This window comes from Lutra lutra, chromosome 4 (genome assembly GCF_902655055.1).
Source record: "Lutra lutra chromosome 4, mLutLut1.2, whole genome shotgun sequence".
NCBI lineage: Eukaryota > Metazoa > Chordata > Mammalia > Carnivora > Mustelidae > Lutra > Lutra lutra.
Genome location: NC_062281.1, coordinates 65,776,920 through 66,353,635, shown reverse-complemented (window position 1 = coordinate 66,353,635; position 576,716 = coordinate 65,776,920). Strand labels below are relative to the sequence as shown.

The 576,716-nt window shown below is 39.6% G+C and overlaps 1 protein-coding gene, 1 long non-coding RNA gene and 3 pseudogenes across 4 annotated transcripts; 2 read left to right on the top strand and 3 right to left on the bottom strand.

The window, feature by feature from the left end:
- Window positions 1–8,113: 8,113 nt before the first annotated feature.
- Window positions 8,114–9,714, bottom strand: LOC125097757 (tubulin alpha-1A chain-like; annotated as a pseudogene).
- Window positions 9,715–261,036: 251,322 nt separating this feature from the next.
- On the top strand, window positions 261,037–302,084 carry LOC125097755 (uncharacterized). 3 transcript variants are annotated; one of them, XM_047725755.1, is made up of 6 exons: window positions 268,742–268,880; window positions 276,412–276,561; window positions 278,868–279,012; window positions 283,546–283,646; window positions 294,141–295,716; window positions 301,452–302,084. In XM_047725755.1, the coding sequence occupies exons 5-6, from the start codon at window positions 294,391–294,393 to the stop codon at window positions 301,593–301,595; spliced, it is 1,470 nt and encodes a 489-aa protein (XP_047581711.1). In that variant the 5' UTR covers window positions 268,742–268,880; window positions 276,412–276,561; window positions 278,868–279,012; window positions 283,546–283,646; window positions 294,141–294,390; the 3' UTR covers window positions 301,596–302,084. The 3 variants fall into 3 exon arrangements, with proteins under 3 accessions (XP_047581712.1, XP_047581711.1, XP_047581713.1); XM_047725757.1 differs by lacking the exon at window positions 301,452–302,084 and having other exon boundaries at window positions 294,141–296,260; XM_047725756.1 differs by lacking the exons at window positions 268,742–268,880; window positions 276,412–276,561; window positions 278,868–279,012; window positions 283,546–283,646 and adding an exon at window positions 261,037–261,160.
- LOC125097760 (uncharacterized) lies at window positions 297,211–305,157 on the bottom strand. Its single transcript, XR_007126602.1, has 4 exons — window positions 304,926–305,157; window positions 303,202–303,340; window positions 299,164–299,369; window positions 297,211–297,581 (listed from the first exon to the last, which is right to left on the bottom strand). It is a non-coding gene; the product is annotated as an uncharacterized LOC125097760 (long non-coding RNA).
- Window positions 305,158–305,365: 208 nt separating this feature from the next.
- LOC125097273 (uncharacterized) lies at window positions 305,366–307,099 on the top strand (annotated as a pseudogene).
- Window positions 307,100–307,199: 100 nt separating this feature from the next.
- LOC125097272 (carboxypeptidase A6-like) lies at window positions 307,200–575,920 on the bottom strand (annotated as a pseudogene).
- Between the last annotated feature and the right edge of the window lie 796 nt (window positions 575,921–576,716).

Genomic DNA, 576,716 nt, shown 5'->3' with positions numbered 1-576,716 from the left:
GTTACACATTCAGATTAAATGCACATTTCATCCTTTAAGTCAAAAATTCCTAATTTTTTAAAGGTCAAAAGTAAGATTTCTAAACATTGAGTAAATAAGGTAGATTCCTCTTTATTTTGTTATCTATCAAAAAACAAGTCATTTAAAGTAGTGCAATGTTGGCCAAGGTCTATTTTCTTCAAGGTGGTTAGGTATAGCTGGCACAAATTCCCTTGAATTTATGCAAATACCCAAGTGGTCACTTTCTTGTAGTGCTGTCTACAGCCTGGACACCAACATGCTTGAGCTGTGTCTGCTGTCCCTCTTTGACTCCAATATGAGCATAACAGGGCAGGAAGACCCAAAGGACTCCATACACCAAAGCATGCAGAAGCAACCTAGACACACCACAGCTTTCCTAGGGGAGTCATAAATGGAGTCAATAGGCACCCCAGATCTCACTGCTCTTCAAACATTGGTTGGTCATCCACTACGGTGGAGTTTTATCCTCCCTTCCGCTCATCCTAGACTTTGTCTTAACACCTCCACGCCCTTACTCTTATTCTTCCTGTGTCTTTATCCTTTCCAAGAGCAACACAGAAGAATTCCTGCCCAGTCTCAGAAGAGCTACATCCACTCTTCTGTGAACTATTGTTCCTGACATTACTGGGAAATCCTCTGTCCCCTGCATTTACCAAGACCTCCAACAAAAACAATTGTTTCTTTTGAAGAATCCTCCTCTTCCCATCACCTTCTAAAAAGAGGGAGTGGCTAACAAGGGCTACATTCTAGAGGAAGCCCCAAATAACTAGAGAAGTGAACAGAACAACTACCTCTACAAGTCTTTCAACCAGAAGGCATGTCCTACTAAGATATTTCCCCATCTTTGAAATAGTTATGGAAATTGTTCAGAGAGAGAGGAAAGTCAGGTCGAAAATTTCTAAAACAAAACAAAACAAAAAACAAACTTATAATTTTTAGTTTTTTAAAAATCATACTAAAAACTATTTCATTTCTTCATATATCCTAGAAATTAGGAAGCTACACCTACATTGCTATTTAAGATAAAATACATGTGGTGTAGTAGAAATGATGTAGGTACAGCCAAACCTATGTTGGGCCTTGGTTTTGCCATTTAACAGTGATTCTGAGCCCATACTTTTTACTCTCTCCCTTTAAAAAATTATTCTGAGCCTCGGTATCTTTATCTCTTGAATGGATATAATAAATCTTGCTTCAAATGGGTTTTTTTTTCCTAGTGTTTTTTAAAATACTTTTTTCTAGTATTATTTTAGTTGGAGAATGTTAATTCTCTTCTTTGTCTTTCTTCTTAAGTTGTGCATTGTGTTTTCCTCTATGCACTGCATATAATATCATTGGGAATTTCTGTCTCTAAGGCCTAAAATGAAGCAATTACTATTTTCTGTTTTTAAAAAAAGTAACAAAATCAGTATAAGTGAAAGATGACGGGTTTAGAATCTCAATAGACATGAGATCCAAAAGTAACCCCCCGAAGTTAGTCTTTCCATCAGTTAGCTCCTCTGCACATGGGGGGGATAACACCCATCTGACAAGGCTGTTGTAAGGAAGAGAGAGGCTGGTGCAGAGTCGGTCATATAGGTAATGTACACTGAGTGAGAGCTCAGCATGGGGTGTACTGGTCTCAAACTCATATCCTAACACCTCACATGGGATGCCATCCCACTCAACCCTGTTCTCCACACAGGGACAGTCACGTGGAAGTTGGTGGAGAGCTCATACCCTTTCGAGGGACATTCTGGCTTTGCCTGGTAGAGCACCACTGTAATGGCCTCAGAGGGTGGTCTCAGAAATAGCTGGCCCTGCAGTACCCACTTCCCTAAGACTTCCATCCCCGCGAAAACAAGTTCCTGTCTGCAGCCCTAAACATATGTCCTATGAAGTAGGGTAATGGTTTTTAAAGAACCTCTACAGATGCGAAGCATTGACCCAGTTTGTATGACATCAGAACATAGTGTCACCCATTCTGGATGCAAGAACCCAGAGCTTCAACAAGACCTGAGAGTATGGTGTGATGACTGAGCTCTTTCACTTTGAATTTAGTCACCAGACACCAAAGATGGGGTTAACACAGACACTTAGTAAATTTGTTGGTGATAAATTCATGGCACAAATGCCACATACATTCCTGGGCCCAGGAATGCCAAGATGTTCAGGCAGTGAAGCAATGATGCAGTCAGTAATTAGAATACCAAACAATGTTAACATCGTACTTAATCAAATCCAGAAGTTCTACCTTATTTAGTTCTATTATAGCAATCAACTATTTGATTATTTCTATCTCGGGCTTAAACTGCCAGGCAAGTTATCCAGCTTACTACTGCCTAGACTTAAGATTCAAATGAATATAGTATTGGCAGTCACTTTTAGGGTTAGTAAGGTTTCTTCACTTCTGATACTTCAGATTAAAGATATTAAATTACCGATTTCCTGGTTGTGACCAGGTCCTATAGTACATACCCTGTAATTATAGATACAGGTCAAAGATAGCCAAGTGAGAGCTAGCAGCAGCATATCGACTTTTACTTAATAATTTTAATGTCATGCACCAAACTCTGAATAAAATAAAATGCCAAAATGGTATTTGTTACACTAAAGTTTAACACATCAATGACAGCCAGAATTTCTCAGATTGTCTGTCCCCAAATTCTCTAATATAATTTTATTTCCTGATACTAAAGCATGCACTTTGTTCACTGGAAAGGCATGAGTGTGTTATTTTTGTCACTAGAGGGCAGGAAATTAAAGTACACTATTTCCAAAACCCTTTAAAGATACATGTCTTATGTAGGGAATCTTAGTGTTTTTCTGAAAGGAGAAAATAATCTGCTAAATACATATTTTCCTAGCAAATAATTCATAAACACTAATAAATATAACAAATAATAAGCTCGATTATTTTTGTTTTAATCATTTTTATAGGAAAGAAATAAATATTTCTATTGGATAATAATCTCAAGAATGAACATTTCCCCTAACATGTCTTCTGTTTAATAGTTTTCATTTGATGATAAAAAAAAAAGTCCTTCCTTTCTGCTGTGACTATTCATATACTCAATGTGTTTCTTTTCTCAGAAGTTGATTTAATCTTGATAAATGTTCACGGTTTGTCTCCCCCTCGGATTTCCCCCAACTCACGTCTGAGAGACTGTAGACTCTGAGAAACAAACTGAGGGTTTTGGAGGGGAGGGGAGTGGGGGGTTGGGTGAGCCTGGTGGTGGGTATTATGGAGGGCACGTATTGCATGAAGCACTGGGTGGGGTGCATAAACAATGAATTTTGGAACACACACACACACACACACACACAAAATTTAATTTAATTTTAAAAAAGAATATATACACATAGATGTAGCATCAGCTAATTCAGATTCTTTTGAAAATTTGGCCTGAAGACAATAAAAGTTTAATTCATATGAAAGAACAGGCCCATTAAGAATATTTATGTTATAATCAAACATAATTGTAAACAAATGTTTAACCTAATTAAAATAAAACTCAATTGTTTTGGCTTAATAATTTTAGTTGCAACTAGAATGTTAATAATGAAAAAAATTATTTTTCATAATGGCCCTTTCCATGAAGTTACTTGATTGTTTATTACTTTAAATGACTGGGGGTTTTTTTGTAATGGATAATGCTACATTTATTTTATAATAATTTAAAATTTTAATTTCCACCTAGTTCAATTTAATAAAATAGAGAAAATTTGGGGAAAAAAGTTGTTAAATGTTCAGTTTATGACTTAAATTTCAAATGATGGAACTCTGTTCATTGATTTCCAGTCATCTTCTGAACAGCCTTCTGGGTGCTCTTCCATTACTAGCACACCTGTCAATGCCTTTTTGCATGAGACCTCTACCTAAGTGCCCGGAGAGATGTTTGTACACCTAACATATCTGGAAGTACCCACTAAATGAGCCAGACAGACTCGGTCCCTTCCTATATCCCTTGGATTCAAAACACAAAGCTAAAGTTAGAAATTCAAATAGCAAAACAAAACAAAGGAAAATGATCAAATCATGAGTCCTGTGGACAGAGAACTCAAATCAGGTGATCTTTCACTGATCATTTGTCTCAAACCTAGTGTGGTAGGTCGAAAAATTGTCTCTCAGAACCTCTGAGTATATTACCTTCCATTGTAAAGAGACTAGCAGAGATTGTAAAGATTAAAAATCTTAAAATGGAGAGCTGTTTTGGATTATCTAGGTGGATCAGTCTAGTCCCAAGAACTCAAATTCAGAAGAGGGAGGCAGAGGGAGTGGGCCCCAAAACATGAGATGGAAGGCAGAGGGGAGATAAGAAGTGTGAGAGGGGACTGACCATTGCTGGCTTTGTAGAAGAGACAGGACCACAGGCCCGCAGAACCTCAGTGCTCCCCAATTGAGAGCTATAAGAAAATAAAAACCATGGAACAGAATTCTGCCAACCACCTGAAATGAACAAGGAAATAGATTCTTCCTTAGAGCCTCCAGAAAGGAACACAGCCTTAAGAAACCTTTCGTTTAGCTCTGTGAAACCTGTTTTGGGCTTCTGATCTACAGAACTGTAAGGTATTTATTTGTGTCATTTAGCTGCTACATTTGTGGGAATTTGTTAGGACAGCCCTAGGATGCATCAGGCCACGGCTGATGGGATGGGAGAGTTGTCTCTTCCAGGTCCCATTCAATGCCTTCCTTAGTTTTGCATGGTGCTCTCAGATTCTAGAACATACCCCAAGTTTTTCAGCTCACCCACAACTCGGCTAAGTCTTTCTGCAGGAGATGGCGCCTGAGTCTTGTAGGAAAAGTTAGCCAAAAGAAAAGGGAGTTGATCCAGGTGGGAGCCATTCATAAACTGTTAGGTAGAGTTCTAGACAAAGTTTAAGTTTGTGCTTCACTGGGGACTATTCTTATAGCTATTAGGGAAAAAAGATGCATGGGAAATGAAATATTAGAATATTCATACAGAAGCCCAGGTAAGAAATGATCATGACATAAGACATTGGTAGGAAGGATGGCTATTTGAAAATGAAGCCAACAGGTACTTAGCTCATGCAATCAGCAAAACTTAGTGACTGATTAGATATGGGCTTTGAGAGAGAGGTAGGGCCATGCCTAACTCCCAGAGTCTGAGTAAATGGTAGTGTCTCCAACAGAGATGAAAATATACAAAAGGAGGGGGTGTTTAGTGGAAAAGAAGGTAATGTGCTATTTTTGGCAAATGTTATGGAATTGGAGATGTCTTTGGTATATCAAGGATAAGCTATCTAGCACTCAGCTGGACTTTTGAGTCTGAAATTTAAGGGGGAGGTCTATTTTAAAAGTATGAATATGGAACTTATCAATATATGGCAGCTAGGGAATTGTAAAAATCATGAGTGGCAATGATTCCCAGAAAGATTATGTAGAATAAAAAGAAATAAGAATCTCGGGTTAAACCTTTGAGCACACAGTATTAGAGCCATGGAGAGAAAAAAGAACCCACAAAGAGACCAGAAAAGGAAGTCAGGGGTAGAGTGTGGAGTAACCAAAGCAGAGAGAGAAGAGAGATTCCAGAAAAAGGAAATGGCTAGCAGTAAGTTGAGACCTACAACATGTCCTCAAATCCAGCATTTAGGAAGCCATTGGTGATGGTACTCCTGGTAGCACAGGTGAAGTCGAAGCAATTTACAGAGAAATGAGGATTATATAGCACATGATGAAACAAAGAGAGTGATATTTCTTCCTTCATAGGAAGATAACATTTTCATGTCTCACCAGGAAATGGTGTCTTGCCTGTTTCATTAAAACTAAAGTTTACTGAGCACCTGCTTAATGCAATACTGTGGTAAAGGGAACCATGGAGAAGACAAAGATACATGACGATGTAGGGTTTCTCTTAAAGAACTTATAATTAAAATACAAAATAATGCATAGTAAAAACAATAATTGGTCTTTATTGAACATTTTCAATGTGCTAGGCATTAATTTCATAAACTCTTTTAATCTTTATAACCATTAATGGGTCATGATTATGACCCTTGGTCTTTCTTTTGTTTTGTTTTGTTTCTCAGGTGAAGAAACTGAAGCACAGAAAAATTATGTAACTTGCCCAAGGTCACTCACTTAGTGAATATTCACATAAGAATTCAACTCTGGGAGATATGGCTTCAGAATGTGTGTACTTAACTATTATGGACAGCAACTATGAGGAAATGTCGAACAAAATAAGAGTCAGGAAGAGAGGAAGCAGGAAGCACTTCAGGGGTTCTGAAGAGAGTAACTTCTGCTTGGAACCAGGAAGGAGTCCATGAGGATATGGGCATTTGGGTAAGCCTTAATGGACACATGAGGCATGGTGTGATGACAACGAGGGCAACTAAGCTAAAGAAGGTAGGTGATCAAAGGTCCGGAGGTGGAGATGGGTCGCATGTGGGATGCACAGTACAGAGGTGTGCCTGGTTTGGTGTAAAAAGACAAAAAGGAACAGTACGGCTAAAAAGGAAGTGTGGCCAGAATGTAGAGGAAGCTAATTAGGCTTTTTAAAAATCATCCCTCCACCAAAAATCATCATCATCATCATCATCATCATCATCATCATCATCTACAGATGATTTTGAAAAAGGTTAGGAATATGATTGGTATTATATTTTTAGAGGGATTAATTCAGTAGCAGTGCTTAGGGAGAGCTAAAATATCCTCTCTTTTTAATCCCATGAACCTCCCCGAATTGTCTTAGAAGCTATTCAAGAATTTGTATTATTCTTCTATGGCTGTGATAACAAAGTATGAAACTTGGTTTAAACAACATACATCTATTCTTTTATAGTTCTGGAGGCCATAAATCCAAAATGGGTTCCACTGGCCTGAAAGCATTAACAAGGCCATGCTCCCTCTAGAAACCCTAGGGGAGAATATGTTTCCTTGCTTTTTCCAGTTTCTAGTGCTGCATTTCTCACATTCTTTGACTTGTGGCCGCCACCATCTTCAAAGCCAATAGTGTAGCATCTTGCTTCAGTGGTCACATTGCCCTCCTCCTCGGTGTTAAGTCTCCCTATGATGTTATGCCTCCTCCTTGTAAGAATACTTGTGATTGCATTTAGGGCCACCTGGATAATCCAGGATCATCTTCTCCCAGAACACTTAGTTTTTTTTTTGTTTTTGTTTTTTTTTTAAGATTTTATTTATTTATTTGACAGAGAGAAATCACAAGTAGGCAGAGAGGCAGGCAGAGAGAGAGGAGGAAGCAGGCTCCCTGCTGAGCAGAAAGCCCAATGTGGGCCTTGAACCCAGGACCTGGGATCATGACCTGAGCCGAAGGCAGCGGCTTAATCCACTGAGCCACCCGGCGCCCCCAGAACACTTGGTTTAATCACATCTGTGATCTTCTTTTTTGCCTTAAGAGGTAACACTCACAGGTTCTAGAGATTAAGACTTGGATATCTTTGGAGGCCATTATCCAGCCTAGAACAACATGGTTTAGAAAAACAATTCCAAATCCTTTGGCCTCTTTTTCATTCTTGTCCTCAAGTGATTGAATGTTGACAAAAACATAATCATTCAATTGGAAGATTGGTCTGGAATTGGCAGTGGGATATGGAGAATATGCCAATCCCTCTATCCACCCCTGTGGTGTTGAAGGAAGGAAGGAAGGAGAGAGATACTAAAACACCATTTGACCAAGAGATTAGTGAGATGCCCACTACAGTTCATGTGGGCAAAGTGTGTGATGTACTTACAAAAGATGTATTCTTTTCATGGAATGGTGGATGAGACCAGCATACAGGTATACTGGAGTAGACACTGCATCACTTAGGATCAACCTGGCTGAAGACATGGGGTATGAGAGGAAAAATCAGTGAGGAAGAGCTAATACTAGGGCATGAGTCAGTTATAAGGACCAAGTGCAGAGCCCCTAGTTGCAGCTGAGGTACATGGAAAGGAGAGGAGCCCTAAGCTGAAGGAAGTCCTGAAAACTTGGATGCAATGAAGGATGGATTTAAAGGAGAGGTTGGTTCAGCCTGTCATAATGATCAGAAATTCTGAATGTAAAATAACTAGTTCCTGAAATTTTACATCATTGGCTCATCTTTTGCTCTATTACAGTTTTCTGCAAAATTTGGATTTTTTTTTCCATTAAGACAGGGAATACTTTATTCAAACCCATCAGAGAAATGGACAGCTTGGGTCTGTAACAAAGCGTTGTGTTTTAAAGCATAGGTCAGTAATTGTATATGAGAGTATACACTGCTACATACAAATTAACTGATCAGAGCACAACTTATCAATATTCAAAACAGAATAAGCTTCCCTGTAAAAGCAGCACCTTTGTGACATTTTTCACTTTAGTATTCCTCTCCTTCTTCTTCACCCTCTCCTTCAACAGAATCCACACCAACCTCCTCATAATCCTTCTCAAGGGCAGCCATGTCCTCACGAGCCTCAGAAAACTCTCCTTCCTCCATGCCCTCCCCCACATACCAGTGAACAAAGGCACGCTTGGCATACATCAGGTCAAACTTGTGGTCCAGGCGAGCCCAGTCCTCAGCGATGGCTGTGGTGTTGCTCAGCATGCACACAGCTTGCTAGACTTTGGCCAGGTCTCCACCGGGCACCACAGTGGGAGGCTGGTAATTAATGCCCACTTTGAAGCCAGTGGGGCACCAGTCCACAAACTGGATGGTACGCTTGGTCTTGATGGTGGCAATGGCAGCATTGACATCTTTGGGAACCACATCGCCATGGTACAACAGGCAGCAAGCCATGTATTTACCATGGCGAGGGTCACATTTCGCCATCTGGTTGGCTGGCTCAAAGCACACATTGGTGATCTCTGCTACAGAAAGCTGTTCATGGTAGGCTTTCTCAGCAGAGATGAAAAAGGGGCATAGGTGGCCAGAGGGAAGTGGATACAGGGATAGGGCACCAGGTTGGTCTGGAATTCTGTCAGATCAACGTTCAGGGCTCCATCAAATCTGAGAGAAGCGGTGATGGAGGACACAATCTGGCCTATCAACCTATTTAGATTAGTGTAGTTTGGGCGTTCAATATCGAGGTTTCTACAACAGATATCATAGATGGCCTCGTTGTCTACCATGAAGGCACAATCAGAGTGCTTCAGGGTGGTGTGGGTAGTGAGGATGGAGTTGTAGGGCTCAACTACAGCTGTGGAAACCTGAGGGGCTGGGTAAATGGAGAACTCCAGCTTGGACTTCTTGCCATAATCGACAGAGAGACGTTCCATCAGCAGGGAGGTGAACCCGGAACCAGTTCCCCCTCCAAAGCTGTGGAAAACCAAGAAGCCCTGTAGACCTGTGCACTGGTCAGCCAGCTTCCGAATTCGGTCCAAGACAAGGTCAATGATCTCCTTGCTAATGGTGTAGTGCCCTCAGGTGTAGTTGTTGGCAGCATCTTCCTTGCCTGTGATGGGCAGCTCAGGATAGAAGAGCTGGCGGTAGGTGCCAGTGTGAACTTCATCAATGACTGTGGGTTCCAGGTCTACAAACACGGCCCGGGGCACATGCTTGCCAGCGCCGGTCTCACTGAAGAAGGTGTTGAAGGAGTCGTCTCCTCCCCCGATGGTCTTGTCACTTGGCATTTGGCCATCGGGCTGAATGCCGTGCTCCAGGCAATAGAGCTCCCAGCAGGCATTGCCAATCTGGACACCAGCCTGGCCGACATGGATGGAGATACACTCACGCATGGTTGCTGCTTTGCATCTGCCGAGAGAGGAAGAGGAGAGGTTGTTGCTTCTTACAGCGTGACTCTTAGGCAGTCGACGTAAGAGAACCTCCAAAATTTGGATTTTTATCTCCTTTTTATATTGTTCTATGCAACATAAGTACACAATGTGTAATAATCAAATAGGCAATTAATTTGTATTAAGGAATGTTTATTAGTGAAAAAGTATTACTAAAGGAGACCAAAACTTTGGGGATTGAATTACAATGATCTTCCGTAAGGCATTCATTTCCTCTGGGCCAGAATAAAAACTGGAAATAAAATAGTGGCTTTTTATAAATACACGATTAAAAATCTAAAGAAATTATTTTAAGCTGACAAGCATAAGATGTTACCATATTGATAAATCTCCAGAATGGAAATGGGAGTTATCTACTTTGGAAACCCATGGTAAGATATTACTATGAAGATGTTTGCATACTATATGTTTCCATCAAGGTCCTGGAATTGGACAGACAACACCATCAGTTGGTATGTTTGTGGAAGCCTTTTTGGTGAGGAATTGTTTGCAGTGGTGTAGACAGGGTTAAGGAAACCAACAGGAGGTGTTGAAGCATGCTTGAGGACTAGCAGCAGCTGAAAACCATTACCACCCACAGGCCTGAAGGGAAGAAGAGGAAGGCTTTCCTAGAACCAGACCTGGTTAAGGCCTTGGGAGACAAAGAATAATCATCACACCAGACAATAGCATATACTTTGGTAAGACTGGGAAACTTCAAGAACTAAAGTGTAAGCAACTCTACCCCTTTTCCCACCAGTCACAGCATGTAAGATCTTGCCTTGAGGTGTAAGAGTTGGCCACAATCCAGAATAAAGATAATCTTTTTTGGAGATCGCTTTTGAAAGATTGAGTGTATCCTCAATTTCAGGCGAACACAGGAACTAAGGTGCCTCTTAGCAGCCTTCCGTTTCTCAGAGCTCTGATTGGTTTGACACAGACTGGAGAAGATTAGAATAGCCTGAAGCATGGACTGTTCCATCTTGCCATCAACGCTGTACGATATTCAGAGCCTTACTCAGGCCCGAAGCCACAGTTTTAACTTCACCTAAGAGAGGAAGAGAATGGACCTTATTTCTCATTTGCATAGCCCCGTGTAGGGGAATCTCAATACTGAGCATGGCTTAAAGTTAGCCTTGAATACAGAAGCTGGGAGGAGCATGCTCTTCCCTCAGGGCAGGCAACGATTCCTGTAGGACTTGATCCCCAAAGAGATATCCCTAGAAGGTGATATAAAAGCTTTGAACAGGAAAGACTCTTGCTAAAGGATTCCATACTTTCTAAATGAGAAATGTCAAGACTGGAATATTATTTTGAGTGTCATTATTATCATTTTTGCTGGAACAAACAAATCATCGCATATGGACTTTACAGCTGAACAGTATTTTCCAGCTTTTTAGTTCCTCTGTCAGTCCCAAAATAGGTGATTACAGAAGCAAATGAAACCCTTCATACAATCCAAAGGTTTGGAGGGAGCCATCACCACCTACGCACTGGGCAGCAGGTCCTATGGGAAACATTCATTGTGAGCCACATGTGAATCAAAGTGGAAACCGACAGCTTTAGTTCTGGCTTTGGAACATATGGTGCGGTAAATTATCAGCAGGCAGTCTATAATTAAGGACACAGTTTCTCAATAATAACTCCTAAATGTGCATGTACTCAGCTGCACATTACCTTCTGGAATGGAGTCAGATATGGTCAAGCTTTGGTCTAAGGAAACAGTGAGGCTTTGGGGAGTGTAATGAACAGTCCCTGAATTATAAATGCCTTCCTCACCAACCCTCCCACCCCCAGCTTCCAAGCAGCCAGCAGAACTTTCTCACCCACATATTTCATATCTTGTATTGTGTGACCCATCATCTTGGCCACAAGCAAATGGGATCAGGACCTGGGGTCTGAGCCAACACCCGTGATCAGCAGCCAATGGTCCATTTAGCCTGAGAACCCCACAGAGGCATGCTGCACTCAAGAGTGTCAATGCAGTCCAATAACATATTCTCTCTAGAAGTCTCAATGGAAGCAGAAGCCAGGCAGCAGAAGCTACAGGAGCACACACAAACTGTGCTATAGAATGCAAGAGAACAGTGAAGAAGGCAGTAGGAGGTGACAGAGAAGCTGTAGCTTGGCATAAAGCGCAGCAATAGAAACTGAGGGTCCAGAATAGCGGCGTAATTAAAATAGAGAGTGGGGCGGGGAGGGAGATGGAGGCCTGGTATTGGTACAGCTCCTGCAGTGGCCCGAACAGCCGAGAGTGACACTTCACTTCCTTAGGTGCCTGGCTGTGAAATTGCAGGTGTCATTTCCCTATGTATCCCTACAAAAATTCCTATCCCTGATGTTGTTTTTGTGAGATCACTGAGCAGGTGCTATCTCTGAGTGTGTCTCTGTGCCTTGCAACTTGAAAACAAAACAAAACAAGATAAAACAAAACACAGGTTCTGTGTTGAAACCGCATTGGTACAAAGGAAGGTCATCCCCATTAGGGACGTTCTTTTTGCACATATAGGATAATGACAGAGGGATATAGGGCCTGGAGAAAATTCAAACACCAAAGCAGCATTCCATTTCAGCTCTGCCAAACCAACTGAATACGGACCATGTATCAGAATTGTGCTAAGACAAAATTGGTCACAATTTGGGAAAATCATTGCAAGTAACTTTTAAGAAACAGGAATGCTTATAGATTTTAATTCCTGCTGAGCATAGTACTACAATATTTGCATCAACACAACCTTGAGCACCAGAAATGCATTAGTGATCTTTGTACTTATATAGGGCCTTATAGGCTTATTGGACTCTGTGACACTGATCACCACTTCTTAAGTCTAGGTTGTCAAGGTGCCTGGTCCGGCCTTTATGTAGATGCACACGTGGAACTGCATTGTCTTAGATTTATGGTTTTGTGTGATTTCCCCACCTGTAAATCAGTGAACTAACCAAAAGTAATCTCTTCTGACTATAATTGTTAACAAATACCTCATTATGAAGAACAAGCAAAAGATAACTCTACCAAATCCTAGGTAAAAACTCCCTGTAGTTTGCAATGGAAGCACTTCTCACTTCCCAGGAGAAGGCCAGCTAGTTGACCAGTCACTCACAAAATGGCAGTGAGTGGTGAATTCCCCAACAGGGCCAGGCTGGGCCTCAGATTTGCAGACTCACATAGATGAACATCTGGACTAGAATGCTGGCTTCTAATAATTTACATTAACAATGTCACCACCAGGTGGCAGGCAATTCACATCTGCTTGAGTGAGGTCTCCCAAGAGGCAGGGTGCATGAAAGGCCATATTCCAAGGGGTTCTTCATTTGAACAGATCAAAGGAAAAGGGGTAAAGTGTCCATTTTTAAATTCGTGGCATCAGGCTGTGTTACCTCACGACATCCATCTCTAGCATGGGCAGGTTTCTGCCTGGATATGCTCCCTTCCACTGGCCTGACAGGACACACTCTCTTCTCAACAGGGTTAGGATGAGCACCGTCACCTAGTTCTGGCCTTCCACGTCCCTTTTTTATGTTACTGGTCTGAAATTATTAACTTTGTTGGCCACCAACTCCTTTCGCCGTCCGACAAAGCCCATGAATCCCTTCTTAGAATAGTAATTTTAAATGCCTACAACAACACATAGGATTATAAATGAAACCATTATAATGAAACATAGTTCACTCAGGTTAAGATCCCCTGCACCTGACCAATTCATATAGTCTGTCTCCAAATCTGGTATAATAAATTTGACTAGATTTCCCCTTGGCCTCTTTTTTTTCTGCCTAGCCTCTTAATTATTGCTTCGATTGCCTTAGTTAGAGTTTGGTAAATTTCCAACTCTTTTGTTCTCGTGCTGCACAATCACACACCATTTCCTGGTCGTGTCAGCACATGGCTCAACACATGGCTGACAAAATCCACCATTTCTTCCATTTCCAAGTCCTTGAGATTTAGAGTGGTAATGAGGAAGCCTTAGTACCCTCCTGAGTAATAATACAAAGGTGAGAACTAGTAAGAAGCAATGCAGTATAGTGAGACAGCCTAGAGATGGAATCCCCTCATTGTAGCTTGCTTTATATATACCAAGCACTTACTATGTTTCAAATTCTACACAAAGACCCACTCCCTGCTCTACTGTAAGTCTGGAGTCAGAAAACTTGTTTTGCAATTCAGTTTCATCTCCCAAGCAACTCTGGGCAAATCACCTAACCCTCTGGGGTTCAATTTCCTCATGTGTAAAATATGTAAATAACAGCGATTTTTTTAACAGGTTTCTGGGTGCGTTTTTTATATTTTGTTTTGTTTTTTACAGATTTCTGTTTTGGTTTTACAGATTTCCTTATCAGAACTTCTGGACAATCTATCTGCACTTGCTCTACAGGGCTGGTGTTAGGGTTTTCCTTCCTAGTCATCCTTTCAAATTGCCTCCCTACTTCATCTCCAGGTCATGGATGGGTTACAAGCTACACTCACATGTAAAAGGAAAGGCACAATGACCCAGGACTTCTTCTTCCTCTAAACCTGCCAAACACATACCAACTATGTAGAACTTTGTCACTGAAGTCTAAACCCTGCTAATATTAGAAAGGACCTCCAGCTCTTTTTCCTGTGCTCACCATATCGAAATTCTTTTGAGGAATGAAGAGGGAGCACAAGAAAAAATTTTTTTCTTTTTCTTTCTCTCTCTGAAATACAAGAGAAGCCCTGTTATTAGCTCTCATAGACATATGACAACCTTTCTACAGTCGTCACCACTGTCTTATTGAGAGTGAGGAAAATTCTCTCCTATTTGACATCAGTTCACAGGAAATAAATTCTGCTAGCTACGTCCGACTCCCAGAAACTACACATTTACTAGAAATGTTGTTTAAAGTCAGAAAATGTTCTTGTCTCAAAACTTGGAATACACCAGAGCAACTTTTATGTCATGGAGCAGAAACACCTGTTCCCACACCAGCATTTCCACCATAGTTTATCATTGGACTCCTATCCCCCAGTGTCACAGCATTTACCTCTGCAGCAGGTGTGTTTGAAGTTAGAGCAGGCCATACAAGGATGAGTGAGACAAAGTCCTTGCCCTCTAAGGATTTACTATCTTGGTACGGGTTTTAGTACTGGCATCATCACACATCAGTTATAAAGTAATTTCTTACCATCCATGGTAGCATTACTGACCTACTAAAGAGAGTGGATAATTTCCTTTCTTCTTTATAAATTAGATCACATTTAAAGTCATCCCTATAGTTGTGTGTGGATTATTCCGATTTGCTTTCTTGAGTGAGATAGAAATGGGTAGAGTTACAGTGACACTCAGATTTTACACAAGGGATATGCAAACATCACATTTCACAGAGAGAAAGAGGGCCCTGAGAACAGCTGCCCTGGTACATGCAATGATGTGTTGACTTTGATAATTACAAGAAAGTTAAGACATGGCTCCTGGCCTTAAGGAGCTTATAATTAGCAGTATCTATCAATTATATCAAGATATAATTAAGAGCTAAATTATGGAGTTTAGACAATGGACCTGGGGGAGAGCAGGACCCAGGGAGGAATGACTTCATATCAGTCTTGGAACATTTTATAGAAGTGGGGCAGTTCAGTACTGAGGAGGTTTTGACAGGTGAAATTCATAGAGACAAGCATATCAGAGAGAGGAGGCTTCTCCAAAGTGAGACTGACTGATTGCTGCTCCTCGTATCTTCAAGAGTCTTCCTACATCCCTGTGAATGTACTCAGAGCTATAGCTCTCATCAGGAGGAATTTCAAATCCACCCACTTCTCTGCATCCCTACCCACCTCCACCTTAACTCAGAACCTCATCAGGGCTCACCCCTATTTCTGCTACAGCCAGCAAATCGCTCTCCCAGCCTCCACTATTGCGTTTCTTGAATCCATCCTCCACAGAATGACCCTCTCCATATTAAATTGACCAGATACTAACTCCTCTGCTTAAAATCATTGAGTGACTCACCTGCTACCTACTCACCTGTAACCATGGGATACAAGACCTTTTATAGTATAGTTGTCACTTAGTCTTCAGCCTTATCTCTTGCCTTTTCCCCACTTCCATCCTTCTCCCCAGCTATTAAATTACTTGTATCAGTTGAGTCAGGTTGCCACAACAAAATACCATAGGCTCGGTGGCTGAAACAATAGAAATACACTTCTAGGGACTGGAAATCTGAGATCAAGGTGCTAACAGGATCAGTGTCTGGTGAGAGCTCTCCTTGGGTTGTAGATGGTGGACTTCTTACTATGACTTCACATGGCCTTTCCTTGGCACACATGCATAGAGAGTGAGAAAGAGATGAGTAAGCTTTCTTATGTCTCTTCTTGTAAGGACAGTAATCCTATTGCATCTGGGCTCTACCCTTATGACTTAATCTATCCTTAATTATCTCCCAAAGGCCCTATCTCCAGATACTCCAATACTGGAGTGACTCCAATACTGGAGTATCTGGAGATAGGGCCTTATTCAATATGTGAATAAGGGAAGGAACACAACTTTGAATCCATACGGTTGCTATTCCCAGAGCACACCATATTTTCCCACATAACCCAATGCCTTTGGACCCAAAGCTGTTCCCTCTACCTGGTATGCCCTTCTCTGAGCCACTCCCTAACACCCTCATCTTCCACCCCCTCTACGTCTTATCTTTATTTTGATAATTGCTTTTTCCCCTTGAGGCTCAGTTCAGGCTGGGCCATGTTTTCTAGGGTAGGCTCCAATGGGGGTCTCTGTGCCTCCACTGGAAATGAAATATAGTTAACTAATACAGGACTGTGAATTCCTTCAGGGAGAAACTATGTCTTATCGTGTGGGAAAAAGTGTGGATTTGCCTGTGGTTTTCTCTTCCAGAGAGTTAATGAGCATGGAGATCGACTTGGTGGAAGATGATGTATACTGGTATACCCTATCTGTACATGATGATGTCTGTGATCTGTTCTTTCTCAGGAGTTAAAGAGCCAACATGCAATTTTTATAATATTTAGATGAAAAATGTTAAATAGTGCTCATTTGAAAAATAAGGTATGGTATATGTCTTCTAGTGACAGTGTTCAGGTGTAATACGTGTCCTATTTGTTTTATACATCTCACATTATTAGGATATTTTAGACATATTTTCTCTTTCTCTTTTTTTGCCACGGGTCAGTAATCAGGGTTATCTTTTATTCTGCTATCAACTGTGAGAGTTGTCTTTTATTCTTGCCCTAAATCATGACTTTTGACAGTTTCAATTATGTAAAGCACTGATCAGAAATAGAGAACAGTTGAGGGTTACTGGGGGGAAGATGGGCAGGGGGATGGGTTAAATGGGTGATGGGTTAAGGAGGGCCCTTGCAGTGATGAGCACTAGGTATCGTATGTAAGTGATCAATCACTAAATTCTGTATCTAAAACTGATATCATACTGTATGTTAGTTAACTAGAATTTAAATAAAAACTTAGAAATAATGAAAAAAAAAGGTCTTATCCTTATCCATCATCGTATCCCTAATGTTTAGCATAGTGGCTGGCACATGTTTGTTGCACGCAGGCATGTGTGAATAAATGAATTAATGAATGAATGATGAATGCTAAGTAAGGCAAGGCCATGTTATGCAAAAAAATGAGGCAAAAATTTAGGCTAGATTAAATAAGTAGTGTGAAGGCCTTATATGCCTTTCATCATAAAAATATGATTCAAGTGGTTTTAGAAAGATGATTAGGAAGGTTTATTCAAGAAGGCTAGAGGATGCATAAGGAAACCGCCTAGGAGAGTATCATAATAATCCTATAGTAATGTAATGGTACTAGAAATAGTAATGGTAACAATTATATCTAACATTTATTCAATCCTATATGCCAGGCCATGGCTTTTTTGTTTTGTTTTGTTTTCAGTTTTTTGGTTTTTTTAATTGAAGGATAGTTGACACACAATGTTACCTTAAGCTTAAAGTGTACAACATAGTGATTCCACAAGTTTATATATTATGCTATGCTCACCACAAGTATAGCTACCATCTGTCACTTTACACCACTTTGACTATATTCCCTATGCTGTAACTTTTATCTCCATGACTTTTTCATTCCATAACCAAAAGTACCAGGCACTGTTTTAAGTGTTTCAAATATATTAACTTATTCTCACAAGAACCCCAGACTAAGGGATTAAAAAGGATATATGTAAAACACACATTATTTTTATCCTATTTCACACATAAGGAAGCTGAAATAGAGAGAGATTAGGTAACTTATCCAAGGTCATAAAGCTAGGAAGTGACAGAGATTAAAGGAAAACTATGAGATATTTCAAAGGGAAAAAGAAACACAGCTTGATAAAAGTCAAGATATAATGGGATGGGAGAGGCAAAGGCCTTTAGGTTTCTCACCCAGGAAAAGAGAAAACTGAAGAAGTCAGGGTAAGAAGTCAGTTTGTTAAGAGATGTTATGGTTGTTGGGGACAAATAAGCCTTGATGTCGTGACTGGACATCTCCATAAATATTCATAGCAATCCTGCATAGACCTACTGGAAGTCTACTATAACCGACTTGTCTAGGTCTAAGGAGTTGCAAACATGGATTTTATAGGACATTTTTAAAGGTATTGGCTTTATATTCTGTTGGCAAAGGGGAGTCAGTGAAGCATCGTAAACAGCAGGTAAATATGGTTTTAGTTCATTAGAGCAACCAACTGAAAGCTGGAATTGAGAAGGACTTATGAAGTCAGGGACACAGGTTAAGAGTTAAAGGGTTTCTACATTTAAAAATGATTGAAGTGGGGCACCTGGGTAGCTCAGTGGGTTAAAGCCTCTGCCTTCGGCTCAGGTCATGATCCCAGGGTTGTTGGATCGAACCCCGAGTCAGGCTCTCTGCTGAGTGGGGAGCCTGCTTCTTCCTCTCTCTCTCTCTCTCTCTGCCTGCCTCTCTGCCTACTTGTGATCTTTCAAATAAATAAATAAAAAATCTTTAAAAAAAAAGATTGAAGTGGTAAATTTAATATTACATATATTTTTCCACAATAAAAAAGTTAAGAAGCTGTTTTAGGAGTCCAGATAAGAGATGATAAAGGCATGATCTGGGGAAGGGTCAGGGGAAATGTAATAAGGAAGAGTTACTGAGTCATCCATCCCCCCAGTTATTCTAGCTAGACTCATAGGAGTTATTTATTATTTAACATTTATTGACCTGGTACTAAATGCCAGGCACTGTGCTGGGGCACAAAGATGAATAACAATCGCTATCTTCAACTGCATAATGCACTCAATTGTCTAGTGAGATAAACAGATACATATGCAGTATTCATAATACAACATATCAGGGCAGCATTGGAGACAAGTCAAGGCATTATGGAAGCACAGAGGAGGGCAACCTATTGGTTGTGGCAAACAGGGAGGAGTTCTGAGACATGGTGGCTCCTGAGTTGGGTCTTAAGACAATAAAGAAGATTTTGCCAGGTGAAGGAAAATTGGAGGGAGGAAGGGCATTCTGAGTAGAAAAGAACACATGAGGTATTGTTGAAATATTTGCTGTGATGCATAGAGGCACAAAGGAAGGGACTGAGAGGCCCTGGCACACAAGGGACCCATGTTACTCCAGCACACCCACTCCTCCCTTGACAGGACCCATTCCCTTTGCCCATAAATGGTGGTGGAGCCCAGAATCCCAACCATCCCAGGTGGGAAGAGCAGCTCTATCAGGCAAGGCAGACAGCTTAATGCCTTTGGAGGCAGTGGGAAACAGCTCCTATGAAGTTCCTGGGTCCCACACCAGAAGGCAAAGCAATGGAGAGGGTCTTTCAGAAGATTTGGAGGACAGCGTAAACCTCAGGAATGGTGTAGTTATCACCAAGAGAAGATTATGAGTGGGGAAATGGAAGATTCCTTGGGTTAACTTTAGAATTTTATTAATGAGTGATCATGGGACACAGCTTAGAGATTCCCAGAATAATTATAGTAGTCACCTGAGGGGAAATGAACTCCCAGGGGTGCCTCTAACAGTGGCTAAAGGCAGAAAAATGCATTGTGTACTGGATAAAAGCAGCCCTCTAAGCAAGCATACTTGCTTAAAATTTGCTCTACCAGCTAATAACTATCTGAACTTTTGTTAAGCTTTCTGAGCCTCTACTACTTTTTCTATAAAATGAAGATTATAATAATATCTGCTACATAATGCTTCCATGACAACTAATAATAAGAACACCCCTGTTCTTTGCATAGTCCCTAATACACGGTAAATAAGGTTAGTCACTACAACCGTTAGTACAGTCAGAAGAACGAGACATACAGAAATGGGGAGATCAGTGGTAACATTTTCATATTTATAAGGTAAATCAGTTATCTTTTTAAAAGAGTTAGTTTTCAGGGAGGAGTCAAGATGGCAGAGAAGTAGCAGGCTGAGACTACTTCAGGTAGCGGGAGATCAGCTAGATAGCTTATCTAAAGATTACAAACACCTACAAATCCAATGGGAGATCGAAGAGAAGAAGAACAGCAGCTCTAGAAACAGAAAATCAACCACTTTCTGAAAGGTAGGACTGGCGGATTAAGTGAATCCAAAGCGACGGGAAGATAGACTGCGGGGGGAGGGGCCGGCTCCCGGCGAGCGGCAGAGCAACGGAGCACAAAATCAGGACTTTTAAAAGTCTGTTCCGCTGAGGGACATCGCTCCAGAGGCTTAACCGGGGTGAAGCCCACGCGGGGTCAGCGTGGCCTCAGGTCCCGCAGGGTCACAGAAGGATCGGGGGTGGCTGAGTGTCGCAGAGCTCACAGGTATTAGAACGGGGAAGCCGGATACAGAGACAGAGCCAAGGAGTGACTCTCAGCTCGGGGTTACCTTGAACCGGTCGCAGGCTCAATCAGCTCGGAGCGCGGCTGGAGGCCAGGGTGGCGGGAGTCATTGGGCGCTGTTCTCTGGGGGCGCACTGAGGAGTGGGGCCCCGGGCTCTCGGCTCCTCCGGGCTGGAGACCAGGAGGCTGCCATCTTCATTCCCGCCCTCCGGAACTCTACGGAAAGCTCTCAGGGAACAAAAGCTCCCAAAAGCAAACCCGAGCGGATTACTCAGCCCGGCCCCGGGTAAGGGCGATGCAACTCCGCCTGGGGCAAAGACGCTTGAGAATCACTACAACAGGCCCCTCCCCCAGAAGATCAGCAAGAAACCCAGCCAGGACCAAGTTCACCTACCAAGGAGTGTAGTTTCAATACAAAGGAGAGCGGCGGAATTCCAGAGGAGGAGAAAGCAAAGCACGAAACTCATGGCTTTCTCCCCATGATTCTTTAGCCTTGCAGTTAAATTAAATTTTTTTCTTTTCTTTTTCAATTTTTTTTTCTTCTTCTGCTAAATTTTTTTAACTTTTACCCTTTTCTTTTTTAACATTTTTATGAGGCCAGCATCACCTTGATCCCCAAACCAGACAAGGATCCCATCAAAAAAGAGAACTACAGACCAATATCCTTGATGAACACAGATGCAAAAATTCTCGCGAAAATACTAGCCAATAGGATTCAACAGTACATTAAAAGGATTATTCACCACGACCAAGAGAGATTTATTCCAGGGCTGCAAGGCTGGTTCAAAATCCGCAAATCAATCAATGTGATACAACACATTAATAAAAGAAAGAACAAGAACTATATGATATTCTCCATAGATGCTGAAAAAGCATTTGACAAAGTACAGCATCCCTTCCTGTCTTCAAAGTGTAGGGATAGAGGGCACATACCTCAATATTATCAAAGCCATCTATGAAAAACCCACCGCAAATATCATTCTCAATGGAGAAAAACTGAAAGCTTTTCTGCTAAGGTCAGGAACAAGGCAGGGATGTCCATTATCACCACTGCTATTCAACATGGTACTAGAAGTCCTAGCCTCAGCAATCAGACAACAAAAGGAAATTAAAGGCATCCAAATCAGCAAAGAAGAAGTCAAACTCTCACTCTTCGCAGATGATATGATACTATATGTGGAAAACCCAAAAGACTCCACTCCAAAACTGCTAGAACTTGTACAGGAATTCAGTAAAGTGTCAGGATATAAAATCAATGCACAGAAATCAGTTGCATTTCTCTACACCAACAACAAGACAGAAGAAAGAGAAATTAAGGAGTCCATCCCATTTACAATTGCACCCAAAACTATAAGATACCTAGGAATAAACCTAACCAAAGAGACTAAGAATCTATACACAGAAAACTATAAAGTACTCAGGAAAGAAATTGAGGAAGACACAAAGAAATGGAAAAATGTTCCATGCTCCTGGATTGGAAGAATAAATATTGTGAAAATGTCTATGCTACCTAAAGCAATCTACACATTTAATGCAATTCCTATCAATGTACCATCCATTTTTTTCAAAGAAATGGAACAAGTAATCCTAAAATTTATATGGAACCAGAAAAGACCTCGAATAGCCAAAGGAATATTGAAAAAGAAAGCCAAAGTTGGTGGCATCACAATTCCAGACTTTAAGCACTATTACAAAGCTGTCATCATCAAGACAGCATGGTACTGGCACAAAAACAGACACATAGATCAATGGAACAGAATAGAGAGCCCAGAAATTGACCCTCAACTCTATGGTCAACTAATCTTGAACAAAGCAGGAAAGAATGTCCAATGGAAAAAAGACAGCCTCTTCAATAAATGGTGTTGGGAAAATTGGACGGCCACATGCAGAAAAATGAAATTGGACCATTTCCTTACACCACACACGAAAATAGACTCAAAACGGATGAAGGATCTCAATGTGAGAAAGGAATCCATCAAAATCCTTGAGGAGAACACAGGCAGCAACCTCTTCGACCTCAGCCGCAGCAACATCTTCCTAGGAACATCGCCAAAAGCAAGGGAAGCAAGGGCAAAAATGAACTATTGGGATTTTATTAAGATCAAAAGCTTTTGCACAGCAAAGAAAACAATTAACAAAACCAAAAGACAACTGACAGAATGGGAGAAGATATTTGCAAACGACATATCAGATAAAGGGCTAGTGTCCAAAATCTATAAAGAACTTAGCAAACTCAACACCCAAAGAACAAATAATCCAATCAAGAAATGGGGAGAAGACATGAACAGACATTTCTGCAAAGAAGACATCCAGATGGCCAACAGACACATGAAAAAGTGCTCCACATCACTCGGCATCAGGGAAATACAAATCAAAACCACCATGAGATATCACCTCACACCAGTCAGAATGGCTAAAATTAACAAGTCAGGAAATGACAGATGCTGGTGAGGATGCGGAGAAAGGGAAACCCTCCTACACTGTTGGTGGGAATGCAAGCTGGTGCAACCACTCTGGAAAACAGCATGGAGGTTCCTCAAAATGTTGAAAATAGAACTACCCTATGACCCAGCAATTGCACTGCTGGGTATTTACCCTAAAGATACAAACGTAGTGATCCGAAGGGGCACGTGCACCCGAATGTTTATAGCAGGCATGTCTACAATAGCCAAACTATGGAAAGAACCTAGATGTCCATCAACAGACGAATGGATAAAGAAGATGTGGTATATATACACAATGGAATCCTATGTAGCCATCAAAAGAAATGAAATCTTGCCATTTGCGACGACATGGATGGATCTAGAGGGTATCATGCTTAGCGAAATAAGTCAATCGGAGAAAGACAACTATCATATGATCTCCCTGATATGAGGGAGAGGAGATGCAACATGGGGGGTTAAGGGGGTAGGAGAAGAGTAAATGAAACAAGATGGAATTGGGAGGGAGACAAACCATAAGTGACTCTTAATCTCACAAAACAAACTGAGGGTTGATGGGGGGGAGGGTGTTTGGGAGGGGGGTGGGATTATGGACACTGGGGAGGGTATGTGCTATGGTGAGTGCTGTGAAGTGTGTAAACCTGGTGATTCACAGACCTGTACCCCTGGGGATAAAAATATATGTTTATAAAAAATAAAATTAATTAAGAAAGAAAAAAAGAAAAAAAAAGAGTTAGTTTTCTAGATGTTTCCCCCCCACGGAGTGAAGGATACCTATGTAATTAGTCTTTTTAATGACTAAATATCTATTTATGAAGCAAAAAATTGGGGAAGCTATAGGTTATTGAGAAATTGCTTTCAGTTTACTGGAAATACAAAATAAAATATGCCAACTATGTCTCAACATTAAATTTGGAGTGAACTAATTGACAATAATTTTCTATTTCTGTTCTTATTTTCATAGTTTCCTCATTTAGTAAAACCAAGTGGTCCAGTTAATGAAGTTAGTTCCATTAATGAAGTGACGTCCTCAGAGATTCTTACAGGGGAAGGGCTGATGTTTCAGAAACAGGGTAAAGGAGCACACAGCAGCTATTTCTGGAGCTGAAAAAAGGAACATCAACACATTTCAGTTTTTCCCCTTGGGAAATTGTGCCAGGTACACATTTTACATTTTCACATATTAGGAAGCTAAATATCTTAAAATATAGGTACTAATTCAGTTCCAGTGCTATATATTAACAATCCTAAATCACTCTAATCCTGTAAACCCAAAAGTTAAGTGAAATGAAGCTTTCTATTTCTTTTTTATAAAAAGAAAAATAAAGCCAAGGAGGGAAATGATGCCTGCCTTCTTCAGAAGTAGCATTCTAAAGAATAAAAATATAATTTATAGGGAAACACATAAAATTCATCTATGTGAAACTCAATCTTGTATTCATTTTGGAAAACAATACTCCCAGTACTGTAATGAAACTGATGCCTTAAAAAAAATGGAGAGTACATGGGGTGGCTCAGTTGGTTGATCGTCCAACTCTTAATCTCAGCTCAGGTCTTGATCTCAGGGTTGTGACTTCAAGCTCTACATTGGGCTCCATTCCCAGCCTGGAACCTACTTGAAAATTAAATACATACATACATACATACATACACACTGGGGGCACAAAATTATCTGACGATGTTAACAATTTCTATCTTGCCCATTGAGACAAAAGATCTTCAAAGCATGCAAACAAGTCAAATATAGTTAAGAGGGAACGGAATTCCAAGATATGGAGAAGAGTGAAAGACCACTGTTTATCGGTCACAGTAAATATTACCATACTTTCAGACCAAGATATATCACAGGATACAAAAAGAATGTGCAGGTACAGTCAAGGACCCAGATAGATTATTAGTGAGAAATCATAGAGAAATAAAGAATCTTAAGACTTGAGAAAAAAGACACCTCTCTCTTCCAAAAAGGTTAGCCCAAGAAACTACCAACAAATAAACTTTGTATCTATACCTAACAAAATCCTAAAATTATCAATGACTTGCCAATACTTCGGACACAAAAAAGTGGTCACAATGACTGACAGAGACCAGACGGGTTCACTAAAGGAAAGAATTGCTCAACTAAGCAGCAGTTAAGGAATTTCACAGATACCAAATACCGGGATTTTAGCAATGCAATTTAAAAGCGTCTCAAAAACCCTCATGAACCAAGGACATATTCACATGCTTAATGTAGGTGAATTCACAGGTGGTTGAATAATATTAAAGATGAATGAGAATCTACTTAGAGGCTTAAGGAGTTTTGATCTGGTCTAGTTCTTTTCTGTAATGATGGTGAAAGGACACCAAGAAGGCACATAAATCTCAATTGCATGATTATTTCATTGAATTAGAGAATAAAAAGACTTTTTTAAATTATAAAATAAATACTTCTATAGAGGCAAATAGATCTTCACCTTTTTTCCAAGACTGGTGAAAAATTGGGTCCAAAATAAGTAAGGTGAAATTTATGAAATATAAATAGAGAATTTTACCTACCAATTCAGAAGGCAAATATGTAAAGCGTTTCTAACTTTATCTTTAGAATAACCCTGTGAGGTAGGTATTATATTGGTCGTGTTGTAGATGATAAAACCAAGGTTTGCTGAATTAGTAATTTTCCCAAGTCATATTACAATTTCTTCCATTGTCACATCTCCCTTTATTCAGTCTGACTTCCTCTTACCAGGAATCTTGTGATTACATTGGACCTACCCAGGTAATCCAGGATGATCTCCTCATCTCAAAATCTCTAATTTAATCCTATCTGCAGAGTCTCTTTACATATGTATAAAGGAACATTCACAGCTTCCAGAGATCCAGACATGGACACATTGGAGGACTATTGTTCAACAGAACCAAACTGTGCATAGTGAGCAAGGCGAGGAGTGGTTGAAGGTGACTAAGAACTAAATTACATGGGCCTTGAAAGCCGTTATAAGAATCTTGGGTTTTACCATATATTAAATGGAGAGCTATGCAGAGCAGTGACACAGCTGAACTTGTGTCTTTAGAGGATCACGGCAGTGGCTGTTTTGAGAAGAGCTACAGGGACACATGATGCAAGAACAGTGAGAAGGTGCTTGCGGTGGTCTAGGAGACAGAGGTGGCAGCTCATACCAGGCTGGTAACACTGAAAGTGGTCAGAAGTGGTTGGATTCTGGAGATAACTTTGAAGAATAGATCCAACATGACAGATTCAATGTGCTCAGAGAAAGAGTCGTCCAAGGATTATTTCATTTCAGTCTGAGCAACTTGACTTGCCATCAACTCAAATGGAAACTTCTGTAAAAGGACTAGTTTTGGAGGGGTGGTTAGAATAGAACCACACATTCTGCTTTTTAGTCAGTATTATTATGACTATTAGACATTCTAAGTCGAGATATTGAATGGAGAATTGTATTTAGGAATCTGGAAGTTAGAAGAAAATTCAGAGTTACAAATATCAATATGGGCATATAGGAATTGTCAGCTCATAGGTAATGTTTTCAGCCATAAGACTAGATGAGAACATCAAGGGGTTAAGTGTAAGATAAATAAGAAATGATCAAGGATAAATTCTGGAGCACATCTTCATAAGGAGGATGAGAAGAAGGGAAGCCATAAACAGGGGCTAAGAGAAAATGACAGTGAAAATGCAGTTTCCTGGAAGACAAGTAAAAGAATATGTATTTTAAGGATGATGAATTATTAAATGTGACCTGTAAGATGAACAGTGAGTACTGGATTGACCAACCCACGTGATCTGGGATAATCTGATAACTCAGAGTGGTAATGGCCAAGACTCTGAACAGATATATAGATAAATCACTTAGAACAATCGCTTCCAAACTTTGCTGCATTTTTGGAATTAATCACCTGAGAATCTATTTAAAATAGTGATACCTAGGCACCCCCAAAAAAAAAAAAAACCCCACACCACTCTGATTAGCATTTTGTAAGCTCTCCAGCTGAATCTAATGGACAGCAAAATTGAATACACACTAGTTTAGAACAATGCCAGCATCTAGAAAACTTTTTTGGTATGACTAAGTTGAGGAAGCTTGGTGGGAAGGGACAGGGTTTGTGGGGGAAAGAGAGTGGAAATTATTGTGCAATTGATAAATTGTAAATTTATTGCTCATTATCCAAGGGTTACCTTGGCAAGTATAATTACATCATATCTTCCTCGTTCAGCTCACCAAAACTTTTGGTTCTTATACCAAAATTAAGTAGATACTTAGCTCTGCTCAGCAAACGTTGGACAAAGGCAAAGAAAACGTATCTAAGAGTGAGACAATACCTCCAAATAGTGGGCAAAGCCAGAATGCAAAGACTAAATAAGAGCCAATGAAGAGTTACCTTCAGCCCCAGTGACAATTTGTAGTGACACTTTCTAAGCAGCTCTGAAAACAGTTTATACCACCACTTCAGACTGCCTGAAGAATTAAAATCACAGATAGGTTTTATTTCTTCTGTAGCTGATGTAACCCTACCCAAACTATTTTTTCTCCCTCCTAGAAATCTTGCAGCTGTGAATTTTATGCCAAGTCGCATGTTTCAAATAAAGTTCAATAAAGAAGGCCTAATTCAGATAACAAGAGACTCTGAGATTCTTTATACACCAGCTGTTAACTTTTGTGTTGAAATGCTGGTTGGATATTTGATGCTTTCTTTTAATTCAGAAAAGCACTTAAAGCACTTAGGGAAGCACTGGATTGATTTTCAATTTGGGAATCCCATGTCTGCAGCGCAACTCAGAAATAGCTCAATAAAATTTTGTGAGTAAGTTTTCTGCTCTAGCAAGCAGGTAAAATGGATTTCAAATGCATTCTGGAAAGACAAAAGTTTGCTTATGATGCAGTAAGAAGTTCACACAGAAAGAAACATGCATGCAATCAGGAGAGAAATCGATGCAAGCCCCCTAGAAGGAGGATTCCAAGGTTACTCGAGGGAGCCAAAGATTAAAAGTTGGGTGACAATTTAAAAGAAAAAGGAAAAAGGAATGAGAGAGATCCCTGATCAGACAGAACGGGTAGATAGAAGAATAAAGAACTAATGATTAGGAATAGGAGAGACAAGAAATGAAAGACAGGCAAAAAAGAGAGTCCCCAAACAAGAGAGAAGAGGCATAAGAAGGTCAATTAACATGGCAAACTTTGGGGCAGGGAAAGGAAAAGGGAGTGTGCCTGGAACTAAAAGGGACAGTGGTTATGCCAGCAGCTGGGAGAAAGCCACTCATATCCTGTTTTGAAGGAGGAAAGAAGGTCAAACTCCCTGTTTTCTGTCATTGCTGATGACTTTTCAAACTGTTATCCCTACAGCAAAAAAGCATCAGAATAAAACAAAACTATCTGCAGATGACAGAAATTAAAACAGTTGTGGCTGACTTATTGCTGATCATTTTCAAATGTGAAATGTCTGGTGAAAGTTCCTAACAAGAGTGGTGTAAATGACAAGCAAATTTGACTTATATGTGGCATGAAAAACAAGATAATAACGTCCTTTCAAGATGCTTCAGTAAATGTCTATAAGGACCACGCATAAGCCTATTTGCAAAGAAGTCGGTGGATGTTGTATCTGATTTGTAAAATTAAATGAAGATACGGAAGAAATACTTTTGAGATAGAATAATCCTGAGACATAACACACATACCAACAGTATGCAAATAGCATGTTAAGAATATCCTAAGACTATCAAATAAAGAGATCTAGTAAGTCTGGAGTACATCATAAAACTTAAAGCATGAATCTGATGTACATTCTCAACTGAGAGTCACTGGCCTAGTAGATATTAGATCCAAATGAAGCATGCTTATAGCCAATAAGAATTTTAAATGATAACTGAAATCTATGAGTAATAACACTTTAGCATTTAGTTTCATGTCTAATATCATCAGACAAAATAACACCAAGCAGAAACATGTCATGGATAGCAAGAGCATTGACAAATCCCTAGGAACTTCATATACAGGATGCAGTTTCTGAATTATTTATATTAACAATATTTGATTTATAAAATTTTTACCTCGGGGAGAATAAACATCTCTTTTGATTCAACAACTCCTCTCATGTAACACATTGATAGGAATACAGATTTCTTTCTAAACCTAATCATTTCTAGTATTTTTTACAAGGTGAATGAACAAGTCTTTGTGATTCTGCAGGGACCCCCTGGGAAATCACAAATAAAGTTTTAGGTGCAAAAGATATCCGGTAAGTTTTACTCTTTTTTTTTTCTGATACTGAGAGCTTGGTTTGGGCAAGACAAAAATAAGTATTATTGGAGGAGATTTGGACTTGATTAAGATAAGATCATAGGTGCCTGTGAATAATACTAGCTACGTATTTAACTGAAGTGACAAAAGAATTTTGAAATACACATAGAATGTAACATAATTGTAAAAATATGAACTCTTTCAAAAGTGAAGTTTCTTTGTTCTTCTCTTTTTTTTATTGTTTTTAAAAATAATACCGGATGTAATAAAGTCAACATAAAGCACAGAAAGTTACTCTGACAAGACAATCTTTGTTATGTAAGCAAATAACACAGAAAGATTAACCCTTCATAATGAAAGCCATCATAATGAAAGCAATAAACAGTAAACCAAGGAATCAATCCCATCAACACTGAGCAAACTTTGCCAAGCTATTAAGGCATTCCATAGCTTTTCAGACTCAGTTATTATAAACCAAGGCAAATAAAATTTACATTCCAAGCTTTGCCTTTCATTGTGCTTTTTAGTATTCTACAACATACTGGGACTTTAGGACAAATCTTGCAAGACCATGAGAACTAATTTTATAAGAAACAGAATACAAGGCTTTCACCATTACTACCTTCGAATGAACCAATAAATAAGCATTTTTTTAAAGTTCTCCATTTTAATTGCCAATACAGTTAAAAATCAGTAGACATAACCCACATGAACAAACTCTTTGGTGTCCTTGATAAATCTTCAGGGTGTAAATGGGTCTGAAGAACCAAAAAAAAAAAGCAAAAACAAAAACAAAAAAGAGGAAAAGGAACAAAGAAGTACTGTGTTAGGGAAAAATTTATTATTTCCCTTGAAAATAGAAGTACATATATTGTTATATTTTCTGTTACTATTGCTCCTAGTAGTCTCAATCAACAATACTGATGATAATTTTTTTCAGTGTTACAAGATTCATTGTTTATGCACCACACCCAGTCTTCCATGCAATATGTGCCCTCCTTAATACCCACCACCAGGCTCACCTGTCCCCCCATCCCTCTCTCCTCCAAAACCCTGTTTATTTCTCAGAGTCCACAGTCTCTCATCATTTGTCTCCCCCTCTGATTTCCCCCAGCTCACTTCTCTCCATCTCCCAATGTCCTCCGTGTTATTCCTTATGCTCCACAAGTAAGTGAAACCATATGATAATTGACTCTCTCTCTCTGCTTGACTTATTTCACTCAGCATAATATCTTCCAGTCCCATCCATGTTGATACAAAACTTGGGTATTCAACCTTTCTGATGGCTGCATAATATTCCATGTATATATGCACCATATCTTCTTTATCCATTTGTCTGTTGAAGGGCATCTTTGGAGAAAGGGGAACCATCTTACACTGTTGGTGGGAATGCAAGTGGGTGCAGCCACTTTGGAAAACAGTGTGGAGAGTCCTCAAAAAATTAAAAATAGAGCTATCCTATGACCCTGCAATTACACTATTGGGTATTTACCCCAAAGATATAGATGTAGTGAGAAGAAGGGCCATATGTACCCCAATATTCATAGCAGCAATGGCCACAATTGCCAAACTGTGGAAAGAACTCGTGATATTTTTTTAAAAGAAGCCTTTAACTTAATTTTTTTCAGTGTTCAAAAATTCATTGTTTATGCACCACACCCAGTGCTCTATGCAATACATGTCCTCCATAATACCCACCACCAGGCTCACCCAACCTCCCACACCCTCCCCTCCAAAACCCTCAGCTTTTTTCCTCAGAGTCCACAGTCTCTTATGGTTTGTCTCCCCCTCCAATTTCCCCCAGCTCACCTCTCCTCTCCATGTCCCAACGTCCTTTGTGTTATTCCTTATGCTCCACAAGTAAGTGAAACCATATGGTACTTGACTCTCTCTGCTTGACTTATTTCACTCAGCATAATCTCTTCCAGTCCCGTCCATGTTGATAAAAAAGTTGGGTATTCATCCTTTCTGATGGAAGCATAATATCCCATTGTATATATGGACCATAACTTCTTTATCCACTCGTCCGTTGAAGGGCATCTTGGTTCTTTCCAGTTTGGCAACTGTGGCCATTGCTGCTTCGAACATTGGGATACAGATGGCCCTTCTTTTCACCACATCAGTATCTTTGGGATAAATACCCAGTAGTGCAATTGCAGGGTCATAGGGAAGCTCTATGTTTAATTTCTTAAGGAATCTCCACACTGTTTTTCAAAGGGGCTGCACGCAGTTGCATTCCCACCAATAGTGTAAGAGGGTTCCCCTTTCTCCACATCCTCTCCAACACTTGTTGTTTACTGTCTTGTTGATTTTGGCCATTCTAACTGGTGTAAGGTGGTGTATCTCAATGTGGTTTTGATTTGAATCTCCCTGATAGCCAATGATATTGAACATTTTTTCATGTGTCTGTTCGTCATTTGTATGTCTTCTTTGGAGAATTGTCTGTTCATGTCTTCTGCCCGTTTTTTGACGTGATTATCTGTTTTGTGTGTGTTGAGTTTGAGGAGTTCTTTACAGATCTTGGATCTCAGACCTTTGTCTGTAGTGTCATTTGCGGTTCTCTTCTCGCATTCCATGGGTTGCCTCTTTGTTTTGTTGACTGTTTCCTTTGCTGCGCAGAAGCTTTTGATTTTGATGAAGTCCCAAAGTTCACTTCTGCTTCTGTTTCGTTTGCCTTTGGGGACATGTCTTGAAAGAAGTTGCTGTGGCCGATAATGATAACTTTTAACCTAAGTAACTGACTTCTATTTCACAGAGAAAATTTGGTCGTGGATAATGGAGAACAGTCTGCCACAAATCAGCATTTTAGCCACAAGCAGAACTCATAAGTATACATAACACAACTTTCTATAGACACATGCTTGCTACAGCCTAATACACATTCTAAAAGTGGCAGAACTTAACCAAAGATAAAGCCTATCTGTAGCATATTAAAAGCAAAAGCATATAAACATAAAAGTGAGCTCAGTCATCAGTGTTTCTGTGTTCTTACTTAGAAATGATTTAGGTATCCAGGTTTATTCACTGATTAGCTCATTTTAATTAATCTAAGGTTTCAAGTTCCCAAGATCTTTTTTTTTAATAATTGAGATATAATTTATATACCATAGAATTCCCCATTTAAAATGTACAATTCAGTCGGTTTTGGTATATTTGCAAGATTGTACAACCATCACCATTAACCAATTCCAGAATATTTTCATCACTCCCAAAGAAAACCCCATCCCCTTTCCCCACTCTCAGCGATTGCTAATATATTTATTGTATGTCTATATGTTTTACCTATCCTGTACATTTCATATAAATGGAATCCTACAACACATGACCTTTTGTTTCTGGCTCCTTTCAGTCAGCATGATGTTTTCAAGGTTCATCCATGGTGCCATATATATCAGTATTTCCTTCCTTTACATGGCCAAATAATATTCCATTGTATGAATATACCACATTATGTATACCTCCATCAGTTGATGGATATATGGGTTTTTTTCCTACTTTGGGCTATTAATAACACTGCTATGAATGTATGTATACAAGTCTTGATATGAACATATGATTGGATTTTCTGGAATGGAACGTAGGAGTTGGAGTTTCTAGATCATATGGTAACGCTACATTTAATTGTTGAAGAAAAACAAAATTATTGTCCACATGCAAAAAATTATTTTGCATTCGTATTAGCAATGTCTAAGGGTTCCTATTTTTCTACTTTCTCACAAATACTCATTATTATCTGCCTTTGATTATAGCCACCTCAAGTTTGTGAAGTGGTATTTCATTGTGGTTTTTAATTGCAACCCCCTAGTGACTAATGATGTTAGGCAATTTTTTCATGTACTTACTGGTCATTTGTATATATTTATTAAATGTCTATTCACATCCTTTGCCCATTTTTTGGATTCATTGTCTTTTTATTGTTAAGTTCCCTAAAGATCTTAGAAATTCAAGCTGGCATACTAGAAAACACAATTCCTATGGAAATAAGGTGTTTTCTAGTATGCCAGGTGTTTCAGGATAGTGTGATGAATGTTAATGAATTTTAAATACACACAATTACATTTTTATAACCAATCTGTATAAGTTTACAGAAAGCATACCCAAATAGAATTTAAAAAGCACTTTTATATTATATTTAACATTGGTAAATTAAAGTAAATATCGCTGTTGTTTACCATACCAAAATTACTCAACTAGTCATATTTACCAAAATTTTACCTTAATTATATGAACTTGGATTCTTAAAATGTTTCTTAGTGCTGTCTGAGCATCTTAAAAAATTATAGCACATTGGAAGTATTATTCAAATTCTGCATATTCTTGGAATTTGGGGGATATCCAAAGTATACATTTCTCTCTATAAGTTCATTGGAATAGAGCTCCTTTATTTTTCTTTTTTTTTAATTTTTTTTAAAGATTTTATTTATTTATCTGACAGAGAGAGATCACAAGCAGGCAGAGAGGCAGACAGAGAGAGAGGAGGAAGCAGGCTCCCTGCTGAAGCAGAGAGCCCAATGCGGGGCTCGATCCCAGAATCCTGAGATCATGACCTGAGCCGAAGGCAGCGGCTTAACCCACTGAGCCACCCAGGCGCCCCTCCTTTATTTTTCTATTTACTCTTTCTGTCTTTTAGCATCAGGAGCACATTCTCCTCCCTCTGCCTTTATGAGTAGTCTGACCATGAAACATTGCTGCCTGCCTGACTTCCCTCATTCCTCACAGATTTTCTTTCTTAGGACAGGTTCCATTCCCTAGTTTCCTGATCTTTATTGTATCAGAAACTCCTCCTCTACCTAGTCTTTTTTGTTTTTTAAGTGTTGTTTATATCTGAGCCTTTTCTGTCATTACTTTGTTTCCATGTTTACTTGTTTTTGTCTTTTTTCACCTCCCACTGCCATAGGCAAATGGATGGAAGGGTAGTTCCTCAATCATTTGCTTAAATATTGCTTTAGACTTTATTCTAATCAAACTTTCTTAATCTCACTTTCATGCTCCATCAGTCTCCAATTTCTCTTAATTTTCATTAAAACACTTAATGTTACAAATGGTATAACACAAATATCCATTCTCTGTCATTTGAAATAATATTTAAAGGATTTTTTATTTACTATTTTTCCTACCTTTTTTCTTCATGAGAGCCTTGGAGACTGGTATCAGGAAGGAAGGGGAGCCAGGAGGGAGAAGAGAAGGGAAGGAGGGAGACAAAAGAACAAAAAGACAAAGAGAAGGAAAAAGAAGGGACGTTTCTTTCTGCTGTTTGGAATCAGCAGACCAAACTTCTTGTTCCCACCTTCCTGCATTAAAATACTTTGGCTTTGCTCCATAAATTTTGTAAAACATCTTTGTGACATAATTACAAGTGTTTAAAAATGTAATAATAGGTTTGTCCATCAATAAAGCTTGTTCCTCAAATTGTTCTTTCATCTGAGCAAGCAAGATTCTCTTTGTGAGAGACCTAGCCAAGGACAAGGGGAAGTCTGGAGTTCTAGAAAAGGTCTCCCCTGATAGCTGAAAGGTCCCATGAGTACTGGGCTGAAAGGCAAGCCAATAGCTTTGTTGTTAATGGATGTTAATTGTGGACCCAACAGAACTCTAGGCACTATGGACACAATAGAGTGCCTGCCCTTGAGCAGTTTATAGTAAATTGTGCTACTGAATTTAGTGTCAATACACACTAGAACATAAGGGTATATAAGAATGTATCTATCAGTGCCGGGAAGGTGAGGACTGTGGACAGAAGTGGGATTGGAACAGTTTCATAAATGAGACTGACTTGAACTGTGTCTGGAAGGGATGGAAGGATTGGCTGGTTTGAGGACATGAAGGCTGGAGAGAGGTGGTCATTATTATCAAAGAAATATAAACCAACCCAGAGGAAGGAAAGATAATACAGAGTATTAAGGAAATATTGAAGAAGATAAAAGTGGAAACGTTCTCATGGGCCTTGAATGCCAGACTGAGGACGCTGAATGTCCCTCTCTTTATCCTGTCTCGACATAAAGAAGGACAGTAATTTCTGAACAGGACTTCTTTGTCTAAGCTACAGACTGAGCTGCAATGGTCTTGTTCCTACCCATACTCCCACCACCACCCTTTTCTTGCTACAGCTGTTTCCTTCTCATATTTGCTTTAAATGTCCACTTCCTCATAACACCCTGTACATGTAATCTACTCGCCTTTAATGTTCCATCATAGCATCTCTGACTTGTTTGCATATAATCAATTCAACCACCAAGTGCAACTCTATGTTTTTTTTTATCTGCCCAGCCCCTCTGGCAGTAGTACCAAGTGTCACAAACTCAAGGTCCACATCCTCTGTATTTGCTTACAATGTTTTCTTGATAATAATGGTCACCTTTCCCCACCCCTTCTTATCTCAGTCCAGCCAAATCTTTCCTTCCCTTCCAGACCCCGCTCAAGCCAGTCTCATCCACAAAATTGTTCCAGCCCATTTCTGTCCACAGTACATCAGGAAGAGGAGAAGGCACTGCCTTGAAGCATGCCATGAAACATGAACTTTGTAAGCAGTCAAAAAATAGCAAGTAACCCTAGGAAAGAAAGGAATAGGAGAAACAATGTCCCCAGTCACAGAAAGAAGAGTTTCAAACAGGGGGTGGTAAATAGCCTTAGAAAACATACATATACAGAGTGACAACAAAGGGTTTCTCACTTGGAAATAACCATGGATCTTTAAGAGACAGTTTCATTGGGGTGGTAGGGATGGAAAACATATTGTCAGGGTTAAGAGTGTGCTTTTGAGAAGCCTGAAAAAAGAAAGGGGTCAACTTGCATTTAAGGAAGGGAGAAATATGGAGAGTTAACAAGAGAAAGATTAAAAACATAAGGTCAAGAAGAGAAGGCTGATGGTGCTGAAAAAGACTGTTGCGAGGGAATCATTAGCAAAGCACTGTTAAAGGAAGCTTCAGAACATTCCTCACAGAATTGCCAAGACTGCATAAGGCAGACACCTAACATCACATATGCTAATTCCTCACATGTTGGAACAATAGCAAAAGGCCATAAAAGAGACCTGACAAGCAATAGGTCTATGTTAATAAGACATTGAAGAATGAGCATGAAACTGCAATGGGAGGGTTTTCTGTATCACAAAGCCCAGCCGTACCCATTTATCTTCTCCTCCAGATATCTTTACAAAAATAAATCTACATGGCTTTCATTCACATACATAAGAAAAGGTTTTGCACAATCTTTCCCTACAACATCATATAATTTCAGATATGGAAGGTACATTGAAAATATCTAATCTACAATTCAATAAGAAAAACCCCAAAGAATCCAATTTAAAAATGGGCAGAAGACCTGAATAGACATTTCTTCAAAGAAGAGATATAGATGACCAACAGACACATGAAAAGATGCTCACCATCATTAACCACGAGGAAAATATACATCCAAACCACAATGAGATGTCACCTTACACCAGTCAGAATGGCTATTATCAAAAACACAAGAAATAACAATTGTTGGCAAGCATGTGGCAAGAAGGAAACGCTCATAGTGTTGATGGGAATGTAAATTGATACAGCCACTGTGGAAAAGAGTATGGAGGTTCTTCAAAAAATTAAAAATAGAACTACTCTATGACCCAGTAATTGCACTGCTAGGTATATACCCCCCAAATACAAAAACACAAATTCGGAGGGATACATGCACCACTATGTTTATTGCAGCATTATTTACAACAGCCAAACCATGGAAGCTGTCCAAGGGCCCATCAATAGATGAGTGGATAAAGAAGATGTGAGCCATAAAAGGAATGAAATCTTGCCATTTGCAACAACATGGATGGAGCTAGAGAGCATTATGCTAAGTGAAATAAGTCAGTCAGAGAAAGACGTATACCGTATGATCTCATTCTTATGTGGAATCTAAGAAGCAAGACAAATAAGCAAAGGAAAAAGAGAGACAGACCAAGAAACAGAGGGGAGATGGACTGGGGGACAAGGGAAGTAGGGGATGGGGATTAAAGTGTGTACTTTGATGAGCACTGAATAATTTGTATAGAATTACTGAATCACTATATTGTACACCTGAAACTAACATAACACTGTATGTTAGCTATACTGGAATTAAAATAAAAAACATAAGAAAAGAAAATGAAAACACTAAGTCAAAAAGGTATGTATACCCCTATGTTCATTGTAGCATTATTTACAATAGCCATGATATGGAAGCAACCAAGGTGTCCATTGATAGATGAATGAATAAAGAATATCTGGATATATATCCAACAGTAATAACTTGAGCATAAAAAATAATGAAATCTGGGCACCTGGGTGGCTCAGTTGGTTAAACAACTGCCTTCGGCTCAGGTCATGATCCCGGAATCCCAGGATCCAGTCCCACATCGGGCTCCCAGCTCCCTGGGGAGTCTGCTTCTCCCTCTGACCTTCTCCCCTCTCATGCTTTCTCTCTCACTCTCTCTCTCAAATGGATAAATACAATCTTTTTAAAAGATGAAATCTTACCATTTGTGACATTAATGAACCTAGAGGGTATTATGCTCAGTGAAATAAGTCAGACAGAGAAAGACAAATGCTGTATGACTTCACTTATATGTTGATTCTAAAAAACAAAACAAAACAAACAAAACCAGACTCAGATAAACAGAACATACTGATGGTTTCCAGAGGAGAGATTTGGTGGTGGAGGGAGGGGGAGTGAAATAGGTGAAGGGGATCAAGAGGTACAATCTTGTAGTTATAATATAAATAAGCCATGGGGATATAAGGTACAACAGAAGGAATATAGTCAATAATACCTTATTAGCTTTGTATGGTGACAGATGGTAACTAGACTAATTGTGGTAATCATTTCATAACATATATGAATGTTGAATCACTATATTATACATAGGAAACTAATATAATATTGTATGTCAACTATACTTTAGTAAAAATTTATCTATTCCTGGACAATGGACCCAAATCAAGATGACATTTTCCTTCCCCAATTGTAGTTTCCTTTTGTTTCTCTGCAGGGTAATAATAATTTCTTTTTTAAAACTTCACTCTTCATCTAAAATATGACAAAGGCATAGTCGATAAATAGAAATTCTCATCTTTCCATCTCTAAATCTTCCACTGGTTTAATAATTCACTCCTTCTCAGTGCCTTAAAAATGGGACTTTTATCTTCGAATCCATCTGTAAAGCCATTCTCTTCTCCTCCCACTTACTAAATGGACTCCATTTATGACTCATTTTATGGGAGCTTATCTACTCCAGGAGAAGTTTCATCAGATAACCTCGTCCTTAGAAAACCAGAGGAAGATGGTTAGGAATGACTTCTATTGTTTGAGAACTTCTCTTTGATCTGAAATATTGAGGGAGGCTATAGGATGTCCCCTGGGTCTCTTGTGTTTTTGATAGTCCAGGAAATGATTACCCTGGTCTCAGAGTCTGGAGAGCCTTTGCTGAACATGCTCACTGGATCCCATTCTTCAGAATGATTTGAGGATGAGCTTAATCCCCAGCCAGAGACTGAACATTCCTAGTTTAATGTTGTGATAGAATATGACAGATTTATACATTATTTTGACATAATAAAATGCAAAGAAATGAACTGTTTTATTTACACAGTAACCTCTTATTTCAACCGTTCAGTCATGGTTACATAGATTCTCTTGGCCTTGTCAGAAATGGCCTCAGGATGCATGGCCATGACTTGCAGAGCAGCCTCACCCCTTCAAAGAGAGGAGATCCAGGCCATAAAGTCATAAAGGGAAAAAAAGACAACATAAACAAACAAGAAACAAAACCAGGAGACCTGGGACCATCCACTGCTCTAGGGCCTCCATCTTCCTCTGTTTGGATACAGAAGTCACAGAATAAATGTTGAATGAACCCCTTTTCAGGTTCGGCATTCACTCAACAAACATGGCTGATCATTGCTTCAGCAAACATTGTGCTCCCTCTAGGAGATATAAGGAAGTGATGTAAAGGTGAAAGGGGGTGCTGTTCTGCACTCAAGGAGAAGGCAGCCTTGGGAGGGAACAACACAAATACTTAAATTCGATGTGCTATGCCCTTCAGTAGACAACACACTGGTTATTAGAGAGGGGGACACAGAGAAGAGGTTAAACTAATCCTGGGATAGTCAAGAAAGCTTTAGAGAATCATTCTAACAGAAAATCATTACCGCTCTCTTACACCAAACTTATGACTTCAGGAGAGAAGATAAGGGAAGATATGGTACTTTCTCTCCTAACCAGTGTTAGGACGTAATATTGGAGGGCACAGAATCCTTGGCTATGAATCTTTGGGAAATTTGAAAAGTGTGTGAGCATATAGGGAGATGCTGGCTCCCACACTCTTCCAGAATAGGACCAGGCCTTGGCATGGGGCGAAATGGGAGTCACCCTAGATAACACCATTCTTATTTATTAGAGCAAAGTATATCCTTCCAGATGGATTTTCTGGTATATCTGGATAGGAGCACGTAGATGAAAAAAACACCTTCTTCATCACCAACATGGAGAAAATGAGGAGATGGTTTGCTCCAAGGATTTTTACCCACACCCCCTCCAGTTTTGAGAGGAAGGAGAAAAAGCAGACCTCATTCTAAAGTAAGGCCTCGCTCCTCAAACTGTGATTGATGCACCAGCAGCATGAGTGTCACCTGGAAGCTTGTTAGAAATGCAGAATCTTGGGACATCTGGGTGGCTCAGTTGTTAAACGTCTGCCTTCATCTCAGGTCATGATCCCAGGGTCCTGGGATCCAGCACCACATCGGGCTCCCTGCTAGACAGCAAGCCTGCTTCTTCCCTCTGCCCCTGCTTGTGTTCCCTCTCTCGCTGTGTCTCTCTCGGTCAAATAAATAAAATCTTTAAAAAAGAAAGAAAGGAAGGAAGGAAGGAAGGAAGGAAGGAAGGAAGGAAGGAAGGAAGGAAGGAAAAGAAGAGAAAGAAAAAGAAATGCAGAATCTTGGGCCCCAGCCCCAAATGACTTCATCCAAAGGGGGAGCTTAACAGGATGCACAGGTGATTAGATTTGTACCATGCTAAAGTTTGAGATGCCCCACTTCAGACCAGCAAGGTGGCTGAACATTGGAATCACCTGAATATCCTTTTAAAGCACTGATCCCACCCCCAGGAATTCTGATTTAAATGGTCTGGCTTCCTAAGTGATTCCAAATGTGAGTGAAGGTAGTAAAGCACACGGGAGCCTCTTGCTCCCTATAAGAACTTCTGAAATCGCAGCGGGTCTGGGTGTTGCGGATATGGAATGGATACGGAGAGCTCCCAAAAATCGGCAAACCCGCTGCCCCTTCTCCATACAGGTAGGAGCTGGGACCAACCCTGGCGCTTCAGATTCAGGGGCCTGACCTTATCTTTGCGCCTATACTCATGAAGGCCACTCACCATGCATCTCAGTATGTGGAATCCATGTAGAAATTCGTTATGGTAGCTCAGAACCTTAAGCCCAGAATGTTCTATGTATGCCTAAGTGTTTTGCTCATCCTCAAGCAAATCATTTGTGTTCAGGATAGGATCCTGTGCTGTAGAACGTAATAAAAGGAGAAAGGTTGTCCAAGAAAGGAGCCTAAAGTCATAAAGCAAGAAACAAACAAAAAAAACGAGAAGAAGTTATCCAAAGGAAGCATCACCCAGTGAACCCCAGCCATGAGTCAGCACAGGGGAGGCCCAGCCCCTTCTAGGGGATCCTGATTAAGGATCAGACTCAGCTGCCGGGCTGGGCTGTGTGTGCTGCTGCTTCTCGTCCCAAGACCAAGTTTTAATAGCAACTTCCCTTCTTCAGCTGCTTAAACTTTTTTTCCCCCTGTGGCTGGAAAGAAGTGTCACATTTTACTGGCTTCCCCAGCCTTTGTCCCCACCCCCTCCCAGAGAAGGTTTGCGCATGTGGAGGGGGCTCTGTGAGCCACCTCCAGCCTCGGGTGACTGCTGTAAGGGAACTTTCAGCTCCTCTCCTTGCAACACTATGAAGTGCCTCGGGAAGCCCAGGACTCAGACAGCTGCTTTTCTGCCTCTTTGCCTGCTTTTTTTGAAGATTCTGCAAGCAGGGCATGGCCACCTTTATAACAACAGCTATGCTGGGTGAGTAGAGCGACTTTTGTTTCCTGTGTGACTTTTAGTTGGATAAAGGGGGCTGGTTTGCTCCTGAGTCTGCCTTGGATTTTTTTTTTTTCTCCTCTGTGATTTTTGTGTGAATCTGTACACTTCACCCTCACCTAAAGTAAAGCGTGTGTGCGGTTCCCAGCTCTTGGGTCGAGCTCACTGAGAGAACACAGCGGTCGCAAGTCTAGCTTTTCACACTTTTTATAGTGTGCCATCCTCCACTGTGGGCCAGTGTTGAATGTGATTCTGTCCTTGGCGTGGCCAGTATTTACTGTATCCGAGTAAGAAGGATGCTGTTGGAGCATGTGAATTATGACCTGAAAACTAGAGCTTCTCCTTCAGGATTATAGGCAGAAAGGATTGAAATTCACCAGTGATTAAGACCAGAGTGGTGTGTGTGTGTGTGTGCGCTTGTTAGCCTGCATAGTGGTTATTAGAAAGATTTTTAAATCTGAGCCATGCAAATGAGCTAGTTTAAAATAAGCCGAATAAAAGTAGCCAACAGTAAAATTGGGTGTTTTTTTTCAGAAGGGAAGAATGTAGAAGGGGAAAAAACAATTAGTTCCCCCTCGTCCCGTGTCTGTAGCATAGGGTACCTTGTGTTTGCCTTTCTTAAGGAGGCACAGGACTGCGTACGAAGTCGTGGGCGACTCTGCACCTCTTCTCCCAAAGGCTTGCTGTGGACTCTACAGCATTTGTTTTACTCAGATTTGCAGGGGGTCATTCTTTGAATCTGGAAATTTTGGCATTACTGCATTTTAAATCAGGAAGAACCTTAAATAGCTCATCTAATTCAATTGCTTTTCATAGAGGAGGAAAACCAGGGTCTTAAATCTTTATCTTTCTGTAACTATCAATTGAGGAAAACTTTCTCCTAGGTGTGTCCAGTGTGTTAAGGCACAGTTGCTCTTACTAGCAATCATGTAAAGAAGAACTTATAAGTATGACCCTGGAAAGAGAAATACTTCCCTTTTGTCTCCGAAAGAATCTAGTGCTAGGGCGCCTGGGTGGCTCAGAGGGTTGGGCCTCTGCCTTCGGCTCAGGTCATGATCTCAGGGTCATGCTTCCCCCATCCCCTTTCCCTGCCTCTCTGCCTACTTGTGATCTCTCTCTGTCCAATAAATAAAATTTTAAAAAATAATAAAGAATCTAGGCCCTGCCTTTACTGTTTCTCCTGAATATGGTGCTTACAGAGAAAACTTAAAACAATGCAAAAAACCTGTCCTCAGTTTTGGGGACAATAAGATGGGGGAGGAGGCATTGGGGGAGATAAGGGCTATAGATGGTAATACAATCCTGATTTTTCCACCCCTGTGTTCCAGGGAGAAAGAGAAAGGGGCAGACATCAGAAGGGTTGCTTTCCAGTCTCCTAAACACACAGGGTTCAGGCTTCACATCCTGTCGTTCGTCATGCTTTTGGAGATCTGGACAAGGGAGCCATGTTTCATGACTGGTATTGGCCTCACTGTGGAATTTACGGACTCTCCTGTCTGGTGTCAGGTCATGTGATAATCACAGATCACAGGTTTAGACACACCCATGTGACCTAGGACCACACTGCTCCACTCAGCTGGGGCCCCGTTCTTAATTATTTCAGTGTGTGGTGCTTGATGATGACCAAGTTAGCAGACCTGCTTCAGCGGAGCAGGTGCAGGCACTTAGCTAAGCACCATGTAGAGGAAACGCAGCCAATGGCAGTAAATTTTTCCTTCTAGAATTTGCTGCAACTGGAACTTTTCTGGAGGAAGCTGCACTATTTTTCTGTTCTGCAATGAAAGCAGTAATTGCTGTTTTCCCTTTGGCTGCGATATAATAAGTCAGTCCCAAATGTATAAATTACCGGATGTCTGAAAGTTGGAGAAAAAAGCTGAAACGTTTGAGAAACTGAAGATCACCTTACCTGTCCATCACTGTAGAACCCTAGAGCTTCTCTAAAACCGGAAGTGGCTGAGCACATTCCCACCAGAAATGGGGCTTTTTAACTTCATCTTACTAAATAGGCCATTCTCTCATCACGAAAGACAGAAATGCTGCTTATGTTTGGGATTCCTTTGCTTGCTTCCCTCAGGAACTACTTTCTGCTAGTCTCGTTTTTGAGTGAATGAGAACCTGATGGCATGACATGGTGGCATAGTTACTTCGTGTGATCTTTGTTGCCAATTCAAGGTTAAAATTCTAAACCACCTCACTTTTTCTCCTTTAATAGGTTTAGGCTTTGTTAATTATGGAGCAGCCCCATTTTTTGCATTTTGGTAAAAACAATTTTGTAGGTCTTTATCAACAATTTAATGCAGTTTTGGGTATCCCCATTTTACAGATAAGCTAAATGAAGTACAACTGGGTAATCCAACCCCAGAGCTAACTAACCCAAGGTCCTTGTAAGGGCACAGTTGGGATTCTAACCTGGCTCTGCTTGACTGGACAAACTACTTCCTATTCTGTCACTCGTTTAAGATACAGAAGATAATTGGTCTTAAGGAAAACTAAAGGTTTAATCTTGTTTGGGGAGCTGACAGTTTCAGGGTAACAAAGAAGTGGATTATGTAGCTAAAACTGGAAGTCTAATTGTGGTTCCCTTCTCTAGGTGATGAGTCACTGATGGTGAATCCTCATTAGAAAAGCAGGCAGACAACACAAGGGATGGAAAGTGGAAGATGAGTAAAAATAAAGTAGCACAGAAATTGGCCATGGGTGTGTGCCTTCATTCATTCAATAAGTAGTAATACTCTGTGCCAAGAACATTAACCAACAGAGTCCATGCCCTCTGACAGCTTGTTTTAGTAAATAACCCCACACATAACATTAGTAGACAATGTATAAATGTTGGGTGGAATGAAGAGACCAAGAAGGGAGGAATGGAAATCTATTCTAGGCCTCACCTGTTCTGATCACTCAGCCCTGCTATAGCTCAGCTGGGGCGGAGCATGAACATGCTTCCTGACACTAGGGTTCCTTGTTGGACTTGAGCCCAGTGGTATTGGATGTGCCTGCTGAGGACTGGAACACTCCTTCTTCACTCAGCCCTGCACATGCTGAAGCCTCCTTTCCTGTCACTGTGTGGTCATTTCTCCTTTCAGGGGAGCAACTCTAAGGACTGCCTTTGTCCTATGACCATAGGTATGTATGTGCAAGGCTGGTTATGGCCCACTAGACAGCTGGTGCATGCTGAATAGTCAGTGTCCATGCAGTATCCACAGCCCCATCCTTAACCCTGTTGCCCCCGACACCCCATACCCCCAACTTGGTTTACTAGTCCTTCATGGAAAAGGGATATGGAGAATTAGGAATGGAAAGAAACAGGGTTTGTTTTTTAAGAAGGCAGTTTAGTCCTTGAAACCTTTAAGCAAAGAGACCCCAAATCAGGATGTGACCTATTGAAAAGCAGACAACTATGAGAAATACAGTGACTCAGAACAGCTTGAACTTCAGGGACATCATATTTGTTTTCTAACTTACCACTCTGGCTCTTCCTCTGTCTCTCAACAGCAGCTTTTTATTTTCATCCTCCAATGGTGGCTTCGTTTTAATGTCTAACTTTTAGAAACCCAGAGCTAGAGTTTAAGAGCACAGGGTGGTCATTGGAATCTGAGTTTTCTTCTATGGTGGTAGTTAAAACTCCCTACAGGTAAGATGGCTCGAAATCCATTTGCCTGAGACTGGCCCTGTTCTCACCTGCTCTTCTGGCCTAGTAATTGGCAATACCTCATTTCAGTCTGAGCAGAGGCCTGATTTAGATGGTAAATCATGGATTCAGCCTTATTCACTGTGTTTGCTTCTTTAATAAGCATTGTTTCAAGTTTTCAGCTACCTTCTTATTTCAAGACTGCAAATTTAGTTCCTTACTATCTTCCTATAGAAAGTCTCCTCCTTGTCCTCTCTCTCTTCTTCCTTGCCATAGCCACCAGTCATATTCAGTATTTCCTTATTGTAGCCCAAATTAAGGTGGCTTTCTCCTAACTGCTCTACCTCTCTACTCCATTCTCATTCTAATGATCTTACTAAAATAAGGCTTTGCATGTGTTACTCCCTTGCTCAAAAATCTACTTTGGCTTCTTATTGCTAACTACATCAAATCCAGAATCCTTTGCCTGGCTTTTAAGTCCTCTATAATCCAATTCTCTGGTTCTCCTGTCTCTATTTCACTCTTCTTCAGCCTTGAGACTCCTCTGTAGTCCAGAGAAATGGAGCGCTTCAGCCTTAATCCATCTTTAACAGAAGAAGGCTGGCCCCATTCATCATGAGGGCCTAAAGCAAGAATGAGCCATCTCGGATCATGAATGATAGATTGGAGTGTGTGAGCTCTAGGGGTATTAGGGAATTATGAAAGATGTATAGTAGGTTTTAAGTTTGGTTTTTGAACCTATTCTTCACAAGTCAGTGTAGTTTATCTAATAGTTCTTCAGTGTTCTCTGGAAAGTTCCTTTGAGCTCTTGGCCCTTATTAATGGGAGAATAACTTAAGTTTTCCTTAACACTAGCTCAAAGAGCAACTCCTAATTGCCGATTATCAGGTGTTAATTCCAAAAGCTTTATTCCCCACAGTCTGTTCTGTGTGTTGAGGCTTCCTGCTTTGCTTGGTAAAAGCATACAATGCTGTAGGACTCTATTTCCTCTGACCTGAACTCCCAGGCAGGCATAGGGATCAGCATTCTCTCTGCCACTGAGCTAGTAGAAAGAGGAGTGTTTTATGTGCTTCTGGGCCACTTCTTGGAGACCAATCTGATAATGAAGACTTTATTTTATGGCACCAGGATACATTCTGGGTAAGACCGTTAAGCATGATCACTTCCACTTCCTGAAAAGTAGTGAAGGATGTTGGTATTCCATAATTTTATATTGTGAAAGCTACAAAAGCATAAGTCTTTTAGTCTGTGTAAATAGAACTGCTGATCAGAAAATGAAGTTGTCTTATGAGCTGTTCTAGTCTTCACTATGATCCCTCAGTAGATAAACTGGTTCATAGGATTAGGATTTGCTTTGCCAAACAAATACTTTTTCCAGTCTGCCTCTGGGTGTTAGTTTCTTCATAATAAAGTGGAATGTAGAATATGAAGTTTTCAATTAGCTTGTTCTGGGTAGTACATTTCATAAATTATTAAAGGTTCAAGCAAACTTTAGAATGGCTTCAATAAAATTACCATCTTCCCAGTGTACTTTGAAAATAATAAAATATTAGTATTTTTTACTAAGCATACTGTTGGGTTGTGGGTTTGTTGGTGTGTTTTTGTTTGTTCTTTTTCTGTAACAACCCCAAATCTCAATGGTTTGAACAAGAAATTTTTTTCTCATGTAGAAATACAAGCAGGTGTAGTTGGTAGTGCCAGAGAAATGGACTCTGTCCTGTGTTTCTGCCCTGCTCAACACTCACCCCCAAATGTGGTTCAGTGAGTCTAGCTCTTGAGGTCCAGCTGGCAGGACCATGGAAAGTGTTGGTCACTCTCATTTAAGAGAACAATCCTTCACCATCACTCCCTACTGGCCAGAGTTAGTTAGATAGATTTAGCTGCATGGGAGGCTATGAAATAATGGCTGGAAATGGAGAGTACGGCTTGGGGGAAACATACTAGGAAATACCTAGCAGCTTCTCTCAGTGGTCACTCTGATATTTAATGATTACCAATCTACTTTCCCTTCTATTTCATTCTCCTATAGAAGCAATACATCCAAATGGGCTTTTAGAATTGTGTACTTCACACAGACTCAAAATGTGCATTTTTATTCTGTAAATGGTATTTAAGTCATAGAATCAGAAAAGAAAGACAACAAAATTAGAGCTCAGTCCCTTTCTTTAATACACGAGGAAGCAGAACTCCACCACCCCCCCCACAAAAAAAGATTTGCAGAGCTGGTGGAGTGGGACTAAAACCCAGGTCAGCTGAGTTTGAAGTAGTCCTTATAGTTAACAACACTGTTTGGTGAATCCGGAAATCTTACTCTTTATTATTCCCTAGGGTTCTTGGGGATGAAGTAAAATGACTTCTCAGCCTTGGCAAGGCAGAGAAGCGTTTAATGACGGAGGATTTAATTTCATTTCTATAAATATTTGTAGCATATCTGGCCTTCTACTAGTCTGGGGCTACAGAAAAAAGTAGTCCATGTGCATAGTGTAATGAATAACTTGGGTAAGTAAACAATTTCAATTCTGGGATCACTGTGCCCACAGACAAAACTCTTGGTGCCGAGTGAGTGCAAGAGAATGGATCACTTAAACTAGACTTCTGAAAGGTCAAAAAAGGCTTTTTCATTGTGAGAAGAGTCTTTAAAAGACAGAAATCTGAGTGAATTATTAAATATGCAAAGTATTTTACATTTTTCTTCTGAATGTTTGGGACTCCAAGAACATGGTCCTCATCTCAGGCATAAAGAACAAATAGAAATTAAGTGAAGGCTTTCCAGACACAGGGAATATATTGCCTGTGCAAAGAACTACAGGTGAGAACTTGGTCAAATCTAGAAAATGAGAGCAATTAAGTATGAACAAAATAAAGGGTGTTTCTCTTGGTAGGAAAGGTGAGGTAAGCCTTCAAGGTCATGAACTACTTTTTCCCATAACATGAAGTTATGGTTTCTCCCAAGGGTGATTAGATGCTAGTCAAGAATTTTACAAAAAAAAAAAAAAAATCTAGATTACTTTCTTTCCCTGTCCCCCAAGGAAAATGCCCTTTCCCATCATTGAGAAGGGAAGACTTGAAGGCTAATAATTGGGGACAAAAGACTGGGATATTCTAGTGATCATGGTAATAACCTGGTAGAGCAGTAACAATCAAACGGAAAGGATGGAACCAATTAAAGAAATACTTAACAGGTAGAATTTTCACAATTGGGTAACTGAAGAGGAGACGAAGGAGGAAATAATGTAAAATGATTCTTAGGATTAATAGAACTGAGCTCTTTACAGAGGGGTAAGTACTACTTCAACTCTGTGTAGTTTGAGGGATTTATAAAGTACCCAACTGGATAGATGGCTCTGAAGCTCAAGATATCTAGACTGTGGAATAGATTCCAGGAACTGATATACGCCTTCTTGAAACCATCGAGTGTAGGATGGGACATCTAGGAAGCACTCATTACATTAAAAATAAAGAACTCAAACCAAGATAGAACAATGGGGGGAAGGGAGAGCCAGAGAAACTAGTAGAAAGTACTAGGAAGAAACCCAGCAGAGTAAGATCCAAGAAAGGTGAGGCCAGTCACATTAAATATGACAAAGTGATATCCATTGGCTTGGCCATTCAAGATCTCCGTTGTATTGTCATCAGAGGTGCTTTTAGTGAAATGGTGAGGGAAATCCAGAGCATGGTCGGTTGAAGAACAAATGGGATGTGAGGACATTAGCAGTGAGCGCAGACCATATTTTAAAGAAGCTTATCCATGAAGTCGGATGGAGAGTTGATAAATAGTTGAAAGGGTTTTGTTCTTACTACTTAACATAGGGGAGTATGACCATGTTTTATGCCAGGTTGTAGGAATAAGAGTAAGACTATAGGTAAGAAATGGAGTTAGGTGTCTGAAGAGATAGGAAGCTAGCTGGCCTCTTTCCTAAAAAAACCAACAACAAAAAAACCCTACCCCTATGAAGATGTAGTAGATTGAGGACCTCATAAATGATGTTTCTCGGTTTTCTTTTTTTTTTTTTTAAGATTTTATTTATTTGACAGAGATCACAAGTAGGCAGAGAGGCAGGCAGAGAGAGAGGAAGAGAAGCAGGCTCCCCGCTGAGCAGAGAGCCCTATGCAGGGCTCCATCCCTGGACCCTGGGATCATGACCTGAGCAGAAGGTAGAGGCTTTAACCCACTGAGCCACCCAGGCGCCCCTCAGTTTTGTTTTCTTAAACTTAAATTTTAGATTTACTGTACAGAGGACTCCTATACCTTGCTTCCTCTAATGTTAACAAATTTCCTACAAAATTTATAAATTGGTATATAATATAGGTGTTAAGTATATTATTATGTCTAGTATTAGTTGGGAAGTCTCTCATGTAGATAACCTATTACAAAACTGATTACCTTTCATCTTCCTGGGAAATTAAAAGTTCTGTTAAAATGTCTTCATGTTGTCTTAGCCAAGTGAATGGGCTTCCCTTTTCCCTCCTCCTGTCAATTCCCTCAGGACTGGAGGTACACCATCCTCTCCATCTTTCCAGTCCTGTCTTCCCTCATTGTACCACACTTAACCAAGTACCAGCAGTAACAATGTATGCCTTACCACCAATCCTATGTTCCAGTGGGGTTAGGAATCTCCAAAGCAGAGAGCAGAAGACTCTCTGCCTCTTGAGGGCTTAATTTTTTTTTAATCTTTAAAATTCAATTTAGTTAACATACTATATTAGTTTCAGGAATAGAATCTTATGATTCATCAATTGCATTTAACACCCAGTGGTCTTTACGTCAAGGGCTCTGTATAATACCCATCATCTAATTATCCTTTCCATCCAGCAACCTTGAGGGCTTTGATCTTAATCCAGTGATCTAAACTGGGGTAGGGGAGAAGGGGGGAGAATGAAAATGCAATTACATTAGATCAACAACCCTCTTCCTACTCTTTTAACACAGTGTGTATTTGTATAGCATTTCAGTCTTAGATTGAGCATTGCTAAGTGTTACAACTAGGGTATCACATTTTATCACCAGATGAGCTTATTTTTGCACTTAAAGAATCTGTGACCAGCTATACAGGTGACCTCATTTGCCATATTTTCACGTCCCTCCTCTATCTTTTAGATTTCCCTCTTAATGGGACTAATTTATGAATCCTCTAAATGTCTAAGTTCCTATTTGTGATTTTTGTAAATATAATGAAGACACAAGGTTTATATTAAGAGACTCTAATAGGACTGACCATATCAATCATGCTTCCATGGAAGGTATATCGTGTGTATGATGTAGTAGCAATACATTTGGCATCAAAATTGCTAAACATATGGAAGGTTAGAGAGATTTGGGACAACCCTGTATAGCAGGCTGTTTGGAGTAAAAAGCTACTGGAAACTGTATTCTATGCCCTTGACTTACAGGGCAGAAAAGGAGGACACAGGAAGAACTGGGCTCCCCCATAGGAGTTTTCAGGCCTCTGTGTTTCAGGAAAAGAGAATGACTGCAAGTGACAAGTAGGAAATCCTCTTAATATAATACCAGATAGAAAGACTACTTCTGCATTTCAGAGAGAATTATAGTCTGACTGGTTTTTCCTCTGCCCTAAATGAAGGTGTTTATTCCCTTAGAATATAGCTGGTCTTCACAGCAGCTGTTCTGAAACTCTGCAGTTACTTAAAGCTCTTACTGTACCTCACTCTCCCTCCCTACTACCCCTGACCCCAAACTTTTTACTAATAAAACCAAAGATGTGTGTCTTTAAGATGGAGTCAATATGGTGTATGGCCTAAGTTATCTTGTCTTCCATCCTCTCTGACTCAATCTGTACGAGTCCCAAGCTCACCTCTCCTTCCAAGATGGTATCTCCTTTATCAAGTCAACACTAATTTTTTACCCAAAGTATAGTCGATGGTTACATTAGTTTCAGGTGTGCAACATAGAGATTTGACAAGTTTATACCTTATGCTAAGTTCATCACAAATGTAGCTGCCATCTGTCATCATAGAATCTATTACAATATCATTGACTATTACCCTATGCTGTTCCTGTCATCCCCGTGACTTACTCATTCCATAACTGGAAGTCCATATCTCCCACTCCCTTTCACTCCTGACGCCCCTTCCCCTACCCGTCTCTGCTCTGGCAACCATCGGTGTGTTGTCTGTACTTGAGTCTGTTTCTGTTGGTTTTATTTTTTAGGTTCCATATATAAATGAAATAATATGGTCTTTCTCTAACTTAATTCACGTAGCATAATAACCTTTAGGTCTATCCAAGTTGTTGTAAATGGCAGGATCTCCTCCCTTTTTTTCAGTTGAATAATATCCGTGTGTGTGTGTGTGTGTGTGTGTGTGTACAACATCTTTATTCATCTATTGGTAAACACTTGTTTCTATATTTTGCCTATTGTAAATACTGCTGTAGTAACATAGGGATGCCTATATATTTTCAAATTAGTGTGGTTTTTTTTCTTTGAGTAGATCTCTAGTAGAATTACTGGATCTTACGGTTAATTAAGTTAATTAACTTAATTTATTTTTTATTAACTTTTTGAGAAACCTCAATTGCGGCTGCATCAGTCTACATTCCCAGCAACAGTGCAAGAGGGTTCCCTTTTCTGCACATTCTCACCAACACTTGTTTTACCTTTTTGATTTTAGACAATGTGAAACATATTAGGGGGTATCTCATTGTGGTTTTGATTTGCATTTCCCTGATTAGTGATGTTGAACATCTTTACATGTGTCTATTGGCCACCTGCTGTCATCTTTGGAAAATGTATATTTGGGTTCTCTGCCTATTTCTAATCAGCTTATTAGATTTTGGGGGGTTTTTTTGTTTGCTTGTTTTGATAAGTTGTATTCTTAGTGGGTTACTATTTATGAGACTGACGCGCTACCTAGTGCGCTAACGAGGCACCTGGGGTTACTATTTAAACTATGTAATCGGAGTAATCCTGTATAAGATTCTCCTCCCATTCAGTAGGTTGCCTTTTCATTTTGTGTTTCCTTTGCTGTGCTAAGCTCTTTATTTTGGTGTAGTCCTGATAGTTTATTTTGCTTTTGTTTCCCTTGCCTTAGGAGACCTATCTAGAAAAATATTGCTAAGGCTGATATCAAAGAAATTACTGCCTATATTTTCACCTAGGATTTTTATGGCTGCAGGTCTCACATTTAGGTCTTCAATCCATTTAAGTTTATTTCTGTGCATAAGAAGGTGGCCCATTTCATCCTTTCACACACAGAGGACCAGTTTTTCCAGTGCTGTTTGAAGACATTGTCTTTTCCCCATTGCATATGCTTTTCTCCTTTGTCCTAGATTAATTGACCATGTAAGTGTGGGTTTATTTCTGTGTTCTGTTTTGTTCCATTGATCTTATGTCTGTTTTTATGCCACTGCCATACTGTTTTGATCACTATAGTTCTGTATCATATCTTGAAAACTGAGATTGTAGCATCTCTAGTTTTGTTCAAGATTGCATTGGCTTTTGGGGGTCTTTTGTGGTTCTACAAACTTTAGTATGCAAGATCTGTTGGCATGTTGACAGGGATTGCACTGAATCTGCAGATTGCTTTGGGTAATATAGACACTTTAACAGTATTTTTCCAGTTCATGAGCATGGAGTATCTTTCCATTTGTTCATGTTGTCTTTGGTTTCTTCAGTGTCTTACAGTTTTCAGAGTATAGGTCTTTCACCTCAATTAAACTTATTTCTAGGCATTTTATTCTTTGGTACAAGTCAACACTATTTGAGTGCCTACCATGTGCCCAATGATATTTTAAAGTCTAGAAACGCAGAAATTTAGGTGCTAGGAATTACAGCACCGCTTTAGGCAACAAAACTGTCTCTCATGGGATTTATATATTAATGGGTGATTAAAAAAATTACCATAGTGTTAAGATATGATAGGGGTTATGAAGGTACAGCATATACCATGAATAAAGAGTGTCAGGAGAAAAAATGAGAAGAATAAACTGAGGCCAGGAGCCATGTGGCTATCTGGGGGTAGAAATTTCCAGGCAGAAGAAATAGCAAGTGGGATGGGAGCTTGTTGGCCATATCTCTGGACAGGGGTACTCAGACCAGAAGCACAAGCATCACCTGGGAACATCACAGAAATGCAGACTCTCAGGCTACACATGTTCCTCCCCACAACCCCCTCCACATAAGGAAATCCTTTATTTCCTTTTTTTTCTTTACAGTGCAAAACATCCCCTAAATCCCCTTTACCTCCTCCTCTGGGCCTTTGTCTCTGGGGAATGCATTTCTGGGGAATCCCTCCTTCTCCCTCTCTGGAGCCTGCTGGCCTTTCATGAGCTAGTTCAAACATTATTCCGCAGGCAGGAGTTCCTTGATCCCACCAACAGCTGTGATTGCTCCCCACTCTGTGATCTCATAGTACTCTATCTGTCCTTTTTTACAATCACCACCAACTGCTGGGTACTAATAGCTTTTTGTGGCTGTCCTATCTTTGCTTTTCCAGGAAGAAAGTTGTTTTACAAGCAAGTTGAGAGTAAGGTGCTAGAACTTACTCTTCTTTTATATCCTCCCAGTGCCCAGATAGTATTTGGGAGATTTGGTAAAAGTTTAGAAGGATGTGAGGGAAGGGCAGGGAAGGCAGGCAAGGGAGGAAACTAATACATTAAGAATCAAACTTCTGACATTTGCAGGCAGTTTTGCCAGACTAGATTTCATAAAAATAAAGATGGTAATGAGAACTAGAAGCCATTTGCCCCTCAGGCCTGCAGGGAGGATGTGGGGAATATTGATAGCTACCACCTGCATGTACCTATGTGCGATCTATCCCACCCTCTTGTCACTTTCTCCCTGCTCAATGCATTTCATGTATCACTCCAATGATTATCCAGTTTTGGTCTCAGATACTTTCCTTCTCAGGCCCTTAGGACTGCTTTGAACAGTATTGTACCTCATTATGGGCCCAACAACTGGTAGGTCAGTTCTTTCTTTAAAAAAAAAAAAAAAAGGAAGCTTATAAGAAAAACATGGATGGTAAAGTGGAATTATTACCAATCCAACCATCTCCCCCCAAATTAAGTATTTCTAAACCAACTACTGTAAAGATGTAAAATCTGTATAGCAATCTCATTTCTAGAACAGCAAGATACCTAAAAGGACTTGAGAATGGAAAATATTTAACCAAGATTTTATATTTACACATCCTGCTTGCTTATAGGTTATTCAAAGCTTCCGGTTTTAAAAAAAGTGCATCTTTAAATATTACTCCTAAGATTGTTCTCTTCATTCATACTGTAATGGAAGCCAGTTCTTCACTTCACCCAACCTGAAACTGTTAACGTCAAAAAAAGAGAAACGGCCAAAGTGGGACCCATGAAAATAGTACACCCTAAATGGTGAGACCTGTAAACTCTCATTATCTACTATGACCATTAAAGGACAACATAGTCCTTAGTTTTCTTAATTCAAGTGGCAAGTCATAGCTCCCAAACTTTGTGGAGCACCTTATATACTTACCCCAATTGGTTTAAATCCGATTCTGCGAAGCTTCTGAGGATGCCCATATAATACTTTGACTAAGGCTTGTATGCCTGCCTTTTTTGCCACTGACAGAAGCAAATGATTTTCCATGTTTATTTTCCAGAACATCACTTACCTTCTTCCAAAGCTCTCAGAATGTTCTCCTGTAGCACTTACCACTTTGCAATGTAATTGTTTAATTGTGTTTTCTTCCTGACTAACATGTATATTCACTGGGGATAAGGAACCTCTTCTACTTCAAGTCCAATCTCTACTCAAACTAATACCTGTTTTATTATTGTTATCCTTCCACCTACAGAAGTTGAGCCACACTAAGTTGCCAATATTAAACGTTTTCTATAAAATAACAGCAGTTTCATATGCTTCAACCTCATAAAAGCTTTAACTAACTGAAAAATGACTTTTTTCATGCTGTGGAAATACTGTTTACATGCAGATTTTCCACTGAAATACCAAGATCTATCAAGTTTACAGTGTATTGTCAGAGCTTCTTGAGCTTTAATGTGCAAAGGAATCACCAGGGGATCTTGTTAACATGCTGATTCTGCTTCAGGAGGGTTGGGGTAGGACCTGACATTCTGCATTTCTAACAAGCTCAGGTGGGCTGATGCTGTGGTTCATGGGTCACCCTTGGAATAACAAGTGTTTGGACTGCAGGATGAGGAGTCAAGATGTAAAACCTAGATCTGCTACCAGCGATTTGACTTTGTCCCTTAATCTTTCTAGGCCTTACTTTCTGTAGCGTCCAGGGGTTCAAGTAGGTGGTCTATTACTTCCAAGTCTAATGTGGATGACCTGCAAAGGTCATGTTTACCTACGTGATTAGAGAGTCCATACAGCACAAGAGTCAGGAGCACCAGTTCCAGCCTCAGATCGCCTGGGGTAGCCTCCCAGCTTTTCCACTTACCCTATGACCTTAGAGAGTTAATCTCTCTGTGCTTCAGTTTCCCCCCTCTGTAAAATTGAACGAATACTGAATGCATATACATAAAGTGCTGAGGACAGACCCGAACACACAAAAACTCCAACCTAAGCTATTTTCAACAATAATATTCTCGGCAGTTTAATTTCTAAGAAGCGTCCCTAAGGGAATTATCTGAAGTGTGGGCAAAGACTTAAAGTAGATGGAAAGATGTTTATCACCAATTTTATAAAACTGTGGAACACTATATCTATGTTCAACAAGAAGGGTTACTTATATATTATGAAATCTGTGCCCATTATAAATGCCTAATATATTAGTGCTCAAGATACAATATGAAATGTTAAGAAAACCAGACACAGGGCACCTGGGTGGCTCAGTGGGTTAAAGCCTCTGCCTTTGGCTCAGGTCATGATCTCAGGGTCCTGGGATTGAGGCCCGCATAGGGCTCTCTGCTCGGCGGGGAGCCTGCTTCCCCCTCTCTATCAGCCTCTCTGCCTACTTGTGATTTCTTTCTATCAAAGAAATAAATAAATCTTTTTAAAAAATAAAAAAAAAGAACCAGACACAAAACTGTATTAACAGCTTATGTTCATGATTCCTTACAAATGATATGGTTAGCTATCTGGTGGGGGGATATGCTCTAAAATATTAAGTGATTATTATGACCAAGAGACAGCATTAGGGGGTCCTGTTTTCTTCCTACATTATTTACTAATTCTACATGAGGGATAAACAACTTTTGTATTCAGAAAAATTTTTAACCTGTGTAAACCTCATGGTATCCCCCGCCCCCTCCAAAAGTCAACACTATCACAAGGATTTCAGCTTGTTACGCCAAAAGTATTCCAGAAGCATTGCTGATACGAATCAGAAGCCAGGAAATTTAATGATATAGCACTCAATACCAAACTAATGACTGAAAAGAAAAACAAACGTGCTCATTTTTTTAGATCTGAGCAAAATTTGAGATTGAGTATTCTAACGAAGCATTAAATGGCCAAAGCTGCTGCCTTGCTGTGTGTCCCATAGATACCAAGGAAACTAGAAAACACAGGAGCAGGGTTTATGACTTTGCAGGTTGGAAAACCACCAGGCACAACCAGCATCATGCTGTTGTGTTGTTTGAGTTGATTTTCAAATAGAAATTCTGTGGTTGCCATACCACACTACAAATAAATTTGTATTTCGACTTTTTTCATTCGAAAGTTAATACAATGAGTCAGGACATGCATTTGAAATGACTAGAGGGAGACTCCATTATGCTTTTAGTCTGTTCCCCTATTACATATATTTTTCCGAGACTGAGCTAACCCATCATGCCTTGAAGAAATTCCAGAAAAATATTTGCTAGCAGTTTCCTACACCATCAATTTCTTTTTAAAGCTGCCATAATAGTGATAATCAGAACCTAGTCCAGGCTGAACATTATGGGTTATTTCATCTTGTCTCTGTGGGGCATGGGTTGAAAGGAAAGTTTATCTGCATAAATTTTCTGCTGCTACTCCACTGTCTGATAAAATTCCACATCCCTAATTTTTATTTGATTTCTCAGTACTTTGAACTTCTCACCTTTTGAGTAGACCTCACCTCTGATCTATGAATGCTTGATTATCTCCCTCACCAGTAACTTCAACCTGGAAACTAGAAAAAGAACATCTGAATAAGACCACTTTTCAATCACCTGCAAATCATTTTTCTTTGCCCCTCTCTCATACATTCTAGAACCTTGACTAAAGAGACCTCTGCCTTTAAACACAGGCTTTTGCTTAAAGAGTATTGCAAAAGATTAGCTTTGCAGCTAACTTTGTGGCTGATTGTCCTATAACTCTGGATAACGCTGTCATCCAGAACAAAAAAAAATGGTGTAACAGATCTCATTTTCTCATCCTTTAATTTTTGTGTATGTTTTGTAATATAGTGATATTAAATAGCACTGTAGATAACTCAAATGCTGGAGTCCACCTTACCTGTTAGGATTTGTTCCAAGGCCCCCAGTGGAGGCCTGAAACTACAGATAGCACTGAACCCATTATATATATGCATACTGTGATAAATTTGGATATGTTAGGCACAATAAGAGGTGAACAATAACAAAGAACAATTATAGTATATTATGACAAGTTAGGTGAGTGTGGTCTCTCAAAATGTTGTGTACTGTACTCCCTCTTCTTGTGATGTGAGATGACATCCCTACATGATACCTTGAAGTGGGGTCAATGACCTAGGTATTGTGAAGGCAGCATTAGAATACTACTGACTTACCTGATGATTTGGTGGGAGGATTATCTGCTTCAAGAGCAGTTGACTGCAGGTAACTGGAATCATGGGGAAGGGTCGGGCCAGGGCAGAGGGGTGGGGGAGGGCTACTGCATGTAGAAACTAGGAGTATTCACAGCACGCAATCATGGAGCCTTGAAAATGGAAGGTGGTGATCTCAAAGTTCCATTAAGTCAGCCAACAACAGTCTACACAGAGACCAATATTCATTTATCAAATTCTCATTGAGCACCTAGATGTTCCAAGTTCCAGATGTTAAGAATATAAAGGACTAGAAATAAGGAAGGCAAAGCTCCTATTCTTGTGAAGCCCATATTTTCATAAGGGAGATAGATAATGTATAAGTGAACAAACAGTAACAATTAGATTCTTACAGTGGGTATGATATAAAATGCTGTGACTTTCATTTCGAATGTTTGTCTATGCACCTAGCATAGTGCTAAGTATTCCACAAGAAATGTGGTTCGTGCTTTCACTGAGTTTGTGCTGAAGTCCAGGTGGCAGACATTAATTAGAACTGTAATTGTTATAAAGGAGAAGTAGCACAGAGTGCTACCTACTCAGGAAAAAACTATTAAGGCAGAGAGGTCTTTCTGAGGATGTTGTTCAAGGCAGGGCTTTGAATGATGCTGATTTCCTAGAAGCAGCTATTCTAGCAAATGGCAGCTGGTGAGAAACATGCTGTCTCCAAGTAGGGGATAAGGAGCAAGGGGTATGTGATGCTCCTGCTGATCAGATTATTTTTAACCACAGTTTTAAAGGAAAGTCTAGCCCTATAGGTTACTATCGAGTACCTGAGACTTTACAAAGTACTGTCTCATGAACTCTCTCAGGTGTTCCTCACCTACAGTAACTTACAAGGAAGTGCTTTAAATTCTGCTGTAAATAAAGCAAGACATGTGCCTTTCCTAAACTCGGTTTCTAAACTATAAAACTGGATGGGATTCTCCCATTATAGGGTACACCTGAGATCGTGAATGGTACTCAGTAGAGCTCTTTGCCTGGTACACAGAATTTTGGGAATATTAGCTATTGACTTTAAAAGGCAGTTGAACTGCTGTGAGTTTGCTACAGCGCTGCAGAGGGAAGGGTGGAAGGAAGACAAAAGGAAACAAGATGTGATCAGCATGTGAGGCTTGCCAAAGGCAACACTCCCACCTGAGGAAATCAGACCCAAATGCCAAGAGACTCTATAGGCAGAGAACAGATGGCTATGGGAGAACCTTGTATAGGAGGAAATACACCTTCTATTCAATAATCTGAAGCAAACATGTACTTTGTCTATGCTTCAAACACAATCTTCAAAACAGGGTGGAAAAAAAATCAATGCTTTTTTTTCCTTTTGTCTATTTCGTATCCATTTTTTGAGAGAACCATATTCAGGGTTATTAATCCTTTGCTAAAGTCTGTCATGTATATGATATAATTGTGTTTTCATTTTCTGTCAGGCAAAAGACTACTACTAAAGACTACTACTAAAATTTTAATGGCTATAATTTCAATGTTACCTTAATTTTTCCTCCTTTGTTGCACTTTTTTTTTAATTTTATTTTTTATAAACATATATTTTTATCCCCAGGGGTACAGGTCTGTGAATCGCCAGGTTTACACACTTCACAGTACTCACCATAGCACATACCCTCCCCAATGTCCGTAATCCCAACCCCCTCTCCCAACCCCTCTCCCCCCATCAACCCTCAGTTTGTTTTGTGAGATTACGAGTCACTTATGGTTTGTCTCCCTCCCAATTCCATCTTGTTTCATTTACTCTTCTCCTACCCCCTTAAACCCCAATGTTGCATCACCTCTCCCTCATATCAGGGAGATCATATGATATTTGTCTTTCTCCGATTGACTTATTTCGCTAAGCATGATACCCTCTAGATCCATCCACATCGTCGCAAATGGCAAGATTTCCTTTCTTTTGATGGCTGCATAGGATTCCATTGTGTATATATAGCACATCTTCTTTATCCATTCGTCTGTAGATGGACATCTAGGTTCTTTCCATAGTTTGGCTATTGTAGACATTGCTGCTGTAAACATTCGGGTGCACGTGCCCCTTCGGATCACTACGTTTGTATCTTTAGGGTAAATACCCAGCAGTGCAATTGCTGGGTCATAGGGTAGTTCTATTTTCAACATTTTGAGGAACCCCCATGCTGTTTTCCAGAGTGGTTGCACCAGCTTGCATTCCCACCAACAGTGTAGGAGGGTTCCCTTTTCTCTGCATCCTCACCAGCATCTGTCATTTCCTGACTTGTTAATTTTAGCCATTCTGACTGGTGTGAGGTGTTCTCTCATGGTGGTTTTGATTTGTATTTCCCTGATGCCAAGTGATGTGGAGCACTTTTTCATGTGTCTGTTGGCCATCTGGATGTCTTCTTTGCAGAAATGTCTGTTCATGTCCTCTGCCCATTTCTTGATTGAATTATTCTTTGGGTGTTGAATTTGCTAAGTTCTTTATAGATTTTGGACACTAGCCCTTTATCTGATATGTCATTTGCAAATATCTTCTCCCATTCTGTCAGTTGTCTTTTGGTTTTGTTAACTGTTTCCTTTGCTGTGCAAAAGCTTTTGATCTTGATAAAATCCCAATAGTTCATTTTTGCCCTTGCTTCCCTTGCCTTTGGTGATGTTCCTAGGAAGATGTTGCTGCGGCTGAGGTCGAAGAGGTTGCTGTCTGTGTTCTCCTCAAGGATTTTGATGGATTCCTTTCTCACATTGAGATCCTTCATCCATTTTGAGTCTATTTTCGTGTTGGTGTAAGGAAATGATCCAATTTCATTTTACTGCATGTGGCTGTCCAGTTTTCCCAGCACCATTTGTTGAAGAGGCTGTCTTTTTTCCATTGGATATTCTTTCCTGCTTTGTGGAAGATTAGTTGACCATAGAGTTGAGGGTCTATTTCTGGGCTCTCTATTCAGTTCCATTGATCTATGTGTCTGTTTTTGTTTCAGTACATTGTTGTCTTGATGATGACAGCTTTGTAATAGAGCTTGAAGTCTGGAATTGTGAAGCCACCAACTTTGGCTTTCTTTTTCAATATTCCTTTGGCTATTCGAGGTCTTTTTTGGTTCCATATAAATTTTAGGATTATTTGTTCCATTTCTTTGAAAAAAATGGATGGTACTTTGATAGGAATTGCATTAAAAGTGTAGATTGCTTTAGGTAGCATAGACATTTTCACAATATTTATTCTTCCAATCCAGGAGCATGGAACATTTTTCCATTTCTTTGTGTCTTCCTCAATTTCTTTCCTGAGTACTTTATAGTTTTCTGTGTATAGATTCTTAGTCTCTTTCGTTAGGTTTATTCCTAGGCATCTTATGGTTTTGGGTGCAATTGTAAATGGGATTGACTCCTTAATTTCTCTTTCTTCTGTCTTGTCCTTCGTGTAGAGAAATGCAACTGATTTCTGTGCATTGATTTTATATCCTGACACTTTACTGAATTCCTGGACAAGTTCTAGCAGTTTTGGAGTGGAGTCTTTTGGGTTTTCCACATACAGTATCATATCATCTGCAAATAGTGATAGTTTGACTTCTTCTTTGCCGATTCGGATGCCATTAATTTCCTTTTGTTGTCTGATTGCTGAGGCTAGGACTTCTAGTACTATGTTGAATAGCAGTGGTGATAACAGACATCCCTGCCGTGTTCCTGACCTTAGCGGAAAAGCTTTCAGTTTTTCTCCATTGAGAATGATATTTGCGGTGGGTTTTTCATAGATGGCTTTGATAATATTGAGGTATGTGCCCTCTATCCCTACACTTTGAAGAGTTTTGATCAGGAAGGGATGCTGTACTTTGTCAAATGCTTTTTCAGCATCTATGGAGAGTATCATACGGTTCTTGTTCTTTTATTAATGTGTTGTATCATATTGATTGATTTGCAGATGTTGAACCAACCTTGCAGCCCTGGAATAAATCCCACTTGGTCGTGGTGAATAATCCTTTTAATGTACTGTTGAATCCTATTGGCTAGTATTTTGGTGAGAATTTTTGCATCTGTGTTCATCAAGGATATTGGTCTGTAGTTCTCTTTTTGGGTGGGATCTTTGTCTGGTTTTGGGATCAAGGTGATGCTGGCCTCATAAAATGAGTTTGGCAGTTTTCCTTCCACTTCTATTTTTGGGAACAGTTTCAGGAGAATAGGAATTAGTTCTTCTTTAAATGTTTGGTAGAATTCCCCCGGGAAGCCATCTGGCCCTGGGCTTTTGTTTGTTTGGAGATTTTTGATGACTGTTTCAATCTCCTTACTGCTTATGGGTCTGTTCAGGCTTTCTATTTCTTCCCTGGTTCAGTTGTGGTAGTTTATATGTCTCTAGGAATGCATCCATTTCTTCAAGATTGTCAAATTTGTTGGCGTAGAGTTGCTCATAATATGTACTTATAATTGTCTGTATTTCTTTGGTGTTCCTTGTGATCTCTCCTCTTTCATTCATGATTTTATTTATTTGGGTCCTCTCTTTTTTTTTTTTTTTTTTTTTTTTTGATAAGTCTGGCCAAGGGTTTATCAATCTTATTAATTCTTTCAAAGAACCAGCTCCTAGTTTCGTTGATTTGTTCTATTGTTTTTTTGGTTTCTATTTCATTGATTTCTGCTCTGATCTTTATGATTTCTCTTCTCCTGCTGGGTTTAGGGTTTCTTTCTTGTTCTTTCTCCAGCTCCTTTAGGTGTAGGGTTAGGTTGTGTACCTGAGACCTTTCTTGTTTCTTGAGAAAGGCTTGTACCGCTATATATTTTCCTCTCAGGACTGCCTTTGTTGTGTCCCACAGATTCTGAACCGTTGTGTTTTCATTATCATTTGTTTCCATGAATTTTTTAATTCTTCTTTAATTTCCTGGTTGACCCATTCATTCTTTAGAAGGATGCTGTTTAGTCTCCATGTATTTGGGTTCTCTCCAAATTTCCTCTTGTGATTGAGTTCTAGCTTCAGAGCATTGTGGTCTGAAAATATGCAGGGAATGATCCCAATCTTTTGATACTGGTTGAGACCTGATTTAGGACCAAGAATGTGATCTATTCTGGAGAATGTTCCATGTGCACTAGAGAAGAATGTGTATTCTGTTGCTTTGGGATGAAATGTTCTGAATATACTGTGATGTCCATCTGGTCCAGTGTGTCATTTAAGGCCTTTATTTGCTTGTTGATCTTTTGCTTGGGTGATCTGTCCATTTCAGTGAGGGGAGTGTTAAATTCCCCTACTATTATTGTATTATTGTTGATGTGTTTCTTTGATTTTGTTATTAATTGGTTTATATAGTTGGCTGCTCCCACGTTAGGGGAATAGATATTTAAAATTGTTAGATCTTCTTGTTGGACAGACCCTTTGAGTATGATATAGTGTCCTTCCTTATCTCTTATTATAGTCTTTGGCTTAAAATCTAATTGATCTGATATAAGGATTGCCACTCCTGCTTTCTTCTGATGTCCATTAGCATGGTAAATTCTTTTCCACCACCTCACTTTAAACCTGGAGGTGTCTTCGGGTTTTAGATGAGTTTCTTGTAGGCAACATATAGATTGTTTTTTTTATCCATTCTGATACCCTGTGTCTTTTGATTGGGGCATTTAGCCCATTAACATTCAGGGTAACTATTGAGAGATATGAATTTAGTGCTATTGTATTGCCTGTAAGGTGACTGTTATTGTATGTTGTCTCTGTTCCTTTCTGATCTACTACTTTTCGGGTCTCTCTTTGCTTAGAGGACCCCTTTCAATATTTCCTGTAGAGCTGGTTTGGTGTTTGCAAATTCTTTCAGTTTTTGTTTGTCCTGGAAGCTTTTAATCTCTCCTTGTTTTTTCAATGATAGCCTAGCTGGTTATAGTATTCTTGGCTGCATGTTTTTCTCATTTAGTACTCTGCATATATCATGCCAGCTCTTTCTGGCCTGCCAGGTCTCTGTGGATAAGTCTGCTGCCAATCTAATATTTTTACCATTGTATGTTACAGACTTCTTTTCCCGGGCTGCTTTCAGGATCTTCTCTTTGTCACTAAGACTTGTAAATTTGACTATTAGGTGATGGGGTGTGGGCCTATTCTTATTGATTTTGAGGGGGGTTCTCTGAACCTCCTGGATTTTGATGCTTGTTCCCTTTGCCCTATTGGGGAAATTCTCTCCAATAATTCTCTCCAATATACCTTCTGCTCCCCTCTCTGTTTGCTCTTCTTCTGGAATCCCAATTATTCTAATGTTGTTTCATCTTATGGTGTCACTTATCTCTCGAATTCTTCCCTCATGGTCCAGTAGCTGTTGTCCCTCTTTTGCTCAGCTTCTTTATTCTCTGTCATTTGGTCTTCTATATTCTAATTCTTCCTTCTGCCTCATTTATCCTAGCAGTGAGAGCCTCCATTTTTTATTGCACCTCATTAATAGCTTTTTTGATTTCCACTTGGTTAGATTTTAGTTCTTTTATTTCTCCAGAAAGGGCTTGTATATCTCCTGAGAGGGTTTCTCTAATATCTTCCATGCCTTTTTTGAGCCTGGCTAGAATATTGAGAATCGTCATTCTGAACTCTAGATCTGACATATTACCAATGTCTGTATTGATTAGGTCCCTAGCCTTTGGTACTGCCTCTTGTTCTTTTTTTTTTTTTTTTTTTTTTTTTGTGGTGAATTTTTCTGCCTTGTCATTTTGTCCAGATAAGAGTTTATGAAGGAGCAAGTAAAATACTAAAAGGGTGGCAACAGCCCCAGGAAAATATGCTTTAGCCACATCAGAAGAGATCCCAAATTGTGAGGGGGGAGAAAGGGGATAAAAAGAGTTTCAGAAAGAAAAAAAAAAGAAAAGAAACAATTAAACAAAGAAAGCCAATAAAGAAAAAAATATAAGAAGGAAAAAAATATATATTAGGTAAACTAGTTAAAAAACCTTAAGAAAAGGGTTCAAGTTAAAAATATTTAGCAGAACAAGAGAAAAATTGAAAAAGAAAAAAAAATTAAATTAACTGCAAGGCTAAAGAATCATGGGGATAAAGCCATGTGTTCCATGCTTTGCTTCCTCCTCCTCTGGAATTCCACTGCTCTCCTTGGTATTGAAACTGCACTCCTTGGTAGGTGAGCTTGGTCCTGGCTGGGTTTCTTGTTGATCTTCTGGGGGAGGGGCCTGTTGTAGTGATTCTCAAGTGTCTTTGCCCCAGGCGGAGTTGTAGTGCCATTACCCATGGCTGGTCTGAGTAATCCGATCGGGTTTGCTTTCTGGGAGCTTTTGTTCCCTGACCGCTTTCCGTAGTGTTCCGGAGGGTGGGAATGAAGATGGTGGCCTCCCGGTCTCCGCCCCGGAGGAGCCGAGAGCCCGGGGCCCCACTCCTCAGTGTGCCCTCAGAGAACAGTGCCCAATTACTCCCGTCACCCTGGCCTCCGGCCGTGCTCCAAGGTGACCAAGCCTTTGACCGGTTCAAGGTAACCCCTAGCTTAGAGCTTACTCCTCGGCTCTGTCTCTGTAGCCGGCTTTCCCGTTCTAATGCCTGTAAGTTCTGCGACACTCAGACACCCCCGATCCTTCTGTGTCCCTGCGGGACCTGAGGCCACGCTTACCCTGCGTGGGCTTCACCCTGGGTAAGCCTCTGGAGCGATGTCCCTCAGTGGAACAGACTTTTAAAAGTCCTGATTTTGTGCTCCGTTGCTCCGCCGCTTGCAGGGATCCGGCCCCTCCCCCCGCGGTCTATCTTCCCGTCGCTTTGGATTCACTTCTCCACCAGTCCTACCTTTCAGAGAGTGGTTGATTTTCTGTTTCTAGAGTTGTTGTTCTTCTTCTCTTAGATCTCCTGTTGGATTTGTAGGTGTTTGCAATCTTTAGCTAAGCTATCTAGCTGATCTCCCGCTACCTGAAGTTGTCCCTTTGTTGCAGTTTTATATTTATCTTGTTTAAAATGTCAGTTAGACAATGTTTTCCCCTCCCCCCCCACTTCTGGCTTTGCTGTCTTTGGACCTTACATGGAATTTTCTTTGTACATGGTGTGAGGAAGAACATTATTTTATCCTAGAGGGCCATTTACAGAAAAGGGCATACAAAGAGCCAACATACACAAAAAGGTATAGTTCATTCCCAGAGAAATGCAAATTAAAGCAACAAAAAGCCATTTTTCAAATAGAAGATTGAACATTTTTCAATTTTTTGGAGTTTCACTAATGTTGATGAGGCTGTGGGAAAAACCAACTCACAGTGCTGATGGAAATGTGAAATTGCTACTAACTCCTCAGAAAATAATCCAGCAGAATCTAGTAAGAGTTCTGATTCTTGCACCTTTGCACAAATCAATCTTATTCCTAGAAATCATCTGTCCAAAAAGTTAGCGTGTGTAAGGGCCTGGTTAGCCAGAGGGAGCCATTTCATTGTAAGCTTGGATTGACCCTGCCTCTCCGGGAGGAACTTACTTGCAAACACAGGATATAGGGGTGGGCCAGGCAGAATGGAGACATCCAATCAGTGGGGTGCATGTATATTTGCTATGGTGAATTGGAATTCAATTGGCCACCCATATTGCTGACCAATTATGATTGTGCCGGTTTACCTGTGTGTTGCAATCGGGAGGGTTGTTGTCGCCGGGTAGGGTAGTCGCTGGGGAGCAGCGCCGTCGCCAGGGACATTGTTGTCGGTAGGGCGGTCGTCAGGTAGCGGAGTTGGGAGCAGCATTGTTGGGAGAGGCTTCCTCAATGTCCGTGTCCTGGTCGTTGTCGCCTCTTTGTAAGAAACGGCCCCTACTGGTCGGTTTGATTTTTGATGCTTGGGGCAAACTAAAGCTTTGCTTGACTTTCGCTTTGCATCAGTCTTATTCCTTTGATCACGGACCCTAACAGTGTGCATTAGAATATTTATTGCAGCATTGATGTAGGGATTAAAAAAACTGAGAACTGGAAGTCCATCAGTAAATCCATTGGAAAAATCGAGATCTAAATCAAGAGAAGTCTATATTCCCTTCTGAAGGCACACACGGAGTGGCCATCAAAATCAAAGGGGTATTTTAGAGAAAGGTGTTCAGGGAGGAGAGAACATGGATATGTTTTTCCACCTGTGAGGACTGATTTAACAGTGAATTTAGTTATTCCATAGTTTCCTTATCTCATTCCTTAAAAATAACTAAGTAAAATCACCATTAATGTGCAGGGTCCTTTTGTTTACAAGTAGGACAGCTGACTCAAACTGGTCTATACAGTAAAATTTTTATATTACATAACAGGAGGTCCAGAGGTAGGACTAGCTTAATTGCTTGATTCAACAAGACTTCTGAAGACCCAGGTTCTTTCTTTCTCCCCACTCAACAGTCCACAAAATCTGCTTCACTCTACAGCTCATTCCCTTCCTAATTACAGGCTTCCAGTGGCAAACACAGTTATTCATTTCCTTGTATACATTTGACAGGAAAATGACTGCCCGCCCCCACCATGAAGTAATAATCCTTCTCTTAAATTTGATTTGGCTAATTCATAATGCATGTTAATCTCCACACTAACAAAGTTTCCTGGGCACTGATTGTTCTGATTAGGTGATCAAGACCCATTCCTAATGAAGGTATGGAGTGAATATCAGAGCAAACCCCTTCTGCTAGGGCTTAAGAAGGGGAAAATAGATTTGGCTGAGCAGCCAACAGCCTCCACAACAGTCATCTAGTCTTATACCTCTGAAGAAGAGCATCAGATATTCTTTTCTACATCTGGGTAAATTGTGACTTTAAAAGTATCGAAACTGGGTAGCTTGTACCAATAGAGAGAATGTCTATACAGAACTTATTCTGAAAATTTCCATTTTTATTTTATATAAAGTGTCCTATTTGTCAGTAGCTGTTGTAGAAAATACCATCTAATGTGTGTGATAAAGAGATGTCAGCCTGAGAAGGGAGGAAATAGTTCCAAATTAAGAAACTGATCAATGATTAGTTTCAAATACCCATGAAAAGGTCAAGAAACAAATACACCAGGAACAACAACAAAAAAAGGTTAAATAGATCCATAATAAAATAGTGTTTTATTGTTTCTAATGTTCACAGTGGAACATACTTGGAGAAGCCTCTGCTCTCAGCTCTTGAAATTCTACAGGAGAATATACTTTTCCTGTAGACATAATAACAGAAGTTACTATGCATTGAGAGTCTCTAACAAGTTAAGCATTTCCCAGACAATATCTCGTTGGTACCATGAGTGTAAGCCCATCACTGGCAGAAACTGCTATATCCCTAGCACCTACTGCCACACCAGGCATAAATGTAATTTTAACAAATGTGTCCGAATGAAATAAATCTCACAAAAATCTTATGCAACAATATATTGCTGTTTCCTCAATTTAAGGATTAGGAATCATTGGCTCTAAATGTTTAAGCAATTTGGTCAAGTGATAGAGCATGGATTAAAATCCAGCCTTACTCTCTTTTTTCCCCTATCTGAAGAGGAAATAGATGGGAGAAGATAAATCCAGTGACTTGGAGATCAGATATTTTTTGTTGTTGTTTAAATATTCTTAGCACTAGTACCTTTGTTAGGTTTTAAAAAAAAAAGACATGCTCCAGATACATCAGATGATAGCAGTTTATTATAGGAAACACAGGAAGAATGGAGACTATTTCCAAATCTGCCTCTGGAGCCTAAAAGATCATTTGCAAAGGACAGTGTGTCCAGTGCCTATGATCCCTGCTTGAGAACCTTGCCATGGTGGTAATTGAGCTATTACCCATGTCTACTGCCTTTGCTCCTAATACTGAAAAATGATTTTTGTTGTTGTTGTTTTCGAGTGTAAACTCCCCAAGATCTGACTAGATCAGCAGTTAGTCACCGTCAAGTGGAGTGAGCCCAACTGGGCAGGACTCACTTGTCATTCCACCTGATCATCCACTAGCTGCCTTTAAGTTCGATGTCAAACTAAGTGTGGTTACAGGGGAAGGAGTTACAAGATACCAGGCAAATGATACCTCAAAGGAAGACTGTGGACAAGTCAGACATTCTTAAGATATCTAGGATGTCTGCTATAAGTAGTTTCCTCTTAAAAGAATCTTAGGCATTTTATTCAATGTATTAGAGTCTAATAGAACATAGAAGACGGAGTTGTTATAGTCAGGAACCCTAAGGTATAAATATTGGATAAAGTGAAAATACACAAAAAATTCAAAAACTTCATAGGATCAAACATCTATATAGCCTTTAGTCTGTATTAGGTGTTATTCTAAGCACTGAACATGTGTCCTCCTTTAATCCTCACAATAATCCATGAACTAAGTACCAGGAACCCCAGTCTATAGATAGAGGGGCTGAGGCACAGAGAGGTGAAAAGCTAGTGCCAGCAACTTGTCTCCAGAGTACGGGCTTTCACCACTCTGTCATTTGTTTTATTAGGTAATTGAACTTTGTAGGAAAAGAGGGAAATTTCCAGATGCCAAACATTTGGAGGCAAAAAGCATCAGCTAACATGCAAAGAAAAAGCTGATACTCTGTACTTCTGGGGTCAGGACTATGAAAAGGGACTACCAAGTCTGAGGCTGGGATTCCAATGCCTATAACAGGAAGATGTGGAGAGCTAACAAGCAAGTTTATAAAAAGAAAGGGAACTTCAGAGTGTGTTGAAAAACTCCCTATAGCTGGAGAAATGGAGGGAGGTTTTAGTCCACTCGAGATTTGGGTGATGGGAGATCACTGAAAAGTAGACACCCAGGTCTCTACCATGTATGGGTGTGGTCTCCTAATTTACACTCTGCATGATAGATAAATTGCAATTAAGAGCTACCCTATAGCCCAGCAGTTTCACTACTGGGTATTTACCTTAAAGATGCAAATGGGTGCACGTGCACCCAAATGTTTATAGCAGTAATGTCCACTATAGCCAAACTATGGAAAGAACCTAGATATGTCCATCAACAGATGAATTGATTATATATATATATATATATATATATATATATATATATATAATGGAATACTATGCAGCCATCAGAAGAAATGAAATTTTGCCATTTGCAATTACGTGGATCAACTACAGGGTATTACGCTGAGCAAAATAAGTCAATCAGAGGAAGTCAATTATCATATGATCTCCCTGAGGAATTTGAGATGAGGAATTTGAGAGGCAGAGTTGGGGGTTTGGGGGATAGGGAAGGAAAAAAATGAAACAAGATGGGATCGGGAGGGAGACAAACCATAAGAGACTCTTAATCTCACAAAACAAACAGGGTTGCTGGGGGGAGGGGGTATGTGGAGAGGGTGGTTGGGTTATGGACATTGGGGAGGGTATGTGCTATGGTGAGTGCTGTGAAATGTGTAAAAGCCTGATGATTCACAAACCTGTACCCCTGGGGCAAATAATACATTATGTTAATAAAAATAATTAATAAAAAAAGAAAGAAAAAGAAACATAAACGTATCTGTAGACTCCTCAAGACAAGCTAAGCTTCAGATCACTCTATACAGACACTTTCACATGACTCCCACAGAATAAACCAAAATGTATTGAGTTCTTGTTCATACAGAGTTTAGAGCTTACTAAGAAATAAGTCACTAAACAAATTACAGTGAGTGCAATGAGTGTTGTGATAGTGAATGTATGCAGTGATGGGAGAATTTAGAAACAAAGTGACTTAAAGTCATTCAAATATCAAGGAATGACTGAGGACATAGCCATTAAGCTATCATCTTCAGTGTATCTATTAGTTTGCTAGGGCTATGGTAACAAAGTATTGCAGACTGGGTGATTTAAGCCATAGGAACTTATGTTCTCACAGTTCTGGCACTGGAAGTCCGAGAGCATGGTGTCCACACAGTTGATCTCTTCTGAGGCCTTTCTTCTTAGTTTGCAGATGGCCGTCTTCTCCTTGTATCTTCATGGTGTTTTCCCTTTGTGCAGTTTTGTGCCCCAATTCCCTCCTTTTGCAAGGATACAAGTCCAGCAGGATTAGGGGTCAACCCAATGACCTAATTTTATTTTTATTTTTTATTATTTTTTTAAAGATTTTATTTATTTGACAGAGAGAGATCACAAGTAGGCAGAGAGGCAGGCAGAGAGAGAGGAAGGGAAGCAAAGCAGGCTCCCTGCTGAGCAGAGAGCCCGATGTGGGACTCGATCCCAGGACCCCGAGATCATGACCTGAGCCGAAGGCAGCGGCTTAACCCACTGAGCCACCCAGGTGCCCCCAATGACCTCATTTTAACTTAATTACCTCTTTAAAGACCTTATCTCCAAATATATTCACATTCAGAGTTACTGAAGTTTAGGACTTCAACATATGATTTTTTTAATTAATATATAATGTATTATTTCAGGGGTACAGGTCTGTGATTCTTCAGTCTTACATAATTCACAGCACTCACCATAGCACATACAACATATGAATTTGAAGGAACCCAATTCAGATAACCACTTAGATATAATGTACAACAAAAAATCTAGGTGATTTTAAGAACACATGGAGCAAAAAAGAATGTGGGAGGAGGGCTGAAAAAAAATATCTTGTTCAAGGGGGGAAAATACAAAGACTTAATTCTAGACATGAAGTACGTTAAAATAAGTTTGCAAAACTTGTAAGAATTCACTAAAGAGATAGACGTAAGATTCATAGCTTGCACACTACTAAGTAAAAATCGGCAGAGAATTGACTCCAAAAAAGAAGGAAAGGAGCAAAGGCAAGAACCCATAACAAAATATTAAAAACCACACATGTATGCATGTTCTAATGCTAGATAATGTATGTGCCTTACATTTTTATGCATATTAAGTTTACATTATAAAAAAGAGGGACACCTGGGTGACTCATTCGGTTGAGCATCCAACTCTTGATTTTGGCTTGGGTCACGATCTCAGGGTCATGCGACTGAACCCTGAGTGGGGCTCTATGATGATGGTGGAGCCTGCTTGAGATTCTCTGTCTGCCATCCTCTGGGTCCCGCACTTCACCCTGCTTGTGCTAGCTCAAAAAAACCCCACCAAAACAAAAAACCACACATATTAGGTAATATAACTAATGTGAATAAGTAAAATTCTCTAGTTAAAAGTGAGAAAAATCTTATTAAATTTTTAAAAATTTAATCTAGCCTTATGATGTTTCCAAGAAACTCATCTGTTTAAAAAAAAAAAAAAAGAAAAAGAAAAAACAAAGACATAGGCAAAACTGTCCCAGCCAATCATTTGGCAAAAAAGGAATTTAAGCAGAATTAAATGAGCTATAGGAGTATTTTTCTAGAGACATTTTAGGATAAAAGCTTTAGTCCATCTAGAAGATACAGTAGTCATGAACTTATATATATCTACAGATGATCAAAATATGTGAATTAAGAGTTTTTAAATTAAACTGACAAATCCCAAATCACAAAAGGTATATTAAAATTTTATAAAACATTGTCAAATTTGGGTGCCTGGGTGGCTCAGTGGGCCTCTGCCTTCAGCTCAGGTCATGATCTTGGTCCTGGGATCAAGGCCCGCATCGGGCTCTCTGCTCAGCAGGGAGCCTTCTTCCGCTCTCTGTCTCTGTCTGCCTCTCTGCCTACTTGTGACCTCTCTCTCTGTTAAATAAAATCTTTAAAAAATAAAAAATTGTCAAATTTGACAATAAGGATAGAAGATCTAAATAGCATAATTAAACATACTAAAAGGAATATGTAGAATTTAACATTCCTCAAAATAACTCTTCACTATGGAGAAACTAAAAGTGATAATTATCCCATTTGCAATTACATCAAAAATAATAAAATGCCTATAAATCAAGTTAACCAAGGAGGTGAAAGGTATATATAGAAAACTCTAAGACATTAATGAAAGAATTTGAATAAGACACAAATAAGTGGAAAGAGATTCCATGTTGATGGATTGGAAGGTTTAATATTGTCAAAATGTCCATACTTCCCAAAGCCGGCTACAGATTCAGTGCAATCCTTATCAAAATACCAATGGCATATTTCACAGAAATAGAATTAAGAAAATCTAAACACTATATGAACTGAGACCTCAAAGAGCTAAAGTAATTTCAAGAAATAAGAACAAAGCTGGAGGCATCAGACTCCCTGATTTCAAAGTGTACCACAAAGCTGTAGTAATCAAAACAGCATGGTATTGGCATAAAAACAGACACCTACATCAAAGGGACAAAATAGAGCACCCAGAAATAACCTACACCTATATGTCAATCAATAATGAGAAAATAACCAAGAATATACAATGAGGAAAGGACCATCTCTTCCATAAATAGTGTAGGGAAAATTGGACAGCCATATGCAAAAGAATAAAACTGGAGCATTACCTTACACTATACATGAAAATTAACTCAAGTGAATTAAAGATGTAAATGTAGGTCCTGAAATCATAAGACTCCTGAAAGGAAACATAGACTGTAAGACATAGGTCTTGCTGATGATTTTTAAAATCTGATCCCAAAAGCAAAAACAAAGGGGGATTACATCAAATGGAGCTTCTGCACAGTAAAGAATCAACAAAATGAAAAGTCAACTTACCAAGTGGGAGAAATATATTTGCAAACCACCTGTCCCATGAGTAGCTAGTATGCAAACCATAAAAATTCATACATTTCAGTGGCCAGACACTAAAAATGGGCAGAAAATCTAGATACATTTTCCAAAGAAGATATACAGATAGCCAACAAACACATGAAAAGTGCTTAACATCATTAATCATCAGGGTAATGCAAATCAAAACCAAAATGATATTTTACCCCCTTTCTGTTAGAATGACTTTTTATCAAAAAGTGTTGGCAAGGATGTGGAAAAAAGGAAGCCCTCGTGTGCTGTTTGGGGAGTATAAATTGATACAAGCACTATGGGAAATCGTATGGAGGTTCCTCTAAAAAGTATACCTACCATATGATCCAGCAATTCCACTTCTGTTTATCAAGAGAAAAAACACTAACTCAAAAAGATATCTGCATGCCGTGTTTACTGCAGCATTATTTATATGCAATAACCAAGATATTGAAACAACCCAGGGACCATCAATGAATGAATGGATGATCTTGCTATTTGTGATGAGAATGAAGCCTGAGGGCTTCATATTAAGTGAAATAAGTCATAGAAAGACAAACACTTTAATCTTACTCATATATAAAGCCTTAAAAAAAAAAACTTACAGAGAACAGATTGGTGGCTATCAGAGACAAGGGATGGGTGTGGGAGAAATGGGTGACATTTTTTTAAGTAAGTTGAATTACAAAAGCCTGAAATCACCTGATTTCAAATCACTAGATCTGAATATCAATAAAAATATTCCCTATTAAAACATGAGTAACAGGGGCACCTGGGTGGCTCAGTTGTTAAGCATCTGCCTTTGGCTCAGGTCATGATCCCAGGGTCCTGCGATCAAGCCCCACATTGGGCTCCCTGCTCTACAGGAAGCCTGCTTCTCCCTCTCCCACTCCCTCTGCTTGTGCTCTCTCTCTGTCAAACTAATAAATAAAATTGTAAGAAAAAAGTTTAAAAAAAGACATGAGTAACAAAGTAGATCTAAAGAAAGAAGTACATAATTCATAAAGATAGAATTAGAAATTATGATAAACACACACACAAATATAACATCAATAAAAGCAGTGAGGTTTTTAAAATTTTTTATTTCCCTGATGCCGAGTGATGTGGAGCACTTTTTCATGTGTCATCAAAAGAAATGAAATCTTGCCATTTGCAACAACGTGGATGGAACTAGAGGGTATCATGCTTAGCGAAATAAGTCAATTGGAGAAAGACAACTATCATATGATCTCCCTGATATAAGGGAGAGGAGATGCAAAATGGGGGGTTAAGGGGGTAGGAGAAGAGTAAATGAAACAAGATGGAATTGGGAGGGAGACAAACCATAAGTGACTCTTAATCTCACAAAACAAACTGAGGGTTGATGGGGAGAGGGGGCTTGGGAGAGGGCGGTGGGGTTATAGACATTGGGGAGGGTATGTGCTATGGTGAGTACTGTGAAGTGTGTAAACCTGGCGATTCACAGACCTGTACCCCTGGGGATAAAAATATATGTTTATAAAAAATAAAATTTATAAAAAAAATTTTTTTTAATTTCTTTTCAGTGTACCAGTGTACCAGAATTCATTGTTTATGCACCACACCCAGTGCTCCATGCAATACGTGCCCTCCACCATGCAATAATACCCACCACCAGGCTCACCCAACTTCCCCGCCCCCCCCCCCCCCCCCCCCCGGCTTCAAAACCCTCAGATTGTTTTTCAGAGTCCATAGTCTCTCATGGTTCATCTCCCCCTTCCAATTTCCCCCAACTCCCTTCTCTCCATCTCCCCATGTCCTCTGTGTTATTTCTTATGCTCCACAAATAAATGAAACCATATGATAATTGACTCTCTCTGCTTGACTTATTTCACTCAGCCTAATCTCTTCCAGTCCTGTCTATGTTGATACAAAAGTTGGGTATTCATCCTTTCTGATGGAGGCATAATACTCCATAGTGTATATGGACCACATCTTCCTTATCCATTCATCCGTTGAAGGGCATCTTGGTTCTTTCCACAGTTTGGCGACCATGGCCATTGCTAAAAGCAATGAGTTTTAAAAATCAATAAAGTCATTGGAAATTCTGAATAAAGAATTTATATTTAAAATCACAAATAACATTAGGGCATAAAAGGGGGGCAAAGATACAGATAAAGGTAAGATGTTTTAAATTATAAGACATTTCAATTTGTTAAATTTATATAAAAAAATGGATGGTTTTCCAGGAAGTGTAAATTACCAAAATTAACTCCAGAAGCCTGGAAGAAAACTGAATAGACCACAAAGTAATTTAGAAGGTAGATATCTAACCCCCAACTGCAAAAAAAAAAAAAAAAAAAAAAAGTGAAGAGTTCATCCCACCTTGAATAATTTTATGGATGTAGTCTACAAAACAATCAGGGACATAGTTTCTGTGTCATTCAATTTGTCGAGGCATATTAAAAAAGTGGGAAATTTCAAATTCCACGAAGTAGCTTAATGCAGATATCAAAATCAAGCAAGGGTGATTCAAAAAACTTTTTTTGGTTTATAAAAAGTTTATTTTTTAAAATGTCTCTCTTATGAAAATAGGCATAAACTCCAAAATAAGACATTGGCAAATGGAAATCCAGCCATTTATTTTAAAAAGTTTTAAAAGTTAACATGTTAAGTAAAAAACAAAAGCAAATTAGTATTACAAAATGCTGTGAAACCATCGTGTGAGTGTGCACATGTGTAAATGCAAAAGAGTCAGGAATGGGTCACAAAAAATAAACAATGGCCACTAGAGGACAATGGGAGGTTTGGTGTGAAAGAGAACTGGGAGGGGAACTTTATTTTGTATCTGCAGTAATATTTTCATTTTTACAAGCACAGATTTATAAACTGGTTCTGTAATTTACAAAGAAATTTAGAGTTTAATAATGGAATCAAATAGTGAAAGTTCACGCCAAGACCCAGAGGGCAAAATCTGGAGGTTCAGATCTTTGTCTTTCCAAAGAAGTCTGAGGACTCTCCGGTTGTCCGTAAAACACATTCTTCCATAGGTGTTGCAGTCAAGACATAGCAATAAATATGGCAGGTATCAGCTTTCAGCAGCATAGTCTTAGAACTTTAAAACGCGAGTTAGTTTATTGCCCACTCCTTTGATGAGGAAACTGAAGCCCAGACAGATTGTAAAAGGTTAGAGAAGGCGCTCTCTTGCCAAATACTCTTCTCTGGGTGCATATGTTCTCCTTATGCATTTAACAATACTCTTTAAATTGAGTAAACGTCTTTAATAGGGCATTCATGTGGTTGCTACTATGCATTGGGATCAGTAATCAACTTGCAACCTGGTGCTAGCATTATAGCAACATAACCTAAATTGTCCTGTAAGGCAGAGGATAAAATTTAAGTGCATCATGAGTGAATACAGAATTACTGGGTGATTAGTTATCTGGAATGTTCTTCATTTTATATAACATCCTTAAATGGTGATTTAGAAGATCTATGCTCCCTATGAAAATGTCACATAGGTTCCCATAGAAATATCTAATTTACAAAAACATACACATATGAGCAGCTGCTTGCCTTTAGCTCACTAAACTTAACCCCTGTGCAGATCTTTGATTCTCTCAACTTAATCCCAAAGGGTAGCCAAAGGGCCTTAAATTGATGTTGCCACCTAGCGGTTGAAAAAAAACGCATCATTTATTAGGAACGCCTCTCCATTCACCTTTGATGTGCATAGCTAGTTTATCTCCGAGTTCCAGGAGCTGCCATACTTGCTGAAACCTTCCTGTTCATAGTACTGAATTACTGTTCGCCACTTCCAAAAAAAAAAAAAAAAAAAAAAAAAAAAAAAAAAAAAAAGACTAGCTATCAGGTCTAGGGAGAGCAAGCTTTCTGTTTGATAGAACAAATGGGGCATTTGGAGGGTATTTGGTTTTGCATGCTGAATAAGGTACTCTTGTTGATTTTGGTTATTGGTTAGTCTAATAAAATTTATGGATTTGCAAAATATATTACATGGGTTTTCCTAAATAACTTTCCTTATTCTCTGCTCTCTGATAAGGAATCAAACATTAATAAACACATTTCTCAAGTCACACCTGAGAATTTCTACAAGTTGTGATAACGTGAACTTTTTGTGATGAAAGTGATAAACATGGGCTTGAGTAATCACTTTCAGAGGTAAATTATCCTAGGCATGGTAACCTTTTATCGTATACTCACAGAAGAGGAACTAATTGCCAGGTTGAATTATCCATCATTTAAAAAAAAAAAATCTTCCTATGACTGAAAAAGCTACAGATTGCATTCTTTGCACTCTTGAGGAGCTGATAGGGTCCCAGATGGAGGTTTTTTCAGCAAGCTGTCAAGTGATCCATCCCTCAGGAACAACTGTATCACTCAGCAGAGTTGCCTTTCTCTGCCAAGAATTATATTGGGTCAGGTGGGAGAGGCCAGGATATGATGAATCCAGGAAAAACAAAGGATAGAGAACTGTGTACCAGAAATGAGAAAGAAAAAAGTGTAAATCACATTTAGATTCTAAAGGTCATATTTGGAGTTCTTTCACAGTGACTTGATGATTTTGTTCCTTGCCACTACTTTCTTTTATTCTTTCTGGGAAAATAGACTTCATGGCATTGATGCTGAAGGGTGCTTTTGTGTGATTTTGAGGAAACTAAAATGACCTATTAGGATAGTAGTGCCCAAAGCATACTAAATTATCAATAAGCCAAGGGCCTTTAAATGCATAGGTAAAGAAGATAAAACAGGATCATTTGAAATAACAAAGCTAAAGTGATTGGAAATGAATGCACAGCCTTAACCAATAATTTACAACAAATCTGGAAGTCTCCCTTGGGATTCAATGACTTTCATATTAATCTTATCTAGCCTTGGACACTGCTATTCATCTAAGTAGTAAAACCATGGAAAAGTATGCATATTCCATTCTTACTCCAGTATACCTTTGAGGTTGAAGAGATAAGTTATGGGTGAACTGCTAGAGTTTTTGTGGGTGCTCTCTGTGTGTTTGTGTGTAGTATTAATAATCTATTTTATCTTCAGTCATTGTAAAATGCTGTAGAGGGTTATGAAAAATATCCCTGTTCCACTCTATTTAGTGCGGGGAACTCTTATATTTCCTCTAGAAACCAATTATCCTCAGTGATCTCCTTTATACCAATCTATTAATAAATACTTAGTAACTACACTCTATGCAAAACATATTAGGATATTAATCCTATACTCTATGCAAAACACATTGAACCACTTTTGCTTATTATGTACTAGAGCTTGCTTTCCAACCTGTCCTCATCATGACGTAACTACAAATAATAACTGCTTTCTAACACACCTTTGGGGGAAGTCTCCATATAGAGAACTCTCTGGCAGATAGCTCGATTCATCCAGTCTTCTTAAACAATCCAAGATCTTTACTGAAATAAATTTTAGAGTGTTCAGATATAATTTCAGCTGTGGTACAATTTTAAGCAGTAAAAAATTTTAAATTTTTATCACTTAAAAATTTTTATAGCCATTGATATCTTGTGGGACACATGAAACTGTTGGTGGCCCTCCAGTCTGGCCCCATGTGCACTTGGGAAGCTCTGTACCACAGAAATAAGATGGGCCAATAGAGATGAGCTTATCTTTACTGTTCTCAGTGTAGGAAGATTCCGAACCGGCACTTTTCCATAGTATATAGATTTCATATGGTCTCTTATTGAAAGTCACATTCCTTTTCAGCACTATTTTTTTTGTTTTTTTTAAAAGATTTTATTCATTTATTTGAGAGAGAGAGAGAGAGAACATGAGAGGGGAGACAATAAGAGGGAGAAGCAGACTCCCCACGGACCTGGGAGCTCAATGTGGGACTCGATCCCAGGACTCTGGGATCATGACCTGAGCTGGAGGCAGTCGCCCAACCAAATGAGCCACCCAGGTGCCTCTTCATCATTAAGTTCTTAAAAAGAGTGTGTTAACTCCTATCATGAGAAATTTCTTATTTGGTATCTGCTCTCAGCTATTCATAAAAGTCCTTGTCCCTGTTACCATTGTTCCTGTGTTTTTGCCTTTTCTCTGCTTAAGTTTGAATATTTAATCTTTAAAAATTGATGAAAACCAATAATCTTAAGGCAGGGGAAAAAAGACCAAGGGGCTCCTGGGTGTCTCAGTCAGTTAAGCCTCCGACTCTTGATTTCAGCTCAGGTCTTGATCTCGGGATCATGAGATCAGGCTCCATGATCAACAGGAAGTCTGCTTGAGATACTCTCCCTCTCCCTAATTCCTTCCCCCTTTCTCTCTCTCTCTCTCTCTCTCAAATAAATAAATGAATCTTATAAAACAACAACAAAAATGTGAGCTGAGAATAAAAATAACTGGTTAAAATACCTGGTGGTCCAAGTATTGCTGGTATTGGTTCAGTCCATTGTTATGCTATTACTCTTCCTAACTGCAAAGTTAGATTTTTATTTATTTTTTTAAAGATTTTATTTATTTGACAGAGAGAGAGATCACAAGTAGGCAGAGAGAGAGGCAGAGAGAGAGGAAGGGAAGCAGGCTCCCTGCCCAGCAGAGAGCCCGATGTGGGGCTCGATCCCAGGACCCTGGGATCATGACCTGAGCCGAAGGCAGAGGCTTTAACCCACTGAGCCACCCAGGTGCCCCATGCAAAGTTATATTTTTAAAAGGTAAGCATATAAAGCTGACTAAATCCTTCCTTTTGAAAGGTAAATAACACCATTTTTTTTAAGAGGGGGGGAAGCAGGCTCCCTGCTGAGCAGAGAGCCCGATTCGGGACTGGATCCCAGGATCCTAAGATCATGACCTGAGTCAAAGGCAGAGGCTTAACCCACTGAGCCACCCAGGCACCCCAAATAACACCATTTTTTCCCCTATCTTACAGTGATAAGGTGATTAGACTTACTCCCAATACAGAAGAAGCAAATGCACTGAAGAAAATATCCCACCAACTTAAGGTAAGGAGCCTCCACTCACTTTTCCCTTATGCCTATAGTGTGTTTACAGGGCTTTGCTGATGGGAGTTGAATAAGTGGAATTAATTAGCCAAGGGGGAAAAATGCTAAGCAATAACTTGAAAGAGCTTTTAAAAGATAAAGTTACTCAAAAGATGATGTATCTTACGCATTATCTATTTATGACTTCATTTATTTTTCCACCTCCCTTAGTAGCATGTAAGCTTCATGAGAGAGCTTTTCATGCACTTCTCTCATTACTGTGATGGCAGCGTCAGGAATATCCTACAAGTTCAGTAAATGTTTTTTGCTGTTTTTAATGAATGAGTGAATTTCATTTGCAATTTTCCAGAGTTCACTTTTCCTTCTTAAAATTTTCCTGATGATCATCTATACTTCCATTCTAATTAAATTCAAGCAGAAGTGAATTGAGGAAAAGAAAAGAAATTCAAGTTAATTAATTTTCATATGTTTCAGTGGGTCTGATAAGAAAATTCTGTTGGCAGAGGTTTAAGGGCTCTGATTATTCAATCTTGGGTGAATTTTGTGGATGTTAGAGATAGAGAATTTATCTCCCTAATACTGCATATACTTGAGTGTTAGCTTTAGCTGGAAACTTAATGATGAAAGGAGTAGTGATGGGCTCTTTTCTAGGCCTACAAAGAACAGAGGCAGGGCCATAAAATATGGGTGGCTTAGCTTCTTTTTAATGGTTAGCAAAACAGATTACCAAGAAGGCCTCCTTAAACTCCAAAATGGGATAGAAAAACATGTGTCCTAAATGTCTGTAGGACAGTCCTACCTAGAGAAGATGTTAGGAGGAAAAGAGAGGAGGGGTAGTCTCAGTGGCTTCTGGAGATATTTGTAATTATCAGATTTTTGGTCTTTTATTGTTGATTTGATTTTTCTCTTTGACATCTTTCCTTCAAATATTGAATGTACTTCATTTATAAGTATGGAACTTGGAATTTATTCATTTCCTTTCTTTATCCTCATTCATAGCTTTTACACATGCCATACACATTGCCAAATTTAAGCTTGGGTCTCTATACAAGGGCCCAAAGTGAAAATTCAGGAAGACCTCACCCCAAATCATGATTGTATCTGGTACCAGAGAGGCTGCTCACCAGACATTTCCTAAACCTCTTCTTCTCAAAGGAATCTCTGCTTCAGGATACTGACATGAACTTTCCTATGATTGTTAACCTCAGCATAGTCTTTTCAGCAGCAATATCTGAAACTATCTATACAGCCCATCAGGGACTCAACATTTGCAAAGAAACAAAGCAGTTTTCAGGTAGAAGCTCCCATCTCCATTAAAATTGTTTTTTAGATACAGCATTGGAAAAGATAAAATAGCTACTTTATACCATGAAGTCCCGTATCTCAGGAAACAAATATGCTTAACCAAGTATTGGGGAAAAAATATTTGTGAAAGAATGCCCCCCCTAAAACACACACACCATTTGTAAACATATTTACATGGTAGGTCTTACAAAGTCATAAAAATAAAACAGCATAGTTCTCTATGTGATAAGTACTCATCATTAGCAAAAGTAATAAAATTTCCCAGTGAAGACTGGGAGGGTTACTAAAAAACTCTTCTAAATCATAGTAGATGGAACAAAAATGACATTGAGCATAAAAGGACTGTGGACACTGAGGAGAACACATTATATTGTGCCCTTTTCTGTACACACTTCTGTATACACTTAAAAATCCTGCATATTTTCATTTAGTTCTTGAGGCTCTATATGTTCACATGTCCATTAGGCACTTAACAAGTAGATATTGAATGAGTAGATTGTTGTGTATCTGTTTCTCAGAAAGACACATGGAAAAATGGAGCTAGAGATGACCAAACATTGATCTATGAAAACATTTTTATCTCTCAGTGATTGAACAATAAGGAAGAGTGACACTACAATCACAAATGCAGCTTATGATTCTTTATTTGGTAGTTGGATCTTATAAGAGAGCAGGATACACTCCAGAGATAGTCTGTCTCAGTTTGCCATTAAGCACATGCCTATGTAAGATTTTTATATCTTCCTGATGCATCGAACATTTTCTATTATTATTGTGAGATATCTCTCCGTCTCTGGTAATACTGTTTGTCTTAAAGTGTACTGTATCAGATATTAATATAGTCATGTTGAGTTTTTGATGTTTAGTGATTACATCTTTTTTCCATTCTTTCCCTTTCTACTTATCTGTGTCATTATATGTAAAGTACATGTTTTTGGTAAATGACATATAGTTAGATCTTGCTTCATTATCCAGTCAAACAATCGTGTTTTTTTTTCATGGTGTTTAGTCTAATTATATTCAACATAATTAAGGAAGAGTTGGATTTGAATTCATCATCTTGGTATTTGCTTTCAATTGTTCTACATGTTTCTCTCTTTCTCCTAGACTTACTGCTTTGGGGTTAGCCAAATATTTTTTTAGTATTTCATTTTATCTCTTCTATTGGATTTGGGTATACTTTTTTTGTGTTAATTTTTATAACTTGCTATAGAAATTACCTATATACTGTGATTTATCATATTCTACTTTAAAATATTATTACTATATATATATGTATGTGTGTATATATATATATATATATATATATATATATATATATATATATATATATATGAGATGCTACTCTGTGGATAATATAAGAACTTACAGCTGTGTACATTTGACTCCTGAACAACATGGTTTTAAACTGCAGTCATCCACTTATATATAGACTTTTTTTTTTTTTTTTTAAGATTTTATTTATTTGTCAGAGAGAGAGAGGAGAGCGAGCGAGCACAGGCAGACAGAATGGCAGGCAGAGGCAGAGGGAGAAGCAGGCTCCCCGCCAAGCAAGGAGCCCGATGTGGGACTCGATCCCAGGACGCTGGGATCATGACCTGAGCCGAAGGCAGCTGCTTAACCAACTGAGCCACCCAGGCGTCCCTATATAGACTTTTTTTGATAAATACAGTATAATACTATAAATACATTTTCTCCTCCTTGCAATTTTCTCTTTATTTTTTGAAGATTTTATTTGTTTATTTGACAGAGAGAGCAAGCAGGGGGCAAGGAGAGTGACAGGCAGAGAGAGAGAGAGAAGCAGACTACCCATGTGGGGCTCAATCCCAGGACCAAGGGATCACAACCTGAGCCAAAGGCAGCTACTTAACTGATTGAGCCACCCAGGCACCCAAATTTCCCTTGCAATTTTCTAGTAACATTCTTTCCTCTAGCTTACTTTATTGTAAGAATACAGAATATAATACACATAATGTAAAGAATATGTATTAATTGTTTACATTATTGGTAAGGCTTCTGGTCAACAGTAGGCTTTTAGTAAAGTTTTTGAGGACTCAAAAGTTGTATGCAGATTTCCAACAATGTTGGGCATTGTGTCCCTAACCCCTGTGTTTTTCAAGGGTCAGCTGTGATTCTATTCCCTCCTCCCCCCATTATGCTCTGTGTTCTATCATAATATTTTACTTTTACATAAGTTATAGATCCTACAATATGCTATCATTAATTTTTATTTAAGATGTCATTAGTCTTTTAAAAAAATAGATGTGTACCTAATTTTAAATGTTATCTCTTTTTTAGCAGTTCCCTTCAGCCTTCAGTACCCATTTTAGCATTTCTTGTAGTGTGATTTTGCTGGGGGTGGAAAATGTCTCTGCTTATAGTTATCATAAAATGTATATATTTTGCTTTGGTTCTTAAAAAATATTTTTACTGAATGTAGAATTTTAGGTTGACAGTATTTTTTGTCAGTAAGTGTTTAAAGTGTTCCATTGCCTTCTGATCTCCCATGGTTCCCTGTGAGATTTGCTGTTACTCTTATTATTATCTCCCTTGTATGTAATACATTTTATTCTTTCTGTCCCCATCTGCTATTTTTTAAGATTTTCTCTTTATCTGGCTTCCAAGAATTTAGCTAAGATATGACTAGGTATATTTTTCTTTGTATTTATTCTACTCGAGATTCACTGAGCTTTTTGGACCAGTGATTTGCCTTTGGAAAAATCAAACTTGGAAAATGTTTCAGCTAATGATTTTTTTCTATCTCATTCTCTCTCTCATAGAAATTAGAAGTCAACCTTTGTGAGGGCAGGAAGTTTATCTTTCCTGTTTGTCACTATTTCTATAATAGTAATAAGGTCAGCAGACACTTTCTGAGCAATAAATTAATCAGTGACCATGTCTGCCTATTTGGGTTTCCCTCAGAATTATGGTGCTTTGGAAGTTTCTGCAGGTTCTCCTGGTACAAGCTTGATGCTTAATTTGGTGCTAAGTTAAGTCAAAATAATTTTGAAGAACCATGGACTTTTAGATTCTGGAGAGAACAAAATCTGATTTTCTGCTGAAAAGTCCAATGGTACAGCATCTTTTAACACAGCCCTCTCAAATATTCCAGCTTCAATTTTGTATGTTTTCCAAAATCTTACAAAATAAACAAATTTTCTAGGTGAGCTCTCCAAGTTTTTTAGATATAAACAGTCCCTACCTTCATTAGGTACAGCTAGAGCGATCATCTCTTTTCAAAAAATATCACTTGAACATTTTAGATCAATATATTTCCATGATCACGGTTTTAAAATATCGGATATACAAAACAACTTTTGATGGAATATTGTAGTCCCATCCCCTTCTGTCCTCCCCCTCCCCAGCCAAGATTTATTCCTCCAATGCAACAAATTTTTACTTTAAGCTTTTTTATTTCTGGTATATATTTTCATGTGCCAAAATTTCCTGCTTATACTATTTTTTTCTTAGTTTGACATTTTTGAAATAGTTCATTTACATCTTGTTTTGGTATTAAAAATTCAGGGTTTTTTTCCCATTACCATGCTCACTTTTTCTCTCCTATCCCCTCAATAATTTTATTTCCCAATTTTGAGTTCTTTTTTTAAGATTTTATTTATTTATTTGACACAGAGAGAGAGAGAGAGAGAGAGAGATCATAAGCAGGCAGAGAGGCAGGCAGAGAGAAAAGGAAGCAGTCTCCTTGCTGAGCAGAGAGCCCGATGTGGGGTTTGATCCCAGGACCCTGAGATCATGACCTGAGCCGAAGGCAGAGGCTTAACCCACTGAGCCACCCAGGTGTCCCCCAATTTTGAGTTCTATAAGTAGTTTTATATTATTATGATTGTATTGCAACTGTTGCTTATCTTAGAGCCAATTTATGTATCATGGTTATATTTCCTTTCTCATATAAATTTCTGTTTTTCCTACAGTCAACATCCACCTCTTTTTCCCATTTGCTATTATTTCTTTATGTCTCTCTTTTTTTTCCAAATACCTTGACCGATCTCTCAAGTATTACCAATAATTTTTCCAAGTAATTACATACAATTCCAAGCTCCCCTTAAGTTCCTTTGATCTCACTGCTACAAACCTCCATTCTCCTGCTCCAGTATGGACCAATTAATTGCCGTGCATGATGCATGGATGTTGTTCTGAAATTCCCCATTACTGCTCTTCTGTGCTGAATTTTGTGTTTTCTTGATTCTATATAGTCCTATGTTTTTGGTTTACTGTTCTTATTTTGGAGAAGTACATACTCCTGTATCTTTCTAAGACTGTGTATACAGAAGGTCAAATTTCTGAATCATTAGATGTTTGGAAACTTTTTATTCTACCTTTATATTTCATTTATGGTTTGGCTATTTGTAGACTTTGGGTTGAAAAAACATTTTCTCTAAACTGCTTTGCTAAGTAGAACTTTGGGTCCTAGAAGGGTGTGAGAGTAGTAGTCACCTGACTACACAGGGTAAGAAAGGGGCTCTGATTGTCTAACTGTTCTGTATACAGTCTTAGCCAAATTGTTTTTCAGTCTGGAATTTTATCCTGTCTTTCTAGGGACCCAGGGCCTCCAAATCCCAGCCTTTCTAGGACAGTGTGGCGCTAATGGCCTATCTTCACCTTGATACCCCTGCTATGAGCACTCAGTGTTCACTCTCTGTCCTGTTAGGTCATTTCTAATCCATCTCCCCTGAAGTTCATAATATGCCTTGTATCTGCTACTTCCTCCTCTTTTGTTCTTTGTGTATGTGTTTGTTTCTTTTTGTATACTATGGTTGTCATTTTGGGTTCATGTTTGGGAGAGAATGGAGATAAATGTACCCATATTCAGTTCATTAGGTTTACCTGAAATCCTCTACCAGAGTGATTTTCTAAAATGAAGATTTGACCCTCATGTCATTCCCATGCTCCAAATCCTTCAAAGTCTGCTCATAGCTTTCAGCACGAGATGAATATGGTTTAGCTTAGCAGAAAAAAAAAAAAAAAAGAAAAGAAAAACTTCATGATTAGATGCCTGCCTGCCTGCCTGCCTCTCCAGATTTATCACCAATTGCCTGCATAGATGAGGCCAGTGGGATTGTCCGCCTGCCACCCTCTTTTATGGAATTGCTCCTCTGTCAATACTTCCAACAGCCTGGTTGCAGGCAGATCTGTGTTTTTCCTAAAACTGACCTTGTCCCCTGGTCTGACCTTATTCCCCTGGTGATTGGGTCAAGCTGGGTCCGTTAATCCGTTCCCTAGACATTTTGAGAACCTCCAAAACTCAGGGGGCTGTGGTAGCTATGTGGTGTATTTTTTGGATCCGGGAAGCAGAGAAAGCTTGTCTGGAAAGATGAAGGAAAAGACATTCCTAATGGAAATCTTAATTCTCCAAATCTAGTTCATTTGTGAGTCCTATCTCTAGTTTGCTCTTTGTTTCTTGGGTATTTGAGTGTCATTATAATAAATTTCTTGTTTTGAACAGTGTATAGCTCATAGTTGGTACTCAATATGTGTTAGCCACCAGGATTCATGACCATCTCACCAAAGATGGTGATTTCTTCTAGTTTCTGGAAAGCAACATTACATTTCATGACCGTGTATCTTCCTCATGTCTTTCTACCTGAATGTCCTTCTTCCCTTTTTTTCTACTATGTAATTCTTTTTTTTTTTTTTCAATTTGTTTTTTTTTATTGGAGAGAGACAGAGTGCGCACACACAGAGGGAGAATGAGAGGGAGAAGAAGACTTCCTGCTGAGTGGAGAGCCTGATGTGGGGCTGGATCCCATGTACAGGCATCTTTCTACTACATAATTCTTTTGTTTTAAGAGTTTATTTATTTATTTATTTGACACAGAGAGAGAGAGATCACAAGTAGGCAGAGAGTCAGACAGAGAGAGAGAGGGGGAAGCAGTCTTCCCGCTGAGCAGAGAGTCTGATCTGGGGCTTGATCCCAGAACCCTGAGATCATGACCTGAGCCGAAGGAAGAGGCTTTAACCCACTGAGCCACCCAGGTGCCCCTCTACTACATAATTCTTAATGCATTTAGTTCAAGGGCCTGTTTAGGATGTTTTTCTTGAATATTCAATTTGTGTAGGCATCTTTTTCTGAGTATCTCTCTATCCTAGCATTTATTATCAAGATTTATCATTATTATTAATTTGCTCTTCTCTCGTGATCGTGGGCTACTAATAAGAGGAGCTATAGTTACTTTGAACTTATTTCCTCAATATATGCAAACAACAAAAAAGAAAAACTATGTTCTTCAAGAGAATATACACCCTTCTTTCAACTGATGCAGTATAACAATATCTAATACACTTTGAAATAATATCCTTATTCTTATTATCCTTTCCTATATGAGAGTAACTCTAAAAACTGATTTTAGGGGTGCCTAAGTGGCTCAGTTGGTTAGGCATCTGACTCTTGATTTCAGCTCAGGTTGTGATCTCAGGATTGTGGGAGATGGGGCTTCCCACTGGACATGGAGCCTGCTTAAGATTCTCTCTCTCTCCCTCCCTCTTCTTGTGCCCCTCCCCCTCTCTAAAAAATAATTTAAAAACTGATTTTGTTGTAATTTTAACTAATTTTTTCTAGCATTGTAATAGAACTTAAGAATAACAGATTTTAAAAATACCCTCAGAGCTTTATAGAATGAAGTCCTGATACGAACTTACAGAATAAACATCTTAACCCTCCAGGCAAGGAAATTAATTTATTCTCTACCAGTGCAGGAACTGTATCAGAATAGGAACAAATAGATTAGTAGTGACATGTATAGAATAAGAGAAAGAGGGGCGCCTGGGTGGCTCAGTGTGTTAAGCCGCTGCCTTCGGCTCAGGTCATGATCTCGGAGTCCTGGGATCGAGCCCCGCGTCAGGCTCTCTGCTCAGCGGGGAGCCTGCTTCCTCCTCTCTCTCTGCCTGCCTCTCTGCCTGCTTGTGATCTCTCTGTCAAATAAATAAATAAAATCTTTAAAAAAAAAAAAAAGAATAAGAGAAAGAAAATATCCATTGTCTTCACTCATTGAAAGCAGTGTGGGGCTCAGAGTTATGAAGGAATGGGGGAAAAAATGAAAATTAACACTCACTGGGGCTTTACTATGCTCCAGTTGGTGTCCTATTTCCATATATGCTTGCTTTTGAACTCTCAGAAATCATCTTGGGGCTCCCAGGTGGCTCATTTGGTTAAGCATCTGCCTTCAGCTCAGGTCATGATCAGGTCCTAGGATCAAGCACTATATTGGACTCCCTGCTCAGCAGGAAGTCTGCTTCTGCTTCTCACTCTGACCCTCCTACCACTCGTACTCTCTCTCTCAAATAAATACATCTTAAAAAAAAAAAATCTTGACAAGGGGATTAACAGAGGTGTTTCCTGCAAAGAAATCAAGATTCAAAGAGATAAAATAACTTCCTAATGTCACACAGCTATTTAGAAGCAAAGTCAGAATTTAACCGAAAGCCATGTCATGTCTTTAAAAACTGATCTTTCCAACTTTACACCTTAAAAAAAAAAACTCATCTGCAATAAGTAGTTATAACTGGATGACAGGAATATGAATCATTCATAATCTTATATTTTTCTCTATTTTCTCAGTTTTCTACAGCAAGCATATATTACTTTTACCATAAAAAGTTACATTTTTAAGTAAAAAAAAGCCAATTCCGTTGGACCAAAAGAAGTGCTGGGAAATGATACTCCTTTGAACAGCTAAGTGTTCATTATAAGTATCCTTCTCTTTGCTTTAATGTGCAGTAGGAGATAGGACTTGAGCAATTTCCCTAAATCCTTGCTATTAGTTTTAAACAAGCCTCTAGCTAACCTCTTTCTCAGCACAGGTGTCTGTTCTGTCACGCTCCCAATTTCATGCCCTCAAAGCCCTCTGGGCTCTTCACTAGGGAGTAACCAGGGACCTCAGGCCACCCGCCATGTCCAGGAGAGTCTTCCAACCCTCTGAGCTCCAGTTTCCTCATCTGCAAATAGAGGTTAGGGTACTCACCTGTGGGAGGATTTTCAGAGGTGATGATGTGCCCTGGGACATGACAGGGACTCCACGTGGTGACAGCAGAGCTGTCGAGACAGACAGTCTAGTAAGACGCCTTGAAGTGTGTCTGGGGCCCTTTGTCCACATGCTAATCCTGACTCTGTCGCTTGTCATAGGATCTTCAGTAAATGCCGTAATTACCCTGTGTCTCAGTTTCATCTGTAAATGGAGATAAATATTTGTAGGGTTGATGTGAGGAGCAGAGGAGTTAATACAAATAAAGCCCTAAAAAGAGTGCCTGGCCCCGAGTTTGCAACTACTACAAGCCATGACAATGGGAGTGGTTATTTGGGGACTGTTATAACAAAAACTATTCTGAAAACTTCAGAATCATGTTTCTTTATTTGAGCCCTAACTTCAGATGGGCACCTCTCTGCATCCCACAGGGATCGTAGAAAAGCAGAGCTTTCCATGCAGTGTGAGAGAAAGATACCAAAGAGATGAACAGCTAACAAGTAAATGAACCAGACGTGGTAGCAACGCTTGAGACATGGAATGGACTCCCTCCCCAGAGCTGCTTCAGATACTGGAGCTGAAGGTGTATATACACCAATAAGATATGAAAAGCTTTATTACTCATGTAGTAGACTCTCCAGGAAGGCTAGGACAGGCTTCCCAAACTGGTCTGAAATGGCTTGAGAAAGTCAGGAAATGAAACTGGTTTGGAGATTTTCTGGTGGTGAGGGGGTAGGGATGGCATGAGGAATCCCACACATGAGCGGAGGCTTCCATGGTTCAAACTTCTTGCCAACGCTAAGGCTTTCTTCTCAGCTTGCCCAGATGTGCAGCAGAAGAGGGGGAGGTGATCTTGACAAGCTGTCAGTGACCAGACATGAAAAACTGGAACCAGGCTCTCGATTGCACTAGCCAATTTCAGATAGCTGTGAGTCCTGGTTTTGAAATATAGGTTAATGTGGTGAAAGATGTTGGGCGTATGTAGGGGGATACGTGAGATGGTTCTCTTTCAGCTGGGATTGTTAAGATGAGGCATCTCTGAAGAGGGGGCATTTGAGTTGAGATCTGAATGACAAGGTCAAAAGCTAGTTGTTCAGAAGGGACTGGCATGCAAAAGCCAAGGAGGGCAAAGCCAGCTCAGCAGATTCAAGCGGAAGTGATGGCGGGTGAGAGGATGGTAGGAGATAGCTGAGAATCAATGCACGGTAAAGATGACAAGGAAGACTCAGATTGCTGTGTTTAGATGTCTGAAGTGCTGGTTTATAGAAGAGAGCAATCTCCTTCTCTTCGGCCCCAGCAGCAATGAAGTTATAAGGAGTCAAATTTCTCGTGCTCAATAGAAGAAAGGCTCTGTGAGTGCACCTTTATCAGTTAATGAGCTCCCTGTCACTGGTGGTGTGCCAAGAAAAGCTGAATGCCACTAGCAGAGGGGATGTCAGCTGAGGGGCTGGGGGAGCTGGGCCATGTGGCTTTTAAGGATTTGAGGATGCCTTCAGCCCTCAGAGTCTAATCTAATCTCAGGAAAAGAGGCTGTGGAACAGGTGCATGGGGAACTTCATAGAAGAACGTAGAGACGTGTGCCCTTCACAGCAGTGGCTGTCATTGTTTCCTGTGCTGGCTAATGCAAGCTTCCCTCTAAGAATAGCTATTGAGATTTCTGTTTAAACACGGCTGATTGAAGCCTAGCTCTAGTTAGTGGCTTATTTGCATGTCAAATTAGGGTTCAAAGAAATGTAAATATGGAAGCTTATTTGCCCAGATAAATTTGCTTTAGTAACCTGGAGGAAACAGTAGGGCCTAAGACACTCAAACTGAAATTAATGGAAAACTTTGGCCTCAAAGCTCTTCTTTCCTCCACCTTTTGCCTTTTCTTTTCCTTGTTTCAATTCACTTACATTCAGCAAACATTTAGGATATGTCCTGTGTGGAAGGCGCTATGAACAGAAGCACCCAGAAACAGTGGAACCAAGACCTTTGCTCTCTGGTAGAGGAGATGGTATGTAGCAGAACAACAATGGTTTATGAACACAAACCTGTTACGTATGATAATAGAGATACAAATAAACAACAAAATAAGTGAACAAGCAAGTATCTGGCACGTACTGCCCTCCATCCTGCCCCTGCCCCCACCCAGCTGGCACTTGGCAAACAAAGGAGATTTGTTTTGATTACCTGAGAAATCAGAGAACTGGGTCATCAAACTGCTCCCTCCTCCACCTTTAACTGAGGCTGCAAATTCCTCCAAAGAGAAAACATTTCTCATTCATCTTGTTTTTAGCCAGGACTGACACTCAGTGGGCTTCTCAATCCGTAATTCTTGAGCCTATGGATGAATCAATGAGTAACCTTTGAGATGGACTTCGACTGGGGGTAGCATCTCACTACAGGGATAGATGATGAGAAAAGCATTCTGATAAAAACTCCATGAGCAAGGATCCGATGGGCAGAAGTAGAAGTTAGCATTTCCAGCCGCCCCAGACAGTCCAATGTAGTGCTTTATGAGCTAACATGAAAGGAGTAGTGGGGGAGAAAGTGAAGAGAAGGCTGGAGACTTCTTGAGGGACTTGGAGAATTCTAGCAAAGAGTTTGAACTTCATTCTGTAGAAGATTGGCAGCCGTTAGAAGTTTCTGAGCAAGCAGATGATAAGATCAGAGTAATATGGCTTTATTGTTCTCTACTTGTCAATGTATAAGCAGTAGCTGTCATTAGTGATTAAAGAACCAACTAGTGAGAGATCAAGTTTTTTAAGAAAGTTGAAACGGCATTTAGCTTGCTGGGTGTGAATATGCATTTCTACATTTGTGAGTTTGGAGCCTTAAGAAAGTCTCTTGTGTTATGTCTCGTAATATCACCAGCATAATCTTTTTTTTTTCCTCTCCTTTACTGAATACCATGCCATATATGTATTAGCCCTAAGAGTCCAAATTAGCACCCAAATATTTTCGACTCTAAGGTGCTAAAATGTTCATTCTTAATTGTCTTCTGAGGATATCTCACCTCATACCATGGGAGTTTTCCTCATTGACCCCAATATTCTGTCTCCAGTGTTTTCCTGAAGCCTCCCCTTCATTTAAAACCATTGTCTTCTGTGTGTCCCACTCCAAAGCCCCACACCTGTGTAGAGTGTAGCAGCCCTTGAATGCACTTATTAATTTATATGGATTCTTCCCATCTCACATTCCTTTTTTTTAAGATTTTATTTATTTATTTTAGAGAGAGAGGGCAAACAAGGACAGGGAGAAGGGCCGCTACATTGAGTGTAGAGCTCAACATGGGGCTTGATCTCAGGACCCCGAGATCATGACCTGAGCTGAAATCGAGAGTCAGACACTTGACTGCTTAACCAACTGAGCCACCCAGGTGCTCCTTCCCCATCTCACATTCTGGTGGAGCAAGACAGACTCCCTCCCAGTGAAATTACTTGTGTATTCAACTCTCATCCCCAGCACCTGGCATGTCTTGCTCAGCAAATCTTCAGTGGTAGACGACTAGATAAAAGGTAGAGGTGAAAGGGAAGAGTGGAAGAGAATTACATTCCTGGTAGAAAACCAAACACCAAAAAACCCCCATGAAATCCGTTGGAATGTAAGTATATGGGAGGACAGGGACCTTGTCTTCCTCATCTGCTCGGCATCCCCAGACCTCAGCTCGGGGCCTGGCACAACGGAGGAGATCTGTGAATATTTATTGCAGAGCAAAGGAATGAGTGAGAGGTAAAAGGTGACTCTATTCCAGTGTATGCATCAGGCACTGTAGCCCATAAAGCAGCAACTTCCCAGTAGCAATTTCGTTGATTATCTGGTTCTTGCCTTCAAGAGGGTTGGGATTACTGACCTTTAGGACTAGCTGATACCAGGACTTTGCTTCAAATATATGTTGCACTGAGGTTTGAACCCCAACTCTAGCCTTGGTTCTGAGGAAGGGAAGGAGGTAGCCATGATGCGAATAAGCTACTAAGCTCGTCTCCCTCCCTAAATAAGTCAAATTATTCCAGCATCATTGCCCTATAATTTCTTACTTTTAATATCTCAGGGGAAGTCTAAATTGCCTCTTATAATCATGTCTAAATATCTAAATATATTACTACAGGGCTTGATTTTGAACACAGGACAAGTAAGAAAACCAAGTTTTTGCCTTGATTTTTGTTGGGTTTTGCTTTATTTTGTTTTGTGTTTTTCTTTTTCTTAGAATAATCTCAGTGTGGTTGAGTGGGATTCTGGGTACCTGAAGAGAGGTCTACCTTGGTGTACATCCTTTCATGGAAAAATTTTACAGGAGAATGTCTCAAGGGAAGTGATATTTAACTAGATAATGACAATAAAAGCAAATAATTCTTTTTTTTTAATTTTTTTAAGATTTTATTTATTTGACAGAGAGAGATCACAAGTAGACAGAGAGGCAGGCAGAGAGAGAGAGGGAAGCAGGCTTCTTGCTGAGCAGAGAGCCCGATGTGGGACTCGATCCCAGGACCCTGAGATCATGACCTGAGCCGAAGGCAGCGGCTTAACCCACTGAGCCACCCAGGCGCCCCAAAAGCAAATAATTCTATATCACTTATGATGCATCAGGTTTGTTTCAAATGCCTTATACATAATAACTCATTAATCCTTAAAATGGCCCTTTGCAAAAGATACTGTTTTCATACCTGCTTTACAAATGAACAAACCAAAGCACAGGGAGATGTTTCCTCCTTCACGGTGGCAGAACCAGTGGGGACCAAGCTGACATGTGAGCCCAGACAGCCTGGCTCTCCTGTACCCCTTCTCTACACTGCACATTACTACCAGCTTTTTGATTGGACTTTTTGTTGTTGTTGTTCCAATAACTTCCCCTCCCCAGACACATTACCTTCATAGTGAACACACCTGGTTACGTTTAAAGTGTTTGCAGGGAAAAAATTATTCTTTTCTTCATTGCCTCTTTATTTAACACTAGTGATGTGTCAGATACTATTTTCATTCTAGATACACAGCTGAGAACAAAAGATAAATTCACTGATTCTATGGCGTTTACATTCTCGTTTGGGGAAAAAGACAGTAGGCGATAGCAGCTACAACAAAAGCAAATTCAGATCTCTGTTAGGTCAGATGGAATCAGTTGGATGGAGAAAAACCAAGGAAGAAATAAGATAGGGAGTGAAGTGGGGGCTGGGAAGGCCCTCATTGGGAAGGTGACATTTATGCATAAATGGGAAGGTCGCAATGGGCGGGACATGGAGAATCCTAAGGAAGAGCTAGTCAGGAATGAGTAAAAGCAAGTGTGAGTGTTCATGGCAGGAGCTGTGGGACGGCTGTAGAATACAAGGGCCCTCATGCAGCAGGAGAAAAGTGAGAGTTTAATTAGTGTCATGATGGAAAGATGAGCATGGGGTTTATAGTCTGTCTTGCTAGTGTTTATATTTGAGCTCAGCCACTGGTAGGATCCTCTTAACAAATTATATACACCTTTGAGTTTTCATTTCCTCTTCTGCAAAATGGAAATACCAGTTTGCTGTCAGGAGCACATGAGAAAGTACCATGAGCCTGGTATAGAAATGGGAGATGTATCCCCAGTCTGCCCTGTCTTTGCAGGGGTTTCTAGGCAGGCCCCACAGGCAGCCTCCATCCCACCATGCATGGAAATGGGTCATGCCCCAGGAGGCGGGACCCTACAGGGTCTGACTTGGCCCCACACCATAGGCCCCACACATAAACCGGGCATCTCATTCACCTTGTCATTGGCTTACGACAGTCCCCAGCAAGAACTGGGGTCTGGGCCGCACTTCCAGCATGATGGTGCCACTGGCTGCCAAATGAAGGGTGACTTGAGCTATTATAAACAAACAAAGCAAAACATTTTCCAAGATGTAGGCCTTTTGTTTGTGTGAACAGGGACATGAACAAACACCGGCATGTTTCAATTAGAAATATCTTCTGGAGTAATTGCTGGCACTGCATTCTCCAATTACATAATGTCTGTCTTCTTTGGCAGTGACCTTGGTATTGTCTTTGTGAAAAGCACCAAGTCTGGGATGCCACACACTTAGCCTAGGGAGTACCTACTTCTTGGAGCCACCCGACTCTATTTGTTTCTCTTGCTTTTTTTCTTTCTGGCTGTTAGTACTTATTAGTAGGTGAAAAAAAGTGTTCAGATAAACTCGTGAATGACAGATTTGTTTTTTCCACAAATATTTCTTAAGCACCAATTCTGTGCCTAGTGGAGTGCTATGACCTGGGGATATTCAGAGCTATACAAAATTCCGTGCCCTCAGGGAGGTTGGGAGAGACAGGTATATAAAATATTACGGTTCAGTAAGATGCCAGACAGGGCTTAGTCCTGAAGAGCATGACCTTTAGAATTATATAGACTTGGGGTTCAATCTCTGGTCATTTCCTGACAGATGATGGCGAGGCTGCTGTTTATTGAGCATCTACTCTGCCAGGTGTAGGGCCAAGTGTTTTATTTATAATTGCTGCGTATTTACCCTAAAGATACAAACGTAGTGATCCGAAGGGGCACGTGCACCCGAATGTTTATAGTAGCAATGTCTACAATAGCTAAACTATGGAAAGAACCTAGATGTCCATCAACAGACGAATGGATAAAGAAGATGTGGTATATATACACAATGGAATACTATGCAGCCATCAAAAGAAATGAAATCTTGCCATTTGCGACGACGTGGATGGAACTAGAGGGTATCATGCTTAGCGAAATAAGTCAATCGGAGAAAGACAACTATCATATGATCTCCCTGATATGAGGGAGAGAAGATGCAACATGGGGAGTTAAGGGGGTAGAAGAAGAGTAAATGAAACAAGATGGGATTGGGAGGGAGACAAACCATAGTGACTCTTAATCTCACAAAACAAACTGAGGGTTGATGGGGGGAAGGGGTTGGGAGAGGGGGTAGGGTTATGGATATTGGGGAGGGTATGTGCTATGGTGAGTGTTGTGAAGTGTGTAAACCTGGCGATTCGCAGACCTGTACCCCTGGGGATAAAAATATATGTTTATAAAGCTGTAAAAAAAAAAAAAAAAGAAAAAAGAAAGGATGAATACCCAAGTTTTGTAGCAACATGGACGGGACTGGAAGAGATTATGCTGAGTGAAATAAGTCAAGCAGAGAGAGTCAATTATCATATGGTTTCACTTATTTGTGTTGCATAACAAATAGCATGGAGGACAAGGGGAGATGGAGAGGAGAAGGGAGTTGAGGGAAATTGGAAGGGGAGGTGAACCATGAGAGACTATGGACTCTGAAAAACGATCTGAGAATTTTGAAGGGGTGGGGGGTGGGAGGTTGGGGGCACCAGGTGGTGGGTATTGTAGAGGGCACGGATTGCAAGGAGCACTGGGTGTGGTGCAAAAATAATGAATACTGTTATGCTGAAAAAATAAAAAAATTAAAAAAAAGAAACCTCAAAAACATCTCAAATTTGGAACATCCAAAATAGCATTCATGACCTTGCCCTTCTCCAGGGTTCTCCATCTCTTTGTCACTACCTTTCATCCATCTCACAAGTGAAAAAGAAAGTACTGACAGTTTTCCTTGAAACATCCTCTTCCCCAATCCTGATCCCTGGCCAATTCTGTAAAGTCCATTCTAAGGTCTTATTCCATCCATTCTTTCCACTTCCAAAGTCTCTGCCCTGGTATGAGCCACTTCCCCTCTGGGTCTACTGCAGTGGCCTCCTGACCAGTCATTGCAATTCCTCCCTAACCCTCTTCCACTTCATTGTCCAAACCACCACCAAACTGACCATTTAAAAATACAGAAATCAGTGTATCACCTCTGTGATTAAAATCCACCAACAGGGGCACCTGGGTGGCTCAGTGGGTTAAGCCTCTGCCTTCAGCTCAGGTCATGATCTCAGGGTCCTGGGATCGAGCCCCTCATCGGGCTCTCTGCTCAGCAAGGAGCCTGCTTCCCCCCTTCTCTCTCTCTGCCTGCCTCTCTGACTACTTGTGATCTCTATCAAATAAATATATAAAATATATATAAAAAAAATCCACCAACAGCTTTCCCATGGCCCAAAGAATAGAGGCCAAAATCATTAACATGTCCTAGAGTCCCATCCAGGCTGACTTCCACCCATTTCCCTTCCCCATCCCTCTGATACCTGCCTTCCACCATTACCCCTTCTTGCCACAAGAATGTATGCTTATTGTCCTCTATTGGAACACTCATCCTCCACCCTCTTCACTTAATTTAAACCTCCTATCTATCTAATGTGTACACAGAAAATTACCTCCTCTGGGAAATCTTCCCAGAATCTCCAGATTAGTTCACCTCTACAGATTATATGTTCTCACCATAAACTTCTGCAATTACTTATTCAATGTCTGTGTCCATCACTAGACAAAAAACTGTACTTTGGCAGAGAGGATATCTTATTGACTCACAGTTGTCTTCCCAGTGCCTATCTTTAGTGCTTGGAATATAGTAGACATTCAACAGATGTTTTCATTGAGCATATACAATGTGCCAGGCACCATTCCGCTGGCTAAACAATGATGAACACAACCAATACAGTCACTATCCCCAATGAGCCCTGCATCATAGTGGAAGAAACATAATGTTAAATAAGTAAATACATAATACAAGTGTTATGAAGAAATCTAAGTGGTCTAAAGAAAATAAAGTAAGGAAATTGAGAATGTTAGATGGTGGTGAGTTAGGCTCTTTTACGCAGAGTCTAAAAAGGCTAATTTTGATAGAGAAGCCCTCTTTGAGGGGAGCATTTGAGCAGAAGCTTGAATTGGGAAAACAGGAAGGATTCAGGAAAAGAGCTTCCTAGACAGAGGGAAAGCAAGTCCATTACGGAATGAGTGTGTTTGAGGGATGACTAAAAAGGCTCATGTGGAAGGAAAGAGGAGAGTCCTATGATCAGGAAGTGAGGCTGGAGAGGAGGGCGGGGGCAGATCACATGACACCAGAAAGTGCTCCCATTTGAGGATTCCCTCCTCAGAGCTGGACACAATGTTGGGTGAAAAATCCTGAAATGTGTGTGTTTTCAGAGGCCAGATCTCTAGACTCCAACCCTAATTCTGTCACCAGCAGCCAGCAGTGCTGAAAGCAAATCATGTTCTCTCTCTGTTCCTCAGTTTCCTTATGTGACAAATGTGGGCTTGGGACCAGCCTATCTCTAATATTCTCTCCAGATCAAAAATTCATTTCCTTTTTAATGAACATTTGATAAGAAGAAATGTGTTAAAAGTCAAGTCTGCCACTGTGATTTTGTGCAAGCTACCTTTTCTATCCAAGTGTGTTTTGGTGTTTAAAAAATAGGAATAGAAGAGCCTTCTCTCGGGATTGGCATGCCTGTCAAAAGACATGAGGGATGTGAAAGTTCTTTCAAGTTGTCACATGCTATATAAACCTGTAGGGAAAAAATTCTTGAGAATTTACGGTATAGCAGGCACTATTGTAGGTACTGTGTATGTGTTATTTTATCCTCACAGCAATCTCAGGAGGTAGATCTATTTAAGGGCCACCCAAGAGAGAGTAAAAAATCTCAAATACCCCCAGTTAGTGAAATGGTGGAGTTCATTTTATACCCAGATCTACTTGGCGTCAGGGCTTCAGGGAGCCTCATTAGAATACAGGGTGTAATATACATGAGTGCAGGGGTAGGGTGGGGAGAGAAGGGGCTGTTGGAAATCAATCCAGCATTATTAATGTAAAATAAATTTAAATGATGCCATATTTGTATTTTAGTAAATAAGGCTGCTTGAATAACATCTACATTCATAATATTTTCCAAATTCTTTTTTTTTTAAAGATTTCATTTATTTAGTGATTTGACAGAGCGCACAAGCAGGGGGAATGACAGGCAGAGGGAGAGGGAGAAGCAGGCTCTCTGCAGAGTGGGGAGCTCAATGTCAGGCACGATGCTGGGACCCTGGGATCATGACCTGAGCTGAAGGCAGGCGCTTAACCGACTGAGCCACCCAGGTGCCCCCAAATTCTTATTAAACAGACAAAAGCATTATGTGACCCAGAGTCCATCCTGGAATGATAGCCATTCCTTCTTACTTTTTTTTTCACTTGGGTGTAGAGCACCTACTATGTGTCGGTCCCACTGTAGTCGTTACTGGGATAGAAATGAAGAAGGAAGGCTCCCTTGAGTCCAGGACCATACAGTTTCTAATTTGGGGGGCTGGGGAATGCCATTGCCCTGTGACAGTTGGTGTAAGTGGTGCCATAGGTGCTGTTCAATGAGAACTAGGGGACACTGAGCATAGATCAGGAAGCGCCCTGCACAAGAAATGCTGCTGAGAGCTCAGATTCTTACAGAAGATATGAAACTCACCAGCGCTAAGGAGAACAGGATTATCATCTCTCTTGCTTGGGACCCTATCCCATATTGCATAAGCCCTAACATACATATTTATTCCATATTTTAGTATCTGGACAAAGAGACGGCATCCCAGATTACTGCATCTTATAATCACTGCTGGCCAGCAGGCAGCCTTCATTACGTCTGCTCCCGCACTGGGTCAGGGCTCATACCGGTATGGCTTCTGCTGAGTTATGCATATTGCTGTTGCTACGTGTGCTCGCTTGGATTGACAGTTAAAGGATCTTTAAAAAGATTAGAGTATGATTCAGCTTTGAAATGAAAAGTTATTTGTACTCGGGAAAGCAGGGACCCAGAGCAGCACGATAGAGGATACGAGTACATCCAGGAGATTTCTCACTAAGTATAAAATAAAAATTCTAAATGACAGGAAAGTATTGTCATAACTTTTGATTGGCAGCACCTTTTTTCCCTGGTGGCCCATAAAATACTACTGTACCTAATAACTGAGACTTCCTAGGTTAGGTGAGTTGCTGAATTTCAATTAATCCAGGCAAATCTTGTATTTTTAGAAGTCATATTGACTCCCCTCCAGCTTTGGATTCACTTTAGATAATCCAATCTGTTTCATGAACTCCTGCCATCCTATCCCTATGGAATTCATTCTCGGAGCCTACATTCAGGACTCTCTGTTTTTTTCCTAGTGAAGTGGCCCCAGGGTTCCAGGCTGTTGAGAATGATTCCAGTCATGGTTCAGCCATATCATATATTAGCCACAGTTTGTTTCATCATGTTGATGTTCCTGGTCACCCAAGGATGATCTTAGTATCTAAGCATGTTATTTATAAGGAATTTCACAGCTGAAGCAAGGTACAGAATGACCTCCTGGAAAACAAGAGCGATTAACAAGTTTGGAGCAGAGCCAAACTTGAGAACAAGGTTGTTATTGGCATGATTTTAATCATGATAGACAATTAGCCAAGCTTAATTATATTGAGACGGAAAACTAGAATGAGTGGCAGTAATGAATTTCTCTGGGTACTCTCCTGTGTCTCCAACTCAAACTGGCTGATCTATAAAGTGTATAAAATGATAAAAGATGTTTGCCCACATGTACAAGCTGTGTTTACCTTGAGGAGCAGTCTGTGTGGGAAAGGGATCTGAAGGACATTTTTCTATGGGGGACTCGTCATGGGACACACATGGAATTCTTGAGTTCCATTGGCATTTTTTTTTCCATTGGCATTTTTTTGCTTCAGGAAGGAGATGCAGAAGAGAGGAAACATTTTAGCTGAACTTGGGGACATTAAACGTTAATGTGCTTATGTAGCTAGGGATTCTTTAAATGTTGCCCATGGCGGAAGTATTACTGTAGTTGTGTGTTAGCACTTTTTGGTGTTTTAAAGGCTTAATATTTTCACTGTGTCAAGCCTAAATAGAATGCCTGAAAGTTCAATAGAATCAGAAAGTGATTAGAATGTAAAAATTTTAACAATTTGACATTCTTTGCCTCTAGGTTTAGAAATGGAATTTAGAAGGAACTCTCCTTAAGTCTCTAGTCTCTTTTTCCATTATGGGTTTTAATTGACTTATTATAATTAAATTACAGATGAAAGAGAAGTTGTAGGGAAAAACTGAAATCTCCATAGTTCATATAGTTCTTTAGGGTACACAGAGTATCCTGATATTTAGTCCTCACCCCCCCCCACACACACACCTGGGAAGAGTAAACTTGACTTGTTTTAAAGATGAAGTTTTAAAGATAAAGACTCAGTCAAATAGTAGAAATACACACAAAGCTTCTGATTCCAAGAGGACCAGAAGAAGGAAGGAAGGAAAGAAGGAAGGAAGGAAGAAAGAAAGAAAAGAAGGAAAAGAAAAAAAAAGAAAGGAAGGAAGAAAAGAGGGAGGAAAGGAAGAGAGGGAGGGAGGAAGGGGGGAGGAAGGATAGGAAGAAGGAAGGAAGGTAGGAAAGGGAAGAGAAGAAAGAAGGTGGAGGGAAGGTGAGGGAGAAAGGAAGAAGGAAGGAGAAAGAAGGAAAGGAAGGAGGGAAGAAAAGACAGAAGGAAGGAAAGCCTTTAAAGTGAAGTTTGGGGTGGGTTGATCCAGTGTGTTGGACTTCCCTCAGTGGGAAAGCAAAGTCAAATGGTATGTACACTCAAGCTGTGAACAAATCCACCTGCCTTGTTCCTTCCCTCTCTCTTTTCTTTCCTTCATCTGCCCTCTCTCACTTCATTCTACTCTGTGCTTTTACTGGAAGCTCCTGTCTTTCCAAGAACAGTCATTGGTACTGCAACTCCATTTACACCCTGTGATGAATAAAATATCTTTTATCATTTTGCACCCTTTATAGGTCCACCAATTTGAGGTGGAGACACAGAAAAATACAATACAAAATGTGATCTCCTACACCCACACCCATAGCAGACTTATTCACAATAATTATTCCACCAAAAGGTGAAAGTAATCAAGTGTCCATCCGTAGATGAATACATAAACACATGTGGTATATACATGTGATGGAATATTAGTCAGCCTTAAACAGGAAGGAAGTTCTGACATGTGCTCCAACATGGATGAACCTTGAGGATGGTATGCTAGGTGAGGTGGGCCAGTGACAGAAGAACAAATACTTAGCCAAGTCAAATGCCGAGATGGAAAAGAGAATGGTGGGTACCAGGGGCTAGGGGGAGTGGGAAATGGGGAATCATTGTTTAATAAGTACAGAGTGTGAGTTTGGGGAAGGTGAAAATGTTCTACAGATGGATGGCAGTGATGGTTCCCCAACAACGTGAATATCTTGAATACCACTGAACCATATGCTTAAAGATGGTTAAAATAGTAATTTTTATGCTGCTATGCTGTGCATCTTTTACCTTTAAAAAATTCAATCCCAGGGCACCTGAGTGGTTCAGTTGGTTAAGCCTCCAACTCTTGATTTGGGCACAGGTCGTGCTCTCTGGGTGGTGAGATTGAGCCTCCTGTCGGGCTCTGTGCTCAGCAGGGAGTTTGCTTGAGATTCTCACCCTCTGCCCCTCCTCTCGCTCTCTCTTGCAAAAAGAAATAAATCTTAAAAAAAAAAAATCGATCCCTGTTCTGCAGTAAGTGCCCACTCCGCATTAACAGCTTCCTGTAGGGGACAGGCTGCAGTGTGACATGCGCTGTGATGGTGGGAATCACAGCACAGCCTGAGAGCATAGAGAAGAATTCAAGACATGGCCGAAGAATTAACATGGAAACTATGAAGGACTCTGTGAAGGGTGTGTGACAGATGCCTGAATTAAGTCTGAAAGAAATTCTTTCTCCACCAAAGTTGAGGGACAAAGTGGGATGCTCATTCCATGCAGAGAGAGCTGTGAGTGCAGGAACACAGGCTCAAGAAAGCATGGTGTGGTCAAGGATCCATGGAAGTTCTTGGTGGCTAGAGTCTGCAGTTCAAGGACGTTTACCTACTGTGACAATACAGTTCTTCTTCCTTCCAGAGAGTTAAAGTGACTTGTCCATTGGGTCAAAGACATGTTTGGGTCTTTCTATTTGAAAAGTCCATTCTCCTTCCACTACCGTAGACTTTAGAGCTGTGCTGTCAAATATGGCAACTATTTAAATTTAAATCTAACTTATGAAAAGTAATAATTCAACCACATTTCAAGTATGGCTAGTGACATTTCAAGTGTTTTTAGTGACTACTAATATAGATAGCGCAACAGAAGCCATTTCCATCATCACAAAAAGTTCTATGGAACAGCCCTACTGGAAAGTTTACAGAATAATTCCCTACCTACTAATTTATTTGTGTATTTGAACACTACATAAAATTCTGGTATTATTATTCTCATTTTGTAGAAAAGGATACTGCAGCTTAGAGAAGCTAGTGTACATCACCTGTGGTTCCATGGCTATCAGGCAATAATGCTGGACCACAAATCCTAAGCCCCGTGAGCCCACCTTCAGTACGCTCGGCATTAATTCATAGCTCCCACTGCCTTCAACCTCTTCTTTGCTCCTACTCAATCTTGAGATTATTCTTCCTAAAGGACAACTTTCCAGCATGCATGTGTCTTTTATCACTTGGAGAAAACACAGATCCCTTAGTTTGACAAGCAAGTTCTTCCACAAATTGGAATAAATACACTTTGCAGTTTCTCCCTGTTCCCTCTCCTCTTTTCCAGTACTCTTTTTTCAGCTCCAGGTGTAGATCCATGAGTTAATTTCTAGCTTCTGAACTTTTGGTGTCCCTGATACCTTTCTTTCTGCCTGCTGGGATTTCATTTCACCTTCAAGCTCCAGTTCATGATTCACCAATTCTGGAAAATCTTCCTCGACCCATGTCAATCCAGGCTGCAAAGATATCCTGTTTTTCTCTTGCCAGGAAGCATCTCACGTGTTACTTCATGGGACACTATTTCTCTGCTCTTTCTTCTCTTTCTACTGGTGAACAAGTGTGACATTACCCATGAAGGACCTTACAGAGACTACATTTCTCATCTTGGTGAACCATTGGTTCCAGCATGGATCCCCTTTTGTAGCTGTTCTCAGCTCTACGGTTGCTAGTTGTTGAATTCATTTTATCCACGTTTGCTTGACTATGGTTTCACTTGCTATGTGCCAACCATTGTACCACGTGCATTTACATTTGTTTCTGAATAGCTCCTACCTGAATGTTATATTCAACCCACACTAAATAAGAATTGATTACAACCATTTCTCCCAATTCTCCAAGTTCTAATGAGATCAGCTCTCCACCTTGACTATGGCATTCGACTTTAGCTAATATGGGAGGTCAAAGGAGTATACAGTTTAAAGTCCTTGTCTTGGTCTGAAACCCCACACATAACTCATCATTTAGACACCATCCAAATACCAGTAGCTATGGATTTTGACTTTTTGTTAAATGAATTATATTTTCTATTAGAAACCTCATGGGTTCTCTCCAGGCATTGTAAGTGGAGTCTCTAGTTTATAAAATGAGATAAAAACAAATGTTTCTGCTAACTAACATGACTGTTTAGGAGAAAACAATCAGGGAATCTTACAGGATATGATTTTTTTTAGTTTAATTTCATAAAAATCCAAGAGAACTGAAAAGCTCAAGAAGCCCCAACCTTTCTACATATTGCAGATGTTGTCATGGAAGATGGTGGGACTTGGAATTATGGTCCCTCAAGTTATGATTATTGCTACAACATGGCAGATAGAGTGAGCACTAAATCAGGAGCCAGAAAGCCCAAGTCCTGACCTCAGCTCTACCCCTAGTGACTGGGCACTCTTGAAATTGTCACTTACTTGGACCTCAGTTTCCTCTTCTGGAACACGTAACATTGGTTGAGTAAAAGGATAAATTTATAAATGAAGGTTTTGAGAGAGATACTCTCTAAAATTTTTCCCACACTAATGGTTTACGAGTCATAGTTTTAATTTAGTTGCATTTACAAAAAAAAAAAAAAAAAACTAGTCTGATTAAGGAAAGGGGCTCATATCATAAAATACAGTATTTAGTTTAACTGTATAAAGAAAACAATCACATGATTCTGTTCCACTGTTCCACGTGATTCTTGGTTCCACAAGAAACCAAGGTTTCTTGGTCCTCTGCAAGGCAAAAGAAAGGCCCTGGGCCACCACTCTATGTCTATAGCAGTCAGACATAAGGCTGATTGCACGGTTCACAAAAACATGGAATGGGACCACAGACCATACTGTGGAGTCACTGGCGATGGAGACCTCGGGAGCTTGCTGGAGGACTGGGGAAAGACGGAACCCGCCTGGAGGATGGGAAATTACGACCAGCTCTTTTAAAAAGTGCTTTAGAAACCAACCTATTTCCTAACCCAGTTACTCCAGAGATTTTTTTTTTAAGATTTTATTTATTTATTTGACAGAGAAAGAATGATCACAAGTAGGCAGAGAGGCAGAGAGAGAGGAGGAAGCAGGCTTCCTGCTGAGCAGAGAGCCGGATGCGGGGCTCGATCACAGGACCCTGAGATCATGACCTGAGCTGAAGGCAGCGGCTTAATCCACTTAGCCACCCAGGCATCCCTCCAGAGATGGTTTAATGTCCCTCTTTGCAATAAGAGAAGGGTAGCTACCGTGCAACATCTGAGATCTGCTCACACCCGAGATCTGAGAGAGGGATGTGCTTTTTTCAGGAACCACCTATATTCCTTTACCATATAGATATAGATGTGTATAGATATAGATAATATATATACCTCCTACATATTATATATGTATACACACACACACACACATATATATATATGTATACATATATATATGTTTGAATGAGGATAGATGAAGTGGATTGATAGCAGACTGTCACCATTGTTTGCAGGGGATGGGGAGACAATAGCCAAGCCTGAGTGCTTCAGTAGATAATCACGGGTTGAGAACCAGAGACACCAAATATAAAAGTCAAGTGCCAGAACTAGAGCAGATCTTCTTCCCAAGGCAGAGACAAGGTCTGGAATGAGATGGGAGTCTTGCCGAGCCAAAGCAGGACCAGAAGCCATGAGGGGGTCTGGAGCACTTGCCATGGCCCTGAAGATCGAGACTGGTAATGAGGGTTCCCATTGAACCTCTCGGGGTACCCCAAGCTAGGGAGGAATGATGAGGAACAAGCATCTGTGCTCTACCTTGGGTCTTTCCGCCTCTGGTCTGGGTCCTCCTCAGCACCCCTGAAGTGTATGGACTTGAGGCTGTTGGTGTGCTGGGCTGCTGTCCCATTTGTTCCTCTGGGTGCCTCCTGAGGGAATCTGGGTTTGCGTTCTAGAAGGCTTCTGGCTGTTCTGCCCTCTGCACCACTCCTCAGAACCTGTCCCTGGCCTGTATGGAGCCCCAGAGTACAGAGGCCTTCTCCTTTCTCCTTCCTTCTCAGAAGTGCCTGACACTCAACCTAGCCTACATCTTTTCTTCCTCACTGTGACAGGAAAGGGTGCCATCTCTGTCGCCTAAGCGCTTCCTCCCCCAAGCCTCCTGAGCAGTGGGACTTGTTTCCACCGTCCTTCATTGTTATATCTGAAGCGAGCCCACTGGCTCACCATTAACAGTTTTATCATAATTGATCAGGAGAGTAACAAAGAAATAAATTAAGAAAAAAAAATCTGAAACTATTATCTTGGTCTTTAGTTCCCCAATCCCTTGCTTCTGTGAGTAAAATTCCCCTCAGGCCCTCACTTTTGGTCTGCAGTTTATTACCATTCCAGAAAGTTCACACTTTCCATCACAATGAGGCACTTAAGGCAGTTAGAAGAGGTATGAAGGATTTTGCTGGTCAAAAATCAGGATGGTGGTCTACTTGCCCCTGATTGAGGGAATTTCCTCCCTGAACGTAATGGAAATTAAAGGCAGCATCCCTCATTTGGGAACTGAACATTTTATCTTAGAATAGGCAAAGCCAACTCTGAACACTAGCAAAGCGACGTTTAACGTACATGCACTGAATAGCCCAGACCAAATCTGGACCTCAATTTGGGCAACAACAACATTCCAGCCCCCCTAAGTGGTAATCAAATGTTTGTAAATTGCTTGTGGTTCACCTGTGCTTTGGGATTGCATCATTTAAAGCTATCCTGAGGAATCCTCTGGCACTACAAGTAATTAACCCTAATTCATCTGTTTTGTAAATCTGAATTTACTCCTAAAGATTAAGGGTTGGGAGAATTAAAGAGTAGACAAAGTGCATTTAATTAAGGAAGGCTTCCTGGAGGGGGTGATCCAGGGCCAAATCTTAGAGGGCCAATGATCACAGCTCCTGTTAAGGAATGAAAGGAAAAATGCAGCCAGGTTCAGTGAAGGGCAGCCTTACATCCCAGCAGCAACAAACCTTCCCGTGAATAAAAATGGAAACATCTCTTCTGGATGTATACTCCTTTACAGCTTACAAAGGGCTTCCTGTGTAAGGGACATCATGGTGATGATAACAGCAGTGAGGATTTGCTGAGTAGTGCAGACAGAGTACAGCAGTGTGAGTGCTGAAACACACTTTCACAGCTCTCCCACCAATAGCCCAGTGGGTCTGGTGTTACTATCCCCTTTGTACTGAGGAAGAAACAAAGTTTTAGGCTGTCATTGAAAGTCATACATGTTGTGTGGAAGTCAGGTGATAGGCAGAGATGAGAAGGTCTGAATTCAGGTTTACCTGACACTGTGGTTCTCATCATTAGCATCCCCCACGGCTCAGAGCAGGGTGGGGAAAGGGACATTCAGGGTGATTGCGCAACACCAATGGCAAGAAAGTATTCGCTTCTAGCCACAGCAAAGCACTCTGCAGAGCACTTTCTGGAGAGGATCTCCTTCATTCATCCCAGGAACATTCTGACACTGGTGTCCGTTCCCACTTAACCATCAGGAAACTTGAGGATCAGAGAGGGCACCTTCCCTAGGTGTGACTATAAGGAACAAGACTCACTCCTCTGTCCCATATATCTCGCCTTGCCCTCTACATCTGGGCACTAGCATCTAAGAGACCTTGTTCTTGCTTTTGGAGAGCTTGCTACCTTGAAGTTGAGTCAGATCCGGAAGTAGCCTGTTTCAGTGCAGTGCTTCGATGGGTGAGCGGAACACAGGGCTGGGGCATTCTGCTGAGCCCGCAGGTTTGAGGTTGGCTGCTGTTATTACCATTTTCTAGACGGTAAGGGCATGTTACCCGCGGTCTTTGATGTGTCCAATTTGACAGAAGTTGTAAGAGGCTGTGTCAGGACTATAACCAAGTTCAGTGTTTCGGCCTCAGTCATCAATGCCCCCATTCTTACACTCTTCTCATGATTGTCCAGAAGATGTCAGAAAAGTGTTTGAGGCCATTTGTTCCCTGGCATCACACAGACATTTACATAAGGGACACTAACCCCGCGAGCCAATTTTCTCTCTCTCATCCTCAAAGAAAGCTTAGAGTAAACTTCCAGTTTCCTGTGACCTCCTGTGTCATGCCTGTCTGTGTGCTGCTGTCCCCTCTGCTGTCTGCTGGCTCTTCCTTTTCCAGCTCTTTAAATGCTAGGGAAGCTGGGGGCTCAGTTCTGAGCCCCCTTCTCCAGCTGCTCTCTCCTTGGCTACTCTGAGTTGACCACTGGACTTGAAATGCCATGACTATGACCATGACTCCCAAATAGGTGTCTCCCACTTTGACCTCCTGCCTTGGGCTCCAGACTCCCTCCTCCATGTCCCCACAAGGTCGTTTACAGTGTCCTAAATAGAACTCTTCAACATTCTCCCAAGCATCCTCCTTACCCTAGTCTTCCATCCTAGCAAATGGCAGTAGCATTGAATTCAAGCCAAACAAAACAATCTTGACTCAAATTATTTCTCACCGTCTCTAGGCAGACAACACTATGCCAGCCATTGTCTTGTCTTGTTTGGACTGGACAGTTTGGACAATTGCCATCAGCTGCTTCTGGCCTCCTTGATTCCTCTCCTGCTTGCTGTATGCTGTTCCCTCCACAGCAGCCAGAGGGATATTTACAACATGCAAATCAGATCATTCTGATTCCCTGCCCCCTGGACACATATTCAGAAAACTCCAGTGGTTCTCATCACATTTAAATAAAGTCCAGGCCACTGACAGAGCTCCCGCGGCCCAGCAGGATCTGGCCCTGGATTATTGATGTCCCCCCTTGAGCCTTTTCTCCTGCTCTGCTCCATGTCACTGACCTTCAGGCTGTTCTTCCGACACTTGAAACTTGTTTCTACTTCAGGCTTCTATCCCAGCGTTCCCTGCCCAGAAACACTTCTTCCTGAGGTTTTGCAGTAGTGTGCTTCTCCAGGCGTTTTTGGTTTATGCTCAGGTTGGCACCGGCCCCCCAATCCCACCTTGTGCCTTTGTACCATCTTATTCTTAAGTTCACCATAGAACCTATCACCATGTGAAATATTTTTATTTTATTTTATTTATTTGACAGAGAGAGAGATCACATGCAGGCAGAGAGAGAGGTGGAAGCAGGATCCCTGCTGAGCACAGAGCCCGATGCGGGGCTTGATCCCAGGAGCCTGAGATCATGACCTGAGCCGAAGGCAGAAGCTTAACCCACTGAGCCACCCAGGCGCCCCTGAAATATTTTTGATGGATTTTCCCATTTTCCTTCTAGAATATATGCTTCATAAAGGCTGGGATTTCCTCCATCTTCTCTGCAGCCAAAACAGTGTGTCAGGCAATGCCTGGTATATAGCAGACACTCCGTAGAAAGGTTGAGTGAATGATTTGATTATTCTTTCCAGTTCTAAAAGTAATACATGTTTATGACAGAAAATTAGGAAATAAAGATATATATTAAAAAAAAGAAGTAGACATTTTGGTAAATTTTAGTCACACCTTTTCCTATGTGTACTTTTTTTTTTTTGGTGTAGGAATTTTTTTTTTAAATTTTTAAAATTTTTTTTTATTTTTCAGCGTAACAGTATTCATTATTTTTGCACCACACCCACCCTGGGACTCCAGGATCATGACCTGAGCTGAAGGCAGTCGCTGAACCAACTGAGCCACCCAGGTGCCCCCAACCCCACGTGTACTTTTAAGTGGAGATTATTAGGTGCATCCAATTTATATCAACTTTTTATGCAATTCTCCACATTTTGTCCAATATTTTGTATAATGTGTGCTTAACAGACATAATTTTTTTCTTCCTATCTTGATTTCCTTCCTGAAAAACTCTTAGACGAGTACCCATCGTGCACCTTGGTTTGCATTTAACTGAGACAGTGCAGTGTCTTTAAAGACTATGTAAACATGAGCAAGTTGTTAACTTCTTTGGACTTCAGTATCTCTATCTGCAAAATGGGAACAATAAAACCTACCTTGCCTGATTTAAAGCATTGTGCAAGGATCTAACAAGGGAATGGGGCAAACCCCTCCTTAGATACTGGTGTGACTGTCTCTTTTTCAACTAGCACGGTACAAGTGGAATAAAAGAGAAAATATGACACCAAGTAATTTGTAAAGCAATTTTAAATTTGTGCATAAAAAGCTATTGGCAATTGTTCTGTGCTGAGTGAGACATGTCCTAATGTTTGTATTTAATATGCTAAACAGTTGCCTGTGCCTAATTCTATGTCCGTACCCTGCAATAGCTTTTTTTTTAATTTATTTTTATTTATTTATTTATTTATTTTTTTACAACTTTCAGCTGTAAAACTGGGGTCAAGTATTTTTAGCCATTTCTTCATTTAGCCATTTCTTCAGCCTGTCTCATTAGCAAAGTACTTTGAGGTAATGACTTGGGCATATTTGATGATTGTTCATTTTTTTGAAAGATGTCACTTTAAGACTTTTCTGGAAGTTTCAAATCTGCCTGCGGGAGATCTGTTTTATGCCAAAATGTCATTTCAAATTCAAGCCTACATACTGGCTAACACTCGGCCCTTATAAATGTTTCACACCACCTGCTTTTTTATCATAGCTCTTTCATGCAAACTTGGATTTCTTGTGGCTCACCTCCAGTCTCTGAGGGGGAGAAAGTAATATTTTTAAATGGCCTTTTTCCCCCTTTGTCAGAGGAGATAAAATTCCCCAATTATTTTCCCCTTGCGCATAGATATTTACATTAATATTTTAAGGAATGGGTTATTCATGAACCCATGTGTTAAATTTAAAACAAATGTGTCCTAAAAATGAATATTTAATCCGAGTTTAATACTTGAAACCAGATTCATGTTGACTTAATTTCTTTGGTCGTAAAAGAAATCTATGAAAGGATTCAGATTCTTTCATTCATTCAACAAATATTTTAACAAGTGTATTGAGTACCTCCTACATTATCTCTTTTAATCCTTCTGATAACTTGTCAGTATAAGATTACCGTCATTGTCACCTTCAGCAACAGGACCCCTATATTGTGGATGAGAAAACCAAGACTCTGAGCAAATCCTTGGGATAAGCAGTTTGGAAAAGATTTAGAGGTGTCAAGTACAATATCAGGAATGAGAGACAGAGACCAAGAGGCAAGACCTAGTGGAAACCTGAATGGGAGGATTCAATGGGGAAGAATCGTGGTCATAGCTTTGCTTTGCCTTGCTTCACATTGGGATCATTTGGGACTCTAAAAATCACTGCTGCTTGACTTCCACCTCAAGACACTGTGATTTAATTGGTATGGGATCCACCACCTGGTTCCCCCAACCTCCCACCCTCCACCAACCTGATATCAGGATTTTTTTAAAGAAAGCTAATGTACAACAAACTTTGGGAACCACTAGCCTTGGCAGTGGCATGTAATGAAACTAAAGTAACTCCCACTCCCACCTCGTGTGGTCCATCACCAGGTCCAATGGGCTGTATTGGTTTTTAGGTTACAGGATGGACATGAAGAGAAAACATGGGTCCCAGATCCCTGTCAGAAGAAGAAAGGCAGCAAGTTTTAATGGAAAGAGGGCAGGCTTTATTCACTCAGTTTCCCTGACCCTTAGCTTCCAGGTCTCAGAATGGCTATTATGATGCCTATCCAGTAGGCATGTTTTGTAAGAATTACATTAATTACAATGAAATCCTTTTTATGCAATCAGAATCATCAGCCAGTTATTTGAAAAGAAACAGTAGTAAATTAAAGCAGGTTTAAAAGATAGTATTTTCCAAAGATGGCCAAAACATCTCCACCCCATATGATCTGATAGAAACATTGTCTCTTTCCCATCTGAGTCAGGGCCCATGTTCCTTTTTCTTGAATCTGGGTGCACAGTTGTAAATGCCCTGATCAGTAGGTTATAGTGGAAAGGACACTATGTGACTCAGGAGGTTAGATCATAAAAAGCAATACAGCTTTCACCTGGGTCACTCTCTCTTGAAACAAGCATCTTGGGAGCTCAGAACTGATTTGTAAAATGTCTGGCTCCCTTAAAGCCTCCTTGTTGCAGAGACCAGGTAGAACAGCCACACAGAGATAGAAAGAGATGCCCCAAGAGCCTCTGTGTTGCCCGCCTTTGGCGGTCTGAGTCTTCCCAGCATCACTTCCCAGATAGGTGAATTCACTGGCCCTTGATCCAGCCCTTGATCTTTGAGCTGCTCCAGATATCGGGGAGTGCAGCTGCCCCACACAGCTCCGCCCAAAATGCAGATTCCTGAGCAAAATAAATATTACTGCTACTTTAAGCCACTAACTTTTGAGTGTTTTGCTATGCTGCATTAGGTAGCTAGAATAGCAGGGAGTAAAAAAAGCAATCTATACAAATGTTAAACAGTTTATCTCTAATTAAATGTAACAATTCTTTTATTTAGCAACCTTCTGATGTTGAGCCAAGGTTTTTTCTGGGAGAATAAGGCCCACTGGCCAGAACATTGGCATTAAACAAACACATAAAGCTTTTTTTTTTTTTTAAGAGAAAAAAGAAAAGATTTCCAGTGTCAGTTTCTTTAAAGTAAAATGAATGTGTCAAAGCACTTAAAAATTTTTTTTCACCGCTTTCTTCTGTCCTTTATAGTTATCCTATTCTGACTTAATTCAATGTTTTATTAGGCAGCTCATTTATTTTATCAAGTCTTTCCAAAGCATTCAACTTAGATTTCATTAAAAGAAATCTTTCTTTTTTGTGAATACATTGCATCCAAGTGCATGTTACTTAGTAGACTGCAGGATAAAATTAACAAGTACAATTTGAATAAACAAATATATGGTGAGCATGTAGTTCTGCTCATGTGAACAGAAGTATTCAAGTTTTCTAAAGAAAAGTCTACTAGCCACTCATGTTCTTTAAAGTTATAGATATTAATCGAAAGAGTCATCAAAAGAATGAGAACCCCATTAATCTAAGAATCTGTTTAAATGAAGATTGCTTATAAGAGTTTCTACCATAACATGTATAAAAGCACTCACAAACTGTGAGCACTCATTAAATGTTAGTTTCTCTAACCACTTAAATCTTAATTTGCCAAAAACTCTGCTTGCAAATCATCTCTGATATCAAATACTAACAGAAGAATTTTTAAAATGTAATCTGTGATAGCCACCCAAATTTCATACTATTTCAGAAAATGCATTCCATTTGTATTTATGAAAAATCATTTCCCATGTATGAGTTCAGACCGGGTACCTAATATTTTTAAATCACTTGTGGAAAAGAACATGAATCATGACTAACTTCTCTAATAGTGTACCTACTGAATGCACTTAGCCTTGGAAAACAAATCTGCTAAAGCAGCCCTTGGACCCTGCACTTTCTCTAGCCTCAGCCGTATCTTTGTATGATTTTCAACAGGATAGAGAGTCCAATGTCCTGAGGCAGGCATTTAATTTTAGGATGAGGTGTGGAATGTACTCTAAGTGTATCGTCTTAGAATCTACTGGTTACTCAGAGCTCTAATCAAAGCATAACCGAGGGATATCACTCCAGTTCTGCCTCTGCAACCCTGCACACTACTCCCAGAGGGACCACACAGACCCTTCACACCACAGGGCACAATTCCCCAGTGGTTCCTCAGCACCTGCAGATCACATTAGGCCTCTGTAACATGGTTAATGCAGATCTCCAAGTTAAGGACCCTGACTTTCTTTTCAGCCTCCTTTCTAAACACTCTCATTTATATTAAGACCCAGGCACAATGTGTAGCATAATGAGATTTTGTTCCCAGCACTTCTGCTTTGTGAAACTGCAATGCCTGGAGCACCTGGGGGACTCAGATGGCTAAACATCTGCCTTCAGCTCAGGTTGTGAACTCCAGGTCCTGGGATCGAGCCCTGTGTCAGGCTCCCAGCTCAGTGGGGAGTCTGCTTCTCCCTCCCACTCTGTCTCTCCCCCTGCTTGTGCTCTCTCTTTCCATCTCTCCCTCTGTATTTCTCTCAAATGAATAAATAAAATCTTAAAAAAAAAAAAAAACCTGCAATACTTCCCCTAAAGTGTTTTCCAAACTGGGGGTCTTAACCAACTAAGAGCTCACAAAATCAATTTAGTGGACTTCAATCACCATTAAAAAATATTAGAATGGAATGGAATGAATCAAGGTACATTACACATAGTAGATAATGTTTTGGTAAACTTTGGTTTTAGTGGTGTGTGTGTATGTACCGATTTGTAATGTAGTGTACTTTTTTACAGCAGATCGTAAAATCAAAATACAGAAAAGCTCATACCTCTTAACCATATGGCATGCATTTTGTTCTACCTGGAAGGCCTTCTCCATGCAGCACTTCTCTGTCTCTCCAGCAAATTCCAACTTATTGTCCAAGATGCTGCATCTTCTGTGAAGCCTTCGTCAGGTGTTTACAATGTGTTGGGCATATAGCTCAATACTTAAGATGTTATATGCCATTTTCATGCTCACAACAAACTTATGAAGTTAGAACTAATAATATTCCCATTTTATAGACAAGTACATGGGAAGCGACAGATGTAGTAAGTAAGTTGCCCAAGGTCACAGAGGCAATGCATGGTCAAGCTAGGGTTTGAACCCAAGCCTTTGGATCCAGAGGCTTTGCTCTTAGCCAGTACACTGCAGAGCTTTTTCTGAACACCCCTAGCTGAGCCCAGACATTTCCTTCTCTGCCTCCCTGGGACATGGTTAGAGTCTCTAGGGTGGCATTTTCTACACTATGCTGTGTTTACTTGTTTACATGTCTGACCCCCCCCACACACTAAGTGAGAGAATCTATGAAGATATGAACTATGTCCTGTATCTTTCTTTTGCTTTGGGACCGTACATATACATGTGTGTCATATAGAGATGACTTGATAAATATGAAATAATAAGTGGCAATGTAAGAAATTATCAGCATTTCACAGATGAAGAAACTGATATCTAAGAAGAAGCTAAGCCTACTGTTCTTTCTGGCCTCTTCCTATTATAATAAACATTTTAACAAAGTTTAGAAGGAGTGATCACTTTGGATGAAGGCTAGGGAGATCTTCACAGAGCTATGAGAAATGTCATAGATAAAGGCACTACAGGTTATATGACACATAATATAAAATACAGTTGTTTTTCTTTTTCATTTTCCATTCATGACCATGCTGTTCATAGGCATGCCTAAGAATCGGGTTTCTCCTAGGTGCCGTTTTCCTCGGTCCATTCACTCATTCATTCATCCAACACATATTTTTTAGTCAAGCCATGTGGTTTGTCTTGGAATATATGGATAATGACATTCAGTTCTTCCCCAAAAGGTGCTAGCAATCTATAATGGAGCTGAGCAAACAAATAGGGGATTACTCTATGGCATTGGAAAGTATCACCTTGCAGTAAAGGGCCAGGACTTCGGAGCTGGTTGGTCCTAGGCTCAAGGCTGGGCTCCACCATGAAGGACTCCTAACACCTTGAGGGCTTCAAATGGATTCTGGGAGCTTCAGTTTTCTCATCAACTAGGGCTGCTGTCAGGAAATGTGCATAAAGCACAGGGAGTTCTGAGAGAAGTGGAAATTGCAGGCTGATGACTGAAATAATTTTTGTATGTGGGCCCTCTCACAGGCTTGCTTGACATTCCTCTCTGTGTGTTGATTTTTTTATTTAATCCAAAGTATAGGCCCATGATTCTGGGGCACCTGGGTGGCTTAGTCTGTCAGGCATCCGACTTTTGATTTAGGCTCAGATCATGATCTTAGCCTTAGGATCCAGCCCCTTGATGTCTCTGTCCTTGGTAGGGAGTCTGCTTGGGATTCTCCCTCTCGCTCTCTCTCCCCCTGCTGCGCCCCACCCCCCAATCAGCTCACACAAGTGTGTGCTCTCTCCCTAAAATAAGTAAATCTAATATATAGGTTTATGAATCTGTATTCTAATTAGTATTTATTAGGCATCCTCTATGGGAAGAGAAGAAGGAAGGCTCTACCATCTTGTGATGCCGGTTTTCTTCCTGGGTTGGGGCCCCAGGTCAGTGTCTTCCTTACTTCTCTTGCATTTACCTGCTGAGTATAAGCCACAGTCTCTCTTCCCCTAGACCCAATATCTCCCCTCTTAGTATCCCACCACTTCCATATTCCTACTTAGTATTTATTTTTTTCAAAGCATCTAGCCTCATTATGATACATATTTATGGCTATTTCTATGTCATAATACCTCTTAGCTGACATTCCCAAGTATACCTTAGAGCTCCTGTGTTTTTATCTACCTCCAACACTAAAGTTTCTGAAGGAGAACTTTTATAGGATTTTGTAGGAATGTGTCTTTTTTTATGAAGAGTACCCTTCTTTTGCCCAACTGTTGAATTTCTCCATAAAAATGAGCATATATGTCTCTCATAACAGGATATTTCTGGCTAAATACTATAGAACAGTGAAGGAGAACCACTTCTCCCTAATACCCCTGGTCTGAGTTTGTAGTGCTCTCTGGAACAAATAATGGGAAATGCAAGGTTATGTTTCCTAATAGGAGCAAAAAGGAACCCATATGCATCAGATTAGCTCATTGTGTTTTTCTGTTGTGTTGGATTCAGTAAAGTTTTGTGTATTTTGCAGACATAGATGGGAGTAGAATGAGGGGAAATGGACTTTTCATGGCTATGAAAATGGAATCAACCCAGAAGCACCGCTGATTTTCCTAAGAGTAGTATCCCACGAGTCATGACATCTGAATCATCCAATGTCAGGATCTTGTTTAATTTCATTACATATTTGCAATAACCTGTCTGCTTCACTGGGGAATTATAAATTTAAAAATGCACAAGTTCAGCTATTTGAATTCCTCAGATCATATACTCAGTATTACCATTACTCCAGTATTTTCAAGAGGAGAAAAAGCAAGTAGCTACTTAAATATATCAATATCCCATTAATGTGGTTACTTATAAAACTATAAAACCTATAAACAGTTTAATGGTTTTCCCCTAAATACTTCCTGCAATCTAATGATCTGCATTGTTCTTTTATTTTATGTTGATAGTAAATCTAAGAATACGCTTACACTTCTTGAGAACAGAAATGGTGTTTTTCCTCTCCACTATGGGCAGCTCATCTTTAGGAATGCAATAGACATCTTTATGGCTATTCTGCTTAAAGGAAGATATATAGAAATGGGTACAGGTGGGAGTGTTTATGGAGATGGTCGAGAACAGAGCAGTACAGACACTTCCATGGTTATTATATTCAAGATACTCGGATCCGATGCATGGAAGCCAAGACAGGATTTTGTGTAGCCTCACTTTGTGTAACTTACCAAGCACCTCAACATGCCAGGAATTGTGCTGAAGTTTCCAGATATGTGCCTAATAATGTGACAATAGCTACTTTAGGGGAATGCTTCACCCATGCTGGGCAATATGCACCTGATTTATCATATAATCTTCATAATTTTGCCTGAAGTTCCCTAGAATCAGAGTCGTTAAAAAGAGGACTCTTATGCAAGTGATTGATTGGAAAAGGAGAGCAAAGGAGTAGGACAGGGCAAGGGGAAAGAACTAAGCAAGGATATAGACTCTGGAGCTGATATACAGAGTTTGCCTCGTTTTGAGTCAGTGGCTACAGGGGGAAACCTCCAGAGCAGGGGGTTTCCCAGAAGAAGAGGGTGTTTCTCCAGAGAAAGGTCCAGTTGACACTCAGGGCAGCTGGGGGATGGTGCCCAACCCCGGGCACCAACAGCATCTACTACATACTCTTTGGGGTAGCTATTGTCCCCATTTTTAAAATGAGAAAACTAAAGCGCAAGGCATTTAATTTGCCCAGAGTCACTTTTAGGAGATTGGGATTTCAACCCATATCCATCTGACTGTAAGCTCTTGACCCTTCTTTTTCCACTGTAAATGCAGTCAGGGTGATGACTTCTAATCAAAGGTACAGAGTCCAGAGGTAATACGGAGAAGGTGATGAACTTTCCAGAGAGGCAAAGAGTTTGGGGTTGTGTAGAGAAAGAAAGCAAACCCTTCCTGCTCTGTGCCTTATATAGAAAAAACAGAAGTCACAAAGACAAGGAAGAAGGATTCTGGTATATTTTTGGCTGCAGAATCCAATTCCTTTGTGCACCATAAATATAAAGGTATGAGCCTGCTAAGCAAATGGTGGGAGTAGAGTATTGTTTCCAAATAAAAATACACCCTAATTAAATCAAACTGGGAATAGCTTTGCATTTGTTCCCCTGGACTGACCCTCCATGGGTGTTAGAAGTTTAAGTGGCAAATGCCATTGGCCCTGTAGCTGATCTGTCCTAAAACTGCCCAGACCAAGGGCCTGGCTAGGGGGCCAACGAAATATGCAGAAAGGGGGACCAGCCTAGGACTCCCTTCTTACTTGTCATGCTGGCTCTGCTACTTCCTCAGTAGGGGACTTAGACAACATGTATGGCTGGGCTTCGTTGTCTCACTTATACAAAGGAAACAAGAGTTGCCCTATTCTCCTGCTTTCTGTGGTTTCAGCTGCCATCGTTCTTTCTTCCTTTCTGCAATTCCAGATTTTCTCTTTTCTAGGACTCCGTTCCCCCAGCCTACACTCTAGGTCCTTCCCAACCAGTTGTTATGCTTGTTATGTCACTGTTACGCTTCCCACACATCGACCTTGACAAATATCTCCATTTACATTAAACTCATCTGAAATGGCTTTGACCCTGTCCAGAGCTGTGTGTAATATAGGAATGTGACAGTTTGGAGGGCAACCGAACATATACATCACAATTCTACTTCCCAAACATGATCCAACTGTTCTGAAATGCAGCAGACATCTTGATTCCTGCATTATAGAAACTTTGACTTTATCTTTGGTTAGCGCACTTATTTATAAATTACACAGTCATTTCACAGAGTGCCTCCCTTGTCCCTCCTTGTCCCCGTTTTGAAAGGGTGGGTTTATTTTACAAGTAATTCTAGTTATCATGGTCTCAGATCACTTTGATGCTGGGTGATAGATGGTAATACCAAGTGATATTAAGAGTATCTGGGTGATCATTCTTTAGGATCTGATCCCTTACCCTCTCCTCAAATACCTGGAGGCAAAAGCAAAGTGTGAGAAAGTGAGAATCGGATGCCAACTCTCTGCTCCCTTGATTCAACTCCAGGATGGTGATTAAATGAGTGTTTGCCTTGTTGCAGATCAATTATTTTGAGGACTCAGAATTTCTTGCTGTGTCTTGAATTGTGCTAATGGTTTTTAAGTAGGCTATAAAAATTCCTGCGAGTGATTTGTTTAATTATTGTCTTGCTCCTCATTTACATTTTTATCTAAAACTCTGAGAACCGAAATCTGTATTCAATTCCACTTCCTGCGTGCTACAATTTACCTTGTTGGGAGACATATCTGGACTGTGCTTTATGTATGGGATAATACCAATCAGGCAGAATTAAATGTCTGTGATGTGGCTATGGTGTCTATAGACCTAGCTCTTTTTTGCTGATTTCTCTCTGGTTTAGGACACTATTCAATGCTATCTGATAGCCATGACTATTTTTTTTTTTAACCTCACTCAAGGAATCATCACAGTCTAAACCTGTTCAGACTTGACTTTCTGGATTAGACCTTCTGTGAATAGAGGACTCTATACCCACTACATTACAAGACTGGTTTTTACTGACCCTCCCCTCCGTGATGCAGAAATAACCAGATAAAAAGTAACACACATAGCCCATCACAAAACCTTAGATCTGGAGATACCATCACTGTCACTTTACACTGCAGAAGCAAACCATAACGTGGCATCATGGGAAGAACACCGAAGTCCGCAGGACTTTTTTTTTTTTTTTAAAGATTTTATTTATTTATTTGACAGAGAGAGATCACAAGTAGACAGAGAGGCAGGCAGAGAGAGAGAGAGAGAGGGAAGCAGGCTCCCTGCTGAGCAGAGAGCCCGATGCGGGACTCGATCCCAGGACCCTGAGATCATGACCTGAGCCGAAGGCAGCGGCTTAACCCACGGAGCCACCCAGGCGACCCCAGGACTTTGTTTTATAAACATTTCTGTGCAGTTCGACAAAAGTGCTTTTGAAATTCCAGAGTCTCGGCTAAATAAAAACTGTGAAGAAGTAAAATTCTGGGGATGAAAAGCTGCAGTTGCAAAAGAAACAAAGCAAAACATTCCTGAATACTTCTACCCAAACTGCCAAGATTGCTCATGTTGATGAAAATACTATGAGTGTGATGTGAAGTAAGATTTGTAAGAGGGAAAACAGATCATTTCTCCAGCTCCTGTGTGGAGATGGAGTTCCACAGGACTGAGGTGTCTGCCCAAGGTTTCCGGTGAGTTAGTAGCAGATTTAGGATGAGAAGTAGCAAATCTTGATTCCAAGTCCAATGTTCTTTCACCCTCAAACTGCTATAAATGTGACAAATTATCTTATTAGTTTAGCCTAGTTCAGCATTTCCTCAAGTGTGGGATGTTAATAGGTGTTACATGAAATAATAATTTCATGGTCAAATGAGTATAGAAAACGCTGTTAAATAAAATTAAACACATTTCTTCATTTCAGGCTTCTCTGAACCTTTAATATGTTAATATATATTGTGACTCTCAAAGAGGGAAATAAAATATACAGCTTTCCTAAACTTATTTGACCATAGAAATCTCTTTTCCGCAGAATAACTCACGGAAGACACTTTGAAATGTTTTGGCCTCACCAGTAAAATTTAATGTCTTTGTACCAGTGAAGGTATGGATAAGAGTTATAATTCATCCAAGATGGTTCAAAAGGTGAAGCTAACAAAGGGGCTACATTCAGAGATCCAATCTGGGCAGAGTGAAGAAAACCGAAAAAGGATAGTGAAGCCCCCAGGCAGGGGGAAGCATTCCCACTGCACTGAAGAAGCAGGGGCAGGAGACCAGGCAGGGTACACTCTAGAATGGAGCTGCGGCTGGTAGTGGGACCTAGCCTCTCAGAGGGATATGCTTCTCCCTGGGCCAGAGTGATAGAAGAGGAAGAAGATAGGAGGAAATGGGAAGAACTATCCCAACTGCTTTGTCTTTGTCCTCTCTGATCTGTTGCACCTCCTATTGGTCAAATGTAACTGGAAATCAGCCAACAGATGTGGCTACATCTGTTGTTGTTAGTGTCTAGGTTCAGCCTCTCAAACCCAGAGGTGTGCCATGCACTTATAGGCACTTTGCATATATTGATCATTTCCTTAAATTTCATGAGAATCCCAGAATCATGGCCATTTGCAAATGAGGAAACAGATATAAACTCACATAGGTAATAAATAGGATTCAGCCCCAGGTTCATCTGTCTGCCTTCCATTTTACCACATTGCTGAGCCAGAAAATATCAGACTTTCAATGAAAGCTTAAAGAACTTGCAGAAGGAGCTTTTCATCTTCAATTTCAAGCAATTTCATCTTATCACTAACAGGATTAATTCTCCAACAGAGTGAGTACATTTAATTTGTAGGTTTTTTTCCCCCTCTGCAGGGACAGGAGACCTTATTTTATTCATCTGTGCAACCCCAGACCTTAACACAGTGCCCAGCCCTGAGTTTGTATTTGTTGAGTGAATGCAAGTATGAATGCATGAGTGAGTGAAGTGTAAATCAGCATTCCAGGGACGTTTTCTCACAGCTCTGTTGGGACAGAGTTGGCCTATCAATCTATTTTTAAGTGTGCTGGCTTGTTCGAAATGGGAATTTTTCCATGTTGAGCATCTGTTCATGACTTTTTCTTGGATAGCTATGATACTTCTCTCCTTACGACCCCCAAATACACACACTAAACACACATGTATGGGTGCACACACCCCTCTATTGCCTCTCTGCCTCCATATCTGTCATGCTAATCCTTTCTGTTCAGAGCCACCAGATGTGTAAAATTAACGTTTATAACGTACCACAGATAACTGCACCCTATGCCAAACCTCTTCTGTTTCCTTCAAAATCCTATACTAGCTCCATGTTGCCCATTAGGTGAATACATATATGCTAAATTTAACTGAAAAGTCCATTATCCATCCTAAAATTCTGATTTTTCTGTACTCTCACTCCATCAAAACTTAATCCATCAACTTTTCCAGAATGAGCCCTTCCATCAGGCTGGGCTAGAACTTTCTCTCAAAGATGCTATAGTCATTCTTTCCTCTACACCTTTATCCATGCATCCTCTGCATGCAATGCCTTTTCTCTTCCTTCCATTGTCTTTTCATTTATTTACCCATTCACTGAGCTCTTGTTGTATGCCAGAAACTGTTGTACTGAAGTGGATACCAAGAAAGATTTAACTTGGTCTCTGAGAAGTGCAAAATCTTTCATGGGAATCTGACACACTGAGTAAGAATGCATAGCTGTGTGCTGACTGCTGCAATAAAGGCGTGAGGCCAGGGGAGAGAGCCAGGGAATCGCAGTCTCAGGAGTTCAAGAACAGTGTCTATTCCAAGTGCCCGATGCATTGTGGGAGCTCAACAAGTATTTGTTGAATGAATGAATGAATGAGTGAAGTAACATTTGAACTAGGTTTTAAAGACTGCCTATATCTTTCAAGAAAGAGCTCGAGGTCTTCTCCCTGCCTACTCTGAAACAAAATGCTCTTGTAGTTCTCAGAACATTCTATCAACTTGCTGTCTCGAATTGCTCTGTAGTTCATGTGCCCAATAACAATGTAAGCATTAGTAAGTTCAGATTATGACTTATAATTTTTTTCATATACCATCTATCACTGATCTTGATATACAATAAATATGGAAAAATGGTCAAGGATTCAGCTGAATTGATTCTAGCAGAATTGAAACATTTCTATATATATACCCGATTGGAAAGGATAAGTTTAAATAGTATTTTAGGGTTGATGATGTGAGTTTATCCTAAGAGAGCTTCCTAAGGCAGCGTTAAAAATGACCTGGAGCTCTTGATAAAACATGGATTCTTAGCCTATGGGATGGTACCTGAGAGTCTCTATTTCTGAGATGCTCCTAAGAAGTAAAAATACAGCTGTCCCATGGACCACAGTTTGAGTAGCAAGATGTTAGAGGAAAGAGGGACAGAAAATAAAACTATCGAGTTCATGTTATCTCAGGCACTAAGATGCTTTTGGATGTATTAACCCTATGGTTTTCACGTTATATTCATTGACTGGTTACAGGAAGCTTTAAAATATACAAATTCTGAGGAGCCACTTCTAGAGATTCTGACTCAGAGGACCTCTGGTGGAAACAAAGAAATGAGTATTTTTAAAAAGCTTCAAGGTGATTCTGATGCAGTCATGTTCAGAATTCTAAGAATGACTTCCAGTGGCCCTTGTCCTGATGCAATTTCCTCCTGAGTGGAGGTGGAACCCATGAATATGGCGAGCTTGGACTCTCATGGTTATATCACATTATATGGCAAAAGATAGATTATCTAGCGAGTCTAATCTAGCTACAAAGCTCTTTAAAAGCAGGGTTTTCTGTGGCTTGTGGCAAAAGAAGCTGAAGAGATTTCAAATGTGAGAAGTCAAGGCACCATTTTGCTAAGCAGCAGGTGGAGAGGGTCATAGGAGAATGAAAGCAGAGAGCCTTAGGGACTGAGAGCAGTGCCCTGCTGACAGCCAGCAAGGAAACAGGGACCTTGATCCTACAACCACATGGAACTAAACTCTGCCAACGATCTGAATGAGCCTGGAGGCTGATTCTTCCAGAACCTCCAGATAAGAACCCATCTGGTCTTTGACACTCTGACTTTGGCCTTGTGAACCCTTAAGTAGAGGACCCAGCCAAGCCTGCTGACTTCTTACCTGCAGGAATATGAGAGGATAAATGGGTGTTGTTTTAAGCTGGTAAATAGATGGCAATTTGTTATGCAGCAGTGGAAAACTAATGCATAAATATTTAGGTTTGGCAGTAGACTACATTAAGGAATGGGATCCTCCCGTAGGCTCTGAAGCACAAGTTCATTATTTCCACTTTATGGATGACCAGGTGGGGTCAGAGGACTGAGGTTCTTTACCCACAGTCTCATACCTAATGTCAGAACTATAGTTTGGAAAAAAATATATGTACATGAAATATATATATATATATATATATATTTGAAGTTCCCTAATGTTCAAAAACAGAAAGGGAAAAGATCAAATGTATAGGAAATAGGGAGACTGGATGAAGCTGAAGAAGAAAGACTTCAGTAGACATTGAAAAAAAATGAGTCCTATTTCTTTAATGTGCCCACGAAAATTGCAAACTCCAATCTGTTCGCTATATAAGAGAGTTGAATGGTTCAAACACATAAGGGAGGCTTGGGATATTCTTTCAGGCTTAATGTCGTCGCAACTCAAGGATAGGAGACGACTGTAGAGTCAGATCCTCCTGACAGTGGCTCCAAAGGTTGGCAATGTAAACAGTATGTCAGGAGGCCTGGAATAACTGTCCGGGCTTTGTCCTTAACCAAGGGTCTTACATCCCCCTGGCTTACTGGAGATACAGAGAACATTTAGGTAAGTCCCCCACAGTGTTTCATCAACATCCCAGAACATACCTTTGTGCATAGTGATGTCAGCTGGAATATAAAACACGGAAACTCAATGAAGCTCTGTCCTCTGGCTCTTTAAATCCGGAGTATCACTCCTGCCAAAGGTATGAAGTGTGATGTGTGTGCCTACTTCGACCCGGTCTTTCCACTGAGGTTCCTTCTCTGCTGTCTCAGACACTGACTAAGGGAAGCCAAGACAAGGGGAAGAGCCACCCATCCATCCATTCATTCATCCGTCTGCCCACACACATATATTAAGCTCCTGCTGGGGAGCTCAGTGTGATTCCAAAGCAACTGGGCTTCATCAGACCAGTTTTAGTACAAAACAAAAAGCATCTTCTCCGCAGAGAGAGTAAAAATAAAAATCTATCCCTACTTCTGATCCTATCTTTTGAAAGGAGTCTTTAACTATATTAATCTGTTTGCATAGCCAAGTTCCAAAAGTGTGTAATAGAAATTCTACAGAAATCCATCCAAGAATAATTTATGTCACTCTTCCAAATAGGGCTGCCCTGACTTCACTCCCCGAATGTTTTTTCATGTCAGCCATTCATTGGCTCAAGGAATATACACTGGGTGGCTTTTATGTGCTCCCCAGAGAGGCATAGGTACAAAGGTGAATAAAACAAAGGTTTGCTCTCAAAATCTAGCCCAGGCAATCCCGCCAAAAATATTAATAATAACAGCAAGACATTTTGCATTCAAAATACTCTGATGAAGGGAAACCTACGTGCCCAGCCATAAACTCTTGTTCGTACAAGAATAACCTGAAAACCAGAGGACTGTACAAGTAGGTTTTTCTGCCAGGCTGAGGTGTATTTTTTGTTTTTTGGGTTTTTTTTTCCTTATTTAATCTGCTTGTAAAACCCTCACTTTCCATTTCTGCAGCCACTCCATCAGGAATTTTGATGAACTGGAGGACAGAAAGCCTATCTGTATGTAAAAAAGCTGAGGTTGTTGCATAGTGCCTTTTGGATTTTTCCTCTGACAAGTGGTTGGCATCTGCTAACAACACTTCTTTTCTTGAGCTTTGTAACGTTGCCAGCCTGAGAGCTGAGCTTTGAAAAAGGAGATGGGACTGTTAACAAACGCCTTTGTTATCTCCGGAATTGATTATTGTACAGTGGTTCGCAGAAAAAACTTGATGTGTATATTGTCTCAATATTTACCTGCTCCTCCCAGGAAATATTGTGCTAAGAGCAATTCCCTGCCGTACAACAAATGTCAACTTGCCTAAGATAGCTGGTGTGCAGCTCACCAATCGACTGTCCTTTTCCCCATTTGGGGAACAAGTATGATAAGACCACAGAGAGAATTTCTCATTGGAGATCTTGGGTGATGTTTTGGGTGTGATGGCTGCATGGAGTGTCTCATATGTCTCTTTTCTCCCCTTGCTTTCATTTGAGAAATATTTATTGAAACCTTCTACTTGCCAACCCCTTTTCTGGCCTCTTGGAAAATACTAATGAATGAAAACAAACCTGAGGCGAATGGCCTTCCTGGAGATTACGTTGGGCGGAGGAGAGGAGCATTCTTCAGGCAATCCCAGTACATGGTGATAAGGCAAGATTGCACAGTACATGTGCTACAAGAAGTTAATATAGTCGAAGATCAAAGACAGCTATTTTGAGAAAGTGATTTTTTTAAACTGAAACTGGAAGGAGAGGTGGGAGTTAGAAGGAATCCAGGAATTGGGATGGGGGAGAGTGAGTGAGAGATAAGCAGTAAAAAACAGGGAGGTGGCATTTTTTAGACAGGACAACAGTAAAAAGGGGGTTCAAAGGTGAAGGAGGGCATGACAAATGACCCTGGGCAAGCTGCTAAACTTCTCGAGGGCTCAGTTTCCTCATCTCTGAAATGAAGGAATGAAAAATAAATAAAATGGGCAAAATGGTAAAACCCATGTAATAGTGTTGTAAGGATTAACGGGACGGTCCATGGAAATCATTGACATGTATTTCCTGATAAGTCCACATGGACAATAAGCTAGTATTTATTCATTGATTGAGGAACTGAGAAAAATTCGAGATCAGGGTGGCTGGGCTGCCTGTGGTTTTCTCCCAATCTTGTATGCCAGACTTCCTTTACAGCTGGAGTATAGCCTGTGTTGTACATCTGAAGCTCTCCAACGTATGGATGTAGCAAACATTTGTTGTTTATATGTCTGTAACTGACTCAAAATTATCATTCTTTGCAGACAAGTGCTATGTCTTATTTATTTCTGTATCCACACACATAAGGTAGTGCCTGGCACAAAGTAGTTTCTCAATTAATGTTTCATGGATGAATAAATAAATAGAAGAAGATAGAAGTAATAGAGTAGAGTAGAATAGAATCCTATTAGATCTTGGTGCTAAGCTAAATGCTACAGGAAATTCAAAGAGTAGATCTTGAATTTAGTCTCTAAGATACTTTTAAAAAAAAGATTTTATTTATTTATTTGACAGACAGTGAGCACAAGTAGGCAGAGAGGCAGGAGGAGAGAGAGAGGAGGAAGCAGGCTCACTGCTGACCAGAGAGCCTAATGTGGGGCTTGATCCCAGGACCCTGGGATCATGACCTGAGCCAAAGGCAGAGGCTTTAACCCACTGAGCTACCCAGGCGCCCCTAAGATACTTTTTTTCTTTTTTTAAGATTTTTATTTGTTTATTTGACAGATCACAAGTAGGCAGAGAGGCAGGCAGGGAGAGATGAGGAAGCAGGCTCCCCGCCGAGCAGAGAGCCCGATGTGGGGGCTCAATCCCAGGGCACTTGGATCATGACCCGAGCCGAAGGCATAGGCTTTAACCCACTGAGCCCCCCAGGTGCCCCCCTAAGATACTTTTTAAGGGCTGTTAGAACACTGCTGCCCCAGGAAGACATGAATAGACATTTTTCCAAAGGAGACATACAGACAGCCAACGGACACTTGAAAAGATATTCAGCATCACATCATCAGGGAAATGCAAATCAAAACCACAATGAGATATCATTTCATACCAGTCAGAATGGTTAAAATCAACAACACAAGAAACAACACGTATTGGTGAAGATGTGGAGAAAAGGGGGACCTCTTGACTGCTGGTGGGAAAGCAAACTGGTGGTAGCCACTGTGGAAAACAGTATGGAGGTTCCTCAAAAAGTAAAAAATAAAACTACCCTATAATCTAGCAATTGCATGAATGGTTATTTACCCAAAGAATATAAAAATACTAATTCAGACAAGATCGGGCATGTTCAGGATGGTATGGCCATAGACCAAAAATACTAATGCAAAGGGATACGTGCACCCTGATGTTTATAGCAGCATTATTTACAATAACCAAATTATGGAAATAGCCATACACACACACACACACACACACACACACAAATATATATGTATATATTGTATATATTATACATGAATATATTGTGAATATTATATATATTTTATATATAATATACTATACATGAATATATTCACAATATTCACAATATATATTCACAATATATTCATGTATAGTATATTATATATAAAATATATATAATATTACCCAGCCCTAAAAAAGAATGAAATCTCACTATTTGCAACAACACGGGTAGAGCTAGAGAGTATTATGCTAAGTGAAATATGTCGGTCTCACTCACATGTGGAATTTAAGAAACCAAACAAATGAGCATAGGGAGAAAAAGAGAGGCAAACCAAGAAACACACTTTTAACTATAGAGAACAAGCTGATGGTGACCAGAAGGGAGGTGGGTGGGGGGGGGGATAGGTGAAACAGGTGATGGGGATTAAGGAGGGCACTTGTGATGAGCTTGGGGTGATGTTGGAAGTGTTGCATCACTATACGGTACACCTGAAACTACTATTAGATTGTGTGTAAACTACACTGAAATTTAAATTAAAATTAAAAAACAAAACAAAACCCAGCTCTCCTAGGCTACCAGATGTTTGGAACAGCAGAAGAATAAAAAGCTCACTCACCCTAGCAACCTTCCCTCTCACCCCAGAGCACAAATTTTGGGCATTGCATTTCTTCCCCATGCCTCCCTTGAGAGAAAATTGTACAGCTAAACTCTATTGCATGACAGTAAATATCCCAAACCCCTCCCAAATACAAATCCTTATTATTATTTCAAGAATTATATGTACTCATTTTTTATAATATGGATATTTTTTAAGATATTTAAGATATGCCCAAACATAGCTACAACCTTGGCACCTTTGCACATTATTATAAACTATATATTGTCTCACGTACAATCCACTGTCATTAACTCTGTGCTAAAGATGGGAAGACTGAGGCTCATTGCAGCCAGGGGAACTATCCAGTGTAGCACGATCAGTAAATGGTGCAATTGGTACTCAGGCCCGACTATGTCCTGGGTATGCAAGGCCAAGAGGGGATATAGTACCTCTTCATGATAGATTACGAAGCCGACGCTACCTTTGGACTTGGTAGAGATATCCATTTTAATTTTATATTCCCTCTAACCTAGCTTTGATGGTTCTCCCTCACTTTTCCATTTATCTGGACCCCACTCTCATTTGGAGTTAAAGTTATTCATCCTCCAGCAGCCTTCTTGAATCTGTCAAGCCAATTGATTATAGCTCCCCCTGCTCTCTGTTGTTAGGGCCTCTAGCTTTTCATCTCTGGCTTAGGACTTTCAAATACTACATTACATACATAGCTATTTTTTAGGTACATGCTAGGCCATTAGCTTAATAATAAAACCATCAAATATTAGACCCGGGAGTCCCCTTCGTCTGAATTCAGATCTTATCTCCATCACTCCTGGGCTTTGTGTCTATCTGCATGTTCTCTGACTTCTCTGCTTCAGCTCCTCATTTAAAAATGGGAACGAATACTACCCTCTCATAGGGGGGCAATAAGTTAAGACACATAAAGCATCTGGGAGTTTTGAGTCGCTGCTAACTATTTTCTTAGGCCAACATTTAAAGACCTAGAATCCAGTCTTCATATAAAGCTGAATTGAGGAAGGAAGGTACTGACATTTTGTTATGTCCATCTCATTTGTGGGCACACCTCACTCCACCAGAATCCCTGGAGCTCCACAGATCACCCAGCACTTTTTGTGGGCTAAAAAACAAAAGGCCTAGAGAGATGAAGTAACTTCTCTAATCACACATGGCCAGTAGTTGGCAAGGAGGTCTGGCCTTGGGCCCGTGTTCTTCTCACTTGCACTAGACATGACCAAGTCTGACTGCCTGTTATATTTATGTATTCCTTCCTCAGCCCCCCAGCCCAAAGCTTTACATGGCTTTATTCATCCACTGAGGATATAAATAAGTTTAGACCAGTCCCAGCATTTATGGAACTCATACTTTGGCAGGAGGGGAAGGGGAGAGAAACATAATTATAGAAGAGAATTAATTTAATGATAAAGGTATGCAGAGGGAACACAGATGAGGAATAATCCAATGTTGAGCAGAATGTGAGGGATGAGTAAGAGGCAAATCGAGCTGTTGTGGGATTGGGGGCATTCCTGGCAGAGGGCACTGCTGGGACAAACCCACAAGAGCAGGGAAGAGCATGACATCTGTGAAGAACTGCAATTTCCTTTTCCTGCTTGAGTGTGGAACCCAAGACAGGAAGAGGGGGAGAAGCCCAGGAGAGAAAGTCAGGGGTGGCATACTGGGGGAGCGTTGGTGAAAGGAGTCCCGGGCATCATGTTGGAACACCTGGGGATTGATGTTGGTTTCCAGGACTACGTACTTTAAAGTTGAGAGGGTTGTGTTGGCCGAAAAAAAGAAAAAAGACCCGTGGTTTTGAAAAAGTGTTAAAATCAAGCAATACGAAACATATGTTGGTATCTTCTGAGGTGATGGAAAAGGGAAAATTCTCTCCAACATTAAGCCAGCACAGAAGTGCTGAGAGTCAACAAAATAAAGACATTGACCAATTGCTCTGTGTGTTGCTGCAGTACAGATCCTCTTTGATAAATGGAGTTTCAGCCATGAGGAGAGTTACCAAATACTGTTCCAAGCGACCTTAGTTAGCAACGCTTGTGTTCCACTTCTAAGAACAAGTTTTTCAAATCAGATAAGATGAAAATCCTGTAGAGCTTAACAAAAGACAATTAGTGGATGCGCCAGACTCTGACCGGAGATGGTCACTGACAGCTGGAGATACACCCTCCCCGTGGCCTGCAGGACTTTCCCAGTGAAGCAGGGAGCTGGCTAGGCATGGAATGGGGAGAGAGGGAAAGGACCAGCTCGGCTGAGACAAGGAGTCCTGGCAGCTAAAGTCTATTTATTAGTGTCTCTGCTCCTCCCCTGCTGTTATATTAATATAACGAATTGCTCACAGGTGCGTCAAATGAGGTTTAGACGATCACTGGGAGCTTTGTTACCCAAACAGGCCAAATTATGGAGAGCAGATGCATCAGGCAAACTACAGCCCCTTAGCAGAAGTACAAACCTTGAATTAATGAAGGTCGGTGTTCACATTTGGCCTTCATGGCTTTCATGGCAGTGGGATTCAGCCCCCTGTTCAGCTCTTGCTTGCCAAGAAGTACTCTCTATCTTCACTTCTGTGGGGATAGGACAGATGAGGTGAGTGTCCCAAGGAAATTGTCTTCTTCCAAATAATAATGAGAGTAAGAAAAACTGATGGCCACATGTACTGGGCCTTACTGTAAGGGTGTGCAGGTTTAGTCGCTCAACACGAAGGTTCTAGAACAAAGGAGTGAATGTGTGCTGGCATCATGCTATGTAGTGCTCCCCACATCATGTGCCCTGTGTTGGCTACACACCCTGGAGGAAGGAGCACCTTTTTCTAACTGCCCCAAACACATAGTCCACTCAAGGACTGGTGCACTCGAGCCTTTGTGCAGCTTTTCAGAGAGAGTGATTTTTCCCCCTAACCCTCAGCGTGACACATGAGCTAGTGGTAGCCCCCCAAATATTATCTGTAACCCCAACAACCACCCTGTATGGTGCACATAGTCTTAGGATCCCATTTTACAGATTAGAAAACTGAGTGCCAGAAAGATGAAGCAACATGGTGAGAGTTACACGTGGTACAGCAAGGATTTGATCCAAAGCAGTTTCCCATTCCTCTGCTGCCTTAAACTAAAATAAACACATTTTCTGTTTCTTCATCTCTCGCTCCAGAGAGAGGGATGAGAAAGGAGAAGGAATACTTCAGCACAGAGGCATGAGAAGGGCTCTGTAGTCAAGAGAGCTAAGTTTAATGTTCAATATGAAGCTCGCTTTGAGTCCTCTGAATTTCTGTTTCTTTCTATAAAATGAGAATTGCCCTAGATGGCTGATCTCCAAGGTTTCCTCTAGTTTAATGTCCAAGAAATCCAATGGCTTTTTCTTTCGTTCATTTTTTTTTCCTTGTAGGAGAATATTAAGACTACATAAACTCCATGCATCCTGGAGGGTGATCTGAGCATACACACCAAAGCCATGAAAAGAATCATGTGCGTAATTTTGTACAATGATTACAATTCTGGGGAACATCCCAAGGAAATTATAAAAAAGAAGAGCTTTAAGTACAAAGCCTTGGCATTTGCTCATTGTGACAAATAGCCAAGACCTAAATGACCCACAACAAGAGAATGGTTTTATAAATTTTAGGGTGTACATGTGATAGGGTGATTGACCATAATAACATACCAACTGTGATACCTTTCCAAGTAGAAACATGCATATGTCTTTAAGAAATAAAGCTGAGCAAAAAAATAGAGAATTTAAAATTGTACATAAACTATATTACAGGCATGAAAAATGTTTACAGATTGATTGAAAGAGAATACAATGTAAAATCATTTATGTTGGTAATGGGTTTATGAGTACTTTACAAAAATTAATTTTATAATTAAGTCTCATTATCACTTTGGGCAGTTAAAGGTAATTCATCAAAACTTTTTGACTTCTGTATTTCTCTTGGGATTTTAAAATTGATACTCATTGCATAAAATTTGGAAATTCAAAAGAGTAAAAAGAAATGGAAAAACATTCAAACTGCACTGGAGAGGAAACCATTTTTTTTAAGATTTATTTATGCATCTTAGAGAGAAAGAGAGAGAACACAAGCTGGGGAGGAGCAGAGGGAGAGGAAGGGAATCCCAAGGAGATGTCCCGCTGAGTGTGGAGCCTGATGTGGGTCTCGATCTCACGACTCAGAGTTCATGTCCTGACCCAAAACCAAGTCAGACACTTCACCAACTGAGCCACCCAGACATCCCACAGGCAACCTATTATAAGAGTTTGGTCTTTTTCTAGTTTTTTTAAACATTGATTTTGGTTTTCCTTTGCACAGGTAGATCATTCTGTCTCTATAAATCTGAATCATGTTTTGCTTTTAATATTATTTAACTTCATTTTGTATTTTCCCATGTTGCTAAAAAGGTTTATAAACACATAATACATTATTTAGTCCCCTAGTTATTTCTAACTCTTGTTAGATATTTAGATTATTTCCAATATTTTGCTTAATAATCCTGAAATGGTCTTTATAGTTTATAAATCACTGTCCAAATTTTAGATTATTTGCTTATGATAGAATCCCAGAATAGGAAAATAAGGAACTCTTCTTTTATTCTTTTATTTTTTAAAAGATTTTATTTATTTGACAGACAGAGATCACAAGTAGGCAGAGAGGCAGGCAGAGAGAGAGGAGGAAGCAGGCTCCCCATGGAGCAGAGAGCCCAATGAGGGGCTCGATCCCAGGACCCTGGGATCATGACCTGAGCCGAAGGCAGAGGCTTTAACCCACTGAGCCACCGAGGTGCCCTGGAATTCTTCTTTTAAACCAAAACTTCTCATTCCTGGACCTTATATTCCATGTATTTTGAAGTCAATAAGGATTGGTAATTCATCTTCAAGGATTTTTTAAAAAGGTTTTATTTTTTATTTGAGAGAGAGAAAAAGAATGTGAGAGAGAGAGGTCAGCAGGAGAAGCAGACTCCCTGCCGAGCAGGGAGCCCAATGTGGGACTTGATTCTAGGACTCCAGGATCATGACCTGAGCCGAAGGCAGTTGCTTAACCAACTGAGACCCCCAGGCACCCAAGGATTTTTTTTTTTTAATCGAGGTACATAGTGGCATATTATTTGAGCTCTTATACATCTTCCTTTTGCCTATGAATGTGAAGATAGCACAGCATAAAAATCTTGGGTTGCAACTTTTTATTCTGAGAACTCTGGGCTTTCCTTCATTGTCCTCTCACTTGAAGTATTAAAGAGAAGGCTGAGGCTAATATGCAGGTGGTCATCTTGAAGGAAATTGGAGTGTTCTGCTTGGTCAAGGAATGCTTATGAGTTTTAAATTTCCAATTTAAAATTATACTCTGTATCATTTGATCTAGCAATTTAAGTTCGTCAATCTGTCTCATAGGAATAAACAAATGTGGTTGTTTATAGTAAAGTTTCTAATACAGAACCTTTTTTTAATGTTTCTAATACATAATTCTAATAATTATGTCTGTAATCATGAACATTTAAACTGATTTAAGTGACCAACAAGAAAGCATTAGTTAAATAACTCAGGATATGATGGGCTACTCTAAAAATATTTTATAACACTTAAGGGCACTAGGAAATATTTGCGATACATTGTTAATTAAAAAAAGCAAGCTACAAAAATATGTATAGTCTGAATATATATGTGCTACATATAAATGTATGTAAATAGACTTTTCTATGAAATACCTCCGTGGAAGAAGAATGCACACACATACACACACAAACACCAAAATATTTACCACAATTTACTAGTGAAACAGTGCAAACCACCATTCTTTCCAGGTTCTACATAGGTGTGATTCTGTAGTTAACTGATTTTGCCTAAAATACAGCAAGCTTTTCTAATTTATGGGCTCAAATCGGTTGTCCTTTTACTTTTTGTTTTACTCTCAGGAAACTTTTCCTCAGTTATATCTTTGATTATTACTTCTGTTTCAATTGTTCTACTTTGCTCCTCAGACCATCTTGCAATATTGGAATTTTCTTTACTGTCTTCCATCTCTACTCTCTTTTAATTATTTTTATCTGGTTTTGTCCCTTTTCTCCTCTGAGAGTTTTCCAAATCTGTCTTCTTCATCATAAATCCCATTTTCCCTCAATGTCTTTCTATTCTTCACTACTTCTGCAAAAGCTTTAATTTTGTTAACATTTTTAATCTACTCCCATCCTTCTTTCTTGTGGCGTTTGGTTCTGGTTTCCTGGAGATCACACCAACTTGCATGCATTTAGTGATGCCAAATAGATTCCTGAAATTATTTCTTCTGGAGTTCCTGCAGTAGATAATTTTCAGAAGTCTTATGAATACACAATTCCCTTTTCCTTATTCTATAGCATTTTTTTTTTTTACAGTCCTCATGGTGATTTTGTTGTTTGCCATCTACTCACCCTTTAACAGAATAGATCTATTCAGGCCTACTGTTTGCCAACAAATGTGGTGTGTGGATTGCCCTTGACCCCAATTTCTGTCCACCGTCATGCTGGTCAGATTTCTTTAACAGATCTATGGCAGATGGCAGCTTGATTCTTAGTGTTCTTACAATTCTTGTGTCTACCACACATTTGTTTCATGCTGAACTGAAACAGGCTCTTTCCTCTTTGCCCTCCTCTCAAAGATCCCTGATGCTCTGATCAAAGTATACATGACAACCATGTTCAGGATTCTCTGCTACAGGATTCCTTGTGTCCTCTGCTATCTTCTTTAGCAATTCATAGCTTTACTTGTGGAAGTCACGCCTCCTCGGATTCACTGCACTACCATGAACATGATCATCCTGATTTCTTTTTGTTTGTTTGTTTGTTTGCCTTTTAAATTCTGGCAATTCCAGTTTAGAGTGGTTATTTAAAAAAAAAAAAGAATGCTAATATGGAAAGTTAAGAAGAGCACTCTGGGTTCTATTTTTTTCTTTCAAAAGTGGAACCACTTAGGAAAATGATGTCTGCCCTGTTTTCAAGTTGAAACAGATCTTGCTTTTAGAATAGATATAGCTGGGAAGAGCTAAATCACATCCTTTTTAGGATCAGATGATACAATTGGAACATGGATTGCATTTTCCAACCGTTCAATGCTTGTCGTGAATGAGCAATGCTTGATTAACGTGTCACTATCTTGACAGTGGTTATTGATGCACTTTTATGAGTTTTTGGATTTTCTGTCTTATTTGGAAGGTTGAGAGAAGATTTCTCCAACTACTTTTTTAATAGTATTTTTAAACCAGAGGCTTCTGATTTTTAAATTTATATAATAACTTTGTTTTAATATTAAGCATACGTGTAAATGTATTGTGGAATTTTTATTTTAACTTTATGATTTGAATTCTAATCCAGCATCCGTTTCTGGTGGTCAGATATCTCAAAGCCACTAACATCTGTAATCTTTCAAATTATAACTGATTTGATTTCTGTGTCAGTCTTGGACTCTGCTAATAGTGAGAGATGCTGTATTTTTTTTCAGTAATGCTTAGGAATTTATTCATGCAAACTGAGTAGTTATTAGCAGATTTGACTGCCTTATATGAGAAACTGTTGAAGAAACTAAATGTTTATCTTTGGAAAGAAAAAAAACTAAGAAACCCTTGAGAGCTTTCAAATCTTTCAGTATTTGAAATGCTACAGTGCATAAGAGAACAGCTTACTTTTATAATTTTAGGGAACAGAACTAGTTACCGTAGGTGGATATCATAGGGAAACAAGTTTTAATATTAGGTTTTAAGTTCCTCAAGGCCCTGTTTGCTTTTGTTTATTGTATCCACAGCATCAAAAATAATGCCTTGACCACAGTAGGTGCTCAATAAATGTTTACTGAGTAAATGCTGTTAATCATTCTAAAGACATTTTTTGCTAACAACTTCAGGCAAAGAATAGAACATCATTTGACAGTGATGCTTTATAAGGAATTCCTAACTGGAGAGGACAGAGGTACCTAATCAACCTAAGCTTTCTTCCAGCTCTGAGTTCTGTGAGTCTGGGCCCCAGCTGCATGTTAGAATAGAGGGTATTTTCTCTTAATGCCATAGTATACAGGACTGTGAATGGGGTAAGATGGTGGAGCAAAGTCCAAACCCCACTCTTTAATCCTAGCTTAGCTGGCTATGTCACCTTGGGCCAATTACATTTCTGCGCTGGAGAAATCATGTCCCTTGCAGTAGTTTCAGTCTTTGTTATATTGCCTTGATGATGAACACTGGTCTGCTAGGTGGTTTTGCACCTACAGATGCCCTTCTTTAATCCATTCTCCACACTAGGGTTTGAAGAACCTTTGTAAAGCCTACTCTTGCCATACCATTCCTCTCTTTGAAACTCTTCGCCATAGCCTAAAGATAAAGCCCAGACTCTCATGTAATGATGAAGAGACAAGAGTCTAGAATCAGATTTTATACATTTTGTTGCTGTTAATTCCCACATATGTGGCTTTGGATAACCATGTGTGTCTCAGTTTCCTTATCTATAAATTTGGGATTATAAATATTACAACCTCAGGCTCATGGGAATTAAATTGTATATACACACTAGATAAGAAGGTAGGTAGGTAGACAGACAGACAGGCAACCAGACAGACAGAAGCATCTGATATATATACATAGTAGAATTTGGCTACTCCATGAACTCATCCATTTCTTCCTATCCAGTCTTATCACTGGTACCCCCTAAAACTGCTTATAGTTTCTTGCACATACCAAACAATTGTCCTTATCTTGGAACATGCTTTTCCCTTGACCTGAAATCTCCTTGAGTCTTCCTCTGGATTATGATCCCCTTTCATCTTTCAATACCCAGCTCTGCATCTCTCCTTCTTCCCTAATTGTCCTCCCCTCTCCTAGACAATGCTGTCCTCTCTCTCCTTTGTATCAATTAATGTTCTTTTCATATATCTTTATTAAAGCACTTTCTACAGAATATTGACATAATTTGATTGTATTCTGCCTCCTCTAACAAACTGACCTCTTTGAAGAAAGATAATTTTTTATTTACTCATTTTAGAATTCCCAGTGTTCAACTTCGTTCTTAGTGTGTGATAGGCATATAGTAAAGGTTTGTTAAATGAGTAAAAGAATCAACAGATGGATGCCTGGGTTACTCAGTTAAGTGCCTGACTTTTGATCTCAGGATCATGAGTTTAAGCCCCATGTTGGAAAAAAAAATGAAAAGAATTAAAAATTAAAAATTAAGAAAAATGAACAGAATATCATATACTGCAATCTCTAGCTATAGAAGTGAATTTTCCTCCCACCTACATACCTATTTATCATCCTCAGCACATTATCCTATAGGTTCATGAGAGTTATTTCATTCCCCCTTATAATTGTACCTACCAAGACAGTTGGGAATTAGTTCTGTGGCTATAAAACGGGGAAGAACAGGAGCCACATTTACTATCAGTCTAAGGGTCTAGAAAATAACAGTCAAGACTGGGCATGGTGAGCCTGGCCCATGAGCATCTTACAAGAGGCTTCCAATAAGCATTGTAACTGGTTCGTAGGTGTTCTCTCTTGTGGGCTGCAAGAGACTCCTTCTGTGCAAATCTGGGAGGAGCTGCTTTAGCACCAATTCAAGAACTAGTAGAGTTTAAAAAGATGATCTCTTCCAAAAGACACCACTTCCTAAACTAGTCAGTAAGATTTTGTTTTTCTTCTTCTGTGTGTTTGGAGAAATAAGTCATGTCTGCCATAGGCAGCCATAACTGTTTTTTATGAGATAAGCTAAAAATACATACAATAGCACATAATGCACTTACATCTTAGGTTGTAATTAATGCAAATTATACAAGATTCATATACAATGTGATTAGACTTCTCTAGCATATAATTTATGGTTGAATTAACAAAGAAGCTGATTAAATGAGAAAATTGATTTCTGTCACTTGACTTTTTTTTGTTGTTGTTATGTTTTTTTGTAAGAACAGGTCTGAAGACTCGAAGAAATTAGATTATAAAGTTGGAGTTCAAGGTATTCATTCTACTCTGTGACCTTCTTCCAGAGCAGCAAGCCTACCAAGGTCCATGATACTTTCCGATAATATACCGCAGGGCAAGTTTCAGTAAAACAACATGAGGCTTTACCCCAAAGATACAGATGTCGTGAAAAGAAGGGCCATCTGTACCCCACTGTTTATAGCAGCAATGGCCACGGTCGCCAAACTGCAGAAAGAATCAAGATGCCCTTCAATGGACGAATGGATAAGGAAGATGTGGTCCATATACACTATGGAGTATTATGCCTCCATCAGAAAGGATGACTACCCAACTTTTGTAGCAACATGGACAGGACTGGAAGAGATTATGCTGAGTGAAATAAGTCAAGCAGAGAGTGTCAATTATCATATGGTTTCACTTATTTGTGGAGCATAACAAATAGCATGGAGGACAAGGGGAGTTAGGAGAAGGGAGTTGAGGGAAATTGGAAGGGGAGGTGAACCATGAGAGACTATGGACTCTGAAAAACAATCTGAGGGTTTTGAAGGGGTGGGGGGTGGGAGGTTGGGAGAACCAGGTGGTGGGTATTAGGGAGGGCACGGATTGCATGGAGCACTGGGTGTGGTGCAAAAACAATGAATTCTCTTAATGCTGAAAAGAAATAAAAAAACAACAACAGCAACAACAGCAAAAAACCAACATGAGGCTCTTGTAACTCCAAAATACAAACGTGTGGATGATTCACTGACGAAACAGAATAGATTTCTTTTCATGGTTTACTGGCCAGGAGCATTTCCTTGAGTCCTATTCAAAAGTATTGTGGCAAATTTTCTCAGATACAAATACAAAAATTTTGTATACGGTTAAACTTTTTCCTTGCTTCTAATTCCAGTGATGTAACCGAATATGAACTCTGGAATAAGCAATAATTAGAAACCTTTCCCATTTCTTAGAAGAACACCCCCTGTAAACTAATGATCAATATTCATAGACAGAACTTTCATCTCCCAGACAACAAGACTCTTGATGGCCCAGGCCTGTGTCTTCTTAGCTTCTCTCCCTTCTCTCTAACTCCTTCTCAGGCAATGAAGTCCCAAATTCTACCAGTTTACTTTTACTTCTACAATATTTATTTCCTTCCGCTCTTCCTCCATCCCTTCCTTTCTTCCTTGCTTCCTTCCATCCTTCCTTCTATCCTTCTTCCCTCCTGTCCCCCGTTCCATGTTTACTGAATGCCTACTCTGGGCCAGGACTTGAAAACACACTGATGCATGCAACAGACAAGACATTGATGTCTAGAGGTGCCTGGGTGGCTCAGTGGGTTAAAGCCTCTGCCTTCGGCGCAGGTCATGATCCCAGGGTCCTGGGATGGAGCCCCGCATCAGGCTCTCTGCTCAGCAGGGAGTCTGCTTCCTCCTCTCTCTCTGCCTGCCTCTCTGCCTACTTGTGATCACTGTCGATGAAATAAATAAATAAAATCTTTAAAAAAAAAAGATATTGGTGTCTATTTACAAGTACATTTTGTACTTTCTTCAGAAGAGCACTGAAATGGTCACATTGTACCCAATAAAGCCTGGGTCATAGGATATTAAGAGCCGAGAGTAGAAGGAAGACTGGCTAGGTATGGTGGGTACATAGATTTAGCCTTTCTTACCTGTAAGAGTTGTATATGTCTGATGTGCTTATGAGCACGAGCAAGCAAAGTCCAGGGAGGGCATGCCTGCTAGGCTCATGGAGGAAGATGGTATTTATTATTATTCAGTTGGAGCTAAATACCTAGCTCCAACACTTACAAGCTGTGTGACTCAATGCTGGTTGCTCAACTTGTCTTCAGTTTCCTCATCCTTAGAAAATGGCAGTAGTGTCTACCTCGCAGGGCTGTTGAGAAGATTCTGGGAAATTAGGAACGTGCTTGGCCCAGCATAAAGGCCTGAGAAATGTTCAGTCCTGAACCACTTTCTCTCTCTTCTTTCTGCAAGTTGACGGCATCTTTCCAGACCAGAAACACTTTTTCGGATTTCTTCTATTGACAGTAATGCTTGCACTGGTTCCTCAGCTGTCAGCTTGATATTATGGCCAGGAGTAACTAAATTAAGGGCTTCCTGGGAATACCATTTCAGAACCAAACACTCAGAACACTCTTTCTTGAAATATTCCCCACATTCTGTTTGTTAAACATGGATTATTCTAGCACTTGATAGCCTGGTTCAATTACAGATTTAAAGCCTTCACATCTAGGATAGTAATGTCTTTAGGATGCAAGAGTTTGGGGTGAGGGAGGAGAACTGTGACCTCAATGAAATGTCCATGTCCTTGGAGCAATCATGCTACGTTAGAAGGAGTAGAGGTTTTTGAGCCAGATAGACCAGAATTTGAAATCTTATTTCTCCACAAGATCTGTGGCTTTGTGTTGCAAACATTATTTCATTCCCTGAGTTAACTGTAGGAATTGAGGGATGCCTGGGTGGCTCAGCCAGTTAAGTGTCTGCCTTTGGCTTGGATCGTGATCCCAGGGCCTGGGATCGAGTCCCACATTGGGCTCCCTGCTCAGCAGGGAGGCTGCCTCTCCCTCTGACCATCTGCCTGCTGCTCTCCCTCCTTGTGCTCTCTCCGTCTCTCTGATGAATAAATGCATAAAATCTTTTAAAAAAAAAAGAACAATAAGGATTGGACTGATGGATGGGAGAATCCTGGAGAGTAGATAGTAGCTTTTCCTCTTTCTTGTTTGGGATGCTTAAATTTCATGGTTGAGCCTCTTCTCCCTTCCTCTGCAAGGTCCTGGAGACTTCCATCCACAAAACCTTCATATTCTCAGATGTTCCACAACATTGTCAGGTGAGTAATTAAAAAGTGTGACTCTTTGCATTTTTAGAAGCTAGGACAACCTTCTATAAATCAAAGGCTCTAGTGCTAGAATTTTAGCACTGTCAATAGATGGGGAAAGAATGTTGGCTAAGCCAAGATCCTCCTGGTATTCCCTGAAGCCCCCACCAAGGCAGTCTTCTTTCTTCTCATAAGGATATGGTTCAGAGCACAGACTCTGGGTTTTAAATCCTAGGGATGTTACTTACTCACTGCATAGTTTTGAATGAGTTAGTTGATTTCTCTGTGCCATAAATGCATCATTTATGAAATGGAAAGAATGACCAACAGTGAGAAGTGCTTTACAGGGCTGTTGTCATGATTGAATGAGTTAGTATATTTAAAATACTTAGGGGCACCTGGGTGGCTCAGTCAGTTAAGCGTCTGACCCTTGATTTCAGACCAGGTCATGATATCAGGGTCATGAAAGGGAGCCCCACATTGGACTCTGCACGGAGCATGGAGCCTGCTTAAGATTCTCTCTCCCCCTCTCCCTCTGCCCCTCCTCCCAATCTATCTTTCTCTGTCTGAAATAAAACAAAATAAAATAAAATAAAATGTTTAGAACAATGCTTGATGAATAGTATTATTGTTACCCATAAGCATTGTGATATGACAGAAGTAGCACAGGACCTAAACCCAAAGTGTGGATTCAAATCAGAAACCTTTACTTACAAGCTGTCTGACCCTTACTGAAATAATGGAAATTCTCTGAGTCTCTGGTTCCTTATACGAAAAATGTGGATAATAACTGATGCCTCATCAGGGCGCCTGGGTGGCTCAGTTGTTTAAAGAGCTGCCTTCAGGGGCATCGTGTGGCTCAGTGGCTTAAGCCTCTGCCTTCGGCTCAGATCGTGGTCCCAAGGTCCTGGGATCTAGCCCAGCGTCCGGCTCTCTGCTCAGCGGGGAGCCTGCTTCCTCCTCTATCTCTGCCTGCCTCTCTGCCTACTTGTGATCTCTGTCTGTCAAATAAATAAATAAAATCTTAAAAAAAATAAAGAGCTGCCTTCAGCTCAGGTCATGATCCTGGAGTCCCAGTATCAAGTCCTGCATTGGGCTCCTTGCTCAGCAGGGAGCCTGTTTCTCCCTTTGATGCTTCTCCCTCATGTTCTTTTCTCTCTCCCATTCTCTTTCTCTCAAATAAATAAAATCTTTTAAAGAGTAATTTCTGGGGCGCCTGGGTGGCTCAGTGGGTTAAGCCGCTGCCTTCGGCTCAGGTCATGATCTCAGGGTCCTGGGATCGAGTCCCACATCGGGCTCTCTGCTCAGCGGGGAGCCTGCTTCCCTCTCTCTCTCTCTCTCTCTTTGCCTGCCTTTCTGTCTACTTGTGATCTCTCTGTCAAATAAATAAATAAAATCTTAAAAAAAAAAAGTAATTTCTGCCTCAGCTACTGGAAAGAGTTATATCCTGGTATACAGAGGGGCTTGTTGGTGCCACTTTGGCCGACAGACGTTACTGTCTGGGTCCAAGCTATACCAATGCCTATAAGATCAAAGTAGAAATAAACAAAGTTGCTTTAAAACAAAAGAATCACAGGGTGCCTGGATGGCTCAGTCCATTAAGTGTCTGACTCTTCGTTTTGGTGTTGTGGAATGGAGCCCCACTCTTGGGCTTCACACTCAGCAGGAGTCTGCCTGAGATTCTCTCCCTCTGCCCCCCTCCCACTTTCTCTCTCTCTCTTTCTCAAATAAATCTTTAAAGCAAAAGAATCACCCTCCTACACCAGAACAAAGCTGAAATGACACCTTACTAAGCCATGGGTGAGGATCAATCACAGAAAGACATGAAGAGAGACTAGAGGATAAGACCCATGGTGCTCATCGAAGGATTTCCCAGGAAGGCAACAGGGCCTGGCTCAAGGGCCACCAGCCACACTCTTACTCCAGTGCTGCCTCTGTTCCTAGGATGGAGATGGAGGGTTCAAGTTGTTTTCATTGCTTACAACCTGGTTGGCTGGTGGCAAGTTAGTTCATGTCTCTGAGCTTCTGCTTTCTCATCTTGAAAATCAAACAACCTTCTGATAGCGTCACTATCCCAGAACAAAGTGCCCTGCTCATGCCGCTGTAACAGTTATCACCCATGGGTAGTTCTGTTTCCCACTGTAAAATCTTCAGCATGAATTCAGTGTCTTCCTCGGCCTCTTGTGAGGTTTGTTACTGTGAGTCAGTACTCCCAAGCTGACTCACTTCTTGGGTATGACAAATTTATTTTACTACTCAAAGTCTCAGGGTCAAATGTTAGTTTAGGATGTAAAATGTAACCAACATAAATGCTACTTCATGAGGCCTATGGGCAGCCAGCCACTTTCTCTTTGGATGATGACACAGAAGAAGATATTATCTTGTACCTTCTTCTGAGAGTCACATGCAATAATGAATGGGAAAAGGGCTTTGTAAACTATCAAGCACTTCATACATATAAAGTGGGACACAGTTTTGAAAGAAAGGATATTGCTAGGGCTTCCACTTCAGGATGCAAGATAGCCTGAATATTCTATATAAGATAAATGCCAAAGTCAAGGGGCAGTTTAGGAAGAATTCCCATTGACAATTCCATCATTCCCCCCACCCTAAGAATTTGGCCAGAAAGGGGAGGGGGGAATATAGAAAGAGAAAGAGAGAAACCGTCATTTTTTTTTTTTTGAGAGAGAGCGAGCACAGGCAGACAGAGTGGCAGGCAGAGGCAGAGGGAGAAGCAGGCTCCCCACAGAACAAGGAGCCCGATGTGGGACTCAATCCCAGGATGCTGGGATCATGACCTGAGCCGAAGGCAGCTGCTTAACCAACTGAGCCACCCAGGCGTCCCAGAAACCGTCATTTTTAATATCAAATCCTCTCTGCTGATTCTGTGAAGGCCTGAAAACAGCAGGTAACAATGTATAAGTGACTTTGAATTAAGACTGAACTCACTGTGCCCTTCGCTTCTCCCTCAAATGTGGAATGATTTTCTAAGAATTTAAATATCTAAGAAGACAGCATCAAAGCTGTTAGACCCTTGTTAGTGTTAATTCAAACTTAATGTGCATGAGATTTAGAGATCTTGGATACTAGGAAAATGATTTCAATTTAAATAGTTCTCTTTGTCCTACACATCACAAAACATCTTTCTTTTTTTTTTTTTAAGATTTTATTTATTTATTTGACAGAGAGAGATCACAAGTAGATGGAGAGGCAGGCAGAGAGAGAGAGAGAGGGAAGCAGGCACCCTGCCGAGCAGAGAGCCCGATGCGGGACTCGATCCCAGGACCCTGAGATCATGACCCGAGCCGAAGGCAGCGGCTTAATCCACTGAGCCACCCAGGCGCCCCACAAAACATCTTTAAACATAGTTTTTTGTTTGTTTGTTTGTTTGTTTTTGTCTACACAAAGACTTGTATTTGAGTTTCCCAGCAGCTTTACAATAACTCAAAACTGGAAACAAACATCCAGTAAGAAGTGAATGGACAAACAAATGATAATATATCAACAAAATAGAATACTATACAGCAATTTAAAAAGAAAAAAGAACCATACTAATACATGGATGAGTTTCAAAATAAATTATACTAAGTGAAAAAAAAACAGGACAAAAAAGATAGTACATGATTCCATCTATACAAAATCTATATAATTCTATTTATATAAAATTCTATAAAAGTAAGGGCACCCGAGTAGCTCAGTCAGTTAAGAATTTGCCTCCCTCTCTCTCTGCTACTCCTCCTGCTTGCACACACATGCAAATGCTCTCTCACTCTCTCTCTGTGTCAAATAAATAAATAAAATCTTTTAAAAATTCTATGAAAGTAGAAAATAAACTAATCTGTAGTAACACAAAGTGGGTTAGTGACTGCTTAGGAATCAGGATGGAGGGAGGCATAAACTATACAGCTTTTTTGTTTTGCTTTGACTTTAAGTTGAAAAAATGTAACACTAAGAATCAGGAATATGCAATACTTTGGTACTCTGATTTTAATTATAAAAAGGCCAGTTTGAGAGGTTTATTTGAACAATAATTACAAATTCAGCCACCAGACTTCAGGACTTCATTACAAAATTATTTTTGTCCACTCACATGAAGGAAGCATAAAAGGTCTCCTGTTTATAAGTATTCCTGACACGTATTATAAACACGTATTATAAACGTATTATAAACCTAGAGAGTAAAAGTCTTTCTCTTAATATTAATAACTATTTCAAAGTACTTAAAATGGATGTGTTAGCATGGGTGGTCTATTACCTATTTTTCTAGAACTCTAGCTCAAGTTATCTGAACTTATGTGTGCATGCCAAGGTTTCCATGTTTACATGAGATCACAGTTTACCACATGCCCTATCTTGGGGGCAAGGGAGTTTAATTAGATCAGTCCTAGTTACTCATGGCCCCAAAGAGCCAGAGGAAAAAAGAGGGTTGACTTCAGCTCTCTTAAAGGTCTAGATCATTTTATGATGGGGCAAGTATGGGACGAAGGGTTTTGTTTCATTCTGGTCTCCACAGATCAAGACAAGCAGAAAAAATTAATTGAACTTTGTAGGCCTTTATTATTTTTTTAAAGATTTTTATTTATTTATTTGACAGACAGAGACCACAAGTAGGCAGAGAGGCAGGCAGAGAGAGAGGAAGAAGCAGGACTGAATAGAGAGCCTGATGTGGGGCTTGATCCCAGGACCCTGAGATCATGAACTGAGCTGAAGGCAGAGGCTTCAACCCACTGAGCCACCCAGGTGCCCCCTTTGTAGGCCTTTAATTCATTATAATTAAGATAAGTCTAAGTTCCCATTCAAGGGCTGAGAAATTAAATAATGTATCCATGTTAAGTGTATGTTGGAGGGAGGGGGTACTGAGAAAGAGGGGAAGCTTGTTGAAAAACCCTGAAGATATAAACAGAAAATAGATAAAAATCAATTTTTTAAGAGATAATTTAATCATTTTTAAAAAATTTGTGTCCTCCCTAAAACCATCCAGGACTGAAATAAAATGACCTTAGAGTCCACAAATAACCAAGGCATCTGAGGTGTGGCTCGTCAGATATGCCTGGCTAGAACTTTTCCTTCTCCTATGACCTAGATCTATCTTAAGACACTTGCTGCCCAGTTCCATCAGCTCCACTTTCTACCTGCTATAGAAGGCATGTGAAGGTATTCCTCTCCAGGCCCTATGAAAGGCAGGTTTAATGTTCAAAGTAATAGTTTTCAAGGTGCAGTACAGGTACCCCTGGGAATCCCCGATACTCTTTTTGTGGCCCTCAAGGTCAAAAATTATTTTTATACTGAGATGTTATTTACCTTTTTTTTTTTAATTTTATTTTTTAAAAACATATATTTTTATCCCCAGGGGTACAGGTCTGTGAATCGCCAGGTTTACACATTTCACAGCATTCACCATAGCACATACCTTCCCCAATGTCCATAAACCCACCCCCCAACCCCCCTCCCCCCATCAACCCTCAGTTTGTTTTGTGAGATTAAGAGTCACTTATGGTTTGTCTCCTTCCCAATCCCATCTTGTTTCATTTACTCTTCTCCTACCCCCTTAACCCCCCATGTTGCATCTCCTCTCCCTCATATCAGGGAGATTATATGAAAGTGGTCTTTCTCTGATTGACTTATTTCGCTAAGCATGATACCCTCTAGTTCCATCCACGTCATCGCAAATGGCAAGATTTCGTTTCTTTTGACAGCTGCATAGGATTCCATTGTGTATATATACTACATCTTCTTTATCCATTCATCTTTTGATGAACATCTAGGTTCTTTCCATAGTTTGGCTATTGTAGACATTGCTGCTGTAAACATTCGGGTGCACGTGCCCCTTCGGACAACTACGTTTATATCTTTAGGGTAAATACCCAGTAGTGCAATTGCTGGGTGATAGGGTAGTTCTATTTTCAACATTTTGAGGAACCTCCATGCTGTTTTCCAGAGTGGTTGCACCAACTTGCATTCCCACCAACAGTGTAGGAGGGTTCCCCTTTCTCCGCATCCTTGTCAGCATCTGTCATTCCCTGACTTGTTAATTTTAGCCATTCTGACTGGTGTGAGGTGATATCTCATTGTGGTTTTGATTTGTATTTCCCTGATGACGAGTGATATGGAGCACTTTTTCATGTGTCTGTTGGCCATCTGGGTGTCTTCTTTGCAGAAGTGTCTGTTCATGTCCTCTGCCCATTTCTTGATTGGATTATTTGTTCTTTGGGTGTTGAGTTTGCTAAGTTCTTTATAGATTTTGGACACTAGCCCTTTATTTGATATGTCGTTTGCAAATATCTTCTCCCATTCTGTCAGTTGTCTTTTGGTTTTGTTAACTGTTTCCTTTGCTGTGCAAAAGCTTTTGATCTTGATAAAATCCCAATAGTTCATTTTTGCCCTTAATTCCCTTGCCTTTGGCGATGTTCCTAGGAAGATGTTGCTGCGGCTGAGGTCGAAGAGGTTGCTACCTGTGTTCTTCTCAAGGATTTTGATGAATTCCTTTCTCACATTGAGATCCTTCATCCATTTTGAGTCTATTTTCGTGTGTGGTATAAGGAAATGGGCCAATTTCATTTTTCTGCATGTGGCTGTCCAGTTTTCCCAGCACCATTTGTTGAAGAGGCTGTCTTTTTTCCATTGGACATTCTTTCCTGCTTTGTCGAAAATTAGTTGACCATAGAGTTGAAGGTCTATTTCTGGGCTCTCTATTCTGTTCCATTGATCTATGTGTCTGTTTTTGTGCCAGTACCATGCTGTCTTGATGATGACAGCTTTGTAATAGGGCTTGAAGTCCGGAATTGTGATGCCACCAACTTTGGCTTTCTTTTTCAATATTCCTTTGGCTATTTAAGGTCTTTTCTGGTTCCATATAAATTTTAGGATTGTTTGTTCCATTTCTTTGAAAAAAATGGATGGTACTTTGATAGGAATTGCATTAAATGTGTAGATTGCTTTAGGTAGCATAGACATTTTCACAATATTTGTTCTTCCAATCCAGGAGCATGGAACATTTTTCCATTTCTTTGTGTCTTCCTCAATTTCTTTCATGAGTACTTTATAGTTTTCTGAGTATAGATTCTTAACCTCTTTGGATAGGTTTATTCCTAGGTATCTTACAGTTTTGGGTGCAATTGTGAATGGGATTGACTCCTTAATTTCTCTTTCTTCTGTCTTGTTGTTGGTGTAGAGAAATGCAACTGATTTCTGTGCATTGATTTTATATCCTGACACTTTACTGAATTCCTGTACAAGTTCTAGCAGTTTTGGAGTGGAGTCTTTTGGGTTTTGCACATATAGTATCATATCATCTGCGAAGAGTGATAGTTTGACTTCTTCTTTGCCAATTTGGATGTCTTTAATTTCCTTTTGTTGTCTGATTGCTGAGGCTAGGACTTCTAGTACTATGTTGAATAGCAGTGGTGATAACGGACATCCCTGCCGTGTTCCTGACCTTAGCGGAAAAGCTTTCAGTTTTTCTCCATTGAGAATGATATTTGCGGTGGGTTTTTCATAGATGGCTTTGATAATATTGAGGTATGTGCCGTCTATCCCTACACTTTGAAGAGTTTTGATCAGGAAGGGATGCTGTACTTTGTCAAATGCTTTTTCAGCATCTATGGAGAGTATCATATGATTCTTGTTCTTTCTTTTATTAATGTGTTGTATCACATTGATTGATTTGCGGATGTTGAACCAGCCTTGCAGCCCTGGAATAAATCCCACTTGGTCATGGTGAATAATCCTTTTAACGTACTGTTGAATCCTATTGGCTAGTATTTTGGTGAGAATTTTTGCATCTGTGTTCATCAAGGATATTGGTCTGTAGTTCTCTTTTTGATGGGATCCTTGTCTGGTTTTGGGATTAAGGTGATGCTGGCCTCATAAAATGAGTTTGGAAGTTTTCCTTCCATTTCTATGTTTTGGAACAGTTTCAGGAGAATAGGAATTAGTCCTTCTTTAAATGTTTGGTAGAATTCCCCCGGGAAGCCATCTGGCCCTGGGCTTTTGTTTGTTTGGAGATTTTTGATGACTGTTTCAATCTCCTTACTGCTTATGGGTCTGTTGAGGCTTTCTATTTCTTCCTGGTTCAGTTGTGGTAGTTTATATGTCTCTAGGAATGCATCCATTTCTTCCAGATTGTCAAATTTGTTGGCGTAGAGTTGCTCATAGTATGTTCTTATAATTGTCTGTATTTCTTTGGTGTTAGTTGTGATTTCTTTCATTCATGATATTATTTATTTGGGTCCTTTCTCTTTTCTTTTTGATAAGTCTGGCCAGGGGTTTATCAATCTTATTAATTCTTTCAAAGAACAAGCTCCTAGTTTCATTGATTTGTTCTATTATTTTTTTTGTTTCTATTTCATTGATTTCTGCTCTGATCTTTATGATTTCTCTTCTCCTGCTGGGTTTAGGGTTTCTTTCTTGTTCTTTCTCCTGCTCCTTTACGTGTAGGGTTAGCTTGTGTACCTGAGACCTTTCTTGGTCATGAGAAAGGCTTGTACTGCTATATATTTTCCTCTCAGGACTGCCTTTGTTGTGTCCCACAGATTTTTTTTTTTAAGATTTTATTTATTTATTTGACAGACAGAGATCACAAGCAGGCAGAGAGCCAGGTAGAGAGAGAGGAGGAAGCAGGCTCCCTGCTGAGCAGAGAGCCCGATGCGGGGCTCGATCCCAGGACCCTGAGATCATGACCTGAGCCGAAGGCAGCAGCTTAACCCACTGAGCCACCCAGGCGCCCCTGTCCCACAGATTTTGAACTGTTGTGTTTTCATTATCATTTATTTCCATGAATTTTTCAATTCTTCTTTAATTTCCTGGTTGACCCATTCATTCTTTAGAAGGATGCTGTTTAGTCCCCAGGTATTTGGGTTCTTTCCAAATTTCCTCTTGTGATTGAGTTCTAGCTTCAGAGCATTGTGGTCTGAAAATATGCAGGGAATGATCCCAATTTTTTGATACTGGTTGAGACCTGATTTAGGACGGAGGATGCGATCTATTCTGGAGAATATTCCATGTGCACTAGAGAAGAATGTGTATTCTGTTGCTTTGCGATGAAATGTTCTGAATATATCTGTTATGTCCATCTGGTCCAGTGTGTCATAAGGCCTTTATTTCCTTGTTGATCTTTTGCTTAGATGATCTGTCCATTTCAGTGAGGGGAGTGTTAAAGTCCCCTACTATTATTGTATTATTGTCGATGTGTTTCTTTGATTTTGTTATTAATTGGTTTATATAGTTGGCTGCTCCCACGTTAGGGGCATAGATATTTAAAATTGTTAGATCTTCTTGTTGGACAGACCCTTTGACTATGATATAGTGTCCTTCCTCATCTCTTATTATAGTCTTTGGCTTAAAATCTAATTGATCTGATATAAGAATTGCCACCCCTGTTTTCTTCTGATGTCCATTAGCATGGTAAATTGTTTTCCACTCCCTCACTTTAAATCTGGAGGTGTCTTTGGGTTTAAAATGAGTTTCTTGTAGGCAACATATAGATGGGTTTTGGTTTTTTATCCATTCTGATACCCTGTGTCTTTTGATTGGGGCATTTAGCCCATTAACATTCAGGGTAAGTATTGAGAGATATGAATTTAGTGCCATTGTACTGCCTGTAAGGTGCCTGTTATTGTATATTGTCTCTGTTCCTTTCTGATCTACTACTTTTAGGGTCTCTCTTTGCTTAGAGGACCCCTTTCAATCTTTCCTGTAGCGCTGGTTTGGTGTTTGCAAATTCTTTCAGTTTTTGTTTGTCCTGGAAGCTTTTAATCTCTCCTATTTTCAACAATAGCCTAGCTGGATATAGTATTCTTGGCTGCATGTTTTTCTCGTTTAGTGCTCTGAATATATCATGCCAGCTCTTTCTGGCCTGCCAGGTCTCTGTGGATAAGTCTGCTACCAATCTAATATTTTTACCATTGTCCGTTACAGACTTCTTTTCCCGGGCTGCTTTCAGGATTTTCTCTTTGTCACTAAGACTTGTAAATTTGACTATTAGGTGATGGTGTGTGGGCCTATTCTTATTGATTTTGACGGGGGTTCTCTGAACCTCCTGGATTTTGATGCTTGTTCCCTTTGCCCTATTGGGGAAATTCTCTCCAATAATTCTCTCCAATATACCTTCTGCTCCCCTCTCTTTTTCTTCTTCTTCTGGAATCCCAATTATTCTAATGTTGTTTCGTCTTATAGTGTTACTTATCTCTCGAATTCTCCCCTTGTGGTCCAGTAGCTCTTTGTCCCTCTTTTGCTCAGTTTCTTTATTCTCTGTCATTTGTTCTTCTATATCGCTAATTCTTCCTTCTGCCTCATTTATCCTAGCAGTGAGAGCCTCCATTTTTTATTACACCTCATTAATAGCTTTTTTGATTTCAGCTTGGTTAGATTTTAGTTCTTTTATTTCTCCAGAAAGGGCTTTTATATCTCCCGAGAGGGTTTCTCTAATATCTTCCATGCCTTTTTTGAGCCCGGCTAGAACCTTGAGAATCGTCATTCTGAACTGTAGATCTGACATATTACCAATGTCTGTATTGATTAGGTCCCTAGCCTTTGGTACTGCCTCTTGTTCTTTTTTTTTGTGGTGAATTTTTCCGCTTTGTCATTTTGTCCAGATAAGAGTTTATGAAGGAGCAAGTAAAATACTAAATGGGTGGCAATGATCCCTGGAAAATATGCTTTAACCAAATCAGAAGAGATCCCAAATCATGAGGGGGGGAGAAGGGGGATAAAAAGAGGTTCAGAAAGAAGAAAAAAGAAACAATTAAAAGAAGAAAACGAATAAAGAAAAAATATAAAAAGGAAAAAAAAAATATATATATATATATTAGATAAACTAGTTAAAAATGTTAAAAAAGAAAATGGTAAAAGTTAAAAAAATAGCAGAAGAAGAGAAAAAAAAATTGAAAAAGAAAAAAAAATTAAATTAACTGCAAGACTAAAGAATCATGGGGAGAAAACCATGAGTTCTGTGCTTTGCTTTCTCCTCCTCTGGAATTCTGCTTCTCTCCTTGGTATTGAAACTGCACTCCTTGGTAGGTGAACTTGGTCCTGGCTGGATTTCTTATTGATCTTCTGGGGGAGGGGCCTGTTGTAGTGATTCTCAAGTGTCTTTGCCCCAGGCGGAGTTGCACCGCCCTTACCAGGGGCCGGACTGAGTAATCAGCTTGGGTTTGCTTTCGGGATCTTTTGTTCCCTGAGAGCTTTCAATAGAGTTCCAGAGGACGGGAATGAAGATGGCAGCCTACCAGTCTCCGGCCCGGAGGAGCCGAGAGCCCGGGGCCCCACTCCTCAGTGTGCCCTCAGAGAATAACGCCCAATGACTCCCGTCACCCTGGTCTCCGGCCACGCTCCAAGCTGACTGAGCCTGCGACCGGTTCAAGGTAACCCTGAGTTTAGAGCTTACTCCTCGGCTCTGTCTCTGTAGCTGGCTTCCCCGTTCTAATACCTGTAAGCTCTGAGACACTCAGACACCCCCGATCCTTCTGTGACCCTGCGGGACCTGAGGCCACGCTGACCCCGCATGGCTTCACCCCGGTTAAGCCTCTGGAGTGATGTCCCTCAGCGGAACAGACTTTTAAAAGTCCTGATTTTGTGCTCTGTTGCTCTGCCGCTTGTGGGGAGCCAGCCCTTCCTCCCGTGGTCTATCTTCCCGTCGCTTTGGATTAACTTCTCCGCCAGTCATACCTTTCGGAAAGTGGTTGATTTTCTGTTTCTAGAATTGCTATTCTTCTTCTCTTTGATCTCCCGTTGGATTTGTAGGTGTTTGCAATCTTTAGATAAGCTATCTAGCTGATCTCCTGCTACCTGAAGTAGTCTCAACCTGCTACTTCTCCACCATCTTGACTCCTCCCCATTTTTTTTTTTAATAGAATACTATAACCCAGGTCTCTCCCACTAAAAAGAGTCTCACTGTGGAGAAATCAGATGTTCTGCAAATCATCAGGATGCAATAGAAATAATACATATGGGCTTTGGGGCCTTAGAAATGTAAGTTCAAATCTTAGAGTTTCACCTTTTTCCCTGTGTCTGTGGGCAGAAGCTTAACTTCTTTGAACTTCAGTAAATTAACCTCTCAGCAAGGACTGAGAGCAGACAAGAGGGCATGTGGGAGAGCCAGCAAAATGGGGTGAAGGCAGAGGCATGTCTTGAAGCTTGTCCTGGTGGAGTCTGGGGTCTAGAATTATCCGATCCATCCAACGCAAGGAGGGGACTTGTAATGAATGTTGGCCTGAGGACACGATGGGCCCATTGGATTTCATGACCCACAATTAAATCATGGCTAGTAGAAAACAATAAAGCAATACCTCCTTACCAACAAAGCAATACCAAAACATAACTGCTTATAAAGCATTATGGTACTGTAAGTGAAATATAGGTCTCGTATGTTAACTGTGGAACAATTGGGCAATAGAAATCAGCCAATCCTACTGGAATACATTTATTTCAAAAGTGTGAGATAAGCCCTGTGACACAATAAGTCCTTTGAAAGGTGTAAAGGAATCATTAGTTATTATAAACTGAAACTATGGCTTCAGGTAAATTAAAGTTCATTGTTTTGAAGTCTGAGAGTAGAACTTTATTACTGGACCAACAAAGATGTATGTATGTATAATTACTTTTAAATCAGTGTCCCAGATTACACTTGTTTCATTCATCTTTTAGAGGTAATTTGAGGTTTCCAGTGCAGTATAACAATTTTCCTGCCTTATTAACACCTTACATGTGTATAGCCTATGATCAATATTACTTTCCTCCCAAATTTGTGAGGTGTTAGGACAAACTTTGTTATCCCCTTTTAATAAACAATAATTTAAATCTCAGAGAGATTAGGGGCCTTTTTCAGAGCCCAGAGTGAAGTGATTGAGCCCAAAGAAAAATCTGAATGTAGAATTCTTTTCATCAAATATATACTCAAAGGACTCACCATAAGCTAGATTATTTGGTAGGTAATTTCTCCCCCCTCATAACACCATGATTTCCCTAATTCAAAACCTACTGTACCTTTCTCTTTACCTCTTCTCCATCAAGAGCTTTATTCAAGAGCTAATATCCAATGTCAGTCATTTCCACTTCGGAATGAATTCAAGCCAATGTGGCCTCCTCCTTTATTTGTTTGCCTTTCAGTCATTATCTTTCAGCTGAATAATCACAAACATGTTTCTCTTATTTTTTTTAGGATTTTTAAAAATGTATTTATTTGACAGAGAGACAGAACACAAGCAGGGGGAGTGGCAGAGGGAGAAGGAGAAGGAGGCTCCCTGCCAAGCAGGGACCCCAAAGTGGGGCTTGATCCCAGGACCCTGGGGTCATGACCTGAACCGAAGTTAGATGCTTAACGACGGAGCCACCCAGGTGCCTACAAACATGTTTCTTTTACTGAAAGAATTTCAGGAGCATAAGGAGCTTTAACAGTTTCTGTTTAGACACCTCTACTAGAAGCCCCTAGTGAAACACTGCCTGGGATATATCCGTGAACCTGAATTATTAAATGTCTCTCTCCACAGGATGGTAAGCTTCCTAAAGGAAGGGACCACAGCTGTCCAGTTGGCTTTTGTATTCCCAGTGATTGACTACAAAGCCTATCATATATTTAACACTAAATAATTCTAGAATCAATAACATCAACCTAACAGATACAGCAAGTCATGTCAAATATATCACATTTTCATAAGCTGAGTAAAAAAAAAGAGAGAAAGAGACAGAGACACTAAACGACATATTTGAAAAGAATTTCACAGCCAACAGTCAGATTGAAAAAGAATCTCTTAAGGCACCTAAACAATCCACCCTCTGCCTGGGAACTGCTTATGCAATCAGGTCCCAAAGAAACTAAGATGCTAAAGAAGGGCCTGGGACTCCAGCTGACATGGCAGCCATAGGGATCCAGTAGAGTTTGTGCTTACTCATGACTTGAATGTGATACCTGCGTGTTCTTATATTACCACAGAAAAGTAGAATCCTGCCTTTGGATTCATGGTTGGTCATATTTCTTACATGAACACAAATGCAGGGTTATGTTAATGTTAGATGAGGACTGGATATAACCTGGTGGTGGGGAGAGAGTTGCCCCTTCCCTCATGAACCCACCAAAGCCTCCAGACCCCACACCAGAAGGCAAAATGTTTATCCAAGACAAGAGGAGCTGCTGTTGCTCGGGAGGAATCAAACTCCTAGTCAGAGGTTGAGGAAAATAAAAGTTCCTGTGTAAATGAGCCTTAAGGACAGAAGTGGGAAAATTAGGACATAAGCAAAATTTTGGAACACAAAGTACATGAAGCTTACTGATTTAGAACTGGGGACAATAACAGTGTGCAGCTAATTCCTAATCAGTGTTTTCAATATAGTGTGTGTGTGTGTGTGTGTGTGTGTGTGTGTGTGTGTGTGTGTGTGTAGTTGGCTTGATAGCATGAAGGAATAAGACAGATCAACCTGTGTCCTGTATTGGTTTTTACTTTATGCGACTAAGACCTCAGAATAAAAGGAAATACTCTGCTCCTTGAAGGCAAGGATGATATCTAATTTCTTAGACAGTGGTTCGTTTTTGTTGTGTCTAATAGATGCTCAATAAATATCTATTGAATTAATTCATTTATCCAAGGAGAAAAATCCAGTGATTTTTTTTTTAATATAATCGTACAACACTCAAATGTTATTAGCTACAGGTTGGGTTATTTTGAACCTAACTCTTCAAATTGCTGGAGGGTGTTTTTCATATAACTAGTTTATTGCCTCATGGAGAAGAGTATATGTGTCACTTCTTAAACTTGTTTGCGTTTTTCTGTGTTTTGTATTTTATTTTTTCAGAAGAAAAAAATGATAGCAAACCCTGATTTCAAGGCACACTTCTTTTTTTTTAATTTTATTTATTTATTTGACAGACAGAGATCACAAGTAGGCAGAGAGACAGGCAGAGAGAGAAGCAGAGAGAGAGGAAGGGAAGCAGGCTCCTGGCCAAGCAGAGAGCCCGATGTGGGGCTCCATCCCAGGACCCTGGGATCATGACCTGAGCCGAAGGCAGAGGCTTTAACCCACTGAGCCACCCAGGCACCCCAAGGCACACTTCTTAAGTAGGTGCAGACAAGTATGAAATAACTACTTACAGTGATTCACATTTTCACCCAGGTGCACCTGTGCATAATGGCCGCGACACAAAGAAGGCTATGTTTACAAACTATTGGCCAATTTAGCATTTGTCGAGAGAATACATAATGGATTGGCACTGGAGTAACTCAGGAGACTGATAGCAAACCTTCAGATTGACATTTTTACAGAAGTAATAGGAAATACCCTGGAACTGTCTTTGGTGTATTTTTAGTGAAGTACAATATGAATTTTTGTTGTTGTTGTTACTTATTCTCTTTCCCTGTTTTTTGCTTCCTAATTGGTGGTCTCTCTCATTCCAGGAAAGTATTAAAGAAGCACGTTGAGGTATACATGGATTTTGTTGCAATAGTTGCTCCATTCAGGGAATGTAGAATAAACTTCCAAAAATGTAGATTAGCTCTTATCACTTCTCCACTGACCCCTTCAATGACTCCTCTGGCCACAGCCTAAAGGGTTCTGCCCGGTGGCCTCTGTTGCGTGGGGTCCTCTTGATAAGGGATGCCGCAGAGTACACGGGTGCTCACCATGAAGGTCCCGTACGCCAGATTAAAGACCCTGGATTTTCTCCTCCAGGCACTGGAGATGATTTCAAATAAGGTCATGGTATAATCAGACCTGGGCTTCACATTATGGAACCGTCGTACAGTATTTTTCTCTGGGAAGCTGGTTCTTTATTGACCTCTCTGAAAGCCCACAGGCGGGGTAAATCTCCCCCTAAAATCCAGTGAAATATACTGAGGTGGTAATAAACCGAGTGCAAGTGTGAGCACAAATAAAGTTATATCTCATCTGGGCAGTAGCTGCATGGTTGCCCAGAGAGAGAGAAATCTTCACAAGGCTTTCTCTCTTTGGAACTTCTCTGAGAATCTTTAACAGGGTGATCAGTGTCACTGGAAAGGAATTAGTTGGAGAAAACCTCTGAGTAGTGAAGAATCTGGAGGACTGAGTGGCTAAGGGATGAGATGACCTTTGTCATCCATCTAATGGACTCAGAGTCTTTCTTTTGAAGCTGCTGATCACTTCCCCACTCTAAATACCTCTCTCTTGGAGATGGGGAGGCATTTAAAGCACTCAGTCCTTACCTGTATTATAGTACTTAGGGCACTATTTTATTTCATTTATTAATTTTTTAAGTTTATTCAAGTCATTTCTATACCCAACGTAGGGCTTGAACTCATGACGCCAAGGTCAAGATCACATGCTTCACCAACTGAGCCAGGCAGGTGCCCCACTTAGGGCAAGGCTTTTTTTTTTTTTTTTTAAAGATTTGATTTATTTATTTGACAGACAGAGATCACAAGTAGGCAGAGAGGCAGGCAGAGAGAGACGGGGAGGCAGGCTTCCCGCTGAGCAGAGAGCCTGATGCGGGGCTCAATCCCAGGACACTGAGATCATGACCCGAGCCGAAGGCAGAGGTTAGGGCAAGATTTTAAGAAACTATCTGTTTACTTATCTTTCTCTCCCATTGTTCTGTGAGTTACTTGGGAATGGAGCTAGTCTTTCATTTCCTTACCATCAGCGCCTAGCACAGCGCGTCATTCACAGGGAAAAAAATACTTGGGTTTTGTTTTGTTTTTAGACAAATGAACATACGAATGATTAAAAATATGAACTTTATAAATCAAAACAGACATGGTCATTCAGAAAAATAGATTCCAGGGAAGATGTTGCGGGCTCCAGTTCCAAGGATACTTAAAGGTATAATGGTTAAAACTTACATAGGTGTGTGTAATTAAAAATCATCTGCAGCTGGAACTTTGGTAAATAACCTTGGGGAGTCCTCCGACTATGACAGGAGTCTCCAAATTTAGTCACATATAGTAAATCTGAAAGAAAGAACACACCAGGTTCTCACAATCATTGGCAGTTTTCCTGACAGGTGTAGACTGATATTCATGGCATGTCTACAGGGATAGAACAACTGGGGACACAGTGACAAAAAAAGAGCATGTGTTGGGAATTAAATGATGTGGCATTAACAGTAATGGAATTAGAGCCTGAGTAGCTAGATAGCGAATGGGTGAGTGGTACATAAAAAGGTAATGTCAGTGTCCATAATCCCACCCCCCCTCCCAACCCCCCTCCCCCCATCTATGGTGAGTGCTGTGAAGTGTGTAAACCTGGTGATTCACAGACCTGTACCCCTGGGGATAAAAATATATTATATGTTTATAAAAAATAAAATTAATTAAAAAAAGAAAAAAAGAAAAGAAAATATATAGTTAATTATCTTTAATAAAAGATGCTTTACAAATTAATATAAACTCAATAAAAATACTACCATTTTGTCAAATAAAAAAAAAAAAGGTAATGTCAGTTGCCCAAGATCATACAATTAGACCAGTGAAATAAATCCAGCAATGCTGATTTCCAGAGCTCTATTGTGTGTTCCCACATAGAGGAAGAGGAAGGAAAGAAGGAGTGATTCAAGATACTCCTTTTGTATTGACAGAAACATATGTAGTATTTTCTGTCACGCATACATAAAATATGAGAAAGCATTAAAACGTAATCATTAGAGACTCCTTGAGTGGAGTTATCCCTATGCCAGAAATTAAGTGGGAAAAACCTTAGTACTCAAGTGCATTGGTTTACTCTATGCATTTTAATATATTCTGGGGTAAATTCTTAAATGAAGAGATAATGCCTGATAGGCCGCTTAAATATTTGAATGCCAATAATGAAATCATAATTAAATCAGGTAAAATGTAATAGTAAATGTCTATCTAATGTTGATATTCCCTCTTGGATTTCTTGGAATTTGAATGGATAAAAATTTTATCTTACAATTCTTGGGATTTAGTTCAACATTTATTTCATTATCAGTGTAGACCTACACATACTAACTAGTTTAATGACAATGAATGCTGGAGTCTTTGACTAAAGACAGCAGCAACATAACAAATGATTTTAATTAGAATAATGTAATTATACTTAAGAAAGATACTCTAGTAGATGTTGGTATAGGAATTATATAAATAAAGGCAATTTCCTTCAGCCTGAACCTGCTGTGTGACCTCGCGTAAGTCAGATAATCTTTCTCAATTCTATAGTTTTCATTTATAAAAAAGAGAACATTGGGGGGCGCCTGGGTGGCTCAGTGGGTTAAGCCTCTGCCTTCTGATCAGGTCATGATCTCAGGGTGCTGGGATTGAGCCCCACATCAGGCTCCCTGCTCAGCAGGGAGCCTGCTTCCTGAACTTCTCTCTTTCTCTGCCTGCCTCTCTGCCTACTTGTGATCTCTCTGTCAAATAAATAAATAAAATCTTAAAAAAAGATAACATTGCCTAGTTAAATCTTTGTTTCTCTTGCATATTTAAGCTTTAAAAATTTCATATGCCTGTATTTTTATAAAATGAATTCAAATTAAATGAAATTTAATAAATAATTTGAGCACTTAGTGTGCTCTGTTCACTGTGGAAAGATCTGGTATATAATGCTGGACGTGTATAACTTTTGCTCTATGAAAACTCACTTTTTCATTCTGCATGTACTCACCGATCAGCCCTCGGCAATATATCCAATACAGAATTATCTGTGTCCTAGAAATACAGAAATATTAGTGCCATAGAGCTGCTGTAACAAGTTGCCACAAATTTGGTAACTTAGAACAACAGGTGTTTATCCTCTCCTAGTTCTGGAGCCCAAAGTCTAACAGGGAGGTCTCCACACAGCTGGGCTCCCTACGAGGTCTTCAGGGAAGAATCCGTTCCTTGCCTCTTCCAGTTTCTTCTGCCGTCAGCTGTTTCTCAGGTTATTGCCACATCACTCCCGTCTTTGCCCGTCTGGTCACGTTGCCTCCTCTTCTCTATGTCTCCATCATGTGTGTCTTACAAGGATGCTTTAAATTTGATTTAGGACCCACCTGTATAATCCTGGATTATCTTTTTTTTTTTTAAGATTTATTAATTTACATATTAGGGAGAGAGAAAGAATGATCACAAGCAAGGGATGGGGCAGAGAAAAGGGAAGAAGCAGACTTCCCGTGGAGCGCAGAGCCAAATGGGGCTCCATCTCACAACCCCGAGATTACGACCTGAGCTGAAATTAAGAGCCGGACACTTAACTGACTGAGCCATCCAGGCACCCTGTCCTGGATTCTCTTCTCATCTTAACATACTAACTTGAGATCAAAGACAGCAAAGATTTTTTCCAATAAGGTAACACTCATGGATCTGGGGACTGAGTCATGGACATATATCTTGGGGAGCCACCGTCCAACCCACTCCAGTGACCAAACACAAAAACAGCAAACAAAATCATCACTCTACCCTTATGGAGCTTATAGTCTGTGAGGGGAAATAGACATTAAGCCAAAATATTATTATAAAATGTAATTATGCTTTATATATTGTTATACATTAATAGTTTTATATTGTAATTAGGTCTGTGAAGGGAAATTACAGGTGCCTTGAAAGATTTTAACCAAGGAAACTCATTACAGCTGGGAATAAGGTCAGACCATTAAACAAGGGACAGTTAAGCTAGCACTGGTGAATATGTAGGAGCTGGGGCCTGGGCAGAAGCTGTTGGTGACATGGGGAGATACCATTCCAAGCAGACAGAACATTACTTGGCAAGGCCTTTATATGGGGGTTTGTAGAAGTGAATGAAGGCCACTGTTGCTGGAGTATAATGAGCAGGGGCAGAGTGGAGTGAGTTGAGGCTAGGTCAGATCATGGAGGGATTTGAAAGCCTTTATCAAGACTTTTGGAAACTGAAGTACAATGAGGCATCATTGATGTGTTTTAAGTAAGAATATCTGAATTATATTTTTAGAATGTTACTGCAGCTAATATTTGTGTTTCAGGGAAGCAAGAATAAAAACAGGGCAAAGGACAGTTCTAGGCCAGAGATGGATACGGCTGGGTCCAGGGTGATAGCAGGAGATGATGAAAGTGAAGGGATTTGAGTTACATGTTGGATGTACATTGACAAGGTTGGGGAAAGGGCTGGTTATAGTACAATGAGGCACAGGGAAGGTGCAGTGATGGCTTTCAGTCTGTTGGTGGGACAGGAATTAAACAAATGCCCGTAAGAGAGGGATTCTTAATGGGATTCAATAATGGAGATGAGACAAGTGACAGCAGCTGGAACCAGACGGGGATGCATGCCTGCCTGTCTTCCTTCCTTCCTTCCTTCCTTCCTTCCTTCCTTCCTTCCTTCCTTCTTCCCTTCCTTCCTCTGTCATCCACTCTCCTGTCTTTTTTGTAACTTCCAGTTACATCAAAGTCTAAGCATTCCTAATTATAAAGACTTTCCATCTCTTCATAAGGTGCTGTTTATATGCTTTTGATTGATGATTGTTCAATGGTGGAATTACAACCACACCAGCTGAATCACCCTTGAAATTAGTGCAGTGACAGGTGTCACATACATCTCTCTCTCTCTCTGCTGTTTATAAGGAGCTTAGCATCTACTCTAAGAGATTATAGTCCTTACGGGGAATCCCATAACTCATGGTAGGGGTCAGGATTTAAGTAGGCACAATATATAAAGGAAGCAGAAGAGAGAATGTTGGGGGGAGGTTTCGTTTAAACTAGGTCCTACACATTGGGAAGGATTTCAGTCCGTGGGAATGGGGAGGAGTCATCCTGGAGGAAGAAGCAACCTGAGTGAGGGAAGGGAGGCGAGCATGGAGAAGGTGTGGTCAGGAAGAGACCCATCATCTTTGTGGTTTGATCAGGGATATATAGGAGTGCGCTGCTAGAAGAAGATTATAAAATGAATCTAGATGAAACATAGAAAAATGAACTACTTTTATCTTTAACCCCTGAAGGAGATTTCTGATCTATGGGAAATTCCAGAGCCATATTTGTTGAAAGGCGTTCCTCTCCTTCTCCCAATCATCATGTCATTGTTGTCATAATCACCATTGCTAAATTTTATGATTGTGTAGCCTTTGCAATTTCTCATTCATGACCTCATTACATTGATGATGTGGTTTGGGCAGAAGTAACAGAAACTGTAAACAATGTTGGCTTAGATAATCAAAAGGATATAGTGGCTCCTGTTATTGTAAATGCAGTGCTGACTTTAGACCGTGACTCCATGATATGACAGGATGAGTTCTTTTTGGTCTCTCTGCTTTGAGCTCTTTGGATCCAGTTTAATCATAAGACCCATTCCCTTTAGGAGCCTACATTGCTGTGTCTTGGTCTACAGGATGATTTTTGTCTCAGTCACATGCTCTCATCCAGAGCTGAGGCTGAAAACAGCTTCTGAGAAATCACACACTTCTCCAAATTGGGACTGGGTTTTCAGGAAGGGAGAAATGGTCTGGGTATGGGTGGGATGGGAGCCAAAGAAGGAACTAAAGAGTATCCTTTAGAGAAACATAGGTACTTTCATTGCCATTTTATAGCTGAGGAACAGAGGTTCACAGTACTGTTGGTTGCACAAAGATGTACTTGTTCCCTTTCTGTAAGAGGATCATTTATGTTGAGGCAAAACAAAGTTACCTGTATATGGGAATTCGGAGGTGAAAATATATTACTATCCCTTCTGAATAGAAAGGATGGACACGTGTCATGGATTGTATGACTCTGAAAAAGTTATTTAACTTCTCTTTCTTTTACTTGTGTGTGTGTGTGTGTGTGAGAGAGAGAGAGAGAGAGAGATAGGTGTGCGTGTGAATGTGTATATGTGTGAGTGTGTGTGTGTATGTATGCTGAAAAATAGAGATGAGAGGAGCACCTACTTCACATGGTTGCTGGAAGGATTAAATAAGACATTTACAAATACAGGTGACCAAATGACTTTTCCGTTCATTATATGCTTTATCTTAACAATGTCCAAGAAATTAGCTGAGGGCATCCAGTCTAAGAGATGAAATTCCTGAGGCCTGGTATGGTTATTAGCCAAAGGAAATGCCAAACCAAAGTCTCGTGATTCCAAGTTCTATCTACCTCTCTTTCCACTACACTGTGCTGCTGCTTAATGAGATCCCCAGCTCTCTGTCTTTTCGCCTTACAGATAACAGGAACCACACTGAAGGAACTACACATGCAGATTATTATTAGAACGAAAACAGGTAATTATTATTTTTTTACATTTGCCTCATCACAGATGATCTTTGCATTAGACATCCTTTAGCAATGAATGACTGCACCAGAGGGCTTGTGGTTCATTCAGTCATTAATTTTAAATAAGAAATTCATTTACTGTCACTCTATGTTGCTTAAACAATGCAAAGCAAAGAACGACTACAGAGCCATCTTAGATTATAAGGGCTGGGACTGAAGCTGGAAATCACCTAGCCCAGCCTTCTGATTTACATATGAGCAAAATGAGGGTCAGCATGAGGAAGGTGACACAATTAATTAGTGGCAGAGCTGAGACTAAACCCATTTCCTTTATTTCTCTACCCAAGCCTTGCCATTAAAGCATGAATGCTGGTCATCTGACTCGTATTTAGTTAGGAATTCCCTGATTGTTTAAAACATATTGAGGACATAGGATGGAGAGACACTTAACCTTCTAAAGGTTCCAAGGGAAAATATATTAAGAATTTTCATAAATTCCCTTGTGCTATATTAATTTTATCTCGTTTATTTCTACAATGTACTTGTGTGTTGGGGGGGGATGGGTATCTGTACTGAATGGACTCATTTGAGTCCTGCCAGTGTGAAGGTATGAAGGAAAAACATTTTACATTAAAACAGAACAAATTGCTTATGGTAACCATTGCATAATGAAGAAACACAATGAAGAATTACAGTTCAAATTACTTATCAGGTTCTTCCATTTTCTAAGTTTTTTAAAATAGAAAATTGCACAGTATAATTACAGTAAGTTAATTTGCATTCATATTACAATTCAGTGAGCAATTACATTCTTTTTATTTAAAAAAAATTTTATAAAGTGTGATTTCCATCAGTACATTTCCAGGAAAGAGTGGTGACTTTTTCCTTGTGAGGTTTTCATACAAATTCAACCACACAGCATAGACCTTCCAGTAGAGAGTTTTACATAGCCTTTATCGTCTTTCTGGGACAGGAGAGAAGAGAACCATTTGAAGTGTAACTGTGGTTTCTGAGTGTTTTAAGAACTCTTCAAGGACTCATCAACTGTTGTTTCAAAGGACAACTTAAAAGTCTTATTGCTCAAGATTCCATTCCTCCATTCACTTCTACAATCTGAAGCTTAAATGTGTCTATCCCATTTCTGCTAAACCATCATCCAACCTACATTTGCTTAACTCCTGTGCCAGGAAATCCTTTACCTTTTGGTGACACCCACAGCATTGCTGGACAGTACTTTCATTCTGTGTGTGTGTGGGAGGGGTGGGGGTACTCTATTTTGGCCTAACCATTTTTGCATTAATGCACTTTAAAGGATACTTAGATGAAACAAGAGAGGGAGACAAACCATAAGAGACTCTTAATCTCAGGAAACAAACTGAGGGTTCCTGGAGGGGATGGGGGTGGGAGGGATGGGGTGGTTGGTGGATGGACATTGGGGAGGGTAGGTGCTGTGCTGAGTGCTGTGAACTGGGTAAGACTGATGAATCACAGACCTGTACTCCTGAAACAAATAATACATTATATGTCCATTTTAAAAAAGGGATACTTAAAACACATGCACACACACACACACACACACACACACACATACACACACACTCTCATTCATTGCTTTGGTTGTGCCTTACATAACATAGAGCACTCTTTTTGTTGAGGTATAACATTTCATTTAGAACTTGCAACATTATCACAAACATCTGTGTTGGGCCATCATGGAGTGATTCCCGTGAGAACTGTGGGGTCTGATGGGCTGCTCCACTTTCTCTGCACTTGATCTCTTAAAATTTTTAAAAGGATGAAATTAACTTATATTGCAATGCATAGATCTTAAGAGTAATTTGGCCAGTTTTGGCAAATGTATTTGCCTATGTAACCAATGCTACATTAAAGAAAGAGTATATTCCATTATTACAGGAAGTGCCTTGTGCCCCTTTCCAGACAATCCCTCTCCACAGAGGCAGCCAGTGTTCTGATTTTTCTTATCATACATTTAATTTCCCTGTTCTTGATCTTCCTATAGAAGGAACCATAATAATGTTATTGATCTTCTTATAGAAGGAATCATAATAATGCTCTTGATCTTCCTATAGAAGGAATCATAATAATGTCTGGTTTCTTTCATTCAATATTTTTTAAAGATTGGTCCATGTTGCTGTACTCATGAGTAGTCTATTTTGTTTCTTGCATAGTAGTATTCCACTATATGACTTATCCTCCTGTGGAAAGACATTTGTGTGGTTTCCATCCTCCTGTGGAAAGACGTTTGTGTGGTTTCCACTTGGACCTATTATAAGTATATAACTTTCTAGCATATGTGTTTGTTTGTGTGTATGTGTGTGTATTAACGTGTGCGTGTGTGTACTTATTTTATTTCTCAGAGGTAAATACTTAGGAGAGCAACATTTATAAATGCCCAAAGAGTAGATGTATCCTTAACTCGATAAGTTTTCCAACATGGCCACACCATTGTACACTTCCACTGGAAACATATGAGGGTTCTACATCCTAACCAAAATTGAATGTTGTCAGGCTTCCAAAATTTTAGCCATTTTAGTGGGTGTGAAGTGATATCTCATTATGGTTTATTTGCATATTCTTTATGATCAGAGATGACACACACCTTCTCGTGTGCCTATTGGCTATATTCAATATATCTTTCTTTTTTTTTTTTAGCAAAGTGTCTGTTCAACCATTTTGTCCATTTTGATTAGGTTGCTTATCTTTTTATTATTAATTAATAGGATTTGTTTATATTTTCTGGATTTAAGCCCTTTGTCAGATATGTATTTTGAATATTTTCTCTGGGCTTGTAGTTTACCATTAATTTCCTTAATACTGTCTTATGATCATCACATGTCTTAAATTTTTGTAAAGTCTAATTTATTATATTTTCTTTTATGTTCAATGAATTTTTTCCTAAGAAATCTGTGCATACCTAAAACCTGTGAGGATCCTTTTATAGTTCTTTTCTAAAATCTTTACTATTTTAGTGATTGTATATTGTTCTATACATGGTAGAAGGAAGGGACTGAGTTTTTTTCCATATCTTTGTCCATTTGTTACAATATCATACTTTAAAGACTTTTCTTTCCTCGATGCATTGCAATGACACCTTTGTAAAAATATATACACACACACACACACACACACACACACATGTATGTGTGTGTGTGTGTGTGTGTGTGTATGTATATATCAATTGGCCACATATATGTTGGCCTATTTCTGTTTCTCTATTCTGTTCCATTGATCACTTTATCTATCCCTAATGCTAAGACTGTACTGTCTTGATTATTGTAGCTTTGTAGTAATTCTTGAAATAAGGTAGGATAAGTTCTCTAATTTTGCTTTTCTTTCTCAGGATTGTTCTGGCTATTCTAAGTCTCTTTGCATTCTCACAGACATTTTAGAATTATCTTGTCAATTTCTTGAAAAAATGTGATGGGATTTTTTTGGGATTTGTACTAAATGTGTAGTTAAATTTGGGGGAGAATTAACCTCAATGTTGAGTTTTGTAAACCGTGAACATGGTACGGTTCTCCATCTATTTGGGTTTTCTTTAACTGTTTTCATCAAAAATTTCTGTTTTGGGCAGAAATCTTGGATGACTTTTGTTCAATTTACTCCTACTTTGAGACATGCTTTTATAAATAGCATTTAAAATGTTCATTTTCCAATGGTCTAACTATGTAACTTTGGGAATGATTTAACCTGAGTTTATTTTAACCTATAAAATGTAAATTCATGTATTTCTCAGAACAAGGCTAAGTATAAAAATATACAAATAGTTTTTTGGTGTTTTTTAAGTATTAAATTGGATTAACATATAGAAAGTTCCTAATACAATACATGGTATATTAGAATTCTTTTGGTCAAAAGTGGAAAAAAAAAAAAAAAACTAACGCAAACCGACCTAAGTAATAGAGGGGATATTTTGGCTCATATTGAAAAATCTGGGTGGGGGGATGGTAGTCAGCTTTAGGCATGACTAAACCAACATTCTTCGAGTTTCCTCATACATCTCTATTTTATCACATCTTAGTCTGTTTTCTTCTCTGTTAAGGATTTTCTTTTTATTTTACTATTATTTTTTTTTAATTCTTCATTTGAGTTGTAGTTCAGTACTTCATTTAAATAGTTCACATAGATTGCATGACCAGTTCCCTGCTTAGAATTTAGTGATTCTTTAGTTGCATATAACACCCAGGGCTCATTCCATCAAGTGCCCTCCTTAACGCCCATTGCCCAGTTACCACCCCAACCTTCCCTTTAGCAACCCTCAGTTTGTTTCCTAGAGTTCAGAGTCTCTTATGGTTTGCCTTCCTCTCTATTTTCATCTTATTTTTCCTTCCTTTGCCTATGTTATCTGTTTTGCTTCCTCAGTTCCACATATGAGTGACTGACTTATCTCACTTTGCATAATATCCTCTAGCTCTATCCACATTGTTGCAAATGGCAAGTTTTCATTCTTTTCAATGGCTGAGTAATATTCCTTTGTATTTATATCCCACAACTTCTTTATCCCTTCATCCTTTGATGGACATCTGGGCTCTTTGCATATTTTGGCCCTTATGGACATTGCTGCTATAAATATTGGAGTGCATGTGCCCCTTTGAATCACTATGTTTGTATCCTTTGGGTAAATACCTAATAGTGCATTTGCTGGGTCATAGAGTAGCTCTATTTTTAAATTTTTGAGGAACCTCCATACTGTTTTCAAGAGTGGCTGCACCGGTTTACATTCCTACCAACAGTGTAAGAGGGTTCCTCTTTCTCCACATCCTCACCAATACCTGTTTTTTTCCTAACTTGTTCATTTTAGCCATTCTGACTCGTGTAAGGTGGTATCTCATTGTGGTTTTGACCTGTGTTTTCCTGATCTCTGAAGGCTTTTCTTATGGAATGGGTTCTTAGAGCTACAGGCTTACCATCTTTCCAGTTTCTGGAACAGCAATAAGGAGAAAACATTTCCCCTAGTTGTTCTAGTAAAAGTACACAGGTTTATTGGACCATCCCTGAATTGTGACCAATTGATGTGTAACACCTGTTTCTCCCTGGAGTTCAAGGTTGGGTCAGCTCTCCCAAAACTAAATGGAAACCAAATCACTGAGTGGAGGAAGGGGTTCCCCAACGAAATCTGAGTGGTGTTTACCAATGAAGGGGGAATGGCTGCAGAGAGGCCAAAAACCAAGTATCTGTCATAACTTGAGTATTGTAGCCACAAGCTACATGGCATTGTATCCTTTAGCATTCTGATTCTTCCCTGCTCTCATACTCCATAGGCTCCGGGAACTTGGTCTTTCTGATAGCGTCCAGGCTCCTCCTATTTTCAAGCACTAACATCCACTTACACTCCATTTTATGAGTGAAAAAAAAAATTGGGATATGTGTTGGGACTTAAGAGCCTTTCGATAATCGTTTCAGCTCTGCGCTTTGTTTCTACTATGCATTTACCCAAAAAGAGCAGATTGGTGGCATAAATACAATTGTAGTGCCGCTAGTCCCCTCCACAGCCTCCTTGGAGAAATAAAAGGAGGGCTATTTATAGCAACTGTAAACCAGAGTCAAGTTTAGTCATAATACTGCCATACAACCTTTCCCTGGAATCAAGAAAGGCCAGCATCATAAAAGAAAGGAGCTTCTGTTTTGATGAAGACTTACTACAGAAATTTCTTGTCTTTTTTAACCTTCAGAGGAGAGATAGCAATTGGACATCTTGCTTGAGTCCAGGGTGTGTAAGAAACATATCTGAAATGTGGCCAATGTAAGGATTGCAAAATATTTTTTCTTGCTTTTTAAAAATCTGAACCCTTTCACAGTAAATTCCAAAGTCCTTAATATGGCAAACAAGACCCTTTAAAATTTGTTTACATTGCTTCCCTCTATATAGTTAACTATATCCAACCCCCTCCATCCCCATGAGAGAATTTGCCCATTCTCTTTTCTTGGCCTGAAATACCTTTCCCTGCTTCATTTGGTTATTCCTTCATCTTTAAAGATGATATCACTTCCTTCCTGAAGTCTTCCTAACATCCTACTCTGTGTTAAATGCCCCTATCTGATATTCCCCTAGCATGCTGTACTTAATACTACCATAGCATGGATCAGAATGCAGCATAATGATGTATGGCCTTCATGTGCCTCTGAGTTGTTTGAGAACGAGTTTTGTTTGCTTTTCTTTTCTTTTTTTTTGCCAATGCCAAGCATTGTGCCTGGTATGGAGTAAATAATCAGCAAACACTTTTTGAGTAAAGGAATAGAATCTGAGTGTTAACATGAACTTGAATGAAAGGGCCTGTGCAAGGCTCATTTACTTTAGGTATTAACCTTTGAAATTTTGTGCATTCTTTATACTAGTATACTTTGAACACATGATGTCTCTAGTAAGCTGGGTGGAAATGTTCCTACTGAGCAATAGTCAAAATTTTATTGAGAGCTTTATGTATATAGAATATCAGTGTATTCCTGGCGTATGCAAACACTAGAAACTATTTAATAAACAGTGACTATGTAATAATTTGTGTTTGAAACCCCCAGAGCTTATGGCCCGAATTTATTTATTTATTGGAAAAAATTACAGGAATAAACTTAGTTTTAAATAATATATACTACACAAAATGAGCTGCTTTCCATTCCTTTCATAGGAGGAGTAATTTCTGCTAATTGAATTGATGATTTCTGACATTTGGTTTTACTTTTAATCCTGGGTCGGTTTCACAGTAACTCATACAGGCTGCTCCTCTGTGTAGCTCGAGAATCAAGTGCATTGGGATGAATTATGTGAAGTTCAATAAAACTCCTTTGTGCCCATCCACCTGCCCATGCCCTTGCTTTTTTATTCAGTTGACTCACAGCTCCTGAAAGGCAGAGCCCATTTCTGACTTATCGTCATTCCCATTGCATAGCACAGAGCCTGATATATAAAAGGAATGCCATAGATGCTTGTTGATTTAAAATGAACTATTTGGCTTTATTCTAGGAGGACAACCGATGTTTACTAGGTGATTCCTTTGGTACTAGCTATGTCTACTGCATTATCTCTCTTAAGACCTGCTGTGATCTCATGAAGCAGGTGTCCCATGAAGCAGGTAACACCATAGCAGAGTAGGGAATGTTGGAGTGCAGAAAGGTGAGTAGCTTGTCAAAGGTGATTCAGGTCCATCAGATTTCAAAGTGGGCAGTCTATCCAGTACATGTTAAAAGCGATATTTCTCTCACTGGGCTGCCATGAAGATTAAATGAGTTAATGTATGGAAAGCACCCAGCACAGTGCCTGGAACATAATACACAATGCATACATCTTTGCTGTTCTTATTACTTTGTGGTTTCTCAGAGTAGATGGTAAAGAAATCTTTATTGTTTTTTTTTTCTTTATGCCACACTTAGTAGAAAGGACATTGTTATGTGAAGAGAAGAAAAGAAAAACAACACTCTTTTAGGTATGTTCTTTTTTTATATGTTTACTACAATTACTCAAAATACTGCTTTAAGACCTGGTTTGGGGTTTAACCCAGAAGAGTATTAGTGTCTTCACCAAGTCCTTGGTGAGCAGCTTGTGTGCACTTACTGTCTATATGTTACACTTTCTTCTAGCCTGGACTTGGGAATAGCTGTAGCTTCTTGCCCCTGTTGGATATAATGGGAATTTGCCCAGTTTCTGTAGTTGACCTTATTCAACATTGCATATAGAGAGAGTTTTACATGAACCTCTTCCATTTCTATTACTTGGCCAACTCAGCATCCTGTATTCCCTTCAAAGTCTGTAATCCTAACCCTCCTGGAAAATGGAAGGAGGTGGAGCGGGGGAGGCAGTGAATGTTATATGCAGGATCTTAAAATGCAGGTGAGTGGTTTTGATGTCCTGTGACTGAAGTTCCTTGAGGAACTTCAGTGATTTTTGGTAGTCAATGAAAAGTTAGACCTTAGGTTTGACATTTGTCCCAGATACCTATAGTGCCTAACAGTTTTATACACTCGCTCCTCCTATTTCAACAATGTCTTCTCTGGTTTGTCCTGTTTTTTCTCTATGGAGTTCAGACCCTTGGGGTCTGTCTTTATAGATGAGGATACCAAAGTGTTTTTTTTTTTTTTTTTTATTAAATCTTAGTAGAGTTGCCTGGTGAGCCTGAATTTCCTACTAAATGAATCGTAAACATTTGGTGGCAACTCTTCCCACTTTCTACAACTTTAGAGAAGTTGGAGAGACTTGAGCCTTTCCCTGGTCCTCGCCTTTAGATGTGCTGGTCACATCCAGAAGTGACTAGAAACAGTAGTACCAAGGGTGACACCTCCCTCCCACCTTGCTGGGAGTTTCCCCTGATCAGCTGTTCTCCCAAGATTGTATCCTGCCAATGACCTCACCAATTTTTTCGTCTCCATGTAAATTGCTATCTTTTCAGGAGGAGCATGACAGACTCCCTTTGCTCGGGCTTCCATTTGTACAGAAGCTGTTATTACAGAATAAGTTTAATGGGTCGTGAATTTTGTGCAGAAAGGGAGGGTCTCTCGATGACTTTGTATGTACCAACAATGGACGTATTGGCTCCACAAGGAGTGCATTAGGCTAAATATTTTTAGCCCATTGACTCTGGGGGTAATAACCCTAAATGCTTCATTAAATTTTCATGGGTGAGTGACAGAAGCTATGAGGGGAAAAAAAAAAAAAAACCCAAAACCCAAATCCGCCCCATTAGCTTTATTATTACACAGCTGGAGGACAGGAGTGTGGCCCCTCAAAAGAATAAGAAAATCAACTTTTTGAGGAACCATTGCCTGTCTTTTCTTCCCTTTCTTGGCCCTGTTCCCAATGGGCAGCCCTTGATCAGATTTTTTCTCTCTCCCACACCTGGCATTCCGGCGTCTGGAGACAGGTTATACCATACCAGACATTTACTGGAGTTGAACCCAGTCTCAGGGTTCAACAAGACTTTCAGACCAACACAGTCTTTTGTGCAACTTGATAGGTCTTTGTAAACTAGGACCAGAAGGAGGGAGCAACTGTTTACTGGCTGGGGCCTTCTCCCATGCAGGCCGCGTGTTCGAACTGAATCTGCAGATTGTCTCCTCCTGAGCATTCTAAGAACGCGAGTGGGGCGAGCAGACCAGCCCGCATACCTTCAGGGGCTTGAGTCCCTTCCTAGGACTGAGGGCAACGGGAGCGATGCAAGCCTTCTCCCTTCCCTTCGCCCAGGGGAGCCTCAGAGGAGACGCGGGCCTGCCTAACCAGGGTTGGACGCTGGGAGCTAGCGCCCCCTCCCGCGAAGGGGCGAGGGGGCAGCTGGCCCTCGCCGAACCCGCCTCTGGCTTTCACCCGCGGGTACTCTACCCTTGGGAATGTGTGAGAAGTTTGGAGGCTTGGATAAAAGAGTAGACCCTAGGGGAAAATGAGGCAGGTCGGGAGGGCGCTGTGGTCGGTGGGAACGGTGGCGAAAAACTCTGGCTACTTTGTGAAAGCCGAGGCTGGGAGCTTCGACCCTTTCCTTCCCTTCCCGGCTAGGCGCGATGCAGCTGGGGAGGGGACTCCACGCCCTCGGCTCAGCTCGCCTCCGTCCGCACCGGGATGCGGAGTGAGCGCAGGGGCTCCAGAGGCGCGACCGCGAACCGCGGCATCCCCGCTCGCTTGTTCGCTCCCTCTGCCTCCTCCAGCCCTCCGCCACCGCGACTCGGCTAAGCTCTCGGAGCGCGCTCACGCGGCGCGAAAAGCGTCCGGGCGGGAGCGGGGGCGGGTGCTGGAGCCGGAGCCGGAGCCAGAGCCGGAGCGGCGAGGCCCTGGGCGAGGGCGCGTCGCGGGCGGGCAGCCAGGCGGCCAGGAGGCCGGGAGGCACAGAGGGGAGCCGGCAGGTGAGCTACGTCGCCGGGCACCGGGCGAGCGCGGGGACGGCCGGGGCGGAGGCCGCGGGAGGAGGCGGGGCTGCGCGCGCGGCGGTCTCCTCCCCCGGCGCTGACGCGGGCCAGTGGCTCTCGGGGAGAATGGACCCTGCGCGGCGCTCGCCGGGGCTTCCCCGGGCTGGAGAACGAGCCTGAGTGCGGTCGCCCGCGAGGCATGGGGAGCCGCTTCCTGCGCTGCTGAGACAGCAAAGGAGGATGCTGTCGGCTAGCGGAGGTGAGGCGCGGCGGGGGCGAACGCAGCTCCGAATTCCGCGCCAGCAGGTGCCGGGGGCAGGCGCGGCGGGGGGGAGCCGGGAGCCGGACGCCGCCGCTGGGGCCCCGGGCGCGGAGGAGGGCTCCTGGGGGCGCCCGTCATCGGAGTTTGGCTGGGGTGTTGCGGGGATGACGACTGCAGTTTTCCGCCCGCTCCCTCCTCTTGCTGGGGGAAAAGGAGCGACCTCTCCTCCTTCCTCCTGGCTCTCCCTCACCACCCCCAGTCTCCTTACTTACGACCGCGCGCGTCTTCTTTCCAGACGTTCTCACCCCAAACACTCGTCTCTCCCCGAGACCCGCTGCTCCCTCCTCCCTGCTACGAACCCGGTTCTATACACCTCTGAGCCTTCCCTTCCACTCCAAAACCTCCCCATTGCTCCGGAGCCCATCTCCCGGCCTCTCTAGCGGCTTCCCTCCGCCGGATCCTCTTCCCCACTCTTCTGTAGAGCTACGGCTATGCCCGCAACCGTCGAACAAGCGGGTTTCTCCTATTTCGCAGACACCCTTAGAGCTGGACCCCGCGTCTCCCCGGACCCAAGCCGTTCCCGAGTCCTCCGTCGACTCCGTTCTGTGCTGCTCCCCGCTCTGTCCCATTCCCCAGGCTCCCCGCAGCCCCGATGGCTCTCCTCCCTGGCCCGCCCCCTACGTTTCGGCTCCCGACTGGATGCTGTGCCTGGGAACCAGAGCTCAGGGCTTTTGTTTCGTTTTTTTTTTTTTTTTTTTTTTTTTTTTCCTCCTACTGGGGAAACTTTAAAATCCCCGTGGTTCGGCTCCTAAAAGCTCTAACCGGAGGGCTCAACCGCCGAGAGAATCTGGACGCAGAGAGACAGAGATGGGGGAGATCGTGTCGCTCGTCGGAAGGGAGCCATGGGATGAGTGTACAAAGTAAATTTCAAAACGGAGATGATTGCTGCTGCCGGGACTCTCCTTCCCCGGCTGATTCCGTCCGGCAGAGTATTATTGTGACTCCTGGTGGGAGGGCGCGTCTTTTCTCTGCACTTTTTAAGGCGCGGGTCCCCCCGGCCCCCTCCGCCCTTGGTGGTGCTGGTGACGGGACGGGGGTGGGGGAAGAGCGAGTCGGCACAAGGGAAATCTGCTTGGAGAGGCTGATGCCACTTGGTTCCTGCGTTGCTTGCTCCCGGACCCGCCAGATTGTGTATGTTTCACCCTAAACTATCCGCCACCCCCAACTGCATCACACAAGTCCTCATTGTTGGGGGTCTGCCTGGGCACTTCTGCCTGGGTTGGGAGAGTCTGAAGGAATGGGATGGGGGTGGGGAGGCCGGGGGCGCTCGGCGAATGAGCTCCGGCTGAAGCCGGAGGCTTGCCGAGGCGGGCGGAGCGGAGAGCGCTCGGTGCTGGCATCCGTGCGCTCCCGCGAGTGTCGCTGAGCATGGTTGCGTGCCCGCGTGGGTCGGTGCCTGGCGGGTGCGTTTGGAGACCCGGGCACGCCTGGACTTAGATCCTTTAGGAAGAGCCGCGAGTGGAAAGCTTGCAGAAGCGAGTGCGTCTTTTGCTGTCCCGGCGCTGGGCGGTCGGGCGAGCGGGCGAGCGAGTCCTCCGAGGCGGGTGCTACTAAGCCGCTCCAGCGAGTTACCGGGACCGGAGGGAGGATCCGCTGTCGCACCTCCTGCCCTCCTGCTCCCCTCCTGCTGGCGGGTTCCACGCACTTTCACAGTGTTGATGGTTTTTGAATAAAGGCCTTGTGGGGGTTCCGCAGACACTTCATAACACTTAACATGTTTTCAAGTAATCATATAAATTAAAGGTGGCTTACGTTCAGAACCTCCTAATTATCCGGTTCACGTTTGTACATTTATGTGCCAATTAATTATAGGTCTTCAGGAAATCCATAAAATTATAAACCATTCCCACCTCCTGAATTAGCGCGCATTGTTTTTGGATGGAATCCTGAATTGAACAGGCAAGAAGATAGATGTGCAGGAGGGTGGGGGGAGAGGGGGAGGAGAGCTGGGCTGGAGTAGGGACACTTAACAGCAACCCCCTCCCCCATCTCTCTCACTTCCTATCCTGGCAGGGCTCCGTGACAATTCTGGAATCTGAAAGGGATCAAAGATTTTCTTGATTTCCTATGGAGAAGGGCAACCTAATCAGAGCTGTGTAAAAGTCAACTTCTAAGCAATCAGAAATTGTCTGCTGATGTCCTTGATTGAAACCCCAGCATTCAAATGGAGTATTGAAGAACTCTCAGACATAGCTTTTGAAGTGCTGTTGTTCTTTTCCATACACAGAGGTCCTCATAAAGGTTTAGGAAGTTCAAAATGCAGTAATTTGAAAGACTGACATTGTAACTATTTGGCGACGCTGAGGGGATCCGCAGGGATGAGAGCAGAGGCTGAGGTGGGAAGTGCAAACGTGTTGCTACAGTCTTCTTGGGAGCAGTGCCACTATCAAGTGGGAATTCAGTTCTAAGCATTAAGTTGGCAATTAAATCTCTTCCTAAAGCAGATTTAGGGGATGATTTTTAATAGGGTATTTTTTTTTTCTTTTCTTGGTGGTTTGCTTAAGGTCTGAATAGGCATATCTGAAACATTTAATCATGTTCATTGTGTTCAACAATAAAATCTGGATAAAAATTACTTATTGTTGATGAAGCTCATCTCACAAACTGTTTCATAGTATGTTTCATTTGCAAGACACACCATTGTAGGAGGCTGCAGGGAAGAGATGCCATCACTTACTGTTCTTGTTCTCTTCCCCAGGCCAGAGAGGAATCTGGGGTTAGTTATTTCCCTTAAAGGGATGGGGGTTTGGCTTGGTACCTGATAGGACTCTTCCTAAAAATTGCATTTGGTGGATATATGGGTGCCTGGAGCCACCCTCCAGGCAGATGAAGAATCTAATTGAAGCAACATTTCATTTTGATAATTCACTCAAGTCAAACATTTTGTTTTTTGCAGGCATTTAATCCCTCTCTCAAACTACTAAAGCTAACAAAGCAAGAAAATCATAGTTTATATCTTTTAGATGGCACTTTAAAACATTGCCTACATTGAAGGCTGTTTTCAGGAACTCTCAGCGTTCTTTAGGGCTTACTGTGAAGAAGAATGTGCACTGGGTGAGTTAAGTAATTGAGGATAAATCTCTTGACCTCCCAGAACTTCTGTTTTGTTATTTGTAAAACAAGGACGGTATTATCTACTTTGTATGTTCTTCCAGCAATTTGATAGGGAAAACTATCTCACTGGGCCCTTTGACAGATAACAGGACTTCAGGGGAATGGTAACTTTTGGTCATAGGATGGAGTCCTGCTAAAGAGAGAGGATATTGGGCATTGGAAGGCCAGGATGGAATCCTGACTATGTGATGTTTGGTAAATCACCTCTTCTATTTAAAAAAAAAAAAAAAAAGGAGTAGTTTACCTTTTTGGAGCACTTACTAAGAGTCAGGTACCCTTTTAAGCACTTTGCATGCATTAGTTTATTTAATCTTTAAATAACCATGAATAACCTTTGAGTAACCATAGCTTGATAGTTGTATTTTCATTCCCCTTTGATTGATAAAGAAACTGGGGCCCACAGAGATGGTAACTGGTCCAAGGTCACAAAGCCAATAAGGTATAGAACTAGGGTTTATTTATTTATTTATTTATTTATTTATTTAGAGAGAGTGCCCATGAGCAGGGAGAGGCAGAGGGCAAGGGAGGAGGAGACAATCTTAAGCAGGCTCCATTATCAGCATGGAGCCCCATGTGGGCCTTATCTTCACAATCTGGAGATCATGACCTGAGTCAAGAGTTGACAGGTAACCAACTGAGCCACCCAGGTGCCCCTAGAACTGGGATTTAAATCCTCCAAGCTTTCTGGTTCCTGGGCCTGTGTGGCAGCACACTGCTGCCTCTGTGTGGAGGGGTGATCCCAGCTATCTCTCGTGGTGGTTGTAAAACTTAACAGGGAACAATGGAATAGACTTCCAGCAGGAGCAAGTTATAGGTTTTTCCCAAGGTTTAGATGCTAAAACAAAATGAGTATTGTGTTATCAACAGGGCATTGGGCTGATGGTAGACATTTTGAACACTTGGGACTTCATGATAAGTATTGGTCAGTATGTTCACATCTATCTGTGCTGTCAAAGTATTTAAGTAGGTATACAGAAATTGCATTACTGCAGTTGTCTATTACCAACTGTGATAAGCGGAGATTCTTAAAATTGAACGGTGGCATAACAGGTAGTTAGAAGTCTGGACTTGGGTGCTAGAGTGCCTGAGTTCAGACCCTAGTTCCTCCAGCCCTGCCAGCGGTGTGGACTTGACCAACCTCTCTGACTTCTCCATGCTTTAGTGTCCTTGATAATAAAACAACAGTACCCACCACCTATGACTGTGGAGACGATTATAGGAATTAACATCAACTGCTTAGAACAGCAGTGAGTACGTAATGTTACTTAGCTATGTGTTACCCTTCAAATGAAAGCCGATTCTTCCTTTTCATAATACAAAGGTCTCTGTCATTGATATCCCAAGGCCTAAGTATCCTAACAGTATCTGGTTTTGCTTTTATTTTTTTTCCTAAGCAGGAGATAGGGAGAAAGAGATATAGTTCAGGATTTCAGAGAAAGGTTTTGTTGTTGTTGGTTTTTGTTTTTGTTTTTATAGTTTATTGGAAATATTACCTTGAACATTTACCTTCTTTGTGAAGGGAATTGGGAAGTACACATAATGCTAAACTCTCCATAGAATTGCTCTTTTCAGAAACTGTTTTGAGGAAAATAAAATGACTGCTGGATTGATTGGATTCTAGTAGTAGAATAGTCAATTCTCCCCATTTACAGATTGGAAAATAAGTCAGATTGAAGGAAACATATAAACATAATGGCTGAGAGACATCATTGGAACCCAGAATTCTTGGGCTCCTCGTCCACTGCTTTTTCCTCTGGGCCAGATTGCCTCCCATACCAGGATAGAGAAGTAGCCTGAAGTATAAACAAACCTTGAAGCAAGGGGAGTGTTGCCAGACTGGGAGCAGGAGCCAGTCAGATGTTCTGTACTGAAAAATGTGTCCAATAGGAAAAGAAAACCCCTCCTCTTATAAGTACACTTATATCCATGAAAACTGGCACTAAACTCAATCTATGAAATGCATATCAGGATATGAACCCATGTTAAACACACACACACACACACACACACAGAGCAGTTGATGACTTGAACACCTCCCTTAGGTTGGAAGCAAATGAACAAATGATTGGGTTTCTTTTTCTGTGAGATGCTCTTTGTGTTTTTCTTCCACTTAGTTCTCTGATATGGGAAGGTTTTGGTTCAGGAATCATAAAACTCCTTCAGCTTCTATTTCATGAAATATGCAGCATATACTATTGGAAAGAAATTGCCAGCTTGCTTTTATTATTATTATTATTATTATTATTTGAACCCAACATATAACCAATCTACAATGCCAGTGGGGGATTCTCATAAAGAGAAAGGAAAGCAGAAATAAAATTTTTGCTGAATAGAACAACTCACAGCCAAAATGATACAAGTTTTGTGATGGCCAAGATGGGTTGTTTAGTTTAGGGGATAAAAATGAGAGGAGGGCAGTCCCAGACAGTTGAGACCGTTCAAGGTGAACCGCAGTCCCTGTCAACTACCTACAGTGAGCCTTGCAAAATAGAAAACTTGGAATATTGGCTCCAAGATTCAATTTCTGACTCTCGCTGTTGGTCAGTGTCTCTGGCTCTTGACTGGAAAACTGTGATCTGTTGGTCCATCAGTTAGTCTTCCTTTCCCCCTCTTTTCCTCTTCTTGTTTTTGTCTCAGAGTCTGTCTCTCTTTCAGTCTTTGGGTCAGTTTGTATCTCTTCTTGTTAGTGTCACTTTTGCTAGTAAAGACTGAAAAGTTACAAATATGTCTTTGAGACTATCTGGGAAATGGAGGAAACTAACTCAGGGAATGCACATAGACATTACTTCAATGCCCATTTAACACATACTTGCCTGAGCACCTACTTTGTGTCTGGCTCTGGCTTTGTGCCTGGCATTATGAACAGTACCATGAGCAAGGGTGCAGTCTCTGCCATCTAGGCACTCTGCCTCACGCATAAATTACTGCCACAGTGTGAGATACAGTACAGGAAATATCTGCATGGCACTAGAAGCTTCTAGAAGAGTAATTTATTACGTCTAAAGAAAGGAAAAGGAGGGGAAAACTTCAAAGAAGAGATTGCATTTCAGCTGGTAGCTGAAGGTTGACCAAGAATTTCTCAGGTCTTGAAGGCATCCAGACTGGGAGAACTGTGTGGGCAAAGATAGGTGGGCATGAAGGTTCGTCATTGGTTTGGAGACAGGCAAAGTTGGGTATGGTTGTGGTGTACAATATGTGACTGAAATGGATTATTTTGTAGAGCATTTTCCAGATTGTGTTCCAAGGAACACTAGGGTTCCCCAAGATGGTTATGAGTATTTCAAAAGAAAGAACATACAGAAGGAAAAAAGTTCTGTGCCCCCCAAAGTTTGAAAAGCATTGAAATATATAACTCACTCTTGTTAAGACATGGTATTTACTGACATATTAAAACTTGAGTAAGAAGTAAAAACAAGCAAGCAAGGAAGCTCATTGAAATCATTAAGATCTTCTAAACTTACTTGCCAGAGGCTCCCTCATTTCAAGGAACCCTTTTTAAAAAGTGTCTTAAGAGATAGAGTGGGGAATGTATTTGTAGGTAATCACTTAGTATTTTTACAAAAAGGAGTTGATTTTTTAAAAGATTTTATTTATTTATTTGACAGAGATCACAAGTAGGCAGAGAGGTGGGGGGGGGGGGGGTTGGAAGCAGGCTCCCCGCCGAGCAGGAAGCCCTATGTGGGGCTCAATCCCAGGACCCTGTGATCATGACCTGATCTGAAGGCAGAGGCTTTAACCTACTAAGCCACCCAGGTGCCCCAAAAGTAGTTAATCTTATCATAAAAGTAATATGTGTGATTTGAAATGTAGTATAGTATATGTGAGACATGCAAAAAGTATAAAAATAGAGTAAAGGTATGATTAAAGAAAAAAAAAAGCAGCCCAAAAAAGCTGAGAACACTCAGCTTAAGAAATGGAGCCATGTAAACATAGTTGAAGCCTCCTTTCCCTGATCATATCTCCTTCCCTTCTGCCCGAGGTAACCACTGTCCTAAATTTGGTGTTTATGATTCCATATAATTTTTTGAATATTCTTTTTAGAAGACAAAGAATTCCTTTGAATTCTCATTCAGCTTCTAGCTTGTCACTACAGAGATAATAAAGAAATTGTTGTTCTGTCCAGGAATTGTTATTCTGTTGCTGGAATAAAAGACGTTTATAAGGGCGCCTGGGTGGCTCAGTGGGTTAAAGCCTCTGCCTTCGGCTCAGGTCATGATCCCAGGGTCCTGGGATCGAGGCCCGCATCGGGCTCTCTGCTCGGTGGGGAGCCTGCTTCCTCCTCTCTCTCTGACTGCCTCTCTGCCTACTTGTGATCTATCTCTCTGTCAAATAAATAAATAAAATCTTTAAAAAAAAAGACGTTTATAAGCTCTTCAGAAGAAGGAACTATGGCTTCTCCTTTTAACAGTATTCAGAATGTAGTAGATGCTCGATAAATTTCTGCTGAATTGAATTTAAATGTGTGCACTCTCATGGGGTATATAAAGTTCACTTAGTAATGAAGATTGGGGAAAATGTAATTATTTTTCATTAACAGTATTGAAATTCTTTGATCAGAGATCTTAAAAACTTTTTTTGTTTCATTTTTTAAAAATTTTTTAAATTTATTTTCAGCATAACAATATTCATTGTTTTTGCACCACACCCAGTGCTCCATGCAATCCGTGCCCTCTCCAATACCCACCACCTGGTTCCCCCAACCTCCCACCCTCCACCCCTTCAAAACCCTCAGATTGTTTTTCAGAGTCCATAGTCTCTCATGGTTCACCTCCCCTTCCAATTTCCCTCAAATCCCTTCTCCTCTCTAACTCCCCTTGTCCTCCATGCTATTTGTTATGCTCCACAAATAAGTTTTTGTTTTGTTTTGTAATCCTGATCTGGAAGTGAATAGTAACAACTATTGACTATAAGTCCTTTTCATGTTTTCTTGACATCTCTTGAAATCATTAATGATAACTGCTTGCCCAAATCTGCCCTATTAAAATAGGTGATTCAGTAAAACAGCTATCTACTTCCATTACAGGAAAAATAACTCCAAGTGCTTTCAATCAAAAAGGATATTTGTAAATTACAATGTAATTAATTACTCAGTACCCAGACACCAAGTACTTTGAAGGTTTATACTTAGGGCCCCAAGAAATAACTTAACCATCAGTAGCAGGGTGTGACCGTAGCTACAGTCATGCCAACACAAGCATCTCTCTTGATATATGTAAGGGACATCTTGAAAAAGCTCCATCTGAAACTTATGTCCTATTTGGGAGACATTTTCCTTTTATGTTATCCTAGCCTGTATTTCTGAATTACTCCTGTTTACATGTCAGCATGCAGTGAATGTTGGAATATTGCTGAGGGATACATGGTAGAAAGAATGAAAGGATGAATAAAGTGGGAGACCCGTAGTCTCAGTGGGGGGAGACTTTTATTTTGTAGGAAATCGTGGTTGCATGGGAGATGGTAGATTAGCTTTTCCCATGGGGCTGGATGTTGATCATGGCTGACAGTCCACCCCAATGATTTTCTTCCTCTGATTTCACCAGTACTGATTTCTCTGAGTAATTTTGGGAGCAGGAGTAAAATTCCAGGAGATAGAATGAGGATCAGCTTTGGGTTCACATGACCATCAACAATGCAGACAGGGCACGGAGGGTCAGGAAGAAAAGCCGTACACTGCCATGCCCACATGATTGCCTACACATGCCCATGGGCTAGGATGATGGCACATGGCGGTGCTTGTCTTGAATTGGAGGACACATTCTGAGTGGAATTATATGCAAGCTCACAAAAGTTCTAAATATAGAACACAACCATTCAGACATTAAAATTAAACCAGAAGTGCCCATAATCCAATTGGGGATGAAGTCAAAGATGGGCCAACCATATGCTGAATCTGAGCTCTGGTATGTATTGTTAGAACATAGTGAATGCAAAAGGGTTACTGTAATTTATTCCTTTGGGAAACTGAATAGATTTATAGGCTACATAGAAGTTGGAGTCTTGCCAACCTTCTGCTATCTAACTTAGTAATTTTAATGTGGTTGAATTTATCAATCTTTTCTTTGATGGTTAGTACTTTTTATGTCTTGTTTAAGAAAGTCTTTTTTTTTAATCCTAATGTCCTAAAGATATTCTCCTTTATTATCTTCTAAAAGTTTTATTTTTTTGCCTTTCTCATTAAGTTCTGTAATCCACATGGAGAGAGAGAGTGTGTGTATGGTGCGAGGTAGCAATTTATTTTATTCCTAATTTTCCTCCGTATAGAAAAGAGTCACCGAGGCACTTGGGGTCAGTTTCTAGGTGTATGTTTTGTCTACTCTTTGTCCAGACCAAATTTCTTTATTATTATAACTTTATAGTAAGTCTTGGTATTTGGCAGGGCAGATCCCCATAATGTCCTTCTTCAGAAATGTCTTGGTGCTTTTTTTTCTTGGCTTTTTGTCTTCATCTTCATTTTATACTTTCAAAGTTACACAAAAATACTCTTGAGACTTGATTGGAGTTACACTGAATTTATAGTCTAATTCGGGAAGATGATATCATTATGATACTGAGTCCTTCCAGCCATAAACATGCTACCTCTCTCCATTTTTTTGTTCCTAATGTCTTTCAATACAGATTGTAATTTTCTTCATAAAGTTTTGCACTCTTCTAGATTTATTTCTGGGTGCTTTATGTTTCTGTAATTGCTATTATAAATGCTATCTCTAAAAACTTTATTTTCTAATTATGCATTAGTTTTCATCATATCCCACCTGTATTTCTTGCTCTGGATGGTGGGGGATTAGGAAGGGAGGAGGAAAAACGGTGCTCACTGACTGCTTACAAAGTGTTAGGTGCCTGGGGCACCTGCCTAGCTCAGTTGGTTAAGAGTAGGACTCTTGATTTCAGTTCAGGTCATGATCTCAGGGTTGTGAGATCGAGTCCTGCATGGGTTCAGTGCTGGGTATGGAACCCGCTTATGAGTCCCACCCCACAAAAAGAAAATTACTAGGTGCCTTGCATGCTCTCATTTGATGTCCAGAACAGCCTCCACCCTCCTTCACTGATGGACAGAGAAGGGGATGCCCTTTGTCCCAGTGGCCCTGTGGGAATGCAGAAGTGAGGAATAGAGCTCCCAGGACTTAATCAAACCCCGTAACAGTTAGTCACCTTGTTCCAGTGGCAGGGTCTTTGAAAGATGCCTTTAGTTTTGGAGTGTGCGGTGAAGGAAAGAACTTCACTGGTTAGACACTCTGTTTCATCTGAGTAACATGACATGGGGCCAGTCTGGCTCCTGATACACTGGTCTGGCATTTCAGGCCAGCCATAGTCATCTGGCCACCTGAGGGCCAAATTTTGGCCAGTAGCTATGGTGTGGTTTGACTCTCCAGGCACATCTCAGGTCAGTGAATGTTGCTGCTACCTCCAGCAGCCACCAGTCTAGGAAAATGAAAAGCCATTTCGGGTCATCAAGCTGAGTGGGAATAGAGATCCAGGTCTCCTGTACCCAGGTCGGTATTCTTCCCACCTCCCCACCTTGACTTACCATCCTCAAATATATTGTGTTGAACATGTGAAAGACTGAAGCAATTTTTTATTTGAGGAATCACCATTATGCATAGACATTGTAACGTATCTGCAAAAATGGGGACAGCAGGACAGATGTCTACCTGTGGCCCAAGGGATGATGACTATTTGCCGATTGCTATCCTTCTCTCTCTGTTGCTGTCTCTCTGTGTCTTTCTCCGGAATTCTTTTTTTTTTTTTAAAGATTTTATTCATTTATTTGACAGAGAGAGAGATCACAAGTAGGCAGAGAGGCAGGTGTGGAGGGGTGGGGGGCAGAAGCAGGCTTCCCACTGAGTAGAGAGCCCGATGTGGGGTTCGATCCCAGGACCCCGAGACCATGACCTGAGCTGAAGGCAGAGGCTTAACCCACTGAGTCACCCAGGCGCCCCTTCTTTATATTATTAACTCTTTCATAAACCCACTCCCAGTAATATTTTTCCCATTCAAATATTATTTATATTTTAGGAGCTAGAGGAGATACTCATTTCTCTCCAGAAGTTATGCCTAGGATATTGGTGTGGATAAAATTTCAAATTTTTCCTCTCTCCTTGCTTATTGGGGTAATTTTCTCCCCTTTCTCACATTCTGTCATCATGTTTCATTGTATTTTCTGGGGTGAAGATAATACATGTCATACTAATTTAGGTTGATGTAAAAAAGGGTGTCATTTTAAGGCAAAATTACGGGAAGGAGAAGCTGATCACCTGGTTACCCTGATATCACTCCATATTTTCTCTTTGCTCTCCATGGGTGCATAGGAGTGAGGTCAGATATCATTCTGTATACATTTGACTGCTCCAAATGTTTCAGTGGAGAGAGAAGTCTTGATTCCAGTAGCCATAAGTTAATGTGGCTGGGAGGAAGGGGTTTGGGAGAATGGACTGACATTGTCCTTTTTTAAAAACAAAAATACATGAGCCATTCAGCATAGGCTCAGCCAAGTTTGATGCCTCCCTGTGCCTGCCTTTCCCAGGCATGTGTATCGTTCTCAGGCTTCTGGAGCCTCAGACTCTATTAAACACCATACTTTATTATGTCCTATGTTGTTCGGCTCCATGTCTGTTTCTCTCGATTCCTCTAAAGATTGAGAGTTTCTCCAGGACCCTGTCGACTTGTCTTCCATGCCTCAGAGGCTTAGCTTTTCAAGGAAGTTCACCCTGGATTCTTGCTCCTTCTGATTTATAATGCCTACCACAGTTACTTTGCAGTAGAGAGAAGATTGTCCTCCCTTTCGTGAACTATTTTGAACCTTGGAAACAAAATAAGAGCTTTCTCTTGTAATTTTAAATGTTTCCTTTTGGGACCAGTCCTTGGCTCCTTTTGTGCCCAAACTGTGTATTTCCTGCCTTGTCCTCTCTCCTTCCCCCCCCTTTACCTTGCTTCCTTTTTTTGTTTGTTTGGTTTTTTGTTATTAATTTTATTTTTTATAAACATATAATATATTTTTAGCCCCAGGGGTACAGGTCTGCGAATCACCAGTAATACACACTTCACAGCACTCACCATAGCACATACCCTCCCCAGTGTCCATAATCCCACCCCCCTCCCAACCCCCCTCCCCCCATCAACCCTCATTTTGTTTTGTGAGATTAAGAGTCACTTATGGTTTGTCTCCCTCCCAATCCCATCTTGTTTCATTTACTCTTCTCCTATCCCCTTAACCCCCCATGTTGCATCTCCTATCCCTCATATCAGGGAGATCATATGATAGTTGTCTTTCTCCGATTGACTTATTTCGCTAAGCATGATACCCTCTAGTTCCATCCACGTCGTCGCAAATGGCAAGATTTCATTTCTTTTGATGGCTGCATAGTATTCCATTGTGTATATATACCACATCTTCTTTATCCATTCGTCTGTTGATGGACATCTAGGTTCTTTCCATAGTTTGGCTATTGTAGACATTGCTGCTATAAACATTCGAGTGCATGTGCCCCTTCAAATCACTACGTTTGTATCTTTAGGGTAAATACCCAGCAGTGCAATTGCTGGGTCATAGGGTAGTTCTATTTTCAACATTTTGAGGAACCTCCATGCTGTTTTCCAGAGTGGTTGCACCAGCTTGCATTCCCACCAACAGTGGAGGAGGGTTCCCCTTTCTCCGCATCCTCGCCAGCATCTGTCATTTCCTGACTTGTTCATTTTAGCCATTCTGACTGGTGTGAGGTGATATCTCATGGTGGTTTTGATTTGTATTTCCCTGATGCCGAGTGATGTGGAGCACTTTTTCATGTGTCTGTTGGCCATCTGGATGTCTTCTTTGCAGAAATGTCTGTTCATGTCCTCTGCCCATTTCTTGATTGGATTATTTGTTCTTTGGGTGTTGAGTTTGCTAAGTTCTTTATAGATTTTGGACACTAGCCCTTTATCTGATATGTCGTTTGCAAATATCTTCTCCCATTCTGTCAGTTGTCTTTTGGTTTTGTTAACTGTTTCCTTTGCTGTGCAAAAGCTTTTGATCTTGATAAAATCCCAATAGTTCATTTTTGCCCTTGCTTCCCTTGCTTTTGGCGATGTTCCTAGGAAGATGTTGCTGCGGCTGAGGTCGAAGAGGTTGTTGCCTGTGTTCTCCTCAAGGATTTTGATGGATTCCTTTCTCACATTGAGATCCTTCATCCATTTTGAGTCTATTTTCGTGTGTGGTGTAAGGAAATGATCCAATTTCATTTTTCTGCATGTGGCTGTCCAATTTTCCCAACACCATTTATTGAAGAGGCTGTCTTTTTTCCATTGGACATTCTTTCCTGCTTTTCGAAGATTAGTTGACCATAGAGTTGAGGGTCTATTTCTGGGCTCTCTATTCTGTTCCATTGATCTATGTGTCTGTTTTTGTGCCAGTACCATGCTGTCTTGATGATGACAGCTTTGTAATAGAGCTTGAAGTCCGGAATTGTGATGCCACCAACTTTGGCTTTCTTTTTCAATATTGCTTTGGCTATTCGAGGTCTTTTCTGGTTCCATATAAATTTTAGGATTATTTGTTCCATTTCTTTGAAAAAAATGGATGGTACTTTGATAGGGATTGCATTAAATGTGTAGATTGCTTTAGGTAGCATAGACATTTTCACAATATTTATTCTTCCAATCCAGGAGCATGAAACATTTTTCCATTTCTTTGTGTCTTCCTCAAATTCTTTCATGAGTACTTTATAGTTTTCTGTGTACAGATTTTTAGTCTCTTTCGTTAGGTTTATTCCTAGGTATCTTATAGTTTTGGGTGCAATTGTAAATGGGATTGACTCCTTAATTTCTCTTTCTTCTGTCTTGTCGTTGGTGTAGAGAAATGCAACTGATTTCTGTGCATTGATTTTATATCCTGACACTTTACTGAATTCCTGGACAAGTTCTAGCAGTTTTGGAGTGGAATCTTTTGGGTTTTGCACATATAGTATCATATCATCTGTGAAGAGTGATAGTTTGACTTCTTCTTTGCCGATTCGGATGCCTTTAATTTCCTTTTGTTGTCTGATTGCTGAGGCTAGGACTTCTAGTACTATGTTGAATAGCAGTGGTGATAACGGACATCCCTGCCGTGTTCCTGACCTTAGCGGAAAAGCTTTCAGTTTTTCTCCATTGAGAATGATATTTGCGGTGGGTTTTTCATAGATGGCTTTGATAATATTGAGGTATGTGCCGTCTATCCCTACACTTTGAAGAGTTTTGATCAGGAAGGGATGCTGTACTTTGTCAAATGCTTTTTCAGCATCTGTGGAGAGTATCATATGGTTCTTGTTCTTTCTTTTATTAATGTGTTGTATCACATTGATTGATTTGCGGATGTTGAACCAGCCTTGCGGCCCTGGAATAAATCCCACTTGGTCGTGGTGAATAATCCTTTTAATGTACTGTTGAATCCTATTGGCTAGTATTTTGGTGAGAATTTTTGCATCTGTGTTCATCAAGGATATTGGTCTGTAGTTCTCTTTTTTGATGGGATCCTTGTCTGGTTTGGGGATCAAGGTGATGCTGGCCTCATAAAATGAGTTTGGAAGTTTTCCTTCCATTTCTATGTTTTGGAACAGTTTCAGGAGAATGGGAATTAGTTCTTCTTTAAATATTTGGTAGAATTCCCCCGGGAAGCCATCTGGCCCTGGGCTTTTGTTTGTTTGGAGATTTTTGATGACTGTTTCAATCTCCTTACTGCTTATGGGTCTGTTGAGGCTTTCTATTTCTTCCTGGTTCAGTTGTGGTAGTTTATATGTCTCTAGGAATGCATCCATTTCTTCCAGATTGTCAAATTTGTTGGCGTAGAGTTGCTCATAGTATGTTCTTATAATTGTCTGTATTTCTTTGGTGTTCGTTGTGATCTCTCCTCTTTCATTCATGATTTTATTTATTTGGGTCCTCTCTCTCTTTTTTTTTTTTTTTTTTTATAAGTCTGGCCAGGGGTTTATCAATCTTATTAATTCTTTCAAAGAACCAGCTCCTAGTTTCGTTGATTTGTTCTATTGTTTTTTTGGTTTCTATTTCATTGATTTCTGCTCTGATCTTTATGATTTCTCTTCTCCTGCTGGGTTTAGGGTTTCTTTCTTGTTCTTTCTCCAGCTCCTTTAGGTGTAGGGTTAGGTTGTGTACCTGAGACCTTTCTTGTTTCTTGAGAAAGGCTTGTACCGCTATATATTTTCCTCTAAGGACTGCTTTTGTTGTGTCCCACAGATTTTGAACCGTTGTGTTTTCATTATCATTTGTTAATTCTTCTTTAATTTCCTGGTTGACCCATTCATTCTTTAGAAGGATGCTGTTTAGTCTCCATGTATTTGGGTTCTTTCCAAATTTCCTCTTGTGATTGAGTTCTAGCTTCAGATCATTGTGATCTGAAAATAGGCAGGGAATGATTCCAATCTTTTGATAACGGTTGAGACCTGTTTTAGGACCAAGAATGTGATCTATTCTGGAGAATGTTCCATGTGCACTAGAGAAGAATGTGTATTCTGTTGCTTTGGGATGAAAAGTTCTGAATATATCTGTGATGTCCATCTGGTCCAGTGTGTCATTTAAGGCCTTTATTTCCTTGTTGATCTTTTGCTTGGATGATCTGTCCATTTCAGTGAGGGGAGTGTTAAAGTCCCCTACTATTATTGTATTATTGTCCATATGTTTCTTTGATTTTGTTATTAATTGGTTTATATAGTTGGCTGCTCCCACGTTAGGGGCATAGATATTTAAAATTGTTAGATCTTCTTGTTGGATAGTTCCTTTGAGTATGATATAGTGTCCTTCCTCATCTCTTATTGTAGTCTTTGGCTTAAAATCTAATTGATCTGATATAAGGATTGCCACTCCTGCTTTCTTCTGATGTCCATTAGCATGGTAAATTCTTTTGCACCCCCTCACTGTAAATCTGGAGGTGTCTTCAGGTTTAAGATGAGTTTCTTGTAGGCAACATATAGATGGGTTTTGTTTTTTTATCCATTCTGATACCCCGTGTCTTTTGATTGGGGCATTTAGCCCATTAACATTCAGGGTAACTATTGAGAGATATGAATTTAGTGCCATTGTATTGCCTGTAAGGTGACTGTTATTGTATATTGTCTCTGTTTCTTTCTGATCTACTTCTTTTAGGGTCTCTCTTTGCTTAGAGGACCCCTTTCAATATTTCCTGTAGAGCTGGTTTGGTATTTGAAAATTCTTTCAGTTTTTGTTTGTCCTGGAAACTTTTAATCTCTCCTTCTATTTTCAATGATAGCCTAGCTGGATATAGTATTCTTGGCTGCATGTTTTTCTCGTTTAGTACTCTGAATATATCATGCCAGCTCTTTCTGGCCTGCCAGGTCTCTGTGATTAAGTCTGCTGCCAATCTAATATTTTTACCATTGTATGTTACAGTCTTCTTTTCCCTGGCTGCTTTCAGGATCTTCTCTTTGTCACCAAGACTTGTAAATTTTACTATTAGGTGACGGGGTGTGGACCTATTCTTATTGATCTTGAGGGGGGTTCTCTGAACCTCCTGGATTTTGATGCTTGTTCCCTTTGCCCTATTGGGGAAATTCTCTCCAATATAACTTCTGCTCCCCTCTCTGTTTCCTCTTCTTCTGGAATCCCAATTATTCTAATGTTGTTTCGTCTAATGGTGTCACTTATCTCTCGAATTCTCCCCTCGTGATCCAGTAGCTGTTTGTCCCTCTTTTGCTCAGCTTCTTTATTCTCTGTCATTTGGTCTTCTATATCGCTAATTCTTTCTTCTGCCTCATTTATCCTAGCCGTCAGAGCCTCCATTTTTGTTTGCACCTCATTAATAGCTTTTTTGATTTCAACTTTGTTATATTTTAGTTCTTTTATTTCTCCAGAAAGGGCTTTTATATCTCCCGAGAGGGTTTCTCTAATATCTTCCATGCCTTTTTCGAGCCTGGCTAGAACCTTGAGAATTGTCATTCTGAACTCTGGATCTGACATATTACCAATGTCTGTATTGATTAGGTCCCTAGCCTTTGGTACTGCCTCTTGTTATTTTTTTGTGGTGAATTTTTCCGCCTTGTCATTTTGTCCAGATAAGAGTATATGAAGGAGCAAGTAAAATACTAAAAGGGTGGCAACAACCCCAGGAAAATATGCTTTAGCCAAATCAGAAGAGATCCCAAATCATGAGGGGGGTAGAAGGGGGATAAAAAGAGGTTCAGAAAGAAAGAAAAAAGAATTAAAAAAAGAAAACCAATAAAGAAAAAGTATAAAAAGGAAAAAAATATATATATATTAGATAAACTAGTTAAAAAATGTTAAAAAAAAGGGTATAAGTTAAAAAAATTTAGCAGAAGAAGAAAAAAAATTGAAAAAGAAAAGAAAAAAAATTAATTTAACTGCAAGGCTAAAGAATCATGGGGAGAAAACCATGAGTTCCATGCTTTGCTTTCTCCTCCTCTGGAATTCCGCCACTCTCCTTGGTATTGAAACTGCACTCCTTGGGTGGTGAACTTGGTTCTGGCTGGGTTTCTTGCTGATCTTCTGGGGGAGGGGCCTGTTGTAGTCATTCTCAAGTGTCTTTGCCCCAGGCGGAGTTGCACCGCCCTTACCTGGGGCCGGGCTGTGTAATCTGCTCGTGTTTGCTTTCGGGAGCTTTTGTTCCCTGACTGCTTTCCGTAGAGTTCTGGAGGGCGGGAATGAAGATGGCGGCCTCCCGGTCTCCGGCCCGGAGGAGCCGAGAGCCCAGGGCCCCACTCCTCAGTGTGCCCCCAGAGAACAGCGCCCAATGACTCCCGCCACCCTGGCCTCCGGCCACGCTCCGAGCTGACCGAGCCTGTGACCGGTTCAAGGTGACCCCGAGCTGAGAGTCACTCCTCGGCTCTCTGTAGCCAGCTTCCCCGTTTTAATACCTGTGAGCTCTGCGACACTCAGACACCCCCGATCCTTCTGTGACCCTACGGGACCTGAGGCCACGCTGACCCCGTGTGGGCTTCACCCAGGTTAAGCCTCTGGAGCGATGTCCCTCAGCGGAACAGACTTTTAAAAGTCCTGATTTTGTGCTCCGTTGCTCCACCACTCGCCGGGAGCAAGCCCCTCCCCCCACGGTCTATCTTCCCGTCGCTTTAGATTCACTTCTCCGCCAGTCCTACCTTGCAGAAAGTGGTTGATTTTCTGTTTCTAGAGTTGCTGTTCTTCTTCTCTTCGATCTCCTGTTGGATTTGTAGGTGTTTGTAATCTTTAGATAAGCTATCTAGCTGATCTCCCGCTACCTGAAGTTGTCTCAGCCTGCTACTTCTCCGCCATCTTGAGTCCTCCCTCTGTTTGTTTTGTTTTGTTTTGTCCTTCCCCTTTCACCAAATCAAAGAAATTGCATGAAATCAACAACCACAAAAGGGCTCCCAACTTAAAGGTTTGTAGTGTGATTTTGCACAGTTGCTGGAATGTGCTTTATTCCCTCTCTCACATGTTATTTCTGTGGAGGAGGGAGTATTTGGGGGAATAGTCAGGAGGTGGACCTTATCAGTTCCGTGCCCAGTCCCCTGGTAATGTAGGCATTTTAGCTGGGTGATTGTTCCCTTCATGGGTTGTCTGCAGTTGGTTTAAAATTACAACTTAAAGACTTGAAACTCTGCCAACCATTGCGTTTTGAGGGCAGGGGGCGAGTGTCTCTGGGTGCTGTCCCTGAGCACACCTCAAAACCCAGCCACACCACTGGGACATCCAAGCAGAACATAACCATGTTAACAGTAGACACTGTATCAGTGAGCGCTGTGTCAGGAGACACATACTAGGTAGCTTAATAGAAGGAATTTAATATAGGAAACTACAAGGAACATTTTCATAGAATCATGCACGTGTCTGAAGAGCTGAGAGTGGGATGGAACAGCAGTAGGAAGCTCCTTCTGGGGTTACAGGCAGAAAGGGAAGGGGTACTGTTCCCAGAGCCTGGGAATTGGGGCTGCATGGTGGGAGCAGGTCCCACACAGGGCTGGGTGGGATCCATTGAGGAGACTGGGCCACTGCCCAGGATGCCACCTTGAATCAGAAAGAGAGGGAGAGAGGGAGATAGATACCCTAGTTTCTACCCCCACCTCTTTCTTCCTGTCTCCTGCCCAGCATTCCCATTGATTGACCCTAACTGGAAGTCAGTTGGCCAGGGAGCCTGGGAATGGGACTTGGGCTCAGCTTCCTGCCACACCCAGCAGCGCAGGGGAAGGGGCCTGGAGTGGATCAGAGAGAAACAGGCAAAGACTAGTTCTGATGCCAGGAAGACTAGTCTCTTACAAAAGTGTTCACTAATATTGCAGAGCTTGGGAACGTGAAGTAAAGACCTGCTCCTCCTCTAAGCTGCCCTCCCATGCTGTCCCATCCAACCTCCCTTGCCGAACTGTGAGAGGGACCCCTGGCATTGAATCTATCTTGCCAGAGGGAGCTATGTCCATGCCAAGTGCCCTGGTGAGTAGAACAGTGACAGTCCCTTTTCTGCAGTTCCCAAATCTAGAAGACTCTGAAAAGTCCCAGTATTTTTTATAATTCATTGAATGGCAAGACCTGATCTGATCTGAATGGACATGAGACTACTTATAATGTCTGTTGATCCCCCTGAGTGTGAACAGTCATACATATGGCTTGAGAGTTATAGGCAGCTCTAGGCCAGTGCTCCTGGTTAAGCAGTACAGCCGTTCCGGGATCACCGAATGCCAGAGTGGACTTCCTCGGTAGCCTGGCCTAACAGCCCACTCAGTCTATAAATGGGGAGACTTCATTGAGGTTGGAGAGCTGGCCCATGTGTCGTGGGGTCACCAAGGGCTTCTCAATGGAGCTGCTACTACTTGAGTTCCCTTTGCAGTCCATGCTGCTTTGGTCTGAAGCTTGGGTGACTTCCGACGTTTAAGTGTCAGAATGAAGGAAGCCATCTGGTTAGTGAACATACAGGTAAATCTGCCCTCCAGCTGTGGTCATCTTATCCTTTTGTAGCATTTCACATAGACACGCACATTTGCATACCCACACGCACATACTCACACTCATGCAAAAACTGTTCAGCTTCTGATCTTATAAGACAGATAGGATGGGTGTCACCATCCCCATTTTCCAGACCGTCAGACCAAGGTTTGAGTAATAACTAGGTCCATGGCCGTGGGCAAGTCCCTGAATGCTTGGAGCCTCCACTGGAAAATGAATTCTTTTTTTTTTTTTTTAAGATTTTATTTATTTATTTGTCAGAGAGAGAGAGAGCGAGCACAGGCAGACAGAGTGGCAGGCAGAGGCAGAGGGAGAAGCAGGCTCCCTACAGAACAAGGAGCCCGATGTGGGACTCGATCCCAGGATGCTGGGATCATGCCCTGAGCCAAAGGCAGCGGCTTAACCCACTGAGCCACCCAGGCGTCCCTGGAAAATGAATTCTTACTCATGCTTTTGTTCTAATTGTTCAGCCACAATCAGACCCATAGGGAGAGCGGCAACACAATTAGAACTGTACCTGGTGCCCATCAACCATCCTTTCTTCCTCACCCCTCCACCTTCAGACAAGTAAAGTAGATTACATGAAGCCACACAGCTATTCCCTTTGCAAGGGCAGGCTTCAGTATCATGAAGAGAATTTAGTAGTTGACTGATGACAGACCTCTTCTCTCTGCCTCTGCTCGCTTGCTTGCTTGCTTGCTTTCCTGGCTTTAAGAGGAGGGGCTTGAAGAAATGCCACCATGTGCTAATTTTCTCTTTCTCTCCTGGGAAACTGGGTCACAGTTGGCTGTGAACTTTGTGGCCCCTATTGTCTTCACAGACCCTATTGTCTTCACAGATCTGGATATGCACAGGTTGTTATTTTGTTTATTTTGTTTACTCTAAATCTGACTGTAGAGGAAACAACCAGATCACAAATACAATTTGCTGCAGAGAGCAACTTTATGTCTTGTCAGCACACATGGGACTTTGCTTATCATAACTCACGGTACATGGGCTTAATAAAATATTTTCTTTTTCTGAGTATTTTGCAAGATTAGTAAGGCTGCATTCTTAGGGAAAGTTTATTAATCCATAACTTATAGAAAACTCCAGAGGAAGAAGATATGAGATACGTCCTGTAGGTAAAGACGTCAGCATTGAATTATGTGTCCATTATTCAACTAGCTCTCTGCCAGGTGTAGTGCAGGTTGCTGATAGGATAGCAGCTCACCCTTGGATGTGATCTAAACCAGCAGTTGTCTTCATTTTGTTTTCAAATTGGGAGGGTGTGAAAAAGTAGGCAGCAGCCCACTGAGTAATCGTGGTCCTTGGGATGCTGGTCCCTTCCACCCCTTTGGCGGCACCGCAGCGACATTAGACCCTGCATTGGACCCTGGCTGCCTTGCCTCAGGCTGTGTGCCCTGGGTCTCTGCTCTCTTAGCAAATGGAGATGGTGTGCTGGTGGCAAGGGTGATAGCAATGATGAGGGTAATGGTGAGGAGGATAGTTACCTCTGTGTCCATTACAAGGGGTAATGGTTTACGGGGAAGTACTCTGTGCTCTGTGCTGTCACTCAATTACCCAGTGTTCACTGCACCCTTGCAGGGTATTGGCACAATGGTGGGCTCTGTGGAAATGGCCACATAAGATAGGCTTTCTTCTCAAGATCAAGGATTGGTGTGTGAAGCCCAGATACACAGATGACAACCCAGTGGCTAAATACAACAACAAAAAAAGTAGAATTAGCTGAGGGATGAATTTTGCCAGCACCCAGCTACGTAATTTGAAGGTGAACTGGGATTGGCTGATGGATTGTTCTTATTGTAAATATGTTTCAGGGATTGTGCGGGGTGAATGTGACAGCAGCTATTGTCTACCAGGGAAGACACAAATCCACAAATGCATGGAGGAAGCACGTTCTAGGTCAGGGGACCATGGTAAAGGTAGAGATGGGCACCTCCATGTATGGTGAGCCCTGAATGAGCTGGTATGAGCTGGCCAGAGCCGGGGAAGGTGAGGCCGTGAAGGTAGTACCTGGTCGCCATGTTAGCCTTGAGATTGTGGCTGGTGGTGAAACAGACTTTTCTTTGTGTGCCCTTCTGGGCAGGTCTCACCCTTCTCCTCTTCCCCGGGATGAATGGGCAGTCTAAGGAGAAATGGGGTTATATTTATTTAGGTGAAACGAGGATGGGTATGTGGCAGGTATGGTGTGTTTTAATGGTCTCTCAGTGGCCTCCTGTGACCATACCTGCAAGCCCAGGTGCCTACAAAGATGGCGTAGTTGACATTGCTGAATGAAACAATCCAGGGGAGGCGTTGGGGGGCCCTGGGTTAGCTACTATTCAGCTCCAGCCAAAGGTTGCCATATGAGAGTTCTAGACCAAAGTAGCCAAGTCTTCAGCTTTATTGAGAAAGTTAGACATTTTTTAAAAGACTTATTTATTTATTTGCCAGATTGAGAGAAAGCGAGCAAGCACAGGAGCAGGGAGAGTGGCAGGCCGAGGGAGAAGAACTGAGCAGGGAGCCCCGTACAGGACTTGACCCCAGGACCCTGGGGTCATGACTTGAGCCAAAGACAGATACTTAACTGACGGATCCACCCAGGCATCCCAAGAAATCTGTTTTTTAAATGTGAAATCCATCAGTTTAAAAATGTGGCACGAAATTAGTTACACAACAACAACAACAGAAAAATAACATTTGTAGGCTAAAGATAACTGGCCCGTGGGCTGATTTTGACTCATGAACCCCCTCATTGGTGGATTCTGGCCTATTCTTGATAATTATTATGTTATGACTACATAGATCTCTCTCAAATGGAAGTTCGATAAATACACCAAGGGGTAAATTGGGCCATTTTTAGTAAGGAAAAGTTTCTGTAAGACAGTTGGATGGTAGGAATTGGTCCTCGTTTATTTCTGTGTGTTTCCTCAATCACCTCTTCTGTTGTTCTTTATTAAATGCTTCTGATACAGGGTAAACCTTTGGTAAAACCGGTGTCCGTGGCAATCCCAGTGTGTTGCTCACTGTTTGCTGGGCAGCCCTGGGTTTATGTGTGTCTGACTCTACAGCTGCCTTGGTGAAGCCTGTGACGTCCTGCTGCTTCACCAAGTCAGTAAGTCAGATGAGTGGGCAAGTGCCCGTAGTAAGTCAGATGAGTGGGTGTCGTGTCTGTAAATGACAGCGTTCCGTGGCGTTCTCGTTTAGGGTTGAGCCTTGACTCCCAGCCTCTGAAATATGCACATTTCAAACCAGAGTGAGACCACAAGCAACTTAGTTGTTACTGTGGAATTGAGTGAATGTCATAAATATTTATTTATCTTTTTCATAGCTGGCATAAAATTGTTAGGATATAAAAAATTGTTCACTATAAAAACAACAGAAAATTCACTGGCTATCCATCTCCTGAATGCGTGTGTCTATTTGGGTTTTCATTAGTGTCTAGCAATATACTTTGAGAGATTAGATTTGAACAGAAGTTTCAGCAGAATATGAAAGCTCCTGGTGTTCATAATTAACCCGTTTTCAGCACTGATCCATTGCGTACAACAGCCTCCTTTTAACCATGTAGTGGCTGTAAGCAGGTTTAATGTATTTTTCTTCCAGAATTTTTTTTTCTTCAGAAATAATCCCTTGTTTATTGAATTTGGAAAACACACAAGAAATACGAAAGAAAAAAAAAAAGTCACTTATAATATTTCTACCCAGAAGCAGTCTCTGTTAATGTTTTGAATTACAGAGATAAACAGGCTAGAGATTGAGGTCCAATGAGTATGGGTTTCTATCCAGGCTTCTTCTTTTATGTATTCTTGATAAGTCTTATTTTTCTCACCTATGAGATAGAAATATGGATATTATCTCTTTTATCTGATATTTTCTTGATTAAACCAGATAATGTACATGAAGCACGTAGCTCACTGGTTGGTGCACAGAATGCATTAAAAAATGAGCAATATGGGGCGCTTGGGTGGCTCAGTGGGTTAAGCTTCGGCTCAGGTCATGATCCCAGGTCCTGGGTTCAAGCCCCACATCGGGCTTTCTGCTCAGCAGGGAGCCTGCTTCCTCCTCTCTCTCTGCCTGCCTCTCTGCCTACTTGTGATTTCTCTCTGTCAAATAAATAAATAAAATCTTTTAAAAAAATGAGCAATATGCTTATGTCTCCTATTCTTTTGGCTACAAACATTTTGCTTTGTGAAATCCATGTGGTCAATGACCTATTTTCTATTAAAAAAAAAAAAAGGACGACTCCCCTTGTTCCCATATCACTTTAAGAATCACTCTCTAAGTATCTTTTTAACAGATTTCTTTACAGACCTGAATCATCCTTAAACTTTTCCCTTGCATGTTTAAGGTGTTTTTCATCCTTCTTTATTATAAATAATTATTTGATGGATATCTCTGTTCATCAATCTTTGGTGGCAGCTTGATTTTCTGGTTAATATAGTGACTGCATGTCACATGGAAAACGGGCAGGATTCCTGCCAGCATCCTCCATTGGAGCTCTTGCCGATGATGGATGGGAATGTTCTGGACACTGTCCAATATAGTAGTCACTAGCCATGCATGGCTATTGAGCATTTGAAATGCAGCTAGTATGACCTAGAAACTGAGTTTTTTTTTGAAATTTTAACATTATTTAATTTTAGTTTGAATAGCCCTGTGAGCTCATGGCTGCCATATTGTACAGCATGGGCTTATGCTGTTCTGGTTCAAGGAGTAGAGTAGACCTAGGCTGGGGTTTGTTTTTTAGAGAGACCTGTCAGTGAAACATCTAGCTTTATCTTTTGGCCTTTTCCTTTAATTCTCTGGTACAGGTACTTAAGTACTGGATTTTCCCTTTCTTTGTGTACATTCTTTCTTATTTGGCAGAGGGTTGGTAGAGGACACGTCATGTGCCAGCTACCGTCTTAACTTAGAAGCTGAATTTTAAGTTTTGCTGATGTGAGGACAGTTCAGGTTGTCAGTGACAAGAACGTAACTAAGTATGACTTTGGTCTAAAGGGGAATTCCTTGGCCTGCGTTTTCCATGTCGTTGGCTTTGTTAGTAGATTGTCCCAAAACAGTCGCAAAGATGGCCGCCAATAGTCTAGGCTTACATCCTACTAGCCTGGGCCCTAACAGAAGTAGAGAGGACTTTTCCCTCACAGATCCACAGAATAGCCTAGACCTAGATCTTGGTGAACTTGTTTTCATTCCTGAGTCCATCCCTTGGTCACAGTTGGGGAGGTAGGATTCATGTCCTTCAGTCAGCTCTGGGCCCAGGTCTGTATAGAGCTGAGGTGAGTTCCCTGGTAAACTGCATGGTCTGCCACTGGATTGGGAAATGTGTTTGTGAGGCAGACACATGCTGCACAATGGATCATCGCTGTACCATATTTTGAAGCATTCTTGGTTACCCCAGTTCTATTCTTAGGAAAGCCATTTTGTCAGGGGGGAGGGTGGATTTTTTCATCTTGTGAATTGCTATCCATTGGCCTAGCAGGCTTTTATCACTTAATGGGACCATTGCCTTACCCCAAGGAGGGCCAAGTCTTCTGATGATGAAAGCATTGGGGTGTTTGGGCTGTGTCTGCTCTCACTCTGTGTCCTGACAGTATGCTCACAAGCTAACTTCTTCTCCCTGGGAAGTAGGTAACTATACCCCAGAGAGTGAATGAGGTTGAGTAAATCGACGCATCTATTGTGATTATTTTTCATTATGAATAAGGCAAAAGATATATTGCCTAAGCCCCTTCCTACAAGTATCTGAATCAAAGCTGATGGGATTTACATGTCAGACTTCAGATAATCTAGGAATCTGGTGGAGAGTGGGTACTTCAGTCCCCAGCTGGTGTATTGCAGCAATATCTTGGGACTTATAGGTGTAATTAAACCATCCTTATTAGTAATTACAAAAAGGGACTCACTGCCCTTAAACGTGACTGTAACATATCAGATCTTCATAAAAGCATGAAGCTAGTTACTTCATCAGCAAAATCCATGTAGAAAATATTTTATTAATGTTTCAATTTTCTGATTCAGCCCTTTGTGTAATAAAATATGGTGGCTCAAACAGTTTCCTTTTTACTGTTCTTGCTTGGCCTCGTAGGAGAGGCTGAAATTTGGTATGCCAATTTTCCTTTAACCTCTCCAGCATAAAGCATATCAGCAAATTAATATTCCCCGACCATAAAATGAGATTGACCTCCTATGTATAAGTTCATTTCTTGTCCTAACATCTACTGTACCATGAAATTAGGGGTCTTTTCTTTACCTGTCTATATATTTTTACTTCATTTTCACTGTGGCAGGAATGGTGATGGGGAGCTCAATCCAGATACCGAGTCCCCTTAATGTATTATCAACTTTTACCTAGTCAGTCATTGCTATATAATGACGCAGGCAATGTCATGAACACAGCTCACTTTTCAGTGCTATTTTATTCCAGATGGAATGAGAGACAAACTGTCTGTACTTAGAAAGAACCTAAAACATGGAGCACAGGCTTGGTGAAACTCTGTGCCCATCTTGGCTGCGTTGCTTGTGCTGAACTGAGTTACCGGCAGGCAGGTAAAAGAAAGGGAGCTCTGACAAGCTGTGCATCGGGGAGTCTTAACATCCTGTAGGAACATGTGGGATCTCCTATCAGGTTAGTTAGAAGACCTGTGTGTCCTTGAACTACTTACTTGACTTCTCTGAACCTACCTTTTCTTGACTGAGAAAGAAGGGTTTGGATGAATGTTCCCTACAATCCCTGCCTGCAATAACTCTCTGATTTTTATGCAGACGGACACTTTTTATTCATCTATAGTAATACGTAATGACTAGTGTCTAGCACGCAGTTATACACATGCTTCCCTCCGCCCCAAAAGTCTTCCTGGGTTCCCTCATCCTAGACTCTATCCTTCTCTGTTCTTACTGTACTTTTCACCAATGATACTATATATTAGAGTGGATATTTTTTGTGTCTTACTTTCGCCTTCGAGGCTGTGAGCTCCTTGTGAAAAGGCAAGAGCCTTTTCACCCATGTCTTTTCCATGTAAGAAGAGTATTTTGCAATACGACACCTGATCAATATTTGGCAACTCTATGGATAAACTTCGCATTACATTTTAGAGATTATGCAGGGAAACACAGAAACAAACACAGATAAAAATTTAGCTGAAAGGGGACCCTTATATAGCTGTGGTGAAATTGCTTAGGCCCTTAAGCCATCTACAGTAAATTCAGTAGTTTCTCAGGGAGATTTCACTTTAGTGTATATGAAATGCCAAATTTATGCAGTTGAGTGGAGAGGTAAATTATTTGGGGCCGATAATGGAATCCTTTTATACATTTCTGATTATTCAGCGCCTTATGGTAGGGCCATGCTATGTGATTTCCTATCATGTCAGAATGTGGCCTGCGTGGCGGTGAGGTCATTCCAGTGCTTTTAAGAAAGAAGAGAGAGCTTGTACTGTCCTCACTGGTGTTTTAATGTTTTATTGTTGTTTTTGCCTGGGCTCTGGAGGAGCTAGTCTGCAAAGCAAGACAATGTGAATACATCTCCCCAAATCAATGAGAATTGTGCTGTCCTCTAGAAAATTAGGTTTGAGCCATGTCAATGGCAGTGCTGCAGACTGAATAAATCCCATTTCATGATGGCGCCGTGTATGAATTGTGTAATGTGCCTAGATGGGCACGAGCTATGATTGCTTCTCTTTCTTCAGCATTACGGAATGGTAATGCGGTGGATTCATGGGAGGAGAAGTGTCTCAAATAAACAGCCCAGGCTACATGAGATAATTTAGGGCTCGCACTTGGGAAGTCTCCCAAGTGGACCAGTGTAAGATATTACTATTAACTAGAAACAACAGGGAAAACACTCTTGGTGACTTGTTTTGAAAAGAAAAGGAAAGGAAAGGGAAAAGGAAAAGGAAAAAGAAAAAGACAGGTACTAGCGTGAAGTCCCCATATCATCTTGCTTTATGCGGTGTTTTGTGTAAGTTTGTTGGGAAGTGGGAAAAAACCTCTAGTTTGGTACCTCCAGGGGGAGTTCCTGGGCAGGCCAGATGACCTTCCATAACCTTTGTTCCTTTAGCCACTTGAAATAAGTGCCTCCTTTGTGCCCCACCACCACTGTAGGTGTAGGAGAGGAGGTCTGGCAGGGGTGGGTTGCAGTGTCTAGATAGAAGAGCTTCACAGGTCGAAAGCCCACTAGTTTTTCATTCTCTCCACCTCGGGTGTTAAAAATTCACCTGAAAACTAAAGGCTCCTATACCAGTGCACTGTTCATTTCGTGCACAGACCTGCAGACGCTCAGTAACGGTGTTTCAGATCACCAGCAGTTGATCCTGGGAGGTGAGCCCTCATAGGGATGAGCCCTTGGAGCTGTGAAATGCTAGCTCCATCTGAAGTTCGGAAGACATATAATGATCATTCCAAAGGCCCTCTTATCTCCTAATCTACTGGAAACTACTTGTAAGCTGAATTCAGTGAGTGCTGGGGGCGTAGGCAGCCCTATAGTCAGTGAGGACCCGGAGCACTGGGAAAGTAGGACTGGCATTATAAGCTAGCACTGTTGGCCTTAGAGCAGTGATCTCTTTCAGTTCAGCTCCGGCTCCCCGTGTCATAGACCTCGCTGGGTCTTCATTGCAAGACAGAAACCCTAGCGTTCATTGAATCCATTAGGTCTATTCTGGCTCAGGCTGATGCCTCTCAGTTTTCTGCCTTAAATGTGAATGATCAGCTTTCATGAGTAAGCAGCAGTAAATTCAGTCCAACGTACTAGCTGTGTGACCTTGGACAAGTCATGGCCCTTCCCTCAGCCTCACCGTCTGTATCCATAAAATGCGGGCCTGTGAGCTTTGATGCTCTAGGTTATATAGATGGGATTCTGGCACTTAGCACTGTGCTTGAAACATCGGTGAGCTGATGAGAAGCATCTGGGTCCTCTGTACTCCACGAGTTACTGGGATTCTCAGATCTGGCCTGCCTTTTCAAGCATATGCATGGTATTCAAGTAAATATTCCTGTCAGTGCCCTCATTTATTTTAGAAAATGGTAGAAGCCTAGAATCTCAGGTCTGAGTTACTATTAAAATTTTATTTAATTAGAGCAATCTCCCTTTGAGATCAGGAAACTGTGCCATCTGTCCATTCATCCTGTTATTCTCTTAATATTTAATACTTAATATTAATATTAATATCTAATATTAATTAGGCACCTGGTGTATGCTTGGGGCTATGCATGGTGCTGAGGAAACCAAACAGAGTGAGATGCAGTCCTATCCACAACCCTCTCGCCGTTCCCCACAGAGGAAGAGCACCCGTGAACTACAAACCTGTCACTCTTCATTGCACAGCCTTTTGGTTCTGTGTGGCTGGGACAATGGTGCTGGGAGCCGGGGGACCTCCAGTAGAAGAGAAGGTGAGGGGAGAGTTCCTCAGCTCTGGCTCCCACAACCATTCATCATTTCAAGCAGAAACTAGAGACTGAATTCGAGGGCAAAACTGTGACAAGCCTGTTTATCAACAAAAGCGCCTCTGGAAGTCGGAGAGCATTTCTTCTGCTGAAGGACTTCCGTATTGGACAAGCACACACTCAGAACCCAAACCCAGCTTCGCAGTCCATGTTCAGAGGAAATAAAGGGCCACATAGAAAATGAAAGCGGAGTGGGCACCCCGCAAGGAGTGGGACAAAACCCAGAAAGTTCTGAAAGGCCTCTGTGTGGCCGGTCCCCAAGCCCAGGCCTGCACCTCCAGGGATCTGACTATGGCAGATGGGGTAGCAGTTCGCCCCCGACTTGTAAACGGGGCATGGTCTTGCTTTACGTTTTCCCATAGAAAAGAAATACCTTTTATTATAAAGTCCCAGTTGAAAAAACAGCAGTGAAACAAGCCGCTTGCGGTTGAGGAGAGGATTGTGAGAGGACAGATAGGTTATGGACTGTGACTCAGCAGAGTTTCCAGAAGGGAGAAGAATATCCCTAAACAAACAAAAAATAGTTCTGTCACTTGCGTCATTTAAAAACCCATTGCCTGCAGGTTTGTCTTGTCTCCCTGGTCCCCAGCCCTGCCCGCTGAGCTCCTTCTCATTGGTCAAGGCTCCAGTCCGTTGCCCTCCCCTCTCTCAGGCCTCCCTCGATGGTCTCCATCACATGGATGGCTGTCGTCATTGTGCTCCATAGCCTCAGCCCCAGGCCCCACATTTGAGTCTTCGTGTCCATGTTGGTAGCCTGTGGAAGACCCCCCCGACAGGTGTCCCCAAATACATGGACTGTTATTTCTTTCTCTCTGCATTTCCTTCCCCTCCTTGTGGGCCTGGCTCAAACACTCAACAACGTTGACTGAACTTAAATATCTAGTATCTCTGGTGAGCTTGGACGATCACGTGGAGGTCGCTTACCCTGTAAGTAGTGTCCTCTGGGGGCAGGGGGCGTGTGGTGGGAGAAAGTGGATTAGTTATGCCTGCCTGATGGCCAGGTGACACAGCAACCAGAAAGCCAAAATTAAAAACTGATCTTCACACACAAGAAGGGTTGATTGAGTCAAACATGGTAAAATTTAGGACTAAATGCACACTGTTGCCCTTAGACACGAAGCATTAATATCAAAGCAAAATAGCATGTGCTGAGTATCCGCCTGTTCTTGTGAAGGAGATGGGGGAGGGGGGTGATTTAAGTTTATATAGATCTCCAGGAAGCTGCCCAAGATGTCTTTTCTATCCTGGGGTGGATTTACTGAAGAATTTAGTAGCTAAAGAAGAATTTGGTCTTGGATTCTTGTCTCTGCTGTCTGGAGGACCCACCAGAAGTTCAAGTACATGAAGACACACACCTGCCTCTCGTGCCAGGCAGTGACAGCGTGGATGTGGCATCGACTCTATGAATGTCAGTGGCCTGGGGACCGATCAGACTGGAGTGTGTCTGGAGGAAGAATGCTGAGTGGTCAAAAAGGAAAAAAAAGAAAGAAAAAGAAAGAAGGAAAGAAAGGAAGAAAGAAAGAGAAAAAGATTGTCCCTAAAGAATTCAAAAAGTACTAGAAGCAATCTGAGATATTTATACTTCAAGACATGTGTCTGTTGGCAGGGATGGGTGTGTGGGGGAAGTGTGGAGCATAATCACCGTCTTCCAACATTTTAAAAACTGCTCTGTGGAGTGGGAATTAGAATTCTTCTGTTTGTCATCAAATGAGGGGAGGTTAGAAAAAGCAAGTTTTGGCTGAAGAAATGTCTAAGTGTGAAATGGCTTATGTGAGATAAGGCGCTTCCTTTCTCATTTCGTAGGCTCAAAAGGAGTACTACAGAGGATTGCCACATTGGATTGGGGGATTGGGTGAAATGATTTTTAAGGATCCTTCCGATTCTAATGTCTTATTTCTATTGAATATGTAGTTCCTTTTTGACCCCAGAAAAAGATTTAGGGTATGAAAATAAGATGAACAGTTCTCATTTTATTGCAGAAAGCATGTTTATTTACATTATCTCAAGTGAACCCTCTAAGATACACATGTGGAGGAGATATTATTATTGTCAGTCTGTAGATTAAAAAACCTACAGACTTTTTACAGACCAATGACTTTTTCAAGGTCATTGGAGGAGCTGGGTCCTTGACTTCATAACGAGTGTTTACAATCTGGGTCCTTGACTTCATAACGAGTGTTTACAATCTGGTTCTCTGTGTGTAGTTAGACCATCCCTAAGAGGTAGATTCTAATCTTAATTCCATTTCATAGATGAGGAAACCAAGGTATAGAGCACAAGTCAAGGTCACGTATCTGTGAAGTGGCAGAACCAGTGTTTGAACCAGACGGTGTGATTTCATAGCTCATGTTTTTAACCTCTGTGCTAGCATGCATTTTTATAATTAGCATAATATCTCAGCTGATGAAATGTTAAAATTGTGAAGTCAAAGAGCAATCAATAATTTGTTTTGCCATCAACCATTCAAATGATCAGAATACAAAGTTAACAACTCAAAGTGTGTTTTTTCCCCCCCGGGACAAACTACGGTATCCTGGAATCTGTACCGAAGGTTAACATGAAAAGTTGGGGGGAGAAAAAAAGACATACCTTCCCAAAGGACCCCAGAAAATCTGGCCCCTCACTCTCGAAAGTGGTTCATGACGCAGTTAGACATCACTTACCTGGCTTGTCCAGCATGGAGATGCTAGGTTAAATGGATTTTGCTAAAACCTGCATCTAATGTTTTGAGCATCCAAACTTCTGTGTGCTTCAGTGGACAGCAAGTAGAGTAAGGGCAGCCTAACATGGTGGCTGAGAGCCCGTGCATTGTATGTTCTGAATGACCCCAGACTTCTGGCTGTGTCTGTTTTTTGTGCCTTTGCCTACTCACCTGATAGCTTATTAAAATGCTTCAGGTACTTTGGCCCAACAAGAAGTGCCCCCAGCTTGCTGTGTTCCTTTAGCTTGTGCTCTGTTTTTGCACAGTTCTTGCTTTCTCTTCCTATGTCTACTGTCCACTCCCCCACCGCCAGCTTTCCTCTAACCTGCTGGGATCTGTTGGCTCCTTGATTAGTAACAGAAGGTAAAACTGGACATTTTTAGGGAGAGGAGTTTGGTGGTTTCTGTAAAACTGATTCTAATAGCCTTTGTACTTAAGAAAGGAAGGCCAGGGGCACCTGGATGGCTCAGTGGGTTAAAGCCTCTGCCTTTGGCTCAGGTCATTATCCCGGGGTTCTGGGATAGAGCCCCTCATCAGGCTTTCTGCTCGGCAGGGAGCCTGCTTCCTCCTCTCTCTCTGCCTGCCTCTCTTCCTACTTGTGATCTCTGTCAAATAAATAAATAAAATTAAAAAAAAAAAAAAGAAAGGAATGCCATGGATGTGTAGAGAAAAGAGTCTCCAGCATGGTAGCCACGGGAGCCCTGTGGCAATTCACATTTCAGCTAATTAAAAGAAAACATCCGTTTTCTCAGCCCTACTAGCCACATTTCAGGGGCTCAGTCATGTCCTGTCGCTAGTGGGTGGGGTAGGAGAGCTGGATAGCACAGATAGAGATCATTTCCGTCATCACCCAAAGTCCTCTTGGCACTGATTGTTCAAGCACCTGTGGAATTGAGGCTTGAAGATAAATGGAAGCAGACAGACATGGGTTCCCTGCTGGCTATTTTGTAGTTGAGAAAGGTGTTTACTGGCTCCCAATCTCCTCATCTGCAAAATGGAAATAATAAATCATTAAATCACATTACATAAATAAATCATTACATCTCTGAGCAGAGAGCCTGATGTGGGGCTTGATCCCAGGACACTGGGATCATGACCTGAGCCGAAGGCAGAGGCTTTAACCCACTGAACCACCCAGGCACCCCACTCCTCCCTATTCTTATAGAACACTTATTAAATAGTTTTTACAGAAACCATTTTAAAATATATCCTGCTCTAAAGACGTTGTCAACCACTGTTTTCCAGAGGCATCTGTAGGAAGGCTTGAAAAGCATTTCACTCGGCGCTAACCCCTAATTCTAACATAACAAAAGGGATGTGGTGCCCACATCTCCCTCTGTTTCGTAGTTCCTTAAGGAAAGGATAAATCTAAAGCTAGTTCAGGACCTGAAAGTAAGCTACTTTGTCAAGGTTTAAGGTTCAGTAAACAGCAATTGAGATCTCTTGTATTTCTGACAAAACTGCAAAGGCTGGTTTTGTTCTTGGAGATGAGAGACTAATGGAACTGTGCTTCCCTTGGATTGCCAGCAGGTTTCCACGACCTCTGTTCTCAGCAGTCTGTCCTTGCAGTGTCCTGCCCATCGGGTCTGACAGCAGTCTTAGAGAAAAAGGGAGATGTGATTCAACCAGTGTCAGTGAAGGGATTGCTTTGAATAAAGCTGAACCTACATTGGCTCGTAATGTGATAAGATCTAAGAGAATGGTCTCATCATTGTTCTCTCCCTGCACCACGTTGATAAAGCCTGAGAGATAGCCTGCTCATACACGCCGCTCACAAGGTGGTGGGACGCTGGGAACTTTAGTCTAGCAGGGAAGGATAATGAGCACATTCTTGAATCAGGTTTTTGGATTATAGATACCTGTGCCTATCTGTCTGGATGAATGTCCTCTCTCTCGCTCTTTTCAGTCATCTCTCTCAGGGGCCAGCAAAGAAAGGAACCAGCTAAGAAATATCTGTGGCCTGGCAGGCCGTTTGGTCTCTTCTGCAACAACTAAGATCTGGTGTCGTAGCTCAAAAGCAGCCAGAGACAAGACAGAAATGACTGTGTTCCAGTAAAAGTTGCTAAAACAGGCAGTGGGCTGCATGGGGCCCACGGGCCTGAGTCTGCTCACCTCTCATCTATCTCTTTGGTTATCAGTGTAAGCACCAGTTTTGGCTGTTTCTGTAATGCTTGCCTGAATCAGATCGTGTGTGTGTGTGTGTGTGTGTGTGTGTGTGTGTGTATTCATCTACCTTTAAAAATAATTTGAGGGGTGCATGGGTGGCTCAGGGGGTTAAGTCTCTGCCTTTGCTCAGGTCATGATCTCGGGGTCCTGGGATCGAGCCCCACATCAGGCTCTTTGCTTGGCAGGGAGCCTGCTTTTCTCTCTCTCTCTCTGCCTGCCTCTTTGCCTACTTGTGATCTCTCTCTCTCTCTCTGTCAAATAAATAAATAAAATCTTTATACAAAAAATGCTTTGAATGCATGGCTAGATGCAGTCTTCAGACATCTTCTGTGAAGTTATTTCTATCTGCGAGTGTCGAGACTCGGGTGTCACGTACATCTCTCTTTGTTTCCCACAGCATCTCTTTGCACATAGTATATGTTTAGTAAATGTTGGTTGCTAGGTAAACAAATGAACTATGAAACACATAGGACTCGTGCTCTTAGAGATTCAAGTGTAACTGTGTCTACAGAAGCATTCGTTAATTGATATTTTTAGTTTGCCTTCCAGGTGCCAAGCAGGGAGTTGGATCTGGAAGATTCGGCCATTAGCAGCAGGACTTGGTAGCTCTTCTTGGTGCTCTCACACAGGATAGAGTCTGCAATAAACACTTGTGAGTTAGCATGCTCACATACTCGTTAGTGTCCCAGCCTTCCAGAAAACTCTGTCATGAAGATGTAGCAGATGCTTTGGTGACAGCCTCTTCTTTGTCCATACCTCTGAATGTATTCTGTGTCCCTCCTGCCTCTTAGAGTGTCCCCAGGGCCATGCATAGTGCTGGGCTACTAAATCCTTGTGAATGAATGAATATTCCTGGAACCAAAAACATAGAGCTAGTGTGTTATTCTAGAATGAGCTTCAGTTGTGGGCAGGGCAGCTGAGTTCAAACGGCAGCTCTGGGCATGGGCTGGCTATGGTATGAATCAGTTGGGCTCTCCGGGGCAGCAGAAGGAAAGGCGTGGTCGGGGCGCTTGAGTAGCTCAGTCAGTTAAGCGTCTGCCTTTGACTCAGGTCATGATCCCAGGGTCCTGGGATTGAGTCCACAATGGGCTCCCTGCTTAGCAGGGAGTCTGCTTTTCCCTCTCCCAGTACCCTGCTTGTGTTCCCTCTTTAGGAAATGGCAACATAGGGCCAGTAACCATGGTCTCTTGTCCCAGTTTGGCTCATTGCTGTGACTAGACCACACATCTGATGGCTCATCTTTTTATTTTAAACAACTTCCCATGCTACTGATAACTATAATCTTGGAGTTTTTATTTGGGCTAGCTCTTCACCACTCTTCTAGAAACAGACTTGGCATTTAGTGTTGAGATGATTTCTCCCCATCTCCAAAGCTGGGGCAGTGCTGGCTTCTCTGGGGCCCCGTCCCATTAATGCTGGCCCTGGGCACACCCCATGGCTATGGACCTGCTGGGAAGCTTCTCCTTCTTCAGCAGTGGGAACCTCTGAGACGTGTTTCAATCAGGAAAGGAATCAAAATAGACCCAAAATGGCCAGGGGCGGGGGTGGAATTGCTGAGGAAAGATCTGAATCCTTACGAGGCACTTTCTTAGGAAATGTCCTTTTACTATAAATAGGAATGGATATCCAATATTAGGCTCCCCTTAAAAAAAAAAAGCCAACCTCTCAAGGACTGAAATTAGATTTGAGGCTGATGGGATGAATATAGGATGCGGTGATTTTGTGCTGTGCTAACACACGTCTGAAAGTTTAGCGCAGCTGGTGCAATGGAACAGCTGAGCCACAGACAAGTAGCAGCTGATTTTAGCACTTCTTTCTAGATGCCCTGGTTTGTTAACTCTGGCGTTTGGCTCACTTGTAAGCTCTCTACTGGAAGTCCCTCAGCATCTCAGCATCTCCTCCAGCTCTGCCACCGAGGAGATGGGCACCTGTGGGCAGCTTGTTCCTCTTACAGGTCCCAGTGTCCTGCGTCCTAACATGGTGGCAGTAGGTCATGTTTATGAAGAGCTTATACTGGGCCAGGCACTGTGCCATGGTCATGGGTCATCTCATTTCGTTTCTGCAACACCGCCACGAAGGGAGAACTGCTATGACCCCCATTTTGTGCAGAAATTGCACACAAAAAATCGAGGTATGGTTAGCCCACCGATCCCCATGAAATGGGGGATTTGGAATCTTGTTCTGGGAGAGAACTGTCTGGGCCTCCCTTCTTCATCTTTTGATTTGGAAACTGTTGTATGTTACAGGCACCCCCTTTTCTAGACACCCCCTCTACCAGTGACACTGGCCGTCCCATCATCTGTCAGCCTTGGAGCCACAGGGGAGATTGTGGCCGGGATTCCGAATTCTTGATGGGCATTTGTCTGGAGGGAGTGTCCAAGGTTTTGTCGCCTCGAAGGGGGTGTGCCACCTCTGAAAGTTTAAGAACCGCTGACTTTGATCTTAAGGTCTCTACGACGACAAACCAATGCAACCAGCCATTTGAAGACAAGGAAATAGATCCAATCGGCTTATGAATGAATAAGCGTTCAAAGGTTCATATTGATTGGTTTTTAATGATCTGGCCAAATATTTTGAAGTCCTGAAATTGCACTGGAAATTCACTGTGTGGAATTTACTGAAGAAACAAAAAGCAGTAACCCATCTTATGAATTACACAGTATTCAATCCAAATATTTCACCACTGTGTCTTTGCACAGAAAGGTCTCCAAGGAATTGAAAACAGCTTCTCGTATCACTTATTCAGAGATGGTGACAGACACTAGCAGGAAAAGATGAAGGAAAAGGAATTTGGTGTGCTGTAGTTGATGTCATTGAGGAGGTACAGGCATAACCCTCTCTTAGTAAATTGCAACAGGTGTTAGATGTTGAATGTTCACAGGAATAAATGCGTACAGTAGTTTACATTTAGTGAGCACATATGGCATCAGGCTCTCTTTTCGGGACTCCACCTGTTTACCCAGGAGATTATGAGCAAATTTCCTCCAGTGTGAGGTGAATTTCCTGCCTGTCTACAGCCTCGTTTCCCCAAGGTGACTTCTTACACACATCTCCACATTGTGGGTCCCATACACCCAGGCTAAGTCTTTGAGAAGAGCAATATTTCCCAAAGAATTAAAATCTACAAGAATGGCGCCCTGGCTAAAAATAGAAGGAGTTCACATTACCAAGTAAACATACAGGTTTTTAATCTTACACGTCTGCATTTTAATCACTTTACAATTTTCCTTAAGAATCATGGAGTGAATTATTAATATTTGGGTAAATAATCTGTTGTTCATAAAAACACAGGCACAGTCTGAATTCAAGTTTTTCTTTCTTGCTAGATAGAAATCATTTGCAGGCACATTTGAAGTCAGAATTTGCTGTAACTTCTACCATCAACAGAATGTTATGTTCATTTAGTTCATTGGTTGATTTTAGGAACAGAGTTCTAATTAGGACCTCTTGCTACAAATATGAATTTCACCCTTTTCTGTTTCTTTTTAAATCTTAACTGCTAATTTTAGCTTCTTTTTAAAATATTTTATTTATTTATTTGACAGAGAGAGACAGTGAGAGAGAGAACACAAGAGGGGGGGTGGGAGAGGGAGAAACAGGCTTCCTACCAAGCAGGGAGCCGAATGCGGGCCTTGATCCCAGGACCCTGGGATCAGTGTCTGAGCCAAAGGCAGATGCCTAATGACTGAGCCACCCAGGCACCCTATCTTCTTTTTAAATCTTATAAGTTACAGAGCCACATCTGATGGCCCATTTAATGTAAGAAAGGTCTAGACTTCACTATTAAAGGATTTCTTTTTCTTCTTATAGTCACACTTGCCAACTTCAAAACATCTTGAACTTGTCTTTTATTGACACATCTTCTCTATCATTGCCTGCCCTGGATCAATAGTTGGGCTTCCAGAGCTAAACGATGGGAGAAAAAGACATGTAGAGAACGGTGCCTGGATGGGTCAGTTGCCTTAAGTATCCAACTCTTGTTTTTTTTTTTTTTAATATTTTATTTATTTGACCAACAGAGATTGCAAGTAGGCAGAGAGGCAGGCAGAGAGAGAGGAGGAAGCAGGCTCCCCGCCGAGCAGAGAGCCCGATATGGGGCTCGATCCCAGAACCCTGGGATCATGACCTGAGCCGAAGGCAGAGGCTTTAACCCACTGAGCCACCCAGGTGCCCCCCAACTCTTGGTTTTAACTCAGGTCATGATATCAGGGTCCTGGTACTGAGGCCCACATGGGGCTCTGCTCTCAGTGCCATGGAGTCTGCTGAAGATTATCTTCTTCTCCCTCTGCTCCTCCCACTGCTCTTTCTCTCACCCTTTCTCTAAAATAAATGAATAAGATCTTTTAGAAAAAAAGACACGTAGAGAGAGTTACATATGAGATAAACATGGAGGATTTTATGGTTTTTTAATATTCAGCAGCACTTTTAGTTTTTAAAACAGATTTTTAAATAAAAAACATGGAATTTAAAGCACAAAATTAAACATGAGTTGTGTGGCCCAAGATGCAGCTGAGGGATTCCAAAACTACCCCAAAAATGGGATCTGCAATCAGCTATTAGTTCTCCAGCCATTGCTTCAAGTGTTGAGGACAGAGAAATCACCCCTGACCTCACTTACACAGAGCAGAAGTCCTATAGGAAGCAGAGGAGGGCATTTAAATATCTTTTGTGACTTCTGTCATTTCTGTAGGCAGACTACTTTGAACATCTCCATGTGATATGATCAGAGGCAGAAATAGAAAACTCTCAGAGAGGAATAGCTACTCCTCTTTCTGCTCTCATCAATAATAACAGTATTAACAATTATAATCCAGGGGCACCTGGGTGGCTCAGTGGATTAAAGCCTCTGCCTTCGGCTCCGGTCATGATCTCAGGGTCCTGGGATCGAGCCCCACATCAGCCTCTCTACTCGCTGGGGAGTCTGCTTCCTCCCCTTTCTCTCTCTGCCTGCCTCTCTGCCTACTTGTGATCTCTGCCTGTCAAATAAATAAATAAAATCTTTAAAAAAAATTATAATCCAGGGTCCACTCCAAACTTTATGTAATATTTTGATAGTCTCAGTAAGCAGGCTAAATGACCCTTGCATAGTTACTTATCTGTATAATAACATGCTAATTTTGCCCCCAAATTAGAAATGCTTAACTTCCAGCAAATCTAACCAGGTGCGACTTCTGTATGTGGGGAGTCGCCGCCAACATGGTGTGAATTTATGGGTACAAAGAAAATCTTCCCAAATACTTCTGGAACCCCTTTCTCAGGCATTTGGGCTTCAGATCTTTGAGATAAGAGTTTGCTTCATCTGCAAAGTGAGAGTCATAGTCAGTATTCAGCTCTTTTAACAAGATAGTAAAATGAAATACACCTGGCAGGAGTCTAATGGGCTGGGCACTGCCATGGGAGGGAAGAAGGAAACTTAAAAAGGAATGTGGGCAAATGTTGAAGGCAAGCTTGCTCATGACACAATTTTTCCAAGGCCCACTCCATTCCAGTTCCCATGATTGCCCTCTTCTCTTCTCACTTATAAAGTTAGAATTGTGGGATATAAAAGGTCTTCTTGGACAAGTTCCCAGGCCACTCAAACAAACTGACAATGTTCTACTGAGTAGGTCTTTTGCTAACTCCAGGATTTGTTGTTTGAAAGGAATAATTAAAACAATTTTATAGCCACTAGCCGCACTGAGGATTTCGGTATTCTGCAAAAGCAAATATGTCACCTGGAACTGCCATAAAGCTTGAAGTGTGTATAACACCCTAATAAGCTTCCAAAATGTCATTAATTATTATTATTTCTCTGCAAGGGAATATATGAGTGAAAAAATCATTTTATAAGGACAATAACACTTCCTGTTAGCATTTGGTTCAAGATCTATTTCACAAGCTTGATTCAGAAACAAATAGTACTTCCTAAAGTGTTCGGGTAACACAATTCCAAGCTATTACTTTTACAATTGAAATCTGAAATAACATTATCTCTGGGAGATAAAAGACCCTAAGTCAATAAAAAAGAGGATGTTAATATTACTGTGTATTATTACTGCACATGTACCAAGTGCTTAGCCCATGTTATCCCATCTGGGGCAGAGTCTCTAGTCATCCTGTACAGCCACAATAGCTGTCTTACATACTGTTAGTAATAAAGATAAACATTTTTTAAGTTTTTATTTTCATTCCAGTTAACATACAGTCGTATTAATTTCAGGTGTACAATCTAGTGATCCAACACTTCCATACATCATCTAGTGCCCATCATAAGTGCCCTCCTTAGTCCCCATCCCCTAGTTACATTCAAAGTAATGATTGATAGATATATATTCAGTAGTGCCATTTTATTACTTGTTTTGTTGTTGTTTCTGAATAGTTTCTCTGATCCTTCCTTGTCTTTCATGTATTGCTGATTTGGTTTTCTTTAGTGATGTATTTGGCTTTCTTTCTCTTTATTCTTTGCATATTCTTTAGTGGTTTGGGATACATGGTTATCATTAGGTTTGTATATAACCTTTTTGAATATAGCAGTCAATAAAAGTTGATCAGTGAAGTTTGAGCCTAGTTCTTTTCTCCTCCCTGTACTTTATGCCCTCTTTTGGTGAGTTTCTTGACTGATATTTTTAAGAGAAATATTTATTTTTTCTGTGTGTTCTTGAGCTCTATATTGTCACTTTGGGTTTCTCCTTTCCATTCAGCGAGTCCCCTTTAGTATCTCTTGCAGGCCTGGTTTACTGGTCATAAACTCCTTAGTTTTTGTTTGTCTGGGAAGCTCTTTATCTCTCCTTTCTTTGAATGGTAGTCCTTCTGGATAGAGTATTTTCAGCTGTACATTCTTCCCATTCAACATTTTGGATATATCACACCACTCTATTTGGGCTCGTAAGGTTTCTATGAAAAAATCTCCTGCTAACGTTATGGGTTGTCCCTTGTAAGTTACTGACTTCTTTTGTCTTGATGCTTTTAAAATGTTTTCTTTATCACTCTATTTTGCCAACTCAATTATGCTATGTTCTGGTATGGACCTGTTTTTGTTGATTTTGATAGGAGTTCTCTGTACCTCCTGGATCTGGATATCTGTTTCCTTCCCCAGATTGGGGAAGTTTTCAGCTATATTTCCTTCAGATAAATTTCCTACCCATTTTTCTCTCTTCTTCTGGAACTCCTATAATACAAATGCTATTATGTTTGAAGCCACTGAGTTCTCTAAGTCTATTCTCATTTTGTGTAATTCTTCTTTCTCTCTTTTGTTCACTTTGACTACTTTCCATTACCCTGTCATCTAGGCCACTAACTCATTCCTCTTCTTCTTCCAACCTGCTATTCATCCCATCAAGTGTTTCTCATTTTATTGAGAACTTTATCTCTGCTACATCATGCTTCATCTCTGTGTTAAGGGTCTCACTTATGTGTTCTACTCTTTTCTCAAGTCCAGTGAATATCCTCATGATCCTTGCTTTAAATTCTCTATCAGGTATGTACTTATATCTGTTTTTCTTCAATCTCTAGCCATGGCCTTGTCCTGTTCTTTCATTTGGAATAAATTTTCTCTGTCTCCTCATTTTATCTGCCTCTCCGTGTCTGTTTCTATGTGTGAAGAAAGTCAGCTATGGCTTCTGCTCTTACAAGTAGTGACTTTATGAAGACGAGGTCCTGGAGTGCCCTGCAATGCCCTGTTACCCAGAGCCTGGCACTTCAGGAGGGGACCCTGTGTGCAATGCTTATACTCTACTGTTGTGTCTAAGTCAGTTGTCCTTTCAGTGGGTTGTCTTCCCTCTCTGCCTGCTGTGGGCTGTGCTTGTTCTCTGTGGTGTTAGTGGGACATAGACAGGCCAGTTCTGACCCATTGTGCCCTCTGGGGAACTTGGGAGTGGAGCACCTGTCTTATCAAATTTGTGTTGGGCCATTAGTCCTATGCCGGATCCCCCAAAGCCCTTGATGGCTGGGGTTTGCATGCTAGGGCAGTCAGAGGCATGAGGCTGGGGGCAGCAAATGACAGTGGTTGGGGGTACAAGGCTAGGCATGGAGTGTGGCAGCAGCTGCACCCAACAGCCGTGGGAGGCGTGCACACAGCTTTAACAGAGTTTACCCTGAGCTATGAGTGGAGGCTAGGAGGCTTGGAGTATGCAAGGCCTCAGGAAACTTGTGAGTATGGTCCACTGCTTGCATGTTAGGTAGGAAGTGTTTGTGCAGCCTTGCCTCCTGCAGGTAGCTCTGTGTTTATGTTTTGGGATAGGGGAGGAAAATGGCCCCTGCCAGATCCCTCATTTTTAGAGAAGTTCCCAAATGTGCTCTGAAATCAGTATGAACAGATCTATCTCCCATTTGCCCCGGGCGGTGTGTAAACTGCTGTTTTTATTGCCTGTTCATGCAGGCTGTTGTCTCTTTGAGGTTGGTGCCCCAGCTATCCCTTGCCTTCCCAGCTTGTGCTGAGTCAGCTGACTTTTCAAAGCTTCAGGCTCTAAGTCCCACTGATTTTACACACGCATGTAAATCAACCCCTCTGGGTTTTAAAGCCAAATGCTATGGTGATTAGTTTTTCCTGTGTGAGCTCCCTGGTGCCAGGGCTCATTTCTCAGTCCTCTCTGCCTACACAGCTTCTTCGTTCCTGCTGGCAGCCTCCCTCTCCCTTTCTGACCTTCCTAATATTTCAGATCCAGCTTCTTCTCTTTGTTTCATTGTGGAGTTTTTCTGCCAGTCTTTGGATCACGCTCCATTTATTGACTAGGATGCTGATGATACCTAGTTATCAACATGGCACAGGGTGAGCTCAGGGTCCTCCTACTCTGCCGTCTTCCCAAGCTTTAAGTTAAAAATGTTGAGACCATAACTGCCTAACTGATGGCTGCAATTTAAAGATGACACTTGCATCAAAAGTGTGAAAATATGTCTAATTGCCAGACAAGGGGGCAGGCGTGGAATGATGTACACAGCATCCATGTCTTGTCCTCAAAGGAAAGGACACACTGATTATTTCCCTTTTGCCCAGCTCCTACTGCTAGGATGTGGGAATAGGCATCTTAGAGCACTACTGAGTACTAAATATTGATAAATGTTAAGCAACAGGGTAGGAGCCTCGATTCTGAGGATCACACAGCTGCAACCCAAGCCTGAACTGTGTATTGGGACTTTTGCATTACAGAGAAACAAACATCCATCTTGTTTAATCAATTGTTATTTTAGATCTGTCATTAGCACCAAAGCAACTCCCTGATAAATCATTCCATCCTCACAACAATCCTAAAAAGGAAGGGTTATTATCTCCATCTTACAAATGAGGAAATTGTAAAAACAAAACAAAACAAAAACCTACCAAGTTTCCAGATCCAGCAAGTAGCAAACCTAAGTCTAAAACTCAAACCCCGGGAGTGCCTGGGTTGCTCAGGCAGTTAAGCATCCAATTCTTAGTTTTGGCTCAGGTCATGATCTCAGGATCCTTGGATTGAGCCCCACATTTGGCTCTGTGCTCAGCCGGGAGTCGGCTTGAGATTCTCTCCCTCTATTCCTCCCCCTACCTGGGCACTCTCTCTCCACCTCTCTCTCTCTCTCTCAACCTCTCTCAAAATAAATAAATTTTTAAAAATCTTTAAGACCCAAATCCAGCTTTCTACTGTATCACTAAAACTGCAAACACAGTTTTATGCTAGATCTGGCTTTTTATGGCCTTGGAATTGTCCTACTTACCCCATTTCAGCCTCAGTTGAGTTGTTGTGAAGATTAAATTAACATAAAAATATGTAAAATATTTAGACAGTGACTGACACATGGTATTATATAGGTTATCTATTATAACTGTTATCATTATCATTATTAAGCTTCTTCTAATTCCAAAATCCTCCAATATTTATTCCTGGAGAACATAGGTAACCAACTTCAAATTCAAACAAACTGAGCTAAAAGTATAGAATTTTAGAGACATGTGTACCTTCAGTTTAAGAAATTGCAAATACAGTCACCCAGTAACCTCTAATATTAGCTGTGTGAGGAACCTTTGACTGTTGGAGTAGGCAGGTCTCTGATATATCTCTTCTGCTGAGATTTCTAAGATCCTCTTAAATAAAATTCACTGAGATTTCTGGTTGATTTTTTTCTATAATAGTATAGAAGGGGCTGAGGTTTTTTTTTTTTTCCCCTCCAATAAATATTCTCTGTGTCTCTTAGAGATCAATTGTCTGATTCTTTGGCTAGCTGTATGCTGACCAGAAGAAACACAGCATTTCAGCCTCCTTGCAGCTAGGATGAACATGGTCATGAACAGAAATGAAACCTCAATTTACCATTAAACAGAAGGCTGTACCTTCTCCTTCCTCTTCCCCTTTTTTCTGTCTATGGTATGCTTCTTCCCACTAAAACCACCTTACAAAAGTCGACTGTTAAACATTCAAGAATCTAGCAAGCCAGTTATTAAACTGTTGGTAGTTTAATATCAGCCATGAGAGAAGTGTTTACCACATGGAAATCCATAAATCCAATCAGAGCCAATGTCCCCCAGCTGGGGACTTTTTTTTTTTTTTTTAATATATACAGAATAAGTTTACCAGCACCGTTTTCCTTGCTCTCTTAGAATCAGGATACTTGAGTAAGATCGGTGGACCTGTATGATGAGGGCAGGTCCCAGAGATGAGAAAACAAGGAGGAGTCAGAGGTCCTAATGCGAAACAAAGTCATTGTGCCCACTTAGGCTCTCCGGGTGAATCACACATTTATATCCAGCTCAGTGATTCTCAGTAGGGGACAACTTGGCCTCCCTGACCCCCAGAGGATGTTTAGGAGACATTTTTGGTTGTCATTAACTGGGACAGTGTGGTTATTTCTGGCATCAGTGGGTAGAACCCACAGATCATACAATACACAAGAAAGCTCCCATTTCCAACAATTATATAGTCTAAAATGTCAACAGTGCCAAAGTTGAGAAATCCTGATCTAGTGCAAGCCACTATTTTGTTGGATTTCTATTATAGCCAGAAAACCTGTAGCCTAGCTAATAATACAAATATACAACTAAAATCCCCAATATCCTTTTGTATAAATACAAATGCATACATGCACTCATACATAAATATATATGTACATGCCCTTATATAAAAAACACTTTTTAAAATAAAATTTGAAGGAAACCACTTATATAATGGGTTTCTTAGCATTTTTCTACTTTTGAAGCATTCAGTCCTTGAAATCTCTGAGCACTGTTCTGGACAACAGAAGAGGTAATTTACCAAGTGACTGGAGAGGTCTAAAAGAGTTAATCCTTCTTCAGAAAATGAGTAACTCATTCCTACCCAGAATCTTATATGGGGAGCAAGAGGTGAGGGTGTTAATATTTTCCTTCCAAGAAAGTGGTAAACCTGAGGTGCTCCCTGGAATTTCCTCCTGAAATTACACCAAGGATGTTATTGAATTTGACCAATAGAGCTCTTGGGATCACATAGAAGTAAAAATGGATTCTGCAGAAATGTCCACTGGGGAAATAAAAATGTTGACAAAGATAAAGAAATAGAAATTTAAGTTATCCATAGATGTTCTGTTGAAATAAAGCTGAAAATATATATTTTATAGGACCAGAATGAACCTGAGGAAGAAAAAGCAATATGTTCTTTCCAGTCTTTATGTAAGGGGAAAGGGAACAGAGTTCTGATTTTTCCAAAGCAAATAGATCCTTTTTGATTAAGTATTAACAAAAGTTATATCATTTATATCATGTGAATCGTATATCTATAATGTAAATTATATAGGTGTGTATGTATGTTTATATGTGCATGTAAACTAAACTGATGAGTTCTAAACTTTCAAACATAATTATAATAAAAATCAGTTTAACCTGATTTTATCACTCATATTTTACCTCATCAAGGAATCATGCTTCTTCAAATAACAATAACCATTTTTCCTATCATTACAGACCCACCCTCTGATTTCTACTCCTTAACCCCAGCTGACTTTTTTCTTTCTAACTTTCTTTGTCTAAAATTCATCCCAGTCTGTCTTTTCATCTATCCCTCACCTTCTTGAGTAAAATTAACTGGTGCTTGAAGTTGTCATGTATACTGTCTCCCAACAATGTCTAATATTCACCATCATTATCATTTATAATCAAGGCACTTCCTTCCCAGCCCCTCAATTCAAATCTTTTTTTTTAAGATTTTTAAAAAAAAAGAAAGAGGGCGAGAGAGAGATTGTCCTCAGGTTGGGTAGGAGCAGAGGGAAAGAAAGAGGGGAAGCAGACCCCCACAGAGGGTAAGAAAGAGGGAAGCCTGACATAGGGTTCCACCTCCAGACCCTGAGATCATGACCTGAGCCAAAATCAGGAGTCTGATGTTTAACCAACTGAGCCACTCAGGCATCCTAACAAAAATATTCCTAACATTCTTTCACATATCCCTTCAGTGCTCAGATAAAGGAAAAACTTACCTGAATGAAAGGATAAGAATGACCATTCTTATGCTGGGTTTACTTAGGTATGTGGAGAAAAAACAATCCATTTAGGTTAGACAAAATAGCAAATGAACTTTCCTGTTCCATACAGGTGATAGAAATCCCACTGATGTATTTAAAATTTCTAAGAGCTTTCAAGACCTAGGGATCACTTTGCCGTAATTATAGAACAACCATAGGTATTCCTATAATTCACTGCCTTTTCCCTCAACTATTTTGCAACTAAAAGAGGAAAATGGAAGCAAAATATAATTTCCCTACTTTCATGTCAGTCTCTTGGCATTCTTATTGTGGGAGCTGATTTCAAAAGAGGGATACCTAACCCATGGCATGTAGGAGCCCATTACCAAACTTCTTGTGAATGTAAATATCACATTGCCAGAAGACGTTGAAATTTACTGTTTTGAAAAATACATGCTAGACTATTCCTAATATGCCTATAAATGGCTATGAAACAACAGAAATCATTTTTTCATTCATATGCCCAACACACAGGAAAACTGAAATAAACTAATTATGTGTGCATAATTTTAATTATTAACATTATTTATGGTGAAATTTGCTAATTCTTTACATAAAATACATCATTATTATTCCTAAATAATTCCTTAATATAAATGCAATATTTATGATGGATATATATAATAATACATATTATAATTATATAATATATAGGATATATAATGGATCGATATATTATACATATATATATATATATATATATATATATATATATGTAAACATTTGGTGTAGAACCAAGAAAAAAAGAATGAAACAAAACAAAACAGTGCTCCTCAAAAGTAAAATGAATCCCTAAAATGTGAGTAATCCCTAGTCACATTTTAGATTAGAATTTTTATTGAAGGATTTTCATTTTATTTTTATTGTTTTTAAATAAGCTTATTTCTTCCTAAGCAATATATTTGTAAATCTTTCTCAGGAGGACAATCACTCATTTTGACAAAGTGCATTATGCTAACTACAGCATGAAAGGTATGCTCTATGACAAATGCTCTGATTTATTATTGATAAACCAGCTAGGTCAAGCAGCAACAGAGAGACCAGATTCCACAGGCATTTAGGCTCTCTTTTTTAAAGTAAAGAGTTGAGGTGGAGAGGCAGGTGTGCAGAAGATTCTGTAGATATACACAGAGTAGGTGTGACTTTGTGGTAAGATCTTATCCATGAATGTACACCAGTACCAACCAGGGGTGGTTCTATACTGCCTGTTCCTTCTCCAGCAGCCAGAGGAAGACTGAAGACCATGTGGGATGTTGGGACCTCAAAATTGGAAGGGCTTCAGTGCCTGAATCATCACCTGGAAAAAGCTGCTTCCTGACTATGAACACAAACCCTCACTTTTACAGAAGCAAAAACATTCATTTTGCTCAGCCACTAGACTTAGGTTTTGTTGTTGTTGTTTTGATATAGAAAATATAGTTAACTAAACTGTAGACCCCCCCTCCCCTTTTAGACAGCAACTGGTCAACTATAATAGCAATAATGTTCATATTATTGGATTATGTTATAAAGTCATGACTTTCAGTGAGCCTGGGTAGCTCAGTTGGTTGAGCATCTGACTTTTGGTTTCAGCTCAGGTCAAGATCTCATGGGTCGTGAGATCAAGCCCTGTCTCGGGCTTCCTGGTGAATGGCGAGTCTGCTTGAAGTTTCTCTCCCTCTGTACATCCCCACAACTTGCTCTCTCTCAAACAAGTAACTAAATCTTGAAAAATAAATTAATAAACTCATGACTTTCAATGAACATTACTATTATTCATGATATTGGTCAATTACAACAGAAGTTTTTATTAAAATAGAAGTGATTTACCCTTGTGAAAACTCACCATTCTCTAGTTATTTATTATATAATTTAGATATGCACAAATGAATGTTTTAGTATCTCTGATATGAAGGGTTCTGTTTTCTTCCTATGTCTTCTCATTTGAAATATATTGAGCATATAATTCAAAGAATCAAGTTTTTTTAAGATTTTATATCTTAGATTATATATTCATATATATGTAAACTTACATATAAGATTATATATAAATAAAATAAAGATTTTATTTATTGATTTGAGAGAGAGAGAGAGAGCATGAGAGGGGAGAAGGTCAGAGGGAGAAGCAGACTCCTCATGGAGCTGGAAGCCCGATGCGGGACTCGATTCTGGGACTCTGGGATCGTGACCTGACCCGAAGGCAGTGGCTAAACCAAATGAGCCACCCAGGCACCCAAAGAATAAAATGTTTTAAGGAGGTTTTTCACAAGTATGGCTGTGATGGTTAATTTTATATGTCAACCTGACTGGCCATGGGTATCCAGATTAAACATTTCTGGGTCTATCTGTGAGGATGTTTCCAGACAGGATTAGCACAATCTCAGGGAAGCAGATTGCCCTTCCTAAGGTAGGTGTGCATCACCCAACCTATTGGAAACTGAGATAGAACAACAGTCAGAGAAAGGAACAATTCACCCCTTTTTCCTGCCTCACAGCTTGAGCCAAGACATCTCATCTTGTCCTCTCCTGCCCTTGGACTGGGAGTTACATCACTGCCTCTCCAGTCCCTCAGGCCTTTGTGCTTAGGGCTTTGGCTGAGTTATACCAAGCTTTCCTAGTTCTCCAGCCTGCAGATAGCCACCTTGTGGTACTTCTCAGCTTGCAGAGCTGTGTAAACCAGTACGTCATAATCAATAAACAAACAAATAAATGCACACTTCTGATCTGCTTCTCCAAAGAACCCTAACAGAATGATTTTTCTTTCTTACATTCATTCCAGTGAATTGAAAACAAAATATCATCAGATGTTTTAGAAATACATTTCACTAAATAATATATTTTTAAAACTGAATGTAATGTTTAACTAGTTTATTATGTCACGGGGGGAAAAATAATGTCAATAATCATATCAAAGATACCCTTAAAACAGTCATTTTATAAAGTTTTAAGTTACCAAATTATAGAGAATATATTTTTCTCTAAGTACTACATAATTCTTATTTTTTATTCCAACATAATATTCATTTTTTGTAAAAGACTCATAGTTTTACTCAGTAGTTCCATTTTTAAGTTTTCGAACACAGATGAATTAGGAACAAATTTTAACAGATTAAATAAATTACCAAATAAAGACAACATTTAAATTAGTGTTGTCTGAATATTCCTATGTATTAACAAGTGATACTAGTGATCAATGACTTACTAAAAGTTTATCTTTCTCAGTCACTTCTCTAATCCTTGCTATGGATTTAATCGGTCTCCTTGAGTGTCCTGAAAACATTTCTTTGACATTGGTTCCAGAAGTCTCTGAAATGGTTCAAGATATTATTTCAGTGATATTTACTCCAAGGCCACACCAAGTAAAAGCTCATGTTTCCTAAGCCTGGATGTGCATCGGAATCATCTAAAGTATTTATAAATGGTTTTATCCTCATATGTTCTGGCTTAGTAGATTCAGGAAAGTATCCACTATTTTGTTAATCTCAAACAAGTAATGCTGAGACACAAAGAATAGGGTCTAGAATCACAGTTCCCCAATATATACTCAGATGGTACAATGAGAAGAATATCAGTGTGGGGTTCATTATGCCAGTAGGTGGTTCAAGCCACTCACATGCAAATAGTGCACAATGAAGGACTGCCTACCAGTGGGATGAGTCATCTAAATGGTGTATCACTGTACTTGCTGAAGAGGCTTCCTTTTTTACTTCTAGAATCACTCCCATTCTATTTCCCAATTTAAATGAGGAATCATGTCTTCATCCCAAATTAGGCATATCCCCTTACAATGGGCTAAACGTTTGTGTCTTCCCAAAATGCCGTGTTGAAACCTTAACTCCCAACATGATGGCATTTGGAGGTCAGCTTTTGGGGGGTAGTTAGGTTTGGATGAAGTCATGAGGGTGGAGAAGGGATATGGCTTACAAGAAGGGATATGGCTAATTTACTCTTCTCTGCCATGTGAGGATATACAAAGGCAAAGCTGTTTGCAAGTCAGGAAGAGGACTCTCACCAGAACCCAACAACCCTAGCACCCTGATCTGCTCCCGCTAACATTCCAAACTCCATTGTTTTGCTCTATTTTTTTCTGTAACATTCATTGCCCTCTACCATATTTCAGAATTCACTTACTTTTACATGTATTAGTCTCACAAATTTAACTTCATAAAAGCAGAAATATTTGTCTCTTTTTAATTTAAATCCAATTTAATTAAAATGTACTGTAGTATTAGTTTCAGAGGTTGAATTCGGTGATTCATCAGTTGTATATATAACAGCCAGTGCTCATTACTTCAAGTGCCCTTCTTAATGCCCATCACCCAGTTACTGCACCTTCACACCTATCTCCCCTCCAGCAGCTCTCAGTTTGTTCCCTATAGTTAAAAGGCTCTTATGGTTTACTTCCTTCTTTGTTTTCTTCTTATTTTATTTTTCCTTCCATTCCCCTATGTTCATCTGTTTTGTTTCTTAAATTCCACATATGTGTGAGAGCATATGGTATTTGTCTTTCTCTGACTGACTTATTTCACTTAGCATACTCTCTAGTTCTATCCACATCATTGCAAATGGCAAGATTCCATTCTTTTGGATGGCTGAGTAATATTCCAGTGTGTGTGCGCATGTGTGTGCGTGTGCCACAACCTCCTTATCCATCCATCTGTTGATAGACATCTGGTCTCTCTTCTGTATTTTAGCAATTGTGGACATTGCTATCCCCTATAAACATTGGGGGAGCATGTGCCCTTTCAAATCATTATGTTTGTATCCTTTGATTAAATACCTAGTAGTGCAACTGCTTTTGTAGTGTGGATCTATTTTCAACTTTTGAGGAGCCTCCATCCTGTTTTCTGGAGTGCCTGCACTGGCTTGCATTCTCACCAACAGTGTAAGGAGGGTTCCCCTTTCTCCGCATCCTCACCAACATCTGTTGTTTAGTGAGTTGTTAATTTTACCCATTCTGACAATCCGAGACCTCCTCCTCAAAGCCAGAAGACTTTTTGGACTAGAATCTCTATCATTAATTTAACTGTTTGATAGCTGTTTAAAAAGTTATCTCCCTGCCTTACCATATATAACTATCACCAAAATAAAATACTATAATTTTCTCATCGATTAGAGTAAGGTCTCTGAATTGCCTTATAAGCTCAGCTTTTCATGTTTTGAAAATCAGTGATATCAAAATATTCTGGGCCATAGAGACAACTGTTATGGGGTCTTGGATGCCCACCCCACGCCATTCTCAGATGTTTCCCAGCCTTGACTCTCTATAAACTAAAGATAGTAATGCATTGCAAGACTCCTTGGAAATGTCCCAACCTATAATTAGGATATCACCTTGTACTTGGGAAGATTTCTATGACCCTTCCTATCTAAGAGTGACATGTGGGGAATAGGTAGCATAGGAAAGTGGCATCATTCATACCACTGGGACCTGCCTCATCTGAGCAAATCCATCATGACATTCCCAGGTGCCAAATTCACCTAAAGACTACAATGGCTTTAAGGTCCAAAGCCTCAAAGAAAAATAAAATGTTTCCCTATGCATATCCTCTGTCCTAGGACTTTCTCCTGGTCCTGGCCATTAATGTACAGTGTCCTCTCTCCCTTTTGAATCTACTAGCACACTGAATAGCCAGGGGAAATGCAGGGTATTCAGCATATTGGCTATTTCACTCTTCCTGCACACCTGTCTTTACCTTGGAGTTGTGACTAACACTTATTACTGCACAGCTTACAAGAGTTGAATTGAATGAAGGTGAGAATAGGAAATATTAGCTAAAGTGGAATGTGAGATTATCTTTAATTTCCAGTAGTGTGTGCTTTCTCTCTCCTGTTTGCTTTGGTTTTGGTTTTTACTCTGTTTGATTACTACTGGTGCAAAATTGTGTACAACTGGTAAGAAGAGGAAAAAACTTAACCACTAAGATACTCATAAAATTGCTGCCAGAACAACACCAAAACCGTATTTCAGTTTTGAAATAACAAACAGATCTCTTGTCTTCCCTGCTCATGATCTCTCTGCTGTGAATGCCAGTTAGCACACCATCTTGTTCTGGGGTAAAGCTTCAATGATGCTTGTGCTCATCCCCAAGGCCCTTTCACCTCTTGCCCTTATCATGCACTTCACCAGCCCCCAGAAATATGTAACCTAGAAGCCACTGAATTTATATTTTCTAATTTCCCTGCAGTCAAAAATAAGCCAAAGCCATTGCCCGAAGATAACGATCTGAAACTGTGTCCTATGTCCTCTGCTAGGGATAGATCCAGGGCATTCTAAACAATCCAAATGGTTTCATGCAATATCAGTGCATAAAAATTGCATAACCAAAGCTTAAAGAATTATGAGGGGCCTCCTGGTATTCAAAAAAAGAAAACCCCCCAAAACAAAAACCTGTCCCCTGGTATTAAAAACACCAAAGGACTCCCATACAGCTGAGTTTAATAAACCACTTTTCAACGTATGTTTCATAAGAGACGTTTCCAGTGTGTGTCTCACGCTATAATGCTCAACAGCTGCGACTGTAGCCCTCAATGTGTTCCATATGGGGCTGTGGTTATAATCGGCTCTTTCTGTGAAAGGCTCTCTTGGACTTCTTCTGTAATTAGGATTAAAATGTGTTGAGGGCACACAGGAGATGTGAAAGAGGCCTTTTATTTCAGTCATTAGCATTTCTCTCAGGCAAGATCACTTTCAGAAAAAAGCTGTGTAGAGTCTGTCTCTAACCTTCACCAAAAGAGGTCCAGCCTGTTAAAATAAATTCCTTCCTCTTCTTATTCTTCTGTTTTTTGGTTTTTTTTTTTTTTAATCTGAATTTAATCTTTCTCCACCTGATCATGTTCTCATTGTTAGGTACTTTCTATTTCTTCCTTGCTAAGGACTCTGCTTTGTTATCAGCAAGGCAAGGAAAGACAACATGATAGTGGCTCAAATATTAGGTGATTTGAGTTAGCACCTGACATTGCCTCTTACTACCTGTGCATCTGGGGCAGTTGTGCTAGCCAAAGTTAACCAACTTTGGTTTCCTTATCTGGCCACTTGGGAATAATTATCAAATCTATGTGCTCCTAGGATTACATGAGATACCATCCTGATCAGTTAGCACAGAACCTGCCTTAGACTGGACACCTGATGAAGGGTAGTTCTATTTTTTTTTTTTTTTTTTTTTTTTTTTTCCAGCATAACAGAATTCATTGTTTTTGCATCACACCCAGTGCTCCATGCAATACGTGCCCTCCTTAATACCCACCACCTGGCTCCCCCAACCTCCAACCCCCGGCCCCTTCAAAACCCTCAGATTGTTTTACAGAGTCCATAGTCTCTCATGGTTCACCTCCCCTTCCAATTTCCCTCAACTCCCTTCTCCTCTCCATCTCCCTATTTCTGAAGGGTAGTTCTTATATAAAATATGTATAAGTAAATATTATGCATTTTATATGTTGCTGACATTGATGCCTTAAATGTGGCATACTAAAATACCATTGCTAATATAACATTGACATTCTGGTCCAATGCACTGTCTCATTTCTCTAATGAATAGTAATATGGAAAATTGCCCATAACAGTGAAATTTTGAAAAAAAAATATTAAGTTCCTACAAGATAGAATTCATTAAATTATTATATCTATATATGCAATCAACACTATGCACCTATTAAAATTATGTTACAGACAAGTCTTAAATGTATTTAATGGATGTTTCTAGGCACTTGTTTTCTCATTTGTGAAACCAGACAAGTGAGAGATGATTCTTCATCAACTTTGAGCTCTTTTCTTCCATTTTTGCTGTAAATTTTCATTGTCATTAAATGTTTAGTTTGCTACCAGAGTGGATTTGAAGATCTTTTACTCACACTGAAAGACAATAGGTAAGAGTGAATAGGCGAGGTCATAACAATAACTAGATTTTCAGGAAATAGTGCAGAACGTTCCACGTGGAGTACGGCAGCAATGTGGATGACGCCTCGGAGTTGTGCAGTATGGCAGCCCTATGGTGACTCCCCTTGCTTTAGGTAGGAGAGGCTCTTCCACAGTACGTGCACCCAATGCTGGGATGGATGGGTCCAGTCAAAATGGTGTCAACAATCCGCAGCCTGTTCCAGCAACCAGCAGCAGAAACTCTATAGTATTTCCCTATCTAGCAGAAGAGAAAATAATTTGTTTTAGAAATATATATTGAATCTTGCCAGTATCTGGAAAATCATGTAGAAAAAAAAATACAGGAAAAAATCCCCACATGATCGTGTAACAACCACCTCAAAATTCAGAAAATGATACCAAACAAATCAAATAAATACCATATAGTTAACATTGGTTTCCTCTTCAACTGTAGAAAGCGCATCCTGAGTAGGCATCCAGTCCCTTCTCCCTGGATCTCTCTCCCTCTTTTAGCTCTTTTCTTTTATCTGGCCTCTAGGACCCAGAATCATCCTCCCACAGTCCCTGTGGTGAAGGCAGAGGAATGTCCCAGCTCTGGGGAGAGAAAGCAATATCTGCAAAGCCAGGCAGTTCAGAGCAGTCAAACCTTTCTAGAGAAAAGTCTGAATTAAAAATTTAAGATCATAAATTCTGGGGTGGGTCCTGGAATATGTGTTTTCACAAGCCCTCGATGTGATTCTGATGCCATTAAAAGTTGAGACCTACTGATCTATTCCATTCTGTTTCTTTGCTACATCTTTGGCTCAGTCAAAACAAGTACCTTGTTCACAAGGATGTCATCTCAAGAACATCCTTTGAAAGTCTCCCTACTCAAAAGAAAAAAAAAGAAAAAGAAAAGAAAAAAGAAAGTCTCCCTACTCATTTTTCTCTCTTATCTCTGCTTATGAGAGGCTATCCTCACCTGAATAATTTAAGATATTAGACAGTGACATTTCTTCTGCCACTGTTGTGTGTCTGTATGTGCGTTTCTGTTTTACTCAGACAGAGGGAGTGAACTAAAAACCTGAAGATTGATACTTTAAATATGCCTTCTTTTTGAGTGTTTTGAGTGTCTGATTAAGAGAGTACTTACTTGGCGTTAACATGTTCTGTTTCTTTCCTAAAGCTTGTTCCGGCAGTTCACCCCTCATTCCTATGTCATAGTTCCTACAATAATTAATTCAGCATCTATTTCATTATACCTCATTCCAAGAGTACATTAAATGCATTCTCATAATTCAGTGTTGATCTCTCCCTTCTTTACCTGGTTAATGCCAGTGAAACCCAGTGTGATCTACTAACAATGAAGGACCCCAAGGTGTGCTTCATTTTTAAGAACCTAGTAACTAAAAGTCAGAGAGGGAAATAATCCTTGGGTTTTTGACCCACTGTTGTGGCATTTACTAACACGTCCCATTATCACATTTGTGTATGCCATCATCTTAGATGTCCTGGTCACACTTTAAGGTACTTTGTTTGCTCAGGGATAGAAAGAGCAACATTTAATACTTTAGTGATAGCCTTAGTGAGAGTTGGCACATTTACCACAGGAGCTAACATCAGACTGATACAACGGAGTACTGAAGCCTGCTTTTATTAAGTGAATGCCATACAGTGTTTGCAATTAGGTTCACAGAAAAAATTTATCCATAGGGATTTGCTTCCCTTCTGATGGCATTCTGTCTAGAAAGCAATCTCCAGTTAAGTCCCATGGCAGGTTGCAAGGAATGACATAATACACACTCTGCCCTCAATGAAGTACACACTGCTTCTTCACCCTGGGAATCATTTTCCATTTCAATCTAGGAGCAAAACATGGCTCTGCATGCTTTCCTCTCCAGATCACTAAAACCTAGAAGCACAGGGCTGCTTTCTGGCTTTTGCATCAAGAACTAATAGATTGGGGGACGCCTGGGTGGCTCAGTGGGTTAAAGCCTCTGCCTTCGGCTCAGGTCATGATCCTAGGGTCCTGGGATGGAGCCCCGCATTGGGCTCTCTGCTTGGTGAGAAGCCTGCTTCCTCCTCTCTCTCTCTCTCTGCCTGCCTCTTTGCCTACTTGTGATCTCTGTCAAATAAATAAATAAAATCTTTAAAAAAAAAGAACTAATATATTGGGCTTAAACAACTCTACACAGAAATATATGCTTTATAGGTTGCTCATAATTATGATTAGGAGGCTGAATAGCCTGACACAATCTCACAAATGTCTAAGGTGAGGGAGCAGCTTCCAGGCCCACCAACGGAATGGTGGTTCAGCCAATTTCACTGCTACCTGGCATCATTTATTGGTTAAACTAATGTGCCCGGTGGATTAGAATTTAGGGTTTTTGCTCTCTATCTCAGAGTCATCTACTTTCCCTCACCCCAGTTTTCTGCTACCATCTCCCTAAGCCTCATGGTAGAATTTCACAGACCAGAAGATCAATGGAGACGGAGCATAGACACCAGAAGCTTGTTCTCTACCCCGTTTAAGGACAGCTGGCAATTTTCAATGTGCTCTATCATACAGCCTTTCACCCTACCTTTGCCAACCACATAGTCACATAGCAAACACACGGATTTGACCCCAGGACTTCAAATTCACAAAAAGTAGATGGTAAGAATATCCATGCTGGTGTATGACCCAAATTTAGCATTTTCTTATACTTGAAGTAAGTGGACTTCAGAGGTGACAATTTTATGTAGTATCATTTTATCTCTGCTTTCAATGTATATTAAAGTACCCTCCATGACTTTTTTCATACCTTTTTCACACCAGGAGAAATAGGAGGTGGAGGAAGGCAACCCAACCCACCTCCTCAAAGCCATCCAAGGGCCGGCCATCTGTCCTACCATCTTACCTGCCACCTTAGTCACTTTATTTGAGTACATACAAGCATAGACACCAGCTGTCATCATCTTCTATGCCTTTCTGACCAACTATACCCTAAAACAAAACTTGGCAAAAACAAAAGCAAGAGAAGGTAAAACTGTGAAGCTGATAAAGGCTTCTTTGGTTGCCTTTTCCCACTTTGCATTTCAGTGGGAAATTCTGCATTTCCTGCATTGCCTCCTTCCATCCAGGTCACCTACACCCTGCCAACCCACTCTGCCCTCACGTTATTGCCAATAGCTGAATGTGGTCACTGTGGGATCCCATCTGGACTGTCCTTCCTGAAGGACAGGTAATAGGAATAACCTTCTGAGTTATATGGATAAGAAAGGTTATCTCTTTTCACATGTGCAATCAAATAGTATACATCATATTTCATTTGTATCTCTTAGAACCCTGATATCTTCTTGTTTCTCTGACAAAAACAGTCATCCAATTAATTGGACAAATGCATTAATATTACCTTTCTTGGAAAATAGCATCTTTTATTTTTCTCACTTAACTTACACATTAAGTAGTTACTGTGACACAGCTCCATGCTAGAAAAAGGAATAAAATGTGTTTTCTGCATTTAAGAAAGAGTCCATCCCATTTACAATTGCACCCAAAACTATAAGATACCTAGGAATAAACCTAACCAAAGAGACTAAGAATCTATACTCAGAAAACTATAAAGTACTCATGAAAGAAATTGAGGAAGACACAAAGAAATGGAAAAATGTTCCATGCTCCTGGATTGGAAGAATAAATATTGTGAAAATGTCTATGCTACCTAAAGCAATCTACACATTTAATGCAATTCCTATCAAAGTACCATCCATTTTTTTCAAAGAAATGGAACAAATAATCCTAAAATTTATATGGAACCAGAAAAGACCTCGAAGAGCCAAAGGAATATTGAAAAAGAAAGCCAAAGTTGGTGGCATCACAATTCCGGACTTCAAGCTCTATTACAAAGCTGTCATCATCAAGACAGCATGGTACTGGCACAAAAACAGACACATAGATCAATGGAACAGAATAGAGAGCCCAGAAATGGACCCTCAACTCTATGGTCAACTCATCTTCGACAAAGCAGGAAAGAATGTCCAATGGAAAAAAGACAGCCTCTTCAATAAATGGTGTTGGGAAAATTGGACAGCCACATGCAGAAAAATGAAATTGGATCATTTCCTTACACCACACACGAAAATAGACTCAAAATGGATGAAGGATCTCAATGTGAGAAAGGAATCCATCAAAATCCTCGAGGAGAACACAGGCAGCAACCTCTTCGACCTCAGCCGCAGCAACATCTTCCTAGGAACATCACCAAAGGCAAGGGAAGCAAGGGCAAAAATGAACTTTTGGGATTTTATCAAGATCAAAAGCTTTTGCACAGCAAAGGAAACAGTGAACAAAACCAAAAGACAACTAACAGAATGGGAGAAGATATTTGCAAATGACATATCAGATAAAGGGCTAGTGTCCAAAATCTATAAAGAACTTAGCAAACTCAACACCCAAAGAACAAATAATCCAATCAAGAAATGGGCAGAGGACATGAACAGACATTTCTGCAAAGAAGACATCCAGATGGCCAACAGACACATGAAAAAGTGCTCCACATCACTCAGCATCAGGGAAATACAAATCAAAACCACCATGAGATATCACCTCACACCAGTCAGAATGGCTAAAATTAACAAGTCAGGAAATGACAGATGCTGGCGAGGATGCGGAGAAAGGGGAACCCTCCTACACTGTTGGTGGGAATGCAAGCTGGTGCAACCACTCTGGAAAACAGCATGGAGGTTCCTCAAAATGTTGAAAATAGAACTACCCTATGACCCAGCAATTGCACTGCTGGGTATTTACCCTAAAGATACAAACTTAGTGATCCGAAGGGGCACGTGCACCCGAATGTTTATAGCAGCAATGTCTACAATAGCCAAACTATGGAAAGAACCTAGATGTCCATCTACAGACGAATGGATAAAGAAGATGTGGTATATATACACAATGGAATCCTATGCAGCTGTCAAAAGAAATGAAATCTTGCCATTTGCGACGACGTGGATGGAGCTAGAGGGTATCATGCTTAGCGAAATAAGTCAATCAGAGAAAGACAACTATCATATGATCTCCCTGATATGAGGGAGAGGAGATGCAACATGGGGGGTTAGGGGGTAGGAGAAGAGTAAATGAAACAAGATGGGATTGGGAGGGAGACAAACCATAAGTGACTCTTAATCCCACAAAACAAACTGAGGGTTGATGGGGGGAGGGGGTTGGGAGAGGGGGTGGGGTTATGGATATTGGGGAGGGTATGTGCTATGGTGAGTGTTGTGAAGTGTGTAAACCTGGCGATTCGCAGACCTGTACCCCTGGGGATAAAAATATATGTTTATAAAGCTGTAAAAAAAAAAAAAAAAAGAAAAAAGAAAGGATGAATACCCAAGTTTTGTAGCAACATGGACGGGACTGGAAGAGATTATGCTGAGTGAAATAAGTCAAGCAGAGAGAGTCAATTATCATATGGTTTCACTTATTTGTGGAGCATAACAAATAGCATGGAGGACAAGGGGAGATGGAGAGGAGAAGGGAGTTGAGGGAAATTGGAAGGGGAGGTGAACCATGAGAGACTATGGACTCTGAAAAACGATCTGAGAATTTTGAAGGGGTGGGGGGTGGGAGGTTGGGGGCACCAGGTGGTGGGTATTGTAGAGGGCACGGATTGCATGGAGCACTGGGTGTGGTGCAAAAATAATGAATATTGTTATGCTGAAAAAATAAAAAAAAAAAGAAGCTTGAATTCTAGCTAGGAGGGAGGGTACATACCCAAACACTATTTACACACAAAAAAACAAAACACAGTGTCATTAAGTACAATGATAGAAATGTGCAAAAAACTCTTATGACATTGGACAGAAAAAAGAATTGAGCACAAGAATGGACAAGAACATCTGGAAGTGAAGCTAAAAATAATGGCTGAAAGCCAGTGATGAAAAACTCTATGTTGTCCTAATAAGTTAGGGCCTTCTTTCTGACTGTAAGGGAAAATCTGAAAATTACTTTCTGAATATAACCTGACCCAGTGAAGCAACTGTAAATGGAAGGCTTCAGGTGCACCCCCATGGATGATATGCTTTAGGTCCTGTAAGTCTTTCAGAGTTACCACTGCCTAGCATAGCCTTGACCTTCCACTGTCCTGACACTGTATTTGGGAAGTAGTCTTTAGGGTATCATTTTAAAACATCTTCCTGACTATATAACCCTGTCTTCTCAGAAGATTTTGGAAAAATAAAAAAAGACATTTATACTTCCGATAGAATGAAGTACAATGTTATCTAAATGAAAAGGTTTAGGAGAACAATATTCTTACTTGTTTGGAAACAGCAAAATCCATCAAAGATAGCACTAAAAGAAAGCATATGATTTAAATTTAATTGACAACAGATTATCGACAGAAGCCAGATGAAATAGAGTAAAAGTGCATGGAATAAAAAGTATATGATAAAAACTATGGTTTAGAAATCAACAACGAGTCTTTCATTTCTTTAATATAATGCTTGGAAAACCAGCATGTAAATGTGACAAAACATAGCATTTAACATTATCCATCTCCTCGTGAATTTTTAAAACCACAACACATGATTTTGACAACCACAGCTATGTACTATGGGAAAGTCAAAGCCAAAAAATACAGGAATTGGTGCCAGTGAGTGAAAGGAGGGAGCATGAGATTGATGTATGGTAAGCTTACAAAGAAATAAATTCAGGACTTTCCAAAAGCACAGAACTAAAGTCAGTCCCATAGCTACCTAAAGAAACTCTTAAGTAAAATAGACATGCTATTCGGTGCTCTGAAATTATAATTGGCCTTCTAGCATTATTTTGCATGGAATTAGTCTCCTCTATTAATCCCGAAATACCAGCCCCAACCAGTGCATCTCCCCATACCCCTACAATTTGATAAAGATCATTAGTTTCTTTAGTATACATGAATTTCTCATTTCTGCTGAATGATTTGTTAACCTACATCCTAAACAGGATTACAGACATTGGCACAGAGGAATGCTAATGAGGAGCTAAAGGCATTTCCCAATTTAAAACTTGATTGCATTCCAAAAATGTATTGGAAAGTTTGACTAATTGGAACTCAGAATGTATCTTCTTGTGAAAATAAATGGTGGATAATTTCCTGAACTGACCCAAGCCAGGCCATGAGATACCTAAGCCATCATTTCCAACAGCACAACCTAAATTCTGGGTCCAGACAACAGGATCTTTTGGGGAGAGTAGGAGGAAAGGCAATACAGTGAGGTTTGCCCCTCTTTTACTTAGCATTAATAGGTTAAAAGTGTCTTGGCTATTCTCTCTCTTCCCCCTTTAATACCACTTCAATCCTCCTATCCCTGCTAGTGAAATGCTCCAAGCTCCAAAGGTATCTTTCCTACCTCTGCCCCAACCCTACCCCACAGTCTTCATGTCAACAGTTCCACAGAATGGGAGGCAGTGATAGACACATTTGTCACTGTTGAGATCTGCCACTTACGAGCTTCCTCACTGGCCAGAATTACATTGGTAGCAGCAGCTCCTCTAATTGCTTGTTCTGGCTTTTGGGAGCTCAAATTGTCATTAAGAAAAAAAAAAATCCATAACTTTTCCCATGTTCTATTTTGGCAGGAAAAGAGCCTTGGGAAATGTCCATATAGCAGAAGTCCCTGCTGCCATCATTTCTTGCTCCTGTGCCAGTTTTGAGTCGATTTAAGAAAAGCTGTCTATGGCTTATGTCTCTCCTTTTCTCTTTCCTTGAATCTTCTTCAGCACAGTTTCTCTAAACATTCAGTGCTCCCTTCAAGGGAGATCTTTGTCTTTTGGAGCAGGTACATTTTCCACTGCCCGATTCTGGTCATGAATATCCTTACTCAAGACCACGTGTCTTTGCATCCAGTGTGAACTTGGATCATGGGGCAGCAGGTGAGGAAAGGCATGGCAGGGAAGGTTTGGCTCAATGCAAACTCTAATGATCAATGAGGGCTGCCTGGAAAGTGGCGAATGGGGGCTGGAAGAAAGAGAAGGATTCCAGGGAGATCCCAGCTCCAGAGCAAGAGGGTCATAGTTGATTGTTGACTCTGGCAAGAGTACTGGCCAGAGGACAGTGAGGGAACCCACACACTTGCACGCTCAACCCTTGGCAGTATGGAGTCAGGATGATTTGGATTCATATCTGGTTTTTCCATTTGGTAGCTATTTACTTTTAGTTTCTTCTTTTGAAAACTTGAGATAAAAATCTACATCAAAGAATCCTTGTGATAAAGTTAACATTTGTAAAGATACAAAAATTCCAAAATATGAATTCTTATCCCCTTCACTAACACTGTCTGCCATTCTTTTAATCGGCTGAATTAATAAATGTTGGTCTTGGCCCTCTTTAGACATTTTCTCTTAAATTATTGAGGTTTTTTTGTTATTGAAAAAAATTGTTTAAAGTTTTATTTATTTATTTATTTATTTATTTATTTATTTATTTATTTGACAGAGAGAGAGAGAGAGAGATCACTAGTAGGCAGAGAGGCAGGCAGAGAGAGAGGGGGAAGCCAGATCCCTGCTGAGCAGAGAGCCCCGTGTGGGGCTTATCCCAGGACCCTGATCATGACCTGAGCTGTAGACAGAAGCTTAACCCACTGAACCAGGCACCCCTTGTTATTGAAAAAAAAAAAGATTTTTTTTTTATCCACAGTGATTACTTGGAGCAGATCATATGTCTTTCTTTCACATAATCCCTCACTTCTAACATGGCATTAATTGTATGATGTCTTGCATCAGGTTTATAAAATAGCTTTTTGATGGGGTGGGGTGTTACACATTCAGATTAAATGCACATTTCATCTGTTAAGTCAAAAATTCCTAATTTTTTTGAAGGTCAAAAGTAAGATTTCTAAACATTGAGTAAATAAGGTAGATTCCTCTCTATTTTGTTATCTATCAAAAAACAAGTCATTTAAAGTAGTGCAATGTTGGCCAAGGTCTATATTCTTCAAGGTGGTTAGGTATAGCTGGCACAAATTCCCTTGAATTTATGCAAATACCCAAGTGGTCACTTTCTCGTAGTGCTGTCTACAGCCCGGGCACCATCATGCTTGAGCTGTGTCTGCTCTGTCCCTCTTTGACTCCAATGTGAGCATAACAGGGCAGGAAGACCCAAAGGGCTCCATACCCAAAGCATGCAGAAGCACCCTGGACATACCACAGCTTTCCCAGTGGAGTCATAAATGGAGTCAGTAGGCACCCCAGATCTCACTGCTCTTCAAACATTGGTTGGTCATCCACTACGGTGGAATTTTATTGTTCCTTCCACTCATCCTAGACTTTGTCTTAACAGCTGCACATCCTTACTCTTATTCTTCCTGTCTCTTTATCCTTTCCAAAAGCAACACAGAAGAATTCCTGCCAAGTCTCAGAAGAGCTACATCCACTCTTCTGTGAACTATCGTTCCTGCCATTACTGGGAAGTCCTCTGCCCCCTGCATTTACCAAGACCTCCAACAAAAACAATTGTTTCTTATGAAGAATCCTCCTCTTCCCATCACCTTCTAAAAACAGGGACTGGCTAACAAGGGCTACATTCTAGAGGAAGCTCCAAATAACTAGAGAGGTGAACAGAACAACTACTACAAGTAGTAGTAGAGAAAGACTTCTACAAGTCTTTCAACCAGAAGGCATGTCCTACTAAGATATTTCCCCATCTTTGAAATACAGTTATGGAAATTGTTCAGAGAGAGAGGAAAGTCAGGTCGAAAATTTCTAAAACAAAACAAAAAAACAAACTTATAATTTTTAGTTTTTTTTTTTTAAATCATACTAAAAATTATTTCATTTCTTCATATATCCTAGAAATTAGGAAGCTACACCTACATTGCTATTCAAGATAAAATACATGTGGTGTACTAGAAATGCTGTAGATACAGCCAAACCTATGTTGGGCCCTGGTTTTGCCATTTAACAAGTGATTCTGAACCCATACTTTTTACTATCTCCCTTTAAAAAGTTATTCTTTATCTCTTAAATGGATATAATAAATCTTGCTTCAAATGGGTTTTTTTTCTAGTGTTTTTTTAAATACTTTTTTCTAGTATTTTTTAAAAATATTTTATTTACTTATTAGAGAGATAGAGACCACAAGTAGGCAGAGCAGCAGGCAGAGGAAGAGGGAGAAGCAGGCTCTCTGCTGAGCAGGAAGCCTCATGTGGGGCTCGATCCCAGGACTCTGCGATGATGACCTGAGCCGAAGGCAGCCGCTTAACCAACTGAGCCATCCAGGTGCCCCTCTAGTATTTTTTTAGTTGGAGAATGTTAATTATCTTCTTTGTCTTTCTTCTTAAGTTGTGCATTGTGTTTTCCTCTATGCATTGCATATAATACCATTGGCAATTTCTGTCTCTAAGGCCTAAAATGAAGCAATTATTATTTTCTGTTTTTAAAAAAGTAACAAAATCAGTATTAAGTGAAAGATGTCAGGTTTAGAAGCTCAATAGACATGAGATCCAAAAATAACTCCCCAGTTAGTCTTTCCATCAGTTAGCTCCTCTGCACATGGGGGGATAACACCCATCTGACAAGGTTGTTGTAAGGAAGAGAGAGGCTGATGCGGAGTTGGTCGTATAGGTAATGTACAGTGAGTGAGAGCTCGCCTTGGGGTGTACTGGTCCCAAACTCATATCCTAACATCTCACATAGGATGCCATCCCACTCAACACTGTTTTCCACACAGGGACAGTCACATGGAAGTTGGTGGAGAGCTCATACCCTTTTGAGGGACATTCTGGCTTTGCCTGGTAGAGCACCACTGTAATGGCCTCAGAGGGTGGCCTCAGAAATAGCTGGCCCTGCAGTACCCACTTCCACCTAAGGCCTCCATCCCCGTGAAAATGAGTTCCTGTCTGCAGCCCTAAACATATGTCCTATGAAGTAGGGTAATGGGTTTTAAAGAACCTCAACAGATGGGAAGCATTGGCCTAGTTTGTATGACATCAGAACATAGTGTCACCCTTTCTGGATGCAAGAACCCAGAGTTCCAACAAGACCTGAGAGTATGGTGTGATGACCAAGCTCTTTCACTTTGAATTTAGTCACCAGACACCAAAGGTGGGGTTAACACAGACACAGTAAATTTGTTGGTGAAATTCATGGCACAAATGCCACATACATTCCTGGGCCCAGGAATGCCAAAATGTTCAGGCAGTGAAGCAATGATGCAGTCAGTAATTAGAATACCAAACCATGTTAACATCGTACTTAATCAAATCCAGAAGTTCTACCTTATTTAGCCCTATTATAGCAATCAACTCTTTGATTATTTCTATCTCAGGCTTAAACTCCCAGGCAAGTTATCCAGCTTACTACTGCCTAGACTTAAGATTCAAATGAATATCGTATTGGCAGTCACTATTAGGGTTAGTAAGTTTTCTTCACTTCTAATACTTAAGATTAAAGATATTAAATTGTCGATTTCCTGGTTGTTACCAGGTTTTATAGTACATACCCTGTAATTATAGATACAGGTCAAAGATAGCCAAGTGAGAGCTAGCAGCAGCATATCGATTTTTACTTAATAATTTTTTAATGTGGGGCACCTGGGTGGCTCAGTGGGTTAAAGCCTCTGCCTTTGGCTCAGGTCATGATCCCAGGATCCTGGGATCGAGCCCCGAATCGGGCTCTCTGCTCAGCGGGGAGCCTGCTTCCTTCTCTCTCTCTCTCTGCCTGCCTCTCTGCTTACTTGTAATCTCTGTCTGTCAAATAAATAAATAAAATCTTTAAAAAAAATAATAATTTTTTGGGGCGCCTGGGTGGCTCAGTGGGTTAAGCCGCTGCCTTCGGCTCAGGTCATGATCCCAGGTCCTGGGTTCAAGCCCCACATCGGGCTTTCTGCTCAGCAGGGAGCCTGCTTCCTCCTCTCTCTCTGCCTGCCTCTCTGCCTACTTGTGATTTCTCTCTGTCAAATAAATAAATAAAATCTTTAAAAATAATAATAATAATAATAATTTTTTAATGTCGTGCACCAAACTCTGAATAAAATGAAATGCCAAAATGGTATTTGTTACACTAAAGTTTAACACATTAATGACAGCCAGAATTTCTCATATTGTCTGTCCCCAAATTCTCTAATATAATTTTATTTCCTGATACTAAAGCATGCACTTTGTTCAGTGGAAAGGTATGAGTGTGATATTTTTGTCACTAGAGGGCAGGAAATTAAAGTACATTATTTCCAAAACCCTTTATGGGGGGCCTGGGAGGCTCAGTGGGTTAAGCCTCTGCCTTCGGCTCAGGTCATGATCTCAGCGTCCTGGGATCGAGCCCCGAATCAGGCTCTCTGCTCAGTGGGAAGCCTGTTCCCCTCTCTCTCTTCCTGCCTCTCTGACTACTTGTGATCTCTCTGTCAAATAAATAAATAAAATCTTTAAAACAGGAAGTGTCTGAGCACATTCCCACCAGAAATGGGGCTTTTTAACTTCATCTTACTAAATAGGCCATTCTCTCATCACGAAAGACAGAAGTGCTGCTTATGTTTGGGATTCCTTTGCTTGCTTCCCTCAGGAACTACTTTTTGCATGTCTCATTCTTGAGTGAATAAGAACCTGATGGCATGACATGGTGGCATAGTGATTTCGTGTGATCTTTGTTGCCAATTCAAGGTTAAAATTCTAAACCACCTCACTTTTTCTCCTTTAATAGCTTTAGGCTTTGTTAATTGTGGAGCAGCCCCATTTCTTGCATTTTGGTAAAAACAATTTTGTAGGTCTTTATCAACAATATAATGCAGTTTTGGGTATCCCCATTTTACAGTTAAGCTAAATGAAGTACAACTGGGTAATCCAACTTCAGAGCTAACTAACCCAAGGTCATTGTAAGGGCACAGTTGGGATTCTAACCTGGCTCTGCTTGACCGGACAAACTACTTCCTATTCTGTCACTCATTTAAGATACAGAAGATAATTGGTCTTAAGGAAAACTGAAGGTTTAATCTTGTTTGGGGAGCTGACAGTTTCAGGGTAACAAAGAAGTGGATTATGTAGCTAAAACTGGAAGTCTAATTGTGGTTCCCTTCTCTAGGTGATGAGTCACTGATGGTGAATCCTTATTAGAAAAGCAGGCAGACAACACAAGGGATGGAAAGTGGAAGATGAGTAAAAATAAAGTAGCACAGAAACTGGCCATGGGTGTGTGCCTTCATTCATTCAACAAGTAATAATACTCTGTGCCAAGAACATTAACCAACAGAGTCCATGCTCTCTGATAGCTTGGTTTAGTAAATAACCCCACACATAACATTAGTAGACAATGTATAAATGTTGGGTGGAATGAAGAGACCATGAGGATTGATTAGTGAGCTCTGAACCAAGAAGGGAGGAATGGAAATCTATTCCAGGCCTCACCTGCTCTGATCACTCAGCCCTGCCATAGCTCAGCTGGGGAGGAGCATGAACATGCTTCCTGACACTAGGGTTCCTTGTTGGACTTGAGCCCCCTGGTATTGGATGTGCCCACTGAGGACTGGAACACTTCTTCCTCACTCAACCCTGCACATGCTGAAGCCTCCTTTCCTGTCACTGTGTGGTCATTTCTCCTTTCAGGGGAGCAACTCTAAGGACTGCCTTTGTCCCATGACCATAGGTATGTATGTGCAAGGCTGGTTATGGCCCCCTAGACAGCTGGTGCATGCTGAATAGTCAGTGTCCATGCAGTATCCACACCCCCATCCTTAACCCTGTTGCCCCCGACACCCCATACCCCCAACTTGGTTTACTAGTCCTTCATGGAAAAGGGATATGGAGAATTAGGAATGGAAGGAAACAGGGTTTGTTTTTAAGAAGGCAGTTTGGTCCTTGAAAACTTTAATCAAAGAGACCCCAAATCAGGATGTGACCTATTGAAAAGCAGACAACTATGAGAAATACAGTGACTCAGAACAGCTTGAACTTCAGGGACATCATATTTGTTTTCTAACTTACCACTCTGGCTCTTCCTCTGTCTCTCAACAGCAGCTTTTTATTTTCATCCTTCAATGGTGGCTTCCTTTTAATGTCTGACTTTTAGAAACCCAGAGCTAGAATTTAAGAGCACAGGGTGGTCATTGGAATCTGAGTTGTCGTCTATGGTGGTAGTTAAAACTCCTTTCAGGTAAGATGGCTCAAAATCCGTTTGCCTGAGACTGGCCCTGTTCTCACCTGCTCTTCTGGCCTAGTAATTGGCAATATCCCATTTCAGTCTGAGCAGAGTCCTGATTTAGATGGTAAATCATGGATTCAGCCTTATTCACTGTGTTTGCTTCTCTAATAAGCATTGTTTCAAGTTTTCAGCTACCTTCTTATTTCAAGACTGCAAATTTAGTTCCTTACTATCTTCCTATAGAAAGTCTCCTCCTTGTCCTCTCTCTCTTCTGCCTTGCCATAGCCACCAGTCATATTCAGTATTTCCTTATTGTAGCCCAAATTAAGGTGGCTTTCTCCTAACTGCTCTACCTCCTACTCCATTCTCATTCTAATGATCTTACTAAAATAAGCCTTTGCATGTATTACTCCCTTGCTCAAAAATCTACTTTGGCTTCCTATTGCTAACTACATCAAATCCAGAATCCTTTGTCTGGATTTCAAGGCCTCTATAATCAGACTCTCTGGTTCCCCTGTCTCTATTTCACTCTTCTTCGGTCTTGAGACTCCTTGGTAGTCCAGAGAAAGGGAGCACTTCAGCCTTGCTCCATCTTTAACAGAAGAAGGCAGGCCCCATTCATCATAAGGGCCTAAAGCAAGAATGAGCCATCTCAGATCATGAATGATAGATTGGAATGAGTGAGCTCTAGGGGCATTAGGGAATTATGAAAGATGTACAGTAGGTTTTAAGTTTGGGTTTTGAACCTATTCTTCACAAGTCAGTGTGGTTTATAGAAAAGTTCTTCAGTGTTCTCTGGAAAGTTCCTAGAGCTCTTGGCTCTTATTAATGGGAGAATAACTTAAGTTTTCCTTATGCACTAGCTCAAAGGGCAACTCCTAAGTGCTGATTATCAGGTGTTTATTCCAAAAGCTTTATTCCCCACAGTCTGTTCTGTGTGTTGAGGCCTCCTGCTTTGCTTGGTAAAAGCATACAATGCTGTAGGTCTCTATTTCCTCTGACCTGAACTCCCAGGCAGGCATAGGGATCAGGATTCCCTCTGCCACTGAGCTAGTAGAAAGAGGAGTATTTTATGTGCTTCTGGGCCACTTCTTGGAGCCCAGTCTGATAATGAAGACTTTATTTTATGGCACCAGGATACATGCTGGGTAATACCGCTAAGCACGATCACTTCCACTTCCTGAAAAGTAGTGAAGGATGTTACTATTCCATAATTTTATATTGTGAAAGCTACAAAAGCATAAGTCTTTTAGTCTGTGTAAATGGAACTGCTGATCAGAAAATGAAGTTGTCTTGTGAACTGTTCTAATCTTCATTACGATCCCTCAGTAGATAACTGGTTCATAGGATTAGAATTTGCTTTGCCAAAACAAATACCTTTTCCAGTCTGCCTCTGGGCATTAGTTTCTTCATAATAAAGTGGAATGTAGAATATGAAGTTTTCAAATAGCTAGTTCTGGGTAGTATAGTAAATTTCATAAATTATTTTATTAAAGGTTCAAGCAAACTTTAAAATGGCTTCAGCAAAATTACCATCTTCCCATTGTACTTTGAAAATAATAAAATATTAGTATTTTTTTTTACTAAGAATACTGTTGGGTTGTGGGTTTGTTGGTGTGTTTTTGTTTCTTCTTTTTCTGTAACAACCCCAAATCTCAATTGTTTGAAGAAGAAATTTTTTTCTCATTTAGAAACACAAGCAGGTATAGTTGGTAGTGCCAGAGGAATGGACTCTGTCCTCTGTCTCTGCCATGCTCAACACTCAACTCCCAAATGTGGTTCAGTGAGTCTAGCTCTTGAGGTCCAGGCAGCAGGACCATGGAAAATGTTGGTCCCTCTCCTTTAAGAAAACAATCCTTCACCATCACTACCTACTGGACAGAGTTAGTTAGATAGATTTAGCTGCAAGGGAGGCTAAGAAATAATGGCTGGGAATGGTGAGTATGGCTTGGGCTAAACATACTAGGAAATACCTAGCAGCTTCTCTCAGTGGTCACTCTGATATTTAATGATTATCAATCTACTTTCCCTTCTATTTCATTCTCCTATAGAAGCAATACATCCCAATGGGCTTTTAGAATTGTGTACTTCACACAGATTCAAAATGCACATTTTTATTCTGTAAATGGTATTTAAGTCATAGAATCAGAAAAGAAAGATCACAAAATTAGAGCTCAGTCCCTTTCTTTAATACATGAGGAAGCAGAACTAAAAAAAAAAAAAAAAAAAAAAAAGATTTGCAGAGCTGGTGGAGTGGGACTGAAACCCAGGTCAGCTGAGTTTGACTTATTCCTTATAGTTAACAACACTGTTTGGTGAATCCAGAAATCTTACTCTTTCTTATTCCTTAGGGTTATTGGGGATGAAGTAAAATGACTTCTCAGCCTTGCAAGGCTGAGAATTATTTAATGAGGGAGGATTTAATTTTATTTCTATAAATATTTGTAGCATATCTGGCCCTCTGCTAGTTTGGGACTACAGATAAAAGAGCAGTCCATGTGCATAGTGTAATGAGTAACTTGGGTAAGTAAACAATTTCAACTCTGGGATCACTGTGCCCACAGACAAAACTCTTGGTGTGGAGCGAGTTCAAGAGAATGGATCACTTAATCTAGACCTCTGAAAGGTCAAAAAAGTCTTTTTTGTTGTGAGAAGAGTCTTTAAAAGACAGAAATCTGAGTGAATTATTAAATATGCTAAGTATTTTACATTTTTCTTCTGAATGTTTGGGACTCCAAGAACATGGTCCTCATCTCAGGCATAAAGAACAAATAGAAATTAAGTGAAGGCTTTCCAGACACAGGGAATATATTGCCTGTGCAAAGAGCTACAGGTGAGAACTTGGTCAAATCTAGAAAATGAGAGCAATTAAGTATGAACAAAATAAATGGTTTTTCTCTTGGTAGGAGAGGTGAGGTACGCCTTCAACGTCATGAACTACTTTATGTCCCATAACATGAAGTTCTGGTTTCTCCCAAGGGTGATTAGATGCTAGTCAAGAATTTTACAAAAAAAAAAAAAAAATCTAGATTACTTTCTTTCCCTGTCCCCCAAGGAAAATGCCCTTTCCCATCATTGAGAAGGGAAGTCTTGAAAGCTAATAATTGGGGACAAAAGACTGGGATATTCTAGTGATCATGGTAATAACATGGTAGAGCAGTAACAATCAAAGGGAAAGGATGGAACCAATTAAAGAAATACTTAACAGGTAGAATTTTCACAATTGGGTAACTGAAGAGGAGACGAAGGAGGAAATAATGTAAAATGATTCTTAGGATTAATAGAACTGAGCTCTTTACAGAGGGGTAAGTACTACTTCAACTCTGTGTAGTTTGAGGGATTTATAAAGTACCCAACTGGATAGATGGCTCTGAAGCTCAAGATATCTAGACTGTGGAATAGATTCCAGAAACTGATGTACGCCTTCTTGAAACCATCGAGTGTAGGGTGGGGCATCTAGGAAGCACTCATTACATTAAAAATAAAGAACTCAAACCAAGATAGAACAATGAGGGGAATGGAGAGCAAGAGAAACTTTTAGAAAGTACTAGGAAGAAACCCAGGAGAGTAAGATCCAAGAAAGGTGAGGCCAGTCACATTAAATATGACAAAGTGATATCCATTGGCTTGGCCATTCAAGATCTCAGTTGTATTGTCATCAGAGATGCTTTTAGTGAAATGGTGAGGGGAATCCAGAGCATGGCGGTTGAAGAACAAATGGGATGTGAGGACATTAGTGGTGAGTGCAGACCATAATTTAAAGAAGCTTATCCATGAAGTCAGAGTGGAGAGTTGATAAATAGTTGAAAGGGTTTTGTTTTTGTTTTTACTACTTAACATAGGGGAGTATGACCATGTTTTATGCCAGGTTGTAGGAATAAGAGTAAGACTATAGGTGAGAAATGGAGTTAGGTGTCTGAAGAGATAGGAAGCTAGCTGGCCTCTTTCCTAAAAAACAAACAAAACAAAACAAAAACAAAAACAAAAAAACCTAGCCCTATGAAGACATAGTAGATAGAGGACCTGATAAAAGATGATTTTTCAGTTTTCTTTTTTTTTTTAAGATTTTATTTATTTATTTGACAGACAGAGATCACTAGTAGGCAGAGAGGGAGGAAGGGAAGCAGGCTCCCTGCTCAGCAGATAGACTTTCCAACTAATATTAGACATAATAATATAATTAACACCTATATTATATTCCAATTTATAAATTTGTAAGAAATTTGTTAACATTAGAGGAAGCAAGGTGTAGGAATCCTCTGTAGAGTAAATCTAAAATTTAAGTTTAAGAAAACAAAACTGAGGGGCGCCTGGGTGGCTCAGTGGGTTGAATCCTCTGCCTTCTGCTCACGTCATGATCCCGGGTCCTGGGATCGAGCCCTGCACCAGGCTCTCTGCCAGATAGAAATTCTACTTCTGCATTTCAGAAAGAATTATAGTCTGACTGGTTTTTCCTCTGCCCTAAATGAGGGTGTTTATTCCCTTAGAATATAGTTGGCCTTCACAGCAGCTGTTCTGAAACTCTGCAGTTACTTAAAGCTCTTACTCTACCTCACTCTCCCTCCCTACTACCCCTGACCCCAAACTTTTTACTAATAAAACCAAAGATGTGTGTCTTTAAGATGGAGTCAATGTGGTGTATGGCCTGAGTTATCTTGTCTTCCATCCTCTCTGACTCAATCTGTACGAGTCCCAAGCTCACCTCTCCTTCCAAGATGGTATCTCCTTTATCAAGTCAACACTAATTTTTTCCCCAAAGTATAGTTGATGGTTACATTAGTTTTAGGTGTACAACATAGAGATTTGACAAGTTTATACCTTATGTTAAGTTCATCACAAGTGTAGCTGCCATCTGTCATCACAGAATCTATTATAATATCATTGACTATTACCCTATGCTGTTCCTGTCATCCCCGAGACTTACTCATTCCGTCACCGGAAGTCCATATCTCCCACTCCCTTTCACTCCTTATGCCCCTTCCCCTACCCATCTCTGCTCTGGCAACCATCCGTGTGTTGTCTGTATTTGAGTCTGTTTCTGTTAGTTTTATTTTTTAGATTCCATATATAAATGAAATCATATGGTCTTTCTCTAACTTAATTCACTTAGCATAATAACCTTTAGGTCTATCCAAGTTGTTGTAAATGGCAGGATCTCCTCCCTTTTTTACAACGGAATAATATCCGTGTGTGTGTGTGTGTGTGTGTGTGTGTGTGTGTGTGTGTGTACAACATCTTTATTCATCTATGGTAGACACTTGGGTTGTTTCCGTATTTTGCCTATTGTAAATAATGCTGTAATAACATAGGGCTGCCTATATATTTTCAAATTAGTGTGTTTGTTTTCTTTGAGTAGATCTCTAGTAGAATTACTGGATCTTATGGTTAATTAAGTTAATTAACTTAAGTTAATTTTTATTAACTTTTTGAGAAACCTCAATTGTGGCTGTACCAGTCTACATTCCCAACAACAGTGCAAGAGGGTTCCCTTCTCTCCACATTCTCACCCACACTTGTTTTACCTTTTTGATTTTAGACAATGTGGCACATATTAGGGGGTATCTCACTGTGGTTTTGATTTGCTTTTCCTGATTAGTGATGATGAACATCTTTTCATGTGTCTATTGGCCACCTGCTGTAATCTTTGGAAAAAATATATTTGGGTTCTCTGCCTATTTCTAATCAGATCATTGGATTTTTTTGGTTTTTTTGTTTGTTTGTTTTGATAAGTTGTATTCTTAGTGGGTTACTATTTAAACTATGTAATCAGAGTTATCCTGTACAAGTTTCTCCTCCCATTCAGTAGGTTGCCTTTTCATTTTGTGTTTCCTTTGCTGTTCTAAGCTCTTTATTTTGGTGTAGTCCTGATAGTTTATTTTGCTTTTGTTTCCCTTGCCTTAGGAGACCTATCTAGAAAAACATTGCTAAGGCTGATATCAAAGAAATTACTGCCTATATTTTCACCTAGGATTTTTACGGCTGCAGGTCTCACATTTAGGTCTTCAATCCATTTAAGTTTATTTCTGTGTATAAGAAGGTGGCCCATTTCATTCTTTCACACACAGAGGACCAGTTTTTCCAGTGCTGTTTGAAGACATTGTCTTTTTCCCATTGCATATGCTTTTCTCCTTTGTCCTAGACTAATTGACCATGTAAGTGTGGGTTTATTTCTGTGTTCTGTTTTGTTCCATTGATCTTGTGTCTGTTTTTATGCCACTGTCATACTGTTTTGATCACTATAGTTTTGTATCATATCTTAAAATCTGAGATTGTAGTATCTCTAGTTTTGTTCAAGATTGCATTGGCTTTGTGGGGTCTTTTGTGGTTCTACAAACTTTAGTATGCAAGTTCTGTGAAAAATCTTGGCATGTTGACAGGGATTGCACCAAATCTATTGATTCCTTTGGGTAATACAGACACTTTAATAGTATTTTTCCAATTCATGAGTATGGAGTATCTTCCCATTTGTTCATGTTGTCTTTGGTTTCTTCAGTGTCTTACAGTTTTCAGAGTATAGGTCGTTCACCTCAATTAAACTTATTCCTAGGCATTTTATTCTTTGGTGCAAGTCCACACTATTTGAGTGCCTACCATGTGCCCAATGGTATTTTAAAGTCTAAAAACGCAGAAATTTAGGTGCTAGGAATTACAGCACTGCTTTAGGCAACAAAACTGTCCCTCATGGGATTTATATCTTAATGGGGGATAAAAAAAATCACCATAGTGTTAAGATATGATAGGGGTTATGAAGGTACAGCATAGACCATGAATAAAGAGTGTCAGGAGAAAAAATGAGAAGAATAAACTGAGGCCAGGAGCCATGTGACTATCTGGGGGTAGAAATTTCCAGGCAGAAGAAATAGCAAGTGGGATGGGAGCTTGTTGGCCATATCTCTGGACAGGGGTTCTCAGACCAGAAGCACAAGCATCACCTGGGAACGTCACAGAAATGCAGACTCTCAGGCTACACATGCTCCTTCCCACAACCAGATAAGGAACTCCAGGGGTGGACCTAGCAAGAAAGGCTTTAACAAGCCTTTCAGGTAATGTGAGCTTAAAGTTTGAGAACCCTCTGGTTCTCATGACATGGCTGGAGCTGAGCCATGGAAGGGAATAGTTACTCTCTTTTTCTGCTCCTCCCCTGCAATCAATCAATCAATCAATAAATAAATCCTTTATTTCCTTTTTCTTTACAGTGCAAAACATCCCAAAAATCCCCTCCACCTCCTCCTCTGGGCCTTAGTCTCTGTGGCATGCATTTCTGGGGAATCCCTCCTTCTCCCTCTCTGGAGCCTGCCTGCCTTTTATGAGCTAGTTCAAACATTACTCCTCAGGTTGGAGTTCCCTGATCCCACCAACAGCTGTGATTGCTCCCCACTCTGTGATCCCATAGTACCCTATCTGTCCTTTTTTACAATCACCACCGACTACTGGGTATTAATAGCTTTTCGTGGCTGTCCTATCTTTGCTATTCCAGGAAGAAAGTTGTTTTACAAGCAAGTTGAGAGTGAAGTGCTAGATCTTACTCTTCTTTTATATTCTCACAGTGCCCAGATAGTATTTGGGAGATTTGGTAAAAGTTTAGAAGGATGTGAGGGAAGGGTGGGGGAAGGCAGGCAAGGGAGGAAACTAATACATTAGGAATCAAACATGTGACATTTGCAGGCAGTTTTGCCAGACTAGATTTCATAAAAATAAAGATGGTAGTGAGAACTAGAAGTCGTTTGTCCCTCAGGCCTGCACGGAGGATGTGGGGAATATTGAAAGCTACCACCTGTATGTACCTATGTGCGATCTATCCCACCCTCGTGTCACTTTCTCCCTGCTCAGTGCATTTCATGTATCACTCCAATGATTACCCAATATTGGTCTCAGATACTTTCCTTCTCAGGCTCTTAGGACTGTTTTCTTCATTATGGGCCCAACAACTGCTAGGTCAGTTCTTTCTAAAAAAGGGAATCTTGTAAGAAAAACATGGATGGTAAAGTGGAATTATTACCAATTCAACCATCTCCCCCCAAATTAAGTATTTCTAAACCAGCTATTGTAATGATGCAAAATCTATATAGCAATCTCATTTCTAGAACAACAAGATACCTAAAAGGACTTGAGAATGGAAAATATTTAACCAAGGTTTTATATTTACACATCCTGCTTGCATATAGGTTACTCACAGCTTCCGGTAAAAAAAAAAAAAAAAAGTGCATCTTTAAATATTACTCCTAAGATTGTTCTCTTCATTCATACTGTAATGGAAGCCAGTTCTTCACTTCACCCAACCTGAAACTGTTAACTTCAAAAAAAGAGAAACGGCCAAAGTGGGGCCCATGAAAATAGTACACCCTAAATGGTGAGACCTGTAAACTCTCATTATCTACTATGGCCATTAAAGGACAACATAGTCCTTAGTTTTCTCAGTTCTTGTGGCAAGTCATAGCTCCCAAACTTTGTGGAACACCTTATATACTTAATCAATTGGTTTAAATGCGATTCTGCGAAGCTTCTGAGGATATAATATATATATATAATATAATATATATAATACTTTGACTAAGGCTTGTATGCCTGCCTTTTTTGCCACTAACAGAAGCAAATGATTTTCCGTGTTTATTTCCCAGAACATGACTTACCTTCTTCCAAAGCTCTCAGAATGCTCTCCTGAAGCACTTACCACTTTGCAATGTAATTTTTTAATTGTGTTTTCTTCCTGACTAACGTGTATATTCACTGGGAATAAAGAACCTCTTCCACTTCAAGTCCAGTCTCTACTCAAACTAATACCTGTTTTATTATTGTTACCCTTCCACCCACAGATGTTGAGCCACACTAAGTTGCCAATATTAAACGTTTTCTCTAAAATAACAGCAGTTTCATATGCTTCAACCTCATAAAAGCTTTAACTAACTGAAAAATGACTTTTTTTTTCATGCTGTGGAAATACTAGCTGTTTACATGCAGATTTTCCACTGAAGTACCAAGATCTATCAAGTTTACATTGTATTGCCAGAGTTTCTGGAGCTTTAATGTACAAAGGAATCACCAGGGGATCTTGTTAACATGCAGATTCTTCTTCAGGAGGGTTGGGGTAGGACCTGACATTCTGCATTTCTAACAAGCTCCCAGGTGGGGCTGATGCTGTGGTTCATGGGTCACCCTTGGAATAACAAGTGTTTGGACTGCAGGATGAGGAGTCAAGATGTAAAACCTAGATCTGCTACCAGCGATTTGACTTTGTCACTTAATCTTTCTAGGCCTTACTTTCTGTAGCGTCCAGGGGTTCAAGTAGGTGGTCTATTACTTCCAAGTCTAATGTGGATGACCTGCGAAGGTCATGTTTACCTACGTGATTAGAGAGTCCATACAGCACAAGAGTCAGGAGCACCAGCTCCAGCCTCAGATCGCCTGGGGTAGCCTCCCAGCTTTTCCACTTACCCTATGACCTTAGAGAGTTAATCTCTCTGTGCTTCAGTTTCCCCCCTCTGTAAAATTGAACGAATACTGAATGCATATACATAAAGTGCTGAGGACAGACCCGAACACACAAAAACTCCAACCTAAGCTATTTTCAACAATAATATTCTCGGCAGTTTAATTTCTAAGAAGCGTCCCTAAGGGAATTATCTGAGGTGTGGGCAAAGACTTAAAGTAGATGGAAAGATGTTTATCACCAATTTTATAAAACTGGAACACTACATCTATGTTCAACAAGAAGGGTTACTTATATATTATGAAATCTGTGCCCATTATAAATGCCTAATATATTAGTGTTCAAGATACAATATGAAATGTTAAGAGAACCAGACACAAAACTGTATTAATAGCTTATGTTCATGCTTCCTTATAAATGATATGGTTAGCTATATGGTGGGGGGATGTGCTCTAAAATATTAAGTAATTATTATGACGGAGAGACAGCATTAGGCGGTCCTGTTTTCTTCCTACATTATTAACTAATTCTACATGAGGGATGAACAACTTTTGTATTCAGAGAAATTTTTAACCTGTGTAAACCTCATGGTATCCCTCCTCCAAAAGTCAACACTATCGCAAAGATTTCAGCTTCTGTTATGCCAAAAGTGTTCCAGAAGCATTGCAAATACGAATCAGTAAGAATTTAAGCCAGTAAATTTAATGATACAGCACTCAATACCAATCTAATGACTGAAAAGAAAAACAAACGCGCTCATTTTTTTAGTTCTGAGCAAAATTTGAGATTGAGTATTCTAACGAAGCATTAAATGGCCAAAGCGGCTACCTTGCTATGTGTCCCATAGATACCAAGGAAACTAGAAAACACAGGAGAAGGGTTTATGACTTTGCAGGTTGGAAAAATACCAGGCACAACCAGCATCATGCTGTTGTGTTGTTTGAGTCGATTTTCAAATAGAAATTCTGTGGTTGCCATACCACACTACAAATAAATTTGTATTTTGATCTTTTTTCATTCAAAAGTTAATACAATGAGTCAGGACATTCATTTGAAATGACTAGAGGGAGACTCCATTATGATTTTAGTCTGTTCCTCTATTACATATATTTTTCTGAGCCTGAGCTGACCCATCATGCCTTGAAGAAATTCCAAAAAAAAATTGCTAGCAGTTTCCTACACCATCAATTTCTTTTTAAAGCTGCCATAATAGTGATAATCAGAACCTAGTCCAGGCTGAACATTATGGGTTATTTCATCTTGTCTCTGTGGGGCATGGGTTGAAAGGAAAGTTTGTCTGCATAAATTTTCTGCTGCTACTCCACTGCCTGATAAAATTCTACATCCCTAATTTTTATTTGACTTCTCGGTACTTTGAACTTCTCACTTTTTGAGTAGACCTCACCTCTGATCTATGAATGCTTGATTATCTCCCTCACCAGTAACTTCAACCTGGAAACCGGAAAAAGAACATTTGAATAAAACCACTTTTCAATCACCTGCAAATCATTTTTTTTTGCCCCTCTCTCATACGTTCTAGAACCTTGACTAAAGAGACCTCTGCCTTTAAACACAGGCTTTTGCTTAAAGAATATTAGAAAAGATTAGCTTTGCAGCTAAGTTTGTGGCTGATTGTCCTATAACTCTGGATAACTCTGTCAACCAGAAAAAAAAATGATATAACAGATCTCAAATGTTTTCTCATCCTTTAATTTTTGTGTATGTTTTGTAATATAATATAGTGATATTAAATAGAACTGTAGATAACTCAAATGCTGGAGTCCACCTTATCTGTTAGGGATGTTCCAAGGCCCCAGTGGAGGCCTGGAACTACAGATAGCACTGAACCATTATATATATGCATACTGTGATAAATTTGGACATATGTTAGGCACAATAAGAGGTGAATAATAACAAAGAACAGTTATAGTATATTATGACAATTTAGGTGAGTGTGGTCTCTCAAAATGTTGTGTACTGTACTCCCTCTGATGTGATGTGAGATGACATCCCTACATGACACCTTGAAGTGGGGTCAATGACCTAGGCATTGTGAAGGCAGCATTAGAATATTACTGACTTATCTGATGATTTGGTGGGAGGATTATCTGCTTCAACACCAGTTGACTGCAGGTAACTGGAATCATGGAGAAGGGTGGGGGCAGGGTGGAGGGGGTGGAGGAGGGCTACTGTATGTAGAAACCAGGAGTGCTCACAACAGTCAATCATGGAGCTTTGAAAATGGAAGGTGGTGACCTCAAAATTCCATTAACAGCCTATACAGAGACCAATATTCATTTATCAAATTCTCATTAAGCACCTATATGTCCCAAGTTCCAGATGTTAAGAATATAAAGGACTAGAAATAAGGGAGGCAAAGCTCCTATTCTTGTGAAGCCCATATTTTCATAAGGGAGATAGATAATGTATAAGTGAACAAACAGTAACAATTAGATCTTACAGTGGGTATGATATAAAATGCTGTGACTTTCATTTCGAATGTTTGTCTATGCACCTAGCATAGTGCTAAGTATCCCACAAGAAATGTGGTTCGTGCTTTCACTGAGTTTGTGCTGAAGTTCAGGTGGCAGACATTAATTAGAACTGTAATTGTTATAAAGGAGAAGTAGCACAGAGTGCTACCTACTCAGGAAAAACTATTAAGGCAGAGAGGTCTTTCTGAGGATGTTGTTCAAGGCAGGGCTTTGAATGATGCTGATTTCCTAGAAGCAGCTATTCTAGCAAATGGCAGCTGGTGAGAAACGTGTTGTCTCCAAGTAGGGGATACGGAGCAAGGGGTATGTGATGCTCCTGCTGATCACAGATTATTTTTAACCACAGTTTTAAAAGAAAATCTAGCCCTATAGGTTACTATCGAGTACCTGAGACATTACAAAGTACTTTCTCATGAATTCTCTCAGGCGTTCCTCACCTACAGTAACTTACAAGGAAGTGCTTTAAATTCTGCTGTAAATAAAGCAAGACATGTGCCTTTCCTAAACTTGGTTTCTAAACTATAGAACTGGATGTGATTCTCCCATTATAGGGTACACCTGAGATCGTGAATGGTACTCAGTAGAGCTCTTTGCTTGGTACACAGAATTTTCTGAATATTAGCTATTGACTTTAAAAGGCAGTTGAACTGCTGTGAGTTTGCTACAGCGCTGCAGAGGGAAGGCTGGAAGGAAGACAAAAGGAAACAAGATGTGATCAGCATGTGAGGCTTACCAAAGGCAACACTCCCACCTGAGGAAATCAGACCCAAATGCCAAGAGACTCTATAGGCAGAGAAGAGATTGCTGTGGGAGAACTTTGTATAGGAGGAAATACACCTTCTATTCAATAATCTGATGTAAACATGTACTTTGTCTATGCTTCAAACACAAGAATCTTCAAAACGGGGTGGAAAAAATATCACTTCTTTTTTTTTTCCTTTTGTCTATTTTGTATCCATTTTTTGAGAGAACTGACAGTTGTGTTTTCATTTTCATTTGTTTCCATGAAATTTTTTTTAATTCTTTAATTTCCTGGTTGACCCATTCATTCTTTAGCAGTATGCTCTTTAGCCTCTATGTATTTGAGTTTTTTCCAACTTCCCTCTTGTGGTTGAGTTCTAGTTTCAAAGCACTGTGGCCTGAAAATATGTGGGGAATGATCCCAATCTTTTGGTACCAGTTGAGACCTGATTTGTGATCCAGGATGTGATCTATTCTGGAAAATGTTCCATGTGCACTAGAGAAGTATGTGTAATCTGTTATTCTGGGATGGAATGTTGTAAATGTATCTGTGATGTCCATCTGGTCCAATGTGTCATTTAAAGCCTTCATTTCCTTGTTGATCTTTTCCTTAGATGATCTGTCCATTTCAGTGAGGGGGTTGTTAAAGTCCCCTACTATTATTGTATTATTATCGATGTGTTTCTTTGATTTTGTTATTAACTGGTTTATATAATTGGCTGCTCCCATGTTAGGGGCATAGATATTTAAAATTGTTAGATCTTCTTGTTGGACAGACCTTGTAAGTATGATATAGTATCCTTCCTCATCTCTTACTATAGTCTTTGGCTTAAAATCTAATTTATCTGATGTAAGGATTGTACGCCAGCTTTCTTTTGACGTCCATTAGCGTGGTAACTTGTTTTCCACCCCCTGACTTTAACTCTGGAGGTGTCTTTAGGTCTCAAATGAGTTTCTTGCAGACAGCATAATGATGGGTCTTTTCTTTCTTCTTCTTCTTTTTTTTAATCCATTCTGATACCCTGTGTCTTTTGACTGGGGCATTTAGCCTACTTACATTCAGAGTAACTATTGAAAGTATGCATTTAGTGCCCTTCTGTTGCCTGTAAGGTGACGGTTACTGTATATTGTCTTTGTTCCTTTCTGGTCTGTTACTTTTAGGCTCTGTATTTGATTAGAGGATCTCTTTCAATATTTCCTGTAGGGCTGGTTTGGTGTTTGCAAATTCTTTTAGTCTTTGTCCTGGAAGCTTTTTATCTCTCCTTCTATTTTCAATGACAGCCTATCTGGATATAGTATTCTTGGTTGCATATTTTTCTTGTTATAGTGCTCTGATTATATCATGCCAGTCCTTTTGGCCTGCCTGATCTCTGTAGATAGGTCTGCTTCCAATCTAATATTTTTACTGTTGTAGTTTACAGACTTCTTGTCCCGGGCTGCTTTCAGGATTTTCTCTTTGTCACTGGGAATTGTAAGTTTTACTATTAGATGACAGGGTGTGGACTTATTTTTATTGGTTTTTTAATTTTTTTAAATTTATTTTTCTTTTTTTATAAACATATATTTTTATCCCCATGGGTACAGGTCTGTGAATCGCCAGGTTTACACATTTCACAGCACTCACCATAGCACATACCCTCCCCAATGTCCATAACACCACCCCCTCCCCTCCCCCCCACCTTTTTACTGATTTTGAAGGGGGTTCTCTGTGCCTCCTGGATTTTGGTGCTTGTTCCCTTTGCCCAATTAGGCAAATTCTCTGCTGTAATTTGTTCCAAAATACCTTCTGCCTCTCTCTTTCTTTCTTCTTCTGGGATCCCAATTATCCTAATATTATTTTGTCTTATGGTATCATTTATCTCTCAAATTCTGTCCTCATGGTTCAGTAGTTGTTTGTCTTTTTCTCAGCTTCTTTATTCTCCATCATTTGGTCTTCTAAATCACTAATTCTCTCTTCTGCCTCATTTACCTAGAAGTAAGAGCCTCCATTTTTTTATTACACCTCATTAATACCTTTTTTGATTTCAAATTAGTCAGATTTTCATTCTTATATTCTTCCAGCAAGGGATTTTATTTCTCCAGAAAGGGATTTTCTAGGGTCTTCCATGCTTTTTACAAGCCAAGCTAGCACCTTGATAATCATCATTCTGAATTGTAGTTCTGAGATATTACTAATGTTTGTATCGATTAGGTCCCTAGGCACCAGTACTGCCTCTTGTTCTTTTTTTTTTTTTTTTTTTGTGGTGAGTTTTTCCACCTTGTCATTTTATCCAGATAAAAAAGATGAATGAGAGAACAAAATACTACAAGGGTGGCAATGATCCCAGAAAATTATATACTAACCAAGTCAGAAGAGACCCAAAATGGGGAGGAAAACAAAGGAGGAAAAAAGAAAAAAAAATATATATATTAGACTGGCGAATAGAACAGACAAAATAAGGGTAAACATGATGAAGGGATGGAATATGACGGTAAAGCTGAAAATTTTAAAAGATTCTAAAAAAGGAAATGATAAGAAGTTTTTGAAAAAGGAGAAAAAAAAAAAGAGGAAAGAATTTGATCAGGCTGGAGACTAGAACAAAGACATGTGCTAGATTTAGGGTATATTTTGGTCTATTAGAAGAATCTGTGTCCCAAAATTTTAAAGGAAAAAAAACCCTGTATGTATACAAAATATAAAGTTAAATACAATGAAGGGATAGAATATGACTATAAATGAAAATTTATATGAAATTTAAAATGTATATGAAAATTTAAAAAAGATTTTTAAAAAGGTATTGATAAGATAAAATAGTTAAAAAACGCTAAAATAAGATGGAGGAGAAATTTTTACAAATAGAATAAGAAAAAAATCAAAATGTAAAAAATTAACTTTCAAAGACTAAAGAATTATGGGAAAAAAGTAATGAATTCTATGTGTTGTTTTCCCTTAGCTCTGGAGTTCTGCAGTTCTCATCGAATTGTGAACTTGTTCTTGGCTAGATGTTCTTGCTAATCTAATGCGGGAGAGGCCTGTTGCAGTGATTCTCAAATGTCTTTGCCTGAGATGGAACTGCACCACCCTTGCCAGGGGCCAGGCTAAGTCATCTGCTCCTGTTTGCTTTCGGGAGCTTTTGTTCCCTGAACACTTTCTGTATAGCTTTGGAGGACCAGAATGAAGATGGTGGCCTCTCAATCTCTGGCCTGGAGGAACTGAGAGTTTGGGGGCCCTACTTCTCAGTGCACCATCAGAGAAAAGCAGTTAATCCCTCTGTCTCCCTTGTCTCCGGCTACACTCCAAGCTCACCCATCCTGTGACTGAGTTTTTCTATCTCTGGAGAATGGCCCCATTTGGAGTCTCTAAACCCAGCTGATTCCGGCACTGTGCTCCTGTGCAGCTCCTCTTGGAGGAGGAAGGGGTGTTCTCCCCTAATCTGCCCCTTGTGGGGTTCCTGCTGGGATACTAGTGGCCCAACTATGCCTCGGCTCTTGGTTTAAGGTAACCCTGAGCTTAGTTCTCCCTCCTTGGCTCTGTCTCTACAGCTGGCTTCCCTGCTCTGTACCTGGGAGCTTTGCCACAGTCAGACACCCCTGGTCTTTTTTTGACCCCGTGGGTCCTGAGACCATACTATCCCCATGAGTGATCTTCCCACCACCCCCCGCCAGCCTCTACAATGACATCCCTCAGTGGAGTAGACGTCTAAAAGTTCTTTTTTTTTTTTTTTTTTTTTTTTTTTTTTGTGCTCTGCTGCTCCCTCTCTTGCTGGGAGCTGGCCCTTCTCCCCCCAGTCTGTCTTCCCATCTGTCTTCCCGAGGTCTGCCACCTCGGATTCACTTCTCTGCATGTTCTACCTTCTGGAAAGTGGTCTATTTTCTCTTCTTAGAATTACTGGTCTTCTTCTCTTTGATCTCCTGTTGAGTTTGTAGATATTCAGAATGGTTTGATAACTATCTAGCTGAACTCCTGGGACCTGATGATATTTAAGTCTTTTACTCCTCCCCCATCTTGCTTCTCTCTTGCAGCTCCCATTTAATTAGATAACAACTTAGCTTCTTTGCTTTACTTTTTTGGGGTACCATGAGAAATAATCTAAGGTGAAGTATTTTGTACGTTTCATAAAATTGTTATCAATAAAACCACTTTCATAACATTGTATAGGTCCTTGTGCAAGAATTAATGTGATGTTTCCTTATTTCCATTTTTAATAGTATTCTATCATAATTTTTTCTGAGGTAGGGATAGTACTTAAGTAAGAAATCATTGCCACTGAAATTGGGATTTATATTCGAATTTGATGACAGTTTTTACTTAATTATCACATGAGGAAGGATATGAAATTGTATAAATTTTTGATCTCTAGTTATATGTCCACCTTTATGATGAAAGATGAAAAAAAGGGAAATGTCTTAAATCTAAAATATTTTGTAATGGATGGTCACCAGAGGGGAGGTGAATCGGGGGAAGGGTGAAAGAGGTGAGGAGGATTAAGAATACACTTCTCATGATGAGCACTGAATAAGGTATGGACTTGCTGAGTCACTATATTAGACACCTGAAACTAGTATAACACTGTATGTTAACTCTCCTGGAATTAAAATTAAATTTTTTTTAAGTTTAAGTTAAATAAAAAAGCAAAAAATATGTGTGTAGGGATGCCTGGGTGTCTCACTCAGTTAACCACCTGCCTTTGGCTCACGTCATGATCCCGGGGTCCTGGGATCAATCCTGCTTCTCCCTCTGCCTGTTGCTCCCCCTGTTTGTGCTCTCTCTGTCTCTCTCTGACAAATAAATAAATAAAATCTTAAAAAAATAAAGTTAGTAAAAAATAAAAAAATAAATAAAATATGTTTGAATGCAGATACTCAGCACAATCACATTCTCTTAACTTCCCATTTGGGAAATTTCTTACTGACAAGTATGCGTTATCACTGTAATTTAAATTTTTATAATCAGAGAAACTGTATCAACGATTACTGTGGAAATATGAAATTTACAATTTGTGGTCTGATTTTTAAATATCAAAAACAAAAATAAAAGCATTGAGTTGAAAAGGAATCAGAAATTTATCCCTAGATTTAAAGAGACCAGACATATTGAAAACAGAGCATGCTTATCAGCTACCTACTGAAAACTTTTTTTTTGTTTTGTTTTTTGTTTTGTCTAATTCAGTGCATTAGTTGTGATAGTTTAGGTTGTAGAAACAAATACATTGCCACTTTTATAATGGCTCAAAGGAGAGACTTTTGATCAGCTCACACAACAATCCAATGCTTGGGTTCTGCTTCTTTGGGCAGCTTTCCTCTATTCATGATTCAGGTTCTTTCCATCTGTGGCTCCTCTCAGTGGTTAGTTCTTGTGTTAAGACTTAGTTTTGTCAGTAGTCATCTGACCTTAGCATGCACTCAGTGAATGCTTATTTAAGGACCGAATGTGCCTATGCTAACTTTTTAGTTGGGTTAAAGCTCTACGGAAGGTTGCTCTCTTTAAATAGTTTTTTTTTTTCCTTTAATTTCTTCTTTTTTCTTCTCTCCATCCAACGAGTGGATAAATAAGTTGAGAACCGTTAAAATTTTAGAGAATTTAATGTACTTTGTGATATATCCATGGAGCTCCTTTCCCATACCAGGGTAAGAGAGGAGGGGGGGAGGAGTGTTAGAGACATGAATTTTATGCATCAGCTTGAAATCATCTCCTTGTCAAAGAGCATAGGTAACATGTATCATCCATGCTTATATATGCCTACATGTGTAAGAAAGCTAAAAGAAGACCCAGAGTCTTCTAACTACAGTTGCATCTGCTGAGACTGATAAGGAGGAGTCTGGGAGGAAAAGAGACCTCCATCCAGTGTATAAATACTTATGGTGTATCAACTTTTATCCTGTCCATATATTGTGTCTTGAAATAAAAGCAGCCTTTTAATGAGAAAAAGAATTACACACAAAAGTTTCTGTTGAGTAATCAGACATTGCCTCTCTCTCTTTTTCATTTTTTTTAACCTAGGGATCCAATATCACTGACACCTGCACTGAGATGCTAATGTGTGGTGTCTTGCTGAAAATTTCTTCTGGAAATATTCAAGAATGGGTGTTTTTTCTTTTTGATAATCTTCTGGTGTATTGCAAAAGGAAACACAGGTAAGGTGATAAAAAGGTACTACTTCAGAAATAACTTATTAACCTTGGAAAATATTTTTTAAGAAAAAAGAAATTATCAATCTCACAGTTTCAACCTTTTTCTCTGTGCTCCTGGGAACTCAGGATCTCCTCAGTAAAATTCACATACTCTTAGCCTGTTTTCTGATTCTTCTCGTTACCTTCTTGTAAAACCTGACTGAAATGTGACTATCATTCAATAACACTACCTTCCCAGAAAGCTTTTGGAGGAAAAAAATTTTTTCTGTTGCTAAACCACATGCTTTAGGCTCTGTAGGAAAGGTGAACATGTCTTCTGTGTTTCCCAGTGCTGTTTCCCAGTCATTTCCTCCCCTTCCTTGGAAATATTTTCCTTGACTGCCCCATTAGTATAGCCTCCTAGCAATTTCATATCGATATCTAGAAAATTCTTGCTAATATTTTCTTCATTATTTATTTATTTGTTGCCACCTTTGCTGGATTAGACTGTAAAGTCCATGAGAATACTGGTCTTGCTACTTATTCTGTGCTATTTCCCCAGAGACTGGACCTGCCATGTAATAGACACTCAAGAGGTATTTGTTGAATAAGTGAATAAATGAATGAACAAGTGAATGAATGAAACCCAAGCAAGTTCCTGGTATAGCTTAGTTATCATTAGTTTAAGTAATTTAATGTAGCAGTGTTACTGATGTATGTTATTTGTTTTAAAGTAGGGATATATTTTTTTCTTCAGGAGGTACTTAATTTATAGGATGTTTCCTTGAACTCCTGGTGAAATGTTTTGCAGAATGTTTAAGCAAAATAATAAAGCTGAACTTAATTGGGAAATTTCCTGAGCCTTTATATACTTCTTCCTAACCATATCTAGGATACATTATTTTCAGTGAAAAGGTAATAAAAGGCTTCATGAAATTTAAAGGTAAAACAGATGGGTTGGGGATGCAGGGTTTGCATGAGTGTTTATTCTAGGTTCAGAAATGAGGACAATGTAACCAAAGATTTTTGGTAACATGAGAATGAGAAACTCAAAAACTGACTGATTTCTGAGGCAAGATTAAGGGAACATCATTCTTCATCTCTTGAAATGGGATTTCCTAAGTCAATGAACAAGATGTCAAGAGCAAGTTCTCTGAATTGGCAGCTATGTTGATGGCATGGGAGTTCTGCCTCTTGGATTATAGTATCAGAATGCCCTAGCAGGAGACATTAGTGCAAAATTACAGTAATGCTGAGAAACCATAGAACTACCCATGTGTCTTGCGGAAAGGGAACAGGTTAGGGTTAAGTTCAAAAGATAGTTATGGGGTGCCTGGGTGGTGCAGTTGGTTAAGTGTCTAACTCTTGGTTTCAACTCAGGTTATGATCTCAGGTTTGTGAGATTGAGCCCCATATCAGGCTCTGCATCAAATTGGTGTCGGCTTGAGTTTCTCTCTCTCTTTCCTTCTCTCTCACTCTGCTCTTTCCCAATCTCACACATGCTCTCTCTCTTTAAAATAAATTAAAAAATAATAAATCTTTCAAAAAAAGATAGTTGTTGTTAATCCCTGCCTTAATGAACTTTTTTTTAAAAAGATGCTTTTTACCACATATGAAAATTGTCTATTTTTTTTTTTACTATGCTCTTCTAAATTCTTTGTGTTTTGCAGCAAGATTGGGACTCATAGAAATAGGTTTCAGGAAGATGTAGAAAAGGCTGTTAATTTTACTTGCATGTAACTCATTAAAAAATTATAATGTGCTTCAAGTTGTGTAGGCACAATTGTTTTTCTCCAGCTTTATTGAGGACTAGTTGACAAATAACATTGTAATATATTTTAATTGTACAACATAATGATTTGATATCCATCATGAAAGGATTTTGCCCATGAAGTCAATTAACACATCCATCTAGGTGCAGTTATTAAAGGCATCCATTTGAGAATGAGATCTTTTTTTATTTTTTTATTTTTATTTTTTTTAAGATTTTATTTATTTGTCAGAGAGAGGGAGGGAGAGAGAGCGAGCACAGGCAGACAGAATGGCAGGCAGAGGCAGAGGGAGAAGCAGGCTCCCTGCAGAGCAAGGAGCCCGATGCGGGACTCGATCCCAGGACGCTGGGATCATGACCTGAGCTGAAGGCAGCTGCTTAACCAGCTGAGCCACCCAGGCGTCCCGAGATCTTTTTTTAAATTACAAATTGACCTCATACTTACTAATACACATGCCTGCCTTCAAGTGCAAAGCTTTTGCAAGATTAGCCATGTACAATGATGATATCATTTATGGTCTTATGACTTTCCTTGTTAAATTGGTAAACAACAGAAAAGATTTTGTAAAATTAAAATCCTGAAGGTTTTTTTTTTAAGATTTATTTATTTATTTTGAGAGAGAGAGAGTGAGCAGCAGGAAGGGCAAAGGGAGAGGGAGAGAAGCAGACTCTCCCTGTTGAAGTGCAGAGCCTGACATAGGGCTTAGTCCCAGGACCCTGAGATCATGACCTGAGCCAACATCAAGAGTTGGATGCTTAACTGACTGAGCCATCCAGGTGCCCCTAAAATCCTAGTTTTTGAGCAAATATCCTTAATGGGTATATAATGTGGACAAAATGCATAGTGACTAGAAATGGAAATACTGCATAAAAAATGATTGTCTATTCACTTCCCGAATTGAAAGTAGTAAGAATATACCATCAAGTCCCTTCATTTTAGGATACTTCATCCCCTTAACCAAGTACTATTGAAGCTCTAAAGATTGCTTAGTGAGTATGAGTAAACTGAACCTTTTCCAAATTTCCACAGTATTTTAACTGCAAAACCTGGGGACTTGATTAATTGAATTCTAGATTTACATTCACAAAAGACAAGAGTGCTGATTGGGAATCTCAGCTCTGGAATTTACTAATGCTATTAATCTCAGGAGAAACTAGTATTTAAAAAAATAATGTGTTGTGTAATAGCTAATACATAAAGCATGATATGGCTTACTTTGGTTTGTTAATGAGCTCTTTAAGTATTATATTTTGTTTTCTGCAATTTATATTTTACATACAATATAGTTTGTAAATTATTTATCCATATGTATAGGAATAGTTTATTCATTTAACTGTTGCATAATATTTCACTAGTTGAATATTGTCACAATTAAATTGATAACTTAATTATTCACTCTCCTATCAGTGGACTTTAGGTTTTTATTTGTTTTAGTTTTTCTGCCAGTATGAACATTCCTGCAATGTGTATCTGATGACCCCTCAAACTATTAATTAGAAGGGAAATCAGAAAATTGGGATATCAAATATTCTACATTAAAACATAGAGCAAAATTATTTTCAAAGCAGATGCTTTTCAGTTGATAAACTTTAATAGAACCACCTTCTGAAAGGACCAAAGTTCTCTCTTTTTAAGCCAAGTGTTAACAATATTGATCAGACACTTAGTGGAATTTCATACTGAGTGTTATTATCTACAGGTCAAGAGAAATTTAAAAGCCTATACAGAACTCACAAGATCACAAAATTAATGCTTTGGAAAATAGGACCCAGTGATAGATTCCACACCATGATTCTTTGCCTGTGAATAAAACTGTTATCTTTGCCTGTGAATAAAACTTTTAAAAAAATGATTGAAGTATGATGTATCAACTTACAAGCAACTCTGTTTTGCAAGAGACCACAATAATATGTCCTACCTGGGAGAATATGCAGTTACTTTACCTATATACAAAACTTCTTGGCATTCTTCTGTATCCTGGCTTTCTATGATGCCAACTTGCATACTATATGGCCTGAATCCCTAATTGGTAGCATTTATTTAGGGTTATTAGCAAAGGACATTTAGAGGTGACTTTCATAATGAACATAGGAGCGCAAGATGGTGAAGGCCTGGGGCTGACAAACCCTAATCAGGTTAACTAATCTATTTAATTAGTTTCTTTTAGTAGGGATGAAGGACTACTAGTTCTGATGAGGCTTTAGACAGATAAGCTAGGAATATATATTCTCCTTCAAGGAAGGAACTTGGACTGGGACAGCACCTTGTGACCCCTCCCTGCACCTACTCCTCCTGCTTCAGGGCTGGTATCTAACTGCAGGGGTGGGGAGGAGAGGGACACTGAAGTTGGCGAATACTTATGCCTTCACTTTTGCCAGATGTGTCTGTACAACAAATGTAACAAATGAATAATTATTTCAGTATATTAAATTATTAGGCAGACTTTTATCAGTAAGTCAAATGGAATAATTCAAGTTAATTGAAATCTTTTGAGTGACTAGGTATTCTTGAATCCTCCTGAATCATTTCTTAGAATCTTTCCTCTTTAATTAAAAAAAAAACCTGTTTTTAAAATAATCTCTCCTGAATGTTCAGTGATTCAACTACAAACACATTTAGCCACATAATTCATTATTATAAATGTTCATCTATAAACCTGGATATTTTAACTTTGTGTTACAAACATTTTAAGATTAAAGACCAGTATTAGACACACTATACCAAAGTTCTGGAATGTTTTAGACTATTTTAAAAATAAATAAGACTCTTATAAAGCATTATAGATGTATTAAGAGACTTATTCAACAAGTATATATGTCTCACATCATAGAAATAATATAGGAAAATTATTTCCAGCAGTGTAACACTGAACTTAAGAATTTCCAGCACAGTTTCTTCGCAAGGGATCATAAGTACTAACTAAATTTTATCCAAATTTGAAAAAATGGAAGTTACCAGCTAGTTATTGAAAAATGAGAGCTGAAAGTGAAAGAAATAAAAGGAAATTTTAAAATAACCAACTTTTAATGTGTAACAGACTTTGATTTGGTACATTTTATGTTTTAAATTGAGCAAAAGCACCTATTTACCCACCCAACTGTATGTTGTTCTTAGTCTGAAACTTCCATTTGTTTACAAAAGCTAGGACATATGCCTCATTTGGGAGGCCACAAGTAAAAAACACCAAGAACCTCACAGTTGATATCATTGATGGCATTGGTGTCTTTTTCGTTTTTTTTCTATGGCTAGTTTACATCATATTACTTCAACGCTGTTTTTTATTAAGTTTAGGAACAATGTTTTTGTGATTTCATTCCATTGCAAGACGGTTGAAGAATAGCAAGGCATCTACAGACGGACATTGGTACCTTTTTTGTCGCCTGATCAATACAGAGGTGATGGAAGTGGAGAATGTGGATGATGGCACAAGTAGGTAATTTGTTTTTTAGAAGGAAAGTCCAATGGTAAACTCCCTCATAAGACAGACTTTTCACCTGAATAATTCATCTGTGGTGCATTAGAGCTTAGAAGTATTTTGTTGGGTAGAACAGTTGGAGGAGAAAGGCAAAATAAAGGAGAAGAAGACTATTGGCAAAGTAGAAAATTATATTTTGCTGAAACACAGTAGCATTCAACACAGAGATACAAAGAAACAGCTGAGTGGGAGTGATGTACACACTCACAGTAGGAATGATGTACACACTCACAGTTCCTGGTATCACCAGCATGAGTGCAGAAAATAGGGATTCATTTATTTTCTTCAAGTTACACTATGTTTTATATGTATATATGTGATATTTTTTCATATAATATGCTCACTGTAGAATATAGAAAATTCTAAATTTGTTTTAACTATAAAGCCAGTATGCATATAAACATGTCGATTTGCTTGTAGAGGAAGGGTGTTTTGTGTATTTTAAGTGTACATTTTAAGTATTTTATTACTTAAAGATAGTGCATTTTCACACTGCAGATTTGAAGGTACAGACTTTGAAAAATAAACTTACCAAATCATGGTTAGTCACAAACATTAAATAAAATGAGGTTAAATAACTTATTTTCTATTTGCAAAAATAAATGGGTCCTATTGAGTAATATGACAATATACTAGTCTATAATTTGAATGGTTAGTAAATTGGATCACATTTTCTCCCCAATGATTTTAATTAGAATTTCAAAGAAATTCTAGAAGAAAAGACAAGATGAAATAAAATATATTCGTTTTTGCTAAGTGACTTTAATTCCCATATGGAGAAATGCCTTAATAATACCCCATTTAAACATGGGATGAGGCACAGGTCAGCTCCCCGCTACCACTTACCTTTGTTGCCATCTCTAAGTCCCAGAGGGGAGAACAATGTTTACCATCTGTAGGTGCACAAATTTTCAGATGCTCACCTGTGTGCTATTTCTCTATCCCATTGTTAGCACCCTAAAACATGGTCTAGAACATAAATAGTGAAGCATGATTGCTGCAGGTAAGGGGAAAAGAGGTGCAATGAGCAGAACTCAGGTGTACTCTCTTGGGAAGCAAGTCATCTTGTGGTGAGGTTCTTCATGGGCTAATGGAGGGATGAAGGTGTGGAAATGTCTGACCACCTGCACAGCTGAAAATCCCTTTCTGTGCTACAGGCATCAATACTGTTGCAAATATTCACAGGCTAGCATGTGGGACCTAGTAGGCTACCTTTCCATGTCGGGACGCGCATGATATTTTTTTAGAAGGTGACATTTTAATTCATTTTAATGCTCTGAGAGGACACTAGTGACGTTTAGCAATGTAGTCTGTCTACATGTGAACAGCTGTCTTGCTTCAGTAACCTGACTCCTCAAGAGAATATCCAAAAGCCCCTGTTGCTCTTGAGGTGGGGGGAAGTAAGGCAGAGGAAGGCATACTCAGACCTCCACTCTGTTCCTTCTTGGCCCTGTCTTCCCCTGGTGGAACCACCTGTCCCCTGTTGCTTTAGCCTTCTCTTTGTTTTCTCCCCTTTTTATACCTTTCTGTGAGCGCACAGCTCCTGGGTCTTTCTTCCTTCCCTTCCCCCATGTGGTGTGATCATGCCCATTTGTACCATTTGCACTGGTAATCTAAGTGAATTTTGGTAAATTTTGATGAATTTGACAAAGATTCCTATGTTTTGGGAAACAGGGGCACTAAATTAAGAGGCTAGGGCCTTTGGAGGCATTCTCATAGAATACCGTTTTCAGCATATCTGTGTCTGATGTAGGGGAGTGAGAGCCAATGTGGTGTGATGGTAGCTTTAACGCAAATGGACTTTGGATTCAATCCCATGAAAATGTTCTTTTAGTGCTGGTAGGATTGTGTACCTTCACGACTTTGGTTCCTGGGAGATAGGGATGTTAGGGAAAGAAGCCTCCAGACCCTGGTAGATATGAATTAGTGGGAAAGACAGGACATTTCCGAATATTTAGTCATAAATTGTCTGATGACACCTCTTGGCACAAACTTCCAAGGCTCATGTTTCATTGAAATACGATGAAGAATTTAATTACACTTTGTAGTACACAGTTAAGGCCTTAATTTGCCCTTAAACATATATACACAGCATGTTGCAGGCATCTGACTACAAATAGTTGTTACAAGTTAAAGAAATTTTAGGCTGCAGCTGGATACCTCCCTTTTGCTTCCTGCAAAGAAAACTTAGTTTTCTAGTAAGTGTGACTACTAGGTCCTTAGGATAAGTATATATCCTCAGCCAGGACTTGGAATTCAAAATAGAATTTCTGAAGATGAATAGGATCTTGAATATCAACTAATAGACCTTGTTAACATTTCAGATGATGGAAATGAAGCCTCATTGAAGTCACATCCAAGTTTACACAGCTTGTTATTATGAAGCTGGGACTGGAGTGAGGTTTCCTCGGTGACCATAGCCATGCCTTGAGCCATGGAGCAGTGGTTCCATATGGATTTTAAATCTATAGGGACCAACTGGAGAGCAGTGAAGAAGGTAAGGCATCAGTATATAGAGATGAACTTTTGTTGTTTGTTTCTTCTAAGAAATGATCTGTGTGCTATACCAGCTTTTTCCTTTTTTGTTTTCTTGGTCACTTCCATCACAAAATCTCCATTTCTTTTGATGAGCTCAGGTTTTAAGTGTTCTTACTTTAAACTCTATGAGTGGGAGCTCTGATGTTGATAGGTCTCTGCAGAGCTAACCCATGTCCATATGCCAAATCCCTCCCACCCTTGGACCCTGGATAAGTTACATGAGGGATGGCAAACACTGTCAGGCTCATCTGCTCATTGCCAAAACCCAAAACAAACAATGACTATACCATGATGTGCTGTAAATAATACAAATTGATTAATCAAGATATATATATATATATTTTAAAGATTTTATTTATTTGACAGAGAGATCACAAGTAGGTAGAGAGGCAGGCGGCGGTGGGGGGAGCAGTCTCCCTGCCGAGCAGAGAGCCCCATGTGGGGCTCAATCCCAGAACCCTGGGATCACGACCTGAGCCCAGGGCAGAGGCTTAATCCACTGAGCCACCCAGGTACCCCAATCAAGATGTATTTTTAAGCATGCTTAAAACTTTTTTTTTAATTTTCTTAAGATTTTATTTATTTATTTGACAGACAGAGATCACAAGTAGGCAGAGAGGCAGGCAGAGAGAGAGGAGGAAGCAGTCTCCCTGCCAAGCAGAGAGCCCGACTCGGGGCTCGATCCCAGGACCCTGGGATCATGACCTGAGCTGAAGGCAGAGGCTTTAACCCACTGAGCCACCCAGGTGCCCCCATGCTTAAAAGTTCTGATGAAAAGTTTAAATGTTCCCCCGTCTATTTGAATATATTATGAAAATATTAGGTAATTTTGCATACTTTAGCTATAAGTAAAATACTTTTCTAAGTAAAGGACTCCATCAGACACTGATCACATTGATTTAGCTCAAAACTTGCAGAAGAAATAATTGCGTTTGGAATGAGACTAAGCTTTTAGCCAGTGTGTAACTATTTAAATCTTTGGAAAAATAAACTTGATTATACTTTTACTTATAATGTTTTATAAATTGAATTACATCAGTTATATCTTAGAATACAAAAAATTAATGCAATAATGATATGACATGTAGAAATGTGAAAATTTGTTTGTTTTCATATATCCATGTTATCCATTACTGCTTATGTTGAAGGAAGATGGTAGCCATTGAGTTTGTCTCCAAATTTCTATTCCATCATTCTCTAGACCCAACTCTCATTTTGGTTAATTCTAATTTAATTATTCTTTGAAGATTCTTTCTGAGATATTAGTTTGAACATGATGCATAAAAAGTATCCAACTTAAGACCTAAGTAGGAAAGCTCTTGAACTTTCTGCAGTTAACTTCCTTGGTAATTTTCATAGTATATGCTTAGAAATTCATTCAGGAAAGTAACAGCAGGTCCTTTATATTCTCTCTTAAGAACTAGTTTATTTGTGTAGTTGGAGAGAGGGCAAAATGGTGACCTTTAGAAAATGTGATCTGTAGTGCAGTGTTAGGCAAACCACAAATTTCAATACAGTGGTCAAATTTGAATTGAGTAAGATGGAAATTTATTCTTTAAGGTGTTCTTTAGTGTGGATTTATTTTTTTAAGGAACTATTTCAGCTGTCATTTTCAATATAAATATTTTAGACCATTTAAAGATATTAAACACATTGAGTTTTTTAAATTAAATTTTGCTTATTAGGGAAAATTTGGAAATAACAGAGAAATAAATTGAAAATACTACATAATTTCATCACCTAAAAAGAAGTAAATGAGAATTTTAAAATATTTCCATTTTCTTTTTATGCATAGATTTTTAAAATGCTTAAAAACGTGAGCCTCTATAGTTTTGTATCCTCTTTTCGGTTAAGTAGAATCATTTTTTTGAATTGTAGTCATCTTTATCTTCATGTCTTATCATCCACATAACATATATTTATTGTTACTTAATCATCAACAAAATAGACAAACCATAATTACCTTAACAACCATGCTACTGTAGTATAAGCACTATTGAATACTTTCTTAATAAAAAAGTAGCATAACTTTACAATGTTGAAAAGACTACCAAGATATATTAGTTCCTTCTTAATACACTTAAATTTTCAATGTTATTAATTTAAAGGAGTGTTCTTGGGAATTGAAAAAAGGTCAGTGGAGTTACTTCTATTTTTAAAAGGAAAAATCTGTTACAAGCTTTAAAAAAATTTTTTTTTGCCGTAAATAATCTCAAATGATTTTGGATGCCAGAAAATCTTCTTATGTTATTTGATAGAATCAAAGATTTATTCCCAAAAGTAATTTTTTCAGCATTGATTATTCATAATGTGAGTAAATTGTGATTTTTAAAATTTCTCTGAGAAATTTATGCATTCACACCATTGATCATCAGGATAATGTTTAGATATCAGTTTCTTGATGTTTTGAATAGTATTTTTTGGCAGTTTCTTCTGTTTCCTAGCTTGAGTATACAGTACTTGGCTAGCTTCCATCTCATTAAAACTCACACTATTGAAAAGATACCAGTATTTCCACTGAGAGTTTTAGTAGTATTAGTTTTAGAAAAACCTCATCTCATTATGTAAAACTATGCAGAATTAAGAGTGAGGAATTTGCAAACTGTATAGCTTCAAAGTAATTAGTGAGTTGATCAGGGCTGCCCCTTGGATTTTTCTCTTTTTGGAAAAAAACATCAGTGCCTGGAGACTGTTCAGTTTGGATATTCTACACTTAATGAATGACAATTTTATTTATTTATTTATTTATTTTTAAAGATTTTATTTATTTATTTGACAGAGAGATCACAAGCAGGCAGAGAGGCAGGCAGAGAGAGAGGAGGAAGCAGGCTCCCCCCTGAGCAGAGAGCCCCATGCTGGGCTCGATCCCAGGACTCCGAGATTATGACCTGAGCCGAAGGCAGCGGCTTAACCCACTGAGCCACCCAGGCGCCCCAATGAATGACAATTTTAATTCCATTCCTTTTTAACACTTCCTGTAGAATTATATTTTAGATCCATTGAAGTTTGCAAATTCCTGCATATGGCATTAATAAATTATTCTTTCATTAAAAAATATTTTTAAATTTCTACTAAGGAAAAGCACTGTTGGGCTTTTCCATGTTTTGTTTGTTTGTTGTAGGATTTCATTTATTAGAGAAAGAGAGAGGGAGAGAAGAGAGCATGGAGGAGAGGGGCAGAGGGAGACACAGACTCCCTACTGAGCAGGGAGCCTGACGTGGGCTCATGTGGCTGAATCCCAGGACTCGGAACATGACCTGAGCTGAAGGCAGATGCTTAACCAATTGAGCCACCCACACACCCCTTCCATGCTCTGTATGTTACTGTTCTTTTTTTTTTTTTTAATTTAAATTTTATTATTACTTTTTAAACATATATTTTTATCCCCAGGGGTACAGATCTGTGAATCTCCAGGTTTACACATTTCACAGCACTCACCATAGTACATACCCTCCCCAATGTCCATAACCCCACCCCCCTCTCCCAACCCTCCTCCCCCCATCAACCCTCAGTTTGTTTTGTGAGATTAAGAGTCACTTATGGTTTGTCTCCCTCCCAATCCCATCTTGTTTCATTTACTCTTCTCCTACCCCTTAACCCCCCACGTTGCATCTTCTCTCCCTCATATCAGGGAGATCATATGATAGTTGTCTTTCTCCGATTGACTTATTTCGCTAAGCATGATACCCTCTAGTTCCATCCACGTCATTGCAAATGGCAAGGTTTCATTTCATTTGATGGCTGCATAGGATTCCATTGTGTATATATACCACATCTTCTTTATCCATTCATCTGTTGATGGACATCTAGGTTCTTTCCAGAGTTTGGCTATTGTAGACATTGCTGCTACAAACATTCAGGTGCATGTGCCCCTTTGGATCACTACGTTTGTATCTTTAGGATAAATACCCAGCAGTGCAATTGCTGGGTCATAGGGTAGTTCTATTTTCAACATTTTGAGGAACCTCCATGCTGTTTTCCAGAGTGGTTGCACCAACTTGCATTCCCACCAACAGTGTAGGAGGGTTCCCCTTTCTCCGCATCCTCGCCAGCATTGTATGTTACTGTTCTTAATAAATAAATTGAATTCAAATTTATTTTTCAAATGAAGTTATTAAAAAAATGTGCTGTGATTGAAATTATGAAGTCATTTTTATATCACTAATTCTTACTTTGAAATAAGTGGTAATTTGGTAACAGATATCAATTTGATATTTATACATTTTGAGGCCTGTTGTATGTATATATACATTCATGTTTACACATGTTTAAAATTATTTATGATTTTTAAAATTAGTGATAAAAAGTGGCTAGCACATAAACTTTAAAAAGGAACATTATCCTTTCAATTTATTTATTTATTTATAAAGATTTTATTTTTCTTAAAGATTTTATTTATTTATTTGACAGACAGAGATCACAAGTAGGCAGAGAAGCAGGCAGAGAGAGAGGAGGAAGCAGGCTCCCCGCGGAGCAGAGAGCCCGACGTGGGGCTCAATCCCAGGACCCTGGGATCATGACCTGAGCCGAAGGCAGAGGTTTTAACCCACTGAGCCACCCAGGCGCCCGTTATCTATTTATTTGAGAGAGCAAGCAAGAGAGAGAGAGAGGGGGAGGGAGAGAAAATGAGCAGGGTGAGTGGCAGAAGGAGAAGCAGACTCCCTGCTGGGCAGGGAGCCTGACGTGGGTCTGGATCCCAGAACCCCGGGATCATGACCTGAGCCAAAGGCAGACACCTCACCAACTGAGCCCCCTAGGCAACCCCTGTCTTTCCAACTTAAATTATTAGGTGATATAACCTATTCTTTCAAAATATTATATTGGTGCAGCAATTAACCTATTACTTGCCTTGGCAGATTGTTAACAGTCAGTTAGCAGTCTCGCTTTCTGTTCATGAAGCAATGGCCACATGCAATCTCATGCTGACTGGTCTAGTTTTTTTTTTTTTTTTAAGATGTTATTTATTTATTTGACAGAGAGAGATCACAAGTAGGCAGAGAGGCAGGCAAAGAGAGAGAGAAGGAAGCAGGCTCCCTGCAGAGCAGAGAGCCTGATGTGGGGCTCGATCCCAGGACTTGAGATCATGACCTGAACCGAAGGCAGTGGCTAACTCACTGCCACCCAGGCGCCCTGACTTTTCTAGTTCTGAGTTTAATCATTTATTTTCCAAGAGAAGTCTGAATGCATGGGTTGTAATGGTTAGGCAAGGCTTCATGAAGGATCTGGGTACACTGTAAAGGGAAGAAAGAGTTGCTTGAGGCAGAGAGCAGAGCTGGGTAGCTCGATGGGAGCTTCAGCCTGCAGAACAGATAAGTATTCACAGGACAAGGAGGAAAGCCACAAAGGGTGGCAGGGCCACAGAAGAACGCAGTGGAAAATGGCATTGTTCGATAGGGTGGGGTTAGTTTAAGGAGGAGCACAAAAGCAAGCTTCCATGTTTTCACTTGGTTCAGTGGTGAGCTACCAAAGGCTTTTGAAGTAAGGAATGGCCTGATGAAATATTGGAGGAAGAGTCAGCAGGGTGTGGAGAGAGCAAGGACAGGATCAAGTAATCCAGGGAGGAAGGGAAGGAAGGAAGACCCAGATTACAGGGGTGACTGGCCCAGGACATTCGGTATGCAGGGTCAAGAGCATCAGCCTGGCACATGAACTTGTGTTTTTCAGTTATTCTATGGGAGGAATACATTATGTTCATTTTAAAGTAAGCCCAATATTTTACCACTGCAGGTTGTGTGTGGTTCTTGTTATTTTCTTTTCCTGGAGTATGATTAAAAGGGGAATAGCACTAGGGGGACTGTGGAATCTTTTAAGCACCAGTGCTGGCTTCACTCAGCTAATCTCAGTCTGATTGTGGAAGGGGGGATCCCGTGTCTGAAAAACTGATGCTTGTTTGTGATACTGGCCTTGTAAGGTGACACATTTGTGGAGGAGGGTGTGTAGACATCTACAATTTGATCTTTTTTCCCCACCAATTTATCATGATTTCTCACTTAGTGATTTTTTTGTAGGAGGTAACAAGGCATTAAAGCCATTGACACCTATCTGACATGTATTACTAGGTGCTGCTACTTTGTATAGGATACAAATATGAATTAAAAATGTAAGGGTAAGAAGGAAAAGGTAAAAATTCCTTTTAAAAACAGACTGTTATTTCCTGATGGGGGAAATCTTCTGATAGTTTGATTACCTCTTTTATCATAAATTGTTATTATTAATGAGATTATGGCATATGTGAATACGTGTGTGTGTGTGTATTATAGACTAACATCTAATAAAAGTCTATTCTGACTCATAGGTAATTTGTAATTTTTAAAGATCCTGAACTATACAGAATCATTTGAAGATGTGTTTTTGGAATAGTTAATCTGATCAAAGATACTGTATGGTGATTTGGGAGCTAAAAAGATAATGGGGACAAGATTATGGGAGAATGAGTGCCAACCATGCCTGCCTCTGCTTAGAACTCACCAAATAATATAGGCCATTTGAGAAAACCTAAAGAAACAAAAAATAGCACAGTGTGACAAAATCATTTCTCTAAACCACCCTTATTATTTTGTGACTCACCTCCTGTCTACCCACCATTACTGTTTAGTGACTCTCCAGGAGATGAATGAAAATTGTCACATTAAATTGGTGCAGGTGCTGACTCGGGTCTTTGTCATATGTTTTTTTGTTCTGGATCTTTGCTTTGCAGGCTGTCATGCCAGTAAATGCTGGATACAAGTAACATCACTATTCTCTACCTGTTGTTATTAGACAGAAAACTGCCATTGAGGGGTTCCTGTTGACATTTTCAAATCCAGCATGACAGTGTAGCCAAAATTATGGTGAGACCTAGTAAAAGACAATGTGAATTCATACTCAAAATTTTTTTTTTGTTTCTATTCATGCCAGTTATATGGAATGATGTGGTTTTACAGAGTGGGTATTTTTCAGCCATGAGCAATGATAATGGATTGGCATTTGTATCTTTCCATTTATTGAAGATTAGGTAAATGTACTCTTGGTATGTTCCCTTCATTTGTTCTGATTCTTATTGTAAGGTTCATTAAACAGCTGAGAATTGTTCTATGGCAGTATTGTTTGCTTTTGAAACCTAGAATAATATTTCAAAGGAATATTAAAAAGACAAAATGAATGTGACACTTTGGATATTTGATTATTGAGATGAAAATTCTTTTAAAAGTTCTTCTTTTATTACTTTAGGGACTTTAACAACATTTTTGGACATAGAGGAAAGGAATGCTAATTAGTTCAGATGTTTGATTTCATGTGATATAATAATGTTATGAGTTAGAATGTTCCATTCCTGAGTACTGACTGCATTTAACATATAAACACATAATTTTTTGGTTTTTATGTTCTTCATTTACACATATAAAGCAAAGATAATTTTAAGAATTCAGTGATCCTGGAACTGTTATTAATTGAATGGTTATATTGATATAATATTATATTTGTTGTCAAGTTTACCCATTAATTTCCAGCTGATTTCCATAGCAGTGGACACATTGCTGTCAATGGATGGAAGATACATAACACAGCGAAAAATAAATGGTTTGTGTGTATGGCAAAAACACCCAAGGACAAACATGAATGGTTTGAAGCTATTTTGAAAGAAAGAGAACAGCAAAAAGGTGGGTGTATGAATTGGGCACTATTATACTTTATGAAGATACTAACTTAGCAAGAAAGCAGATAATGGGCAGAAGTTACGAGAAAGGAAAAAGGCATATGATGTTCACTTAGATTTCCCATGTGCTGTAAGACTCATGATAAAATACTTTTCTTAAAGATTTTATCTATTTAACACAGCAAAGGAGAGAGAGAGCACAAGCAGAAGGAACAGCAGGCAGAGGGAAGAGGAACGGCAGGCAGAGGGAGAGGGAAAAGCAGGCTTCCCACTGAGCAGGGAGCCCGATGCAGGACTTGATCCCAGGACCCTGGGATCATGACCTGAGCCAAAGTCAGATGCTTAACTGACTGAGCCACCCAAGCACCCCTAAAATACATTTTGAATACTTCTAATATTATTACTAAAAGAAAAGAAAAATGTTGAATAGTTAGTAAAATAATATATTGTGGCCAGCAGTGTCTTTTAAATAGTATCTTAGTCTGTCAAGGCCACTATAACAAAATACCCCAGACTGGGTGGCTAATAAACAACAGAAATTTGTAGCTCACTCTTCTGGAGGCCAGGAGTCCCAGATTCAGTGTCTGGTGACAGCAATTTCCCAGTTCATAGGTGGCCATTTTCTTACTGTGTCCTCATATGGTAGAGGGGCAAGAGATCTCTCTGTGTCTTATTTATAAGGCCATTAATCCCAATCCCATTCATGAGGACTCTAGCCTCATGACCCAATCACCTCCCACAGGCCTTACCTCCTAATACCATCACGTTGAGTGTTAGGTTTCAACATATGAATCTGGGAAGCATGCAAACGTTCAGTCTACATGAATAATTTCATTTGCTTTAAAATTTGCTCAGTTTTCTTTGCACTTTATTCTTGCTATTTTGAAAACATCATTATGGAGTTTTCCTGTAAGAGACAGACTTCAGTAGTACAGTGCAGTGCTGTAGGGCCTTCAACAGTTATATCTTTAACAGTACATTAAACATTTCTAGACCAAATATGTTAGTATCCTAATTATAGAATAAAGCACTCTGGATATACATAAACATTTTAAAATTGTTACAATGCCATTGAATATAATGCAACCCAATAAAGAGTGTGTTCAAATGAGGGGACTGGCTCAAAAATTGCTTCACGTTTTTAGCAAGATTTGCAAAAGGTACTTGATCTGGCAATATTCAGTTATGTGAAGTTTATCTGCAATTAAGCACATTTCTGCAATTCAGCTAGGAAACAGAAATGCTTTTGTTACTACTAATTTCTTTACCAAATAACTGATAAGACAAAAAGCAGTGTTTATTCCTTTTTCCCAGAGATTTAGGAGCAAAATATCTCATTGCTGATGAAATTTCAGGACACAAAGAACCCTTTCTTCCACCTTCAGAAATTTTCCCTTGAAGAACATGCAAAGCTTCTACTTCTATTAAAATATTCATAGTACACATTTGTTTGAGAATTTCCAAAGCATTTCAAATACTTAACTCCTTTGATTGATCTGGGATGGAGGGCCTGTTAGAAAAGTTTAAAACAAAGATTATGAATACATAGCTGATTCTTTAAGTTTTGTTAAATCACGCAATTAATTCAAATAGCATAGCAAATCATTTCAAAGGTAAAATAAACGTTTCATCAAGTTGAACCTTTATTTTTTCAGAATAGCTATGCATATAGATAAATCTGAAGTGAAAAGGGAAGGAGGGAAAGAAGGAAGGGAAAAGGGAAGAAAGCAAAGCAAGCAAACAAGCATGTTCTATTAATTTATTTATGTTAACAGGCTCTATTCTTAATAAAAATTATTCTGTTACTGACAAATGGTAATTCCTCCTCCAATGTAAAAAATAAAAATTCTAGTAAAAAATTTTGTAGTTAGAAGACTTAAAATAAAAATCACAGAAATCTTGTGATTTATGTAGGTCCCATGATAAAGCCACCCATTAACTTCCCTTTGACCCCTTCTCTTTCCTTCCCCTATGCTCCAAATTCAGGTATTTTTTTTAAGGTTTATTTATGTGTGAGAGAGAGAGAGACAGAGAACTAATGCACATGGGGAGGGTCAGAGGGAGAGAGAGAAGCAGATTCCCTGCTAAGCAGGGAGCTCGATTTAGGACTCCATCCCAAGACCCTGATACCATGACCTGAGCCGAAGGCAGGCACTTACCGGACTGAGCTACCCAGGTGCCCTGTGGTAGAGAGCTCTGTATCTGCAACCCCCTGCCCATGCTTGATGTGCAATAAATTTTGGTTTCATGCAGGCAAGAGTGAGTGAGGAGACTTTTTCAGTTACCTGTCCTTGGTTTCCTTTTCGATAGGCTTAAAATTAGGAATGGAGCAAGACACCTGGGTAATGATCTCCGAACAGGGCGAGAAACTCTATAAGATGATGTGCAAACAAGGGAATCTGACCAAAGACAGAAAAAGAAAACTGACCACATTCCCTAAATGCTTCCTTGGAAGGTAAGGTCCATAGTCTGGGTGCATGGATTTCTTTCATATTTTCAGTATGTCATCTATGAACTACCCTTCTTTCAATGATTTGTTTTTCTTAAAAAAAAAAAGTTCATCTGGGCATTTTTGAATATCTTTTTACTGTCAACATTTCCTGGATGATAGTGAGGTGAAGGAATGGACCTAGAGCCCGAAATCATGGAAAATTTTAGACATCTATCCATCCATCCCTAACGTCAACCATTTCAGATGTATGGTGTTCTGAAAGCGAAGCAGACACTGGGGTCAGGCGGGGCTGTCAGGCAGCAGGTTCACTAAAGTGGGGCAAAGTCTAGCAAGGATGTGAGTACAGGGCCTACAAGTCAGAGAACCAAAGAATGTAAGACACAGAGTCTAAACCCAATATTAATCAGCACTTTGACACCTTGGCTCAGGTTGAAGGACCATCTGAAAAAGAGGGTCCTGCAAGGGGCCTGGTGCAGAGCAACAGGCGGAGAGGTTGCCTGGGTTTCGAGCATAGACCCACTGTCAGTCCTCTGGGGTCTGCGGCTAGCTGCACATGGAAGTCCCTGCTGGGTGAAGCGTGCAGGACCAAAGGGAAGGGCGGCTGCCTTAAGCCATGCCCCGTGCTGGCTGTTTCCATATATTTCTAATCCTCAGATGCATACTTTGCATTTATAATCTTTATATTTTTTAAAGATTCAGAAACCAGCAGTCAGGGAGTTTACCATGTCCAACTTCATACAACCAGTGAATGTCAATGTCAACTCTGTAGGAGACTGGAGTGGTAGTTCAAAGCCCACACTTTGCAGTCAGACTGTCTCCATGCAAATCTGGTCCTACCTCTGGCTAGTTGAGCAATGTGGGAAGTTTAAATGTCTTTTTCCTCTCTAAACATGAAGATGATTATAGTGCTTAACTGTAATGCCTACCAGAATGACTTCTCAATAAGTTATGCAGATACCATAAAACCACCATAGGCCACACCGGCTCCCAATCCAGTTAGAAGAGTATAAGCCAGGAAACCCTGGCCTGCAGGGCAGCTGTGGTCCCTCCCTCAGGCGCTGGGGTCCTCACAGCAGAGCACTCGGCTGCCAGCAAGCTGCTGGTCCTGTCCTTGGTAGGCCCCCAGCTGGCGGCTCTTGTGGGAGAGAAAGAGTGGAGGGGAGCCCACCTTGGCTTAGAAACCCCATGTTGCAAAGAAGACCCAATTTCTTAGAACCACCTCTGGGGCATAACTTCCAGGGTTCTCAGAGGGACATGCCTGTTTATAGGAGTCCCTTCAAGCTATAGCTTCTCACCAAGAATGTATTCATATTCCATTTAGCCATCAGGAGTCATTTTGGCCATGAGCGATGCTGCCTGGTAACCCAGCAGATGCCCTGCCTCCATCAGGTTCCAGGGAAACAGAGCTCCAAGGCTGACCCAGGGTCAAGTTTTCCTAATTAAAGGGGCAGGAGTCTTGTTAACTAAAGAGTTAACACGGGGGTGGAGTGTGGAGAGGGTGGCTGGGTGATGGACATTGGGGAGGGCTTGTGCTATGATGAGTGCTGTGAAATGCATAAGCCTGATCATTCACAGACCTGCCCTGTGGCAAATAATACATTATATGTTAATAAAAACAATAAATAAATAAAGGGTTAACACGATCTTACAGGGCCAAAGTGCTAATTAGTTACAATGGTATGTGAGCATTCTCCACAGTGCCTGATACACAGGAGAGATTCGATAAATTTTAGTTGTTTTCATTGTGGCTTTTTCTGTAATAGCACACTAGCTTAGTTACTAGTTACTAATTATAGACCAAGTTTGAGATTGTCTTTGACTGGATCAGGATCCTTTCACAGAGTGTTAATGGGATCTTGTGATTTCTGTAGGTCCCATGATAAAGCCACCCAATAACTTCCTTTCTTACCCCTTCTCTTCCCTTCCCCTGTGCTCCTAATTAATAGCAATACTTACAGTGTGTTCTTTTCCTCATTTTAATTTGGCATATTCAGGAATCTGCTGACATCAGAACAGAGAATGATGCCTTTGCTATATACCAACCAGCTCAATCCATTTGTCAACCACTGACGTTTCATAACTGCTCAAAATGTGCCAGACACTGTGCTGAGCTCCTGACATTCATCAGCTCATTTAATCCTGTGACAGCACTGTGGAGTTGATACACTTTTTTTTTTTCCCCAAGATTTTACTTATTTATTAGAGAGAGAGAGAGAGAGTGGGGAGCAGAGGGAAAGGGACAAGCAGACTCCATGCTGAGTGCAGAGCCTGATTTGGTGCTTGGTCCGGGACCCTGAGATCATGACCTGAGCCAGAGGCAGATGCTTAACCGACTGAGCTACCCAGGCATCCCTGGAGTTGGTATTATTATTTTTGTGCTATTGAAGAAAATACTGAAGTTTTACTTCTTTTTTAATTTTCTTTCTTTTGGATGGCTTTAACAACTTCTTCTGCCTTAAAATGTACTTTATAGACTAGATATCCATTTTTAGAATTCCATGCCCCTCGGTTATTTGACTTTAGCCATAGGTGTTGCTTTTGGTTTTGAAATAAATGGAAAAGTAATTTCCTGACACCTTCTATAGCTTGGCTTCTCTGAGCTCTGTGCAAAGTTGAAATCATTTAAAAATGTATCCATTACTTTACATAAAAGTTCAAATGTTATATTTTTATAACATGAGCACAATAAAATATTTTATTGTAAAATGTTTCTCTATTTAGTGTTCTCTTACTAATACTACATGGACAAAAAAACAGTACCAAGCTGGTGCTCTCCTGTGTTATAAAATATCATCCTACTTATCTGTGATGTGGGGCTCCTCTCCCCACCCCAAAGTGATAAAAGATGTGGTTTGTTCATCCTCCCTGGCCTTTCACAGCACAGCAGAAGGATGTGGTAGACAGTTCTGATGGGTGGTTTTGTGCTGGAATATTCCTTTTGGATGACAGTTTATTCTTTCTTAAGGATTTTATTTACTTATTTGAGAGGGAGGGAGAATCAGAGAGAGAAAGCACAACAGGTGGGAGGGTCAAAGGGAGAAACAGATGTCCCAATGAGCAGGGAACCCAAAGTGGGGCTCAATTCTTAGACTCCAGGAACATGACCTGAGCCAAAGGCAGATGCTTAAGCAACTAAGCCACCCAGGTCCCCCCAACCCCTCTCCCCAGATGACATTTAAATACAAGAATGAATTTATTAAAAACCTTATTTATTTATTTATCTACTTATTTATTTTTAAAGGTTTTATTTATTATCTGAGAGGAGAGAGAGAGAGAGCATAAGCATCGGGAGGGGCAGAGAGAGAGGGAGAAGCAGACTCCCTGCCAAGCAGAGAGCTGGAGGCATGACTGATCCCAGGACCTGAGCCAAAAACAACCAACTGAGCCACCCATGTGCCCCACTAAATAACTTCAAAATTTGAAAACAGTGTAGTAAAACTATTGGTGTGTACTAATTTTATATTGCTGCAGAATAAATAACAACACACCTTGTGCCTTGAAACAACATCTATTCATTAGCTCATCATCCTATACATCAGAAAGAAGTTGAGGTGAGCAATGCTGGGCTGTCTGCTTAGGGTCTCACAAGGTCAAAATCAAGGCCATAATCAAGGGCTGAGCTGTGGCTGGGCCTTAAGGTTCTGAGGAAAAATTCACTTGCAAGCACATTCAGGTTGTTGACAGAATTCAGTCCCCCGTGATTGTAAGAGTAAGTCCTATTTCTGTGCTGGCTGTTGGCCAGGACCACTCTCAGAAGCTGCCTGTGTTCCTTTGTACATGGCCCCTCTGTCTTCAAAGGCAGCAGTGGCTCACTGATCTTTCTTGTGCTTTTAATTTTTCTCTTAGTCTTGTGCCACCAGCCTGAGAAAACTCTCTGCTTCAAAGTGTTCAACTGACTGGGTCAAGCTCACTTGAATAATTTACATATTTTGAGGTCAACTGACTTGGAATTTTAGTTTTGTATACAAAATCCATTCATACCACTACCTAGATAAGGATTTGGTTACAAAGCCAAAGGATGGGATTCTTGATAGTGGGGTAAGAGAACACATTGAGAATTCCATCTACCATGTGAGGTGTGCAGTTTTTTTGGGTTTGCCTTCTTAGAGTTCAAACACACTGGTTTTCTGTGCCTGGAAAGCCATATTCCAGTCTATCTCTTATATTAATTCATTATTATTCTGTTTATTTTGTCTGTTTGCTATCTTTAGGATCTTGTTGTATTCTCTTTACAGGTAAAACTACTCTAAAATTTTCCCTTTGTGTTTATTAGAGGTCTCAGTAAGTTGAATAGGTATTATATATAGGGTTTAGGTAAGCATGAATGAATGGACATGGGTTTTCTAGGTTAGAGTAACACTTAAATAATTTGGGGCTTTGCACATGTGAAAAAATGCAAGCTTAAATGCACTGCAAATATTTCTTTATATCTGAGGCTCCTTCCAAGGCTTCTTGATGGAAGCGTGGTATAAATAGATTCTTGGGAAGGCAGGGGTGGGAAAACCCTTTAATTCTTTCACTGGATTTCTATTGCAGTGAATTTGTGTCATGGCTCTTGGAAATTGGGGAGATTCACAGGCCTGAGGAATGTGTACACTTAGGACAAGCATTATTAGAAAATGGAATCATCCACCATGGTAATTATTTTGTTAATAACTAAGTTATTCTCTTTGGCCACCAGTTGGAAGCATCTTGATTCCGTTAATCAATCTGGCTTAGAGTAAATGTCTAGATTATAGGATGCTTATGTATTTTTAACATTTCAAATACCTAGTATATATAGAACTGCAGTTCCGGGAATTTTGTGGAGTATGGGTTTATGGTGATATATTTGGTAATTTTAATGTGAATGGCTATGAAACAGGCAAAAATTAGAAATACAGGTAAGGGGGAGGAGTCAAGATGGAGAAGTAGCAGGCTGAGACTACTTCAGGTAGCGGGAGATCAGCTAGATAGCTTATCGAAAGATTGCAAACACCTACAAATCCAATGGGAGATCGAAGAGAAGAAGAACAGCAATTCTTGAAACAGGAAATCAACCACTTTCTGAAAGGTAGGACTGGCAGAGAAGTGAATCCAAAGCAACGGGAAGATAGACTGCGGGGGGAGGGGCCGGCTCCTGGCAAGCGGTGGAGCAACGGAGCACAAAATCAGGACTTTTAAAAGTCTCTTGCACTGAGGGACATCGCCCCAGAGGCTTAACCAGGATGAAGCCCACGCGTGGCCTCAGGTCCCGCAGGGTAACAGAAGGATCGGGGGTGTCTGAGTGTCGCAGAGCTTACAGGTATTAGAACGGGGAAGCCGGCTACAGAGACAGAGCCGAGGAGTGAGCTCTAAGCTCGGGGTTACCTTGAACCGGTTGCAGGATCGGTCAGCTCAGAGCGTGGCCGGAGGCCAGGGTGACAGGAGTGATTGGGCGCTGTTCTCTGAGGGCGCACTGAGGAGTGGGGCCCTGGGCTCTCAGCACCTCCGGGCTGGAGACCGGGAGACCACCATCTTCATTCCCGTCCTCTGGAACTCTACAGAAAGTGCTCAGGGAACAAAAGCTCCCGAAAGCAAACCCGAGCGGATTACTCAGCCTGACCCCTGGTAAGGGCGGTGCAACTCCGCCTGGGGCAAAACCACTTGGGAATCACTACAACAGGCCCCTCCCCCAGAAGATCAACAAGAAACCCAGCCAGGACCAAGTTCACCTACCAAGGAGTGCAGTTTCAATACCAAGGAGAGCAGCAGAATTCCAGAGGAGGAGAAAGCAAAGCACAGAACTCATGGCTTTCACCCCATGATTCTTTAGCCTTGTAGTTAATTTTTTTCTTTTTCAATTTTTTTCTCTCTTCTTCTGCTAAATTTTTAAATCTTTTACCCTTTTCTTTTTTAACGTTTTATAACTAGTTTATCTAATATATATATATATACATATATATTTTTTTTCCTTTCTATATTTTTTCTTTATTGGTTTTCTTTTTTTAACTGTTTTTTTCTTTCTTTTTTTTTTTTTCTTTCTGAACCTTTTTATCCCCTTTCTCCACCCTCACGATTTGGGATCTCTTCTGATTTGGCTAAAGCATATTTTCCTGGGGTTGTTGCCACCCTTTTAGTATTTTAATTGCTCCTTCATATACTCTTATCTAGACAAAATGACAAGGCGGAAAAATTCACCACAAAAAAAAGAACAAGAGGCAGTACCAAAGGCTAGGGACCTAATCAATACAGACATTGGTAATATGTCAGATCTACAGTTCAGAATGACGATTCTCAAGGTTCTAGCCGGGCTCAAAAAAGGCATGGAAGATATTAGAGAAACCCTCTCGGGAGATATAAAAGCCCTTTCTGGAGAAATAAAAGAACTAAAATCTAACCAGTTGAAATCAAAAAAGCTATTAATGAGGTGTAATAAAAAATGGAGGCTCTCATTGCTAGTATAAATGAGGCAGAAAAAAGAAATAGCGATATAGAAGATGAAATGACAGAGAATAAAGAAGCTGAGCAAAAGAGGGACAAAGAGCTACTGGACCACAAGGGGAGAATTCGAGAGATAAGTGACACCATAAGATGAAACAACATTAGAATAATTGGCATTCCAGAAGAAGAGGAAACAGAGAGGGGAGCAGAAGGTATATTGGAGAGAATTTCCCCAATATGGCAAAGGGAACAAGCATCAAATCCAGGAGGCACAGAGAACCCCCCTCAAAATCAACAAGAATAGGTCCACACCCCGTCACCTAATAGTAAAATTTACAAGTCTTGGTGACAGAGAAGATCCTGAAAGCAGCCCGGGAAAAGAAGTCTGTAGAATACAATGATAAAAATATTAGATTGGCAGCAGACTTATCCACAGAGACCTGGCAGGCCAGAAAGAGCTGGCATGATATATTTAGAGCAATAAAGGAGAAAAACATGCAGCCAAGAATACTATATCCAGCTAGGTTATCATTGAAAATGGAGAGATTAAAAGCTTCCAGGACAAAAACTGAAAGAATTTGCAAACACCAAACCAGCTCTACAGGAAATATTGAAAGGGGTCCTCTAAGCAAAGAGAGACCCTAAAAGTAGTAGATGAGAAAGGAACAGAGACAATATAAAATAACAGTCACCTTACAGGCAATACAATGGCACTAAATTCATATCTCTCAATAGTTACCCTGAATGTTAATGGGCTAAATGCCCCAATCAAAAGACACAGGGTATCAGAATGGATAAAAAAACAAATCCCATCTATATGTTGCCTACAAGAAACTCATCTTAAACCCAAAGACACCTCCAGGTTTAAAGTGAGGGGGTGGAAAACAATTTACCATGCTAATGGACATCAGAAGAAAGCAGGAGTGGCAATCCTTATATCAGATCAATTAGATTTTAAGCCAAAGACTACAATAAGAGATGAGGAAGGACACTATATCATACTCAAAGGAACTATCCAACAAGAAGATCTAACAATTTTAAATATCTATGCCCATAACGTGGGAGCAGCCAACTATATAAACCAATTAATAACAAAATCAAAGAAACACATTGACAATAATACAATAATAGTAGGGGATTTTAACACTCCCCTTACTGAAATGGACAGATCATCCAAGCAAAAGATCAACAAGGAAATAAAGGCCTTAAATGACACAGTGGACCAGATGGACATCACAGATATATTCAGAACATTTCATCCCAAAGCAACAGAATACACATTCTTCTCTAGTGCACATGGAACATTCTCCAGAATAGATCGCATCCTAGGTCCTAAATCAAGTTTCAACCAGTATCAAAAGATTGGGATCATTCCCTGCATATTTTCAGACCACAATGCTCTGAAGCTAGAACTCAATCACAAGAGGAAATTTGGGAAGAACCCAAATACATGGAGACTAAACAGCATCCTTCTAAAGAATGAATGGGTCAACCAGGAAATTAAAGAAGAATTGAAAAAATTCATGGAAACAAATGATAATGAAAACACAACGGTTCAAAATCTGTGGGATACAACAAAGGCAGTCCTAAGAGGAAAATATATAGTGGTACAAGCCTTTCTCAAGAAACAAGAAAGGCCTGAGGTACACAACCTAACCCTACACCTAAAGGAGCTGGAGAAAGAACAAGAAAGAAACCCTAAACCCAGCAGGAGAAGAGAAATCATAAAGATCAGAGCAGAAATCAATGAAATAGAAACCAAAAAAACAAGAGAACAAATCAATGAAACTGGGATATGGTTCTTTGAAAGAATTAATAAGATTGATAAACCCCTGGCCAGACTTATCAAAAAGAAAAGAGAAAGGACCCAAATCAATAAAATCATGAATGAAGGAGGAGAGATCACAACGAACACCAAAGAAATACAGACAATTATAAGAACATACTATGAGCAACTCTACGCCAACAAATTTGACAATCTGGAAGAAATGGATGCATTCCTAGAGACATATAAACTACCACAACTGAACCAGGAAGAAATAGAAAGCCTGAACAGACCCATAACCAGTAAGGAGATTGAAACAGTCATCAAAAATCTCCAAACAAACAAAAGCCCAGGGCCAGATGGCTTCCCAGGGGAATTCTACCAAACATTTAAAGAAGAACTAATTCCTATTCTCCTGAAACTGTTCCAAAACATAGAAATGGAAGGAAAACTGCCAAACTCATTTTATGAGGCCAGCATCACCTTGATCCCAAAACCAGACAAGGATCCCATCAAAAAGAGAACTACAGACCAATATCCTTGATGAACACAGATGCAAAAATTCTCACCAAAATACTAGTCAATAGGATTCAACAGTACATTAAAAGGATTATTCACCATGACCAAGTGGGATTTATTCCAGGGCTGCATGGTTGGTTCAACATCCGCAAATCAATCCATATGATACAACACATTAATAAAAGAAAGAACAAGAACCATATGATACTCTCCATAGATGCTGAAAAGCATTTGACAAACTACAGCATCCCTTCCTGATCAAAACTCTTCAAAGTGTAGGAATAAATGGCACATACCTCAATATTATCAAAGCCATCTATGAAAAACCCACCGCAAATATCATTCTCAATGGAGAAAAACTGAAAGTTATCACCACTGCTATTCAACATAGTACAAGAATTCCTAGCCTCAGCAATCAGACAACAAAAGGAAATCAAAGGCATCTGTATCGGCAAAGAAGAATCAAACTATCACTCTTTGCAGATGATATGATACTATATGTGGAAAACCCAAAAGACTTCACTCCAAAACTGCTAGAACTTGTCCAGGAATTCAGTAAAGTGTCAGGATATAAAATCAATGCACAGAAATCAGTTGCATTTCTCTACACCAACAACAAGACAGAAGAAAGAGAAATTAAGGAGTCAATCCCATTTACAATTGCACCCAAAACTATAAGATACCTAGGAATAAACCTAACGAAAGAGACTAAGAATCTATACACAGAAAACTATAAAGTACTCAGGAAAGAAATTGAGGAAGACACAAAGAAATGGAAAAATGTTCCATGCTCCTGGATTGGAAGAATAAATATGGTGAAAATGTCTATGCTACCAAAAGCAATCTGCACATTTAACGCAATTCCTATCAAAGTACCATCCATTTTTTTCAAAGAAATGGAACAAATAATCCTAAAATTTATATGGAACCAGAAAAGACCTCGAATAGCCAAAGCATTATTGAAAAAGCCAAAGTTGGTGGCATCACAATTCCAGACTTCAAGCTCTATTACAAAGCTGTCATCATCAAAACAGCATGGTACTGGCACAAAAACAGACACATAGATCAATGGAACAGAATAGAGAGCCCAGAAATAGACCCTCAACTCTATGGTCAACTAATCTTTGACAAAGCAGGAAAGAATGTCCAATGGAAAAAAAGTCAGCCTCTTCAACAAATGGTGTTGGGAAAATTGGACAGCCACATGCAGAAAAATGAAATTGGATCATTTCCTTACACCACACACGAAAATAGACTCAAAATGGATGAAGGACCTCAATGTGAGAAAGGAATCCATCAAAATCCTTGAGGAGAACACAGACAGCAACCTCTTTGACCTCGGCCGCAGCAACGTCTTCCTAGGGACATCGCCAAAGGCAAGGGAAGCAAGGGCAAAAATGAACTGTTGGGATTTTATCAAGATCAAAAGCTTTTGCACAGCAAAGGAAAACAGTTAACAAAACCAAAAGACTACTGACAGAATGGGAGAAGATATTTGCAAATGACATATCAGATAAAGGGCTAGTGTCCAAAATTTATAAAGAACTTACCAAACTCAACACCCAAAGAACAAAGAATCCAATCAAGAAATGGGCAGAAAACATGAACAGACATTTTTTGCAAAGAAGACATCCAGATGGCCAACAGACACGTGAAAATGTGCTCCATATCACTCAGCATCAGGGAAATACAAATCAAAACCACAATGACATATCACCTCACACCAGTCAGAATGGCTCAAATTAACAAGTCAGGAAATGACAGATGCTCTCGAGGATGCGGAGAAAGGGGAACCCTCCTACACTGTTGGTGGGAATGCAAGCTGGTGCAACCACTCTGGAAAACAGCATGGAGGTTCCTCAAAATGTTGAAAATAGAACTACCCTATGACCCAGCAATTGCACTGCTGGGTATTTACCCTAAAGATACAAATTTAGTGATCCGAAGGGGCATGTGCACCCGAATGTTTATAGCAGCAATGTCTACAATAGCCAAACTCTGGAAAGAACCTAGATGTCCATCAACAGACGAATGGATAAAGAAGATGTGGTATATATACACAATGGAATCCTATGCAGCCATCAAATGAAATGAAATCTTGCCATTTGTGAAGACGTGGATGGAACTAGAGGGTATCATGCTTAGTGAAATAAGTCAATCGGAGAAAGACAACTATCATATGATCTTCCTGATATGAGGGAGAGGAGATGCAACGTGGGGGGTTAAGGGGGTAGGAGAAGAGTAAATGAAACAAGATGGGATTGGGAGGGAGACAAACCATAAGTGACTCTTAATCTCACAAAACAAACTGAGGGTTGATGGGCGGAGCGGGGTTGGGAGAAGGAGGGTGGGGTTATGGACTTTGGGGAGGGTATGTGCTATGGTGAGTTCTGTGAAGTGTGTAAACCGGGCGATTCACAGACCTGTACCCCTGGGGATAAAAATATATTATATGTTTATAAAAAATAAAAAAAAAAAGAAATACAGGTAAGTATTTACCTGGGATAGTGGAGGTAGACATGGCAAGTTCTAACTGGAGTATTTGGGGCTGCATTATGAGGGAAAGGGCCTCATGTAAGGCATTGTAGAATGAGTAGAAGAAGTCTGACAGGGCAGAAGGGAAGAAGGACGTCCTTCCCACAGGCATGGGAGTGGGATAGCTCATGGTGGCCTCTTAGGAACTAGCCAAACTCTCACGAGGCAAGAGAGTCTACTTCACAGATGAATATACTGGAGAGGAAGGGTTCGATGGGAGAGGTAGGCACATCTGATCCTACAAGATCTTAACTCTCGGGCTGTAATATGTTGGGTTTATTCTGAAGGAGATGAGGAGATGATGGACAGTTTTAAGCAGAAAATTGGCCAGAACATGGCTTTCAGAGCACTTAGGTGCAGCAATGTGGAATGTGGAGTGGAGATGTTGGAGACACTGTGGGGGAGCCCCATCCATCAGGCAGCCCCCGCCTTTCCCTGTAGTAGGAGGATGATGGCTATGTTCTAGGGCATGATGACCGTGGCCCATCTAGGAGACTGTGGTGAAGCTGAAGCAGCCTGTTTGAAAACTGTTGGCTGTGGGAGATGAGGAGTGAAGAGCAAGATCAGGTTACTGTGAGATTTCTGTCTGGTTGACAGGGTTGACTATTCAGGAGAAGGAGCAGGGTGGGAGAAGATAAAGGGTTTTTGTCAGGTTCATTATAAGACATCCACAGGGGAACACCCAGCAAGAGGTTGAAAATGTATGTGTAAAGCTCAGTGTATACAATCATGGGAATCATTTCAAGAGAGCACCAGTTTCCTGAGGAGATCAGTAACAAAGAAAGAAGAAAGCAGTGATAATGGGACTGAGAAGTAAAGCTTGAAGAATTTCTAATGCAAAATGTGGGAGAGGAGAAAAAGAAGGAATTATGAATAAACTTAGGCATTTGGCTAAGCTACTTCAATTTTTTTTTTTTTTCAATTAGAGTGGGATGAAACTGCACTAGATTCTCCCAGTTTTTCCTCACCATTCTGGGTGCCCTCTGAATTATTCCACCGAAATAGATCTCTGTCTATTCCAAGATCCCCACCTTCTTCCCAGTTACAATTTCTCTCCTTTCTCCTGCTTTTGTCCACCATCCCTATGACACAGCCTCCAGGAAATAGCTGGAGACCTTTTAAAACAAATATAAGATCAAAGCATTCTCCTGCTTATAATCATCTACTGGCATCCCACTACACTCAAAGAAAAGTGTGGAACCTCTTACTTACTATGGTCCAGATCTCTTACCATGGCCCACAAGGCCCCACAAAATAGGGCCCCTGAATTCCTCTGGAGTTGGCAAATAATGTTGTACCCAGCTCATTACACTGTGGCCCCTGTTGTTTTCTGACTCTTCCTTAAACACTCTGGGATGACTCTGCATTTAGGATCTTTGCTCTTGCAATTCTCATTCAACTAATATTTATTAATTCCTAGTATATACCAGGGACCTTTGTAGGTGCTGGAGGCACAGCAGTGAATGAAATGACAAGAGTCGCAGTATTCGTGACTCATGTCTTCAGTGACACTCTTTTAGAATCTCATCCTATTACCATAAACTGTGTTTTTAATTTTTGAAATTTTCCTCATGAACTTAGCACTCTAAAATTATCATGCTATTTTATTTATTTATTATTTCTCTCTTTACTTCCCATATTGATTCTGGCCCCCCATCAAAATAGAAGTACTATAGGAACAGGATACCTGGAGTGCCCATCACATGTAGGTGCTCAATAAATATTTGCTCAGTGAATGAATAAAGGAGTAATTATATTGTTAGTAAATAGATGATAATAGTGATAAATTGTAGCTGATTTTGTTCTTGATTCTTTAGCACTGTGAAAACATACCACATGGCATCTAATGTGCTAAAACACATCATCCAAAAACTTATAAGTAAAAATGAAAAGATGTTGAGTTAGATGACTTTCCTCTTGGATGCATCTCTTTCCTTTCTTCTAACCCCAAGCCCAAATGTATATTTGAGTCAAGAAGGGAATATGCTGTGTTTTGTCCTGTAGTCTACTAAAGCTCAAGTAGGTGGACTATAGAGAGGTTTTACAAACAATCATAGACCTTCAGAAATCAGGTGATTCCTTTCTCATTTACGCTACATACTTCCAGGAACTATGGCTTAACAGTAGAGCAAAGAAGGGAATATTTATGAACTATTTGTTTATTCCTTTCCTTACCGACTCTTTCCTTCATTCTGTGTGTAAGATATTATGCTACCTAGCATAAAATTATCATGTTGTGGCCTTTATTTCTTATGGCCCAATAGTTTAAACCTATCTTTGTACCTTATTCATCAAGCATTTCAGGTGTTGACATATTTCCTTTCAGAAAGGTAGAAATCCATCAGGATGGGATAATTAACTTTTTGCTGAGGACACTGAGAAGGAAAACTATATTGGTTAACAAAAGCTGCTCTAACAAATTTAAACCTCAGTACAGTGGCTTCAATTCTAGAAGCTATTTTATCTCTCAGGTAAAACCAGTCACTAGTGGAGGATGTTGGAGGCACCAGGGTTTTAGTCCTGGGATAGGCTCAACCTCCTTCAGTGCAAGGTACTTAACGGTCATTTTGAGGAGTGTTGGAGTTTTTGGTTTGGTTGATTTAAATGGGCCTGTACACTCCACGTTTTGCCTTACTTTTGTGTGCATGTCTTTAGATGCAACTCAGTTCCATGACCACTCTTATACCAAGAGAAACTTAGAAATGTAGTGTAGGTTCATGCCTAGGGAAAAGAAAAGCTAAACCAATTTGGTAAAAGGCGATTCAATGTCTGCCACTGAGGTATAGCTCTCAGGTCAATATAAAATCTATGGAATTTGGGGCGCCTGGGTGGCTCAGTGGGTTAAAGCCTCTGCCTTTGGCTCAGGTCATGATCCCAGGGTCCTGGGATCGAGCCCAGCATTGGGTTTTCTGCTTGGCAGAGAGCCTGCTTCCTCCTCTCTATCTACCTGTTTCTCTGCCTGCTTCTGATATCTGTGTGTCAAATAAATAAATAAAATCTTTAAAATTTTTAAATAAAATATTTAAAAATAAATAAAATCTTTAAAATCTATGGAATTATATTAAAGCCAAGATAATCATTATATAAACTTGTCAATGTTTTATGGTGATATCAGCATATAATAGTCATAAAAATGACTTCTCACTCCTCCACTGAACTGCTTTTTATATCTGTCAAAATCCCATTGGACAAACTGGTGTAGGTACATTTCTGAGTCCTTAACTCTGTTCCACATATCTATGTTTATTCTGTTCATTTGGTCTACCCCTACAACAACAACACACATTTTTTATTACACTGGCTATATATCTTAAAATTGGGTAGAAGGATTCTTTGGGTTTTATTCCTTAGTTTAATATTCTCTACTTTATCTAGGTTGTTAAGATGAGAGCTTATTGTTTTGAGACTCCATTTGTGTTTTAGAGAGGGAGGGAGGGAGGGAGAAGGAGAGAGGGAGGGAGAAATAGGGAAGGGGTGCAGAGAGAGAGAGAGAGAGAGAGAGAGAGATTATTACGCAGCCTCCATGCCCAGCACCAGCACAGTGCAGGTTCAGTCTCACAACCCCGAGGTTGACCACGACCCGAGTCACAATCAAGAGTTGATTGATCTTGACTGACTGACTGAGCCACCCAGATGCTCCTCCTCCTTTCTAATGTATGCATCGAGTGCTATAAATTTTGCTGTGCGTTGATTTAGCTGTGTCCCACAAATTTTCATATGTTGTATTTTCATTTTCCTTCAGTTCAATGCATTGAGATTTTATGTTTTACCCTCGATAATCTAGAGTGTTCCTTTCTAAGTGTTTGGATATTTGTTATTTTTCTCCTTTTGATATCTAGATTTATTTTTATTTTTGGTTTTTAAAATTTTAATTCCAATACATTGATATACAGGGTTGTATTTGTTTCAGGTATACAATATAGAGATTCACCTCCCCTGCCCCAACGACTGTCAGCTCCTGTTGCCAGGCACTGATTTGCGTTGGAGACTCAGGTGCACCTCCCCCACCCCTACTACCTTCAGCTCCTGTTGCCAGGCACTGGCTTGCATTGGAGACGGAACCCTCGTAGGGGTTCCACGCAGTTTCTAGTAGCCCAGAGGACACTGGTGGTCGGAGACAAAGCCACAAGGCTCTCTGGAGCCAGCTGGTGGCCATTACAATGTCTCCCCACACAGTTCTGGAGCCGCTGTGGGCTGTCCTGGAGCAGCTGTGGGCTGCTGGGTTGGTGATATACGAACGTTCGCCGCATGAGCCACGAGTCTCTGGGTTTGGCTGGGAGATCCTGGTGTGCACTGCAGTGGTGTTGTTCATTACGGTAAAGTGTGGACTCAGCTTAAGAAGAAGGAAGGGGCATTGTGCCCAGAATGAAGTATCTGGAAAAGACATGGAGAAGACCGACCCGGACGCACAAGCCTGTGGAGCCGTCGCATCATCTGAGCAGAAGGCCAGTCCTCTCCCGTTACAGATTCTTGCTCTGGCTGCCCTGAATCAAGATGTCGGGTTCTTTTCAGTGGAAAACGCTACGCAACTTGTGAAGGGACTTCGGGAAAGGCTGTTGAAGAGCCCTCACCAGCTGACTGATGAAAATCCCGTCTCTGGAGCAGCCCAGGACGATGGAGAACCCCCGGCGAGGAAAATGCCAGAAGGCTCCAAGGACAGCCCTGATCTGCAGGGAAGTGCAGACCCGCTGGTTCAGGACATTGGCAGCTGTGGACAGAGAGTGCAGGAAGAGGCAGGGGAGGCAGGCAGGCCAGAGCTTCCTGATGGAGGTGTGCCGTGGCAGGCCCCCAGTGAGGGCCAGAGCCAACACCACACCCTCAGCCAGATCCTACTGAAGGTGATGCATCTGCTAGAGCTGCTTAGAGATCATCTGGAAGGTGGGGGCTCAAGGAGGCAGGTGGAGACTGGCTCCTACTCCACCGATCATGTGCCCTCAGGCGGGAGCCCCCTGAAAAAAGGAAAGCCGTCCAGGGCACTGAAGAAGGCACGTCAGGGGAATGAAGAGCTCCCAAGGAACACAACAATCCACCAAGCTGAGCAAGTATCTTTTCACCTGCGAAACACCCTCCTGGAAAGTGAGATTCAGAAGCTGCGCCTGAAGCTCGAGGCAGAGCCTGAGCTGTGCGAAGAGCACATCAAACACCTGGAGAGGAAGATGACGGAGGAGAAGGCACGCTGCCTGCAAGTGAAGAACGAACTTGCCAAGGTGCGCAGGAAGGTGGCTGCTGCCCACTGGAACTTAGGCCTCTACAAGAAGATGGCTGACGACCTGCACCGAGAATGGCAGAAAATCTCCTCCTTGCATGACCGGGAGCGCCTCCTGGTGGAGAACAGAAGTGAGGAGAGCCAGAAGGCTGTTCTGTGGGCAGAGAGGGCGTTCCAAAGGCTCAAGGAAGAAAACCACTGTCTCAGGCAGAAGCTGGCCAACTCTGGGCCCAAGGTCCAGCCTGTCCCCGGGGGGCCTCCTGCTCCTGCTCCTGCTCTTCCGGGCACAGCCTCCAAATACCCTCAAGGGCCAAAGGCTCCCCTGAAACCCCAGAAGCCCAAGAAGGGAGTAAGGGTGCACTGGCCAGACTGCAAGTTCTCGGGTCCCCTGCAGGTCTGATTCCCTTTCCCAGCAGCCACCAGCGCTCACAACCAGAGCACAAAAGCTCCTGTGCTTACCCCTTAAGCCATACCCATTGCTCCTTTTCCTGGAGATCCACCCCATTATTGAACTGAAGCTACATATTCCCTAGAGCCCTAGGAGTGTGAGAGAATATTTTTCAATGTTAAGCATAAAAAATAAAAATAAATTTAAAAAAATATCAAATTGCTGATACGACTGCTACTGAGAATTGATTTTATTAAGGGATTCTATGCCAAGCAATGAAGGGTTATAAGTGTCTTTTACTGATCACTTAATTGTCCCAAAAACCCAGTGTGTCATATACTACTGAGGTTCAGAGAGGGGAAACAACTTGCCCCAAGATCACACAGCTAGTGAATTTCAGAACTCCCATTCCAAACCAAGGTTGTCTAATTATCAACTGCTGTGCAAATAACTTTTACTACTACTACTACTACTACTACTACTACTACTGCTACTACTACTACTACTACTAGTCCTCCTCCTCCTCCTCCTCCTTCCTCTTCTCCTTCTTCTTCTTCTTCTTTGAGAGAGAGAAAGGGAGAAGGCACACACACACATGCATGCGGGGGAGGGGCAGAGAGAGAGAGATTCCTAGACAGGCTTCCCACTCAAGTGCAGAACCAGACGCTGGGCTGGATTTCACAGATCATGTGATCACGACCTGAACCGAAATCAAGAGTCAGACGTTGAACTGACTAAGCCACACAGGCATCCTTGTGCAAGGAACTTCTAGACAAGCTGCTGTAAGGATCCCAGAAGGGCTTGATAAAATTTTCTCGTAGTTCACGTTCTAGTAAGGATGCAAAGATTATAGTGGTGGCTAGCTGAGGTAAAGTCCCACCAAAGTCGGGAGGGCAGCCTTTAAGGGTCTCCAATGATTCCCATCTTGGGTCCACATCGCTTTGTGTTCCATACTCTACCACTGGATTAGAGTCAGGAACTACTGCCTCACTTCTAAAGGACAGAGTATGGCAAAAGTGATAGGATGTCACTTCTGAGGTTAGTATACAAAGACACTGGTCTCCTCTTGGGCTTGCTCTCTCTCCCTCTCCCTTCCTCCCTCCCTCCCTCCCTCCATCCCGACCTGTTCCGAGGGAAGCCGGCTGCTCCTTGTGGGCTGTATTATGGAGAGGCCCATGTGGCAAGGAATGAATATTTCTTGCTTACAGCAATGGAGGACCTCTGGCTGCTAACAGCCACCCGAGTGAGCTCACAAGCAGATTTTCCCCCAACAAGCCTGGAGATGACTGAAGAACCAGATGACCTCTTGACTGCAGCCTTGTGAGAGATCCTGAGCCACAGGTACCTGGCTAGGTGTGCACCTGGACGGCTGGCCCACAGAAACCATATCAGGTTATCAATGGTGTTGTTGTAAGCCCTTTGGTTTGGGGAAAACATTCAAGAAAGACAGAAGTGTGAAGCCACAGTTTGGGCTTCTGACCCACCCCCCTCTCCTGGGGTTGAAATTCCAGGGAAGGCAAGAGATGGTAGAAACTACTGAGAGATTAGGGTAAACAATGTAAGAAAGAGGACCTCTATTCTGTTCGCCATGTATCTCTCTGAGAGGACATCCCCTCACTTGATCCTCCCGAGCCAATATGTGGCACATGCAGCAGGAGACAACTGGCCGTGTGGTACAAGCCAGCTGAGAGCACTAGAACCAGCGTCGTAGAGCCTCCTAGAAGGCAGAGAAGGAGCCCAGAAGTTCCCTGGTGTCCCTAGAGAAGGCACAGAAATCAGGTGAGTTGAAAGCCTGGGACCTGGTCGTTGGACTTCTGCGCTAGAGGGGAGATGGCCTGTGGAAGGGACACTGCCTGGAACCCCTCTTGGACCGGACGCCTCCTGTCTGCTTTGGGAGACTGAGGATTAATAGGAGAATGAACTAGTGTAGAAGAGATGGTGTTCTAATGCTTGGCAGGCTTAAATTTATTGAAATCGTTGGCATTCCTTTTCTCCTCGTCCCCAGGACCACCATTAATGGGAAGGGGCCTTCAAAGAAGCAAGATGAGAATACCATTTACAGGCCTGTCAAGTGTCACTATCCAACCACTCCAGTCACTTCTAGCCCCTTGGCAGCCCCACTGCTTTCATAACGCCACAGATACATTCACGTACAATGTTTTGAGCAAACCTAAGTTTTGATTTCTCTAAGATAAATGCCATAGAGCCATGACTGGGTCATATGGTGGTAGCAAGTCTAGTTTTCAAAGAATCTGTGTGGAAGGGTTGAGCCACTATATTGGGCATCCGAAATTGATATTACGCTGCGTGTTAACTGGAATTTAAATCAAGGCTTTGAAAAAGAGAAGAAACTGTTAACTGTTTTCAAGAGTTAGCTCTATCATTTTCCATTCCCAACAGCGATGCGGGAGTGATCCAGTCATTCCACATCCTGCCTTGGCATTTGATAGTGGGGTCTCTCTCTCCCTCTCCGGTGCATTTGGTTTTAATCATTGTGATAGGTGTGCAGTGAGAGCTCACTGGAGTTTTCATTTGAATTGCCCCAATGGCAACTTTTTATGGGATTTCCATCTGTATACTCTTTGGTAAAGGGTTTAGGTCTTTTGCCCATTTTTTTTTTTTTTTCTTTTGCTGACTGGATTGCTGGCTTATTTGGGGGGGGTCAAAATTTTGAGTTTCTATGCTTCAGACAGGAGTCCTTTATCAGGTTTGTGGTTTGCACATATTTTCTCCCGGTGTGTAGCTTGTCTTTTGGGTCTTCTTAACAAGGTCTTTCACACAGTACAGATTTACAATTCTGATTGTTGGATAACGTCCAATTAATCAACTTTACCTTTATGGAAAATGGTTTGATGTCCAATTGGAGGATTCTTTACCTAGCTTTCCATTCTGGAAATTTTTTCCCATTTTTTCCCTATAAGATTTATCATTTTCCATGTAAGGCGGTGATTAATTTTGAGTTACTTTAAAATTTTTTTTCTTTTTGGGAGAGTGAGCGTGCGCATGAGCAGGGGGTGGGGTGGAGGGAGAAGGGAAAAGAGCATCCTTAAGCAGACTCGCCAGTGAGCTTGGAGCCTGACTTTGTCCCGGGACCCTGAGAGCATGACAAGAGCCGACATCAAGAGCTGGCTGCCTCACCGGCTGAGTCACCCAGGCGCCCTGAGTTAAGTTTTGTATAGGGTATGAGACTTAGATTGTGGTCCTCGTCCTCCTCGTCCTCCACCTGCTCCTCCTCCTCCCTCTCCCCCTCCCTCTTCTTCTTCTTTGCCTATGCAAGTCCACTTGCTCTAGCACCATTTATTCAAAACGCTGTCACTCCTCCATTGAACTGCTTTTTACCTTTGTCAAGACCCCATTGGACATATTGGTGTAGTTCTCTTTCTGGGTCCTTGTTTCTGTTCCACTTATCTTTATTCTGTTCCATTGGTCTATCCCTTCACCAACACCACACACTTTTGTTTACTGTCGCTGTAGATCTTGAAATTGGGTAGGAGGATTCTTTGGGTTTTATTCTTTAGTTTTATTTTCTCTTCTTTTTCTAGGTTCTAAAGCTGAGAGCTTATTGTTTTGAGACTCCATTTGTGTTTTAGAGAGGGAGGGAGGGAGGGAGAAGGAGAGAGGGAGGGAGAAATAGGGAAGGGGTGCAGAGAGAGAGAGAGAGAGAGAGAGAGATTATTACGCAGCCTCCATGCCCAGCACCAGCACAGTGCAGGTTCAGTCTCACAACCCCGAGGTTGACCACGACCCGAGTCACAATCAAGAGTTGATTGATCTTGACTGACTGACTGAGCCACCCAGATGCTCCTCCTCCTTTCTAATGTATGCATCGAGTGCTATAAATTTTGCTGTGCGTTGATTTAGCTGTGTCCCACAAATTTTCATATGTTGTATTTTCATTTTCCTTCAGTTCAATGCATTGAGATTTTATGTTTTACCCTCGATAATCTAGAGTGTTCCTTTCTAAGTGTTTGGATATTTGTTATTTTTCTCCTTTTGATATCTAGATTTATTTTTATTTTTGGTTTTTAAAATTTTAATTCCAATACATTGATATACAGGGTTGTATTTGTTTCAGGTATACAATATAGAGATTCACCTCCCCTGCCCCAACGACTGTCAGCTCCTGTTGCCAGGCACTGATTTGCGTTGGAGACTCAGGTGCACCTCCCCCACCCCTACTACCTTCAGCTCCTGTTGCCAGGCACTGGCTTGCATTGGAGACGGAACCCTCGTAGGGGTTCCACGCAGTTTCTAGTAGCCCAGAGGACACTGGTGGTCGGAGACAAAGCCACAAGGCTCTCTGGAGCCAGCTGGTGGCCATTACAATGTCTCCCCACACAGTTCTGGAGCCGCTGTGGGCTGTCCTGGAGCAGCTGTGGGCTGCTGGGTTGGTGATATACGAACGTTCGCCGCATGAGCCACGAGTCTCTGGGTTTGGCTGGGAGATCCTGGTGTGCACTGCAGTGGTGTTGTTCATTACGGTAAAGTGTGGACTCAGCTTAAGAAGAAGGAAGGGGCATTGTGCCCAGAATGAAGTATCTGGAAAAGACATGGAGAAGACCGACCCGGACGCACAAGCCTGTGGAGCCGTCGCATCATCTGAGCAGAAGGCCAGTCCTCTCCCGTTACAGATTCTTGCTCTGGCTGCCCTGAATCAAGATGTCGGGTTCTTTTCAGTGGAAAACGCTACGCAACTTGTGAAGGGACTTCGGGAAAGGCTGTTGAAGAGCCCTCACCAGCTGACTGATGAAAATCCCGTCTCTGGAGCAGCCCAGGACGATGGAGAACCCCCGGCGAGGAAAATGCCAGAAGGCTCCAAGGACAGCCCTGATCTGCAGGGAAGTGCAGACCCGCTGGTTCAGGACATTGGCAGCTGTGGACAGAGAGTGCAGGAAGAGGCAGGGGAGGCAGGCAGGCCAGAGCTTCCTGATGGAGGTGTGCCGTGGCAGGCCCCCAGTGAGGGCCAGAGCCAACACCACACCCTCAGCCAGATCCTACTGAAGGTGATGCATCTGCTAGAGCTGCTTAGAGATCATCTGGAAGGTGGGGGCTCAAGGAGGCAGGTGGAGACTGGCTCCTACTCCACCGATCATGTGCCCTCAGGCGGGAGCCCCCTGAAAAAAGGAAAGCCGTCCAGGGCACTGAAGAAGGCACGTCAGGGGAATGAAGAGCTCCCAAGGAACACAACAATCCACCAAGCTGAGCAAGTATCTTTTCACCTGCGAAACACCCTCCTGGAAAGTGAGATTCAGAAGCTGCGCCTGAAGCTCGAGGCAGAGCCTGAGCTGTGCGAAGAGCACATCAAACACCTGGAGAGGAAGATGACGGAGGAGAAGGCACGCTGCCTGCAAGTGAAGAACGAACTTGCCAAGGTGCGCAGGAAGGTGGCTGCTGCCCACTGGAACTTAGGCCTCTACAAGAAGATGGCTGACGACCTGCACCGAGAATGGCAGAAAATCTCCTCCTTGCATGACCGGGAGCGCCTCCTGGTGGAGAACAGAAGTGAGGAGAGCCAGAAGGCTGTTCTGTGGGCAGAGAGGGCGTTCCAAAGGCTCAAGGAAGAAAACCACTGTCTCAGGCAGAAGCTGGCCAACTCTGGGCCCAAGGTCCAGCCTGTCCCCGGGGGGCCTCCTGCTCCTGCTCCTGCTCTTCCGGGCACAGCCTCCAAATACCCTCAAGGGCCAAAGGCTCCCCTGAAACCCCAGAAGCCCAAGAAGGGAGTAAGGGTGCACTGGCCAGACTGCAAGTTCTCGGGTCCCCTGCAGGTCTGATTCCCTTTCCCAGCAGCCACCAGCGCTCACAACCAGAGCACAAAAGCTCCTGTGCTTACCCCTTAAGCCATACCCATTGCTCCTTTTCCTGGAGATCCACCCCATTATTGAACTGAAGCTACATATTCCCTAGAGCCCTAGGAGTGTGAGAGAATATTTTTCAATGTTAAGCATAAAAAATAAAAATAAATTTAAAAAAATATCAAATTGCTGATACGACTGCTACTGAGAATTGATTTTATTAAGGGATTCTATGCCAAGCAATGAAGGGTTATAAGTGTCTTTTACTGATCACTTAATTGTCCCAAAAACCCAGTGTGTCATATACTACTGAGGTTCAGAGAGGGGAAACAACTTGCCCCAAGATCACACAGCTAGTGAATTTCAGAACTCCCATTCCAAACCAAGGTTGTCTAATTATCAACTGCTGTGCAAATAACTTTTACTACTACTACTACTACTACTACTACTACTACTACTACTACTACTACTACTACTAGTCCTCCTCCTCCTCCTCCTCCTTCCTCTTCTCCTTCTTCTTCTTCTTCTTTGAGAGAGAGAAAGGGAGAAGGCACACACACACATGCATGCGGGGGAGGGGCAGAGAGAGAGAGATTCCTAGACAGGCTTCCCACTCAAGTGCAGAACCAGACGCTGGGCTGGATTTCACAGATCATGTGATCACGACCTGAACCGAAATCAAGAGTCAGACGTTGAACTGACTAAGCCACACAGGCATCCTTGTGCAAGGAACTTCTAGACAAGCTGCTGTAAGGATCCCAGAAGGGCTTGATAAAATTTTCTCGTAGTTCACGTTCTAGTAAGGATGCAAAGATTATAGTGGTGGCTAGCTGAGGTAAAGTCCCACCAAAGTCGGGAGGGCAGCCTTTAAGGGTCTCCAATGATTCCCATCTTGGGTCCACATCGCTTTGTGTTCCATACTCTACCACTGGATTAGAGTCAGGAACTACTGCCTCACTTCTAAAGGACAGAGTATGGCAAAAGTGATAGGATGTCACTTCTGAGGTTAGTATACAAAGACACTGGTCTCCTCTTGGGCTTGCTCTCTCTCCCTCTCCCTTCCTCCCTCCCTCCCTCCCTCCATCCCGACCTGTTCCGAGGGAAGCCGGCTGCTCCTTGTGGGCTGTATTATGGAGAGGCCCATGTGGCAAGGAATGAATATTTCTTGCTTACAGCAATGGAGGACCTCTGGCTGCTAACAGCCACCCGAGTGAGCTCACAAGCAGATTTTCCCCCAACAAGCCTGGAGATGACTGAAGAACCAGATGACCTCTTGACTGCAGCCTTGTGAGAGATCCTGAGCCACAGGTACCTGGCTAGGTGTGCACCTGGACGGCTGGCCCACAGAAACCATATCAGGTTATCAATGGTGTTGTTGTAAGCCCTTTGGTTTGGGGAAAACATTCAAGAAAGACAGAAGTGTGAAGCCACAGTTTGGGCTTCTGACCCACCCCCCTCTCCTGGGGTTGAAATTCCAGGGAAGGCAAGAGATGGTAGAAACTACTGAGAGATTAGGGTAAACAATGTAAGAAAGAGGACCTCTATTCTGTTCGCCATGTATCTCTCTGAGAGGACATCCCCTCACTTGATCCTCCCGAGCCAATATGTGGCACATGCAGCAGGAGACAACTGGCCGTGTGGTACAAGCCAGCTGAGAGCACTAGAACCAGCGTCGTAGAGCCTCCTAGAAGGCAGAGAAGGAGCCCAGAAGTTCCCTGGTGTCCCTAGAGAAGGCACAGAAATCAGGTGAGTTGAAAGCCTGGGACCTGGTCGTTGGACTTCTGCGCTAGAGGGGAGATGGCCTGTGGAAGGGACACTGCCTGGAACCCCTCTTGGACCGGACGCCTCCTGTCTGCTTTGGGAGACTGAGGATTAATAGGAGAATGAACTAGTGTAGAAGAGATGGTGTTCTAATGCTTGGCAGGCTTAAATTTATTGAAATCGTTGGCATTCCTTTTCTCCTCGTCCCCAGGACCACCATTAATGGGAAGGGGCCTTCAAAGAAGCAAGATGAGAATACCATTTACAGGCCTGTCAAGTGTCACTATCCAACCACTCCAGTCACTTCTAGCCCCTTGGCAGCCCCACTGCTTTCATAACGCCACAGATACATTCACGTACAATGTTTTGAGCAAACCTAAGTTTTGATTTCTCTAAGATAAATGCCATAGAGCCATGACTGGGTCATATGGTGGTAGCAAGTCTAGTTTTCAAAGAATCTGTGTGGAAGGGTTGAGCCACTATATTGGGCATCCGAAATTGATATTACGCTGCGTGTTAACTGGAATTTAAATCAAGGCTTTGAAAAAGAGAAGAAACTGTTAACTGTTTTCAAGAGTTAGCTCTATCATTTTCCATTCCCAACAGCGATGCGGGAGTGATCCAGTCATTCCACATCCTGCCTTGGCATTTGATAGTGGGGTCTCTCTCTCCCTCTCCGGTGCATTTGGTTTTAATCATTGTGATAGGTGTGCAGTGAGAGCTCACTGGAGTTTTCATTTGAATTGCCCCAATGGCAACTTTTTATGGGATTTCCATCTGTATACTCTTTGGTAAAGGGTTTAGGTCTTTTGCCCATTTTTTTTTTTTTTTCTTTTGCTGACTGGATTGCTGGCTTATTTGGGGGGGGTCAAAATTTTGAGTTTCTATGCTTCAGACAGGAGTCCTTTATCAGGTTTGTGGTTTGCACATATTTTCTCCCGGTGTGTAGCTTGTCTTTTGGGTCTTCTTAACAAGGTCTTTCACACAGTACAGATTTACAATTCTGATTGTTGGATAACGTCCAATTAATCAACTTTACCTTTATGGAAAATGGTTTGATGTCCAATTGGAGGATTCTTTACCTAGCTTTCCATTCTGGAAATTTTTTCCCATTTTTTCCCTATAAGATTTATCATTTTCCATGTAAGGCGGTGATTAATTTTGAGTTACTTTAAAATTTTTTTTTTCTTTTTGGGAGAGTGAGCGTGCGCATGAGCAGGGGGTGGGGTGGAGGGAGAAGGGAAAAGAGCATCCTTAAGCAGACTCGCCAGTGAGCTTGGAGCCTGACTTTGTCCCGGGACCCTGAGAGCATGACAAGAGCCGACATCAAGAGCTGGCTGCCTCACCGGCTGAGTCACCCAGGCGCCCTGAGTTAAGTTTTGTATAGGGTATGAGACTTAGATTGTGGTCCTCGTCCTCCTCGTCCTCCACCTGCTCCTCCTCCTCCCCTCTCCCCCTCCCTCTTCTTCTTCTTTGCCTATGCAAGTCCACTTGCTCTAGCACCATTTATTCAAAACGCTGTCACTCCTCCATTGAACTGCTTTTTACCTTTGTCAAGACCCCATTGGACATATTGGTGTAGTTCTCTTTCTGGGTCCTTGTTTCTGTTCCACTTATCTTTATTCTGTTCCATTGGTCTATCCCTTCACCAACACCACACACTTTTGTTTACTGTCGCTGTAGATCTTGAAATTGGGTAGGAGGATTCTTTGGGTTTTATTCTTTAGTTTTATTTTCTCTTCTTTTTCTAGGTTCTAAAGCTGAGAGCTTATTGTTTTGAGACTCCATTTGTGTTTTAGAGAGGGAGGGAGGGAGGGAGAAGGAGAGAGGGAGGGAGAAATAGGGAAGGGGTGCAGAGAGAGAGAGAGAGAGAGAGAGATTATTACGCAGCCTCCATGCCCAGCACCAGCACAGTGCAGGTTCAGTCTCACAACCCCGAGGTTGACCACGACCCGAGTCACAATCAAGAGTTGATTGATCTTGACTGACTGACTGAGCCACCCAGATGCTCCTCCTCCTTTCTAATGTATGCATCGAGTGCTATAAATTTTGCTGTGCGTTGATTTAGCTGTGTCCCACAAATTTTCATATGTTGTATTTTCATTTTCCTTCAGTTCAATGCATTGAGATTTTATGTTTTACCCTCGATAATCTAGAGTGTTCCTTTCTAAGTGTTTGGATATTTGTTATGTTTCTCCTTTTGATGTCTAGTGTGCTTTTTATTTATTGTTTTTACTTTTCAAAATTTTAATTCCAGTAAATTGTTATCTAGGGTTGTATGTGTTTCGGGTCTAGAATATAGTGATTCACCTCCCCTACCCCAAGTACGGTGGGCTCCTGTTGCCAGGTACTGATTTGCGTTGGAGACTCAGGTGCACCTCCCCCACCCCCACTCCCTTCAGCTCCTGTTGCCAGGCACTGGTTTGCGTTGGAGACGGAACCCTCCTAGGGGTTCCAAGCAGTCCCTAGTGGCCCAGAGGACACTGGTGATCGGAGACAAAGCCACAAGGCTCTTTGGAGCCAGCTGGTGGCCATCCAAATGTCTCCCCACACAGTTCTGGAGCCGCTGCGGGCTGTCGCGGAGCAGCTGTGGGCTGCTGGGTTGGTGATATGGGAACGTTGGCCACATGTGCCACGAGTCTCTGGGTTTCGCTGGGAGATCCTGGCGTGCACTGCAGTGGTGGTGTGCCTAGTAAGGAGTGGACTCAGCTTAAGAAGAAGGAAGGGGCATTGTGCCCAGAATGAAGTATCTGGAAAAGACATGGAGAAGACCGACCCGGACGCACAAGCCTGTGGAGCCGTCGCATCATCTGAGCAGAAGGCCAGTCCTCTCCCGTTACAGATTCTTGCTCTGGCTGCCCTGAATCAAGATGTCGGGTTCTTTTCAGTGGAAAACGCTACGCAACTTGTGAAGGGACTTCGGGAAAGGCTGTTGAAGAGCCCTCACCAGCTGACTGATGAAAATCCCGTCTCTGGAGCAGCCCAGGACGATGGAGAACCCCCGGCGAGGAAAATGCCAGAAGGCTCCAAGGACAGCCCTGATCTGCAGGGAAGTGCAGACCCGCTGGTTCAGGACATTGGCAGCTGTGGACAGAGAGTGCAGGAAGAGGCAGGGGAGGCAGGCAGGCCAGAGCTTCCTGATGGAGGTGTGCCGTGGCAGGCCCCCAGTGAGGGCCAGAGCCAACTACCACACCCTCAGCCAGATCCTACTGAAGGTGATGCATCTGCTAGAGCTGCTTAGAGATCATCTGGAAGGTGGGGGCTCAAGGAGGCAGGTGGAGACTGGCTCCTACTCCACCGATCATGTGCCCTCAGGCGGGAGCCCCCTGAAAAAAGGAAAGCCGTCCAGGGCACTGAAGAAGGCACGTCAGGGGAATGAAGAGCTCCCAAGGAACACAACAATCCACCAAGCTGAGCAAGTATCTTTTCACCTGCGAAACACCCTCCTGGAAAGTGAGATTCAGAAGCTGCGCCTGAAGCTCGAGGCAGAGCCTGAGCTGTGCGAAGAGCACATCAAACACCTGGAGAGGAAGATGACGGAGGAGAAGGCACGCTGCCTGCAAGTGAAGAACGAACTTGCCAAGGTGCGCAGGAAGGTGGCTGCTGCCCACTGGAACTTAGGCCTCTACAAGAAGATGGCTGACGACCTGCACCGAGAATGGCAGAACATCTCCTCCTTGCATGACTGGGAGCACTCTGGAAACTGCTCTGCAGCACCATAAATTAGATGTTTTGCCTTTTTCATAAATCAGCTGCCTTGTTGGTTCCTAATTTGTCCACAAATTTTTAATAGCTCTGAAACTCTCTGTTCCTTTCTTTTAATTAGCGTTGGTAACTCCACCCTCTGAGGGTAGATTTAGGAGTAACTGAGCCAGCGTAATGAGGTATCTTCAGAACCTTGAAAGAAAGTTAACCACCAAAATCAAGGTGTTACCATTCAGTCAGGTATTGCCGGCTTTAAGTTCATAGTTTCCTTCTTGAGCAGAATTAAAACACATGGGAAGCAACAGTTAGTTGAAATGGACATTGTATAAAGGGTTTAACTTACCTCTTCTAGAAAGCACTTGCAAAAAACAGGAGCAATCTATTCTCTTGCATGAATACCACAGTCTATCCAGACAGCTCTTTCATAACTTCCATGATTTCTGACCAACTGAAAACAAGAGCATTCAGAGTAACGAACTCCGGCTTCTATTTTTAAAGTCATTGATCAGCATAATTTAGGAAGATTTCAGTGCATTTCTTTACTATAGGTTGATTTATTAGATAGCCCACAAAAAATATATAGAAATTTCCTATATATTTCTGAAGTCCAAGCCTGTTTATGCAGAAATAAGAATTTATTGCCTTAATTACAAATCTAACAGGAAAATAGACAAATAAGTTTGCTTCTCTTTCTCTTTTTAAAGATTTTATTTATTTATAGCAAGAGCACGTGTGTGAGGAGGTGGAGGGGCTGAGGGAGAGGGAGAGAGAGAGAATCCCAGGCAGATTCCACACTGAGCACAGAGCGCGATTTAGGGCTTGTTCTCATGACCCCAAGACCGTGTCCTAAGCTGAAATCAAGAGCTGGATGCTTAACTGGTTGAGCCACCCAGGTGCCCCAAATTTGCTTCTCCTTCAGTATCATATGTAATTGTTAATGTAGGGGCCTGGTTGGCCAGAGGGAGTCATTTTGTGTTTATGTAGTGAACTCAGATTGACCCTATACAGTAAACTTAGATTGACCCTGCCCCTCCCAGAGGAACTTACTTGCAAAGCCTAGATACAAGGGCGGGTCAGGCCAGGTGAAGACATCCAATCAGTTGGGCACGCATATTTCTACTAGGGTAAATTGAAATTCAATTGGCCACCCATATGTTACCTAGCAGTTTTTTTTTTTTTTTTTTTTTTTCTGTGTGTGGCATACTTAGCAAAGCATGACTGTGCAGTTTTCTCTGTGTATTGCAATCTCATTGGCCACCTGTGTATAGCCCGGCTAAACTACCACCATAAAAGTTAGTCTGTGAGGCTGGGAGGGGTCGCCACTTTGCAAGAGACGGCCCTGACCGGTCAGTTTGATTCTCGATGCTTGGCGCGAAATAAAGGTTTGCTTGACCTTCACTTTGTATCAGTGTCGCTCCTTTGATTACGGACCCTAGCAGTTAAGTAAAAAGCTAAATTCCTCTTCCTCCTAACCCCTTCCTCCAAGAGAGTCAGAATCACAAAGAGTATTTCTTAAAGCAATAATTATGTTTTTAAAAAATTTTTAAAGGATTTTATTTGGGAAAGAGAGAGAGAAAGAAACAGTGCAGGAACGAGGGGGAGGGTTAGAGAGAGAAGCAGACTACCCAATGAGCACACTTAACTGACTGAGCCACCAGGCACCCCAGCAATAATTACGATTTATTGTTGTACAAAGTCAAATTTTATCACAACACAAAATGGGAAAGCAAAGCAAATTGATTTGTAAAATCAAGTGACAGAGTTTTCTTTATAATCTCATTATATCAATATTACTTAAATGTGGTTTTTAACTCAATAAAAAATAGGTAGCTATTAACATTATATTCATAGGGGACCTAGTTTTCATTCATTACTTCACTCAAGTAATACTTCAGGAAATCCTTTTTTGATACTGTGTTTGACACTAGAGATTCAAAGATGAAAAGACAAAAAGTTCATATGCTAATAGGGAGGGCAGATATGGGAACAATCATTGTGATGTGGACATGCATAAGTTGCTTAGGGAGCATGGGGTGTAATGTCTAATTTTTCCAGAGAATAAGGTTTTTCAGGGGAGGAACACTTGAGTAGTTGGGTAAGACTTGAAGCTTGCCCAGCAGATAAGTTGGAAGAAATGATCTCAAGCTTGGAAGAGAATCTGGGCACATCCTTTTTTTTTTTTAAGATTTTATTTATTTATTTATTTGAAAGACAGAGATCACAAGTAGGCAGAGAGACAGGCAGAGAGCGAGGAGGAAGCAGGCTCACCGCTGAGCAGAGAGCCCGATGCGGGGCTTGATCCCAGGACCCTGGGATCATGACCTAAGCCAAAGGCAGAGGCTTAACCCACTGAGCCACCCAGGTGCCCCGAGAATCTGGGCACATCCTTTTTGAAGAACTATTTTGGGGGTATGAAGAAGAAATGGCAGATGAAATGGGACACAGAGGCAGAGAACACGTGAAATCCCTGGATCCTATGTAAAAGAGAAAAGGCTTCTTCGTGTATTTCATGGGAGAGGGGTATGTCTGTGAGATAGAGAGACAAAGGCACGGATGGACACAAGGTCATGCTGACAGTAGTGACGGATTAGAGTATGAGAGGGGCAAGGACAGGAATTTGAAGGGAACTCTGTACCGAATGCTTTATTGTAATAGTCCATGGAGAAGAGATCCAGAGATAAGTTAGGGCAAGAGAAGGGAAGACAAGAGAAGGAACTGGAGCAGATTCAAAAGATATTTAGAACAGAGAATTGTCAGTTCTCAGTGGTAGATTTAAAGGAAGTGGTAAAAGTAAAGAAGATGAATTTAGGATGATGTTCATGCTTCTTGACTGCAGTCACAGAATGGTGCCATTCTGAGTCCGAGGTGCTTTTGTGAAAATTGAGATAAGGTCAAGTAGGTAATTACATATGAATGTAAAGCTCCAGAGAGTGGACCCCAACTAAATAGAAATTTCCAGAATGATTGTTGAAACCATGGAGGTGGATATGTCCATCTAGAGAGGTTGATAGAGGGAGAGTATAGAGTCTGAGCAGAGTGTTCTGGGATGATCAGAACCCATGGGAAGGGCATGGGGAGAGGAGCCAGTGAGTGAGACAGGAGGGTATGGTCAGAGACAAAGGAGGAGAACCAACTAGGAGTCATTGTTGGTCTCAGCAAGAGAAATTTTAGAAGAGCTATGGGGGTGAAGGCCATTGAGTCAAGGTCTGAATGGGAGGTAAGGAAATAGAAACAAGTTATATAAGAAAATCTTTTCAGACATTTGGCTGAGAAGAAAGAGAGTTCTGGGTAAGTAGCTAGGAGAGAATGTAGGGTCAAAGACTGGGAAGGGTATATACTTTCTTATACATATACATTTATGTAGTTTTGCACTGGTTTGCCTTAAGTTGCATCAGCTCAGAATAATTTTGAATACCATTATTTTTAAGTGCATCAACAACTCTGTTAGAAATAGCATTCCCTGGAATACTCAATGACAAAAATTAAATATGGCCCAAAAATCTAAGGGAAATTATCAGATGATATTAAATATGAGATGCTGCAAAAGACCGTTTCATTTTTTCCCACAAGTCAAACTTGAAAAAGATGAATGTTTACTAAATAAACAAATGTTTTTATGCTTACTAAATAAAAAATTATTTTTACCTTTAAAACATATAGAGACCTTCCCTCATATGATTTTCCAATAGAGAACATGTGAATGAGAACTTAATGAGTTTTATTTAGATGATGCATCCAATTTTGAATCTAAAACAAATAAAAGAAAACCATGTCAGACTTTCCCAGTTATGGAGCTTTCACAGAATAAAAGGTAACAAAAGGCAGCAATAAGTCTCAGGCTCAAAGAGCATACATGAGTATAAAAATGAACAAAAATCAGTTTTGTGTTTTTAATTTTCCTCAAGATACTTAAAATTGTATTTTATTTTCTGTCTTTACAAATAGTAGCTTCATGTCTTTATATTGTTCCCTTTTTAATGCATACCTTCTACTATCATTTATCATTAGTATCTTGATGGCAGAGCTTTGTAGAAAATTAATCCATGTGTTTCTGGGTTCTTTTTGAAAACAAACATCATTTCCATTTCCCTTCCAAGTACTTAAGAGGAGAAGAAATCAGGTTCATGAAAACTATGCAAACTATTTGAAAGAGTCTATTAAAGTCCCATATATTGTAATTTGCCACTGAAAAGAAGATGCTAAGAAAAAGGCATTGTCTTCTGCATTTAAAAGTTATTCAAGTCACACATCAGAGGGCATACTCTGAATAATTTCCCAGTAACGGTGATACATTTGCATTGATCCAGTCACACACATTTATCTGTCATCAGAAGAAGGTATATTTGAGATGGATGAATAAGGCACTTAGAAATATGAATGACATTTCTGACTTAAAAGCTTTACAAGAAGTAAGGAAGTCACACAAAAGTGTCCCTTTAATCCATGGTGTGCAAGACAGTCTGTGCTGAAAAATTTAGATTTTGAGAAGTACCCAAGCTTTCTTTTCTTTCTATTCTTATTTAGTCTAATGAGCATACACACATACACACACACACACACACACACATATGTGTGTGTATATGTGTGTATATTATATATATATTATGTGTATATATGTATGTATATGTATGTACATATCTATAGATATATTTAAAATTTTTTTCTAGAGCATTTTATAACACTTCCATGTGCCAAGCTAGCTAAAACCTTCCCATTGCTTCTAATTTCAAGCTTCTAAAACATATGTTGGAATATGAAATATATGAAAATAATTTTGAAAAAAAAAAAGACATTGTCAAGATAACCAAATATTCTCCTTAGAATATGACAGGATCACATTAATTTTTTTTTTTTTTGGATCACATTAATTTTATGCCTGACATTCCTTTGCTCAATTCAGGGGAAGCTGGAAAACCTATGTACTTCTTCATTTACTTACTCTGTCATCTACTACCTACTTGGAGGTTCCTACTTGCTTGCCACCAGGGATATAGTGGTGAATAAGAAAGAAATGGCCTGCCCTCATTGAACTTGAAGCTTATGAGGACAGAAAAGCATTAATAAAGTGGTCCTACAATTACACACATAAAAACTATGACAGATATCATATCCATGTGCTGTGGGTGCATGTAATATGCTGGGGTTGAAGGTGAGGAGTTCTAATTCCATCTTCAAGCGTAGAAACAGCCATCTTTTTGCCTGGGCTGAGATTCAAAGAATATCTAGGTATTGTCTAGGTGACCAGTAAAGGATATAGTGGTAGGAACGAGGTTGTTGTAGAATAAATAATAGGAAGAATAAATAACAACATGTTTAAAGGCCCTGAGATTCTGCAAATAAGGCTTGGCCTTTGGGAGGCCTCAACTTGTGCAGAAGCTATGTGGCAAAAATCAACGTTCACTCCACCCCCATCCAAATCACTGCCCTCAAACTCTGACTGGATCTACCTTCCATGGCTTTTTAGTTAAGGTTTTCACAACTGCAATTATAGTAGCATTACCTCACTTTTCCCTTGCCCTTCCCATGTATTTTGGAGGGGTGGTTTGGGTAAAGCAAATGAAATCCAACTTATTTCACTATTTCTTATAAAGGCTTAATAATGGAAGAGATGATGAACTGAGCTGGCTGGGCCATATAAGAAGTTTATATATTCTTCATATGGCGCCTGCCTCTATCTTTATGCTTTTCTCCCAGCCATCAGACCTAAATGATAAAGATGTATTTATCAAAAAAAATAATAAAAGCTCCTCTGATTACATACTTCCTCTAAGGAGTGATAAACTTCATAATTATATCCAGACAGGTATCTTTGATTTCTCTGGGTTCACAAACTGCTTGCCTTTTCCAGCTTGTTCTGAAGATCTTCTATGAGGACCCTGGATTTAAAATGATACACATGATGCAAACTGAATGGAGATCACATAAAATTTGAAAAGAAAATTATGCATCTATGAAAAAGAGGATAGCAAATATTGACATCTCTGAAAATATCAAATGTTGGGAAAATGTTCTCTTTTGGGAAATAGAAACTATTAAATTGGGTAAAGAACATAAAAGGTAAAATTATAGGTAGATGTTCTCGAATGATAATAATTACTACCACTGATTGAACAGCTACAAGAACTGAATGATGGGTATGAGCATTTACTGAGCATTTATTGAGTACCTATTTAGATACCATGCTATGTACTTCATGTACATGAGCTGAGTTAAACGCCCTATAAGGTAGATATTTTTTGTTACTTCCGTTTTACAGACAGGGAAAAATGAGCCCCCAAAAGGTTAAGAACCTGCCAACATCACTCTGCTAGGGAGTACAGAGCGAGAATTTGAACTCGGAATGTGAGCCTGAATTCTAGTCTTTAGACTCTGAGTCCAGTGTGACATTGTGAACCCCAAAAGAAGACAACACACCCACAAAAAAAGTTTTCAAAAGTTCAAAAAATGTTTGAATGTTTACAAAATTGAGCCATGGTATATTGTCATTGCATTATTTCCAAAGTGGACAGACCTTCTAAATACAAACAAGTGCAAATTGTTCCCACTCAAGGTAAGAGCAATTCCCCACATTTATCACCAGAAAGTTACAAAGCTCTGATGCTGATATATCTGTCTGGCAGCTCCTGATAGAACTACTGTTGTTCCCTTTAGAAAGGCAATATTTTCCCAGGAGTTTCAGTATAAAGTATAAAAAGCTATGCCACTTAATTGATTAGATTCTTTTTCATTTATCATTATCAATTGATAAATGACATGACATATTACCAGTCACATCATGACCTATCCATTCAGAGAATTGTCAAAATAATTCTAATGGAGAATTGCTCCTACAATGGATTTATCTTAATATTTTCTAGTCAAGTTTACTAGTGTTTTCACCAAAGTAGGAAAATTATAAAGTTTTTCAGTTTCAAGTTGTACGGGATCGTTCTAGATGGATATTAACTTCTTTGATGAATAAACCCTTAAGCGTTTCAGTTTTCTTTTAAAGTCTCCAAGTGCCCTAAATAGAACTAGTTTTTGAATTCCTTAGTATTTGCCTATCCATTTAGGCTAGTGATTCTTAAGCTGCATTGCTTTAAAGTTACCTGTGAGCTTTAAAAAAAAATATGCCACACTGGGGATCTCGTAGTTGTGACCTGGGGTACCACATCGGGTGTGGAGATTACTTAAAAAATAATAATAAAAAAAAAACTTAAAAAATATACCACACTGGGCCCTACATAGATAAGAATATTTATGAATAAGTATCAGTCCTTTTTGAAACCTCACCAAAGTGATTTTAATATACTGTGGGGATCAAATTTAGGCTAACAATCTGGAAACCACTAATTCAGGTTCATTAAATCTAGAAAATCACTGGTATCAGTCCTCTCAAGTTCCATATTAAATGCAAACGAAGAGAATAGTAGAATATGGCTGACCCTGGTTTCCTTTTTCCTCTCCTGAGTGTCTGTACTGGACATGGTCAACTGCCTACTCTCCTTATGGACTTCCTGTACCGCAGGGGCTAGAAAGCCGAAACCTACTTTTTCCTGACTCTCTTTCAGCCTTGATTCTGGGTACAGATTTGTAAATGCTGGTAAGATAGGAAATTAAGAATGAGGCAGAGGCCATCTCCTGCTGTTGCTGTGGCCATGTCAAGGCTACAGAGATGTGACTGTTGAGAGGCAGTCGGCATTGCTGGACTCAGTACTCTAGTGTCTAGTCACCAGGTTTATAGCGTGAGAGGCAGTTATGGTAACAGTGGTGGTTGGAGTAGTGCAGTCACAGCTTCTGGACCTTTGGACCATCCCATGAGGGAGAAGTAAATTCTATTTGATTGAAGCTACTATGTTTGGGGATCTATTATGGGTTGAATTGTGTCCCTATCTCCCCCAGTTCATATGTTGAAGTCCTAACCCCCAGCACCTCAGAATGTGACCTTATTTGGGACTAGGATTATTGCAGATGTAATTAAACTTTGGTCACCAGGACGCACTCTCATCCAATATGACTGATGTTTTTATAGAAAGAGGAAATTCAGTTTGGGAAGATGAGAAAGTTCTAGAGATGCATGTGCTGTAGGTTGTGTAATGTGAATGTACTTAATGTCACTGAATTGTATATTTAAAATGGTTAAAATGGTGCATTTTATGTTGCATATATACTGGGAAAATCAGGACACAAAGACACACATAGAGGGAAGATATGAAGGGCAAAGATGGCTGTCTACAAACCATGGAAAGAAGCCTGGGACAGATCCTTCCCTCAAGGCCTTCAGAAGGAACCAATTCTGCCCACACCTTGATCTCAGTGTTCTAGCCTCGAGAATCATGAGACAATAAATTTTTGCATTTAAACCAGCCAGTCTGTGGTATTTGTTATGACAGTCCTAGAAAACTAATACAGTTCTCTGTTCAATAACTGGACAGTATCTTAATACAGGTCCTAAAAGACCAATCTGAAAATTAAAATAATTGTTTTGTGACAGTTCTAGCCCCATTTTTCTTGTTAACTAGTCAACACCACAGACTGATGAGAAGGAGCCCAAAATAGCATTTATAAGTGTTGTATTTTCTAGGTCCTTTATGGCTGATTATTATTCCTACCCTAGTTGCATACACTCCTAGGATAGTGACCAGAGCTATTGAGAACTTTTCAAAGGATGTCAACACTCAGTATAAAACCCCCACCCCAAAGCTTCTAGGGTGGGTCAGGGGGGCTCATAACTTGAAATTTTACTACCAATTTTTACAGGTATTTAATTTATAAAATGATTGAATCTTTTATAACAGAATGAGTCATCTCATCTGTCATGTCACTGAAAGGGACTGATTACCCAGGGGCCAGACTCATGGGGTCACACTATCTCTGCCTTGAAGATGACTACAGCTATATATTATGTGTAGTTGTACAGAGTTAATGATAATCTTTTGAAAATACCCTAGGATACAATGATAAAAGCCAATTAAAAATGATCTCTACCTACTACCCTGTGGAATTAAATCAGCTCTTATGTGTTATTATCTTGAGACCAACAAAATGAATAATTTTAAATGAATGTCCTCCATGAGGAGACAACTGATTTAAAACATTCATTTTTTTTTTTAGATTCCATTCTCTGTGACAAAAATTTGATATTTTATTCTGTATCAGTTCCACATGACCTATATTTAGTGGTAAGAAATAGAGACTTGTTAAAATAACTGGTATATTCCCTTCTACTGAATTATAATTAATGAAGCATGTGAGTGGTTGCTGAGCACCTATAGATATAATTACCAAGCTCCTTCCTTCCAGGCATTCAGAGAATCAAAGCATGCCTTCGAAGTTAGAGTGATGACTAAAATGTGTTCAATACGAACAATAGTTTTATGCACAGCTGTTCTAGAAGTACAATAAAATACCTTTCTGTAAAAAGCATATCAGTACTTTAATAAGGATGTAATTATCTTTCTGGCAGGGAAGTATTTGTGTGGACGAGGTAGGAATGTCACTGCTACTTTGTACCCTGTGGCTCAGCCTTCCAGAGACTAAGGCTTTTACTATTGACTCACAGAGCCATGAGCCCATCCCAGACCTTACCAGACATCATCAGTGATTTTCCTGCCAGTTTTAACAGTACAACAATTTGCTGAAAAGTTGGAGCAATTCAGCTTAGTCACTTAAGAGCATTCCTCTCAGCTCTGAAATCCTAGTTTCCCAAATGAAAGGTATGTCACTCCGTCCCATGTCATTAATTCACTCTACTGCCCTTCTACCCCGTATCCTGCATTGACTCTTCATCACTCCACCACTTCATTTTATGTTGTGCCTGCTGGAAGCCTACTTTCACTGTAAATAGACTTCCAACTTTCTTATCTCTTCAGAGAACTCCTCTCGTATTCTTGCCCTGACAGAAATTGGACTCTCTCAAGGATAGATTCTTTTGTGGCTTTCTCTTCTGCCAATCCACCTATCATGGGACCAGAAGGGAAGGAGGTCAGCATCCTCCCAAATCCGCATTTCTCCTTCCCTATCAATCACACTTCTAGAAAAAGCTCATTTGGCCTTTGGCATTGTGCCATTCCTTGTTTGTTTCCTCTAACTCCTGTGTAATCTCTGAAATTACTGTCCCAGGGGCACATTCTTTCTCTTTATCTCTAATCTTGCCAACACCCAAGGAAATTCAAAATGGCTGTATTGATTCTCTGGTGATTTAGTCCATTCATTCTCAACCGCATCAGTCTTGGTGATTTATACTCCACTTCAGCCAAATTTCCCATGACTATGCCCTGACTTTTGCCACCAGCCATAAATGTTCTGTACCACGACTCCTAATCTCAGCCTACATTTTGTTAAAAATTTCTTCCTTCCATTTCCTTGTTGTCCTCAGTTATGCTATATCTGCATTCCATATAATGATCCTTATACCCTTCTTGATTCTTCCATTTGACTCCATCATTCCTCCTACACTCTTCTCCTTTCCTCTCCAGATTTGACACCATGGATGAATACTTGAGCTAGTATCTCACTAGGAACTCAACTTCCTTGCCATGCTGATCTTTCCATGGTCCTAACCCAACAAAACCTTAACTCTGTATGACCACTACCATCTCCCTTCTTTTCAACAACCAGTTTTTAGTTCTTACCCCAGTTTTTCTCTTGGTAAATTTCTTCAGCCCCCATTTCTTCCCTTTTGGTAGATAATTTTGCTTCCTATTCCATATAGAAAATTTACCTATCAGTTATTATTTCTTTCAAGTTGTTGACTCTCTTTATAATCCTAACTAGACTTACATTTACCTCTTCAGTCTTACTGGATAAGTTATCCTTCCTAGTGCTCAAACCCATTCTTCCATTGGTGCATTCTATCTTGTACTATCAATGTCTCCTTCCCTAACTCTTCCTCCATTCATCCTGCCGACATACAAAAATTGCTCCCTATCCCTTAAAATTCCAAATTTCAAGTGGTCATTGATGCTGCATCTCCTTATAGTCATTCCTTATTCTCTACCTCTCTCCTTATTTTAATTTCTAAGAGCAGTAGTCTGCTCTGATTCTCCATGTTCCCACCTCCTATTCACTTCTGTCTTTCTCTGTCTTCTGCTCCTGACAATTTAATCCCACATTCCACCACGAGAGTTGCCAACACAATTTACATTGCCAAATCCAGAGGAAACTGGTCAGTCCTTTTCTTGCTGGATATTACTGCACACTTGGCACCACTAATGTTTCTCCCTATCGAAAGTCTCTCATTTCTTCTTTGATTCCTGTGACTATCTTCTGTGCTTCATTCTTATTATGTAACTATTCCTTGAAAAAAAAAATGCAAACAACTCAAACCAAATACCTCAAGATAACCTGATCTATTTTAATCTATCTACTCCATTGCCCAAGCTAGAAGATTTGGAGCTGTCCTTGATTTCTTCCTTCCCATATCCAACCAAGTGCAGAGACCAGGTGGTTTTGCCTATTAACTATTTTTTTTTAATACTCTCCTGACCACACTACTCTGGTCCTGACTCAATGCCTCACAACCTCTTGCTTGGACTATTATTGTAGCCCCCTATTGCCCTTCCACCCCACTTATATCTGGCTCCCTTACTTCCATCATCCCAGTGTGCAGCATCACATACATCCTAGCCCTGTACACATCAGACTTCCCACAACCTGGTCTTCCCTTAAGGTCTCCAGCATCTTTTGTTTCTACTCCCGGTTTGTACACTGGTAACACTCAAACACTTCAGTTTCCTAAACAGGTAGCATACTGCTTCTCCCCTTTGCTTGCACTGTCCCCTCTGCCTGCAAGTCCTGAGGCTCATCCTGTGCTTAGGTGTCATTGCTCCTGCAGAAAGCTTTATCTACCCCTGCATTCCTACCCAGTTTCTGGGCATTGTTAGGCTGCTCTCCTTTCCTCACACAGAGAAGATCTCTGTTTACACTGGCCGCCTAGTGTTAAGGGTGAAATGATAGGCCAGTGTGGTTCCTCTCCCCCGCTTCGTTACACTAGTAAGCACATCAAAGGTGCCTATAACTGTGCTACATTTGTGTCTGTTTTTGCAGTGTGAAAAACAGTGCCTGAAACGCTGCTGTAGGCAGTCAGTAAATAACCTGACTACACCTCTCATTCAGTTCAATTTAGTACTCATGAATTAAGCAAGTGAAAAAGAATGCTTGCTTGTACTGGATGTTGGCTTCCTTTAAGAATGCTAACAGGGCTTGGGAACCATTTGGGGGAATATGGACATCAGTAACTGCTCCTTTTGATACCCAGGAGATACTGCTGGGCTGCCACAGGTCCACCAGTAGCACAGGAACCAACCTATAATTCATATTCCGTGCAGGTGGGGAAAGATCTATGTCACAAAGTGAAACATGTCATCTTGTTTACATTCAGAAATACAAACACATTTTGGATTTAAACTCAATGCTTTCATCAACAGGGTAAAACTTTTACTTGATTTTTATTTAGGTCTCCAAATTATATCATATCTGTAATAGAATTTGATCATAATTGACAAGTAACAGTTTAGAGACCAATATACATTAAAGCCACAAGGTAAAAATTAGATAAAGCAGTTTTAAGTATGACTTTGATATGCTTAAAATTATTACACAAATACTTGAATAAGAGAGAGAAAGATAAATTACCTTTTATTTTACTATACAACAAACTGTGGTATATTGGCAACATTTGGTAACGTGAAATGGAACACTCTCCAGGTAACACTCTCCTTCCCAATGCATACCTTTTACCAGTCCCTACTCAAGCTTCACATGGTGATAGAAGCTTGGTCAGTCCTTTTCTTGAGCTAATAATCCTAACTAGACTTACATTTACCTCTTCAGTCTTACTGGATAAGATATCCTTCCTAGTGCTCAAACCCTTTTTCAGGTTGGACTTTATAGTGAGGCTCGTCTCTCTGTCAGAGTTCTTAGAGCAACTCATGCTTCTTTCATTCCCTAGTTTCATCTTAACAGAATGTAAGCTCCATTTGGTCACCACCCCATTCCAAATGCCCAGAAGAGTGCCTTGTGTACATCAGCAACTCACCGTTGCATATGTGGAGACCCCATGTAGTATTTACTCTACATTCACCCCATGTTCAGTGTTTTGTAGGAAAGCAGGAACCAGCAGTGTTTGTCTTACTGCAGTGTTCCCAGTGCCTTGTCTGGTGCTTCACATCCAGTAGCTAGTGCTCTGCATTCTTTGAAGGAATTACTGAACTCAGCTGGGAGGGAAGAGGGCTCTATCCTCCTTTCTGGAGTAGCCTCAGGCTACAATTTTCAATTAGACCCAATTTGCGTTTACAGTCCTGTCTCTGTCTTCTCTGTGTCTGGGACTCTCCTCTTCCTGCATTTCCAGCCTTCCTCTGTCACTGGGCCTTGATCTCTGATCTGATAAGATTTAGTTACTTGATCCTCACTTAGGTGTCAGTGTCTGCATTCTGGTAGGGAACTCTAGAAGACCAAAAATGTTTTGTGGCTCAAGGAATAACACCTCTGGTGGTATAATTTAATCTTAAACAGGGTAGAGAGATATTTGTTTTGGGGACAAAGAGTCTACCTTTTTTTTTTTTTTTAAAGCAGGTGACTCCTCCTCAAAATTGCAAGGGCAAATATGACTCAGCTCTCATACCAGTCCAACAATCATAGAAAAACAGAAGTGTGGGCTGGAAGGGTTGCTGAGAGGTCATTTGATCCATCTGTCAGCCCTTGTCCAAGGATACATGTAGGACTGAACAAACCTGTCTCCAGTAGATGTATCCAGACCACATCTTTTAAGTCTCCAAAAGAGGAGGGTTGAAACATCCTAACATAACTCATAGCCACATTTAAGAAGATTGTAGATCTTTCTCCCCATCCCTCACACTGCAGCACATCTTCATTTTCTCTTGTTCCATTTTTCAATAGGGGATGTCTGGTTTCTTGCCTCCGTTAGATAAAATACATTGATGTCTTTCACTTTTCTCTACACGTTAGGTTTTCTGATCCTTTAATCATCTTTGAGACCTGCCTCTAAACCCATTACAGAGACAGTTTTTTTGATATTAAGTTTTGCTGCCATCCCTTAATGCCAGTGAAGATGAGGAAATAGTGCTGTATTTGGAGAGTAGAGAGCCATAAGAACCTAAAATAATATAAATAGCCACTCTGGCAAATTCCTTTATGTGTCATTTTCTAGGGTGCATGTTAAAATAAGAATCCTCATCCTGCAGAATAAAGTCGCTTCCCTGTAGGGAGTTCCGTAGAAGTGACACGCCTCACAGCCTGACCTGGAGAGGGCTTCCTAGGAAACAGGCTATCAGACTAAGCATTTGGTCTATAGGAAACTAAGAAAAGCAATTCGCAAAATCGGGAATTGTGTTCTGTTGTGATATTAGGAAAGGAAGTTAAAATGGATTATCAGTCTTGCTACTTTTGGCCATTCTAACTGGTGTAATGTGGTTTTAATTTGAATCTCCCTGATGGCTAGTGATGAATATTTTTTCATGTGTCTGATAGCCATTTGTATGTCTTCATTGGATAAGTGTCTGTTCATATCTTCTGCCCATTTTTTGATATGATTGTCTGTTTTGTGTGTGTTGTGTTTGAGAAGTTCTTTATAGATCCTCTATATCAACCTTTTGTCTGTATTGTCATTTGCAAATATCTTCTCCCATTCCATGGGTTACCTCTTTGTTTTGTTGACTGTTTCCTTTGCTATGCAGAAGCTTTTGATCTTGCTGAAGGATTCTGATGGATTCCTGTCTCACGTTGAGATCTTTTATCCATTTTGAGTTTATCTTTGTGTACGGTGTAAGATAATGGTCAAGTTTCATTCTTCTACATTAGCTGTCCAATTTTCCCAGCACTATTTATTGAAGAGACTGTCTTTTTTTCACTGTATATTTTTTCCTGCTTTGTCGAAGATTATTTGACCATAGAGTTTAGAGTCCATATCTGGGCTCTCTACTCTGTTCCACTGGTCTATGTGTCTGTTTTTATGCCAGTACCATGCTGTCTTGGTGATCACAGCTTTGTAGTAAAGCTTGAAATCAGGTAACGTGATGCCCCCAGTTTTTTGTTTTTCAACATTTCCTTAGCAATTCGGGGTCTCTTCTGATTCCATACAAATTTTTGGATTATTTGCTCCAGCTCTTTGAAAAATGCTGGTGGAATTTTGATCGGAATGGCATTAAAAGTCTAGATTGTTCTAGGCAGTATAGACATTTTAACAATGTTTATTCTTCCAATCCAAAAGCATGGAATGGTCCTCCATCTTTCTGTGTCTTCAATTTCTTTCATGAGTGTTCTGTAGTTCCTCGAGTATAGATCCTTTACCTCTTTGGTTAGGTTTATTCCCAGGTATCTTATGGTTCTTGGTGCAATAGTAAATAGAATTGATTCTCTAATTTCCCTTTCTGTATTTTCATTGTTAGTGTAGAAGAAAGCCACTGATTTCTGTACATTGACTTTGTATCCTGCCATGTTACTGAATAGCTGTATGAGTTCTAGTAGTTTGAGATACCACCTTACAGCAGTTAGAATGGCCAAAATTAGCAAGACAGGAAACATGTATTAGAGAGGATGTGGAGAAAGGGGAACCCTCTTACACTGTTGGTGGGAATGCAAGTTGGTGCAGCCACTTTGGAGAACAGTGTAGAGATTCCTCAAGAAATTAAAAATAGAGCTTCCCTATGACCCTGCAATTGCACTACTGGGTATTGACCCCAAAGATACAGATGTAGTGAAAAGAAGGGCCATCTGTACCCCAATGTTTATAGCAGCAATGGCCATGGTTGCCAAACTGTGGAAAGAACCAAGATGCCCTTCAATGGATGAATGGATAAGGAAGATGTGGTCCATATACACTATGGAGTATTATGCCTCCATCAGAAAGGATGAATACCCAACTTTTGTAGCAACATGGACGGGACTGGAAGAGATTGTGCTGAGTGAAAGAAGTCAAGCAGAGAGAGTCAATTATCATATGGTTTCACTGATTTGCGGAGCATAACAAATAACATGAGGATATGGGGAGATGGAGAGGAGAAGGTAGTTGTGGGAAATTGGAAGGGGAGGTGAATCATGAGAGACTATGGACTCTGAAAAACAACCTGAGGGTTTTGAAGGGGCAAGGGTGGGAGGTTGGGGGAGCCAGGTGGTGGGTATTAGAGAGGGCACGGATTGCATGGAGCACTGGGTGTGGTGCAAAAACAATGAATACGGGCGCCTGGGTGGCTCAGTGGGTTAGGCCACTGCCTTCGGCTCAGGTCATGATCTCAGGGTCCTGGGATCGAGTCCTGCATCAGGCTCTCTGCTCAGCAGGAAGCCTGCTTCCCTCTCTCTCTCTCTTTGCCTGCCTCTCCGTCTGCTTGTGATCTCTGTCAAATAAATAAATAAATAAATAAACAAACAAACAATGAATACTGTTACACTGAAAATTTAAAAAAAAAGAATTATCAGCTTTTCTCTAGTAAAATTTTGTGGAAAGGATACTTGGATACATAACATGGGTATTTCAATCTGGGTGGCAGGCACATGCCCATATCAAGATACAGGGGACAGTAACACTCATGTGACATTTGTAAAGTGCCCCTACTTTATAGGTATTTCTGATCTTTTCAATAATGCCTTCGGGTAGGTGTTAATGGTAGAGACATTTAAAGAACGAGGGCGCCTGGGTGGCTCAGTGGGTTAGGCAGCTGCCTTCAGCTCAGGTCATGGTCCCAGAGTGCTAGGATCAAGTCCCACACTGGGCTCCCTGATGGGCAGGGAGCTTGCTTCTCCCTCTCCCACTCCCCCTTCGTGTGATCTCTCTCTCTCTCTCTCTCTCAAGCTCTCTTTACCACAAATAAAATCTTTAAAAAAAAAAAAAAAAGAGAAGACTCAGATTCATAGAAGCAAAGTCAATTTTCCAAGGATGCAAAGCTCCAAAATGGTGATACAGGAAGTACTTAGCTCCAGTGCCAGTATGGTAAGTGTGTTTAGGGTCTTCTGAGGAAATAAGCAACTTCCAAGTTCTTGACTTAGTGTTTGAGGAGGTTTGGTTTGCAGGTCTCCTACTCTAATCTTTCCTGTCAGGGGTTATTGACCCTATAAAGTAATATGCAGGTATTTCAAAGTTGAGATCAGTTTACTCTGGGCAGGTTACCATCATTTCCTTAGGGCCTGATCACATCCAGATGAAGTGATAAACTATCTTTGAATGGCAAAGCTCAGTGAGGGTTTATGATGATGACAATGAAGGATTAGTAGTCTTGTCAGGATGGCCTCAGGTTGTGTGCTAACTACTGCATGTCTTGGCTGTAAAGAGCCATCTGATATTTCAAGGAAAGGAGGCTCCTTTCCAGAAACTTCTTGCCCTGAAACCTGGTGGTTGTTCCCATGTTTTCCTTTCCTCAAAGGATTACTAGTCACATATGGTCAGATCTGTTTAAGAGGTGGAAGCAATTTAGGGGTACCAGGGTGACTCAATAAGTTAACCATCTTGAATCTTGATTCCAGCTCAGGGTTGTGAGTTCAAGCCCATGTTGAGCTCCACATTAGCCGTGGAGCTTACTTAAAAAAAAAAAAAAAAAAGTGGGGGGTGGGGAGAGAGAAAGAGAGAGGTGGAGGCAATTTAGTGTGTGATCAAGAGTATGAGTATGGACTCTGGAATCTGAAGGTCCTGAAATGGAATGTGAGCTTTGGTAGTATTGGCTGTGTGACTTCAGGGGAGCTTTTAACGTTTCTGAGCCTCAAATTCCTCATCTGTACTATGAAGATAATAAAAAAAACCTACCTACAGTCTTTTCTGTAGGAGGAGTTGGAAAAAATAGAAGTAAAACACACAGCAGAGAGTCTGGCATACAGTGAAATCTTAAAAAGTATTAGCTTTTTTTTTTCTTTTGAAAAGTATAGCTTAAAATAGCTAGAAGTAGTAAAGATATAGTTTTACTTCGAGTGTTTCTGAGTAAAATGAAGACTATGTGGAGATGATTCCCTTTTTCAAACATTAAAACCTATAGACAACTTTAAGGAGGAGGGGAAGCAATAAATAAACCATGAATATGAGCAAGGCTGGAATGTTTCCTAACACAAGGGCAAACAGCTGGATTTGAAGCCATGACAACCTACTGGTTAATTCCCTGGACTCTAGAGTCTGACTTCCTACAATTATATTCAAGCTCTCTACAATTAGCATCTGTGTAATGTAGGATGAGTTCCTTCATCTCTTTGGGCCTCACTTTCTTCATCTGTAAAATGAAGATGATAACTGCACTTCTTAGTTGTTACTGTTATGGGATAATAGAGACTACAGTAAATATAATCATTAAGAGCATAAATTTTGAAACTCATGACAGGATGAGTCTGGACCCCAGTTCTGCTGCTGTGTGACTCTGGGGAACTTACTTCAGCTCTCTGTGCTTGTCTCCTCACTTATAAAATGGAGCTATAAATACCATATATTTTATAGATCTGTTAGGCTTAAACTAATCAATACTTATAAAATGCTTTATTTTATTATTTTTTAAGGATTTTATTTATTTAAAAGGGAAGGAGAGCTCACAAGCAGTGGTTGGGGGTGGGGTGGGTAGAGGCAGAAGCAGGCTCCCTCTCATCGGGGGCTATGATGCAGGACTCTCAGGACTGTGGGATTATGATCTGAGCCAAACTGATTGAACCACCCAGGCACCCCCAATAAAATGCTTTAAACAGCACCTGTTTTAGGTAAACAGGGGTCATTTGTTAAATAGTAAATGATTCAAAATTCAAAAAGTTTATTTGCAAAGAAAAACTGTCATATTTTAGTCTGGCACTAATTTCATGGCTCTTCTGGTCCTTATGCTGTGTTTACTTATTGGCTTGCTCCAGGCTTCATGGTCCACCTTTTAGGCCCATGGCTGATTACATACCTGGTACAGGTATTTGTGGAGGTGCAGTCAGTGTCCCCCAACAGTTTCAGAGTGAGTTTTTCATGTGGATATGGGAAGACATCTGGTGTTTCTTCAGCTTGGGAACAGATATCTGGCCTGCCTCCCAGACACTTAAAAGTAATGCACAAGCACAAGAGAGGAGAGTCCTACTCTATATTTACTCTACTTTTTGTTGGTTTGGAAAAGTATTGAGCACTTATGTGCCACATAATAGGTTTCTAAGTATGAAAGCTCCATATCAAGTTTGTAGTCAACCAGGGTTTAATTTACATAATCATATTAATTACATATTAACACCCATAAAATTTTAATGCACAGCAAAGTATCCTCTCTTATTTACCCTTGAGACTGTGTTTTTGGTCTGAATCCATTTAACCTTGTGTCTTCTTTTAGGATTTTTGTCTCTGACCTCTTGAGAAGATTTTCTGACACCCAAGGTCAAGTACTGTTGTTATCTGCTTTCATGGAACTTTTAATTACATCTTATTCTTATAGATATTATATTAGTTTTCTAGGGCTGCTATAATGAATTTCAACATCTGAGATGGGTTAGAACAGCAGAGATATAGTCTCACGCAGTTCTGGAGGCCAGAAGTCCAAGATCTAGGTATTGGCAGGCAATACTCTCTCTGAAGCATCCAGGGGAGGTCCTTCCTTGCATCTTCCAGCTTCTGGTGGTTCCAGGCATTCCTTGGCTTGTGGCCACATCTCCCCAATATCCATTTCCATCTTTACATGGTCTTCTCATCTGTGTCTGTATCTTCTCTTCCATAACTTCTAAGGATACTTGTCTTTGGATTTAAGAGATAGCTGGGTAATTCTGGATGTTCTTATCTGAGATCCTTAAGTGCATTTAAAAATTCTTTTTTCAAATTAGGCCATGTTCACAATTTCTAGGAGTTAGGGAATAGGCATACATTTTGGGTGTCTATGATTCACCCTACTGCAATTGTCATATCAATATCCATTTTCCTATTATCTTCATGAGAACAGAAACTGTAAAATTCTCCCCTTCTGCTCATACCTCTAGTGCTTAAAACCATGCATGCCACAGAAGGCACTAAATATTCTGTAGATGGAATAAATTAAATAACCCATTTTTACCTTTCATTTTTTCAGATATGTGCTCTCTCTAAAACTGCTCCATAGTATTTCTGGATTCTAATTTTAGTTCCTCTTACCAAAAAATTGATAAGGTGGTCCACTTCAATTTTGTCCACTCATCCCACTTCTTGACTCATAAGTGTTTAGGGTTTTTTTTAAAGATTTTATTTACTTATTTGAGAGAGAGAGAGAGATAGATCATGAGGAGCAGAGGGAGAAGCAGATTCCCTGCTAAGCAGGGAGCCCAATGCAGGACTCAATCCCAGGACTCTGAGATTATGACCTGAGGTGAAGGCAGACTTTTAACTGACTGAGCAATCTAGGTACTCCCAACTCACAGGTCTTTAAATTTTAAATTTTCATGAAGTTTAATCTTAGAATATGCTGCTTCTTAGGTCACAGTACTACATACTTTTCTGATGACTGGAGTGGCCATTTTAGCAACACAGTTAAAGAAATGTTTTTATCTTATGGCTATTATTGCCTTTGTTCTACTTCTTATGACTTCTTAACATTTCAGATACCAGGGGAATGCTGGAAAGGAACTTAGCCAGAGAATACGGTCCCTTACAAACCAAAGGCACTTGGTAGGTTGTTAAAATTCTGGGACTCATTTTACCTAGCTTCATCCTCTCTCTCTTACAAAATGCTAAGTTATTACTTCCCTAAAGCACAGACTCAATAAGTAGAACAAAGTCTATTTTTTTTTCAGAAACCTTCCTTCAGCTGTTTTCCTTCCATTCCAACCCAATGATTTATGTACTTTTCTAGTTTACTCAAATTTGTGGATGGCTTCTCCCCTTCCCTATTCTACATTAGTCCTATGTTAGCTTTATTTCCTAGAAATGATGAAATGTACATCAGTCCAATAAAATAAGAAATAAGCATGCTGAAAAAAGATTTAATTTATTTGCTTGTTTCAAGAAGGGGTAATCTCAGAAAAGATGGTATTAGAAAGAACTAATGGGATTTGGGCTTGTGTTAGGTGATTTTGGATAGGGCTAAGGAACTGAGATTTTTCTTTTGTTGAATATTATCAGAATGAGGGGAAATCCATCACTGGATATCCTGATAATTTTATCTAGAAGGTGAAAAAAACAATTAGGGCTATAAGTGATAAAGAAGCAATAGTCATATCAGAAAAAAAAAAGGCAGGAGAGGGAGATTTTGTCATTTTTCTGGTTTGGACTTTTTTTTTTTTTTTTTTTTTGGTCTTTGTTTAGACATGATCAGAGTGGTCTTGTTCTTATCTTATTTCATGAAGAACACAGAATGGTCTTGACTGGTGTTGGTACTCTGTAAAGTGGTCTAACAGGAGAGCATCAAGGTTTCACTGTTACTGCCAGGTTGGCCGTGGCTGTCAGAGCTGCTTTTCCTCATCTCAGGATGACCACTATTTTACTGAGGTCATGTGATAACTAATGGAATCACAAATGAGGGGTGGGCACTCCCTGCAATATCTAGCCAGAATGGCTTGAAGGTAATTTGAGTGATAGGGGTGTTGGGGTTATGGAATGAAGAAAGTAGCCTTGTGATGGTCTATCCAGGAGAAATTAGGAACTCAATGACACTGATCCTGGTACCCTGCATCTTTGTAGTACCACATAGTACCACCTTTCTCATGTAAAAGTGTTGATACTACTTAATCCCTGCCCTCTAAGTGAACATTTGAAAACTTATAACTAAGAAAAGGTTCCTTAGAAGAATGAAACTGGACCATTCTCTTATACCATACACGAAGATAAACTCTAAATGGAGGAAAGACCTCAATATGAGACAGGAATCCATTAAGATCCTAGAGGAGAACATGGGCAGTAACCTCTTCAAAATCGGCCACAGCAATTTCTTTTAAGACACATCTCCAGAGGCAAGGGAAACAAAAGCAAAAATGAACTTTTGGGACTTCATCAAGATAAAAAGATCTACACAGCAAAGGAAACAGTCAACAAAACAAACAGGCAACCCACGGAATGGAAGATGTTTGCAAGTGACACTACAGACAAAGGGCTAACATCCAAGATCTATAAAGAACTTCTCAACTCAACACCCAAATGACAGATAACCAAGTCAAAAAATGGTCAGAAGACATGAACAGACACTTCTCCAAAGACATACAAATGGCTAACAGACACATGAAAAAATATTCATCATCAGTAGGCATCAAGGAGATTCAAATCAAACCACACTGAAATACACAAACTTACACCAGTTGGAATGGCCAAAATCAACAAGACAGTAAACAAAATGTATTAGAGAGGATGTGGAGAAAGGGGAACCCTATTACACTGTTGGTGGGAATGCAAGTTGGTACAGCCACATTGGAAAACAATGGGAGATTCCTTAAGAAATTAAAAATAGAGCTTACCTATGACCCTGCAATTGCACTACTGGGTATTTACCTCAAAGACACCAATGTAGTGAAAAGAAGGGCCATCTCTACCCTAATGTTCATAGCAGGAATGGCCACAGTCACCAAACTGTGGAAAGAACCAAGATGCCCTTCAATGGATGACTAGATAAAGAAGATATGGTCCATATATACAATGGAGTATTATGCCTCCATAGGAAAGGATGAATACCCAACTTCTGTATCAACATGGATGGGACTGGAGGAGATTATGCTGACTGAAATAAGTCAAGCAGAGAGAGTCAGTTATCATATGGTTTCACTTACTTGTGGAGCATAAGGAATAACAGAGAGGACATTGGAAGATGGAGCAGAGAAGTGAATTGGGGGAAACTGGAGGGGGAGGCAAACCATAAGAGTCTATGGACTCTGAGAAACAAACAGGGTTTTAGAGGGGAGGAAAGTTGGGGGTTGGGTGAGCCTGGTGGTGGGTATTATGGAGGGCATGTATTGCATGGAGCTCTGGGTGCATAAACAATGCATGCTGGAACACTGAGAAGAAATAAAATAAAATAAAATGGAACAAACAAGACAAACAAAAAAACACATTGAGATACCACCTGACACCAGTTAGAATGGCAAAAATTGACAAGGCAAGAAACAACAAGTGTTGGAGAAGTTGTGGAGAAATGGGAACCCTCTTACACTGCTGGTGGGAATGCAAATTGGTACAGCCACTTTGGAAAACAGAGTGAAGCTTCCTCAAAAAAATTAAAAATAGAGCTACAATCAATGCACAGAAATCAGTTGCTTTTCTATATACTAACAATGTAGATGTAGAAAGAGAAATTAGAGAATCAATTCCATTTACAATAGCACCAAAAACCATAAGATACCCAAGAATAAAACTACCAAAGAGGTAAAAGATCTATATTCTAGAAACTACAGAATACTTATGAAAGAAATTGAGGAAGAGACAAAAAGATGGAAAAATGTTCCATGCTCCATGGATTGGAAGAATAAACTTTTTTTTTTAGATTTTATTTATTTATTTTTATTTGACAGAGATCACAAGTAGGCAGAGAGGCAGGCAGAGAGAAAGAGAGAGAGAGAGAGAGAGGAGGAAGCAGGCTCCCTGCCTAGCAGAAAGCCCGATTCGGGGCTTGATCCCAGCACCCTGGGATCATGACCTGAGCCGAAGGCAGAAGCTTTAACCCACTGAGCCACCAGGGCGCCCCAAGAATAAACATTGTTAAAATGTCTACACTGCCTAGAGCAATCTACACTTTCATTGTCATCCATATTAAAATACCATTGGCATTTTTCAAAGATCTGGAACAAACAATCCTAAATTTTGTATGGAACCAGAAAAGACTCTGAGTCACCAAGGGAATGCTGAAAAAGAAAAACAAAGCTGGGGGCATCACTTTGCCTGACTTCATGCTGTATTATAAAGCTGTGATCACCAAGACAGCATGGTATTGGCACAAAAACAGACACATATATCAATGGAACAGAACAGCAAACCTAGAAATGGACCCTCAACTATGTGATCAACTTATATTTGACAAATCAGGAAAGACTTAAGTATAGAGAAAAAACTGATGGTTACTGGAGGGGAGGTGGGTAGGGGGATAGGTTAAATAGGGGACGGGTATTAAGAACATTTGTTGTCATGAGCAGTGGGTATTGTATGTGAGTGAAGAATCACTACATTCTATACCTGAAACTAATATTACACTGTATGTTACCTAGAATTTAAATAAAAACTTGAAAAAAAAGAAAAGAAAGTGTGACATTAAAATGTACTATGTTGAGGGGAGAAAATTTAGTTTTTGAATGCTTTCAAATTAACTTGCTATCAACTTAAAATAGAATGTTACATATTAGGCTGTTATGTGTGAGCCTCATGACAACCACAAAACAAAAACCTATAGTAGAAACACAAAAGATAAGAAAGGATTTAAGCATAACATTTAAGAAAGTCATTAAACCACAAAGGAAGAGAGCAAGAGAAAAAGAAACAAAGAGGAACCAAACATCCCAAAAAAACAGTTAACAAAAAAGGCAAGTACACACCTATTAATAAAATTACTTTAAATGTAAATGGACTAAATTCTATAATCAAAAAACCTAGAGTGGCTAAAAGGATAAAACAAGGAGACCCATGTATATTCTGCGTAAAAGAAACCCACTTTAAATGTAATGAAACACAAAGCCTGAAAGTGAAAGAATGGAATAAGAAGTTCCACACAAATGTAAACCAAAGGAGAGCTGATAAACTTGTACCAGACAAAATAAAATTTAAAACAAAGACTGTAATAAAAGACAAATAAAAGACACTGCATAATGATAAAGAGGTCAGTTTAACAAAGGATGTAACGTTTGTAAATATTTTTGTACCCAAATTTAAAACATCTAAATATATAAATCAAATATTAACAGACCTAAAGGGAGAAATTGACAGCAATACAATAATAATGGGGGACTTTAATACCACATTTACATCAATGATAGATCACCCAGACAGAAAACCAGTAAGGAAACATTGGATATAAATGACACCTTAGTCCAGAATAAACATATCATATATAGTTATGTCATTTTTTAAAAATTTTAAAAAATTTTTAATGTCATTTTATTTATTTATTTTACAGAGAGAGAGAGAGATCACAAGTAGGCAGAGAGGCAGGCAGAGAGAGAGGGGAAAGTAGGCTCCTCGCCAGGCAAAGAGCCCGATGCGGGGCTTGATCCCAGGGCCCTGAGATCATGACCTGAGCCAAAGGCAGAGGCTTAACCCACTGAGCCACCCAGGTGCCCCTATAGTTATGTCATTTTTATATGTTTATTTATAACATTCTCCAGGAGATATGTTAGGTCACTAAAAAACTGTAAATTTAAGAAGATTGCAATTATATCAAGCAATTTTTCCTGATCACATAGTATGAACCTAGAAAGCAACTGAAAAAAGAGAACTGGAAAAATTACAAATATGTAGAGATTAAGAAGGAGAAGGGAGTTGAGGGAAATTGGAAGGGGAGGTGAACCATGAGAGGCTATGGACTCTGAAAAACAATCTAAGGGTTTTGAAGGGGTGGGGGGTGGGAGGTTGGGGGAACCAGGTGGTGGGTATTAGAGAGGGTACGGATTGCATGGAGCACTGGGTGTGGTGCAAAAACAATGAATACTGTTACACTGAAAAGAAATTTTTAAAAAATTACATAAATAAAAAAAAAAGAAACATGGTACCAAACAACCAATGTGTCAATAAAGAAATTGAAGGAGAAATAAAAATCTATCTTGAGATATGAAAATGGAAACACAATTTACCAAAACTGATGGAAAGCTGCAGAAGCAGTTCTAAGAAAGAAGTTCATAGCAATACTTTAAGAACCTCTTAAGAACCAAGAAACATCTCAATCTAACTTTATACCTAGAGGCTCTAGAAAAAAAGAACAAACAAAGCCCAAAGTTAGAAGGGAAGGAAATAACAAAGATTAGAGTGGAAATTGAGAATAAAAGGAAAATAGGAAAAAAAATCAATGAAGCTAAGAGCTGTCCTTGAAAAGATAAAACTGACAAAACTTTAGTTAGACTCACCAGGAATAAAAAAATGAAGGCTCAAATAAAGTCAGAAATGAGAAAGGAGAGACTATAACACATACCATAGAAATACAAAAGATCATGAGACTACTACAAATAATTACACACCAAAAACCTAGAAGAAATATATAAAATTCTAGAAACAGTCTATGTTATTGAATCATGAAGAAAAATAAAACACAAATTGACTTATTACTAGTAGTGAAATTGAATCATTTATCAAAAACCTTCCAACAAACCAAAGTCCAGGACCAGACAGCTTCACTGATGAATTCTATCAAACATTTAAAGAAGATTTACTGCATATCCTTCTCCAGAAATTCCAAAAATCTGAAGAGTAGGGAGCACTTCATAACTCAATTTAATTAATTACCAAGATAGCAAAATGAGATAAAGATATTGTAAAAAAAATTACCAGTCAATATTTCTAATATATATAAATGCCAAATTTCTCAACAAAATATTAGCAAACTGAATTCAACAATACATTTAAAAAATAACACACCATAATCAAGTGGTATTTATTTCAGGGATGCAAAGATGGTTCAACACCCCCAAATCAATATAATCAATTACATTAATAAAGAACAAAAATAATATTATCACATCAATAGATGCAGGGAAACATTTGATAAGAACTCTCAAGAACATAGGTATAGAGGGAACGTACCTCAATATAATAAAGGCCATAAATGACAAACCCACAGCTAACATGATAGTCAATGAAAAAGGCTAAAAGGTTTTCCTGTAAGATCAGGAATAAAAATAAGGATGCCCACTTTCACCACTTTTATTTAACACAGTATTGGAAGTTCTAACCAATTAGACAAGAAAGAGAAATAAAAGGCATCCACATTGCAAAGGAAGAAGCAAAACTACCATTATTTGCAGAAGACATGATTTTATATATGGAAAACCCTAAAGACTTAAAAAAAAAAACCTGTTGGAAATAATAAACTCAGGAAAGATACATAATACAAAATAAACACACAAAAAACTCTTGTGTTTCTATACAATAACATCAAACTATCAGAGAATTTAAGATAACAATTTTATTGCCAATTGCAAACAACTGAAACAATATTATGAAAACCTAGATGCCAACAAATTGGACAGCTTAGAAGAAATGGAGAAATTCTTGGAAACATATAACTCACCAAAACTAAAGCAGGAAGAAAGAGAAAATTTGAACAGACCAATTACCAACAATGCAATTGAATCAGTAATAATAATAATAAGAAGAAGAATAAAACAACTACCCAAACCAAAGTCCGTGACTAGATAGCTTCACAGGTGAATTCTATCAAAATTTTAAAGAAAAGCCAATACCTCTCTTCTCAAACTATTCCAAAAAATACAAGAGGAAGGAAAACTTCAAATTCATTCTGTGAGGGTGGTATCACCCTGATACCAAAACTGGGATAAAGACATGAAAAAAAGGAAACTACAGGCCACTATCTCTCATGAATACAGATGCAAAAACTTTCAACAAAATATTAGCAAACCAAATCCAACAATACATTAAAAACATCATTCATTACAATAAAGTGGGATTTATTCCTGGCATGCAAGTGTGGTTCAATATTCACAAAACAATCAACAATATGGATCACATGATAAAATCATATGATCATCTCAGTAGATGCAGACAAGTATTTGACAAAGTATTACATCCACTTAAGATAAAAAACCCTTTGCAAAGTAGGTCTATAAAGAGCTTATATGAAAAACTCACAGCCAACATCATACTCAGTGGTGAAAAGCAGAGCTTTTCCCTTAGGTTAGGAATAAGACAAGGATGTTTATTCTGGCCACTTTATTCCACACAATACTGGAAGTCCTAGGGACAACATAAAGAAAAAAAAAAGGCATCCAAATTGGTAAGGAAGAAGTAAAACTCTCACTATTTGCAGATGACATGATATTATATATAGAAAACCTTAAAGACTCCACCAAAAAAACTACTAGAACTGATAAATGAATGTGGTAAAGTTGGAGGATACAAAATCAACATACAGAAATCTGTTACATTCCTATACACTAATAATGAAGCAGAAAATGAAATTAAGAAGACAATCCCATTTATATCACACCAAAAATAATAAAATATCTAGGAATAAACTTAATCAAGCAGGTGGAAGACCTGTACTCCGAAAACTATAAAACACTGATGAAATAAATTCAAGATGATACAAAGAAATGGAAAGACATTTCATGTTTATAGGTTAGAAGAACAAATATTGTCTATACAAACCAAAGCAATCTACAATTTAATGCAATTGCTATCAAAATACAAACAGAATTTTTCACAGAACTAGAACAAACAATCCTAAAATTTGTATGGAACCACAAGGACCTTGAATAACCAAAACACTCTTGAAGAAGAAAAACAAAACTGGAAGTAATACAATTCCAGACTTAAGGTTATAGTAACAAAGAAGTAATAATTAAAATAGTATGGTACTGGCATAAAAATAGACATATGGATCAATGGAATAGAACAGAAAACCCAGAAATAAACACACAATTAGATAGTCAATTAATCTTTGACAGAGGAGGAATGAATATACAATGGGAAAAAGACTGTCTTTTCAACAAATGGTGCTGGAAAAACTAGACAACCACATGCAAATGAAACTGGACCACTTTCTTTCACTATACACAAAAATAAACTCAAAATGTACTGAAAAACCTAAATGTAAGACCTGAAATCATAAAAATCCTCAAAGAGAACACAGACAGTAATCTCTCTGACATTGGCTATAGCAACATTTTCTAGATACGTCTCTTGAGGCAAGGGAAACAAAAGTGAAAATAAATTATTGGGACTAAATTGAAATAAAAAGTACACAGCAAGGAAAACAATCAACAAAACAAAAACAAACTGCTAAACAGGAGAAGATATATGCAAATGACATATCTATAAATAAATAAAAAGTTAGTATCCAAAATCTATAAAGAACTGTATACAACTCAATACCCAAAAGATTAAAATATGGGCAGTTAAATTAAAATATGGGCAGATGACATGAATTAAATCCAATTAAAATATGGGCAGATGACACGAATAGACATTTCTCCAAAGGAAACATCCAGACAGCCAACAGACACAGGAAAAGATGAACATCACTTGTCGTCACAGAGATGCAAATCAAAACTACAGTGAGACATCATCCTCATACCTGTCAGAATGGCTAAAATCACAAATACAAGAAACAAATGTTGGTGAGGACATGGAGAAAAAGGAACATTTGTGCAATGTTTCTAGGAATACAAACTTGTGCAGCCACTGAGGAAAACAGTATGGAACTTCTTCAAAAAGTTAAAAATGGATCTACCTATGATCCAGTAGTCACACTACCAGGTATTGAACCTCCCCCCTCCCCTCAAAATACAAAAACACTAATTCAAAGGGATACATGCACTCCTATGTTTATTTCAGGATTATTTACAATAGCCAAACTATGGAAGCAACCCAAGTGACCATTGATAGATGAATGGGTAAAGAAGATGTGATATATCAATACAATGGAATATTACAGAGCCCCCCCAAAAGAATAAAATCTTGCCATTTGCAACACCAAGGACAGAGTTAGAGAGTATAAACCTCAGCAAATCAGTCAGTCAGAGAAAGATAAATATGATTCACTCATATGTGGGATTTAAGAAACAAAATAAATGAGCAAAGGAAAAGACAGACTAAGAAATAGACTCAACTGTAGAGAACAAACTGATGGTTACTAGGTGAGGGTGAGGTGGGAGTTGGGGGAAATAGGGGATGGGGATTAAATAAAAGGATAAAAGAAAGAAATACCTAGAATAAATTTAACCAAGGAAGTGAAATACTTCTACACTGAAAACCATAATACAGTGATAAAAGAAATTGAAGAAGACACAAATAAATGGAAAGACAACCTATGCTCATGGATTGGGGGTACTGATATTTTAAAATGCCCATACTACCCAAAGATCTATAGATCCAATGCACTTCCAACCAAAATCCCAATGGTATTTTCCACAGAAATAGAAAAAAAAATCCTAAAATTTGTATGGAACCACATAACACCCTGTATAACCAAAGCAGTCTTGAGAAAGAAGAAGAAAGCTGGAAGTATCATACTCCCTGAATTCAACCTATATTACAAAGTTATGGTAATCAAAGTAGCATGGTATTGGCATAAAAGCAGACACATAGATCAAATGGGATAGAATAGAAAGTCCAGAAATAAACTATGTGTATATGGTCAATTAATTTATGATGAAGGGGGCAAGAGGAGACAACAGGGAAAGGACAGCCTTTTTAAATAAATGGTTTTGGGAAAGCCAGAGAGCCAGAGGCAAGAAAAAAAACTGGATGCTTGTCCTATGGCATATAAAATGGATTAAATTCTAGGACAAAATATAGGTGGTAAACACTGACAGTGGTCTTGATAATGTTATTTTGGCTCTGATTCCAAGATATTCCAAAAGCAACAAAAACAAAAATAAACAAATGAACTACATAAAACTAAAAAGCCTCTGCATAGCAAAGGAAACCACTGACAAAGCAAAGAGGCAATCTACTAGGTGGAAGAAACTATTTACAAATAATATATCCAATAAGGGGTTAATATACACAATATACTGAGGACTCATACATACTCAGCTGAACAAGAACAAATCAAACAATCCACTTTAAAAATGGGAAGAGGACCTCAACTGACATTTTTCCAAAGAAGAATACAGATGGCCAGCAGGCAGATGAAAGGATGCTAAACCCCACTAATCATCAAGGAAATGCAAATCAAAACCACAATGAGATATCACCTCCTACCAGTTAGAATGGCTATTATCAAAAAGACAAGAAATAACAAGTTTGGGTAAGGATGTGGAGAAAAGGGAACTCTTGCAAGCTGTTGGTGGGAATGTAAATTGGTGGAGTCACTGTGGAAAACAATATGGAGGTTTCCCAAAACATTAAAAATAGAACTGCCCACAATCCAGTATTTCTACTTCTGGGTATTTAACTAAATAAAACAAAAACACTAACTTAAAGGGATATACACACCTCTATGTTTACTGCAGCATTATTTACAACAGTCAAGATATGGAAACAACCTTAGCACACCTTGATGTGTGAATGGATAAAGATTTGGCATATATACACAATGGAATACTATTTGCCATTGAAAAAAAGAATGAAATCTTGCCATTTGTCACAACATGGATGCACCTTGATCTAAGTAAAGTAAGTCAGATAAAGACAAATACCATATGATCTCAATTATATGTGGAATCTTAAAAACTAACAATATAACAAAATGCAGGGATATAGAGAACAGAGTGGTGGTTGCCAGGAGGAAGAAGAATTGGGGCTGGGCAAAAGAGAGGATGGGGTAATGGAAAGTACAGACTTCCAGCGGGGAAGTGAATAGCTCATGGGGGGTGTGTAGCATGGTGTCTGTAGTGAATGGTATTCTAGTGTGTATTTGAAGGTTGCCAAGAGAAAAGAAAAATTTTTTGTAACTTTTTATGGTGATGGATGGTAAGTAGTTTTTTTTTTTTTTTGAAGATTTTTATCTATTTATTTGACAGAGAGAGATCACAAGTAGGCAGAGAGTCAGGCAGAGAAAGAGAGGGGAAAGCAGTCTCCCCGCAGAGCAGAGAGTCTGATGCGGGGCTCGATCTCAGGACCTGAGATCATGACCTGAGCTGAAGGCAGAGGCTTAACCCACTGAGCCACCCAGGTACCCCTGGTGAGTAGTTTTATTATGGTAATCATTTCACAATACTGTGAAGTGCTGAATCATTAGATTTTATACCTGAAATTGATATAATATGGTATGTCACTTAAATGACAGAGAATATATATAGCAGATACTATTCAGCCATGAGAAAGAAAGATATCCTGTCGTTTGGGACAATGGATGAGTGTGGAAGATATTATGCTAGGCAAACTAAGACAGACGAAGAAACATGTATGGTATCACTTACACATGGAACCTAAAACAGCTAATTTTATAGAAACGTGAGTAGAGTGGTGGTTATCAGGGATTTGGGGTGGGAGAAATTTAGAGATGTGGTCAAAGGGTACAAATTTCCAGTTATAAGATGAATAAGTTCTGGGGATCTAATGTACAGCATTTTGATTACACTTAACAATACTGTATCCTATACTTCAAAGTTGCTAAGACACTAGATCTTAAATGTTTTCATCTCCAGAATGAAATGGTAATTATGTGATGTGATGGAGGTGTTAGCTAACGCTATAGTGGTAATCATTTTGAAATATGTAAGTGTATCATATCAACATGTTGTATACCTTAAACTTGTACACGCCTGTATGTCAATAATATCTCAATAAAGCTGAAAATAAAAAGAATGGTGGGCATATTATGATGTCATTTTTACAAAAGTATGTGTAAATATGTGTACATATTTACAAAAGTATATACATAAACAAATTGGGAGAACACAAAACTAAGTGGGAGGAAAAAGAGCAATAATTTAAGAAAGACCATTTGAATTCTATAAGAGAATGTTGATGACTGGCAGAGAATACTACCTTTTTCATTAACAAAGTTTTGCCACCTCCTTATTCCTCTCAACTCTTGTATATTTTACTATATATTTATATTATTTATTTATATTTATAACTAATATTTCAATATATTATTTATATTATATAATGATTTTTATTATATTAATACTATTCTGGTTTGAAACATGCCTGCCCTCCAGGGACAGGCAACTGGTAACATCATGAGAAGATGGGCTTAATCTCCTTTGTAATCATTGAAATATACATAAAGTCAAAATAAAATAATAGCACATAGACCTGAGAGTTACAAACATTAAAGAGTCTGACAACACCAAATGGAGTCTGGAGGGTGAAGTGATATAAAATTTCTTACACTGCTCCTGGAGTTCATTGATAGAAACGTTTTGGAGAGCACCTGACAATTTTTCATAAAAAATAAACATGTATTTTTCAATACGTCAATTTTACTCCCAGGTATATATCTCATGCTGTATTTCCTAAACAGCTGGTGCCATGGGGCACCATGGGAGAAATGCCTTGAGAATACCACTATTAAGTTTTTCAGACCTAACTACTTAATAAGCAGAACTGTTAGGTATTTGATTTTTTTTCACTAGGTAATGTATCCAGGACATTTTTCAAGTAAATACACATAGATCTATTCCACTGCATGTGGACACTGATCATTTATTGATGAATTTGGATCCTTAGAAAAATTTTTCAAAAACACAGTTCAAAGTTCATTTGAACTTTGATGAACAAAGTTCATCACAGTTCATTTGTTCTGAAGACAAATTTAATTGCAGGATGTTTTTCTTATATCCCTGAAACTCTTCCGAATTTGAAGGACACAGGCTTGAAGAGATGGTGTATTTCTGGTATTCTGGTTTTTCCACAGTAGGTAGTTGGGTACCGAATTAGACGTCTCTTCTATGCTGCCTTTCTTGTTAAATGACCAAGCTGTTGCTTCTATTCTGTTTTGCATCCAAGGTACTCTGCATTTGAATAAACCATATATATTCCCAGTGTATAATGGGAGGCTTTCCAAGGTGGTATGGCCCTGGTTCTGTTTTTTACTTTATTGTTGTTGACATCCTAATCCATCTTTCCCACACTCTGGATAAGGATAATCTCTAAAGTCCAGGAAAAACCAACAGTGATAAACACATCAATATAGCCTAATAAAGCTGAAATGAATTCCATGTTCTGATGGCCTAGTCCATAATCAACAGAGGGATGCTGGGCTTTGTTGGTATCAACTGACAAGTCAAAGAACCTTGTGTTAAATACTCTTTGAGCTCACTGGCTTTGGGATTGTGATTGTGTCTCCTTTTCATCCCTTTAAATAAATGTATGCTCCTATCCAGCTGGCCTGGCCTCCAGAGGATTGTCATTACGTTCATTATTTATTGTCTGCCTTTCTATATCTGGTAGTCAAATGGGTACCAAGGAATTCTTCTTTTATTGATCTTTTTGTAAGTATCATGACTGAGGAGAGACGGATGTTTATAGGAACAAGGCACAGGGACATTTGGAAGATTTTGAGACTGAACACACTGGAGTTAATAGATGTTTTAGATGTGTATTGGTAAATCTAAGTGCTTGCCTTCCTGGGTGCTCTTTCTAGCTAAACAATGACTTATTCTAGGTTTAATAGGAACTGGGCTTCATTCAGGTAAGATTTTCTTTAGATAATAATAGAAATGGTATCTTTCTTTTTTTTATTTATTTTTTTTAAAGATTCTTTTTTTTTTAAAGATTTTATTTATTCACTTGACAGAGAGAGATCACAAGTAGACGGAGAGGAAGGCAGAGAGAGAGAGAGAGGGAAGCAGGCCTCTTGCTGAGCAGAGAGCCCGATGTGGGACTCGATCCCAGGACCCTGAGATCATGACCTGAGCCGAAGGCAGCGGCTTAACCCACTGAGCCACCCAGGTGCCCCAAAATGGTATCTTTCTTACTCGTATTTCTAGTTCAACTGGAACAAAAAACATCTAGTCATGTAATTTTGTGCATTCTTCATGGGACTGGAGGTATGAATGACTGCTTGCCCTTACAACCTCACTTCCACCCCTCTTAGAGTAAATCATCTACCTGGGACAAGAAAATGGCTGTAATAGTGAGAAGGCAAAGAACCAAAAAGATAAATCATACTGATGGCCAACTGTGGTTATTTCAGACTTAAAGAACTATTTTTTTTAAGATTTTATTTATTTATTTGACAGAGAGAGAGAGAGATCACAAGTAGGCAGAGAGGCAGGCAGAGAGAGGGGAAAGCAGGCTCACTGCTGAGCAGAGAGCCCGATGCGGGGCTCGATCCCAGGACCCTGAGATCATGACCTGAGCCAAAGGCAGAGGCTTAACCCACTAAGCCACCCAGGCGCCCCCAGACTTAAGGAACTATTACTTGAAGAATTAAAAATTTTGAAATGTTCAGCTGATTAAGATTTTTAAACCGACAAGAATATTCATTCCTGAAGTGCTAGTTTCATTTGTATGACTTAACCCTGAGCACTATTAAAAAGTTATATTTAGGTAAGAAAAGGAAATAAAAGTCATCCACATCAGAAAAGAAGTAGCATAACTCTCCATTTGCATATGACATGCTATTATGCATGGAAATCCCTGAAGACTTCACAAAAAACTGGTAAATAAATTCAGTAAAATTTAAGGATATAAAATTAATATGCAAAGAAGTTGTATTTCTATATACTAGTAACTATCAGAAAGAGAAATTAAGAAAATCTTATTTACACTTGTATCAAAAAGAAAATACTTAGAGATAAATTTAAGCAAAGAGGTAAAAGACTTGCACAGTGAAAACTATGACAATGATGAAAGAAATTGAAGATGGCACAAATAAATGGAAACACATTCTGTGTTCATGGATTAAGGTATTGTTAAAAGGTCCATACTACACAAAGCCATCTACAGATACAGTGTAATCTTTAACATTCCAATGACATTTTTCACAGAAAAAGAACAATCTTAAAATTTGTCTGGAACCACAAAACATTTCCAAGTTAAGGCAATCTTGAGAAAGAAGAACGAAACTGAAGGTATCACACTCCCTGATTTCAAACGATATCACAGAGCTGTAACAGTATGGTACGGGCATAAAAATAGACTGATAGATCAATGTAACAGGACAGAGAGCTCAGAAATGAACCCATGCATATATGGTCAATTAATTAACATCAAAGGGCCCAAGAATATACAATGCAGAAAAGACAGTCTCTTCAGGAAATGGTGCTGGAAAACTAGACAGCTACATACAAAAGAATGAAACTGGACCTCTATCTTACGCTATATGTAAAATATCAACTCAAAATGGATTAAAAACTTGAACAGAAGACCTCAGTGCCCTGTCAGAGAATAGATGCATGCACAATGAAAATCAATGTCTCAGGCATAGTATACCCTAACAGTATCAGGTAGCATCTGCCTGTCTCTTCTTCCAATGCTTTTCCTGCCTCAGTGCCTCTCATGAAGTTGTGTCAGATTCTTAGTAGCACAGGCTTTGAAAGATACATTCTTAGACAACTATCCGCACTATGTCCACTTGTATTATGTAGCAGGAAACCATGACATTACTCTTTTCCAAACTTTAAAGAGCATCAGACTTAACTGAGTGTTTTGATGAAATAAAGGTTCTTGGGATCTATTGGCAGAAATGCTGATTACAGGAGTCTTTGGTTGGCACAGGGGAATTTACCTTTTTAAGAAGTTCACTGGGGGGGCGCCTGGGTGGCTCAGTGGGTTAAGCCACTGCCTTCGGCTCAGGTCATGATCCTAGGTCCTGGGTTCAAGCCCTGCATCGGGCTTTCTGCTCAGCCAAGGAGCCTGTTTCCTCCTCTCTCTCTGCCTGCCTCTCTGCCTACTTGTGATTTCTCTCTGTCAAATAAATAAATAAAATCTTTAAAAAAAAAAAAAAAGTTCACTGGGTACTTCTAAAGTAGTTGGTCTGATGACTATGCTTTATGAAAGTCCTCTGCATTTAGGGACTGCTCGTTCAAATAGTCATTAATGATAATAACAAATGTAATGATAGTTTTGAAGATAATGAAATTTTCTCTTACTTTGCACATCAAGAAACCCTTAGCAGTATTTAATCAAATACTCATTTTCAGTGACTCTTGGAGAAAGTTTTAGAGGAAAACTCATCTGGCTGCAAAAAAGTGTATACAGGTCGCAGGGATAGGAACCAAGTTCATTCCCAATATGTCAAATCTGAATCAAACATACACATTATATGAACTTTTAGAAAATATTCAAATGCAGACAACTCTGTTCTGGGATAATGTGCATTTTGATAATTCAACATTGCTTCAGCATGATTGGTAATTGTCTTAATCTGTTAAGGCTGTTACAACAGAATACCATAGACCAGGTGAGAACCTAGAGATAACAAGAGAAATTTGTCACAATTCTGGAAGCTAGGAAGTCCAAGATCAAAGTGCCCGTAGATTAGATGTCTGGTGAGAGCCCTGCTTCCTGCTTTATAATGCCATCTTTTTGTTCTGTCCTCACATGGTAGAAGATGCAGAAGAGCGCTCTAAGGTTTCTTTTATAAGGTCACTGAGTCCCATTTATGAGACCTCTACCCTCATCACCTAACCAACATTCCCATAGCCCTACCTCTTAATACTATTATCTTGGAGATTAAGTTTTAACATACAAATTTTGGAGGGATACAAACATTCAGTCTATAGTGATAATGCAGAGTAATGTCAAAATGATACCAAATTTGCCTTGGCTTATCCAAGCTTTCCCCAGTGCATTAATCTTTTACGCTGCCAAGCATCAGGAGCTGAACATAAAGTGTAATACTGCAGAGGAGCACAGCAAGGCACAAAGGAACTCAGGAATATTCAAAATCCCATTCATCCCATGTTTTCACTCTTGGCTCTGTTTGGTCACTGGCCTTTGTTGGAAATACGCTTCAGTTTTTGCTGATCCTTTAAAATGTTGCCATTTTGCTAAAAGCTCAACCCTCCTGTCACCCCTTTCCATCAAGCTACTATTATTTCCTGCAACAAATGCTTATATTAATGACAGTGGTTATTCATTAGGGATTTAACATACCTTTTAAACGATGTAGTAGTTTTTGTTGTTAGCATTCTGTATATAAAGTTGCATAGGTTTGCGTGGTATGTGGTAAATCCAAAGTTTCTCACAAGCCCTGTCACGTGTAGCATAATTTTGTAGAATGCAAAATGTTCTGGAATACATGAATTGCGTTAGAGAAAAAACACCTATGTCCTAGAGCAAAACAGAAATGCTCATCTACCTGCTCTTTGAAGTCATTTATGTTTTTGTTTTTCTCCATGATGAGGAATACTGAAGAATGGACAGGTACTGGCTTTGGGCTCGAAATCATTAAGTATTGCTTTCCTGCACCACATCAAGGCATTTGGTTTATGAATTACCTAACTTGGTACAGTGGCAGATACACAATTCTTTTAACTCAACTTCAAACAGTATGCCTGTCAGTTGAATATGCTGCTCAATTTCTGTTTAACAAATATAAAGACCAAGAATCAAGCCCAGAAATAATACAAAAACAAGTTAGAGGGATCTTGAAGACCTAAGGTACCCAATAGGGACCTGGAGTTTCTTTTGGCATAATATATAATGAGAATTTTTAAACAACCTTAACCATTTTTAAGTGTATAGTTCAGTAGTGTTAAACATAGTCATATTATTGTGAAACAGATCTCCAACACTCATCTATACTCATTAAACAATTTTCCTCCCCTGCCTCTACTATCACTGTGTAAAATTCCTGACCATTTGCCAATTAAACATGGGGCAAACTGTGTTAATATCTAAAATCAACTTTAGTTTGCAGAGTCATAAAAAATACAGAGACCAGGGGAATTAATTTCCACCAGGCATAAGATAAATCCAGGGAAAGAGAGAAATATTCTTAGTCCTAAGTGTAGAAATGTTGTCAGGATGTACTGTCAGAGTCCCAGGTGTATCAGCTCATAAGTCCCAGCAAGGAACTCTGGTGGATATTGAGTTGGCCTTAGAACTGGCAACTCTGGGGCATCCACTGCTTCTTTCTGTTGTGGTTAGCAGTGCCATGGCCCAGCAAGCAGAGTTCTCAATGACAGGTGGGCTGCACGGCTTTCCTATTAAATGGCAATGAGCAAGTCATGAAGTCTAACAGCACTGCAAAGCTCATGCAACTAAAACAGATGTCCCTTGTCCTTGAAGAGTTTTCTCTTTCTGAACAATCTCAGTGAACAATCCTTTAGGGATATTTAGATGACCTTTTCTTGAGACATCATGCTGCTTTATGCTTTGCTAAATGTCTAATCTGTATAATTAAATCAAGGCATCAAATCTGGTTAGCGTTCTTTGATGTGGATTGCAGATATAACTCACTGCTCCTGTCATGTTTATCTCTGATATGGAACTTCAGACTTTCTTCCATGAATCCCCATCCTCCACCTGGACCCAAGCAAGAGTGTACTCTTCCTTCTCCTCCTTACCTATTCTGCTGCCTTCTATTTAATGATATAGCTGGGGAGTCTTCTGACCTTTTCATCCTAGAAGCTATTTGTGGATGTTTGAGGACCGTTTTTCTAGCCAAAGATGGTGTTATTTTAGTCTGTTTGGTTCCATATTTTATCAGCAAGACAGGCTTTTGCCTGTATACTTAAATCCCATTTCAGGTTTTTTTTTTTTTTTTAGAAAGAAATAGTGATTTAATTAATGACCATAGAATATAATAATTTTTAGAATAATGATATTGTATATTTATACAGCACTAGGCTGTGTATAAGTAATTTTTCTTTCACTGTGTAGCTTTTTTCAAAAAGCAGTTATTTAGAATGATATACATGTATTTCAGAATGACAGACAAATAACTGTAGAAAAACAACTTACTGAAATGGAGCACATTATATTCTCCATAAAACCCACAGCTCCTCCATATATTTTTTGAGCTGAGAGGTTTATTATTCACATCATAATGCATCCAAAATCACCCAAAGTATAAATCTGAGTCACCTTTAATATCTCTTCCTGGTCTACCTTTCAAATGGTTCCTAAGTAGATTCTCTCTCAAGTATCTCCCTCAAATTCACTCCCATTACCTGCACCTACACCTTCAACATTTCCCTCTTGGTCCATTTCATTATGTTCCTGACTGATATCCCTGGCTCTAGTCTCTCCCTTCTTCAATCTGTTTGCTTCTTTAGTTCCTACAGTTACCTTTGTTAAATGCAGGTACCTACTGAGAAATCGCTAACATAATTTATTGTGTAGGGGATAAAGTCCAAGCCCCTTTGCAGTACATCCAAGGCCTGTGGTAATGCATCTTGTCAGCATCACTTCCCCCTCATTTACCCCTGCTCCAGGCATACTGACAGACTTAACACTCTCTGCCTCCAACCCCTGACATATGTGGTTTCCTTTGCTGGACGGTCCTGTCTTGCTTCCTTAATATCTCCTTTGTTCCTCCAAACATAGCAAATGTGATTTTGAAGGTAGTTTTTTTTTGGGGGGGGGTGTTGTGAGACTTATACAATTTGGGGGGCCCAATGTAAGAAAAATAGTCAAAATTATGCATTCTCCTAATTTTGTACAATTACAAAGTAGAGATGGGGCACTGAAAGAGTCCTAGACAAGCGAGGAAGCCTGAAGCTTCCTGGTAAATCTGCCTCTGAGTTATTGCTCAATGACTTATTGAACTATTGTTTATTAAAATTTCTCAGTCTGGTGGAGTGACTAGGATAGTATGTACTGTACAAAAATTTGTTTAATTACAGAGTAAAATCCTACTCAGCTCCAAAGTTGGCTCACATGTTACTTTTCTACAGTTTTCCTGAATTTCCCCAGTTATTTGATGTTTCTTCTTTTTTCTAGAGTATTTTGTATACAGATTTAATGTGATACTTTCTACACTACATAGTAGTTGATTGTTTCATGTGAATCAGTGTCCTCAAATTTAGCATAGGTCAGAATCAGCTTGAAGAGTTTATTAATCTCACTCCCAGAGTTCCTGACTCAGTAGCCTGGGGGTGGGGTCTAAGGATTTACATTTTTTTTTAAAGATTTTATTTATTTATTTGTCATAGAGAGAGAAGCGAGAGCGAGCACAGGCAGACAGAGTGGCAGGCAGAGGCAGAGGGACAAGCAGGCTCCCCGCCAAGCAAGGAGCCCGATGTGGGACTCGATCCCAGGACGCTGGGATCATGACCTGAGCCAAAGGCAGCTGCTTAACCAACTGAGCCACCCAGGCGTCCCTAAGGATTTACATTTTTAATGAGTTCCCTGATGATGCCCATGGCCAAGTTCCACAGCAGCTATACCCCATTCATTCTAAGCACTTTCCTGGTTCATGTTAGGTGCCTAAATATGTATATTAAATAGAAAAATAGTTAAGCATATTATATAGAATTTTAACTTTCTATACTTTTTGCAAGTAACAAATTATAGTCTTATATGCATATCTTTAAAAATTGATTTCTCCATTAATAATTAAGGTAATTAACAATATTGAGTAATAGGTGGTCTTTGTACTCTTCAATTGCATTTTAAAAAGAAAGAAAAAAATAAACAGAATTTTGAAGATTCAGACTGTTTCTTAAATTACATATTTTATATAGTACTTAGAGAAATGTTTAACACCAAATTTACTAGATTCTTAACCTAGATCAGGGCATATTATTTTTCTTATTGCCAAGATAACAAAAGAATAAAAAAAGAGACTATAAGATGGTACTTAATTAAAATTATAGCCATGAGATTTTAATATTAAAACATGTTCTATATAGCCAATAAAAATATTTAATATTAAATTCCATGGTGTTTAAGATGTATACAGTGATACCGAGATTAAATTTGGGAAAGCAAAGAAAAATGACAGAGGGGAGGCAGAGCAGAGCACAACGTTAAGAAAATTTTATAAGTAACAAAAGAATTTTTTGACAAGAAATTTACTCAACAAGAAAAAACTTTTAAAAATTTAGAGCAGTACTTGGGGCACCTGGGTGGCTCAGTAGGTTAAGCCTTAGCCTTTGGCTCAAATCATAATCTCAGTGTCCTGGGATGGAGCCCCACCCGCATCAGGCTCTCTGCTCAGCAGGGAGCCTGCTTCCCTCCCCTTCTCTACCTGCCTGCCTCTCTGCCTACTTATGATCTCTCTCTCTCTGTGTCAAATAAATAAATAAAATCTAAAAAAAAAAAAAACACATTTAGAGCAGTATCGTACCTACAGAAAATAATCAGGAATAAACTGCTTTTATTTATCTAAGGATTTAGATGTTTCCTGAGTAAAAGGGAGAAAATAGGAAAGAAGAGGGAGGGAGGGAGAAGTAATAAAAGACTTTGAAGAAGCCCAGACAATTTTATAGTAACATTTCAAGAAAGAATTACCACTTACTACACCAGGAGTAAATGCTTTCTACTTTCCTGAAGACCTGAGATTACTAGGGATTAACGACAGGGACAATATGTTGTGTGTGTCTATGTGTGGAGCTGCAGTAGATCCTGGAGGATGGGAAATGGGCACCACTGTCCAATGCTATGGGTGCCTCCTTGGGATGGGACTTGGCATTGGTATTAGAATTGGAAATTTACAGGTAAGATTTAGAAAGACCATAGACCCTAATTTACTGTTGGGGCCCATGAACTGGAACAGAAGTTTTAAGAAAATTATTCTAAAAATTTAATTTCAACTTTAATAGTAATAGAGAAGTTGGTCACATCTGGTTTGTAAAACAGAATACCCTATGGGTAAGATATTTCTTATTTATGTTGGTTTGGGCAAAGTCAGGAGAGTATAGAAGTCAGTGAAAAGAATCAAAGCTTCCCTTCCCTTCTCTGTTTTGGAGCAGACTCTGGAACAGACCAGTTATAGACTGGGGTTTAATGACCTTATTGCCGGGAGAGACCGATAGTAGTAAATGGTAAAGTAGTCCTGTGGCAAAGTGAATCTAAAGGACTTGGGATTAGCTCCACAAATTTAATGAAATTAAAATTTCCTTTTCTGAATTATAATTTCCTTATGGCAATCTTAAAATAGAACCAGAGAATTGTCTTATACAATTTTGCATCATGGAAAGGTGGTGACAATGACCAAAAATATTTATGGATAAGTCAGTTTAGTTGGAGAGGGGGCATGAGGCAGGCAAAACTTCCTTGGGAATTCTCAGAAATATCTGCAGAGGGCTACATCTGGGAAATTTATTTTTTATCTTTTGAAAAAGATTTTATTTATTTATTTGTTAGAGAGAGAGAGCAAGAGAGAGAACATAAGTCGCAGGCAGAGGGAGAAGCAGGCTGCCCACTAAACAAGGAGCCTGATGTGGAACTCAATCCCAGGACCCTGGGATGGTGACCTGAGCTGAAGGCAGACGTTTAACAAACTGCGCCACCCAGGCATCCCTGGGCAATTTACTTTTAAGTAAAAATGCAATATTATACATTTCCTTATTGTATGACTGAAACTCTATATCGATTAAACAGCAATTCCCTTATTTCTCCTCCCAGCCTCTGGCAACCACCATTCTACTCTGTTCCCATGAAGCTGACCATTTTAAAAGTCTCCTATGTAAGTGGAATCATGCAGTATTATCCTTCTGTGAGTAGCCTATTTTATTTAGCATAATGTCTTCCAGAATCATCCATGTTGTTGTAAATGGCAAATTTTCTTTTTATGGCTGAATGACATTCCATTGTATGCACTAACCACATTTTTTTAAATCCATTCATTCATCATTGGACATTTAGGTGGTCTCCACTTCTTGGATGTTGTGAATGATGCTGTAATGAGCATGGACGTACAGATATCTCTTCAAGATCTTGATTTCAGTTCCTGTGGATATATACCCAGAAGTGGGAAGCTGGATGATATTAGTTCTAATGTTAGTTTTTTGAGGAAACTTCATACTGTTTTCCATGGTGCTTGCACCAATTTACATTCTCACCATTGTGTACAAGAATTCCAATTTCTCCACATTCTCACCAAATACTTGCTATATTGTTATTTTGATAATGGTCATCCTAACAGGTGTGAAGTGATGTCTCATTGTGGTTTTGATTTGTATTTACCTGATGGTTAGCATCATCTTTGGAGAAATGTCTAGTTTCTTACTCGCTTTTTAATTTATTTTTTGTTATTGAGTTATAGGAGTTCCTTATACTTTAGATATTAATCCCTTATCAGACATATAGTTTGCAGACATCTTCTCCCATTGTGTAGGTTGCCTTTTCACTTTGTTGATTCTTTTGCTTTGCATATTTTTGGTTTGATATGGCTTTACCTGTCTATGTAGATAAACTTTTTGAAGCTTTTAATTTTGAAATAATTATAGATTCACAAGAATTTGGAAACAAAATGGACAGGGAGGTCCTATGTATCCTTTACTTAGTACAATATTATAATCAGGATATTTCACCAGGTTTTAGGTGGTGAGAGTGTGTGTGTGTGGGGGGGGGGGGGTTCTATGCAACTTTATCACAGATGCAGATCTGTGTAACTCCTATCACAATTAGGATATAGAACTCTTCTTTCACCCCAGGGCTTTGTCTTGCTAACCCTTTATAGCCACACCCACCACCTTACCTCCATCATCCCTAACCCTTGGAAATCACAAATCTGTTCTCTGCCTCTATAATTCTGTTATTTAAAGAATATTATATAAATGGGATAATATAGTATGTAACCTTCTGGGATTGGCTTCTTTCACTCAGCACGATTCCCTTGAGATATAACCAAGTAATTACATGTATCAGTAGTTAGTTCTTTTTTATTGCTGTGTAGCTCCCCATGGCACGGATGTATTACAATTTGTTTAAGTATTCACCTACTGAAGACACTGAGTTTTTCCCAGTTTTGGGCTATTATAAATAAAGCTTCTATTAACATTTATGTACAGTCTTTTTTAAAAAACAGATTTGAGAGATAGAAAGAGAGAGAGAGTGTGCGTGTGTGTGTGTGTGTGTGTGCGCGCATGTGTACGTGTTGGGGGAGAAGTAGAGGGAGGGAATCCTCAAGCAGATTCCCTGCAGAGAGTGATACTGGCCCAGGACCCTTAGATCATGAACTGAGCCAAAACCAAGAGCTAGGTGCTCAACCAACAGAGCCACTCAGGTGTGTCCCCACTTTTTTTGAGAAAGAGAGAGGGCGAGAGAGAGGGCGAAGAAGGTAGAGGAGGAGAGGGAGAGAGAGAATCTAAAGCAGGGGCCATACCCAGCATGGAGTCACACAACGGGCTTGATCTCATGACCCTGAGATCAGGACCTGAGCTGAAAACAAGTCGGGAGCTCAACCTACTGAGCCACCCAGACACCCCTGTACAGCCTTTTGTGTAGACATAAATTTTCATTTCCCTAGAATAAGTGTCTAAGAGTACAATATCAAATACTCATAAAAGACCACTTGACCCTTATCTAAAAATAACTTCTATTCCCATATTTGGCATACAGCATATAATCTTTTTTTTTTTAAGATTTATTTATTTATTTGAGGGAGAAAGAGAGAGTGTGTGAGAGACAGAGAGAGAGGGAGAGAGGGAATCTCAAATAGTGTCCCTGCTGAGCATGGAGCCCGATGCCGGGTTCAATCTCACGACTCTGAGATCATGACCTGAGCAGAAATCAAGATTCTGATGCTTAACCGACAGAGCCACCCAGGTGTCCCTACAATAAACTTTCATTTAAAAAATTGGGAGGGGTGCCTGGGTGGCTCAGTGGGTTAACCCTCTGTCCTCGGCTCAGGTCAAGATCTCAGGGTCCTAGGATCGAGCCCGGCATGGGGCTCTCTGCTCAGTAGGGAGCCTGCTTCCCCCCTCTCTCTCTGCCAAATAAATAAATAAAATATTTTTTTAAAAATTGGGAAAGGGCACCTGGGTGGCTCAGTGGGTTAAAGCCTCTGCCTTTGGCTCAGGACATGATCCCAGGGTCCTGGGATCGAGCCCTACATCGGGCTCTCTGCTCAGCAGGGAGCCTGCTTCCCTTCCTCTCTCTCTGCCTGCCTCTCTGCCTACCTGTAATCTCTGTCTGTCAAATAAATAAATAAATAAAATCTTTAAAAAAATTGGGAAAGAGTAGGTACATTGAAATATTCTTTTTATGTATAAGGAGTTCCCTTTATGCACATCTGCAGACCACTGGGATTATGTGAAATTCTGTCATGCTGCAGATGATGAAATGGTCCAGTGAAGAATTTCAGTTGGCATTTCTGATCATCTGCTGTAAGAAGCAGACTGTTGCTTTAAAAATCAGACTTTAGGGGCGCCTGGGTGGCTCGGTGGGTTAAGCCGCTGCCTTCGGCTCAGGTCATGATCCCAGGTCCTGGGTTCGAGCCCCACATCGGGCTTTCTGCTCAGCAGGGAGCCTGCTTCCTCCTCTCTCTCTGCCTGCCTCTCTGCTTACTTGTGATTTCTCTCTGTCAAATAAATAAATAAAATCTTTAAAAAAAAAATCAGACTTTATTCCTTTCATCTGCATACCTCAATCACAAAATACGAAAACAGTTTTTTAAACAAAATGCCTCTTTCCTTTTTCCAAATCCTTTCAAATGAATAAATATGGTCCTGCGGTTTAAAAAGAAATCTACCCCCCCCCCCGCTATTAAAACAACCATGTTTTCAAGTGGTAAATTGGACCAAACAAGGCAGCACATATATGTAAGTAAATTGAAATTCATAAACAGAATAGAAGCAAATTATTTACTAAGGCTTGGAAGACTGGGGTTGGTTACAAGGTAAACAAATGTTAATTGCTTAGTAGAGGTTTTGCCTATGGCTTCAGCGTCTCCGATGGCACAGGGATAGAAATATCACTCTATCTCCATGGCTTTTAGCAGAATATGTTACTATGTATACTCAGTATATAATTAGGTCAATATAAAAACAATGATTAATGTGAAACATGTCAACACTTCTGAGTAAATTACAAAAGAGTGAATTGGAAGGACAACAAAATCTGAAGGACTTGTTTCTCAATTACATGGCAGAATGATGGTAATTAATGTGGCTAAAATGATAAACACCATTTTTATTTGAACTTACAAGTAATAAAAGCTGATAATAAATTGAATTAAACTATATAATTTATGAGGCTGTAAAATTATAAAAGGATATTTAAGGTTATGCTCATGATGATCCTTTATAAATTATGTTTGAATCAATAGTATAATAAAAAACTTGAGGAAGGTAATCTTTTAATAATTTATTAGTTGCCCATACTTTGTTAAATCTAATGTGCTGTTAATCTGGTGCTTTCTTGATTGTACCAGGAGGTATCAGTTGAAGATTTTCAAACCTGGTTGACCATAACTTACACCATTATCAATTTTAAGATGCATCCCAATTTCAGAGATGATAAAATGTGAAAATATGTGCATCTTAAAATTGGTAAAATATGGTAATAAAATAAGCATTTATTGATCATCTACTCTATGTAGGCACTATGAAAACTACTGGGCATACAGAAATGAACAAGATACAGTTCATACATTCAATAAGTTTAAAGCCAAGTAGGAGAAAAGTAAACCATTTCACAGGTAAAGAGTAATGATCTTATAAATTCTCTAGTTAATTTTGTTTGAAACACAAGGAGAAACCTTCTGATACCATCATTTTATAAGGGATATTGATTATACCATAGCTAAAAACTACAACTTATTTTATGAGCATATGGGGAATAACCTGTAAACGTCCTTTAATTTCTCAAGTATTTGCAACATCAATCCCTCACAGCCACTTTAAAGTTTGCCTATTTTTTGAGATATTAGAGTGGGAAAAAAATAATTTTCCTCTTGAGTATCAAGACTCAGAAGTGACCCAATATTCAACACATTCATTTCTCAAATATTTTATCATCTTGCTGTTGAAGTAAAATGTAGCATTTTAGTCCCTCAGGAGAATGACTAAAAATAAAAATAATGACTCGGTCTTAAAATAACTCCAAATACAGGGTTTGTGCTCAGTTCAGGTCCCTAAAACGTTGCTGAGTGAACAATACAATCATCTGAGAGAGAGAGAGAGAGACCATGGTGATCTGCAAACCTGAATCCTTGATGTTCTACAGACTATGCTACATTCCTGAAGAGGGGTATGTGTGTGTGTGTGCGCGCGCGCGGATGCGTGCACGTATACTTATTGTGACATAATGTGACATATTGTGGCAGAGGTATGTGGCTTTTGTCTTTGGCTCCTGCCACAGAGTTCCTAAAACCCTTGGAGTATACTACCTTTTGTGTACTGATGAGGACTCATGGCTGGAGCTGGGGGAGGGGGTGTAAATAGCTTCAGGATAGGACTGGTTGCCAGAAAAACCAACCACATGATTGGAGGTTTCAGCCTCACTCCCTGACCTTTACGGAACAGAGAGGAGCTTGGAGATTGAATTCAATCCCTAAGGGCCAATGATTTAATCCATCATACCTATATAAAGAAATCTCCATAGAAACCCCCAGATGATGGGGTTTGGAGAGTTTCCAAGCTGGTAAACATACTGAGGTGCTGGGAGGGTTGTGTGCTCTGAGACGGCATGGAAGGGCTACATTCCTCATACCCTAATACCTTTGGCTGTTCCCAGTTGCATCCTTTATAATAACCTGGTGATTTAAGTCAAGAACTTCCTTGAGTTCTGTGGGTCATTCTAGCAAATTATCAAACCAAGGAAGGGGTTACAGAACACTTGAATTTGTAGTTGACTGGGCAGAAGTGTGGGCAGCCTGGGAACTCCACTGGTAGCTGAAGTTGGGCCAATCTTGTGGCACTGAGTCCTTAACCTTAAAATCTGTAGTAACTCTGGAAGTGTCAGAATTGAACTCTTGGACACCCAGTTGATGTTGGAGAGTTGGTGAACTGATGTAGGAGCATGACATGTGTTTGGTGCCAGGGATAAAACCCACGGACATATTACATTATGTTCACCCATTTTCCTGTTCAATTCAGACATTTCTGTTGGAATTGCTTTGGCTAAGGAAGTGTGAGGGGAAGTGGTATGAGTCCCTGCTAGGCGGATCCTTAAGAGCAGTGTTTGGCTCCCTCTCTTCCACCTGTCAAGATAACCAGCAATGTTCTAAACAAAGGCTGTCTCCTTCAGTCTAGGTCCCATTATGAAGACAATGCAGGACAGAGCTATGGATGAGCCATGAGCAAGAAATAAACCTGGTTGTTAAGGTTTAGGTAAAACTTGTCTCCACAGCACAACCTAATTTATTGCATTAAAGTTCAAGTGCTATGGAAAAGGGTATTTATTATGGCAGCTAGACCTTATGCAGTTGTGGGAACTGGAGGATAAATCTATCACAGGGTGTTGCCTCTGACTGCTTGGTGAGCTTGGAGCCACTACAGGTCAGCAGGGTGAGAGGGAGAAGTAAAATGGAATCTGCCTGTCAGCTGCTGTCTCTGACCCCCACTATGTGGGAATCTGCAGAAGGAGCCAACAACCTGGGCTACAGAATTGCAGGTGCACCTGTACGGAACTTGAAGAAGGTGAGGGAGGAGATTCAAGGGACTAGAGAAGCTTCAGGCAGACTGGTGCCCCAAGGACCTAGTGAGGGTGAACTGCTGCAAGTGCTGGCCCCCAACTTGGACCTTAGAGCAGGCTGGCTCCTGCTTTACCTCTGTCTTGTCTTCAACAATTTCTTTGGCTAATCCTAACTCAGAACTGGATGGAATTCTGGGAAGTATAGTCCCAGCTTAGTGACACTGACACATACAAAAGTGCCACTGCTATGAATACACTCTAGGAAAAAATAAATCGTGCTCTACTATATGCTAGGGGTCTCTTCTCAGATTCTTACCTGGACTCAGATTTTGGCAAACTGAGAGGGACCATTTTTGAATGTCAAACTCCTTTTGCTTTCTTTAGCACAAAACCCAGATGAAAACAAGGTCAATGGTATGTTGCTTAGGCTCTCTGTTGCAGGACCATATCTGATCCTGGCCCTTGAGATTAGCACTTGGACCATGGAAGGAGAATAAGACCCTTTCCTGCTAAGGCCTGAAGGTGAACTTTACTAAGCCACCTTTCTTTGTATGTCCTTCCCCTCATTCTGCCAGATCCTGCAAGTGTGGGGAAAGACAGGATAATTTAAAGAACTTTTGCTCCTGTGAAGTCCCACTTACAGTTCCTTATCTGCCCCTTTACATTTGTAACTCTTTGAGAGCTACATTTTATCTTTGACCCATAACAGTATTCTTTGCTTTTGGAGGTAGGGATAAGTGGTGAAACTCGGGTGCACCCAGCAGTGTGTCCTAAAAGAACGTAACTGAACTGCAGTTAATCAGCTGCCAGATAAATGGTCAGTCTCCCCTGTTCTCTGGAAAGGAAGGTAGTGCCCAAAACGTGTTGGGTGGTAGAAGTCTATAGGTAATCCTTAAATAGTATTGGTGCATCTCTACTCCCACCAGCTGAGTTGCAGCTAACCAAGAATTAGTCATATTTATTCTTTTTTTTTTTTTTTGAAGATTTTACTTATTTATTTGACACAGAGATCACAAGTAGGCAGAAGACAGGCAGAGAGAGAAGGGGAAGAAGGCTCCCTGCTGAGCAGAGTGCCTAATGTGGGGCTCGATCCCAGGACCCTGAGATCATGACCTGAGCTGAAGGCAGAGGCTTAACCCACTGAGCCACCCAGGCGCCCCAGTCATATTTATTCTTAAACCTGTTTATACCTGTTAGACCAATAGGATATGAGTGGAAGAGATAGGTGCAGCTTTCATTTCACTCCTTACTAAATGAGCTGCTGCTCCTTGGGTCTATGACTGCATCAGTAGTTTCTAGTAGCAGCAGTTGGATTCTATCTGCAGGTTTTCCTACCCTATCAGTACCATTGTACAACTTCAGAGTGTCCGCACCATCTGAAAACAAATCCCTTCATCCTCATAGGTTTGATCTCAGGGTGTCTGCTCAAAGTTCCTGGGATACCAGGATCAGCCAAGGAGGGCCCTTTCTTGGAGGTCTGAATTCTGGCTCTGGGAGAGCCTCCCTGAAAGCTTCTAAAGACTGGTACTGTTGACCCTTGAACAACACAGGTTTGAACTGTGTGGCTTTACTCATATGCAGTTTTTTTCTTTTTTCATAAAGACTCTACAGTACCGTGAATGCATTTTCTCCTATGACTTTCTTAACATTCTTTTTTGTAGTTTACTTTATTGTAAGAATACAGTATCTAATACATATAACATACAAAATAGGTGCTAATCAGCTTTTCTTTACATCACAAATCTCTTACAGACATTTAGTGGCTTCCTACTGTCCTCAACACAAAACTCCAAACTTTCATCTTTTTCTCAGGGCCTTGTATGAACTTGCCCAGGGTTAGCATCTCTCAGACCTCATATCTTACTGCTCTCCCTTCTATTTACTCTATAATCTAGCCATACTAACTTTATTCCTGTCCAAACAACTAAGCACAGCTAGGTAAATCTGTCTTTGTCCTTACGATAATCATTGCCTCTAACATTTTCTTGAGACCTTTGCATGACAGGGTATAGTCTTATTGTCTTTTTGAGGTGACCTTTCCTGAACTTTCAAAGAATCCCATTCTATTTAATCATATTTATTTCTTTCACAGCATTTATTACAATCTATAACTTTTTTACTTCTTCATTTGCCTATTTTCTTCTCCACAACTGGAATGCTGAATACCCTACCTCTTTAACTATCTACTAAATAAAAAATAAATTAAGCTTTTGGTACTAAAATATGTAAATCAATGCAAATTGATTACTTTTATCCTTCAGAGGAACACAGAAACTCAAAATACCTAAATACAAAATGTTTATTCTTCTATGCCTACTCAGAGTAAATGGTCAACTATCTTCATAGGATTGACCATTCATGTGCTAAGTCATGACAGTAAGTCATCTTGGAAAAAGATCAGCAGCAAGGAGGTTAAGCATAGTTTTGAAGCAAGACTCTGTCAGACTGAAGAGGAGCTATTGCAAATTGTTCTACCAGTGTGTTTGATCCTAGCAATACATATCGCAAGTCTTGAACACTTATGGCTGTTCATCCCGAAGGTCACACTTCATCATGACCCTAAAGGTGTTGGTAAACATGCCCTGCTCACTGGCTCAAAAGGAAAAAGGTACAATATTGTCAAGCAAGCAAAACTTTAAGGCAAAGTGTAAGCTAGGGAAATTGATGAAAATTTCTTTCAAATTATAGTAGCCTAAGAAGTTTTACCATATTGCCTAACATTGACACACCTTTTCTAAATGTATGTGAGGTCCCCTTGCCTCAGAGGCTTGACTACTATAGTGTCATAAAATCAATATTCAGACCTGATTAAACACGTTACACTTTTGGAGAATTGTATCCCATTAAAGGTCAGCTGAAATTTCTTTTTGCCCCCATGTTGGTATGGTCTTCTTGCACCACAGCTCTACTATCAATGATACCTGTTTCTAAACCATTTAATGTTTACATACACATGACCTAAGATCAATAAGAAATTTTATCTAATTATCCGGGCAGTGATTTCCCAACTGATAGATTATCCAAGTTTTATACTTCTCCTGCTGAAAGCATTTATTTCCTCTCCCCTCAAGCACACATAGGTAACTGAGTAGAAGAAATGAACTAGACAAGGCTCATCTGTAAATTCAGTCTCAGGATGATGATACCAGCCTACCCACAAATCCCCACAGCTTCATGACCATAATATCCTACAATCATGCCCTCCTAAGGCAGAGGATTTAGATTTATAAATATGCAGTCTTAAGATTTCTGGTCATGTTTCGTCATTATCATTTTATAGGATCAGTAGAACGGACTTTCTCCACTGTCAGTATCCCAAGTCATTCAAATTTTCCAAGTGTGGAGATACAAGCAAGCTTGTGTATTCTGCTCTGTTTATATTTCTAAGGCCTAGATAAATCTTAGTATAAATCCTGCACAACCACAGACATCATGCTCTGAGTCATTTAAAGGTAGTGACAAAATGGAATATTTGTAGTCTCATAAACACAGGTTTCTACACTAAGGCTTTCTATTGCTGATGATTTGGACCAAAAATATATCCTGGTTCCCAGATGTACTTTTGGCAAGGCTCTGGTTCTAAACCATTACACAGTGAAATGGAGAGAACACTATAATTATGAAAGAAATGATGCTTGTTTGACAGTGCTTGCTAGACTCCATAATTTATGACATTTGGTATCATTAACCTGATTTATAGTGTCCCCCAGAGGGACAAAGCTACATGTTCTCAAACTTGAATTTCTCAGACTTCCTAACCTCTAGTGCAGTATGTGCTAGGAAGCAATACAAAGCTTTCACAAGCTGTAGATGAATTAACGGTACTCTGCAAGGCCTCTGATCTCTCAAGGGATACAGAGGAACAGAGGAACGGCCCCTGGAGACAGGGACAGTCTTTGTATAATGCAATAAACTAAATTAGTAATCGGTGGAGAGAAGAGGCTCAAGGGCCAGGGGCCTTAAGAGTCACGGCTCATTCATTCTCATTCTCTCTCCTTTCTTCTATAAGAAGAAGCTCATACAGGGGAAAAAGGGTTGAACTGGAGGAAGGAGAGTTTTGCTAGCTTTTCAGCTGTTTTCATTTTTCACTTGGGTATTGACATCCTAAGTGACCATCTCACACCAGGTCCTTAGACCAAATGGAAATGGATTGCTAGGACACCTCTTATTTTCCTGCTAGATCCCCTTGTCCACCTGTTTTGTGACTCAGTGATTTTATGCTACTCTCTGCTCAGTACCAGTCCCCATGCCCCTGTTCACCCAGACATTACAAACAAAAACATTTCTCCACCCATGTTTAAAACAAATAGTACCACATTATAAACATGCAAATGTGAAAAAAGAAATTCTGTGCTCGCTTTGGCAGCATATATAACAAACATGCAAAAGTGGAAGATTCTATATAGTTGATCAAATAAACAATTTCTAAATCTCCACTTTCAATTCCATTCTAATTCATCTTATATGGAACTATCCAATTAATTTTTTAACAACACTTTTGATGTCTCTCCCATGCCCTCAAATGTATAATTACCGCAAATTGCCTAGAGAACAAGACTCCCAAATTTTAATCTTGGTGATTTAAAGCTCTCTGTTAATTTAGTGAAAAAATACATGCCAAGAAATCCACCAGGCATTGCTGAAGATACAAAATGAGAATAAGATTCCTGCTTTCAAAAAATACAACCAAATTGAGAAAATATATGTACAAAAATAACTACAAGGCAGAAATATTATGCGTATCTCCTTTGTGGCACATAACAGCAATTATACTAAGCATTTATTGCATGCCAGGTACTTTACCTCTCTTATCATGAATCCTCACAACAACCCTGTAATAGACACCTTGGTATCTCCATTACAGATAACAATAGTAAGAGCCAACTTCCTACCAGTGACAGATGCTTTGTATACATGATCACACTTCACCCCCCACAACAACTTTTATCTTATAAATGAGTGTCAGTGATTTGCCAGAGGTCACAGAATTAGTTAGCAGCAGCTATTGTCTGAATGTTTGTGTCCCTGTCCCAAATATACATGTTGGAATCCCAACACCCATGTGATGGTATTTGGCCTGTGGGAAATGATAAGACCTAGGGAGAGTAGCTCTCACTAATGGGATTAGTACCTTTATAAAAGAGGGCTGAGAAAGCTCTTTAGATCCTTCCCACCACATGAGGATAAGTAAGAGGTGGGCAGTCTGCAACTTGGAAGTGGCCCTTAATGAGAATGTGACCATGATCCTGGACTCTAAGTCTCCAGAATGGTGAGATAACAAATTTCTTCTATTTACAAGGTGCCCAGTCTGTGGTATTTTGGGATAGCAGCCTAAATAGCCTGAAAGAGTGGCAGAACCAAGATTCAAACCCAGGTCTCACTAATCCCAAAGTCCTCTTTTTTTTTTTTTTGGATTATGCCATGGTGTCTTCTTAGGAAAAAGAGCTCAGAGAAAGTATCTTGTCAGAGTTCATGAAGCTCTTAAGCAGCATTAAGGAATGACAGATTTATTTTGCTTCAAAGTATATACCTGCTTCCTTTTCCTCTTTCTCTTCTTCCTTTCCCTTCCTGAACTATTCAGCCCTAAAGTAAAGAAGTTGGGTAGAGTGAGGTAGGAGTCTTTATTTGGGCATGGGGTTTGGAAATCCAGAACAAAGACAGGGCCTTTGAGGGTGTCCACAAGGAGGGCTTGGCCAGGTGATTGGTATTAGAACCCATGTGCAGTGAGAAGAGTACCAAGTGGATGGGTACTCAGAGCTTGTCTTAGGTGTTAGAGCTTGAGCATATTAAGAAGTGTTTCAACATGGGGTCAGAGTGGCTTGACACAGGGTTTTAGAACCTACACAGGGTGAGGAGGTCCTTTGATGTGTGTGTGTGTGTGTGTGTGTGTAAAAGCAGGATTTTATGGGAATGAGTTCCATACTAGAGATTAGTCAAGCAAGAAAATGTATTTCGAATAATGGGAGGCTGGTTTCTCAGTGCCAAAGAAGGGACTTATAAACAAGGAAAAGGACAAAAATAAAACCAAATTAAAATAGGCATTAATAGGAGAGGAGTCAAGATGGTGGAGAAGTAGCAGGCTGAGACTACTTCGGGTAGCGGGAGATCAGCTAAATAGCTTATCTAAAGATTGCAAACACCTACAAATCCAACGGGAGATTGAAGAGAAGAAGAACAGCAATTCTAGAAACAGAAAATCAACAACTATCTGAAAGGTAGCACTGGCAGAAAAGTGAATCCAAAGCGACGGGAAGATAGACGGCGGGGGGAGGGGCCGGCGAGCGGCGGAGCAACGGAGCACAAAATCAGGACTTTTAAAAGTCTGTTCTGCTGGGGGACATCGCTCCAGAGGCTTAACTGGGGTGAAGCCCAGGCGGGGTCAGCGCGGCCTCAGGTCCCGCAGGGTCGCAGAAGGATCGGGGGTGTCTGCGTGTCGCAGAGCTTACAGGTATTAGAACGGGGAAGCCGGCTGCAGAGACAGAGCCGAGGAGTGACTCTCAGCTCGGGGTTGCCTTGAACCGGTCGCAGGCTCGGTCAGCTCGGAGCGCAGCCGGAGACCAGGGTGACGGGAGTCATTGGGCGCTGTTCTCTGAGGGCGCACTGAGGAGTGGGGCCCCGGGCTCTCGGCTCCTCCGGGCCGGAGACCAGGAGGCCGCCATCTTCATTCCCGTCCTCCAGAACTCTACTGGAAAGCGCTCAGGGAACAAAAGCTCCCAAAAGCAAACCCAGTGGATAACTCAGCGCGGCCCCAGGTAAGGGCGGTGCAACTCCGCCTGGGGCAAAGACGCTTGAGAATCACTACAACAGGCCCCTCCCCCAGAAGATCTACGGGAAACCCAGCCAGGACCAAGTTCACCTGCCAAGGAGTACAGTTTCAATACCAAGGAGAGCGGCGGAATTCCAGAGGAGGAGAAGAAAGCAAAGCACGGAACTCATGGCTTTCTCCCCATGATTTTTTAGCCTTGCAGTTAATTTAATTTTTTTTCTTTTTCAATTTTTTTTTCTTTTTCTCTTCTTCTACTAATTTTTTTTAACTTTTACCGTTTTCTTTTTTAACGTTTTTTAAATAGTTTATCTAATAATATATATTTTTTTCCTCTTTTTATATTTTTTTCTTTATCGGCTTTCTTTTTTTAAATAGTTTTTTTTTCTTTTTGAACCCCTTTTTATCCCCTTTCTCCCCCCTCACAATTTGGGATCTCTTCTGATTTGGCTAAAGCATATTTTCCTGGGGTTGTTGCCACCCTTTTAGTATTTTACTTGCTCCTTCATAAACTCTTATCTGGAAAAAATGACAAGGCGGAAAAATTCACAACAAAAAAAAGAACAAGAGGCAGTACCAAAGGCTAGGGACCTAATCAATACAGACATTGGTAATATGTCAGATATAGAGTTCGGAATGACGATTCTCAAGGTTCTAACCGGGCTTGAAAAAGGCATGGAAGATATTAAAGCAACCCTCTCGGGAGATATAAAAGCCCTTTCTGGAGAAATAAAAGAACTAAAATCTAACCAAGTTGAAATTAAAAAAGCTATTAATGAGGTACAATCAAAAATGGAGGCTCTCACTGCTAGGATAAATGAGGCTGAAGAAAGAATTAGCGATATAGAAGACTAAATGACAGAGAATAAAGAAGCTGAGCAAAAGAGGGACGAACAGCTACTGGACCAGGAGGGGAGAATTCGAGAGATAAGTGACACCATAAGACGAAACAACATTAGAATAATTGGGATTCCAGAAGAAGAGGAAACAGAGAGGGGAGCAAAGGTATGTTGGAGAGAATTATTGGAGAGAATTTCCCCAATATGGCAATGGGAACAAGCATCAAAATCCAGGAGGTTCAGAGAACCCCCCTCAAAATCAATAAGAATAGGTCCACACCCCGTCACCTAATAGTAAAATTTACTAGTCTTAGTGACAAAGAAAAGATCCTGAAAGCAGCCGGGAAAAGAAGTCTGTAACGTACAATGGTAAAAATATTAGATTGGCAGCAGACTTATCCACAGAGACCTGGCAGGCCAGAAAGAGCTGGCATGATATATTCAGAGTACTAAATGAGAAAAACATGCAGCCAAGAATACTATATCCAGCTAGGCTATCATTGAAAATAGAAGGAGAGATTAAAAGCTTCCAGGACAAACAAAAACTGAAAGAATTTGCAAATACCAAACCAGCTCTACAGGAAATATTGAAAGGGGTCCTCTAAGCAAAGAGAGACCCTAAAAGTAGTAGATCAGAAAGAAACAGAGACAATATACAATAACAGTCACCTTACAGGCAATACAATGGCACTAAATTCATATCTCTCAATACTTACCCTGAATGTTAATGGGCTAAATGCCCCAATCAAAAGACACAGGGTATCAGAATGGATAAAAAAACAAAACCCATCTATATGTTGCCTACAAGAAACTCATCTTAAACCCGAAGACACCTCCAGGTTTAAAGTGAGGGGGTGGAAAAGAATTTACCATGCTAATGGACATCAGAAGAAAGCAGGAGTGGCAATCCTTATATCAGATCAATTAGATTTTAAGCCAAAGACTATAATAAGAGATGAGGAAGGACACTATATCATACTCAAAGGAACTGTCCAACAAGAAGATCTAACAATTTTAAATATCTATGCCCCTAACGTGGGAGCAGCCAACTATATAAACCAATTAATAACAAAATCAAAGAAACACATCGACAAGAATACAATAATAGTAGGGGATTTTAACACTCCCCTCACTGAAATGGACAGATCATCCAAGCAAAAGATCAACAAGGAAATCAATGCCTTATGACACACTGGACCAGATGGACATCACAGATCTATTCAGAACATTTCATCCCAAAGCAACAGAATACACATTCTTCTCTAGTGCACATGGAACATTCTCCAGAATAGATCACATTCTTAGTCCTAAATCAAGTCTCAACCGGTATCAAAAGATTGGGATCATTCCCTGCATATTTTCAGACCACAATGCTCTAAAGCTAGAACTCAATAACAAGAGGAAATTTGGAAAGAACCCAAATACATGGAGACTAAACAGCATCCTTCTAAAGAATGAATGGGTCAACTAGGAAATTAAAGAAGAATTGAAAAAATTTATGGAAACAAATGATAATGAAAACACAACGGTTCAGAATCTGTGGGACACAACAAAGGCAGTCCTGAGAGGAAAATATATAGCGGTACAAGCCTTTCTCAAGAAACAAGAAAGGTCTCAGGTACACAACCTAACCCTACACCTAAAGGAGCTGGAGAAAGAACAAGAAAGAAACCCTAAACCCAGCAGGAGAAGAGAAATCATAAAGATTAGAGCAGAAATCAATGAAATAGAAACCAAAAAAACAATAGAACAAATCAACGAAACTAGGAGCTGGTTCTTTGAAAGAATTAATAAGATCGATAAACCCCTGGCCAGACTTATCAAAAAGAAAAGAGAAAAGACCCAAATAAATAAAATCATGAATGAAAGAGGAGAGATCACAACGAACACCAAAGAAATACAGACAATTATAAGAACATACTATGAGCAACTCTACGCCAACAAATTTGACAATCTGGAAGAAATGGATGCATTCCTAGAGACATATAAACTACCACAACTGAACCAGGAAGAAATAGAAAGCCTGAACAGACCCATAACCAGTAAGGAGATTGAAACAGTCATCAAAAATCTCCAAACAAACAAAAGCCCAGGGCCAGACGGCTTCCCGGGGGAATTCTACCAAACATTTAAAGAAGAACTAATTTCTATTCTCCTGAAACTGTTCCAAAATAGAAATGGAAGGAAAACTTCCAAACTGATTTTATGAGGCCAGCATCACCTTGATCCCAAAACCAGACAAGGATCTCAACAAAAAAGAGAACTACAGACCAATATCCTTGATGAACACAGATGCAAAAATTCTCGCCAAAATACTAGCCAATAGGATTCAACAGTACATTAAAAGGATTATTCACCACGACCAAGTGGGATTTATTCCAGGGCTGAAATGTTGGTTCAACATCCGCAAATCAATCAATGTGATACAACACATTAATAAAAGAAAGAACAAGAATCATATGATACTCTCCATAGATGCTGAAAAAGCATTTGACAAAGTACAGCATCCCTTCCTGATCAAAACTCTTCAAAGTGTAGGGATAGACGGCACATACCTCAATATTATCAAAGCCATCTATGAAAAACCCACTGCAAATATCATTCTCAATGGAGAAAAACTGAAAGCTTTTCCGCTAAGGTCAGGAACACGGCAGGGATGTCCGTTATCACCACTGCTATTCAACATAGTACTAGAAGTTCTAGCCTCAGCAATCAGACAACAAAAGGAAATTAAAGGCATCCAAATCGGCAAAGAAGAAGTCAAACTATCACTCTTTGCAGATGATATGATACTATATGTGGAAAACCCAAAAGACTCCACTCCAAAACTGCTAGAACTTGTACAGGAATTCAGTAAAGTGTCAGGATATAAAATAAATGCACAGAAATCAGTTGCATTTCTCTACACCAACAACAAGACAGAAGAAAGAGAAATTAAGGAGTCCATCCCATTTACAATTGCACCCAAAACTATAAGATACCTAGGAATAAACCTAACCAAAGATGCTAAGAATCTATACTCAGAAAACTATAAAGTACTCATGAAAGAAATTGAGGAAGACACAAAGAAATGGAAAAATGTTCCATGCTCCTGGATTGGAAGAACAAATATTGTGAAAATGTCTATGCTACCTAAAGCAATCTACACATTTAATGCAATTCCTATCAAAGTACCATCCATTTTTTTCAAAGAAATGGAACAAATAATCCTAAAATTTATATGGAACCAGAAAAGACCTCGAATAGCCAAAGGAATATTGAAAACGAAAGCCAAAGTTGGTGGCATCACAATTCCGGACTTCAAGCTCTATTACAAAGCTGTCATCATCAAGACAGCATGGTACTGGCACAAAAACAGACACATAGATCAATGGAACAGAATAGAGAGCCCAGAAATGGACCCTCAACTCTATGGTCAACTCATCTTCGACAAAGCAGGAAAGAATGTCCAATGGAAAAAAGACAGCCTCTTCAATAAATGGTGTTGGGAAAATTGGACAGCCACATGCAGAAAAATGAAATTGGATCATTTCCTTACACCACACACGAAAATAGACTCAAAATGGATGAAGGATCTCAATGTGAGAAAGGAATCCATCAAAATCCTTGAGGAGAACACAGGCAGCAACCTCTTCGACCTCAGCCGCAGCAACATCTTCCTAGGAACATCACCAAAGGCAAGGGAAGCAAGGGCAAAAATGAACTTTTGGGATTTTATCAAGATCAAAAGCTTTTGCACAGCAAAGGAAACAGTTAACAAAACCAAAAGACAACTGACAGAATGGGAGAAGATATTTGCAAACGACATATCAGATAAAGGGCTAGTGTCCAAAATCTATAAAGAACTTAGCAAACTCAACACCCAAAGAACAAATAATCCAATCAAGAAATGGGCAGAGGACATGAACAGACATTTCTGCAAAGAAGACATCCAGATGGCCAACAGACACATGAAAAAGTGCTCCATATCACTCGGCATCAGGGAAATACAAATCAAAACCACAATGAGATATCACCTCACACCAATCAGAATGGCTAAAATGAACAAGTCAGGAAATGACAGATGCTGGCGAGGATGCGGAGAAGGGGGAACCCTCCTACACTGTTGGTGGGAATGCAAGCTGGTGCAACCACTCTGGAAAACAGCATGGAGGTTCCTCAAAATGTTGAAAATAGAACTACCCTATGACCCTGAAATTGCACTGCTGGGTATTTACCCTAAAGATACAAACGTAGTGATCCAAAGGGGCACGTGCACCCGAATGTTTATAACAGCAATGTCTACAATAGCCAAACTATGGAAAGAACCTAGATGCCCATCTACAGACGAATGGATAAAGAAGATGTGGTATATATACACAATGGAATACTATGCAGCCATCAAAAGAAATGAAATCTTGCCATTTGCGACGACGTGGATGGAACTAGAGGGTATCATGCTTAGCGAAATAAGTCAATCGGAGAAAGACAACTATCATATGATCTCCCTGATATGAGGGAGAAGAGATGCAACATGGGGGGTTGAGGGGGTAGGAGAAGAGTAAATGAAACAAGATGGGATTGGGAGGGAGACAAACCATAAGTGACTCTTAATCCCACAAAACAAACTGAGGGTTGATGGGGGGAGGGGGTTGGGAGAGGGGGGTGGGGTGATGGATATTGGGGAGGGTATGTGCTATGGTGAGTGCTGTGAAGTGTGTAAACCTGGCGATTCGCAGACCTGTACCCCTGGGGATAAAAATATATGTTTATAAAGCTGTAAAAGAAAAAAAAAAAAAGAAAAAAGAAAGTATGAATACCCAAGTTTTGTAGCAACATGGACGGGACTGGAAGAGATTATGCTGAGTGAAATAAGTCAAGCAGAGAGAGTCAATTATCATATGGTTTCACTTATTTGTGGAGCATAACAAATAGCATGGAGGACAAGGGGAGATGGAGAGGAGAAGGGATTTGAGGGAAATTGGAAGGGTAGGTGAACCATGAGAGACTATGGACTCTGAAAAACGATCTGAGAATTTTGAAGGGGTGGGGGGTGGGAATTTGGGGGCACCAGGTGGTGGGTATTGTAGAGGGCACGGATTGCATGGAGCACTGGGTGTGGTGCAAAAATAATGAATACTGTTATGCTGAAAAAATAAAAAAAAATAAAAAAATAGGCATTAATATAAAACTGTGGTTTTCAATGTAAAAGTAGATACAAAAATATTCATCTAAATATCAGAATGTATACATATATGTATATGCATGCATATATTTCCTAGCTCTGGTATTAGCAAGCTCACCTAATGCCTACACCTTGGCTTCTAAATGCCATTTTCCACTAAGAAGAACCAGGACTTTTTGGAAAAATAGCTAATTCCAGGGCTGGGAAAAGGGAGATACAAGAAGAGTTGGTAAATTCCTCTTCTGACAGAAAGTAGTTCAAAAAAATGAATGGGAGTACCTGGGTGGCTCAGTCGGTTAAGCGTGTCTTCAGCTCAGTTCATGATCCCAGGGTCCTGAGATCGTGTCTCACATCAGGCTCCTTGCTCCTGGGGACTCCTGCCTCTCCCTCTGCTTCTGCCTCTCTCTCTCTCTCTGTCTCTAATGAATGAATAAATAAATAAATAAATATATATATATATATATATTTTTTTTTAAATGAATGGAACATGTCAAAAAGCACAGAAGTCAACTTAAAGGGGCCTCCATTGGCCGAATATAGGATACAGTTAGCATTGACATAAACATGTAATAATAGTCAATCTATTGAATAAAAATGGGAACCCATGAATCTATATTAATATAAATAAGTAGCTATACAAATAAAAGTTTTTTGAGGAATGGGATATAATCAAGTTTCAAAGTGCCTCCCTACAAAGCGCTTGAAGAGAAAACATTGAAGATGCCTGGCAGACACCTTCTCAATCAGGTAATCGTAGTGAACATCATCAGCCACAGGACACACTGAAAATTGTGCCCCTTGTGAGAGGAAACATTTAGAACGCAGTAGCCTTCTCTGATGCTCCTTGCCCAAGCAGCACACCCAGATTCTAATCATGAGGAAATATCAGAAAAACCCAAACTGAGAACATTTCTACATAATAATGGGCGTAAAATCTTCAGAAGTATCAGATCATGGAAGTCAAGGAAAGGCTTATTTCAAACTGAGAAAACTAAAGAGAAATGACAACTTAATCCAGTCGTGTGATTCTGTCCCAGATGCTTTTACTATGCCCAGTGTTATTGAGGGAAAGCAAGTTAAATGGGGTCTGAAGATTCAATGGTGGTATCAACATTAATTTCTGACCAGGAGGGTCCTATTGTGGTTTTTAGGGCAATGCCCCTGGTTTAGAGGAAGTATACTGTAAAGCTCAGCATAATGGACTTACTTTCAAATGGTTCAGGGAAAAAACCCTTTGTGCTATACTTCCAAGTTTTCTGCAAATTGAAGGTTGTTTCAAAATTTAAAAAGCAATTAGAAAAATATACTCTCCCTTGTACTATTCTGTTTCTCTTCTTGGAGCAGATGTTGCCACCATCTGGTTGGGCACAGAGGTATTAAGCATATTTCATGCTTAGAAAAGTCTTCATAGAAGAGATGGAATTTGGGGAGAATTTAGATAGGTAAAGAGGTCTAAAAGGAAAGCTTTTCATGTAAAAAGGAGCACTGAGTGGTCTCCCTATTGTCTTACAAACTAAGTTTTTGAACAGGGAAGGAGGAAGTAGAAAACTGGCTAAGGTGGGCACTGGAGTTAAACCAGGATTCAAATGCTGGTTTTGTCTTTAACAAGCTTTGTGACTTTTTTTTTAAGATTTTATTTTATTTATTTGAAGATAGAGATCACAAGTCGGCAAGAGAGGCAGGCAGAGAGAGAGAGAGGAGGAAGCAGGCTCCCCGCCCAGCAGAGAGCCTGATGCGGGGCTCTTCCCAGGAAGCTGGGATCATGACCAGAGCTGAAGGCAGAGACTTTAACCCACTGAGCCACCCAGGCAGCCCAAGCTATGTGACTTTTGACTATGTGAGTCTCAGTTTCATCATCTATAAAATAAGAATAAAGCTGATGTATATGAATTTGAAAATTAATGAAATGATGCACGTAAAGGACTTAGCATAGTGCAAACACACAGTAGTGCTTGCAAGGATGATGTTGGAGGTGTCCTAACAGTGATGATGGGATCTATGTGTTAGATAAGGTGGTCTGTTTGTGTTGTGTAGAAGGAATTGGGATTGGTTCGGAGTGACCCTGAAAAGAGGTGGATCAGTAAGAAAGCTATTAACAATAGTCCAGATGAAAGTAAAGGGATGGAAGAGAAGGATGTGGGCAAATGAGAGTTTGTTAGGGTAAATTCTATAGGTTTAAAACAATAAATTAGATGCCAGAGTGATCCCTCAAAGTTTAAAGACTGCTCTGAGATAGATGCCTTATCTGACAGAGAGATGGGAACAGTGTCAGTAGATTAGGGAAACTGAAAGTCGCTATGGTTCCATGAAGGAGAGCTGTTAAGTTCCAGTTCTCTCCACCTTGGCCTTTCTAACCTTATCAATAGAAACAAGTAGATAGACTCTGGCTGTTTTTGCTTCTTAGGGCTTCTTTTCTCCTCTGCACCTCTATTCTTTCTTCTCTGTGTCTCTGTCCTTCCTCTTTGCACATTCTGCTCAAGCACTCAAAGCTCTTTACTTTGTTCAGGACTTGTTCAAGATTTGTGCCTTTTCCGGGCCTAAGAGAATGTCTCATCCAAGCACCATTCCAAGTGCCGATGGCTGAGAATAAAAAGACTTCTCAATAAGTTGTCCTTAGATCAACACTACTTTTCAATGCAGCTCCTTACTCTGTGTGTGTTCTTGAGTTCTACATGCAGCTGGTATTATGTCTTCTTGTATTTGCTGATGTAATATACTACAAGTGTTTAACTGTCTGTTTCCTCTCTATACATTGTGTTTCACCAACAGTGTTTTTGCCCATCTGGGGCAGATGCTGTGTTCTCAGAGCAATGATCACTGTGATGAACACAGAGTAGTTGCTCAATGAATGTTTATAGAACTGAACTGAGTCAAAAATTAAATGACAACAAACTAAAAACCCAGTGCTAAACAGGGTGTGAAATAATGCTTTCCTTAGTTTAAAACAGGAGCTGTAGAAATAGATGCTTTGGTGTTAGCTAAAGCACTAAGCAACTGTCTCCGTGGAAATTAACCCTGGTGTCTGAAAACATAGGCCTGGGCCCAGCTGCCTGGGTTGCATTTGGATCATTGTTCTGCTGGTTCCCAGCTTTGTAATCCTGGAATTATTAGTCGCATTTGACACCAAACATTTTTGCATTAAATGAGACCATATATGTAAAAAACAAAACAAAACAAAAAAAAAAAAAAAACCCACAAAAAACAGAGTGCCAAGCAAATAAGAACAGCTCAAGGGAGGTTGCTATTATGATTAATTTTTCCTAAAAATTTTGGATAGAAAATGGGAATGCATAGCTCTAAAATTCTTTCAGGGAGGTCATTCTTAGTCTTAAGATGCTTCAGCTGGGGAACTTACTGGACCAGCCCATTCAGGCTTCAGATAAGGAGAAGAAATCATTTTGTATCAGTTCCTTTTCCTGATTACCATTATACAAGGTAGGTTGTGGAGCTCAGAGTGAGTGAGTGGGTACGAAAAGATCTGAGACTCAGCCTTATAATTTCACTTCTGTCCGATAGGTGTAAAGCCACTTTTATCTATCTTCTGTTTCCATACCTTCTCTCTAAAGCTGCAATTCTGCATGTTTAACCCATGCCTTTCAGGACTATCTTTGGTGCTAATTTTAACTGATTTCCACCACATTCTCTGAGGCACAATTAGAATGATTTATCTACTTCCCCTTCCATGAATGAAGCAGTCAACATGGTGTGAAAAGCTATTCCATATTTTGGGGGCTTGGGACCTCAATGGTGAGCCACTCCAATACTCTCAGTATGGAAGTACATTTTATAGTGTTTTATTGGCTCAGATTACTTATGTTGAATGTAAGTTAGGAGGTCCCAGGGAAGGGGCATTGCATAAATTGTTCACAGCTGCAACTCCAATACTCAGAAGAGCACCTGCTACACCTTTTAGGTGCTTAATGTTGGAAAAATGACATGACTGCCCCGGAAGAGTTTATCTGGTTGACAAGACAAAATGTTCATGTAGAAAACAGGAAGAACCATGCAATTGGTCTCTGACTCAGGAGTAAAGCTTGTTGAAACCTATAGTGGTTAAAACCAGATTTCTCTATTTTTAGCCTATTAGTCTCCCATAACTCTCCCAAAGATTTTGTCGGGATGCAAGATGAATAGTGGCTATTAAAGCTATTTTTTTTTGATGCTTTAGAGATAAAGGACTGCATTTGAGGTATTAGTTTATTTTTTGAGGCTTCCTACTTGTGCCTCAAGAATATATCTTTTTACAAAACTGAATTCTTTTCTTACATGAGCGAGTTCTCAAGGTCAGAAGAAGAGCTCACAGAGCTGGATCAAATGCATAGAAAGTTCTTGTAGTCATCATACTAGTAAAATAATTATACCCATAATCCATTAGAAGAGATATGTCTGTTTCCAACCACTAGTCTTCCATTAAATGAATTTTCAAATTTAAGGCTTAATTCAGCTCATTTTACACATTAGGTATGATGCCAATGTATTTTAATTGGCAATTAAAATGGCCAATTCTGTTATTTAATGTAAAAAGATCCATAATGTGGCAATATGCCCATCCTAATTAAACAATGATCAAAACAATCACTGAAACAACAAGGTAATGCTGTCCTTTAAAAGAATTTCATAAGGATTATTTGACTCAATGTCAAAAAACATTTACTGAGAAATGACTTGAAAATCACACTGTGGTCTTCTAAACCATCTAGTATATAACAGTTGATCAGATCAGCCACACTATATGAATTAAAGCTAGAGATGGATATCTAAATCAGCATGACCCTAAAATATATTAAATATATTGGAGAATGGAGAGCAGGTGAAAGACGATTAGAAGATCTGGGACAACGCCCCCCCCCTTTTTTTAAGGATCTTGCTCTCTTAGGTATACCGTAAACTACTGCAAATTCCCACCTCTAAACCCAGATGTAGTGATCATGTGTAAACACTTCAAAAGGGGAAAGACTGGAAGAATAATGGGACACAGAAAAACAAAAATGATGAGGAATGTTCTCTCAGCATGTGATTAAAAAAAGCCCATACAGATCTGGTGGAGTGTGCTTATTTCTGAAAATGACACTCACTTTGAAGTCTGTCTTTTTAGTCAGACCTCTCTTAGGCTAAGGGCCTCCCTTACTGCTGACTTGATAGATCAAAGGAAGCACTTTGCACTGCATATGAGGGACGCGGCTAGGGTAACACACTAGAAACAGCAACAGAGCAACTAATGGGTAAGAAACCACAGTCCTATACAAAAATATGACTCTTTTTTGTTTTCAAAGGAGGAACTGCTTTGAAAAAGACATTTAGAGCTGCACATTCAATGGTGGTTACTTGCCAAATTGCTATCAGTGTTTTCCAATGGAAAATAGGAGGACCACATCATTCGTCAGTATTGATCAAACTACCTGGGAGTCTACTCTACAAATGTGGTTTGATTTCTAATGCAGGCTTGTCTCAGGCAACTGGACTCTCAGGGAAATATGTCTCTCAAATATCATCTTCATTTTTGCAGAGTTTTCAGAGAAAATCAACCTCCTCCTCTGCCACTTTGGAGAATGCCTTCTGCAAAAACTTGGATAACAAGGGTAACCATGACAAGTGAACCTTTCCTTTGTTGTTGCCAAGACAAAATTAAATTTTCAGATAGACTTTCACTCATGAATGGTTAAAATTGATTCATGATTTTCATTTCTTTGCCAATCACCCAAATGGATTTTGAAGAGCCTTCCAGGGCAAAAGCAAATTCTCACCTCTGGATTAATAGCTCACATCTCAAGGGAGAGAAGAACCAATCTACCACAGTTCTCCAGCTTGGCATTCTCCCTACTCCTCACTGTTGCTTCAATACTACTACTCTTTAGTTTTCCTGTGGAAATAGAGCATCTTTCTCCAAAGGTAAGGCTATTTGGATATATCACCATTTGCCCTGATTTACTGTGCCCTGTACTGAACTTGCAGTCACTTTCCCTCATGCGCTGAGATGGGACACCTCTTCTAGTCTGCACTCAACACCTCACCTGCAGGCAACACCCTGTCAATGTCCATGTCTGACCACAAAGCTTCTACCTTCTCAAATCTCATGATCCAAGTCTCCACTCATGGCAGACATCCACTTTAAGGATCACACCTTCTAACATCTCCAAAATCTTTTTTTTTTATTTTTTAATTCTTTTTTAAAGATTTTATTTATTTATTTCACAGAGATCACAAGTAGGCAGAGAGGCAGGCAGAGAGAGAAAGAGAAAGAGAGAGGAGGAAGAAGCAGGCTCCCTGCAGAGCAGCGAGCCTGATGTGGGGCTCCATCCCTGGACCCTGGGATCATGACCTGAGCTGAAGGCAGAGGCTTTAACCCACTGATCCACCCAGGCACCCCTAACATCTCCAAAATCTTAAATTTCAATATCTCACTCTTGCACCACAGATTCTTAGCCATACTTTCACCAGTGTGGTTGTTCGTATATATACTCATCTCACCATATAACTGCATGCTCTTGCACCCTCAACACCAAACCCTAGCCCTAAACCAATGCTTCAATTTACCTTCTTCATCCTTACACCTAGAGAGCCAGAGCTGCTGGAGAAATGCAGGGAATGGATAGATGGAGATCACTGCATGATCTCTAATCTCAGCAGGACACTTAACTGCTGTTTATCAAGCATCTTTCCTACTCATGTACTAGAGATATTAAGATATCAAAAAATGCTGGGGAGGCACAAGGTCATCCTATACATAAGAACTGTTTGAAATAGAAGAGTGGCCATTGCATAGATTACTCAGTAACCTATATGGTGGCCTGGCATGAAAAGGTAAGACCTCCTGCACTGGTAATCTGATACATGGGTGGCAATAATTTATCAGTTGGCATTTGAAAGAGACTGAAAGAGGAGCAGACATGTAGAGAGTAAGAATCATAGTAAGAGGAGAGTTTCTCTCCTCCCCACCTCTTTCTTCATAAATATGTATTATTATTATTTGGACAATAGGGTAGAGAGAGTGGATGAACAAGAGCAACTCCTGTTTCATACCGGGGATCAGGTGGGTGGGCCTGTCCAGGGCAGATCCAGATCCTACGGGACCTGAAACTCATACAATTTTGAGGTGTCCTTTTAAAAATATATAAAATTAACACAGACACAAAAGCAATTCAAATATACTTAAAAATTGCTGGTGCTTTGTCCTGAGCTACATAAGTGTGTAATCAGGTTACTCTTCTATAGCAGACATTGACTTATTGGTGAATACATAGAATTTTGTCACCGAAACATTGGTTTCTTCATGCTACTTAACTGAGTCTGTGGCAGTTTTGCAAACCATCTTGTCTGGGACCACCAGACTGATCAGGCCAAAAGGTACTAGGTACACACTAAGATATGATAGAATACCTTGGGATGAATAAAACACATGGCCTCTCACCCATATATGCTTGTAGAAGTGCTACCGGTCTATGTTTTGAAAAACAAACTCTAAAACATCGATGTTTTACTTCACATAATTTCCATTAATTATATATATAATATCTACTTGTATATGCTTCATGATGAAGCATATTCCTGACAGCAGCAAATGTCTGTTTCAACTACATGGTGATGAGAAACGAACTGTTTGCTTATAATTATACATATTTGATGATATGAAGAATATTCTATAGCATGGCTTCTGGTTTTATACGCTTCAAATCTTGTTCCTTTAACACTACTTCTGGTTTTGGGTTCCATAAGGGGAGTTTATATCATTTTACATTGCCCTTTCTGCAAAGTCATTGTGTTGGCAGAGTGGGTAGAAGAGCTTGTAGTCACATGAATGCAATCCCATGTAACTCAAACTAAATATATTCAAAATTTCACTTCCTTACAGTATTAGATTCCTCAAATATCTATGGCCTCTTCAAAGATGAGAGAAAATGAGTGCTACAGAGAAAGTCTAAGTGGAATGAGGCACACATCTCAAAAGATTATAGTCAAACATCTTACTTTTCTAATACAATAAGTATGTGAACATATGAAAAGTCCTATCTGGGTGAGAGGCCCTAAAGCTCAAGGCTTGAGTAGCATATAATCTGGAGGTTCCTAGTAGGGAGGATAGGCTACTCCCATATACTAAATGAAGAAAAGGCATCTTCCTTAGCCTCTTTGAAGACGACAGGATGTATGAGGTAATTGAGATCTGAAGAGTTATGATTAAAGTGTCTTTTGAGTCAGATGAAATACTAAAATTTTTTGGAGGGCAAAGGGTAAGCAAGAAATTAGTTGTAACCTGTTGCTAACTCTCTCAAGATAGTAACAACCTTATGTGAAACCAATCCCACTCAGATAATATGGATAAGGAGTACCTGGGTACCAGCATGACTCTGCATGTTTGCAGCCCAAGGGGCTGCATCCTCATCTTCAAACTCTGGCCACTAAGTCATCTCAAGCCTCCTGGGATTAAAAAAAATGTGTTGCAGCCATGAATTGTCCACCCAGTATATTAAATCACTGGAGATGATGTTGTTCTGCCGAGAACACGGGTGGCAAACTTTCTGTGTAAAGGACCAAAGAGTAAATCGTTGGTTTTGCGGGCTATATGGTGTCTGTTGCAACTACACAACTCTGCCCTGCTTAGGGTAGAAGTAGACAACATGCCAGTGAGTGGGCATGGCTACGTTCCCATACGACTTTATTGTGGATGCTGAGATTTGATTTGTATGTAATTTCATGTATCACAAAATATTATTCTTGTTTTGAATTTAACTCTTAAAAATGTGAAAACCATTTTCAGTTTGAAGGCTATACAAAAACGGGTGGCAGGCCAGGTTTTGCTGCAGACTATAGTTTGCTGGTCTTGGTTCCGAATACACTCAGAAAAGATTTAGGATTTAGTGGATGAAAGGTTTTGATGGACACTACTTTTCTGTTCTACATTTCTGTGCAGAGGGTGTATCTCAGATTATAGGTAATGCTGTGTATCAGCCATTTGATAGGCATCATGCTGCAGATCTAAAACACAATTGTAAATTTCCTTCCTCAAAGCAATATTGTGACCCTCTCTACCCATGAATTTTGATTGGCTATTAGTGGTTTGGATTGACTTGGCTATTGCTTTGGATCAGAGTGTGTGTGTCTACACACACACACACACACACACATACACACACACACACAATTTTGATCAAGAGTGTATATCATTAAGACATAGTACCAATGCAGCATCATGGCTACACAGAATGTGGTACAACATCACTGGCAGCCAAGCACCTTGACTGTCAAGAAGGACTGGCCACTCTGGCTTCTGTACTACTATCCCCTTGTCATTTTGCTCCATATGGATTCCTCTTATTATTATGAATGCTGAAGTCCAAAAAAGGCTTTTGCACAGAAAGGCTAAGTCCTGGTTACTTGTATTTTAAAGAAACATCAATTTGGCAATGGTACATAATTTAAAACATCCTTTTCATTAACTTTTTTAAAAGTATAACATACAAATCTTATTCCATTTATAAAGCTGTATTTAAAATAAAAATTTTACCATCACTTCTTTGAGTAATGCTTGATTAATTTAAATTGAACAAATTAATTTAAATTGAATAAATTTAAATTAAATTAAATTAAATTAAATCCTCAAATAATCAGTTTATCAAATTCATTTAAGCATTTTACATTCCATTTATAAATTTATTCAGTGAATTTTACTTCTAATGCTTGACCAGGCAAATTTACTATATAGACAAGTAAATCCTTTCTACACCTGAACAACATAAACTTATAAATTATTAAACTTATTATAGAGACTCTCAAGTTCTTCCAAACATTCCATTATTGTTTATAAGGGTAGATAAATTTTCTTCCAACTTAAAAATCACATCTATAATCAATTTTACATTGTAATTGGAAACCCCTGATCCATCAGATTATCTCTATCATATCAGATTCTCTTCAACATTGCAAGCGTGATAAATATCAAATACATACAGATTGTCTCAATGACTATAAAACCTATACCTAAGCTTAACTCTCCAAGTACAGGTAATATGGATCTCATTATCCTCATTAATCCTTAACTTTAAAACTTCCTGGGGTAAGAGAACTTACCTTTTAAGTCAAGGGTCAGCAAACTCCATACAGCCTAGTGCCAAATCTGGTTTGCTTTGATATGGCCTCAAGCTAATAATGTTTTTTACATGTTTAAATGGTTGGAAGAAGAAAACAGACAAATAGAATACTTCAGCATCCATAAATAAAATTTTATAGGAACACTGCTTGCACCTTCATTCGTTTATCATCTACGGCTGCTTTCAGGTTAGATGTCAGGTTGAATGTTTAAGACAGAGACCATATGGCCCTCAAACCTAAAATATTTACTCTCTGGCCCTTTGCAAAAAATTTGCTGGAACCCTATCCCTGACCGCCCCTCCAGTTTTTTTTTTTTTTTCTTAAGAAAATACAAGTCAAGCTGTGCTTGAATAAAGGCTCCAAAATAAAATACCCAAATAAAAGATCACTGTAGCAGAACATTTTGCCTAATGGTTATTTGGGGATTAAGGGCAAAAACTTTTTTTTTAAGATTTTATTTATTTATTTGAGGGAGAATGAGTGAGAGAGAGCACGAGAGAGGAGAAGGTCAGAGGGAGAAGCAGACTCCCCAAGGAGCTGGGATCCCGATGTGGGACTCAATCCTGGAAGTCCGGGATCATGACCTGAGCCGAAGGCAGTTGCTCAACCAACTGAGCCACCCAGGCGCCCCAAAAACTTCTTTTAAAAGCTCTTGGGGCACCTGGGTGGCTCAGTGGGTTAAAGCCTCTGCCTTCGGCTCGGGTCATGGTCCCAGGGTCCTGGGATCGAGCCCCATGTCGGGCTCTCTGCTCAGCAGGGAGCCTGCTTCCTCCTCTCTCTCTCTGCCTGCCTCTCTGCCTACTTGTTATCTCTGTCTGTAAAATGAATAAATAAAATCTTAAAAAATTTTTTAAAAAAATAAAAGCTCTTATAAGTGAAGAGTTTTTTTCAAAAAGGTTGTTTATCATCCTCCCTCCTCTATTTACCCAGAGAACAGCAAACAGTAAAAACCAAAGATAGGAAAGAAGGGAAGGGAAAGAGCAGAACATACTTTTTTGGTGTAATGACAGAAATGTGCCCCCTGTCCCATACATCCCCCTAATTACCCACAGCAGACTTCCTTGGCAGCCACAGAGCTGTGGGGGCGGTTCTCATAGTTTTCAGGAGGAAGTGCTCGGGAGCTGCTTCCTGTAGTCTTGTTCACCCATCTTCTGTGTATTTTGCCTCCTCTTGCCTTGACAGATGGTTCCAAGTACTTCAGCTAACTCTGTCTCTGGGCAGCATCTCCACCCTCCAGTTTAACTTGGAAGTTGTAACATGCCTTTCTTGTCATATCATTACAAACATATAATATTTGGATATATGTTTTAATATGCATCATACATATGTATTTGATTCATAGTTTACAATTTAGACATGTAAGGTTTCCTCACACACAATATTGCTGCAGCATTCTGGACCAGAAGTCAAGTCATAACAAAGCCCTATTCTCATCTAGGTGAGGACAAAGAAAGTCCTGACCTTTTGGTTGCCCTTGCCTTTCAGGAACCTCATGAAAAGAATTGTTGAACTGCCTCTACACAATTATTTGGGGTCCATTTATCATATTCTAGAAAATCTAATCTCTTAAAACTAAAGAAATGTACTTGAAATAGAGAAGCAGCAAAGCACAGGAGAGGGAAATTTGTGTGGAAAGGAAAAATAAGCCTGAGGATTATAGTACATGTAATTCATCATTATCAAACTGAAATCAAGGCAGGAATCCTAAACCTCTCCATTGTTTAATAATATTTTTAAAATAGCTGTATTTAAAAAAGAGAAATATTCAATGAGTGGGAAACTCAAAATGCTCCTTTAAGTAGAATATTATTTCCAAACAAAAATCAGAGCAGTCTATGGATTCTGAATGTCAAATGCTTTTTACTTTTTTGAGTTTTCACTTTGGCTCAGCCCCAAAGTGTGATTTGTTTTTTAAGACTGAGTGATAGAGTAGAAGCCAGAGTTACCTTAGAGATCGGTGTTAGGGTGTCATGATTACTGGAAATGTCCAGAGAATCTTCATGTATGGTAGCTAAAAATGTGGTTTTATAATATTTTGAACATTTTTTAGCCTATTTCAAAATTTCTGTAAGCCAATTTTACTTATTTTGTTTTTTGTAACGTGTGTGTGTGTATGCATGTGCTGTGCATATTGTGAGAACATTTAAGATCTACTCTTAAATTACTGAGATAGTTTTGATTGGATCCTTTTAAAAAATAAAATGAAAAAGTCTATTTTTGGGGATGCCTGGGTGGCTCAGTCAATTAAGCATCTGCCTTCCACTCAGATCATGATCCCAGGGTCCTGGGATTGAGCCTTGCATTGAGCTCCTTGTTCAGCAGGGAGCCTGCTTCTCCCTCTGCCTGCCACTCCCCCTGCTTGGGCTCTCTTTCTCTCTCTGACAAATAAATAAATAAAATCTTTAAAAAAAAAAAAGTCTCTTTTTGAAAAAGGATTTGATCAAAACCAGTTCTAAGCAGCACAGCACCCTCACTCCAGAAGGACTTTCTATGGATGAAATTATATACTTGCTAATGAGCAATATACCTTTGTGAAAGTGAGCAACAAAGGCTTGTGGGCTGTATAGAGCATGGTGGAGAAGGGGAAACAGAGAGTAATTTAGTATCAAAGGCAGGCCTGCGGGGGGGGGGCTATAGTTTACAGAAAATCAGATCTTATGAATCCCTGAAAGCAGGTGCCTGGAGGGGCACAGTAAGATCTTTAATGAGGGCTGGGTAGGAGCTTTACTAAACTTTTTCTGGCACTTAAACCTCCCTAACCTCCTGAGATTCTTCAGGAGTCTGAGGGGCCATTTCATCATCTATATGTGGTATACGATAAGAAGAGGCTTACATAATGTTGTTAAGTTTTAAAAACATTTAATTATGTTATGTTAGTCACCATAAAAGACATCATTAGTTTTTGATGCAGTGTTCCAAGATTCATTGTTTATGTACAGCACCCAGTGCTCTAGGCAATACATGTCCTCTTTAATACCCCCAAAGATACAGATGTAGTGGAAAGAAGGGCCATATACACCCCAATGTTTATAACGGCAATGTCCACAATAGCCAAACTGTGGAAAGAGCAGATATGCCCTTCAACAGACAAATGGATAAAGAAGATGTGGTTCATATACACAATGGAATATTACTCAGCCATCAGAAAGGATGAACATCCAACTTTTACATCAACATGGATGGGACTGGAGATTATGCTGAGTGAAATAAGTCAAGCAGAGAAAGTCAATTAAAAACCATTTGCTATAACATATAATGCCCAAAGAAGCATACAGTTTAAGAATTATGACAAAGTGAAAATCCATGTAGCCACACTTAGATTAAGAAACAAAAGCTGCTAGCACCCTTAAAAACAATTCCTGATTTTTAGAACAGTCTTTTCTGTTGTTTTTTACTTCAGAGTTTTTTTTTTTTAATCACCTACCAAGTGCTTTTTAATTATCTCACCTATTCTTTGATGCTTTTTCTTGATATTCTTGTCACTCTGGGGATTGACTTTTTAGGTTCTATTTTTTCCCCTCCATTAGAAAATTATAACTTCTTCTGAAGAAGACCCTTTAACATTTCCTTTAGTGAGTGTTGCTGATGAATTCTTCCAGTTTTGACACATTCTATCCTTTTTCTTGGTATTTTTGCTGGGTAAATATTTGGAGGTTGGCTTCAAGAAGTTAATTTTTGTGTTGGGACCCACAAAATGGAATGTGCTCCAGTGGTCCAGCCCATATCAAAAATCTAAACCTCAGTCTGTGCTTACTTGAAATACCTTAAAGGAAAAGTAACACACACCAATCACACTCCTCCAACTCAGCCTTAGCTAGCTCACCTTACCCAAGAGAAGAGGTCCTGCTAGCCTAGTAAGAAAATCTCCAACCTCCAAGCCAAGCATATTATTTCCACATAGCCTCTTCTAATGCTCTATAAAACTTGCTCTTGCCCAAAATGCCCCAGGAAAAGTACCCCATTGTATGTGAAACATCACACTCCTTTAATCCACTGATCTTCCCTTAGAAAAAAAGACATCAAACTTGTTACTAAACAGTTTTAGTTTTGACATTTGACAGTGTGTGTTGGTTGTTCTGATTATTTGACAATTGAAATCTACAATTCCACTGACTTCTTGCTTACGTTGCTTCTACTGAGAAATAATCTATTAATTTTATTGCTCCACTAAATGGAACTACATTACGTTTCCCACTCTATTTTTGCTGCCACCTTCCTCCTTTTGAGGTATTTTGTTGTTTTTTCTGGTTTCACTATATTTCAAGGTGAATATCATTCCTTACTTTTTCAAACTCTGCTTTGGAATCTTAAGTTGCAAGACATGACACCCAATTACCTCATAATACTTCATTTTTTTATTAAAATATTTTTAATTCCAGTATACTTAATGCACAGTGTTAAACCCTCAGATTGTTTTTCAGAGTCCATAGTCTCTCATGGTCTATGTTCTTTATACATTTTAGATACTAATCACTTAGTGTATACCTTATTTGAAAATGTCTTCTCCCATAAGGAATAATACAGAGGACATGGGGAGATGGAGAGGAGAAGTGAGTTAGGGGAAATTGGAGGGGGAGACAAACCATGAGAGACTGTGGACTCTGAGAAACATACACAGTTTTGGAGGGGAGGGCTGGGAGTTTGGGTGAGCCTGGTGGTGGGTATTATGGAGGGCACGTATCGCATAGTGTACTGGGTGTGTTGCATAAACAATGAATTCTGGACCACTGAAAAGAAATTAAAAATAAATAAATAAAAACTAAAAACAAAAAAAAAAATGTCTTCTCCCATTCAGTACGGTGTTTTTTGTTTTGCTGACTTATGCTTTGCTTTGCAGAAGCTTTTTATTTTGATGTAGTCCTAATTTACTGTATTTCCCTTGCTAACTTAGGAGGCAAACCTAGAAAAATGTTGTTATGGCTGATGTCAGAGAAATTACTGCCTGTGTTCTCTTCTAGGACTTTTAAGGTTTCAAGTTTCACAATGAGGTCTTTAATCCATTTTGAGTTTATTTTTGTGTATGGTATGAAAAGTGGTCCATTTCTTTCTTTTGCATGTAGCTCTCTAGTTGCCCCAAAACCATTTGTGGAAAAGACTATTTTTTTTCTCATGGCATATGGTTGACTCCTTTGTTATAGATTAATTGACCATATAATCATGGGTTTATTTCTAGGTTTTCTATTCTGTTCCATTGATCTGTGTGTCTGTTTTTGTGCCAGTACGATACTGGGGTTTTTTTTGTTGTTGTTTTTTGGGTTTTTTTTTTAATTAATTTTTTAAATAAACATATAATGTATTTTTATCCCCAGGGGTACAGGTCTGTGAATAGCCAGGTTTACATACTTCATAGCACTCATCATAGCACATACCCTCCCCAATGTCCATATCCCCACCACCCTCTCCATCCCCCCTCCCCACAGCAACCCACAGTCTGTTTTTTGAGATTGAGTCTTTTATGGTTTGTCTCCCTCCCAATCCCATCTTTCATTTTTTTCTTTTCCTACCCCCAACTCCCCAACATTGCATCTCCACTTCCTCATATCAGGGAGATCATATGATAGTTGCTTTTCTCCAACTGGCTTATTTCGCTAAGCATAATACCCTCTAGTTCCATCCACGTCGTCGCAAATGGCAAGATTTCATTTCTTTTGATGGCTGCGTAGTATTCCATTGTGTATATATACCACATCTTCTTTATCCATTCATCTGTTGATGGACATCTAGTTTCTTTCCATAGTTTGGCTATTGTAGACATTGCTGCTATAAACATTCAGGTGCATGTGCCCCTTCGGAATACCACGTTTCTATCTTTAGGATATATACCCAGTAGTGCAATTGCTGGGTCATAGGGTAGCTCTATTTCCAGCTTTTTGAGGAACCTCCACACTGTTTTCCAGAGTGGTTGCACAAGCTTGCATTCCCACCAACAGTGTAGGAGGGTTCCCCTCTCTCCGCATCCTCGCCAGCATCTGCCATTTCCTGACTTATTTTAGCCATTCTGACTGGTGTGAGGTGGTATCTCATTGTGGTTTTGATTTGTATTTCCCTGATGCCAAGTGATGTGGAGCATTTTTTCATGTGTCTGTTGGCCATCTGGATATCTTCTTGGCAGGATTGTCTGTTCATGTCCTCTGCCCATTTCTTGATTGGATTACTTGTTCTTTGGCTGTTCAGTTTGCTAAGCTCTTTATAGATTTTGGACACTAGCCCTTTATCTGATATGTCATTTGCAAATATCTTCTCCCATTCTGTCAGTTGTCTTTTGGTTTTATTGACTGTTTCCTTTGCTTTGCAAAAGCTTTTGATCTTGATGAAATCCCAATAGTTCATTTTTGCCCTTGCTTCTGTTGTCTTTGGTAATGTTCCTAGGAAGAAGTTGCTGCAGTTGAGGTCAAAGAGGTTGCTGCCTGTTTTCTCAAGGATTTTGATGGATTCCTTTCTCACATTGAGGTCCTTCATCCATTTTGAGTCTATTTTTGTGTGTGGTGTAAGGAAATAGTCCAATTTCATTTTTCTGCATGTGGCTGTTCAATTTTCCCAGCACCATTTGTTGAAGAGCCTGTCTTTTTTCCATTGGACATTCCATCCTGCTTTGTCGAAGATTAGTTGACCATAGAGTTGAGGGTCCATTTCTGGGCTCTCTATTCTGTTCCTTTGTGTCTGTTTTTGTGTGAGAACCATACTGTCTTGATGATGCCAGCTTTGTAATAGAACTTGAAGTCTGGAATTGTGATGCCACCAACTTTGGCTTTCTTTTTCAATATTCCTTTGGCTATTCGAGATCTTTTCTGGTTCCATATAAATTTTAGGATTGTTTGTTCTATTTCTTTGAAAAAAATGGATGGGATTTTGAAAGGGATTGCATTAAATGTGTAGATTGCTTTAGGCAGAATAGACATTTTCACAATATTTGTTCTTCTAATCTATGAGCATGAAACATTTTTCCATTTCTTTGTGTCTTCCTCAATTTCTTTCATGAGTACCTTATAGTTTTCTGTGTATAGATTCTTTGCCTCTTTGGTTAGGTTTATTCCTAGGTATCTTATGTTTTTGGGTGCAACTGTAAATGGGACTGACTCCTTAATTTCTTTTTTCTGTCTTGTTAGTGTAAAGAAATGCAACTGATTTCTGTGCATTAACTTTATATCCTGACACTTTACTGAATTCCTGTACAAGTTCTAGCAGTTTTGGAGGGGAGCCTTTTGGGTTTTCCACATATACTATCATATCATCTGCAAAGAGTGATAGTTTGACTTCTTCTTTGCCAATTTGGATGCCTTTAATTTTTTTTGTTGTCTGATTGCTGAGACTAGGACTTGTAGTACTATATTGAACAGCAATGGTGATAACGGACAACCTTGCCATGTTCCTGACCTTAGCGGAAAAGCTTTCAGTTTTTCTCCATTGAGAATGATATTTGCAGTGGGTTTTTCATAGATGGCTTTGATAATATTGAGGTATGTGCCCTCTATCCCTACACTTTAAAGAGTTTTAATCAGGAAGGGATGCTGTACTTTGTCAAATGCTTTTTCAGCATCTATTCAGAGTATCATATGGTTCTTATTCTTTCTTTCATTAATGTATTGTATCACATTGATTTGTGGATGTTGAACCAACCTTGAAGCCCTGGAATAAATCCCACTTGGTCGTGGTGAATAATCCTTTTAATGTACTGTTGGGTCCTATTGGTCAGTATTTTGGTGAGAATTTTCTATTGTTTTTTGGTTTCTATTTCATTGATTTCTGCTCTGATCTTTATGATTTCTCTTCTCCTGCTGGGTTTAGGCTTTCTTTGTTGTTCTTTCTCCAGCTCCTTTAGGTGTAGGGTTAGGTTGTGTATTTGAGACCTTTCTTGTTTCTTCAGAAAGGCTTGTACCACTATATATTTTCCTCTAAGAACTGCCTTTGTTGTTTTGCACAGATTTTGAACCATTGTGTTTGCATTATCATTTGTTTCCATGAATTTTTTCAATTCTTAATTTCCTGGTTGACCCATTCATTTTTTAGAAGGATGCTATTTAGTCTCCATGTATTTGGGTTATTTCCAAATTTCCTCTTGTGATTGAGTTCTAGCTTCAGAGCATTGTGGTCTGAAAATATGCAGGGAATGATCCCAATCTTTTGATACCGGTTGAGACCTGATTTAGGACCCAGGGTGTGGTCTATTCTGGAGAATGTTCCATGTGCACCTGAGAAGAATGTATATTCTATCGCTTTGGGGTGGAATGTTCTGATTATATCTGTGATGTCCGTCTGTTCCAGTGGATCATGTAAGGCCTTTATTTCCTTGTTGATCTTTTGCTTAGATGATCTGTCCATTTCAGTGAGGGGAGTGTTAAAGTCCTCTACTATTATTGTATTATTGCCGATGCATTTCTTTGATTTTGTTATTAATTGGTTTATATAGTTGGCTACTCCCATGTTAGGGGCATAGATATTTAAAATTGTTAGGCATTCTTGTTTGAGTATGATATAGTGTCCTTCCTCATCTCTTATTATAGTCTTTGGCTTAAAATCTAATTGATCTGATATAAGGATTGCCACTCCTGCTTTCTTCTGATGTCCATTAGCATGGTAAATTCTTTTACACCCCTTCACTTTAAATCTGGAGGTGTCTTCGGGTTTAAAATGAGTTTCTTATAGGCAGCATATTGATGGGTTTTGTTTTTTTATCCATTCTGATACCCTGTGTCTTTTGATTGGGGCATTTAGCCCATTAACTTTCAGGGTAACTATTGAGAGATATTAACTTAGTGCCATTGTATTGCCTGTAAGGTGACTGTTATTGTATATTGTCTCTGTTTCTTTCTGATCTACTACTTTTAGGGTCTCTCTTTGCTTAGAGGACCCCTTTCAATATTTCCTGTAGAGCTGGTTTGGTATTTGCAAATTCTTTCAGTTTTTGTTTGTCCTGGAAACTTTTTATCTCTCCTATTTTCAGTGATAGCCTAGCTGGATATAGTATTCTTGGCTGCATGTTTTTCCCGTTTATTGCTCTGAATATATCATGCCAGTTCTTTCTGGCCTCCCACATCTCTCTGGATAGGTCCACTGCCAATCTAATGTTTTTACCCTTGTATGTTACAGATTTCTTTTCCTGGGCTACTTTCCGGATTTTCTCTTTGTCGCTAAGACTTGTAAATTTTACTATCAGGTGATGAGGTGTGGACCTATTTTTATTGATTTTGAGGGGCGTTCTTAGCATCTCCTGGATTTTGATGTTTGTTCCCTTTGCCATATTAGGGAAATTCTCTACAATAATTCTCTCCAATATACCTTCTGCTCCCCTCTTTCTTTCTTCTTCTTCTGGAATCCCAATTATTCTAATGTTGTATCATCTTATGGTGTCACTTATTTCTCGAATTCTCTCCTTTTGCTCAGCTTCTTTATTCTCTGTCATTTGGTCTTCTATGTCATTAATTCTTTCTTCTGCCTCATTTATACTAGCAGTTAGAGCTTCCATTTTTGATTGCACCTCATTAATAGCTTTTTTTATTTCAACTTGGTTAGTTTTTAGTTCTTTTATTTCTCCAGAAAGGGCTTTTTTCTCTCCAGAGAGGGTTTCTCTAGTATTTTCTATGCCTTTTTTGAGCCTGGCTAGAACCTTGAGAATCGTCATTCTGAACTCTAGATCTGTCATATTACCAATGTCTGTATTTGTTAGGTCCCCAGCTTTCAGTACTGCCTCTTGCTATTTTTTTTGTGGTGAGTTTTTCCACCTTGTCATTTTGTCCAGATAAGATTTGCTTTCTCCTCCTCTTGAATTCCGCTGTTCTCCTTGGTGAGTGAAGTTGGTCTTGGCTGGGTTTCTTATTGATCTTCTGGGAGAGGGGCCTGTTGTAGTGATTCGCAAGTGTCTTTGCCCCAGGCAGAATTGCACCGCCCTTACCAGGGGCCAGGCTAAGTAATCCGCTTGGGTTTGCTTTCGGGAGCTTTTGTTCCCTGAGCACTTTCCGTAGAGTTCCGGAGGACGGGAATGAAGATGGTGGCCTCCCAGTCTCTGGTGTGGAGGAGCCGAGAGCTCGGGGTCCCGCTCCTCAATGCGCCATTAGAGAAAAGCGCCTAGCCGCCCCTGTCTCCCTGGCCTCTGGTTGCCCTTGGAGGCAAGCGCTCAATCACTCGCACTTTGAGAAAAGCGCCCCATGGCTTCTGTCTCTGTGGCCTCTGGCTGTGCTCTGAGCTCACCCAGCCTGCAACCAGTTCAAGGTAAGCCCGAGTTGAGAGCTCACTCATCAGCTTTGTCCCCGTAGCTGGCTTCCCCACTCTAATACTGCAAGCTCTGCGACACTCAGATACCCCCAGTCCTTCTGTGACCCCGCAGGACCTGGGGTTGCATTGACACCGCATGGGCTTCCCCCTGGTTTAGCCTCTGGAGCGATGTCCCTCTGTGGAGCAGACTTTTAAAAGTCCTGATTTTGGGTTCCATTGCTCTGCTGCTTGCCAGGAGCCGGCCCCTCCCCCCACGGTCTATCTTCCCATCACTTTGGATTTACTTCTCCACAGGTCCTACCTTTCAGAAATTGATCGATTTTCTGATTCTAGAATTGTAGCTCTTCTTCTCTTAGATTTTTCCATTGGATTTGTAGGTGTTCGCAATGATTAGATAAGCTATCTAGCTGATCTCCTGCTACCTGATGTCATCTCAGCCTGCTACTTCTCCACCATCTTGATTCCTCCAGCCATACTGTTTTGATGATTAAAGCTTTGTAGGTTATCTTTGAAGTCTGAGATTGTGATACCTCCAGTTTTGTTATTCTTTTTCAAGATTGCTTTAGCTATTCAGGGTCTTTTGTGGTTCCATACAAATTTTAGGGTGATTTGTTCTAGTTCTGTGAAAAATGCTGTTGGTATTTTGATAGTGATTACATTAAATATGTAGAGTGCTTTGGGTAGTGTGGATGTTTTTAACAATATTTGTTCTCACAATCCATGACTACCTAATGTCTTTCCATTTCTTAGTGTTCTCTTCAGTTTCTTTCATCAGTGCCTCATAGTATTCATAGGACAGGTCTTTTACCTCCATGGTTAGGTTCATTTTTAGGTATTTTATTATTTTGGGTGCAGTTGTAAATAAGATTGTTTTAATTTCTCTATCTGCCCCTATTATTAATGAATAGAAATGCAACAATTTCTGTGTATTGATTTTATATCCAGTGAGCTTGTAAAATTGGAGGTATCACAATTTCAGAATTCAAGATATCCTACAAAGCTGTAATAATCAAGACAGTATGGTACTGGCACAAAAACAGACAAACAGATCAATGGAACAAAACAGAGAGCCTAGAAATAAACCCACAATTATATGATTCATTAATCATTGAGAAAGTAGAAAGGATGTGCAATGGGAAAAGATGGTCTCTTTAATAAGTGGTGTTGGGAAAACTGGACAGTTACTTGCAAAAGAATGAAACTGGACCACTTTCTCAAATAACCCATAAAAATAAACTCAAAATGGATTGGAGATTTAAATATGAGACCTGAAACCGTAAAAATCCTAGAGAGAGCACAGGTAGTAATGTCTTTGATGCTGGTCATAGAAACATTTCTCTAGATATGTCTTTTGAGGCAAAGGAAACAGAAACAAAAATAAACTATTGGGACTACATCCAAATAAAAACTTCTGTGGAACAAAGGGAACAAACAACTAAAGGAAACATACAGAATGGGAGATAATATTTGCAAATTATCTGATTATCTGATTAAGATTATCTGATAAGGCATTAGTAGCCAAAATGGTATAAAGTAATTGTACATCTCAATACCCCAAACCTAAATCGTACATTTAAGAAATAGGCAGAAGTCATGAACAGACATTTATTTTTTTTTAAAGATTTTATTTATTTATTTGACAGACAGAGATCACAAGTAGACAGAGAGAGATAGGAGGAAGCAGACTCTCTGCTGAGCAGAGAGCCTGATGCGGGGCTCGATCCCAGGACCTGGGATCATGACCTAAGCCAAAGGCAGAGGCTTTAACCCACTGAGCCACCCAGGCGCCCACAGACATTTCTTTAAAGAAAACTTTCAGATGGCAAACAGACACATGAAAAGATGCTCAACATTACTCTTCAGTAGGGAAATGCAAATCAAAAGCAGAATGAGACATCACCTCACACCTGTCAGAATGTCTAATTAAAAATCACAAAAAACAAGGAGGAGTCAAGATGGCGGAGAAGTGGCAGGCTGAGACTACTTCGGGTAGCGGGAGATCAGCTAAATAGCTTATCTAAAGATTGCAAACACCTACAAATCCAACGGGAGATTGAAGAGAAGAAGAACAGCAACTCTAGAAACAGAAAATCAACCACTTTCTGCAAGGTAGGACTGGCGGAAAAGTGAATCCAAAGCGATGGGAAGATAGACCGCGGGGGGAGGGGCCGGCTACCGGCGAGCGGCGGAGCAACGGAGCAAAATCAGGACTTTTAAAAGTCTGTTCCGCTGAAGGACATCGCTCCAGAGGCTTAACTGGGGTGAAGCCCAGGCGGGGTCAGCGCGGCCTCAGGTCCCGCAGGGTCGCAGAAGGATCGGGGGTGTCTGTGTGTCGCAGAGCTTACCGGTATTAGAACGGGGAAGCCGGCTGCAGAGACAGAGCCGAGGAGTGACTCTCAGCTCGGGGTTGCCTTGAACCGGTGGAAGGCTCGGTCAGCTCGGAGCGCAGCCGGAGGCCAGGGTGGCGGGAGTCACTGGGCGCTGTTCTCTGGGGGCGCACTGAGGAGTGGGGCCCCGGGCTCTCGGCTCCTCCAGGCCGGAGGCCGGGAGGCCGCCATCTTCATTACCGTCCTCAAGAACTCTACGGAAAGTGCTCAGGGAACAAAAGCTCCCGAAAGCAAACCCGAGCAGATTACTCAGCCCGGCCCCGGGTAAGGGCGGTGCAACTCCGCCTGGGGCAAAGACGCTTGAGAATCACAACAACAGGCCCCTCCCCCAGAAGATCAACGGGAAACCCAGCCAGGACCAAGTTCACCTACCAAGGAGTACAGTTTCAATACCAAGGAGAACGGCGGAATTACAAGGAGAAGAAAGCAAAGCACGAAACTCATGGCTTTCTCCCCATGATTTTTTAGCCTTGCAGTTAATTTAATTTTTTTTTCAATTTTTTTTTCTTTTTCTCTTCTTCTGCTAAATTTTTTTAACTTTTACCGTTTTCTTTTTTAATGTTTTTTAAATAGTTTATCTAATATATATATTTTTTTCCTCTTTTTATATTTTTTCTTTATCGGCTTTCTTTTTTTTAAATAGTTTCTTTTTTTTTTTTCTCGTTTGAACCCCTTTTTATCCCCTTTCTCCCCCCTCACAATGTGGGATCTCTTCTGATTTGGCTAAAGCATATTTTCCTGGGGTTGTTGCCACCCTTTTAGTATTTTACTTGCTCCTTCATAAACTCTTATCTGGAAAAAATGACAAGGCGGAAAAATTCACAACAAAAAAAAGAACAAGAGGCAGTACCAAAGGCTAGGGACCTAATCAATACAGACATTGGTAATATGTCAGATATAGAGTTCGGAATGACGATTCTCAAGGTTCTAACCGGGCTTGAAAAAGGCATGGAAGATATTAAAGCAACCCTCTCGGGAGATATAAAAGCCCTTTCTGGAGAAATAAAAGAACTAAAATCTAACCAAGTTGAAATAAAAAAAGCTATTAATGAGGTACAATCAAAAATGGAGGCTCTCACTGCTAGGATAAATGAGGCTGAAGAAAGAATTAGCGATATAGAAGACCAAATGACAGAGAATAAAGAAGCTGAGCAAAAGAGGGACGAACAGCTACTGGACCAGGAGGGGAGAATTCGAGAGATAAGTGACACCATAAGACGAAACAACATTAGAATAATTGGGATTCCAGAAGAAGAGGAAACAGAGAGGGGAGCAAAAGGTATGTTGGAGAGAATTATTGGAGAGAATTTCCCCAATATGGCAATGGGAACAAGCATCAAAATCCAGGAGGTTCAGAGAACCCCCCTCAAAATCAATAAGAATAGGTCCACACCCCGTCACCTAATAGTAAAATTTACTAGTCTTAGTGACAAAGAAAAGATCCTGAAAGCAGCCGGGGAAAAGAAGTCTGTAACGTACAATGGTAAAAATATTAGATTGGCAGCAGACTTATCCACAGAGACCTGGCAGGCCAGAAAGAGCTGGCATGATATATTCAGAGTACTAAATGAGAAAAACATGCAGCCAAGAATACTATATCCAGCTAGGCTATCATTGAAAATAGAAGGAGAGATTAAAAGCTTCCAGGACAAACAAAAACTGAAAGAATTTGCAAATACCAAACCAGCTCTACAGGAAATATTGAAAGGGGTCCTCTAAGCAAAGAGAGACCCTAAAAGTAGTAGATCAGAAAGAAACAGAGACAATATACAATAACAGTCACCTTACAGGCAATACAATGGCACTAAATTCATATCTCTCAATACTTACCCTGAATGTTAATGGGCTAAATGCCCCAATCAAAAGACACAGGGTATCAGAATGGATAAAAAAACAAAACCCATCTATATGTTGCCTACAAGAAACTCATCTTAAACCCGAAGACACCTCCAGGTTTAAAGTGAGGGGGTGGAAAAGAATTTACCATACTAATGGACATCAGAAGAAAGCAGGAGTGGCAATCCTTATATCAGATCAATTAGATTTTAAGCCAAAGACTATAATAAGAGATGAGGAAGGACACTATATCATACTCAAAGGAACTGTCCAACAAGAAGATCTAACAATTTTAAATATCTATGCCCCTAACGTGGGAGCAGCCAACTATATAAACCAATTAATAACAAAATCAAAGAAACACATCGACAAGAATACAATAATAGTAGGGGATTTTAACACTCCCCTCACTGAAATGGACAGATCATCCAAGCAAAAGATCAACAAGGAAATCAATGCCTTATGACACACTGGACCAGATGGACATCACAGATCTATTCAGAACATTTCATCCCAAAGCAACAGAATACACATGCTTCTCTAGTGCACATGGAACATTCCCCAGAATAGATCACATTCGTGGTCCTAAATCAAGTCTCAACCGGTATCAAAAGATTGGGATCATTCCCTGCATATTTTCAGACCACAATGTTCTGAAGCTAGAACTCAATAACAAGAGGAAATTTGGAAAGAACCCAAAAACATGGAGACTAAACAGCATCCTACTAAAGAATGAATGGGTCAACCAGGAAATTAAAGAAGAATTGAAAAAATTTATGGAAACAAATGATAATGAAAGCACAACGGTTCAGAATCTGTGGGACACAACAAAGGCAGTCCTGAGAGGAAAATATATAGCGGTACAAGCCTTTCTCAAGAAACAAGAAAGGTCTCAGGTACACAACCTAACCCTACACCTAAAGGAGCTGGAGAAAGAACAAGAAAGAAACCCTAAACCCAGCAGGAGAAGAGAAATCCTAAAAATCAGAGCAGAAATCAATGAAATAGAAACCAAAAAAACAATAGAACAAATCAATGAAACTAGGAGCTGGTTCTTTGAAAGAATTAATAAGATTGATAATCCCCTGGCCGGACTTCTCAAAAAGAAAAGAGAAAGGACCCAAATAAATAAAATCATGAATGAAAGAGGAGAGGTCACAACGAACACAAAAGAAATACAGACAATTATAAGAACATACTATGAGCAACTCTATGCCAACAAATTTGACAATCTGGAAGAAATGGATGCATTCCTAGAGACATATAAACTACCACAACTCAACTAGGAAGTAATAGAAAGCCTGAGCAGACCCATAACCAGTAAGGAGATTGAAACAGTCATCAAAAATCTCCAAACAAACAAAAGCCCAGGGCCAGACGGCTTCCCGAGGGAATTCTACCAAACATTTAAAGAAGAACTAATTCCTATTCTCCTGAAACTGTTCCAAAAAATAGAAATAGAAGGAAAACTTCCAAACTCATTTTGTGAGGCCTGCATCACCTTGATCCCACAACCAGACAAGGATCCCATAAAAAAAGAGAACTACAGACCAATATCTTTGATGAACACAGATGCAAAAATTCTCGCCAAAATACTAGCCAATAGGATTCAACAGTACATTAAAAGGATTATTCACCACGACCAAGTGGGATTTATTCCAGGGCTGCAAGGTTGGTTCAACATCCGCAAATCAATGAATGTGTTACAACACATTAATAAAAGAAAGAACAAGAACCATATGATACTCTCCATAGATGCTAAAAAAGCATTTGATTAAGCACAGCATCCCTTCCTGATCAAAACTCTTCAAACTGTAGGAATAGACGGCACATACCTCAATATTATCAAAGCCATCTATGAAAACCCCACCACAAATATCATTCTCAATGGAGAAAAACTGAAAGCTTTTCTGCTAAAGTCAGGAACACGGCAGGGATTTCCGTTATCACCACTGCTATTCAACATAGTACTAGAAGTCCTAGCCTCAGCAATCAGACAACAAAAGGAAATTAAAGGCATCCAAATCGGCAAAGAAGAAGTCAAACTATCACTCTTTGCAGATGATATGATACTATATGTGGAAAACCCAAAAGACTCCACTCCAAAACTGCTAGAACTTGTACAGGAATTCAGTAAAGTGTCAGGATATAAAGTTAATGCACAGAAATCAGTTGCATTTCTCTACACCAACAACAAGACAGAAGAAAGAGAAATTAAGGAGTCCATCCCATTTACAATTGCACCCAAAACTATAAGATACCTAGGAATAAACCTAACCAAAGAGACTAAGAATCTATACACAGAAAACTATAAAGTACTCATGAAAGAAATTGAGGAAGACACAAAGAAATGGAAAAATGTTCCATGCTCCTGGATTGGAAGAACAAATATTGTGAAAATGTCTATGCTACCTAAAGCAATCTACACATTTAATGCAATTCCTATCAAAGTACCATCCATTTTTTTCAAAGAAATGGAACAAATAATCCTAAAATTTATATGGGACCAGAAAAGACCTCGAATAGCCAAAGGAATATTGAAAACGAAAGCCAAAGTTGGTGGCATCACAATTCCGGACTTCAAGCTCTATTACAAAGCTGTCATCATCAAGACAGCATGGTACTGGCACAAAAACAGACACATAGATCAATGGAACAGAATAGAGAGCCCAGAAATGGACCCTCAACTCTATGGTCAACTCATCTTCGACAAAGCAGGAAAGAATGTCCAATGGAAAAAAGACAGCCTCTTCAATAAATGGTGTTGGGAAAATTGGACAGCCACATGCAGAAAAATGAAATTGGATCATTTCCTTACACCACACACGAAAATAGACTCAAAATGGATGAAGGATCTCAATGTGAGAAAGGAATCCATCAAAATCCTTGAGGAGAACACAGGCAGCAACCTCTTCGACCTCAGCCGCAGCAACATCTTCCTAGGAACATCACCAAAGGCAAGGGAAGCAAGGGCAAAAATGAACTTTTGGGATTTTATCAAGATCAAAAGCTTTTGCACAGCAAAGGAAACAGTTAACAAAACCAAAAGACAACTGACAGAATGGGAGAAGATATTTGCAAACGACATATCAGATAAAGGGCTAGTGTCCAAAATCTATAAAGAACTTAGCAAACTCAACACCCAAAGAACAAATAATCCAATCAAGAAATGGGCAGAGGACATGAACAGACATTTCTGCAAAGAAGACATCCAGATGGCCAACAGACACATGAAAAAGTGCTCCATATCACTCGGCATCAGGGAAATACAAATCAAAACCACAATGAGATATCACCTCACACCAGTCAGAATGGCTAAAATTAACAAGTCAGGAAATGACAGATGCTGGCGAGGATGCGGAGAAAGGGGAACCCTCCTACACTGTTGGTGGGAATGCAAGCTGGTGCAACCACTCTGGAAAACAGCATGGAGGTTCCTCAAAATGTTGAAAATAGAACTACCCTATGACCCAGCAATTGCACTGCTGGGTATTTACCCTAAAGATACAAACGTAGTGATCCGAAGGGGCATGTGCACCCGAATGTTTATAGCAGCAATGTCTACATAGCCAAACTATGGAAAGAACCTAGATGTCCATCAACAGATGAATGGATAAAGAAGATGTGGTATATATACACAATGGAATACTATGCAGCCATCAAAAGAAATGAAATCTTGCCATTTGCGACGACGTGGATGGAACTAGAGGGTATCATGCTTAGCGAAATAAGTCAATTGGAGAAAGACAACTATCATATGATCTCCCTGATATGAGGGAGAGGAGATGCAACATGGGGGGTTAAGGTGGTAGGAGAAGAGTAAATGAAACAAGATGGGATTGGGAGGGAGACAAACCATAAGTGACTCTTAATCTCACAAAACAAACTGAGGGTTGATGCGGGGAGGGGGGTGGAAGAGGGGGGGTGGGGTTATGGATATTGGGGAGGGTATGTGCTATGGTGAGTGCTATGAAGTGTGTAAACCTGGCGATTCACAGACCTGTACCCCGGGGGATAAAAATATATGTTTATAAAAAATAAAAAAATAAAAATCACAAAAAACAAGTGTTGGCAAACATGGAGAAAAAGGAACGTCCTGCACTTTTGGTGAGAATGCATACTGATGCAACCACTGTGAAAAACAATATCAAAGTGTTCTAAAAAATTAAAAATAGAACTACAATATGGTCTGATAATTCTGGATATTTACTGGGCATTTTCACAAAGAATATGAAAACACTAATTCAGAAAGGTATATGCACCCCTATGTTTATGGTGGTATTACTTACAATAGCCAAATTATAGAAGCAACCCAAATGTGTACTGATGGTAGAATGTATAAAGAAGAAACGGTATATATACAATGGAATATTACTAAGCCATAAAAAGAATGATATCTTGCCATTTGCAACAACATGGGTGGGGCTAGAGAATGTATAATGTTAAGTGAAATCAATCAGAGAAAAACAAATACCATATGATTTAACTCATATGTGGAAACAAAATAAATGAATAAAGGAAAAAAATAGACCAAAAACCAGACTCTCAACGCAGACAACAAAGCAATGATTATCAGAGGAGTGGTCGGTGGGGAGATGGCTAAAATAGTTAAAGGGCATTAAGATTATATTGATTATGATGAACATTGAAGAATATATAAAATTGTTGAGTCACTTTATTACATTCCTGAAACTAATAATACATTTTAATCATACTGTAATTATAAATAAACAAATAAATAAAAATAACTTGCAAAGTTTAAGAACAGTAACTTAAAATGTTAGGTAGGGGTGGATTACAAGGGGATAGTTTACAAATTCTATCAAAGTTAAGTTTTTATCAATTTAAAATGGGTATATAAGTGTAAGATACTTTATGTAAGCCTCATGATATCTGTAATGGAAAATCCTGTAGTAATACATGAACATGAGAAAGAATTCAAAGCATTCTGATAGGAGAAGAGATCAAAACAAAAAATACAGGATAAGAAACAGCAACTCTATAAACAACAAGAGAACAATTAACAAAATGGCAACAGTAAGTCCTTACCTATAAATTATTACTTTAAATGTAAGTTGATCAAATTTTTCAACTAAAAGACACAATTCCTGAATGAATAAAAAAATCTAACCATATGCCACCTATAGAGATTCAGTTTAACCTTAAAGACAAACATGACCTGAAACTGAAGGGATGGAAAAAGACATTTCAAGCAATTGGTAACCAAAAAAAGGCAGGAGTACCTATACTTATATCAGACTTTAAACTAAAAATGTTTAAAGGTCATTATATAAAGAGTCAATACATCAAGAAAATATAACAATTATAAATATTTATGTGCCCAGTATTACAGCACCTAGATAAATAAAGCAAACATTAACAGATCTAAAAGGATAAATAAATACAATGAAATAATAATTGGGAAATTTAATATCTCATTGTCAACAATGGATAGATCATCCAGACATAAATTCAATATAGAAAGAGCAGATTTGAATAACTGTATACCAAATGAATCTGTAGACATATACAGGAACAACTGTTGGCAAGGATGCGTAGAAGGGGGACGTCTTGAACTGTTGGTGAGAATGCAAACTGGTACAGCCATTCTGGAAAACAGTATGGAGGTTCCTCAAAAAGTTAAAAAATAGAACTACCCTATGACTCAGCAATTATACAACTAGGTATTTACAGAAAGATACAAAAATACAGATTCAAAGGGGTATATGAACCCCAATGTTTATAGCAGGATTATCAACAATAGCCAAACTATGGAGAGCGCCCAAATGTCCATCAACTGATGAATGGATAAAGAAGATGTGGTATAAATACATGATAGAATATTACTCAGTCAGAAAAAAAAGAATATTACTCAGCCATCAAAAAGAATGAAATCTTGCCATTCGCGATGATATGGAGTGAGTGTATTATGCTAAGCTAAACCAGTCAGAAAAAGATAAATACTGTATGATTTCACTAAAATGTGGAATTTAAGAAACAAAGCAATGAACATATGGGAGGGGGGAAAAGAGAGAGGGAAACAAACCATAAGAGACTCTTAAAGATAAAAAACAAACCAGGGGTTGATGGAGGTGGGCAGGGGATGGGCTAGAGGGGTGATGGGTATTAAGGAAGGCACCTGTTGTGATGAGCATTGAGGGCTGTAGGTGATGAATTCAGAATTCCACTCCAGAAACCAATCCTGCACTGCATCTTGACTAACTAGAATTTAAACAAAAATTAGAAGGAAAAAAAAAAAAAAAGATGGACAAACCCTTAGCAAAAGTAACCATGGGAAAAATCCAAATCAACAAATTAATGAAAAAGGAGACATTTCAACTCATACCACAGAAATTAAAAGGATCATCAGAGGCTACTATGAATAACTATATACCAACTATATACCAATTGGACAAGAAATGGAAAAATTCCTAGAAACATATAAATAACCAAAATTGAATCAAATAAATTGGAATATCTGGAAAACACCATTACTAATAAGAAGATTGGATTATTTTTTTTAAGATTTTTAAAGATTTTGACAGACAGAGATCAGAATTAGGCAGAGAGGCAGGCAGAGAGAGAGAGGGAAGCAGGCTCCCAGCTGAGCAGAGAGCCCGATGCGGGGCTCAGTCCCAGGACCCTGAGATCATGACCTGAGCCAAAGGCAGAGGTTTTAACCCACTGAGCCACCCAGGCGCCCCAGAAGATTGGATTATTAATAAAAAAAGAAATCTCACCACAAATAAAAGCCTAGGGCTGATGGCTTCACTGGTAAATTTACTAAGAATTTAAGAATTAACACCAATCCTTCTGAAACTCTTTTAAAAAAATCTAAGAAGAAGTAACATTCCCAAACTCATTTTACAGGGCCGGCATTGTCCTGATACCAAAACCAAAAAAGGATGCTATTAGAAAAGAAAGCTATGGGCCAGTATCCCTGAGAATGTAGATAAAAAATTCTCAATAAAACACAAGCGCACTGAAATCAGCAGCCCATTAAAAATATTATACACCACAGTCAAGAGGCATTTATCTCTGGGACATAAGAATGTTTCAATATATGCAAATAAATCAGTGTGATATATCAAATTAATAGAATGAGAAAAAAGAATCACATGATCATTTCAATAGATGCAGAAAAAACATTTGGCAAATTTCAACATTTATCCTTGATGAAAAAAATCTTTACTTAGGTATAGAAGGAACACATCTCAGAATAATAAAGACTATATATGACAAGACCACAGCATCACAGTCAATGGTGAAAGGTTGAAAACTTTTCTTCTAAGATTGGGAACAACACTGGTTATCCTCTCTTGCCACTCTTATTCAACAGAATATTCCAAATCCTATATACTAATTTATTTTTTTTCTGAAAATGAAATAAATAAATCAATCTCATTTACAAAAGCATCAAAACCCAAAATACTTAGGAATACATTTCAGGAAATGAGAGATCTCTACTTTGTAAACTACAAGGCATTGATGATGAAAGAAATCAAAGAAGACACAAAGAAATAGAAAGTTATCGTATTTTAATGGATTAGAATAATGTTAAAATATCAATACTACCAAAAGCTATCTATAGATTTAATGCAATCTCTATCAAGATTCCAATTGTATTTTTACATAAGTAGAGAAAACACTTCTAAAATTTATATGGGAGAAGACTCTGATTAGCCAAAGAAATCTTAAGAAAAAACAAAGAAGGAGGCATCACACTTCCTTATTTCAAACTATAGAGTAAAACTGTAGTGATCAAAACAGTACAGTACCAGCATAAAAATAGACAAATAGATGAATTAAACAAAATTGAGGCCCCAGAAATAAAGCCAGTCGTATATAATCAACCAATATTTAAAAGGTAGCTAAGAATATTCAATGGAGAAAAGACAGTCTTTTCAATAAATGATGCTGGGATAATTGGGTATTCATATGTAAAACAATGCAACTGGAGCTATATCTTATACCACTCATGAAAATTAATACAAAATAGATTAAGGATTTAAATGTGAGATCTGAAATCATGAAACTCCTAGAAGAAAACCCTGAACCAAACTTTCTTAACATGACATTGGTAAACATTTTTTGGATATGACACATCAAAGATACCAACAAAATTAAAAAAATAAGTGAGACTACATCAAACTAAAAAGTTTCTGCACAACAAAAAAAAATAAAAACCCATCAACAAAGTGCAAAGAAAGTCTGTGAAATGGGAAAAATATTTGCCAACCATATATCTGATAAGGGGTTAGTATCCAAAATATATAAAGAACTTCTACAACTTTTTAACATAATAATAACCCAATCAAAAAACGGACAAAAGTCCTGAACAGCCATTTCTCCAAAGAACATATATGAAAGACCAACGGGTACATGAAAAGATGCTCAACATCACTAGGCATTACGGGAAAGCAAATTAAAACTGAGATATCATTTCATGCCTATTAGAATGACTACCACCTAAAAGACAAGGGATAACAAATGCCGCAATGGATGTGGAGTAAAGACAACACTTGTGCACTATTGGGGGGGGGTTGTAAATTGGTGCAGCCACTATGGCAAACAGTATGGAGTGTTCTTAAAAACATTAAAAATAGAACTATCGTATGATACATCAATTCTACACTAGGAATACATCCAAAGGAAACAAGAACAATAACCCCAAAAGATATCTGCAACCACATATTCACAGCAGCATTATTTACAATAGCCAAGACATGGAAACAACTTAAGTGTCCATCAGTGTATGAATGGATAAAGAAATTGTGATATATTTATACAATGGAATATTATTCAGCCATAAAAAGCTAGGAAATTCTACCATTTGCAACAACATGGGTGGATCTTTTTTTTTTTTATTTTAACATGGGTGGATCTTAAAGACAATGCTAAGTAAAATAAATCAGACAGAGAAAGACAAATACTGTATCATGTCACTTCTATGTGGAATCTAAAACAAAACCAAACTCATAGAAAAAGAGATCAGACTAGTAGCTACCAGAGGTGTGGGGCATGGAAGGGAAATTGGAGGAATGCAATGAAAAGACAAAATTCAGATTATATGTACTAGTTATAAGTACATGTTATATGTACAACATAGTAGCTACAACTAACACTGCTGTATGATACATAAAGTTGTTGAGACTACACCTTATGAGTACTCATCAAGAGGAAAATAATTTTTCTTTTTTTCTTTTATTTATATGAGAAGATGGATGTTAGCAGAAATGAAAGAGGAAATGTTACAGCTGATATCACAGAAATACAAAGGATCATAGAAAACTGCTATGAACAATTATACACCAAAAAAATTGGACAACCTAGAAGAAACCGATAAATTCCCAGAAACATACAACCCACCAAAAATGAATCATGAATAAATAGAAAACCTGAACAGAATAATTACTAGCAAAGGATGTAGAACCAGTAATCAAAAGCTTCCCAAGGAAAAAAAGTTCACAACCAGATGGCTTCACTATTAACTTGTACCAAGTATTTAAAGAACCATTAATGCCTATTGTTCTCAAACTCTCCCAAAGAATAGATGAGAAGGGAACACTTCAAAATTCATTTTGAGGCCAGCATTACCTTGATACCAAAACCAAAGACACCACACAAAGAGAATATTAGCAACTGAATTTAATAATAAATTAAGAGGCTCATATACATGATTTACTTTTACATAATTTACTTTTTAAAAAATAATTTGTTTCTAAATAAATATTTTAAAGCATTTTTATTTAAATTCAACTTAATTAACATATAGTGTATTATTTCAGAGGTAGAATTTAGTGGCTTATTTGTTACATTTAACATGTAGAGCTCATCCTGCCCATTAAGTAATCATTCAGTTACCTGTTCTCCCCCCACCCTCCCCTCCAGCAATCCCTAGTTTGTTTCCTATAGACTCTTACAGTTTATCTCCCTCTTTGTTTTCACCTTATTTTTCTAAATCTATATATTTTTCTTTCAGTGATTGCTACTCTCTATAAGCTCTTTACTATGTTTAACACACTATATGTATGGAAAACTTAAATTGCCAAAAAAGAAAATCTCTTTGAGTACTAGAACCATTATAAAGTATTACATACTATTTTTAAAAATTCAAACATTTGCAATTTATGAATTTGGTGAAAATCTTGAAAATATTTATCTGATTTATCTGAATTATCATAACGTCCATATTATATTGTGATATTTTAACATCAGTGTATTTTATGCTAATCGTGTTAAGAATTCAGATATCTTTAATATTTCCAGTTTAATATAACCAAAAAGAATGTTTCCTCAGGGAGCCACATTTTATAAGAACAAAGAATTTCAAGAGAAAATACAAGAAATATTAAACTCTTGCTGGTATTATGCTATTATTTTTTATAAAGCAGAACAAGGTCTAATACTTTAGAATTCTATCAGAACACCACTCTTTAAGGAGAACAGTGAGTCTTGGGCATATGTATATACACGTTTGTAATAAAATCTTGAGAATTTCTTGAATTTTCGTAAATGGAAAGAACTATGACAAGACATCTGTGTCATAATTTATAGTTAAGTACAAGTTCTCATTTGGATTATCAGATGTCCCAATCACACTTTTGCAAATGCTATATAAATAATGTGTAGCAGACTGGCTTTGCTGGCATATGTAACATACATTTAAACATCTCATAAAAATCAATTTCTCACTTAGCAGAACTTCTCTGTAGTTCAACTGGTAATATTACAAACATCAACCCACATGTATTTTTGAAATGCCTACCCCTGATATGGAAATATATTTACTTTTTTATTTTTAAAAATTTAATTCTAGTGTAGTTACTTAATGTACAGTATTGTATTCGTTTCAGGTGTATAATATGGGGATTTAACATTTCCATACACTACCTGGTGCTCATCACAACAAATACACTCCTTAATTCCCATCACATATTTCACTCATTCCCCCCAACCACCACCTCCTCTCTGGTAACCAACAGTTTCTTCTCTATATTAAGAGTTTCTTTCTTCACTTGTCTCTATTTCTTTCCTTTGCTAATTTGCTTCTTAAATTTCACATATGAGTGAAATCATATGGTATTTGCCTTTCTCTAACTTATTTTGCTAGCATTTACAGTCTCTAACTGTATCTCATTGCAAATGGCAAGATCTCATTCTTTTTTATGGCTGAATAATATTCCTTTGTACATCTATTCCACACCTTCTTTATCCATTCATCTATCAATGCACATGTGGCTGCTTCAATAATTTGGTTATTGTAAATAATGCTCCAGTAACCATAATGGGTGCATGTTTCTCTTTTAGTTATTTTTATTTTTTTGATAAATACCTAGGAGTGTGATTATAAAACTGTAAGGTAGTTCTATTTTTAACTTTTGAAGACTCTTAATACTGTTTTCTACAGTGGCCGCACAAGTTGGCATTCTCACCAGCAATAAAATAGGGTTGTTTTTTTTCTCCACATCCTTGCCAACATTTGTTATTTCTTGTTTTTTTTTTTTAATTTTAGCCATTCTGACAAGTATGAGATGACATCTCATTGTAGTTTTGATTTGTATTTCCCTGATATGATAATGATTTCCCTGATAATGAGTGATGTTCAGCATCTTTTCATGTGTCTCTTGGCCATCCGGATGCCTTCTTTGGAGAAATGTCTTCATATTATCTGCCCATTTTTTAATTGGATGATTTGTGTGTGTGTTGAGTTCTATCAGTTATTTATAAATTTTGTATATTAACCCTTCCTTTATTGGCTATGTCATTTTTAGATATCTTCTATTCTGTAGTTTGCCTTTTAGTTGTTTCCTTTACAGCGCAGAAGTTATTTTGATATAGTCCCAACAGCTTATTTTTCCTTTTATTTCCCTGGTTTCAGGAGAGATACTTAGAAAAATGTTGCTACAGCTGATGTTGGAGACATTACTGCCTATGTTCTCTTCTAGGATTATTATGGTTTCAGGTCTTACATTGAGGTCTCTAATCTATATTGTGTTTATTTTTGTGTACAGTGTGAGAAAATCATGCAGTTTCATTCTTTCAAATGTAGCTATCTAATTTTCCCAACACCATTTGTTGAAGACACTTTTTCCCATGGGACATTCTTTCCTGTTTTGTCAAACATTAATTGACTGCATAATTGTGGTTTTACCTCTGGGTTTTCTATTCTGTTCCATTGATCTATGTGTCTATTTTTATGCCAGAACCATACTGCTTTGATGACTACACCTTGTAATATAACTTGAATTCTGAATTGTAATACCCTCAGCTTTGTTTTTCAAGATTGCTTTGGCTATTGGGGTCTTTTGTGGTTCCATGTAAATTTTTGGCTTTTTCTAGTTCTGAGAAAAATGCTGTTGATATTGTGATAGGGATTACATTAAATGTATAGATTACATTGTATAGTATAGACTTATTTTTTAAGATTTTATTTATTTATTTGACAGAGAGAGAGATCACAAGTAGGCAGAGCAGTGGGCAGAGAGAGAGGGAAAAGCAGGCTCCCTGTTGAGCAGGGAGCCCGACATGGGGCTCAATCCCAGGACTCTGAGACCATGACCCGAGCCAAAGGCAGAGGCTTTACCCACTGAGCCACCCAGGTTCCCTGGTATAGACATTTTAATGATATTGGTTCTTCCACTCCATGAGGGTAGAATGTCTTTTCATTTCTTTGTGTTGTCTTCAATTTCTTTCATCAGCATTTTATAGTTTTCAGAGTACAGGTCAAGTCTTCGGTTAGGTTTATTCCTAGGTATCATATTATTTTTGGTGCAGTTGTAAATAGAATTATTTTCTTAATATCTTTTTCTTCTACTTTGTTGTTAGTGTACAGAAATGAAACATTTCTGCACATTGATTTTGTAACGTGTGATTTTACTGATTTCATTGATCAGTTCTAGTATTTTTTTGGTGGAGTCTTTTTGGGTTTCTATATATAGTATGTCAGCTGCAAATAGTGAAGGTTTTTCTTCTTTACCAATTTAGATGCCTTTTCCTTTTCTTCTCTGATTGCTGTGGCTAGGAATTCCAGTACTATGAATAACAGTGGGGAGAGTGGACATCTTTGTCTTGTTCCTGACCTTAGGGGTTTTCCCCCATTGAGTAGGATATGGGTTTTTCATATAAGGCCTTTATTATGTTGAGGTATGTTCCCTCTAAATCTACTTTGTTGAGGGCTTTTATTATGAACAAATGTTGTAATCTGTCAAATGCTTTATGGATATATACTTTAAATACCACATTTAAGATACTATTTTCCACTTTTTGCTTTATATTTCCACATTTTCTTGAAAGTGACTAAATCACAATACAAGAAGCTCCAATATGTTTTTCAGATTCTATACTGTATTTTTGAAAATTATGATAGTAGATCTTAAAAGTTCTCATTACATGAAACTGTGTAGTGATGGATGTTAACTATACTTATTGTGTTCATATTGCAGTGTATACAGATATTGAATCATACACATCTGGAAGGTAATGATATACGTCAGTTATGTATTTTAAAAAATAGTAAGATTACATCAACAAAAATTAAAAAATTCATTAAGTCTCAATGAGTTAAATAGTTTGTACACTATGTTGGCAAGGATGTAGAGAAATAGCAATTCTCGTACATTTCTGGTAGACTCTTTGGAGGGCAATTTGGAAAATATCTGTAAATCAAAGTACATATCCTCTTTGACCCAGGAATTCCATTCGAACTTATCCTACTTGTGCATATATAAAATGACTTTTCAATCAAGTTCTTCATTTCAATAGTAATAGTGTGAGATTGGAAAGAGTCTTAATATTATCAGGAGACTGACTAAATGGAAGTCTATGGAATGGAATGCAATGGAGGACTATGCAGCTATATAAAGGAATAACAAAATTTTTGTGTTTTGTTATGGAATAATTGCCAAGATATTTTAAATGAAGAAAGCAAGTAGCTGAACAGTGTGGACAGTTTGTCATAATTAATGAAAAAAGAACATAGAGATTTATCTATATATCTATATGTTATGAGTTTCTTTCCTTCCTTCCTCCCTCCTTGGATTTGTAGCTAATATTTCTATAAGAATCTGGTAACATCCTCTGTGGGGGAATGGTGACTACAGGACAGAAATGGGATAGAGATTTTTTTTTTTTACTATATATCCTCTAAACATTTTGAATTTTGAACATTATCAATGTACTATATTATGTATTAAAAAATAAACACATCCCATTTTTTTAAGTCCATCTGAGCCCTACAGATTTCAAGACAAAAAGGAATTACTCATTAGAATAACCCTGATGTACTGAGACCCAACACCCTAAATATTTATTTCCTTTAAAATGGAAACAAAAGTTGCTATCAAGTCAAAGGATTCTCTCATTTTCCTCTTCTCATGGAGTTCTATGTGAAGGTATGGGTGATGTCAGTTTACAGCCAAACCTTAGAAGATAAAAATTGGAACGTAACAGCTTAACTCGGAGAGAAGTGGAATGAGGTCAGGCCAGCAGCACTTCAGTCAGGTGTTAAATTATAGCTTCATTTCAGCTTCAAGAGTAACTGTGACTCATTCCTTAGCAGAAAATGAGGTAAAGCCCATTGTAAATACCACTTGTCATTTCTTAACCTGCTTCGGAGCTGCGAGAATTACATAAACTAACATTTTATAAAAAGTTTAGAATCCCTTGATAGGAAAGTGTTACATAAGAATTTTATAATCCTGGGCTTTCTTTATCTTCCTTAAAAAAAAGAAAAGCCAATAGTTTCATTACAAATGAGAAATTAAGTTGATACAAAACTGGTCTTTGGGTGACCATACTGGAACGAGGTAGCTTCCTATTTTTGATGTTTAATCTGGGTTCTGTGTGTTATATCCTCAAACAAAATGCTTTTAGATCCAAGGATCATTTTGTTTTTATGGATTATCCTTCTAAACTTTAAGGACTTGCATTGTTGAAGTGTTTATGATTATGAGACTGACATGCTGCCCACTGTGCTAAGAAGGCGGCATTTGAAGTGTTTACAAATTAAGTATAGAGGGTCATTTTGAGCTTGCAATTATACACATGTACTCTTTACCTCCCAAGTTGAGATCAGTGCAGAATTTGTTCCAAACTGTCTTAATTTAAGCAATTCTTCTTAAATTCTTTGAGGAGAAAAATTCAGAAATTCATTTAACTTATAAAACTATGAACACATTTACTCATGAAAGAGTTGTGTGTTTTATTATACTTCTTTTAGGATTATGGTTTTCCAAGAGAAATGAAGGATGTTACTAAAAGGAAGAAAGGATCCATAAATTTTAAATGGATAGCAAATGAAAGTGAGTCACTAAAGCATGTCCATGCATTTTTGTTAAAAAAAAAAAAAAACTTAATTGTAGGTTCTTTGAAGAGTAATGGGAACATTCAGATCTTTAGTCAGTGTTTGCTAAGTTCCTCTGAAAGATAACCTGGGGTTGTGATATATTTTCAGTGATGCAGCCTGAAAAAGATTCCTAGGCAAATCATGTTTTTCTTTCCACCATCGTTTTAAAAATAACCAAGGTACTTAACTTGAATCACTAAGTGTTAAGTTATCTCAAAAGCCGTTCTTCTAACCCCAGATCAAACTGAATCTAAATCCTGTAATTGTTTGGCTTTGCAAACTATCTCACAGGTCTCTCTCTATTTTGTTTCTACACCACCCTGCCCTCTTGACTCAGTTAAGTCTATGGGTGTCATTAACACTTTTCATCTTTTGGATTAAGGATGTGCTATACATCTTCAAAGAAAATGTATCCATTATGTATGAAGCATGAAAGATAGAATTTCTATGTGGAAGGGTGTATAAGTGGCATTTTGGCTGAAAAGAGTAAAACGATGTTGAGAAAATGTCAATTTTTGATATCAGAATGTTGGGCAGTAATGAAAGTTGTGTGGAGTTGAGAGTATGCTGCAATTTATTAAACATGGGTTATCCTTATCAAATTGGTTTGTGGTTCCCTAAAACTCACAAGTGAATGAGGACATGTGCTTGAGTAAGAAAACCAGAATCTGAGAACAGACTCTACAAGAGAATAACAAAGTTCCTCCAGTGCTCAATAAACACATTGAGTTATAGCAGTTGGTAAAAACTTGTGACAAGCTAACATCTGAGACTGGCCCTTTTGACAGCAAACGTTCTCAAAAATAAGGAATTAATAGCTTACCCTCACCTCCTTTAAACCTTTGCTCAAATACCATCTTTTCAATGATGTCTTCCCTGATCATTTTACTGAAAACTACATTTCATGTCCCTCAACCTTCTTCCCTACTTTTTCCTCTGCAACTTTGACCATTTGATGGGCTGCATTTTTTACTTTTTTTTTTTTTAAGCCCATCTCCCTTCATTAGAATACGAGTTTCATGAGGACAGGGATTATTGATTTTTGTTTATTGCTGTATCCCTCAGCATCCAGAACAATGCCTACCACATGGTAGTCACTTAATATACATTTTGGAATACATTTATACACCTGTATAAACAAGGCTTAGAGACTGAGACATATGGGACATATTTGGGGAATAGTGGATAAGGAAGTTTGGCTGTATAAATATGTGTAAGTGATAAATTTGGAATAAATTTGTAGAGTTTTCTCCCCACTCTGAATGACCTAATGAATACCTCTGAGCTCCTTGGTCTGAAGGTTCAGTTTCTATTGACTGATGTATCCCCATAGCCCAGAGTGTGATTCACACATAGTGTCATTCACACATATCAAACTATGCTAGCTTTTTTAGACTGTGATATTCAGTGAGTGCAGAGTTTATGGTTAGGAGTCCCAGAGATTGGTCAATCTTAGAAGTATTAGCTCTGTTAAAGTAACACCAGCTTTGGCAACAAACAGACCCAGGGTGTGGCCTGGCTCAAAATCAATAGTTTTTTTCTTACTTCAGAGACAGCTGTTCCTTGCTGGTGGGTGGCTTTCTGACATGTGGGGATTTAGGGATAAAAATGCAATGGAAAGGTAGAGAAGTAACTCCCTAAATCTAAGTCACTTTGCAAACCTGAGATTCTTTTTTTTTTTTTTTTAAGATTTTATTTACTTGTTTGACAGAGATCACAAGTAGGCAGAGAGGCAGGCAGAGAGAGAGAGAGGAGGAAGAAGGCTCCCCACTGAGCAGAGAGCCCGATGCGATGCGGGTCTCGATCCCAGCACCCTGAGGTCACGACCTGAGCTGAAGGCAGGGCATTAACCCACTGAGCCACCCAGGCATCCCTAAACCTGAGAGAATCTTAACAGATCTTTTTTGTTCATAACTCTTTTTGGTCTTCTTTTCTTTTCTTTTCTTTTTTTTTTTCGGATCTAGAATTCACAACTCTTTTTGGTCTTATTTTCTTTTTTTTCGGATCTAGAAGTTTTTTTTTTCTTACCCTTTTGTACTCCCAATTTCTTTTTACTTCTGCTTATAAACTGGTCACTTTTGCCTGAATTTAGGTCTGTCTTGTAAAATCTTTCTATAAACAAGAGAAGAACCAACACATGCTAATATTCTGGGTATTTGCAATGACTCTCCTCAGAGCTATAGAAGAAATAGGTATTTTCTTTGTCTTCCAAGTATAGTTGATAGTTTTACCAAATGTTACCAAATGTTTTGTTATTGCATAATACTGGCCTTTTCTTTCCAGATTATGATATCTATGTTCCTTCCACCTACTTCCCAAATGCTAAGCTAATGTCATATATTTTTGTTTTTGTTAAGGTAGCACTCTGATACACCATCTTCAGTATTAGTTGTGATAATGTTAAAAGGTAGCAGAATATGCCACCCCAAAATATGATTGAAGAATTTAGAACATGCCACCTCAAAGTACACTGCTTTGGTATACCAATTTATTTGAGTTGTAGGCACTTTAAAATAGCAAATAAAGACAGTGACTTTCTTTACTTCCCTTATCAGCCTAAAAACCATCCTCTAAAAGGATGTGTCATAAATCCCCTCACCAGGAGTTTCATCAACAAGGGATTTATCACAGGAGATACTAGAAGGTGGTACCACACACAGATAAACCTTGTCACAAACTATCATACCTCCCACCTATCTTTCAAAGGCCCATTCATTGGAGATACCCAGGAAAAAGTAACCTCAGGATAGCTTCCAATTTAGACTTGAATGACATTTTAATAGAGAAAGGGAAGAGTGAATATAGGCCTCTTACAGGAGAGTAAATCCAGTATACACGTTAATAAACTTCTGGAATTTTTGGTTATTTTTTTTTTAAATTACAAAGGGTCTCAGCTAAGAACTCAGAAGGGTAGAGAGAAAATTATCTTTTCTCCCTTACAATGCTCAAATATAATATCATGACTCAAATGCAAGAGAAGTTTGTTCCTTGGTCATATAACAAATGTGGATATTTGAGGGTAGACAGCTTTTTCCTCTGTCTCAGGGATCCAGAAATTTTCCATGTCATGGCTTCATCCTCTTGGGCCCTATTAATGCCATTCAGGCAGAAGAGAAAATGTTTGGAAGGAAAACTTCCTTCTACAGAGTCTTGGCCCAAGAAGGCCCATATCACTTTGTGTATATTCCAATGGATATGCCCAGTTGTATGGACATACTTAACTGAAGGAGAGGGTGGGCATATAGTGCCCTGGGAGATAAAATGCAATTTTGTTGTATAGCAGTCTACCATAGAAAGGTCACTGCAGGAATCTCTGAAAATCCAGAGCACTTACATCCTAATAGGTACACCAAGTTATAGATGTGCATTTTGAACTCTTTATTTGTGGTAAGGTCACATTTCCCTATAATCTCTGATGCTTCTTTTCTGTGTGACTAACAATCTAAAATTTGGCAAGCATTATTCTGCATTTTTCTTTAAGATAACTTTAATTTCTGTATTTCTGAGCCTTTTTTTTTCTTTTGTATTGCTGACTTTTAAAAAAAATAGAGAGATCTTTAAGAGAATAAACCAAAAAAAAAAAAAAACTTTACACAGCAAATATTTTACATAAATGTACACATGTACCTCTACTTCATAATTACGCAAAATAAAATTTTAGGCATAAGATTAAAAAATCATTGAAGAATAAGACAATGAACCCAAAGCAGATAAGACAGAAGCAACAAAAACACATTTCATAATGCTTTAATTGGTCTTGTCTTCCAACCTACTGGTTAAGGCCTGAGTTTCAGAAATCCCACCTTCCTTGCCGAATGGAAACATCCAATTTGGCTGTAACTAATATACGTCCACATAACAGACTATTATCTTTCAAAATAATGTAATAAACACTCCTCTCACACACACACATACACATGCCCCCATACACACACCCTACTCAACCAGCCTCTCATAAAGATAGCAAGTAATTTGGAATTTTCAAGTTTTCCCACCACTAAAGCACACACCTATTAATACCACACGCAGAATAAAAAATGATTCTGCTATAGAAATAAAGTAGTTAATGGTTGGCATCATCACAAATTTCTAGTTTATATTTAGTTTCCCCAAATCACATCTTTAGTGTGGCTTGCCCTGGCTCCTTGGGTACCTCGGATTTAAGTATTTATACCTTGCCTAATGACCCATGGTATGGTAGACATTGTACGGGACAAAGAAAAGGCAATTTTAACAATTCAGTTAGAGACTCAAAACCATGAAAATCAGCACGGATCATTTTCAGCTGTCTCCAAATGCTTGGAATGTTTTCTCCATATCTGCCCTCTGTACTCCACTGGTTGTTTTTCTCTGCTTCCACTCCACCAGGCTATAAACATCTGAATGTGTATTCCTGTGGACACTCCAGGGAATAGAGATGAGAATGATTCTCCCTGCTTTTAAGAAGTTAATTCACACCAACCAGAGCTCAAGCAAGAGGAAAGTAAGTACGTCCGCACAGCACTCTAGCGGGCTGAAACAAACAGAAGAAAAGTCCATGAAGATGACATCTCCAGAGCATCAGGATCGGGGTTTGACAGGGAAGAGGGGAGGGAGAGACTGAGAAAGCACAGAGGCACAAAGAACAAGTCCAGTGAGGCTGGCACAAGGTCACTCAGGAGTAGTCTGAACCTTCTGTTTTATTGAAATTACCTACAACTCTGATTATAACCCTCTCAAATCAATGCTCCCTTCTCATCCATTGATGCCATTTTTTGGCTTAATGGACATTCTCTAGGGACCCTTATTCATAGGTTTGATGAAGAAAAAGATGCTAAATATTACCGGTGAGAGAATTAACTTTTTATTGCTCCTGTCTCTAATATTCCTCACCTGAGATTAAATCCACTAGTGATTGTATGATTCATAACTTATTTGTAAAATTTATTAAGGAATAAATTATTCTAGGCAATAGTCTGAGTCTTGTGAAGCTCAATATTCAGTATGTATCAGTTACCTTGACCAACCTTGATCAATTGATCTCTTGACCAGTTAGAGCTCTTAGACTCCTGAAAGTAATTAGGCAACCCTAAGATTTAGTTATTCTAAAATCACTGCTGTGTTTTCTTTATAATTGGTAAAGTGTTTTCCCCAGTATTTAAAAAAAAAAACATATGATAGATAGGATCTGTGATTTGTAGATCGACCTTAGATTTGTTAAAATAGAAATTTTGTAGTCATTGCCAATAGTTCTCCAATCTCTTAGCATCATATCCATTATTCAAATTTTCATATTAGAAAAACTTTTTAAGGTTTGTTCTCAATTATTTAAATATACTAAGATAAAACATGCTTGGTTAGTTAAAACATATTATTAATCAAGAATAATGAGCAGTTTCTTCTAGACCAACTCTAGCCTGCTGGCATCCAGCAAATTTGTCCACCTCTCAAAGATCACCAGTCCCTGTATTGGGGCCATGTTTTTCCCCTGCTAGATTATGTTCCATGCTCTGTACCTTCTCTTTTCTCAAAACCAGGATACTGATTCTTAGATCATAGTCCATTTTCAAAATATGACTGAAATGTGAAAGGATAGAATACTCGTGATCGGATAGCCTCAAAGCAAATGCAATTATCAGGAAAAGATCTAAGAAATATATTTGCAGGACCATGAGAATTTTAATCATTTTACATTTATACAGCTAGAAAAATAAAATGTTAGAAAACAGGAAACTTCTTTAATCAAGCAAAGTCTTTGTGGCTGTAGTTGATAAATATACAAAAGCTGCTCTGAATTTTTTTAGGGCAAAGAAAACTGCCATCTCTACTAGCTGTTTTTAGGTTAAAAGAAAGGAATTGATTTGTTAATCAAGTGTATCAGAGGCTTAAAGAGATACAGATATTTCTGATTATATAAAAAACCAAAACGACTCCTAAGCAGAATACCTGAGCTCTGATTTTCAAGTTAAAATATTTCTGATAATTAACATTATTGAATTAGTCAACATCCCAAGACAAAATCTGAAAGTTACGTGAAGCTCTAACACAAGATGGTGTATCTCAGAGATGGCTCTCTCAAGAAACTTATCGGGCTCTTACAGAAATCCTACTTCCTCCATAAAACTTTAGTAATTGAAGAGATGGATGATTTCCCCCTAACTCACACCCCTGCTATTCCTCGAACCCTTAAACCCATTGTTCTACAGTAATTCTTTCTACTTATATTTTCATTGTTTTGATCCTCTGAATATTTATTCAGCCCTATTTATGCTCTTGATTAGAATCCAAGTTACAGTTGTTTTTCTACTTTTAGGCAAGTACATGGATGAATTAATTTCATTTGTTCATTCATTCAAGATTTGTTGAGTGCCTACTACTACCAGGCACCAGGGAAACAAAGAAAAGTCAGAAACAGAATCCTATCCAAAGAAGAATGATAAGTAGTATGTTTTAGGGGGTTCTCTACTCTGCAGTTATTTGTTTACATATTGTGTATCCCTTACTGGATTAAGAACTCACTGGATGATCAACTCTTTCTGGATTTCCCCACTTTACAGATTAGAGACTGGAGGCACAGAAAAATTAAACTAGGTAATTTGCTGACACTCCTACAACTAGTACATGGAAAAGTCTGAATATGAACCCAGAAAGTACATCTCCAGAGGTCATACTCCTATTAATCACCATGCTAGCTGTTTTTCACATTTGACCTGTACAAGGCCTCACATAAATATCTAATAAATGCATTCAGATTGTGATCGTCAATTCCCATAGGTCATTGATACTCATTTACATGCTGATGCCCTTCCATCAGTCATCAGGGGAGAACTCAATTCCCTAAAAATGGTGTGGTCCAGGTTTCCTTCTCACCAACAATGACCTCTAAAACCCAGTAAGGCAGCAGCAATCATTCCACATTTATGCAGCTAGAAAAAAGTATGGTAGAAAATAGGAAACTCCTTTAATCAAGTGCAGCCTTGTTGACTGATGAATATGCAAAGGCTGCTCTAAGTTCATGGGTCCAAGAAATGGCACCAAATCTATCTATACACTTGATAGAAAACCTGTATATCACCATGAAGCCCCCTCCCTGACCCTGAAAAAAGAACTTCCTCTATTCCTGTATCTTTGATCATGTGGTAAAGCCCTTTAAAGTGGAAATGGTGAGAAATTCACATTCGACAAAGCACAAACCATACACTCAAACCTTGTTATTTTTTCCATGTGAAATCATGAGAACAAATGCAAAGGGCGATCTGTAAAGGACAGGTAAAAAAAGGGAAACCCAAGGGGTGGGTCAAGGAGTAATGGTCTAAGTCTCAGCTGGGCTATGTTCCTGGGGACCTGACTGTGCACATAATCATTTTAGCACTAGCTGGAGTCACTCTTCTCTTCCATCAATGCCTCTGTATTTACCAGACACAATTCAGAGATCCATTAAGTCTCAGATCTGCAAGAAACTCATTTTAGTGGGGATGAAATGGAGGAGAAAAGTACTGTAAGCATAAAGTGACATAAATGCTGATATAATATTCCGTAGAATTTGCTGAGGGTCAAAGAATTCAGGGAGAAGTGGATGCTTTAACCTAATCTTGCTAATCTAGTTGCCAAGTAGACTAAGAAAAGAAGAACATTCCAGAGAAGAGGAATGGCTTGAGAAAAGGCACTTAGGAGAGGAACCACAATCAGTTTAGTGTGGTTAGGGTAATAAACACTGAGCCAAGAATAGTGATGGAGCTGAGAAATGTTTGAAAGACAGGTTGGGTATGGTTTTGAAGGGCCTATGGGTCATGGCAAAGAGTTTGAAGTCTATACCCCAGGCCAGTGATTTATTTCCCTGGCTATATATGGAATTCCACCTAGAGAGGTTTTAAAAATATACTAATAACCAACTTCACCTGAGGGATCTAGTCAATTTCTGGCAGTGTGGCCAAGTATAATCTTCCTAGGTGATTTGATGAACAATCTGGGATGGGAATTACTGCTGTTGATGATGGAGACACTTAAAGGGTTTTAAGTAAAGATGTAACATGATCAATTTTTTTATTTCAAGAAGATCACCTTGGCTACAGTATGGAGAATAAATAGGAGTCATATGAGAGGTGACATAAAAGCAACTTGGGAAACTGGTGTGATTCAAATGGAAGATGATCAGGGCCAGGACTGTGGCAGTGAGAAAGCAGAGAAGGGAGCTGTTGCCATCTTCCACCTTGGAGCTGACAACAGACTAGAATGGATATGTGGGTGAAGAAGGATGGGGTAGATTACAAAAATGACCACAGGTTCTTCCCATGTTTTCACAACTTGCAATCATCACATCCATCGCTTAAATATGGGCTAGCCCTGTGACTTCCTTTGGCTGGTAGAAAGTGGTGGAAGTGTTGTAATTGGAGTTCCAAACTTTGATTCTAGGAACTTTGTCAGTTTTCTCTTAGTCTTGGATCCCTGTGATCCCTGAGTCAATAAACCCAGGGAGCCAGCTAGATGATGAGAGACACATGGTCTAATTGTCCTGTCATCCCAACTCACTGCCTGCCAGCCACTAGAAATGAGTGAGGCAATGACAGGTGTTGGCAGATGGATGAACAATCCTGGCTAAGATCATCTTCTAGGGGAGACCGTGCTGGATCTGACTTCTTAAATTGTCCAGTCATAAGAACTTCAATTACGGCAGTTAGTATCATCCATTAAGAGTGACTAAAGTTTAAAAGCTAGTGTGAGTAAACCACAAGTGTTGGAGAGGATGTGGAGAAAGGGGAACCCTCTTACACTGTTGATGGGAATGCAAGTTGGTGCAGCCACTTTGGAGAACAGTGTAGAGATTCCTCAAGAAATTAAAAATAGAGCTTCCCTATGACCCTGCCATTGCACTACTGGGTATTTACCCCAAAGATACAGATGTAGTGAAAAGAAGGGCCATCTGTACCCCAATATTCAGAGCAGCAATGGCCATAGTCACCAAACTGTGGAAAGGACCAAGATGCCCTTCAACAGATGAATGGATAAAGAAGATATGGTCCATATATACAATGGAGTATTATGCCTCCATCAGAAAGGATGAATACCCAACTTTTGTATCAACATGGACAGGACTGGAAGAGATTATGCTGAGTGAAATAAGTCAAGCAGAGAGAGTCAATTATCATATGGTTTCACTTACTTGTGGAGCATAAGGAATAACAGAGAGGACATTGGGAGATGGAGAGAAGTGAGTTGGGGGAAATGAACCATGAGAGACTATGGACTCTGAGAAACAAACTGAGGGTTTTGGAGGGGTGGGGGAGTGGGAGTTTGGATGAGCCTGGTGGTGGGTATTAAGGAGGGGATGTATTGCATGGAGCACTGGGTGAGATGTATAAATAATGAATTTTGGGACACACACACACAAAAAATAAAATTAAATTAATTTAAAAAAATAAAGGCTAGTCTCAAACTAGGTTGTTTAAATACTAAAACTGGAAAGTCATACAAACAAAAGAAACATAGTCAACCCCAAAATACTATGGCTTTGGCCCATGGTCATGTTATTTACCTAGCTGAGTAAATAAAGAATCATTAAGGTAATCAATCATCACAATAATGCCATAGGTTTTTGTTTGTTTGTTTTTTTACTTTTGAAGGAATGTTTTAAATGTATTCCTGTTTTTTCCACATATTGCATTGTTTCTCTTAAGGTTTTGTTATTGAGTTTACTAATTACCAATAGTCACACAGAGAAAACTATATGCCACATCTGAAATTTATGTTCCTGAAACTTAATCCAGAACTGCATTTGGACATCTGCCTGGATTATGAGAAACATTTTCTCTCCTTCAAAAATCATGCTAGTTGGAGTAAATAATCCAAAAATTTGTATGGAATCAGAAGAGACCCCGAATCGCTAAGGAAATGTTGAAAAACAAAAATAAAACTGGGGGCATCACATTACCTGATTTCAAGCTTTACTACAAATCTGATCACCAAGACAGCATGGTACTGGCATAAAAACAGACACATAGACCAGTGGAACAGAGTAGAGAGCCCAGATATGGACCCTCAACTCTATGGTCAAATAATCTTCGACAAAACAGGAAAAAATATACAGTGGAAAAAAGACAGTCTCTTCAATAAATGGTGCTGGGAAAATTGGACAGCTATATGTAGAAGAATGAAACTCGACCATTCTCTTACACAGTACACAAAGATAAACTCGAAATGGATAAAAGACCTCAACGTGAGACAGGAATCCATCAGAATCCTAGAGGAGAACATAGGCAGTAACCTCTTCGATATCAGCCACAGCAACTTCTTCCAAGATATGTTTCCAAAGGCAAAGGAAACAAAAACAAAGATGAACTTCTGGGACTTCATCAAGATCAAAAGCTTCTGCACAGCAAAGGAAACAGTCAACAAAACAAAGAGGCAACCCACGGAATGGGAGAAGATATTTGCAAAGGACAGTACAGACAAAAGGCTGATATCCAGGATCTATAAAGAACTACTCAAACTCAACACACACAAAACAGACAATGATATTAAAAAATGGGCAGAAGATATGAACAGACACTTCTCCAATGAAGACATACAAATGGCTATCAGACACATGAAAAAATGTTTATCATCACTAGCCATGAGGGAGATTCAAATTAAAACCACATTGAGATACCACCTTACACCAGTTAGAATGGCCAAAATTAGCAAGACAGGAAACAACGTGTGTTGGAGAGGATGTGGAGAAAGGGGAACCCTCTTACACTGTTGATGGGAATGCAAGTTGGTGCAGCCACTTTGGAAAACAGTGTAGAGATTCCTCAAGAAACTAAAAATAGAGCTTCCCTATGACCCTGCAATTGCACTACTGGGTATTGACCCCAAAGATACAGATGTAGTGAAAAGAAGGGCCATCTGTACCCCAATGTTTATAGCAGCAATGGCCACGGTGACCAAACTGTGGAAAGAACCAAGATGCCCTTCAATGGACGCGTGGATAAGGAAGATGTGGTCCATATACACTATGGAGTATTATGCCTCCATCAGAAAGGATGAATACCCAACTTTTGTAGCAACATGGACGGGACTGGAAGAGATTATGCTGAGTGAAATAAGGCAAGCAGATAGAGTCAATTATCATATGGTTTCACTGATTTGTGGAGCATAACAAATAGCATGGAGGGCAAGGGGAGTTAGAGAGGAGAAGGGAGTTGAGGGAAATGGGAAGGGGAAGTGAACCATGAGAGACTATGGACTCTGAAAAACAATCTGAGGGTTCTGAAGGGGCGGGGGGCTGGGAGGTTGGGGGAACCAGGTGGTGGGTATTAGAGAGGGCAGGGATTGCATGGAGCACTGGGTGTGGTGCAAAAACAATGAATACTGTTACGCTGAAAAGAAATTTTAAAAATATATTTAAAAAAATCATGCTAGAGAAAGCAAAAGTAATACTGCTTTATTATTTTACGAAGACTTCAACAAAAAAGATGGAAATGCTATTTCCTATTCCAAACATACTGACAGATTTAAATTTTGGTTTCTTCACTTTTATCTTTCAATATCATTATAAGGCTCCTTTGTGTCCAGGTAACTCACCAACTCACTGGATTTTGAAGCCCATCTCATTAGATTTTATTGCTTAATTACCACAAATTTAGCCTCTCTGTTTTATTATTTCACCATTTCCCTGGGAGTGGTTTTTTGTTCAGTGTGCCAAAGAGCAGAAATCAAGGTGTCAGCTCAGACTGTGGTCTCATTTGGGACTCAGGATCTTTTTACATTCTCCCCAGTGCTGGTGAAATTTGTTTCTTTGAGGCTATAGACTGAGGTCTGTCCCTGCTTTCCCTCTAGTCAACCGGGAACAGCTCTCAGTAACTAGAGCCCCCTGCAATTTCTTGCTACATGGCAGTTCTCAGCAGTGATGTTTCATTTCCTCCCAGGGCAGCATGAGTGCATTTCTCTGATTTCCTCTTTTGCAACCAGCTAGAGAAAACATTATTTCTCCACGATTAGGTCAGGCCCACCCAGACACTCTCCCTGTTAAAATGTCAAAATGATTTGGGACCTTTCTTACTTCCTTACATCCGCAAAATGCTTTTACAACAGGACCTAGATTAGTGTTTGGGAGAAGGTGTCTGGGAGATTAGTGTCTGGGAGAAGGTGTGTATATACCAGGGTCAAGAATCCTGAGGGCCATCTCAGAATTCTGCCTACCATAACCATGATTAAGAGATATAATGGCACCATCAGTTCCTAATGAAGATGGGGACAAATGACTCCAATAGCATGAATTCTATCACCCATCTTTTTTTTTTAAGATTTTATTTATTTATTTGACAGAGAGAGAGATTACAAGTAAGCAGAGAGGCAGGCAGAGAGAGAGAGGAGGAAGCAGGCTCCCTGCCAAGCAGAGAGCCCGATGCGGGGCTCGATCCCAGGACCCTGGGATCATGACCTGAGCCGAAGGCAGAGGCTTTAACCCACTGAGCCACCCAGGCGCCCCTATCACCCATCTTCTTTCTCACAAGTTTCCCAATGAATAAACTGTCCAGTTGGATGTTAGACCTTTTAAAGGTGCAAGGACCCCAAGTATTCCAAAGCTCCTGTAGATTCAAATGTATGATCTGTGTGAGTACCAAGGATTAGAGAACTGCCAGCTTCACCACAGTACTGAGGAGGGAGGGTCACACATGGGAAAGGCAGCTGTGAATATCACATACAAGAGAAAGTGGGATGTTTTTCCCCATGAATTTCATAATTCTTGACATCCCACTCAATGGTACTTGACAAACCAACTAATTTTTGAGGCTGTGTTTTAGTTTGAAAAATATCAGACTTTTGGATACAGGACAGTTTTTAATCTGATAGCTCTCTGAATGAGAAAACTAGAAACAGAAACATTAATTTTTAACAGAATCTGTAAATTCTACATAGAATTTTGTGATCTTACATAAAGCATCTGTATTACTTCAGAGCACAAAAAATTTATGAAGAAATGTAGGCAGAGCGCGGTGTTCAGACCCTAATTTTACTCACCTGCAAACTGTCTCCCTTCCATCCTAACTTTATTTAAATCATGGCTATGCTTTAAATTAACAATTTAATTGGTTGGTGCTTTCTCAACCCATTTCTCTGGAGGCACGATTTTCTGTTTAACTTTCTTGTTTTAATTCTTCAGCAAAATCATAAAATTTAATTAGGAAAGTAACCAGCTTTGTAACAGTGGTTCTAGGTCTAATTATCTATGCTGTGACCGTACCTTCTCTGATTTCACTCAACAATGCATAGACATTTTGCATTTGTTCCTGTTTCAGAGAAGACATTATGAATTTAGAGCCAAAGCATGTATCCCACTCACTTTTCGCTTTTCCGAAGATGCTTAGTTATAGCCAAACAAGTCAGAAAAATTAACTTAAAGTATCCGTATATGCTATTAAACTAAGAGCCATTAAAAGACCAGGATGAAGGGTTGTTACCAGGTGTATGATTTTCCTATTGCTTTTCTATTTCTGTCATATTTCTGTTGCTTTTCTATCACTACAGAGAAAATTCCCACAAACTGAGCAGACATTTACCATCTCATAGTTCTGATGGGCACAAGTCCAGGAACAGTTGCCTCGATTTTCTCTTCAGGGTCTCACTGAGCTAAAAGCAAGACACCAGCTGGGCTATGATTTCATTTGGACCTCAGGGTCATTTTTCAAGCTCAGATGGTTGTGGCAGAATTCAATTCCTTATCGTTGTAGAGCTGACATCCCCATATCCTTGCTGCTTATCAGCTGAGGGTGGCTCTCACCTCCTCAAGCCCAACACTATTTCTTATCACATGGCTCCTATGGACAGTTCACAATGTGGCAGTTTGATTCCTCTTTGACTGCCAGGAGGAGCACTTCTTTGACTCCTTTCTCTGTCAACAGCTGGAGGAAATACTTTTTTTTTTAAGATTTATTTATTGCAGAGAAAGAGAGAAGGAACGAAGGGAGTGGGAATCCCAAGCAGACTCCCTGCTGAGTGTGGAGCCCAGTGCAGGGTTAGATCTCATGACCCTGGAAATCATGACCTGAGCCAAAATCAAGAGTCAGACGCTTGACTGACTAGGCCACTCAGGCAACCCGGAAATGCTCTGTTTTTTTTTGTTGTTGTTGTTTTGTTTTGTTTTTTGTTTTTTTAGGATTTTATTTATTTGACAGAAATCACAAGTAGTCAGAGAGGCAGGCAGCAAGGAAGAGGGGGAAGCAGGCTCCCTGCTGAGCAGAGAGCCTGATGCGGGGCTCAATCCCAGGAACCTGAGATCATGACCTGAGCCAAAGGCAGAGGCTTAACCCACTGACCTACCCAGGCAACCCAATGCTCTCTTTTTAAATGGCTCATCTGATCAGGTGAGGCCCATCCCAGGTTATCTCCCTTCTGTCACATAATGTAATCTATCAAGGAAATGACTATTCTATCATATTCATAGGCCCTGGCCAGACTCGAAGACAGATTATGCAGGATGTATACACCAGGGGGCAGAAATTTTGGCACCATCTTAGAATTCTGTCATGTTCTTTCTTCTCTGCAGGCTGCTTTCTATGCCTGGCCAGAATCGCTGCTTTCAGTGGTACATGTGGATCACTCGATGAAATCATTTGAATTTAAAATGACATCCAGTTAACATGATGCTTTTAGACAGAAATGTATTTAAGCTCAGTGCTTCAAATTTCAACCCAATAACACTATTTCTTTGGTAAAAAGAAATGAAGAAACGTGCAGAAAAATTAACATAGCAGGCCTGAAACTCCTGTTCTTAGAAAGCCCTACTTGCAAGTGTGGCCATTAGCTGGCATCTGAAAACTTAGCGTGAGAGGATCCTTCCTGAAATCTGAGAAGGGTGGTTCCACTCCACACCTAAACTGTGCAAACAAGATAGCTCATGCTTTCCCCTGGACAATCTGGAATTTTAGTATGTGCTTGGCAGAGGGGGCCTACATGACTAGGCCCCAACAAAAACCCTGGGCACTAAGTCTATAATGAGCTTCCTTGGTGTTATCATGATCCTTGTTGGGACCATCCTGTGGTAATTCCACAGGAAAACAGTTCTTGGAAGCCTGTGCCTGGTTTCTCCTGGACTTCATGCCATTGGTTTTTCTCATTGCTTGTTTTGCTTTGTATCTGCTTGGCATTATAAATCAAAACTGTGAAAAGGATTTTCGGTTGAACTGTGAGTCTTGCAAATCTTGGAACCTGGAGGTGATATTGGTGACTCAAGGAACAAAGTAAATGAGAACATGACAATGTACACATGGAGTCTAGGCTCCACTGCCCAGCAAACTTGACCTTTTTCCTCTCCATTGGGAGAATGATCAGAATAAACAGACTGGAGGCAGAAGGCAGACTTCATGTGGCTTCTAGAGGGTTTGGAGCTGTCTCCAATGTGTGCTCCAATGCCACACTGTGACCAAGGGCAAGTTACTTAAATTCTGTTTCTCTTAATTTCTTCAGCTGTAAAACAGCAATAACTGTACCCACCTCATAGAGTTGTTAAAAAGAAACAATTTATAGGAAGCACTCAGAGTGACTCAGAGTGGTGTGAAACCACTAGAACATTGTCAACATTCTGATACTAACCCCCTTGCTTCCCTTCACTCTTCTCCCCTCTTCCTCATCAGTCCCCTTTCTTGCCTTCTCGTAGTTGTCCTCTAAACTCCTTCACATCCAAACCACTTCCTCCCCTCAGATTACTAACTTTCCTGAAGAACTAAATGAAAATATGCAGGATTTTTAAGTGTATACAGTGTATAAGTGTATACAGAAGTGTGTACAGAAAAGGGCACAATATGATGTGTTCTCCTCAGTGTCCACAGTCCTTTCTATGCTCAATGTCATTTTTGTTCCATCTACTATGATTTACAAGAGTTTTTAAGTAACCCTCCCAGTCTTCACTGATGAAATTTTATTACTTTTGCTAATGATGAGTAGTTATCACATATAGAACTATGCTGTTTCATTTTTATGACTTTGTACATATGTTTTATGACCATGTACATATGTTTACAAATGTGTGTGTGTTTTGGGGGGGCATTCTTTCACGAATATTTTTTCCCCAATACTTGGTTAAGCATATTTGTTTCCTGAGATACTGGACTTCATGGTATAAAGTAGCTATTTTATTTTTTCCAATGCTGTATCTAAAAAACAATTTTAATGGAGATGGGAGCTTCTACCTGAAAACTGCTTTGTTTCTTTGCAAATGTTGAGTCCCTGATGGGCTGTATAGATAGTTTCAGATATTGCTGCTGAAAAGACTATGCTGGGGTTAATGATCATAGGAAAGTTCATGTCAGTATCCTGAAGCAGAGATTCCTTTGAGAAGAAGAGGTTTAGGAAGTGTCTGGTGAGCAGCCTCTCTGGTACCAGATACAATCACGATTTGGGGTGAGGTCCTCCTGCATTTTCACTTTGGGCCCTTGTATAGAGATACAAGCTTAAATTGGACAATGTCTATGGCATGTGTAAAAGCTAGGAATGAGGACAAAGAAAGGAAATGAATAAATTCCAAGTTCCATACTTCATTTAGAAGTACATTCAATATTTGAAGGAAAGATGTCAAAGAGAAAAATCAAGCCAACAATAAAAGACCAAAAATCTGATCATTACAAATATCTCCAGAAGCCACTAAGACTATCTCTCCTCTCTTTTCCACCTAATATCTTCTCTAGGTAGGACTGTCCAACAGACATTTAGGACACATGTTTTTCTATCTCATTTTGGAGTTTAAGGAGGCCTTCTTGGTAATGTTTTGCTAGCCATTAAAAAGAAGCTAAACCACCCCATATTTTATGGCCCTGCCTCTGTTCTTTGTAGGCCTAGAAAAGAGCCCATCACTACACCTTTCATCATAAGTTTCTAGCTAAAGCTAACACTCAAGTAGATGCAGTATTAGGGAGATAAGAAATTCTCTATCTCTAAAATCCATTGATTGAATAATCAGAGCCCTTCAACCTCTGCCAACAGAATTTTGTTATCAGACCCACTGAAACATAAGAAAATTAATTAACTTGAATTTCTTTTCTTTTCCTCAATTCACTTCTGCTGGAATTTAATTAGAATGGAAGTATAGATGATCATCAGGAAAATTTTAAGAAGAAAAAGTGAATTCTGGAAAATTGTAAATGAAATTCACTCATTCATTAAAAACAGGAAAAAACATTTACTGAACTTGTAGGATATTCCTGACACTGCCATCACAGTAATGCGAGAAGTGTACGAAAAGCTCTCTCATGAAGCTTACATGCTACTAAGGGAGATAAAAAAATAAATGAAGTCATAATGGATAATGGGTAAGATACATCATCTTTTGAGTAACTTTAACTTATCTTTTAAAAGCTCTTTCAAGTTCTCGCTTAGCATTTTCCCCCCTTGGCTAATTAATTCCACTTTTTCAACTCCCATCAGCAAAGCCCTGTAAACACACTATAGGCATAAGGGATAAGTAAGTGGAGGCTCCTTACCTTAAGTTGGTGGTATATTTTCTTGAGTGCATTTGCTTCTTCTTCTGTATTGGGAGTAAGTCTAATCACATTATCACTGTAAGACAGGGGAAAAAAATGGTGTTATTTAGCTTTCAAAAGGAAGGATTTAATTAGCTTTATATGCTTACCTTTTAAAAAACTAACTTTGCAGTTAGGAAGAGTAATAGCATAACAATGGGCTGAACCAATACCAGCAATACTTGAACCACCAGGTATTTTAACCAGTTATTTTTATTCTCCGCTCACATTTTTGTTGTTGTTTTATAAGATTCATTTATTTATTTGAGAGAGAGAGAAAGGGGGAAGGGAGTAGGGAGAGGGAGAGTATCTCAAGCAGACTTCCTGTTGATCATGGAGCCTGATCTCATGATCCCGAGATCATGACCTGAGCTGAAATCAAGAGTCGGAGGCTTAACTGACTGAGCCACCCAGGAGCCCCACATTGGTCTTTTTTTCCCTGCCTTAAGATTATTGGCTTTTCCATCAGTTTTTAAAGATTAAATATACAAACTTAAGCAGAGAAAGGACAAAAACACAGGAACAATGGTAACAGGGACAAGGACTTTTATGAATAGCTGAGAGCAGATACCAAATAAGAAATTTCTCATGATAGGAGTTAACACACTCTTTTTAAAAACTTAATGATGAAGAGGCGCCTGGGTGGCTCATTTGGTTGGGCGACTGCCTCCAGCTCGGGTCATGATCCCAAAGTCCTGGGATCGAGTCCCACATTGGGTTCCCAGGCTTCTCCCTCTGATCGTCTCCCCTCTCATGTTCTCTCTCTGTCTCTCAAATAAATGAATAAAATCTTCAAAAAAACAAAACAAACAAAAAAAATAGTGCTGAAAAGGAATGTGACTTTCAATAAGAGACCATATGAAATCTATATACTATGGAAAAGTACTGGTTCAGATTCTTCATACACTGAGAACAGTAAAGATAAGCTCATCTCTATTGGCCATCTTATTTCTGTAGTACAGAGCTTCCCAAGTGCACATGGGGCCAGACTGGAGGGCCACCAACAGTTTCATGTGTCCCACAAGATATCAATGGCTATAAAAATTTTTAAGTGATAAAAATTTAAATTTCTTTACTGCTTAAAATTGTACCACAGCTGAAATTATATCTGAATACTCTAAAATTTATTTCAGTAAAGATCTTGGATTGTTTAAGAAGACTGGATGAGTCGTGCTATCTGCCAGAGAGTTCTCTATAGTGGTGACTTTCCCCAAAGGTGTGTTAGAAAGCAGTTATTATTTGTAGTTATGTCATGATGAGGACAGGTTGGAAAGCAAGCTCTAGTACATAATAAGCAAAGGTGGTTCAATGTGTTTTGCATAGAGTGTAGGATTAATATCTTAATGTGTTTTGCATAGAGTGTAGTTACTAAGTATTTATTAATAGATTGGTATAAAGGAGATCACTGAGGATAATTGGTTTCTAGAGGAAATGTAAGAGTTCCCCGTACTAAATAGAGTGGAACAGGGATATTTTTCATAACCCTCTACAGCATTTTACAATGACTGAAGATAAAATAGATTATTAATACTACACACAGAAACACACATACACAGAGCACCCACAAAAACTCTAGCAGTTCATCCACAACTTATCTCTTCAACCTCAAAGGTATACTGGAGTAAGAATGGAATATGCATACTTTTCCATGGTTTTACTACTTAGATGAATAGCAGTGTCCAAGGCTAGGTAAGATTAATATGAAAGTCATTGAATCCCAAGGGAGACTTCCAGATTTGTTGTAAATTATTGGTTAAGTCCATGCATTCATTTCCAATCAACTCAGCTTTGTTATTTCAAATGATCCTGTTTTATCTTCTTTACCTATGCATTTAAAGGTCCTTGGCTTGTTGATAATTTAGTATGCTTCAGGCACTACTATCCTAACAGGTCATTTTAGTTTCTTCAAAATCACACAAAAGCACCCCTCAGCATCAATGCCATGAAGTCTATTTTTCCAGAAAGAATAAAAGAAAGTAGTGGCAAGTGGCAAATCATCAAGTCACTGTGAAAGAACTCCAAATATGACCTTTAGAATCTAAATGTGATTTACATTTTTTCTTTCTCATTTCTGGTACACAGTTCTCTATCCTTTGTTTTTCCTGGATTCATCATATCCTGGCCTCTCCCACCTGACCCAATATAATTCCTGGCAGAGAAAGGCAACTCCACTGGTTGATACGGTTGTTTCTGAGGGATGGATCACTTGACAGCTTGCTGGAAAAACCTCCATCTGGGACCCTATCAGCAACTCAAGAGTGCAAAGAATACAATCTGTAGCTGTTTCAAAGGAAGATCTTTTTTTTTTTTTTAAATGATGGATAATTCAACCTGGCAATTAGTTCCTCTTCTGTGAGTATACGATAAAAGGTGACCATGCCTAGGATAATTCACCTCTGAAAGTGATTACTCAAGCCCATGTTTGTTACTTTTATCACAAAAAGTTCACGTCATCACAACTTGTAGAAACTCTCAGGTGTGACTTGAGAAATGTGTTTATTAATGTTTGATTCCTTATCAGAGAGCAGAGAATAAGGGAAGTTATTTAGGAAAACCCATGTAATGTATTTTGTAAATCCATAAATTTTATTAGACTAACCAGTAACCAAAACCAAGAAGAGCCCCCTATTCAGCACGCAAAACCAAATACCGTCCAAATGCCCCATTTGTTCTATCAAACAGAAAGCTTGCTCTCCCTAGAGGTGATGGCTAGGTTTTTTTTGTTTGTTTGTTTTGTTTTGTTTTTAAGTGGCGAACAGTAATTCAGTACTATGAACAGGAAGGTTTCAGCAAGAGGCGTTCCTAATAAATTATGCGTTTTTTTCAAGCGCTAGGTGGCAACATCAATTTAAGGCCCTTTGGCTACCCTTTGGGATTAAGTTGAGAGAATCAAAGATCTGCATAGGGGTTAAGTTTAGAGAGCTAACGGCAAGCAGCTGCTCATATGTGTATGTTTTTGTAAATCAGATATTTCTATGGGAACCTATGTAACATTTTCATAGGGAGCATAGATATTTTAAATCATTTAAGGATGTTATATAAATGAAGAATATTCCAGATAACTAATCACCCAGTAATTCTGTATTCACTCATGATACACTTAAATTTTATCCTCTTGCCTTACAGGACAATTAAGGTTATGTTGCTATAATAGCAGCACCAGGTTGCAGGTTGATTACTGATCCCAATGCATAGTAGCAACCACATGAATGACGTTTACTCAATTTAAAGAGTATTGTTAAATGCATAAGGAGAACATATGCACCCAGAGAAGAGTATTTGGCAAGAGAGCGCCTTCTCTAACCTTTTACAATCTGTCTGGGCTTCAGTTTCCTCATCAAAGGAGTGAGCAATAAACTAACTGTTGCCTTCGCGTTTTTTTTTTTTTTAAAGATTTTATTTATTTATTTGACAGAGAGAAATCACAAGTAAGCAGAGAGGCAGGCAGAGAGAGAGGAGGAAGCAGGCTCCCCGCTGAGCAGAAAGCCCAATGCGGGGCTCGAACCCAGGACCTGGGATCATGACCTGAGCTGAAGGCAGCGGCCCAACCCACTGAGCCACCCAGGCACCCCTTGCCTTCGCGTTTTAAAGTTCTAAGACTATGCTGCTCAAAGCTGATGCCTGCCATATTTATTGCTATGTCTTGACTGCAACACCTACGGAAGAATGTGTTTTATGGGCAACTGGAGAGTCCTCAGACTTCTTTGGAAAGACAAAGATCTGAACCTCCAGATTTTGCCTTCTGGGTCTTGGCACGAACTTTTACTATTTGATCCCATTATTAAACTCTAAATTTCTTTGTAAATTATAGAACTCTAGCAGTTCACCCACAGTTGAACCACAGTTCACCCACAACAAATATGAAAATATTACTGCAGATACAAAATAAAGTTCCCCTCCCAGTTCTCTTTCACACCAAACCTCCCATTGTCCTCTAGTGGCCATTGTTTATTTTTTGTGACCCATTCCTGACTCTTTTGCATTTACACATGTGCACACTCACACGATGGTTTCACAGCATTTTGTAATACTAATTTGCTTTTATTTTTTACTTAACATGTTAACTTTTAAAACACTTTTTAAAATAAATGGCTGGATTTCCATTTGCCAATGTCTTATTTTGGAGCTTATGCCTATATTCATAAGAGAGACATTTTAAAAAATAAACTTTTTATAAACCAAAAAATGTTTTTTGAATCACCCTTGTTTGATTTTGATATCTGCATTAAGCTATCTTCGTGGAATTTGAAATTTCCCCCCTTTGTAATATGCCTCAACAAATTGAATGACACAGAAACTATGTCCCTGATTGTTTTGTAGACTATATTGATAAAATTGTTCAAGGTGGGATGAACTCTTCACTTTTTCTTGCAGTTGGGGGTTAGATATCTACCTTCTAAATTACTTTGTGCTCTATTCAGTTTTCTTCCAGGCTTTTGGGGCTAATTTTGGTAATTTACACTTCCTGGAAAACCATCCATTTTTTTTACATAAATTATAACAATTGAAATGTCTTACAATTTATTTTTTTTTAAGATTTTATTTATTTGACAGAGAGAGATCACAAGTGGGCAGAGAAGCAAGCAGAGAGAGAGAGGAGGAAGCAGGCTCCCTGCAGAGCAGAGAGCCTGATGTGGAACTCGATCCCAGGACCCTGAGATCATGACCCAAGCTGAAGGCAGAGGCTTAACCACTGAGCCACCAGGTGCCCCAAAATGTCTTACAATTTAAAACATCTTACCTTTATTTGTATCTTTGCCCCCCTTTTATGCCCTAATGTTATTTGTGATTTTAAATATAAATTCTTTATTCAGACTTTCCAATGACTTTTTTGATTTTTAAAATTCATTGCTTTTAGCAATGGCCATGGTCGCCAAACTGTGGAAAGAACCAAGATGCCCTTCAGCAGACGAATGGATAAGGAAGATGTGGTCCATATACACACTATGGAGTATTATGCCTCCATCAGAAAGAATGAATACCCAACTTTTGTATCAACATGGACAGGACTGGACAAGATTAGGCTGAGTGAAATAAGTCAAGCAGAAAGAGTCAATTATCATATGGTTTCATTTATTTGCGGAGCATAAGAAATAACACAGAGGACATGGGGAGATGGCGAGAAGGGAGTTGGGGGAAATTGGAAGGGGGAGATGAACCATGAGAGACTATGGACTCTGAAAAACAATCTGAGGGTTTTGAAGCGGGGGGGGGGGGGGGGGGGGGCGGGGAAGTTGGGTGAGCCTGGTGGTGGGTATTATTGCATGGTGGAGGGCACGTATTGCATGGAGCACTGGGTGTGGTGCATAAACAATGAATTCTGGTACACTGGTACACTGAAAAGAAATTTAAAAAAAATTTTTTTTATAAATTTTATTTTTTATAAACATATATTTTTATCCCCAGGGGTACAGGTCTGTGAATCGCCAGGTTTACACACTTCACAGCACTCACCATAGCACATACCCTCCCCAATGTCTATAACCCCACCGCCCTCTCCCAAGCCCCCTCTCCCCATCAACCCTCAGTTTGTTTTGTGAGATCAAGAGTCACTTATGGTTTGTCTCCCTCCCAATTCCATCTTGTTTCATTTACTCTTCTCCTACCCCCTTTACCCCCCATTTTGCATCTCCTCTCCCTTATATCAGGGAGATCATATGATAGTTGTCTTTCTCCAATTGACTTATTTCGCTAAGCATGATACCCTCTAGTTCCATCCACGTTGTTGCAAATGGCAAGATTTCATTTCTTTTGATGACACATGAAAAAGTGCTCCACATCACTCGGCATCAGGGAAATAAAAAATTTTAAAAACCTCACTGCTTTTATTGATGTTATATTTGTGTGTGTGTTTATCATAATTTCTAATTCTATCTTTATGAATTATGTACTTCTTTCTTTAGATCTACTTTGTTACTCATGTCTTTTTTTAAACTTTTTTCTTACAATTTTATTTATTAGTTTGACAGAGAGAGAGCACAAGCAGAGGGAGTGGGAGAGGGAGAAGCAGGCTTCCTGTAGAGCAGGGAGCCCAATGTGGGGCTTGATCGCAGGACCCTGGGATCATGACCTGAGCCAAAGGCAGATGCTTAACAACTGAGCCACCCAGGTGCCCCTGTTACTCATGTTTTAATAGGGAATATTTTTATTGATATTCAGATCTAGTGATTTGAAATCAGGTGATTTCAGGCTTTTGTAATTCAACTTACTTAAAAAAATGTCACCCATTTCTCCCACACCCATCCCTTGTCTCTGATAGCCACCAATCTGTTCTCTGTAAGTTTTTTTTTTTAAGGCTTTATATATGAGTAAGATTAAAGTGTTTGTCTTTCTATGACTTATTTCACTTAATACAAAGCCCTCAGACTTCATTCTCATCACAAATAGCAAGATCATCCATTCATTCATTGATGGTCTCTGGGTTGTTTCAATATCTTGGTTATTGCATATAAATAATGCTGCAGTAATCATGGCATGCAGATATCTTTTTGAGTTAGTGTTTTTTCTCTTGATAAACACTCAGAAGTGGAATTGCTGGATCATATGGTAGCTATACTTTTTAGAAGAACCTCCATACTATTTCCCATAGCGCTTGTATCAATTTATACTCCCCAAACAGCACGCAAGGGCTTCCTTTTTTCCACATCCTTGCCAACCCTTTTTGATAAAAAGTCATTCTAACAGAAAGGGGGTAAAATATCATTTTGGTTTTGATTTGCATTGCCCTGATGAATAATGATGTTAAGCACTTTTCATGTGCTTGTTGGCTATCTGTATATCTCCTTTGGAAAATGTATCTAGATTTTCTGCCCATTTTTAGTGTTTGGCCACTGAAATGTATAAATTTTTTATGGTTTGCATACTAGCTACTCATGGGACAGGTGGTTTGCAAATATATTTCTCCCACTTGGTAGGTTGGCTTTTCATTTTGTTGATGATTTTCTTTATACTGTGCAGAAGCTCCATTTGATGTGACCCCCATTTGTTTTTGCTTTTGGGATCAGATTTAAAAATTCATCAGCAAGATCTATGACAAAAGTCTTACTGTCTGTTTCCTTTCAGGAGTCTTAGGATTTCAGGACCTACATTTACATCTTTAATTCATTTGAGTTAATTTTCATGTATAGTGTAAGGTAATGGTCCAGTTTTATTCTTTTGCATATGGCTGTCCAATTTTCCTTACACTATTTATGGAAGACATGACCCTTTCCCCATTGTATATTCTTGGTTATTTTCTTATTATTGATTGACATATATATATAGGTTATTTCCGGGTGCTCTATTTTGTCCCTTTGATGTAGGTGTCTGTTTTTATGCCAATACCATGATGTTTTGATTACTACAGCTTTGTGGTACACTTTGAAATCAGGGAGTCTGATGCCTCCAGCTTTGTTCTTTTTTTTTAAAGATTTTATTTATTTATTTGTCAGAGAGAGCGAGCGAGCAAGCACAGGCAGACAGAGTGGCAGGCAGAGGCAGAGGGAGAAGCAGGCTCCCCACAGAACAAGGAGCCCGATGTGGGACTCCATCCCACTATGCTGGGATCATGACCTGAGCCGAAGGCAGCTGCTTAACCAACTGAGCCACCCAGGCATCCCTGTTCTTATTTCTTGAAATTACTTTAGCTCTTTGCGGTCTCAGTTAATACAATGTTTAGATTTTTTTATTCTATTTCTGTGAAAAATGCCATTGGTATTTTGATAGGGATTGCACTGTATCTGTAGCTGGCATTGGGAGGTATGGACAATTTTGACAATATTAAACCTTCCAATCCATCAACATGGAATATCTTTCCACTTATTTGTGTCTTATTCAAATTCTTTCATTAATGTCTTATAGTTTTCTATATATACCTATCACCTCCTTGGTTAAATGGATTTATAGGCATTTTATTATTTTTGATGCAATTGCAAATGGGATAATTGTCACTTTTAGTTTCTCCGTAGTGAAGAGTTATTTTGAGGAATGTTAAATTCTACACATTCCTTTTAGTATGTTTAATTATACTATTTAGATCTTCTATCCTTATTGTCAAATTTGAAAATTTTTTATTTTTATTTTTTAAAGATTTTATTTATTAGAGAGAGAGGTGACAAGTAGGCAGAGAGGCAGGCAGAGACAGAGAGGGGAAGAAGGCTCCCTGCTGAGCAGAGAGCCCGATGCGGTCCTTGATCCCAGGACCGAGATCATGAACTGAGTCGAAGGCAGAGGCCTACTGAGCCACCCAGGCACCCAAATTTGACAATTTTTTACAGAATTTTAATATACCGTTTGTGATTTGGGATTTGTCAGTTTAATTTAAAAACTCTTAATTCACATATTTTGATGATTTGTAGATATATATAAGTTCATAACTAGTGTATCTTCTGGATGGACTAAAACTTTTATCCTAAAAAATCTCTAGAAAAATACTTCTATAGCTCATTTAATGCTGTTTAAATTGCTTTTTTGCCAAATGATTGGCTGGGACAGTTTTACCTAGGTCTTTGCTATGTGTTTTTCTTTTCTTTCTTTTTTTTTTTTTTAACAGATGAGTTTCTTGAAAACATCATAAGGCTAGAATAAATTTTTTAAAATTTAGTAAGATTTTTCTCACTTTTGGGGTACCTGGGTGGCTCAGTGGGTTAAAGCCTCTGCCTTCAGCTCAGGTCATGATCTCAGGGTCCTGGGATCGAGCCCCGCATCAGGCTCTCTGCTCAGCAGGGGGCCTGCTTCCTTCTCTCTGTCTGCCTCTCTGACTACTTGTGATCTTTCTGTCTCTGTCAAATAAATAAATAAATAAATCTTTAAAAAAAAAGATTTTTTTCACTTTTAACTAGAGAATTTTACTTATTCACATTAGTTATATTACCTAATATGTGTGGTTTTTGTTTTTGGTGTTTTTTTAGAGCTAGCACAAGCAGGGTGGAGTGGGGGGACCCAGAGGGTGGCAGACAGAGAATCTCAAGCAGGCTCCAACATCATCATAGAGCCCCACTCGGGGTTCAGTCGCATGACCCTGAGATCATGACCCAAGCCAAAATCAAGAGTTGGATGCTCAACCAAATGAGTCACCCAGGTGTCCCTCTTTTTTATAATGTAAACTTAATATGCATAAAAACGTAAGTTACATACATTATCTAGTATTAGAACATGTATACATGTGTGGTTTTTATTTTTTGTTATGGGTTCTTGCCTCTTCTCCTTTCCTTCTTTCCTGGAGTCAATTCTCTGCCAATTTTTACCTAGTAATGTTCAAGCTATGCATCTTACGTCTATTTTTTTTAGTGAATTCTTACAAGTTTTGCAAACTTATTTTAACTTACTTCATGTCTAGAATTAAGTCCTTGCATTTCCCCCGTTGAACAAGATATATTTTTTTTCAGCCCTCCTCCCACGTTTTTCTTTTTTGCTCCATGTTTTCTTAAAATCACCTAGATTTTTTGTTGTACATTATATCTAAGTGGTTATCTGAATTGGGTTCCTTCAAAACTCGTACGTTGTATGTGCTATGGTGAGTGCTGTGAATTGTTTAAGACTGAGGAATCACAGACCTGTACATAAATAATAATAAATAATACATTATATGTTAATAAAAAAAATCATATGTTGAAGTCCTAAACTTCAGTAACTCTGAATGTGAATATATTTGGAGATAAGGTCTTCAAAGAGGTCATTAAGTTAAAATGAGGTATGAGGTCATTGGGTTGACCCCTAATCCTGCTGGACTTGTATCCTTACAAAAGGAGGGAGTTGGGGCACAAAACTGCACAAAGGGAAAACACCATGAAGATACAAGGAGAAGATGGCCATCTGCAAACTAAGAAGAAAGGCCTCAGAAGAAATCAACTGTGCTGACACCATGTTCTTGGACTTCCAGTGCCAGAACTGTGAGAAAATAAGTTCCTATGGCTTAAATCACCCAGTCTGCAATACTTTGTTACCATCGCCCTAGAAAACTAATATATACATTGAAGATGATAGCTTAATGTCTATGTCCTCAATCATTCCTTGATATTTGAATGACTTTAGTCGCTTTGTTTCTAAATTCTCCCATCACTGCATACATTAACTATCACAACACTCACTGCACTCACTGTAATTTGTTTAGTGACTTATTTCTTAGTAAGCTCTAAAGTCTGTATGAATAAGAACTCAATACATTTTGGTTTATTCTGTGGGAGCCATGTGAAAGTGTGTCTATAGAGTGGTCTGAAGCTTAGCTTGTCTTGAGGAGTCTACAGATAAGTTTATGTTTCTTTTTCTATTAATTATTTTTATTAACACTTAATGTATTATTTGCCCCAGGGGTACAGGTTTGTGAATCATCAGGTTTTTACACATTTCACAGCACTCACCATAGCACATACCCTCCCCAATGTCCATAACCCAACCACCCTCTCCACATACCCCCTCCCCCCAGCAACCCTCAGTTTGTTTTGTGAGATTAAGAGTCTCTTATGGTTTGTCTCCCTCCTGATCCCATCTTGTTTCATTTTTTTCCTTCCCTATCCCCCAAACCCCCCACTCTGCTTCTCAAATTCCTCATCTTAAATTCCTCAGGGAGATCATATGATAATTGACTTTCTCTGATTGACTTATTTCACTCAGCATAATACCCTGTAGTTGATCCACGTCATTGCAAATGGCAAGATTTCATTTCTTCTGATGGCTGCATAGTATTCCATTATATATGTGTGTGTGTGTGTGTGTGTGTGTGTGTGTGTGTGTGTGTGTGTGTATCTCACATCTTCTTTATCTACTCATCTGTTGATGGATATCTAGGTTCTTTCCATAGTTTGGCTATAGTGGACATTGCTGCTATAAACATTTGGGTGCACGTGCCCCTTCAGATAACTACATTTGCATCTTTAAGGTAAATACCCAGTAGTGAGACTGCTGGGTTGTAGAATAGCTCTTAATTGCAATTTATCTATCATGCAGAGTGTAAATTAGGAGATCACACCCATACATGGTAGAGACCTGGGGTGTCTACTTTTCAGTGATCTCCCATTACCCAAATCTCAAGTGGACTAAAACTTCCCTCCATTTCCCCAGCTATAGGTAGTTTTTCACCACACTTTGAAGTTCCCTTTCTTTTTATAAACTTGCTTGTAAGCTCTCCATATCTTCCTGTTATAGGCATTGGAATCCCAGCCTCAGACTTGGTAGTCCCTTTTCATAGTCCTGACCCCAGAACTGTGGAGTATCAGCTTTTTCTTTGCATGCTTTTTGCCTCCAAATGTTTGGCATCTGGAAATTTCCCTGTTTTCCTACAAAGTTCAATTACCTAAGAAAACAAATGACAGGGTGGTGAAAGCCCGTACTCTGGAGACAAGTTGCCGGCACTAGCTGGGGGTACTTCAGGCAATGCTTTTCACCTCTCTGTGCCTCAGCCTCTCTATCTATAGACTGGGGTTCCTGGTAATTAGTTCATGTGTTATTGTAAGGATTAAAGGAGGACACATGTTCAGTGCTTAGAATAACACCTAATACAGACTAAAGGCTATATAGATGTTTGATCCTATGAAGTTTTTGAATTTTTTGCGTATTTTCACTTTATCCAATATTTATACCTTAGGGTTCCTGACTATAACAACTCCATCTTCTATGTTCTATTAGACTCTAATACATTGAATAAAATGCGTAGGATTCTTTTAAGAGGAAAGTACTTGTAGCAGACATCCTGGATATCTTAAGAATGTCTGACTTGTCCCCAGTCTTCCTTTGAGGTATCATTTGCCTGGTATCTTGTAACTCCTTCCCCTGTAACCACACTTAGTTTGACATCGAACTTTAAGGCAGCTAGTGGGTGATCAGGTGGAATGACAAGTGAGTCCTGCCCAGTTGGGCTCACTCCACTTGACAGTGACTAACTGCTGATGTAGTCAGATCTTTGGGAGTTTATACTCAAAACAACAACAAAAAAACATTTTTCAGTATCAGGAGCAAAGGCAGTAGACACAGGTAATAGCTCAATTACCACCATGGCAAGGTGTTCAAGCAGGGATCATAATAGGCACTGGACACACTGTCCTTTGCAAATGATCTTTTAGGCTCCAGAGGCAGGTCTGGAAATAGTCTCCATTCTTCCTGTGTTTCCTATAATAAACTGCTATCATCTGATGCATCTGGAGCATATCTTTTTTTAAAACCTAGCAAAGGTACTAGTACTAAGAATATTTAAACAATAAAAAAAAAAATATCTGATCTCCAAGTCACTGGATTTATCTTCTCCCATCTATTTCCTCTTCAGGTAGGGGAAAAAAAGAGAGTAAGGCTGGATTTTAATCCATGCTCTATCACTTGACCAAATTGCTTAAACATTTAGAGCCAGTGATTCCTAATCCTTAAATTGAGGAAACAGCAATATATTGTTGCATAAGATTTTTGTGAGATTTATTTCATTTGGACACATTTGTTAAAGTTACACTTATGCCTGGTATGGCAGTAGGTGCTAAGGACATAGCAGTTTCTGCCAGTGATGGGCTTACACTCATGGTACCAATGAAATATTGTCTGGGAAATGCTTAACTTGTTAGAGACTCTCAATGCATAGTAACTTCTGTTATTATGTCTACAGGAAAAGTATATTCTCCTCCTGTACAATTTCAAGAGCTGAGAGCAGATGCTTCTCCAACTATGTTCCACTATGAACACTAGAAACAATAAAACACTATTTTATTATGGATCTATTTAACCTTTTCTTGTTGTTATTCTGGTGTTTTTGTTTCTTGACCTTTCCATGGGTATTTGAATCTAATCATTGATCAGTTTCTTAATTTGGAACTATTTCCTCTATTCTCAGGCTGGCATCTCTTTATCACACACATTAGATAGTATTTTCTACAACAGCTACTAACAAATAGGACACTTTATATAAAATAAAAATGGAAAATTTCAGAATTAGTTCTGCATAGACATTCTCTCTATTGATACAAGCTACATAGCTTCAATACTTTTAAAGACACAATTTACCCAGATGTAGAAAAGAATATCTAATGCTCTTCTTCAGAGGTATAAGACTAGATGACTGTTGTGGATGCTGCTGGCTGCTCCTCCTAATCTATTTTCCCTTCTTAAGCCCTAGCAGAAGGGGTTTGCTCTGATACTCACTCCATACCTTAATTAGGAATGGGATTTGATCAGCCAATCAGAACAATCAGTGCCCAGAAAACTTTGTTAGTGTGGAGATTAACATGTGTTATGAATTGGCCAAATCAAATTTAAGGGAAGGATTATTATTTCATGGTGAGGGGGGCAGTCATTTTCCTGTCAAATGTAAACAAGGAAATGAATAACTGTTTGCCACTGGAAGCCTGTAATTAGGAAGGGAATGAGCTGTAGAGTGAAGCAGATTTTGTGGACTGTTGAGTGGGGAGAAAGAAAGAACCTGGGTCTTCAGTAGTCTTGTTGAATCAAGCAATTAAGCTAGTCCTACCTCTGGACCTCCTGTTATGTAATATGGAAATTTTACTGTATAGACCAGTTTGGGTCAGTTGGAGTCAGCTGTCCTACTTGTAACCAAAAGGACCCTGCACAATAACGGTGATTTTACTTAGTTATTTTTAAGGAATAAGATAAGGAAACTATGGAATAACTAAATTCGCTGTTAAAAATCAGTCTTCACAGGTGGAAAAACACATCCATGTTCTTTCTCTCCTCCCTGAACACCTTTCCCTAAAATACCCCTTTGATTTTTTTTCAAAGATTTTATTTATTTATTTGACAGAGAGATCACAAACAGGCAGAGAGGCAGGCAGAGAGAGAGGAGGAAGCAGGCTCCCTGCTGAGCAGAGAGCCCAATGCGGGGCTCAATCCCAGGACCCTGAGATCATGACCCAAGCAGAAGGCAGCGGCTTAACCCCACTGAGCCACCCAGGCACCCGACCCCCTTTGATTTTGATGGCCACTCCATGTGTGCTTTCAGAAGGGAAAACTAGGATAATAATCAGTAGCTAAAACTCATCTCCTATTCACAAGAAAAACAGGACAGTTTAAAATATTTGCTGAATTTTCTGGAAGTCTGTATCCCCTGGAAGAGTTAATAATAGGATGTTCACTTGAAAAAAAAACCAAAATCTCATGCCTGAGCACAAAGAAATCCATTAGATAATCCCACCTAGAGAAATTAATGTTCACATGTAGATTCTATATTATAAAGTGCTTGGGTCTCAGGGCTGCATCTTCTTTGTTGAAAGATTATGTTTTGATGCACATGAAAAATTTCATTAAAAAGCAATAAATAGAGTTGAGGGTCTATTTCTGGGCTCTCTATTCTGTTCCATTGATCTATGTGACTGTTTTTGTGCCAGTACCATGCTGTCTTGATGATGACAGCTTTGTAATAGAGCTTGAAGTCCGGAATTGTGATGCCACCAACTTTGGCTTTCTTTTTCAATATTCCTTTGGCTATTCGAGGTCTTTTCTGGTTCCATATAAATTTTAGGATTACTTGTTCCATTTCTTTGAAAAAAATGGATGGTACATTGATAGGAATTGCATTAAATGTGTAGATTGCTTTAGGTAGCATAGACATTTTCACAATATTTATTCTTCCAATCCAGGAGCATGGAACATTTTTCCATTTTTTTGTGTCTTCCTCAATTTCTTTCATGAGTACTTTATAGTTTTCTGTGTATAGATTCTTAGTCTCTTTGGTTAGGTTTATTCCTAGGTATCTTATAGTTTTGGGTGCAATTGTAAATGGGATGGACTCCTTAATTTCTCTTTCTTCTGTCTTGTTGTTGGTGTAGAGAAATGCAACTGATTTCTGTGCACTGATTTTATATCCTGACACTTTACTGAATTCCTGTACAAGTTCTAGCAGTTTTGGAGGGGAGTCTTTGGGTTTTGCACATATAGTACCATATCATCTGCAAAGAGTGATAGTTTGACTTTTTCTTTGCTGATTTGGATGCCTTTAATTTCCTCTTGTTGTCTGATTGCTGAGGCTAGGACTTCTAGTACTATGTTGAATAGCAGTGGTGATAACGGACATCCCTGCCGTGTTCCTGACCTTAGTGGAAAAGCTTTCAGTTTTTCTCCATTGAGAATGATATTTGCGGTGGGTTTTTCATAGATGGCTTTGATAATATTGAGGTATGTGCCCTCTATCCCTACACTTTGAAGAGTTTTGATCAGGAAGGGATGCTGATCCAGATGGCCAACAGACACATGAAAAAATGCTCCATATCGGGATGCCTGGGTGGCTCAGTTGGTTAAGCAGCTGCCTTCGGCTCAGGTCATGATCCCAGAGTCCTAGGATCGAGTCCCACATCGGGCTCCTTGCTCGGCAGGGAGCCTGCTTCTCCCTCTGCCTCTGCCTGCCACTCTGTATGCCTGTGCTCGCTCTCTCTTCCTCTCTCTCTCTGATAAATAAAATCTTAAAAAAAAAAATGCTCCATATCACTCGGCATCAGGGAAATACAAATCAAAACCACAATGAGATATCACCTCACACCAGTCAGAATGGCTAAAATTAACAAGTCAGGAAATGACAGATGCTGGCGAGGATGCAGAGAAAGGGGAACCTTCCTACACTGTTGGTGGGAATGCAAGCTGGTGCAACCACTCTGGAAAACAGCATGGAGGTTCCTCAAAATGTTGAAAATAGAACTACCCTATGACCCAGCATTTGCACTGCTGGGTATTTACCCTAAAGATACGAACGTAGTGATCCAAAGGGGCACGTGCACCCGAATGTTTATAGCAGCAATGTCTACAATAGCCAAACTATGGAAAGAACCTAGATGTCCATCAACAGATGAATGGATAAAGAAGATGTGGTATATATACACAATGGAATACTATGCAGCCATCAAAAGAAATGAAATCTTGCCATTTGCGACGACGTGGATGGAACTAGAGGGTATCATGCTTAGCGAAATAAGTCAATTGGAGAAAGACAACTATTATATGATCTCCCTGATATGAGGGAGAGGAGATGCAACATGGGGGGTTAAGGGGGTAGGAGAACAGTAAATGAAACAAGATGGGATTGGGAGGGAGACAAACCATAAGTGACTCTTAATCTCACAAAACAAACTGAGGGTTGATGAGGGGAGGGGGTTGGGAGAGGGGGGGTGGGGTTATGGACATTAGGGAGGATATGTGCTATGGTGAGTGCTATGAAGTGTGTAAACCTGGCGATTCACAGACCTGTACACCTGGGGATAAAAATATATGTTTATAAAAAATAAAAAAAATGTTTAAAAAAAGCAATAAATAAGAGACAACTTGGCAGAGAATACTTTAGAGAGCTAAATGGATTCTTCCTTTCTTTGGTCATGGTTTATGGTTGTACTATAAAGTACTCAGAACATCAAGAAGCTCCCTGTGGCAGTTTGCTTTGGACATAAAGATTTAGACTTCACTTTTGGATTAAATGGAAGTGATGACTTTCTTCTTCTTTTTTGGTTGCTGCAGTATTTTAACAGCAGAGAAAAGAAACACACCACCTTCAAAAAGTCATACTGATGTATTCACTTTATAACAGACATTTTTTCAAGAGGTTGAACACCTACCTTGATATCTCACACATAAAGGAGGGTCAACAAATATGTGTTAAATTGAATTAAAATTGACTTTCTGTAACCTGCATCATCTTTTAAATTTCTAAAATTGGCTTTTATGGCAAGGCTTGAGAATTTCCTCTTCTCCCATTATTACAAGTCAAAGAGGAAGAAAGCAATAAAATTTAACCCTATCATTAATATTTTATAGTAAGATATTACCTTTACTGCGTCTCAAGAATTTTCTATGTGTTGTGTCAAATCATTACATGATACTTCAATTTAGTCCTTCTTGTAGTATTTAAGATAGGACTCAATCTGAGAAAACTGTTACCACAGTGGAGAACAAAGCATTCATCCAACAGATACTTTTATAGCAATTATTCCATGCAAGTCTCTGGTAGAGAGGAAAGAGAAAAGGAGCTACAAAGCATAAGGAAAGAACTTTCAAAGATGGGTTCATAAGGCACAAACAATACCTCATATTGTTATTGTAATATAAGATAGCCTATTATCAATATTTTATACATTACATAGGAAATGTATATAAAAAAGGATCAGAGGATGATTAGAGAAAACCTGATGGAAAAACTCTGATCCTTGAAACTAAATTTGGGCCCTAGTGGACTGAAAGCCATTGACATACATGGTTCAGTGATTTTGAAATTTGAGTATAATATTCACCTGGGAATCTGTCGGCATAATTTTTCAGGCCAAAAAATCCTGAAATCACCTTTGAGGATAAAACACTTAGCAGTACTGGAATATGTATGTTTGTGTGTGCTCTATCTTTTAACATGCATGCACAGGGTGGCAAGAATAAGGGAAGGCCTGAGAGGGCAAAAATGCTTGCATAAGCTAATACTGGGACCAGTGGCTACCCTGACTGATGGGCATCTTAATAGTCTCAGATGGCCCAGAGTCTGAGCAAGGTGGGAATTCAGATCAGAGATGGTTACAGAATGTCTTAAAGAATTGCTTAAAGAAACAAGGCCTAGAAAAATGCCTTGTGAAAGGAGAGTAGGGAAACTTCTCAGTCACAGACTTGGCTGTGGATAGAGGAAAAAAATGTAATCACTGGGAATTTGAAACCACAATCTAGTGGAGTACAGGAAAGATGGCGGAACAGGAGGATCCTAAGCTCACCTTAGTGATCCTAAGCTCACTCCAGTACACACCAAGGCAACAATTATATATATTGTAACTAACTGTTGAAATGTTGTGAGACTGGTGGAACAGAACTTCTATAGCTAGTCATAGAGAAGACCACCTCAAAAAAGGTTGAGACACAGGAGCCAAACACCCAGTGCAACCAACCACAAACAGAAGGGATATCACAAGCACAGAAAAGCGAATCAGATACCACCCCACGCCTCATCCATCACACTGGGCACCCATAGCCTTGGGGACCCATACTTGGAAGACAAGTCCCCATAATGTCTGACTTTGAAAATCAGCAGTCCTTAAATCTGAGAGAATTGAGGGGTGATAGAAGACCATGTTCCCACCCTTAAAAAACCAGTCCAAGACACAGCACAGAAGCAGCAGTTTGAAAACCCCTGGGATATAAGTGAAGGAGAATTTTTTTTCTTTTTTTTTTTTTTTTTTTTTACTAATTTTAGGAAATGTGCCAGAGAAGTAGGGATCTACAGACTTCTCTAGAACAAAGGTGCAGGGGTGGATGGGCCTTTTTTTTTTCTTTTTGCTCTAACCTAGCCTAGATAATTGGATGCTTATAGTAGCCTGTTTTAACACTTTCCCTCTACATTGCTAATACCCCCTGCTCCCCCACATTCCCTCTGGACCTACTCAACCCAACCCACCAGGTACTCCTTCCAAAGCAGTTCCTGCCCAATCACAACTGGCAGGCAACCCCGGCTAGGTCTTGTAATCCTTCAAAGTGATTCCTGCCCTGAGGATGGTGCAGGGAGGATAGCCCCAGACACCAGGGCCCTCACATTTCCTGCAGTTGGATCTCTTAGCTGGCTACACAGTAAACAAGTTCTCTGCTTTAGTGTGCCCACAGCTGTCACAGTGGCTAATAGAAGCCAGGCTCTACCCATCGATGAGCGCAAAAGCTTCAAAGCTCAGGTAACAACCTTACCCAGTGTACCAGCACTGGGTACACTTTTCATAGGGAAAGTGAGTCATTGCAGCCAGCTGGGCTGAGGTCCAATCCCACCCACTAGCACACCCACAGCATCCATAGCTCAGTCACAATAGGAAGTAACATGCAGTCCACACACGAGACAACCCAGGAGTGTCCAGTTCTGGTGATGAGGGGGTATTGTGCTACAGGGCACCACAGGACATTTGCACAAGGCAACTAATTTCAAAACCAGGACACACAGCTGACCTAAAACATAGAAACAGAGTTAGACAAAACAAAGAGACAAAGTAATCAGTGGTAAATGAAAGAATAGGCCTATATCACAGGAAAAAAACTAAATGAAATGGAGGTAAGAAATATGTCTGATACGGGCGCCTGGGTGGCTCAGTGGATTAAGCCTCTGTCTTTGGCTCAGGTCATGATCTCAGGGTCCTGGGGTCGAGCCCCACATCAGGCTCTGCTAAGCCAGGGAGCCTGCTTCCTCCGCCCTCTCTGCCTGCCTCTCTGCCTACCTGTGATCTCTTTGTGTCAAATGAATAAATAAAATCTTTTTAAAAAAAAAAGAAATATGTCTGATAAACAGTTCAAAGTAATGGTCATAATGATACTCACCAGACTTGAAGAGTGGATTAATATACTTAAAACTTCAACAAAGAGCTAGAAGATGTAAATATAATGAGTCAGCGTTGAAAAATATAAAAGCTGAAATAAAAATATACTACAGGGAATCAATAGCAGATTAGAGGATGAAGAAGTGTGGGAGGCCAAGGTAAGGCTTGAGATGAGAACCAAACCAGGCCCTGACTTGTGCCTCCTTTAAAGGCTGAATAGCCCACCAAAAGGCTTAGGTCGATAAAGTCGAGTAGCACTGAGAAAGGGTCTGTGCTATGTGTTGTGCGCTCACCTACGTGACTTCCCACACATTTGCTAGTCAGATAGAGATGATTTGGTCGGGGTCAGAAATTCTTGGCTGGTCCTTGCTGTCCTTGCACGGGCTATAGACTACACCATTGCAAGACTGTACTGTGCTTACATAAACTATGTCTTGAGTGGCCTTGAAGTCAGTACATCTGGCGCTAGAGGGTCTGCTATTGGTGCTTGGGAAATAGATAATGGGAAAGTTTGAAGGATTTTCTGTGCATGTTACAAACTCTTTAGTAATCAGCTAAAAATAGATACTTTCTTATGATTGTTTCTGTTAGCTATATAATGCCTTGCTGCCTTGAATAAAATTGGGACTATTGGACATCCTCCTTGGTGTTCCTCCTGCCCCCATCTCTTTGTCTCTTAATTTCTTTTCAGCATCCTCTTACCCTCTTGACCCTGGTCGATTTGTCGCCGGCCGCGACAAAGAAGAATGGTTCAGTGATTGGGAAAGATAGGGTAATGGAGAGCTCTCAACCTAAGTAGCGAAAGAAAAAAGTAAGAAAAAATTATAATAGGTTAAGGGACCACTAAGTTTACCTTACAGTGGTCTCAGAAGACAAAAGGGGGGCAGAAAATTATTTGAAGAAATAATTGCTGAAAAATTCACTTGTCTGGAGAGGAAAACAAATATCTAGGTCCAGGAAGCATAGGGAGCCTCTAACAAGATAAAACAAAAAACATTCACACCAACACACATAATAATTAAAACCTCAAAAATTAAAGACAAAGAGAGAATTTTAAAAAGAACAAGAGAAAAGCAAAGTTATGCACCAAGAAACCCCATAAGGCTATCAGTTGGTTTTTTAGCAGAAATCTTGTGGGCCAGAAGAAAATGAAATGATATATTCAAAGTACTAAGAAGGAAAAAATAGAACCAAGAATATTCTACCCAGAAAGTTTATCATTCAGCATAAAAGGAGATATAGAAGTTTCCCCCAAAAGGTTTAAGAAGTTCATCCCCACTAAACCAGCCTTACAAGAAATGTTGAAAGGAATTTACTAAGTGAGGAGAAAAGATAACTAGAAGTAAATAATAATAATAATAATAAAAGTAACACAAACAAAAGCAAGCATATAGTAAACATAGATCACTCACTTATAAAGCCAGTATTAAGGTTAAAACACAAAAGCAGGAAATCAAATATATCTACAAATGATACACAATAAGATGTAAATTATGACATTACAAACATAAAATATGATGGGGGTAGTAAAAATGTAGTGCTTTTAGAATGGATTCAAACTTAAATAAACCAACTTAATATGGACTGCTATATGCTATAACATATGGTGTTATACATGAATCCCATGGTAACCATGAATCAAAAACCTGTAACAGATACATTTTACAAAGATGAAAAAAGCCAATTTAACACTAAAGAAAGTCATCAAAATACAGGGGAAGAAAGCAAGAAAGGAAGGAATAGAGAACTACAAAACACCCTGAAAACAATAAACAAAATAACAAGATGTACAGACTATCAGAAATTACTTTAAATGTAGACATATACACACTGAAAGTGAAGGAATGAAAAAAGACATTTCATGCAAATGGAAACAAACAAAAAAACCAAAAAATTGAAGTAACAATAATTAGAACAGCAGATATAGAACTTAAAGTCTCTAACAAGAAAGAAAGAAGGCATTATATGATAAAGGAATCAATTCAACAAGATGATATAACATTTGTAAATATCTATGCATCCAAAATAGAAGTACCAAAATATATAAAGCAAATATTAATAGAATAAAGGGAGATGTTGACAGATACAGTAATAGTAGGGTATTGAACACCCCATTTACAACAATGGATAGATCAGCCAGGCAGGAGTCGATAAGAAAGTAGTATCTTTGAATGACATATTGGACCAGATGGACTTAACAGATATATACAAAACATTCTATCCAAGAACAGACTATGCATTCTTTTCAAGTGCATATGACCATTCTCCAAGATAGATTATGTATTAGGCCACAAAACAATTGATGAATATTGAAATTATATCAAGCAGCTTTTTCAACCACAATGATATAAAACTAAAAATTAATTACAAGAAGAAAATTGGAAAAAACACAAACATATGAAGGCTAAACATAGTATTAAACAACAAATGAGTAAATGAAATCCAAGCAAAAAATTTTAAAAATATATGGAGGCAAATAAAAATGGAAACACAATGGTCCAAACTCTGGGACACAGAAAAAGCAGTTCTAACAGTGAAGTTTATAGCAGTCTAGGCCTACATTATGGAACAAGACAATTTGAGAGGAACAATTTAGTTTTATAACTAAAGGAACTAGAAGGAAAGAAATAATACATATTAGAGTAGAAATGAATGAAATAGTAAACAAACAAACAAACAAAACAAGAGAAAAGATCACTGAAACTAAGAGGTGGTTCTTTGGAAAGATTAAAAATAAATAAATAAATTAGTTAACCTATATCCAGACTCATGAAGAAAAAAAGAGAGACAACTCAAAATCAGAAATGACAACAGAGAATCATTAAATTCTACCCCTGAAACTAATAATGCAGTAAATGTTAACTAAATTGAATTTAAATAAAACTTTTCTAAGAGATGTTAATTGAAAGATGCATTCTAAAAAAAAAAATCAGAAATGTAAGAGGAATAAGAACCAACACCACAGAAATACAAAGGATTATAAAATACTATGAAAAATAATATGCCAACAAAGTGGAAAACCTAGAAGAAATGGATAGATTCCTTGAAACATACAATCTTCCAGAACTGAATTGGGAAGAAAGAGAAAATCTGAACAGACTGATTACTAGGGGAAAAAAAAAAGAGGTAATCAATCAGTAATCAAAAAACTTGAAACAAATGTCCAGGACCAGATAGCTTCACAGATTAATTCTATCAAACATTCAAAGAAAAGTTAATACCTATTCTTCTCAAACTGTTCCAAAAATTGGAAGAGGAAGGAAAACTTCCAAATTCATTCTATGAGGCCAGAATTATCCTGCACCCCAAACTAGGCAAACACACTTAAAAAAAAAAAAAAAAGAAAGAAAGAAAACTATAGGCCAATATCTCTGATGAATATAGATGCAAAAACATGCAAGAAGATATTAGAAAACTGAATTCACAACACAAAACCATCAGTGAGATTTATTCCAGAGATGAATTAATATTTGATATAAAAATGTGATATGTCATTGAGAGAAAATATAAAAACCATATAATTATCTCAATAGATTCAGAAAAAAGATCTGACTAAATACACCATCTTTAAATGATAAAAAAAAAATGTGCACAGGGCCACATACTTCAACATTATAAAGACCATACATGAAAAACCCACAGCTAACATTATACTAAATGGTGAAAAACAGTTTTCCCCTAAGATCAGGAACAAAACAAGGATGTGTTTCACCATTTTTATTCATTATAGTACTAGAAGTTTTACCTGCATAAATCAGACAAGATAAACATGTGCATTGGTAAAGAAGTTAAACCGTCACTATTTACAGATGACATATTACACATAGAAAACTCCCAAGAATCTATTAAAAAAATTGTAAGAACTGATAAGTAAATTCAGTAAAGTTGCAGGATACAGAATTAATAACCCAGAAATTGGCAGTGTTTTTATACACTGATAATGAAGTAACAGAAGGAGAAATTAATAACTCCAGGGATACCTGGGTGGCTTAGTTGTTTGAGGGTCTAGCTGTTGATCTCAGTTCAAGACTTGATCTCAGGGTTATGAGTTCAAGTCCTGCCTTGGGCTCCACACTGGGCATGGAACCTAATTTAAAAAGAAAAGAAAAAGGAAAACAATTTCATTATAGTTGCACCAAAGATAATTAAAGACTTAGGAATAAACTTAGCCGTGAAGGTGAAAAACCTATTCTCTGAAAACTACAAAACACTGATGAAAGAAACTGAAGATGATACAAATGTAAAGATATTCCATGCTCATGGATTCGAAGAACTGATTTTATTAAAATGTCCATCACTAAATCCAATCTACAGATTCAATCAAAATACCAACAGCACTTTTCATAGAACAAATAATCCTAAAACTTGTGTGGAACCACAAAAGATCCTGAATAACCAAAGCAATCTTGAGAAAGAACGAAGCTGGAGGTATCACAATCCTACATTTTAAGATGTACTACCAGGGGCAAGGATTAAGATGGCAGGGGAGTAGGGGACCCTAAGTCTGTCTGGTCCCTGGAATTCAGGTAGTTATCAAACCATTATGAACACCTGTGAAAACAAGTGGAGATCTGAGAAAAGAAATGCTGCAATTCTACAAACAGAAAAGTGACTAGTTTTTGGAAGGCAGGTAGTGTGATATATCAGAGGATATGGGAGTGGGGAGGGAGCTGGCTTAAGGAGACTATGGCAAATTACTATAAGCAGCAAAACACAAAATCTGAACTTTTAGAAGTTTGCTACAGTGGGGGATATCTCTGGCTTAAAGGTGCTTGGTGTTGAAGCAGGGTAGAATCCCAGGTGGAACAGCATGGTCTCAGGATCTCCAGGGTCATAAGAAGGATGGGGGGGTACCTGATGCTGTAGAGTTCCCAGTTATCAGATGGGGGAAGCCAGCCACAGACAGAAAGTTTAGGCACGAGCTTTGTGCTTGGGGTTGCCATAAACTGTGAATCACAGCACGGTCGCAGGACCATTCTCCTAGAAGGTGTCCAGGCAGGCAGAAGCATGGGGATATCCCCCTCCCTTCCTCAGAAGGAACAGCATGGGTCTGTTCTGCAAAAGTCTCTAAAATTCGGAGACTTGAAAATCAGTCACATGCCTGAGGTAAATGCTCGGTCACAAACTGGGTGAACACAGATTTGGAACAGAAACCAGGGGACAAAAGTAATTGACTACTTTCCAGTGAGGGCTCACTGAAGAGTTGAGGGTGGTGGTGGAAACTTTCAGCTCTGGGGCTAGAGAGCAGCACCACCATTTTCATCCCCCTCATCACTGCAGAAAGCCTTCAGAGAGTAAAAAGCACCACAAAGCAGAGTCCAGAGCCACTTACACTGAACCTGGCCCTGGCAAGATAGGTGTATTTCCACATGTGCAAGGGCACCTGAAAATCAGTTCAACAGGCCTCTGTCCCAGAAGACTAGCAGGAACAGCTGGCTACCGCCAAGATTACCTATTATTGAAAATTATAAAATCTTCAGCTCTTGGGGAAAAACAGTATATAGTACTTGCATTTTTTTTTAATTCTTTAGTATTTCAGTTTTATTCTTTTCAGCTATTTTCTTATTTTTTTCAATTCTTTTATATATGTATGATGTATATATATAATATATTTATATACATTTCATATATATATATATTAGTTTGGGTTTCCTTTCATTCTATATTTTATTTTTGTGTATATATGTTCTTTCCTTCTTTCTTTCCTATTTTGGGATCTAGTTTTTTTTTTTTTTAACAAGCCAAAATACATCAGGATCTAGTGTTTTTTGTTTTGTTTTGTTCTGTTTTGCTTATTTGATTTTCTCTTGTTTTGCTTTCTTCTGAAATCTTGTGGGTTCTTTTTCCCCTATTGTTGTTATTGTTGTCCATCCTCCCTCTCTCTCTCTCTCTCTGATATAATGAGATGGAGAAATTCACCCCAAAAGAAATAATAGGAGGTAGTACTCACTACCAGGGATTTAATCAATATGGATATAAGTAAGATGTCTGAACTAGAATTTAAAACAGCAATTCTGAAGATACTAGCTGGACTTGAAAAAGGCATAGAAGATACTAGAGAATCCCTTACCAGAGAAATAAAAAAAAAACTAAAATCTAATCAGACCAAAATTTAAAAATTGCTATTACTGAGATGCAGTCATAAATGGAGGGTTTAATAGTGGGGATAAATGATGCAGAAGAGATTCAGTGATGCAGAAGACAAAATAATGGAAAATAAGGAAAAGAAGAGAGAAAGACAACTATTGGATCATGAAGGGAAACTTTGAGAACTCAGCAATTCCATTAAGCAAAATACTATCTGTTCAATAGGAGTTCCAGAAGATAGAGAGTGATGGGGGCAGAAGGTTTATTTGAATAAATTATACCTGAGAAATTCCCTCATCTAGGGAAAGAAACAGACATTCAAGTCCAGGAGTCACAGAGAATTCCCCTCAAAATTAATAAAAATAGGACAACACCTTGACATACAATAGTGAAGCTTGAAAATTTCAGAGATAAAGAGAAAATCCTGAAAGCAGCTTGGGACAGGAGGTCCTTAACCTATAAGGGCAGAAACATAAGTCTGGCAGCAGACAGGCCCACAGAGACCTGGCCAACCAGAAAGGACTGGCATGATATATTCAAGGTGCTAAATGGGGAAAAAATACGCAGCCAAGAATACTTTATCCAGCAAGGCTGTCATTTAGAATAGGAGAGACAAAGAGTTTCCCAAAGGAATTCACAAACATTAAACCAGCTCTGCAAGAACTATTAAAGGGGATCCTTTAAGTAAAGATAAAACCCAAAAGTAACAAATAACAGAAAGGAATAGATAATCTACAGACACTGTGACTTTACAGTTTAATACAATGGCACTAAATTCATATCTTTCATTATTTACTCTGATGTAATTGGACTAAATGCTCCAATCAAAAGACATAGGGTATCAGATTTATTAAGATACACTATAAAGCTATAGAAATCAAGGGTAAGATACTGGCACAAAGATACACACAGAGCAATGGAACAGGATAGAGTGTCCAGAAATAGACCCATTTTTATATGATCAATTAATCTGTGACAAAGGAAGCAAAAATCTATACATTTAATTCTGGGGGGAAAAACAATCTTTAATGAATAGTGCTGGATAAACTGGACAGTTGCAGGCAATTAATGAAACAGAACTACTTCTATAAACTCAGAATGGATTCAACCTAAATATGAGACATGAAACAATAAAACTTCCAGAAGAAAACAAAAGCAATAATCTTTGGACTTTGGCATTTCCAAAATATTAATGGATATTTCTCCTCTGATAAGGAAAACAAAAGCCACAATGAACTATTGGGACTACACAAAAATAAAAAGCTTTTCACAGTGATGGAAAGCATCAGTAAAATGAAAAGACAAGATACTGAATAGGCAAAGGTATTTGTAAATGATATATTTTGGATATTAACTCCTTTACCAGCTGTATGAAGAACTGTACACCCCCCAAAAAAAAACCCAAATAAAATAATCTGATTAAAAATGGGCAGGCAACCTGAATAGACATTTTTCCAAAGAAGATATGACAGACAACAGACGCAAGATAAAATGGTCAGATGTGGTATACCAAAACCACAATGAGGTATCACCTTGACCTTAGTCAAAATGACTAGTATCAACAAGACAAGAAATAACAGTTTTGGCAATGATATGGAGAAAAGGGAACCTATGTGTACTGTTGGTAGGAAGGAAGCAACCACTATGGAAAACAGTATGGAAGTTACTAAAAAAGTTAAAAATAGAAATACTCTATGATCCAGTAATTCCACTACTATATAATATTCCCCAAAATGAAAACACTAATTTTAGAAGATACATGCACCCCTAAGTTTGCTGTAGCATTATATAAAATAACCATGACATGGAAACAACCTAAGTCCATGGATAGATAATGGACAAAAAGATGTATTTTACACACACACACAGAATATTAGTCAACCATAAAAAGAACCATATCTTGCCATTTGTAACAACATGGATAGACCTAGAAAATATTGTGTTGAGTGAAATAAGTCAGAGAAAGACAAATAACATATGATTTCACTTATATGTGGAAAATAAAAAACAGAAACAGACTCATAAATACAGAGAACATAATGGTGATTACCAGAGGGGAGAGGGTGGGAGATGGATAAAATAGGTGAAGAGGATTAAGAGGTATAAACTTCATTATAAAATAAGTCACAGAGATGAAAAATGCAGCACAGAGGATGTAGTATTACAATAGTACTGTAAGAATATATGGTAATAGATGTTGACTACAGTTACCATGGTGGGAACTGAATAATGGAAAGAATTGTTAAGTCACTGTTGCACACATACAGCAAATATAACATTATGTGTCAACTATACTTCAATGATAAAAAATAAACTGAAAGCTAGCTACTGGAATAGCATTAGCAATGAAATTCAGACAACCTATGAAATCCAAAAATCTATACATTTAATTCTCCTACCTGTAAAGCATTGTCTACTTGGCTTGCAGCGGAATCCAACTTAAGGAACTGGCACAGCTAAAGAGAGCTCCACCTAAGATTAAGATTCCTTCCCAGGGGTAGCCCAAATGTACACACTAAATTATGCTGAGGCACAAGTCTTGTGCCCCTTGCCTTAATTTGAAATGTTGTTGAAGGGCCAGCCCTCCTTTACTGTTCTTTGTGAAATCTGTTTTAACTGCATAGCAGTTCAAGTTTCCTTCTAATTCGTGCTTCCTTCATTCCCTTACAGCTGTTCATTTGAGAGAGTACTCCTCAGTGAAGTGCTTCCATGAAGATTTTCCATGCAGAGTTCATTCCCTGGGGGACCTTGATCTGTGACACGACCTGCCTCTAGGTTCCTAGCAGAAAAATGCAGATCTTTCAAAGAATTCCCACAGATGAAGTTCCAAAATATGAACTCACTATCAATACTTATTAAGCATACCAGGAAATAAGCCACCATAAGCAAAAGTCAGAAGAAAAAACTAAGAGCAGAATTAGACCTGTACAGCTTGCTGATGTTGAAATGATCAGGGAGAGTAAAGTTTGGAAAAAAGTTTTCCTGCCAAGGACACGATGGTAAATATTTTAGGCTTGTAGGCCATACAGTCTCTGTTGCAATTATTCAATTCTGACATTGTATGGTTCAAGCAACCTAGATGATATGAAACAAGTAGATATGACTGTGTTTTAGTACAATACTATTGACTAAAACAGGTGAAGAGCTGGATATAGTATAACCTCTGAGATAAAGAATATGATATAAGGTGATGAAAGGAGGGAATACAGAAAGTACATTCAAGAAATTATTGAAAACATAAAGAAACAGTTATAAAATATAAAGCAGCTAAGAGTCATGTAACATAGTGTGAGAGACAACCTATTCTGTTTCTGATCTACACACATCACTCAGCAATAAAGTACTCAAAACTTTTTTCTTTGAAATCAAGAATGAGGACGGCTATGATCATCATTTTTATTCAACAGGATTAGTGCAATATGAACAAGACACAAAGGGTAGGGGAATTAAAAAGAAAAATGCCAGTTTTCATAGATGATATGATTAACCACATAGAAAACTTTGGAAAATCTATAGTTATATACAACTAGTGAGAGAATTTAGCATGGTCAACTGCTATGTAATTAAAATTCAAAAAGTCCTATGAATTTCTATAAATTATCAACACATAAAATATTATGTAAAAATATATCATCCACAAAAATATAAGGTACTTAGCAACACATATATAACAAAAGATACACAAATTATTTAAAGAGGAAATGATAAAATGTTATGAAAAGAAAGGCGACAAACAGAAACAAAATATTTAATTTCAATCAAAATTTTGACTTATTTGTTAAAATTGGATAATTCGAATCTGAACAATACTAAAACAGCAAATGGTGAGGAAGAGGCAAGTACTCCTAAAGAAGAAGTAGAGTGACTTGTCATAACATATATCAAGATTTATTATAAAGCTATAGTAATTAAGATTGTGGAATTGGCATGAGGACAATTAGGTCAGCAGTAGATTCTTTTTTTTTTTAAGATTTTATTTATTTATTTGTCAGAGAGAGAGAGGGAGAGAGAGTGAGCACAGGCAGACAGAGTGGCAGGCAGAGGCAGAGGGAGAAGCAGGCTCCCTGCTGAGCAAGGAGCCCGATGTGGGACTCGATCCCAGGACGCTGGGATCATGACCTGAGCCGAAGGCAGCTGCTTAACCAACTGAGCCACCCAGGCGTCCTCAGCAGTAGATTCTTAAATAGAAGCTTGATCATTGACAGATGTAGTGTTGCAGGTCAGTAGGGAAAGGATGAACTGTTTAATAAATATAACTGGGACAACTAGTTATTCACATGGGAGAAAGAAGAGAAAAGTGACCAGTAGGGTTGATTGCCATGCTATAGGACAGAAGTGGCTAAAGAAGTGGGAGAGAGGCTAGAATGAGGATATATTTCAAGTAGAGCCCATAAGATCCATTCCTGAATTTACACAATTGATAGAGAGTTAAGAGGACAGATGACTGCTGCATTTTAACTGTTAACTGAGATTGAGAAGACTAGAGGCAGATTTGACAGGAGATTCAAGCTCCTCTTTCTTTCTGGACATGTTATGTTTGAAACACTAGTGGACATCAGTATGATAATGTTAAGCAGACAGCTGAACACACAAACTTGGGGTTTATCAGAAAAGTTAGGACCAAAGATATAAACTGAGGGGTCATCCACATATGGTTAGTACTTAACACCATGATACTCATTTGACTTGTATATCCTATGTACTACATAAACTGTAGAGAGCAGATGAAAATAAATGGAATTCGGATCTTCGAGAAGTTGCTTGCCAGAGTTTCCCTTTTCTTAGTTATTCCTCAATCTGTTTGTAAAATTAAGATTGCAGTTTTCAATATAAATCGTATGAGGCACTGAAGAGTTAGAGAATAGGATTGATGCCACGTCATTAGAAACACCTCATACATAGAATGTTTTGGCATTACAGTGTCTCTTTCCACTTAGTTCCAAATTTGAGTCTTGATCAAGTGGAACCTAAGTCACATCTGGAACACTCACTGTAAAGAATCTAGGGTTTTTGTAGCCTTTGCTGGCCAGAAAGATACCTTAGAAGGAGTTTGGAATGGATGGTTAATGAGCTAATCCAGTAGATGCCCCACTGGTAAGAAAAATGTGGGTACTGGCTTTTAATGAGGCTTTGATTCTGTAAAACATTTGAAGTATATTTATTAGAATTTTTCTGTGCAGAATTTTTTTCTTCTGGTATGTTAAAGGGAAGAAACAGCTATAGAACCCTATGGAAAACTCCTTGGAAGCTGCGATCCAGCTTTCTAAATCAGTCTCTTAATTGTTAAACAAAAATAAGAGTTCATGAATTGACAGTAAAAACAGAACTGGGAGGGACACCTGGGTGGCTCAGTGGGTTCAGCCTCTGCCTTTGCTCAGGTCATGGTCTCATGGTCCTAGGATCAAGCCCTGCATAGGGCTCTCTGCTCAGCAAGGAGCCTGCTTCCCCCTCTCTCTCTGCCTGCCTCTCTGCCTACTTGTGATCTCTCTGTCAAATAAATAAATAAAATCTTAAAAAAAAAAAACAAAAAAACAGAACTGGGGGATATAATCAATGAATCTGACAAACAAACATTCTTGCCAAATATGTTGCTCAGTTTGGAGATTTTCTTTTTTGATTTTAATTTGCTTGGGGAGAAAAATTTTTTAATTGGTAAGAATACTTATAGTGGTATGTGAATGGTCTTTACACCTTCACACATTACTGTGTTTTACACCATATGAGGGATGTACAATTAACAGAATGCAAAATTGCAAGTGCAAGCTCCCATGTTCATTGCGTATTAGTCACAATAGCCAAGACATGGAAACAATTTCATTGTCCATCAACAGATGAATTTTAAAAAGTGATACACACACACACACACAGTAATATTATTCAGCCAAAAAAGGGAAATCCTGCCACATTTGACAATATGAATGGAACTTGAGTGCAGCATTCTAAGTGAAATATGTCAGAAAAAGACAAATATGGTGTGATATTACTTGTCAGTGGAATCTAAAAAAGCCAAACTCAACAGTAGAATGATGGTTGCCAGACGTTCAGTGGTGGGAACAATGGGGAAATGTTGGTCAAAGGATATAAACTCCCAATTGTAAGATGAATAAATTCTGATGATCTAATGTGCAGCATGATAACTATGGTTAACAATACTCTTTTATATTTGAAAATTTCTATGAAGGTAGTGTTTTAATGTTCTCACCACAAAAAGATAGTAATTATTGAGGTGGAGGTGTTACCTAACCTTATTGTGGTAAATATTTCACATTATGTAAGGGGAGCAAATCATCAAATTGTACACCTTAAACTTAGACAATGTTATATGTCAATTTTATTTCAATAAAGCTAGAAGAAGGGTTCAAGATGGTAATGTAGAAAGACTGAACTCATCTCCTCCCATGGACACCAAATCTACACCTGCATTTGGAGCAATTCCTCCTGAAGAACAATGGAGGGCTGGTTAAACAGCTTCTACATGACAAAAGATGGAGGGATTACATTCAAAATATTGAGAGACAGAGACACAGTCAATCGGAACCCCACAAAAAACCTATGAACTATAGTGGGGAGCGATACCACTGAGGTACATATGTACAGATATACTTACCCTGGGGTACACCAGAAAACCCCAGAAGTTTAAATGGCAACATGAAAATACTTGAAAGAAACCCATTTACTAGCCCCAGCACATCTGCCAAATGGTGGGAAAACTACTGAAACTCTTTTTCAGGCTGGAGGTGCTACAGAGTGCCAGTGTTTTTGTTCCACTTCCATCCTGATAGCATAGAAGGGAACAAAGCTTGACTGTTCTAGCCAGCCTGTTGCCTAAAAAAAGCCGTGGGCCCCCAGTTCCCCACAGTGGCTCCTCCCAACTCTGTACATCGCAGCTCCTGGCATTCTACCAAGGCTGACATGATGTGGTGTACACAGGAAACTCCCAGCTTGCACCTGCTATATCTCTACCCATGTTGTTATTAGGGCAGTCCCAGAACAGTGCACTTGGGACCCCATCTCCTGCACCCACTCCAGCTTCATCCACCTTGCCAGGGTAGCCCTCAATGCAGAGTGCCCTAGTACCCCAGCCTATATCTGCTTTAGGTAGCCAGCAAAAGCCCTGGGCACACAGTCTACACGAGGATGTTCCTATAAAAGATCACTCCTTCAAGACTGGGAGAGGTAGGCAAAAACAAAAAATCAAACAAAATGAGGAGGCAGAGGAATATGTTCCACATGAAATAAGAGAAACCTTCACAAAAAACCCTAAATGAAACAGATAAGGAATCTATTTGATAAAGAGTACAAAGTCATGGTCACACGGATGCTCTTAGGCTGGAAAGAGTAGATGAACTCAGAGCTTCAAGAAAGAAAATATTTAAAAAGAACCAATTAAAGTTGAAGAATGCTATAACCGAAATGAAGTACCCTAGAGAGTCAATAGTAGACTAGAGGATGTTGACAAATAGATCAGTGATCTGGAAGACAGGGTAATGGAAAGTAATAAACCTGAACAGTAAAAACAAAAAACCTTAAAAGATTTGTTAAGAGGGGCACCTGGATGGCTCAGTGAGTTAAAACCTCTGCCTTCAGCTCAGGTCATGATCTCAGGGTCCTGGGATCGAGTCCCGCATCAAGATCTCCGCTCAGCGGGGAGCCTGTTTCCCCCTCTTTCTCCGCCTGCCTCTCTGCCTACTTGTGATCTCTATCAAATAAATAAACAAAATCTTAAAAAAAAAAAAAAGATTTGTTAAGGGACCTCTAGAACACAAGCATACTAACATTCACATTATAGGGATCCTGGAAAAAGAAGAGAGACATAAAATGGCAGAAAACTTATTGGAAGAAATAATAGCTGAAAACTTCCCTAACTTGGAAAAGGAAACAGAAATCCAGATGGAGGAAACAGAGAGCCAGGAACAAGATGAACCCAAACAGCCCATACCAGATACATAATAATTAAAATGTCAAAAATTAAAGATTAAAAAAAAGTTCTCTTACAGCGATGGCCTAAGAGTTATGCTGTTAGAATCAAAAACCTCTCCACCTCCTTTCCACCATCTGCTCGGCAGCCGCAAAACAGCAACTATGCATGAAAGCATCTCCATCCATTGTGGACAGGCTGGTGTCCAGAATGGCAATGCTTGTTGGGAGCTCGATTGCCTGAAACATGGCATCCAGCTCAATGGTCAGATGCTAAGTGACAAGACCACTGGGGGAGGAGAGGATTCCTTCAACACCACCTCCAGTGAGATGGATGCTGGCAAGCAAGTGCCCAGTGCAGTGTTTGTTTTCTTTTCCAATAGAAAAAGTATTTGACAAAGTACAATCATTCATGAAAAAAATCATGTATGATAAGACCTGTCAATGAAGTGGGTTTAGAGGGAATATACCTCAATATAATAAGGTCCATATATAACATACCAACATTTAACATCATACTCATTGGTGAGAGCTGAAATCTTTTCCTCTAATATCAGGAATAAGACAAGGATGTCCACTTTCACCATTTTTAGTCAACATAGGACTGAATGTCCTAGATGTAGCAATCAGACCAAAAAAACAAACAAACAAGAAAACCCCAAGAAGTTAAAGGCAGCCAAAGATAAGGAAGAGGTAAAACTGTCACTATTCACAGATAATTATATAGAAAACCCTAAAAAATGTACATCAAAACATTAGAATAAATTTAGTATAGTTTCAGAATAAAAAATTAATATACAGAAATGTGTGTTTGTATAAACAAAGTAGCAGAAAATGAAATCAAGAGAATAAGATTATTTGCAATTGCATTGAAAAGAACAAAGTAACTAGGAATAAATTTAACCAAGAGGTGAAAGACATATACTCTAAAAATTATAAGATATTGATGAAAGAAATGAAGACAACATAAATAAATGGAAAGATATACTGTGCTCATAGATTAGAAGATTCAAGTGCTTATACTACCTAAAGCAATGTACAGATTCAATGCAGTCCCTATGAAAATACCAACAGCACTTTTCACAGAACTAGAACAGAATCTCAGAATTTGTATGCAACCAGAAATAATCACAAATTGCCAAAACAATCCTAGGAACAAAGTTGAAGGTATCATAATCTCAGTTTTTTTTTATTATGTCCAGTAAGCAACTGTATAGTACATCATTAGTTTTTGATGTAGTGTTCCATGATTCTTCAGTTAGGTATAACACCCAGTGCTCATCACAACACATGTCCACCTTAATACCCATCACTCTGTTACTCCTTCCCCCACTCCCTCCCCCACCCCTCTGAAACTTTCAGTTTGTTTCCTGGGATGCATGGTCTCTCATAGTTCATTTCCCTCTCTGATTTCTCTCTCTCAGCTGTCAAACTATACTATAAAGCTATGGTATTGAAACTGCATGACATGGGCACAAAGATAGACACATAGATCAATGGACTAGAATAGAGATCTCAGAAATAAACTCATGCTCACATGGTCATTAATCTACAACAAGGAAGACAAGAATATATAATAGGGGAAAGACATTTTCTTCAAGAAATTCTGTTGTGAAAACTGGACAGCTACATCTAAAAGAATGAAACTGGACGACTTTCTTTTACCCAACACAAAAATAAACTCAAAATCAGTCAAAGACCTAACTATAAGACCTGGAACCTTAAAACTACCAATAGTAAATGTGGGCAGTAATCTCTTGGACATTTGCTTTAGGAATATTTTTCTTGATCTCTTCAAAGGAAACAAAAGAAAAACTAAATTATTAGGACTACAGCAAAATAAAAAGCCTTTGTATAGTGAAGGAAACAAAAAGGTGAAGGGGAGAAGACATTTGCAAATGATGTACCTAATTAGGATATGTGTGTGTGTGTGTGTGTGTGTGTGTGTATTCTTCTATAACTCAGCAATAAAAAATGATCTAATTAGAAAATGCACAGAGGACCTGAATAGGCCCTTTTCCGAAGAAGAAATAAATTGGCCAAGAGATACATAAAAAGATGCTCAACGTCACTAATCATCAGGGAAATGCAAAACAAAACCATAAAGAGATATCAGCTCATATCTATCAGAATGGTAGTATCAAAAAGATAAGAAATAACAAGTATTAGCAAGGATGTAAAGAAAAAGAGACCCTCATGTATTGTTGATGGGAATGTAAATTGGTGCAGCCACTGTGCAAAACCATGAAGAAAATGAAAACACTAATTTGAAAAGATTATTGCCCATCTATGTGTATTGCAGCATTATTAACAATAGCCAAGATACAGAAACAACCTAAGTATTCACTGACAGATAAAGAAGAAGTGGTACATAAACAATGGATTATCTATAAGAATAAAATCTTGCCATTTAGTGACAATATGGATGTATCTGGAGGGTATATTATGCTAAATTAAATTAGTCAGAAAGAGGTACACCATGTGATTTCACTTTTATGTGGAATCTAAATGACAAAACAGATGAACAAATATTGAAATATACTCAAATACAGAGAAGAAAGTCATGGTTGTCAGAGGTCAGTGGATAGTGGGATGGGTAAAATAGGTGAAGGAGATTAAGAAGTACAAACTTTCTGTTATAAAATACATAAAACATGGGAGTGAAAATACAGTATAGAGAATACAGTCAGTTATACCATTAATTTTGTATGGTGACAAATGGTAACTATACTTACTGAGAGGAATATTTTTTGAAGTATATAACTATCAAATCACTATGTTATATACCTGAAACTATTTTATGTCAGTTTTACTTCAACAAAAAAAGGCTGAAAATTTTTTTCAGGAAGAGTTAGATAGGTGTATAAAACTAATAGCTATAAATTCCTGTACTTCCTCTCCCTGAAATTTTTTGGGATGTCAACAAGGATATCTAGAACTTATTAAAAATAGTATTGGAGACCTCTGAATGCTATATGAATATCTGGTTTTGGGAAGAATAATTAGCATATAGTAATTGCCTAAATTGATTAATCTGTGACTGTAAAGTTTGATTTATTTACTTAAATCCTAACAATAAATTTAAACCTTACCCAATAGATTAGATCTGAGATTATTACTACCAAGCCTTTTTTTAAAAAAAAAATATTTTATTTATTTATTTGAGAGAGAAAGAGAACACAAGCAGAGAGTGGGGGAGTGGACAAGCAGACTCCCCACAGAGCAGGGAGATGCCACTGGGCTCCATCCCAGGACTCTGGGATCATGACTTGAGCCAAAGGCAGCCGCTTAACCACCCAGGCACCCTATTACCAAGCTTTTTAAAAATGCTTTACATATATTCTTACTTGATCATCTTGAGTTCTTAGTAACTGGCTAAATTTAAGGTAGAATATTTGATTATTTCTATCTTTTAAGGATTGAAGAAATGGTAGACCAAGGCAACGATTATTGGTATATTCATAGAGCATTGAGAATTAGAGTTAAATCTTATCAAACATTATTTGGTATGTTAGGAAGAGTACTTTGTCAGTAGTTTGTCCAAAATTGTTATTAGGTCTATAACTAATGGTTGGCATGAGAATTGAGTAGATATAATCACCTGCAATATGTTCCTTGAATCTGAAAATTTCTAGAAAACAGGAACCACGTTGAAGCTTAAGCTCACTCAATCTGACAAAAATCTTGAATGACAATGGTAGTGAACACTGTAAAAACTCAAGGGAATGGCGAAGCAAAGTGGCAAAACTGAAATACCCATTGAGAAAGAAGAGCACCAGCTGAAGTGAAATGAGGACAATAAGTAGAGAGTGAGGCAGCCAGGTTTTGTCATTTCCCATGTGACTGAAGAACCAACAGAGTCCAGAAGCCCTGGATCTGCCTTTTCAAATTTCCTCTACTAAATGTATATGGCAACTCCCTGTATGAGACTGGTCAGTTTAAGCCTGTGAATTGCTTTCCTGGAGGAAAGAGTTTTCTTTTCTTTCTTTTCTTCTTTTTAAAGATTTTATTTATTTATTTGACAGGCAGAGATCACAAGTAGGCAGAGAGGCAGGAAGAGACAGAGAGGGAAGGAAGCAGACTCCCCAGCAAGCAGAGAGCTCGATGCGGGACTCGATCCCAGGACCCTGGGATCATGACCCTAGCCGAAGGCAGAGGCTTTAACCTACTGAGCCACCCAGGTGCCCTGAGAGTTTTCTTTTATAGTGGTAGGATTGTCTGTATCCATAAGTTTAACCAATTCTGGAACACTTCTGTGAGGGGTTAAGATATATTATTCTGTAATTACCACATTGGTTAGGAGGTTTTGGGTTCCAAATGAACAGAAAACCCACTTCAGATTGCACTGAGCCATCATGGGAAATTATTTGCTTGTAAATGAAAAGTCTAGGGGCACCTGGATGGCTCAATGCGTTAAACCTCTGCCTTTGGCTCAGGTCATGATCCTAGGGTCCTGGGATCGAGCCCCGCATTGGGCTCTCTGCTCAGTGGGGAGTCAGCTTCCTCCTCTCTCTCTCTCTCTCTGCCTGCCTCTCCACCTACTTGAGATTGAAATAAATAATAATTTAAAAGAAAAGAAAAGTCTAGCAATAGGTCAGCAAAATTTGGTCAGGGCACCACTTGATTTCTCTACAATTTTCACCACTTAGCATTTATCTGTTCACCCTACCCAACTTCCATTAGGGTTACACAATGGCTACAGCAGTGCTGGGTCTTACATTCATGTACCACACTGCCCCCCCCCCCCAAAAAAAAAAGTTGAGATTGGGGAGTAGTTTTCTTTTCCAGCTATCGAAAACAAAGTCCTTAACGTCACTGATGCTAGATCGAACAAGATGCAGAGTCTACCCTTGAACCAATGACAGTGCTGGAAGAATGCTGTGTGCTGATTCGTTCCTGCTATTAAGCCTCAGTCCTGCAACAGGGGAGGTGGTGTTGCTAACAGAGGCTCTCACAACAATCCGCGGCTGCTGCATAATGTGGACAACCTCAATGTTCACACACAGAAACCACGACATGAACCCATGTGCACATGCTCTCAATGCTCTTGTCCAATTTTCTCTTCCAAATTGCACAGAGGGTTTACTGGAATGTCTACCAGGGGTAATTTAGAAGGTTTTAATGTACAGGGCATTTAATGTACAAGGGAACCTGCAGGGATGGGAGTGGAGAATAATCTTGTTGGGTTCCTATAAGTCAAAGCCTACTGGAAGAATATTCTGAGGATGCAGAGTTTTGGCACTTAATAGCCAAGGATTGAGCTTAATTAAGAATAATCAGGGGACGCCTGGGTGGCTCAGTTGGTTAAGCGGCTGCCTTCGGCTCAGGTCATGATCCCAGCGTCCTGGGATCGAGTCTCACATCGGGCTCCTTGCTTGGCGGGGAGCCTGCTTCTCCCTCTGCCTCTGCCTGCCATTCTGTCCGCCTGTGCTTGCTCTCTCTCCCTCTCTCTCTGACAAATAAAAAAAAAAAAGAATAATCAGGAAGGGGAGGTTATTATTAGCAGTCTAAAATTAACTACACAGAAGTGGAAGAGTCAAAGAATTGTCAGCTATGTTCGAAGGCAAAAACTAAAATCTATTTCTTTTCTTCCTATCCCCAAATGAATTTACATGAAGCTTAATGGTTTTGTAATTATAGAAGGACTTTTATTCTTCAATATCTTCTTCAGGCTGCATTTTTTTAGTGTCTTCTTACTAAGTACTTAATTTTCCCCATTTGGCGAATAAAATCTAAGTGAATGTAGACTTTTTGATGTATGGGTGCCAAATGCTGGGAAGAAAAACAGATTTAGAATTTTACAAGATTTTAGAAGTCTGGAATACTCGGAGATTTCCAGAATATGAATGGCTTTATTTGTAGTGTGCAACATGGGATGTGAAAAGAAGCTAGGGCTCCTGAGGGCAAAGAGCGGAAACCTCAACCCTCATACTGAGTTCCCTCCTGCTCCTTTTGTTATAGGAGCTGGATCAGAATTGAGGGCAACTGATGAAGAGCCTTTTGTAGGGTATAGAGTAGATAGAGTGTATAGAATGCCTGTCTATACAATCTCCGTGGCAAGGTTCCATGAGGCTGGAAATAGTTCTGTGTGTATCATGAAATTATTCTGACCCATCTAAAGAGGTCTCAACTTTTTCTACATGACCCCAGGCCTCAAAGGCTAGGAACGATAGGTGGCCAGATCCATCTAAATTTTCTGGTTTTCAACTTTGGACTCTAGTCCTGGCTTTCTCTTACTAGCTGTGAGACTTGAGGCCAAAGATTCCACCTTTGTGATCTCTGTAAGTGATGAATAACGAAGCTCATTCATTACAACACCATCAATAGGATCAAATTAGGGAACACATGGGCATTATAACATGACACAATGGTAGAGAACTATTAATCTCTCAAACACCAAAAGTGGTCTGGAGTGTTGCAGCAGTACGTTCTTTCAGCATGCCTGAAATTTCTTTTTAATAGTAATCCTAATTGCAGAACAATACAATTTGGTCATTCTAGAAAAACAGGGCACAAAGATACTTCTACTCTATAAAATTAGATACTGGAAACTAATATATGCAAGTGTTTTGGCTGTTGCCATCCAGGTAGAACTACAATTCAATCTCTGATAACAGGGATCCGACTTTACCATTAGTATGGTTTCTGTGATTTTACCCGCTCTAATGAGCTGAAGAAAGAGAATGCCCACTGTGAGATACATAACTATTAAGAGGCAGGAGAAATGGATTTTGATGGAAAGATGGAAGGATATATGTCCCTCTTGAGCTTAACTCTAAAACCCCTTTGCAGCTGGCCGTGAAAAACATTCAAAGTCTTTACTCTAAACTGCTTTAAAATAACATTCTATTCTGCTTGAATTCTTCTGTTCTGCATTAATCAAGATCTATGAAGAAAAGAAAGTAAACCTCCTCTCAACCTAATCTTGCAGGAGATCACAGACTGGCTTTGATGCCTGTTCAGAGGTTCCTGAAAGAGAAGAGGATGCACTCAGCTGAAAATGACAGGGAGATCCCTCATGTGACTCTGTAATGGCATCATTAAAAAGGAGTGTTTAATCTCTGCAATCCCTGACTTTCAAGCAGCCACTATTGTGTGAATCAGAAGGTGAAAGACTCAGCACTGAGGAGCTCATGGTAGTAAAGATGAAGTATCTGTAAAGTATTAAGGAAAAAAAAACCCAACTCATTACAAAGAATCTTTCCTTTAGTTTATCCTTGGCTCCGTTTTCCCTGAGGTTATTTCTTATCCATCCCTTTCTTGGATATAAAATACTTGCCACTCATATTTTCACCAGGCTTATATAAGTTTCATTGTGTGCTGGAATCTTCCTAGTCTCGGTGGAAGCAGAGAAGCAAACTGGGCAGGCAACTGGAGTTCTTATTACTACTATTTCTTCAGTTTTGCCTGCATTGGTCAGGCTACAAATGGAGTTGGGTGAGAAAAGGACTCTGGAGGAGAGTGCTGCAGGGATGCCCTTTCCTGGCCCAAGCTGATCAGAGGCATAAAACCCATCCATAACCTTAAACCCTGCTTGTTTGAAGTAGTTTCTGTTTGAGACATTTCTACTCCCAGGACCCCATTATTTTCCCTCCAAATAGCCCCAAAAGGGCCACATAACAGGAAACATGGATTGGTATAGCAAATTACTGGTTAGCCCCAAACACAGGTCATTTATGACTCATCAGTTATGTAGCACATATGACAAAGAATTCAGAGGACTCCTGGTGATGTGCTATCACAGTGTGATGTCCGGTTGTAAATCTGACTTTATGCCACCCATGTTGAGTGGAAGGAGCATTGGAGTTCAGGTTATCGAAATGGGTTTCAAAGCTTGGCTCAATGGTTTAATTTCCCTCATGCCTGGTCCTTACAGAATGGTGAAGCCTCACTTGTGTAACAGAGCCTTAGAAGGGTAGAATGAGAATGAAAATGAAGGTTCTTCATAACACAGTCAAATACCATATACAAGTGAGATTCTGTTTGGGCCTTCAGCCATTGGGATTTTAAAGATGGTCTTTACAAGTTTGGTGGAGTTCCCTTATTGGTCCAGAATAGAGAGCCAGAGACTAATGGGTATGCCCCTATGTCTAAACCTCTGGGTCTATCCAAAATATTTCTAAGTAATTTGACATCAAAGACTGATGGAGCTGGGGAAATGGAGCTAATATGATGCTATCTCCTCCTTCCTCTCAAATATAAAACCAAAAATTGAGAAATACCACCCCATCATCTATACCTACCTCCTGTCTCCCCACCTCTTATCATTGGATTTCTTTTGCTTAAATACATGGTGTCTTCAGATTCAGAATAGGAGGACCTGAAATGCTGGCTAACAAGATCACAATTGCAAATCTGGACTGGGGTGAGGAGGATACAGAGAGGGGAAGGATTTGGGGATAGAGAGAGCCCCAAAATCCAGGTCTCTTCATCTATTTCCCTCCAGAAAGAATACTAAAATGAATTGAAAAGGCAAATTTTAAAGACACTTAATAATAGGAAGTCACAGTGGTTAAAAAAAAAATCAAGTTCTTTGTGAAAACAGCCTTGTGATTGCGTTGAAATCAACCATTGTGTACCCCTGGAAAATAATTCCATGTTGCTGGAGAATAAATATAACCAGATAATTCTTAAATGGTACAAAGAACAAAAAGCCATCAAACAAAACATCTATATAATATACCTAGAAATTTTAAAAATATCCTTTCCTTTCTCTAAAAGGTGAGAAATTTCAGAAAAGCTGGTTTTCTAAGTCAACAGCAAAGATAACTCTTCCACTGTTCTTCCTTGCAAAGGATAGGCCTGTTCCATATGTGAGGTTTTGCATTCCCTGGAATCTTCAACAACCAGCTCTGCCTCTGGTAGGCATTCAACAAATATTCATTGAATCGGTTTCCTTAAAACTTGAAGGGTCTTAAGTGTAGGTATTTGTGTATGTGTGTCTATGTGTTTGTCTCCCCCCATCTGTGCCTCCCTCTGACCATCTGTCTCTCTCCGGCTCTGGTTCCATGTGTGTGTTGCTTTGGCTCTACGTGTAGGTCTCTTTTTCTGTCTCTGTGTGTGGCTGCATGTGTCTCTCTGGCTCTGGCTCTGTGTGTCTCTGTCTCTCTGGCTGTGTGTGTCGCCCTGGCCCATGTATCTCTGTGTCTGGCAGAATAATGGTAATAGCTCAGCAGCTTTTCCATACACCTGCCTGGTTTCCCTCCAGGTCTAATGACTCAGCTGGTTCTGTTGGAGCCTCCAAGTGGACTTCCGACTTGGCCCTCTCCTCAAGCCAATATATTCTCTGTTGCTACTAGTAGGGTCTCTATGAAATATAAATCTGATTATGCATTCAGTCAATATTTACTGAAGTCTTGCTCCTGCCAGCCACTACTGTAGGTTGTGAAGTTTCTTCCTCAGCAGCTTTCCATCATGTATGGAATTAGGTGCTAGTCAGCCTCCTCTCCTACCTCCCTTACCCAACCCACATGCTGGCTTTTCAGTCATACCAGAGTCCCTTTTATTTCCCGAGAGTGGTGTGCTGACTCATCCCTTCTTGTCTTTGTTCCTTCTGCAATGAAAACCCTTTTCCCCATCTTGTTCATATGAAGTGTTCCCTTTATCCTCTAACACAAAGCTAGGTGGCTTTTCTGTAGAGGCTCCTCTGATCTCTTTCTAATCCAGATGGAGGGCAGCATTGTACATTGTATGTCATAGGGCCACAACAGCACTTCTAGCCCTTGCTTGCATATTACACAAGTTTAATACATAGGTCATAAATACAGCACTGGATGGTAATGTTTTCTTCCCATTGCTATCTTCTTCCCTGCAGTGCAAGCTCCCTGAGCATCTTGGCATGCCCAGTTCCACATAAGGTATGTAACGCACGTTTGTAGAGCAACATAGGTGTAGCTGTGTGTCTGTCTCCTATACCTCTAAATGTTACTTTTTAGGGTCTTTTCTTCTCATTCCACAGATCTTTCCTAGGCAATCTCAACTCTTACTTTTTTTTTTCTTTTCAGTGTTCCAGAATTCATTGTTTATGCACCACACTCAGTGCTCCATGCAATAAATGCCCTCTATAATATCTACCACCATGCTCACCCGACCCCTCACGGCCCCCCTCCAAAACCCTCAGTTTGCTTCTCAGAGTCCACAGTCTCTCATGGTTTGTCTCCCCCTCCAATTTCCCCCAACTCACTTCTCCTCTCCATTTCCCAATGTCATCCTCTTACCTGAAACATCTATACGTTGCTAACTCCCTAAAATTTATCTCTAAAACCTCTCTTCCAAGTTCCTGCTCAGATACCTGACTATATAACTAGTTATGTCTTCCTGAATATATCCCAGACACATCAAGCATAATATCGAACAATAAAATTATCTTTTCCTCACATCCATCACTTGTCAGTTTTAAGTGCTACCCCAAATCCAGACACCCTCAAGCCAGAAATCAGGGTTGTGTCTTCGAAAGTTCTTTCTTTCTCAAACATCCAGTTCATTGCCAAATCTAGTTCATTTGACCTCTAGTTCTGACCTTGAATCTTTCTTCATCATCAGTGCTTTTCCTCTGCTCTCTATTTTCTGGTCTACTACTGAGCCTCCTAACTGTTCTCTCTGCTACCATCCTGCCCCCTTCAATCTGTACTTCACAATGCAGGCAAGCTATCTTTGGGGAAAAAATAATGCAAATAGCATCCTGTCCCTCCCTCCTTAAAACTATTCTGTATCTTTCCATTTATGAAAAGATAAAATTCTTCAAGTTCTTAGCATAACCTGCAAATCTCTATGCCAGTGGGCCCCTGCTTTCCTCTCCAGGCTTTTCTTGCACTCCTCACTTTTTATGCTGTAGACATACAGCCCAGAATTCTTCCTACCAAATGGAAACAGACACATAACAGAATTCAAATTCAGATTATACCAGTTACCAGGGAAGGCAGATATTCCCTGATTAAATTATGGCTGCCAGTCATCATTCAAATGGCCAAAATTGCTAATTAAGAGACAAAGAAATAGAATATATGTGTAACTGAGCAGTACCTAAGGTGGGAAAGGAATATACCAACTTATTTATTTCAATTAAAAGTAGCTGGAATCATTTAAGGTATAGTTTATTTTGGGAGAAAAAATAGAATAGATTAAGTTATAATGGCTGTTCTAAGATAAGTCCTTTCCTCTGATACTCACTAACATATTGTCACTTTCTTCCAAGTCTCTTTCCAAACACTTTCCCAGCTCTTGATCACTGAAAATATATTATAAATACAAGAGAACTTCAAATCCATACTTTAATAAACTACAAACTTAATTATATTTGGAAAACTGCCCCAAGGCCCTGTTGTACATTTCAACAATGTACTCAACCAGCTTAACAGTTAAGGACTTCACCTGACTAAAACTGTCCTATTCATGAATTTCATCAAAAACAGTTTTTACATTTATCATAAGTAATGAATGAATCCCAGGTTATCAACATGCAAAACACATTTTATGATACATTGCCTTTTCTTTCCATTGCATTTCTTCTATTGCTTAGAGATCTTCCCCAGTGATAAGCCAAGATGATTTTCAAAAAAATGAACTGGACTTTCTCTCTTTTCTTTTGGATTAGAGTGGCCAATGGTTTATCAATCTTATTGATTCTTTCAAAAAACCAGCTTCTAGTTTCATTGATACGCTCTACTGTATCTCTGATTTCTACCTCAGTGATCTCAGCTCTAGTCTTGATTATTTCCCTTCTTATGTGTGGAGTTGGTTTGATTTGTTGTTGATTCTCCAGTTCTTTAAGGTGTAGAGACAGCTGGTGTGTTCTGGATTTTTCAATTTTTTTGAGGTAGACTTGGATGGCTATGTATTTCCCCCTTAGGACCGCCTTTGCTGTATCCCATAGGTTTTGGACTGAAGTGTCTTCATTCTCATTGGTTTCCATGAATTGTTTCAGCTCTTCTTTGATCTTCTGGTTGATCCAAGCATTCTTAAGCAAGGTGGTCTTTAGCTTCCAGGTGTTTGAGTTACTTCCAAACTTTTCCTTGTGATTGAGCTCCAGTTTCAAAGCATTGTGATCTGAGAATGTGCAGAGAATAATCTCAGTCTTTTGGTATCGGTTGAGTCCTGATTTGTGACCCAATATGTGGTCTATTCTTGAGAAGGTTCCATGTGCACTTGAGAAGAATGATTATTCTGTTGTTTTAGGGTGGAATGTTCTGTATATATCTATGAGGTCCATCTGGTCCAATGTGTCATTCAATGCTCTTGTTTCTTTATTGATTTTCTACTTCGATGATCTATTTCTGAGAGAGGCGTGTAAACCCCAAATTCATAAAATTATGAATGAAAATGGGAGGATCACAACTAACACCAAGGAAGTAGAAACAATCATCAGAAGGTATTATCAACAGTTATATGCCAATAAGCTAAGCAACCTAGATGAAATGGATGCATTCCTGGAAAACTATAAACTCCCAAAATTGAACCAGGAAGAAACTGACAACCTGAATAGACCGATATCTAGTAACGAGATTGAAGCAGTGATCAAAAACCTCCCAAAAGGGACGCCTGGGTGGCTCAGTTGGTTAAGCAGCTGCCTTCGGCTCAGGTCATGATCCCAGCGTCCTGGGATCGAGTCCCACATCGGGCTCCTTGCTTGGCGGGGAGCCTGCTTCTCCCTCTGCCTCTGCCTGCCATTCTGTCTGCCTGTGCTCGCTCGCTCTCCTCTCTCTCTGACAAATAAATAAAATCTTAAAAAAAAAAAAACTCCCAAAAAACAAGAGCCCGGGACCTGACGGATTCCCTGGGAAGTCTAACAAACTTTCAAAGAAGAAATAACACCTATTCTCCTGAAGCTGTTTCAGAAAATTGAAGCAGAAGGAAAATTTCCAGACTCTTTCTATGAAGCCAGCATTACCTTGATCCCCAAACCAGGCAAAGACCCTACCAAAAAGGAGAATTTCAGACCAATATCACTGATGAATATGGATGCTAAGATTCTCAACAAGATCCTAGCAAACAGGATCCAACAGCACATTAAAAAGATTATCCACCATGACCAGGTGGGATTCATTCCTGGGCTACAAAGATGGTTCAACATTCGCAAATCAATCAATGTGATAGAACAAATTAATAAGAGAAGAGAGAAGAACCACATGGCCCTCTCAACTGATGCAGAAAAAGCATTTGACAAAATCCAGCATCCGTTCCTGATTAAAACACTTCAAAGTGTAGGGATAGAGGGAACATTCCTGAACTTCATAAAATATATCTATGAAAGACCCACAGCAAATATCATCCTCAATGGGAAAAAGCTTGCAGCCTTCCCGTTGAGATCAGGAACACGACAAGGATGCCCACTCTCACCACTCTTGTTCAACATAGGATTATAAGTCCTAGCAACAGCAATCAGACAACAAAGAGAAATAAAAGGTATCCAAATTGGCAATGAAGAAGTCAAACTCTCTCTCTTCACAGATGACATGATTCTTTATATGGAAAACCCAAAAGACTCTACCCCCAAACTATTAGAACTCATACAGCAATTCAGCAACACGGCAGGATACAAAGTCAATGTACAGAAATCAGTGGCTTTCTTAGACACTAACAATGAAAATACAGAAAGGGAAATTAGAGAATCGATTCCATTTACTATAGCACCAAGAACCATAAGATACCTGGGAATAAACCTAAACAAAGAGGTAAAGGATCTGTACTCGAGGAACTACAGAACACTCATGAAAGAAATTGAAGAAGACACAAAAAGATGGAAGACCATTCCATGCTCTTGGATCGGAAGAATAAACATTGTTAAGATGTCTATACTGCCTAGAGCAATCTATACTTTTAATGCCATTCCGATCAAAATTCCACCAGTATTTTTCAAAGAGCTAGAGCAAATAATCCTAAAATTTGTATGAAATCAGAAGAGACCCCGAATCGCTAAGGAAATATTGAAAAACAAAAATAGAACTAGGGGCATCACGTTACCTGATTTCAAGTTTTACTACAAATCTGTGATCACCAAGACAGCATGGTGCTGGCATAAAAACAGACACATAGACCAGTGGAACAAAGTAGAGAGCCCAGATATGGACCCTCAACTCTATGGTCAGTTAATCTTCGACAAAACAGGAAAAAATATACAGTGGAAAAAAGACAGTCTCTTCAATAAATGGTGCTGGGAAAACTGGACAGCTATATGTAGAAGAATGAAATGGATGAATGGATAAGGAAGATGTGGTCCATATACACTATGGAGTATTATGCCTCCATCAGAAAGGATGAATACCCAACTTTTGTAGCAACATGGACGGGACTGGAAGAGATTATGCTGAGTGAAATAAGTCAATCAGAGAGAGTCAATTATCATATGGCTTCATGGATTTGTGGAGCATAACAAATAGCATGGAGGACAAGGGGAGTTAGAAAGGAGAAGGGAATTGAGGGAATTTGGAAGGGGAGGTGAACCATGAGAGACTATGGACTCTGAAAAACAATCTGAGGGTTTTAAAGGGGCAGGGGGTGGGAGGTTGGGGGAACCAGGTGGTAGGCATTGGAGAGGGCACGGATTGCATCAACTAACCATATACGCCTCCCTACAGCCCCTAAAAACTACCATTTTACTTTCTATGACTCTATTTTAGGAATTTTATTTAAAAGGAATCATTTTTCTTTTTCTGTTTATTTCACTTAGTAAAAGGTCTTCAGATTTTACCTAGTTTGTAGCATGTGTCAGAAATTCATTTTTTAAAGGCTGAGTAATCGTCTATAGTATGGGTATACTTAAGCTCTTTTAAAGTCTACTGCTTCAGCCCAACATCACCACAGAGACAGAGCCGAGGAGTGAGCTCTAAACTCGGGGTTACCTTGAACTGGTCACAGGCTCGGTCAGCTCGGAGAGCGGCCGGAGGCCAGGGTGACAGGAGTAATTGGACACTGTTATCTGAGGGAGCACTGAGGAGTGGGGCCCCGGGCTCTCGGCTCCTCCGGCCAGAGACTGGGAGGCCGCCATCTTCATTCTGGTCCTCCAGAACTCTACGGAAAGTGCTCAGGGAACAAAAGCTCCCGAAAGCAAACCCTAGCGGATTGCTCAGCCCAGCCCCTGGTAAGGGCGGTGCAATTCCACCTGGGGCAAAGACACTTGAGAATCACTACAACAGGCCCCTCCACCAGAAGATCAACAAGAAACCCAGCAGGGACCAAGTTCACCTACCAAGGACTGCAGTTTCAATACCAAGGAGAGCAGCGAAATTCCAGAGGAGGAGAAAGCAAAGCATGGAACTCATGGCTTTCTCCCCATGATTCTTTAGCTTTGCAGTTAATTTAATTTTTTTTTCTTTTTCAACTTTTTTTTTCTCTTCTTCTGCCAAATTTTTTTTTAACTTTTACCCTTTTCTTTTTTAACATTTTTTAACTAGTTTACCTAATATATATATATATTTTTCTTTTTTATATTTTTTTCTTTATTTGTTTTCCTTTTTTTTAATTGTTTTTGTTTTTTGTTTTATCTTTCTGAACCTCTTTCTGAACCTTTCTCCCCTCTCACGATTTGGGATCTTTTCTGATTTGGCTAAGCATATTTTCCTGGGGTTGTTGCCACCCTTTTAGTATTTTACTTGCTCCTTCATATACTCTTATCTGGACAAAATGACAAGGCGGAAAAATTCACCAAAAAAAAAAGAACAAGAGGCAGTACCAAAGGCTGGGAACCTAATCAATACAGACATTGGTAATATGTCAGATCTAGAGTTCAGAATGACGACTCTCAAGGTTCTAGCTGAGCTCGAAAAAGGCATGGAAGATATTAGAGAAACCCTCTCGGTAGATATAAAAGCCCTTTCTGGAGAAATAAAAGAACTAAAATCTAACCAAGTTGAAATCAAAAAAGCTATTAATGAGGTGCAATCAAAAATGGAGGCTCTCACTGCTAGGATAAATGAGGCAGAAGAAAGAATTAGCGATATAGAAGACCAAATGACAGAGAATAAAGAAGCTGAGCAAAAGAGGGACAAACAGCTACTGGACCACGAGGGGAGAATTCGAGAGATAAGTGACACCATAAGACGAAACAACATTAGAATAATTGGGATTCCAGAAGAAGACGAAACAGAGAGGGGAGCAGAAGGTATGTTGGAGAGAATTATTGGAGAGAATTTCCCCAATATGGCAAAGGGAACAAGCATCAAAATCCAGGAGGTTCAGAGAACCCCCTTCAAAATCAATAAGAATAGGTCCACACCCCGTCACCTAATAGTCAAATTTACAAGTCTTAGTGACAAAGAAAAGATCCTGAAAGCAGCCTGGGGAAAGAAGTCTGTAATGTACAATGGTAAAAATATTAGATTGGCAGCAGACTTATCCACAGAGACCTGGCAGGCCAGAAAGAGCTGGCATGATATATTCAGAGCACTAAACGAGAAAAACATGCAGCCAAGAATACTATACCCAGCTAGGCTATCATTGAAAATAGAAGGAGAGATTAAAAGCTTCCAGGACAAACAAAAACTGAAAGAATTTGCAAATACCAAACCAGCTCTACAGGAAATAAAGAAAGGGGTCCTCTAAGCAAAGAGAGACCTTAAAACTGGTAGATCAGAAAGGAACAGAAACAATATACAATAACAGTTACCTTACAGGCAATACAATGGCACTAAATTCATATCTCTCAATACTTACCCTGAATGTTAATGGGCTAAATGCCCCAATCAAAAGACATAGGGTAACAGAATGGATAAAAAAACAAAACCCATCTATATGTTGCCTACAAGAAACTCATTTTAGACACGAAGACACCTCCAGATTTAAAGTGAGGGGGTGGAAAAGAATTTACCATACTAATGGACATCAGAAGAAAGCAGGAGTGGCAATCCTTATATCAGATCAATTAGATATTAAGCCAAAGACTATAATAAGAGATGAGGAAGGACACTATATCATACTCAAAGGATCTGTCCAACAAGAAGATCTAATAATTTTAAATACCTATGCCCCTAACGTGGGAGCAGCCAACTATATAAACCAATTAAAAACAAAATCAAAGAAACACATCGACAATAATACAATAATAGTAGGGGACTTTAACACTCCCCTCACTGAAATGGACAGATCATCCAAGCAAAAGATCAACAAGGAAATCAAGGCCTTAAATGACACAATGGACCAGATGGACATCACAGATATATTCAGAATATTTCATCCCAAAGCAACAGAATACACATTCTTCTCTAGTGCACATGGAACATTCTCCAGAATAGATCACATCCTCCGTCCTAAATCAGGTCTCAACTGGTATCAAAAGATTGGGATAATTCCCTGCATATTTTCAGACTACAATGCTCTGAAGCTAGAACTCAGTCACAAGAGGAAATTTGGGAAGAGCCCAAATACATGGAGACTAAACAGCATCATTCTAAAGAATGAATGTGTCAACCAGGAAATTAAAAAAGAATTGAAAAAATTCATGGAAACAAATGATAATGAAAACACACCAGTTCAAAATATGTAGGACATAGCAAAGGTGGTCCTGAGAGGAAAATATATAGCAATACAAGCCTTTCTTAAGAAACAAGAGAGGTCTCAAGTATACAACCTAACCCTACACCTAAAGGAGCTGGAGAAAGAACAAGAAAGAACCCTAAACCCAGCAGAAGAGAAATCCTAAAGATCAGAGCAGAAATCAATGAAATAGAAACCAAAAAAACAACAGAACAAATCAACGAAACTAGGAGCTGGTTCTTTGAAAGAATTAATAAGATTGATAAACCCCTGGCCGGACTTCTCAAAAAGAAAAGAGAAAGGATCCAGATAAATAAAATCATGAATGAAAGAGGAGAGATAACAACAAACACCAAAGAAATACAGACAATTATAAGAACATACTATGAGCAACTCTATGCCAACAAATTTGACAATCTGGAAGAAATGGATGCATTCCTAGAGACATATAAACTACCACAACTCAACCAGGAAGAAATAGAAAGCCTGAACAGACCCATAACCAGTAAGGAGATTGAACAGTCATCAAAAATCTCCAAACAAACAAAAGCCCAGGGCCAGACGGCTTCCCAGGGGAATTCTACCAAACATTTAAAGAAGAACTAATTCCTATTCTCCTGAAACTGTTCCAAAAAATAGAAATGGAAGGAAAACTTCCAAACTCATTTTATGAGGCCAGCATCACCTTGATCCCAAAACCAGACAAGGATCCCATCCAAAAAGAGAACTACAGACCAATATCCTTGATGAACACAGATGCAAAAATTCTCACCAAAATACTAGCCAATAGGATAGGATAGTACTAGCCAATAGCAGTACATTAAAAGGATTATTCACCACGACCAAGTGGGATTTATTCCAGGGCTGCAAGGTTGGTTCAACATCCACAAATCAATCAATGTGATACAGCACATTAATAAAAGAAAAAACAAGAACAATATGATACTCTCAATAGATGTTGAAAAAGCATTTGACAAAGTTCAGCATCCATTCCTGATCAAAACTCTTCCAAGTATAGGGATAGAGGGCACATACCTCAATATTATCAAAGCCATGAAAAACCCACCGCAAATATCATTCTCAATGGAGAAAAACTGAAAGCTTTTCCGCTAAGGTCAGGAACATGGCAGGGATGTCTGTTATCACCACTGCTATTCAACATAGTACTAGAAGTCCTAGCCTCAGCAATCAGACAACAAAAGGAAATTAAAGGCATCCAAATAGGCAAAGAAGAAGTCAAACTATCACTCTTCACAGATGATATGATACTCTATGTGGAAAACCCAAAAGACTCCCCTCCAAAACTGCTAGAACTTGTACAGCAATTCAGTAAAGCGTCAGGATATAAAATCAATGCACAGAAATCAGTTGCATTTCTCTACACCAACAACAAGACAGAAGAAAGAGAAATTAAGGAGTCAATCCCATTTACAATTGCACCCAAAACTATAAGATACCTAGGAATAAACCTAACCAAAGAGGCTAAGAATCTATACACAGAAAACTATAAAGTACTCATGAAAGAAATTGAGGAAGACACAAAGAAATGGAAAAATGTTCCATGCTCCTGGATTGGAAGAATAAATACTGTGAAAATGTCTATGCTACCTAAAGCAATCTACACATTTAATGCAATTCCTATCAAAGTACCATCCACTTTTTTCAAACAAATGGAACAAATAATCCTAAAATTTATATGGAACCAGAAAAGACCTCGAATATCCAAAGGAATATTGAAAAAGAAAGCCAAAGTTGGTGGCATCACAACTGCGGACTTCTAGCTCTATTACAAAGCTGTCATCATCAAGACAGCATGGTCCTGGCACAAAAACAGACACATAGATCAATGGAACAGAATAGAGAGCCCAGAAATGGACCCTCAACTCTATGGTCAACTCATCTTCGACAAAGCAGGAAAGAATGTCCAATGGAAAAAAGACAGCCTCTTCAACAAATGGTGTTGGGAAAATTGGACAGCCACATGCAGAAAAATGAAATTGGATCATTTCCTTACACCACACACGAAAATAGACTCAAAATGGATGAAGGATCTCAATGTGAGAAAGGAATCCATCAAAATCCTTGAGGAGAACACAGGCAGCAACCTCTTCGACCTCAGCCGCAGCAACATCTTCCTAGGAACATCGCCAAAGGCAACGGAAGCAAGGTCAAAAATAAACTATTGGGATTTTATCAAGATCAAAAGCTTCTGCACGGCAAAGGAAACAGTGAACAAAACCAAAAGACAACTGACAGAATGGGAGAAGATATTTGCAAATGACATATCAGATAAAGGGCTAGTGTCCAAAATCTATAAAAAACTTAGCAAACTCAACACCCAAAGAACAAAGAATCCAATCAAGAAATGGGCAGAGGACATGAACAGACATTTCTGCAAAGAAGACATCCAGATGGCCAACAGACACATGAAAAAGTGCTCCATATCACTCGGCATCAGGGAAATACAAATCAAAACCACAATGAGATATCACCTCACACCACTCAGAATGGCTAAAATTAACAAGTCAGGAAATGACAGATGCTGGCAAGGATGCGGAGAAGGGGGAACCCTCCTACACTGTTGGTGGGAATGCAAGCTGGTGCAACCACTCTGGAAAACAGCATGGAGGTTCCTCAAAATGTTGAAAATAGAACTACCCTATGACCCAGCAATTGCACTGCTGGGTATTTACCCTAAAGATACGAACGTAGTGATCCGAAGGGGCATGTGCACCCGAATGTTTATAGCAGCAATGTCTATAATAGCCAAACTATGGAAAGAACCTAGATGTCCATTAACAGACGAATGGATAAAGAAGATGTGGTATATATACCCAATGGAATACTATGCAGCCATCAAAAGAAATGAAATCTTGCCATATGCGATGACGTGGATGGAACTAGAGGGTATCATGCTTACCGAAATAAGTCAATTGGAGAAAGACAACTATCATATGATCTCCCTGATATGAGGGAGAGGAGATGCAACATGGGGGGCTAAGGGGGTAGGAGAAGAGTAAATGAAACAAGATGGGATTGGGAGGGAGACAAACCATAAGTGACTCTTAATCTCACAAAACAAACTGAGGGTTGATGGGGGAAAGGGGGTTGGGGGGGTGGGGTTATGGACATTGGGGAGGGTATGTGCTATGGTGAGTGCTGTGAAGTGTGTAAACCTGGCGATTCACAGACCTGTACCCCTGGGGATAAAAATATATTATATGTTTATAAGAAAAAAAATTTAATAAAAAAGAATTTACAAATCAAGGTAATAAAGATAAAATGTTCTTTCCTTTTATCTTGACAAGCATACCTCCCTAACAGCCTGGGTCCAGGTTCAAACTTAGAGTTCTTGGATCTAATGGCAGTACTGCACCCAAGTGTAGCATAGCAGCAGAGACAGTTGGCCCCTAGCCTCCTACCCATTTGCTACATTCTACTCCTGGCTTTGGATACTCTAGTCTGTATATCCAAACTTCAAATATAGCCCAAACATACAGCTGCCCCATAATACCAATTGGGCTTATGGCTGCAAGGCTCATGTGGGTCTTAGATGTGGGCTTGAGGCTTTCAGGGGTGGATTCCAGGGCCCTGGGTTTCCACACAAAGGATGGCACACTTTGAGTAGAATGGGGCTGCAGGAGGAGGAGGAAGAGAGTATGATGCCCAGGGCATTGATCCTTGTCACTCACGTAGTTGATTGTAATACTAGCTGTAATACTAGGAAAAATGAACATTCTGGTTCTGTTAGTGTATTTATGGTTCATCCTATTAGAAGTCTAGTTAAGTACCTTAAAGAATAGATAAGAAACTTCATACTCAAACACTTAGTTTACTGCACACTAAATCAAAAGAGATAAAAATTTCCCAGGTACTACCTAGGAATGGGGAAAAAACAGAAAATGGTCACAGTAACATAAACGATATAAGCAATTTATCTTCTTACTTCTGAAGTTAAAACTGCTTATTCTGCCCCAAAAAAGATCAGCAAAGGTTTCATTTCTACAGGTCAAATAAACTATTGAGACCAATCTTATGGCTTTGTTATACAAAATTTCTATTTCTTCTCTTAGGACAGAAAAAGAAATAAAATACTACAACACCTGAAAATAGTTCAGATTACAACTGTGCTAAGGTTTTATTCCATTACTTTCCTCTCTTGGGTTCCTTAATAAGCGTATCTGTGTGCAACCAAGGTAGTCAGAAACCTTGCATGAGTGATTCTCTACATGAAGTTGTAATTTCCTATTTTCTGACCTCAATTACCACTGCTGAAATTGAATAGTGTGACACCAAAAGAAAAAAAAGTACATAGGAACATATCTCTCAAGAAACAGTGAATATCTCCAACAACAAAGACTAAAAACAGCAGATGGAAAATAGTTTGTACACAACTATTTTGAAAGTCATTTAAAAAATATAGATGATCTATTTAGATTAATCACATATACCTGGGATTTTTCATTGCCTAAACCATCAAGTCCAAATTCACTGAAGTTTTCCTCCATCTGGTCTTGCTTTTTTCTATCCTCCTGTATACACAACATTATTCTTTCTATGGCTCCGTTCCCCTCCCTGCTCCACCATTCCTCTTATCCTAGGGCTTCCAGTGGGCCCCCATTTGTGACATCAAAAATTGTCAAGGGTGCAAAAAATTTGAGTATAAGTGTCAGAATAAGAAAACTCTAGTCTGAGTTCCAGTTCTGCCACTGACAAATTGTGTGATTCTAGACAAGTTATCTCTGCTAATCTCCAGTTTCCTCACCTGTAAAATGGGGATAACAATTGTGCTTATTTCATTGGATTGTGGTATAGAAAGTTGAATACAGATAAACTCAGGACAGTGCTTGGCAAGAGTTAAACCTTCCATAGGTGATGCTTAACATCATTTGTCAGGGAAATGCAAATCAAAACCAGTAATATATCACCTTACATCTGTTAGAATGGCTAAAATTTAAAAAGACAAGAAATAACAAGTATTAGGATGTAGAATAAAAAAAGAAGGTTTATAAGTTGTTGGTGAGAATTTAAACTGGTATGGCCACTGTGGAAAAGAGTATGGAGTTTCCTCAAAAAGTTAAATAAAGCACTGTAAGATCCAATAATTCCACCACTGGCCATTTACCCAAAGAAAGCACAAACATTAATTTGAAAAGATATATGTAACCCCAAGTTTATTGCAGTATTATTTACAAAAGCCAAGGTATGGAAGCAACCTAAGTGTCCACTGATAGAAAAATGGATAAGGAAGAGGTGGTATGAATCTTATGAGGTGAATCAACAACCAAAGGTAGAATCAGACCTCTAAATAGGGAACTATTGGTTATTGGAGGGGAGAGCAGTAGGGGGTGGGAAAATGGGTGAAGGGGAGTGGGAGAGACAGGCTTCCTGAAACAGCAGGAGGAATATAGTAATAATACTGTGATGACCTTTTGTATAGTAACAGATGGTAGCTTCACTTATGGGGATCATAGCATAAGGGATAAAATTGCTGAATCACTATGTTATACACCTGAAACTTTACACGAGAAGTTTATATATACCCCTTCCATGGGTAGTTAAAAATCAACTTATTCTCTTAGGGTTTGTGCTCACCCCCATAGGTTCATCTCTTGCTGTTCTCAGTCTTATAGTTTCCACTTCAGAGCTACTGAACTGCTTAGAGTTTTGTAAAGATGTTGTACTATTCTCTCTGTGTAGGATGGTTGACTTGTACTTTCCTGTAAAGAACCAAAATGAGATATGACCACTTCAAGAGTTCTCCCCCTTTCCCAGACACAAGGCACTGCTACTTCTATCCATTCTTCTCTGCCACACTTCCCCAGTAGAGAATCTGAGATTTTGGTTGGTAAGGAGAGTCACAGAAATGGGCAAGAAGATTTTCAGGAAGTTCTCCAAAGTCGAGTGTTACCCATTTCCTCAGGAAAACCAAGGAGACCTCAGATATTGGTCAGAGAAGGCTAAAGAGAATCACTCTTTCCAGTGGAGGGCCCTGGTGGCAGTCAGTGAAGCTGGACAGAAGGGAGACCATGTCTGAGAACTCACAGCCCTACCATCTGGACAGAAAGTCCTCCTTGCTTCCTTCCTGTTATTGAGGATGGTAAGCAGCAAGCATGTAGGGTTATGGGTCCAATGAAAGGTAGATCTTAGAGGGCTTCTTAGGGAAAGGTTTTTTCTTTTTCTTTCTTTTTTTCTAATTCCAGAACCCAGAGCAACAGCATGGTGAGGCACCTGGTGTTGAAGGCTCTGTGCAGTCCTGCCTGGGGACAGGCACTACATGAGGCTATGGCTATGACCCAAGCTTGTCACACAGTGGTCCTGGGTAAACACTGCAGCCTTGACTGGGAACCACAGGTTTCTCAGAGTAGTTGAAACACCTAATTATTCTTGAGTCCTCCAAACATTTGTTTGGGCCCTTAGGCCTTATAAAATGTTAGCTTTGGGTCTTTTCAGAATAGCAGAGCCCAAGCAAACACTTGCTATACACAGTATTGTAAGTTACACAGTTTACAAGTCTATATTTCCATTCTTTTTAGACTGTAGGTACTTTGAACACAGGTACGTGGTAATTACTGTCACTAGTGCCAACATGAGCATGGCTTACAGAAGATGTTCAATGAATGTGTAGTTATCTGAAATCAAAAAACCTATCTGGCACCTAAACAGGTTCTTGATTCATGTAACTTTCCTATACAAGAGCTATTCTGTAATGACTTTGCCTTGTAATCACCTTTTCACTACTAAAAACCCTATATATGCTTTCAAGAAAATCATATTTTGGAAATTGTAGTCTCCTAGACTATAATTATTAGCAATCTGCTTCCTGTTTTTCTTAGGCATATCTTACTGCCAAACAAATTTTCTTAAAATCCTGAGGTAGCCATTTACCATGAGATAATCATGATATATGAGCTAATCAATGATCTCACTTCATCGCCAAGAAAAGAACTTGTAACTTTAGTTTATATGGTTTCTGATGAGGCATTTCATTTTTTATTTCTTAAAAAGATTTTATTTATTTACTTGCCAGAGAGAGAGAGAGCAAGAGAGACTGAGAGAACCCAAGCAAGGAGAGCAGCAGGCAGAGGGAGAGGCAGACTCCTCGCTGAGCAGGGAGCCCAATGCAGGACTGGATTCCAGGGCCCTAGGATCATGATCTGAATTGAAGGCAGATGCTTAACTGACTGAACCACCCAGGCATCCAACTGATGAGAGATTTTAAACATTGAAACTTAATGGTAGGTTTCCATTTCCACTCTGATGACCTCTGCAAAAGAAACCATTAGTTCAGTGGGCAAAGAATGGTGCCCAGTATTTCAGATCAAGAGTGAGGTCTTTGTGTTCAAGGTCACAGGTGGCTTGGTGACTAAGTTTTGATTCTTAGATCTGGAAAGGACCTCAGAACCCACCCTGTAGCCCCTAAGTCCTCTCAAAACAGGTTATACGGGCCAGTGTCACAAAACTATTATTAGGGGTAGAACCAGGACCCAGGTGTACTAACTCCCAACCTGTGGAGTTAGGATACCTGGGTTCAAATCTTGTATAAAATTGCCCAAAAAAAGTTATAAAGAAATTTTAAACTGTATAAGCTCTTAGCAGACATTGGGTCAACGTTTACACTTCCTCTCATCTTACAGACTTAAAAAGGGAAGCTCAACAAGGTTAGGTGACTTATTTGAAGGTGAATCTCAGAGTTAGAAGTGAAGTTGGGATTGTATTTCTGGTACCCTGACTCCCCATCCAATTTCTTTTGCTATGAGAATCTGAAATCTGTTAAAACTCGTAGGAAGACAAGATATACTTCAGCTTCAAGTGATGTGACACAGCTTGGAATGAAGTTCATTGCTGTATACCCAGAACCCCCATGGCTAAAGGGGCTGCTCACTCTTAGGAGAACTCTGTAGGTATTAAGCACTAGCAACAGAAAGATGGACAAGGGGGCTCATGGGTGGCTCAGTTGGTAAAGTATCTCACTCTTGATTTCAGCTCAGGTCATGATCTCCACTGAGAGATTGAGCCCTGCCTTGGGCTCCTGTGCTGAGCATGGAGCCTGCTTGAGATTCTCTCTCTCCTTCTCCCACTTCCTCTCCCCCATCCCATTTGTGTTCTCCCTTAAAAAAAAAGAAAGAAAGAAAGAAAGAGTAAAAGAAAAAAAAAATAAGATGGACATGGATGGTCCAGACTTTCAGGCTGCTGGGAGGACATGAGCTTATGTAAGAACATGTCCAGCCAGCAGCCATTGTTGTGACCACAAATCAAAAGAACTGCTCTAACTGAAATGAGTTAACTTCTCTAAGTTATGATAGGATTTTATAAATGCAGAGCTAGCTCTTTTATTCTTATTATAGTAGCTGCTCTCCAGTTACTTATCTCAAAATTAATATAGCTCAGTGATATATAGCATATCCCACAGAAAATATGCTCTACTAGGAAAAATGGATACCTGTTTGAAGGTGTGATATCAATTTTTTTCATTCACTCATCTGGAGGTTTATGATAACAAAATCCCCTGATACTCAAAAAATATTTCTAAATGTCTACTGGGGGACGCCTGGGTGGCCCAGTTGGTTAAGCCGCTGCCTTCGGCTCAGGTCATGATCCCAGCATCCTGGGATCGAGTCCCACATCAGGCTCCTTGCTCAGTGGGAGCCTGCTTCTCCACCTGCCTCTGCCTGCCACTCTGTCTGCCTGTGCTCACTCTGATAAATAAATAAAATCTTTAAAAAAAAAAATAAAAAAATAAATGTTTACTGGGCACCCAGCATTAAACCATGTATTAAGGGAGAGAGGAGGAGCAATATGGCATAGGAGTAGGAGAACTAATATAACCAGGTCCCAGGAGTTCAGCTAGAGAGTTATCCAACCATTCTAAATACCTACATACTCAACAGGAGAGCAGAGAGAAGAGGAGCAGCAATTCTCAGAACAGAAAAGTGACCATTTTCTGGAAGGTAGGACGTGCAGAGAAGTGACTCCAAGGCAATATACAGGAAGATAGACTGTGAGTGGAGGGGTTGGCTCCCAGCAAGCAGTAGAGCAGTGGAGCACAAAACCAGACTTTTAGAAGTCTGCTCCACTGAGGGACGTCACTCCAGAAGCAAAGTGGCATGGAGCCCTTATAGGAACACTGTGGTCTAGGGACCCACAGGGTCACAAAAAGACCAGGGTGTTGGGGTGTAGCAGAGCTCCCTGGTATCACAACAGGGAAGCCAGCTGCAGAAATGGAGATGAGGAGTGGACTCTAACTTCGGGGTTACCTTAAACCGGGATCCGAGGCACTGTGAGGCCACTGCTTTTTGAGCAGGGACACTGCAAATGGCATATCAGGGGACACCCCTTCCTTCCTCCTCTGGAAGGAGTGGCACGGGAGCATGCTGCAGGAATCTGCTGGGTTTGGAGACTCCAAACACGGCCGTGCGCCAGAGATAGAAATACTTGGTCAAAGGCTGGGTGAGCATGGAGTCTGGCTGGAGTCTCCCCTTGTCAGGGAGACAAGAAGGACTGACTGCTTTTCTCTGAGGCTGCAATGAGGAATAGGGCCCCCAGCTCTCAGGTCCTCTGGGGCTAGAGACTGGAGGCCACCATTTTCATTCCCGTCCTCCTAGGCTGTACAGAAAGCATTCAGGGAACAAAAGTTCTGGAGACCAAACACAAGCAGATTAATAGCCTGGTCCCTGGCAAGGGTATTGCAATTTCACCTTAGACAAAGACATTTGAGAATCATGACAATAAGCCCCTCCCCCAGAATATCAATAAGAACATCCAGCCAAGGTCAAGTTCATTGATCAATGAGAACTGTGGAACTCCAGAGCTAGGGGAAAGCAACACATAGAATTCACAGCTTTTTCCCCCATGATCCTTTAGTCTTTCGAAGTTAACTATATAAATTTTTTTCTTATTCTATTTTTTTAACTTTTCCACTTTTATATTTTAAAATTTTTAACTATTTTATCTCATCAATACCTTTTAAAAAATCTTTTAAAATTTTCATTGTTATAGTAATATTCTACCGCTTCATTGTATTTAGCCTTATTTTTTCTATACATATAGGTTCTACTTAGTTTAAAATTTGGGGATACAGTTTCTTCTAACAAATCAAAATATACCCTAAATCTATTGCATGGCTTCATTCCAGTGTCCAGCCTGATCACATTCTTTCCTTTATTTTGGTTTTTCTTTTTTGTTTTCTCAACCAACTTCTTATTGATTCATTTTTTAGAATCTTTAATTTTCATCTTTATAGTCATATTCCATCTTGTGTATGTATGTGTGTGTGTATATATGTTTTTATTTCTTTAAAATTTTGGGAAGCAGCTTCTTCTTTTTTATTTTATCAATCATTTTTTTAATTTATCTTCAGCATAACAGTATTCATTGTTTTTGTACCACACCCAGTGCTCCATGCAATCCATGCCCTCTCTAATACCCACCACCTGGTTCCCCCAACCTCCCACCCCCCGACCTCTTCAAACCCTTCAGATTGTTTTTCAGAGTCCATAGTCTCTCATTGTTCACCTCCCCTTCCAATTTCCCCCAACTCCCTTCTCCTAACTCCCCATGTCCTCCATGCTATTTGTTACACTCCACAAATAAGTGAAACCATATGATAACTAACTCTCTGCTTGACTTATTTCATTCGGGAGGCAGCTTCTTCTAACAGACCAAAATACCCTCAAAATCAAGTGTGTGGCTCTGTTCTATTCACCAATCTAATATATATACATACATAGATGAATCTATGTATTTTTATTCATCTTTTCATATCCCAGTTTCCCTTGGGTTTGGGTCTCCTCCAATTTGGTTAGTGTATATTTTTCTGGGGTTGTTGCTACCCTTTTAGTATTTTGTTCTCTCATTCAAGTATTCTTATCTGGATAAAATAACAAGGTGGAAAAACTCATCTCAAAAAAAAGAAAAAGAGACAGTACCATGGCTAGGGACCTTATCAATACAGATATTAGTAAGATGCCAAATATAGAGTTCAGAATGATGATTATCAAGGTCCTAGCTGGGCTCAAAAAAAGCATGGAAGACATTAGAGAATCCCTTTCTGGAGAAATGAAGCTCTTTCTGGAGAAATAAAAGAGCTAAAATCTAACCAAGTTAGAATTAAAAAGGCTATTAATGAGGTACAATAAAAAAATGTAGGCTCTTATTGCTAGGATAAATGAGACAGAAGAGAGAATTAGTGATAAAGAAGACCAAATGATGGAGAATAAAGAAGCTGAGAAAAAGAGATAAACAACTACTAGACCACAAAGGGAGAATTTGAGAGGTAAGTGATACCATAAGACAAAACAATATTAGAATAACTGGGATCCCAGAAGAAGAAGAAAGAGAGAGGGGGACAGAGGTATATTGGAGCAAATTATAGCAGAAAATTTCCCTATTTGGGGAAGGGGACAAGCATTAAAATCCAAGAGGCACAGATAACCCTCCCAAAATCAATAAAATAGGTCCATACCCCATCATCTAATAGTAAAGCTTACAAGTCTCAGTGACAAACAGAAAGTCCTGAAAGCAGCCTGGGACAAGAGGTCTGTAACATACAATTATAGAAATATTAGACTGGCAACAGACCTATCCACAGACACCTGGCAGGCCAGAAAGAACTGACATGATATATTCAGAGCACTAAACTAGAAAAATATACAGCCAAGAATATTATATCCAGCTAGGCTGTCATTGACTATAAGAGAGAGAAAAAGCTTCCAGGACAAACTGAAATTAAAAGAATTTGCAAACACAAAATTGGCCCTCCAGGAAATACTGAAAGGGGTCCTCTAAGCAAAGAGAGAGCCTAAAAGTAACAGACCAGAAAGGAATAGAGACAATATACATTAACAGTCACCTTACAGGCAATACAAAGAAGCACTAAACTCATATCTTTCAATAGTTACCCTGAATGTAAATAGGCTAAATGCCCCAATCAAAAGAAACAGGGTATCAGAATGGATTAAAAAACAAGACCCACTGATATGCTGTCTTCAAGAAATTCATTTTAGACCCAAAGACACCTCCAGATTTAAAGTGAGGGGGTGGAAAACAGGTTACCATGCTAATGGACATCAAAAGAAAACTGTGGTGGTAATCCTTATATCAGATAAATTAGATTTCTAACACAAAGACTACAATAAGAGATGAGGAAGGACACTATATCATAAAGGGTCTGTCCCACAAGAAGATAAAACAATTTAAATATCTATGCCTAACATGGGTGTAGCCAATTATATAAACCATCTAATAACAAAATCAAAGAAACACATCAACAATAATACAATAATAGTAGAGGACTTTAACACCCTCCTCACTGAAATTGACAGATCTTCTAAGCAGAAGATCAAAAAGGAAATAAAGGCTTGAAATGACACACTGGACCAGATGGACATCACAGATATACATTCCATCCCAAAATAACAGAATACACATTCTTCTTTAGTGCACATGGAACATTCTCCAGAATAGATCACATCCTGGGTCACAAATCAGGTATCAACCAGTACCAAAAGACTGGGATCATTCCCTGCATATTTTCAGACCACAGTGCTTTGAAACTAGAACTCAGCCACAGGAGGGAAGTTGGAAAGAACTCAAATTCATGCAGGCTAAAGAGCATCCTACTAAAGAATGAATGGGTAAGCCAGGAAATTAAAGAAGAATTGAAAAAACTCGTGGAAACAAATGATAATGCAAACACAACGGTTCAAAATCTGTGGGACACAGCAAAGGCAGTCCTGAGAGGAAAATATATAGCACTACAAGCCCTTCTCAAGAAACAAGAAAGGTCTCAAATACACAACCTAACCCTACACCCTACACCTAAAGGAGCTGTACAAAGAACAACAAAGAAAGCCTAAACCCAGCAGGAGAAGAGAAATCATAAAGATCAGAACAGAAATCAATGAAATAGAAACCAAAAAAATAACAGAACAAATCAACGAAACTAGGAGATGGTTCTTTGAAAGAATTAATAAGATCGATAAATCCCTGGCCAGACTTATCAAAAAGAAAAAAGAAAGGACCCCAATTATTAAAGTCATAAATGAAAGAGGAGAGATCATAACCAACACCAAAGGAAGACAAACAATTATAAGAACATACTAGGAACAACTACGCACCAGCCAATTTGACAATCTAGAAGAAATTGATGCATTTCTAGAGACATAAAAACTACCAAAACTGAATGAGGAAGAAATAGAAGACCTGAACAGACCCATAGCCAGTAAGGAGACTGAAGCAGTCATCAAAAATCTCCAAACAAACAAGAGCCAGAGCCAGATGGCTTCCCAAGGGAATTCTACCAAGCATTTAAGGAAGAAATAATTCCTATTCTCCTGAAACTGTTCCAAAAAGGTGAAATGGAAGGAAAACTTCCAAACTCATTTTATGAGGCCAGCATTACCTTGATCCCAAAACCAGACAAAGACCCCATCAAAAAAGAAAATTACAGACCAACATCCTTGATAAACACAGATGTGAAAATTCTCACCAAAATGCTAGCCAATGAGACCCAACAGTATATTAAAAGGATTACTCTCCAGGATCAAGTGGGATTTATTCTACAGCTGCAAATCACATTAACTGATTTGTTTCAACATTCACAAATCAGTTAATGTGATACAATACATTAATAAAAGGAAGAACAAGAATCATATGATACTCTCAATAGATGCTGAAAAAACATTTGACAAAGTACAGCATCCTTTCCTGATCAAAACTCTTCAAAGTGTAGGGATAGAGGGTACATACCTCAATACTGTCAAAGCCATCTATGAAAAACCCACAACGAATATCATCCTCAATGGGAAAAAACTGAAATCTTTTCCGCTAAGGTAAGGAACACAGCAGGGATATCCATTATCGCCACTGCTATTCAACATAGTACTAGAAGTCCTAGCCTCAGCAATCAGACAACAAAAAGAAAAAGATATCTGAATTGGCAAAGAAGTCAAATCCTCACTCTTTGCACATGATATGATACTTTATGCGGAAAACCCAAAAGACTCCACTCCAAAACTGCTAGAACTCATACAGGAATTCAGTAAGGTGTCAGGATATAAAATCAATGCACAGAAATCCATTGCATTTCTTAACACCAACAGCAAGACAGAAGAAAGGGAAGTTTAGGAGTTGATCCCATTTACAATTGCACCTAAAACCATAAAATACGTAGGAATAAACCTAACCAAAGAGACAAAGAATTTATACTCAGAAAACTATAAAGTACTCATGAAAGAAATTGAGGAAGACACAAAGAAATGGAAAAATGTTCCATGGTCATAGATTGGAAGAACAAATATTGTGAAAATGTCTATGATACCTAAAGCAACCTACACATTTAATGCAATCCCTATCAAAATATCACCAATTTTTTCAAGGAAATGGAATAAATAATCCTAAAAATTTTTTTAAAGATTTTATTTATTTGACACAGAGAGATCAAAAGTAGGCGGAGAGGCAGGCAGAGAGAGAGGGGGAAGCAGGCTCCCTGCTGAGCAGAGAGCCCGAAGTGGGGCTTGATCCCAGGACCCTGGAATCATGACCTGAGCCAAAAGCAGAGGCGTAACCCACTGAGCCACCCAGGTGCCTCAATAATCCTAAAATTTACATGGAACCAGAAAAGGCCCTGAATAACCATAGGAATGTTGAAAACCAAAGTTGGTGACATCACAATTCCAGACTTTAAGCTCTATTACAAAGCTGTCATCATCAAGACAATATGATACTGGCACGAAAACAGACACATAGATCAATGAGACAGAACAGAGATGCAGAAATGGATCCTCAACTCAATGATCAACTAATCTTTGATAAGGCAGGAAAAATGTCCTATGGAAAAAAGACAGTCTCTTTCAACAAATGATGTTGGAAAAATTGGGATAGCCACATGCAGAAGAATGAAACTGGACCATTTCCTTGTAACACACAGAAAAATAGACTCCAAATGGATGAAAAACCTCAATGTGAGATAGGAATCCATCAAAATCCTTGAGAACACAGGCAGGAACCTCTTCAACCTCAGCTGCAGCAACTTCTTCCTAGAAACATCATCAAAGACAAGGGAAGCAAGGGCAAAAATGAACTACTGGGACTTCATCAAAATCAAAAGCCTTTGCACAGCAAAGGAAACAGTCAACAAAACCAAAAAACAACTGACAGAATGGGAGAAGATATTCGCAAATGACATATCAGATAAAGGGCTAGTATACAAAATCTGTAAAGAACTTATCAAACTCAACACTCAAAGAACAAAGTAATCCAATCAAGAAATGGGCAGAAAACATGAACAGACATTTCTCCAAAGAAGACATCCAGACGGCCAACAGACACATGAAAAAGTACTCCACATCACTTGGCATCAGGGAAATACAAATCAAAACTGCAGCAAGATAGCACCTCACACCATTCAGAATGGCTACAATTAACATGTCCAGAAACGACAGATGTTGGTGAGGATGCAGACAAGGGGGAACACTCCTACACCTCTGGTGGGAATGCAAGCTGGTGTATCCACTCTGGAAAACAGCATGGAGGTTCCTCAAAAAGTTGAAAATAGAGCTACCCTATGACCCAGCAATCGCACTAAAGATATTTGCCCTAAAGATACAAATGTAGTGATACGAAGGGACACATGCACCCCAATGTTTATAGCAGGAATTCCACAATAACTAAACTATAGAAAGATCCTAAATGCCCATCAACAGATGAATGGGTAAAGAAGATGTGAGATATATATACACATACATACATACATACATACATACATACATGCATACCATGGAATACTATGCAGCCATCAAAAATCCTGAAATCTTGCCATTTGTAATGATGTGGATGGAACTAGAAGGTATTATGCTAAGGAAAATAAGTCAACCAGAGAAAGACAATTATTATATGATATCTCTGATATGAGGAATTTGAGAGGCAGGGCCGGGAGTCATCAGGGGTTGGGAGGGAAAAAATGAAACAAATGGGGCTAGGGAGGGGGACAAATCATAAGAGACTCTTAATCCCAGGAAACAAACTGAAAGTTGCTTGGGGTGTAGGGTGGGAGGGAAGTGATAGGGGGCTGGGTTATGGACATTGGGGAGGTTATGTGCAATGGCGAGTGCTGTGAATTGTGTAAGACTGATGATTCACAGACAGGTACCCCTGGAACAAATAATACATTATATGTTAATAAAAAACATGTATTAAATATGTAACAATGAAGCACATAATTAAGAGGAAACTGACATGCAAATTTACAATTACATTTGCTAAAATGGAGGTGTTTGGAATACCATGGGAACAAAGGAGAAAATAACACCGAATTCTTTCTGGGAGGAACATGTGTTAAAAGAGAGTGTTTGAGCTAGAACGATGGGTGCTGGTTGCCTGTAGATAGCTAAAGGAAGGGGACAGTTGTAGGTCAGGTTGGTCATGAAAGATTACTCCAGCATCAGTGAAAGGATACATTGGTGACAGGTCCTCAAGCACCAGTACAGTTATCCATCAGCTTTCTTCCCATTAGCCAAAGATCTACTGCCAAAGTCATCTAGCAAATCACTTGAAAAGATACCTTGGGTATCTGATTTATTCCAGTGCTAATTGCAAATCAGCTATTCACATTTTCAGATTACTAACTGAGTACACATTTCTAGAAGCTGAAAGTAGTCCTTTACCAATATGAATGTTCTTAAGTGTGGACAATATTATTTAACACTATATAGACAACTGACTGTTCAAAGGTTATTTATATATGAAGTAAGGAGAATAAGAGCCGAGTGAATTAAAAATGTTTCATTTCATGTTATATATCTACATGTTATATATAAACATATAGAATCTTTCTACAACCCATTCCAGGGATAAGATACAAAAATCATTTCCAAGCTGTCAAGGACAAGATCACAGAATCTATATTGAGGTAATAGAATTCTTCAGGAATTTACTTGCATTTAACTTAGAAGTAATTCTAATAGTTAGTAGTCTAGTTTCTCCACAAATATCTTCCTTCTGTCCCTTCCTTCTTTCCCTGTTGAACAGCTATCATTTCCTATCACTGTGCTAGAATAACAAGAGGACAGGCATTCAAAAGGGATTGAAGAGCTGTCCACAGATATTTGGTGCTTCTTGCTTGTATTAGTGTAAGGAAGAGCAGAAGGGAAATACAAACACAGCTCTAAGGAAAAGAAAACACTATGTGGGACCCATATAACATGGAAAACATGAAACCTCAGCATTTAGGTGTCTCTAATAACTAGTGATTATAATCATGCTTGGTCATAAAAGATTAAATTTTAGGCTTGTGTTCAATTAGGACATGTTACATTTTAGAATGATTGCCTACTAAAATCATTAAAATAAAATTGTTGATGTTTATGTTGTTCTCAGCTCCTGGAAAACTATTTCTTTGAAGGGTCTAAGAAGTCTCTTCAGTTACCCACCTAAGTCACAAAATACATGCTTATTAGCAAAGGAAAATGAAGATTGTCTACAGATTAGATAAGCCATTTAATGCTGGCGTAGGCAAACTTCACCCTCCTCATAACAGCATTTCCTGAGATCGGGGAGCCCAACAGGAACAGCCCAAGACAGTAAAAGAAAATGCAAGTTTATAAAAACTACTGAAAAACCAATGAAAATTACATTATCTCCTAGTAGTCCATGGTATTACTTTGCCTACTAGGAACAGTATGTGAACACACACACACACAACACACACACACAAAGTGTATTTATAGGGAAGCAAATTAAGTATGTCTTTACTACCCACTGTTTTCTTCAGATTATACCTGAACTGCTTTGTGGGTTGAAAGTAATCCAGTAGAGTCCAGTAAGGAATACTGGAAATGAAACACTATACCAATCTTAATATATATATGTTATCTACATCACCATCATGAATCTGAGTGTTCTGAGAAACACTCATATGTTCATTCACCTATATACACAAAAACTAGCAGATTTTACCACTTTTGTTCCTTTTGTAAGGCAAGATGATGGCTCAGAAGGTATCTTCAGTTTTATTTGGTAAGAAAATAGTACTTTTCCTATATGTTGACGTGAGTTCTTATTCTGAGTGTGGATTGCAGTTACTGTGAGCCCAGAGTTGTTTTAAGTAATTATTGTGTTGTCAACTTTGAAAGCAATCATCTCCATCTTGCTTACAAGCTCACAGTGGTGTCTAGTTCATGACAGGTGTTCATTAAGCATTTTTGGGAAATCAAAATTTGCCTGCCCTTTTGTCTTTCAGTTGTCAAACTTTATACCTCTTCCCATGTCCTAGGCCTTGGGTTCCCCAACATCCTTAATCTTCCTTCATCATGCTCCCTATCTCTCCTCACTGCAGCTCTCTTAGCAGGACTGGCTTTTCATGAAGGTTCTTGTCAGTGGTATACATTGCAGCACGCCTCTCTCTAAAACTAGCAGGGATGACGTTTTGGCTCCTTAACGTCAGCAAGTGTTCTGTAGGTTTCATTGGTGAGGCCAATGGAAATGATTAAGAATCAGGTTGTGATGGGGTGCCTGGGTGGCTCAGTGGGTTAAAGCCTCTGCCTTCGGCTCGGGTCATGATCCCAGAGTCCTGGGATCAAGCCCCGCATCAGGCTCTCTGCTCAGCAGGGAGCCTGCTTCCTCCTCTCTCTCTCTCTCTCTGCCTTTCTGCCTACTTGTGATCTCTGCCAAATAAATAAATAAAATCTTTAAAAAAGAAAAAGAATCAGGTTGTGATATCTGAAGTATAAATATATATGAAACAAAATAAACTGCTGCTACCTCCTTATAGGTCTTCATTCTGGCCTCATATTTTATACAAATATATGTATTTTATAAATATCTTATATTTATATATTTGTGTTTATATGCCAATTGACTAAAGGACACGATGTCATTGAATCTAAAACCCACCAGTGTGTAGTTTGCTGCAGGAGCAGGAAACTTTCAAAAGAGCTTTTACTTTTCCACTGCTAATAAAACCACTTGACATTAGAGCTTTCTTTGTGTAGGCTAGAGTATTACCTAGATTCACTTCTGCAGTAGTCTTCAATGATTCTTTCTTACCTACACCCTAAAAGAATTTTGAAGCACTATTTCCTCACACATTTTAAAGTTGGCATCTAATATATTTCACATGCTTAGTTAGCTATAGTGGATACAGATTTTCAGTGTATTGTAAATATTGGTGTTAAAAAAATACATACTTTTAAAAGTACCAAGAGGAACCTAAACACCTTTTAGTAGTGGGAAATTTTACATCACTTTTTTTCCCTATGAATTATTTTCATCCCATTTCTTGTGCCAAATTTTCTCCAACCTGCAAATCTTCTGATTCATTCTTTTATACTTCTGTGCCACCCAAGGCAGTTCATTTTGCATTTTGACCCAATCTCACTAAATAGTATCACTTCTACCCAGAACCTCAAGCCAGTAATATAGAAATCATTCTTTTATCTTCCTCACTTACCCCAGTCATCGAGTCCTTTTTTTACTCTACCTCCTGTATCAAACCAAATCCCTCCAAGTCTCTCCAGCACCCGGAGGAGGTCTAACCAGAATTCTTAAGAGGAAATTTGTCAGGGAGCTGTGGTCCAACAAAAGCATATAGAGGAAAAATCTGAAGCAACTTATATTTTATTTAGAAAACATCATAGTTAAAGTGCCCCTCACACAAGCACCAAGTCCAACCGAAGCCCTGCTCAGCACACTACCAAGATACTTTATTCTAAGTTCCACGAAATGAGGTTTTGCTTTTAAAATTGATGAAATGCCAAATCAGAGTCATCTTTAAACAAGTAAGTCCTAATTGCCTCATTTGCTTTACATTTATAGGATGCTTTAGGCACTACAGAGGAAGGTATTTCACTTAGCTTCAAAAACATCAATTTTTTAATGTAACAAAGTGTGTTTCAAAAGTTGTACATGATAGCAACTTGGAAGCTAAGTACACTGGGCACCTAATCAAATGCAGTCCAGCAAGAAATATAAAAAGATGAACTGTGAAAAGTAAAAGGAAACACAAAAACTGTTCAATGAAGGAAACAGCTGTATCATGCTAGGTCTGAATTGTTTGGTCTTGTTTTTCTTCTATCTATTTCTCTGACTTTATTTGGGGAGGATTAAAACCAGATTCTCAATGGGCAAAATAAAGGATATTCAAATTTTCTGACTAGCATGTAAAACAGTTTTATTTTTTATTTTTTGCAGAACAGTTTTAAATTTGAATTTAAATGCAAAATAAAAATAATACAACTTTGAACAATCTATTTCAACTGATTTTTGTTTTTTACTCTTAGAATATAACATTTAGTATTTACATGGAATGGAGAAGATTTAATTCAGAAAAACTAATTTAACAAAGATATATTAAGTACTTCTTATGCACAAGGCTTTAGGAGTCTGGTGTTGACCAAAGACACAAATGTCCTTTTCCTTGAGAAGTTTTGTTTTTTAAGATTTATTTTATAGAGCGAGACAGGAGCAGGTGGGGGGGCAGAGTGAAAGGGAGAAGGAGAGAATCTCAACCAGACTTCCTGCATCTCAACCAGATGCTCTGTTGAGCATGGAGCCTGACATGGGCTCGATCTCAAGACCCCGAGATCATGACCTGAGCTGAACTCAAGAGTCAGTCGCCTGAGTCATCCAGGCATCCCATTCTTGAGAAGCTTTTAATAAAATTGTTATATATAAAACTTTCTAGCAAAGGCTGCTTTATGAGGTAGAGGTAGATAAAGGGAGGATATTCAAGTAGAAAGTAATAACAGCTAGAATTTATTGAACTAAGTATATGCTATGTTCTATGCTATATTATATGTATGATTTTATTTAATTCTTAGAACAATCCTATGATGTGAGACTGAATTCTACCATATTGTTGTGAAATATGACCCTCAGAGGGTTTAAACTCAATGTCATAGCTAGTGAGTGGTAAAGTTGGGATTAGAATGGAAATTTATCTGATTTCATGGTTCAGGATTAGGAAGCATGTTGTATTACAGAGGCTAATTGAGCATTTTCCACAGTGTGGAGAAGATGCCTCCTTTGGATGCAAGATTATGCTAAATCTCCAAGATTATGCTTTAATGCTAAAGTCCCACAGGTGGAATTAAGGGAAATCAGTTATTTGCTTTAGGATTTCAATTAAAAAAACTATTCTTGCCCACCATTCATATCCATAGCAGGAATCTGACTCTAGTTAAAGTCCTCTGAATACAGATAGAGACAATACAGCTCATACTCTTTGCAGATTTACTGGAAGTTTAAAAGCTTCCAGACCAAGATAGACCCAAGGTGGTCCTGGCTTTGGGTACGTTTTCCCACCAAACAAAGTCTGCCCATTACTGATGGGTTGCTTTCCTCGCTCCTAATGGGACTCCCCTTCACCCCACAACCGAGGAGATGACTGCTTGCAATTCTGGAAACCTATGCTGCCCCTCTTTCTACTCATTCTACTACCTCACAGTTTATATGTTAGTGAAGTTCTTCTAATTCAGTTCTTAACACCATGATCCCTTGTCCTTTCACCTCCTCCCTATTCCATCAAAACTGACTAATTGGCCCATAATTCTCTGAGATCTGATTGCCTAATTAACTCTGTTTCCATGGAACCCTTCTCTTGGCATTTGTCTTAGAAGAAGACAATCCTTCAAACCACTGAGATTTTAAATTTTATTTATTTTTTCAGTGACAGTCTAATTTGATGTAAGAGCCCTTTGTAGGACTGGGGTTGGGGGGGCTTTGTGCAAGCTCTCAAATCACACCACTAATCCATTGGCTACCTATAACCTTGATGCTACAGGGCAGCTTTGCTCTGAAACACATTTATTCTTGGGCGGAGATCAAGGTCTTGTTCATTTTAAGATCAGCAAAATCTTATTTTTCTGCTAATAGCCACATTCCTAAGTTAGAGGGCCTTTAGAAATGGGTGAGACACACACTCTGTCAATTTTATCACTACATGAGTATTCTCTTGGACTTTTGTCTCTTAACAGGGCTGTAAGAGTGTTAGTAGAGGGGATGGGATAACATTATTATTTAGTCTGCATGAGTATGGTTCTTTTGGACAGTTCATAAATATAGAGGGGCAGCTGTGTTTTCACTTCCCACCAAGTGACATCCAGAGTCTATCTTTATCAAGTTTAATTCTTGCTCAAATGTTTAAAAGAAATCAGATCTCATCTACTAAAATACCAAGCTCAGGCAAGTCTATATCTTTTTTTAAACCTTAGTCTTAGTTATTCCCTGTGGCTGTTTGGACATATCAGGTATTTTATTTTTTAAGCTGATGACAGTAACTTCAAAAGGTTTGGCTTGTGTCAGACAACTTTGGGAAAAGTGTTACTGCATTGCCTTTCACCTTTCAACTTGGACACTCACTATGTTATAAAACTTTTATAGATTAATTGCACGGAAATAACCAGCATTGGTTATAATAAGTTAACTTGAATTCCTTTCCCTGGACAGGCTTCTACATGCTTACTGGACACTCCTTTACAACACTGAACTTTAGCACTAGAAATAGTAAAAGGAAGGAGTTTGTGTTGCTTGAAAATTCCAGTATAAACTATTTTGTTATAGCCTACTGCTGCTTAAAATGTATCTAGTACAAAAGCCTTAGAATGCATAAGTCCTTACTCATAACTATTAATAAAGATAATATATCAGCAAATTTGACATTCCAACTCTAGCAACAATTCCTCCTTGATACCTGAGAAATGTATATGACATATCTATTATTCATATATATCTCCATCCCAACAGGGCCACAGTACTGGACTGCACAACTCTACAGGTACCATTCACTTTGAGGGTATAATGTTGACCCATTCCCAGGAGATCTGTAGGATACAATCTTCCGTTTTTTACACTGACAGCCTGGAATGTGCCAATATAATTCTTGCCTTAGCATAGGAAGTACTTACTGTTTCTCAATTCAGAATATCTGGGAAGGGATTAACACTTTGTTAGCCATGAGTTAGGAGAATTATTATTGTTCAATGGCAGCTATTTTACTTACTCCTTTATATCACTCCTATTGAAGTCCATCTCTTTATTCACTCTCAAAGCACCATTTTATCTTGCTGCGAGTGAAAGGGAAGATGTCCTAGGGTCCAGAAGTGGAATATGAATACATTTTCCACTATACTGGTACAGTAGGTACCAAGGAACATTTTATAAGCTGTCTTGGAAATCTATCAATAACACTAAATGTATGTAGAAACATTAAAAAAAAAGCCAACTCATAAGTGAATGTTTGGAGCACAGTCTGTACCTCAATATATGTATTGTTGGGTCCGTTATCAAAGGAACGAGACTGAGACAAGGTGAAAGTTATGCAAAGCCTTATTCTATGCCAAGCATTATAAGTCAGACTGACCGGCCAGGGGAACGAGGCTGAGACAAAGTGAAAGTTATGTAAAGTTTTATTCTATGCCAAGCATTAGAAGTCAGACTGCCCAGCCAGGGCTGCCTCCGAAGAGAGCGACGCCCCCTGGTCTTACATGGTAGTTTTTATAGGGCACAATCGCAGACATCTACATATGTGGCTTTGGCTGATTGGATGTCTCCTACCTGTGTGTTTTAGTAACGGTTACCTGGAACCAATACTAGTAACTGCTGAGGCATTTATTAAACAACAAAATGGCCTTGTTTTAGGTATGTGTTTTAGTAACGGTTACCCGGAACCGGTATCAGTAACTGCTGAGGCATTTATTAAACAACAAAATGGCTATCTAGGCAACATGGCAACAACAAAATGGCTACCCAGGCAACAAAATGGCTATCTAGGCAACATGGAGTCACTCTGGCTAAGCAGGCCCAGGTGGGCCCTAGGGGTTTAACAGATTTTTAACTTGGAATTGGCCCCAACAGTATGTCTATGTATCATGTGCGTATATATGTATATATGTTATTTTTGGGGAGTTACTGTCCTTGTTCCACTAGAGAGAAATAATCAAATGCCCAAGGTGATGAGTATCTAGGCAAAAGTGGATAACCACATAGAAAAAAATAAATCTTGACTATTTCACAGAATATACAAAAATTCCATGAGGATTGTAGTTCTAAATGAGAAGACAAGATTTTTTGAAAAAAAAAATGGAATGTCTTCAAATCCTCAGTATAGGCAAAGATTTCTAAAACAAAACAAAAAAACACAGAAAAGTGCTAGACAAAAAAATCTGATGAATTAGACTACTTTAAAATGAAGAAATTCTATTTATCAAAAGGTACCACAGAATGGGAGAGGATATTTACAATTTTTTTTGCAAATTGTAATTATGACTACCATATATTTCCAATAAGATGTCATATCCAAAATACATAGACTCCTACAACTCAAGGATAATCCAGTAGAAATATGAACAAAGGACTTGAATAGGCACTTTATGAAAAAAGACATTGAAAATGGCCAAACACACCAATGATTCCTCAGTAATCATTAGAGTAATGCAAATTAAAACCCAGTGCAGTACCATCACTGGGATGGCTCAAATGAAAGGAAAATAATACCACATATTGACTCTTGAATAGCACAGAGGTTAGGGGCATGGACACCTGCGTATTTGAAAATCCATGTGTAAATTTTGACTGCCACAAAACCTAACTATTGTTGACTAGAAGCCCTACTGATAACACAAAGTCAGTTAACACATTTTGTATGTTACATGTATTACATATTGTATTCTTCCAACAAAGCATGCTTAAGAAAATGTTAAGAAATCCTTAGAGAAAATACATTTGCAGTACTGTTAAAAAAAAAATCCAATATAGAAGTGCACTTGAGCAGTTCAAACCCAAGTTTTTAAGGATCAACTGTATTAGCTAAGTTATGCAACAACTACAATGCTTGGTGATGAAAATGTACAGTGCAACTTCTTGGGAGAAATTAATAATATCTACCCACTAAAGCTACCCAATGTCTCAGTAAGTTCTACCATATACCCAATAGGACTATATCCCTATGTTTACTAGAAGACAAAGGAATATTTATAGTAGTAAAACCTGTCATAGCCCCAAACTGAAAACTCAATGTCTATCAACAGAATGGATACATTGAGATAAGAGAATGGATGAACTTAAAATTACATGCACAAACATTGACACCTCTCCTCAACACAATGTTGAGTCAAAGAAACCCAGACCTAAAGAGTATGATTCCATTTACATAAAATTCAGACACAGGTAAAACCAAGCAACAGTGCTAAAAGTTACAATGGTGGTTATCCCTGGGGAGAGAAGCAAGGACTGCGAGGGACTCAAGAGAGATTCTAGGTGCTGGTAATTTTCAGTCTTTGGTTATCAAATACATAGGTGTGTTCACTTTCTGGAAAGTCATTCAACTGAACATGTATCGTTTGTGCATACTGTTTTGTGTGTTATTCTTGTATATGAGGCCAATAAAAGTTCACATTAAAAAAACATCCTAAACACCCCCCCAAAACAATAGAATTTTATAGGTATTCTATTCATGAAAGCTTATTGATTAAAACACTGTTTGGTGTTATCCTGCTTTTTACAGAAAGGACATAATTTGCTCAAACATATTTCTCTGTGTTAAAAACCTTACTTGATATTTGGAAGAGAAAACACTCTTGAGACAAAATGCTTCTAGGCATCTGTTTTGAATGGATTTCAATGCCTCTAAAAGTCATTTTATTGATAATGTGCTAAGCTAAACATTTTCAATTTCATATCATTGACTTGAATACTACTATGTTTTTACTACTAAAAGATCAACAAATGCTTATGCTAATCAGCTTGATATTTGGGATACCAGAATGGAAATTTATTTGTCTACATAAAGTAGTCGAGCTGAAAAATACCCTGGGATATCCATAACGGTCATGCTTTCAATGGATAGAAAGCTATAAGCAAGAACTTCTTAACCAACACTCTCACCAAATTCAGCAACATGCCACCTGGTTTTATTTGTTCTTGTGTAAATGGCTCTCTTCTAAGAGAACATTTCCTTACATAGTTCAATCTAATATTAGGCTTAAATCCAAGGATGTTAAGACTTAATTATCTCATTTCCTCCATAAGTGATAGAGCATGTTACTACTTGGCTATAATTGTTAATGGTGTTCCTAACACAGACTTGGAGGTGAGGTGTGCTAGGGACTGTGTATTGTTTTTGACAGTAGCCATGGAGGATGGGGCATACATATAAAAAATGACTTGCATGTAGGATTAGACTTAAAACTATTCATTGATCTTTTCTAAAGATTAGTATTAACATGCATTTTCCCTAGGACTCCTAACTTCATGTCACTCTGAACAGAGGAATAGGTAAGAGTATGCTGTTTCCCATTTAACCAAATGTAATTTAATTTAGAGGTTTGAGTGCTTGCTACTTCCAAGCAATGAAACATAAGCTTTTCACATGACTACACACATGAGCATACACAAAGCATACATAGAACACTCTACCATCAAGAAAAAATCATTTAGGTATAGATTACATGGTTCTATTTTTTTAAATTATATATCTGGACATCATGTGTCTTCCAAGTTCTAGTTCTATATCTTCATCTGATAAGTACTTCCACTCAGGATGTTCCTCTATTACCTCAAAAGGATCATGTCTAAAATTCAATCCCTTACTTCCAGTTCTAACTAGGTTTCCTATATTAACAATCATGCATACCATAAATATTCCAGTTACTCAAGGTCCAAAGTTTGAAGTCACCTTTTACCCTCATTGTAGTTTTAATTCACATTTGCCTAATGGCTAATTACGAACTATTTTTCATATGCGAATTTGGCCATTTGTACATTTTTGGTGATGTGTTCAAATATTTTGTCTTTTGCTGGGTTGTTTCTTGAGTTTCAAGCGTCCTTTATATATTCTAGATACAAGTCCTTTATCAAATATATGCTTTGTAAATATCTTCTCTCAGTCTGTGCCTTGTCTTTTTATTCCTTTAACAGTATTTTTTTTTCATTAAAATTAAAAACTTCTGCTCCTGGAAGCTTTTCTAATAGATTGTGCTTCTCAGTATTGGATCTAAGAAATTTTTGCATAACCTAAGGATCATAAATATTTTCTCCTACATTTTCTTTTAGAAGTTCTGTAGTTCCAAGTTTTACATTTAGGCTTATAATCCATTTTGACTTTAAGTGGTATAATGCATGGATTTTTAAATTTTTTCATATAGGGCTATCCAGCGCCATTTGTTGTACAGACCTCCTTCATTTCTTTGCACCTTTGTGAAAAATTAGTGGACTGTATACAGGTGGTTCTAACTGAATTATTTATAATGTGCCATTGTTCGAGTAATCTTGCCAATAATCATACTGTCTCGATTACTACAGTGTTTTGTTTTTTTTTTTTTAAGTCCTGAAACCATGTATCATTAAGTCCTTCAACTATGTGCTTTAAAAATATTTTTTAGGTCATTTTCATTGAATTTAGAAACAGATGAATTTCTAAAAAAAATATTTGCAGTATTTTGATTAGGATTGCATTGAATCTTTAGATCAATTTGGGGTGAAAAAAAGGACTTATTTTGTTCCTTGTACTAAAAAAAATCTGTTTTAAGCAACTTGATTATTTCGGACTTTAATATTTTTTTTTTGGTTTTTTTTTTTTTTTTTTTTTGTGCTCCAGGTTCATTGATCTTCTTGGATCCGTAAGTTTTGGTCCAATTTCTAGGTTTTTGTCCATTATTTTTTAAATATTTTATTTGGCTGCTTGATATTTTGTCATTTAGTCTGGATTTTAAACAGTTGTTTCTGTGCTTCATTTAGTTTGTATTTCAATGTCTTCTTTAATTTCTTCTTCCTTGTCCAATTTATTATTCACTCATTCACTCTGTATTTAGACAGTTTTATCTCTAGAATTTTAATTTGTGACTTTCATGTTTTCTATCTCCACTTAAATGCTCTATCTTATCTACCCTCTTGTACATATGGAATATTATAAAATGACTGTTAAAAAATGTTCTTGCCCAGTATGGTACTGGCACAAAAACAGACACATAGATCAGTGGAACAGAATAGAGAGCCCAGAAACAGACCCTCAACTCTATGGTCAACCAATCTTCAACAAAGCAGGAAAGAATGTCCAATGGAAAAAAAGCCTCTTCAACAAATGGTGTTGGGAAAATTGGACAGCCACATGCAGAAAAATGAAATTGGACCATTTCCTTGTACCACACATGAAAACAGACTCAAAATGGATGAAGGACCTCAATGTGAGAAAGGAATCCATCAAAATCCTTGAGGAGAACACAGGCAGCAACCTCTACAACCTCAGCTACAGCAACTTCTTCCTAGGAACATCGCCAAAGGCAAGGGAAACAAGGGCAAAAATGAACTATTGGGACTTCATCAAGGTCAAGAGCTTTTGCACAGCAAAGGAAACAGTGAACAAAACCAAAAGACAACTGACAGAATGGGAGAAGATATTTGCAAATGACATATCAGATAAAGAGCTAGTATCCAAAATATATAAAGAGCTTAGCAAACTCAACACACAAAGAACAAATAATCCAATCAAGAAATGGGCAGAAAGGGGCATCTGGATGGCTCAGTGGGTTAAGCCTCTGCCTTCAGCTCAGGCCATGATCTCAGGGTCCTGGGATCGAGCCCCACATTGGGCTCTCTGCTCAGCAGGGAGCCTGCTTCCCCTCTCCGCCTGCCTCTGCCTACTTGTGATCTCTCTGTCAAATAAATAAATAAAATCTCAAAAAAAAGAGAAAAGAAATGGGCAGAAAACATGGACAGACATTTCTGCACAGAAGACATCGAGATGGCCAACAGACACATGAAAAAGTGCTCCACATCACTCAGCATCAGGGAAATACAAATCAAAACCACAATGAGATACCACCTCACACCAGTCAGAATGGCTAAAATGAACAAGTCAAGAAATGACAGATGCTGGCAAGGATGCGGAGAAAGGGGAACCCTCCTACACTGTTGGTGGGAATGCAAGCTGGTGCAACCACTCTGGAAAACAGCATGGAGGTTCCTCAGAAAGTTGAAAATAGAGCTACCTTACGACCCAGCAATTGCACTACTGGGTATTTACCCTAAAGATAAAAAGGTAGTGATCCGAAGGGGCACATGCACCCAAATGTTTATAGCAGCAATGTCCACAATAGCCAAACTATGGAAAGAACCTAGATATCCATCAACAGATGAATGGATAAAGAAGAGGTGGTATATATATACAATGGAATACTATGCAGCCATCAAAAGAAATGAAATCTTGCCATTTGCGACAGCGTGGATGGAACTAGAGGGTATTATGCTTAGCGAAATAAGTCAACCGGAGAAAGACAACTTTCATATGATCTCCCTGATATGAGGAAATGGAGATGGAATGTGGGTGGTTTGGGGGGTGGGAAAAGAATAAATGAAACAAGATGGGCTTGGGAGGGAGACAAACCATAAGAGACTCTTAATGTCACAAAACAAACTGAGGGTGGCTGGGGGGAGGGGGTGGGGAGAGGGTGCTGTGGTTATGGACATTGGGGAGGGTATGTGAGTGAAGTATGTAAACCTGGCTACTCACAGACCTGTACTCCTGGGGCTAATAATACATTATATGTTTATTTAAAAATTTTTAAAAATTTTTTAAATAAAAATTAAAAAATGAAAAAAATGTTCTTGCCTGCATATTCTATCACTGGCAGCATTTGTGGGTCTGTTTCTATTGATTAATTTTTCTCCTCATCATGACTTACTTTCCTGCTCTTTTCCATGACTGGTATATTTGATTGGATGACATTGGGAATTTTACCTTGTTGGGTTCTGGACATAATTGTTTTTAAGTTACAGTTGACATGAAACATTAGTTTCAGGCATACAATATGATTCAATACAATATGATTCATACTGTGAAATGATTACCACAGTAATCATAAGTCTAGTCAGTAAGTCTAGTCACCATCAATTACCATAAAAGGTTACAAACTTTGTTCTTGTAATGGAAATCTTTAAGATCCACTCTCCTGGGAACCTTCTAATATGCAATACCATTGACCATAATTACCAGGCTCACACCACATTCCTATTCATTTCACAACTGGAAATCTGTACCTTCCCTTTCATCCATTTTGCCTGCCCACCAGGCCCTTTCTCCACTGTAACCATCCCTCTGTTCTTTATATTCATGAGTTTTTTTGTTCATCTTTGTTTTTAGATTTTACATGCCAATTAGATCATATGGTATTTGTCTTTCTCTTCTTTTACTTAACATCATACCCTTGAGTCCTCCATGTTCTTACAAATGGCAAGATTTTATTCCTTTTATGGCTGAGTAGTATTTGTGCATGTGTGTGTATAGTATATATGCATGTATGTGTGTCTCATATCTTTATCCATTCATCCATCAATTGACACTTAAATAGTTAAGATGGAAACAACCTTATCTTTTTTTTGTTCTTATAAATATTTTTGAAGTTTATTCTTTGACACTGTTAAATTACTTAGAAACAATTGGATTCTTCTATAACTTCCTTTAAAATGTCAGGATTAGAGCAGGCTTCATTCCATAGACAGTTTTGTTTCATTACTGAAGGTAGATCTTTCTGAGTAGTATTCTGATATCCTATGAATTACTGGGGTTTTCTACTCTAGCCTTCAAGAAGAGAAACTATTTTGCTCTGAGATATAGGAATTGTCCTCTAATATCTTGTTGGTGATTCTCTCAGGCTTTGGTGGTTCACTTATTTTTTTACTAGTATTCTCGCTCCCCACTCCTTTTCATACTCCTCCCTATAAGTTTTTGTGGTCTTGAACTCCAAAAATATCATCTCAACTCATGGGAGAGACTGCTAGATTCCATCAGGATTCTCCCTCTATATCCTGCTTCCTTCCTCTCTTTACTCAATAAACTGGAGTTTCACAACCTCTGATCTTGTGCTGACTTTGTTTCCAACCTCTGATCACTGTCCTGTCATCTTTTTTTTTAAATATTTTATTTTACTTACTTGAAAGTGAGATCACAAGTAGGCAGAGAGGTGGGCAGAGAGAGAGGAAAGAAAGCAGGCTGCCCGCTGAGCAGAGAGCCCAATGCGGGGCTCGATCCCAGGACCTTGGATCATGACCCGAGCCAAAGGCAGAGGCTTTAATCCACTGAGCCACCCAGGCGCCTCTGTCCTGTCATCTTTAATGTTGAAGATCTAAAAATCTTGTTTCATATACTTTGTTTAACTTAGTTGTTTCAAGAAGGAGGTTATATCCAATCCTTGCTACTCCATCTTGGTCAAGTGTAGACGTTGTTATGGCTTTTTAAACTTCTTGTGCCAATCTTCGTCCAACTCACCTAATAGGTCACGTATCATCTGATACATGAACTATTTGACTACTGTAATTTTTCTAACAATGTTCCCTATTCTCAATCTCTATTACTTGCAATTCATTCACTTTAACTCAGTCACAATAATTTTAATGTACCATGACTTTCTTCAAAACCATTGAAGTTTCCCTTGGGCTTCATGATGCAATCCCAATTTCTAGTCTAGCATGCAAGATCCTCCACAATCTGACCTCCATTTAACTTTAAAAACTTACTTTTCATTATTCCAACCAGGCTGAACTAAACAGAACTTCCCAACGTTGTTTGTGCACATCACTCACTTTGTCTTGTTAGGATATTCTCCCCACAAAGAACACTCTTCTTTATGCCTATTCAAGTTCTACCCATTTTTCAAGAAAGTGTTTAAGTTTCATTTTCTTTTTAGATCCTTTAAGACCCCACTCCCTGAAGCTTCTATGTGTATTTGTTTTGTTCTTACTGCCTAAAATTATTGCCTTGCCTACCAAGATGGTAATTTAATAGGTTTTTTTTTTACAATTTACCTAGTAACTTTTCAGAACAAAGCTTAGAAGTTCAGGCTCTTTTCATTCTTAAAAATTAATTTTTGAGGGGCACCTGGGTGGCTCAGTGGGTTAAGCTTCTGCCTTCAGCTCAGGTCATGATCTCAGGGTCCTGGGATCGAGCCCCGCATCAGGCTCTCTTCCCTCTCTCTCCGTCTCTCTGCCTACTTGTGATCTCTCTCTCTCTCTAATGAATAAAAAAAATTAATTTTTGATAGGTAAGTCTGATTTTTCCCTCACTAGATGATATATCTCTTGACATCAGAAGCTTGTCTTATACACCATTACCTCCATGCTTAAGTTCATCACTGTGTCCTCTAGGAGTATAATGTTTCATGGTCAATCTCTGTGCTGTTCACATTCTTTTGCTAAAAATGTCAATATAAGTTTTTTATCCCTGATAACCTGTCAGCTCTGCAAAGCTTCAAGGTGATAGGCTGTAGGAACTCTTCCTTTAAGTTCTTACTTCCTTTACTATTTCCCCTTCAGGAAAAAATTATCAGCTTCATATGTGAAGTGATTCTGCAACAGGGTGAGGAATGCCAACAGAACACCTTAATGCCAATGAAACAATGAGACACCTCAGTCTCTCCACAGCACAACGCTCTCCTGATGCTTGGTAAATCTGTGTTCTAGTAAAAGTCCCAGTCATCTTTCATCTTAGAGAAGTAGAGGTTTTGTCCACTCTCTCAGGAGCTATGGGCATTCAAAAAGCAGGGTCCTTTTTGTTGGGTATCCAGATATGTCAAACAATTCCCAGGACCCTAAAGAGAATCTTCTCCCTATATTTTGAGATTCCCAGCCACCCTCACAGTGTAGATAGCCCAGTGGCTTTTCCTTTTTTTGTACTCTGGCTCACATTTAAAGAACAGAGTTGCTAACTACCAGGATATAAAGACCATAGTGCCTGTAAAAGGTCATTCTCATTGCTACTAACTAGCCTCTTCCTAATTTGCAATATATGCCACCATTTCCTTGACATAGGAGGTTATCCAAGGGTACTGATTGATCTCTCTTTAGCATTTTTTCAGCCTGGAGTTTTCTTCCACCAGACATAGGCATGGGTCACTTTCACTTCAGTCAAAGCTCTAATCAGTCACCGTTTTATTGGAGGCAACTTCCCCAACCTCACTTTCTATCTTCTTATCTTGTTGGGTTTCATTATAATGCTTACAGCCACTTGATACATTTGTTCATTTGTTCTTCTCTTCTCCATCATAATATAGGTGAAGTCTATATGCTTAGAGTAATACCTAGCACGTAGTAAATGCTCAACAAAGCATTTGAATGAATGGGTAGAAACCATTTTGCTTTGGTCATGCTCTCATTTAGACTCTAAGGCAAAATTCGTGTTCTGGTCAACACCTAAGCATTTTGGTGCTGGCAGAGCATTACATGACCTCCCCCTTCCTTTTGTCTCTGACTTCTGTCATCAAGCAGTACCCACATGAGTAGCCAACATGAATGGCTCATCTCAACTATCTGTGATATATCACCATGACAGAAAATCAAATCATTAGGATCTTTTTTTGGATCACATTTCCCCCTTAGCCTAGGCTACTACTACCCAACCATTTGTCATTTAATTCCTCAACTCTCATAAAAAACCTGGTCCAACACACACTAGTGTTAAAAAAAATCTTTTAATGTACATATATATGTGTAGCTGAAAAGAAAGTGGTAATAACAGGAATTGTGAGTTTTGGGGCCTAACCACTCTGCCCTGGCTGACCACAAACCCACTTTATATTGCAAAAGAAAGCTGCTAGAGCCTTTGCTTTAAGATACAAACTCTCAAAACTCTAATAAAACAAAACAGAACTTTATTCATGCTTAATGGTTGTATTCCAAGCAAGGATTTCACAATCTCAAACCATATGAAGGAACAGTTTATATGCTGATGTTGTTCTTAGGGAACATGTTAGCTAAAGAATAAATTTATAGACATGAGTTAAATACACAAGGGGAGAGGTTGGGAGTGGCTTCTAAGAAATCATAAAATTTAATCGTTTAGGGAATGGAAAAATACATAGAATTGACTTTTACTTAAGTGTGGGAGAGTTCAGAAAAATAATTTTGAAAAATAATTCAATTAAACTACATTTTGGTATATAATAGATACCTACATACTGTCTTACTTTACTTTAGGCCTTCAGAGGCCAAAGAATCTCATGGATTACTCCAAGTTACCACTACCTGCCAGGGCTCAAATTCCTCCTTTTCTGCTTGTTTAAAGTTGATATCTTAACTCCAGTGATAAATTAGCTCTTCTAGAAACAAGATAGCAAACTAGGAGTAAAAAAAACAGGAATTTCCAACAAGATGCATTAAAGGACACAGGACTTACACTGAGCAAGTCATCCTGGTTTGTCCAAGACCTTTCAGTTTTAGGACTAAAATTCACGGAAACCATGGAGTCCTGGGCAAACTGGGATGGCTGTCACTCTTACAGATAACTGTCTAAGGATAACAAGCCCCAAGTTATCAGATCAGACCCAAAACTATTTATTTGGTTTTGTGAAGTCGTTGCCTGATGTACCAAGAGCAAAACAATGGACTGGGTCTTAGGGTCTATACCAGATAATGAACTTTTGCATCTGGCAGACATCTTCTTGCCTAGATACTATGTTTTGCTGTTTACTAGCCCTGTGAGCTTTTGCAAATCCCTTAACAATTTTGACCTTCAGCTAGTAGACTGCTTGTAATACGGAAATAGAAAGTTACTTAGTGTGGTGCCTAGCGTTAAGTATCTCTATGTAATTTATTATTAGTTCATCATTAGTTTTTGATGTGGTGTTCAATGAATCATTAGTTGTTTATATTTTTAATAAGCTGAAGAATATGGTATCTCCTCCTCTTCATCCTCATCATTATCATGGCCCTTACAATCAAAGGTTCAGGCTCTTTCATTATCTATTATTATGACCTTGGTCAAGACTTTTCACTGTCCTAGACCTCAGTTTTCTTACCTGTAAAGTGAAGATAACTATAGAACCCATCTGTATACTGGAAGATTATTATAAAATCAAATGAGAAAATGTAGGTTAAGAGAAATGTATATTGTAAAGCTGGATTCAAATGCAAAGATTCAAGATCTGCTACTGTGTCAGTGCTAAAGGAAGGACTGGACCTCCAGAAATAAAATGGATAACTGTAGTTACACTTATTTAAAAAGTCAGTTGGCATATTGCATGTGGTGCTAGTTATTAAACCTCAAGAAAGACAAAACAATTAGGGAGAGTCCAAGATGACAATGTAGGAAAATCCTGAACTCGACTCCTCCGCAAACAAACCAAATCTATACCTTCGTATAGAGAAATTCCTTCTGAAGAACTGAGGCCCGACTGAACAGCTTCTGCATAATGAAAAATGGCAAGAGAGATGGAGATACAGTAATGAAGGAGACCCCCAACCCTGATGTTGCAAACTGTCATAGGAAGGGACAGTACTGAAGGACCAGGAACAGATTTTTCTGCCCTGGGAAGCACGGTGGTGGGGAGAGAGAAGCTGCCTTTTTAAATTCTAGTTGCCCTTTCAAAGGAACTAGCCCTGAAGCCCTGCCAAATGTCAGGAGAGAGGCTAGAATGCTCCCTGGATCTAAGGGGCTGGTAAGCACAATACTTTATGCTACCCCTCCACTTTAAGAGTACAGATGGGGGGAGGATCTGGGCACCATAGTTGGCCTGCTGCTTCAGGGAGAACTAGGGTTCTACTGCACACCATCTCCAGCTGTCCCACCAAGGTAGCCTCAGTACAGTGCATACTGGGATACCCCTTGGCAGTGCTCCCTTAGCTCCAGCCATTTTGCTAAAATGGCACAGGCACAAATCACTACACCACTTCAGCACCAGAATTTTAGGAACATCCCCAGTGCAGAGCACTTCAGGAGCTCTCAGCCTATAACTGCTTTAGACTCAGACAACTCACAGAACACCCCTAAGCAAAACACACAGGGACCTCCCCCCCCCCTGCAGCAATTTGGTGCCAGTTCAGCCCCAGCTGCCCAAACAGGACACCCCCTAATGTGAAGTGTTCTGGGATCCTGCAGCCCACATTGCCTCAGCTCCAGCCACCCTGCCAGTGCACCCTCTATACAGAGTGCCCCATGGCACCATGGCTGTCATCTACTTTGGCTTCAGTTGTCCTGAAAAAGCATGTCCTCTACATAGAAAGCCCTGGGACCTTCTAGCTTGCACCCACTTCAGCTTCAGCAACCCTGCCAAGGTACCGTCTATAAAGAGATCCCCAGGATACCAGTCTGTGCACACTTTAGCTCCAACAATCCCACCAGGTGGCTCCAGCAAAGAATGACACAGGACACCCCCACCAGCCACAGCTCTAGTCAGCCACCCAAAGTCACCAGGCACACAAGTGTACACTGGTGATAGCCATACACAAGACTATTACTCTAAGTTTAGGAGAAGTAGCTTTTATACCTAATTCATAGAAATATACCCAGAAAATTAAGAGGAATATGCTCTAAAAGAAACAAAACCTCAGTAAAAGAACAAAACAGATAAGTAATCTATCTGATAAAGAGTTCAAAGTACTGATCATAAAAGTGCTCACTGGACTGGAGAGAAGAGTGGATAAACTTAATGAGTACTTCAACAAAGATCTAGAAAATAAATATCAATTACCAGAGTTGAAAAATAACTGAAATGAAAGTTAAGCTTTGGGAAATCAGAGGATACAGAAGAATGGATAGGTGATCTGGAATATTGGATAATGGAAAGTACCTAAGCTCAATAGCAAAAAGAAAAAAATATATATTAAATGAGGCTAGGGTAAGTGATATTTTGATAATATCAAGCAAACATTTGTATTATAGTAGTCCCAGGAAGAGAAGAGAGGTGGGGCAGAAAACTTACTTGAAGAAATGATAGCAGAAAACTTACCTAACCTGGGGATACAAATAGACATTGAGTTCAGGAAGGACAGAAAGTACCAAACAAGAAAAAGCCACTGAAGTCCACATCAAGACACATAATAATTAAAATGGTAAAGATTAGGGGCACCTGGTTGGCACAGTCAGTTGAGTGTCCACTTCTTGGTTTAGGCTCAGGTCATGATCTCAGAGTCTGAGATCCAGCCCCATGTGGGGATCTACACTAAACACAGGGTCTGCTTACAGTTTCTCTCCACCTCTCCCTCAGGCCCTCCCCCATTGCATGCTCACTCTCTAAAATAAATCTTTAAAAAAATAAGATATTTTTTTAAATTAAATAAAATTTAATTTTATAAAATTTTATAAAATAAAATTTTATAAAATAAAATTTAAATTAAAATAAATATTAAACATCAAGACAATTTTAATAGTAGCAAGAAACAACTAGTTACATACAAAGGAAACCTTCTAATAACAACATCAGATGACTTTTGTCAGAAACCGACTATATCATGCCACTCCCTTCTGGCCTACAAAGTGCTGGAAGGTAAAACAAAACAAAACAAAACAAAAACCTACAACTGAAAATACTCTACCTGGCAAGATTATCATTCAGAATTGAAGGAGAAAGTATCTTAGATGAACAGAAGTTAAGAGTTTATCACTACTAACCTGGCCTTATAAAAAATGTTGAACATACTTTAAGAAGACCATAATTATAAGAAAATTATGAAAGAAAAAATTTCACCACTAATGCAACCATACACTAAAGGTGGTAGAACAACCACTTATAAAGCTAGTATAAAGATTAAGAAACAAAAGTAATAAGATATTACTAGTTGCAGGGACTGGCAAAATAAAGACATTAAATAGGACAGTATACATAAAAAACATGGAAGTAGGAAGAATGAAACTTCCTTAGCATGTATTCAAACTTAAGTGAAGATAACTTAATATAGATTGACTTAGGATGTTATATATGAACCTTATGGTAATCACAAACCAAAAACTTACAACAGATGCACAAAAAGTGAAGAGAAATGAAATCAAGCATAGCACTAAAACTCATTGATAAGAGCAAGAGAATTACAAAAATAATCAAAAAGCAATTAACAAAATGGCAAATACAAATCAATTATTTTAAGTGTAAATGGCCTAAATACTCTAAAAGACATAAAGTGACTGAATGGTAAACAAAACACCTAATACCCATTTATATGCTGCATACAAGACACTACACACTTACAGACACATACAGACTAACAGTGAAGGATAAAATAAGTTACTCCATGCAAACTGAAATGAAAAAGAAAAAAGCTGAGTAGCAATAGTTAGACACAATAAACTTTAAACAAGGACTATAATAAGAGACAAAGGGCACTGCATAATGATAAAGGGATTAATCCAACAAAAGGATATAATACTTGTAAATATCTATGCACCCAACAGTGGAGTACCTAAACACAAAGCAAATATTGACATAAAGGAGGAAAGTGACAGTAATACAGTAACAGTAGGGGACTTTGACACCCCATTTACATCAGTGGATAGGTCATCCAGGCAGGGGGAAAAAAGAAGTAAGAAAACAATGTTTTTGAATAACACATTAAATCAGATACATTTATATAAACAGAACACCCAAAATAGAATATACATTTTTTTCAAGTGCACATGGAACATTCCCCAGCATAGATCATATGGTAGACCACAAAACAAGTTTCAATAAATTTGAAATGGAGATCATATCAAGCATTTTTTTTCTGGCCACAATGGTATGAAACTAGAAATCAATTACAAAAGAAAAAAAAACTGGAAAAAAAGACATGTAGGCTAAACAACATGCTACTAAACTGCCAATGAGTCATTGAAAAAAATCAAAGAAAAATAAAATGCATGGAGACAAATATGAAGACATAGTGGTCCAAAACCCTTGAGACACAATAATACTATCCTAAGAGGAATTTATAGTGAGAAAAATCTACCTCAAGAAACAATAGAAATCTAGAGTAAGCAATTTATCCTTACATCTAAAGGAACTAGATAAAGTTTGAAGGGGCGGGTGGTGAGAGGTTGGGGGAACAAGGTGGTGGGTATTAGAGAGGGCACAGATTGCATGGAGCACTGGGTGTGGTGCAAAAACAATGAATACTGTTATGCTGAAAATAAATTTAAAAATAAATAAATAAATAAAATATTTTAAAAAAAAAGAACAAAACCCAAAGCCAAAATTTAGTACAAGAAAGGAAAAAAGATCAGAGCAGAAACAGATGAAATAGGCACTAAAAAATTACCAAAATAGAAAATATCAGTTAAATCAAGAGCTTTCTTTGAAAATATAAACAAAATGATAAACTTTTAACAAGACTCATGAAGAAAAATAAAGAGAACCCAACTGAAATCAGAAAGAGGAGAAATAACAATCAACACCACAGAAATACAGAGATTATCAAAAATTATATGCTAACAAATTAGACAATTTAGAAGAAATGGATAAATTTCTAGAAGCATACAATCTTCCAAAAGTAAACAGAAATATAAAATAATGAACAGATGATTGGTAATAAAATTAAATTGGTCAAGAAACTCAAAAAACAAAAGTCCAAGACTAGGCATATTCACAAGTTCTAGAATATTTAAGAGAAGAGATAATAACTATTCTCAAACTATTTCAAAAAATAGAAGAGGAAGGAAAGCTTCTAAATTCATTCTATGAGGCTAGCATTACCCTGATACCAAAATGAGACAGAAACACTACAAAGAGGAGCAGGAGGAAGAATTACAGGCCATTATCAGTAAAAAATACAGATGCCAGAATTCTTGAAAAAAGTTAGCAAACCACATTTAACAATACGGTAAAACAATCATTCACCACAATCAAGAGAGACTTAATCTGGGAGTATAAGAATGGTTCAATATTTACAAAATCAATTGATACTACATTAACAAAATGAAGGATAAAAAATGGTATCTTGGGGCACCTGGGTGGCTCAGTGGGTTAAAGCCTCTGCCTTCGGCTCAGGTCATGATCCCAGGGTCCTGGGATTGAGCCCCGCATCGGGCTCTCTGCTCAGTGGGGAGCCTGCTTCTCCCTCTCTCTCTGCCTGCCTCTCTGCCTACGTGTGATCTGTGTCTGTCAAATAAATAAATAAAATCTTAAAAAAAAAAGTTATCTTAATTGATGTGGAAAAGTCATAACAAAACTCAACATCTGTTCATGATACAAACTCAAAAGTGGGATTACATGGAACATATACCTCAAACATAATAAAGGCCCCTTATGGAAAAACCCACAGGTAATAGAACACCTAATGGTTAAAAATAGCTTTTCCTCTAAGAGCAAGAGCAAGACAAGGATTCCACTCTCACCACTTTTATTCAGCATAACCTGAAGTCCTAACCACAGCAATCAAACAAGAAATAAAATCCATCTAAATTGGTAAAGAAGAAGTAAAACTGTCACTATTTTCAGATGACATGATACCATACATAAAAAGCCCTGAAGACTCCACCAAAAAAAGTAGCAGAAAACAAAATTTTAAGACTCCATTTAAAGTTACACAAAAAGAACAAAATATTTAGGAATAAACTTAAGAAAAAGATGTACCCTGAAAACTGTAAAACATTGATGAAATGGAAAAGTACACGAACAAATGGAAGATACTATGTTCACAGATTAGAATACTATTGGTAAAATGTTCACTCCACCCAGAGCAATCTACAGATTCAAACCAATTCCTGTGTAAATACCAACAGCATTTTTCACAACACTGGAATAGTCCTAAAATTTGTATGGAACTACAAAAATCCTGAATAGCTAACACAATCTTGAGAAAGAGCAAAGACTGAGGTATCAAAATACTAGGTATTTCAAGATTATATTGCAAAGCTGCAGTAATCAAAAAATTATGATAATGGCACATAAATCAACACACAGATAAATGGCACACAATAGGAGAGCCCAAAAATAAATTCACACTTGTATGGTCAATCAATCTATTACAGGGAGGCAAGAATATACAATAGGGAAAAGACAGTCTCTTCAATAAATAGTGCTGGGAAAACTAGACAGCTACATGCAAAAGAATGAAACTGGACCACTTTCCTACACCACACATAAAATAAACTCAAAATGATTTAGTGAACCTAAATTTCAGACTTGACCATAAAACTCCTAGAGGAAAACATAAGCACTAATCTGTTTGAGGGTGGCCACAGCAACATGTTTCTAGATAGGTCTCCTTAGGCAAGGGACACAAAAGCAAAAATAAACTATTGGGGCTACACCAAAATAAAAATATTTAGCACAGCGAAGGAAGTGATAAACAAAATGAAAAGGCAACCTACTGAATGGGAGAAGATATTTGCAAATGATGTATTTGATAAGGGGTTAATATCCAAAATATTAATTTGGATAATTAATACATAAAGAACTTAAACTACTCAACAAACACACACAAAAAAATCTGATTAAATGGGCAGGGAACCAAATATACATTTTTCCAAAGATGACCTACAGGTGACCAACAGACACATGAAAAAGTGCTCTCCATCACTAACCAGGGAAATACACATCAAAACCACAATGAGATCTCCTTTTAGCTGTCAGAATGTCTATTATCAACAAAAAATTACAAGTGTTGGTAAGGCTATGGAGAAAAAAAGAACCCTCATGCATAGGTGGGGGTAATATAAATTGGTGCAACCACTATGGTAAACAGTATGGAGTTTCCTCAAAAAATTAAAAATAGAAATACCATTGATTTAGTAATTCTATTGTTGAGTATTCACCGTCAAAATTGAGAACACTGGCTTGAAAAGATATTTCCATCCCAATGTTCATTGCATTATCATTTATAATAACCAAGACATGGAACAACTCAAGAGTCCACTGATCTATGAATAGATGAAAATATATTTAGGTGTGTGTGTATACATACACACACACACACACACAATAATACTCATCCATAAATAATGAGCTCTTGCCATTTGCAACAACATGGATGGACCTAAGGAGTATTACAATCAATGGAATAAGACAATGAAGGACAAATGTTGTAGGATTTCACCTGTGCATGAAATCTAAAAAAAAATAAAATAAAATCAGAAGCAGATGCAAGGGCACAGTGGCTCAGTGTGGTAAGCATCTGCCTTCCTCTCAGGTCGTGATCTCGGGGTCCTGGGATCAAGCCCCATGTTGGGCTCCTGGATCAGCAGGAAGCTGCTTCTCCCTCTTCCTCTGCCTCTCCCCCTGATCATGCTCTCTCTCTTCCTCAAATGAATAAATAAATTCCCCATAAATACAGAGAACAAACTTGTGGTTGCTGGAGGGCAGGAGGCTGTGGGATGGGTAAAATGGGTGAAAGGGGAAGGGAGGTGCAGGTTTCTGGTTATGGAAAGAGTCATAGGGATAAAAGGTAGGATATAGAGAATATAGTCAATGATACTGTAATAGGATTGGTTGGTGACACATGGTAATTACACTTGTGAGCATAACTTAAGGCATAGATATGAATCACTATGATGTACAAATGAAACTAGCATAACTTTATGTGACCAGCTATACGTCAATAAATAAAACAAAAAAAAATGAGCCTTAAAGTATCCCAAAAATACCAAAAAAAAAAAAAAGACAAAAACAAAGACAAAACAAATTTGAAGAAGGTCTAGAGAAGTGCAATCCAACAGCCAAGGAGACAGAAAAGATGTAGGATAACCAGACAATGACTCAATTCTAAGAAAAAAATGACTTGAGAAAGTTAACTCTAGATTTCTTTTTTTTGCCAGTTCCCCACAAAGAGAATACTCCATGCTTCTTGAAAGAAAGATTTTAGGGCAAATACACATTGGTACTCTTTATTCCTTAAGAGCCATCAACTCACAGGCTCATTAACCCAAGATTTAAAGCCTAGAAATGAACTACCTCATAAAGTTCTAGCTACCTTACTATGAACTTGTTATGCATGCGTTAATTACAGGCTATATCCTTAACTCTGAGCTCTGTATGGAAGAAAACATTTGTGATATGATCTTTGGAGTATGACCCATTCTTGAAATTCTTGCCTATCTTTTCTTCTATGATACTATATAGTTTTGGACTACTTTTGGTTTTTGTTTGGATAAATAAAAATAAATGATTCTAACATTCATTTGTTTGACCATCCATTGATCTATCTACACATCAAATAATCCATTTTGAACTCTTATGATCCTTGCATTGTGCTGAACATTATAGATATATAAAATATAGTAATTAAGTAAGCCCCTACACGCTACTACAGATTCCTCAGATTTAAATATAACATCCCATCATTTGTTGTAATCCGACTCATTTTTTTAAAAGATCTTGTACTTAATATCTTCTGAAACATTCCAAAAATGTCATCCACTAAAAATCACCAAAGACTCAGTGACATTTTTCCATTTGTCCATTTTGGGAAGGTACTCTCATGTCTGGGTCTCTAGTTATAGAGACACATATTCACATAATAGCTCTCATGCCCACTCAGAACTTGAATGCAAGCTTAAGTATAGGAATTATTTTTATTCAACTTCATAGCTCATTGATACTCAATGCTGATTTCATTTCCTAACATTTCATTTGGGAAAGAAGGGACTGATCTTGGTAGAATATTCTCATGTTATTGTTAATATATCAGAGGTTAATATATTCAAAGTTTTCAATGGTGTCAGATTTAGAGTAACATAATTATTAACTACTACCAAAAATTAGAAGTTTAAAATACTTGTAATTATGTCAGATAAACTTAAGCCAAGAAATTTGGTTCTAGTAATCTTCTGGAGGCATTGATCCTTATAGTCATACATCCAAAGAAGCACATCAGTGCTTATTCAAAGTTATGTTATTTTAAACTAAAAGTGCATGTGAAACAATATTAGTATTGAAGAAGTACTTTAGAAGAGGTTAAGAATTGCCTTCTATACTTAGGAGTTAAAAATATAAGTCAGGAAATACAATAGCAGAGCAACAGATTTTTAAAAAAATTTTCTTCAGTATATATTTAACTTTTGGATATGTTGCAGGGAATATGTCAGTTACATATTATATTTTTAATGTTTTATCTACAAAAGATATTTCAAGAGAAAATAAAATGCTTATGAATACAAATGAGATGGAAAATATAATTGTATTACATAGCTGGTATAGTAGAAGTTTATCTACAATAGGCTTACTGTACAAATATTTTAATAAAACACTTAACAGCGAGTGACTAATGTCTAAGCACCTGATATTCCCTGAATGAAACTTTGTACATGAACTTGAAAATTACATTCTGAGAACTATATTTTGTCACTTTTCTCTCAATGTAAAAGGGAATCTTATAAAAACAAAATGAGGGGAAGTTCACATAATAACCAATTATTTAAGTTTTTAGAAGTAAGGCTTATTGGCCTCATACATCTGTTCAGAGCTCATGTTATGTATTTATATAAGTGTATAGCTCTATGCTTGTGATCAAGATTAGTGGTGCTCATAAATATCTTTATTTTTATCTTTTTATTTAGCATATCACAGTCTATTTTTTCAGCTCCTTTACATCTAGGTGGCCCTGAGGGACTAGTCTGGTCAATGGCATGAGGGAAGAAGTAATATGTACCTCTTTCGAACCTGGCCCCTGAAACTTCACTTGAAATCATCTGCCTTCACTTTCCTCATGTGATGAGGGGTGCAGAGAACCCACTGCAAAACTGAGAAGAGATTAAAAGAGCTTGGATCCCTCAATGACTGTGGAATACAGCATCGTTAGCCTACCAATTGCATCATGAGCAACAAATCTTTCATGCTTCCTATATTCTTCTGCAACTTCGGTTGTGATATTTAATTTCAAGATTTAAATATCTTGGTTCAATATTTTACCAAGTTACCTCACAGACTTATTATTTTTAAATTTATCTGATATTTTACCTACAGAACTTTGAAATGGTAAGTAGATTTCAGGATACTGGCTTCTAGTGAAAATAACCAAGTATTATAAAGTACAAGATCATTTTAGAAGAAGAATATTAATTGCAGGGCCCAAACATGAACTGATTAAATTAAAACAAAACCTCAGATAAACCTTTGGCACCACATTCAAAACTTCTATTGTTGATAGAGAATAATTCCCTTATGAACTATGCTGAAGTTAATTAACACATCTTTCTGTACTAGCAATTGCTTGTGCAGGGATGAAAAACAGATTTAAAGAACAAGAGGTTGTTGCAACTTGAGTGTGATGAAGGCATGTTTCCCTTGTTACAGTGTGAACTGTGCACTGGCAGCTGCTTGAAAAATATTTATTTTATCCTTTATTTAAATTCAATTAGCCAATTTACAGTACATCATTAGTTTCAGATGTAGTGTTCAATAACTTATCAGTTGCATATAACACCCATTACTCATCACATCATGAGCCTTTCTTAATGCCCATCACCCAATTACCCCATCCCCCTACCCACCTCCCCTCCAGCAACCCTGTTTCCCATAACTAAGAATCTCTCATAGTTTTTTCTCCCTCTCTGATGACTTCCCATTCTGTTTTCCCTCCCTTCCCTTATGATCCTTCTATGCTGTTTTATTCCACATAAAAGTGAAACCATATGATAAATGTCCTTCTGATTGACTTATTTCCATCAGCATAATACCCTCCAATTCTATCCACATCAGTGTAAATGGTATTTATCCTTTCTAATGGCTGAGTCATATTGTATATATTACATTGTATATATGTACTACATCTTTATCCATTAATCTCTCAATGGACATCTAGACTCTTACCACAGTTTGGCTATTGTGGACATTGCTGCTATGAGCATTGGGGCACAGGTGCCCCTTTGGATCACTACATTTATACCTCTGGGGTAAATACCTAGTAGTGCAATTGCTAGATCATAGGGTAGCTCTATTTTTAACATCTTGAGGAGCCTCCATACTCTCCATACCATTTTCCAGAGTGGCTGTACCAGCCTGCATTCCCACCAAGAGTATAAGTGGGTTCCCCTGCCTCCACATCCTTGCCAACATTTGTTGTTTCCTATCTTGTTAATTTTAGCCATTCTGACTGGTGTGAGGTGATATCTCATTGGGGTTTTGATTTGTAAGTCTAATAATACATTTCACCATTGCTCTATTTTTAGTGAAACATTTCTGTAAAGCATTTTAATGATCAACAGTAAACCTTTCCCTGGGAAGGTGTTTTTTGGTTTTTTTGTTTGTTTTTTAACAGTGAAGATTATTTTTCTTGCCATAATTTATTATGTGTAAATCATATCTTCCTTATCTATATTACTTCAAAAGTGGGCATCATAGGCTATTTTTACAGAAGCTAGTATCACACAGAAATGCTGTCAGTTACATAATAGGTTTATTAAGTGGCAACAGCAAAACATGATCCATTAGTGGGAACTTGGTGTACTTTGTCATTAAATCATAGGTCTCTATAAAAGTGTTAACCTCTTTGAATCAAATTGGGGCACAGATAATCAGTACAAAGTAATACCCAAGGTAGTTCAAATGTAATCTTTATTAGTTAATATGCTAGAGTTGTGAAAGTAGATATATATTGACTAAGTTATACCAATTAGCATAGACCCATAAGCCTAGGGCACAAAGAACTCTAGTGAGGGTTAGTTCACACAAACAGGATTAGAAACTTGACAATTCCAACAACGACTTAGAGCACCAACATTATTGTCCATCTCTGGCTAGTAAGGCTGATGGCTGCAACAGTAACAGTGTGTTGGTGACTGAAAAGACTGGCTCCAAACAAGAAAATAACTGAAATGGAGTTCTGCCTATTTTCCATGCAACACTGTAAACTGTGTGACCCAAGATGACCATTACCTTATTCTGCAGCACTATCTTAGAAGACAAATGACAGGATACTCAGAGCTATTACTAGAGCTATTGTCTGTCATGTATGCATGCATGCACGCACCCAGAGGTCTTTGCCAAGCCAACACGTCTAATTAGGGCCTTTCAATCCCTTAGGGTAGTGTAGAGAATACCATGGGCCACACTGGAGTCAGGACCTCTGGTTTACTCCTGGAATTAAGAGAAGGTGGGAAAAGGGGCCTGGCACATTGCAAGTAATCAAAATTAGTTATTGAATGGATAGTCTTATATGTAAGGGAGTTCCTATTTCAGAGAACTTTGAAAAATACCTTAAAAGACTTGTTCCCATGAACTTATTTGGAAGCAGATCTAGAAGACCCAATAGGGATCCTGCTCTGAGCTGTCCTCTAAGAGTAATGCTTCTTCAGCCTTTCTACATCATGACACACACAGAAAATGATAGTATTTGTAAGAAACAGTGGTTAAATGGAGGATTTTGGAATACAGCATAAGGTGGAGGTGACAGGAAACCTGAGGGCTAATAAGACGGATCTTCTAGCACATAGTTTGGAAGCTATGTTCCAGAAAAGATGAATAATACTGAGAGTCCATTGAGGGATCTAGCTATTGCTATTATTATTTAACAGATTCTATCACCCGCTGAGTACTTACCATATGCCAGCAACTATATCCAACACTTAATGCACACTATTTCTTTTTATCCTTAAAGTAATCTAGGGACTCTACTTTTGGTAATGACAGCATGAGGTCAGATGACTGCTCCATAGAAAATGACTATACACTGGACAAAACCATTTATGACAATCATTTCAGGGCACTGAAAATAACCAAAGGTAGGCAACAACTCGGGAAATACTAACTCATGTGAAACTGCTACTGCATTGAGTAATAACTAAGAATTAACTTTTGGAGGGGAGGTAGGGGTCTGGGAGCATTCCCAAGCTCCACCAACTACCAAACATGAGCAGTGAAAATCCAGCTTTATCAGCTGGAGGTGACAGACTCAGGAGCAGGCAGCAAAGCAGTTAGAAATTTCAGAGGGAGATTTTGGATGTGAGAAAACTATAGAGCAGCTGATAAAATAAGCTTTCCATATATACCTGGCTAACTACTAAACCATGCATGCTTATTGGATACACCAGGGGAACCTAACAAAACTTAAAAGAAAACATGTGAATTTGCCACACATCTGAATGCACAGTGAAATCTATACACAACAGAAGAGGATGAAAGCCTTACTAACTCAAAGTCTCTGAATACAATCTCTGCCCATTAACCATTTGGCCTCTGAACTATGCAGGTGCAGAGGGACTCCTTAGAGAACTGGGCAAAAGAAAAAAAAATCTGTGGTTGAAGATTTCAGTTTGACTCCAGGCATGTTAAAGTCCAAATCCCTCCAAAGAACAAAACCGATTTCAGATTCACTGTGAGTACAACTACAAATACTTTTTCCTAATTTTTGACCAAAAAATATGAGATGTGAAAAGGAACAGGAATGACCCATATCTAGGGAAAAAGGCAGCCATTAGAATTTGACATTGAATGGCTCAGAAGTTGGATTTAAGGCAAAGACTTCAAACAGCTATTATAAATACATTAAAAAATTAAAGGCGGGGCGCCTGGGTGGCTCAGCGGGTTAAGCCGCTGCCTTCGGCTCAGGTCATGATCTCAGGGTCCTGGGATCGAGCCCCGCATCGGGCTCTCTGCTCGGCGGAGAGCCTGCTTCCTCCTCTCTCTCTGCCTGCCTCTCTGCCTGCTTGTGATCTCTCTCTGTCAAATAAATAAATAAATAAATCTTTAAAAAAAAATTAAAGGAAATCCTGTTCAAGGAATATTCAAATAATGAACAAATAGTAAATACTAAGAGAAGGAAACTAAAAGAATCCAATGGCTATTGTAGAGAAGAAAAGCATATTAATGGAAATGCAAAATATATTGTATATACTCAAACAGATTTGAAATGGTGAAAAAAAACAATGAATGAAAAATCAGTAGATCGCAATCTAAAAACAGAACAAAATATTAAAAATAAACAAACTTGAAGATCTGTGGGTCAATATCAAGCATTGCAAAATATAGCTCAGCCATGACCTCAAGGTAAATTTTGTTAAAGCTGCACATGTACCCTGCCCAGCCATTGCTGCATACTATGCCCCCCACACCTTGTGCCTCCACCTGCTGGTGCATGGCCCCCAGCCACTACAGCATTTCAAGATATCTGGCATAGGATTTGCGGACCAATGGAAGCTTTGCTAATACTGCTGCCCACTCCCAAGTTCCCTGGTGGGCATGCTCCCTCAGAGCTGGTATGCCTGGGTCCCACTAACACTACAGAGAACAAGCACAGCCCACAATAGGCAGAATGTCAGAGCAGACAAGTGCACTGAAAGGAAAAGTGACTCAGACACAACAGCAGAGTATAGGCATCACACACAGGATACTCTTTTGAAATGCCAGATTCTGTGAACAGGGGACACTGTATTGCAGGGCACTCCAAGACCTCTTTTTTATAAAGTAACTCTTTTCAAGAGCAGAAGACATAGCTGATTTTCTCAAAACATGGAAATAGACACAGAAATGCAGACAAAATGAGGAGACAGAGAAATTTATCCCAAATGTAAGTACAGGACAAGGCCATGACTAGAGATCAAAGTGAAACAGATAGAAGTAATATACCTGATAGAGAATTTAAGGCAATGATCGGGAGGGTACTCACTGGACTTGAGACAAGAGTGGAGGACATGAATGAAACCCTTAACACAGAGATAAGTCATGACATAGAAGAGAGAAAGGGCTCAATAAACAAAATGAGAAACGTGCTTGATGGAATGAATACCAGGATAGAAGCAGCAGAAAAACTTAGTGACCTAGAAGACAGAATGGGAAGTAAACTGAAAAAAGAAATAGGAATTACACAAAACAATACATTTAAGGAACTCAGTGACTTCAAACATGACATTTGTATTATAAGAGTTCCAGAAAAAAGGGAGTAGGGAGCAGAAAATTTATTTGAAGAAATAATAGCTGAAAACTTCCCTAATCTGGGGAGGGAATCATATCTAGATCCAGGGGGGACAAAAAACTCCCATCAAATCAACAAAAGCAGACCTACACCAGAACATATATTAAACTGGCAAAATATAATGATAAAGACAATATTTTAAAAGCAATAAGACAAAAGAAGTCAATAACTTACAAACGAAAACTCATAAGGCTAGCAGGAGATTTCTCAACAAATTTTGCAAGCCAGAGTAGAGTGTCATGATATATCCAAAATGATGAATGGGAAAAATCTGCAGCCAAGAACACTCTATCCAGCAGGACTATCATTCGGAATAGAAGGAAGGATAAGGAGTTTCCCCAACAAAAACTAGGAGTTCATGACCACTAACCCAGTCCTGCAAGAAATATTAAAGGGGATTCGTTGAATGGAAAGGAAAACCCAAAAGTGATAATACAGAAGTAAGGAAACACAAAAGTAGTAAAAATGATTCCTTCCTATTAAAAAAACAAAAACAAAACAAAACAAAAAACCACAGAGTCAAAGAACTCACAGAATAAAAGGATATAAAATATAAACATACACGTAAAATGTCCGGAGGTAAGGAGCAAAGAATGGTCACAAAGTTAAATGACAACCAACTTAATATAGAAAGCTATATGTAGAAGAGGATATAATATCACTAAAAAAAAAAAAAAAAGCCAAAAATCATGTAAAAGAGAAGGGTTAGAGAAAAACTTCAAAAAATATAACAAGTAATAAAATGGCAATAAATACATATCAAAAATATTTTGAATATAAGTGGACTAAATGCTCCAATCAAAAGACACAGAGATAATGTGATGCCCCCAGTTTTATTTTTGTTTATCAACATTTCCTTAGCGATTCGGGGTCTCTTCTGATTCCATACAAATTTTTGGATTATTTGCCCCAGCTCTTTGAAAAATACCAGTGGAATTTTGATCGGAATGGCATTAAAAGTATAGATTGCTCTAGGCAGTATAGACATTTTAACAATGTTTATTCTTCCGATCCAAGAGCATGGAATGGTCTTCCATCTTTTTGTGTCTTCTTCAGTTTCTTTCATGAGTGTTCTATAGTTCCTTGAGTACAGATCCTTTACCTCTTTGGTTAGGTTGATTCCCAGGTACTTATGGTTCTTGGTGCTATAGTAAATGGAATCGATTCTCTAATTTCCCTTTCTGTATTTTCGTTGTTAGTGTATAAGAAAGCCACTGATTTCTGTACATTGACTTGGTATCCTGCCACGTTACTGAATTGCTGTATGAGTTCTAGTAGTTTGGGGGTGGAGTCTTTTGGGTTTTCCATATAAAGAATCGTGTCATCTGTGAAGAGAGAGAGTTTGACTTCTTCATTGCCAATTTGGATACCTTTTATTTCTCTTTGTTGTCTGATCGCTGTTGCTAGGACTTATAATCCTATGTTGAACAAGAGTGGTGAGAGTTGGCATCCTTGTCGTGTTCCTGATCTCAACGGGAAGGCTGCAAGCTTTTTCCCATTGAGGATGATATTTGCTGTGGGTCTTTCATAGATATATTTTATGAAGTTCAGGAATGTTCCCTCTATCCCTACACTTTGAAGTGTTTTAATCAGGAACGGATGCTGGATTTTGTCAAATGCTTTTTCTGCATCAGTTGAGAGGGCCATGTGGTTCTTCTCTCTTCTCTTATTAATTTGTTCTATCACATTGATTGATTTGCGAATGTTGAACCATCTTTGTAGCCCAGGAATGAATCCCACCTGGTCATGGTGGATAATCTTTTTAATGGATTGGGGAAAAAAGAAAAAAAGAGCCATCTATATACTGCTATAGGAGACTAATTTTAGGCCTAGACACCTGCAGATTGAAAGGGTATGGAGAACCATTTATCATGCAAATGGATGTCAAAGGAAGTTGGAGTAACAATACTTATTTCAGATAAAATAGATCTTAAAGTTTTATTTTAGAGAGAGAGCATGTGTGAGAAGGGGAAGGGGTAGAGGGAGAGAATCTCAAGTGCTCTCCCCACTGAGTGCAGAGCCTGATGTGGGGCTCAATCCCACCACTGCAAGATCATGACCTGAATTGAAATCAAGATTCAGATGTTCCACCAACTAAGCCACCCAGATGCCACCAGATAAAAAACCTTTAATCAAGGACTATAATAAGAGATAAAGAAGAATACTATATAATCATAAAAGGGACATTCCAACAAGAAGATATAAGTTATAAATATTTATGCACCAAACATGGGAACACTCAAATATATAAAACAGTAACAAAGGAGCTAATAATAATAGGAGGTTTAAACACACCATTTACAGCAATGGTCAGATCATATAAATGGAAAATCAAGGAAACAATGGCTTTGAATGACACACTGGAATAGGATATTTTGAATATATCTGTTAAATAGATCTATCTTAAAAGAAAACACATTCTTTTCAATTGTACCACACAGAACATTCTCCAGAACAGATCACATGCTGGTTCACAAAACAAGCTTCAAAAAATTCAGGAAGATCAAAGTCCTACCATGCATCTTTTGCTGAACACAATGCTATGAAGCTAGAAGTTAACAGCAAGAAAAAAATCTGCAAAGAACACAAATACATGAAAAAAAAAAAAAAGAACACAAATACATGGAGTTTAACATGCTTTACTGAACAATGAATAGGTCAACCAGGATATAAAAACAGAACTAAAGTACATGGAAACAAATGAAAATGAAAACACAATGGTCCAAAATCTTTGGATGCAGTAAAAACAATTCTAAGAGGCAACTATATAGCAATACAGGCCTATTTCAAGGATCAAGAAAAATCTCAAATAACCTCACCTTACATGGATAGAAAAGGGACAACAAACAAAGCCTAAAGGCAACAGAAGGAAAGAAATAAGGAGTAGAGCAGAAATAAAATAGAAATTTTAAAAGTTAAATAGATCAATGAAACCAAGAAATGGTTCTTTGAAAAAAAAATAATAAAACTGATAAACCTCTAGATAGACTTATAGTAAGAAAACAGAGAAGGAGCTCAAAATCACAAGTGAGGAGAAACAACAACCAATGCCACAGAAATATAAACAATTCTAAGTGAAAATTATTAAAACCCATATGCCAACAACTGGGCAACCTTAAAGAAATGGGTAAATTCCTAGAAACATATAAACTACCAAAACGGATATAGGCAGAAATAGAAAATTAGAACAGACTGATAACCAGCAAAGAAATTGAATCAGTAATCAAAAATCTTCCAACAAACAAAAATCCACGACAAAATGGCTTCACAGATTAATTCTACCAAACATTTAAATAAGAGTTAATACCCCTTCTTCTCAAACCATTCCACGAAATAGAAAAGGAAGGAAAGCTTCCAAATTCTATGAGGCCACCATTACCCTGATACCAAGACCAGATAAAGATATCACCAAAAAAACCCCCGCAAAACAAAAAAAAAACTACAGGCCACTACAGGCCAATATGCCTGATGAGCCTAGGTACAAAAATCCTCAATACTAGCAAACCAAATTCAACGATATATTTTTAAAAAATCATTCATCATGATCAAGTGGAATTTATTCTTGGGTTACAAGGATGGTTCACTATTCACAAACAAGATACAGCACATCAATAAGAGAAGAGATATGAATCATATGATCATTTCAATAGATGCAGAAAAAGCATTTGACAAAGTACAACAATCATTTATGAAAAAAGCCATCAACCAGGGGTGCCTGGGTGGCTCAGAGTGTTAAAGCCTCTGCCTTCTGCTCAGGTCATGATCCCAAGGTCTAGGGATGGAACCCCGCATCAGGCTCTCTGCTCAGCGGGGAGCCTGCTTCTCTCTCTCTCTTTCTCTGCTTGTCTCTCTACTTGTGATCTCTCTCTGTCAAATAAATAAATAAAATCTTTAAACAACAACAAAAAAAGGCATCAACAAAATAGGTTTACAAGGAACATACCTCAACATAATAAAGTCCATATGTGAAAAATCCACAGCAAGCATCATCCTCAGTGAGGAAAAACAGATATTTTCCCCTAAGGTCAGGAACGAAACAAGGATGTCCACTGTCACCACTTTTACTCACCATAGTAGTAAAAGTCTTAGCCATGGCAAATAGACAACAAAAAATAAAAGGTATCCAAATTCAGTAAGAGAAAAGGAAAACTTTCACTATTTGCTAATGATGTGATAGTATATATAGAAAACCCAAAAGACTCCATCAAAAGAGTGCTAGAACTGATTCTCAAATTCAGTAAAATCATAAGATACAAAAACCAATGTGTATAAAAACCAATGTATACATTTCTGTATACCAATAATGAAGTAATAGAAAGAGAAATTATCAATCTCATTTACAATTTGCACCAAAAGAGTAAGATACCTAGGAATAAACCTAATCAAAGAGGGGAAAGACCTGTACTCTGAAAACCATAAAACACTGATGAAAGAAAGTGAAGATGACACAAAGAAATGGAAAGACATCACATGCTCAAGATTATTGTCAAAATGTCTATATTACCCAAAGACATCTACACATTTAATGAAATCCCTATAAAAATATTAATAGCATTTTTCACAGAACTAGAACAAATGACCCTAAAATTTGTAGGGCATCAAGGAAGACCTCAAATAGCCAAAGCAATCTTGGGGAAAAAAAAACATATCTGGAGACATCACAGTTCTAGGCTTTAAGTTATATTAGCTGTAATAATCAAACAACTATGGTACTGGCACTAAAACAGACACATAAATCAACAGAACTGAATAGAAAACCCAGAAATAAACACACAATTATATAAATCTTCTACATAGCAGTAAAGAATATCTAATGGGAAAGAACAGTCTCTTCAATAAATGCTGTTGAGAAAACTGGACAGCCACATGTAAGAGAATGAAAGTGGACCACTTTCTTATACTATAAACCAAAACCTCAAAAAATTGAATACATAAATGTGAGACTTGAAAACATACAATCCTAGAAGAGAGCACAGGCAGTAATTTCTCTGACATCGGCAGAGTTGGGACTGCATCAAAATAAAAAGCTTCTGCCCAGCAAAGGAAACAATCAACAAAGCTAAAAGGCAACCTATGGGATGGGAGAAGATATTGGCAGATGACATATCTGATAAAGCGTTAGTATTCAAAACCTATGAAGAACTTCTAAAACTCAGCATCCCAAAAAAAAAAAAAAATAATAATCCCATTAAAAAATGAGCAAAAACCATGAACAGACGTTTCCCCAAAGAAGGCCTCTACATATCCAACAAACAAGAAGAGTCCTTGTCATCACCATCAAGGAAATCCAGCTCAAAGCTACAAGAAGAGGTCAAGATGGTGGAAAAGTAGCAGGCTGAGACTATATCAGGTAGCACGAGATCAGCTAGATAGCTTATCAAACCATTGCAAACACCTACAAATCCAACGGGAGATTGAAGAGAAGAACAGCAATTCTAGAAACAGAAAATCGACCACTTTCTGAAAGGTAGGACCGGCGGAGAAGTGAATCCAAAGTGACGGAAAGACAGACCGCGGCGGGAGGGGCCAGATCCCGGCAAACGGTGGAGCAAAGGAGCACAAAATCAGGACTTTTAAAAGTCTGCTCCACTAATTAGAGAATTGATTCCATTTACTATAGCACCAAGAACCAGAAGATACCTGGGAACCAAAGAGGTAAAGGAACTGTACTCGAGGAACTATAGAACACTCATGAAAGAAACTGAAGAAGACACAAAAAGATGGAAGACCATTCCATGCTCTTGGATTGGAAGAATAAACATCGTTGAAATGTCTATACTGCCTAGAGCAATCTATACTTTTAATGCCATTCCGATCAAAATTCCACCGATATTTTTCAAAGAGCTGGGGCAAATAATCCTAAAATTTGTATGGAAACAGAAGAGACCCCAAATCGCTAAGGAAATGTTGAAAAACAAAAATAAAACTGGGGGCATCATGTTACCTGATTTCAAGCTTTACTACAAAGCTGTGATCACCAAGACAGCATGGTACTGGCATAAAAACAGACACATAGACCAGTGGAACAGAGTAGAGAGCCCAGATATGGACCCTCAACTCTATGGTCATATAATCTTCAGCAAAACAGGAAAAAAAACACAGTGGAAAAAAGACAGTCTCTTCAATAAATAGTGCTGGGAAAACTGGACAGCTATATGTAGAAGAATGAAACTCGACCATTCTCTTACACCGTACACAAAGATAAACTCAAAATGGATAAAAGACCTCAACATGAGATAGGAATTCATCAGAATCCTAGAGGAGAACATAGGCAGTAACCTCTTCGATAACAGCCACAGCAACTTCTTCCAAGATATGTCTCCAAAGGCAAAGGAAACAAAAGCGAAGATGAACTTTTGGGACTTCGTCAAGATCAAAAACTTCTGCACAGCAAAGGAAACAGTCAAGAACACAAAGAGGCAACCCACGGAATGGGAAAAGATATTTGCAAATGACAGTACAGACAAAAGGTTGATATCCAGGATCTATAAAGAACTACTCAAACTCAACACACACAAAACAGATAATCATATCAAAAAATGGAGAGAAGACATGAACAGACTTCTCCAATGAAGACATACAAATGGCTATCAGACACATGAAAAAATGTTTATCATCACTAGCCATCAGGGAGATTCAAATTAAAACCACATTGAGATACCACCTTACACCAGTTAGAATGGCCAAAATTAGCAAGACAGGAAACAACATGTGTTGGAGAGGATGTGGAGAAAGGGGAACCCTCTTACACTGTTGGTGGGAATGCAAGTTGGTGCAGCCACTTTGGAGAACAGTATGGAGATTCCTCAAGAAATTAAAAATAGAGCTTCCCTATGACCCTGCAATTGCACTACTGGGTATTGACCCCAAAGATACAGATGTAGTGAAAAGAAGGGCCATCTGTACCCCAATGTTTACAGCAGCAATGGCCACGGTCACCAAACTGTGGAAAGAACCAAGATGCCCTTCAACGGACGAATGGATAAGGAAGATGTGGTCCATATACACTATGGAGTATTATGCCTCCATCAGAAAGGATGAAAACCCAACTTTGGAGCAACATGGACGGGACTGTAAGAGATTATGCTGAGTGAAATAAGTCAAGCAGAGAGAGTCAATTATCATATGGTTTCACTGATTTGTGGAGCATAACAAATAGCATGGAGGGCAAGGGAAGATGGAGAGGAGAAGGGAGTTGAGGGAAATTGGAAGGGGAGATGAACCATGAGAGACTATGGACTCTGAAAAAAAATCTGAGGGTTCTTAAGGGGCGGGGGGTGGGAGGTTGGGGGAACCAGGTGGTGGGTACTGGAGAGGGCATGGATTGCATGGAGCACTGGTGTGGTGCAAAAACAATGAATACTGTAACGCTGAAAAAAAAAAAAAAAAGAAAAGAAAAACTCCAAACAAACAAAAGCCCAGGGCGAGATGGCTTCCCAGGGGAATTCTACCAAATATTTAAAGAAGAATTAATTCCTATTCTCCTGAAACTGTTCCAAAAAATAGAAATGGAAGGAAAACTTCCAAACTCATTTTGTGAGGCGAGCATCAACTTGATCCCAAAAACAGACAAGGATCCCATCAAACAAGAGAATTACAGACCAATATCCTTGATGAACACAGATGCAAAAATTCTCACCAAAATACTAGCCAATAGGATTCAACAGTACATTAAAAGGATTACTCACCACGACCAAGTGGGATTTATTCCAGGGCTGCAAGGTTGGTTCAACATCCGCAATTCAATCAATGTGATACAACACATTAATAAAAGAAAGAACAAGAACCATATGATACTTTCCATAGATGCTGAAAAGCATTTGACAAAGTACAGCATCCCTTCCTGATCAAAACTCTTCAACGTGTAGGGATAGAGGACACATAACTCAATATTATCAAAGCCATCTATGAAAAACCCACCGAAAATATCATTCTCAATGGAGAAAAACTGAAAGCTAAGGTCAGGAAAATGGCAGGGATGTCCATTATCACCACTGCTATTCAACATAGTATTAAAAAGTCCTAGCCTCAGCAATGAGACAACAAAAAGAAATTAAAGGCATCCAAATTGGCAAAGAAGAAAGTCAAGCTATCACTCTTTGTAGATATAATCCTATATGTGGAAAACCCAAAAGATTCCACTCCAAAACTGCTAGAAGTTATACAGGAATTCAGTACAGTGCCCGGATATAAGATCAATGCACAGAAATCAGTTGCATTTCTCTACACCAACAAGAAGACAGAAGAAAGAGAAATTAACGAGTCAATCCCATTTACAATTGCACCCAAAACTATAAGATACCTAGGAATAAACCTAACCAAAGAGGCTAAGAATCTATACACAGAAAACTATAAAGTACTCATGAAAGAAATTGAGGAAGACACAAAGAAATGGAAAAATGTTCCATGCTCCTGGATTGGAAGAATAAATATTGTGAAAATGTCTATGCTACCTAAAGCAATCTACACATTTAAATGCAATCCCTATCAAAATCCCACCCTTTTTTTTTTTTCAAAGAAATGGAACAAATAATCCTAAAATTTATATGGAACCAGAAAAGACCTCGAATAGCCAAGGGAATATTGAAAACAAAAGCCAAAGTTGGTGGCATCACAATTCCGGACTTCAAGCTCTATTACAAAGCTGTCATCATCAAGACAGCATGGTACTGGCACAAAAACAGACACATAGATCAATGGAACAGAATAGAGAGCCCAGAAATAGACCCTCAACTCTATGGTCAACTCATCTTTGACAAAGCAGGAAAGAATGTCCAATGGAAAAAAGACAGCCTCTTCAATAAATGGTGTTGGGAAAATTGGACGGCCACATGCAGAAAAATGAAATTGGACCATTTCCTTACACCACACACGAAAATAGACTCAAAATGGATGAAGGACCTCAATGTGAGAAAGGAATCCATCAAAATCCTTGAGGAGAACACAGGCAGCAACCTCTTCGACCTCAGCCGCAGCAACATCTTCCTAGGAACATTGCCAAAGGCAAGGGAAGCAAAGGCAAAAATGAACTATTGGGATTTTATCAAGATCAAAAGCTTTTGCACAGCAAAGGAAACAGTTAACAAAACCAAAAGACAACTGACAGAATGGGAGAAGATATTTGCAAACGACATATCAGATAAAGGGCTAGTGTCCAAAATCTATAAAGAACTTAGCAAACTCAACACTCAAAGAACAAATAATCCAATCAAGAAGTGGGCAGAGGACATGAACAGACACTTCTGCAAAGAAGACATCCAGATGGCCAACAGACACATGAAAAAGTGCTCCACATCACTCAGCATCAGGGAAATACAAATCAAAACCACAATGAGATATCACCTCACACCAGTCAGAATAGCTAAAATTAACAGTTCAGGAAATGACAGATGCTGACGAGGATGCAGAGAAAGGGGAACCCTCCTACACTGTTGGTGGGAATGCAAGCTGGTGCAACCATTCTGGAAAACAGCATGGAGGTTCCTCAAAAAGTTGAAAATAGAAGTACCCTATGACCCAGCAATTGCACTACTGGGTATTTACCCTAAAGATACAAAGGTAGTGATCCGAAGGGGCATGTGCACCCAAATGTTTATAGCAGCAATGTCTACAATAGCCAAACTATGGAAAGAACCTAGATGTCCATCAACAGATGAATGGATAAAGAAGATGTGGTGTGTATAAACACACACACACACACACACACACACACACACACACACACAATGGAATACTATGCAGCCATCAAAAGAAATGAAATCTTGCCATTTGCGATGACGTGGATGGAACAAGAGGGTATCATGCTTAGTGAAATAAGTCAATCGGAGAAAGACAACTATGATATTATCTCCCTGATATGAGGAAGTGGAGATTCAATTGTGGAGGTTAGGGGGTAGGAGAAGAATAAATGAAATAAGATGGGATTGGGAGGGAGACAAACTGTAAGTGACTCTTAATCTCAAAAAACAAACTGAGGGTTGCTGGGGGGAGGGTGGTGAGGGAGAGGGTGGTGGAGTTATGGACATTGGGGAGGGTATGTGCTATGGTGAGTGCTGTGAAGTGTGTAAACCTGGCGATTTACAGACCTGTACCACTGGGGATAAAAACACATTATATGTTTATAAAAAAATAATGATGAAAAAATAATATCAAAGGTTAAAAAAAAAAAGCTACAAGAAGCTATCATCTCACACCTGTCAGAATGCCTAAAATCAACAACACAAGAAACAGGTGTTGGCAAGGATGTGGAGAAAAAGGAACCTTCTTGCACTGTCAGTGGGAATGCAAACTGGTACAGTTCCTCTAGAAAACAGTAAGGAACTGCCTCAAAAAGTTAATAGAACTGGGACGCCTGGGTGGATCAGTTGGTTAAGCAGCTGCCTTCGGCTCAGGTCATGATCCCAGCGTCCTGGGATCGAGTCCCACATCGGGCTCCTTGCTTGGCGGGGAGCCTGCTTCTCCCTCTGCCTCTGCCTGCCATTCTGTCTGCCTGTGCTCACTCGCTCTCCTCTCTCTCTGACAAATAAATAAAATCTTTAAAAAAAAAAAAAGTTAATAGAACTATTCTATGATCCCGCAATCTCATTATTGGGTATTTAAACAAAAAATACAAAAATGCAATTCAAAGTGATACATGTACCTGTATAGTTTAACAGCATTATTTACCATAGCCCAGATATGGAAGCAGCCCAAGTGTCCACTGATTGATGAATGGATAAAGATGTGGTACACACACACACACACACACAATGGAATATTTCTCAGCAATAAGAATGAAATCTTGCCATTTGTAATGACATGGACAGAGCTAGGAAGTATAATGTAAGTGAAATAAGACAAAGACAAATACCATATGATTTCACTCATGTGGAATTTAAGAAGGATCAGCAAAGGGAAGAAAAAGAAAGAAACAAAGAAACAGATTTAATTTTAAAGAACTGATGGTTACCTGAAGGGAGGTGAGTAGAGCAATGGGTGAAACAGGTGATGAGGATTAAGGAGTGAACTTGTCATATGAGCACTTCATGATCTATGGAATTGTTGAATTACTATATTGTACACCTGAAACTAAAATGACACTAAGTTAACTGGGATTAAAATAAAAACTTAAAAACCATTGCAAAACGTTAAGTAATAAAATACCAGGAAAGAAAAAGATCAGGGAATAAATGGAGGAAAAATGGCTCAAATCTACCCAAACATAATGAAAAACAAACTTACAAACCAAGAAACTCCATTCCAAAGTAGGATAAAACAAAGGAAACAACCTGAACATATGGAAGTGAATTTTTTTAAAAATCAATGATAAAATCTTCACACCAGCAAGAGAAAAATGACTCATCACATTCAGGGGAATAAGGACAGGAGTAATGGCTAGCTTCTCATTAGAAACAATGAAGACCACAGATATTAGAATGGTATATTCAAAATATATATAAAAAGCATAAAAATTGGAAAGGAAGTAAACCTTCTTTCCTGACCTACAATTGTTCCAATTAAAACCCTAAAGACTATACATAAAACTGACTAGAATAAGTGAATTTCATAAGGTTATAAGGGTTGGCTGAGTAATGACTACCACGGGTATCGAGGTTCTAGAATCTGAAACCCATGAATTTAAATTAAAGATCTTGAAATAGCAAGATTATCCTGGGATATCTGGTGGGTCTTAAGTCACAAATATTCTTAATAAGAAGAAAGCTTAAAGATATTTGACGATAGGAGAGAAGGTGATATGATAAATACAGGTTTTGAAGATGAACAAAAGGGCTATAAATCAAGGAAGACAAGTGGCTACCAAAAGCTGAAAAAGGCAAAGAATGGGATTCTCTTCTTCACAGCCTCCAAAAGAAGCCAACCTTGCCAACACCTTGAACTTATCCCAGTGAAAATTGTTTCTGATCTCCAGGACTGTAAAAGAATAGATTTGTGTTGTGTTAAACCACTAAGCTTATGGCAATTTGTTACAGGGGAGTAGGAAAGTGACCCAAAGATCAATACGAAAATTTTATTTCTATACACTGATAGTGAAAATTCCAAAAGTGAAACAATTCCATTCATAATAACATCAAAGATGGATTCAGGAATAAATGTAACAAAATATGCATGGGCAAAATTTGCAAGACTAGAATATCACAGAGAGAAATTAGACAGGACCTAAAAAAAAAAAAATGGAAATATATACTGGGTTCATGGAAACTTATTAACTCTCCCAAATTGAAATGTAGGTTTCAATCAATGCAATTTCAAACAAAATCCTAGAGTGTTTTTATGAGAAATTGGTAAGAATGTCTAGAATACCAAACATTTTTTAAAAACTTTTTTATTAACATATAATGTATTTTTGCCCCAGGGGTACAGGTCTGTGAATCATCAGGCTTATGCACTTCACAGCACTCACCATAGCACATACCCTCCCCAAAGTCCATAACCCAACAACCCTCTCCATATCCCCCTCCCCCCAGCAACCCTCAGTTTGTTTTGTGAGATTAAGAGTCTCTTATGGTTTGTCTCCCTCCTGATCCCACCTTGTTTCATTTTTTCCTTCCTCACCCCCAAGTCCCCCACTTTGCCTTGCAAATTCCTCATATTAAGGAGATCATATAATTATCTTTCTCTGATTGACATATTTCACCCTCTAGTTCCATCCATTTTGCAAATGGCAAGATTTCATTTCTTTTGATGGCTGCATAATATTCCATTGTATATATATACCACCTCTTCTTTATCCATTTATCAACAGTTGATGGACATCTAGGTTCTTTCTATAGTTTGGCTATTGTGGACATTGCTGTTATAAACATTCAGGTGCACATGCCCCTTGGATCACTACATTTGTATCTTTAGGGTAAATACCCAGTAGTGTGATTGCTGGGTCAACTTTTTGAAGAACCTCTATGTTGTTTTCCAGAGTGGCTACATCAGCTTGCATTCCCACCAAAGGTTTAAGAGGGTTCCCCTTTCTTTGCATCCTCGCCAGCATCTGTCATTTCCTGACTTGTTAATTTTAGCCATTCTGACTGGTGTGAGATGGTATCTCATTGTGGTTTTGATTTGTATTTCCCTGATACGAAGTAATATGGAGCACTTTTTCATGTGTCTCTTGGCCATTTGAATGTCTTCTTTGCAGAAATGTCTGTTCATTTCCTCTACCTATTTCTTGATTGGATTATTTGTTCTTTGGGCATTGAGTTTGGTAAATTCTTTATAGATTTTGGATACTAGTCCTTTATCTGATATGTTTGCAAATGTCTTCTCCCATTCTGTCAGTTGTCTTTTGATTTTGCTGACTGTTTCCTTTGTTGTACGAAAGCTTTTGATCTTGATGAAGTCCCAATAGTTCATTTTTGTTCTTACTTCCCTTGCCCTTGGCAATATTTCTAGGAAGAAGTTGCTGTGGCTGAGGTCAAAGAGGTTGCTGCCTGTGTTCTCCTCAATACCAAACATTTTAAGAAGAACAGCAAAGTTAGAGGACTTATATACTACGTGATTTCAAAACAATATAAAAATAATCAAATAGTATAGTATTGGCATAAGAATAGAAACACAGATCAATGAAAGAGAATGGAGAATTTGGAAAGATGTTTAAATGGTTAATTGATTTTTTAGCAAAGGGGTGAAGTAAACCAATAGTGAAAAGAAAATCTTTTCAATGAACAGTGCTAGGATACTTGGCCATCTACATGCAAAAAATGAACCTTGATTCTTATACCATGCACAAAAGTTAACTCAAAACAGATCATAAATCTAAATGAGAACTTATTTTAAAACTAAACATTCTAGAAGAAAACCTAGGGGAAAAATCCATGACTTTGGGTTAAGCAAGATTTCTGAGATGTGACACCCAAAGCATCTTCTTTTCTGGCTTATGTTTATTGTGTCATAGAAGGAAAAATTAGTAAGTCAGCTTTTATTAGAAGTACTTTGGTCTTTGAGGTATACCAGCAAGGAAATGAAAAGTTAAATACTGAAAAAATATTTGCAGAAATATCTAATGAAATATTTGTTTCCAAAAAATATAAAAAACACTTAAAATACATAGTAAGAAAATTTTTTTATGTTATGTTAGTAAACATACAACTTAATTTTAAAATTGGGCAAAATATTTGAACACACCTTACACAAAAGATAGTTTTCTTTATGAATAAACACTACACAAAAGAAGGTATATAAGTTGAACAGATACTCCACAGAAGATATACAAATGGTCCACAAGACACAAAGAAGCTCAACATCATTGATTAAGGAAATTAAATTAAGCCCACATTGAGACACCATTCCATGCCCACTGGAATAATTCAGGTTAGAAAGGTGGACAATACCAAGTGTTGTTGAGGATGTGGAGGAACCTTAATACTATGTACTGTAGGTGGGAATGCAAAATGGTAGAGCCACTTTGAAAAGTTTGACAGCATCTTATAATATTAAACATACACTTACTTGGCTCAACAATTCTACTTCTAGGTATCTACCCAAGACAAAACCTATGGCCACAGAAATATTTATATGAATATGTGTAGCAGCATTGTCCATAGTAACCCCAAATAGATACCACCCAAACATAAATAAGATGCAGTAGGTTATACAATGGAATACTTTTCAGCAATAAAAGGGATGAACTACTGATACAAGGTACAAACAAAATGCATGCCCACAAAACAACATGCTAAGTGAAAAACACTAAAACAAAAGACTACATACTGTTTCCATTCACATGATATTCTGGAAAAAGTGAAACTGTTGGAACAGAAAGCAGTCAAATGGTTTCTGGGACCAAGGAAGGGTAGGCATTAGGGATTGAAAAAGGCCCTTTACTTTACGGGGTGATGCAAAAGTCCTAAAACTAGGTTGTGGTGGCAGTTTTGAATTTGGCTTACCAAATTCAATGAAATTTATACTTAAATTGATCTTAGAGCATGTAAATGACACCTCACTAAAGCTGTTAAACCCATACAGCTCTGTGAGGTAGACATCACTCCCGTTGTGCAACTGAGGGAAGAGTCTCAGAGACTGGGTAACTCACTTAACGCTAAACAGCTAGTCATTATCAAACCCAAGTCCACATTGGTAATCACTGCTCTACTCTGCTTGTTGGAGTGGAGGAGACACGGGGGACCTTGTGATGCTGGTGGAAGTTTCCAGAATCAGCAGATCCCACCCAAGCTGAAACCGGTGTGGGCTGCTCCCCTCTACAGAAATGGTCTGCCGGGGCACCTGGGTGGCTCAGTGGGTTAAAAAGCCTCTGCCTTCGGCTCAGGTCATGATCCAAGGGCCCTGGGATGGAGCCCCACATCAGGCTCTCTGCCCAGCAGGGAGCCTGCTTCCACCTCTCTCTCTGCCTGCCTCTCTGCCTACTTGTGATCTCTGTCTGTCAAATAAATAAATAATAATTTAAAAAAAAAAAAAAAAAAGAAATGGTCTGCCACCAGGAAGTGAGGTGTCCTGGGCTAGAGGCACAATGTTTAGAGATCCTGCTGCTCTCAGGAAATGTGCTACAGGAAAACAAGCACAGCACAGAGAAGAGAGTTAAAACTCTGGTTTTGGCACTTAACAGTCCTTAAGACCTTAAGCAGGCCATGCAACTTCTTACAGCTTCAGTTTCTTAATCCATGAAAAGGATTTAGAGACATACCATCCCCTTTATGGAGTTGTGTTGGATGTTGAAGGGGCAGTAACTGAAATAAAGGACCTGATCCTTAGTAGAGCCTCAGTAAAAGTAAATTCTTTTTTAAAAAGTAAAATGCTTTTAAATTCCCTTCCTTTTTAGTTCCTAAGAGAAAAACATCCAGTCCCACCATTTAATAAGGATTTAGACCTTTTTTTTTTAAGTGTTTCTCACTGAGAAAAATAGGAATTTTTCATCAGAAGCCCTTCCAGGCATCAGACTTAGCAGACCCTCAAATTTTATCCAGGATCTCACAGTCATGAAGAAAAAAAGTGCATGAAACTCCTTTTACTCTGTAATTATTTTCTTCCCTTGCTTTACTTCTATGAAGTTTGATATATAAGGCTATCAGTGCCTCCACATGCTCCCATAAAAAATCAAGAGAAATTATGTAGATGTGTTTGTGACTTATATGTACACAAACTTGCATTATTTGAATTTTTTGGCAGGAAGCAAATGTTTGAAACTATGTGCTGAAATGGAAATCCAAAAGGACTATTTTAGCAATAGGAAATATTCATTTTATTAGGTCCAGCAAATGACAGCCTGGAAGAGGTCACTATTTACAAAATCTTTTAAGTTCTCAAGTTTTGAGGTTAGACTCAAAGAGCTCAAAGCATTTTACTGTTGAACATTATTTGTCTACATGGTATGGACACCTCTCCTCTTCATCACACATGTCCATAAGGGGGTTCTCATGCCTGACTATTCATAAAGGCAAGCAGAGATGGTATTAAAATGTGGAGATCCAAGGCCACCACATCAAAAATTATGATTTCATAGGACAGATGTAGTGCCCAGTAATGAATTTTTTTTAAACAAATAATCCCTGGTGATTCTGGACCAAACCAAACTCACATCCTGTCTATTTCTCAAGGGCTTACCCCAGCCTCAGGAAAAATTTTTATGATAATTCTAGATAATAGTTCCTTAGTTTGTTTTGGATGTTAATCCATGTTATAAAATAGGATTTAGGCTTGAATAAGCTTGGAAACACACTAATACTCATTATGTTTATAATGATCTAATTGTAGACTTGCTCTTAGCATCCATTATCCCCTATCAATATTTACAATTCTGTATCAATACTGAATAATTCACTATTTTCTTGTTCCATGTATAGCCTCTTCTCTCCAGTTGGATTCATAAGATCCTGGAGACAGATGTCTATTTCAGACAGAAACTTCATAACTGATACTTAAGAAAGGCAAAGATATTGACATATAAATTTTAGCTGAGAAACACCACCATGGAATTAGCTAGAAAAGGGAAGCATGATGCTCAGAAGTTTTATTATGTTCCAGGTTCAGTTTTCTCCCATTTCCTGAATATGACTTCTAAAAAGTTTCCAGAGAAAGTCCTACACTTGAACAACCAGAAACTCAGAGCAGGCCACTCCACATATGGTTAAGGAATATAAGCTACTGCATAGGGAACAAGAGAAAGGGGAAGGCCTGGATAAACAGCACAGTATCAAATACCACTTCGCTAGAATAACTTTTCTCGCATTTGTATCATTATGGTTTTGGGCACTTAGAGCCACATGAATATAATGAAGAGTTTAAGGAGAAAAATAGGCTAATATGTAGCTTCAAATTCATGTACACCTGTGCCTAAAAATTGAAGTGATATTTATATTCTTAATGTAGATTAATTAACTTCAGATCAGAGAATCTTCTATAGCTGTATGTAATATTCTGTCCATTTGGGGGTCATCAGCTTCACAAAAGGATCCACAACCAAAAAGGAATTTATCCCTCTCTGTTCTAAATAATCTATTTTGGGTCATATAATCATGAAGCTTACAAAACCAAGACTGGCCTTAAATATTCCCCTGAACAACATTTAGTTTTTTTTCAAACACTAATATAGGAGCTTTAATAGAGAGGCACTATTTACAGATCTGAAGCTGTGAGGTCTTTGCTGGTCTCTTGGAACCAGATGTTTATATATTTACTTAAAGTGACCCACTGAATAATCATGGTTACAAGTTGAACAGCACACATTCTTTCAGTTTTATAAATACCAGGAAGTTTATAAACTCAGTGAAAAACTAGCATTTCTGGTAATTGACCTCAAACTATATTTGCTAAGATAATATAAACCATTGTCCTGAATCAATATAGCCATTTTCTCCAGCAAACATTGGGCAACATTTCCCTAGACAAAGAAAGTCTTCTGCATACCCCCTCATTTTTTTTAAGGACTGCAAGTAAATGTTATAATTCATACAGTATTTCTTTCAGACCAATGAACACTTAGAGCTGGAATTCGAATGTTTAAAGCAATGTGGTATAATCAACAGATGTAAAAGTAAAGTTAGAGCAATTTTGCCTTATGATTTTCATAACACAGATCACCCGTGTATTTATCTTTCCTTCCAGTAACTTTGTTTGAGGTTTGCAGTTAAGTACATTTTTACTGTTATAAAACATGAACTAAACATACTGACAAGATTATTTCAATGGAATTACCTTTTATATATTGTTATCTGGGGAAAAAATATCCCAGAATTAGGTGAATTTTGGTAGCTCACATATTGTACCGGCATTCAAACAAAATTATGACTGCCCCTTTCCTCAAGCATGGATTTATGGTGATTGGTTTTCTTATGGTGATTTATTTCTATATACTGCAACTAACCTTCATGCCAACAACACAAAAAGACAAGCCAATGGGTGGAAGTATACATTTATTCTATGACAATAGAATATTTTACTTCTATTAGTGCTGATAAATTATTTCTTCACTTAGGCACAAAATGTATGCCAGAGTAATCTTAAAGGAAACAATATAGCAGAAAGGAGCATGGACTTCGAAGTGAGAGTCGTTTATTTCTTGTGTATTTATTATGGACCCATTTTGTGCTGGGGACTGAGAATACAACAGGAAAGAGATACAGTCTCTGCTGCCTAGAACGTTACAGCTTCCACTCCTGGGATGCTTTAGAGTACTTTTTATCAAGCTATTTGCCAAGCCTCAGTTGCCTTATCTGTCAAGGAGGGGATATCATTCATCTCTGAGTGTTGCCATGAATACTTATGAAAAGGTATCTATTCATTATCTAACAAAGTAGCACTTGGATCTGGATTGTTATTAAATAGCTACCTTGTGGTTTTGAAGTGATAGACAAGCCATGTGGCAGATCAGAGTACAACAGCCCTATGTGGTTTCAAAGTGTTCTATAGTCTAATGAGGATATTTTATCTTGCTAAACAGTCTAACCCCAGATGTCCAGCACAGTAACAAATGCAAGAGCACTGAAGGGTTACTTTGAACACAGACCAAAACTACAACTTGGGAAGGTGTGAAACTGTGGCTAGAATCAAACTCAGGGGTGGCAAACAAAAGAAGACACAGTTATGAAGTTTGTTCTGGGAATAACTAACTCCCTGTTAAGAGCGAGATGTTTCTACCTCTGCATGAGGATCACTGCTGACGCTGAACTCTAACTGAAGACTTGGTTGAGGGGCTCCCAGTCTTCTTTGGCACTTAAATATCTCCTACCCACCTTATCAATGAACTGCAGCCTTGGAAAGATCACGTCTGCAGTACTCGAAGAGCGCAGACACACAGAGGACACTGCGTGAGTGTTTGCTATTAGTACTGTGTCTGCTTCTGAGTTTAATTTCTCCATGATTAAATAAAGATCTATATAATGAACCTCTACCATGAGGACACAGAACATTACCACATCAACTTAATAACATTTTAGCTAAAAATCCAAGAAACTCAAGGGGCTAGTGATCCTGTGCAGCTTTATCCTGGTAAGTAAGTGAAGGCTTCTTAGAACACTGGAGCAGCTGAAGAACGTTCAGAATCCTAGCGTAGATCTTTATAGGTCCAGGAAACCCAAGCTCAGAACTACTGGGTTTATCTTCAACCCTTCTGAGAACATTTTAAGTAGGTTTGTATGAAGTACAGATTAAGGAGATATAAAATTTGATCACTACTATTGTCTTAATGTTTAAAAAAAAAATGAATACTTCCTGTAGTGGGTACTTTTTGGAGCCTGGGCCACAGAGATCCCCAGCTCTGTACCTCGTCTATAAGGCTTGGCACCAGGTTTTTGGTTTGAGTTACCTAAAATTGTGTCCCTGGCCTTTGTTAGTTGAAACATGGATAGCCACTTCTTTCTCTTCAGAATTCAGGTACTGTGATACTGAGAGACTGTACGAGGTCTGGTGAGACCAGGGCTTTTGAGAAAGGTCCATGATTTTACCTTCAAGTCCCCAGAGCCCAGTCTGAGTCCTCGCAATAAATTCCCCTTTTTAGTCTAAAGTATCTCAAATTGGTTTCTGTTACTTACAAACAATAGACACCTAAATATACAACAGCTGAAATGCTAATTGGTTAGAAAATCCAGATTATGATAGTTTGGAAAATATCAGATTGGTAAGGGTTTCTATGGAGAATTTGAAAGAAACTTGTGACAGCTCTCATTTCCAGGGCTCCAGGATGTAGGAGCAGGGGCTCTGTTTGGCTGGTGATCAGACTTTGATAAATCCAGTGTGTGGAACTGGGCATCACCTCTCTTAAGTATCTATTTCTATCAGCTCTTTGACACAAGCCAGAGAAGTCTTCCAGTTTGGGGTGGAGTGGTATCTGAACCCCATCCCCAATAGGAATATGTATGTGTATATATATACACACACACACACACACACACACATACCATACTTGTCTGAAAGATGGGGGTATGGCATATCTTACATAAGCCATTTCTCAGCAAGGGATGTCAGAGACTGTGGAGAGAGCTCAAGAGAAAAGGAGAGGACATCGGAGTCAGGCAGTGCCGAGTCCTGAATATCAGATGGGAAGGGGTGGTTGAGGAATAAGACAGTCTGGTGGTACCCCACTCAACAGCCCTGTAGCATGGTTATCCCATGGAGAGGCAACAGTGGACAGAGTCACAGAGCTGTGTAGTACTTGCACTCCAAGCTGACTTGTACTGGGAAGGATTCCAAATCTCAATCTCATCTGAGTCCCTTTGGCCTGATGAGTCTACAGCAACCGGCTCTGATACCCAGGCTTGGGCTAGCACCTGGAGGGGGTGTAAGTGGGTGATAATCCTAGCTCCGCCTTTCTGAAGAAGGCTCAGCCACAGGAAACCACACCACCCCAGGGCAGAAACAGGGATCCAGTAGGAACCAAGCTCCCCCACCCAGGCTTTGGAGCAGCTTGTTGAGACAAACAGCACGGTTTAACAACTGGGCTACAGTTTCATGTCCTACAGGGTCTGGCAGCCTCAGAAGAGTGATCAGTTTGATTTAGGTGACATACATTTCTACCCACAGCTGACTGCCAGTCCTGTTGCTGTGGTAGCAGGGAGAATTTTGTCAGAGACTAAAATCAGCGTGTAAGTCAACACAGCTTTCCATGTCACAAAGCACAGAGAAACACACAGAACAGGTCATCTGATGTGCCAGTGTAGGACAGTATCTTAAATACAAGAAGCAAGATAAAGATCCGTTAAGATCTGTTTTGGGAAACAAACTGGGGAGTACAAACCCTCACAAGGCTATGAAAATTTCTTCTAGAAGGCCAGAGAGAGGTTTCAGCCCTTGTGGACACTGAAAAGTTAGGATGTTCAAAGCCTTCTCCCAAAAAAGTAAGCTCGTTTTAAAGATTAGTTCCTTCACTAGGCACAATTCACTTTCCAGTAGTATGTTGAGGATTTTAATAGACAAACTTGATCTGAAGTTTGGTTTGGTAAGTGAATAAAGTCTGAATAGAGAAAACTGGTTAAGTAGCCTGTCTGCAGAGGACACTTAGCCATATTTTCTTATTTCAAGTATGTATGGGTGACCCTAAGGAGTCATTTACTCCATGTCATCAGTTCATGACTCTGCTTCAAAAAAGGGGGGAGGGGGTGGCTGGGAGCCTCTGCTCTAGCAATTAGGTTTGTGGAACTTGGCAAATAATATATTGTGTCTAGCAATATATAGACAGTAAGGGCTCTGGGAAGTTTATAGGCAGCTTGAGAAGATTTTATCTACTATTTCTAAGTCACCCAGATTTATAATTGCAGTTTCCATCATAAGCATTTGACACAATGAGCATTTTGGTTTTTTTTTTTAAAGATTTTTTTATTTATTTATCAGAGAGAGAGGGAGAGAGAGCAAGCACAGGCAGACAGAATGGCAGGCAGAGGCAGAGGGAGAAGCAGGCTCCCCGCCGAGCAAGGAGCCCGATGTGGGACTCGATCCCAGGACGCTGGGATCATGACCTGAGCCGAAGGCAGCTGCTTAACCAACTGAGCCACCCAGGCGTCCCACAATGAGCATTTTGAAAGTGCTTCCTACTCTCCTAATGGCTTCATTCAGTTTTTCTTTATTTCTGAGAGAAGACTGATTTTACAGTATCCCAGCTAGTGGAAGGCTACTTTAGTCTTCTATATTAAATTAACTTCTGTATGCATTTCCAATCTAGAGCTGCATTCGGTTGCTATTTACTGCCCACTTCTCTCTCCTAGCACAAAACAAGGCTGAAGTTCAAATGCTCTAATAATTGTTAGATACGACCCACAAATAAATTTTAATCCTGATTTTATATAAGCCCTAAATTAAAGTAACGGATTTCAAAAGTATTTTCAAAATTTCAAAGCTAAAGTTTTTGTCTAGAAATGGTTTAGGAAATGGTCATATTTGCAATATCCCTAAGTTTGAATTCTGATCTTAAGTACACCTAATTATACATATATGAGATGTGTCATGATAGGTGCTGGGACATACATGTTGTCCATGATCTCTTTACCCACCTCCAACCTCTTGAAGATACACAGGATTATCCCACTGACAAATGTTATGTTCATACAAAAACAGAAGGGAAAATGTTTGAAAAAGAAGGCTCACTTTGAATGAGAAGCAATGTCAAGAGCGTTGGCATAGCAATCCCAATGAGAGGGACAGTGCATTCAGGTGGTGACAGCTTCCCAGAGATCTCAGAGGATTTCTTTGAAATCTAATAGTAAGCCTTAACCTAAAACCTGCCTTTAATCCCTGTTCACATTTAAAACTTAGACCCAGTGTCTTCCTAAGCTCTCTCAATTGTTTAATTGGCAAAAGGGGCAATTCACTGACAGGGGTTACTGGAAATACCTTATAGAAACAGAGGAGTCTTACTCAATTAGTGACACATTAGTTAAATATTTAATATGCATCCAGCACTATCAGGATCCTGTTTCTACTCTCAATGAGTATGGTAGCATTTGCAAATTTAAAATACATACATTTTAAAAGCCCAGAGTAAACCAAGCCACTGAAAGAACGAAGCAGCTATTATTGCAGGCTTGGAATATCAGAAAGGCACTCCTCTGGAGTAGAGCTTCTTTAATTCATCAAAAAAGGACACTACATTTTGGCCCCTAAAAACAAAAGATGTGGGTTTTCTTGATTTCAAAAAGATGGTGACCTCGAATCATTTGACGGACTCTTCTCAATCTTGCTCATCTCTTGGACCAACCTCAGCAGCATCAGCACCACGGGGAGGGGGGGGACGGGACATACCAGAAATGCCTGTTCGAAAACCTCGGGCCCCAGCCCAGCCCTACTAAATTGGAATCTGCATTTTCACAAGATTCCAGGTGATTTCTATGCACATCAGTTTTGAGAAGCTTGGTTATACACGTTTCCCATGATTCGTTTCTATGAAATCTAGATTTCTTCAACTTTTTGAAAAGTATATACTTGACTACTGCCTTTGTTGTCAGTGAAAACTAGCCCCTCTGCAAAATTTCAAGTGAGTAAAGGAAAGATAAATTGGCAGCTTTTAAACAGATTTCCCACCACGCCTTTTTCCAGAGTATTCTCACCACATGCCCATAGCAGCTGTCTTTAGCTCTGTGATTAGACAGTACAATAAATGCACCTAGTGATAAACTAAGTTGATTTAATTAAATGCCTGATGGCATATACAAGTTAAAACAGTCAGTTATTTCACCAAAACAATGGAAAATGTCTTCTGTCATGCAAAAAATACGAAGTAGGGCTGAGTAGATACAATGCAACAGTGACGAATTCTTTAAGATATGAGAGACTATGGACTCTGAAAAACAATCTGAGGGTTTTGAAGGGGCGGGGGGTGGGAGGTTGGGGGAACCAGGTGGTGGGTATTAGAGAGGGCACGGATTGCATGGAGCACTGGGTGTGGTGCAAAAACAATGAATACTGTTACGCTGAAAAGAAATTAAAACAATTAAAAAAAAGGTATCTATAGAAAAGAAGATGGGTTTCCAGATTTGTCCTTTAACGTGATGAAGTCTCGTTTCTAGGGAAAGGACATCGCTGTGTAATTCCAAATGCTTAGTTTGCTCAGAGCAGTGGACACTTTGATCTTTCTGAGGGATTTGTAAAGAAACTGGATGTTAGAGGAGAGCGATGGGGGGAGTTATTAGTCACCAGTGACATCTATGTGTTTTAAATCTGTGGCACTGGGCTCTGGCAGCAGATTGAAGGGAAATTGGACTTCTCAGGGCATTCTCCTACTACCCTTGCCTAAAAGATAGCAAATGCTCCAAGAATCCAAATGGAGAAAGTGGACAAATGATACTATGTCAGCAGCATAGCAAAGAAACCTTCCACAAATGGTAGAGTCTGGGATGTGAAGGGTAAGGCTTGATTCATCCCCACACAGGACTCTGCAGCCTTTGCTGAGGAGAGGAAAACAAACACACACAAACCCAAAGACATCTCAGAGCACAGGTCAAAAAAAAAAAAAAATTTCCCTATTCCTTCCAATTCTTCTCCTTGTCCCCTTTCTTCTGGAAAGTTCTTTCTTTGGTCTTTGAAGGGAGAAAATCAGAGAAACAGCCTGCAACAGAGGGAACAGCAGGGACTTTGAAGCCAAGCAAATCCGAGTTTGGATTTAATTGCCTCAAGTGTGTTTTCAATCCAAGTTGCACAGATGAGTGAAAAAGCAGCTGCACAAGGGCGAGGGAGTTGGGTGCTGGAAAGAAGTGCCATGAAATGAAGGAGAAAGATACCCAATTAGGGCATCATTTTGCTTTCATATGGCTGGAATTTTGCACTTTAATCCTCATCGTTTTATCCCTCAATACAAACATAACAGTTACATGTTCTTTATAGAAGAGTGAACGGTCTCGAAAGCACAATAATATTAGGGGGAACAAAAAAAGCACGTGTGGTAGTAAAAGTGAAAATTCTTGGTTGACGCACTCCCAAGGATAATCATTGTTGACCATATGGTATAGACACTAATATTTTTGCTGTTTTATAGTTTAAAACTTTAATTTTTTATATATGCAGAATAATCATCATCATTCTGGTAGTTGAATAATGGCTCGCAAAATACATCAATGTTCTAATCCTTAGAATGTGTATTCCCTTGTATGACAAAAAAGAAAAGAGAGCATTACAAATTTATTAAGAATATCAAGACAGATTGCACTGGGTTATCTGGAAGAGCCTAAAAATGCAATCACACATGTCCTTAGAGAAGCAAGAGATTTGACAAGGCAGTGTGACCATGGAGAAAGTTTGGAATGAGGTAGCCACAGTCACCAGAAGCTAGAGGGAATGGACAGATTCTCCCCTCTAGCTGTCAGAGGAAATGTTGCCCTGTTGACACTTTGATTTCAGCCTCATTGACATACTATTAGAAGCAGGCTTTGGGACCAAATCTCTCACACTAGAAGACAAAGAGATGGGTGTGCATCTAACTTTTTTTTTTTTCTTTCCTGAAGATTTACATTTATACCCTCTAAGCTAGCATACTTTGGTTCAGTCCCTGGGTCCATTATTTTCTAGAATATTTAATCTATTCTTAGGATTAGCCAATTCTTCACAGCAAAATATATTAAGACTTAATCAATCCCAGTTAGCATAATTAAGAAAGTAATGTATCTGGGGTGCCTGGGTGGCTCAGTCAGTTGAGCATCTCTTGGTTTCAACTCAAGTCATGATCTCGCAATTGTGGGATCAAGCCCCCACTCAGTGCAGAATCTACTTCAGATTCCGTCTCCTTCTCTCCACCCCTCCCCACTTGTGTGCTTGCTTGCTCTAAAATGAGTAAGATCTTAGAAAAATAAATCTATCTGGAAACTCATACCAGGGTTTTAAAAGAATTATGTTTTTGTACTATGAATATTTGAAAAAATAAAAATTTGTGGCTGGAAAGAAAAATTGTGTTTGTAGTATTTTTTAAAAGGTAGTTTGGCTAAAGAAAATTCAGGTAGGTAAAATCATGGCTTATTCTTCTAAGGGTCAGAAACACAAAATTTGCAAAATCTTAGGGAAACCATCCAGGTCTATGCTAATTGCCTCTCCCACATAAACAAGGACCAGTTACTGGTTACGGTGAGGGACACACATGTATATCATAAAATCCCCCTAAAAGAATTTTTTTCAAACTGGAAGTTAGAAAATTTCCTAAGGCAAGAGTCATTTCTCCACATCTTCATCTGGGCTGGTACTTTTCCCCAAGTACAGATTTCTCAGTCTTAGGAGACATGCATTATTTGAACAGAGACAGAAGAGCCTGAATTCTATTCACAGAACTTTGAATCTTGGAGGAGGGATACTTAGCCTAGCTGCCAGTATTTTCTTTGGGTTCTTTTTTCTTTCATTGTTTTGGGCAAGTTGGATGGAGAATCATAAGGCAATAGGGCAGTTTCTAAATCTAATCAAAATAAATCTTTTGAGCATTTACTATTTATGAAATACTAGGGGAAGCATATGAAGTAGTTGAAGATACAAGCTCTGTACTAAAGGAGCCTAGGGCTAACAAAAAAGCTGTTAGAGGTGGTCTCTGTGGGTTTGTTTGGTCACACTAGAGATGAAACAAATCTAGAGGTTGAAGGGAAGGGACCTTTCACATGGGAGGACAGAGCACAGGACAGCATCCTAGGTGCTAAGAATGGAGTGGATGGAGTAGGTCATGTCTGGTGAAATGGCAGACTCCTCGGACCAGAACAGAGGGAAAGAGAAAGAGTTGCAGAGGGTTTTGGACGTCAGACAAATGCGTTTGGACAGCATTCTTGAGAAGTCATGGCCTACTGAAGTGTTCTGGATCAGCAGAGCTACATGACATAAATGTACTTGAGGAGGATTAATTTGGTACTGAGGCACAGAACTGACGGAGGCAGTGAACTGGAAGTTAGGTGGTTATTATGGCCACGTGAAAATGATATAATGAAAGCAGACTGAGAGAAATGAGACGGAGGGAAGACATTGCTGCTGGGAAAAAGGAGTGCTAAGATTCAATGAGTAATCATAGTGGGGAAGAAAAAAAATGAGCAGTTTTGACCTTGGGTGGTTAGATTTCTCCAACCTGAATGAGGATAGGAAGAGGAAGAGTGTTAAAGGATAAACAGTTTCAGAAAAGTTGGCATCTACATAGAAATGTCCAGCAGCCATCATGAAATTATGGGACTGGAAACGTGAAGAAGCCAGAGCAGGAAATAAAGGCCTGAAACTCATCAGAACACAGATAATAGAACTGGTGCCCTGAAAAACAATCAGCATGTTTGGAGCAGAGAATACAGAGCTTGCAGAGACCATTCTGAGTGATAATGTGAGCAGCAAATGGGGTTGGGGTAGGGAGGGGATCCATCAATGGAGACAAAAGAGCAGTGGTCAGACAGGTGTGAGCAACATCGTATTTGGATAATTCCACAGATTTCTAGGAAATAGAACTTGAAGGACTGGTCATTGGTAATTTTGTAATTATATCTATGCATTGTGTACCCTGCAATTAACCAAGGCTCATTTTAAGATTGTGGAATTAGAGACTTTGTACTCTATGGTCCTGCTGTGGATTTTCAAACTCACCATTTCCTGCCATCCCCATTAGATAATGAAGTCAGTGTTTATGTTGTGTAGCTTATTTCAACTAGAGAGATAACTTCAGTTGACCTTTCCTTTTCCATTGGCACAATTAGAAGGTAGTAGCTAATAGAGCCACCAGATATTTACTAAGCAACCTACTATGTGAAAGACCCATAAATAAGGGCTGGACAAACCCCTTATTCACCAAGATTCTCCCTTTTAATGCAAAAGGTAAGCATTACAAATGTTTTAAGTAAATCAAATGCAGGCTGGAAAAGTCTTAAATCTAACATACAGAGTTAATGGTGCCAAGTTGCTTATTTTTATAAGCACAAGAGCTTTTTAAAGCTAGCACTCTGGCTATGCCCATTAGGTTCCATGGTCCCCTCAGACTTTGTTACATGACATCTGGTACTTTACTGCCTTAGAGCTAAAAAGAAATACCATGCGTGCCATTTGCTTTGTTTCAGTGTTTCTAAATGGTTCCCTTTCCACTTGGTCTTTCTGTTAGTGGTAATGTTCTTCAAGGATTTCAGACATTGAAGGCCTGGTGTTAATACCTTTTTTTTTTTTTTTTAATTTTGAGAGGGACTATACAACTACAATTTGACCATTAGCTTTAACAAAGTTTTAAAGAGAGGGATCCACCGGATGATGGAGTTTTTGCACAAAGTATATGCCCTTTGACTAAAGATTAGGACACAGCCTATCAGGGCACAGAGAATCAGTTGCAAATTAAAGTGGCTCAGGGTAACACTTTATGGCAAGGCTTGTATGTTACTTTAGCAAAAATTCTTATCAAGGATCCTAGTCTGTGAAAACTGAAACTCTACAAACATGTTTGAATTTCATACATCTTGCTAGCTGTGCAGGAGGGCTTAGCACTAAGAGGTATTTCCTATGTAGGGACTTTACAAATGTTCGTTGTCTTCCCTGCCTGTTGACAGGCAGCTCGACCTTATACGATAAACTTCATCTGTAGTTAACAAACAATAGTGTACAGAGGAGATGGCTCAGAATCCCTTGGTTTTCATTTTTTAAAAGATTCCTGGGCTTAGTTTCTGAATATTCTGATTCTGTACATTCGAGGGTATGCACAGGGTATATCCGCATTTATTCAATTTGCAGGTAATTGATGAGCAATCATGTTTAAAGTCTGCTCATTTCTTCCTAGATGTATTGTTCTATGACTGGGAGATTCTATGAAAAGTAGGCTGTGTTCCAGACTGAGTGTACATTTTCCATATGCTAAGTATGGGCATAAATGCACTGAACCTTCTCAAGAAAAGATTGATGGCCCTTTTTTTAGGGGGCCATAGCTGACATACTAATTTATGATCTTCTAAATCTTGGTATAGAACTACAGCAAAATATAAGTGCAGAGGAAACATTATCTTGTCCTAGGAGGACCTTGGAGCATTTGATAGTTCCCTATTTCCTCAACAGGTGTTAGAAGAGATTAGGAATCCAATAATATAATCCATGGCATGTAAGTCAAAACAGAACCTGGATTTCTTCTTTCCTAGTCCAGTTACTATGAAATACATAATTAGGTGGTCAAATTAAATCTCCCATGTTGGTATCATTTTAGTGGGATAGGAAGAAGAGAATTTCTCTCAAAATGCCATCACCTCCTCCCTACCTCCTAAGAATTAACATCCCAGAGAAACAGCCCTACAGTGCAAAAGCTTAACTTTAAAAAATCATGCATATGACTCTAAAGCTTTCTATTTTCATTTAACCTATCATACATATTCTTCTAGGTTAGTGTGTGTCCATAACTCATTCTTTGTAACAGTTTCATAATATTCCATACTATAGACTTCTCTTGATTTAGATCTTGATTTTTCCAATGGATTTACTGATGGACTTCCAGTTCTCAATTTTTTTAATCCCTACATCAATGCTGCAATAAATATTCTAATGCACACTGTTAGGGTCCCTGATCAAAGGAACAAGACTGATGTAATGCGAAAGTCCCGCAAAGTTTTATTTCCCGCCAAGCATCAAAAATCAAACCGACCAGTCGGGACCATCTCTTACAAAGAGGCAACAACGACCAAGACCCCGACCCAGAGGACGCCGCTGCTGGACCACGCCGCTGCTGGACCACGCCGCTCCTGGGCGAGGCCGCTCCCTAACCACAACGCCCCCCTCCCCCCCCCCCCCCCCCGCCAGCGAGGCCGCTTCCCCACGACGACCCTACCCGACACTGAGGCTCCGAGACGAGGCCGCTCCGAGACGAGGCCGCTCCGAGACGAGGCCGCTCCGAGACGAGGCCGCTCCGAGACGAGGCCGCTCCGAGACGAGGCCGCTCCGAGACGAGGCCGCTCCGAGACGAGGCCGCTCCGAGACGAGGCCGCTCCGAGACGAGGCCGCTCCGAGACGAGGCCGCTCCGAGACGAGGCCGCTCCGAGACGAGGCCGCTCCGAGACGAGGCCGCTCCGAGACGAGGCCGCTCCGAGACGAGGCCGCTCCGAGACGAGGCCGCTCCGAGACGAGGCCGCTCCGAGACGAGGCCGCTCCGAGACGAGGCCGCTCCGAGACGAGGCCGCTCCGAGACGAGGCCGCTCCGAGACGAGGCCGCTCCGAGACGAGGCCGCTCCGAGACGAGGCCGCTCCGAGACGAGGCCGCTCCGAGACGAGGCCGCTCCGAGACGAGGCCGCTCCGAGACGAGGCCGCTCCGAGACGAGGCCGCTCCGAGACGAGGCCGCTCCGAGACGAGGCCGCTCCGAGACGAGGCCGCTCCGAGACGAGGCCGCTCCGAGACGAGGCCGCTCCGAGACGAGACGAGGCCGCTCCGAGACGAGGCCGCTCCGAGACGAGGCCGCTCCGAGACGAGGCCGCTCCGAGACGAGGCCGCTCCGAGACGAGGCCGCTCCGAGACGAGGCCGCTCCGAGACGAGGCCGCTCCGAGACGAGGCCGCTCCGAGACGAGGCCGCTCCGAGACGAGGCCGCTCCGAGACGAGGCCGCTCCGAGACGAGGCCGCTCCGAGACGAGGCCGCTCCGAGACGAGGCCGCTCCGAGACGAGGCCGCTCCGAGACGAGGCCGCTCCGAGACGAGGCCGCTCCGAGACGAGGCCGCTCCGAGACGAGGCCGCTCCGAGACGAGGCCGCTCCGAGACGAGGCCGCTCCGAGACGAGGCCGCTCCGAGACGAGGCCGCTCCGAGACGAGGCCGCTCCGAGACGAGGCCGCTCCGAGACGAGGCCGCTCCGAGACGAGGCCGCTCCGAGACGAGGCCGCTCCGAGACGAGGCCGCTCCGAGACGAGGCCGCTCCGAGACGAGGCCGCTCCGAGACGAGGCCGCTCCGAGACGAGGCCGCTCCGAGACGAGGCCGCTCCGAGACGAGGCCGCTCCGAGACGAGGCCGCTCCGAGACGAGGCCGCTCCGAGACGAGGCCGCTCCGAGACGAGGCCGCTCCGAGACGAGGCCGCTGCCGCTCCCGCTCCTCCGACAGCTACAAGGCTCCCAACGACCACCCCAAGTACGACTACCCGCACCGGCCTCCCACACTAACCTTTATAGAGGTGGTTGAGCCCGGCCCACACACAGGTGGCCAATGAGATTGCAACACACGGGGAAAACTACACAGTCATGCTCCGTCAGCCATACGGGTGGCCAATTGAATTCCAACTCACCACAGCAAATATATGCGCACCCCACTGATTGGATATCTCCATCTGGCCTGGCCCGCCCCTATACCCGGGGTTTGCAAGTAAGTTCCTCTGGGAGAGGCAGGGTCAATCCAAGCTTACAATGAAATGGCTCTCTCTGGCTAACCAGGCCCTTACACACGCTAACTTTTTGGACAGATGATTTCTAGGATTAAGAATCATTTGTGCAAAGGTGCAAGAATCAGAACTCTTACTAGATTCTGCTGGATTATTTTCTGAGGAGTTAGTAGCAATTTCACATTTCCTTCAGCACTGTGAGTTGGTTTTTTCCACAGCCTCATCAACATTAGTGAAACTCCAAAAAATTGAAAAATGTTCAATCTTCTATTTGAAAAATGGCTTTTTGTTGCTTTAATTTGCATTTCTCTGGGAATAAACTATACCTTTTTGTGTATGTTGGCTTTGTATGCCCTTTTCTGTAAATGGCCCTCTAGGATAAAATAATGTTCTTCCTCACACCATGTACAAAGAAAATTCCATGTAAGGTCCAAAGACAGCAAAGCCAGGAGGGGGGGGCGGGGGGAGAACATTGTCTAATGGAGTGGAAGAGCTACTTGACATTTTAAACAAGATAAATCTAAAACTGCAACCAAGGAGGAAGAATTAAGGTAAAGTTGAATTTATAACCATTAAAATTGTTTATATTGTCTTTTGCCTGACAGAAAAGTCAAAACACAAAAATTATATTATATACATGACAGACTTTAACAAAGGATTAATATCCCTGAATATGGTTCTCTCAAAAAATGGATACAAAATAGACAAAAGGAAGAAAAAAAAAAGCAGTGATATTTTTTCCACCCCGTTTTGAAGATTCTTGTGTTTGAAGCATAGACAAAGTACATATTTACATCAGATTATTGAATAGGAGGTGTATTTCCTCCTACACAAGGTTCTCCCATAGCAATCTGTTCTCTGCCTATAGAGTCTCTTGGCATTTGGGTCTGATTTCCTCAGGTGGGAGTGTTGCCTTTGGTAAGACTCACATACTGATCACATCTTGTTTCCTTTTGTCTTCCTTCCAGCCTTCCCTCTGCAGCGCTGTAGCAAACTCACAGCAGTTCAACTGCCTTTTAAAGTCAATAGCTAATATTCAGAAAATTCTGTGTACCAGGCAAAGAGCTCTACTGAGTACCATTCACGATCTCAGGTGTACCCTATAATGGGAGAATCACATCCAGTTCTATAGTTTAGAAACCGAGTTTAGGAAAGGCACATGTCTTGCTTTATTTACAGCAGAATTTAAAGCACTTCCTTGTAAGTTACTGTAGGTGAGGAACGCCTGAGAGAATTCATGAGAAAGTACTTTGTAATGTCTCAGGCACTCGATAGTAACCTATCAGGCTGGATTTTCCTTTAAAACTGTGGTTAAAAATAATCTGATCAGCAGGAGCATCACATACCCCTTGCTCCTTATCCCCTACTTGGAGACAGCACGTTTCTCACCAGCTGCCATTTGCTAGAATAGCTGCTTCTAGGAAATCAGCATCATTCAAAGCCCTGCCTTGAACAACATCCTCAGAAAGACCTCTCTGCCTTAATAGTTTTTCCTGAGTAGCACTCTGTGCTACTTCTCCTTTATAACAATTACAGTTCTAATTAATGTCTGCCACCTGGACTTCAGCACAAACTCAGTGAAAGCACGAACCACATTTCTTGTGGGATACTTAGCACTATGCTAGGTGCATAGACAAACATTCGAAATGAAAGTCACAGCATTTTATATCATACCCACTGTAAGAATCTAATTGTTCCTGTTTGTTCACTTATACATTATCGATCTCCCTTATGAAAATATGGGCTTCACAAGAATAGGAGCTTTGCCTTCCTTATTTCTAGTCCTTTATATTCTTAACATCTGGAACTTGGGACATATAAGTGCTCAATGAGAATTTGATAAATGAATATTGGTCTCTGTATAGGCTGTTGTTGGCTGACTTAATGGAACTTTGAGATCACCACCTTCCATTTTCAAAGCTCCATGACTGACTGTTGTGAGCACTCCTGGTTTCCACATGCAGTAGCCCTCCCCCACCCCCTCCGCCCTGACCCAACCCTTCTCCATGATTCCAGTTACCTGCAGTCAACTGGTCTTAAAGCAGATAATCTTCCCACCAAATCATCAGATAAGTCAGTAATATTCTAATGCTGCCTTCACAATGCCTAAGTCATTGACCCCACTTCAAGGTATCACGTAGGGATGTCATCTCACATCACAAGAAGAGGGAGTACAGTACACAACATTTTGAGAGACCACACTCACCTAACTTGTCATAATATACTATATATAATTGTTCACCTCTTATTGTTCCTAACATATACCCAAATTTATCACAGTATGCATATATATAATGGGTTTATGCTATCTGTACTTTCAGGCCTCACTGGGGGCCTTGGAACATACCCCAACAGGTAAGGTGGACTCCAGCATTTGAGTTATCTACAGTTCTATTTAATATCACTATATTATATTACAAAAAATACACAAAAATTAAAGGATGAGAAAATGTTTGAGATAGGTTATACCATTTTTTTTTCTGGTTGACAGATTTATCCAGAGTTACAGGATGATCAGCCACAAAGTTAGCTGCAAAGCTAATCTTTTGCAATATTCTTTAAGCAAAAGCCTGTGTTTAAAGGCAGAAGTCTCTTTAGTCAAGGTTCTAGAATGTATGAGAGAAGGGTAAAGAAAAATGATTTGCAGGTGATTGAAAAGTGGTTTTATTCAAATGTTCTTTTTCTAGTTTCCAGGTTGAAGTTACTGGTGAGGGAGGTAATCAAGCATTCATAGATCAGAGGCGAGGTCTACTCAAAAAGTGAGAAGTTCAAAGTACTGAGAAGTCAAATAAAAGTTAGGGATGTGGAATTTTATCGGACAGTGGAGTAGCAGCAGAAAATTTATGCAAACTTTCCTTTCAACCCACGCCCCACAGAGACAAGATGAAATAACCCTTAATGTTCAACCTAAACTAGGTTCTGATTATCACTATTATGGCAGCTTTAAAAAGAAATTGATGGTGTAGGAAACTGCTAGCAAATATTTTTCCAGAATTTCTTCAAGACATAATGGGTTAGCTCAACTTAGAAAAAATATATGTAATAGAGGAACATACTAAAAGCATAATGGAGTCTTCCTCTAGTCATTTCAAATGCATGTCCTGACTTACTGTATTAACTTTCGAATGAAAAAAGATCGAAATACAAATTTATTTGTAGTGTGGTATGGCAACCACAGAATTTCTATTTGAAAATCTACTTAAACAACACAACAGCATGATGCTGGTTGTGCCTGGTATTTTTCCAACCTGCAAAGTCATAAACCCTGATCCTGTGTTTTCTAGTTTCCTTGGTATCTATGGGACACACAGCAAGGCAGCCACTTTGGCCATTTAATGCTTCATTAGAATACTCAATCTCAAATTTTGCTCCGATCTAAAAAAATGAGCGCGTTTTTCTTTTCAGTCATTAGTTTGGTATTGAGTGCTGTATTATTAAATTTACTGGCTTCTGATTCATATTTGCAATTCTTCTGGAACACTTTTGGCATAACAGAAGCTGAAATCCTTGCGATAGTGTTGACTTTTGGAGGGGGCGGGGGATAACATGGGGTTTACACAGGTTAAAAATTTCTCTGAATACAAAAGTTGTTCATCCCTCATGTAGAATTAGTAAATAATGTAGGAAGAAAACAGGACCCCCTAATGCTGTCTCTTGGTCATAATAATTACTTAATATATTAGAGCATATCCGCCCACCAGATAGCTAACCATATCATTTGTAAGGAAGCATGAACATAAGCTGTTAATACAGTTTTGTGTCTGGTTTTCTTAACATTTCATATTGTATCTTGAGCACTAATATATTAGGCATTTATAATGGGCACAGATTTCATAATATATAAGTAACCCTTCTTGTTGAACATAGATGTAGTGTTCCACATTTTTATAAAATTGGTGACAAACAGCTTTCCATCTACTTTAAGTCTTTGCCCACACTTCAGATAATTCCCTTAGGGACGCTTCTTAGAAATTAAACTGCCGAGAATATTATTGTTGAAAATAGCTTAGGTTGGAGTTTTTGTGTGTTCGGGTCTGTCCTCAGCACTTTATGTATATGCATTCAGTATTCGTTCAATTTTACAGAGGGGGGAAACTGAAGCACAGAGAGATTAACTCTCTAAGGTCATAAGGTAAGTGGAAAAGCTGGGAGGCTACCCCAGGCGATCTGAGGCTGGAGCTGGTGCTCCTGACTCTTGTGCTGTATGGACTCTCTCATCACGTAGGTAAACATGACCTTCACAGGTCATCCACATTAGACTTGGAAGTAATAGACCACCTACTTGAACCCCTGGATGCTACAGAAAGTAAAGCCTAGAAAGAGTAAGCGACAAAGTCAAATCGCTGGTAGCAGATCTAGGTTTTACATCTTGACTCCTCATCCTGCAGTCCAAACACTTGTTATTCCAAGGGTGACCCATGAACCACAGCATCAGCCCCACCTGGGAGCTTGTTAGAAATGCAGAATGTCAGGTCCTACCCCAACCCTCCAGAAGCAGAATCTGCATGTTAACAAGATCCCCGGTGATTCCTTTGTACATTAAAGCTCCAGAAGCTCTGGCAACACACTGTAAACTTGATAGATCTTGGTACTTCAGTGGAAAATCTGCAGGTAAACAGCTAGTATTTCCACAGCATGAAAAGTCATTTTTCAGTTAGTTAAAGCTTTTATGAGGTTGAAGCATATGAAACTGTTATTTTAGAGAAAACGTTTAATATTGGCAACTTAGTGTGGCTCAACATCTGTGGGTGGAAGGGTAACAATAATAAAACAGGTATTAGTTTGAGTAGGGACTGGACTTGAAGTGGAAGAGGTTCTTTATTCCCAGTGAATATACACGTTAGTCAGGAAGAAAACACAAACAATTACATTGCAAAGTGGTAAGTGCTTCAGGAGAGCATTCTGAGAGCTTTGGAAGAAGGTAAGTCATGTTCTGGGAAATAAACACGGAAAATCATTTGCTTCTGTTAGTGGCAAAAAAGGCAGGCATACAAGCCTTAGTCAAAGTATTATATGGGCATCCTCAGAAGCTTCGCAGAATCGCATTTAAACCAATTGGTTAAATATATAAGGTGTTCCACAAAGTATGGGAGCTATGACTTGCCACTTGAACTGAGAAAACTAAGGACTATGTTGTCCTTTAATGGCCATAGTAGATAATGAGAGTTTACAGGTCTCACCATTTAGGGTGTACTATTTTTATGGGCCCCACTTTGGCCGTTTCTCTTTTTTTGAAGTTAACAGTTTCAGGTGGGTGAAGTGAAGAACTAGCTTCCATTACAGTATGAATGAAGAGAACAATCTTAGGAGTAATATTTAAAGATGCACTTTTTTTTTTTTTTTACCGGAAGCTGTGAGTAACCTATACGCAAGCAGTATGTGTAAATATAAAAAACCTTGGTTAAATATTTTCCATTCTCAAGTCCTTTTAGATATCTTGCTGTTCTAGAAATGAGATTGCTATATAGATTTTGCATCTTTACAATAGTTGGTTTAGAAATACTTAATTTGGGGGGAGATGGTTGAATTGGTAATAATTCCACTTTACCATCCATCTTTTTCTTACAAGGTTCCCTTTTTTAGAAAGAACTGACCTAGCAGTTGTTGGGCCCATAATGAAGAAAGCAGTCCTAAGAGCCTGAGAAGGAAAGTATCTGAGACCAAAATTGGGTAATCATTGGAGTGATATATGAAATGCATTGAGCAGGGAGAAAGTGACACGAGGGTGGGATAGATCGCACATAGGTACATACAGGTGGTAGCTTTCAATATTCCCCACATCCTCCCTGCAGGCCTGAGGGGCAAATGGCTTCTAGTTCTCACTACCATCTTTATTTTTATGAAATCTAGTCTGGCAAAACTGCCTGCAAATGTCAGAAGTTTGATTCCTAATATATTAGTTTCCTCCTTTGTCTCCCTTCCCCCGCCCTTCCCTCACATCCTTCTAAACTTTTACCAAATCTCCCAAATACTATCTGGGCACTGGGAGAATATAAAAGAAGAGTAAGATCTAGCACCTTACTCTCAACTTGCTTGTAAAACAACTTTCTTCCTGGAATAGCAAACATAGGACAGCCACAAAAAGCTATTAATACCCAGCAGTCGGTGGTGATTGTAAAAAAGGACAGATAGAGTACTATGGGATCACCGAGTGGGGAGCAATCACAGCTGTTGGTGGGATCAGGGAACTCCCGCCTGAGGAGTAATGTTTGAACTCGCTCATGAAAGGCAGGCAGGCTCCAGAGAGGGAGAAGGAGGGATTCCCCAGAAATGAATGACACAGAGACTAAGACCCAGAGGAGGTGGTGGAGGGGATTTTTGGGATGTTTTGCACTGTAAAGAAAAAGGAAATAAAGGATTTATTGATTGATTGATTGATTGCAGGGGAGGAGCAGAAAAAGAGAGTAATTATTCCCTTCAATGGCTCAGCTCCAGCCATCTCATGAGAACCAAAGGGTTCTCAAACTTTAAGCTCACATTACCTGAAAGGCTTGTTAAAGCCTTTCTTGCTAGGTCCACCCCTGGAGCTCCTTATGTGGAGGGGGCTGTGGAGAGGAGCATGTGTAGCCTGAGAGTCTGCATTTCTGTGACGTTCCCAGGTGATGCTTGTGCTTCTGGTCTGAGAACCCCTGTCCAGAGATATGGCCAACGAGCTCCCATCCCACTTGCTATTTCTTCTGCCTGGAAATTTCTACCCCCAGATAGTCACATGGCTCCTGGCCTCAGTTTATTCTTCTCATTTTTTCTCCTGACACTCTTTATTCCTGGTCTATGCTGTACCTTCATAACCCCTATCATATCTTAACACTATGGTGATTTTTTTTATCCCCCATTAAGATATAAATCCCATGAGGGACAGTTTTGTTGTCTAAAGCAGTGCTATAATTCCTAGCACCTAAATTTCTGCATTTTTAGACTTTAAAATACCATTGGGCACAGGGTAGGCAAATAGTGTGGACTTGCACCAAAGAATAAAATGCCTAGGAATAAGTTTAATTGAGATGAAAGACCTATACTCTGATATCTGTAAGATACTGAAGAAACCAAAGACAACATGAACAAATGGAAATATACTCCATGCTCATGAATTGGAAAAATACTGTTAAAGTGTCTATATTACCCAAAGCAATCTACAGATTCAGTGCAATCCCTGTCAACATGCCAACAACATTTTTCACAGAACTTGCATACTAAAGTTTGTAGAACCACAAAAGACCCCAAAAAGCCAATGCAATTTTGAACAAAACTAGAGGTACTACAATCTCAGTTTTCAAGATATGATACAAAAATAGTGATCAAAACAGTATGACAGTGGCATAAAAACAGACACAAGATCAATGGAACAAAACAGAACACAGAAATAAACCCACACTTACATGGTCAATTAGTCTAGGACAAAGGAGGAAAGCATATGCAATGGGAAAAAGACAATCAAACAGTACTGGAAAAACTGGTCCTCTACATGTAAAAGAATGAAATGGGCCACCTTATACACAGAAATAAACTTAAATGGATTGAAGACCTAAATGTGAGACCTGCAGCCGTGAAAATTTAGGAGAAAATATAGGCAGTAATTTCTTTGATATCAGCCTTAGCAATGTTTTTCTAGATAGGTCTCCTAAGGCAAGGGAAACAAAAGCAAAATAAACTATCAGGACTACACCAAAATAAAGAGCTTAGCACAGCAGAGGAAACACAACATGAAAAGGCAATCTACTGAATGGGAGGAGAAACTTGTACAGGATAACTCCGATTACATAGTTTAAATAGTAACCCACTAAGAATACAACTTATCAAAACAAAACAACAACAACAACAACAACAAAACAAAAAAATCCAATGATCTGATTAGAAATAGGCAGAGAACCCGAGTATACATTTTCCAAAGATGACAGCAGGTGGCCAATAGACACATGAAAAGATGTTCAACATCACTAATCAGGAAAATGCAAATTAAAACCACAGTGAGATACCCCCTAATATGTGTCACATTGTCTAAAATCAAAAAGGTAAAACAAGTGTGGGTGGGAATGTGGAGAAAAGGGAACCCTCTCGCACTGTTGCTGGGAATGTAGACTGGTGCAGCCACAATCGAGGTTTCTCAAAAAGTTAATAAAAATTAACTTAATTAACCATAAGATCCAGTAATTCTACTAGAGATCTAATCAAAGAAAACAAACACACTAATTTGAAAATATAGGCATCCCTATGTTATTACAGCATTATTTATAATAGGCAAAATATGGAAACAACTCAAGTGTCTACCAATAGATGAATAAAGATGTTGTACACACACACATGGATATTATTCAATTGTAAAAAAGGGAGGAGATCCTGCATTTACAACAACTTGGATAGACCTAAAGGTTATTATGCTAAGTAATTAAATTAGAGAAAGACCATATGATTTCATTTACATATGGAATCTAAAATTAAAACCAACAGAAACAGACTCAAATACAGACAACACACGGATGGTTGCCAGAGCAGAGACGGGTAGGGGAAGGGGCATAAGGAGTGAAAGGGAGTGGGAGATATGGACTTCCGGTTATGGAATGAGTAAGTCACGGGGATGACAGGAACAGCATAGGGTAATAGTCAATGATATTGTAATAGATTCTATGATGACAGATGGCAGCTACACTGGTGATAAACTTAGCATAAGGCATAAACTTGTCAAATCTCTATGTTGTACACCTGAAACTAATGTAACCATCAACTATACTTTGAGGAAAAATTAGTGTTGACTTGATAAAGGACATACTGTCTTGGAAGGAGTGGTGAGCTTGGGACTCGTATAGATTGAGTCAGAGAGGTTGGAAGACAAGATAACTCAGGCCATACACCACATTGACTCATTCTTAAAGACACACATCTTTAGTTTTATTAGTAAAAAGTTTGGGGTCAGGAGTAGTAGGGAGGGAGAGTGAAGTAGAGTAAGAGCTTTAAGTAACCGCAGAGTTTCAGAATAGCTGCTGTGAAGGGATTCTATTCTGTTTATTCTAAGGGAATAAACACCCTCATTTAGGGCAGAGGAAAAACCAGTCAGACTATAATTCTCTCTGAAATGCAGATGTAGTCTTTCTATCTGGTATTATATTATAAGAGGATTTCCTACTTGTCACTTGCAGTCATTCCCTTTTCCTGACACACAGAGGCCTGAAAACTCCTATGGGGAAGCCCAGTTCTTCCTGTGTCCTCCTTTTCTGCCCTGTAAGTCAAGGGCATAGAATACAGTTTCCAGAAGCAAGTTTTTACTTCAAACAGCCTGCTATACAGGGTTGTCCCAAATCCCTCTAAACTTCCATATGTTTAGCAATTTTGATGCCAAATGTATTGCTACTACATCATGCACACATGATATACCTTCCATGATAACATGATTGATACGGCCAGTCCTATTAGAGTCTCTTACTAGAAACCTTGTGTTTTCATTATATTCACAAAAATCACAAATAGGAACAAATAGGAACTTAGACATTTAGAGGATTAATAAATTAGTCCTATTAAGAGGGAAATCTAAAAGATAGAGGAGGGGCGTGAAAAATATGGCAAATGAGGTCACCTGTATAGGTGGTCACAGATTCTTTAAGTGGAACATAGGATTGGTGGTAAGGCATACCACCAAGGCTGGTGTTTGGTAAGTGTGGTTCGATGAGGGAAGACAGGACTGGGAAGATGGAGAGGATGGTGTACCTCCAGTCCTGAGGGAATTGACAGGAGGAGGGAAAAAGGAAGCCCATTCATTTGGCTAAAACAAAATGAAGACTTTTTAACAGAACTTTTAATTTCCCAGGAAGATGACAGGTAATCAGTTTTGTAATAGGTTATCTACATAAGAGACTTTCCAACTAATACTAGACATAATAATATACTTAACACCTATATTATATTCCAATTTATAAATTTTGTAAGAAATTTGTTAACATTAAAGGAAGCAAGGTGTAGGAATCCTCTGTACAGTAAATCTAAAATTTAAGAAAACGAAACTGAGGGGTGCCTGGGTGGCTCAGTGGGTTAAAGCCTCTGCCTTCTGCTCAGGTCATGATCCCAGGGTCCTGGGATCAAGCCCTGCATCGGGCTCTCTGCCGAGCAGGGAGCCTGCTTCCCTTCCTCTCTCTCGGCCTACTCGTGATCTCTGTCTGTCAAATAAATAAAATCTTAAAAAAAGAAAACTGAAACATCATCTTTTATCAGGTCCTCTATCTACTATGTCTTCATAGGGCTAGGTTTTTTGTTTTTGTTTTATTTTGTTTGTTTTTTAGGAAAGAGACCAGCTAGCTTCCTATCTCTTCAGACACCTAATTCCATTTCTTACCTATAGTCTTACTCTTATTCCTACCACCTGGCATAAAACATGGTCATACTCCCCTATGTTAAGTAGTAAAAACAAGAACAAAGCCCTTTCAACTATTTATCAACTCTCCACTCCAACTTCATGGATAAGCTTCTTTAAATTATGGTCTGCACTCACCGCTAATGTCCTCACATCCCATTTGTTCTTCAACCGACCGAGCTCTGGATTTCCCTCACTATTTCACTAAAAGCACCTCTGATGATAATACAACTTGAGATCTTGAATAACCAAGCCAATGGATATCACTTTGTCATATTTAATGTGACAGGCCTCACCTTTCTTGGATCTTACTCTCCTGAGTTTCTTTCTAGTACTTTCTACTAGTTTCTCTGGCTCTCCCTTCCCCCCCGTTGTTCTATCTTGGTTTGAGTTCTTTATTTTTAATGTAATGAGCACCTCCTAGATGCCCCATCCTACACTCGATGGTTTTAAGAAGGCGTACATCAGTTCCTGGAATCTATTCCACAGTCTAGATATCTTGAGCTTCAGAGCCATCTATCCAGTTGGGTACTTTATAAATCCCTCAAACTACACAGAGCTGAAGTAGTACTTACCCTCTCTGCAAAGAGCTCAGTTATATTAATCCCAAGAATCATTTTACAGTATTACCTCCTTCATCTCCTCTTCAGTTACCCAATTGTGAAAATTCTACCTGTTAAGTATTTCTTTAATTGGTTCCGTCCTTTCCCTTTGATTGTTACTGCCAGAAACCAGGCTCTACCATGTTATTACCATGATCACTATAATATCCCAGTCTTTTGTCCCCAATTATTAGCCTTCAAGTCTTCCCTTCTCAATGATGGGAAAGGGAATTTTCCTTGGGGGACAGGGAAAGAAAGTAATCCAGATTTTTTTTTTTTTTTTGTAAAATTCTTGACTAGCATCTAATCACCCTTGGGAGAAACCATAACTTCATGTTATGGGACATAAAGTAGTTCATGACCTTGAAGGCTTACCTCACCTCTCCTACCAAGAGAAACACCCTTTATTTTGTTCATACTTAATTGCTCTCATTTTCTAGATTTGACCAAGTTCTCACCTGTATATTCCCTGTGTCTGGAAAGCCTTCACTTAATTTCTATTTGTTCTTTATGCCTGAGATGAGGACCATGTTCTTGGAGTCCCAAACATTCAGAAGAAAAATGTAAAATACTTTGCATATTTAATAATTCACTCAGATTTCCGTCTTTTAAAGACTCTTCTCGGGTGCCTGGGTGGCTCAGTGGGTTAAAGCCTCTGCCTTCGGCTCAGGTCATGATCTCAGAGTCCTGGGATCAAGCCCCACATCGGGCTCTCTGCTCAGCAAGGAGCCTGCTTCCTCTCTCTCTCTCTCTGCCTGCCTCTCTGCCTACTTGTAATCTCTGTCAAATAAATAAATAAAATCTTTAAAAAAAAATAAATAAAGACTCTTCTCACAACAAAAAAGCCTTTTTTGACCTTTCAGAGGTCTAGATTAAGTGATCCATTCTCTTGTACTTACTCGGCACCAAGAGTTTTGTCTGTGGGCACAGTGATCCCAGAGTTGAAATTGTTTACTTACCCAAGTTACTCATTACACTATGCACATGGACTCCCCTTTTATTTGTAGTCCCAGACTAGCAGGGGCCAGATATGCTACAAATATTTATAGAAATGAAATTAAATCCTCCGTCATTAAATACTTCTCAGCCTTGCAAGGCTGAGAAGTCATTTTACTTCATCCCCAATAACCCTAAGGAATAAGAAAGAGTAGGATTTCTAGATTCACCAAACAGTGTTGCTAACTATAAGGACTACTTCAAACTCAGCTGACCTGGGTTTTAGTCCCACTCCACCAACTCTGCAAATTTTTTTTTTTTGAGTTCTGCTTCCTCGTGTATTAAAGAAAGGGACTGAGCTCGAATTTTGTGATTTTTCTTTTCTGATTCTATGACTTAAATACCATTTACAGAATAAAAATGCACATTTTGAATCTGTGTGAAGTACACAATTCTAAAAGCCCATTTGGATGGATTGCTTCTATAGGAGAATGAAATAGAAGGGAAAGTAAATTGGTAATCATTAAATATCAGAGTGACCTCTGAGAGAAGCTGCTAGTTATTTCCTAGTATGTTTCCCCTAAGCCATACTCACCATTCCCAGCCATTATTTCATAGCCTCCCATGCAGCTAAATCTATCTAGCTAACTCTGGCCAGTAGGGAGTGATGGTGAAGGATTGTTCTCTTAAAGGAGAGGGACCAACATTTTCCATGGTCCTGCTGGCTGGACCTCAAGAGCTAACCTCACTGAAACACATTTGGGAGTTGAGTGTTGAGCATGGCAGAGACACAGGATAGAGTCCATTGCTCTGGCACTACCAACTATACCTGCTTGTGTTTCTACATGAGAAAAAAATTTCTTGTTCAAACCATTGAGATTTGGGGTTGTTATAGAAAAAGAACAAAAACACACCAACAAACCCACAACCCAACAGTATTCTTAGTAAAAAAAAATACTAATATTTTATTATTTTAAAAGTACACTGGGAAGATGGTAATTTTGCTGAAGCCATTTTAAAGTTTGCTTGAACCTTTAATAAAATAATTTATGAAATTTACTATACTACCCAGAACAAGCTACTTGAAAACTTCATATTCTGCATTCCACTTTATTATGAAGAAACTAACGCCCAGAGGCAGACTGGAAAAGGTATTTGTTTTGGCAAAGCAAATTCTAATCCTATGAACCAGTTATCTACTGAGGGATCATAGTGAAGACTAGAATAGTTCACAAGACAACTTCATTTTCTGATCAGCAGTTCCATTTACACAGACTAAAAGACTAATGCTTTTGTAGCTTTCACAATATAAAATTATGGAACAGTAACATCCTTCACTACTTTTCAGGAAGTGGAACTGATCGTGCTTAACGGTATTACCCAGAATGTATCCTGGTGCCATAAAATAAAGTCTTCATTACCAGATTGGGCTCTAAGAAGCGGCCCAGAAGCACATAAAACACTCCTCTTTCTACTAGCTCAGTGGCAGAGCGAATGCTGATCCCTATGCCTGCCTGGGAGTTCAGGTCAGAGGAAATAGAGACCTACAGCATTGTATGCTTTTACCAAGCAAAGCAGGAGGCCTCAACACACAGAACAGACTGTGGGGAATAAAGCTTTTGGAATAAACACCTGATAATCAGCACTTAGGAGTTGCCCTTTGAGCTAGTGCATAAGGAAAACTTAAGTTATTCTCCCATTAATAAGGGCCAAGAGCTCAAAGGAACTTTCCAGAGAACACTGAAGAACTATTCTATAAACCACACTGACTTGTGAAGAATAGGTTCAAAAACCAAACTTAAAACCTACTGTACATCTTTCATAATTCCCTAATGCCCCTAGAGCTCACACATTCCAATCTATCACTCATGATCTGAGATGGCTCATTCTTGCTTTAGGCCCTTATGATGAATGGGGCCTGCCTTCTTTTGTTAAAGATGGATCAAGACTGAAGCGCTCCCTTCCTCTGGACTACCGAGGAGTCTCAAGGCTGAAGAAGAGTGAAATAGAGACAGAAGAACCAGAGAGTCTGATTATAGAGGCCTTGAAAGCCAGGCAAAGGATTCTGGATTTGATGTAGTTAGCAATTGGAAGCCAAAGTAGATTTTTGAGCAAGGGAGTAACACATGCAAAGCCTTATTTTAGTAAGATCATTAGAATGAGAATGGAGTAGAGAGGTAGAGCAGTTAGGAGAAAGCCACCTTAATTTGGGCTATGATAAGGAAATACTGAATATGACTAGTGGCTATGGCAAGGGAGAAGAGAGAGGACAAGGAGGAGACTTTCTATAGGAAGATAGTAAGGAACTAAATTTGCAGTCTTGAAATAAGAAGGTAGCTGAAAACTTGAAACAATGCTTACTAAAGAAGGAAACACAGTGAATAAGGCTGAATCCATGATTTACCATCTAAATCAGGACTCCTTTCAGACTGAAATGGGGTACTGCCAATTACTAGGCCAGAAGAGCAGGTGAGAACAGGGCCAGTCTCAGGCAAACAGGGATTTCGAGCCATCTTACCTGAAAGGAGTTTTAACTACTGCCAAAGAAGACAACTCAGATTCCAATGACCACCCTGTGCTCTTGAACTCTAGCTCTGGGTTTCTAAAAGTTAGACATTAAAAGGAAGCCACCATCGGGGCACCTGGGTGGCTCAGTGGGTTAAAGCCTCTGCCTTCGGCTCAGGTCATGATCTCAGGGTCCTGGGATCGAGCCCCGCATGGGACTCTCTGCTCAGTGGGGAGCCTGCTTCCTCCTCTTTCTCTGCCTGCCTCTCTGCCTACTTGCGATCTCGGTCAAATAAATAAATAAAATCTTTAAAAAAAAAAAAAAAAAAAGGAAGCCACCATTGGAGGATGAAAATAAAAAGCTGCTGTTGAGAGACAGAGAAAGAGCCAGAGTGGTAAGCTGGAAAACAAATATGATGTCCCTGAAGTTCAAGCTGTTCTGAGTCACTGTATTTCTCATAGTTGTCTGCTTTTCAATAGGTCTCCTCCTGATTTGGGGTCTCTTTGCTTAAAGGTTTCAAGGACCAAACTGCCTTCTTAAAAAACAAACCCTGTTTCCTTCCATTCATAATTCTCCATATCCCTTTTCCATGAAGGACTAGTAAACCAAAGTGGAGGTATGGGGTGTTGGGGGCAACAGGGTTAAGGATGGGGCAGTGGATACTGCATGGACACTGACTATTCAGCATGCACCAGCTGTCTAGTGGGCCATAACCAGCCTTGCACATACATACCTATGGTCATGGGACAAAGGCAGTCCTTAGAGTTGCTCCACTGAAAGGAGAAATGACCACAGTGACAGGAAAGGAGGCTTCAGCATGTGCAGGGCTGAGTGAGGAAGGAGTGTTCCAGTCCTCAGCGGGCACATCCAATACCATGGGGCTCAAGTCCAACAAGGAACCCTAGTGTCAGGAAGCATGTTCACGCTCCTCCCCAGCTGAGCTATGGCAGGGCTGAGTGATCAGAACAGGTGAGGCCTGGAATAGATTTCCATTCCTCCCTTCTTGGTTCAGAGCTCACTAATCAATCCTCATGGTCTCTTCATTCCACCCAACATTTATACATTGTCTACTAATGTTATGTGTGGGGTTATTTACTAAACCAAGCTATCAGAGAGCATGGACTCTGTTGGTTAGTGTTCTTGGCACAGAGTAATATTACTTGTTGAATGAACGAAGGCACACTCCCCTGGCCAGTTTCTGTGCTACTTTATTTTTACTCATCTTCCACTTTCCATCCCTTGTGTTGTCTGCCTGCTTTTCTAATGAGGATTCACCATCAGTGACTCATCACCTAGAGAAGGGAACCACAATTAGACTTCCAGTTTTAGCTACATAATCCACTTCTTTGTTACCCTGAAACTATCAGTTCCCCAAACAAGATTAAACCTTCAGTTTTCCTTAAGACCAATTATCTTCTGTATCTTAAACGAGTGACAGAATAGGAAGTAGTTTGTCCAGTCAAGCAGAGCCAGGTTAGAATCCCAACTGTGCCCTTACAATGACTTTGGGTTAGTTAGCTCTGAAGTTGGATTACCCAGTTGTACTTCATTTAGCTTAACTGTAAAATGGGGATACCCAAAACTGCATTATATTGTTGATAAAGACCTACAAAATTGTTTTTACCAAAATGCAAGAAATGGGGCTGCTCCATAATTAACAAAGCCTAAAGCTATTAAAGGAGAAAAAGTGAGGTGGTTTAGAATTTTAACCTTGAATTGGCAACAAAGATCACATGAAGTCACTATGCCACCATGTCATGCCATCAGGTTCTCATTCACTCAAAAACGAGACAAGCAGAAAGTAGTTCCTGAGGGAAGCAAGCAAAGGAATCCCAAACATAAGCAGCATTTCTGTCTTTCGTGATGAGAGAATGGCCTATTTAGTAAGATGAAGTTAAAATCCCCCATTTCTGGTGGGAATGTGCTCAGCCACTTCCGGTTTTAGAGAAGCTCTAGGCTTCTACAGTGATGGACAGGTAAGGTGATCTTCAGTTTCTCAAACGTTTCAGCTTTTTTCTCCAACTTTCAGACATCCGGTAATTTATACATTTGGGATGGACTTATTATGTCGCAGCCAAAGGGAAAACAGCAATTACTGCTTTCATTGCAGAACGCAAAAATAGTGCAGCTTCCTCCAGAAAAGTTCCAGTTGCAGCAAATTCTAGAAGGAAAAATTTACCGCCATTGGCTGCGTTTCCTCTACGTGGTGCTTAGCTAAGTGCCTGCACCTGCTCCGCTGAAGCAGGTCTGCTAACTTGGTCATCATCAAGCACCACACACTGAAATAATTAAGAACAGGACCCCAGCTGAGTGGAGCAGTGTGGTCCTAGGTCACATGGGTGTGTCTAAACCTGTGATCTGTGATTATCACATGACCTGACACCAGACAGGAGAGTCCGTAAATTCCACAGTGGGGCCAATACCAGTCATGAAACATGGCTCCCTTGTCCAGATCTCCAAAAGCATGACGAACGACAGGATGTGAAGCCTGAACCCTGTGTGTTTAGGAGACTGGAAAGCAACCCTTCTGATGTCTGCCCCTTTCTCTTTCTCCCTGGAACACAGGGGTGGAAAAATCAGGATTGTATTACCATCTATAGCCCTTATCTCCCCCAATGCCTCCTCCCCCATCTTATTGTCCCCAAAACTGAGGACAGGTTTTTTGCATTGTTTTAAGTTTTCTCTGTAAGCACCATATTCAGGAGAAACAGTAAAGGCAGGGCCTAGATTCTTTATTATTTTTTAAAATTTTATTTATTGGACAGAGAGAGATCACAAGTAGGCAGAGAGGCAGGGAAAGGGGATGGGGGAAGCATGACCCTGAGATCATGACCTGAGCCGAAGGCAGAGGCCCAACCCTCTGAGCCACCCAGGCGCCCTAGCCCTAGACTCTTTAGGAGACAAAAGGGAAGTATTTCTCTTTCTAGGGTCATACTTATAAGTTCTTCTTTACATTATTCCTAGTAAGAACAACTGTGCCTTAACACACTGGACACACCTAGGGGAAAGTTTTCCTCAATTGATAGTTACAGAAAGATAAAGATTTAAGACCCTGGTTTTCCTCCTCTATAAAAAGCAATTGAATTAGATGAGCTATTTAAGGTTCTTCCTGATTTAAAATGCAGTAGTGCCATAATTTCCAGATTCTAAGAATGTCCCCCTGCAAATCTGAGTAAAACAAATGCTGTAGAGTCCACAGCAAGCCTTTGGGAGAAGAGGTGCAGAGTCGCACACGGCTTCGTACGCAGTCCTGTGCCTCCTTAAGAAAGACAAACACAAGGTACCCTAAGCTACAGACACAGGGCGAGGGGGAACTAATTGTTTTTTCCCCTTCTACATTCTTCCCTTCTGAAAAAAAAACACCCAACTTTTTTGTTGGTTACTTTTATTCTGCTTATTTTGAGCTGACTCATTTGCATGGCTCAGATTTAAAAATCTTTTTAATAACCACTATGCAGGCTAACAAGCACACACGCCACACTCTGGTCTTAATCACTGGTGAATTTCAACCCTTTCTGCCTACAATCCTGAAGGAGAAGCTCTAGTTTTCAGATCATAATTCACGTGGTAGAACAGCATCCTTCTTATGCGGATACTATAAATACTGGCCACACCAAGGACAGATTCCCATTCAACACTGGCCCACAGTGGAGGATGGCACACTATAAAAAGTGTGCAAAGCTAGACTTGCAACCGCCGTGTTATCTCAGTGAGCTCGACCCAAGAGCTGGGAACCGCACACACGCTTTACTTTAGGTGAGGGCGAAGTGTACAGATTCACACAAAAATCACAGAGAGGAAAAAAAAAAAAAAAAATCCGAGGCAGACTCAGGAGCAAACCAGCCCCTTTATCCAACTAAAAGTCACACAGGAAACGAAAGTCGCTCTACTCACCCAGCATAGCTGTTGTTATAAAGGTGACCATGCCCTGCTTGCAGAATCTTCAAAAAAAGCAGACAAAGAGGCAAAAAAGCAGCTGTCCGAGTCCTGGGCTTCCCGAGGCACTTCATAGTGTTGCAAGGAGAGGAGCTGAAAGTTCCCTTACAGCAGTCACCCTAGGCTGGAGGTGGCTCACAGGGCCCCCTTCACATGCGCAAACCTTCTCTGGAAGGGGGTGGGAACAAAGGCTGGGGAGCAAGTAAAATGTGACACTTCTTTTCAGCCACAGGGGGGAAAAAAGTTTAAGCAGCCGAAGAAGGGAAGTTGCTATTAAAACTTGGTGTTGGGATGAGAAGCAGCAGCACACACAGCCCAGCCCAGCAACTGAGCCTGATCCTTAATTAGGCTGCCCTAGAAGGGGCTGGGCCTCCCATGTGCTGACTAATGACTGGGGTTCACTGGGTGATGCTTCCTTTGGATAACTTCTTTTGGGTTTGTTTCTTGCTTTACGAATTTAGGCCCCTAACTTTCTTGGACAACCTTTCTACTTTTATGATGTTCTATGGCACCGGACCCTATCCTAAACACAAATGATTTGCTTGAGGATGAGCAAAACACCTAGGCATACATAGAACATTCTGGGCTTAAGTTCTGAGCTACCATAATGAATTTCTACATGGATTCCACATACTGAGATGCATGGTGAGTAGTCTTCGTGAGTATAGGCGCAAAGATAAGGTCAGGCCCCTGAATCTGAAGAGCCAGGCTTGGTCCCAGCTCCTACCTGTATGGAGAAGGGGCAGCGGGTTCACCGGATTTCTGGGAGCTTTCCGTATCCATTCCATGTCAGCAACACCCAGACCCGCTGCGATTTCAGAAGTTTTTATAGGGGACTAGAGGCTCCCATGTGCTTTACTACCTTCACTC

Coding starts and splice junctions, on each gene's coding strand:
- LOC125097755 (XM_047725756.1), top strand. CDS start 294,391: ATGTCTCCCCACACAGTTCTGGAGCCGCTGTGGGCTGTCCTGGAGCAG. Junction 295,717..301,451: donor CTGCTCCTGCTCCTGCTCTT/CCGGGCACAGCC, acceptor GTCCCCGGGGGG/CCTCCTGCTCCTGCTCCTGC.